This window comes from Chrysemys picta, chromosome 21 (assembly GCF_011386835.1).
Source record: "Chrysemys picta bellii isolate R12L10 chromosome 21, ASM1138683v2, whole genome shotgun sequence".
NCBI classification, from domain to species: domain Eukaryota; kingdom Metazoa; phylum Chordata; order Testudines; family Emydidae; genus Chrysemys; species Chrysemys picta.
The window spans coordinates 4,008,689-4,585,404 of NC_088811.1; the positions used below are offsets into that span (position 1 = coordinate 4,008,689).

The following is a 576,716-nucleotide window of genomic DNA, read 5'->3' on the forward strand; positions in this document are numbered from 1 at the left end:
CTGTCAGCACTTTAGAGTTCCTCTTGCCATTGGAGACCCTCTCCTGGGTCTCTAGGTCCATGTGATGTGTACCTTACAGTGGAAAGAAGAATTGACTAGCCGTTGCTGCTCTGTGTTAGAAGACAGCAACAACAATGGAGTGGGTGGGTGGAGGGAATCCAAGATGCTGTTTGCCACAATTGAGACTATGTAAAAGTCCCAAACCCAAACTTTTACAAACCCATCTTTCCCCACGCCTAAAACCAAACAGCTGGGCCCTATCCCTTATTCAAACCTGTATTCCCACGGAAACTCGTGGGGCTGCTGGTGAGTTTGTTAGACCCAAACATCTTTATTATGATTTCTCTACTGTCAAAATGAAAATGCTGGACCACTTTCAGGCATCACTTTGTGGTACATTGTCTTGTGCCAAGAAAGCTCACAGGGCCATTGCTTAGAAAAGCACACAGGTTTATTGCATATCAATCTCATGTATAAATTCATTGTAGCATTGGAAAGATTACATTTGGTATACATTCCTATTCTACAGCATTAACCTCAAAATCAGCTTTCCTATTCATTATTTTAAAGGTCTTTCTCTACACAAATACATTTGCCTTTTATCACAAGCATCAAAATGAAATTTGTAAAATCGCTTTTTTTAATTATTTTCTACACTTCATCTCTTTTATTTCATTATGCTCCCAACAAAGCGATTTCATATTAATTAATAACTGCCACCTTTTTTTTTTCTTCCTTGGCAGTTCAAGGCTTCTAGCCTTGGACGCAAAACCTAATCACATATACAATAAGTGCATCTACAGAATTTTTTTTCTTTTTGATAAAAATTTCACAAACAGACACAATAATGACTGCTAAACACAAGTCATGCACAGTTTACTTATAAACATAACAGAAGCAATATACAATCAAGAATGATATGGAACAAGCACCATCCTCTTTCTCAATGTTTTTTAAACATCATATGAAAACCAGACATTTACAATTGATTTTTTAAAAAACAAAACAAAACACTATACAGTTCTAAAGGAAAAAAAACAAACAAACCCTAAATCAAATCTGTATTGTAACAATGGGAGAAGGAATGACATAGGATGCACAGATTTATGATTTTTGCAAGCATAATATATATATGTTTTAAATTACATCTTCTGCAGGCTGAAAATGACATCAGGGCAAAACATCTCTTACTTTTGAAGAGAGTGATGAGAACGTAAAATACATTGAGAAATATTTTCAGAATTACTTTGTTCACACGTGAATTGCACATTCGGAAATCAAAGCTGCCTTTTTTTTTTCTTCTCTCTTTTTCGTTCTTTTCCAAAAGTGGTAATAAGAATCAATGACAGAATAAAGAAAAAAATATTGGAATAATGCAATAACATTTTAATCACAGTATCACTCAACACTACAGAGAAACAGTTTCATGGCTTTAAACACTACTGACCATCAACTAGGAGCAGAGCTTTTGCCCTCATGTTACCAACACAAATCGGAGCAGGTTGTTTCACTCCCTGCTTGTTTTTAAACAGGCAGCAAAGTGCAGGTTCCGACACCATGATGCTTCCCCCTCCCCCCCACACACACATACACACACACACAAAATACAGCACGTAAAAATTGAATGTAAGTCAGTAGATTGAAATAGGCTGGAGGGGTGAGAGAGGGCTTACAGTCCAGTGCTTTGATGCTTAGAGTCTAAACATGTTAATATGTCCTTGTGCAAGTGCTTTTATAAATGCTTCGTATGAAATGAAAAAGAGAAGCAGTTTTCAATAACTATTGAATTTCTAAGTGCTGGTTTTGGGGAAATCGAGAGGCTCCACTAATCGTTTTGAGCAAGACAGAAAATCGTAACTTTGTTATTTGTCCTGGAATGCAGTGTAGCGTTTCAGCTCATGTTTTGCTCTTAACCCTTTTGGTTTGGTTTGCTGCTAGCATGCTGCTGTGCCGGCTGGGCTCTGATCGTCCAGTGACGTAATGGCACGTCGGACCCAGCTGGTATGTTCAGCAACGCAGTAGATGCATTCTGTAACGAGGCCCCAGGAGGGTCAGCAGCCCAGCGTCTTCAACAGGAACATGCCTAGGATGTCTAACAGCAAATCTGGTGCATTCTACCTGGACATACCTGGATCTTCCAAAAACAAACCAAGTTCATTCTACCTGGATGGACCTGGCGCATTCAGTAGCACAGCAGTTGCATTGCACCTTGAACATTCTGTACCTGCCAAGTGATTAACAGCATTATTTTCAATGCTGGTATCTGAGACAGCAACAGAAAGGAGTAGCAGGAACGGTTTTTGTTTTTTTTTGCTTTTATAATTCGCTCATATATAAAATTTAAAGTAGCAATCAGTAGAAGGAAGGGTCCCTCTGTCTTATAGTTTTATTTCAGCAGTACTGAACAATTTGGCATAGCCAGAGGCTGCTAATAGCTGCCTTGGATCCACCTGGTGATATGAAAAATAACACAGCAGGTCCCATTCCTTACCTCCTGCTATTATGGCAATATGGCTACCTGCTGCAGACATGAAAACAGGTAAAATAAATAGCCCCCATCCAACAAAATTCTTAGTAATCACCTCTGGGATGGTACCCTTGATTTCGAACAATTACCAGGCCTTATGGAAATCACTCTAACTCCACCCCTTGATGTACCACATCAACAGCATTGGTTCCTGAGCATAATATGTTAGTGGTGTAGGGTGCACATGAGCTACATAACTCCAGCAGAGGCCCCAGCTCCCTCCCCTGGCTAGTTCTAAAGGAGAGTCTCAGTTCTGATTGTGGGATCTTTCTTGCCTCTATTTATACTTGACATAAGCAAGTCTCAAGAGACATCCTTCAAAATAAGCGATTGTTTTTTTTGTTAAAACCCCAACAATATGAGCTACAAATCGCAACATTTTGAGTGCAATTAAAGAAGGGGCTAAGGGATAAACATAAATTTGATTAGGCATTGTATTTGCTTATCTTGCTTGGAAAAAAATCTTAAAACGTGTAGCCAGTGCTGGTTTAGAGAAGTCTGGATACTTAAATGGACTAGAAGAAAAGGAAGGAAACAAAGTGTGGTCTTTTTTGTTTTTTAAGTAACAGGAAACAGAAAAAAAATCATTTTATGATTTTAAAAAAATTTCATCTTCTTAATATAGGGCTAGACTGTGTCACCCTTACTCAGGGTGGTTGGTAACGTACTCCTCAATGAGCCCTGTTCAAATCAGTCAGCTACTCAGCCCCCGTAATGGTGGCACAACCTGGTCCCTAGAAAGTAAACAGATATTGCTCATTGTCAGGCAGAATTAAGAGCTTTTAACACATTGTTCTTTTGAAGAAACAATGGAACAAATAATGGGGCAGTGTCCAAAGACTGGAGGGAAGACAAAAAAGCCTGTATAACATTTCTGTTTCAAAGATCTTTGCCCCTGGTTTGGAGATGAGGTCACCATGGCAAGTTATCCCCACACATGGAGAAGCAAAGCTGACCCACTCTTCACAAACCCATGCCAGCTACTTACAGATGAAATTTAGGATCGGCCTGTGCAAACACCTACTCCTGCTCTTAGGACTTGATCTTGCAAGGTGCAGAGCACTCTTGCTCCAATCCAGAAAGAGACATTAGCATGTGCTTAACTTTAAGCATGTAGTAGCTCCATTGACTTCAAAGCACAGGCTTACCTGTTTTAACTGAGTAGGGACGGACTTGATCCTATGCTTAAGACTAAGACTGTGCTTAAGTGCTTGCTGTGGGGCGTAGTGTGTGGTAAGCACTATCATTGATAGTGTTGATAGGAGCGGGCCTCTGAGCTTTAAGCCTGCAAACACATACATAGTCCCATTGATTTACTTTAAAATTAAGCATGTTTGCAGGATGAAACTTCACCTTGCAGGTTCTTTGGGGGTACTTTTGTTTCTCGAAAGAGTGAATATTTTAGTGATATAATATTGCTGACAACCTCGCTATGTACTATACCATTTTATTTTTAGAAGAACCTTTTAGTTCTGGTAATTATGCCAGTTACTTTTGTAAATGGCTACAAATGCCAACTGAATCAGTGTTATCCTGCAGCTACCCATCTACACTGCTAGATTTGTATTTCAGGTACACCTCTACCCCAGTATAATGCTGTCCTCGGGAGCCAAAAATCTTCCCGCATTATAGGTGAAACCGCGTTATATCGAACTTGCTTTGATCCACCAGAGTGCACAGCCCCCCCCCCCCCGAGCGCTGTTTTACCACGTTATATCCGAATTCGTGTTATATCGGGTTGCGTTATATTGGGGTGGAGGTGTATTTACAAGGCATAGATTGCTTATAGTTAACAAAAATTATACTGATGGGATTTTGTTTCCATTCCTTTATAAAAATAAGCACTGATTTCCCCTGCAAAATATGGCACATCTGCATTGCATGCCATCCTGGCTACAATATGGAGTTTCACAGTTGTTTTTATTTACAGTTTTTGTTGCTTTATTTCTCTCTCTCTTTTTTTTAGTTTGTTTCTTTTGTTTTTTATTAAGGGCATGTTGGAAGGGTTTTTTGTTTTGTTTTTGTTTTCTTGTTGTGATATTTTTTCCAAACAATAAAAGAAATAAATAGAACACATCCTACATGCAAATGTAATTGAAACTCAAATTTAACAAAACATGATTGTCGGAAAAATCGGCAGCAAGAATAGGATTATTTAGGGTCATTTGGCACATAAAAAAATCTACTCCCTGGTTATCAATCATACAACATACAACCTTAATTACACAATTTTGGTCCTTCACTAGATACTTATATTAACATTATTTCTTCACAATAATGATATCCAATGCAAAAAATACTGTTAAGGAAGAAATAAAATAAGAAAAGAATTAGAAAAAAAAATTACAAGTTATATACAGATTAAGGTAAATTCCATTAGGAAAAAAAAACAATTATTTTATTATTTTAAATTGGCCCCTATGGGAATAATTTAAAGCCCAAGTGAATGGCAAGTACTGTAATGTTAGCATTGGCAGACGTGCCAGGGAAAGGAATGTTCCATCTGACTCTTAGAGACTGGTTTCTTTTGACATTGTCAGTTCTTGGGCTACACCTAGTCAAGAGCTTTGTGCAAACATTTGAAACTGAGGGGGTATAGATCACTGTTGGATTCAGAGCCTTCGGCACATATACATGGTGACGTGGAGAAACTAGCAGGAGGGATGTCGTCTTTCCCTGGGTGAACTATGGAGAATTATTTGATGCTGCTAATTATCCTTTCATTCCCTCTACCCCAGTGGCAAACGGAGGTGCAGCCCCAGGGGCCAGCTGCGGTCTCATGGCTGACTTTGTCCGGAGTATGAGGTGTGGCCCATCAGGCCTGCAATCCCAGCATGCAATGCTCCACTGTAATCTGAGCAATTGCTTCCAGATGGAGCATTGCATGCGGGAACCTCCTCTTTCATATTCAACAGCAGAGCAGCTGCAGTCTGTTCCCGCACATATAAACTAGTGGCCCAATCTCGCAAACACTTACTAGTAGATGTGTTTACTACTGTGAGACGTTTCTCTGAAGTCAGCTATTGACCCAACTCTGCAACCACTGACTACTAGGTGTAGCACAAGTAGTACACCCACTTTAAGTGTTTGGAGCCTGGTCCAAAGTCCATTGAAGCCAGTGGAAAAACTCCTGCTAACTTAGAGTCAGGTTTATACAGAATTGGGTCCTTACAGCATCTGGAGGCTCCTAGGTGAGTTGCTGATGCAGCACTCAGATGGGCAAGTTTGCGGCACCCCTGATTCAACTTGAAGTCATGTGGTGGCATGCACCTGTCTTACCTTCAGACAACCCTGATTCTGTAACAGCATATCTAGGCATTTCTCAGCAAACACATTACAAACGTTGTCAGAGTAGCCAATGTTATCCTTTATAATATTTCTAACCCCTTTCCGAATTATGTTCAGGTTTACCTATAAAAATCACAGCTAGAACACCAGGTGGTTATTACAATGTAGAAATAGCACAAACTAATGTCACAGGATTTCTGGAGGCTGCTTTATGTCAGCAAAAGAGCTGAGACTTCAAAGCAATTTAAAATCATCCGTAAAAAATTGCAAGTAATTGTAGATCCAGAGAGAAAATACATTTCCTTAGCCACATGCTTGAGGAGCTGAGCTGCACTCATAAGGGTATTAAAAACAAGGATTTTTTGTAGTCATATTATCAAAATTATGGGGTAAATGATGGCAGGGTACTCGGCATAAGCAACCACCAGCAAACCAACACAAGGGCACAGGGCAGAGGTTTCTTCCCCAACACTGAAGAGATAGCGTTTGAAAGACCCTCTGGGAGAGAAACTACACAGGAGCTTTCTAGGGTCGAGCTTACGGGGCATTGTCTAATGTATTTGTGTGCACGTTATGAGCAGCCCCAGCAATGCTCCTTCTGCACCAATTATTTGTGCTCTTGGCAGAAGCTAGCCCTGCTTGGACATTGCACGGCGGGGAGCGTGGCTTCCCACAACAGAGACTCACAACAACACTTTGCAGTGTAAAGAGGAGTGCTGTTGTGGGGGGTGCAGAATTTCACGCTCTTTCAAAGAGCTATGTTAAGAAAAATGGGTCAAATTCACCGTTCCTTGGTATAACTCTGGTGACTATATCAGAATGATACCAGGGATGGATCAGCTCTAGATCTCTTCCCCCCCTTATGACTGCTATTCAGCTGAAGTGAATGTGGTGTGTGAGGGGGGCAAGGGGTCGAATGACTTCAAGTTTTAGTTTATAAGCAGAAACCAGCTGGCTCAGTTATATTGTCTTGTAACTGTAAAGGGGCCAGTATTTGATTGCACCATTGCAATTCACTTATGGTTTACACTATTCTTAGAGATGGTGGAATCCTAGGGCTGCTTCAGGGCTATCCAGTTTGGAGAGTTTCTTTCTAACAAATTAGAAACGAACGACTGTGGATAGATACAAATCTGGGAATTGCAGGTCACGTGACAGGTTTATTCTCCCAGCCAAAAGCCCAGACGACTCCCTGAGGCCCTCTGATCCATCTTCTGCGTGCTAGAATTTCTGATAGGGCAGTCACAGCACCACCACCTCCTCGCTCCGACTCTGAACCAGTGCCTTCTCGACCCGTCAGAGATGGTTGATGGGATTAAAGGTCCCCGACTCTGAGGCTGCTCCTGCCATGTTCAACCAAGCATCCAGAGAATTCTGGGAAGAAGTGTGAAGGGGAGCGTTCTCAGAAAGGGACAGCATCATTGCATAAGCCTAAAGGAGGGGAAGAAGCAGAGAAAGGGAAATGGGTGAATACACACTCCTGGGTCCTGGAATAATCCACATGAAGTTGAGAGTCATTTAACTATTTACATACCAGAAAGTCAGGACAGTCAGTGTCAGTCACTTTGGTGCGGGCTGGGGGTCCTGCCTGCCAATCAATACTTATGTTCACACATGAGGAAAAAAACGTGGACCTTGCCATAGAGTTTTACCAGGCAACAGTGGGTTTGGAAGGGCATCTCAAACACACCCCCTTAACTTCCTTCCTTGCACCTTGCACTTCATGACAAATGCTGACACTTGCATCTAGGCCCCTCTCCTAGAGGACATTACTCTTCCCACCGAACATATCCAGGGAGTTCTGGCCGCCTTTTTTCACATAGTTTTCAAAAGTGCATATGGAACAGTGTGCGTTGCTGAGTGAATCGTGCCGAGCCCTCCCCCCCCCCCCCCCCCGGTCCCCACCTGGGCATGATAACTGCGGTGCACCTGGGGAAGACAGTGACACTTTGGCTTTCAGAAGTTATTGCTGACTCATAAAAGGAGAATTGTAACTGGGGGTTCAGCTATGCAGGACAAAAGGGACTGAGTGACTCCGTGGAGATGAGCTTGCGCATGGCATGTTGTTTCATTTACTGAGCATTTCCATTGTGTCTGGAGGGAGCTGGAGCCTGTGTGTGTCAGTTTGGCAATGTAAGTGCGGTATAATTGTGTGTGTTTATTGCAGCACTACCAGCCGGCAAAGCCTAGTCCGTGAATGAGCAGAGATCACTGCTTACTGGAGAGGAATTTGGTTGCTTTGCTGCTACCTAGCCCTTCTCCCGCCTCCACTTTTGTCTCTCTCATCCATTTTTTGCATCTTGTCACAACCCGGGTCCTGATCCTTCAAAGATTTATGCATGTGCTGAACTTTTCACATTGTGAGTTAAAATCTCTGGAATTACCCACGGTGTGTAACGTTAAGTACATGTATAAATCTTTGCCGGATAGGGGCCCTAGATTGGACGCTCGCTTATTGCAGATGTCTGTACGGTGCTTAGCACAATGGCACCCGGAGCTACTACTGCAACACAAATTTAATAAAGAATAGTAATAAAACTGCCCCAAAACTCCAATTACAACTTCCCCCTCCCCCCAAGGAAGCTCAAATTCAGATCCAGTTCTCAATCTGACCATTGTATCTCATGCTCGTCTGTATGTGCTGTAGAGCATTCTGCTTTATGGTGTTTGCATGGATGTGTGCATTTCAATACTACACTGACAGTGAGCCAAAACTGATAGAAAGGTAAGATTTCTGTGCTGGTCTGACCAGATAAATATTGTTTTCCCACCATATTGCCTGCAGTAATACATGCAGAGCAGAGGATTTTAAATTGTCCAAGTTATATCATATTTGACAATATGTAACAGGTCTTAGATCTCACTTACTACAAAATTACTTAAAAAAAACTCATGTGCCAGATCTAACATTGCAGTCAAGAAAAATCAAGTTGTGCCTAAATAGTTAGTACACTCAGCGTATTAGTAAAAGGACACAGACAGAGGCATGCAAGTGGCTTGTGTTGAAAGGATAAATGAGCTCTTTTTTCACTAGAAAAGAACTTCAGTGTTATCTTCATAGCCAAAATACTCCCTTAAGTGCAGACAAATCTGTACAAAATACCCACACTTCCAATAGGCAACCCCCACCCCAACTTCCTGACCCCAGTCTTAAGCAGTCACTATAAAGTAGCCTTAGGGTTTCCAGCACAATCCCCTTTGACCTTTAATTGAAGACCCACCTCTATTAGGCAACTGCATTTAGTTGCACCTTTGGGTGGTCTTTAAGATAAATTGTAATGTATTCCTGTTGCTTAGAGGACAGAACGACTCCTAGTACAGTAGCTGATCTCATCCCCAATAAAACCCCAAGCAGAGGTAAATATACTCAAACCTGCACTAGTATTCTTAAAAGAAGCATTTTAACTACGTGGCCTCTTTGAAGCAGATAAGAACAGATAGTCAATGGCAAAAAGTTTGCAGGTTTTCTGCAGACCCTCTCTCTGAATTTTGTCTCAATGTATCCTCTTTGTTCCGGTAATGGGGCTGGACATTTCACAGAACGGCTCCCTCAGAAGATCTGTTGCTGCTTTATTTGCACCAGGATGCAAACTTCATGAGAACAGAGCCTCTCATGGCATTTCTGCTTATGGCAAAACCAGCCATGCTAATTTAAAAAAAAAAAAGTTTTCCAACTTCTTTCAAATTTCAGGATTTTGTTTCGAGTTTTGGAAGAAGGCCTGCATCAGCTTTTGCTGTGCCTGAACTGGTATGTCTTTTGATAAGAAGGGGGGATTTTATTTTAAAGGCGCGTTAGGTTTAAAGCTTAATGCACAAAACAATGGCATTTTCTAAATTTGCTTAAGATGATGCAGTTCTCCAAGCAAGTCTAGAAACTATCATTCTGAATTAGATTTGATGTTTTTATTATTAAATCCTATTATATTTTACTGCTGTTTCAAAGGGCCAGATGCTCAACTGGTGTAAATTGTCATTATTCCAGTGAAACCAATATATTCCAATATATACCAACTGAGGATTTGGCCCAAAGTTTGTAACTATTGCATTACCATATTTCTATATACATTTCTATAGTCAGATATAGATAGATGAACCTACATCACTATATAGCTCTACACCTGCACTCACTCCACAAGGTTATAATGGTACGTGGAACTGATTATATAAAACTTGAGTTAACAATTCCCTCCCCACTCCTATTTCTCCTGGACTGCAACATGGTAGCAAACAGATGTGATTTACAAGTTAGTCTTCACCATCAGAATTCCAGTTCAGCATGGACAGAACACAGATCTGGCTAAAGGAACCCAGCTGTTTGATAATACCATGCTAAATGCTGGAGGTAAGCTCGGTAAAATGTTCTGTCATATACCTACCTGGTTTTTAGCCTGCCTGTACAGAGTCTGTTTTATTGTCTCAGAGTCTAAGGTGGAATTAAACACATCTTTAACTTCAAATGCTTCCTCGGCTGCTTTGCGAAGATCCAGCCCCTTCCCAAAATTCGGCATCTGCTCCAAATCTAACAAGCCGGCTTCTTCCTCCTCAATACACCTGTACCAATGACCAGGGGAAGGGGTTGACCTGTTGTTAGCTCATCTCACCGTTTACAGTCTAACCAATGTGTGTGTTGCTAAGTTAGTGCCCGCATGCACATACCATGGGGTTCTCACAAGCCACATGCATGAAGAGACAGACAGACAGGTGGACAAAAAAATGCACATGATGCAAGGAGCAAAGAAAAAGTGGAATGCATGGTTATGCACATACATCTCAAGCATTAGTGCTACCATATGTTCTGTGGTTCGGTGTGGTTACCGTTTTCATTCTGGTCTCCGATTCAGAGATGCCTGATTACTAGCTATTCCTGAAAGTTGGGGGAATAGAGTCACTACACCATATTCCCCAGGGGTTACAATAGGCTTAATTGGAAAGCGCTGACACACTGAAAAAACCCTTTGAATAGAATAACACTTTGCATGACATAGCACTTTTCATCCATAGATATCAAAGCATCATTAGTGGATAGAAACCTGTGGCACAAGAGAGGCTAAGATCTACGATTTCAATAGTGGACTTTAATGTTAAGTGCCCGATGTTTTGGACCAACTTTAGATACCTACGTCCTGATTTTCCCGAACACCAACGACCCCAATGGAAGTCAGTGGGAGTTGCAGGTGCTCCTCCCCTCTGAAAATACTGAGAGTCAAAAATAGACTTTTCCCAAACATTTAGGCTTAAAGTGACTTAAATGCAAGAGCGCATAGTGAGTCGATGGCAGAGTGACATATAGTAGCCTGGTTTCCTGCCCTATCTACTGGACCACCCTTTGGATGAACAAAGGCATGCCAGCTCCTGGTTGTAATGCAACAGATTTTGTGAAAGGCAAGTGGGTAAGAGAGCTAACGGAAGGAGTGGATTCCATTTCCCACCATTGTTTATATCTTTACAATCAAACACTGCTATATTTTATTGCACTTTCTAATGTACAGTTATCCTAGGGTGCCTTCACGCTAATGCTCTACCTCATACTGTAAACTACATCTGCGGCAGATAGTTGCCTCTCTTGGTTTACACAGCTTTACACTGGGGCGCTTTGTATTGTCAATCTGGATGGGCACCTGAGTAAAACAGAGTACCGATTAACTATTTCAGAAGTGTCCTTTTTGTACTTGCAAACGTCCTCCTGATGGTTTACGAACCAGGGTGCACTGCACGGATGGGCACAAGAAGCAAACAAAGGCCTGGGGACACATCCACTCTGCCCACACGAAGGCCAGATGCACCGTCTCATCTGAAATTAACGCAGGGCCTTACATCCTGAGACAAAAGGATGCTGCCATTTTGTTGCAGATAAAATGGGTGGGGTAGTGGAAAGCTGCCATTCTCTAGATTTCCTTGCACCAGCTCTCTTTTCACTGACCAGGGTTTTGCAAATCAAGACATTGCCATTGTGTCAGGTGGAAGAGTTCATGATACATTGAGGAGGCTGGTTTTTTCATGTGCTGTTTACCTTTCCCGCTGTGCATTTTTCAGGCCTTGTGTATCTGTCTTCTTATACTTTTGCATTTCGGTTTATTTATTTGTGCTCCCCACCATGGTGAAAATGAAGTTCCTAGGGCAAACTGGAGGTATGATTCATGGTTTGAAAAATAAAGTGATACCACCCATGACCTGCTGCTAATGACACAGGGTGAGAAATCTAACCCCATTCTGCTTCCCAGAGGAAATGGCCTCACTCACCTTCGGGTATGGTCAAAGCTCATGGTGAGGGATGTGGGCTCTTCATCCTCCTCATCCTCAAACGTTCCTCGGGGCTCCGTCGTGGGTGATACTGTTTCATCCTGTGACTTCCCTGTCAGGCTGTCGTCATCTTCCTCCTCCAATTCTTCCTCCTCCTCATCCACATCTTCTGTTTTCTCATTTGCTAACCCGTGACACTGGGAGTTGCTATCAATGTCTTGGATTTCTGGCCTGGAATGTTTGAGCACCGGGGAAGGAACCAAGAGGTCAGCTGAGAGCAGCAATGCACTGCCACTTTGGTGCAAGATTCAGGCATTTAACCATGTATTTGTTATTTATGGTTCAGAATGGCTGGGGACAGAAAATACCTATTAGATGATCTAATCTGTGCTTCCTCACCAATGCAAGATTGTTCTCTACAGTGTCTAAGAGCTAATGGAGTGAGTCAAACATTGTCCATTCTTAAAACTAGATTTTGTTCAGTCTGGTTTTAAGTATCTTCACCCTTTGGACTGTAACTTCTATGGGCCAAGGGCCATGTTTTTCTCTGTGCTTATAGTATCAAAATAACCACTCGCCTAGCGACAAAGTTACACATTGGGATAAGTTTCATTACAAACTTTCCCTAACGGCCAACCTACATCTTCCTTTGTCCCATTGCCCCTTGTTATACCCATATGGACATGAGAGGAAGTAAGCTGCCAGCAAATTAAAACAAACCAGGTTAAGAGAACAAGATCCCATTTGGTAACAATGTGTAGTTGGAACCGTCTGAGATGCTGCTAGATGGAATGATAGAAGTTTAATTTCAACTTCTTCACCCAGAAAGTTTCCACAACCAAATTAATATTAAAATCAGGAACATCATTGTCCTGTTGCTTTTGTCGAATGTAGGTTACACTAATTACATGGAGGTCCCATTCAAACATTTTTGGCTTTTTTTTTTTTAAACCAAAACAAAAAAGCTTTCAAACTTGGTATCAGCATTGAATGGTTATTTGTAAAAACAACAGAGCATCAGGAACATAATTACAACTGGCCCTGGAACGGAGTGACATTTGTACAACACAGAATGTCCTTTTTGGTTCCCCTGTAGATTAAATATCACTCAGTCAAAATAAGGTTTAAAAAATTAAGGGGAAACTCAGATGTTTTCCAAGCCCTGGATCTTGTCACTTAGTCTAAACACATCATCAGCATGTTTGTTTTAGAGAATTTTGATCGATTTTCTTTAAGGTACAGGCCCAAATTTGATTCTCCCTCTGGATCAATTATACCAGCCTGCGGAGGAGTTCTCCTCTTGTCTATTTTTTTGTCTACATCAGGCAAGGTTGAAAGATTCCTAATTTCCCTCAGGAAATACAGCGAACCTTTCCCCCCGTTTTATTTCCACGTGTGCAATCTAAACAAAAACTCTGGTGAGAAGTCTGTATCTGAGATGGGGTTACTTTATCTTGCTTTCAGGGCTGAGATGAAGGCAATAGAGTAGGGAAGGAAATGGAAAACATGTCTAAATTTCACATTTTTACAAGCATTCTGGGTGAAGTGAAGTGTTGCATTCCACATGTAAAGTTCTAAAGGGCCGTCACTATTGTAGCATTGGCAATGAACACGAGGCTGGCCTGCTGGTAAGTTAAGCGCTGAACGCAGTGTAATCATCCAGCACTAGCACAATTTGTTCTTTGTTTATGAATGCAACTGAATATCCAGGGCTGGGTTCACGAGTGATGGAAAAAATGAAGGGATCCATGGGAATAGAGCTGGGCAAAACATTTTGGACCAAACTTTTTTTCCCCCAGGAAAAAAATAAACATTTGGCAACATCTAAACATTTTGGAAATTCTGGTCAGTTTCAGCTAATTGTCGATTTGGGATCTTTCCCCCTCCCACCAAATAAGGAAAAAATAATCTGAAAAAAATGAAACATTATGATTGGACATTTTTTCTAATGAAACATTTCAATTTTTTTTTTGTTTGAAACAACTTCGTTGAAAAATTTCTTTTAATTTTACTTTAAATATCAAAAGTGTTAAAGAACAACAGAACGAAGAACCAAAATGAAATGTTTCATTCAACCCAAAGCAATTTTTTTAAACTTTTCAATTTGCCGGAAAATTCTAAAATTTTCATTTTCTGTCCTATCTGAAACAATTTTTTTTTACTTTTTGAAATTGCCATTAAATTGAAAATGATGTCAAGTATCAGAGGGGTAGCCGTGTTAGTCTGGTTCTGTAAAAAGCGACAAAGGGTCCTGTGGCACCTTATAGACAGACATAAGCTTTCATGGGTGAATACCCACTTCGTCAGACACAGTGGGTATTCACCTACGAAAGCTCATGCTCCAATACGTCTGTTAGTCTATAAGGTGCCACAGGACCCTTTGTCGCTTTTTACAGATCCAGACTAACACAGCTACCCCTCTGATAATTGAAAATGATGTTATTCACCCAGCTCTACTTGGGAAGGGGGACCCAACACAGCAGTGAGCCCGAGATGCCAAGTGACCAGACTCTTAAACCACAGCTGAGTTTTGAAAAGTGAACCTCTTGACTTATGATGAGTGCCTGATTCTTCCTCCGTAGTGCCCTTTCCCACTGAATTCTGTGCTCATGGGAAGGTCCTCCCCTGACACTCGCTCCCAAAGACAGCACTTCCATTCCTCATACGCTACACACCAGTCTGAGCTGTACCGCTCATTCTGTGACTTTGGCTCCTGAGAGACTTAGACTCCTTATACAGAGCTTTCCAAGTTTTTTCTGCAAGGTTGATGGATCACTTGATGGTTACCTGTTCTGTTCATTCCTTCTGAAGCACTTGGCATTGGTCACGGTCGGAAGACAGGCTACTGGGCTAGATGGACGTTTGGTCTGATCCTGTATGGTCGTTCTTATGTAACTTCTTCCACAAGCAGGAAAGAATTGGGACGTTCTGTATAGGGAGTCTAAGTTGAGTGCCTTGCGGGATTCTCATTATTACTCTGATCTTTTCAGACTATTTGAAATCAAGCCCTGAACACGGAGATGGCTGGCCAGCCTTTGAACAGTCTGGTAAGAAGTGTCCATTAGTGTGGCTTTGTTTGTTTACCTTTTATCTGTTAAAGTTGATGCTTGATTCATCTCGCTATTTGCAATAAAATTTCTGATTTCAGAGAAATACGAGTCCTCTTTCTCGTCTAAAAGTGCATGGTTGTCTGGCTCCGAGTTTGGGGAGGAGGCACTGGTCCCAAGGTGGTTAGTAATGACTCCAGAGTGCTGGCTCACTGCACAGGGAACAAGGGACAAGAGAAGAACCAGGAGAAAGAATCAGGTATTGCCAACGCTGCTCTCAATAGAAAACAAGGAGGAAAATTAGCGCAATAAAGCATTTACTGCATGGTAAGAATTTACATTGAAAGAACGTTTCAGGAAACAAAAATCTTGGCAGAAAAAGCTGATATCTTCCAAAAGTGAATGTGCACAGGGAGACATAATTAGTATCTTACAGGGACGGGAAATATCATTAAGTACTGTTATCTGGCTATCCTAGGTTCTTCTCTGCCTCCACTACTGCAGTATCTGAGCACCTCGCAAGCTTTAATGAATTTATCTTCACAGCACTGTGGGCAGGCAGGGCAGAGTTATGGTCCCCATTTGACATATGCTGGAACGGAGGCATGGAAAAATGAAGGGCCAGAATTTTAAGAGGTGCAGTAGGCACCTAATGAGATTTTCAAACATGCTCAGGGCACTTTTGAAAATTCTTAAGGGGCTTCAATACCTTTAATAAGTGACTTGCCGAAGGTTACATAAGCAGGATGGAGCAGAGCAAGAAAACTGAATCCACGTCTCCTAAGTCTCAACCCTAAGCACCGGACCACGCTTCCTCTCTGTTACTATGGAGTTAGCAGGTCTAAATAATACGTCAAGTTTGTACTGTCACAGACACATTTCAGCATTGCAGGCATTTACGGTATAAAAACATTGGAGAAGACGAATCCATTATAAACATCTGTTTCTATTTGCTTGTAGCTTTTTCAAGAAATTTCTTCTCAGATGAAAGTTCATATTTTGGGTTTCAATACACAGGTTCCTTCTTGTTAAGTTGTTTTTCACATAAGCAAAAATCTATCTGCTTCCGTTATGTGAGCATCTAAAATATATTATTTCAGCTTTAAAAAAGTTTGTGTGTGAAAGAGAGAGAGAGACACACACACACACTTCTTTGTAATTTTAGAAATGCAAACATCTAAAATAAATATTTTTCTTTTGCTGCCCAGTAATATTCACATACAAGAATGGAGATTTCCATGAAGATTCTCATGTGACCCAGAGTGACTTAAATTGGGGATTTCTCTCTCCAGTGCCCCTAACAGAGTTACACAGCAGTGTTGACCCCCTACCTGGCACATTCTCATGTTCATGCTTCTTAAGGTGTCGGTCCAAGTTGGTCTGCTGCCCAAAGCATCGGTTACACAGGTGACATTTGAATGGCTTCTCCTTGTTATGGATGTTTCGAACGTGCCGCTGGAGGTTAGAGGAAATGCTGAATGACCTGTCACAGTATTTACACCTGAAAAATAGAAGCAAATGCCAATGAGTGCAACCGAGGGGGGGAAAAAACCTACCATCAAACATCGCTCTATAAATCTTTACTTGACTGAGGACCTGGAAAGCATGGGGCATTAATCATCTCCGACAATTCTGATATTATTATTATTCAAGATGCGGAAAGAAGGGGTTAGGATTAATTAAGAGGTTAGCCAGTCCAAACAAATAGGAACTTAAAAGTAAATAATTACTTTTCCATATATAAATGTACCAACACGAAAGGAGAATTTATGTCTCTCAGGTTTCTTATTTTGTAAAGAAAGAAGAAGGGGGAGAAGGAGATAGAAAGGAAGAGAAAGAAAAGCCCATTATCTTGTAGCTTCACAAGTGACAGAGTCATTTGGAGATAAAATAGACTCTAGTGATTTTTTGTGAAATTTCTAAAGGGCTGAAGGAACAAAGAGATGCTCAAGGTGTAGGCCTATTAGCATATAATTAATAATAATTAATATTTATATTGTGGTAGTACCCAGCATCTGCAAAATAATCTCCAGTCATAGAGGGAAATGCACTCCCTGCCCTGAGGAGTATACGCAATCTAAAAATAAAACCATGATTTATTTAGCAAATGATCATGCAAACCAGAAATGGCATTTGTAAAGGTGGAGAAAACCTACCCATTGGTGGGAAGGTAGTTGGTAGGAAACATGGAAGAGAGCATTTAGAAAGGGGTGAATGGGAAAGAGGCTCCCTTTCAAATAAGTCTCTGCAGAACCCACAGTTGATGTGTCAGCAGCTCATTTCCAAACTATGTCCCCCCAACACACTTTATATTCAGTGTCTTTGAAACAAAGTAGGAGTATACAGGCCTTTGCAAATGCAATGGTCCCTCGTGAGCCCTAACCCTCTGCACTCACTTGTATTGAGGAACAAGAATGTACCTAACTTACTGAAGAGGGCAGCTTTGAGCCATAAGGAAAGGTTTCAATATTGAAGATTTCAAACGTTAAGTCCTTTTTATATCAGTCTGAATCTCAGTAAGTTAATACTCATCAAGTCTCTTTTCCCCAAGTCCCATCACCACAATCCACAACAGTGGAATTATTTCTCCACTGTGGACTTCTGCAAATCGTTTAAACTTTCTGGACCAATGCACTCATACCAGCATAAATCCTGAGTAACTATACTTACTTTAAAGGGAGTTGCTCTGGATAGATACGGGCATAAACAAGAGCAAAATTTAGCGCATTAAACCCATTTCCCGCAGAACACAACAACATTAAACCCTGCTGTTGGCCAAGTCTTGTTAATTTTATGAATGTTCCTAGTCCCATTTACTTCAGTGAGAGTCCTTGGGTGTGAGGAAGACCATCAGGATTGGACTCTGTTGTACCATTTAGCTCTGAATCTAGATTCAGCCCATCAGTAAGACGTAATGTTGTTGTTTTTAAAAAAAAACATAAAAGACTCAAATGAGGGAGGGGTGGAAGTGTCAAAAATCTATGCTATTGTGGCACACACACCCCTTCTGGATGTGCTACAGCTGTGACTGTGACTTGGTCTCTAAAAATATATTCATATTATCGTTGGAAGTAACAGAGATATATATATTAAACTCTCCCCCCAGTATTTATGGATTCCACATCCACTACTGTGTTCCCTACGGTTAAATCACAAATAAGGATCAAGACATTAGATATAATGTAACTTCATCCTCAATGCACTAGGAAACACACATAGTCTTTTGCTTTATCACAATTTTTTCAAACTGCCTTTCTCCAAAATTCTTTTCCAAATACATTTCTTTTTTAACTCAACTCTTACAAAATGCAAACTGAACCATCGATGAAAACAGAGCATGATGCCTCTTTGGACGTTTGCTTTTGTTGGCAACAAAAAAGCCAAAGAAATCATTTTATATACTGATGACTAAACATGCACAAGTTTTGTACGGCTCCCTTTCCCTCCCCAAAATTGAAGGGTCTGATTTTCAGATATGTTGAGCATTTGCAGCTTCTACTGAGGCCACCCGAAGATGAGGCTGCCCATCGCTTCTGGTCATCAAGATTAAAATGTCCAGATAACAAAATGTCCCGATTATTCCATAGATACCTGGCTACCGATTCCTCCTCTTTGTTTTCTAGTCTTTTGAACTATAGTAAGAACATCATACGGGACAATGAAAGAAAGTATACACTTTGACTCATCAAAGTGGGGGGGAGGGATAGCTCAGTGGTTTGAGCATTGGCCTACTAAACCCAGGGTTGTGAGTTTAATCCTTGAGAGGGCCATTTGGGAATTTAGTTGGGGATTGGTCCTGCTTTGAGCAGGGGATTGGACTAGATGACCTCCTGAGGTCCCTTCCAGCCCTGATACTCTATAATGTCATATTTTTGTATATACACACAGAGCTAAATACTCAGTAAATAAACAATGGTGATGCTAAAATTGGCAGGAACCCCACAATTAAATCAACCCAAAAGCATGTTAAGCCAATCCAAGAAGCTCCCTATTAGCTGAGTGGACAACTGCAGCTTCCAAAGAACAGGCCGTCGCACTGAGAAATGAGTTCAAACAATGCATGTGCTGTAAAACAATCAAGAAATTCTCAGGAATTCACAAGCTCTGTCAAATCAAGGGTTCCAAGGGAAGCTGTCTGTGGGTGTGAGCGTTTGGGAGAGGGGAGGGGCACACACACTATTGCTCTGGCAGTCCCATAAGGGGTCTGACCACAGATCACACAGGCAGGTCAAACGTCACTGGAAGTGCCGGAAAGTAACACCCCAAGATGGCTCCTGTTTTGATTTGTAGTAAGAACAAGGCACCATAATATTCCAGTTGTGATTTAATCAGAGTATCTTAGTTCTATGATGACTAGCTCCTTTACACAATGTTATACATCGGTGTTCTAGCTGCCTGTTGCTCTCCAAGGGTACATCAACCCTTACCCTGGCTTCAGGCTTCAGGCAATATAAAAAGGAAGGGGACAGGGATGCTGTAGATGACACAGATCTCTAGAAATGGACACAGGTCATTTAGCTTCTTGAATGTAGAAACTTCTACCTCTCTAGCCTTGACTTCTGTGAACTTGCCCCCTAAGATCCACTCCAAATGCTGGCAAGACTAGCCTTGTGGCTATTGCTCCAGCCACATGCTCGGACTACCACTGCTCTGGCCTCAGCGCTCCCAGTAGCCCTTAACCAGCTGCTCCGTCACCTCCACACCAAACACAAGCTTCTTGTCTTTGCATTCAAGGCTCTTCACTACTGAGCCCTGCCCCACTTCGCTCTAATAACCTCTCATTAGCATCTCCTCCTTCACTCCGGCAGTGTCACCAGCCTTCTCCGTCCACCAGTCAGTGTCTTGTGCATGGGAAATACTCCTTGATAAAAACCCATGCAGCCTATTCCTCCTCCTCCCTCAAATCCCTCTTTAGGGCTCCCCTTTACCATGCTGCCCACATCACCCTTCCTGCTGAGCATGACTAGATTGGTGAGGACTCCTTCCCCGGCCTTCCTTTCCCTACTCCCTTACTCTTACTGACTCTACCATTCCTCACCCTACCTTTACCCCCAGTTAAAAAATTAAACCCCAGCCAAACATGTAATCCCCCAAGTGGTGCCAATTGCTCGTATGTTATATCCCAATCCCTTCTGTCTGCTTTGTGTCTTTTAGACTGTATGCCACTTGGGGTAGTGACTGCCTCTTATCTGTGTTTGTACAGTGCCTGACACAATAGGGCTTCAGTCCTCACTGGGGCCTCTGACTGCTACCGTAATATAATTGTTTACTGCTGCTGCTACTATTGTAGGTCTACTTGCCACATCCGGCTCACATTACTCACATGAGCAGTTCCAGGGACTTCAAAGGGAGTATGCATGAGTAAGGCAAGAAGGATTTGGCCCCATGTTTGTCAGTTTATTTAGATGTTCAGGAAGCCTTTGAAAAGTTTTGCTTGACAGGCCCTTGCTTTAACTATGAGCTATGGGGATCCAGGGTAGGATATGGAGAATGGATAAAGAGCTTGTTAAAAAAACAGAAAACAGAGGGACATGTGAAGGGAGGTATTTCTAATGTCTGTGAGTGCGGGGACGAGGGAGACGTACTGTATTAAATGTGGTCCCAGAGGGGCCAGAACTTGGATTTCTGCTGGTTTTAATCTAAATAAATTACCTCGGCAGAGAGACCAACTTTAAATTTAGGGAAGAGGTAAATGCAGAGGCTGAAGGAAAGTAGAACACAAAAGGAGTTGCAGTTGGTTTGTAAACTCACTGACAAATTGCCAGTGAAATTTATTGCTGAACAATTTAAAATAATACACCGGCAGGCTCAAAAATAATAAGCAGGAACAAATGATGGATAGCAATGAGCCAGAGCTGGGGAACTTTGAGAAAGATCTCAGAGAAATAGTGGACAACCTTTAAGACCTCTAGGACTACGGAGACAGGGTTTAAAAAGCCAGTTGGAGAGAAACAGGCAGCTAGAACACCGACGTATAACATTGTGTAATGGAGCTAGTCATCATAGAACTAAGATACTCTGATTAAATCACAACTAGAATATTATGGTGCCTTGTTCTTACTACTCTATAAGTAATATGATTCCACTTGTAAAACTTTACATTTATTTGAAGACTCAATAACATGAGCTGTAAAGACAGTAAAAGCCCTTAAACATATGGGTCCATATTCCTTCCCTATGTAACTTCCTAGTCTTGAGTGGAGTTTCACCAGGGATGCATTTAGCCCAGGATCTTTAACAGAAAACAAGAAAGAAGAGATTTTTATTGAACTATGTGCAATCTTAAATGACATGGTAAATGTCAGCTGTAGTTGTTAGTTTCAACTTAGTGCAGACAACAGGACATGGGGGCCGAAAAGGAAATTAAAGAAAAACAAATTCAAAACAGACGTCAGGAAGCACATCTTTATAGAAAGAATCACAGATCTAGGGAACAGCGTAACAGGCAAGGTTGCTAAGGCTCCAGGATTGGGTGTAATTCAAGAATCAATTAGATGGCATCCTGGAGGGAATGGACTTTTGAAAGAGGGAATAAGCCTTGTTGAACCAAATGGCCTTTGCTTGTTCTTGATTCTGGTTTTATGTCGTTTCAAAGCAGGAGGGGGAAAGCCCCCACAAAACACCCTTGCATTTCTGCGTTTTAAACAGTAAGAGGTCATTAAAAAAACCTGCTTTTCTGAATCTTGCTTTGCAGTTCATGGAGAAGGATGACAGAGTCCTGGTTTTTTACTACCTGAGTAGCCAGAGAAATCTGACATTATTTCACAACAAGCCAAACTTATTTTGTCCTCCTCTGAAGGAAATTGAAATAGTTAAGTTTGATTGCTTTGTTTTATTCTTGAGTTCTGAAACATACTGTTGAATTTTAGACTAGATGGGGGAAAAGAACTGTAAATAAGAAAGACTGCCTCCTAAATCCACTGTATCACAAAGATGTGCACACATCATGATACAGTCAAACCATCTTTAACCATTTTGCTTTTAAATACGTATGTATAGTACATTAGTGTGTGTGGCTCAGTAACAAAATAAGTAGCACTTTAAATTTTCAAAACATTGTACAAACTTTAGTTAATTAACCCCCATAATGTAATGTATTTTTTCCATTTTACAGATGGGGAAACTAAGACACACACAGGTAAAGTGACTTGCCAAAGGTGAGACAGTTTATCAGTGGCAGTCAGTAACAGAACCTACGTCTCCCATTTTGCTAATTCCTGCTCTAACAATACTGCTTCTGTATTCAGGCATGTCCATTTGTATCTCTGGGTCTGTGTTTCATGTAGGTGGTTTTGTTCATGTTTGTGCACATGTGAGTTTGAATAATCTTCCAAATTACAAGTGTGAACACGGGAACTGCTTAAAGAGTCAAAAGAAAAGTTGCAACAACAAGAACAAAACAATCCTGAGAATCAGCCAGGTCCCTTTACCCAGACAAAGTCAATGTTTGCTAAAAAAGCTTTCAAAACAATTATTGTTGCTAAAGTTGGAAATCGCAGTTCTCAGAGAGCAAAAGAAAATCAATGATAATTAAAGTCTTCTGTAAACATAGCACTAAGTCTCAGGAGTACTATTCCAATGCAACATTGTCCAGAAGTCAAACCTCTATTACAAAAAAACACACACAGAGCTCATTTTCTGGGAGAAGACCAGATCAAATAAATCTTTATTTTCCTAACCTTTGTTAGGTTGCATGTCTCCTTTTTTGGAAGAAAACTGGACTCACAATCTGTGCGTAACCGGGAGTGTGCATTTTGGTGAAACAAGGGTGCGGAGTGAATATCAGTATTCATTCACTTCGTATCAAATAATGAAATTGAAGAATTAGAAGAAAAGTGAGTGGTTACAAAATATATGCCATTTTAGAGAGGCCTTACAAATAATTCTTTATTTAATGCTTACAATCAAAATTTAACTCTTCTGGAAAGGTTTAAATAAGGGGGAAAAGTGGCTTCATTAAGTTAAGCTAAACCACCAAAAATGTTCAGTATGTTTGACCAGATGGCCTTTTGCTGTTCCTAAAATTGTTTATGTTTGCCTTTAGATGGTCAACATCACAGGTCTCTGTAGTTAGCGTAGAGATACCCCTTGGTATTAATTACTAAACCACCATCACAACAATGAAAGTTACCTGAATTGTTGATATTAATGATAAGCCTCAATAACAGTAACCAAGGCTTGTTCTGAGAATTCTGATAAATATTATGATAAACCTTGGTGAGGACACAACTTGTCCTTCGCTTGTGTGAGCTCAGTTTTACATGTACATATGCCTACAAACATTTTTTTTTCTAAATTTTTGTGAGCAACCAATAAAACTAATTGGAAAATTGAAAGGAAAAAAAGTTTGGCAAATTTTCCCACCATCATTTTTCAGTGAAAAATATTAATTTTCCAATTAGCTCTACTAAATTTTCAAACATTTGCACCAAGTGGATTTTGCATACAAAGTTTCTAGCCCTTGAATGTGCCGGGGCAAACAGGTATAAAAAAGGGTGTGTGTGGGTTTGCACATGTGCCATTTTGTGCACACACAAGTGCAGACTGAAGTGTGAAAATCAGGCCCTTTGCTTGATAACCAATACTTTCAAACTGACGAAGTTCATATTTATGTACTTACTTAGATTTCAAACAAGATATACAAAAAAGGTTCAATAATCTGTTATTCAAGGCATCTCTGGCAAACATTAAAAGAAAACGAATCTGGCTAAACCCAACAGCTAGCTCACTGACACCCCCTACAAAACAGTTGGAGACAGTCTTCAGCTCTCATTGAAGAGAATGGTTAATGAGAGAGTTAATCACTATGTGTAATACAATGGTACTACTGTATTGTGCAGGGCTAATGTTATTGAAATCAATGGAATGGCATAGTGGTGAACCAGGCTCTCAACATGAAGAGAAGGGATATTATCTGGGCAAGAGTATCACCTGTAGGGTTGTTCTCCTGTGTGTGTCCGAAGATGCCTTGTCAGATTTGCTGACCGGGGGAAGATCTTACCGCAGTACCTAAGAAGGCAAAAATCAAAGTAACCATGAGTGCCTTAATGCTCTCCAATACAAGGCCACTTCATAACCCCCTAACTCTCTATCCCTCTCTGTCACTTATTTTGGTAACATTCCCAAATGAGAACATTATCCTTTCTCAAATGACCTGTGCAACAACACACTATTAAAGTGCAGGAGAAACTGGTACAATCAATTGTATTTAAGATGCAAACTAAAAGGAAAAGGGCAAAAGACAATGGGTTATGCTCAAATGCTGAGAATGAACAGGAAAGCAGGATCAAATACCCATCATTACATGACTATAAATTACCATTGTCTGGAAGAACTACTGCAGGTGCGACCATCTGCTTCGAACCAGGTGGTTCAGCTTTAGGAAGTGGTAAGAGACCAGAAAGCAGGAAAATAAGAAAGGGAACTGGATTTCACAATAAACACAAAAGGAGGAGTGGATATATTTACACACAGAGAATGCACCATGATAACAACAAATAAAGCTTTAAAATTCTGCCACTGCAAAACCTGACAGTTAATGTTTCCATGTGGGGAACATGAACCAGCATGGATTTACATGAGGAATAATAGAATCCCGGGATTTCTGAATACCTAAGTAAAATCTCGGACTAAAGACTAGATGTCAATTGTGGACAAAATGGATGCATCCACCCTCCCAAAAAGGCAATGAGAATTAGCACAAAAATTGGTAATTGCACATAAAATATGGGTGTGTAGACGCAGATTATTATTACTCAATATGCATGCTCAGATATGGGGTTTTGCCGATGGAATGGATCCAGAAATATTTTTGTGGCTATGCCTACATTTGACATATTGCTGCATAAAATATCATTTTAAGTGGCAAAGTTTCGGATTGTTGAGGCTACAATGAGCTTGCATTATATAAAGCCTTATTTTAGCCGCCCCTCCCCCCCAAATAAATTTGTTTTAGAAAATTCTCTTTGGCCTGAGAATTGCTAGATTAAGGTTATAGGTAAAAGGAGGATGCTGAATTTTCTTCAAACAAAAACAAACAGTTTTAGAATTAATGTGTCACCAGAATCCTCCTCTCAGATTCTGTTCTGTGTATCTTTTCTCCACGTGCCCCATAACATGTCTGTATTGGATGTTGCCTTAACAAGTATGGAACCAAACTCCCAAACGGAGCATCTCAGGTTAGTTCTACTGGCAGTGCCTGTCCTTTACCTGCAGGTATAGCGCTCCTTGCCCTTGCGCAGGATGGGGTCTGACAGCGTAGGGGGCGGGGACCGGAAGTTGAAGGAGTGATGTGGGAGGGGCTGCAGGGATGTGCTGGTGTCTGCTTTCATGGCCGCAAAACTCTCCAGTTTCTCTGTCATAGTTTCTATGGCTGACATCTGTTTGTACAAGTAGAGAAGTCGTGTTATTAAAAGCCACTGAAAGAAGAACACCGGAGGCACAGAACACATTTCTCAGCTGTACTGTGTGTTTCCGAGGCTACTGCAGGCTCTAGCTCACACCCTCAGAAGCCAGCTCAACAGAGTAAAATAGATTCACTTAAACCCAATCAATGCCCTTGGAAATAATTAACCAGGCTCTGAGAAATCAGACGAAGATTCAGCTGATAAAGCCAAGCTTGGGTGTGCAATAAGCATCAGAATTTAGAAGCTGTATCAGGCACATTTCTATCGTCTGCTATGCCCATATGTTGACTTTTGGCACTAATAACAACCTCAGAATGCACTTGGCTTCTCTCTCCCCCTATCTAAACGAGGCTCAGGGCGGTGGTGGTGAAACTAGATAAAAGTGTTGAATGCAGAAGTTGTAGAGCAAACACTTCCCTCAAACACAAACCAAACACAGGCTGGGAATGTAGAATACAGCATTTCATTTTTAACAGGGTATCCACTACACGTACAGTCTCACCAAGGACTTCAGAGGGAGAGGGAGAGACAGACAACCCCCGCGTGAAGAGGAAAGGAAGGTTTCAGACTGGAAGTGGCTCACAGGGAGGAGGCAGGAGAATTCTAGATGTATGGAGGGGGAAAGAGAACAAGTGAAGGAGTGATGGCCAGCCATGGAGAAGGGACAGAGATGAGGCTGAACTTGGAGGAGTGAAGAGAGCAGACAGGGAGTAGGTGGATGTGAGGTCAGAGCTAGGATGGGGTGAGTCCCCAGAGAGTTTTGAAAGCTAAGAGGGCAATGTTTTAATTAGACACAAAGAAGGCTAGGAAGCCAGTAAAGGCGATGAAAGGGTGGGTGTGATATGGGCCCATTTCCTGGAGTGGAAGAGAATTCCAGCCAAAATATTCTGGGCTCCTTGCAGTTGAGAGAGTGAGGGTTTAGAGATGCCATAAACTACATGTTTTAAAAACCTACAGAATGGGGAGGTGCGGAGAGGGGATGCAGGGTTGGAGGATTCAGAAAGTCCCAGTGGCATGACACAGTGTATGTCTACACTGCAATTAGACATCTGTGACTGGCCTGTGCCAACTGTCTCAGGCTTGCAGGGCTCGGGCTAAAGGGTGGTTTAATTGCAGTGTAGACGTTTGGGCACAGGCTGCAGCCCAAGCTCTGGGGCCCTCCCAGCCCGCAATGGTCACTGCTCTATGAAGAAGGTGCATGAGCAGGGATGCTCAATACTAATGGGTCTTTATCACCAGTAATTTCTAGGATTTATGGAAGCTGATTCATCAATGGCTGTCAGATCATCCAGGAATGGGATCGGGGCACTGGAACAATTTGTATCGTGGGGTGCTGAGAGCCATTAAACCAAACTGTAAACCCTGTGTATGATGGAAACCACTTCAAGCATAGTTCCAGCACCTATTCATTGGATTAAATGACCAAAGTGTGATGGATAAACAGACCCAGGGGACAGCAAATAAATCCAGTCACATGCAGAAATAAATATGGAAAAAAGCAAAATGAAACGTCGTTACTTTCATTAGAATCAAAACGCTCATGCAGGAAATCCCAGGGAGAAATTCAATGTAGAGGAACTGGCCAACATTATTAACATTCGTTTCCCCACTCATGAGGATTCTTTCAAGACACCAAACTGAAAATTTGGGTGAAACAAACAAGAAAGCAATAAAACTGCCTCTTCGCTGCAGATTACATCATAAAGAAAAAGTGAGTGATGGGGGCAGTGGGATCCTGTGAGCTGGAGAGCCAGCCGCAGAGCAGGGGAGACAGTGAGTGAGCGGAAGGGAGTAGGAAGCCATATATCAAGACCTAGATGCTCTAGTGTACAGGAAGGGGTGACCTTTTGCACGTTTACACTATATTAAACTGGGTTGGGGGGAATGAGAGCCAAGATATTGTTTGACGACCAGCCATAAACCTTAAAAAAAGAGGAACAATAAAGCCATTTCTCGTTAATAGAGCCACAGCCCGTTAGCTGGAGACTCACAGCCTATGATAAATAGTAAGTAACACTTAGCATCAGCCATTTGAAAAGGTTACTTGAGCATTTACAGCAAAAGTCCTGCCCTAGCTGCCAGTCATGTAACAAAACCATCATGTTAAAATGCTATCCGGATCTTTTAGAGCCATGTCACTTTGTCCTTTGCTGGAATACCTGGAGATATCTTTTGTTGTGCCCTGTTCTTTAGGCACTTAGTCAGAGATGTTTGCTAGCATGACAGCTGTGGGCTTATTTTAAAATTCTAAACACGGGTCATGGCCTCTCTAGTGGTAGAGGTGCTTTGTTATTTAGGGAACAAGTGACTGGGATAATAAAAAAGAAAGGAAGAAGAAAAGAAAGTTAACAGGTGGGAAAGGGTTTGCCATTAAGTAATCATGAAGTCATACCATTTATTTATGTTGTCTAGAGGTTCGTTTAAAATAGACCATGTCAGACTAACTGAAATCATTGGAGAGGGGCTGCAGAGAAATCCCGGATGAGAAACTAGAGCTGTGTGGAGTTCATTTGGCTTTAAGGGAGAACTGCCTTTCGAATGTTCAGTGTGTAAACCACAGATTAGGGCTCTGTTCTAAAGGCTCCACTACCCAGAACTTCCTAAAAGGTCAATGGGACTATTCACATCCGGAATGGCTGCAGGATCCGGACCTACAGTAGGAGTGAAATCCATTCATTTCTCAGTTGGGTTCCAGTTCAGAGAAATACTGAAATAAATACACACGTGCATTTAGATTAATATGAGCTGTAAGAAAAGCACAGACAAAGACATATAAAAACCCTTTAATGTTGGGATTTAGGCAAACAACATCCCTGACATTAAACGGGTGGACACTATGGATGAATTCCACACAACTCTAGATAAAAGCGTCTTCTCTCTCTGCCTCCATCTATATGATCAGATTAACTACATAACATGGGAACAGTATGACCATTTAATTATTCCGATCAGAATGAATTTACAGCTCAAGATTAAATATCCTTTGTACAGGAACCTATTGTACTTTTTAAAAAGTAGTTATCAGGAAGTTTCAGACTGAGTGATATTTAGGTTTTAGACTATTTTGTGTAATAAGCTATTAGAGATAACCAGGCCTTCCATATCTTTTTTTTTTCCATGGGAAGAGGAGGGGGTCTGGACTTCATGAACAATGTTAATAGCCTTCCACCCAATGCCTGCTCTTATTCGGGGCTTGTAAATTTCTCACCGTCTTGCTGGACCCCGGCTTTGCCTTAGTAGCTCCTCCCTGCTATCAGATCCTTTACAGGCAGATATCCCCACTATTCTAATTCACACAAACACAGGATGTTCCTGACCAGCCTGTCGCTATTATCCAGCTAGCTTGAAGGAAAAATCAGGGGAAGTTATTAACCAAACTCTCGGGCTGATGCGAAACAATGAAGGAACTAAGTTTAGCCGTGAAAGCAGCCAGTATCCAGCTTTCACAAACCCGTGGGTTATTTATCCAAGGTGGGAAATGCTGTCAGAAGAGAACAATGCACGTAAATATAAATGAGACTACAATAGTGACCACAGAGCTCAGCTCACAGAGCATTTGGAGAGAGCAAATGAGGGGAGCCGGTGGCTATCACATAGAAAAGGACAGTATGGCCGCATGGCAGAGTTGATTGTATTATCTCTAAAGGAGCAATGAGTCACACAGAGCATCAGAGCAATGCTAAATGATGGAGGTTTTAGTTTGTACTTAGCCAATGAGTTTTACATGGGCCTGATTTTCACTGACAGTCACTTTGGGGTTAAGGCTTAGTCATGCCTTGTAAGCACAGTTCTGCACACAGGGCCCACTGCTACACCCAACACAGGGTTCCGCAAGTGACTGACTTTGCTAGCCCCTGCTTGGGGGGTTGGCCCCCTTCCTCCCCCTCCATTTGAGATGTTTTGCACCTTAATGAGGCACAGATTACTCCTGGGGGAATTCTGCGCCACTGCGCAATGCAGAATTTTGCAGAAATTAACATTGTGCGCGCAGAATTTCCTTTCCCCTAGAGAAATGAGCGGCAGTGCTGCTAGCCACCACTAGGGGGTGCTGGACTTGGCAGAACCCAGTGCACACATAGAAAATACTGCCGGGGGTGTGTGGTGGAGAGGCAGCTAGGGGGTTCCCGGCAGCTGCAGTTGCCAGCATGCCCTGAGGGAAGGCGAGGGCGGCACGTGGGAAACTCCATGCAAGCCCCGGACTGAGCATCAGGCTTTTTCTCCCTCTGGATCCCTAGGCTTTGTGGGGGAGGGGGCTGGGTGTCTGGGAAATGGGGGCCCACAGCTGGGTTCTGGGGGGAGGGGTGCAGGTATCTGGGCTGGGGGGCCCCATGGGGGCTCCGGGTGTATTGGCTGGAGGAGGCTCTGCAGGTGGGTTTGGGCGGGAGGGGTTGTGGGTGTCTGGCCCCCTGGCTGGGCTCTGGGTGGGGAAGAGGGCAGAGAAACAGGAACTGGGTTGTCATAAGGGTTTCTTTAACTCTCTACTCCTGGGGGAAAATTTGTGTCTGTCTGTATTATTACAGACATACTTGCTGACAGGTATTTTGAAATAAATTACCAAAATAATTGAAACTGGCGTGATTATGTAGAGTGATTTTGACAAATAAAATTTGCAGAATTTTAAAATATTGTGCACAGAATTTTTAATTTTAGGCGCAGAATTCCCTCAGGAGTATAGTCCCTTTTGAGCTCTTGGGAGCCCAGGGACTGTAATGGTGCCCGATAGTTGTGCAGGGGCTCAAGGGAGGTGGGGCACAATCTTGTTCTTAGTAGCAAATACTTTCTTGAACTAACTATATCAGGAAGGCCTGATTCTCCACTGCCCTGCAACTGGTGCAATAGTTATGGGGGTGTAAACTGAGCACTGTACAATGCTACTATTCTGATTGGCTTTGTAGCCTCCTACTCCCACTTTGCACTGGTTTAAACTACTGCACAAGGTGCAGGGCAATGAAGAATTAGACCTGCATTTTGGAAGAGAGGGAAGCAAGAGGTTAGACGGGCCTTGCGAGCTGCCCAGCCCTTTCTCACTTGGACCTTGGCAAGGACCATGCTAAAATTGGGTATGAAATTACCTTGCTTTAAAAATGAGTGCTAGAAAATACTGTAGGGTTCAATCAGGGAGGTACGAACAAGGTGACTTAAATGTCACATCTCCATCTCTAATTTCTTGGCATCCTATCAACACTGTATTGTGGTTCTCCTGGTTTTACCTGCGGGTGAAAAAGCAGCGGGGAAGGTCGCAAGTACTTCTCCTTTAGGGCACCCACTGGGTCTGTCACCTTCCGCTTCTCCACCCTGCTGGACAACAACACAGAGGGTTACATACCCTACAGGGCTGTAAACGGGGAAGAAAGCTAATAACAAGAAGTCATTTGTAGAGCAGTTGAAATGCATTTAAAGACTGTTTCTGGTAATAAACACACCTTACCACCCCCTTTACATGGGAATCACAAATGGGATCCCATAAAGCACACAGACAGCAGTTCTTTGAAAGAACAGGCTAAGCCCATGCTTTATATTTTGGGTGATACTTTACAACACACACCACAGCTGTTGTGCTAGTGATGAACAAAAGGGTTAGATGTGCCCATGCAGGAGTGTCCTGGTGCCTTTGCTGCACAGATATGCCGCCTGTACCCTAAAAGGGTCATCGCTGTTGTGGAAGGTTCTGATTCAAAACGACATGTGCTGCAATAGCTAAGTGCAAGACAGAGAAGCTACTGAGTCCGTGGCAGCCATAGCAAGGAACAACCTTTGCCCCAGTTTGTCTTCATCTTATGGTTCATGCTGGGCCTGATTCTGCAGCCCCAAAGCGTGCAAAAATCCAGCTGAAATAATTAGGTGTTTTGTATTTATTTCCTCTCCTGCAAAGCTTAGGTATACTTTACATTGGCTTTGTTTGGTAAATGCCGATGACCAAAATTTTCAAAAATTCGAGCTGAAACGTTGGCTCCTAAGAATATATCTACACAGGGAAGTTCGTGTGCAGGGAGCTAGGGTGTGAATTTAAAGAGCACTAGCTTCTCTGAACTAACTCCCTGTGTGGACGCTCACTGAGGCTGCCCTCAGGCAGTTTAGCTTAACATACTTCCCAAGTGCATTAAGCTGATGCACACAAAGATGCTCTTCGTGCATAATAAGAGTGTTCACACAGGGAGTTAATGCAGAGTCGCTGATGCCCACTTGCACTAACTACTTTGGGCTTCTTCCCCATGTAAGAAAGCCCTACATCTACATTTAGGCGCCTAAGAGTTGGGTTTTCCAAAATGCCTAAGTGACTTAGGAGCACAACCCCACTGAGGTTACTTAGGCTCTTTTGAAAATCTCAGGTTTAAACACCTAAATATGGATTTAAGAGCCCAACTTTAGGCTCCTATTTTTCAAAACATTGGCCTTAATGTCATTGCATCATAGATTTGCAGTGAAACCATGCGGTGAAGTCATCCAGCAAACGTGTGAACTAGACCATTTGCTGGGGGAATAATGTTATGGAAAATAACTCCAAGGAATGCAGCTGCATCTTTCAAACCTTGGACTAGATTCTACTTCCGTTACACCAGTGAAAATCCAGCGTCATCATCGTGACCTCAATCACATTTCTCCAGTATAAATGAAAACAAAATCTGCTGTTACATCTCAGCCGCTTGGGACATAGTTTAAATTGCCATCAGAGTTTAATCCAAATGAGGGGCAAAGTTCTTGCACAGTGCTAGGTAGTGTATTAATTTAATTTGAAGCTACTCTTTCTAGAGGAAAAGAAAAAAGAGGATCTGAAACTTAGTCCCAATTACTATTATTATTTATTTTTTAGTGATTTGGACATAAAAATCATGAACGGAGTCATTTTTGCTTAAACAAGACAAATTGTAGAAGTAAATTTCAAATTGATCAAGTGTAAAATGGCAGATGTATTAAACTGCAACTAACAATGGTGCAGCCAACTCAGCCTTCCTTCCTCCATGAAGGGCTGAAATTAGCCATGATGTATTCGTTCGGGGAAGCACCTTCTTGAGCTGCCTAGAAGGTTTCCCATGAAACAACCCAACCTGTATCAAAAAAATTTAAAAAACCATTCACATGAGGCCCTGGGTGAAGCAATATCACACTCTGCTCAGCTCTGGCACCTTCCAATGCCAAGCACTGAACACAGTAAAGGGCAGATCTCCCTGTCAGAGCCAAATTCCACAGTGACTAAAGGATTACGCTGATCTTTTCAGCCCAGTGCCTGAGAACATTACCTTAACAAGGCTGAGTTGAAAATTGCACTGATTTCAGGCTGTCTGGCTGCATTAAATTATATCACCAAGAGAAAATGTCAAGGACTTAAGCTGCCTTGGGGGGAGGGGGGGAGAAAAAAGAGGAGCCAAATGATGTGAGAGAGTCTGATAAAGTTTAGAAACAAAATATTTCCATATTTTTTCAAGCTAGGACTTGGAACCGTTGCTGTTTAGCTCATTACATCAGAAGTCTGATTTGCAAGTGACTCCACCACTGACTTTCTATTTTAATATCTTACTAAAACTATTTGCATCCCATGGAATGCAGCAAATGACACCCTCATCCTTCACTTACGCCTGTCTTCTGGTCCTTTACAGTTTTCCCGAGCCTACTATTTTAACTGGCAAGTGCTTTTTTCAACCTTTGTTATTTTAGCATTCCTTCTGAGAATACCCAGAGGTGGTGGAATACTAAACTGATTCTCAGCTCCCACCCAATCCACTTTATTTATTGTCCAGACATATTTTTACAAAAATAAACACTGGACTATTTACATCATCACTTATTTTTCTGGAGGAGGATGATCATGATAGGTGCCAGACAGAATATATTATATGTCCCAGGTCGTGGAGCAGCCTTCTTTCCACCCCAGACAGTAAGCATGTAAGTAAGCAACGCAGTATCAGCCCTGAAAGCGCTGGCAAGGAGACTGGGGCTTTCTTAACAGCAAAGCAATGAGGGCTCACTAATCCTCATCTTAGCTGACAGCTCTTTGGCCTAGTTAGACATTGACATCATTTTTTCCCACACTTATCAGCCATGCAATAGTAGCAAGGCAGTGCATAGCAGGTGTTTGCCTGGGCTACCCTTCCATTACTGTGTGCACCTCGCTGAGCACATGGACAAAGTGCTCTGGGACCCTCATGCCAGCAGAACTTTGAATCCCTTTCATTAAAAGGGTTGCCAAGCTCCAACTCTAAGAGTGTGCCCAATAACGGTCTGAGACTGGGCTAGTACTTGACTCCGTTTTCCTCACCACCTCTTCTTGGAGGACCAGTGCAGGTACATAGCCATGTATTGGATGCTCCAGTTTCCATGCAGGAAGCAATATAGAGACAAACTACTAAACCCGTGGAGCCAATCTGGAAAATGGAAGCTGAAAGCCCAAATCCATCATTTGCACACTGAAATGGACACTTAGGTGGCCCCGATACCCATTTTAACTGTAAGTGTCTGATTTGGTGCCTAGATCACAAATCTAATGCACCAACTTACTGCGGGTGCTAAAAATTAGTATTTGCCACTCCACAATGATTGAAGTACCATGGTACAGCAGGAAGATACCAGGGACATTGCTGGCACTGAGGTGGGAAACACAGAGTCATTCTCAACTCACGAGAGTAAAGGTTCTAACATACTTCAGAACTGTTCCATTCTTATCTGAATCAAACTCTTTGGAATTCACCCAACATGAGATGCCATCTTACTGTTGGCTAGGAGGTTTCTTAAATGGGCCATGCTCCTTGTTGAAATAGGAATATGTCCCTTTCCCTACATAAATGTATCCCTCTGGATAACATCAATGATTATTCTTTTCAGTTATACAGCCCTTTTCATTCACAAATCTCTAACTGCTTTAACAAAAGAGGGCAAGTACAATCAAATGTAGCATGCTTTTACTGAATCATTATTCTCTTCTTTCCAGCCAGGGCCGGCTCCAGGGTTTTGGCCGCCCCAAGCAGCCACAAAACAAAAAAAAACCAACAACAACAACAACAAAAAGCTGCGATCGCGATCTGCGGCGGCAATTCGGTGGGAGGTCCTTCGCTCCAAGCAGGAGTGAGGGACCGTCCGCCGAATTGCCGCCGAATAGCTGGACCTGCCGCCCCTCAGCCGGAGTGGCTGCCCCAAGCACCTGCTTGCCGGGCTGGTGCCTGGAGCCGGCCCTGTTTCCAGCAACCCCCCACATCATGATCTGCCTTAAGTCATGAACCCCACCTTTGAAATGAGCCTGTTGGAAGAAACGATTAAGGCAGGGTATGTTAATACCTGTATATGGGGTCCATGAAAAAGGGTGATGGCTTAGCATAATGCAGGGATGGCTGCTGATGGAGCTGAGACTGAGAAATCTTGGGTAGTACTTCACTGGCCATTAGTTTCCTTTCCCCATAGATGTGGTTTTTTCGGGGCTCCCTCCCTCCGTTCTGGCTGGCTCGGATGCGGTTGCCGATGCTTAGATCCAGTGGCTGTTCCTCCCCAGAAGATGGGGCTGGCAAGACCTTGGGTGGTGGCAAGATTGGCTTAATCTCTTTTGGTTTTGTGGTGAGATCAAAGGGAGACTCAGAGCTGGTGCTCCCCACTTTGTGAAGGTCCCTGGGTGACTTTGGTTCTGCCTTGACCAGCAAGTTGTGATTGAGGGTCCGGTCCGTAAAAGGATACAGTGAATGGGGAAAATTGGGGAGGAACTGAAATGGGAACATGGAGTGATATGGGAGGGAACCTATCTTCTTCTCCTGCATTCCCATAAAGCCAGGGCCGAAATATTTCTCTGCAATAGAGGCAATAGCTTTTATAGAGTCATTGGCTGCCCCCGTTGTGGGTAGCAGCTGCTCTTCTGGGGGAGGGAAGAAGGAGTGCTGAGAATAGAAAAGGGGGAGCTCGTTCACATTGTTGGTGGAACTGGTGGACACAGAACTGCTGACAAAATCTGGCTTGTTCTCAGTCTGTTTGCTTTTGTCTTTCATTTTGTCCCTGTCACTCTCCGCGTCGCTCTCCAGGTCAGAGCCAGTGCCAGTGGTGGTATCGAGGTCTGTGCCTGTGGTCGTGTTGACATCCTCGAAGTCGCTCCCATCAGACATGTCGCTGTTCCTGGCTTTTAGCTTGTCCAGGTAGGAGTTTTCCAGGCTGCTTTCGAATTTCTCCTCCCCTGAGATGGATTGGTTGCTGTTGCTCACTGCGGAAATCAGAGGCAGTGCCGGGTTCCCCAGGGGGCTTGGAAGCTTTGCGTCTTGGGTGTGGTTGAGGGGACTTTTGAGCAGCGGGGTGGGAGGCAACAAAGGAGGCCTGGGGTATAGAGAGGGAGGAAAAATCCCTGGGAATCCTGGAGAAAGGGCAGGAAATGCTGGGGGAGCAGGCGAGAATGGAATACCCCCGGGGTGAGGTCGGGATGGGAAGTAATCATTGAAACCCAGACTGGCATGGTTGAGGTTGGGTGAGGGTTTGGATTTGTCCATCATGGAGGTGGGCGTTAAAGGTAGGCCGGGGGCAAAAATCCCCCCTGGGTTGTAATGGTTCTTGCCCTCGCAGAAGCGCCGGTGCTTGTTGAGAGAGGAGGTAGTGCTGAACATCTGGCCGCAGTCCTTGCATTTGATTTGGGTGCGACAGTCCGCGTGCATCCGCTTGTGGCGGCAGAGGTTGGAGAACTGCGTGTAGGATTTGTGGCAGACCTCACCTAAAGCATCAACAGAAACCAAAAACAAAAACAATATGAAATTAATATGAAATTGCTTCCATCCTGGGATGAGCAGCTTCATGGGTGTTTCTCTCCCCCCTCTTCACCTAACCCCTCTTTTCCCATAAACAAATGAGGAGGAGCAGGCTTGTGGGTAAGCCACTGGTCTGTCAGATCTGCCTTCAGCTACTGGTTCTACCTCAGACTCCCTGCAGGACCTTAAGCAAATCACTTAATATCCTTGAGCGTCAGCTTCCCATTTATAAAATGGGGATAATAATTCTCCTTTTGCTGCCTTGTCTATTTAGAATATAAGCTTCTGGGGGCAAGGTCTGTCTCTTACTGTGTGCTGGGAGCTGTACAAACACAACAGGCTCCCTAATTATTATTATAATAAATAATAACCAACAAATTTCCCTGTGAAAAAGTTCCAAGGGATGCAAATCTCTCAACTTGCAGCTTTTCCCCTGCAAATCTTCAGAAACCCTGATGTAATGTGCTATTCTAGCTCAAGGATTTTTATTATTATTATTTTAAATGAAGATAATCATGCACTTTAATCATAATATCTATTTATATTAGCTAGTCTGCTTTCCTTGTAGTCTGGCAGGGCAGGAAGTATTCAAGGCTGAAGGGAGAAGAACTTTGCCTCATTTAATCAAGTCTATCTTTTTTTAAAATGCCATTAATAGTAAGTTACCGCTCCACGGGGATATTCTATAAATATTCCTCAAACCAGGGCTCAGCTTCAGCTAGGAATGAGACGAGATCTTGTGTTTGTTAAATTAATAGGGGCACTCCAGCAGTGGCAGAGTTAATGCTCTGTCAGCATTTTCCATACAGACTTCTAATACCAGGCTTTCAGAATGTGACTTGCTACAACTTTAACCTAGAAGGACTCAGCCCTAGAGGGGCCAGGCATGGTGGTTCTGAGGAAAGAGGAATAAAACCCAACCCAAACTGTTTCACAAGTCCAAAGAAGTTTAACTTTTTCAAATGTCCCTTCTGCACTTCATAATATTACTGCCTAGCACCTCTACTTTACCTTCTACCTGAGCACTTCAGAAGCACAAAGGTGAAATTCACTCCCTGTGCAGATTACCAGCACAAGCCTTATCCACCATTCACATATACAGGACTTAAGTGGTGCAAAGCCTTTCAGCTGGCCCCTACCACAGGGATAAATTTAATCTGTTAGTGAATTAAGGCTTTTGCTGACTTTACAAGAGAGTTATCACCATTTTACAAAGAGAGAAACTGAGGCAGAGCAAGATTAAGTGAATTACACAAGTTAGTAGCCAAGAAGAATAGAATCCAGATCTCCTGACACCCAGTCCTGTGGTTTAAGGACAAGGCAATACTTCCTTCTGTGGTAGAGGCCTTTATGCCTGGGTTAGAAGTGACACCTTTGCTATAATTTATTATCTTCCTGGTTTACATCAGTACTTGAATGGAAGTATCAAAACACAGCAAGAGGAGCTGTTCTAATAATATTTCCAACCCAGACAAATCCAAGCATCCTTGGAAAGCTGACGAGGAAGCCAGTTCTACTGAGATTTCAAGAAATGATCAGTGAAATGTCACCAGTTTGGCAATTCAGTACACATGACCACCCAAAAATGCAGAAGGATCTCACAAGCGCAGACTAGTTCTCGTTGTGGTGGCGTTACTACAAGAACTGTCTCTCCTCATGGTATTTCAACACTCACGCTTCTGGCCCTGGATGCCCCTCAGAAGTGCAGAGGCAGTGCAGAACTGAAAGGACAAACAGCAATCTATTTTTTTCTTTTAGGATCAAAAGAGGTTCAAAAGCCAAATGATGATCATTTTATCAAACTTGTTCAGTCCATCCCTAATTTCCAGTATTTACACCTTGAACTGTGGCAGTCTGTGCTTGTGTCTACAGTATGATGATTTTTCTATACATTCTTCAACTAAGATTTTCAAAGGAGGATTTTGGGTTGGTTGGTTGTTGCTTTGCTTTATTTTTTTTTAAACTATTTCCTTGTTTTTTATTATTACTTTTAAAAAGGCATAAAGGGAAATGAATCCCAAACTATTTTCACTTAGGGCAAGTGAAAACAATTACTTTTTTTTTTATTTACACCAGAATTTGTACATGGTACTGCCAGAGTCTGCATAAAAAAAGAAGTTACAAGAACTTGCTCTGTGTTTCAGCAGCTGCCGCTGACTCTCATTCTTACTGAGTCCAAGAGACATGCCTGTCATTGGGCAGCCTCAGAACAGTGAAATCAATATGCTGAGATATGCTGCAAAATGCTGCAATAGGTAGGCCAAGGTAAGGATGGAGCATCCATCCTTATCTCTGAATTTCCCGGCTTTGACAGTTGCATCTCTTTGACTCTTTAGTTCTAGTGTGCAGGAGTGTTTCTCCCTGCATGCTTGCGTGTATGCAAGGAGAGCATCTGTAGGCCTCAGAGTGTTTGTATGTATTCAAGAGAGCATATATATGAGTCTGTGTGAACACAAGTGTTTCCATGTGTGTGAATTTATAACTGCCTCTCAAATTACTAATAATTTTTGGAGAAATGTCACATTTTTGGATTTATTGAAAAGATGTTTGTATATTTTTCTTTCCAGTGGAAAATCACCCCCTTTCTAATTTTAACTATGTCTCCTTTAGCATGTGCCAAAAGATGTTATATTGTGGTTTGGAAGAGACATAACAATTCATAATAAATAGCTAATCTACTTTAGAAAATTACATCAGAACAAAATGCAATTTTTGTAAACATTTGTTGGCTGAACATTGGGTTTGCGGGTTAGCATTATCCCTATGGTAAATGTGTTTAATAATGCAAATAAACAAGCAAAGTATAATCATCTCATGCAGAAAAAACATATGGAAAGATGAAGGGTAATATTCAAAGCAAGTTGGTCCAAAGAAAGGGATTGTTTTTTTCATTCTTCCATGCCCTAAAGAGTCCCTGCAACACCCTCAGAGTTATGCAAACAGGCATCTTTGTGCCGCTAAAGATACCAGAGTTTATTTCATCATTCCAAGTCAAGCAGGGCCTAAAAATACTCGTTTAAAAGCCCAGAGGTGTAATGATTTTGGAAAGCCACGTGGAATCTTCTCACTTGCTGTTCTGGGTTTTATAGTTATAAAGGCATCAAAACCAGCTTTCTTTATTATCCAGGCACAAGACTGCAAACACTTTCTATTAAACAGAAAGAAAAAGTTTTGCAGGGGACCCTGGGCCCAAGGTTCCCTAAAACATAGTCAGCACGTCCCCAAGAGCCCCATCAACATTTGTTACCTTTTACCCAGTTGTTAACAGATTTAATATTAACACTTGTTACACATGAACTGGGCAGACTCGTTCAAACCTTGATATGGATGAGGAGAACACTTTGCCCATAATTGCTTTGGTAAGAGAGTGAAGAGATTGTTAGAAGGAACAGTTCATTTCAATGTAGAAATATTATGAGATTCAAATTCTCTCCCTTTTTCATGTGCCAGCTGGCATGAATTGCTAAGTGAAAGATCACATCATCATCTCTCTAGTCAGCCAAATGAGTAACAACAGGATTTTGTATTTCCCCACTGACGCCCATCTGATGAGCTCAATGCACGTTAATGAATTTCGCCTCGCACCTACCATTGTGTACTGTTCCCGTTTGGGGAAATGGGGGCACAGAGAAGCTCAGTGGCTTGCATGATGGAACATCGGGCCTCAGCCTCAAAGCCAGGAACTGAACAGAGATCCTGTTTTGTGCTTTAACTACACAACCACCCTTTTTTTGTGAGATGGTGAGTGGTAGCCACCAGAGGACCCGTGCACATTTCTGGTGATGTAGAATACACCTTCCTGCACAGTTACCATGGTGCAAGGAGAACAACATAGATTTAAAAAAAAACCCAAAGGCAACAAGAAATGAGATGAGGATCTTTCAGGCATTCCCAGTGTAAATGATCCCTCTGGAAACGCCCTCCTGAATACTACAAGGATGCAGCTAATTTGCAATTTAAATGGTTGCAGAGCATTGCCTGGATTAAAGTCCTCGGGAATAAAGAAGAAAACTGCTTTTTAAAAGTGCCTTTTTTCTGGTATGCTGCTTTCCCAAATTCTTCACCCTGATTGTACGATTTGAAGCCCCCCAGAAACACATTTCTATCAGGCTATTTATTTATGTCACCAACAGGACCATTACAAAAAGAGAGAGAAAGAAAAGAGATGAGAAAATGGCATCGCTGGGACTGCTGAGAGACTCAGCTTTTAACTTGTCAAGAAAGTCAAAAACTGCCATGAATGTTTACTGAAAAAACAAGGAGCATGCAAAAAAAAAAAAAAATCGCTGCGGAATTTCATCTTGTGCTCTGACCTATAAAATTACAGCGGCTGCTCAACAGAGGTACAGCCAGTGCTGGGGGGCCCCCGCAGGATATGTGCAATTATAGTGAAAGCCAGGATTCTGTGATGGCCGTGACAACTTACATATGAAAGGTTTGACAGTACTATGAATGTGCTTGTGTTGTTTGAGGCCAGACGAGGTGGCAAAGGTTTTGCCGCAGTCCGGGCAGGCATGGGCTCGTGCGCCAACGTGCTGGGAACGGATGTGCCGCTGGAGGTTGCTGGGGTCAGTAAACACCTGAGAAAATGAGAAAAGAGAAAATGCTTTTAGGGGACAGAAACAAACGTGGCGGTGGCAGAGGCGGGAAGGTTGGCTGACTATTGTTGTTTGTCATAAGTGTTCTGCAGATAACAGATTCGGAGTTCAGCAGTGCAGGATTTTCACCTTGCACTGCAAAGAGATAGCCAATACAATTAGTGCTGACTTGTATCACATTAACCGGCTGGCACCCAACTGATCTCACCCTTTGTGGTGTATCCAATTTTATACATAAAGTTTTGCTTCTGAATAGCTAAATCTGCCTGCCTGACAACACACATCCTTCACAGTGCTCACCTGAAATCTAAAGAACCTTGCAATGCTTGGGAAAAGGCTATGAGAATGGTTGCTTGCAGGTAGATTGGGTTCCACATCCAAGTTTACAGGACTGGGTTAAACCACAGGCTGAGGAGTCTTTTCTTTGCTTCCTGTTACTCATGTTACCTTATTCTGAATTATGGTTACAATCGTCATTCCTCAAGAAAGTAAAACCATGTCGATTGCCACTGTGTTTGATTATTTCCGCTGAGTCGTTTCTCCAGCTCACCAGGTCTTTTCCTGGATGACACTGTGAACCCACGCTGCATCATGCCCTGAACCATACCTTCACACAGTTTTCACATTCAAATCGTTTGCCACTGTCATGTGACATCTGGTGACGAATCAGGTTTGATTTCCAGTTGAAAGCCTTTGGACATTGGTCACACTTGTACTCCCTCTCCTCAGTGTGGATGATCATGTGCTGCTCCAAGCTAGGAAAGAAAGAGCAGAAAATTCAGGCACACAGCCACAATAAATGAGCCAATGAATAGTGTAGTCCTCCACTGGTTCTAATTTAGGGACAGGCTGAACAAGACACTTGCTGACAATGGAGCTACAGTTACCGTAATCCTGTTCTTTAGGGTCACGGTACTAAGGAGGTTTGAGAGAGACAGTGGTGACTAAAGAGGGTTGACAGACAAACAGGTCAATAACCACTGTTTTTTCAGACCTAACTAGTTGACCTGCTGCTTGTCACATAACAGGACTTCAAAATCCTTTTAAAATAAAGTGAACAACGTATTAACAATGAAGGATGTGTCTAGGGAAATCTTCTTCTTTTTTTCCTGTTTCTTTTGCCATTTAATTTCACATTTGAAAACAGGCCCATTCTACCCTCCAAAGTTAGTTATGTTTCATGAATTTTCTCACTCAAAAAATGGACTCCGTTTAGTGTGAAAAAGAGAGAAAATGGACCCCAATCCTGAAGGTCCACGAGGGAAAAAACTAGTGACGGAGCCTCCAGCAGGATCCCGGCAAGGAAAGACAAGATATTAGCTATTGCTGCTGAACCTATTATGTTGCCATTTTCATGGGCACAAAGCCCATAAATTCCCAGAACACTGGGACTCAACATTTGAAAGAAATGTGATAAGGTGCAAACACATTTCACTTTTAAATGTCAGACATCTTTTATTACTTAACTCGGTGATTTCAACTTCTGCCAACTGGCAGCTTCTCTCAAACCAGGACGATGATGGCAAACCCAAGTGGCTGCTGGAATAGTGCCATTACAGAGATAGCTTTTCAGAGAAAGCTGTAGGCTGCTGTATTTCCCCCATGCCAAAAAGTGTTCTCTCTGCCTTTTCATCTTGAGTGTGTGTGTCAGCAAGCACCTCTCCTGCTGAGCCAGTAAACAAGGGGGTGACAGTAAAGGGAAGCCAATGTGATTGGTGGTGGGATCGGTAGGAAGGGCAGGAAATTCCTCTATTGAGTTTGAACGTAAAGTGCGGTAAAGAAGATTTACCCCACTAGCAACTCAAGTACCAAAAAAGCTGGAAATTTTTAACCCTGTAAACCCCATGATCCTGAGAAAGGAGGAACATTTGCAACTCCCATTGGTTTCAAGCATAGATCAGTGGGAGTTGCAGACACTCAGCCGTATAGATCAATTCCATAGAACTATAAGATCCACTGAAATGTAACAGAAAAAGAAATCCTCTCGGTAGGTTTTATCAAACTGTCCCTATAGAATTTTAAAGGAGGTATACAATTTTATATTAAATTCTATGGGATGGTTAAAAAACCCGATAGAAAGTTTCTGTCAGTCTATTAAATTCCACAGACCTATTCCTCTCAGGATTAGGCCCTGTGGCTCCTTTCAAAAGGAGCTTTAGGGAGTTAGGAACCCAGGAGTTGGGTAGAAGTGGCATTAAATTTAATCTCTGCATGGAACTATATATTTGGAAAAGAAAATCATACCTGAAGGCCGAAGCTTAACTGGCCAGAGGGTTTTTATTTTTTTTAAAAGGTGACCCGTTTAATGTACACATAGGCATTCCATAATTAACACATTTTCCTTAAAACCTTCAATGTACATAACAACAGCCATACAGGGTCAGAGCAAAGGTCCATCTAGCCCAGTATCCTGTCTTCCGACAGTGGCCAATGCCAGGTGCCCCAGGGGAAATGAACAGAACACGTGATCATCAAGTGATCCATCCCCTGTCACCCGTTCCCAGCTTCTGGCAAACAGAGGTTTGGGACACCATCCCTGCCCATCTTTGCTTATAGCCATTGATGGACCTATCCTCCATGAATTTATCTAGTTCTTTTTTGAATCCTGTTACAGTCTTGGCCTTCACACCATCCTCTGGCAAGGAGTTCCACAGATTGACTGTGCATTGTGTGAAAAAATACTTCCTTTTGTTTGTTTTAAACCTACTGCCTATTAATTTCATTTGGTGACCCCTGGTGCTTGTGTTATGAGAAGGAGTAAATAACACTTCCTTCTCCACACCAGTCATGATTTTATAGACCTCTATCATACCCCCCTTAGTCATCTCTTTTCCAACTTGAATAGTTCAAGTCTTATTAATCTCTCTTCATATGGCTGCCATTCTATACTCCTAATAACTTGTGTTGCCCTTTTCTGAACCTTTTCCAATTCCAATATATCTTTTTTGAGATGGGGCGACCGTATCTGCATGCAGTATTCAAGATGTGGGTGTACCATGGATTTATATACAGGCAATATGATATTTTCTGCATTATCTATCCCTTTCTAAATTATTCTGAACATTCTGTTCGCTTTTTTGACTGCATTTTTAAGTGGATGTTTTCAGAGAACTAGCCACAGTGACTCCAAGATCTCTTTCTTGAGCGGTAAAAGCTAATTTAGACCCCATCATTTGATATATATAGTTGGGATTAATGTTTTCCAATGTGTATTACTTTGCATTTATCAATATGGAATTTCATCTGCCATTTTGTTGCCCAGTCACCCAGTTTTGAGAGATCCTTTTTGTAGCTCTTCACAGTCTGCCTGGGACTTAACTATATTGAGTAGTTTTGTATCATCTGCAAATTTTGCCACCTCACAGTTTACCCCTTCTTCCAGATAATTTATGAATATGCTGAATAGGACTGGGCCCAGTACAGACCCCTGGGGGACACCATTATTTACCCCTCACCATTTTGAAAACTGACCATTTATTCCTACCCTTTGTTTCCTATCTTTTAAACAGTTACCGATCCATGAGAAGACCTTCCCTCTTATCCCATGACAGCTTACTTTGCTTAAGAGCCTTTGGTGAGGGACCATGTCAAAGGCTTTCTGGAAAGCTAAATACACTATATCCACTGGATCCACCTTGTCCACATGCTTGTTGATTCCTCTCAAAGAATTCTAGTAGATTGGTGAGGCATGATTTCCCTTTACAAAATTATGTTGACTATTCCCAAACAAATTATGTTAATCTATGTGTCTGATAATTGTGTTCCTTACTATAGTTTCAACCAGTTTGCCCGGTATTGTAGTCAGGCTTACTGACCTATAATTGCCAGGGTCACCTCTGGAGCCTTTTTTAAAAATTGGCATCACATTAGCTATCTCCAGTCATTTGGTACAGAAGCTGATTTAAATGATAGGTTACAGACTAGAGTTAGTAGTCCTGTTTAGTTTATGAATTTGTTCCAAAACCTCCTTTAATGATATTGCAATCTGGGGACAGTTCCTCAGATTTGTCACCTAAAAAGTATGTCTCAGGTTGGGGAATCTCCCTCACATCCTCAACCGTGAAGACTGAGGCAAAGAATTCATTTAGTTTCTCTGCAAAGGCCTTATCGCCCCTGAGTGCTCCTTTAGCATCTCCATCGTCCAGTGGCCCCACTGATTGTTTAGCAGGCTTCCTGCTTCTGATGTACTTTAAAAGTTTTTGCTATTACTCTTTGAGTCTTTGGCTAGCTGTTCTCCAAATTCTTTTTTGGCCTTTCTAATTATATTTTTACACTTCATTTGCCAGAGTTTATGCTCCTTTCTACTTTCCTCACTAGGGTTTAACTTCCACTTTCTAAAGGATGCCTTTTTGCCTCTCACAGCTTCTCTTACTTTGTTGTTTAGCCATGGTGGCTCTTCTCTTACCGTGTTTTTTAATGTGGGGGATACATTGAAGTTGAGCCTCTATTCTGGTGTCTTTAAAAAGTTTCCATGCAGCTTTTGGTGCTGTACCTTTTAATTTCTGTTTCACTAACCTCCTCGTTTTTGTGTCGTTCCCCTTTCTGAAATTAAATGCTGCCGTGTTGGGCCACTGTGGTATTTGCCCCGCAACAGGGATGTTAAATGTAATTATATTATGGTCACTATTACTAAGCGGTCCAGCTATATTCACCTCTTGGACCTGATCCTGTGCAGCACTTAGAACTAAATCAAGACTTGCCTCTCCTCTTGTGGGTTCCAGGGCTAGCTGCTCCAAGAAGCAGTCATTTAAGGCGTCAAGAAACTCTCTCCGCATCCCATTCTCAGGTGGCATGTACCCAGTCAATATGGGGATAGTTGAAATCCCCCATTATTATTGAGTTATATAGCCTCTCTAATCTCCCTGAGCATTTCACAGTCACTATCACCATCCTGGTTAGGTGGTCGGTAATATATCCCTATTGCTATATTCTAATTATTCGAGCATGGAATTACTATCCACAGAGATTCTATGGTACAGTTTAGTTCATTTAAGACTTTTACTTCATTTGATTCTACACTTTCTTTCACATACAGTGCCCCTCCCACACCAGCACAACCTGTTCTGTTCTTCTGATATATTTTGTACCCTGGTATTACTGTGTCCCATTGATTATCCTCATTCCACCAAGTTTCTGCGATGCCTATTATATCAACATCCTCATTTAATATGAGGCACCCTAGTTCACCCATCTTATTATTTAGACTTCTAGGATTGGTATATATATGTAAAATTCATAATAAAGGGCTAGAAGTTATCTCATACTTTAATGGCTACTAAAAAGAAGATACTAAATTGAAGACACCCTGTTTTTTCATTCCATTTTTTCCCCCTCAATGAATTGTTTCTCATCCACTTCAGAACTGATTGGAAAACAGAAAATATTTTTAAAGAAAATTTTCACTAAAATATATTTTAAAAACGTTTTGTTTTGATGGAAATTTTTGGATCACCTCTGTAAGATAGAGTAGGAGACAAAGGTACTGTTGTAGCCCTACCACAATGTTTCTCTGGTACAGAACCTTTTCCCATTGACTTCAATGGTAAAGGAAGGGGGCCTATTGATATCCTTTTTTAAAATGGTCCTCATGCTGGGTTGACAGAACGGATCACCAGTGCTTGTCCACGGAACTAGCACAGCATAGGGAGAGGAAGTACAATCATACCAGCCCTGCCAATGTGCCTCAGTCTTGACCTGAAAAGGGGGAGGTGGAATTCAGTCACCATGCCTGTTGCTGAGATGGCCAACAATCAGAGCTGACTGTCAGGATGGATTTTCTAAGGCAGTGTGAAAATAGTCAATGGATCATGACAGTGGACCCTAGGGCATGAATTGAGACCACAAATTCATTCAACGTGAGCGGCCAACCAGCTGCCCGATTGCGAGTGATTTTCTGAAAACACCTGGTCGGAGCCATATTCAGAATGGTGGCCTACAGCTGAAAAGCCACAATCAAGTACCAACCCTGAGCTCTCCAGCTTCCCCTTGATTCACGCACTTCCAAATACTATTTTGTGTTTGGATAATTTCTTCTAGCTTTCCACATCCCACTAGGTAGGTGAGTTCCTGCTATCTCAGCAATACCTGTATTTATTGGGGAACATTCTCTCACAGTCTTTGCACTCATAGACCTGCCCGTCGCCTAACCCTTCCTGTTTGATCTCCTCGTTCAGCGTCTCATACAGCGAGTTGACAGAGTTGCAGGCATATTTCTTGTGTCGCCGCAGATCCAACTTTGACTGGAAGAGTTCATCGCAGTCCTCACAACGAAACGTGTGCTCCTCTAAAAACAGGAAGACAAAATAGTTCAACGTCAGCATTAGAAAGTCCCAAATAATTTCCATTCTTCTGAGCAACTATTTCGCCTGTAAATAAAATGGCACACACTGCACATAATCTGAACGTAGCATGTTTGCATGCTGCAGGTACAGAATGCACATCCATAAACTGGGCTGGTGCGGTTAGTATCAAGCATGAATGGCGTCATTACAAAAGTCAAACAACCTGAAGAGACCAGGACTTTCAGAATGCTCTTTGCTGCAGAAAAGTGTCTTGACCAGCAGCAGTTTGAACTCCCCTATCGGCTTTTTGTCCTCAGCTCAGCTGAGGCTTTTTGCTGACACCTGGGTTTTGGGTGTCTTTTTTATTTGTGCAATTAAGTGTTTTGAGGGTGACCAGACAGCAAGTGTGAAAAATTGGGACAGGGGGTGGAGGTAATAGGAGCCTATATAAGAAAAAGACCCAAAAATTGGGACTGTCCCTATAAAATCGGGACATCTGGTCACCCTAAGTGTTTTTAAAAATACAAATAACTTTGTGGCTGTTTCCTCCAATGGGCCTGCCAAGAGGTGGGGAGGAACGCTTTGCAAACCAGAAGGATTCTGGTCTCAGAAAGAAACCTGTAAAAAGATGATAATTCTATTTCTACTAGGAAAAGCTCCTCTGCTTTAAGGTAAAGTGGAGAACACACTTTTCAAGGGATTCCCTTCCCCCCAATCCTTTAGGTTTGTTATGTAGCAGCCACAGTGCACTGTGAAGCAGGAGGAGTTCGAAACCAGAGCACCGTGCAGTGAAGAAAAAAGGAGCCAAATTCTTTGTTTTAAAAAAAAAAGACCTAATGCACATAATAAATTATTGTAGTCAAGGTCAAACAAATTAAAAAGAGGGCAGCTATTATTAAGTTTACAAGGCAGCATCCTGACCATAGTGCCAAGTCAAACAATCAGCGCAGAGCTGTAAATTTTCCAGGAGAACGACTTCTGTGAGGGAGTTGGGACAATCCGGGGTTTCTCCACCCAGCAGTCAGCTTGAAACAGAAGCTTTTGAATAACCATTTAGTCTCTTTATGCTGGATTCCCTCCCTCCCCTTTCTCACTCCCCACTCTATTTCTGAAAGTCTTCTTTGCAATTCAAGTTTCATTCTTGCACTTCAAGAGCTTTACTGCAAATTTAAAGCCTGTCGCAAGACTCATTAACTCAAAAGACATAATAAAAATATTATTTTTAAAAGGATAGAGCTGGTAGTGAATCTCATGATCTTGGCTAATATTGTTAACTCTGACCCAGATCATCTGTGGTATAAGAAAGGAGATGAGCGGGTGAAAGATGGGAAACATTCCTATACCCTCACTCCCCTGTCTATATGAGTCTCTGTCTGCCCTGCTCTGGTGTTTCTAAGATGCGTAACAAACTTTTTATCTGATATCCTTGCTATAAGGTACACGTGCTAATTAGCACAAACTTTTGCACAAAATATCAGCATCACCTAGTCTTTGTTTTACAAGGCCCAAAAGTGTATTTTGTGTAAATCAGGAGGACCACCTCTGGAGTCAATATAGTTACACCAACATAAGTGAAGTCACAATCAGATTCAGGGACTTTTAGTGCTTCCTTGTTTGTGATTCAAATATTAATCCTCCTCCCTAATTTTCAATACTGCCTAGTGCTATGTAATGAAACTAAACAATATCAATCATAAATAATAATTACCACTCACAGCACTTTGTACATCAAATAATGTTAAGATATGAACTAAACAATTTGCTCTCACAGCACCTCTCCGAGGGAGGTCAGTAGCGCCATTCCCATTGGACACAGGAGGAAAATGAAACACTGAGAAGTGAAGTGACTTGCTGAAGATGAGACGAATGGACGATGAGTGGTGGGCACACAAAGAGAAGCAAATTAACGTTTTCTAAAATGAAATTTTTATTCAAACATTTTTTGATCCAATTTTGAAAAAAGGGGCAAAATTGGTGAAAATTTCACTTTCCCCCCTCCCTTTTCAAGTAGCTTAGATGGATAATAGAATATGGGTCTGATTCTTCTGCCACTGTTGACATCAATGGCCCTTAGCCTCAGTGGAAGCTGGATTGGGCCCCCTTTTTCTAGTTTTAGGAGACGAAACTATGTTTATTGGAGATCTTGAGAACTGAGCCAATATGTAAGTGACATGTTTTGTGTCACCGGGGAGGGAGACTGTAAACGGAAGCAAGAGAAGCTACCCAGATGTCATAGAAGGTTGACAAGGCAGGGTAAGCTGCAGCACTGGTTGTGTTTATTCTATCATCAAGAAATTGTTTCTTCTAAAATAAAATCATGAATGGGCTGAGTTATCAAATTACATTGTCACATTTTATGTGATGTGACGGAATGATGTGACACAAGGGGTTTCCAGGCTAAATTTAAGACACCATCAGCACACATCTATTGGCTAAATTATGCCTCTTCTGGGACAGAGCTGAGCTGGGCGGCAGGATTGGTGCACTACCTGAACAGCCTTTCCTTATCCTTGTCCCAGGCATAATACATCCGGGGGTGCTGGGACAGACAGATGGGACTGTTGCTACAATATTGCAAGGATCAGCCTGCACACCTTGTTTTGCAGCAAACACATAGTTACCAACATTAGCGAGTTTAGCTCACGAGACCCTTGTGTATTGCTACAGGGAAAGAAACTGCAACACAGATAAAGGCTAGTCTCAGCATCTTGTAGGAGTGGATCCCAAGTCACAGAGGAAGCTCAGAACTAAGCTCAGATCTCCTGACTCCCAGAGCTGGACCTTTATCACTAGATCAAACCTCCGGTTTATGGTATTTGGGTTCATTAAGGGTTTTTTTCCCCTTTAAGCACAATACATAAAAACGGTGCCCTTCAAAAACAGGTTCCTATTTCAATATCTTAGCAAAAAGAAAAATCCAACAACAACAACTTGCTGCCAGTGCTCAATGTCTTGTTTGTCAAATCTGTGGTTATATGCGTCTATCTTAAGTTCCATCAGTAACACTCAGGACAAAGCAGGAATGTAACAGAAAAATAAATCAGTGCCTAATAGCTTTCAGAGAAACCAAGGGGAACACAATTATGTGGCATCTACATGCTAATCTACCAGACTCAAGTCTCAAAGGAGTTCAAGAGCCCTACTCAAAATTCCTGCAGTGATAAGGGGTCTACTGCATTCGGCTGGGGTTTGGATAAAAGATTTTTATGATAATTATCTTTGTGTGGAACATTTTTGCATTTTCTTTCTTGTGCAATTCAGAGTTTAAAGGGGGGGGAGGGAGGGAGCGGGACAGGGGGAGGAAATCATTACTGAAGGTGAAAAAGTATTAAAAAGACAAATATTGGATGTTGGGCTATTACAATTTGAAAGCAATTAGCTGGCAAAAGCATGACACATTATTGGGAGGATGACAGATAAATGTTATATAATGACAACAATGGCGTATTATAGGGAACAAGGTGTTTTTGCTTGTTCAAATAAATGTCAATTAAAACCAAAAATGAAATCTCTGAAGCAAAACAGATCATCCTACATTAAATGAAACAGCTTTGAGTTTTCTTCCTGATTTTGTCCCCCCCCCACTTTTTTTTTTTTTACACAAATCATCAAGGCTATATTTAGTTTTTATGCCATTATTTTGAGAAAGAAACTACTCACATCTCTGTCTTGTTCTCAAAAACAGCATTAGTATTTCTGAGAGACTACTGAAAACAATTATTCAGAAACATGAACCTGAATATTTCAGTTAATTTATATAATTTGTGTTTGGACTTTTTTTTCATTCATTTTTTTCAGAATACCCTTAGCAAAAGAGGTTTTTGGTAGGACCACTCAATGAAACAGCAAATATCAAACAAATATTGCAGAATATTCACAGAAAGTGGAGTTTACATTTATAATCCTAAATATTTTCATTAGAATTCTGAAACGAGGAGTTAAAGTAATCTACCAGTTAGGGAACAAAACCCAGCATGTGACCAAAATGTCCAACCAAAATACCTTAGTTTTCAAATATTGATTAGGTAAAGCAATAGGCAAATAGTTCATGAGCAACCCATAGGATGAAATAGATTTGTATAAATCAGTCATCAAATAATAATGAACAAGTTTGCACCAATCATGAACCATTCTCACAGTCAATAACAGAAAAGACTGGCTAAATTCAGCTAATTGTTCACTGGAGATCAGTCACCCTCCCTCTCATATTAGTCTTGAACTTTCATCGTCACCACATTAGAGCCAAACTCAAAAGCACATTAAAATATATTAGTTCTTAGCACATCAACAGTGACTTTTGTTTGGGAAGCACAGAGCCCTTCACGTTAGCTTAGCTTTAGTTTCAGTGTTACACATGTGACTTACAAAGGGTTTTTTAAAGAGGTGGGTTGTGTTCTTTTTTTGATTCTTTAAAGGAGGCTTACAAGATTATATTTTCAAATTAGTTTTCTGTGGTTTAGGTTCTTACTTTAGCAATACCAGAAATAGCATGTCTGGTCTTCCCTGTTTTTGCGGGGAGACCACTTCCATAACTCACTTCCAGCCCTTGTATTGTGAGTTCTGTCACTTTAAGGGAAAGGAGGGGTGGATATTGAATCTTTAATGAACACATCCTCTTACCAAAATGTTGATTACTGTGTTAAATAAGTATTACTAAAACAAAACAAAACATAGGAACTTAGAAACTGTCAGGCTGGGTCAGACCAAAGGCCCATCTGGCCAGGTACCCTGTCTCTGACCATGGCCTACCACCATCGACTTCAGAAAAACAATTTTGATATTCTTGCCACCTATATAAATAGCCAGTTTTTAAAATTATTCTAAAACCAAAGCCCAAGTTGTAAACAGTCTGACTATTTCCCTTCCCCTTTCAAAAACTTCTCCATTTTCACTCTTTGTTTTCATGATGTCATCATATCACTAGTTCTCCAATAGTCACAGAGTATTCCCCTGGAGATAAGACCTCTATTTCTAATGAAATAAAAACAGAAACCCCTCTTCCCTCTCCCTTTGATCTGGAAAAATCATTTCAGTCCATCTTTAAACTTCATAAAAAGGGGAAGGCGGCAGGGGGAGGGGGAGAGGAGAAAGGACATAAGCTCAGTTTTTTCCCTTGCAAGTTACCTTTAATTTCACATAGCAAGTGTATGGCATAGTCAGAAACAGAACCCAGGAGTCCTGACTCACATTTCCTTGCTGTATCTATTATGAAACACTCACTCCTCCATGAAAGCATAATGGCTCTTTAGATGTCCTGTGTGGTTACTGAACTTTAATAATTAGTATCAATGTATTTAGGGGGAAATGATTATGCTAATGTAAGAGCTAGATAAAAATGCTTAGCCCCTAGCTCTGCTCAATTCACAATGCAATATACCTCTAAGCAATTTGCTCACCCGTTTGTGCCAGGCACCTTGACCTGCCATTCCAATATGCTGCCAAGACAGACACACATTGCTGGGCAACGTAGCAATGAAGATATTAACTTTATTTGTGATCAAGACAGCTTGTCACTCTAACTGTTCAGCTGAATGTCAGTTGATGTTGTGGAGCCATCCATAGCAGGGGATTGGTCCTGCTTTGAGCAGGGGGTTGGACTAGATGACCTCCTGAGGTCCCTTCCAACCCTGATATTCTATGATTCTACGATATTATAACAGCACAATGGCTGTTCCAACTTTGCCTTGGTCACGTTTGCCATGTGAGCTAAAGACACAGCATGGTTTGCAAGTCTCATAATGGTTTGGCTCAGTTTTACTGCAAACAAACCACCACGATCACCCTGGGAATTAATGAGATGCCCCCTACAGAATTCAAAACCACAACATTCCTTAACATTAGTGTAGCTGGGCCTGTGTTTAAGTTAAAAAAAGGTTTTGCTCAGACTTCATTGACTAAGACAATCAACCTAGCCAGTGAGAAAAGGTATCACTATAAAACCTCCGAACAAGCTGCAGTTACATAAGAGAACAGGCACAGTGCAGGCTTCATTTCTTACAGGATGTGCTTTTGTTAGCACCTGTCTGCACCTCACAACTGGGGGTATCCAATAATAAGGGCCTCACCTTCCAGACTAGGTGGCATGTTCCCAAGAGAATAGGCACCTTCCTTCATATACACCAGCAGTTCTTCTCCTGGCTCAATTTCTTTAATAACTTTATAATAGATCTGGGGATAGGAAAACAAAAAGGAGACAGACACGTTAAATATGCAAAGCAACATTTTATAATTTTATGCAATAACTCAAATGATTCTGGCTAAGAGGGGAGGCTGTCACTCGATTTGTTTGATAATTGCTACTGAGAGCTCTTTCTCTGCCTTTATTTATACTCCACGTGTGTCAGAGTTTCATGCGGTTTGAATGATAAAGTAGTATTTACAATAAGAGCCTCTCTTATCCAGATTACACAAAAAACTTCCTCCCACCCCCCATAAGGTTACTGAACTGACATTTGTTATTGTAAATGGAAAGTAACATTGATAGAGAACTAGTTTTGGTCCCTGCCAGTCAAGGCCAGAATCAGGCTGGTGCTCAGAGGTCCAATTCTTCAGCTGATCTAAATTAGCGTAGCTCCGTGGAAGTCAATGGAGCTACACCAATTTACACTATTGGAGTATTTGGCCCTTAAAGATGCAGTCTCTCGTCACAAATCCCTGATGCCATTCTGTCCCTATTCAAAATATTGTCAGCCAAACTTTGTACTCTATAGGCCAAACATTTTGGAATTTGACGAGTACAATACTGCACCTCTTGGATATCGGTCTTGCTGCACTGAAGCACCATCAGGGGAACATAAAGGTGTCCACTCAAGGGCAGAGCCCACAAACAGTCCTATGCACCACTTAAGCCTCCACTTAAACTGCATAGCGCAGGGCTCAAATGGTCTGAAAGAACTTATAGCGATCTCCTCCACTGGCGTGAGCTTTGACCACTTGTGTATAAGATATAAACCTGAACCGAACCCTAGGGATACATTTATTAGAGGGGAATAGCAGTTGTTTTATTTATACAAGATGAACATTCATTGAATCCAAGAGACAAAAGATGATAATGGTGCAAGCAATACGTGTGCATTAACACATGGCAGGTACTGTTTATTACGTACACTATGTCGTGTGCACTATTATTTATTATGCACTATCCAAAAGTGCGTTAGAGCCTTTACAGGACACGAAAAACATGATCCCAATAAGCTGACAGTCTATGGCCCTTCTTCTGCAAATTATTACATCTGGGCAGACCCCTTCACCCATGCAGATTCCCGTCAGTTTCATTTGATGTCACGCAATAACAGAGTAACAAACAACGAGGTGAGGACGGGCGAAGGTTACAGTAATAAGATCACATCGTTACTTTTGGTATGTGCGCCTGAGGTTCCATTACATTTATTTATTTTAATTTATTAATTGTATTTTACAAACACACACACACACACACACACACACACACACACACACACACACACACACACTTCTTATGGTCAACACAGGAAAGAGTTTTTAGGAGCAAGTTGACAGAGGGATGTCACCTAAGATTGGGGGGGGGGGTCACCTAACGAAAGAAGCAGCGAAGAATAAAGCACAGAAAAGGGAGTGTTAGAAGGAAACTAATGGTGAGGGTTGAGCTGGTGTCCCTGGCAAAGTAGAAAGGGAATATGCCAGGAGAAAAGGTTCAAGAAGTTCTCAACCTTGGATGCGTGGCCAAGAAGGTTTCCAATTTTCCAAAAAGTTTGCTGGACTTTGCCCTATTCTAATAGCAATACTCTGAGGATTCAATGGATATTAGCTATTAACCTTAAAAGTCAATTGCAAGGTTTTGTTAGCACTGGGCAATCCTTTTAGTAAGGGTGAATAAATACCATGATGTTTTACATAAGAGGCTCATAAGAATTTTCTTTTTTCAAGTTAATCAATGATAAGTCTCCTTCCCCCACCTCCCATGCAATTTCCTTTTCTGAGTATAAGCTAGATTTTATTCAGCACTGTCATAGTTCACTGATTTAGTAACAATAACTTAATCTCTGCCAATCCACCGTTTCAGTAGGAAATGGACATACAGAATTCCTATAAGTCTAATGGTGTATACTGATCAATATCCCTGGGATGAATATTTATTCACAAAGTCTCTTTCATTTCTCCATACAGACACTGCGATACACAAGACTGGCCAAATTCCCAGAAGTTCTGAGCATCTGCAACCTCGGCTGAAGTCAATGAGAGCTCAGTACCGCATGTGAGTTGGGCCTTCATTGTTTCAGGATCTGATCATGACAAAACTTACATAAATTTCTATTTTTACTCCCAGAAGGAGTCTCACTGAGTCAGTGGGGTAAAGTTGAATACGGTTACTCATCTGAGCTTTTTTCCCAGAATGAATCCTTAGTGAGATCAAAAAATCTCAGGTACATAAATTAATTAATATTCCACATTACAGATGAACACAGACATGGTAAAACCAACGAGGCGTCCTTGTGGCACCTTAGAGACTAACACATTTATTTGGGCATAAGCTTTCGTGGGCTAGAACCCACTTCATCAGATGCATGCAGTGGAAAATACAGTAAGCAGGTATAAATATACAGCACATGAAAAGATGGGAGTTGCCTTACCAAGTGGGGGGTCAGTGCTAATGAGGCCAATTAAATTAGGGTGGATGTGGCCCATTCCCATGCATCTGATGAAGTGGGTTCTAGCCCACGAAAGCTTATGCCCAAATAAATTTGTTAGTCTCTAAGGTGCCACAAGGACTCCCCATTGGTTTTACTGATACAGACTAACACGGCTACCCCTCTGAAACAGACATGGTAGTTTACCATATGCCAGTAAAGTATCTCAAGTACTAGGTTATTTATTAATAACATATATAGTTTAGGAGTTTATGCAGGGGTGTGATCCTGGGAGTAATTACGTTTAGGGGGAAATAATATCTTGCTTATCTCTTGTCTGTTGTTCCTCTTTTCTGTTTGCTTGTTATTTTAATTTGATACAATCTAAGAACTGCATTGAAATATAACCATGTTACATTAAAAAGCAACAGAGGGTCCTGTGGCACCTTAGAGACTAACAGAAATGTTACATTACACATTCAGGACCTCGTTCTCCTGAAGCAAAAAAAAACAGTTTTGTCTGAGGAAAGAATGGGCCCAATGTGTCAGCATCACAGATCAACTTACACTATGATTCATATTTTTTATCCTGTTAAAGAAAGAGAACAAACTGTAAAAATGTATTTACTAAGTACATAAGTTTTCATTTATCATTACTAGGGCTGTCCATTAATCGCAGTTAACTCATGTGATTAACTCAAAAAAATTAACCGCGATTAATCACACTGTTAAACAATAGAATACCAATTGAAATTTATTTAATTTTTTCAGGTGTTTTTCTACATTTTCAAATACATTGATTTCTATTACAACACAGAATACAAAGTGTACAGTGCTCACTTTATATTATTTTTTATTACAAATATTTGCTCTGTAAAAAATGATAAAAGAAATAGTATGTCTGAAGTAGGACTGAGTGGACTTGTAGGCTCTTAAGTTTCACATTGTTTTATTTTTGAATGTAGTTATTTTTTGTACATAATTCTACATTTGTAAGTTCACCTTTCATGATAAAGAGATTGCACGATAATATTTGTATTAGGTGAATCGAAAAATACTATTTCTTTTGTTTTTTTACAGTGCAAATATTTGAAATAAAAATAATAATATAAGTGAGCACTGTACACTTTTTATTCTGTGTTGTAGCCGAAATCAATATATTTGAAAATGTAGAAAACATCCAAAAATATTTAAATAAATGGTACTCTATTATTGTTTAACAGCGCAATTAATCACGATTAATTTTTTTAATCACGTGATTAATCACGGTTATGTTTTTTAATCACTTGTCAGCCCTAATCATTACTATTCAGTAAGATATCCTCACGCATTATCTGCTGTAATAAGTAGTATTCAGGGATATAGCTTTGATTCAATACATTTTGATTATTCAATTAACATTATATATGTCTTTGTTGGAAAATATATCTGGCTGGTCTAAACATAAGTGAGAAAGAGAAGACAATTACTTTTCTTATTTTTAGTGACTTTAACAGCACTGATTTTCTTCAAACAACACACCTAGTAGTTTAGTTGTGGGGGGGGTGCATTATTATGCCTTCCGAGTTGTTCCATTAGGGGGCAGTCTTTACCAACTAAAGTAATAGCTTGTAAATAAATACCAAAAGCTACAGGCGCTCTCTCTTCACCCCTTGCCTTCACTGCAACTCTCACTGCTTTTCATTTAACAGTTGTTTTAAGGCCATCTCGTCCAAACCTCCTTCTACCAATTTAGGACTAGGCAGACCAAATATGCATGCAAAATCTACCCTCAACCAAACTTGGAAATAAAAGACCTAAATACTGTTTGACTTAAACATTATGATCAGTTTCAAGACACTAAGCATATCAAAACAAGGAACTGAATGAAAACAAAAGTGCGAACAATAACATGAAAAGAAAAAGGAGTCCAGTATAGGCAAAAGTTAAAGAAGAAATAAGAAATTAAATGTCTGACCTGTTTTCTCTGAGTAAGGTGCGTCAATTCAGAGACTTGAGTTAAGTTTAAAGCTTTCCAATAAGGTACCCCAGTATCCGTGGAGCTGGTGACAAAAGCCATCCTCTATACTTAAAAGAGAGGCAGCTGGTATTTCAGGCCTTATGACAGCTCATGCACTGAAGGACCATCCTGACTACCGCATCATCATTCTGTGCATCTCTCTTGCAGAGGGATTTCTTTAGTGATCCTTTCTCGATTATCTAAACTCAAGTCTGAGACACTCCCCCTAATCTTATCAGTGAGGACTGTGCTCTCTGGAGACCCTCCCTACATTATGCATGTAATAGAGACTACAACATTGCTGCAAATCAAAGGAAAAGGAAGTTTGGGTTATACAGCCAGCAGTCAGGCGGAGGATTTTATTTTCACAGCTCTTTCTTCATTAAAAGGCCTGAGATTCAAAAAAATGTTATTTGAATTGCAAGAAAAATCCTGATTATGAAGATCAACTAATACAGAATAAATCAGGGCAGGCAAAAATAAAGAACAATTTCCATTATTGCTAAACACATTTAAGACAATTTATTTGATTTCCCCAATTGTCTCTATTTGTGCTCCTTTATTTTAAAAGTCCGATAACTTCAGCCAGAGATTAATTCAAGAATTAATATCACATTCATAGCAGACCAATGAGTTCTAACACAAAAACTGTTTTAAGTTCTGTTGCTTAACTTGGAATTTTTATCAGTAACATGGACATGATATCAAATAGCAACGGGGAAATATAAAATCCGTCTGAAATTGACTCGTATTCCATTCGTGCATTTTCCAATTTTAGCTTGTTTTGAACCATTGCAAACTTCTCAACAAAATTTCACTGTTTGGATTGTGACTAACTGCTTCCCGGATCTACAATAGCTCTGATCCTCCAAGTCAATGGGACGGTGCATGGGCTCAGGGGGTCAGCCTATGCAGCGTTACTTGCAGGATCAGGGCCTCTCGCTTTAAAGTGCTCTGAGATCCTTGAACTAAAGGCTCTATAGCCGTGAAACACATTTTTATTTTTTCGAAATATATAATGTTGAGAGGTGAACATATCCCCAGGAAAATATGCTTAATCATTAGATACAAACCACAATTATTTGCATTCTGGGTAGGCTCCAAAGAAAAACTACAGTTGATATGGAGTGTTACTTTTTTCAAAAAAGGCTTTTCTTCATTTTCACATCATGCTTATTTCTTTCCTGTCTCATGCCACAGAGACTATGAGCCAAATACTGAATATCTTGCTCAGTTTTCAGACCAGTCATTATTCAGGCAAGACTCCCAATGAGCTCAATGGGAGTTTTGCCAGAGTAAGAATTATCAGAGGAAAGACCTTGGGTTAGTCCCAGTAGGTACAAAATTGATAATTTAGTGCCACTTACTCACATCTATGTCAGTGAACCAAGAAAAATTCTGAAACCCAAGATACCTACTTATGAGTACACCTCTTTGAGCCAATAATCCAAAACCAACCCAATACTGACAAAAAAAAGCAAAATCTTCAGGAATATCTAGTCTACAAACACTCCGTTTTTACATAGATATAAACAGCAGATGTTCTGAAATCATGAGTGAAATCCGGGCCACAGTGAAGTATAGACTTACACACTCGTTTCTTTCATTGGGGCCCAGATTTCACCCCGTATCTTCAAAACTGTAATAATCAATGGCTCACATTAAATCTGATTTAATACATCATTATCATCATGTTTGCCCCCTTCCATATGTTTTCAAAAACAAAAAGCAGCTGAGGTAAACAGTAACAATCAAGAAATGTAAAAATACAAGATAGATTAATTACTCTGAAAAAGGTTAGAATCTGCAGGAGTCACATTCATTGTATCATATTCTTCATTCTAATAATTAACTTCATCTTGCAATTGTGCTACTGAAATTCTGAATTAATTAAAACTACTGCTGTGTTTAAAACCCTTTCCCCTTTGTTTGCCATTAACTGAAAAGTATCAGATTAAATAGTACATAAAAAGATCATATTTTTGAAATAATTTATATTCTCTACTTTCATCAAAGTCCTATTAATTTTCTTTTTCATTTTTCTTACATCAGAAGATGTCACCATTAAAATTTTAAAACACCAAACAAATATTAATGGTCAGCTAATGATATTTAGCCTGAGAAGAAGATACAAAAATATAGTTTTAGTGCAATGCTCTCCCAGAGACTTGAAAATGTTACACTCCTGTTTGCAGTTCTTGATTTTCCTAAGGATTTCTCACTGCCTAGACATGGATTATTAATAAAAAAGAGACAAATTATGTTTTACGGGGCCGAACCACAGCCCAAAGGAAAGACTCCCAGTGACTTCAATGGGCTTTTGGATCAGGCACTTTTATGAGGTCCTTTTATTTTTTCCTCTTAAAAACTGTTTCTCGAGCTGTTTCTAAGGATGATAGCCTGGTGTTGGGGATATCTAGGAGGAACCTAGCTCTGAGTAGCATACAACATTTTGCAGCATATTAAAAACCACTTAGTACAATGACTGATTACGCAGAATTCTAAGTCCCATCTCATTAACACTACATCACAGTGTAGTCAAAGACTGTACATCTTTTCTATGAAAAGAGTCTTCGTGAAACAGACAGACATTTAAAAACAATGTGGTAATTGTCTAACTATTTTCAATATCCATGCAATAGACAAAGATGAAACATGTGGAGTGAACAAAGTACGCCTGAGTACTACTTCATTATTCAAATATCTTTCATTAGAAACAGCATTGTTTACCTGTTGCATGAGTGATGGCTGCTATTTACTTAAGCTTCAGCGTGGTGGCATTTTTCTACTTTTAAGAAAGGCACACATCACAGAACTGAGAAAACAGCTGCAGTGTTCAGCCAAAGATCAAAAAGTGCACCCACTAATTGCATCAGCGTGAAACAGAAGTGATGTACACAGTTTGAGACAATTTAAACAGAGAATTACTGCTGTAGTTTTTCTCTCTCTTGCAAGTAGTTAGTTCTATTAGAAATTATGTGACCAACACTAAAAGTATTTCTAAGAGCTGTTGATCTAAAGATGCAGTCAGATGTATGTAAACTACACCACTCCAGTGTGTTTTTGCCTGTCAGTATTGGGTAAGTACTTCAGGACTTTGCCCATATTGGGATGGTGTATTTTGCTTTTGCTTGGGTGTATATTGGCCCCGTAAGAATTAGCTTCAAAAACTTCATGCTAAAATTGATATTTGGAGAATTGGTTTAAAAATGGAACTGGAGGATAAAATGTTACAACTAGTGTCTTTGAAGAAGAGCAACAATTTACTTTAGAAGAAGTGAAGAAAATGCTCGGCAATCCACACGCTGCTCTTAGTCACACATCTGTAAATCCAGAATAATTCTATTGGCATTATTGGAGCTGTTCCTGCTTCACATGGGTGTCGAGGAGATCAGAGCTCAGTCCGATGTATGCACAAATAAGAGTGAAAAGGACCACGTCCCAATGTAAACATGTCTTATTTTTGTCTGGATAGCAAATGGTTTTGATTAAAAGCTTGCCCTGGCTTTCATCAGCACCATGATGTTTAGTTATTTTGTGGGTAATCTTTTATTACAGAGCTTTTGTTTTCTTTACATGTTTAAATAAAGAAGATTAATCTTTGCATGCCTACTGAATGGGTGTGGTCGAACCTTTCTCCATCGAGCCTGAGTTCCAGTCTATAGACAGAATGTGCACCATGTTGTACACAAGGAATTAACATTCACTTGTTTGTTAGGCAGAAATTGAAAATGTTCATTCACTTCAAAAAGTCACATTCTGCTTGATGGTTTAGGGCTTGAGCCTATTAAGTTCTGAGCCGCGTAAATTCTCATGAGATGGATACTGATGGTGTTCAGCACCTTGCAGAATCAGACCCCAGAGAATTATTCACAGTTTATAGTGTATAAGAAAGAAGTGTGACCTCAGCTCTGATAATCTGATAAATGTATAACACCTGATAACTGGGAGGATTAATGCCAGTAAACTACTATGGCGCCAACACTACAAACATATATGCATATGAGTAATGCTGCTCACATGCATAGAATTACCCATGAGCATAAGCATTGCAAGATCAAACCTTATCTGAATGTTAATTATTATTTTATTTACACTGAATTCTAATAAGTATCAGCAAAAAAAGGCAGAGTGAAGAGTGAAATATGATTTTCCCCATCAGTATAAATGAGGGTGTAACTATAGAGGCTTCAACTAACCACAATGTAATGTAAAATGCACTTGAAAGTCTAGAGTGTCTCTTCATTATTTTGCTCCTTATTACCCTAATGGTTCTGATCGGTAGGATTAGAAATTCCTAAACCTGGATTTTGGTGTCTAGTGAGTGTACAGTGACTAGGAACCTTAAATTGGCTCAAAATATAAAATGTTCTTCTCATCCAAAAGACAACTTTGGCTTGTTGCAATGATTTGACCCTACTCCCGTTCAATTCACTGGGAGCAGGAATTGGCTTCTGGATATTTTCACATTAACGGAGATTGATACTTCAGCCCTGAGAGGCAGGTTTGTAATTTTTTTCTTTTCTGTTACTTCTTCATTTCATATTCCTGTTTCCCCGCCCCCCAATATTAAAACAACGTCAGGTGCAAATCCTAGACCTATTTGTATGTATTGAAACTCTTCAGGCCAGACTATTCACTAGCAAAACAGAGTCACACTTAGATAATGGCAATAGTTTGAATTTTTCCAAGAAAAGAAAATTGTGTTTGCATTTTGTTTCTAAGATGGTGTGGAGAACGAGAAGGGGGAAAGTAATAATATTAATCCAGCATGGACACGCTTACTGGTATTTCCCCCATGTAAATGTTAAAATTGATAATAATAATGATAATAAAGCCTACAAGGATTTCAATGCGCTGCTGATTATCCCAAATATTGTAAGGCATATTGCTGCCCACAGATTGTCATAATGAGCGGCTTGAGAAAAAGTACATCCTGACCTCGATGTTGTTATGCCTAGGATTTTTTCACATAAGTGTCTGGGACTTCTGGTTATCAATCACCATTGTCTGCTGCACTTTGTACACTGGGCCTTTTTATTCCTACCAGCTGGCTTGACCTAAAAGTCTTCATTGCTTCAGGAAAGAGGCTGGAGGGAGAAAACACTTTGAAATGCCTACCATCTAGTTACATTTGGGGGCCTTTTTATTTCCCTCTTCTTGAATAACCATTTTGCTATCTTTTTTGATGTATGTTTTAGTGAATTTATAATAAAGCAAATACACAGGAAATGGCTAGAATGTAACAGAAGGTAGAGAAACCAGGTCTGATGTGAGTGCAATACAGAAGTTCTTTCTAATCAGACTGCTATGTACTTTGAAACTGTGCACAACCAAGAAGCTCCAGATGAAGGAAAAGAAATGCAATTAATTGGTCTTAAAATCAAATGGGATACAAATAATCATTTAGCCCTCTAGCTGTTGGCAAAATATATACACATTGCTCTCAATCAAACCATTAACCTGGCATGCTTAGAAAAGGCCAGTAGTCTAAAGGTTAATATTTCAAACAGAAAAAAAAATGTACATTAACATCAAATTGGCATATTTCTACTCTCTTTTATTTAGTCTAAAATATCCTTACAAGGAGCCCAAACTTGGAAGGTCCTTATCCTGCTCCAATGATTCCCCTGGGTTGTTTGTATTTATTACAGTGGCTACACTGGTTAATTCAAAAACTGCAAATGGCTTTTTCAAATTCCTGGTAAAGGACCTTTTTGGCAACAGCAGGGGTTATAGAAGTAGAGTTGCTTGAATAGACCGTTGGGTGAAACTACATTTCTTAAGGCAGGGAGTGAACACAACTAACTGGAGACAGGGCTAGTAAGGTATAAGGTGGTGCCAGAAGGTATTAGACTGTGTATCCAATTGCACTGGAGCTGCTAAATCTATTGGGAGTCCCAAAGATATGACTTAGTGTAATAGGCTGAGCTCAAATAATCTGTGGGATGCACTAAAAGGAAATCAGGCCATTTGTAGCCTGCCTGGAGACCTGTATAATCTGCACAGAATGAAGGACTGTAAAGGTCTAGGTTATAGGTAAGGGGAAACATAATGGCTCCTATGATATTTATCCTGTCACTCTCTGAAACTGAGATATGGAATTCAGCTCCATGTGCTACAGAATGCATAGAGGATAGAGCAGCTTTTGATGTGAGGCATGGAGTTGATGGTAAATGTAAGGCTCTTGGTTAGAAGGGTCCTTGTTTCAAGAGGGTCCGTGATGAGTGGTGGATGGACATCCCAGCAATCAGGAGTTCATTTTATATAAGCAACCAAAGTTCGGATGCTTTTATCCGAAAGCTCATCCAGAATCTGTCGGTCTAGGAATCAGACTACAAATATTGCAGTATTTTGGCTTTCCCATTTCCACTCATCTCCAAAGTCAAGCTCTGTAGGAGCCTGTTAAAATACGAAGGAGAAAACGTTTATGGAAATATTTAAAACTTCACCAAGTTTGGATTTTGGACTGGGTCAAGCGTTGTGTGAAAAGTTCAGGTCAATTCTCATTTGATATGAACGGGCGTGCCCATCTCTACGTCACACTCAGAGCAATATTTTGGCTTCCATTTCTACTAAAGAGATTCTTGTAATGTCTTCCTTAGTGACACGCATGTTAGAAATATATTCTCCCTCACGGTTCATCCTTTTATGCCTCCAAATGCCTATCGACAATGCTAGGTAGTAATAATATTGGTATTGCACTTCTCATTGAGATAGGCCTGAATCAACATTCTGGACCTGAACTTTACTCAATTTGAGGTCTTCTAAATCCCCAGATCTAAATGTTCCTCATGTACCCATTTCAATTTTTTAATCTTCCAAGCGCTTTACAAAAACTAGCTAATTAATCCTCACAACACTTTGTCATCTGTCTAGGAGGGAAGATGACTGAGCTTTTGGGAATATCATTATAAAAATCATATTAATTCCTTGTAACATCTCCTCCTCAAGGAGAGCGTGCCACAGAAATCTCCACACCATGCCTATTAGGTTTCTATTCCTCTCTCAACAGTCCCCAAAACCATTCCCCCCCCCCATTTAAATACAGACAAAAACTTAGTTCACAGCTTGGGAGCAGACTTCCTATCCATCACTGTCAGTGTACAGCATGCACTTTCTACTGTTCGAACTGCGATGAACTACCAGCATTGATCTCCATTCATTCATTTATTTTTTAATCAAGAGAATTCAGGTTTCAGCTTGCTGACAATGCTTGTGTCCTGAAAAAGATCAGAGCTGCTGAACGGACATCCCACTCAGCCACTTGGATTCAGCCAAAGTGCTGGTGTTCTACAAATTTTGCTAAATTATCGTGACTCTGGATTGGAGTATATAAGCCTTTGTCTTGGATTCCAAAAAAACCTGGAGATAATCTGCTGATTGTAATTAGGTTCCTCTTGCAGCATTTGCAGAAAAAGTGGAAAGAGAAACGTGTGTCATTTTCTTGAGTCTGACACAAAGAAGAGATAACATCCCCGTGAGGGCTCTATTACCAACACTCTCCAAGTCTGAATGGTGCAAGAGAAGGATAAAAATAAACAAAAGAAAACTGCAGCCATTGAAACTGGAAACATGTCGTCTTGAAAACGAAATGGCTCCAGCCTCATTTCCCCATCATCTCCATGTTGTCCTACATTGTGCAACCTTATGGACAAACTTTTAAATTGAATAAATTCTGTTCAAGTCCCAGTGTATAGCAATCTGCTACCAGAGACAGTCACTTCAGGAACAAACAAGCCCCCTTAAAAACTCTTACAAATTGATTCCTCTCGGATATTATTTGCTTGTGATGTGGCGTAAAGCAACCTGAGTTACTCAAACCACCTTTTCAACCAGACAGCAGCCTTAATTCCCTAAAGAGCTGACACAATGTGCAAAACATTTTGTTGGGAAAAAACACACTTAGGGCCTGATTCTCCACTGCCTTGCACCTTGTGCGATCTTTATGACTGTGTAAAATGTTACCAAAAAAGAAGGGTGCATTTTTACACCCACTTTGCACAGGTATAAAAAAATTACACAAAATACAGGACAGAGGAGAACCAGGCTCACCATTTAGGAGCAGTTCTGTGTCTGTATCCTGTCAGACAGACAGACACTGCCTGGCTATCTGATTATTTGCTTCTTTCAGATTTTACTGGTATGAATATCTGCATGTGCACTAAAAAGGAACTTTGTTTCAGTTTATCCGCTCATGCTGCTTATTCCTCAAGCAGAGCCATAATACTTTCTCTGTGATGCCATCATTATCTCCACAATAACCAAGTGTGATGTCACAAACAGAATATTATGGCTAGTGTGTGTTTATGTTCAGGAGCGCTGCCAGCTTTGCGGAAGGTCCCGCCCTGAAATGCCGCCCCCCACAGAGGCAGCGGAAGGTCCCGCCGCCGAAATACTGCCACGGTCGCCGCCCCCCAAATTGTAGTGCCCTAGGCAACCGCCTAGGTCGCCTAATGGGTTGCACCGGCCCTGTTTGTGTGTGGGCAGCAGGGAGTGGGTGTGGGGCAAGAGAATAAGCAGCTGATACAGAAAAAAAATATCAATGTTTGGACTTTTTAGATTTTTATCAATTGAAATTTTCAGAGTTGTGTAAAATTGTGTGTGTGGAAAGAAAAATTAGTATTTCATGACAGTGGACATTAAGATTCAAAAAGTTAAAGCTTTATAAACTGTTAAAACATCATCACATGTCAAAACAAAACAGATCATACTTGTTTTTACGCTTAAATTGCTAGTCTATTTGTAACAAACCTAATTCAAAAGTCCAAATTGCTGGATTCTGACTCTAATAAGTTCTCAAGCAGCATTTTTCTGACTGTGCCTATCTGTAAATTTCAATTATTATTGATGGAAATGTATTTTTTGTTGGTTTGTGTGTATGCAGTGAAATTGACGTTTACTGATATTTACTGATGAAGATCTAATCTTTCCGTGCCTAAGTATATGTAGGGAGTGGAGAGCTAGTTCACCTAAAATAAAATGTGAACCACATATTAGCTTAAAATTCAAAGAGAGTGGAGAAAAAATAGCAGGTGAAAGTCTGTTCCTGTCGTATGGCCCTAACTCCAGAAACACTACAAACCTCAGGAGAAAGCCTAAATTCGTCTTGTTCAAGTTTGATTCCCAGACCAGAGACGTTCAGAAAAGCATACCGATTTAAGGGCTATTATCTCAACTGAATCCAGTAAATATATCCTCTGAATTTTCACATGATGATGTTTTGCTTTTCCCCTAAATACAAAGCAAACCTGTATTTGTTCAAGTGATCAGTTGACGGTAGCAACCTGATAATTGCCAAAGCTATAAAAAAGCACATTGTGATGGCTCAACTGAGCAGAAGCATACCTGGTCATTAACGGGACATACAGCTAGATTTTGTTCATCACAGGAACAGGCCACTCGGATGTATTTCAGCCAATTTCCAGCTCCAGTCTGATTAGCATCAGCACAGAATTTCTCATTTCCCAGGTCATCAGCGATCTGAAGAAGAAGAGGAGGTGGAAGAATATTTTTCACTTGTTGATGTCCATATTTATCATTTCATCTCGAGTGAGAAATGTACTTTTATAATTATTTGCATTGCAGGGCCCCAAAACAAGAAGTAAAGCTAGAGAAACAGCTTGTTAGTCTACATGACTAATAAAGATATGCAGGTGAGTCTCATCTTACATGGGGGTTCTGTTCCGCGATTAGCACGTAAAGCGAAAACCGCGTATAGTCAAAATTACATTGAGTTGAATGGCGGGCGGAATCGCCCACACTACAAGTATAGTATTAAAATTATTATTTTTCTTTTTTTTGTTTTTGCCGACCGTGTAAAGCTGAAATCGCGCATGTTAAATGCACGTAAGATGCGACAGACCTGTACAAACAGAATAACATCAACTGAATTACAAAGCTGCTTAAGTCCCGGTCAAGAACCTCCATTGAGTCAAGGGGCACATGATCACATCCATAATGAGCAGGGAAAATAGAGCTCCAGTAGCCATATATCTATTACAACTAAACTGGCCACCTTTTCTAAACTGCTTTCTATTAACTATCTAGGTACTTATATGGCTCCATCTCCACGTTATCTGTTTCTATTATTAAGTTCAAAAAAGAACACAGTACTTGCTACCGTAAATAAAAACAGAAATTCAGTCCTGCAAAAACAAATCAGAACTATCTCCCCTCCCACCAATCTCTGTCACCCTTCCCCACTAGTTCCTATTCCCAGTCTCCTTTCCAAGCCAGTCCCAGACTCCTTCACAACTCCAGTTCCCAGTCTTCCTCCACCTCCCTGTTCATAGTCCCAAATGACTCCCCCAACTCCTGCAGGTCTAGCTTTTGTCCCCTCTGTGTTGAAATCAGGTAGCTTCCTCCTCCATGCTGCCTAGGTCCAGGTCATTGACAGCACAGGAGAGACAAACTTCTTGCTCTCAGTTTTGGTGCCTGGTTGTGGCCCCAGCTCTGGCCTGCAGCAGTCCAGAGCAGTAATTGCAAGGAAAGTCCTACTCAGCCCTACACAACTGGTGCCTCCCCATACTTGGGGGGTAGGGGCCCACAATCTAAAGGGGAGGAGACATGATTGTCCCATGTGTCCTCTGCCCACCCCCACCCCCCACCGGGGGCTGCTGCACTCTCCCCGCCTCATGTTACTTGTGTGTGTGGGGTAGGGTAGGAGGGGTCGGTCCATCTCTCCCTGCACCTCCCCATGGTGCGTTCAGCCGCTCTCCCCAGCAGCCAGGCAGGGAGTGGGATGGAGCCACTTCTGCTTGAGACAGCCTGGCTGGGAGGCAGCAGCCGCCTGCTCCCTGCCTGGGTTTGGCTGCTGGGGACAGGGGCTGAGCGAGCCAGAGGCCCCTCTCCCCTCCAGCATGTTCTGGCTCACTCACCCAATGTGACCAGCAGCCGGGGTGGCAGATTTTCATGCAAAATGTAAAAAGCACATCCCTGACACAAAGACCACCACTCTCTTACCAAATTTCAAGTTTCTGCTTCAAAGCCGAGGATGTTAGAGCTTTAGGAAAGGTCAACATTTTTTTTTTTTTTAAACACAGGCAAAACAACATATTTTTCTTCCCTGGCCTCCTTCTTGGAAATGGCTGACCTGTCTGAGGCTGAAAATTTCAAAAAACATTCAGCCTGAGTCAGTCACCCAGTATGAAAAATTTCAGCCCAAATGGTTGTAGTTATAAGCAACTAAAAAAAGGGTCCCAATAATGGGAAATATCAGGCAAGCTTAATAATAGTGTGGTGCTACCATCCCTGCTTGTAATAAGGAACACACGATCATCCCTGTAGCTACTCTCTCTCTGGATCACTGTACAGCCTCCCCTCGGAAACTCCACTCCAGCCCGGCTTCCTGAAATAATTGTAAAGAAAAAGTACACACATCCTCGCAGGCTCTAGATAATCTAATTTCCTACAACAGGATACAGAAACTGAGATCTCCAATTTAACTGGGTCCTAGACCATAAAGGGCCTTACAGATTGTAACCATAGAGAGGCAAACAGTTCAGAGCGAGAAGCACTGGGGTTTCAAACATTCAGACCAGCATGGCACCTTCAAGAGATGAGCTGCTGCATTTTGCACTAGCTGAAGCATCTGGATGGACTTCAAGTGTTGCGCTAAATAGAATGAACTGAAATAAACTAGCCTTGAGGTTACAAAGGTGTGAACTACTTTGGCAGGGTCTGCCTCACAGAAGAATATTCACAGATTCTGGTCCAGCCACATACAATGTTTCCACAGTGAAAGTCTGAAACTAACTGTCAAAAAATGATAATTAACCCTTAGCCTACCAGAAAGTGCCATGACTGGTTAGATTAATGCTTATATATCAAAGTAATGAGTAATCAAACTCCCATAGACAAAAGATTTATATTAAAAGATAAGAGATGAAATGAGGATATAACTCAAACAGAAAAAGTTTGGAAAGTTTTTTTAAAAAGGAGGCAGTTCTCCTGGGAAAGGAATGCATTTGTCACCATGGACCCGACTTGTCCTAACTGCAATAATAAAAATACTCTGGGTAACAAAATCATGATGTATGTTTGATGTTCAGTTGCTGAATTAAACACGGTGCAGAAGCTTTTAATTAGCTTATCAAGTAGCATCCGGCAGCATCCCCCAATCTTCACGACATTGTCAAGGTGGAATGTACATTATAGTAGTGATAATCTGAATGAGGTCAAACGCTGAAGAGATACTGTCAAACAAGATAGCAATGTCCAGGACTACCAGCATGATCTAAAATATAAGCTTTCTTTTTGCACTCTCTGAGGGCTGGGGATAGACACTTCAGCGAGTGCTGGTCGAACCCAGAACTCAGCTCAAATTTGCTGAAAGACTCAACTCATGAACCATTGAGACCTTGTGTTTCAGAATGAAGCCTAGCCTGGCTAAAAATCACATGAAGCTCACTGGTTTGAGCTTTCAAGCCCAAATTGAAACTCTGGGGGCGTGAAATCTCATGAACCAAAACCGGAAAAAATATTTATGCGAAACTCTGAGAACTGAAACCCTCGTTTTTCACACACTCCTCCAACCTGTAAATAAACTGAGCTGATATGAACAGCGACCCAGCAACACCACCGAACTATGTTCTGTCCAATACTTTACTGTATCCAGGGCCGGCTCCAGGCACCAGCTTAACAAGCAGGTGCTTGGGGCGGCCAAGGGAGAGGGGCGGCACCTGCGGCAATTTGGGGGCTGCAGGTCCCTCACTCCCTCTAGGAGCGAAGGACCTGCCGCTGAACTGCCGCCGCCGATCGCGGCTTTTTTTTTTTTTTTTTGGTTGGGGTGTCAGAAATGCTGGAGCCGGCCCTGACTGTATCACAACGTGTGTTTCTCTGGTTTTAATCAGGGCACTGAAAATAAAAACAGCTTCCTGTTGCAGGGTGAGATAGTTGGCAGATACAGGGCCTGTGCACGGGGTTGGTAGGCAGGCCATTCGTCCTGTTTTAAGCTGGAGAGTTTTGCTTTTCTAAGCTTTTGCTTTTGTCCTGCGGCCGGTACTGAGACAAAACTGGACAAGCTTTTGTCCGGTATGAGATGGGAGATGCCATTTTGAAAAGTGGCATGGCTCACACTGGTGGGGGCAGGCCCTCACTCTTCCTGGAAGTACCAGGACTTCTAGTATTCTGGGAATGCCTGTGTGGCCACCCTCGTGCTGGGGCAGTTTTGTAAGAAATGAATACAGTTTATGAACGTACAGCAAACACACCTGAAAAGGAGGAAAATTATTGTTAGCACTTCTCTTTAATGGAGACTCTATCAGCACACTCAAGGCTTGCCTACATGGGGCATTAGTCCATGCTAGAGGGATGTGAATTCTAGTGCATGCTAGTGTGTTGTGCACTCGGTGGCCTGGGTGGAGCCTGCTGGCATGCACTAAAAGTTCCCTAGTGCACATTAATGTAGGGCTGTTCAAAATGGGACTACAGGAACATGCACTAGGGAACTTTTAACGTGTGCCAGCAGGGTCCACATGGGCCAGTTACTGCACAACAGAATTTATACATCTCTAGTATGAACTAATGCATGGTGTAGACAAACCCCCAGACTGTGGGCGTGAAATCGCCTGTGACTAAGGCACTGGACTGGGATTCTGTAGATCCAGGATCAATTTCTGGCTCTGTCATTGTCTTCCTGTGTGATCTGAATCTCTTACTTTGGGTGTGTCCAGTGCCTTACCCAATAAGGCCTTGATCCTAGTTGGGGCCTGTACACATTGCCATAATATAAATAAGGAGCATTAAGGAGCTAAATGTACTCCAGAATACCTTCCATATTCAGAGGTAGGACTTTCACTACCACCTTTAGTTTGGCTCTAGATATGGTAGCAGCCTGGACTCATTTAAGAGTGCTACATTTCATGTGTGCTACATTTTGGTGCAACAGTGAAAGCTGAGTCTGAATTTTGTTCCTTTGCTGTGGTGGGATATTGCCCCTCATAGTTGTTTAGAACAGGAAGAGTTCATAAGGGTTGGGTACAAAGCAAATTTAACAGGCATGGATAATAATTAACTAATTTGTTTTAAAACAGCTAACCCAATTAATTGTATTTAGAGTCAATGTGGCCTCCAGTTTTTTCAAGGAGCAACTTTTCTCTAGTAAATAATTGCATTAGCACTTTTTTCTGTGCCTACAATTAATAGGAGGTGAAAATGTTAGTGGTTATAGGTTTAACTACCTGATCTGAAGGCATAAAGAGGTAGTTAGTTGTGTAATTACCATACTTGCCTGCAATTTAGTGGGGATGCAAAAATGACACAGCAGAACAACACACACATGCACACGAGGCTGGTTGTGAAAATCTGACATTTAAACACTAGTTTCTATATTAAGATATCAGTATTTGCCAAAACTTACCATACAGTTTCCCCCATATATGGAAGAGAAATAACTGCAATATCTCAGATACCATTTATTGGCAAATGTTGACTTTTTGATGTAAATATTTCAATGCTTCTGTATTTGTCTGACAAGCTTCAAATGCCCCATGCTGTGAATTGCCTATAAAGGGTGATGTTCTGACGTCACAGAAAGATAGGCAGAACCAACTACTTATTGAAATAAAGTACTGTACTTCACAGCCAACTCCATGATGTACGCATTCTTAACTAAATCCAGTACACTGTGGCTAACACCTCAAAAGATACCATTTATAAACACCCACATCCTTTTTTGATGCTCTATAAGAAAAAAATTGGCAAGTAGTCCCCCACTACCTGAGCGGTGTCCTGTTTTTTTTGTGCTGAACACACATGTAGAGAGAGATGTTTAAAATACCCCCTAAAGCACACCTAGTTTTCTATCCGTTTATGTTGAAAGACAATCATAAACTTAGTGCTTGCTAATTTGTAGCATCAACTGTTTCCAAATCAGTTAAAGACACTGCCCAACATTTTTAAAAGTGACTAGTGATTTTGGATGGACTAAGCGGCAATTCTATCTGTGTGTCATGTTAAATTATTATGAATTGTATTACAGTAGCATCTGGAGCTCCCAACCAAGATCAAGGCCACTTTGTGCTAGGCATTGTACAGACACATAGTGAGAGACAGTCCATGCCCCAGAGAACTCACAATCGAAATAGAAAAGACAGACAAAGCGTGGGAAGGTTGAAGTATTCCTATCTGTATTTTAAAGATGTAGAATTGTGGCACGCAGAGATTAAGCCACAGGGAGTCTGTGGGAGAGCCAGGAATTGAATTCAGCTCTCTCTTTAACCACAAGACCACCCTTCCTCTCTAAATGGCATGGGCTTTTACTTATCGATGTTGGCAAACGCTTCACAAATTTACAAAGCACGAGTGCCCCAAGAGGTCCCTTTTTTTCTGAGCAGGCTCAGGTTTGCTTGATGGTCCAGCCTTAGGTGTCTTGTATTGTATATTCAGCAGCAGCAAACGGAATGATACAGAAAAATGTAAAAGTCGCGTTTGTACTTAACAAGTGAATCTGAAATAACTGAGTTTAAATCTAACAGACCAAATTCTGCCTTTTGTTTTACACTCTAACAACCACTTTTATGCCAGTGAAGTTGCACAGGTGTGCTTGAGAGGGAATTTGGCCCATGGTTAACTGAATTAATCAGCACTCTCTGTAAAAAATCACCTGTGACTAGAAATTGACAAATCTTTCACAAAAGGTCAAAAGAGATAATTTATGGATATTTCACTCAGTGTCAGGACTACATTAACTGCATTCTTCCTTGCATATCTTACTGTCCAAAACAGTATACCACTGCCCACAAAGCAGAGTTCATAGGGAAAGAGGAACATATGTCTTGACTATATCCAGATCTACCTCTCTCTTAAATTAGAGCATAAGCTCTTCAAAGCAGGGACCATGACTTTGTATGTGCTGTAGGTCACTTAGCACAAAAAGGCTTTGATCCAGATTAAGGCCTTTGGGCCATATTGTAATATTAATCAGAATAAATAAAAATACGTATGATCCCTCTGCAATCTCTTTCTCTGATCAACTTCCCATTTCTTCCCGTCTATCCATTTTATTGTCATGGATTTCTCCACTGCTTTCTTAGACACAAGTCAAAAATTGAATTTACCTTTTTTTCATGACTTCTCTCACCCATTTCTCTATCACATTTGACAGCTTCACTATCCTCTTCATCATTCTATCACCAAACCTAGGGTTAAGCAACACTCCTTCATTTCTTTCTCTCTTCACATCCAAATTATGTCACGTCTTCTTCTATAATCCACCCCTTCCTCTCTGTCCATGCTGCAGGGCCATGGCTTGATCTCAGTTTCTCTGCCTCCAGCTTTCCTCTCTCTCCCCTCTTTAGTCTCTTCAGTTAAAACAATCCTCCAACGCTCCTGACTTCAGGTGTGTTTGTATCAGGGGTTTTGGAAAGGCCCATTACAGAGAGATGAATTTTGGAGCCAGGTGTAAAGTTCTGACCAGACGCATTTTTATTTAGCGAAAAGGAAATTGTTGTCATGTTCCAGGGCTCACTTTGCAACTTCCTCTGCTTTCTGTTGAACAGCGTTCAGGATCTGACTCCAAAGGGCTCATTGATCTTGCAAAGACTCCGGCTTGTAATTTATTAACATCAGAAATGCTGAGTTATGAAGCTAAAGTTATGGAAAAATTCTCTTAAACGTTTACAATTTTTTTTTGCACATCATTTGAGGTTTCCTGCTTCTCTAATTTGTGGGCTCTCCATTGGGTTGTTTCTTTCACAGTTTAATGGGCAGAGTCCAACATTTGGCTTTAGCAGAGGTGTGCCATATGGACTGGAATGCTTGCGGATCTGTCGTCAGTTCGCCTAATGGATTCCCAGTGTGCATGAAGAAATGAAGCGCCCATGAGTTTGCCATCAATGACCCAGCGTCCTGTTGCTATAACACTACTCCCCAGAAGCTGAGAGTGCAATAAACCTTCTCATCCCATAGTTGCAGGATCTGCCTTTGACAGTTTGGCTGATGTACGAATTTTATTTGGCAGGAGTCAGGGAGGTTTTTTTCTTTAATGACCCACAAGCAGATTTAGAGCAATAAACTGTTGCCATAAGGTTTTGTTGTGTTTTTTTAAAAATAAGGAAAAAATGGCTACAATTTATGACTTTTAAAAGTAACTGAAACAGAAAGTCCATTCTTGCAACAAAATGAAGAGGAAAAAAAACTGTCCAGAGAAACACCTCTGTCAATGTGTAGACACGAAGCCTGGATGAACTCATAAATTCAGCGCTCTGCCTGCAATTAACCAGGCTTCCTGGTGATCTGACAATGAGTTAATAAGAAATGTGTCAGACAAAAACAGGTCATAGTACTGAAAAGTCAACGGGAGATGCAACAGAACCAGCCCTGTTCACTGGCTCCCCACTAGCTTGGAGTCACAGGAAGAGCTTTGAGGGATACTGACACAGAACTACTTTATAAAGCATAAAGTACAATGTCTGGCCTAAATTTAAGCCCCGCCTACATGACTGAGAGGCGCCTCCCCATCCAGAACATGAGTGCCATGTGATAAAGATAACAAGGACTGGAGCAGGGGTCGGCAACCTTTCAGAAGTGGTGTGCCGAGTCTTCATTTATTCAGTCTAATTTAAGGTTTCACGTGCCAGTAATACATTTGAACGTTTTTAGAAGGTCTCTTTCAATAAGTCTATAATATATAACTAAACTATTGTTGTATGCAAAGTAAATAAGGTTTTTAAAATGTTTAAGAAGCTTCATTTAAAATTAAATTAAAATGCAGAGCCCCCCGGACTGGTGGCCAGGACCCGGGCAGTGTGAGTGCCATTGAAAATCAGCTCGCATGCCGCCTTCGGCACGTGTGCCATAGGTTGCCTACCCCTGGACTGGAGGAAGGGTGATTTCTTCAGGAGCCAGGACCTTTGTTCAGTTGATGGATCTGCTACAGACTTCTCACATGACCTTGGACAAGTTGCTTAGGCTCTCATCCAGCAAATATTTATGCCCATACATAACTTTACTCATGTGAGTAGTCTAATTTATTTCAAAGGGACCACTAATGTGAGGCAAGTTATGTATTTGATTAAATTATTGCAATATCAGATTCCATTAATGATTGCGTTAATCTCTCTGTGCCTGAATTTCCGCATTTGTAAATCGGGGTAACTACTATTCTTAGGCACATCATGGGGCTTAAATTCATTAAGATTTGTAACACATTTCAGATCTTTAGATTGTGGGAGATACTGCATAACTAAAAATTACTATTATTTATACCAAAAAATAGCATCTCCAATAGCTTGGAAAGCTCAGAATATGCGAAGCAAAAAGAAACCCTTGCAAGATGTCTTTCCTTGGAAACAAGAATGTTAATGGCAACTATTGAGACTGGGTTGAAAAAATGCACCCATGAGCCAATCCAGTTAGGGTTCGTGTCTTATGGTGGCAGCTTTATTCCCATTAACCGGTCTAGCGATGACAACAAACAGCTACAAGGGATGGGAAATAAACAAATTCAGATTAAAAAAAATTGGTCTTGACCTTTCACTCCAACCAAACTCATAGCTGAAATGAAAATGTTTTGTCAGGTTATGTTTCTATTTCTAGATAATATTTGCCTCTACATTATCTGGTTTCAGCAAGGCGTGGAAGCAGAAATACCAGTGTCCTGCAAGAAAGACTGTTCTGGTGATTTATTTCATTTATTTTTTCATAGGGGAAGGACAAGACACCCTCTCCTCCAAGCCCCACCCCACAAAACCAAGCCCAAAGACTACTAGAAATCCCATGAAAACAGCCTGTTCTTTCAAAATGTCATGCTCAATTTCTAGACCAAGAGAGTCTGGATAAGCTCAGACAAACTTTGGAAAGGCCTTTGAATTTCTTGTCTCCTATCTGAATCAAACCTTCGAGCCTTTTGAAGGTCTGCCCATTATTAATTGCTGTTCTGTTATGTACCAACAGAGAACTGCCAGTGAATATTTCCAATGTATAAGCTGGCTTTGGGTGGGGATAAAGAGCCTGAGAAATTGCAGTGTCCTTATAAAAAATTATTCTATTACATGGACGTGTCTTTCAAGCACAGCAGATTGATTCCAGCTGAGTGTACATTAGACCTGACTGTAAATACAAAATCTCACCAGAGAGAGCAACAGCAGCAATAATAATATAGCATACTTGTCTCCAGAGCTCACTAAACAGGATTTCCATGTAAGCATCTTCCGTCTCTAGAAAGCAACCAGACCCAGCATGTACTAGAAGGTTTAACAGAACTCACACTTGATCTACGTAACAGGGCAACCTCTGTGCAAAGGGATAAGGATGAGAAATTCAAACCTTATGATAAAAATCAACAACTGTTCTGCTTTTCTTCTCCCGTAAAAAGATCCCTGCTTATTTTCTTGCTTTAAAGGTGCAGGTTCATTACACAGAAGCCAACTCTAAATAATACAGTATGTCAAAAGAGGTGCCACTCATGCTAATTACTGCTGATGCATGTAATCTTTTCGCCTCTCTTTCTCTCTCTCTCTCCCTGCCTCCTCCCCCACAACCTCACTCTCCTTGAGAGGGAAAGGCTAAACTTTTACAGCAACAGCTAATCATCGTGCAGAAAACCAGAAAGTAAAAATGTCAAAACAGAAGAAGAGTTTCAAGCTGATGGCAAGCATTTATCTCAACAAAAGCTCGTGTTCCACCAGTAACGTAATTCATACCACACTGATTTAAATTAAACAGTAGGCTGTAAAAAATAATGTTCGAATCAGATCACAGATGTTGTACACACAAGTCAGAAATGGGATTGTCTGATTCTTTACAACACACACACACACACACCCCAAACTTTGAAACTTTCTTCCCAAGAAAGAGCTCAGAACATATCTTTTTTTCAAAGTGCATTTTGCTTTATCAAAAACCAGAACACCACAAAAGCAATAGTCTGCTATATTTTAATATTAATCGTTCATCAATGTCTGGAGCCTTGTGGATGGAAAAAGAGGCATGTACTTAAAACAGAAGTGCTTGACATGGTAAACAAAAGATGCCGAATATTTGTAGGTACATTGAGATTTAGACTTTCATGCAATCTAATTCCAGTCTGACTGGGGGGGTTGGGGAGGTGTGCGGGAAACAGAAGCATGCAGAACAGCACAAGTGTTTTTCTAATGCTGTTCGAAAGGATTGAATATGGCATGATTTGGGTAGGACTGGCTTGCTATCATTTAAAAAGGGCGATATAGCACGGAACCGTCTCTTTCTAATGAAAGCATGTCAACTAGCCAAATCATTATTTCCATATGACAGATGGGTAAACTGAAGAGACACAGCTTAAGAGACTTGCTCAAGGTGATGCAACAAGTCAGTGTTTTCTGACTTCTGGTCCAGGGAACTCCTTTCTGGATGCTAAACACAACGGGTGCCAAAGTCCCAAGAAACTGCCATGCAGGGATTATTCTGGGTATTGTTGGCTTCCTCTGAAGAAATGAACAGAGATCATTCCTCAAGATCAGAAAGGTATATTCTACATTCTTGATCTCCTGCAGTTGCAGGGAGAATGGGCATTTGTAGGCTTCAGTTCTTGTTGTCTTTTGCATTTCTATGGGCTGAACAGACCCTGAAAAGAGTAAACAAGAGAGAGGAAAGATGTTCTTGTGGGCAAGGCACTGGAATGGGACTTGGCTGGTGTGAGTTCAATTCCTAGTCTGCCCCACATCGCCTGTGTGACCTTGGGCAAATCACTTCACCTCATTGTGCCTCGGTCCCCCATCTGTAAAATGGCGATCACAATGCTCCCTTTCTCCCACCCTTTGTCTGACGTACCTAAATTGCAAGCTCAGTGACCGTCTCTGACAGCGCCCACCACCAGGGGATGCTGAACGCAGGTGATGCCTTTTGATGCTACTGTGTTACAAACGAACAGTGGTGATAAAATCAGAATGCACGTCTTTCTGCTGAAATCAAGCCATGGAATCAGCAGGTTCCCAGCACGATACTCAAACGGGTCCACCGCTATGGAGAAACTGTAGCTTGTTTTTTTGTTTTTTTTTAAATCTCTAATCAACTTCCATTAAAAGATTTTGTGTATTGCTCTAGACCAACATCCAGAGGCGTTACTGCTGCTTGTTTTAAATCACTTATTACTACCTCTCTCTCTCTCTTTTCAAAGCTTCGGGAATGGAGTTGTGAAGCACCATGAACTTGTAGGCCTCTTCAGAATGATTCATTGAAAGTCCTGAGTGCCAAAACCATTTGCCACATTTCACACTCTTGCCAGAATAGTAGCAGAAACTTCAAATGCCCATTCCCACTGCTAATACTAATTTAAAAATACCATCCTTTTTACAGCTTTTGTAAAGTCAATTGAAGGCTCAAGCATGAGAAGTGCCATATGAAATAACATTGTCTTAAGGTCTCTTACAGGCCTTTTCTGTGGAAGAATATTGGCTTCTAGCTGATAACTTCTTGGAACCCTCCTCCCTCCCCCCCCCCCCCCCCCCCGAAAACCAAACTAAAAAAGTGCTCAGATTCTACTTGATCATTAATAATACACCAAAGAAATTATAACTTCAGTTAGCCAGATGACATGGGGAATGTTGAATGAATTCAGATAACTACGGTTTTAGAAATAAAGGGCATTTTCAATTCAATTAATAGATGTTGAGAGATATGACTCTGCTTCAGCTAACAGGGAGTTTCAGACATTTGAGGTTTGGAACATCAGAGCTGTGGTGTATTATCATTTTGATGCATAGGAATTTAAATTAAAATAAGATGAGAATGTACTTAGAGCTGATTGTTACACTCTTCTCCTCCTTTTTTGTATGGGTACCTGGGCAACTTTCCCCACTAAAAACGTCGTGGTTTATCCATAGTGCCAAAAATCAAGCATTAGGACAATTACTGTCAGGAAAAGTTCTGAGAAATATGATTGTAATATGATCCAATTCAAAAATCTCTCCAGATTAAGGAAAAGTCATTTTGCAGAATGACACATTAGTTCATATGTTATTAGTGCTAGTTGCATTCATCCCAGTGAGACGCATTTTCTAGGTCTCACTCTGTTGAAATTCACCTGTACGTCTGCTCTCATCCCAAGAAACACACATACAGGGCCACAATAGAGCTAAAGTCATTGGTAATGGGGATTTGATGCCTATTACTAGTTCAAATGGGATTCAGGTTAGAAATGACTAAACTCTGTTACTATTTTTTGGCAATCGTGAAGGGAGCTGTAGTCTAGTCACAAAATCAGCCATCGCATTTGGACCCTTTTTGAGACTCAGCAGAGAGGGCAAAAAATGGAATGAGTCATGAATAGTGAACTCCCTGCCACACTATCCCGAGGTCATGGTTTGAGACACTTTGGCAGGATCATTGTGTCTGTAAAGCTCACACTAGAAACTGTTCATGTTGTACTTGCTTGGTGGATGAACTTTGGACCTAAGTTTCACCAGCTCTAAATTCACCACTTTTTTTAAAAAAAGGAGAATTCATGTACAGCGTCTACCTGTGATGAGACATATAACACTGAACTATCTCCAGTGCAAAAAGAATACAATCCGTTCTTACCTCTGATTTGCAATCTCATGTCAGCATGTGCTATTGTGTTCAAGCAGGTTAGAAACATTAATCTAACAGCATACATTTTTTCACATACTACCATTAAATCGCACAATGTTATAAACCAAGAGCTTGCACATTACTGCAGCCTTGGCCATGACCTTATGCCTTGTGAGCAGAGAGGTTTAGAAAACGAAAAAGAAAAGCAGTACCCTCCCCCAGGGTTGATATTGCTTTGAGCATATCAGAACCGAAGTTTCATTTACACAGGAAGCACCCCCCCATCAAAGGTGCCACAAATGTATGGGGAAGCACAGTCCTTGTAACCTTTCTTGCCAGAAATGAGTAAGGCAGCTGCTTTGCAGATGATTCTCGTGCTTTTCAGAAGGTGTGAAATAGATGAGTTTGTGAACTTGGTTGGCACTGGAGAAAAGAATAAAAGAATATTTGTAGATTTCCCTCCCAATCAACTTAGTTGACCAAAACCAAGAACAAAGACCTCTGTTTAAAGAGCTTTGCAAATGATACGGCCATCTCACAGTAATAACGTGCTGCTCACCGATCATGAAGCTGAAATGTGTTATTTTCTTTATATTTGATGTTAACCAAAAAGGAGGTGCAAAAACGAGAACATGAAGGCTGCACAATTGTTCCGCAGCAACATCGGAGGCTCCTACCCTGCTGAAGCAATTACAATCCTGCATAAAAGCTGTCCATGAACTTTTCTTTGATAAACAAAAAAATCCAATAACATTGTAACCAATCTGTAGCTACTTAGTACTTTGTGGTACCATTGTGCCAGGACTTTCTGGAGGTAGAACTCCTATCTTCCTGCCCCTACAACACAGACCTCTACCCCTTGAATGAATGGGAGATTGCCCTTAGCTGGCAGCAGGACAGGGCCTCTGACGTGTAGGCTATCTCTACATTACAGATAACTGCCGGCAGTGTGCAGGGCACAGAGAGCTACATGCCACAGTGGAATGCAAGCTGCAGCCGCACTGCTGTGTGTAGCTACGTGTGCCAGTGAAAGGCTCCAGCAAAGCTCCAGTAGTGGGGAGGCAGTGGGACACTCTAGTGCTAAAAAACAGCAGCAGAGCCAGGGAGGCGCAGCGTGGGCAAGTAGAGAACCACGCAGGGCACATACCCACACTCTGCAGGTGTTACTTTGCTTGCCTAAGCTGTGACTCATTGTCTTCAGTGCTCTTTATGTCCCTGTTGGGAGCTACCTGTGCACGCACTCCTTCTGTAACTTCTTCTGGGTGGCTCTGTGGGTTGATGGGGGAAGCAACCTGGTGTTAGCGCCCCACTTTGGCGCAGAGAAAGTGAGCCAGTCTGCTTTCCCTGGTGCTTCCACAGCCCCCTAGGCCATGGAGCAGCCAGAGCGACTCTCTCCTGCCTGCCCTGCAGTGCAGGGCTGGTGGGGGAGCTGGTGATCAGCTGCAGCAGAGAAGTGACAGCAGCTGCTCAGAGCATGGGGGGCCATACCAGAGCTGCTCCTGTAGCTGCAGGGGAAGCAGCGGAAGGCAGTTGGGGAGGCAGCATTCTGGTCTGCCTCCCTGTAGCGTTGGAGCGGCTTCGTACATTTGAAGTATCGTGGGCAGGGCCGGCTCCAGGCACCAGACTAGAAAGCACATGCCTGGGGCGGCACATTGTAAGGGGTGGCATTCCGGCCAATCTTGGGGCGGCCAGCCCAGTCCTGAAGGGGCACGTACCCCGACACGGGAGGGGGCAGGAACTAGTGATCCCTGCTGCTCATCGTGCTGCCGGGCTCCCCGGGACACGCCACTCCCCGCCGCCTGCACCGGCCTCCGCCTCCCGCGCTGCTCTGAGCCCGGCCCGGCCAAGCCACCTTTAAAGGAGCGGCTGAGCCAGCACCTCCTGCAGCCTCCGGGCACTGGAAGGAGGGACGGTTCTGCGGCGGCCCGGCAGGCACCGGAGGGAGGGAGGATTCTGCGGCGGCCCGGCAGGCAGCGGTGGGGCGGGCCCCACTGATCCCAGCGCCGTTTGCACTGTGCTAAGCCCTGCTGCAATGCCGGCCCCACGCAGAGGTCGCAGATCCCAGCCAGCTTTGCCTGTGTCGGCCCCCCTTGGAGCCTGCCCAGCCGGGAGAGACACCCCAAGGCCGGAGGGGGGCGCCCCTCTCGCCCAGCTGCAAGCGGGCTGCAGCGCCTGGCTGCCCATGGGCGGAGGGAGCGGGCGGGTACCGCCCTTCACCCCCCTGCAAGCCGCCTTGACCGCCCTCCACGCGCTCCCTGCGGCTGCCGGTTTTTTGTTGTTTTTTTTTTGCCTGGGGCGGCAAAAAAGCTAGAGCCAGCCCTGATTGTGGGAAGGGGGGGGCGGAGCTTTCAATTCATAATCAGATACAACTTTCCTTATTAATAGAGTTGCCCTTGAGAACTACAATTTAGAGCCCCCAGGGCCAGAGGCAACCCACAGGCTGGACACCATTGTCCTAGACAGTTTGTTTCGACTCTCTGTACTTATGTAGTGCCTACCATCTGGGGAGTTAAAAACTCTTTTACAGAAGTAAATGAATGAACCCTCTTAACGCTCCTCTCAGGTAAGTATTATTCCCCCTTCCACAGGTGCACATAAACGGAGACATGGCAAGCGAAGTGATTTGCCTTCCAGGCCACACAGATAGTCAGCTGTGGACATAGCAGTCCTGACTTCTAGTCTCCTGTTCTAACTGTTAAGTCCTGCTGGCTCCCAGTGGAAGTGATCAAAGTCTTTTTGACTTCCAAAGTAGAGATACATGACCCTGTCCAGATGCATTTTAAGGGCATTTGCCAAGGAAAGGTGTGAGGCCTGATATGCATTGTGTGACCCGCAGATAATATGCTATTATCTACACTCCAGTGGCCCTGGCAACACCTTGCTGTGTATGGCAGTACCTGCAGAGACAGCACCTTCACACTGATAGTGTGCATGTCTATAGGGTGCTTCAGAGGTATCCACCTACTTGCACATCTCTAATGTTACTGGCTAGGTGCAGCGTTAGTGTGGGTTTCTGAACTTAACTGTACCTACAGAAACTGCACATAAGCCACTCTGAGCATTGCAACCCAGTGCATGGGGGTGCATGCCACTCAGGTTCGGCTTCGCAACCCTTCCATCATGATGGAGGGCTGTGGTGAGTCAAATCCGAGTGAGTGGCGTTGTGACTGGTCACTGGTGCCTGGGGTTGCAACCTTGATTGAGGGGCAGCCGGGCCAAACCTGAATAGCACTGCATCCCCGTGCACCAGGTCAGAACGCCTGAAGTGAGGAGCCAGACTCAGTCCCATGTGACAGGAGCCACCAGCCCCACTACTGGGGCCTCCCTTCCTCACCGGGTCGGGATTAGGGTTGCAGTGGTGGAGCAGAGGGTGCTGCTGCCGGTGGTAGATGTGCCCTCAGCAGTTTAGTATAGAGAACCCATTGAATTGAGAGACCGCAGCTGCCTCTGTTAATGGCCCTTTATGAGACACTCCCAGCGCCCTGTGCTGATTCTGTTTCTCTTCCTAAGCTACTCTGAGTGTTGCTGTAGAATCATAATAGTTAGAGATGGCAAAGGCCTGGTAGGTCATCTGGTCCATCTCCCATTCCCCACAGTACATTCTCCAGTGATTTTTCCAGTTTAGTTTTAAATTATTCCAGCAGTGGGGTTTTCATCACTTCCACAGGGAGACTTTGATAGTTGCATAGACCTCTTTCCTGACATTCAGCCTAAATATTCCTCCACCCAGTTTCATCCCATTACTACTTCTCTATCTTGTTATACTACGTTAGTTCCTCGTCCTCAGTAGAGGCTCAAGGCCTCATCGTGCTAGGCACTGTTCAGATAAGTAACACAGGGTTATATTGAGCAAGGGAGGTTTAGGTTGGACACTAGGAAAAACTTCCTAACTGTCAGGGTGGTTAAGCACTGGAACAAATTGCCCAGAGAGACTGTGGAATCTCTGTCATTGGAGGTTTTTAAGAGCAGATTAGAAAAACACCTGGCAGGGATGGTCTAATACTTAGTCTTGCCTTGAGTGCAGGGGACTGGACTAGATGGCCTCTTGAGGTCCCTTCCAGTCCTACGTTCTATGATTCTATGAAAGATGACAGTCCCTGTCTCAGATAGCTTACAATCCTTATACTCTTGTATACTATCCTCCCTTCTTAATGTTCACGTCTTTCAAATAGTTACACAGACTTATATCCTATTGTTTGTCAGGTAGACAAGCTATATATAGGTAGTTGCTGCTTTTGTGTTTTGGTCAGCCCATTTGGCCCTTAATCCATATTTGATACTCTGATCAAAATCGTGCCAATGAAGGATTGATTTTACTTCATTATTAAGCTGGATGGTTTGGATTTGAGCTCTCAGGCTGAGGAAACTAAGTGAATATCTTGTTAGCCATCACAAAGTACATTTTTAGTTATAAAGTGGTATAAGAGTAAATTGCATGTCTGGTCTCCAGTGCCTTCAGGATGAACTTTAGCTCAGGCCAGTTTAAATATAAAATTACATACTCCAGGGAATTGATTTTAATGAATAATCTGCCTTTTGGGTATTTTCAGAAACATATATTTTGAAACTCTAAGATCTAGTATCACAGGAATCTTATCTCAGTGTCAGAAGATGGTTTAAGGTGACATCTTTAAGGCAAAAGTGTAATTACAAACCCAGAATAAAAGGTCGACATTAAAGGTGTGCACCAATACCTTGACCCAGGCTTATTGTGCTGAGACATTGCAGCCCAGTCGATCCACTAACAGGGATCTCGGAACAATACGTAATCCGACATACTAGATATGTTGTGATTGCCTAGGTGAGGCAGGTTTGTGTTAAGGGGAATCTGACAGCTCCAACACAGAATTTCCTTTCCTTGTGGGCTTATTCTCACAATCTTAAAGACACACCTGCCAGGCAATTGAGTCCAATATTTTGATCTACCTTAAAATTGTTTTGATCCAATGGGAAATGCTTCCTCCATTTCTAAAATTCACTGATTTCAGGCCAAAAATGAATCAGAAAAGAAAAAAACAATAGCTACTGGCTATTGCTAAGATGTTGCAGAGCCAGACAGCTGTCCAGCCCATGGAGTTAAAGTTAACATGCACTTTATTATTCTAGATCTGTCCTAACGTAAGGGAGGAAACATGGTTAAAACAAGGGACTGCAAATCAGAAATCCTGGGTAGGTCTCTTGGCTCTGCTGATGACTCACTCAGCAGCAAGTCACCTAACTTCTTGGTGTCTTCATTTTCTCACTTGTAAAAGGGGGTTAAATGTTTGCCCGTTTCACAGGATTTGCTTATTATTATTGGGATATTGTACATGATTTTTAAACTAATTGATGTATCTGTCTGGGTTGCTATATCACCATGGTATCTGAGCACTAAAATAAGACATATTCCCTGCCCCCCAAAAGCCTGCAATCTGAAAAAGCCAAGCCAGCCACACACAAGACAAGACCCAAGCCAACCGGTCAGAAAAGAAAAGATATGAGAATCATTAAACGATGAAGGGAAGGAATTAATTGTATGTAAACCTGAATGTGGTTCCCAAATGTCTTCAAGATAATCTCTTCCAGCTTTGAAAAAATTTTTGGGAAAAACTATAAGGAACATCCAAGTACTTTGCAGCCTCACCCAAAAAAGTCCTCACTGATGCCTTTGCAGTTGGAAAGAATATTTGCCCAACTTCCTTGTGGCATTATTTTGATGTATTAAATAAAAGACACCAGATAGCATCCGAGATGAAGCATTACTTAACCTTCCTTCAAGTTATAACAAAATCATGATAGGAATGATAAAGAGGAAAAAATTAAATCCCTTTTTCCTTTAGCAATTCTTCAGCACACAAAATACAAACACCATTAATAGAAACGTACTGAGAAACTAAGGACATATGCCTGACAATATTACCTACATTCCTTTTGAAAGCACCTACATGGTAAGTTCAAGCATCTATTCATAGCCTGAAACGCTGCTGAAAGAGTTTAATAAAACCTAATCCCGTAGCATTTAAAAATCTAATTGTACAGTATTTCCATGGTACAAATAATTCTCGTATGTATCTGGCAGCCCCATGTGTTCTCAAGGATGAACAGAACAGAGTCAATTATCCCAAATTAAATATGGGTGTACATACACCACATAGCATTTTAATTGAGACATTTCTTGGCATTTTTGAATGAACTATACAATAGCAGAATCTACAAGGATGACATGACACATATGTTTTCTCCCATGAGCTGCCTGCTTTTATTAATTACTCTGCCAGAGATATGTTGATATTGATGTTGTCAGTTTGTGAATAAAACCTCATGGATAGAAATGGTTTAATTAAAGCAGCAAAACATGGTTTATGGGTGGTTAGCAAATCTGTTACATGAAGTCAGTAAAACTTTCATAAGTGATTAAACAGAAATAAATCCAAGGAAAAGATTTGTATCGAGTGCATCTTTTTTACATTTTCCTTTTAAGTGTATTATAAAAGCAGCATGATTGTCGACCTTAGAACCCATTGGCTGCAGCACCCTCTCTAGGTGAGCTCACATGGCTTCAGCTACTATCTTCACGCATATGATTCACAAATCTACCTCTCCAGTCGGAACTTACTCCCTCTCCATCCAGTCCTGCCTCTCGGTCTGTCTTACCGATGTCTCGTCCTGGATGTCTCCTCATTAACTTAAAAACTAAGCATGGCTAAATCCGAACCCCCTATTGTCTCCTCCCCTTGGAACGGGTAGGGAGTTTGCTCCCCTAAAGCTACATATGTCCCAATCTCTGCAGATCTTGAGTCATCATCAGAAGCTCAATAAGTCCATGCCGCTCCCCCACAGTAGTACAGGTCCACATATATCCCCACAACCTACTGCTCCAAAGCACCCGTAAGGAAGACTCTCCATTCCTTCAACTGAAGTGGATATCACTCACCCTCAGAATTAACTCTGGGGGAGTATCCTCATAAGGTCGAGCAGAGGCAGTCCCCCGTCCCATCCTGGGCCATGCTCCATGCGAGGGCATCTATGGGATCAGGAGAAGAAATTAGCAGGCGGCGGAAGTTCTGCCAGATTGGCGTCCCCTCTACTGCCAACACCAGACGAAAATCTGGCTCTAAACAATTATGTAAATGCTCGTAAAGTGCTTTGAGATGGAATGTGTTCTGGCAGTGCTAGCTATCTAAGGACATGGCCCCATCACTGTAGTAACTGAGCACTGCAAAATCTTTAATGTATTTCTCCTCACAGCACTCCTAGGAGATAGGGCAGTACTACTATTCCCATTTTACAGACAGGGCACTGAGCTCAGAGATGCTAAGTGCGCGTCTGCACTGGAGCTGGGAGTGGGCCCCCCAGCACAGGTAGACAGACTCGCGCTAGCTCAGCTCGAGTTAATGTCAGTGTGGACATGGCAGTTCTGGTGGAGAATTAAGCTAGCCCCCCAAGCTCTGAGCCAGGGAGTGGGGTGGACTTGAGAACCCACACTGCCGCCTGAGAGGCAACAGCCATGCTATTTTTAACGTGCTAGCTCAAGCCGACCTAGTGCGCGCCTGTCTACCCAGGCTTGCTCCTAGCAGCAGTGTAAACGTACCCTTAGTGACTTTCCTAAGGTCACATGGGAAGTCTGTAGCAAAGCAGGGAATTGAAACCGGGCCTCCCAGGCCTTGCCTTGTGCCCTACCCATCCTGTCGGTCTCTGATAGCATCGTTATGTACACACTTAAATAGAAACATGTTGCATTCCACCTAATGTGCTTTCTTGGGGCTGGCCCGTGCCACCCAAGGCCTTGCTATAAGGTGTATTGGTGGATTATGCTGTATCCCAATAACCTCACACATCAAAGTCCCCTGTCATTTAAAATTAAGTAGCCAGAAAATAAACAAATCAGGACAACCTCAGAGGTACTGAGAGACCGTAGAAGGGAATACATCTTGTAGACCTATTTACTTGCCACTGGGGTGTTCATGCCCAGTTCACAGTTCCTCTTTTCTCTCTTCCTCTCTTTATTTAAACAAAGTTCTTGTTCTTGATGGACAATGTTCTTGAGAGAGACTGTCACAGAACAAGAGCATGCAATAGGATGTCCATCTCGCATTCTAATAAATAAATAAAAATAAAACATTGAACCTGAAGTAAAAGATCCTTCATTAGACATTCCTCATCATTTTTTCTACTCCAAGCTCAGTTTTTACTGGACTGCATCCAGTGATTCCATGGTAATGTAATGGCCTTTTTCTCTTTCTGAACAAAAGTCCTTTTCTAGTCCTAAGGGCCGACAAGTTTATCCAAATATTCGCAGTTTACTACTAGCCTCTTTTTGAATTGATATATCCAATAAAAGGACACTTTGTATCTTTAAAACCACACCACAGAGCAGTAAAGAGCAACAAGCTAAGGAAACATGCTCAGAGCACTCATTCCTGTCAAAGAGGCATAGCAGGAGAGAGACGGAACAAACGGAGCATGTGCATGGTAGGTCCCTCTCCTCCCCCCAAATAACCCACTTATGGCTGATAATTCAAAGAAGAGAAAATACATATAAAAGCAATTCTTTCTCCCCTCCCGCCCATCTCCCCAATCAGAACGTCTGCACACACTAATAGTCTTTTCCATGTTTCTGCATCTTATTTTGGCTAAGCTTGTCCAGTCTGTTAGCAGCTGCCAAATGCATGAAGTAATGAGAAAACATAGGGAGAGAAAGCTGACTTCATTCCAGCAGTGCTGAAGCTAACACAGCCAGTATGTTCTGTGGCTGTCAGCACGCTGTTGAAGTGGACCTCATTAGTGAATTTGACTTTAACAGCCAGACAAGATCCATTCCTTAGTGCCACCTCCTCCCCCTGTTCGTCGGATCTAGCTTGCTTATCCCTTCTGTAACTTATTTGTCTCAAAATGGTTGCAACGTTTGTACCAGAGTATTTTTTCCCCACTCCCCTCAGAAATGGCCTATTATTTGTGAGAACGCTAATCATCATTAATCACCAAGTCTACTCTGGATTTGAAAGAAGAGTAGAAAGAAGTGACATAAACCACTTACTCTATATTTATGACTTCTGTTTAATAACTGCAATACAAGGTTCCTGACATTGCTGACCTACTGCTGACATTCACAAACTGCAGCCAAACTACACAAAATACGGTACCTTTCCCCCCATGACTTAAATCAATCACAATGCAGTCAGCAAGCTTCAGCTATCCATAATGTATAAACAAACAGCTCTTTCTTTTTCAGGGTGTTTCCCATGAACAGCTGAAGTTTGGTTAGAATTAAAATTCGTCTGTGGAGTAAAATTAGACATCTTGAAGCTGATAAAAAGGGTGGCGCCAACTGCTCTGGTAAAACAAGAATTAAGTAACCCAGACCTTTAACCAAAGCTAGAATAGTCATCATGTAGCTTGGAAAAGTCTGCTTGACTTGACTGATTAATTGATTACATATTTCTTGGTTTCTTTTGGGGCCAGAAATGAAAGTAATAGAACACCAAGAGAAAGGTAGCTCTCTATAATATTCTGGTCTGGGTCAGAAATCTGGGTAGAACTCACAAACATGTGTCCCATCATTCTAAGCTTCTCTGCTCCAGAAATATGTGCTTCATTACTCAAAATCCTTCTCCAGGGCAGACTCTATGTTGATGTTGGCCACATACATGGACAGACGGACAGGTGTAAATAGGGACCAAAGGAAGAGACTAAATATTTCAGACAGAACATCTACCATCACTGTAGTAGAAATGTCAGAGAGTAGAATGTTGGGAACACACTAGAGCTGCATGAATGTTGCTAGCGGATGACTAAGATGTTAGACACATTCTTTTTTGTTATTTGACCATCTCCAGAGCTAGTCACACACAAGTAATTATTCAGCAATTAATGGTGATATTTGCTGAAAATATTATTCAATGAATATTTTGTCTTGTATTGGACTAGCTCTAGTCCATGTATTTAACCTCTTCATGTAATTTCATGTGTTCCACAGTAAACTTTGCAAACACTTGTATTTATAAATACTAGTCTTATTCGTGTAACATTGAAACACAATTTTCAGCAGACAAATATCGATCAATCTCTTTTCCTTTGCCTTATTAGAATGATTGCTAGCTAGCTAAAATGAACCTAACTTATCTCCGGAACATATGCTCAATTTTTGACAAGGAGTTTGCAATAACATGCAAAAGCACATAGCTGAGACTAGTGCTGTAATTTCCATGGGGCTGAGTGCCACAGGTGCACTATTATAGGCATTAGTGAATGATTAGGCCTCATAAAATATATGAATGCTGTTTCTTTAAGAAGCCATAAAATTTTATTGAGGAAAAAATCCATATGTAAGGCTTTTGGTTTGTTTCATGCGGTCATTCAGAATTTCACTCATTTCTGACAGGACTATGATAATTAAAACTGTGCCCTGGGTCTGGTTTCTATAAAGTCCATCTGGCCGTCCGCGATGGAGAGTTTTGGAAGTATGCAATTGCCTGGGCATCAAATAACTATTTTGCCATCCGCAGTAGTTTAATTTTGTCCTTGCAGCAGGGGAGCAAAGTCAGAGGGGCAAAAGATCATTAACGTACATGGTTAGAGAGAGGGGCTCCCAGGGCAGCTGGCTGGCCTGTATTTGTTAAAATGCTTGACACCAATGGGCCCCATTAATGCACGGGTTAGATACAATCTGTGGAAACGGCTCTATTATAAAGGGATTATTTGGAAGTGTTCACTAGATGGGGGTGGGTGTGACTGAAGGACTTAAAACTGTTACATTAACCCTTAGGGCACTCAAAGCAGTAACAAGCCTAGCATTAAAGAGCTGGTGTTTGTCACATTTGCTTCACTTCCCCTCCTTCTCCTTAACGTCAAAGAAACTAAAAACGTCCATAATGTGCTCTATGTTATAAAGATGAGGCTTGTTTTCTGACAATTTTATGGTTGTAGCTGAAACCGCATCAGAATCATTATGCACATACGCACGCACACACACTCTGCACCAATGATTTAAAATAAATTTTTAAAAGCAGCAAGGCAAAGATCAACATGGATGGAGTGGCAATGAGGAGAAGCTCTACAGGTTTGAATAAGCATCCAAATCCTGTGTGCTTATGTTTAACTTATCTGAAAAATCAAGCTGGAGATCACATGTTTGCAAGCTGAAAATCTGTTTGCAGGCTCTGAGATTCTGCTGTCTCAGACAGTGTCACATTTCTGCTTCCTTTCCCCTGGCTGACACCAGGAAATATGTGCAAAAATACTTTTAAAAATAAAATTTAGAAACCTCAGAAAAGGTCAGTTCAGATTTTTTTTTTGCATCTGTTCATACATTATCGTTGATTAAATAATATTATTAATAATAATTTGTGTTGTGTGGTGCCCTGAAGAAGAGTTTACAATTTAAGCATAAGAATAGAGACGATAGATACAACAAACTGACTGGAGGGACAAAGGGGAGCACAACATAACAGTGAGATTGATGTAATTAAGCAGCAATCATTGCTTAATGACAAAAACTATTTATTTGTTCTCAAATGACTGTGTTCCTCCACTAGTGGCCCATTTGCATCGTTCTGTGAAACACTACATTTTTGTAGTTGGGACCATTCACTTGGTATGACTTTGTATGACGCACACTGCCCACCAAGCACCTGATTCACAAGTATTTACAATGATATTGGAAAAGTGATAGAAACAATAGTTGCAAGAGTGTCCCATTTCCTTCAGCACTGAACCACAGTTCGATGCAGGAATGCAAGTTACTAGCTCTGTTACACTGGGTAGCCCTGGAAACACTGAGAGAAACCATGTGCTTATTAACTATTCCCCAGATCCTACTTGAAAGAGCAACAACAGATATCAGAGTGGAAAACATACTTTATGGAGAATTATTGAAGCTGTGATTCTTCCAGTACAGTAGAATGCTTGTTTTCTGACAAATGAACCTTTTGTTTCACTATCAGTAATCTGAAGTCATTAATTACTATTAGAATCTTTTTGAAATGTTTAATAGTTCTACTTAGAACATCAGATAGGTTAAAATAGCAAATTTAAAACTCTCTCTCTTACCCAATCTACAAATACTCACTACCTGGGGCAGGGTTTATTATCACAATTGACAGTTTAGGAGTTCTGGCTGAGATCTAACATAACATGTCTAATAAGGTGCATGTTAGCCTGCAAGATAAATTAGTTAATCATACAGTAGCATGTACTGCAGAAGGAGTGCAGAGCATACATCTTCTGAAAACGAAGCCCCTTGAAGGTGTCTCAAATGGGGCACCAAAAATGGAGGTCACAGATCACTACTGAAAATTTAGGACCTAGATATTTTCAAGGTTGCCATCACCATGTCATCTGTTGCAAAGTAGGCTAATTAAAGGAAACAAAACTTTCAATTGCTCTCCAAGGTTTCATCCACCCCCCCTTTGTATTGGTTAACCACAGCCCTGCAATTAGCAATTAATCTAACCAAAATAAGACCAAATTGAATCAGTAGAATCAATAGGAAGAAACAGCTTTAAAGTCCATGCACATTCTGACATGGTAATAAGTGAAGGTTTAAATGGGTTAAAAAAATCAGTGGTTAAAAGAAAAGAGTTTAAATTGTCTGTAGCGCCTGAAGTTCACCACAGAACAGAATTGTATAACATGATGCCTGGCACATTGTTCCTTGCAACTTTATCTCACTTCAAAAGTCTTTTGGTGCCTTTCAATGGAATATTGTGTAACAGACACTGCAGTGATTGTTAAATCAGTGTCTTCACTAAATCAAACAGAAATGGTTTTGCTGCAGAAAATGAAAGACTAGAATGGACTTGTAACCATGTTACACTAATGGGACATCATGAGCACATCTGGTGTCGCTTTATTACTTACCAAGGATGTTCCACCTTTGAAAATGCAGAAACACCTTAAGTTTAAAAAAAAAAAAAAAAAAAAAAAAGACTATGAACTGTATAGGAGTTCAGCATAACAGCTCTACTCCTGTGTGTGAAATCAAGGGCATTGCCCAGAGTTTGATTGACAGCACACGGGGCTCCACACCTGCAAACTCTCTACCTCGCCCTTTCTTGAAAACATAGGTGTAGGAAAACATATTCTATGTATGTCACGATGTATTCTTAGTATCCCGACCATGCTGCTTTTGAGGACAGGAAGGTTCCTGTGGATCCTCTCATCATTTTTTTTAAAATGAACACAGTGTTAGAACTCTTCCTTCAGCTGCATATACTCCCGTTGTGTTAATGAACTGTCTCTCTTGAGAAGCTTGGGCTATAACTGTGGCAAGGTGAGTGTGTGTACCAGTTATAAATGGTTAGGTGCGCCCTTTCCTCAAATGTGATCAGTGTGGACGCCAGTGGTTAGAGATGGGTCTGAGATGCAAAGTTCTGATTCAGAACTTAGAAATTCAAGGACATTCGGATCCCAAGTTATGGCTCAGCCATACCACACCCACAGCGTTCATCTCGATTAGAATTTCATCAGTTTAGAGCTGCACAGATCTTGAATTTTGGTCCAGCCCAGCTCTTGCTGTGATGGGGGTTGCCGACTCCTAAGAATCAGTCCGAGAACTCCAATCAGCCATCGTGAATATGAATTACATCCAAAATGACATTAAAAGAAAGTTATTTAGGCTATAAAGTCCAATACTCAAAAGTAAGGAAATGCCAGGTTTATGGGTTGTCTGGGTAATCTTAATTTTGCCCCTTGTGCATCCCAATCACACATGGAATCAGGCAGGGATCCTTGGAAAAAAACAGGGTTATAATAATGTTCTGCTGCTTGGTTGTAGCATGGGCCTGGCTCTTTAGAACATTCATGTTCAATTATTATTTTGGATGGCTGACAACATTTTTCGGAGGAATTCAAGTAAAAGAAGGGAAATGGCAATTTTAACAGTTTATAACTCAGCTAAACCTGAATTGAATTGCATGGGAAAAGAAAAGGTACTTCTTTGGCCCCATGGCTTTCTTCCTGATGAATGTAAAAGCCTGCCACAGATCATGTAGATTTTAGGAAAAGAGGTAGCAATCAACTTTTATAATAGATAGTGTTGGGCACCCTAAATGTAGAGCACCCACTAGAATGTTCACATTTGTTACCTCCAGGCTGGGCTACTGAAATTCACTGTATTTGAAGCTGAGTGTGAAGATGATGCATAAACTCAAGCTGGTACAGAATGTGACTGCCTGTGCTCTCCATGTTCTAGACTCCTGTGAGCACATTACACCTATGTTTAACTCCCTCCACAGGCGTCCAATGCCAGTTTAAGGCTTTGGTCCTAATCTTCAAAGCAATTAATGGACTGCTACACTAAAAACTAGGTTTTTGATTTATGAACCACAGCAACAGCTGCACTCCCCTGGGACACATCAGCTCACAAAGTCCTGGACAAAGCACACAAGATCTGGGGACAAAGTGTTCTCACTCAGGGAGAGCAGACTGTGGAGCATACTTCCAGAGGAGATTGGTCAAACTCTAGATTTGCCTATCTTTAGGAAATGCTGCAAAACCTTCCCCTTCGCAAAAATATTTTTACCATAAGAACAACACTCACAACACTGACATCCCCCTTCTCCCTAATCAACCCCTACTAATTAAAAAAAATCAAATCTATATTTCTATATTAGAAAAATGAATATAATCTACAAAATATCATAAACAACTCCTTTAATCCAAGCAGAGATTTTTACCCCATAAAGGGAGAAGTGCCAGAGACCCAGTGAAGTCTAGTAGGGACTTTGCTATTACTAGCAATTGTATGTGGAGAGTACTCAGAGATACTAAGGTGATTGGCTGAAGTATAATATACCTTAAGATAGTTTTGGATCATAGCCAAACATCCAGCATAAATATAAAGAGACTCCTTTGACCATCAAGTTCCTGAATTTTATGTTTAACCAAAAATTCCAGCGTGGTTTGATAAGAGGTTTCCTAGGATCATCCAACTCTAGAAGTCAAGAGGATAAATGCTGGCAAAGAACAGGAAAATTGTTCTCTAAAATCTCCAGAGGATTATTTTCTATAGAACCAGATACTTTTGATTAATAACTGAGACAACAAATATTTGTTTTGAGGCACAAAATAAAGTTGTCTTAGTGAAACAACTGATTAACATCGTATTTCTACAACCACATACCAAAACTCTCACATGTGGCCATTATAACAGTGGATGATAGCAGATCAAATAATTATTTCTATTATTTATACATGCCTTCAAATGTGTGAAATATTTTTCTTGATATGCTCTAATGTAATTATACCCTAATTTACTTGGTGCCCACTTAATTACGAATGCTTTTAATTAGACTTCTATATTTTATGTAATTGGCAATACTCAAAACAATTGGCTGTATTGTACAGTAAACAGCCTGCCAAATAGATCTTTGTGAACTTACCTCTACAGTTTGTCAGTGTTCTCTCTAAATAGCTATTAATGAGTGTGATCAGAATTATTTACCAGAGTCAAAACAAAAGCATGCTTGTACTAACTTGCAGAAAGGCACATTACATATTCAATATGATAGACCATTATCCCATGCCAAAATGTATACAAAATCACTTTTGGCAATGGAGCTACTTCCCTACTTCAAAAAAGACACTTAATTCCACTCCAGATATTGTAGATAAGGATTCATTAACCTTGTATCTTTGTTAAGTCAAATAGAGAGAAATTTTGCTAGAAAAATAAGAGCAAGATTGCCAAAAATCCAGAAAAAAGGTTTCTAGAGGGGAAAAAAAGTCAGAATAAAAGAAGCTGTGAAAGTTTATGAGGATAAACATTGATGACAGGTGGAGTAGAGACTGAAATTTGAACTCCAAAGTAACTGCAAATAAAGATTTGTTACAGATGGTTTTAATATGACCTAACACTAGGATGCCAGCTACAGAATCACTTTTTACTGTAGGCTGGACAAAACTAATAATACAGTTATGGAAACATGTTACACTAAAGCAGATACATAAGGAACAAAGCTCTCTAATGTACGTATACTATTCTCTAAGGAGAGCAAGATAGGATTAATATTGTATATATATTTTAAAAGCATGCTTGAAGGAGACATCGGTGCTCATTTTAAACAGGTAAAATCAAGTCAATCCTGTAAATGTGGAAAGTCATGAAGACATACAACCTAGGCATCTGTTTAATTTGTGCCATGGGTCTTTTGATCTTTGAAAAGGATTCTTCTTTATTTTTTAAAGACTACGTTTGGCAAATGGATTTTTTTTCAGTCTGCCGAGCTAAAAGAATGCTTAAGCGGACAATATTAGCGCTACTGGTTATAATTGTTTCACATTGACTTTTCAGAAGGGAACATTTGGACATTTTTCAACTATTAACAATTTTCTATTCTATTCAGCGCACCTCCAAGAGTCCATTTCCTTCGAAATGGTTTGAATTATGTGTGATCTCCCCCTCCCTCTCTTGGCATGAATCATCATGTATACTGTAGTGAGTATGTAGAGAAAAGAAGTAAGGTAAAAATCATACATAATTTCCTTTTGTTAGGTTAAATTATCTCCAGTAACTACTTGTACCAATATAGCAAGGTTTATTTCAGATGAACTCCATCTGGTTTCCCACTACAGGAATATTGCTTACGTTGCTCAAGATGCTGAAGACCATTTTAAACAGTGAGGAGGAGGAGGGGGTACAAATCACACCCTTCTTTACTGCTCTGTGTTTACAAAGATTCAGGCTATGGCTACACTTAAAACGGTACAGTAGAAAAGCTGGATCACTTCAGTGCAGACTGACGAGAGGGGTTCTCCTGTCACTGTAGGTAACCCACCTCTTTGAGAGGTGGTACCCAGGTCAACGGAAGAAATCTGGTGCTGTCTAAACAGGGGAGTTAGGTCAGCATGGCTGTATCTCTCAGGGATGTGCATTTTCACACCTGTGAGAGACACAGCTAGGCTGATGTAAGTTTTCAGTGTAGACCAGCCCCCAGGGAAGGAAGGAAGTAAACGATTATCCTAGACAATTCAGAGGAATTTTCAGTCTGGATCAGACCCATGGTCCAGTTTGTTGACTGTCCTTTCCCTAACACTAGCCAGCACCAAATGCTTCACTGCAAAGTGCAGGCTTCCCTGCAGCAGACAGTTACGTAGTAATTTGCCCTCAGCAAAAGTTTCTTCCTAACCCCCATTAATCTGAGATTGGTTTATGCTCTGAAGCACGGGTGGTGGTGGGGCTTATGTCCCTTTCAAAGCTCTTTAGTGCATTCTATAAGGATGAGAGGTTCATTTCAATGTGGGCCAGGGATGCAATTTGGATAGATGTGTTCACAGCCTGTGCAAAGTAATCTTGAAGGCACTGTACTAAAACGCAACCATACTTCTTCTAGGGAGCAATGCAAACCCTCGGAAAGGCGGAAGAGTGACAAAAACGAAGCCCAGATATTAGTTTGCAGAGCAAAAATGTGTTTAGGAGTTGTAGAGCTACATAGCCCAGCAAGACTGCATCGACACTCAGAGCTGGAGGTGCGAATGCCAGCTCGAGCAGACGTACTTGCGCTAGCTCGCGTCGAGCTCGCATGCTAAAAATAGAAGTGTAGTCACGACAGCATAGGCAGCAGCATCCCAAACTACCTGCCCTGTGTACAAACCTGCCTGGACTCCCGTGGGCACCTACTCAGGGCGGCTAGCCTGTGCCACCGCCCACCACTGCCCGTGCTCTGCAGGTACTCTCCTACTTTTAGCACACTCGTTTGATTAGAGTAAGCAGGGGTATGCGTACTTGAACTAGGAATCACAGCCTTTGCTCCAATTGTAGGCGTAGCCTGAATGTACCGACTAGTTAAACACACCTCTGGGAGGATAAATACTCCACAGAGGATTTGGTGCAGTGATTGCCATGTCAGAACAGGTTGATCTATTCTGGTCACCCCCTCTGAGAGAAGGCAGTGCCAATAGGGTTAGAAAAAGGTGCAAATCATCACAAAATGTCTGGGAGGTATCATTTTAAGTGGATCTGGTAGCACAGCCTACTATTAAGGTTGTCTGACCTCACTATGAAACCCAGTTTTCAGTTGCTTATAACTCTGGCAAACTTTACTCATTTGGCTGGACTTTTATATGCCAGGTGACTGCTTCAGGTTGTTGGTTTTTGTTTATATTTCAGCCAAAATGGTACAGCCATTTCGGAGAATGTGGCTAGGGACAAAATACATGTTTTTGCCCATGTTAAAAGAAAATCCGGAGACCTTTTCTTTGAAAAAAAATTATGGAGCTTTGTAACAGGATAGCTGGCTACTTACATGACATTGGGCTTAGCTCTCCTGCTCCAGTGCAGCTGTGCCTTAGTTTGGTGAAATGAGGAGGGTGGGGCTGCCCGTAGGAGTTATAAGGAAGAGGTCAGAAGCCAGAGAGGGGTGATCAGAATCCAGAGAGAGAGTTTATGGGGAGAGTTATGAACCCCAGAGTTTGGAAAGGGAGAGGGTCCTGAGAGTAAAATGTGCTCCAAGAAAGAGCAGAGCTGGGCTGAGAGCTTCAGGGAGTGCCCTTGTTGCCAAGAAGGCTAACGGCATTTTGGGCTTTGTAAGTAGGGGCATTGCCAGCAGATCGAGGGACATGATCATTTCCCTCTATTCGACATTGGTCAGGCCTCATCTGAAGTACTGTATCCAGTTTTGGGCCCCACACTACAAGAAGGATGTGGAAAAATTGGAAAGAGTCCAGCGGAGGGCAACAAAAATGATTAGGGGGCTGGAGCACATGAGTTATGAGGAGAGGCTGAGGGAACTGGGATTGTTTAGTCTGCAGAAGAGAAGAATGAGGGGGGATTTGATAGCTGCTTTCCACTACCTGAAGGGGGGTTCCAAAGAGGATGGATCTAGACTGTTCTCAGTGGTACCAGATGACAGAACAAGGAGTAATGGTCTCAAGTTGCAGTGGGGGAGGTTTAGGTTGGATATTAGGAAAAACTTTTTCACTAGGAGGGTGGTGAAGCACTGGAATGGGTTACCTAGGGAGGTAGTGGAATCTCCTTCTTTAGAGGTTTTTAAGGTCAGGCTCGACAAAGCCCTGGCTGGGATGATTTAGTTGGGGACTGGTCCTGCTTTGAGCAGGGGTTTGGACTAGATGACCTCCTGAGGTCCCTTCCAACCCTGATATTCTATGATGATTCTGTGATTCTATGAGGGGACACCTCTGAAGCCCGATCAAGCTGGTGAAAGTGGAAGGCAGTCAGAGGGTCACCTACGAATGTTCTCAAGCCAGAAAGCCATAGCCAGGGAGGGCTGAAGCCAGGTTAATAGCAGCAAAGAGAGATGCCTGGTGGGTCTCTGAACCAGAGAGCTGAAGCCAGAGAGCCAGAGAGGACTGAAGGCTGGGGGCTGATGGAGGGGTGAGCCCACTGGTGTCTCCAGGCAAGAGCTGGAACTCTACCTGGGAAGAAAGCAGGGTGGAGGAGTACCTGAGCTAGAGAGGCTGGGAAGAGATGTTGGAACTGTACCTGACAGCTGGGGTGCGCTGAGAGATGCCACAGACGTCCTTGGAGTTGGATTGTTCGGCAAAATGTACTGTTTGGACTGTGCTGGGTGGGAGGATTCTGGCAGTGGGACTTTTGGCAATAAATTAACCACACAAAAAGGCTAATTATATAGTCCGGAGGCTGTACTAAGTTTATTTGAGGAACCAAGAGGGAAACTTGCAAGGCTGCCATGAGGTCTGAGGGGCGCCCAGGAGGCGGGCATTCATGTACAAGCTTCCGTGCTTTGGAGCAAGGACTTGAAATCTGGCTGGGGTGGAAGAGGGGGTGGGGGCTGCTGTGCCAGTGATATGCCTTTTGCCATCCCTGTGAAAGTAGCCCAAATTTGGCCAAGGTCAATTTAAGTGGCAGCTTAGCAAGGGGTACTGTAGCATATCAGGGGAGACATCGTCTGGCCAGAGAACACAGCACCTAGAGGAGGCAATGTGGTGGCATTTCTGAATCCAAACATTTGGGTTTTGGCTGATAATTTTCAGCTTTTGAATTTTCCTAAAAAAGAAATACATTAATTAATACAATTGCTATGGCAACTTCCCCCATGTCTTTTCTGACCCACGCCGGGGGCGGGCGAGTGTGTGTGTATGTTTTTTCTTTTTAGGCCAAAATCCTGAGCCATTCCCAGGTAGAATTTTGGCAGTGACAATGTGCAGGATGCATTCACTCATTGACTTGTGATGAAATTTACTTTGGCGTCAGATCACCCTTTGGGTTGGTGTTTCGTCCCCATTTACAGGCAGCTCCTAAATCCAAGCACTGAGACTCAGGAGTTTGGTAGATAGCGATAACCATTATCGGTTACATCCACATTATATGAGCAGTGACTAAATTCTCCTTAACCATCATGCACCGGTAGCTGTGTGTGAAACCTGGGACAGATCGTCTGGACACAGTCTGTCTGGTTGTTTTAAGGTACTTCTCAGTGAGGGGGAGGAGCTAAGTCACACAAGCATTTCCTGCAGCTCCATCGATCTCAATTGGTGTTACAGTATTTGATTACATAAACAGACCTCTCTGTCCTCCAACACTCAGAGATTCTGGATAAAGGGAAGGAAGAAAGACTCTTCTTCCACCCCAAAGTCATTATCTTGGGAGCTGACCCCGTGGGATAAGTAACTAGGGAAAGGGTCTTCTTTAGGGAAAGTTATGAAGCTCTTGTTTCTGAGCTCTCTCTCTCTTTCCTTCCCCAATTTCTGGAATCTCTACCTAATTCTAACCTTACAGTCCAACTGAAATAAATTTGGTTGCCTCATCTTAGTCTATACCTTGAGCATATCACACAGCTGTCACTTCTGACCATCTTTGTAAAAACTATAACAAACCAAATTGCATCTCAATTCTTAGATTAATTTTTCCTCAGCATGGTAAAGAATCAGCCAGGAGTCAGGGTAGGAAATGCTCCATTTTTACTGCTTGGCTAAGTATAAGAACATATTTTTAGTTTTCATAACTGATTGTTTAAACTATGATCTGTGCAGGCACAAGTTCTTTAAAAAAATCTGACCAAGGTTTTTTGAAGCAACTAACTACTTGGAGCGCTTTAATATTCGGGAGTCATATACTGAGCACCCAAAAATTCATACAAACTTACTAGCCACTTTTGAAAAGTATGGCATATTATATGCATATGTGTACACACACACACACACACACACACACACACACACACACACACACACACACACACACACACACACACACACACACACACACACACACACACGGCTTCCCTTAAACTAACAAGACACATGTTGAAGACAGAATGTAACAGAATCAGTACAGCAATACAGTTATAAATGAAATTATTGATCCTATTAGCCATGAAAACAAAAGAATACAACTTACAATAGTGCACAAAAGGGAGCCACAGTTTGTCAGTAATATCTATTGTTTCCCCAACTGATACATATCTGTCACAGATAATAAAGACAATATAAAGACAACTATAAGAGAAAGTGGAGGCTTGAGACCTGCTCCCTTTATCAAAAAGGTAAAGAGAAGGGATATGGAGCTTTTCATCAGTTGGCCAGTGTTCTGAATTCAGGCTGAATGTTGTTACCTTCCAACGGCTCTCTGGTAGCCCATGTGAAAGGTTCTGGTGGTCTAGATCTGGTCCTAGTTTAGGATGTTACATGGAAGAGGGCCCAGAGATGAGGGTGTGAGAAAGACAGAAAACGGGCTGGTTAGTCTTGCAGCTTGGACAGAACGAAGTAGGGGACCAGAAAGAGATGAGAGGATGGTATATGGCTACATTAGCATCAGTACACATGGATAATGAGTGGCACATTCACATTTAGTGCTGTTCCCTAACCGGTGATGCCAAAACATGAATGGTATGCTGGTTCCACTGGAACAAAGAGTAGTCCTAGTAAAATTCCAGCAAAATTTCCTGCATTTACCTTAAAATATTGTAATTGTTAGCTGGGCAGTTTTCAAATTCCTACAGCATGCCAGGTTATCGTGCTCAATAATGAACGCACCCTCTGTGGTGAGCATTGCTGAAGGGTGTCTGTGCAGGACTACCTTTTTAACGTACTGGCAGGCATGCAGGCTGGGGTGGGTATATGCCATAGCTCAGAACATTGAATGAAATCATCAATAAATCTAACATCAAGAGTAATGCATTTTTACCACTAACCTTCTGTAACTTGTATTGTATCAACCTTGATCACCATCTCCAAAGAATAAAGACATTCTTGCTGCCGAGAGTTAGAAACAATCTTTTGAGGGGATGAGGGTGGAGGGGATGGGAAAGCAAAACCAAAACAAAGCAATCTAATTCTAAGGGCTGCATTCCCCAGCAGTTTAGAAATAGCAGGAATAAACACAGTTTAAAACACACCACTATAATTCTAAACCAACTAGCAGAGAAGCAGCCTTACCTTTCTTGGGACTTGTGAAGTAACACCATGCCTTCCTAATATGCTGTGTTCTACTCTTCCCAGGATCAAATTCAATCCATATACTGTGGAAAAGAATTCCCAAAGTCCACCCATGCAATAACTTAGTACAATGGCTACTGATATAGCACTTGGTGCCTTTTAATTGCAGCAGCAGAAGATTTCTCTTGCTACACAATTCTTAAGTTCACTAAGAGAAATGCATTTGAATAGAGTACGCTACAAAACTATTACCCAGGCATATGTACTAGTAAGCGCTAGAGGAAGCCACACCTTTCTAGATTTCCTTTCACTCACTATGCTTATATTTTGAAACTTATGAACACCAAACATGAAAAACCTACTCTGAGTAATCCATTGTTTGTTAAACTGGATAATGCCAGTGGCCTTTGGGCCCGAAAAGTCAGGGGACTGTCTGTCTAATGTCTGTTTTTAATATGAACCCAATTTTTTTTCCTGTTTAGTATAATTTTATACTGGGTGGACATATTTAGGGCCTGAATGGTTTGACAGTAATGATTAATACTGTGCATTAGGAGATTCCAGTGAAAGTATTCAGGAGCACGCTGTGCAGTTTGGTTCTCATCAGATGGTCAGGCCTACAGGCCTATTAAAAACAGCAGGAGAGCTGCAGACTTAATCACAGAGGCTGGGCCCATGGAGGGAGGAAGAGAGATAAAAAAAAAACCCCAAAAAGCCCAGAAGAAATAGAGACTGAATCGAATGATAGAGCAGAGGTATGTGAAAATGCAGCTCAAATCACACCCAAAACAACAATAAAAATTAGGAGAGAGAGAGAAAGAATGAAGATTTAAAAAACAAAGTAGGAGAATGATTTTAAATATAGAAACTGCCTTCATACCCAAAGCAGGTAACATTGCAAGAGTACATTGAAAAAAATAATACAATAATACCAGCACTATGGGCGAGAAAGTAATTTTAAAACCAAACTGCAAAAATCCTTAAAAGATGAAATAAAAGCAAACGGGAAAAAAAGGGTGAGCTGATGGAGGGACCCAAAAGTGGAAATGCTAACAATAAATGCTTGATGTGATTGCAAGCACTGAGAGAATGTTTGAAAGCAGATTTCTTGAAGAGAAATCAGCTAAGAAATCAACTCTGAGGAGCAGGAAACCCCTCTGCTGTATGTAGCCCCAATCCAGTCCCAGTTAAGTCACTGTGAGTTTGGTCCTTGGTTTAAATTGGACCAGGAACGGGTTCTATGCCCCTTTCTGATGCCTGCTGTGAGCAAGGTGGCAGCAGCCTTCTGAAATACTAAGTCATGCTGCTCAGTGTGTAGGTGGTTACTAGCCGGGACGAGGGGTTTGTAGCAATCTGTGTGACTAAGCAGGCAGGTTGCTGTATTTCATACCAGTTTGAGCTTTTGCAGGGGATGAGTATTTATTCTTAGATATGATGGGTTGCAATAATTAAGCCTGGCGGTCACGAATGTAGAGCTACGTCTGATAGGCACAAGGACAATATTCTGGCAGAGGGATGTTGGTGTTTTTGCCTCTCCAGTTATTTGGGTAGCCAACTGCACAGGGGAGTCCCAAAGGACCCCAAAGCCGCAGAGCAATTGACCAATCTGAAGGCATGTGCTCTCAATAAGGATGTCGGTACTTTGAAGCACTTCCCTCTTTTTTCACCAACGTCATCTCTGCTGGTGCTGATTTTGGCTCACCACTGGAAAGCTAGCAGGGAGCGTTTGATCTAAAGGAGATGCACAGCGTTGGATGTCCCCTGCACACTGTTGGTGCTTCAGCCTGTATTATTTCACCAGCTCTTTCGAAGACTTCAGAGAGATGCAGAACAATATAGGGGAGATGACTGGGCCTTGTGGCGAGGTGAGGTGAGGACCTTGCAAGTGGAGGAACGGGCGCCCATAACAGCTATCTGGGTTTGACCCAAGAGGAAGTACTTGAACCATGTCAGGTTGTTTCTGTTCTGCCTTGCAGCTTCTAGGACGCGAGGCAGGAATACGGGCTGATCCGCGGTATCTAATGCTGCACAGAGGCTCTATCGGATGCTGTAGATACCTCCTAGTTATACACCAGGCTGTTATTCCTAATATTCCTCCCCTCTCTCTGGTGTTGGCACCTTTCAGATATTTATGATCTTTTATATCTTACCAGTCATCACTTAGCCAACTCTTTTACTCTTTTTAATTATTCAGTCACACCAGCCCTGTGATTTGAGATCCCAAATGTGGAACTGATCTACTTTGATAATTAGACTCTGCATTGAACTTTTTGAGCCTTCTTGGCCAGGTAAATAGGAACATATTCTCCATGGATTTCACTGGGCAGTGATGTGCTTGCACACAGTGAATTGCAGGAGCAGGGCCAAAGGCTTCAGTTATCTTAAATGTAACCCCATACATAAATCTTTCCAGGATCGGGGCCTATATGAAAGATCATTTCACCGACCACTGAAGTGCAATTTGATCAAACTGTGTAAAGATTTGTTCCTGAAACCTGCCCTTGCATGAAGTAGCGATTTTGGCCCTTCAACAAGGCATGTGTATTTATTCCATTATTCGGAGCCCCGTCTGTCAAAGCATAAAATGGCAGTTTATATGTCTGTCTCAGGAGAAACAGAATATTCACCAAAGAAGTAAAGACCTCACAACTGACTCAAATCCCAGGACATTCCAGGCAGCCTAATCCTGATGGCAAACCCGAGTGCTTACTTCACATCCCTCAGCACTGGGAAAGGAGCCTTGGAGCCATAAAAGATGTCAGCCCAGAGCTAGTAAGGGACATTAAGGCTCCGGCTAGAAAAGATATACCTCGGAACGTGGCCTCTGCTCCAGCTGTCAAGAAACACCTCGCCTGCGACTGCAGCTGTTTCGTCCCCTACTGGCGGAAGGAGAGTCAGTGGGACGGAAGGGGTAGTCGCTGGAGGACTGTCAGTGTCAGCAGGAGGCCGCTCCAAGCCCATGCTCACATTTCAGGCACTGCTTCAGAATTACGTAGATGCTGTGGGAAATTTAGCTTGTGTACTGTATAGGCAAGACATAAAATATGTACATGCTAAGTATAAGAATTAGACTTTTGGCCCGTGGGACCAAGTGTGCAAGGGAAGCAGATTAACGGGTTATGACACCCTTTATGGGGCCAGTTGGCCCATTAAAAAGTCACACGTTACTCACCTGGTCTGCTATAAAGCAGAAGACATGCTAGCAAGGAAGGCTGCATTTTCAGTATATTTTAAGGGATACCAGAAGAAGGATTCCTAAGGCCTTAAAGAGAGTGACCAAGACTTCTAAGAGTGAGTGCCTGAAGCTAGGCATCTAACTCCATGCATGATAAAGGCACTGAAAGAAATGGCCTAATTTTCAATAGTGCTGAATGCCGGGCAGCTCCTGGTGAAGCTAATGGGAGCTGCTGGGTAATTAGCACCTTTGAAAATAAGCCCCCTTTATTAAAGTGTTTACCAATTTAGAAGTCTACCTTTAGGCACCCAGGGTGCGCCTGTGTGCTGTACTGACAGAGATGGGGACCTTTGTACCCTCCCAGCTCTGGGCTGCTGCCGGGCCGGAAATGGCCCCCAGTGTAACTGGGGGCTGTGTTAAGTTGCAGCAGCTCAATACGAGCTGCCAGTGGGCAGCAGCACTAGGCAGAATCACCCTAGCACCATCCATTAGGGGCGCCATCCCTTAACATCCCCTATGTCTTGCAGAAGGGGCCTGGTAGAACAGCCTGTAGTGTCTCACTTAGTGCCTGCACCAGGGGAATTGTCCTCCAGCTGGATCAGGGGCGTTTGTGGTCTCTTTATGCTGACATAAAGTGCAGTAGTGGGAGCGTGAGTTCCTCCCTCCATTTTTAAAATCTTGGCTCATTCCTTTACGTTTACAGTCTTATTGTCAGGTCAGCTGGACAACCATACGGTAAGAATTGGTTGTCGGGTAGAATATTCCCCCCCAGTAAATTCTGGAAACCTATAGTTCTATAGAAAGGTAAAAGGGGGATAAAGAAAGCTGTCCTCTCTTTCTGTGTTTGCTCACAGCTCGAGGCTGTCCCCAAACCAGGATCCTGACTTGGAAACATGCCAAAAGAGCTTTTTACTAACTGGAGGCAGTAATTTAAAAAGAAATATTTAGGCCGATGCAAATATGAGAGGAGGACATTTTTTCAGGACACCCATCCAGCTCTTTCTTATGGCAACCGCCTCCCCCATACAATATTCTTCCCTGGTCCTCCAACTCCCATACTCCAATATACACAGCCAGCTTCATATACTGCAGTAAAATGGAGCGAGCTGGAAGTGCCTAAATTCTACACCATAACCACCCACTAGAGGGCACACTTTGGCAAACCAGTGCACTATGATATGTTTATATATTCTGGTTTTCAGTTCACACTCAAAACAATGAATATAACAACTGTTGTAATTGTTCTTTAAAAAATAAACACTGGGTAAAAAGAAAAACAAATCGAAAATAGGAAGGCTCATTTAAAAGGTCTTTGACATCCTGTCCACTATGCCTGATGTATATTATGCTATATTTCACTTCCTGTTCATGGTTCACTTCCTCTCCAGGGGTTATTTCTTTGTTGTATGTGGTAACAAAGTGATAAGTGGCTTTTATTGTGTAGTTAAATATGTGGGAACGTAGGATGCAAATAATGCATGGCACTGCTTGAAAAGAAGATTGTGAGGGGTTTTTGTTTTTTGTTTAAACTTGTGTTTATTTCATTGTTATTGAAACTACTGATTCTGTTCAAATTTATGCTGTCAAGAGGGGAAAATCTATAATTACTCATTTTTCTAGAACATTACAAGGCACGGAAGTAGCCAAAAATAAAACCAACAATATGGAACATATAGAAAACGAAAACTGGAACCATTAGGTATGTTCCCTGTTGCCTCTTATAGGCCAAAACTGTGATGACACAGACAAGGCTTCCTTGGCACTGCTTGTACCCAAACCTTGGAGCTTGTCTATTAAACCAATGAACCATGTAAGAAATGTATTTATATATAGGTTTCTCACTCAGTCTCCAACCCATTGAACACAATGGAAGTTTGCCTGTGTAAGGACTGTTACCATTTGTAATTAATTAAGGAGCATGTTTACATATACCCCCTAGTACTGTTTAATGAGAGTCACGAATAAACAATAAAGTGTAAGCTCCACATTATGTCCAGTTACACTGGAAGTCAGGGGAGTTACTCCAGATTTCAGCAGTGTGCCAGAATTTGCTCCAGGCATCGACAGCATTTGAAGAGCTCATTGGCTCTTTCTTTTAAGTACATTCCAACTGTAGATTCAGGTTCTACTGAGAGAAAATCCGGGTCCAGTCAGTCTCGGGGAATGGTTCAGGTGAGGTCCTGTTTAATCCAATTCAGTTTGCCCATCACTAAGAAAGATTCCTGCAGACATATTAATAGCTAAGATAAGGTAAAAATAAGATACTGTAAACACTATTCCATCTCCCAGTTTGTTATTTTTGGAGCTAATTTTCAGAATTTTATATATACATTTTTTCTCTCATGCACACAATAATAAAGAAAGTTCTAAACAGAGCCAAGAATGTCTCCCTTCGAGGGGACCCCACCAGCATTTTGAGTTGCACATTCCCAGAAGAGCACAGAGAGGGGCTTAGTAACTTGCTCACAGTAGAAGCGATTTTTTTTTTTTTTAAGACTTGCGGAAAAAAGGGAGTGTGACTTGGGCCTGATTTCAAACTGAAATAAGGATAGAAACACCATATTTTCTGGAGTAAATGGTACATTAATTGTGGAGAACATGGTATTATGACTTTATTATTATCTTTTATAGTTTGCCTGTTGACCTCAGAGGCAACCATCATCTCCTGTACTACAAAGCAATAAACTACAACTACTAAATTGGCACCCTGTGTCTGGCAGTCTCCGCAAAGAGGCCAAGGATTGCATGGACTCTAGGATATGGGCAAACCTCCAAAGGTTCGGTTAGAATACACATCCAAAAGTTCAAACACTTTCCTGAAACTTATCCAGGCTAACTCAACATCTGGAGTCTTGTTTATTTTTTAATTTACAATTTATAAAGATGCACCCACCATAAGACCTCTGGGCATATATATAAAATAAAATGGAAACGAAAGCTTGGTGAACAGTGCAAACATTTTCTCTTGAATATTCAATCAAATTTTTAAATGAATTCACTTCCTCCATCCTGGTGCCCCTTGCGTCTTCATTTCACACCAATGTTCACCCAGTCAAATTTTATTGGCATGAAAATTGGGGCAAAGTGAATTTCAAAGCAGCATGTGAGAGTATTTATGGAAAATAAATGTTGCCTTCACACATTTGAATATCCAACCCAGAAGTGCTTGTTCTGTCATCCTATTGGGGAACAGAAATAATACCACATGACTTATCTAAACAACACAGCCGGGATAGTGATTATAAAGGATCAAATTCTTGCAGGGAACTGTTTGCAATCAATCCATGTAGTTAAGAATATCCACCAAAACGTATTATCAAATTATTTCAAATTATATATATATATTCAAAGAATTCACAATCAGCTGTTGCCTATTTTATGAATAGAGAAAATATTAGTTATTGGCTCTGATCTAATAAAAATAGACATTTTGATCAAATTAACCCAGGATGAACTTTCTCCAGACACCACTTTAGAACCTTCTTCAGTTAAGAGCCTGAACAAACAGATGTAGCCTTCAAGATCAGCAAACTTGAGCTCTATTGGTTCAACATGGGGAGCTATTTCTAACATCAAGGGCTGACTATGAAACTGGTTTGGGAATCTCACAAGGACAGTTATTAAGCTCTAGACCTTTGGCTGGGCTCAAAATACAATGTGAACAGTCTTTGTTGTACTGTTTCAGCATATGTGGCCCTGGCTGGAATGGGTAGCCAAAAATTAAAAATAATGAGACAAAAAGTCTTCAAGACTTTTTTTGGTCTCAAAAGAGATAAGTTTCCAACTTTCCTAAGAGTGTTAAGTGAAGGTTTGGGTCAGCTCTTATTTAATCTGATCCTCCAACACTTATGGAGAAGGAGTTCCCCTTTACACTTGAACTGGTCTCTATAGGTTAGGTTGAGGCTCTTTTTTTAGGGCAAGGTGGGGATGCTTGTAACTGCTGTGTGGGTAAATAGAGGACTTTTTCTTCTGACCTGTCACCTTTCACCAGTGCTAACTTCACTTTAAAAATTAAATCATCATTTAAAATGCAACAACATCAAAACTCCAAATAACAAAGCCTCTTAGGTGTTCAAAACCTCTTCTGAAAATGTCTGAATAACAATAAACCCCAAACAACAATTAATTCTTCTCCAGTGCACAGACCCAGTTCAGTAGCAAGTGCTAAAAATACAGCAACAAACGATGTGGCATGGAACTCTTTGAAAGTTTGCGACGCTGATTAAATAAATTAGACCTGAGTTGCTAAGATGGGAAGGACAGAAAGTTCAATACTGGCACAACAAGAGATTGCCAAGGCCTTGACTTGTTTATGAGGAGCAAAATCCACCAAAAAGGGGAAAAAACAGAGCACGGTTTACCTGATTACTGAATTCCAGACCGTTACTATTATTAAAGCTGACAATATGATTTTCAAACCTAGCATAGCTGTGTGTTTTTCAGATGAGTGGAAGAGAATGTCCACTTCCTTCATTGTATTCTCTGACTCTTGCCAAACACAGTCAGTACTGCACGTAGAAAAGGGGCTGGGGCAGCATCTCCGTGCAGAGGAGAGGGGAGTAACAGAAGCAGCAACAGGCTCAAAGAAAGAAAACAGAGGCATTTGGCAACTGAGTGAGTTTTGACGTAGCCACGGAGCTCGGCTGTCAGAACAGTCTAATTTGGGGTGTCCTAGAGATCTTTCATTCTCCCCACCCCACCGCTTCACCTTGCTAAATCATCTTCAAAGTCCTGACTTCGTGATGGTCTTCTCCATCTGAAATGAGATCCAGAAGTGATCAATGATGCTCTGAGCATTGTCCAGTGCTGGTCAGTGGACAATGGAGCTCACACCACCTCTGCCGCTCTGTGTATTTTTACTACACTCCACCCTGCAAGAATGAAGGTGCTGCCACAACTTGTTTAATTTAATTTGACCCTGCAAGCTGAGGGCTATTCCTTCTTAGCTCTCATGTGGACCTGTAGGGCGAGACATTTTAATTTTCACTAAAAAAAGGTTCATGTTGGAAAACTGAACATTTTAAAAAGAGGAGAAGAAAGCGCCCTACAGTTAATTTGGGTCAACAACAAAACAAGTCATTGTCTAAAGGTACTAGGCTCCTCTGATATATGCTAGATTAAAAAAAAAAACCCCACCTTATCTGAATGTTACTGGGCTTTCAATATAAGTTCACAGCAATGTGAGCCTATACTTACAATAAGATTTACTAAAGCTTTTCCTTTTCAAGTAGATTCTGCATTGTAAAACCTAGTAGAATAATTCTTTTATTATACACAAATAAAATGCTTGGCTCTTTATGATGAGAATGAATGAGCCTGAGCACAAATATTCATATCCTACTGACTTCTCATAGCTCCAACCAGCTGTGGAAACTGGGAAAAGAATGCATGTTACTCTTCTGGGAGCATTTTTGTTGGTTTTGATTGGGTGCTTGAATCTGACTGACAGCAAGAGAATACAGGGACAGGACTTCTAAACACCCTACTGATATCTTCACATTATTTGGATTTGCAGGTTATCAGTGGGGCAGCAACTTCAGCTATGACCTCATTAACTAATGTGGCCACATCAGCACCTTTCCACAGCCTTTATCACTCATCATGTGTCATAAAGCAGCCCGTTGACACCTCCTCCTGAACACTGGTTGTATCTTATCTCCTACAGGGATAGGACCCTAACCGGGAGACAGAGAGCATGTCTAGGAATGCTGCTAGGAGACAAGTTCACCAGCAGCAGCTGACAGAGGATGATTTCTCAAACAAACACTGAGTGGGAAATTAATGGGCTTTGGTTTGCCACTGACAATACTGAAGAGAAATACATTAACTTCTGACTGCTATAATTCAAGAATTATTACTGTAATTTCAGACTAGAGCTACTGGGACATTTCCATCACTCTGCATCCAGAATACGGCGGCTTTACTTTCCTATCCTTACCATTACATGAGGAAAGTCCAATATATTTAATTTGCAAAAATAGAGTCTTATTTGCGGGAACCTGGTGGCCTAACAATAGGCTCCCTCCCTTTTTTTTTGAAGATTGTGGCAGTACTTTTGTCCTAATTTTTGTACATAAAAATATTTCGTTTGCATCTCTTAAATAGGACACGGGAGGAAAAAATCCACTCTAAACCACTAGCTCCCAAACAGCTGGATTGCAGAATAAAATGATGCCAGGACGTCTTACCTTGTTACACTTAGCAAGAATCTTGTTCCAAAAATGCTTTTTTAAAAGGTATATTTTGCAAGAAAAATTGCCCATTTAAGTGGCAGAAGCTGTGCATTCTCGTCTTGATGCACAAAGAGGACTCAGCGTGGAAGTGAGTCAAGCACTAGGATAGGGATGGCTTTATGTCACCAGCACATATATTTTCAGAGAGCAACAGTGAACAGCTCCCCCCCGCCCCACCCCACAGACCCTTTTTCCCCCTCCAGAGCAACAAAGAGGCTTTGGGCATGAATATTAAAAAGAAAGTTGAATGGAACTGCTTTATGCTCATATAAAAAAGGCATGAAACAAGTTATTCAGAATTAAATGAAAGCGACTGGAACACAAACGCCAAGGGTGAATATGTTGGTCATCACTAGGATAAGTCACAATGGCCTGTAATAGGCAATGGCTGTAGAAAAGAATACACACCCTGACAAATCCCAATAAGAATAACACATTGCATGCATTGTAATCTGGCCCTGTTTGGAGCAACAAACAGGAAAGATGGTCTGGTGGTTACAGCACAGGACTGGGATGCATAGGATCTGGCTCCAGCTCCCAGATATGTCACAGACTTTCTTTGTGACCTTGGGCAAATCATATGATCTCTCAATACCTCGGTTCCCCATCTATAAAATGGAGATAACAATCGTTCCTTTCTTCCACCCATGTCTGTTTAGACTGTAGGCTCTTTGGGGCAGGGACTGTTTCTGACTAGGTGTGTGTACATCACCTAGCACAATGAGGCCTTGATCTCATTTAGGGCTTTTAGGCACCTGCTGGGACATAGATAATAGTGCTATTATCAATGAGTGTCACTTTCACGCTAAGGAGTGTTCCTGAGGCCTCTTTCCCTACATTCTCTTGGAAGGATGGTGAAGCCTTCAAAAGTTAGTAGCTGTTCAAAATGTAAACTAACTGCCAAAGATCTTGGGCGGCCTCCACGTTAGACCCAAGAGCGCCAGATTTTGCAGCCTTTTTCTGCAGTGGAATGTTATTTTTTCGGTCTCTAATCCTTCTACACACCATGGATCATAGCCATCTTTTGTAACTAATTGGGAACCTGGGATACGGTTCCTTCACTATCATCCCATATGTTCTATCCCAGTGTAGCTATCTTTGTATGAGATTTCTTAGGGATTGCAGTGCCTGGCAAAAAAATATCTGATTTCTCTTATGTCCTTGCCCTTGAAAGAGAACACCTGCTGCTAACTGACCACTAGTTGTCTTCCCATGCTTCTCTTTGTGTCATCCAGGGGGCAGATCACTGATAAGGGATGCAAAATGCTCTGTCCCTCAAAAGCCTGAGCGTACTACCTTCCATCATAATCCATTCCGGGACAACAGCAGTTAGAGCAGAATATAAACAAGTAATTTTAGCCTCTTTCCACCGAATAGAGCCTGATTTCTCCATTCTAAATGCATGTAGAGCTTAGGATATGAAACTCCTGAATTCTAGAATCAAGAGCCAGAGAGCGTAGAATCTTAGTAAATCTTAGGGGAATTGTGTACCAAAATATAGTTTCTGTGGCAGGATATATTTGGGGGTTTGGCTAAAGTTGCCAGTCTTATTTGTACAGCATCAGTAATGGGCTAGATAGTTCATAAATTAATGATCCTTTAACGGGGGAAATGAAATCCTTGTAGAGTCCTTGGTAAATTCTCTCTGTGGCTCTTGAACGGAATATCATTTCTTCACAAATAATGATGTCTTTTTTACGGCTTTCAGACATGTGGAGTCATAAAAAGGAGTTTGTGTACAAATGCAATTTGTTCTTTTCAATGTGCAAAAAAAATTTTTTTTAGGGCATCCCATTTCCTAACCACATATTTTGTAAGCTGTCTCACACTATAACTGAGAAAGAGCACCATGTGGAAGCTAAAGGCAGTAAAACTCACATGGTCTGACAATTTGGCTTCTGATACAAGCTACACAAAACCACTAGATCCCGTATTTTTCCTCTCTGATCCAAATTGTTCAGGGACCCTTGAGGCTAAAAGATCGCATGGAGTCTACACTGGGAGAAAGACTCTTCCCCATGCCTTTTCCAGACCTTAAACCTGATCTTTTATTAAACCACATTAACCCAAACATCCTCCCTTTATTTCTCCCCTGCTGGGTAACACCATGTCAGAACACGAGCTGCCAGGAAAGCTCAGTGTCCTGCTGAAAGCTGTAAAGTAGTCTGACTAAATGCACAGAACAGAAAACATAAACACATTGGGCTGACATATTTCTCAGGGATTAAACTGATCAGGGACATCATTACGACTACTCTCACATGCTATAAACAAAAGGGAAATCTGATAAACTTTTTCCATACCCAACCTGCCAGGAAAAGCCATTTTTTAAAATTAAATAATCCTCCCCTAAGAAGGTTCCATTTCAGCAGAAATAACTAAATATATCACAAAGCCCATATTGTTAAAAGCTGCACACATTCAATTCACCTTCATATACTCTAGGGGCAGCATTGTCTTAGTGGTGTGAGCATCGAGAAAGGAGCTAGGGATTCCAAATCCCACCTCTGCCACTGTCTTTGAGGGGAGGGATAGCTCAGTGGTTTGAGCATTGGCCTGCTAAACCCAGGGTAGTGAGTTCAATCCTTGAGGGGGCCATTTAGGAATCTGAGGCAAAAATCTGTCCGGGGATTGGTCCTGCTTTGAGCAGCGGGTTCTGCCCATAAATGACCTCCTAAAGTCCCTTCCTGATATTCTAGGATTCTAAGGCCTGGTCCACACTAACCCCCACTTCGAACTAAGATACGCAACTTCAGCTACGTGAATAACGTAGCTGAAGTCGAAGTACCGTAGTTCAAACTTACCGCAGGTTCAGACGCGGCAGGCAGGCTCTCCCGTCGACTCCGCGTACTCCTCTCGCGGAGCAGGAGTATCGACGGCGAGCACTTCCAGGATCGATCCGGGATCAATTTATCACGTCTAGACAAGACGCGATAAATCGAACCCAGAAGATCGATTGCTTACCGTCGGACCCAGAGGTAAGTATAGACTTACCCTTTCAAACCGACAGGAGACATTCCTTGTGGCTTTCAGACGAAGAGTCCTTGACAAATGTCACTTAACACTTCTATGTCTCAGATTCTTCATTTGTTAAAAGGGGCTAATAACACTTACCTATCCCCTAAGGGTGGTATTAGCATTAATTAGATCATGTCTGTATAATGCTTTGAAACACTAAAGGGAGACTTCATCATGGATGCTTCATAGATTAAAAAAAAAAATTCATTGGTATTTTGTATTTGAGGTATACTATGCTTTGTTTTTACCATAATGTAGACCTTGACCTTCAGCCAAGCCACCTTTGTGAATCTGCCAGCTATCATATACACAGCAGGGTTGGGCCTGCTCTGCATTTGGACAGGAGACTTCCAAGGAAAAAAACCCATTTGCCTTAGGAAATGGTATTGCTGACTCAGCAGATTCTGGCCCTTACCGATCTCTTGGTCTAAAATAGCCCAAATTGGTTGACCTTCCTGACATGCTGTAAGGCCCATTCATTTATCCAAGATTTTGGGGAAGGAGTGGTGCTGCCTTTTGTCATCACAAGGCTGTGGTATTATTTGGTTTATTTCTGGTTATTCTTTTTCTGGCTTTGGGAAAAGGTTATTCTTTTTCTGGAAGCTGCTAAATTGTTATGACAGCTAGAGCCCAATGTAGCCTCTATTGTGAGTCTAAATAAATACATAACTGAATAATGAGTGAGCATGGTGTAATGGGTCAATGTGTCAGGAAGGATGTGGTGATGATGTCTCTCTTGGTGGCACCAATATGTTTTCCTTTGACTCAGAATTGAACCAATGTGTGTGCCAGAGAGCACAGAAATGCTGGCTCTTTAGATCTGGGATAGTAGATGTATGTACACAAACACGAACACACACACACACACACACACACCCTGTATATAGAGATAGATATATAGAAAATGCAACACCTAAATTGGCCTGTATAATTCCCAGGCAAAATCAGATGAAGTAAAAAAAAATTATATATGTGTGTGTGTGTGCATACATATAGATACACACACACACAATTTTTTTTTTACTTCAGTTACCTGATTTTGTCTGGGAATTATACAGGACAATTTAGGTGTTGCATTTTCAATATTTGGCCTTTTGATTTTATAATTAAGCATAAGAATTATATATATATTCATAAGTTTAATTATAAAATCAAAGGGTCAGATTTTGAAAATGCAATACCTAATTTAGGCCTGTATAATTCCCAGGCAAAATCAGGTAACTGAAGTAAAATAAGCCTTTGCACATAAAAAGTACGTATTTGCACTTGCAGTTTTTACCTTATTCACACAATTACTCCTTTATACATGCATACATGGGCACTGGCAGCCACACTTTTTGTTTTCATTGCTTTAGGAATTTTGTTTCATTGGCTGATTGGTATTCTTTTGGCTATTAATGTTATAATAAAGATCATTGTTCTTCTGATGATCTTTACAGAGACGTCTCTTATGAATGGTAACATTTAGTTATTAATTTAACACTGTGCTGTCTGCTGAATTTTCGGAACCAAAAGTACGATCAATGGGGCAAACAATTGGTTTATTGAATTTCCTGTAGGCTTTATTTCCTGAAGACACAGATGAGAATGCAAAGAATAGCTGCTGTGCGGGGTATACCATTGAAAAATTAGACTAAATCAATGCAAGTTGCCAAAAATAATTGTTTTATTCTCTCAGGGAATGTTCAAGACGCTATCGGATGCACTGACCCATAAAGTTGATTCTTGAGAAGGGCAAGTACTTTGGCATTTATTGGTATTTTGTCTGCAACCTCAGAGATTTTGACAAGTAAATGCCTATACTTCATTCTATTATTTTTACTTTTTATGTTAGTGTTAAGGGCTGGGGAGGGGGAAGAAGGAGGAGGAAGGAGAGGTAAGACAAGCTAGCATATATCCCCTTGCACGGCAAATATGAAACTAACAGTATTCCCAACTCAATGGGTGAATCAATGCACATATGCTCATTGCTTCTACTTGCTCAAATGCTGCTGTATGTACCAAGAGCAAGGAGGCCAAGGCTTTGAGGGGGTTGGACTAGATGACCTCCTGAGGTCCCTTCCAACCCTGGTATTCTATGATTCTATGACTGAATGGACCAGGACTCTAGGCTCTCCTCATACTCCTACAGGTGGGACCTTCCAGGTCAGGATTGATTTCACTTTAATGGAGGCTAGCGTGTTAGAGGGTTGTACTTTCACTACCCTTACGTCATGCATGAATACAGTAAGAGTTTCAGTCCCAATAGCTATCAGTCTGCCTTCTCTTGCCAGCCCTATATCACATGACTCTCCTTTTGCTGAATATATCCTACTGTCTAGCACAAGATATACTCGCAGCCATGGTTAGAAGCCTCACACACTCATTGAACAAGGAGCACAGGTGATGGCCGACATCCCATCAGAGATAAAAAGTCAGAGGGGATGTCTTCACAGGGAGATGATGGCAGTGACTCCTAGCAGCACAAATGTCTCACCTGAGACCAGCCAAACAGATGGGACTATACTTTTGCTTTATTATTTCCCCCCAGGAATAAAACGTGCCAATATTTGCATACGTCCCTTTTGATATTTACTTAGTACGTTCTCTACAATGCTGCTTTAATTATTTTGGTATCATGTTAAACCTGATACTTTAAAACCTTTTAAATCAAACCAATATTTAGCACGTTTTCTGGTGCATCAGAATCTCCACATCATTTAATTGTCCTAACGGGGGATTGTGGATAATTCTCCCACAGAATATTCTTAGTAGCGTCACAGAACTGAGCCAACCCTGTAGTAACAAGCACCACAGAAAAGTGAATAGCTCTAAAATACACCTCTACCCTGATATAACGCGACCCGATATAACACTAATTCGGATAGAACGTGGTAAAGCAGCGCTCCGGGGGGGGGCGGGGCTGCGCACTCTGGTGGCTCAAAGCAAGTTCGCTATAACGCGGTTTCAGCTATAACGCGGTAAGATTTTGGGGCTCCCGAGGACAGTGTTATATCGAGGTAGAGGTGTATAACTATATTGAGAACAGTACCACTAACCATGCGAGCATCTAGAGCTTGCTCAGGATGGGATTTTACTTCCTCTATTGATTTTAAGCTCACCGTAGGCTTGCAGGTGTGGAGTGATTTTTTTTTTTTAAAAAGGAGAGATTGCACACTAAGCAGGTTTTTTCCAAGCACTCACTTCTCTCATTATTAGGACTGCCAACTTTTGCAACACAATGTTCAGTGTCAGATAAATGAAATCTGTTCCTGTCTGTTCTGTAACTGATACCAGCTCCATAGGGTTAGTCCCTGATCCCAAGGCCCCAGGCTTTGTTTAATACTACCTCTCTGCCGTGTTGTGAATAGAGCCCATATACATCAGAAATAGCCAATATTCATTGAATCCCACATACTCTCATCACCTTCCTGAATGGGCCATTCTAGGACATGCTGAGTAGCCTCGGCAATGCTTTTTTATTTGTTATTTGTAACATTAAAGACGTTCACTTTTTAATGTTTTACTGTGTCTAATCTACACTTGAGCTATGTGCATCAGTGAATGTTTCATAAAGGAGGTCTAAAACCCAACAGGTGATCTGAATATACAGCACATGCTATGCACACCTGTATGATGCAATACCTATAATGCAATGTATATTCATAGAAGAAAAAAAACTAATTGCAGGATATTAAAACAAACATGCTCCAGTCTGACAGCCAAATGGATGCTTAGGATGATGTGCACCTATATCTGCAGTGTCCAAAGGACTATTACTCCTCAGTACTATGGAGACAAAAGGTTAGAACGTTGGGTTTATACTGTGAAAAATGGATTTTTTAGTTCCCTGTCAATTCTGTAAAATCAGAAAAAAATTCGCTTTGAGTTGAACTAAAATTTAATGGTTTTGAAATCCTTGCTGAATCATAAATTGAAAAACATTTTGTTTTAGGTCATATGAAATTTGTTTTTGGAAAAAATCTAAATTTTTTGTTAATATTTCTGCCATTTTAGAATGCTTTTGATTATTTAAAAAAGAAAAATAAATTTTGAAATAAAAAGGTGTTTTGAACTAAAAAACAAATGTTTTGTTTTGAAAAAATTCAAAATGAAATGCTTTGATTATTTCAGATTTGGGAAGGAGTAGGGGGGGCAGGTGTCATCCGAAACAGTTTGGCAATACTGATACGAAGTCACAAAACATTTCAGTGTAGCCAAATGCACATTGTTGAAAAAAAAAGTTTCAGCCAAAAAACTTCAAGCAGCTCTATTTATAAGTGTGTATGATCAAAATTACAAGACTAATTCCTGGCACTGATATTTTCTTCACAGTCTCTCTAAGCACTTTACAAGGACTCAGCTCAACACTTCTTAGAACCATTTACAGATGGGAAAACTGAGCAATGGCTGGTCAAGTGGCTCGTGTTGGCTCATGCAACAAGCCAGTGACAAAGGGGAGAATTGAATCCATGAGGCCTGTGCGACTCCAAGATGACTTCTCTAACTCCTAAGTCAGAACTAGACCTGCACTTGTAACCTCCATTAGTGACAAATGTGAGTTACTGTGGATACCTGAGGAAGAACAGAACCTTATCTAGGTGTTACGCATGATCCTCCATAAACCTCAACCCCCCTAAACCCATCTCTCTTTTTTGTGCTATCCAAACTTACAGAGTATACAGAAAATGCAGATTTTCCCCAACACTTCCACAGCCAAGTAAGTTTCAGTAGTGGGAGCTATTTGCTTTCCTTACAGTTTATGACAGTGTGAGTTTTTGGTTTTTCTAAAAAGGGGTTTGGCATTTGAGAAAGAACCATCCATTTCTTTTAAACACTGCAAATGACTCATCTGGGCAGAGATAGCTGACAAATTAGGAGAAGGGAAATATAAAACATCTTGAAAACTCAACTTCCTTTCCCACCTGGGTATCTTAAAGGCACACATTGTTAAAAAGGGAAGAAACCCAAAACATTCAAAAGTTCATTTATGGAAAATGAAAATTGAGCCACATTAAAGCCTTGTTCAGAAGGCCCATAAAAAGGAGAATTGAGAGGGCTCAGTGTTTATCAATGGACTCAGCCAGCAGCATTGCAATGCAATGCTAATGACCCCAAGAACGTGAACCTTTTGGTCAGCAAAAGAGTCTTTTATGTAATTTTGGCTTGTCTTCCTCGCTTGGCTTTGCCACTGCAGGGATATAATGTAAAGTGGTTTCACGCTACACAGAAATAATAAACTCTTAAAAATGATTCCTGGGTAACCTATCAGTTTCAATGTCATTCATAGACCCCTCCAGTATCTGGAATAAGAAATCAGGGACAATACTAATGACCAATATTAGGGACACTTTGAGAAAGAAAAGACGGGCTAGTAAAAAGACAGAAAGACGTAAATGGGAGAGGCTTTGAAAAAAGCTAGTGAGCACTAACTCAAAAGTATTCATGTGAAATCTGACCTTTATAATTCATTTTTGAAAAAAATATCCTATTTTGTCTTTTTACCTTATTTATTACAACAACTAAATGATACTTTCTTTATTTGGTTTTGAACAAAATCAATAAACACGATTGAAATAAAAAAAAGAAATAGAAAAGGGAGTATGCTGCTGCTAACACTCCCGGGCCTGGAGCTGCAAAGCCCTCCATGTGAACTGAATGTGAATTTGTGTCCCACTGAACTGAATGGAAGTCCCACAAGTGCATGGCTTTGCCAGATCAGGCCTCCAGTGATTACTGAGTTTGAAGATAACTCCAAGGTTCCTTTCCACTGAACGTATAGATACTGTAATTAGAACCATGCAACACCTGCCGCTGTCCTTTCAAAGGATGTCAGGTAAATATTTTTTTTTTTTTGGTTTTAAAAGTTTCTTGACCTTGGAGTCTCATGAAGTTTGGGGTTTGAACAAACCAAATTCTTGACGGGAAACCTCAGTCAAAACTTGGCACCAGATCTTTGGCTTTGGTTAAGCTCCCTTTGAACTGTTTATATTTCATGGTGATTTCTATGGGACTACTTGCACTCTGTTCTTGGAAACCTTGGAGGAGGCTATTTGTCCCTCAAGGAGCAGCTGGGTAGTCCCCGGTGCAGAGCAATCCCCTCCCCACTTTCGGTTGGTATGACAGTGACTGTGGTGGATTTATGCCCTTGGCTCCCCCATCCACATAGTGTGTGTTCTGCAGTGTAGGCTGTGATCCCGGGCTGGTGCAATGATCCCTTGGGGGCTGTCTGAGTTCAGCCACTTGTCACCAAGATCAGGAGAGTTGGTAAAGTGGCTCAGAGTCACCCCAGCTGGGGTGAAAACTGTGTAAAACGGAGAATTTCTCATCATTTTACTACAAGAATCAAATCTATCCCAGCTTCACTTGAGTAAACCTAGTCTGAGTTTCTAGTTTGTAAACACCGCCCCAAATTGGGTGAGTATCTAGTGGCTTCAAGGTTTACTGCAAACTTTTTATCTAGTTCTAGCTGTAACCTCCTATCCGTTCCCTTGGACACTAGTTGGTAATATTGTGTCATGATACGGATATCAATCGATAGCTGGACGGACGGCCACACACACACACACACACACACACACACACCTCCCTTCTCCCCCCCCCCACTATTATTTTCTGTTCCTGTGTACTGTGGCAAGCAGGACCTAAATTGTGTGAAGCCCCAGGTACATTTAAAAATGAAGGACTTTATTGAATTTAATATGAAATGTTTGATACCATAAGTACAGTATTTCTTGTGTTATTTATTTTCATATTAAATTAACTTTACTCGGTTCCCGAATTTTTGGTATGCCATAGATTTTTGCATGGATCATATGAACCTGAGAGTCTGTAGAAAATTTTTTTTTGATGTACAGTCAAGTTAACATATACAGTGGGGGCTAAATTTTCTTTTCACTTGCTTTGATGCAAATCTGAAAGAACTCTATTTAAGACCGAGTTACACCAGCATGTAGATGGAGTTAGATTAGACTCTTGCCCACACATTGGTACAGCCTAAGCAGAAGGTAAAGTATACGAATATTTTATGTAATTAAGAGAAAATGAGCTGGTTTACAATCCTGTTGTTATAGGCACGTACTGTAAATGGGAAGCAAAAAGAACCTAATTGAAATATAAGGGCAATGTGCAGTAAATAACTATTTTAAACAAACGATTAGAATTTACTTTATGGATTAATGTCTTTTTTAAACCGAAAGTTAAAGGTTAAATTCCAAAAGCCTCTCGACCGGCTTGTCTCATCTGACATGCTATTTATTTGTTTTGCTTGGGCACTTTAAAGTAAACTAAATCCACTCTGCCTCTTCTAGAATGCTGTCAAATAAATGTTAAACTTTTTGCTCACCAATTCTGAGAAAGTACTTTTCATAGGTGAGTTTTCATTGGGTCCAGTGGATCTTTTTACATGTTTGAAGGGCCTGATTGTCAAAAAAAAGGAGTGGGGGCATGGGGGGAGTGGAGTCAATAAAATCTTCAAGCTTGCTTCCATTTCTAAAGGGGTATTTAACATACTGAAACTACTGCATGGTCTCCCAGCCCCACACCCTCCCAGCAGCCAGAAGCAGATAGCAGGTCATTTTGTGAACTTAGCCACTGACAGCCATGAACTAATTACAGAATGAAGCTGATATGGCATTTTGAGGCCTGCAATGCAAGGTTGAATCAGACTGGGGTGAGACTCCATTGCAACAATGCAGTATCATGATGCAAATATTCGATGCCAGGGATCACACTGGGTTCATATGCTGTCCTCCATATAGTCCCATTGAGGTTAGCAGACGTCTGCCAGCGAGGAGTTTGACCCAATATGCTAGTTTTGTGGCACTTTGATGCCGTTCAAAGGAGAACATTTATTTTAGAGTTATTTCCCTTTCTCCAAGAGGACCCAAAGATGTGGGGATTTACCTGTAACAAATGCTATTGCTTTGTTATTTCTCACATCTCCCGTTACATTTAATAGTGACGTGAATACTCATATCCTAGCAGCATGGAAGTTGTTCTCCTGAAGTAAACTTTGCACTGCTTAAGTTGAGCATTTGAAGGGAGAATCTGTATAATAACTTCCATCTAGCTCACTGTTAGTATCAATCAGCAGTGCAATATTTAAATGCCCATTACATGAAACTTTAGTGTTTTTATGGAATTGTGCATGAAAATTGTTGCTTTATGCAAAATTTTGATGAAATTTTGCGTTTAAAATGTGCATGTCTGGATGGTTTTAGTTAAGAAAAGCCATCTCAGTAAAATGGGCTCATGTGAAATAGAAAAAGGGATTATTTGCTTGAGAAAAAAATGTATATTTCTTAGAAAATTTCCCCATGAAAATAGGTTCATTGTCCAGTATTCCAGAAGACAAAGAAACCTACCATGTCAATATTTCACATATTGTTATGAATATTTTGCACATCACTATTCTTGGTGCAATGGCCAACTTTGGGTGGGCCCCTATCGGATTCTGCACTAATTTTAAAAAATCTGACCCTAAATTTCTCTTACAAACTTTTTCACAAAAGAAATATAATTGCCCTTCATGGGTGATGAGGTACAGTATTGTATGTTAATTACCGGTAAACAGGTTTGTTTTTCATTTTTAATCTCTTCCATTAGCTGTGGAATAATAGGGACAAGATGGTAACTTTCTTGAGCTCGGGGTCTGAATCCTTTCCCTAATAGTGACATGTTTACCATACAGTTATTTCTTTGGTCTTTAAAAATCACTTTTGTAACCTGGGAGGAAGTTACTCTTTGCTGTCAGGGAGTATCAGTGATATCAACATTTTTTTGACACCCAAAATGTTAACGCCTAAACGTCTTTTCACAGGAATCTTTCCACAGCAGTTATTAGAGACGTGTTGATTACTTGTATAATTGAGTGGTACTGTTCGTAACAACACAGCAGTCTAATTGAAATGTATGAGAAACAATTAAGAGTAATTGGAATCAATTAACTGATGATTTTCCTGAGAACTGGTACCTGATCTGTGGTGAATTCTAATTACGTGTTCAAAGTCTAGGAAAAAACTGAAACCACATTATAGATTTTGAAATAATGCTGAGTTATTGCCATAGAAGAGCTGCTGTCTAAGCATAAATTTAAAACCAGGAAGGGTGACATATGTAATGTAGACAAAAACCAACCAACCAACCCAGGCTAGCATTGCCGTGGCCCCTGTATCTGCATGAATGGTCTTATGCACATCTGCTCTATCCAGGGCTAGTCAGTTTGCCCGGCCTTGGAGCAATTTATAAGCAGACCAATGTTTAAAATAAGAGACCTTCAGTTTATAGCTATGTGCTTTACAGTGCAAAACTAGTGATGTATTATCTGCAGGGCTCCTGCCAGCTCCAGCCCTGCCATCTCTACTACCCTGAGGTCTCTGGAGTTGCTGCCCACAGGCAGTGTTGCTATCTCTATTAACTGCAGCCCCTGAGGGTGCTGCCCAGAGCCAATGCTGCATTCTCCATTACATGTTAAACACGTTAGGGCAGGGGTGGGCAAACTTTTTGGCCCGAGGGCCTCCTCTGGGTCTGAAAATTGTATGGTGGGCCATGAATGTTCATGAAATTGGGGTTGGGGTGTGGGAGGGGTTGAGGGTTCTAGCTGGGGGTGTGGGCTCCAGGATGAGGCCAGAAATGAGGAGTTCAGGGTGCGGGAGGGGGCTCTGGGCTGGGGATGAGTGGTTTGGGGTGCAGGAGGGGGCTCTGGGTTGGGACCGAGGGGTTTGGAGGGCAGGAGGGGGATCAGGGCTGGGGCAGGGGTTTGGGGCGTGGGGGAGTGAGGGCTCTGGCTGGGGGTGTGGGCTCCAGGATGAGGCCAGAAATGAGGAGTTCAGGGTGCGGGAGGGGGCTCTGGGCTGGGGAGGGCTCTGGCTGGGGATGAGGGGTTTGGGGTGCAGGAGGGTGCTCTGGGTTGGGACCGAGGGGTTTGGAGGGCAGGAGGGGGATCAGGGCTGGGGCAGGGGTTTGGGGCGTGGGGGAGTGAGGGCTCTGGCTGGGGGTGTGGGCTCCAGGATGAGGCCAGAAATGAGGAGTTCAGGGTGCGGAAGGGGGCTCTGGGCTGGGGAGGGCTCTGGCTGGGGCTGGGGATGAGGGGTGCAGGAGGGTGCTCTGGGCTGGGTCCGACAGGTTTGGAGGGCAGGAAGGGGATCAGAGCTGGGGCAGGGGGTTGGAGTGCGGGGGGGTGGTGGTGGCTCAGGGGTGCAGGCTCCGGGCGGCTTTTATCTCAAGCGGCTCCCAGAAGCAGCGGCATGTCCCCCCTCCAGCTCCTACGTGGTGGCACGACCAAGCAGCTCTGCTGCGCACTGCCCCGTCTGCAGGCGCAGCCCCTGCAGCTCCTGGCCAATGGGAGCTGCGGGGGCAGGGCTTGGGGCGGAGGCAGCATGCGGAGCGGAGCCCCCTGGCTGCCCCTATTCCCCAGCTGGAGTGCTGGAGCGGGGCAAGCCCCAGACCACACTCCCCAGTGGGAGTTTCCGACCCCTTTGTCAGGGCTTTAAGTTTGAGAGACATATTCATGTAGCAGGGGTGTCAACTTGCAGACTGACTCCTGCAACTTTCCTCTCCAGGTTCTACTCTCACTTTTAAACCTTGAACCTGATTTTTTTCACTGATGCACCAGTACGACTCCCCATACTGTTAGCAGGAATGGGCATCAAAAGGTGAGTAAGACTCCCGAAGAACTGACTCTTCTTTTGCTTCTGATGGCTTGCCCTCTGCTTCAACATCACTGAATTGAGGGTGTTGGAGTGGTATTGTGGGGGTGTCCAAGGGAATTTGAATGGATTCTGCGGCACAAGGCAGGTGCATCAGTGGCAAAGAAAAGTGGGGGTATTTACCTGTAAAGAATATTGTAGAATATTATTGGGGTGATTGCAAACACTCCAGGCTCACTCTGCGACACTCAGCAGACCTCTGTCTGTCTTTTAACTTCAGCTTGTGAGTGGAGTCGCCCTGTCACTGTTCAGTTTAGCGTCTATCCCTTATCAGATCAAACCAGGCTGGAGTTTCACCGTTCTGACTCCTGTCATTCTCTTTGCATTCATTCTTACTTCCTGTACGCTGAAAGTCAAGCTCCCATTCACAAAAAGCCTGGCCTTATCTCCTTACCTCTTGACCCTGAATCATGGCTGCAAGTATAGGATTTAATTTCTACCAGTGAGCTAATAGGTGACAAAGTCCTTTGGTGCTGTGCCTTAAAAGAATAAAAGAGAGGCCATTTTTAGACCTCTTATTTACATTCCAGGCCCTGAATCAAGTTCACTGCAAAAGCTCAGCTTTTGAAACAGAACTTAGAAGTTAGGAATTCAATTAAGTCAAAATCAGAATTGAACCTTAAGCTGTGAGAGATGTTGGTAACAAAATCAAGCAAAACATGGTAGTTCTGGTAAAATTTCCCCTTTTAAATGAGCCCAAAATTCAAAGTGAATCTCTCTCTGCTCTGAGGGTTCAAGTGGCTGGGAATCAAAACTGGAAAAAAGTTTCACAAGAAAGGCCGTGAACATAACCCCCAGTTTCTCTTATTCCAAAGAATTAATATTTTCCTATAAAAGAATGATTAATTACCCTTCAGGAAAGCCCTATAGAATTTTATAGGGGCTAAGGCCAAGATTTCCAAAAAACAGGAGTGAAGGTTAGGGTCCTAGATAAGAGACCCGATGGGAGATTTTGAAAGGCACAAATGGGAGCTAGACTCAACAGCCAGTGATGTTCAAGGGGAATTGGGCATGTCACTTTGTGCTTTAGAAATGATTTGTAAAGTGCTGAGGACCCTGCAGTTCCCATTTACTTTAACAGGACTTGCACTGTGTTCAGCAATTTGAAATTCAGGTCACTTACTGAAAAACTTTAATAAGGATTTGGGAGCCTAAATTAATACTTTGGTTCTTTTGGCCTTTGCCAAACAAAGTTATTTAGAAATTACTCTAAAAACTATAGAATTTAATAGAGAACAACATTCCTGCTATATAATTCTGTAGGCTGGTTAAAAAATTCCATTGTATCACATTCGAGAGGATAGAAATTAGAAACTTGTGTGTACGTGTTCGCGCATGCTTCGCTGAGACCATATAACATAACAGCTCTTATCAGGATTCACATTTATACTTTGCCTGACTTTGAAAGCGTGTTATCAGGTCTCACAAGCACAGCACTTGAGCTGAGAAGCTTTTGGTGGGGACAGGACCCACAACTCAGTTAGGGTAACGACTACATGAGTGCCAGTGAAAATTTCAAGAGGAAAAATATAGCCTTGTTTCTTTAATACCTTGGGAGAAAACACATTTATCCAAGACTGCTTGTGTGTCAGACTACATTAAAACCCGGGCAATGCTAAAATAACCATTTATGTTTAAAGGTTTCCAGATTTATTTTTAAGAAATCTTGTGTAGAGAACGCATTACTGCTTACCTCCTGCGCTGGACAGAGAAGGGTTAAGAAGGCCAGTGGAGTTTGACAAGTACAAGGTGAAGTGGGTGGTCACAGGAGTCTAAAAGGCACCCTTAACCCCTCTTGGCTGGGAATTCAAGCTGTTGTTCTCTGTGTAGACCCGCACATCATCACTTGTCGATAGAAATCAAAATGAGACGGCTGTGGCAGACTGGGGCTTTCATTCTTAAAGGGACAGTGATTCCAAATAGCGCCTCAAAGTGGACTTTGCACTTTCCTTTCGCCTGACATATGTTCTGCCCTCAGTGCCTTGACAGTCTGATTAATGGGGGGCTGTATTGAGCTTTACTTAAAGATACCCCTCTGTAATTCAGGATTTGACTACCGCTTTGCAGGTCAAAACACGGGAAAAATCAAATCCAAACTGTGAGATCGCCTCCTGCACATACTGTTAATATGGATCCTGAAACACTTCATTCCCACTTCCTTGAAGCACATATTTGTATTAAGTACAGTTTAGAAATCACTGGAGTGTTGATATCATTTCTGTTTGTTGCAGAAATATATTATCTTTTGGTCCCTCTGGCAGGAATTAGGTACGAGAGAGCCCGCAAAGGATAAACAGCTCAAGAAACTACAGAATAGGGAGTTGTGATGGCTACTTTAAACATGTAGCACAATTCAGACACTTAAGTCATGTCCTTTTTCGTTTGAGTTTATACAGCCCCCTAGAACCAAGGGGCTTTGATCCCTGATTTGGGCTTCTAGGTGCTACATCAAGACAAATAATTTATAATAATAAATGGCTTTGTTGCATCTGGTGCCCTCTATAGCCCCAGAAAAGGGGACAGGATTTGCCTCAGTGAAATGGCTGAAGAAGCTAAAACTAGGCTCACCATGTCTTACTGTCCCGGGAGTCACCTCAATAATGGGGGAAAGATACCTGAACGGCCAGATCCTGCAATCCTTTACTCACTTGGAGTAGGCCTTGCTCAGACAAGTTGAGCCACTGACACCACTGAGCAGTACTGAGTAAGGGCTGGCAGGATCCCAGTGTTACCTCTGTGAACTTGTTTCAAGCTTCCAATGTCAGATAAAAGTGACATGAAAGCATGTCTCTTTACTGCATTCAGAACTCCCCTTTGTCCCACAGCAGTACAGCGAGAGCTGACAGTGTACAGTAGTCATCAAATTGTTCAGCAAACTATGTCATGTACAAGATAGGCACAAAAAGCCTGTATTTAACCAAGTGCTTGTGGCCTTTTGAACTCGTGATGAGCTTTGCATGTTTTCTCCTCTTTGCTTTTTGTAACTGCTCCAAGCTCCTGGAGCAGGTGATGAAAAAAATCAAGGCAGGTCTGCAAGGAGTAACAAGCACATGGGCAGAGGGATGAGACAGATGAGGCAAGCATTTGTCATCACAACAAATATAAGCATGATCCCATCACAAAAGGTATGCAGCTGAATCCGATCAGAAGCAACAGCACACTAAAAGGACAACACTTGCATGTCTGCATCGCATTTCCTTTATTTTTATATGAAGGTGGAAAAATGAAACCACGACCACCTCATACTCCTATAAAGCACCGTCCCTTCCCACAGAATCTCACTCCATTTTATAAACAATCCTTAATACCCATGTGAGGAAGGTAAGTACCCATCTGCAAATGGGTAAGGTGAGGCACAGAGAAAGGGGAAGTGACTTGGCCAACGTTGCAGAGAGAATCAGTGAGAGAGACACTAGAGTTCTAGCTATAAGACTACACTCCAACGCACTAGAATGAAATTAGGTATACGTTTTATAAAATGCTTGTGAAGCAATAGCTGCCATTCTAACACAAGTCTGCAGTGATTGTGGTAAAGGTCTTGTAGTGGAGTCATTTTTTCTCAAAATAAATTAGTTCAGAGCAGGTCATTTAAGGACTTTCATTATATTTACCTAGTATAGATAGTGTCTGAGTTACGCATAGGATAGCTCCACTATACCCATTACTTATCCTCACAGATACCAGTGTACCCCTCCTGAGAACAACTGCCCACCCTGTGCAGCTAATGGCATATTGCTTTGCTGCATGGTTTCTGCCATGAAGGGGTGTATGCTTGAGTTGCCAATGGAAACCCATCTTCTAAAAACATGCATCTTTGCAGTGAGTTCAGAGCAGACATCTCATTCACATTTACTGTGCCGGGGAGCATCGGAACCTTAAAGGAATAGTTTAGAAGTGAATCTCAGTCAGACTAACACAAAGAGCCCAGTTTTCAGAATTACATGACATTAAGGTGGCCTAATTCTGCATTTGAATAATCAGACATGGTCTTAGGTGCCTATCATAGTTTTCCAAGGTAAAAAATTGGGCCATTATCATTTTCATCCACCTTTCTAAAATCATTTGTTAGCTTTCCATACAGCCCTGATGTGAAGCTAATAAAGTTAAGCTGGGATATATTAGTCAGGAGATCTCTATCCCCAGCCAGGGCCCAGAAAAGAATAAATGCCATAATTTTTTACTGTGTCATTATTAGAGCATGCAAAAGCTCTTCCATGACAATATCTCCTTCCTTGCAACTTCTACCTCTCGCTGTCTAAATAAGGCCCCGCTTCATTCCCCAGATGTCAGTGCATTGGTGCTCAGAGTATCAGCCAGTGTGTCAGTGATTTGATACATTCAGTATCAGTAACATGATCAGCCGGGAGGTCAAATAACTTATTGTCAGGATAAACAGAATTGCTATAATAGGCCTGTCTAAGTTTGTTGGCCCTAATTGTGTATGGTCTCAATGAAAAATGAATCCCAGTGCAGGAGAAGGGATGGGAAGATGGGAGCTCCAGGAAATGGGGGCTGGAACCTATTCATGTTAAATTAGACTTGGGAGGGATGGAGGGGTTAAAGAAAGCTTTTTCGGAGAGTTGAGTAAATGTATCAAAATCTGGCCCCTAACGCTGTTAAATAAGCCTGTATTCTTGGATTTGTCCCTGGCTTGCTGGGCGACTTCGGGGAAGTCACCACAGCTCACATTTTTTAAACTGCTAATTTCTGTTGCCCAGCATAAGATACCCAGAGCCTGATTACGAGAGGTGCTGTACACCTCAAATCTAACTGCGGTGAATGGAAGCTGTAGGTGCTCAGAGCTAAGCAAACCAGACCCTTGGTGTCAAGTGGGCACCTAGAAAGTGGGCTCCCTGGAATGAGGATACTTTTGAAAATGTCTTAGTGCCTCTGTTAACTCAGCTGAAAAATGGATATAATCCTTACCTCCCATTCATCTTTAGAGAATATTTTGCATTTCTACTAACATCTCTGGGGATGTTCAAAGTATTCCAATTATGTCAAAGCACTTGTCAGTACCTACATCCAGGACATCAGTGCATCCTCTGTACAAGGCTGCTAATAACTATCATTTGAATGAACACATGGTCAGTACTAATGTCTTTATTTTGGCCGGGAAATGTGTCTTTTACTGCAAAGCGATCGGTAGAGCCACATGCGCACACAGAGTGTGCGTACAGACAAACTTTGCTAAGAATACATTTTACAGTATTCACGGAGCCTGCAGAAGCAGCAGCGTGAGGCAATTGAGCTCCTCATTCAATCTTCTACGATAACAGGTTATCTACATAGCAGCCTGCAGGTCGGGCCTCCCATAATGAGAGATGCCTGGCAGTTGACTGAAAGCTGATTCCTGTCAGAAGCTATTTTCTCTCAGAGACAGAGGAGACATTGTACCCCTTGGTGCTTGAGTGTGGCCTTGGCTACTGGCAAAAGACCACCTTTTTTTTTTCTTCCCTGAGACAAAACAGAATCCCCCTGCTGTCAGCTCTATCTGGGGCTGCTGAAAGGAGATGTATAAGCCCGGTAATGCTGCTGAGGAGATAACTGTCAAACAGCATGAAAAATGCTGCCTATCTACCAAGCAGAGGAACTGAAGCACCGTCAAGACTACAACTCAATGCTCAACAGTTTTTGGCATCTGTGAGGTCTTTTTTTTTTTTTCTCTCTCTCCAGTCATTCATTAATACCCTGGTGAAAGAAAATACCGTGGACACCAGCAGAATTCAGAACCTGCTTTCTACTCAAAGTATTCGGGGGTTGGTCAACTGATTTTTGATTGGGAATGTGGAAACAGGCATTGTTGTTCTTGAAAAGGAAGAAAAGAAAAAGACAGATTCTGTAGCCTACAGTGTGAATGTGAACTAGATTTTCAACCTGGCTCTGCAGTGTTGTGCTAATCAGAAAGGAAGAAAAAGGCCCTTCCAGAAGCAAAACTCTGCACTGAAGTCACAAGGACTGCAATATGCACTGCTGAAAAGCGGCAGTCTTTACTTAATGCTTTTTCCAGGGTACATACACATGGAATTATACACTAAACAGTTTGTGTTGATATTCAAGAGACTCTGCAAGCCAGGCGAAGAATGTACTAACATTATAAAAGCCAAATAAAAAGAAAGTCAGAGACTGCAAGGCTGAACGTAAGATGAAATGATTTCTTTTATGACCCACACGAACATTTGTAGTAACGCTGCTAAAAGCACGGTAATCAAGTCTGGTGCTCCACAGAGGCCAGGAACCAGTTCCCTCATCACTCCCCCAAATCCCCAACTGCAGGACAGGTGCTCATTAGAGGCTTGAAACAATGGGTGCTGAGCACCCACTAGGAGCCGAGGGTGATCTGCAGTCAGCAACTCATTAGACCTGTTCCACCCTTCTCTGGATCAGGCGCTCACATAGGCAGGATATTGGATTTGCCATATCTCATATGACAGCACCTAAGCCCCTACATTAAGAACCTGTGGCACTCTGAAAGAAAAAAGAAAAAAAAAAAAAAACAAGCTAAGCAACCCCACCCCATGTCTGGCACAGAAAAAAAAAAACAGAATAAAGAAGTTTTCTCCTTAAGAAAAACCATGACTATGTTAAATTGCATTGAGCTGCAATGTGAGGTAACAAGAGGGGGAAAATGCCCTCCCATTGCTAGTACAGTATCCACAGGTGTATGGAAACCAAGGGCTTGTCTACGTGAACATTTCACTTGCGGCAAGCTGGGATGTGATTCTACCCTGCACTAGCTTGCTAAGCGCTAGCTGTCCGGGTGGAGCCTGCAGATGCCCATGAACAATTCATTAGAGCACTTTGATCTAAATGAGCTACTCCCCCACCCTTGAAATGGGTCAAAGCATGACAGGATCTGTTAGTGCGTGTCAGCAGGGTCCACACAGACACCGAGCCCTGGTCTACATCACAAACTTATATCAGTATAACTATGTTGCTCAGAGGTGTGGAAAATCTACACCTCAGTGATGCAGTTACACTGGCTGAAATCCCGGTGTAGACAGCGCTCTGGTGATGGGAGGGCTTCTCTCGTCAACATGGTTACTGCCTCTCGGGGAGGTGGGGAACCTACCCTGATGGAAGAAGCTCTCCCTCTGGTGTACAGTAAGCACTGCAGCAGCACTGGTGTGGTGCTGTAAGTATAGATGAGCCCTCAGTGTGTGGCAGGCAAGTGTGGGATAGATTCATACACTGACTTGCTGTGAACTGAATGTTCACGTAGCCATCCCTGAAGTGTCACCATTGAAAGTTTTGTGGTTGTGTGACTGAAATTGAGAGGGCCAATTTTCTGCTACCGTGCACCTTGTCTAGCTATTTATACTGATGTAAAATGGGTGTGAAGTGCTACCATTCTGACTGGTCGTGTTTTACACTCGCTTCCTAAATGACTATATGATGCTACTGGAGAACGAAGCCCTAAACTGGAAGTCAGCAAAGGAAGTTTCTGTTCCCAGCTGTCTCACAGACTTCCTTACAACTTGGGGCAAGTGACTGCAGGACAATCCTGCTGCTACTGAAGAGAAGGCCAAGACCCTCTCTCACCTTCACAGGGAAGTGTCTGTGCTTCGTTTTCCAAAGATGTAAAATGGGGCTTATAATGTGATTAAAGTGCTATGAGAGCCCCACCTGCCAGCCTGCACTGAAATGTAAAGCATTGATACTGGATTTTGAACCAAGGCAAGATGTTCCAGGTCAAACTACAAATGAACCAACCAGTTTCACGGTATCCTCTACTTGCTTCCCCCATCTGTAGATACTCCAAACTGCACAACAGGAGTGAAACCCAGGGCTCATGGCCTCCAGTGACTTGCTCTTCTTTGCTGGAACCAGCCTGGAATTTCTGTCCTTCGTGGGCAAGATGCCCCTGAAGAAATTTTGTCTAGCTCTCTGAGGGTTTTATACTGCAGTATAGGGGCAGCTTTCATGTAAAATCAAGAGCAAGAACAAACTCCTTAGTGGACTCCATGGAATCTCTGGCTCTCTTCCCTTTATGGCGAAAAGCTCAGCTTGGAGTATTTTGTTTGTTTGTTTTGGTTGATTATTGATTTACACATTTTTGTTTATTTATTTTGGGAGCAGTGGTCCATATTGTGTGTCAATCTGCTACGGTGCAAAAGCTTTTTCAAAGAGGAAGGTTTTGTAGAGTTTCCTAAAGACGTCAAACTCTGAATTCTTAATCTCCTCTGGAAGTTTGCTCCATAGCTAGATCCCCTTAGCCAAGAATGCTTCACCCCCAATCTCTCACACACGTGATCTGCATTGCCCCAGAGAACTGTCTCGCCAGGTTGGATGTCCCTAGTGCTGCTATTTTCACATTACCTCTAGATGATGCCAAACCCTTGGGCAGATGACAGAGGCACCCTTTTACACTCCAAATTCTGACACACCCGATCTGAATTTGGTCCAATGTCTTCTAAAACAATTATGTAGAAAATCAATTTCATAGCACAGACTTTTTGGGGAGGAACCCGAATCTGTTGGAGCAAAGGTTCCAAATTGCTATTACTTGTTTAAACTAAAACCTTCCTAAAGGCAGCTCGTGCTTTCTTATTCAGGAACGAATAGATAAAATAGTTCTCACTGTTTTAATCCAACACTGAGCCAGGAGTTCAAACTTACCCTAACACGTAGGTACAGTCTGCACAACATCCACATTAGGTATGAGTAGTACGTGCAGTAATCGCTTACTGCTGCTTCCCCACCTAGCGTTTTTGCTCTATTCATTACAAAAAAACTTCACTATTCATTGCCAGTCTGAAATTTCCTGATGGATCTTTTGCATACGTGTTAGAGCTGGTGAGTGTGTGTATTCTGGAGATCTATTTCAAGTGCAGTTGTAGACATAAGTAAAAAGCAGTCTTGGCAATGCAAAAATGAAAATTTCATTACAAAAGCTGACCGTGAATTGGGAATCAATGATCACCACGATGATGTAAACTGCAATCTGGGTGATCATTTTTACTACTTAACTGACAATAACGAACCTGATGAGCCAACGCTAGCTCAGAACAAGAATCAGTGAGACTACTGGTGCAGGAGTAGTAAATATAATCCACAGCAGTCCCTGGCTCATTGGTATGTTGGGCTGGCTACAGTACAAAGTGCTCCTCATCTTAGCCTCTGTCCCTGAAAGTGGCAGTACAGATGGCTCCTGGTGCAGTGTTGGCAGCATAAGGCATTGCATCTGGGTATACCGTCCTGGACACATTTTCCTTTGGCTCACATTTGACTCCTAAATACAATTGTAGACATGATCCTAGGGAAATCCATCCCCAAGTCAATGGACCATAATCCTGTCATAAAAATGAGGGCTGTAGACACTTGTACCTCTGGTATTTGACGTCCACACCTCAAGACAGTTTGCTTATGCAATGAGCGTCAGATCCCGTCCTGGTGTAAGTGGCACCACCCTGCTGTCTGAGCAGGTATCTCACCTATTTGACGATAAAGCCCTACATGATATTAAATGCTTTTCTTGACACCTTGGCATATTTTATATGTTATCCAAGAAGATAAGCATGATGCCTCATAGTGAGTTGCAAAAATAAAATCCTGAGGAGGCATACTGCAGGAACTGAAAGCCCTGACGTACTAAATGGTCCCCTCTTCAGTAGTTTGAATTCACACACGAGATGGGTTTTTATGCCCTTGTTGTGGAGCGGTTCATCATTTAATATTTTTTTAACCTAAAAGTACAAGTAGGTATCCGGCTATCAAAGCCTTCCCCGTATAAGTGTTTGTGCAGATGTTCATAGATACCAACAAGAAGCTATATATTATGGGGCCAGGGCAGCTGCACTGGGGCTGGAAGCTTTAGTGACCACTGGGACTCCCTAGAAGCCTCCCTGATGGAGGCTGCAGTGGGACTGTACAGAATCAGCCCTGGCCACACCTTCTCCCTGGCTTGCCTCACCCACTTTTTGACTGGGGCTCCCCAATAGGTTGGTGGCAGAGTTCACCTTATACCTAAACCTTCATTTGCAGATTCTCCACCACTAGGGGACCCGTGCTCTGCTTTGTGCCTCCAGTAGCCTACATAAACCAGGAGTGAATTTAGCCCCAGGTGTATATTTTACATTGAAAAATGTCTTACTCAGGTTCATTAGTAATTAAAATCTACAGGCATCCCTTTCTATTTATAGATTTCCATCCAGTTAAAGAGGCCTTGGGATGAAAGAGTCCACCAGATGTTTTAATCTAAGCATCAATTCATTTGGAAAGTTCCAAACAAAAGGTGTAAATTGAAAGCATAATGTAGCTGGGACACAGCGCGCGATAAACTGCTGCCTAAACCATCATGATTGAGACCTCAGCCCACGAAGTGATTAATCAGATACTTCCTTTTTGTTTTGATAAATGATAAGCAAATCTACTTAGTTTATGTGGATTGTGCCTGCAGGGACTCCTCCTTCCTCTGCCCCGCACTAGGACGGCAGCAAGCCAAAATCTGGTAAATACTAGCATTTTTGAATTATGTCAACCTGTATGTTTATTTCTGTTCTCTGGGAAAAAGAGACGTCTGTAAGGAATTTCTGGTTTCATTCTTTGGTTCTGCTTTTCCTACATTTAACCACAGTATCGTTACCAAATTTGAAAAGCACTGTTTGATAAATAAACTCAATATCCTTCTGTCTATACATTTAGCAGGTGACAGCAGGCTCATGTGCACTAACCATTACTCTTCTCTTTACTGAATGAAAAAATAATCCTTGTTCATGGAGCATGTCCAGTGGAATATTTTCAAGTCACAGATTTTTATAGATTTACATAACCAAGCCAGCCCAGTACCACAGAACCCACTTTAAAGCTTATCAGCTGCAGAAAATGAGGCTAGAACTTGAGGGCTTTGGCGTTAAGACTTGGATATTAACCATTAGAAAGCTAAGAAATGCCTCTTTGACATCATTACATAAGAGATCACATTGCTGCATGCAGTGGCAAGAGGTTGTAAATAGCCTGAGAAAAGCCCCTTATGTTGCTTCAAGATTCCTAGAGACTTTTGAATTGGAGCTTTTACTACTTGGATTAAGGAATGAGGTCCAATTCCGGTTTAGTAACTGCAAACATTCTCAACACACTCCATACTGCCCTGTACTATTTTTAAAGTATCATTATAGTTCTGGTTTCTAACACAAGGCATGATTATTGCTCTCTTCTCTTATGCTGACATTTGGTTCACAGGTGGGAAGGGACACACTCCTACGAATCTGGAGCATGGCTATTTTTAAAAAGTGCATCTCTTCATCCACAGATAGGTGCCTATAGCATTCGACCGACACCGATAGCATCCAAAAGCTTGACCTACCTCCGTAGAGAGTTGAAGCCAATTATATCCCATTAGCAGAGAAAGAATAATACCATTAAAATCCCTGTTGAACGGAGAAATCTCCTCAGATGTGTGACTTAAAACAAAATTAACGAGTGTTGTAGCAAGCTTAACGATTGAGCATTTTTCCTTTAATTTTAACCCTCGGAACCAAAAAGGCCATAAATTTTACAATAATCAGAAGAGTCCACTTTTTAACAACAGCGCCTCTGCCAGTCTGGGCGTGTTTGATCAGCAATATTATTGAAGAGAGTGGAAACTTGAATGTGTGAATTAATGACTCTTGGAGCTTGATTGCCAAGTCAGGAAGCCTGGTATTTAGCTAAAGCCCGTGATATGTATGAGGAGAGTGTTATCTAAACCACTAGGAAGACTATAAAATATCTTAACAGCTTCTGCTGCTTGGCTGGAAGTGGGGCTCCCCTAGTATCTAATATGAAACAAGTGGCCCAGCCTGTGAAAGGCAGCTCTATATTCAGAGGCCCTAGCGGCGGGAAGCTGAGGGGTCGTCTCAGAAGCTCTCAATTGTTTTTAAATTCTGTTTTTACAAGGAGCGTGAGATTTATAGGCTCTTGAGGGGAAGAAAATGATGTAACTTGAGTAAATCAACAGGCCATTTATTCCTGGCCCTGTTTCCTCTCTGTCACCGAGCTCTGGAACTAGCCCCCAAGCACTCTGCCTTTATAAAAAAAAAAAAAGCCAACCCACATCTTGCAGCGATCATTAAAGGCACAACTCCTTTTTTGTTGTTGTTGCCTGTTTCAAATGTGGATGCCTGAGCTGAGCCCACAAAATCTACACATGTACCCCTGTGCATGCAAAACAAAACTTGTGAGACACTGGCATTTGTGCTCAGGCAAATTGGGTGACTGTGTCTAAGTATCTGTGGAACATGCAAACCCTGTATTTGCATGCATGGTGCGAGCACACTCGGATTTGTAGATGCGTGTAGCATGGGCATAGCATAATTTCGTTTTTACTTATATTAAAAGGGCAAAAGACCAGGACATACCTTGAGTTATCTAATGAAAAAGCTTTCTGAGAGCAATGTGCTGCAAACTGGAGTGAGTTTTGGAAACTGTAATTCCTATGCTAACACTGTGCATCCGTTCTTCTACAATTGCTATTATTTCATTGTTCTTATATTCTGATTCTTCTAATGACAAATCATCATTAATGAAGATGTTATTTTTAAATTGCTCTTAATACTGCAGTTTAGTTTAAGAGCTGCTTGGTAACACCTCATGGCACGCAACACAGTCTGTCTAAATGGCAATACAACTTTTAGTTTGCTGTACCATAATTATTAGTGTGCTGTTATGGGGAGAAGATGATGCCCTGAATTCCTTTGCAAGGATCAGCCTCGAGAATCTGGATGAAGTTCACTTTGATGCACAAGGTCCATGAAAAGCCCACTACAATGGAGCCCCAGTCCCGATTGGGACTTCTGAATGCCACTGCAATATGATTGGGCTGGGCAAGAAAAGGGGCCAACAATGCAAAGGGACTGGTCCTAGGCCAGCCTGGAGGGTGTTTCCTAGGTACTTATTTGGTGTGCATCACTTCAGAGTACCAATGAGCACCATTCCTCCCTGTATGCGCCTTCCTTCCAAAGCACAGTGAAATCATTAAAATAGGCCACTCATAGCCAGGGACCTGCTGCAGTTAAAACCAGAAACTCTTCTGATTGAAAAAGGACTTCAGGAGTCTTCAAAGTGAGGAGCAGAGACCTGTGACAGATACCCAGAGTGAGGAAGACCTACATTGCAGGAGTTGCTACAGCAAAATCTCACCAGCTGAACTAAAGCATGAGTATTGGAACCCCTAAAGGGCAGGGGGTGTTTGGGTGCAGACACTAGAATTAAGCCCATGGGTAAGGTCTCTAATGCCTAAACACACATTTAATAATCACTTTTTTCACAAACCAAAATCTGAACAGCTGAAAAACCTGCTCTAAAGCCAGGAATGGCTAAGGGCTCCAAATAAGAGAACAATTTAACCTTTGCACTCTTCAAATTTCAAGCCTTATTAGCATCTCCAAATTTGCCCCCTTAACCTTGACCAGGAGAAGGAGATTTTTATAAACACAATTTAATTGATATACACTATAATACCTGACTAACACCCCCTTCTCAACGCCATCCTCTACCCAACAGAGCAAAAACCGTTTTTTGTTTCCTGCTGACACACAGCTGCTGCCTTCAAGTGATTGCTGGAGTGAGCGGGGCAATTTTACCTTTCAGGCCAGCTAGCCAGGTTGACCTCTCACCTTTGACAGTGATCTTTATCTAGACTCCATCTTAATTATTTATCTCAGGAAGGTCAGAATGAAAATGCTTCTCTCCAGGCCCCTACTGTTTCATTCTGCATAGCTTTTTAAAATCAAGTTCCTTGTGTATGGGAATCCTAGCAGGCCATCTCAGAAATTGTTGCATCACATTTATAACAATATGTTACATTTCCAAAATAGATTAATTGCAAATCAGGCCCCTTTTCTATCATTTGCATTTTTACCACAAAGCCATACACAGTGTAGGCACCAAATTCAACTCTTCCGTTTTCTTATTACTTATTCTTGCAACAAACTTGCTGAGAAAGAGGAATTATATTAGTACTTTCTTGGCAAAACTGAAATATCTTAGGAAGAAGTTTAGAATATTGCTTGTGTGTTACATTTGTAACATTCAAAATTAGTAAATGAGAAACTTTTCTCTTAAAGTCAAAAGTCAGATCGGCTAGTAAAGCTTTCCCATTAATAAGAATGTAAAAGATTTTTCATCATTTTGGGTTAAAGTATGTCATTAACATTTTTGTGGTTAAAAGTTGAAAAGTCTAACAAAACAAAACGCATACAAAACAGCCAATCAACCAACCAAAATAAAACCCTCAGACAAAATAACACTTTTAAAAATTAGAAAATAGGACTAACTTTTAAATGAGAAGTCTTCAGCAACTTAAACAAAATTTAAGCAGAAAGGAGTTGTAACTGCAGTCTTCATAAAGTTATTAAAAATGCAACACTTTGTCTTCCTTGTAATTGTATTTAGCCACATAATTTAAGAAAATCTCCCCCCCTCCACCCCACACACATACACAAAAAGGAAGAAAAAGAAAAAAAACTTGTAAAAAACCAGGGTATAATTTTCTTCAATCAACTCCAGCTCATGACTGCAATTACCCAAAATCTTTCCGAACCTTGCTGTGATACACCAGGGACGGGTCTTGGAGCCTCTGTGGGTGGCAACCTTTCATCTGCCTCTCAAACTGTTCTTTATTGTAAGGTTTCAAATTAGTGCTAGCAGCAATGAGCAAATTTGATAATTCAGTCTCAAATTAGTTAATGTAACGTGCCAGGAACCACTAACGAGGGCATAACAAAGGTGAAAATGTATCTTTCCATAGTTAGGATGCAAAGTTAACCAGTCTGACATTTTACATTAGAAAAGTTGCTTTTTGTTTTAAGTCCTTTAAGGGTAACCATCTTTTGCTCTCTGTGTGGTTTTACTCATTCTGCATGGTAAAACTGACTATAAATACGACGCGCACAGCTTTTGTGATATCATATGAATTTTGTCTGGATAATGATGACACAGATAGTATGTGAATTCCATAGGTCATCAGAATCACATGTACTGAGTAAGCCTTTCTAGATAGTAAAGTTAACTGAGGATATATTTCAATGGCAGCTTTCAGTGAAATGAGTCAAACTAATGATCCACATTTCAGATCCTTACCTGAAGTTTTCCCAAATACATTCGTACTAGAAATCAGGCTGAAACATCTAGCCAAAAAAAAAAAAAAAAAAAGGCTTCATCTTTAGTTTTCCAATAATTCTTGATTTTGACTTGAGACTACGAAGCCAATTCTCTCTCACTGTAACTGGGTCATTTTGCTCTAGTTAAAGCAAACCAGGAAGTAAAAGGGACAGATTTTTTTAACAGATGTATTTTATTTTTAAGAACACGCTTCCTTTATTTTTTCAAACTTTTAAAAAGGGCTCTGGGTCTGAGTTCAAGGTTTGGCCAGAGTTTTGAGTTCATTATTATTTAATCTGGATCTTTGCTTTTAAAAGGCTCTCTCATCACCCCTCCTGTTCAATGTACCTGGGAGGCCATTAGGAGGGCTTAGGATGAGATGCCCTAATATCTTCAGTATGCTGAAGACACACCACTCTTTCTCTCTCTCTTTGCCTCATCCAACCGGGCTGAGGCAGTTTAGTGACTTACTCAATGTCTGGTTGAGACTGATGGTTACCTGAGGCTCAACACAGACAAGACAGTAGTAGTGTCAGTCAACGGAGGGAAGTATCTGTCAGCCATCTTGATTGAGGGAGTGCACCAGCCACTCGTTACATAATTCGGGCTAGAGCCAGGAGATCCAGGCCTGGATGTATATGTAGCAGTCGGGTTTATGCGTCTGTCTCTGCTTTTTTCAGTCTGCGCTTGGTGAAAAGTATGAGATTTTTTTCTTTCCAAAGCAGACTTCACTACAGCTACCCATCCCTTAGTCACCTCAAAACTCAATTACTATAGTCCCCTGGCTTTGTGGCATCAGTTTGGGACTATTCAAAAACATATCAGGTACTACAGAAGGCAGCTGCCTACTTATTATGCAATGTTCTACAGTTAGACCACTACTCTAGTCTACAGTCAGTGCCACACTTGTTTCCAGAAGGAATTTAAAGGGCTGGTTTTGATTTACAAATGCCTATATGGTTTGGGCCCTGTGTGGCTGAGAGATCACCTCTCTCTATGCTATGCAACAGTTTGCAGTCAGTGGACCGAGCTGGGCTAAGAGTTTCCTGGCTTAGAAGAGAGAGAGTTGGCAGTAGGCATTTTCTATCGGGAGATCTTGAGTGGGCAACTTACTTCCTTCTTTTGCCCAACAGAGACTGAATTTATTGACCTGGACATGCTGTAATGCTCATCTGTTTTCATGGTCACTTGACAAGGAGGGAGAGGATAGTAGGAAGAGGTGAGTGGTTGTTGGCCCTTCCCACCAAATCACTGTGCATATTGATATAATAAGGCCTATCTTTATAGTCTGGAGTTTCCTACATTCAGTGTTTTACATATTGTTTGCAGAGGGCACCTAAAGGTAAGGAGATGCACATCTGACTATTCTTATGAAGAGACAAAGTGAAATTAATTTGATCGGGTTTGCCGATTCCCTATTTGGGATGGAATCTCACATGCAGCACGTACACACATCATGGTGAGGACATGGCGCTGGGCAGAAAGCCATTCTAATGATCACTCTGAATTAGCAGAATGGAAATGTATGTTATTGTAAAAAAAAAAAAAATTGACATTGTGAGCATTCTTTTATCAGCAAGTCTAAAAATCTCACCGAAATGTTTCTGCCTACAAATGAGACCTCACATGTGGTGATGTTTGGTTGGCAGAACCCCGCATGGCCCAGTGAGTTGAAGAAGGCACGTAACAGAAGGCAGAAGAGGGTGGAGACAAGGCAGCCACACTGGGAAGGGCTCTACAGCTCTCTGCAACCTTGGGACATGGAGCTTTGCACTGACTCTAGATCGGCGCTCTGTATTTGCCAGAGGTCACTGTATCTGTATTTACACCAGAGGGCAGAGGGAGTGCAGATGTTTCATCCCATAGGCTGGGGTAACAGACAGGCCTTGAGGCTAGGAAAAAGTTGTGTTGTTAGCACATTAGCTAACACGGGATAACTAACATCTTTTAACAATCTATTGTAGAAAAGGCAGTATATTACTTTAGCCATGCTGAACTGGTGGAGCGAAAGCCTACGCTTCCTCTAGACTTTCACTCCACCAGCTTAGCACATGTTAAGGACAGTGAACCTTGTCTACGTTAGACTTTATAAACTTGTCAGTTACTGCCTGACATGTTCTAATGGCACACCTTTATATCCTAGTCTATACAAGGCCCGGTAGGGAGAGAGGGCACAGATGGGCTGCACCATAGCCTGCTCCGGAGCTAGGGTGTGGATTCTGTCACTAAAACCTTACCTAGTTCCCCACCCCACAGAACGCCTATTTAACTTGGGCTGTGTGTTCCAGGAGGGAAGGTACTTGTTGGGAGGAAGTGAGTGAATTTCACATGTAATCCATAAAGCAGGGAGCTTTCAGGGTATTTTTTAGCATAAGCAGCAAAATGTTTGTTAGGCACAGCCCATCCTTTCCAGGAGGAATGTTTGCCTGGAATGAAAATAGTATTGGTAATATCTGAATGCCGGGCAGTTTGCTTCAAACCCTGGGAAGCTTTGAAGCAAACTCTGGAAGTTAAGACGGATGGCAGGATTGGAGAGAGTTTCAAAAGCTCCAGTGTTATGCTGAACGCCTTACTTTAATCAGAGCTGAAAGGCCTCCGGCCCAGAGCCTAGCGACAGATGATTCTACCCTGAAACGTTTTAAAATGGAACAGAAGAAGTTCTTTATCTGTGTGGTCTGAGCTCATTGACTCCAGGAGAAAACTCCAGCTCCCGCCTGACTGAAAGCCAGGTCTTGTTCTCCCATCTGATGGATGAATGAAATTTAGAAGTTTGATACTGTCCCCTGAGAGGTCATTTAAATCCACAGATACATTCAACAAGCAGGCCAATGTCACTCCTTAGACTCATCTCTCCAGCTCCCTGCCTCCTCCTCCCCATTCACTGCAAGATGTCGTCTTCACTTTTTTATTATAATGAAGTGAAGACATGACTCCAATCAATCTAAACCACAACAACAACCTGGGGGAAAAAGTCTCTCATTTGTGGTTCATTGAAATTAAAAACAAACAACCCCTTTCCCTCTCCCCCCCCCCCCCCTACAAGATTAAGAATAATTACTGAGGTTGTTATAAACTGTACGCCTTCAAAAGGAAATATTGCATTTTTTTTATAGGGGAGTTCCCACGTGTTTTTATGTTTTGATGGAAGTGATAAAAGAGTAGAACAAGCAAGCAAAAACAAAGAAAAGTTATTCCACCTCTAGTCACCTGTCTCCTGAAAAAACTAGCCGTGAAGTTACCATTTTTTCAGATTATGTAAACAAAGTCGGGTGGGGGGAGGGAAGTACTGATTAGTGCAGTTTCTTATGGAGGCGTTAGGTGTCAAATTGTAGAATGGCAGCTCTCTCTGGTTATATTTTTCTCCTAGGGCACTGATAATGATTCAGACAATCCTTAGTATCAGTAGATGCGGCATTCCAGTATAATGGGTCTACCCATCTTCCCGAGATTCAAACATAAATCCACCTCCCACCCTAATGGTTTGCAAAGCAGTGGTGGCAGTTTGATTTATTTTGCCCTGTCGACTCTCAGAACTTAGAAAGCAAAAGGAGGCAGCAGAAAGGCAAGCAACTTTTTCTGAACCATCCACATGACTAATTTACCACTGTGACAACCACACAGATCCTCCTCCTGAGCGACACGTGCTGCGGGGCAAGCGTGGTAGAACTTCACAGAAAAGGGATTCTTCCCTCTAGAGCAATGAACAGAATATGTTTTTTTTGCATCTGATTACCTGGCAGTGATCTGTGCTCGTTCAATCCATCTCAGACCGGATAGCGCTAATGTGCACATTTCTCTCTATGTGATGTTCCGATCACTTTATCATCTATAGGGCACAAAGACACTCAGAGCTGCTACTGTTGTAATCCATCCAAGATGAATAGCAGAGAAAGCCTGAAATAAAATCCTAGTTTCCTGTCCCATATGTTGGCCAGACTGCTGGGAAGAGGTCAGGGGCATCCTCACTCCAGACTAGTAATTGCAAAAAATGAAGGAGCTGAACCCTAACCAGTAGATCAAAGGATGAAGGAGAGGACAGGAGAGGGAGGGATTTTACAGGGAACAGACTGACTATACGGGCAAAAGATTAAGGAAGAACTTCTGGTAAGAGAAGAGAGTCAGTGGAAGTAAGAGTGCCTCAATATATCAGAGCGAGATAACTAGGTAAAATCGTGGGCACTGTGTTACATTTTCTGAAGTAGAAGTAGTTTAATATTTTACTCAACGGAGATTTATATTTTTACAATCCCTGTAGTCCACACTGTAAAGTGCAGCAAAGATTTCCCTTAGTTATTGAAGAGTTGAAACTGCAGCAGGAGTCAAATAGGTTGTTCTTCAAAATTCGGAGTGGATTTAGTGCTCATGGAATTGCTGGATGAACAGTACTTTGGCAAAACATTGGCAGGCGCTGCACTGGCATCCCTGGCAAAACTCTGACAAGCCTGGCCCAATGTGTTATTCCCAGGCAGTCGAGGTTGTGTGACCCGCAAAAATCAGAATGAGAAGGGGTTGACTCATTTTAAATGGGAATGTGCCTGCATCAGGATTCAGGCATGAAAAGAACATGTTTAAACACTGCACCAATCCTTTCTTCCAACATGTCACTGATTAGTCCTGCAACTCCTACTTAGTGCCTGCAGACGCTTGCCCCATGCCCCCCTCCACTGATTCACAGAGACCCTTAATACTACCTAATACCCACAAGCACTCCCCACATTCCATCACACAGATGCTCCTTAAACTATGCCATCTTTGTTTGCACCTCCTTGCACCATCTTCCCCATGTTTTCACTGTTGATAACAAACCCAGCAGTTTCTTCTTAAACAGAAAATGTAAACGCTTTTTCTCTCAAAGCAGATACTGAATAGCTGCAAACTAGGAACCTGCTGGTATTGAGAAGAAAGCGCTAAGTGAAGTGGGCTGTAGTCCACGAAAGCTTATGTTCTAATAAATTTGTTAGTCTCTAAGGTGCCACAAGTACTCCTGTTCTTCTTTCTGTCTACACTGTAGGTTAAAAGAGGAATTCTCTCTATTTTGAATCTCTCTGCATTTGCACACACGACTCCATTAATTATGTGTTATATTGAAATAGATATTATGCAAGCAAATAATATTTTTCATACCGAATTGATAATAAATCATGGTTTTGCGAGTGCTAATAGTGCTCACATTTATTCCTATTAATACTTCCTGGTTTTGAAAGCTGGGCCAGTTCCAGAGATAATGCATTACAAGCCTTCCCACTGAAGTATTTGGGTTCCTCTAGGCTCAATTCCAGTTATAACTGGCAGCTAATACTTTCACACATTCACAAATCCCTAACTCCTCCCTGAGAGCAGAGGAGAGTGGAGAGGTTTTGGCTTGGGTCAGCAGATTGCAAAGTGTTACAGAAATGAATGGGAAGTGATGCAGTCTTCTCAAAACATCAGGCTATAACAGTAAGATCTCTTCATAAATGTATGTGCTTGTGTGCAATAGATACATAATTATATATGTCTGTACTTACATACACGCCCGCATAACTCTCTGCACAGAGATCCAAAATCAAGTGTTTCAACCACAGCGCAATGCACAGTACATATTTACTTTCAACCCTACAATAACACCACTGACAATACCATTCTCAGACAGCCCTACAATAACAAACCACCATTCAAGTTACAAAGTAGCTCCCAGAAGCAACCCTACAGTAACACAGTATGGAGGAAACATTTGTTAAGAAAACAGGCTTGAGTTTGAAATACCGTAGTTAAAAACAAGAACGGCCACGCTGGCATCAGACCAATGGTCCATCTAGCCCAGTATCCGGTCTTTTGACAGTGGCCAGTGCCATACGCTTCAGAGGGAATGCACAGAACAGGGCAATTATTGAGTGATCCATCCCATTACAAACCAGAATTTTATTTTCCTGACTCCAAGGTGTCTGGTTCCAAGCAGGACAAGAAGTGGAAATACTGAAATACTGGGTGGTGGGAGTGGGACAACCATGGAGGAGAAGCTTCTTTCTAACCAGAATCAAAACAGGCAGTATCCCAAATCTTCTACCTATTTGCAGAAAGCAGGAGACAATCCCGAGTCAGTGGGAGGGTTACAGCCCACTGGTGGGAAACGGATCAGGCCAACAAGATTCAAGGTGAACTCAGACACCGTGGAGAAGCAGCTGAATTTTTAACGGTTTTATTTGGTTGAACATCCAAACTTTGAACGTTTACCCTTCACTAATATTTACGCACAAATGTCACTTAGTACATTATAAAAGCAGCATGGCCTAGAAGACTGAACGTGGAATCAGGAGTCACTCCCAGGAATTCTTACACATGATTGAACTCGGTCCCTGCCACTGACTTCCTAATGTGGCTTTTAGCCAGTCACTTAACCTCTCATAGGACATCTACTCTGCAGCTGGGAATGTGCCTCCCAGCCAGGGTAGACAGACATGAGTTATCCCAGCTCCAGGTAGCGCACTAAAAATAGCAGTGTGGACGTTGTGGCATGTGCAATGGCATGGGCTAGTTGCCCAAGTACAAGCCCACCCAACCCCCGGGTCTAGCCCACGTCACTGCCCATGCTGCAACAGCCACACTGCTATTTTTTAGCATTCTAGCTTGAGCAGAGCTAGCGTGTGTCTGTCTACCTGGGCTAGAAGGCATGCTCCCAGCTGCAGTGTTTCAATTTCCCCACCCACAAGAGGGGATAACAATACTTACCTACCTTCCTGACAAGGATGTAGTAGGGATAGCTAATGTTTGTAAAGCACTTTGAACATTAAAAAAGCTATATCAGGAGATATGTCATTCTGTGGCCTCTAGAACAGAAGTAAGCAATTGTTTCATATACAGCTAGCAGTTTAAATTAGATTTAAACAATTGCACATTGCTTTAAACCTAGCCTCCACAGAGGACTCCCAGACCACATCCTATTCATCATATAATCACAATAAAGAAAATTCAAAATAAACCCAAATTGTTAGGCTTCTGCTAGTATTCATTATACACACTAAGTAAATCATAAGTGTAGGTATTTATGGGATGCCATTACTAGAGCTTCTAGGGATGCATATTGTTTCTTAATGAATACATAGGAATGCCTTCAAAACTCTGTGAGCTTCATAAAAGTACCCATCACTTTCTGGAATGTGTATCTGTTAGTGTACACTACACATTTTAAAATACTCTGCTGCATGTGAAGATCACACATGTTCATGACCCATATGTACCTTTCAGGAGTTATTTCTGGAAATGTTGAATTTCATAACAGCAATAAAAGGAAAATATTGTTGTAGCCAAAATAAATGTCTATCTGGAACATGTTTAAAAAGCATTGGAATATTTGTGTAAGATTGAAATTCCAGCCTTCATAGAAGAACAACTTGGCAGGTCAGAGATATCAAGGAGGAGGATAAATTCATAAAGACCTTCTTACTTGATTTGACTATTTAATAAAAATGCTCAGTGATATAAAAAGTCTGAAATCAGATTCTTTTGCTTTAGTAAGATCAAAATTCCTTTGTTAGCTCTTTCAAATCCCTTAAAGAGGATAAACTGTATATGGACAGTATAAAACACACACTGCACATTTTGATACAGCCCCCTAAAGCTTAAAATGTTTATGTTCCTCTTAAGGCCTGGCATTTTAAACATACTAAAGCCTGCATGTGTAGCTTTTAGATATGGGTGCCAGTAGAGAGAGAGAGGTAAGCACAGCAAAGAAACACAAGCACAAGGAGGGGAATGCATCAGGCTTGACAGGGATGCATGAAAAAAGTCATAACCCAAACAAAAAATGGGTGGAAAAATACATTTTCATTGTCCCACCCTGCTAAGACAGACAATATTTTATAGGTTGGGTCTCAATAATTTTTCAAAGTTACTGTTAGAAACATACACTGCCTAATAAAATCACAAACAAGTGTTTTTATAAATAAAAGCATCAGCAAGAAGTAGTCCAAGAAAATTCTAATCTTTCACTTTAGCTTCTGAGAATCCAACTGTGCACTATAAAGTAGAAATTTCATAGGTCAGATCTCCTTTCAATTTATAACTCTCTTGTGTAACTGAGGGCATTTTCAAGAAGAAAAGGGCTGCTGGGATATCCAGACAAATGGATGTTTATGTGGAAAACAGCTCAATATTGTTTGTTCCATATAAAATGCAAGACATTTATTTGTAAGGTGCTCATTGAAGTCAAGGAAATTTCACCAGCTTACACCATCTGAATATCTGGCCCAATGTCCTTACAAACTCCTTATCTTCATTATTTAGCAACTCTACAATTCAGAAGCATGACAGAAATATATGATCTATTGACCTGGCAGACTTTTTCCCCCCTGAAAGAAAAACAGATGATCAGAGTAATATACATATATATACACTAAATATATATATATATATATATATTTATTATATATAAAAACAACAACAACAACAGTGACGCTTCTCTCAAACCAGGAATGGTATCTTGTAACACTGGAATGATTGTTGCTGGAGTGATCTGGTTTTCATTAGAGGGAAGTGATGGGTCCAATTTCTGCTCAGGACTGTTTGCTTGCATCTCCCTGTTTGTGTTCTGTGTTGGCAGTTAACCCTTTAATTGATGCATGGCATAGGCTACCATGCGTGTCCTGCCTACTTCTGGCCCTGTGAGGCTATAGGCCATGGATAACAGGTCTGGTTTAAGACATAAATGTCTACACGACGTGATATAAAATTACTCCAGGTAATGTCTGCAGCCACGAAGAGTGGGTACGGAAGCTTTCGGTCTCTGATCTCAGATTGGAAGGAATTAAATTGATTAAGGGGCTGGGGGGATTGATTTATGCAGAAATAAAAAAATAAATATATAATTGTACCAAAGCTGCATGCAGGCAAATTAAGGCCAGGTTTAGGGCTCTTTGAAAATGTGGCCCTTAAAGTGAATTTAGTGCTTGTGAAAGATGATGTCAGATTAAGAGCCCTAGGAATGAAGGCCTCTATTTATCCAGAGAGTAGGTTCAGAATAGGCAAAGGCAACGCTCGTTACCTCCTGCCAATGTGGATTTGGAGGGATCTCCTTTTAGAGGTAGCCTCCAAAAAGACATTAGACAGGAATGACCCTCCGATCATTACTGATTTCAGCCAGAGTTGAACTGGCAAGCCTGAAGTGAAAAGCTCAGTGTCCTGTTACCCGAGTCACCAAATCCTCCATGCTTGTTTCAACTTTTTCATTTGCCTGATGAGGAGGGAGCGTACCCATTTTTTGTACGTTAAAGTAATATATTGGGACAATCTGGCTGCATCTTTACACCTCATTCTTTGTGAGGGATGGGTATTATTCCCCATTGCTTTGTTACATTGAAAACAACTGTCTTACTGCTCAGCATGTCAATTCATATGAACTCCCTCCACGCAAAGAAAGTTACAGCAACCCCTTCAAAAGGATGCAGTGAATCTTATGGGGGACACACATGAGCCAGTCTTCTACATACTACCCGCATAGTCAGGTGTCAAGATATAGGGCCAACGTTTTCCGTTCCTATCCCCACTGCCAATCTCCAATGCACAGACTAATTTTATGCAGTTCAGAACTTGCATAGCTGTCAATGGAAGTTTTGCATTCAGAATATGCGGTACAGACCCACAATTACAGATGCGTAATGAGTAATTTGCTGGATGAATGTCGTCTCTTTTTCTATTCACAGACTGCCCATGAACACATTGTGAAACTCTCAGACGTATTCACTATTAAAAGGTACCAAAAAAATAATAATAATGTGGTGACTATTTCTTGGTTTGTAAACAGTTTAGTAATTACCTCTTGAGATGTCAACTCCTGCCTACGAGTGGCCCGGGATGCCTGCCTCCATCACACACTTGTTACATTTTCAAACAAGCATCTTCTTGCTTTCTCCCAGGCAGCCCCTCACACATGGGAGGTGCTCCCTGTAAACACCATGAAATTAGCACATTATCTTCCTTTAAATCCCTCCTTTGGCCTGATGTCTACAAAAAACTTGACAACAATTAGGCCGTTGGGGTGCTGAGATTACTTCTGACCAACAGCGTATCACTGTTTTCTTGTACTCTCCTACTTGTCTGTATCCATTGGTCATCTCTTGTCTTGTACTTAGATTGTAAGCTCCTCGGGGAAGGAACTGTCCTTTTCTTCTGTGTTTGTACAGTGCCTAGCACAATGGGGCTGTGGCCCATAACTAGGGCTCCCAGGAGCTATGGTAATACAAATAATAAATTGGACTTCTGTTGGACTTCTGTTTCCTGATTGGACTACTTGTTTAACGAGCTATGAGAATTTCAAATTGCAAATATTAGAACGTAAAATTTGCTATTCACAACTCAACCATACTCAGAATCGAACTTTGCTTTCTGAGAGTAGTTATTCTAGTAAAGCTCTTTCACCGGTATTTTTGTGACAAATGAACCTAGAGAGGGCATGAGTGCCGTTAATGTCAATGGCCATTTAAAAGTCCACACAAATATGCATGCGAACTCTTTCTGAGGTATTCACCTAGCTCTGTGCACAACGTAGATCAGGGAAGAGAATTGTGCCCACGCTTTGGAAGGCTCCACAATAACAGAGTATTTATTTATTTATTCTGTAGTCAAAAATTGAAGCGAATTTGCATTATTCATGTCTAAAATGTGAATAAACGCCAGCCATATAGATTGCATAGAGCGGCAGCTGCTCAGGCACCATGGCTAATGAAAGGGGATTGTTCAGTGTGTCCTGTCAGACAGAAGCTGGAAGAATTGAGTCTTACATTCCAGTTTACACATCTTTCAGGCACAGAAATCAGGTAGAGCTTGCAGAAGACATGAATTCCTGAGTCAAGCTATGCACATCTGCTACCTCCATAAAACACTGTCCAAACAATACACAAAGGTGTTTGATTTTACAAGTTGAGAGATGTTTTTAGAGTTACACAGGGAAGCATTGCAAGACATGTACTTAATTGTTCTTCCACCATTTTTAACATGCCAAATGCAAGTTAGTCCAAGGACCACACAGCAAGGCCAGCAAAATTCAGACTGAAAAAGCAGATGAGATGTGGTGTAGTTTGGGCCCCACAGGGAGCTATAAGATCCCATGAAAAGGGCACATTGGTACTAGTACAATTTTGACTCCCCGAGGAATTTTTAATGTGTGTTGATTTTACCATGGCTAGTTCAAATGACAAAGTTACATGTGGCAATATTTTACTGTATTCTTCTGATTTCAGGATTAGGTAGGCATAACAAATCTTTGCAACTGGAGCTGGTTACAAACCCCTAAAATCCTACCTCCGGAGGTAGCTTAATATGGTGCTGTTCACGCCAAAGCGTCCCTAACTGTGCAGTGCAAAAATTGTGTTTTGAAACATGAAAGTCTCTTGGTTTCACATTTTGTTACAAACTCTTAACTCAGCAGAAGCTTGTTGAAAGGGTTGAAAACTTATGCATATTGTTAAACGAAAGCATTAGGGCTGATCTATGAACTTTTTATTATTACGTATTTATTTATTAATATTATGATTACGATGATTATTTTCCATTTGTAAAACCATTGGCGCCCAGTCAAAATGGGGACTCACCGTTCTGAGCAATTCTCAAACACACAGGAAGATACAGTCTCTGCCCAGAAGAATTTAGGCTCAGATTTTTAAAGGCATTGCTCTGCTCCGCATAGGAAGGCCTAAGTGACTTAGACGGCTAAGTTTCATTTTCAAAAATGGCTTAGGCACGTTTTCATGCAGTAGTAGCCGTGTTGGTCCCAGAATATTAGAGACACAAGGTGGGTGAGGTAACACCTTTTATTGGACCAGAGTCTGTTGGTGGGGAACTTTTGTCCCACTGGGACTCAGGCTCCTATGTCACTTTGGGAAATGGGATGTAGCCATGTAAATCATTTAGGGTACGTCTACACTACCCGCCGGATCGGTGGGTAGCCATTGATCTATCGGGGATCAATTTATCGCGTGTAGTATAGACGCGATAAATCGATCCCCGATTGCTCTCCCATCGACTGCTGAACTCCAGCTCAGCGAGAGGCGGAAGCAAAGTCGATGGGGGAGCGGCAGCCGTCGATCCCGCACCGCGAGGATGCGAAGTAAGTGATTCTAAGTCGATCTAGGATATGTCGACTTCAGCTACGCTATTCTCGTAGCTGTAGTTGCGTATTTCAGATCGATCCCCCCCACCCCCAGTGTAAACCAGGCCTTAGGAATTGCAACTCTGAGTGGTGCAACAGGCCTTTGAAACTCTGGGCCTTACAGTCTAAGCCCCAGAACTGTGGGCAGATAGCACCCTGCACCCACACAGAGAGGGAATGTGCACCTGCATTGAGCTCATTGCAGAACTGGGGCCTGTTTTCAAACCGAGTGGGTGTAACAAGCAGAGGGAATGGGGAGGGACAATGAAAATAACCGTGGTAAGATCATGTGGTTTCACAGACTAGCTTACACGCAACTTGACGTACCTAAAAAAATAAACAAATACATAACACAGATGTCAGCAATTCCCACTGCAAAACCAGGTGTAACTAAAAAATTCTGCCGGAGTCTTGTTTTGGGTTTGTTCAGACCCCAGACCCCAAAAATACAAAGCCAGGCAGACTGAACCCAGAAAAAAAAATCTGATTGAACAGAGGTTTCCTATCCTCTCCCTTGTTCTCAGAACTCCATTGATCTTGTTCATCCCACCCTTTAGCTTGCGAGGCCATCTCTATATTTGTTACCTGTTATAAAATTATTTAAATACCAGGTTTTAGATACAAAATACAAAGCCAAACTCTCACCCAGCTCAACAGCCTCTAATATCTATCTGTCATCTGCCCTCAGCAGATTTGCCCCGCTGTCATTGATATCAGCTGGGTCCTCCCTTAGTGAAAAAAAAATGGAGCTCCATAACAATATCCGTATCCCTGATGATAATCCTGTGGAGAACTAATTTTAAAATGAAGGGAAAGAATTCATTCTCTTCTATAGCTCTGGTCTGGATGCATCCACAAATATTCCTAATCACTAGTGAATCCAAGTAACATCTAGGCATCATAATGAAGATTAATAGAGGCAGTTTCTGTCCCATTGGCAGAATATTTTTCTCTTCTCCTCCTTCAGCTAGGTCATATTTCTATGGGTCCTTTGGAAGGACTTATCTCGAGGATGGAAAATCCTGCCAGACCTGTTGTTGGAGGGAAACCTCTCTTGGTTTCCCCTTCCCTTTAAATTGAACATTCTTGTAGACATACTTAGTAAAAGAATATCAAGATAGTAATAGTGAAACAGTGTTTCGTTTGTGTTCTTGCCCTAAGCCCAATCCTTAGCTAAAGTTTAGCATAACCACAGTATGTCAGATCGTAAAATATTTATGATAACGTGTACTTGGTAGCAGTTCTACATACACCCCAGCACATTTCAGACACTTCAAAACAATGTCCTGGATGCCTTTTTTTCTGCTCAGACAATTCCTTGCGTTACATCAATACAATATTTTGCTGTACTCCATACATTTATTGCAAATTAGATATTTTAAATCTTAACATTAACTGCATGTTTTAGAGGGGCAGGAAACACAAATAAATCTGGGAGTTTATTCATGAAGTGACTGATTGATGTGGCCAAAAACAGGGCTTAAAACCAAAACAAAACCAAAGCTGGCACAAAGACAGCAATGTAAGAGGATGGAGTGCTGGGAGTTCTAGTATTCAGCTCCAGTAATCTCACCTCACTGTGGTTTATCTCTGCAAGTCGGATAATTTATCCTCCTCATGGCAAGACAAAAGGAGAACTTGGCAAAGGGGGCAAGACAAGAGTAGACATTTTGTAACTGTTGAGTGCTAGCGTTTCTGCAGATAATTTTTTGCAAAAGGTTTCTAAATGGCCCCTGTCAGCCGAGTTGTATTTTGTTATTTCAAAGTGACTGTGGGAGTCTAATCCAGTTCAAACCCTTTGTAAATGTTAATGGAAGTGTTCCTGCACAAAGGACAAAAAATGCTGAGCTGCTGTTAGATATTCAGGAAATCTAAATCTAATTTGCACTTTTAATCAGACCTACAGTCTCCACAATGCACGTGTTTGCTTCCCTGTTTTCCTATTGCACCTCCAAACCTGGTATCTATTTTATTTCAAAATGCAACTCTCTCTTAGTTTTTGGTAACAAACAAATCAACCAACCCACCCACCCCACCAAGATCACTTTTAGCACGGGGTAGGGTGACCAGATATCCCAATTTTATAGGGACAGGCCCAATATTTGGGGCTTTGTCTTATATAGGTGCCTATTACCCCCCATCCCATGTCACGATTTTTCACAGTTGCTGTCTGGTCACCCTAGTACTGGGTGAATAATAGATTTTTCAGTTTGCTGGCAATTCCGAAAATCAGAAAAAAGTTTCATTTCATGTTGAAATGGATTTTTTTTTTTAAATTTCCAGTGAACCAAAAGTCAAAGAACTGGCCTCAGTTCCCTCGCCCTGTCTGATGTGGAGAAGGGATTTGAAAAGTGGGGATTATGAATCACTATGAATTGCTGCTATGAATGACAATGAATAGTCACTGGGCCAGGGAAAGAGAATCAGAATGGGGATGAGGGCACTCAGCTACGATATGAGACACCCGGGTTCGAGTTGCTGCTCCCATGACTATTCAAGTATTTATACAAAGTGAAGAACTTCTACAGGAGAGATTGAGACAGCCCAGGCTAGAATAGCCCACAGCTCAGTGCCAAGGGCACTGTCTTGAAATGTGGGAGACAGATCCAAGTTCAAATCCCTTCTCCACATTCAGACACTCGGAAGTTCTGAACCTGGATCTCCCACGTGAGTGCTCTAACAACTGGGCTAAAAATTATAAAGAGGGCATCACCTCCTCCTCCTCCTCCTCCTGCTGCTGCTGTTTTGTGACCCCCCCCCCCAAAAAAAATCAAAATATTTTGGTAATGCCAAAATGAAATTAGTTTCTATATTGAAACATTTCAATTTTTCAATTTGGTTGAACTATTCAGCGCACTTGACATAAATTCGCAAGTAGATTTGGGTCGACCAAAACTACATTTTTCAGTGAAGAAACGCTTTGGTTGCACAAAGTTCTAATGATGTTTCTCTGCAATTCAAGCATTCCACTTTGGGAGGTGGTGAGGCTAGGGAAGCATTGGAAAGATTTTATATGTGCCACAGGCAAAGAATATTTAAAGCTCAGGAAAAAGAAAACTTTTCCATGCACATCAAGATGGCAGGCTTCTTGGAACAGGCATCCACAGTGTTCTTTTTTACTGAATATTCTGTATGACCAACTTCTATTCTGCAGAAGTGCAGAATTTGTGACCACAAGCTACTCTGAAGTTCAGAGATCGGTAACACAGATCAAAGAGCAGAATTTTGCTCTAAAACATGACAAGCTTGTTTTGCTTAGCCCTCAGTGTTAGCAATCTGGTCAGAGAAAAGTCATGGACCATACAGTTTATGCCCTGTCCATTGATGCCAGTGGGTAAACAACACCCCAAATGATTCTATGAAATCAACATTAATATTTTACATTTAAAACAGAAGCTTTCATCCAGGATCTTCGAGTGCTTTAAAAGCATGAATTAAAGCATCACAGTGTCACTGACAGATGAAGGTTATTACATCCCCTTCACAGATAGCTAAACTAAGGGATAAAGAGGTGAAATGATGTGCCCAGTAAATCATTGTCAAAGTTAGAAATAGTAGACCCAGGAGTTTTGACCTCCAGTCCCCTGATCTAACTGCCTCACTTAATTTTTCAGAAATTCCTTTGCTTCCCAATTATATATAATCTTACAGAAAATGAAGTCCATCAGGAAAAAGCTGAGAATTTGCTTTGCTGATCAGCTCAGAAAGTCAAGCTGAGCAAAATAATGCATTAAAAGACTATCTAACAAGACACATTGCTTTTTTGCTAGCAAAAAAGCAGCAGACTATTGCTGTTGGGTTACAAAAGTTACCGGTAATGAATTAAAACAATAATTCAACAGGATAGCAATCTGGTAGAACAAGCTTGAATTTAGTTGAAATTCAATTCCCCAGCTGTTCAGAAACGTAGATTTTCAGGCTTAGAATTAGTTACCACATATCTATGGACGATCTTGTCTTCCTCCTCTCCTTAGTTTCATTATTTCTAATGAAATAATGAGAACATTACTTCCAAGTCAACCAGACTTTGTGTCCTCCTCGGCACACCTAACTCCTTAAACTTCTCCTTTGGTGAGTTAATACATAATAATAAATAAATGTTCTGCACTTATATAGTGCATTCCATCCAAGGCTCTCAAAGTACTGCAAAGACATGAATGATTTAGCTCTAGAACTACTTTAATGAGGAAGTGGAGATACAGAGATATGTAGTGACTTGCCTCTCAGTTCCATATCTATAAAATGTGAATAATATTTCCCTACCTCACAGGATGGCTATGAGAATAAATCCACAAATACTCCGGAGATGCACAGATACTATGGTGATAGAGGCCACAGAAGTACTCAGATAGATTGTTTCTCTGTTTATAGACAGTGGAATTTCCCTCTAATGGGAGCAGAAGGGGCATTACTTGAACATTTAAAAATGATACTGAATAAAAACTACTGCATATATCATAGAGTAGAGGCAATCTGTCACGGGCTGGGTGACCGTAGCTGTCCTAACCGGTGTGTTCCATCATCTCTAATTCTAAATGTCTAAAGTTAGAGTAAGAGGAGATTTTTAGTCTAATAATGACGATAAGAGAAACCACGCTAATTGACACCCACCCACGGTGGTGATATTTATGTAACAGAGATAGCTTGGCCCACTGTGTTAAAAAATCTTCACTAGGGAGGAAGGCTGTTCCTTAGGGGGTAAAACACAGGAGCTGTGGCCATATTTTTCAAGGTATTTAAGCTCCTAAAAAGGCAGATAATTGTCTAGTGGGATACTCAAAAGTGCCTGGGCACCTAACTCTCACTGATTTCAATATCTTTAGAAATCTGGTCCTGGGCATCTGGAGATCCAGATTCTTTCCCTGGCTCTGAGAGGTCTTCGGTGAACTAGGACAAACCATATAACCTGTCCATGCCTCAGGTTCCCTCTCTTTAAAGGGTGGGTAATAAGCCCTTCGTACTTTGCAGGGGTATTGTGAGGATGAACACGTAAAGCTTGTAAACTGAGGTGGGATCCTTGGATAGAAGGTATTAGAGATGGACAAAGTATTTTTCATTTAGAAAAAGTCTAAATGAAACATTTCAACAATTTTGAAATGTTTTTCCTAATTTTTTCCGAGTCAAGAAATTCATTGAAACGGGCCTTTTCTTGCAAAAAAATTCACTTTTGACAAATCACCATTTTTTCAGATGAAAAAAGTTTCATTAAAGAATTCCTGACTAGCTCTAATATTAACCTCTTTCATATGGGGAGCGGTGACGCTTACTTAGGGGAGGTTTCTAAAGCGCTTTAAAGATGTATGATACTCAGCCCCCCAATACAGCAAAAATTTATGCATGTGCTTAAAGCGAAGTAAAACTTCGCAGGGCCAGGACTGCAGTGTTATAAATGAAAATAAAAAAAATAATGGATTTATTTTAAACAGCCCCAGTGATAGAGACAGACGCGATCCAGTTCTTTATCCTAGTGTATTTTGGGAAAAGAGCCAGAATTCCCATGGCTATCTCAAAAATTACATTGGATATTTTAAGAATACATTGTATGTGAAATATTTTAAGGGGTATTGCTATCTTCGTTAAAATCTCCTTGTACATTTCTACTCCGTCCACCTGGAACTTCTGCTTCCCAGCTGGTAGAATCCATTTGGATCCCTCAGCAGGCTACCTAGCACAATTAGTGATGATCTGCCCTCAGGAAAAACAGGAACTTATTCATTTAAGGATGTTATTTAGTCATTTTTGGCTCCTTTGGAGAGGTCTTCTGCCTACAGAGCTTTGGAGGAATAAGAAAGACTTAAATTAAACACGGTCCAGACTAAACAAAAGGAACAGTGGGAAAGTCTTGGTATATGAAACTGGGAAGCAGGATAATTGCATCTGCTAGAAGGAATGAATACACAGTTCCTCTTATTTTAGAGAAATTTATCCTTTGCGAAGACTAACGACCCAAATGCTCTTTAGGAGAATATGAAAATCTGTTGTTCTCTTGAGACACGTACATAATTCCCTCGACACTAATAGGATCTATTAGGTGGACTTAGTGCCGTGAGTGGGAGTTCAGGGAAAAGGAACCCGGCCCAATAGCAGTCGCAGGCTCACTGGACCTGTGTTTGGCAGCAGGAAATCCCGCCTGAGAGTGGTCTGTGTGCAAAGCAGCTAAGATCTTTCCGGAGCTAGGATGGCTCTGACTGGCCTGGAAAGGGACATGGATAGGTTGTCTGGAGAACATACTGAGTCAGCAAAAACCCACCAAACAGTTCCTGCTAAGCCTCTACGCAAACTAAGGCTGCCCCTGCCCCGCGACCCCATCATAAATGCTGAGGGAGAGTGGCCACACTCCAAGGCTTTAGGGTGAACGCTCCTAGGTGCCAGGAGCCTGCTAACATAGGGTAAGACTATAACTCACTCTTTGTGTCTGCACAGGAAATTAAGGAGATCCAAATCGTCCCCTTACACCTTTGTGTAATCTGGACTGTCAATCTGTGCCCCAGTGGAGAGCGTGTTCCTTAGGGCCACTACTTCTCCCCACCTATGTGGATGGGGGGAGGCCAGAGAGTTGGCTGTGTTCCACCTATGCGACAGCATGCACAACTTATCTGGCATAGGGAGAGAAGTTGCACCTGGATAAGACACTGCAGCAGATTAGTTTCCCCCAGGAGCAAGGGGGGAACCAAGGGACCATCTGAGTCACAACATCCTCCTTTGGCTCTTTCTGGAGCAGTGCAACTATCTGCTTTCTCTTTACTTAGGGCAAGAGGTTAAGTCTCAACCTGCACTCAGGTTTAGTAAATATAAGTCAAAAGCTATAGGCAGTCTGATCTCTGTCTGGCTATTCTGCCTTGTTTCTACCTAGTCTCATGACATCAAACCATTGACAGCTGGGTTAGCCTAGCTCAACGAAAAGTACAAATATATGGATAATTTTTTTCCCTTTCTTGGACATTCTAAAGCCGAGCTTGCCATTCCTCCTCTTGGTTGCGTGTCACACGAAGAGAGCCTCTGAATAACTGACAGTGTAAGTTGTAAGAAGGGATCTGAATTAGCTGCGTGGGATGTAACTATGTGCAGTAGAATGAAATTAGGGAAGGAAAATTTAGGCTGAATATGAAGAAAACCTTCCTGACAGGGAGATCTATAATATCAGTCCGTGGAAGAGCGTCCCCAAGGAAACGGTAGAAGGCCATAGCTTTTCACTTTTCAAACTAGTTTGGACAAAACCACTAGAAAAATGTGCAATAGGGAACAATCCTCCAGAGGCACAAGAAAAGGCCTAGTCACTCTTTCCTATCTCTAGATGCTATGATTTTATGACTCGTCCTAATTGTTCTTTAAAGAAAGTATACGTACGTCAATGCTCTGTCTAAGAGTATCCTGATGATTAAGTGGCTGGGCGGATAGAAGAGTGTGTGTTTCTGTGCACACGTGTTTTGGAATAATAGCAGGCTAAGGATGGAATGGATTAGGACAGGAGTTTCCTTCATTCTGGGAAAGGGGTTACATCATTTAACCACTAAACGTGACAAACAGCTGTAGCCTAGATGCCATTTGGCTGAATTTTAGTTTTGATTAAAAGTTAATTTTAAAAGGTAGGATATTATTGAGAAATAATCCCATAACTCCTGTGAAATGAATGAAAGGAACCAGTGGATGAACAAAGGGGGAAGAACAGAAGGAACAGGTACTCTGCATTGTCAAGCAGTATGCACACAGGACCTCTCAATAAATTCTATTCAACAATCTTAAAAAAAAAAAAACCATAATATCAGTTGAGACAAGCATTTCCCCAAAGCAAATATTATTCATTAATTTAGCTAAACTGCATTCCCATGTGATCATCAGTTCATGGCCTGGATACCTTCATCTCTTTATTTATGAAATAATAATGGAATTATATTTAAAAGCAGAGCATCAAAGTTCAGTGCCTCTGATAAGTTTGCAGTCTAACTTTGCCCCTGGCAATACAATCCCTCTTATTAATGCCTTGTCCTGGTTCATAGATGGATGAATCACTATACAGATATCAATACAACCTTTAGCCATATATTATCAAAACCAGTGTCCATAGCGATTTTAGAAGGTTTCATTACAATGCTGTGTGTAGGTGTGGATTGAGATGCAAATGTTTATACTGATTACCATAATTTCATATCCAGGAGCCCTGAATGATTTTAGCTGTAATAGTTGTAATGTGGAGTGCAGATTATTTTCAGAAATCTCAGCATCAATACAGATGCTGAACCGAATCTTTTGAAATTGTTGAGCATCTCAGTGGTTCCTGATTATCCAAACGGAGTGGAAGGCTCTCTATGCCTTGCAGTTGGAACACAGCACCTCCCAGGATTATGCCAAGATTTCCCAAATACAGTTTTCAAATGGGCAAGTGGTTTGCTGGCTTTTGTTATTGTTGTTATGCTGTGACTCCTTCAATATTATCCTTCAAATAATCCTGGAAGGTTTTAAGTCTTAGCGTTTCCCCAGAATGCTCCACACTATGAGAGAAAGAATGGACGAAAGAAGAAAATCACTTCAGGTTATTCGCTCATGTCAAGAATCCAAGCATATGCGATTAGCTGCTGCAATTAAACCAAAATAAGTAGAATGGTGTAAAGCTTTGGTAAATGTATATTTCACGGTATATGTCAGCTTCTTAAATGCAGCTAGAGGGATTACTAAATTATTTCTGAACAAAAACCTTTATTGATAGATTAAACAGGCTTTCTTTCTTGGAAGTTACCTAATATTAGTGGCCTACATTTTCTAAAGTGACTGGTGCTTTGAGCTTCTTCAAGTTTTAAATGCTAAATGTAAGCTTTCTTGAAAGGGTTCAATTTTCATAAAGTGCTGGAAACCGGGCCCTTTAACGTGTTGTACAATGGGCAGCAACAAACATCAGTCACTTTTGAAAGCATAACTCAAGTCGTTTTCATTAGTAGGGCTGAGATTACCAAAGGGGCCTAAGGATGTTAGGCATCCAACACCTTATGAGTTTCTCGATGAGGTAAGTACCTAATTCCCTTTACCCCCTTTGAAAATCTCAACCTTAATTTTTGGATGTTGGACTGCACAGGTAAAGCTCCATGTAAGTATTATTAGTGATCATAATCATATTCAAAATAATGGTAATCATGAAAATGAGCATGACCTTATATTCGTACCACCTTCCTTCCAAAGAATCTCAGTTTTCCTTATTTAAATTCATATGCAAATTTCAGTTTATACATGGATCTCTTTTCAGGAGTGGGTTCGGTTCTGTGCAGGAGGTCAGACAAGATGATCACGATGGTCCATTCTGGCCTTAAAGTCTAATAGTCTACGAGACAGCCATTGAAGTGCAATCATCTCTTTGGGTGAAAGTCAGAAACTGTTAACCAGTGCACAGTACACTACACATGTGAAGAACAGTCTGGCCAGTTAGAACCAACTTGCATCCAGCCTGTTTCATACTGCAATATGGGCCATAAAAGAGAGACACATACACACAGTGAATTTTAAAATGCCCAGATATAAATCCTGTTGTTTTATCAAACCACCCCACAAATGCAACTGAAATGGTCATTCATATTCTCGACGGTCATTAAAAACTACCAAACTGTAACTTGTTCATTTCCTTTATCCTCAAATATTTAACTGTCTCTAGACAGTGCAATCAAGGGTGAAGGTTATTTGTGTCATACTTGCCAAGAAAGTGCCCCTTTCAACACTTAGGAAACACAGTCAAATTGCAGATAAAGAAGCAGCCAAAAATGATTCTGTCTTTTTCAAGTATTATTTATCTCCTTGATGTTCTTTATTTCTCTTAAGGTGGAGACATCAGCTAGAGCAAGGTCCAATAACTTAGAAAATTGGATTCAACAACAATTCAATTTAATTTTGCTGCATATGAAACTAATGCTGGGTGAATATCAAGGGTCAGTGCTGTGCATGACTAACAAAAACCCAGATAGATTCTATTCCTTTTCCTAAGAAATAGGCCACAAATTTATAAAAACCAACTAACACTACCACCCACCTTATTCTTAGATAAAACTCCTGGCAACCGCCAATAAATAAATTAATATGAGAAATTTGGCTGGACTGCGTGTTGTTTATTGTTTCTTTGTATTTATGCAAAGACATTTTGTAATTAAAGAAATTCCTACTATATGACTTAGCAATATTAACATCCATATTCTATGAGCTGACTTTGTTTCTGCCCATTTGCAATGACTGATCACAACCACCTTTTGAGAGTAGTAGACTCTCAGTCAGAGCAGTGAATACTCATCAGCATAATTGATAAAACGGTTTCAGTAGATCAATGTGCTTGAATTAGTCCACTCGAAAAACCTGGTTATTACACAGTGTTCTGGATTGGTGTATTCTAACTCTAAGCTCTGTTTTGATGAGAGGAAGAAAGTATTTGTTCTGCGACAATTTTATGCAGAACTGTAGTTGTGCAACAGATTAAGGGCCTGAGACTGCAAACCCTTACCCAAGGGGATCTTTACTCACACAAGTAGCTCAGTGACTTCCCGGGGCTACTGGCAAGAGTGGGCTTACAGGATTGACCCCCTATTTTTGCAATGCGCCTCAGATTCTTTGGCACAACAGTGTGCAGTATAATGGTAAGGTGCTATTATTAAGATTATATTATTGTTCCCTCACGCCACCACGGTTTCAAGGAATTAACCCTGTGGAAAAACTCCACCTTAAGAGCATTGTCCTAAGACCCCAGACTGCATCACTTTTTCACAGCTGTGGGAGAAGAAGCCCTCTTCCCCAGCTATTCAAGTCAGAAAGCTGGGCCCACTCCTAATAACATCGGTAAGACAGTTAATAAGACTCCTGATGAATGATTAGTATGGATTTCTGCACTGCTAATTTCCGTAACTATCACTCTTTGAAAGACAGCTCAAGGGATTTTGGGTTCAGGGTGCCTCTGTCTCTGCAAACACAGACCTGCATTATTTGAAAAAGTTCAAATTGGTGTATCCCGTTTCAGTGATCTAATGTGCACTGCATTTTAAAATGATACAATAATTTGAAACACCAACTTAACTTACTGATACTTTCTGTTTATAAAAACCTTAGTGGAGCTAAACTCTCACAAAGGCATGCATCTTATTCTTCTTAAAACAACACAAACAGGGCATGGGTTTTCATTTTATTGTTAGCATCCTCTTCGAAGCTTCATACTGAAACCGGCTTCCATAAAGAATTCCAGCTCTTCTTCCCAACTACAATGCACACGCTTGCAGCTGTCGGTCAATTGCAAGGGCTGGTTTCTCATTGTCCTCGTTGGTCATTGTTATTGTATGGTTGTGTCTGAGAGTCGCACTGTTGAGATGGATTCATTTTCTTCACTTATTCTTAGTAAAAAGCCAACATGTAGAATTTATTTTGAAATCTATCTATATGTATATATTTAGACATAATTCTAGATTCCTGTTTACACACATGCACCCACACACACCCACGGCTTGTCTACACGGTGTGTTAGTTTACACCAGTAGGGTGTAAATTCTGGTCTGCCCCAACATGTCATGCACTCGCTGGCTCATGTGGGCCGTGCTGGCATGCAGTACAAGTTCCCTAGTGTGTGTCAATGCATTTCAAATACATTTCAAAAAGTACATGTTAACGTTCTCTGGGGAACTTTAAGTGTGCTCCAGCAAGGTCCACGGGAGCCAGTTAGCCTGTGACACACTCATGTGATCTAGAATTTACACACCCACTGGTGCTAACACACCACGTTGAGAAGCCCTACATTTTATTTTCAAACAAATAAGGAAAAAACGTAGCTTGAATTTTAGATCTGTCAAAGCTGAGACTGCCCCCTAAGTTTTGTGCTATATAGAAAGTCTCTCTAAGGCTTGTGACCTGTTCCATCTTGACATTTCTCTTACCACAGTCAGCCCTGCAGCTGCTTGATACGGTGATTTGATCTGAGAGTTCTGGGGACTAACCAGTGACAGTATGAAGCCGAAAGTTCACGGAAGTAAATACTGTTAACTAATAATTATTCATTTAACACCAGAATCACAGTCCTTTTGGTTATATTAACTAAATCTCCTAAATCCCACTAATTACAGCACAGAGACAAATTCAGAGGTGCGTTTAAGTTTATCTGTGTGTGTGTGTGTGTGATATTTTACCTATGTTGTGTATGTGTGTTAATGTGTATGTATGTGAATAAATATATACAATATATAAAATACAGCCTGATTATGTGGACTGGCTATTGTGTCATCGCTATAATATTCCTCCTACTCAGCCTCAAGAGCATTCTGTCCTGGAACAAGAGCAGTGAAAGTACCTGAAAGCCTGAGACAATGTCCAAGTTCCTGTCAGACTGGAATGTAATTAGTGCAAATTAAGCAGCATCCTGAAAAGGGGGAGGTCAGAGAGAACTGGCAGGGCCGAGCAGGGTCATTACCTAGCATTTTATAGCAAAGTAAGGCAGGGGGGTGTTTGAGGTACTAATGCCACTGTCGTTTCAACTCTGGCTCTATTTCTGAAACTGACTTTTCTAGCCAGTCTGGACCAGATTAATCAGGTCGGTCTGTATCTATTGTATCAGCAGCAGCCAGGGAACCATTTGACTGCAAATTCAACCCAATAATGCAGATTTCCAGATTTTGTGGGGTTTTTTGTTTTAAATAGGAGAAAATGTAGGGGACCTACCAAGGCTCCTCGGTCTGTTTCATTCCAATGCTAGCTTTTGAATTTAGTTGTGACAGGAGCTAGGCAGTCCTGGGAGACAGAAGGAGATAAAGTCCTATTTATCTCAGTATCGCACAGTTCAGAACAGGAGTGCTGCAGGTCAAGTGTGCCAAAAAATCTAGCATTATGTTCTTACTTCTAAAATTATTTGTATCTATGAAAACTAAAATAAATAAATAAATAAATAACAAATTCAGTGCACAAATTGCATCCTTAACAGGAATCTTTCAGGAATTCTGCAAGATGTTTGGTCTTTCACCTGTGTCAAAGGACCAATTCCACAAAATCGCATGCAGCTATGCGAGTCAAACTTTATAAGTTTTAGTTCGTCTCCAGGAGACGGACATCCTAAGCAGCATTTGGTTATGTGATCATAGCTTATTATGGATCATTAAAACATCTGAGATGAGAATCTGAAATTACTAACAAAGGCTGAAAAATTGCCCAATTACATATTCACTATCTACCTATTGATGATAGCTGAAAAAGTTATTAGCTTCAGTGGAGTTACTTCAGATTTAATTTGGTTCTAAATGAATTCACAATTTCACCCATTTTAATGCAATGAAACTATTTGCATGAGTAAAGATTATTTGTGTGAATAAGGGTTTGCAGGATTAGATTCTGTTTCATCCAAAACCAAGCAAATGTACCAGAAATGTGAGTGAAGAACATTTGCCTTTTGGCTGAGACATTCAAACTGTTTAGACAGACACTCAACTCCTATTGAAAATTAATGGGATTTGGGCACCTACCTCCTTTAGGCCAATTTGAAAAGTCCAGCCTTGAAGTCCGATGTACTGTAGCTATGTTTACTCCAGGCTTTTATATGTTCTGTATGCAAATCAAATCAGACCCATAGTGAGGAAATTAAGACCTCATGGTGGATATTGTCCCCATCTGTAATTTAGGGAGAATCTGCACCACTGCCTATGGTCATAGAGCAAAGACAATCTCTATACATTGTTCATTTGCTGTTTGGGAATAACAGCGTAAAGGGACTTTTCAAATCTTAGAACAGGCATTTAAAAACCAAGACAAAAGAGACAACTTTGAGGATGGTCACACACTCTGTTTTAGGTAAACTTTGTCATCTATGTCCATGCAGTAGCCACCCAGTCAAAGATCTTAGTGCTATAGACTTTTCCTGTATCTGACAAAACACAAAAACCCCTCCGGCATGGCAACAAAAAAATAAATATCAAAAGAACATTTGAAGAGCTCAATAAATTGATCATATTTTGCTGAACCTTCACCCTTGTAACGACAGTACCATTTAAATGCTAATGTCATTTTTAAAAAAGTCAATTACAGGAGTTTTAAAGTAATGGAGTCAGCAGTCTTGATGTAAATCTGTTATATTAATCTGCTCCCTACCCTGTATCCATGGGCACTGATGCATTCACCCCCTTTTCCCTGGAGGTAATGTTCCCTCACAGTGGTACCAGTAATTGAATCAAGTTGATACAGACACCAAAAATATTGTAAGTCTTGTAGGGAATGAAAAGCATATGTTGATAAAGCCAGTTGCTGTATTTTTGGATAAGGGAGCACTGACATTTTGGGAACTCTGAAATTAAAGTTAACCCTTTGGAGATTAAGTGACCTGGGCTCTTCACTGCATACTCTGCTAATTTTGCTGAGGGAAACTGTTTGAAAACCCTCCACACTATACCAACCAGCCCCGCTTTCTCCACACACCCCACCCCGTCACACACTTCTTGTTCGGAGTACATTTAATCCAATAACATATGGTTTTAACTAGGGCTGGGTGAACTGGTTCAGATTAAATGAAAACAGAAGTGGATGTTCTCCCAGGCATGTTCCAGTCATGAAGAGAACCTTTCTGAGGTTCTGAGTTTGGTTAATATTTTAAAAACATATTTTCCACGCCTTGTCTTTTCCTGGCTTCAGCTGAGACCACATGCGGAAAGAACATGAGAGCTTATGGTGCTTAGATCCAGGTGGAATGAAGATGCAGTAGAAATCGAATTAAGAGAGTCTGTATTCACAAGATTTCTGGTATGATTTCTAGACCAGACAAGTTCAGATAAACATCTACATTTTGAATTGGTTTTCCATCTATCGCTAAAACAGAATCTTACAGGTGGATTCCAAAAACAAGAATGACTGATGCACTATTTGAAAGAGCACTGGCAATCCATGGAAATGACCATGCATGCCTGCTGGTGTATTGTATTGCAACAAAGTATTGTACTTGCATTGAATTTAGACTGTAACCCCTCACACTGAGAGCCCATGATATGTAACTGTCTGTAAAGCACAGTATACACAGATGGTATTTTAAGAATAATATATATATTATAATATAAAAACAACATTTGAAGAGGAACTTTTATCTGGGAACAAACTTTGGAGAAAGACCAACATTTTGTAACTCTTCAGTCCATGTTGGCCAATAATGAGGTATCCATATTATTTAGGTTTTAAAAATGGCTACTTTACATACGGTGCATATTAAATAATGATTCCTAAGGGTTTTTAGAACCACAATTTACTGGGCATGTTCAGTATCCTTCATAGATTTCACGGGTTATTAGGAATAATACACAAACTCCTGTTGCTATGTCTTCAAAAGAACTTTTATGGTGTATGGTTTTGCTGAGTCACAGATTACTGACTTTAAAAGTAAATACTGACATCACATGCCAGCTATTATCAATTCTTACAATCCCTTATGTTAATCTGAAGATTAAAAGGTTAATCATATTGAGCAGCATAAGACTGTCATTTTCTAGTCTAACAGAGACATGGGGCCTGATTTTGGTTTGGGCTGCTACATAAGCCTATAGTGCTATATGCATGAGCCGCTCTTCTGGCTTGGTGTATTAGGGACCATCACAGGAATAGAGAGAGAAGGTGAATGGTCAGTGGGATGCACGAGTGGGTCCATGGGCATTCAGATCTCCCTCATCCCACCAGCTCTTGTAATTTATAATTTGGCCCACAAAACATACTGGAGTTACTCAGGGTTTACACCAATGCACCCAAGAGGAGAATCTAAAATTACTGACATGAACAAGGGTTGCAGAATTGTCCCATTGTACATTCACTATCTACCATATTTGGCCCAATTTTTACATCACAAGATTTCTAATTTTGACATCCAAATACTGACTGTGTACAAACACAAATATATATTCTTATTTATGTTATATATCAATATATATGAAATCAAGTTTGACTTTTGCATTTCATATATAAATATAGATACATATAAAAATAGAAAAGGAAAGAAAAAAGATGAAAAAACATGCAGATTATTTTTTTCTTCTATATAAGGATTAACAATCATTTTATATACCGTACTTTTAACATAAATCAGAAACAGCACTTCCAGACCAGTTAATTGTCTCTATATGTTCAGTACGTTATATAAACACACCGCCTGTTTTCTGCTAAAGAGAGGCTGATGCACCATAAATCAACTTCTGCCGCTTCTGTCCTCTATAAATTAATTTCAAGTGTGGGACTAATAAAGTTTTAGCAAACAACATTGAACACAGATAAAATATTTCCAGTGAAGTTATAAATCTAAACAGTTTGGAGCAGTGTGCTGCACAGTTATTTTGTTCGCTTAGGGCCTTATTCTGATGTGGTTCTAGGGTTAAAGGGATCCACACGGTTTTAAAACAAGGTTCAGAGAAGGCAGCTCCAAGTTAACCACAAAATTCAGAACATGTCTAACTACATCTCAACATTCTCAAAATCTGGAACTTTCCCAAAAAACTAACGGCTCTAATATCACAAGAAATCAATCTAGGGTTTTAGAAAGTCTGCTGCTACCAATAGTGTCAGATTTTTTATTACTATAAAGTTTTCCCTCTTTACTCCAGTCCCTCTACCCTCCTCACAAGAGGCAGAGGGGTTGTAATCCTCAGTGCTGGCTCACATAGTAGTGCTTACGGATGGTGCTCAAAGTTAACACCGCTGTATCATCGCCTCACTCAAGAGAGTCCCTCATATGAAACTATTATACCGTACACGGGACTTGCTCTCATGTAACAAGGCAAAAGCTTCCAAGATAGTGTTGTCGCAAAGCTCTCTTTGTGGGTATGCAAAATCTGATATTTCCAAAAACATTTGGAAGAGTTTAATAAACTGAGTCAGCGGGGCAATATTTAGCCACTTCTATGGACATGTTCTGACCTCGGGACAAAAACCCTGAATTTTCCCCACATATTAATTTCCCATTTTAGGAAAGAAATTTAAAAGTTTAGCTAGAAATATTATTTCTTACAGCAAAATGACAGTGTTCAGCTGTAAGACCAGACATTTGTGACAATTGCATTTTTTCCACAAACCTGGCTAAGTTTGATTTTAAATTGTATTTCTTCCTTAACAAAAATTTTCCCACACAGTTCTGCTCTCGATGACCTGGAAGTCGTGCACCCAAGAGCAGTTTATTTTATTGGAATAATAAAATCCAGAAAAGTGCTGCCATTTCTGATGTAGTGTTCATGAATCCAATATTGTGAACAGAACCATAATCCTTAATGATTTGACTTGGACTTAAACTGTGACATGGTTTCTAGGAGAACTAGCCATCTTGTAAATCTACACAGGAAAACAAAGATACATGTGTATTGGGGCAAATTCTTCTTTCACGCCAGTGTAAAATGAGTAGTAACTTTCTTCAGGTAAGTGCAATTGCTTCAGGCAACACCTGCATAATTGAGAGCAGAATTCAGCCCTCTTATCTTTAATAACGTTCATAAAATATTAGATATGTGAAACAAACAAAAAAATCAAAGTATTGTGATTCTCTCCCTGCCACTGTATGAAAAATTGAAAATAAACTTATGCTGGCCAGAATGTTTGGATCTTTAGCATTTACATTTGTCAAGAGGTATTAGTTTTATTTTATTATTTTGCTTTAAGCAAAAGGCACTCAGTAATAGATACATCAAGGCACATGTTTCTGCGGAGTATATTTTGCCTCAGAGTCCAGCTTTGAACTAGTTAAGTTAAGTGAGGCTTGTTCCACCCCTTTTCCCTAGAGAGTATTGCTCTGTTACTAGCAAGGCCAGAGCTAGTGTGCCCGCAGTTTTCAACAAACACCGTGAAGTAACTAGTGCTTCCTTGGCAAATTTTTACTAAGAATGTTTGGGTATGAGGCAAAAATAACAAAAACTAAAAACAAACCAACAAACAAGCTACAAAAACATACACACACCTTGGGGTGAAATCCTGCCTCTGCTGAAGTCAAAAGGCGTTTTCCCATTGACTTCAATACAGCCAGGATTTCACTTCCTGAAGTTAAAGTTATAACATGGAGCAAAAATTAGAAATATAAAACTGAGCCATCTGCTTGGCTTAACTGGAACATTAACTATAGGGCAGCATTTGAACCTAGAATCGGAGTGCTTTATACACAGAATGACAATGCAACAAATAATTAAAGTCATGTCAGTCAGCTTTTTTGTCAGGTAAGCATTATTATTTTTAGAACTGATTTTGTTTTTCAAGAAAATACAGCACCATGCCTGCTATTTAAACAAACAAAAAATTCTGCATGAATCAAAGCCCCGTGCTATTTATTAGCCAGCCAAGAAAACACAAGAGTTTGGGTTTTATTTTTAAGGTTCAGATAAAGTTGGCAGCATCTGAGGAGCGCATTTTGAGAAGAAGAAAAAAGTATATTTTATTTTAAGTTTTAAAACTCTCTAAGATCGGCCAAAACCGTATTTGCATATTACTGTAAATTCCATCGTTCAGCAACAGAGGGCGCCTTCATACAGTAGTTATAACCAGTGTTCAGGCAAAACAATATGCTTAAGACAAAAATGGCATGCTTCTGTGTAAAATATCAGCCTGACCAGTTTTTAAAACATTTCCTCTCCAGGGATATGCTCTAAAACAAAAACAACAGAACGTATACCTCAAAATAGTCAACATTTCTGTATTGGATCTCACATTTATCTTAAGGTTATTAAAAAAGGTTAGTTTTTTAAAATTATGGTTCTTTTCCATATAAAGTATTATGTTCTTTAAAAAGGAAGGTACGTGTATACATTTTAATATTTTACACATATTCCCCTATATTTCTTCATCCTAAAAGGAGATCAACTTCACCGTACTACACTTGATCAATTACTAGAGAAGTCAATGCACATAGCCATGGTCTGTCCTGATCGTCCTTGTAACTTTAATATTTCCATATTCTGAGCATCTTCTGATACTCCCTTATGATCTGATCATTTTTATTTTTCAAAGGGAAAATTATACACCTGGTGAAAAATGATGCAACTCAATATATTAAAATATATGCAATTTGCTTCTTTTTAAGCTCTCCATGTAACAAGCTACATTGAAATTCCATTTCAAGCATATATCTTTAATGAGGTTTGCACTGATTTCATTTAAGAATACTTTAGCTTAAGCCTAGAACAAAGCTACTGTATCTTGACATATTACTCTATAAATGCCAAATCCTACAACTGTTTACATTGAGTTAGATGGTACAGTGTTACCATAGGCAGACTGAAGGAATGAATGAAGAAAAGTTCTCAGAATAGTTTTCATTCATAAGAAGTTAGTACAAGTGTGAACTGACATCATTACATCACAATTAATATCCTAACACATTCTCAGGCAGCAGAGATTTTATTTTAAAAAGTATTTCTTCTACTATGGATAAAGTGTGGCTTACCTGGCCAGTACAGACTAGGCAACATTTTTAAAACAGTGTTAAGTCACATTGAAATCTAATCAGTTAAAAAAAATGAATTAAAAAGAGTCTAAGGCACTATGTTTGCTCTAGAGTTTCCCTGCCATTTTTCTGTGGTTTTACAAACTCATTTTCCTGTCTCTCTCCCTTGTTCCTGCAGGAAAGACTCTCACAAACAACAGGGGAAACTGATTAACGGACTAACAGAGAAGAGAGTGAAAATGACTGTACACCAAGTGCTGCCAAACAACAAAGTAAACAAATTGGAAAAAATATTCAATACTTTCCCTCACATTTACAGTAACCTTAAATGCTTCTTGTAACAAAACAGGTAAAAACAATGCAAACAGAAATATGATTTTTAGGATGAAGCTGTCCCCTTTTTCTGCACTAGGTTTGTACTTATTAGAAAATGGTTTCCCTAACCATTTAAAAGTGTTTTGCCTGGCACACAAAGTTCCACCTGTGTCAGCAGAAACCACTTTTAAACTGGGCTTTAAAACAGTTTATAATCATTGGTTTAAAAAATCATATATTCCGGGTCTTAGAAGAGGGATAGCTGATGAAATCTTTCAGATAAAATAAGAACCATCCTGAATTTCTTCCAAAACCCCAGCCTTTGGAAGTTAAAAAAAGTTTTGGTTATTTGTCTTTGTTCCTTGGACCTTTGTTCTTCCTGTTTGCATCTGGAATCAAGAAATGCGGTAACAAAAACTGTTCTTGCTATATCTCGGACACTATCAGTCCAAGAAGTACTGGAGTGCTCTTGAAAATGCAAAGAACCGGATTAAGCTTTTGGGCTGAAATCTTGGCCTCAAAGTCAATGACAAAACTCCCATTGACTTCATGGAGGCAAGGATTTCACCCCTGAACTTCTGGATGCAAATTCAACTGAACTTAGAGGTTCTCATATGACAATGTTAGGCGAAAACAGGAAAAGAATGGCTACGTTTAGGTGGAATTCTTTGTTAGCCCTCCATCTGAAACTTAAGGATATTGTAACTCCACTTCCAACTGAAACTTGGACATATCAGCTCAAAGAAGTACTTTCTGTTGTTAAATTTTTCTAAAACAAATGGTTCAGACATTTTTATAGGCATAAAAATAAAAGCCAAGATGGTTAGTGATTTCAGATGTTTTTTTATTTGCAATTCCAAAAGGATTTTATTTATAAATTGAAATAGTACTGTCCGCTAATCCAGAAGGTGGGCTAGTGCCTTTGGCTATATTTAAAGAAGCAGAAAAAAATATATGTTAAATACAAGTTATTTCATTTGGAAAAATGAGTGCTGTCGTTGGACAGTACATTTATTTTTTAACAAAACTCAAAGACTTTTAGATTGCAGATTTATAGCCTTTGTGCACCTCAGATGTAAGGATATGATAGAATATAATATTTAATGTGGAGCCACTGCTGTGTATTGTGTCTGCATACTAACAATCCCTATAAATATTCAATGAGACAATAATCTATTTGGGGAGTTTAGAGGTAGCTGCCATTGATCAAGTACCCTAACCTGAATCACAGGGGTAGGCACATTGAGAGTAACTTGGATTAGTGCTCTGAGCACAGGAATGGGAATCAGGAACTCCTGAGTCATAATCCTGCCTCTGCCATGAATTCTTTCTGAAGTTTTGGGGAAGTCATTTCCTTCTCTGTAAAATGGGAATAATAACACTGACCTAAACCACAGAGGGAGTCTGGGAGGATTAATACTTGCACTCTGAAGATGACAAGTGATACCTATAGGAATTACGCTCAGCAGCTAAACTGCTCACATGCCACATGGAGAATGCTCATGACCTTTTTGTTCCATGTATAGAGCCCTGCAGCACTCAAACAGAAGAGTCTCAATTAATTTTCAGTAGAATTGGGGCTTTTAGTCTCTGCAAACCTCCAGTCCTCTGATGGAAGAGGCAATCACAAACTACACTGCTACCTTGATATAACGTGACCCAATATAACACGAATTCGGATATAACGCGATAAAGCAGTGCTCCAGGGGGTGGGGCTGTGCACTCAAAGCAAGTTCAATATAATGCGGTTTCACCTATAACGCGGTAAGATTGTTTGGCTCCCGAGGACAGCGTTCTATCGAGGTAGAGGTGTACTGAACAAGTCTGGAGGTTGTAGGTTGCGACATATTTACATGCTGGTGAGATGGGCCAAGGCGACAGAAAACAACAGTGGCTATGGATAGTCTCCAATTGCTTGCATGCTGTCGAGTGCTTCCTTGCATTTTTTACATAAAACTTTCCCTTTTTGACTGATACAGTGCCAACATCTCAGGCTGCCTAAAGTGGGTTCTGGGGGGAGCAATTATTTTCTGCCTTTTGGTGGAGCAAGCGGGGGATGGAGGAGGAGATAACATTTTTCATTGGAGCTGAGGACAAATGAAAGCATAAATCCATTACTTGTCAGAGGAGCACAGGAAGCACCATAAAACTGCTACATTTTATTCACCTTTTAGTATATATGACTCATTCTCCAAATCTGAATCCAAACATGTGCTGCATCCAAGTCACAGTTTGTATCACTGTAACTAAGTTTGGCATCAATAAAAGGTTTGAAATTATTTATCCTACTTTGTTCCCAGGAGTGGACAGCACATAGCTCAGGAAGGTACACCTCTAGGGTTAATTTGATTGCTATTAAATAGTACAACTAGGAGGGAAACAGTTTAATGCCCTGGAAACAATGTCAAGATTGAATTGGGACAGACATTTTATTGTCAAGTCAAACATTTTATTGTATTGAAAAAAAAAACTGTTGCAGGTTAATCAAGATGTTTTCATCATTTCAAAATGATTTGGGCAGATTTTTATTTACTTATTTGTTTGTTTTTACCATTAGCTTAAAAGTCCAAATGAAAGGTCATTTTGAATCGGAAAACTGGAATTTTTCATTTGGAAAATGATGAAATGAAATGTTTAAACAATTTTCAAAAATTTTTGAACATTGAGAAATTTACTGAAACCAACTCCCGCAGAAAGTTTTAGCTTTGACAAATCAGCATTTTCTGACCAAAAAAATTGTCAAAAAATTCCAGTCCAACCCTATTAATTTATATTCTTATAGGGTCTAGAGACCCCAACCAAGATCAAGGCCCCTCTGTACTCACATTCACATAGTAAGAGCTAGTTCTGTTCCTGAACAATTTAAAAACTAAATAGGCAGACAAAAGGTGGGAGAAAAAGTATTTCCATTCCAATTTTGCCAATGGGAAACTGAGGCACAGAGCGATTAAGTGAACTGCTCAAGCTCAGACAGGAAGTCTATGATCTTTGTCTCAGGCACTACGTACCCAAGGTTACGTGCAGTCCCCTCCTTTCCAAGTATTGGTGTTAACATTATTAGGGCAATTTTTTATTCTTGTAACCAAGCAACACATTAGTTCTTGATATAAATTCAGACAATAGAGCTCTGTAAACTGCTATGGGTATTGCTATAGTAGAGTATTGGAGCTGGCCAGTAGACGGTAAATGTTTGGTTACTGTAAGGATCATGTTCCTGGAGAAGGCCCCTCTGTTAGGAAATAGGAAGTAAACTAGCAAAGGCAGATTCCAAAAGCAGCGTTAAGAGCAGTATGACTGTGAAGTCTCCTTGTGCACCCAAGTAAACAGAACTCTTCCTTTCTGATCTCCTCATTTCTAGTCACTTGGTTTGATACACCAGGAAGCTACAACTACTGCCTCTATTTCACCCACTACTTACAGGGCCTGACTCTCTGTTGCCCTTCACCTGGTGTAGTCATTTACATCTGTGCGAGGAGTGTGTAAAAGGCTACCAATCAAAATGGAAATACTTTACTCTTACTTTGCAATGGTGTAAACTGGTGATACTCAGACCTCAGTTGTTCAGGAGCCAAATTAACTTCTATTATCATTGAGAAGAGCTTTCAGCATTCTTATCATGTGCAGGACACATCAGGTGGATGAAACAGACAAATAGAGTGGGTTGGATTATTTCCAGTTGCTATGGTTTTGTTGTTTCCTTTTGGGTTCTGTGAAACTCATACGTAATGCACGGAGCTAAATGAAATTCACAGGTTTTATTTTGAACCATAAAGGTTAATCAGAAGCCAAAACTCTAAATTTCAGTGGGGAAGAGGACTCATGAAGGCTGAAACTAATGAAAGTTTGACCAAACTCATGCAAAATATAAACACTAAGGTTCACTCAGCTCTAAAACACACCTGTGGACTTGACACATGGATATGGACACAAAATATACATGGTGTACACACAACACAGATTTTCCTCTGGTGGCTTGTGGGTTTCCCCGCAGAATACACAACACATTAGGATGAGGACTAGTCTTATACATCCCTTATATAATCACGGGGTTTTCTCTGACTCATGTTTTCTAGCAGCCAATCCTCTAGCTCTCCTCGCAGTGTTTATGTTTAGTTTCTCTCTGATGAAAAGGAAACTCTCTGGGACGCTAAGACTGTCACCTCCTCAGTCTCCTGAGCTGAGATCATGGCCTGTTATCACAATAAGGCAGCACATTAGCTGTCTCCTGGAATTGTTTCTACTCGAGTCAGTTTTTTGTTTTATAACTCACTGCTCAATGAGCGATTCCCTTTGTTACACAGTGTTCTTGTTTAGTGGTGTTAGAAAGCACCATAAATGGTCACCTGTTCTGATGGAAAAGTCAGGGACAGCCAATTTATACACCCTAGAATACAGCTCTATTAGCACCTCCCACCTGCCACATATCACATTCCCTATCCTCCCACAAATGGTAAGCAGAACTGGTTTTTGGACTCTGGGGCCTTCGACTGAGTTCATACTTACAGGGCCTTTCTTCCCTCTTTCTTTCAATATCTTTCCCTGCTACACGCACTCCTCATTGTCTGTCCAAGGCTAGTCTGTAGATCCTTGAGGCAGAGATCATACATTCATACACACATCACAATACACAACTGCAAGGATGATAATCTGCCAAACTATGCCCAGCATCCAGCAGACCCCCGATACACTGGCTATCTTGCAAACCGGAGGACCCCTTATCTGTAGGTTTCACAGTTCGGAAAAGCGAGCTTTGAGAGTCAGGTCACTAGCCAGCACAGAACATCCTATATTCCAAGCCACACAAAATGCCCACTATGACATTTCTTACCACCAGCTACATTTGTACTGAAATGTCCAAGACATTTTCATTTTCCTGCTGCCCACAGCATCTCTCTCCCACTTTCAGTCCTTCCCTGGCCTAGATGCCATTTTATTTGCAGTCTTGGAGCCTAGGATGCCCTGTGATTGTGCACTCACAGTAAAAGGCTGCTGTTTTTCTTTTCTTTTATTCCCTTTTGTGCTGAGAAGAATCCCCCTTTTGGTCTCATTTCTCCTGGGCCGTTCAGATCGGCCAATGCCATAGCACGGGCAGGCATGTTTCTGAAGAAGCAGCTGCTCTGCAATGTGTGTGCTCACTCTGTATGGACTGTGCTGAAAGCACAGAGCATTTCAATGTTTCCTTCTCACTGCGAGGGCCAGCATGGTTACTTTCTCTCCCAGGCAGTGTTCACTACCCTCCTGTGAGAAGGCTACCTTCAGAACTCCAGTCAGCTAACCACAGCTGCAGGCCTAAACAGTATCTCCTCTTATTCTGCTATGTGTCCCTGCCCTCCTGTCATCTGAACATCTTGTTCTTTTCAATGCTTTGATCTGACCACATTTACCCAAAAAAACAACTGCTTCTGGAGGGCCCTGACCTCAGACTGCGTCAGTATCGCTAAACAACATTTTATTAGTTTTCATCTCCAATAAGCCTATGGGATATTAGGAGCCAGCCGTCTTCACACTTCAAGGAGAGGACTACCAGGCTCCTCAGCAGGATCTCCACCAAGTCAGATCCAGTCAGTAACGCTGTCTATTCATCTCTGGTGAAAACTTCCCAATTATCATCAGCCATTTAATAAAGGAGCCAAGCACAAAATTCCACAGGTGTTTGTTTTTGCAACACTCATAGCTTCTTCCACAAACAGACTCTCTCAGTCAAAAATGCATGTTGAGAGAAAGCTGCATTGTGTTACTTACCTAAACATGGACCTTGATAGATTTTTAATATGGACACGTTGAGAGACATGGACACAGACAAGAAATGACCCAGGCCTTAACACTGGGAAAATTTAGATCCAGTTCCAAACTGCAAGCTCCAATCTGAACAATAGGCCAAACCAGAACAGCAGCTTTGAACACCCCGAGGCTTTAGAGCAGTTTGTCTCTGAACTTTTCAGTTCATAACCATCTCCACTTGTGATTGTGGTCAGCAGCAAAGTCCAGATAAAATAAGGCAAACCCAACTGTTGTCAGTTGGCTTGCGCATGTGTTCTCTCCATGTGCGGTCCAGCTCTGGGCAGGTAGCTGGCTCAGCAGACCTTGACAGAACTGCCTGGAAAGACCACAGACTCAATTCAGTGGCAAAGATGCTCGGCCATAGAATCATAGAATATCAGAGTTGGAAGGGACCTCAGGAGGTCATCTAGTCCAACCCCCTGCTCAAACCAGGACCAATCCCCAGACAGATTTTTGCCCCAGATCCTTAAATGGCCCCCTCAAGGATTGAACTTACAACCCTGGGTTTAGCAGGCCAATGCTCAAACCACTGAGCTATCCCTCCCCCATGTTTATTGCCCTCAAGACATAGTACTAGTTCCCAGTTCAATGTCTACAGGCATACTAACACATGACTGCGAGGACTAAGGTCAGTCAGCAGTGGGACTTTCTGCTGCCCCCTAGGCTGGGCAAAGGGTTAAGGTGACGTACCCCAACATTTATAGACTGAGACAAACTCTGGGATAAACAACTTACGTATCACCTTGCTTGTTTCATGACATCTGTTTGTTACCTCCCCCTGTTCCTGATATCTCGGACAAAACATCCCTATTCATTGTTTTGTCAAACCATCTCATGTTGTATTAGATTGGGATGTATCTGTACTACCTGGAATATATTTATGTAAATATCTAGTGCCTAGTACACTAGCACCAATGTTGCCAACTTCATGTACCGTGGAGTGGATTTGTAAGCATCTGCTTTAATACATGGCCTGGCTTTGGTTCACAGCCTCTGGTTCCAGTCTCAGATCTTCCAACAAGCTCAGTGCTCCAGGCTCTTGCTCTCTCTCTACTACACCAACCACAACTTTTGCTTGAATATTTAGAGGAAACGCTTAAAAAAAAAAAACCCACACCTCCCTCCACCCAATATTTTCTCACATCTGCACCCTATGGTTTGTCCCAGATGAGATGTTCCAAAATAATGCAGAAGAAAAGCTGCCCTTAGGAGTATTTCTAGCTCACTCCAAACGAGGATCAACTGATAAACTAACAGGTGTCGAGCACCCCTGCGAAGTTCAATCTGAGTTGTAGAGTCCTGAGCACCTCACCTGATCTCATAAGATTTGCAGCCTGATTTTTTAATATGTCAGAAGGATCTAAGCTGCTAGCTCAAACTTTTTAGATGCTTGTTACCCATTCAGTTTAACATGATAGGTTTACAATTACTGTATGTATTTTGCACTGAAATACAAAGGCTATCGCTTGACTAATACTTGGTAATACATTTTTAGAAGAGTTCTGTACCATAATTGCGATGTATTTCAATTCACTATAGAGAGTCCTAGTAATAGAACAGTCCATGAATCTTCGAGGGGTCTTGTAATAGCTTTTAAACCTTATGTTGCAGGCTGTTTATGGTGCAGTTGCATTTGCTTTAGAGATTTCTTTTGAAGCTGCTGGTATTATTTAGAGAGATTTTACATTCAAACAGCTTTATGGTTGCTAATAAACATCTATTACTATTACAGACATTCTGATATAAAAATCTCATACAGATACTTTCTCTAAACTATGCAAATTTGATTGATTGGGCCACAGTGGTTTATTTTACACTTCAGCGGTCACTAAATCTATCGTTAAGATTAAAAATTATAGTTTGTGCAGTCTGGGAATAACTTCGCACTCAACCTGTAAAACAGAAGTCACTTCACCAAAATTCCATGGGAAAAAACAACACGGCAAAAGTAGGTTAAGAGAAGAAAAGTTTTGCAATATTTTATACAGTCCTACTCATACGTTGTTTGTTTTTCCATTTGTAATGTACAGCAGATAACCTGTTATCACAAGGATGAATGAGAAGCAGTATGACACTTTATCGTACTTTGTTCTAAAACTAAGATACAAATATCATTAAAGTCACTATGATCTATATCACAACAGAAACCTAGGCCCTTATTCATCAGTGTATAATTTTAAGCATGCATGTAGTCTCATTAAAGTCAAATTAAGCAGGTGATTAAGTGCTTTCTTAGATCAAGGTCTTATTTAATATGCAGTCCTGGCCCTTTAAAACAGTTTTGCTCCTGCTGGAAGGGTGGGTCTTAATGTTAACTCGGGAACTCAATGCTATTCAATAGAATGATCCCTGCAGTGCAGAAATTCTCCTGTAAGATAGGAGAATTTTTAAAGGACCAGGTCTGCAAAAGCTCATTTTTTAGAGAAAGTGTATTAAAAAGGAAGGAGAGGTTTGCATTGCTTTTGTACGTCTGTCCCCTTTGTGGTATTTATGTATGTAATAAAATAATGAATTATTACTATTAAACAGCAGCAGCACCACCACTGACAACTAGGGACAGGATCAAACATGTTTAACAAAATGGACTGAGAGAAGTTTTGCAAACTATCAGTCCTGCAGATCTACACAGTAGGTGCTGCTTTGATTGCTTCAATTTCAACCTGTACCCCCTTCAGCAATGACTAACTAGAGCAGGGGAAAACAGACTGTCAATACTGATCCATTGAAGCAATGCCTCTCCACCTTGGCACTTCTAGCTAGATATCACAAAGCAGAGACGTCCTGCCTCTTCTCTCTTATGTGTGCGCTAAAGGATTAGGAGGACATAATGGTATCTCACAAAGACATGGTTCCTCTATTTGTGCAGTATGACAGAATTAGACCTTGCACAGCAGTTTTCAAAGTGGGGTACGCATATCCCTAGGGTACACGAGCTCTCATCAGGAGTGTTGTGAGAGAAAACCTGTAATGGCGGACAATGTTTTTATTTAGTAAGACTTGGCAATCTAATCAACAACTAGAAACTTGTTTGGGAGACTATTTTTATGCAAAGCAAAAGTAAAGTAATAATAATAATAGCAGCAGCATCTGGGACAACACACTCCAGGGCCTAGTCGTTGTGTTGCATCGTGTTATCCCTTAGACCTAGGGTGACCAGATGTCCCAATTTTATAAGGACAGTCCCATTTTTGGGACTTTTTCTTATATAGGCACCTATTACCCCCCACCCCATGTCTCGATTTTTCACACTTGCTGTCTGGTCACCCTACTTAGACCTTTCTTTCTGTTTCCATAGGTATATTATAACCCTATCTCAGATGAGGGTACATGGTGGACTACATTATCTGGAAAGGGGTACACAGCCTAAAAAGTTTGAAAACCACTGGTCTTGCATAAAGAAGGATTTCTGTTTGGCAGAGGAATGGTGAGGAGAAATGATGTGATCCCCCATACCAAGGGTCCTGTATTTGGGGAAGTAGCGTTGGCTGGTAGAAGCAAAGAGTTGATTTCTCTAGTCTTGCCTATTTTATACTCAAGTACTAATGTGCAGTTTGACTCTTAAATTCCTTAATAGCCAAAGATTTAATCAAGGCCACATTCAGGCCCAGCCACTACGGACCCGTGCCTAGGGACCCAGCTCCTGAAGTTATGTGATTTCATATTTCTCTCTTTTCTAAGATGCTTGAAGAGAGGGTGGGACGTGTTTATGGGAGTTTTATTTGTTCCATTTAACTTATCGGACAGGTGCCCCGACCACTGGAGGGCACCAGTAGTTGTACTTTAGAAATTTTGAAGAAAGAATATATGTCAGAATCTCAGCTTTCTTCTTTTTAAGAAGCCCCTACCCCTTATGTTTGCAAGGAAAAACTCACAAACATGACCAACATGTAGCTAATGCAGTGATGTCTAACCAAGTCTGCAGACAGGCTACAACAAAAGCTCAGAGCTATGAACTGCCCCAGGCATCTCAATGGGGTTTTGTGACTGTCTACACTATTCTAGACTCATAGATTTTTAGGTCAAAAGGGACTATTGTGATCATCTAGTCTGACCTGCCATACATAGCAGGCCACAGAACCTCGCCCACCCACTCCTGTAATAGACCCCTAACCTCTGGCCGAGTTACTGAAGTCTTCAAATCATGGTTTAAAGTCTCAAGTTACAGAGAATTCAGCATTTACACTAGTTTAAACCTGCAAGTGACCCATGCCCCATGCTGCAGAGGAAGGTGAAAAACCCCCAGGGTCTCTGCCAATCTGGCCTGGGGGGAAATTTCTTCCTGACCCCCAAATATGGCAACCAAGTTAGACCCTGAGCAAGTGGGCAAGACCTATCAGGAAGCTACCTGGGAAAGAATTCTCTGTAGTAACTCAGAGCCTTCCCCATTTAGTGTCCCATCTCCAGCCATTGGGAATTTTTGCTACTGGCAGTTGCCAATGGGCCACATACCATTGTAGGCAGTCCCATCATATCACCCCCTCCATAAACTTATGATTAGATTATGGTCACCACTTTTACAAGACTATGATACATTTTGTACAACGGATGTCCTGTGAGGGATCAGTTGAAAAGTCATAATCTGCTGAATATCATTATCCTGCTAAAGTATGTGTAGTGTCACTACACACAAAGTTATAAGAATCTACTGTATGATTGTTACCGAAATAGGTTGTTATTCTGGCTAACACCCACAAACCAATTTTTCAGAGACAAACCCCAGACCGGTGTTAAAGGGCCATCATCTACTTAAGTGGCCATCCTCCAGCACCAGCAGCAGGCAAGGGTGTAAACAAGAAATTTACATTTCATCACAGGGACGATTCAAATCTCATGTTCACAACAGACTACGTGTCACCATGACTCAGCAAGGATATTTCTAGCACAAGAAACTGAAAGATAAAGACTTGACTTCACCTCTCCCCCTCCCATATCTCTGGTCATGACATCAATGACTCTCAGGAACTGAACTAAGGGGGTGTAGTCCCAGGCTGGAGGGAGACCCAGCCTGTGAAATTTACAACAGCATATGGAGAGACAAAACCTTTGCTTTTCAGTTCACCTAGCTTGTTAAATTAGTTATTAGCTTGCATATTACTCTTTTATTTTCTTTGTAACCAATCCTGTCTTTTATGAATTGTCACATGCAATCACTTAAAATTTAGCTTTCTGGTACATATATCATTTTCCTTTGATGAAATGACAGACTTTCTATGAGCTTGCATTGTTCAATAGTGTGCTGGACAGTACAAGATGCACATTTCCGGGGGAACAAGGCTGAGACTAAGAATTTGCAGGTGTTGCCCTGCAGTTTAATTCATGAGTGACTGGTCAGAGTGCTCATGTATTTAGCTGGGAGTCAATTTGCATGCTGAAGGCTGTGTGAGCAGGCCAGGAGGTGATGTTCTGACAGCAAGACAGTGTAAAAGGCACCCCAGGCTAGAGAATTAATGGGACACAGATTGTACCTTGGGTTATGTAAAGGTGTTAATGTCAGAAACCACTGCTAGGGGGTGCCCCATAAACACTATCTCAGCAGAGGACTCTGTAGGTGTCAGGAAAAGAAGAGTGCAGAGATCCTAGCCCAACCCTATTTCCATGCCCAGCAGATATGCCCCAGCTATTGAAAGGACTCCTGTTGTCATTGTTTTCCTGAGGGGAGGACCCTGCATCACTTCTTGAGGGTGCGGGGAAGAAATGGGTCTTCTACAGCTGCCCCTTCCACTCTAGGATGAGAGGGGTGCCCATCTGCCATATGGAGAGCCCCCACCTTAGACTGTGCTGAAGGGCCCAGGTTGCCTTAGTCCAGTTGTAGGTTTAGTACAAAGGGCGGGACTCAACAAAACTAGCTATGTTATTCGCTAGGCAAAGAGATTCTCTAGAATCTAGATTAATGTCAGATTATTGTGAGTAGTGCTGGCTAGCCCAATAGTTAGGGCCCTGCCAAATTCACAGTCGTGAAAAACATGCCACAGACCGTGAAATCGGATCTTACCCTCCAGGGCGCCCCAGCCGGGGGCTCCTACCATGCATCAGGCTCCAGCTGCTAGTCCCGGTGGGGCTGGAGAGGGACATGACTTCCTCTTCCCCTGCACGGCCACTCTTGGAGGGAGATCAGACCCACCTTCAGGTACGTCCTCCGGCTGCAGGAAGCTCCGTGGTTGCTGCTTTCAGAGCCCAGCTCTGAAGGCAGCACAGAAGTGAGGGTGGCAATCCCACGCCCCCCGCCATCAGCTTTGCGACCCCTCCCCCCCATTACCTCATTTTGGATCCCCCCTGGTTACAACATCATGAAATTTCAGATGCAAACATCTGCACCGGTGAAATTGACTATTTTTAAAATCCTATGACTGTGAAATTGATCAAAAGGAACTGGGTAGACAGAGAAGGTACCTGACAATCTGCAATACTTAAACTTTTCTGAATCAGTTCTTATTCAAAGAAAGGATGGATTTCTCCTGTTACAGTCTAGAACAGGTCCATTCAGATTAAGAAACAGTGTAATCTGACATGCATCTGAAAGTGCAGATTTTTACCTGAACTTGTTAAATTGATCCATAATTGGTATATAGATTGCAGCCTGAGTTTATAGAGGAACTCAGTAGAATTTAAATGCGACATTTGTGCTTACAATTTTGATTCAACTGCAGTGTCATTTATTACTGTACTTCTCATATTAGCTTCAACTGAGTGTCCAGTGGTTTCAAATCTATCCCCACTGCAGTGAAGCAGAAGTGGAGTTTGTTTGCCTAACGGTGTTCAGACACTGACCACTGGGGAACAGGTTGATAAATGGCCAGTTTATAATGCTGTCATGCCAATTTTGTCCTATGGGAAATGTGGGAGTCTCTCAAAACAGCTTATTACCAACCTGTGGCAAAGGCAATGATCAATCAAACTGATCAGATATGGCAAACATGGTAACTGATATAAAGAAGATGTCTTACTGCACAGCTTGAGGTTAACATGACAAATGAGAGGGTGAGAAAGACTAACTAAATAAGAAAAAAAAAGATAGCACATTAAATGCTGAGCTGCAGCGTAGTTCAGGGATGTGAAGTTAACATCAATACCTTTTAACATGCACTCTTTCCTCCATTCATCAAGGCAACCATGAATGCATTTACTGCAAATATCCTGTATAACCCACATTACTTATTTGATTTAAAATCCCATAAGAACATAAAGACCATAAGAATGGCCATACTTGTCAGACCAATTGCCCATCTAGCCCATTATGCTGATGGATCTATCCTCCATGAACTTATCTAATTTGTCTTTGAACCCAGTTACACTTTTGGCCTTCACAACATCCCCTGACAACAAATTCCACAGGTCAACTGTGTGTTGTGTGAAGAAATACTTCCTTTTGTTTTAAACCTGCTGCCTATTAATTTCCTTGCATAACATGCAGTATTCAAAGTGTGGATATACAATAAATGTATATACTGGCATTATGATATTTTTAATGGTTCCTAACAGTCTGTCTTTTGACTGCCATTGCACATTGAGCAGATGTCTTCAGAGAACTATCCACAATGACACCAAGATCTCTTTCTTGAGTGGTAACAACTAATTTAGACCCCATCATTTTGTATGTGTAGTTATATTTTCCACTGTGCATTACTTTGCACTTATCACCAGTGAATTTCATCTGCCATTTTGTAGCCCAATCACCCAGTTTTGTGAAATTCTTTTGTAACTCTTTGCAGTCAGCTTTAGATGTAATGATCTTGAGTAATTTGCCATCTCACTGTTTACCCCTTTTTCCAGATCATTTATGAATACGCTGAACAGCACTAGTCCCAGTACAGATTCTTGGGGGATCCTGCTATTTACCTCTCTCCACTGGGAAAACTGACCATTTATTCCTACCTTTTGCTTCCTATCTTTTAACCAGTTACTCATCCATGAGAGGACCTTCCCTCTTATTCCAGTAATTAACTTGCTTTAGTTTAAAAAATACTTTAGTTCTAATGAGAAATGCACAAAATTCAACCCTGTACATCTTTAGTGTTTAAATATCAAGATTCACAATGTATCTGTATGCATTTTCTATATTGGCTTTATTCTGTATACTGCAGCCAGTATATAGAGCAAGAATTATAGTTGTTTCTTCAGCCTGTAAAGAGTGGATAGTGTACAGTTTAATTTGAAAGCTCTGTACAAGCTATTCAAAATAAAATACCTAAGCTATAGTAAGGCAATGTTAAGGTGGAAGAGAAAAGTCAGGAAATACCAGTAGCATGAGGTAATAAAGATGCTGTCCTACACATGTGGATAAAATTGCATCATATCATATTATTTGAAAATTAGTATGACTAAGTCTCCATCCTAATATATACACACAGGTTGCAAGAGTTAAGGTTTCACATAGATCGTCAACATTTTAGAGCTTCACTGGGCAATTCCTACATAGGAACATCGATATTTTCTTTTTCCTTAGAATGTCCTAATGTTGCCACCACTGGTGCAATTCCACTAGAGGGAGCACTGATAGGAGCAAAATGTAGACAGACCACCAGCATTTTAACCAGTGTGTCACTCAGATCTCCGCCAAGTGGCCGGCAAAGGGAGGCAGCCTGGTCTAGTAGCTAGAATGTTAGATAGGGAGTCAGGAGACTGGGGTTCTAAACCATCTTCCACTAACCTGCAGTGTGACCTCGGCAAGTCACTTCCCCTCCCTCCCTCTGTCTTGTTAATTTAGACTGAAAGCCATTTGGGGCAGGGACTGTCTTTCACTGTGTGTTTATACAGCGCCTAGCACGATGGGGCCCTGACTTTGGTCGGGTCTTTGGCTAAATGGTGGGTGACAACAATGGAGAGACGTTTTAAGACAAAAAAGCTTTAGTCTATATCATAGGCGGATAGGTTGTGTCTTGTTAAAGGTCACACAATGACTTAGCAGTCCAGCCAGGAAGAGGACCCAGCTATGCCGACTTCCAGTCCCTTAACTACAAACATTTCTGGATTAGCTGTCTCAACCCTGAACAGTATTTGAAAAAAAATGTCCTAGTATCTTTTCTCCTTTTTATTTTTTTCCCCCCACATCAAGAAGGGATCTTGTAACTTCATGTACTCTCCTTCAAATTTCTGCAGAAATGGCCTTGATGTTGGCCAAAACGTGCCATTGTCCCGAATATGGAATCACCATTGCAATTGATTATTATTTATTATCGCATCCAATCAATACCAGCGCTCCACAGCACAAGGTACTGCAATTTTACCAGTTACCTAGAATGCAATGGGAACCAATAGAAAACAGTACCCAGAAAATAAAAGGAGTTCCAGACGCTTCACTGGGAATGTAAACTATGCTACTCTCAGACAACTCTTCAAACTGTGGATTGAATGCAAACTTTTTTGAACTAACTTAGCCTGTTGTCCAAATTCACCATTTTTCAAATGTAACAGATGCAAAAAGGGAAAGGCTAAGCACTGAGATTTCCTGGAGTGCTAGTGACTTCACTTCTAGCAACCTTCATCACACCAGGCTATTCAATGCTAAGCCTAATTCCCTAAAACATTTCTTTAGTTTTGTTTTGAAAATAGTCTATAAGCTCTTTGGAGCAGGGATTATGTCTTCATATATGTTTGCACAGCACGAACCAGATTGATGGTGCTTCTGAAATATAATATTTTATATCATTTTTCAAGAATATTTAAGATGAACTGTGCTGCAACACACCACATTAAACGTATTTGCTGCTTATTAAATTCATATATATTTCATAACATTTACAAAAGCTAAACAGTCAAGTTGCAGATGATCAGTTTTAATGAATCCAATTTGTAACTTTAAGGGCTTAGCCATGTAAAGCATGGACACACGTGCATGTTACAACACAAGATCTACCTGTCACTCTATTGGCTTGATTATTTTTGTTGGGTTTTTAATGATCTCTTTGAACACAATTATTATCAGAATTCCCCTTTTACCTTCCCTGGGCCACATATTTCTGTCATTTACACAGTATAACAACAGAGAGCAGAATGTAGCCCATTATCTCTTTGTGCCTAGAGGAGGGAGCATCCATCATGTTATCATTACACACATCTGTATTGTTAATTCTTAGAAAGTTGTTACAGGGTCTGTTGAGCCTGTAGCCAACAAATGATGTTACTCACTTGACTGGGTTTGTGAAAACAAAGACTTATTTGCTAGCAAAATTAATGAGAAAAGAATGTCTTCAATGAGACAGTAATTTATGGCTTCCTCAGCAGCTAGCATTTAGAGAGGAACTCATCTGATTGTACATTTCTGGGAAACGTAGAGAAGGGGAAAATGTGGTGGATTTGTTTTTGAAAACCTTACTTGGTTGATTCAAAATCAGATTTTGGATATGGAATCTGTTTTATGCAATTCCTCCAAGTTTGGGTAAGGGTTAAAAAAATTGACCCAGTTTTCTCCCCCCTCCCCCCGTACTATTATGTTTAAAGACGGTGAAATAAAATTAAAGCCTGTGTATATGTGTCATTTGATGGCACATTTTAGATCATACCAAGAATGCTGGATTCTGAATGTATTTTTACTTTGTTATACATGATACATTGTCAGTCATTTTCAAATATGTCTAGAAATCTATATATTTAGAAATATTTCTGGATACTTTATACAATAGTAAGAGTGACAAATGCAAATATATATTTTTTGCTGAAGCTCAATTCCCAATGTGCTCACAAACACTGATTCTTTTCGCTTCAGATGCAGAAAACGGCAAATAGAAAAGCTAGAAAATAAAACCTGTATAATGGCTACCAAACTTGCAGAGTGTCAGCTCTAGTTTTTTGTACAGATAGGTTTTAGACTCTATAATAATCATGCAGCTAAGATACAAGGTCTCTTGTTGGCAATAACCTACATGACATGACTTAGAAGGCAGGTGTTACTGTAATTAGCTATTGTTTGACTATCAAAAGTCAGAGCTGATTAAAGCCACTAAGTACAAGTGCACTATTTTATTTCAAAGAATATTATGAACTGCATGCTGGGACTCTTTCACTGCGGACCTACCTTCTGGAGTCTGCTAAGAGCCCATGCCAGCAGTAATCAAAACTAAAATCTGCATAAACCTTCAGGGTTTTAATTCAAGCAGAGCCCTTTCATTAGAAATATGTTACTTTATGAAATCTGGTCGCCAGCAAGGGGAGAAAAATGTGACTTCTTAAGAAAAGTGAATGGCATCTCTTTAGTGATTAACCCAAGATTAATGGAGGCTCCTACTGCTAGGCCTAAGTCCATTTTATTGCTAATTCATTTAGGTACTATTTCAGATGTACTTGATGAAAGTCACCTGCTAAGAAGTCATGTTTTGGCAAGCAAGAATAGCCATTATGGTCAAATCCCAAATAGAATTTTTATTAAAGAAGCTTTGAAAAGTGTCTTGTATTAGTCAGTCTTTTAGGGACATATTATTTAATGTACTCAATTAGTTAAAAATTTGGGGCCTAAGTCACTAATCAAAGAATCAGAGTTATTACGTGTGCTTTTTCTCTACATAGATCTTTAATGTTCAAGTTAGGGTGAGTATTGTCTTGAATGTGTGACACACATACACAGACAAAAGAAGCAATACTAAGACTTGTCAAGAAGTCTGTGGGATTCGGGACACGTGCTCCGTTGGATGCAAGAAATATGGGACTGGTGGAGCACCTCTTTATTCCCCATGGTATTGTGAACAGTGGGAATTAATGCAAATCATTTCTCAATGAACTGTACATAGCCACCCCCTTTGGGTATTGTGTGTGTGCACACGCGCGCACACGCATGCGTCCGTGCAAGAGAGAGAGAGAGAGACAGATGTGGAGGTTGATATGCTCTGGCACAAACTGGTTGAGTCCGTTCATATTGATAGTTACATTTTAGGCTTTTCTTGCTTTGTATATTGTGTTTTTGGGGGAAAATACCCCAAACAAATAGGGCTACAGAGTTAGCAGTTGGTGAGCTCCTCGTGCACTGCTTTGTCACAGTCTGTTGGGCTTCAGGCAACATACTCTCAGTCAGCGAAACCAAGTCCAAATCCTATCCCTTATCTTTCATGGGCTAACTGGTCTTTAGGCATGCCTCAGGCGTGATGGAGAGGTAGCTCTACATAGGTTGTGCACATTCTGATGGTTAGCTCCAGACGTGCACTCTTCAGGCACTTCCTGACTCCGACCTTCTAAGGCGAGGCACAGGGCTCCCACTCAAAGAGGCAATATATGGAATATGACTAATGACTGAGGAGAGGAAGGCCAGATGAAAAAGATGCTCTCTCATGACGGCTCTGGTAACCACAAACTATTCTCTCCCCTAACAGTTCCCACCCCTCCTCTTAAAATAATGTACAATGTCAGAACAAAGGTCCAAGACAAAAATTTAGACGTGAAAAAGATGGATTTTCCCTTCACCTTGTCTCCTCACATCCCATAATGTTCAATGGAGAACTTAAGAAGTCCGCCAGTAGTAACTCAAAGCTCCTAAAAGCCACACAAGATAACCTTATTTTATAAATTCTCTCCATGCTTTCATATATATCCCATCATTCCTAGTGCGAGTTGCATGTTCACATACAGAGGATGGCTGTGCTAAATATGGGAAGGCCCCCACAGCTAGCTAACAATATTAGCTCTCTCTCCCTGTGGGATGTCAAATTTAAGGTGATAGTGGCTGAGGCTTCATAGAAGCCATACCACTGGCCTGCTGCGGATCAATTTATGGGCATCTTGACCATGTTCTCTCCCAGCCAACATCATGAAATTTTGCAAGTGAGCCCTCTTCCCACCATGTTGGAGTGGGGATTATGGGTATTTTGTGCTGCTATAATCCCTGTTCACCAAGGATGGACTTTCCACCACTGAGGTCCCCTGGTCAGGGCTATTCTTGGGAGGGGCCAATGGTCTTTTATTGGGTTCATACTTACTGTGCTAATTTTTCTACCACCCGCACCTCCCATACTGCACTGCACTAGAAGGTTATGCTCTGTTCTTTTCCAGTGTCTTGCTCTTAGACATCTGATTGCCACTAACAACTGCAAAATGAATATACTCTGGCATTTGAAAAGGGTCCCTTCTACTAGGAGCCCCGGGAGCAGCATCAGGGAATCAGGGAGTCTTGTGTTAGCCTGGATCTGATGAGCCACTTTATCTGACTATGTGCAAATGTAAAATTGCACATGGATGAACAAGGGCATGAGAAAATTGCAAATACAATTTAGGAGGCTCTTGTGAAAATCTGTCCTATTATTTTCAGAAAATAGAAGTCTGGGGAAAGAGGAAAAAGTATGTGTGGCATCTTTAACTAATCTGAAGGTTTCTTAAGAGTTTGAAAGGTTCAAAGATGACAGACGATTTGGTCTTTGTCCCTAGAAAAAAGTGTGTGTTTAAATATGAATATTTGGAGTCTAATTCTACAGATTCCATTTTGATCAGTACTGTTATCTGCATAATTGATCGAATAAAAAAATTAAAATGGATTAGTGGAGCTAATAAGAGCAACAAAAACAAAAAGAGAAACTCTGCAGGAAGCCATAAGACAGCTTTGATTGTACGTTTAGTTTCTCAGGATGTGTTAAAAATTGAACCCTGAATGATTCTGCCACAAGGCACATTTCTGATACTCCTGGGCAAGCCGAACCTTTTATCGACGGTGGCAAGAAAAGTCCTGGTGCTTTTACTAGTAACGATTAATGTGGTTTGAAAAGGCAACAAAGGTTCAGTGCCAAAGAATTATTTCGGTTGGAGACAATACAAAAAAAAAAAAACAGCAATGTGGGCTTTTGAAATAAATTTCTGAAGGGGAAGGGTTTCTTAAAGAGACGCCTACATGTGATAAAGTTAACCTAATCTGTTCCCTCTTGTGTGCTGGGGCACTCACACATGCAAATCTTGTCCCTCGTTCAACTGTGTTTGTTCACCTCCATAGCCCTTCGGTGATTCAAATCTGTGTCTTACTATCCTATAATACCCTTGTCTAACAGTTCTTTTTAAATGCATGTGTTAATTATCTTGCCACTGCTGTAATTTCTCCCTGTGGTCCATTAATTAAGAGGTCACAATCTAAGAGCATGTTTACCCAATAAGCTTTCTTTTTTAATTATCCTAATTGCTTGAATACTGACAAAGGCTCTGTCCCTCCCCTTTCCCTCAGTGGATTAGCAAACAACATTAAAAACCCCACACAATGATGGGTTTGTTAAATATATACATTTATACCCCCGCCATGTTGTATCATCAAGGGTCACTGGAAAAAAATCTTATATTTGTATAGCTGTGTAAAAGCACAGGCAAAGGTAAATTAATGAAGCTCAGTTTATCAATGCAAAAATTACATTGGTCAAGAAAAATATTAATAGAACTTTTAAATCTCCAAGGCCATGAACTGAAAAAGAGGATGGTATGGTCTTAGTCTATGTGAAGGAGAATCATAGTCTATTAAAGAAACCTGCATCTGTGTGTTTGCAATCTGTTTGTATCACTTTGGATGAAAGCAACCAGCAAAAACAAGCAGGGAGCTGGCTTTTATTGTACAAAAGATCTATTATTGTTTTTTTCAGAAATGCCAGTCTCCAGTAGGTCTAATGGAGTCTTGCATCTTGTTAATCTGGTCACAGTTTCACTTTCTGTTGTTTTAGCAGTACTGAGAACAACAATCTCTAGCATCTAAAAAAATGGAAAAACATAGTTCACGGTTGTGAGTACTTTACCAAAGGAAATGTGCTATTTGAGTTCCAGGTACGATTTTAACACAAAAATAGGAAAGGCTATGTTCAGAAAAGCTAGCATTTTTTCCAGTGCTCTTTTCAGAGCATAAAATAATATTTGATAAGTCAACAAACATTTTTTTTGGTTTAATAAAGCAAATGTTTCATTCAGACTAGTCATCTCTGGGAGTATATAACAGAAGTATAATTAATTAGAAATTGCTTAGGTAAGCGTGATTGATGCATGGTAAATAGATGTTTCCAGCACTTATTGTTTCTCCTTGATGGATTAGGAAGAGTTGTTTAACAGTTCATTTGACCAGTCTCTCCTGGTGTTTCTTGAGTCTGGCTGTGCCAGTCAGCACCAGCAGTTCCTTGGTAGTTTAAGTCTCTTTAATAAAGATTAAGATGTCAGAGGTCCTGCATTGCACAAAATCCCAATTTTATTAACTTTTCATTATCAGCTGAAATATGAAGTGCATTTCTTTTCCACTAAAGCACAGCATTTTCAGGGTGATGGGGGGGGTATATATACAATATACATTTATGATGATTAAGAGCTGGTTTATTCAACCCAAACTCATACCAGTGAGCACCTATTCTGTGAGCAGTACCATTAACATCGATATTACTGCTCAAGAAAGTAAGTATTCACCAATCGAGCTGTTTCTAGAGGGAAGTGTGGTAGCCTACTTACACTTTCTGTATTCCAACTAATAGTGTTTTCATTGAACAGTGGCAGTGTACACTGTCAAGGCAGATAAAATTGAATCACATTAAATCCACCAAGACAAAAATATCAGTGTTGTCTAGTTTCAGTCAGCATCTCTCTTCACTCTGTGCAGATCCATCGAGAGCACAGACTGTAACAGTCCAATAATTCACTGTACACTTACACTCATTAAAACGGACCGCAAAAGCATTCAAAGTCCACTCCCTGGCCAGAAACATAGATAATCAACTCTAATGCCATCCATCTGAACTTAGGCAGCTGCTGATAAAGTTAAATTGCTGAAGGGAGCAGCCCAGTTCGGCACCCATATGCCATCTTTGTATAAAGAACTGCTTTTGATCTTAATATCTCTATCTATCTATCTATACACACATGCGTATACACATAGTATGACTGGTGATCCATCACACAAAACCCAGATATTTAAGGTTGCTCTTTTTTCCTGTCTGATCAATTGGGCTCAAGTTTTAGGGAGCTTCTGAAAGCTGCCCATGATACATATTCAACATATTTTATTGGGAAAAATCCTTTGAGAATCACCTGGTGTTTGAAGCTGTCCATCAAAGGAAGGACACAGTTGTTACTGCCTGATACTTTCTCAGGGCAAAATGGATACAACTGTGAAGTGTGTTTTGGAAAGAAGGTATGAGCTATACTCTTCCACCAAGTACAACGTAAGTCCTAACAGGATGGCACAGGAAAACTGAACACAACCCTATAATAGAGCTGGTTGAGAATTTTTCATCAAAATGTTTTTTAAATCACTAGGCTATAGAATCACTCTCTCTCTCGCTCTCTCTGGCCCAACGAATAGTTAAGTATTTATAAAATGTGGGCCTGCTCCAACAGGAGAGAGCGATGGAGAACCACGCCCAGAATACCCCACAGTCAGGGGGCGAGGGTACACTCCTGGGCCATGGGAGAACTGGGTTCAGGCACATCCCAGGGGAGTGCACAAACTACTGGGGGTGACTGACTCTCTCTCTCTCTCTTTTTTTTTTTTTTTTTGCAAAAACACAGAAAGGTTTTGGTTCCATCCCAATGCGAAACATGAAAAATTTCTGAAATCTCAAAAAATATTCACAGGATAGAAAAACCGTTTCCAACCCAGCACTATCAATAATCCCTTTCCTGTTAGTGTTAAGATCTGTTAAAGTTAGTCCTGCATAGTACAAGGCATTCTCATGTTACTATGTAAGACTTTACATAGAGAAGTTCCTACGCAGCAAGATAAACATTTCATCGAATGGCCCTTGTATTATATGCAAGGCACTTCAGTTTGGGTTTTTACTGATATTTCCCCCAAATTTCCCAGGTTTTTAAAAAGCCATAATTTGGGTTTTACTAGTTTTCACCCAAAGTTTTCAAAATGCTGAAACTCCCCAGACCCAGCTCCCCACTTTGGGAGGAGAAATGGCTGCTCGGTCCCCGCTCAGAGAGTCCCCACTGGACAGCAGTGTGCGCCTGCGCACAAGAGGGTAACTTCCATTGGGTAAGTTGAGCAGGGTCCTGGCAGCTGAGACTGTCAGACTGCTATGGTGACAGGCTGAAGCCTTCTCAACTGCTACATCATGAATAGCAGGCATCCTCACCCACCCGCCCGCTGCACCCCTAATCCCTGGCTCTTCGGTGTGTTTTTTTAACCAGTTTTCACTTTTAAAAAAAAAGGAATTTGGAATAAGCATTGATAAATTCTCAGTAAATTTTAAACTAAATAAAAAAAACTATAATGAAGGTCCTTAATTACCTGGCTGTCTCTATACCACTTTAAGTATATATCGACTTATATAAATACAGATGTTAGACTAAATTCAGCAGTCAGTTTACTCCTATCACTCTATTCAAACCCTCCTTGATTTTGACAATGACTCTGATTATCCTACATCCTGCAAAAATATCCCTAGTGCTACATCGTGACCAGGTTCATGTTAGAGGCTTTGACCATCAATAACAAGCAGTGGTTGTGTAGAATTAGTTACAAATTGACTCATTGAGTGGCTTCTACCATCACATATGGATTTAGATCACTTTTCCTTTTCACCAGAGGGTGTATTCATCTTGTCCTTTGAATACATGGGCATTGCAAAGAGGAGGAGACTGTAGTATCAGCTGAGCAAATAGCTGGCTGCTGTTTGTATCTCCAGACCTAAGTTAAAGTGTACAACTTGTAGGCAACCAGCTTTGAGGAAAATGCTGATTCTTCTTCTCTGTTTACTCCTTTGATAAAGCAGGTCAATGTATCAGAAACTTCAGCCCATCAGTATTTAGGAAGGAGGAATACATATGCCATAGCTTGTCTGTTTCAAAAGTATGTATGTACAAAAGGCATGATAAGTGGGTGCTGAATGGTTGGGAGTGGCAATTATCAGTTATACATATCACTATAGTCTCTCAGCTTTTCAATAGCACATAGTTCCTAATACCATGTTTACTAGATCGGGTAAAAAGGGACTCTTAATACTGTGCAAATATGACTTACCAAAGGACTTTGCTTTCTCACCTATTCTTGGGCTTTTCAAATCAACATTATTAATTGGCTGGCTTATCGGTAAGTGCTGTCTGGCAGTTAAAAGATGTTTCCACCCATTGCAATGATACATAGAAACTGAGTAATGTCAGCCACAAGGACAAATAACTTCAATGGTTGAAACAAAAGAAATATTTTGACATACTAAATCTTCTTTTTTTAAAAAATCATACCATTCCAAGATTAATTTGCTATCCTTTAAGATATCAGTTATTTCAGATTAACTTGTCATTGTCTGTTTTATATACATTACAGATTAATTCAGAGAACTGGTTTATAGATATCTTTTAAGGATATTTTTACATCTTTGTTTCCCATATCCTCTCCCATTTTCTGTTGGGCAGGTGTATGGGATAGGAGGGGGAGGAAAGGGATTTGAAGCTTGCACTGTTGCTGTCCACGCTGTACCTGTTCTGGAGATAACTGACACAGCCCTGCAAACTGAATCCCTCTGAATTTGCCACCTTCCATGAGCACTAAATCTACTTTAAAATGGAAAGAGTCAATTGACTGACATGATAAGGAATATTGAAAATCAGAGAACATGAAGCACAGGATTTATATGAAGCACAGAATGTACCTACGTTCATTATAGAAATAACAATAATAAAACAGACTAATGCAGGGGCGGCTCTAGGCACCAGCAAAGCAAGCACGTGCTTGGGACAGCCCATTTGCAGGGGCGGCAGGGATCCAGCCTGGGAGCTGAGAACCAACAGGGGGCCCTGGGAGCTGTAGTTCCTTGGTTAGCTCCCTGCCTATAGAGCCAGCCCTGGAGCAGGGAAAGAACTACATTTCCCAGCATTCCCTTGGCCACTACCAACAGGAAAGAGGGGGAGTGAGTGAGGAAGCTGAGACCTCATGCTGCAGCCTGCAGTGAATGGAGAGCTGCACTGGGAGTAGGGATACCATATTTTAACATTCAAAAACAGGACACTCCACAGGGAGGGAGGGTAGCCCCACCCTGGCCCCATCCACTCCCTCCAACTACCCCCCACAGAAACCCCAATCCATCCAATCCTCCTGCTACCTGTCCCCTGATCACCCCATCCCGGGACCTCTGCCCCAACTGCCCCCCAGGACCCCACCCCCTATCTAAGCCCCACTGATCCTTGTCCCCTGATTGCCCCCTCCCGGGACCCCACCCCCTATCTAAGCCTCCCTTCTCCTTGTCCCCAACTGCCCCCTCCTGAGACTCCCTCCCAACTTCCCCCCTAGGATCCCACCCTCTACCTGTCCCCTGACAAGCCCCTGGGACTCCCATGCCTATCCAACTGCTGCCTGTCCCCCGACTGCCTCCCCAAACCCCTGACCCATCTAACCCCCCTTCTTCCTGCCCCTGACTGCCCCCCCGAACCTCCGCCCCATCCAACCCCCCCTGCTCCCTGTCCCTTGACTGCCCCCCTGGAACCACCCACCCCTTCTCCAACCCCCCAGCCCCCTTACCGTGCCACTCAGACCATGCTGCATACATGCTGCCGTGCTCCCCCCCCCCCGCACCTGCCTTCCAGATTTGAACACCTCAAAATTAAGGAGTGCTCAAGCTCAGTTTGGGCAGCTGTTACTTCAATTCTCCCAAATCAAATATACTGATCCACTGTAACTTGCTGTAGAAAAAGTAGGATAAAATTGAGCAAGAAATGCTTCCCAGTGGTTATTAGGACTGGAATTGCTATTTTCAACAGCCATTGCCTTTTGTTTGTTTAAAAGGAAGACATTGGCAAATTTAGAAAGAAAGATTGGAACAAAAGAATAATAAAGGCACCTCAACTTTTCCTCATTTATATAGGACAGTCTTACAATATGCATCCAGATATCCTCCAATCACACAAGCTGAAAATTGTTCCACTTTACTGCAGTTCTGTAACCATATGGGAACCAATCCTGTCTGTGTTCTGTGCACACCTAAAATTTCTGCTGAATGACGTGCCCTGGGAGCGAGTTACCAGTGACCCAGGGCTGCGGCCGAAGGAGGGTGCAGGTGGGGGGGGGGGCGGGGAGAGCCCAGGCTAGGGCGGCAGGAGGTGTGTGTGTGTGAGGCAATGGTGAGGGGGTAGGGGGGAGCCCAGAGCTGGGGCGGCAGGGGGGTGCGGGTCAGGGGGGGGAGAGCCCAGGGCTGGGGTGGCAGGGGGTGTGGTGAGGAGCCCAGGGCTGGGACGGGGGGCAGCCAACATTTTTTTTGCTTGGGGCGGCAAAAAATCTAGAGCCGGCCCTGGACTAATGCCCTGCCTTTTTTCCTCTCACACCTGCTCTACCATGCCTCAATCCTGACCCGAAGAGCCCACTTACAGAGCAAGAAGGTTCAGACTCCATGGCCCATTTGCTCGTTGGTTTCTTTGATGCTGTTTCCAAAGAAAGAGGTATAATTTGTGCCTCTATGATGATAATTTTTTGTGAAGGCAACTGACCACTAGGAACTGGTCTGAGATCATCAACTCTTTTCATACAAGCTACCTAACCAACGTAAGAACATAAGAATGGCCATACTGGGTCAGACCAAAGGTCCATCTAGCCCGTATCCTGTCTCCCGAGAGTGGTCAATGCCAGGTGCCCCAAAGGAATGAACAGAACAGGGAATCATCAAGTGATCCGTTCCCCGTGGTCCATTCCCAGCTTCTGGCAAACAGAGGATAGGGACACCATCCTGCCTAATAGCCATTGATGGACCCATCCATGAATTTGTGTAGTTCTTTTTTGAACCCTGTTATAGTCTTGGACTTCACAACATCCTCTGGCAAAGAGTTCCACAGGTTGACCCATTAGATAGTGAGGACTTCAATGATAAACTATTATAGAAAAATTATGAAGAGTTTACCAAGCTTATGTAACACAGTATATGAATTTGGGATTCAGTTATTTAGCTACAAAAGGCCTTTTACTGCTTTCATGGAAATTTTCCAATAGAAGCAGGATCAGGCCCAATTATTTTATTTTAAATATTTGATATTTCCGGTTTCTCTTGAACAGGAGTTACTTGCCATTGCCATCTCAATGGCGCTGAAATTATCATTCATGAATCATGATGCTTTTAGAAGAAGTGCTTACTTCATAAAGGTGGACATTTAAAGAAAAGAAAACAAATATTTGATGTTCTGTGTTAGCATGAGTAGGGAGATCATTGTGTACGGAGGGTGAATTCAGAGGAGTTATTCTGTGATGATAAAACAAGGTGGGGGAAGAAAGGTTGCTATCAAAGATAAACCAAGGCTGTTTAAACACAGAGAAGGGTATGGTCATACACAAATGGAAAAGGTAGTTAGCACACAAAGGGCTGATTTAATCTGGAGTCTGGCAAATTTAAGTAGTAAATGAATGATGATAACTATACAGACTGATTGAATGAGGGGAGATACATGATGATATAAACAATGTGTTAGATCTCTTTATTTATCAACATAAATATATTTTTTTAAAGGCACCAATTAAAGTTTTTGCTTGCTATCAACGTTAATTACCCAGGATTCTGAGCGCACTTTACCTGTTCACAGCCTGGAATGATGAAGGGTTTTCTATTACATCATATGTCCATTCTGCTGCCTAATAATATCTCAGTAGAAACATTTGCTTTCTAAGGCCCAATCATGTAACACTATCTGTGCAGGACTCCAGCAGACACCTGAAGCCAGCTGCAGGATGGGGGCCAAATCCAATACAGTGTCTAGGAGATAGAGCAGGAGACCGGGAATTAGAACTCCGGGATGTACTGCCTGGTTCTACCTCTCTTTGTGACCATGAGCAAGCCATGTCCCCAAAACAGGAACATTAACAATTATTTGTGATGAGGGATATTTTAGATACAGACAAACCTCAATATTTTCAGAGGTTCAGATAAGGATCCAATAATGCCATCCACTTGCATCAACAGGTGGGGGAAATTGATGGGGCCAGCGGTGAAAGCAAGACAATCCAAATAGCGTGGGAGGGAGGCACTTGCCAATGGACAATAGGTAGCGCCTCCTGTGGGAGTCTCTGGCACCCATTGGCCAGCTGGGGGAGAGGAGTCTCTGGCACCCATTGGCCAATATTCCCCAGCTCCCAAGATTTAACTCAGCATAGAGACCATGTGGAGCCTCTCTTGGCTCCATTCCAACAGCCCTCCCTACGCACTTGAACTAGGAATGGGACCCCGACCTGACAGATGCTGTGGGTCTAGCCAATCACCTGTTCTGAGGGTCAGGAAAGATTTTTTTTTCATGGGCCAAATTGGTAAGCCACAATAGGAATGCGCCTGGTACCTAACTGAGGTCTGGGGTGGTGTTGCTTACTTGTTGCAACTTGTGGCTGGTTTCCAGAGGTAAAAAAATGAACGGTTCCCAGAGGTAAAAGACATGGGATTTTGGTGATGGGCCAAACTTTATCAATCCCCAGAGTACACTGAGGTTCTATTTGGCTGTAGTGAGGGGCAAAGGTTCTGTTTTTTCCCCTATTTTATACGCATCATTTCACTGGTCCTCCTTTTTTATTTTTATTTTATTTGGAATTTAATTTCTTATTTTATTTTCCATCTAAAAAGGAAAGACCTTCACTGATATGGAGAAATTGCAGAGTTTGTTGACACCTGTTCCTCTTCCCTTTACTGTAAATCATGCATATGCTGTTTCCCTGAAGGATGCACACTGAAACACAATGAGAAATGCTAGACCCAAAGCAAACAAGTTCTGATAGATTTAAAAATAACGAATAAATACAAGAACAACCGAAAACTAGTAATGGTTGAGAACTGTTTGGTTATACAGTTTTTCCTCCCAATCATTTGTGGATGAATTTATTATTCATTACATTTACTATCTTTTGGATTGATCCCTTTTATAAGGGGCTAAGCAAAATAAAATCAAGGAGCTGTGTAAGTTTTCTCATACAATTTCTGTCAATATCACTTCTGACCTGCAGTAATCTCTGTTCTTCTTTAGCAATCGGCCATTCATGTCAAATTGTATCAATTTTTGTAATCCTGCCTAGGTACAGAAGAACCAGTTTGGATAAAAGAAGAATAAACACTTTTCATTCTACAAAAACCACACCCAACTCTGAATCATTTTTGAGAATCGGAAAAAAAACGGGGGGGGGGTTCCTTATTTTTCTCATTATTATTTATTTTCATGAGCCTCTAACACTTCAATAGGCTGTGTGGGATCGGAAGGAGAAGAGCTGAATACAAGAAAGCCTAGTTTTTAGATATTTCCAGCCCAGTTAGAATAAGGGATCGCTAGAAATCTCACTTTAAAAGATGTTGTTATGCACAATATTTTCACCTAAGCATTGCAGACCCACAGGGTTCAGATAAGTTTTAGAGAAGCAGCTGAACTTAAGAGTATGTATCCAAACCAAACAGACTCCAAAATGTCTGACGGTTATCAATGACTTTTTCTCCAACCTCTGTATCATGTGGTATATATGAACAGAAAGAGGCCTTTAATCATCTCCAGATACACTGCTTTCATGGCCATGGATATTTGACTGGGCTCTTTTTGTGCAATGATTTTGAGTCACAAAAACACAAACATTCATATGGAGGATGCTTGAAGCCTTCACCGGCACTCAGGAATAACACAGGCATGGTTCCAGCACTATATTATAAAACATGCTTTTATGACTTATTCTGGAAAAAAAATCTTGCTAACTGGCTAAGAAGAAATTGATCACTTACATTAAGAATATTAGCTACCAAAAATTGTCATAATAGTTATTATTATTAGTAGAGATGGGAACAAGCAAAAGTACAGCTGAACTTCTCAGAAAATAGGTAGTGTTTTATCAGTGTAAACATTTATACACCCCTGGTCATCATCATCATATTTGAACTCCTCTCAATATTTAAGGATTTATCCTCGCAATGTTCCCATGAAGCGGGCAAGTGTTATTCATATTTGAAAGATGTGTAAACTGATTCATAGGATATCTTATGCAACTTGTCCAGTGTAATACTGGAAGTCAAAATGGCAGACCCAGAAATAAAACCAAGAAGTTCTCAGTCATTCCTGACTATAACTATGAGAAAGGAAGAAAATGCGCCAAAGGTTTTAATAAAAAAAATCAGTCATCCAAGAGAATGACCAATGGAAGGCAAGTTTTAATTCTTTTAAGCAAAGACAAATAATTGCAGAAAAACATTGTACAAAGTTATTCCATTGATTAATTTTGACATTAAATTCTCAAGGAAACAGGCCTCATACTATAACTAAAGAACCATGAAGTCGATTTTGGTGCACTAACATCTATGTTTGTTTCTGGAATTTCCACTCCAATCTGCCTATAATAAAAGTTGAGTGGAACTAATTTTCTACTGGATCATGTTGGCTGGGTTCTGAAACAAGAAATAGTCTATTGGAAATTCAGAAACGGTGTCCAGTAACTCAGGATTTCCATTTAAACAGGCTATGAAACAACACTCTGGAAGTATTCTAACAGGGGATGGGAATACCTGTCTCCAAAGTAGTAATTAACAACAAGGAAAACTGTTCAGTAACAGGCTAACCTCCCTCTATTTCAGGCCAGCATTCATTGATTTAGATGGAGTATGCTGCAATCAACTAAGTATGAGAGCAGTGTTGCCTCAAAATGAACCAGGATTTTTTAGTTCCAGTAGCTGGTGGGGCACTTGTCTAAATAAAATTGAGCAGAAGCCGGAGAGCTGGTCCTGGAGCATGGGAAGCTTCCTTTCCCCAAAGATATTCTCAGTAGCTACTCCACCGGCTTCTGCACTAAGTATATCCACAGTAAAATCTAGAGGTACAAAAATGAACATCTCTTTCCTTTCCTTCCTCTCCCACACAAGAGCTTCTCTCAGGATTATATACTTGTACTTCATAGAAGGTATGAATTGTTTTAATATGTAGAATGAGTCATGAACATCAAATAATCAGCAGTCATGGTAGCATGCCCTCACTGCCTTTCTTCTTCACTTCTTTTGGGGCTTGTCTATACTTACCGTGCTGGTTCGGCGGCAGGCAATCGAACTCAGAAGTGCTCCCCGTCGACTCCGGTAATCCTGCTCGCCGCGAGGAGTACGCGGAGTCGACGGGGGAGCCTGCCTGCCGGGTCTGGACGGCGGTAAGTTCGAACTAAGGTACGTCGACTTCAGCTACGTTATTCACGTAGCTGAAGTTGCGTACCTTAGTTCGATTTGGGGGTTTAGTGTAGACCAAGCCACGGTCATTCATACTAGCCATTTTCAATTACATACAACTCCAACATGTGCACAGGGGATTTTTGTTGCTGTTTCAAGGTCCATAGGGCCAAGATTTGTTAAAAATAGGTGTCTACAGTTAGGATTCTAAGTTCACATTTAGGTACCTTAGTAAATGGTCTGAGATTTTCAAGAGTGTAGAGCACTCCTGATATCAATGAGTATTCTGTACTTCTGAACACAAAACAGAGTTTTTTGCACTATGGCAAATTAGGCCAATTAGGTGTCTAAATAAATATTTAGGAGCTGGATTTTATGCTCCTATTTTTGAAAATGTTGTCTTTCCTACATCTGTTAAGCGAAGGTCCTATAATGTGCAAATGGATCTAAGTTTGTCAAGTCCATCCAGAATTCAAGCCTCTTCAGATAGCCCTGGTGGACAAGAGCACTCTGGTGGAGAGAAAAATACTGCAACAGCAGAAAATGTACATGAAGGAGATTGATAACACTCACTCTCCCTGACTCAAGCTGCCCCAAGTCTAATCAGGGACTTTTCAATGTGTAACATCTAGCTAAGAGGAGAAGAATTCCAGCATAAATTACACAATTCATAACTGAAGGCGGAAGGATGAAGTTCACATTCTATTTTTTCCACTATCTTATCTTTAGGGTTGTGTGGTACACTGCTAGGAAGAAGGTGCTGTTAATACAAGAAAGCTAAAAACAAAGCCAAGGTGATAGAGATTAATGTACCTTAGAATCTTCTGATATCACAGGACAGCCTGAAACTTCACTGACCCTTTATTGGTGATATATTAAAACTCCGGAAGTTATCATGTGACCTTTTGTCCTTGTCTCTGTATCTACAGAGCTGTGTGGGACTGTACAGGTTCTAGAGGGTCTGAAGAGTTAATGTTGTGTGCGTAGCCATTAAGCTGGTGTGCAACATCTCACATTTGAAGTTCAACATTATTTGTCGTCTCTCAACTCCTGATTGGTCTGGGTTATTCAGATATCAAACACTCAGACAGAGAGAAAAACAATTAAAGTACCATGTCTGAATCCTACCTTGTTGTTCACATATATAGCTCATAGACCTCTTGGAAAGCCATAATACAATTACAGTTTATAGCAGTGGTTCTCAACCAGGGGTGCATGTACCCCTGGGGGTGCAGAGAGGTCTTCCGGGGGGACAGTACTTCAACTTATCTAGATCAGTGTTTCTCAACCCAGGGGGGAGTGGGATGGGTTTGGAGGGGTCACAAATGCAGGGCCAGTGTTAGAGGATGGCAAGCAGGGCAATTGCCTTGGGCCCCGGGCGGCCCCACAAAGCTAATTTCCATATTTCAGACTCCTGAAAGGGGTACAGTAGTCTGGAAAGGTTGAGAGCCACTGGATTATAGGATTTTATCCCAGATTCTCTATTTCTTTTCACTGTCATTCTTGGGAACGCCAGACTCAAATGGGAATGAATGACGTTTGCTAAATGTCTCAGTTGCCTCTCTACAGAGACCTGGCTTTTTCCATACTAAGTGCTGATTTCGTCTTTCCTAGAGAAGGAGGTGGCAGAAGTGAAACAGATGCCTGAGCAGAACCACTTGTAGCTCTGTATTAGTGTGGTCTCTGAACACTTAGTTAATTAGAAAATGTTTGCAAAGTACTCTGAAAGTTACAAATACAATGTAAATGCTAAATATTATTCTTAGAGAGTCAAAATAAAGCTTATGACGAGTGACGCTTGAATATTTTCTGACAGAACATTTTTTCCATTGGAAAATTCAGATTCTACAAAATCAAGAGGTTTGGTGGGAACATATGAATGTTGTCAAATATTTTGACAGGAAGTTTTTGAAATGTTTCATTTTGATGCTTTACAAAATATTCTGAGATTTCCACTTTTCATCCCAGTTCAGCCTGAAATGAAATTTTGAAATTCAGGAATTCCATTTTTGGCCTAGCTCTACTTAAGACACTATGTTTTATAGAAATTGTATAGCCTTCTGTTTCTATTCATCTATATCATGATTCTGGAAATCAAGAAGTTCATGAAATGGAATGAAAAGAAAGAGTCATTTTGAATTACAATTAATATTCATTAAGATATAGGGCCAAATTTTCAATTCGTCTCAAATCAGCCTCTAGCTTTGTACTTGCAAGCTTTTGTCTGCGACTATTTGTGCATGCAGCTACCATGTCTGGTTGCACAAAGAGCAAATGTCTTGTGCAAAATAAATCAGATTATTTCAGCACATGCTTTATAGGCAGAAGTTCTCCATGTCGAAAGAAAGCAGTCATCTGAGAGGCAACATCAAAATATATTGTATGCCTGAACTAGGCACAGGACTCAAGTGACGTATTGGTTGTTCTGTCCCTCCTACACACATTACTGGCCCAAAAAACCCCTAAAAGGAGCATTTTTTTCCTCCTAAGGTTAAGTGTCTCGGAAAAGTATAGGTCATTACTATGACACTTTAGGTCTTGTTTCGTTTTTGTTTGTGCAGTGCTGCCAGGCGCTAATTCACACTTTTCCAATTGCTCTCTCTCTTTTCTCCCCCCATCCCAACCCCTCATATCCCCCTTCCCCCCCCCCATTATTGTCTAGGCTTTTTAGCAGGAGAGGTCTAATAGGCCTCCTAGCTTATACATATTCTTCACTCTAATAGCGCTGCACATTTTAATTAACTGAATATTGCAGACACCTGAAGATTACAGATTTTATTACTACCACCATCTGGCTTCTATAATGTATGTAATATATACAATAAATCCTGCGTCCAAACAATTCTGCAAAGAAATCTGTCCTACTCAGTGTAATCTATTCTTACAGCACAAATATATATGTTGCATCTAAATAATTGGTGGCAACACACACACACACACACACACACACACACACACACCCCTCTTTCCTAGACTAGAGTATTAGTTACAGTCTTCTCAGTTTTCCCAATCCATGTCATCTATGGCTCTGAATTTAGATCTAATTCTGCCACATCCATCCTCTGTGTGCAGAGAGGAATTACAGGGTGGGTTGGGGGCAGGAGTGGTTGGGTTAGTTTTGTTTTTTGGGGGTTTTTACCTTTTAAGTTAATGTACAGTTTTGAAGTCCCAGAGGCTATCGTTCCGAAATTTGTGATGTTTTGTCTGCTTTGGTGATTTAAGGTTTGTCAGAAAATGTCAGAAAGGCCATGAGGCCAAGGGCTTCCTGATGACTGAGGATTTTCTTTCACATGACCTTCCTGAAGTTGATTTTGGGCTCCAGACAGTGCTGCCTTCAGCTCTGACGGGGGCCGGCTGGCAGCAGATTCATGAGGATCTCTAGGGCATTCTGGCATTTTTAAACTAACTGGAGGCTGTAATACCTTCTAATCATCCAGAATATTATTTCACAAGTAATCATCTTGAAGGCAGTACATAAACTCCAGACTTTTATTTTATTTTGCAGCTAATTCCCTTTCGACAAACAGCATACTTTCAAGTGTATTCAAACAATGAACACATCTTGATTTAAATGAACAAATGCATAAGCTGAGCAAGTGTTTTGGATTTCACAGAGGGCATTCTGTTTGGTTCTTTTCACAGAGACATCCATAAATGCACACAGACAGGTGAATGTAACATGGATAAGAAATGGTTAAATAGCAAATATATATTTCTGAATAATTGTATTAGTAAAAGTGCTGAGTCCCCTCACTATGCCATGCAGGTTCATATTATTTAGGCAGCTGCCAGGTATTCGTCAAATTGTTTGAGAGTCCTATAAATAAATTATTATTCTATTGAAAAGTCACATCAGAAAGTGTTATTCATTCCCCTCCTCTTTAAAAAGCTTCCGTCATCCAATGAGGGATCAGAAACAATACCAGGTGATTTAATTGGCCAACCACACAGCATGAACTGATATGAGCAAATAATCAATGCAAACACTTCGTGAAGAACACGGAGGCTGAAAATTATTTGATCAAACTATTCTGTGACTACTTACAAATAGACCAGAAGAAATCACACAGTAGTCAAAAAAGGGCTGTAATGAATAGCTTGGCCAGCTATAGTGGTCATCATTTTTGCCTTAGTGAGATGTGCCTGCATCAGTGCTGGCAAAGGACTGTTTGTCGTGTTGTTTTTTTAAACTAAGTAGCCAATAGAGGTGAACTAAGACTGGAATAATTTAACTTTCAGGGCAGCAATATAAGGGGACACAGATTCATATCAATCAGTTTTTCGATTTTGACATATGGGCCACCTCTCTTTCACCCCACCACAAAAAATTAAGTACCCATTTCTGCTATTGAACTCAGGTTTCCTCAAAGTCAGAGCATTTATGTTTGAGGAAAGCTGAGAATCCAGGTAGGCAAGGTGACCTCGCATAGCTGTCAACCCCTGAAGTAAATACACATTTTTATCTTAAACAGATATTATTGTAATACAGATGCATGTCATTTAGAACAAGGTGTATAAATAACTCAGTAATACAGTTTAGGCACTTTCCCCTGAGATACATTGTTCACTTAGACATGAAAATATAACAGTGGGCTATAAATTAGTGTGAAAAGAATTAATTAGCTTCATTGCATTCTGGATTAATCTGGTGGCTGTGCTGATTTAATGGAGACTCCGCTAGAGTGGATGGTGAAAAAAATCAACTTCATTTACAAAAGTCACATTTATAATGAAATAAGGAAGTCTTCACCCTGTCTATGCTTTGCATTAACTCACGAGCAGAGGCTGTGGTAATTTACCATCAATCACCCTTATCATCCACAGTATTGACAATATTGAAAATTGAAACTGTTGCAAAGGTGCCGAGTTCACATGTTCTTGCGTTGCATGGGGTTAGAGTTCACTTGAGCGTACTGGAGACGGAGATATGGATAGAGAAATCTTAACAATTGTGGATCTTCTTAACTTGACCTGATTTATACATTTAATGACCAAAATAAAAAAGCCTCTTCACAGAAATATTTCTCTCTCTCTCTGACTCATATTCCCCACTTTTTGCCCCCTTTAGCCCTGTTACAGCACTAATCAGATAATTGAATCAGAGAAATTAAATCTACAGCATTAGTAGTTCAAAGTTATTTGACCAACACTTGGTTTTCTGACTTTTCTGTGGCTGCTTTACACCATTTTTACTTTCCATGCTTCATTTCAGCAAAATCAAGGATGCAAACTTCTTAGTACTTAGTTTCCATGGAAACCTAAGCTGACCTCAACATTATTGTTCTCAAGAGGGAACTGACTTTACTATATGTTCATTCACTGAATTAATGGACTCCTGGTTCTTTTATTAGCAGCCATCTAACAATGGAAAGAGAGAAATGTTGTAAAAAAGACTCTCAGACAACTGTTCCCTCCTTTGTCCAGGGCTTATTGGAATGACGCAAGTCTATTCAAGAAAAGATTATAAAAATCAACTCAAAGCTGCCTCTGTTTGTGGCAGCTAAACATACTTCTATTTCATAAAGATATAACCTATAAAACGAGCAAATTAAAGTTCTTAAGAAACAGCACCTCTAAGGCAGAGATCATGTTGAAACTGGATTTTAGATATGACCAATGTATATTGCTATTCACTCCAATATAGTTTTGCGAAACATCATCAAGGTCTGGTTTCAGGCATCTCATAGAATTGGCTTTGAACTATTGCTAGATTAATGCTTTTTATGAATAGATAGAGATAAAAACACTAGCTAAATACAAACACAGAGACAGATAGTATCACAATTTAGAAATAATTACATTTATTCTCTGGTCTGCACGCTCTCCATAACCACTGCAAGGACCTTTCTAACAGATCCCACTTATCCTAAACGTATGCAGTTAGTGGATCAATTTGTGGAACTGTAAATTAAAACAAAGGTCACTACAATTTTGGGATTTTTTGACAGTTTCAGGGAATCCGCTCTTCACTTTCTGTGTGTGTGTGTGTAAAATAAATAAATAAAAACGTGGTGATAAAGTGTTCCGTACAGTACAGTAGACTAATGTGAAATGCTGTGAATCCGTGAACATTAAACAGTTCAAGTTAAAATCTTTAAGTCACTCTCTCAGTGAGTATCTAATATTATGATAGACCCTGCTTAGGCCTCAGGCTGTATGGCCTAGCTAGTAATTGCTCCACAAAAGACAGTTAACAGTTCCCCTGCTCTTCCCTAACTACCTTCCTGACTGCTTATTGAAGTCTGATTTCTTATTCCTCTGGGTCATCATTCATCAGCCCTAGAGATCCCACTGGGAGAGACTGACGAGACCTTTCCATATCCCTTGTTACCAGGGGCCATTTCTGATGGCCCAGGCTATAGAAAATGTCTTCACAGCAACCCAGTGGGACAAGCTCTGCTTATAATACCCAAATAATCATTTCACAAATTATCATAATTATCAATCAATCATCCAGTTTGAACAATGTGTTTCTGAAGTATCAGATGGTTTTTGTGACCTGTAGCATTTTGTACACAATAATAAACCTAGAGAGATTTATAGGTCTATCCTGGTTCACATTTGCAGCAATGAAACTAAGTTAATTTTTAATTTAAAAAGCCCACTACTGACAACTTTCCACTTATATAGCGCACGTTGTGCCATAGAACACTTTCTAGCTGGTCAAGGTTTCCAAAGCTAAGGCAGTTTGAGTTTTCTCTAAACAATGTTCAAGACTATCAGTTACTTACTTTGGAAAAAAGGGTTACTTTCGGATTATATTTTCTTTCCATCTGTACTGTATTAACAGCTTCTTACATTTTGCAATATAAAATAAAGTGAGTCAAAAAAGCACAAAAGAAAAGGTGAGTTTTTATTATTTTATATATATATATAATAAATACAAAATAAAAAAAAAATACCAGATTGAATCTAACTCTTTTAAAGCTGATGGTATCTCCCTCTCTGTGTAGTACAGTCTTGTTAATGGATAAATTCAAGCTCTCCAGAAAGTCAAAGAATAAATTTTAAACCTTTTGCCAAATGTCTATCCTATTGGATTTTGATAAGATGGCTATTGAGCTTTAATAATGTCTTCTATCCATTTTCAGCTGGCCCTTAACATGTCTCTTTATTTGTCCCTAAAGCCTCTTCAGCGATGCCTTTTTATTACAAGTCTCTCAGCTTGCTCTCAAGGGAGACAGGGTCGACAAGAGTGATAGATAGATAACTCTATAGATTATCTCCCACAGATGTTTTCTCTCCAGTAGCCCCTTAGGCTATTCCCTCTAAGTAAACAGAGACTAAATAGAGAGTCTACTGAAGAGAGAAGTCCCTGAGGTCTCTTGTCACCACAGTTAGAAAAACAGTCCATCCAGAAGAGGTTGGTTGGGAGCCCTATACCCTGTGCCTCTCTCAGCATGATTCTCAAATGTTCATCCAAAGTGACTTTTAGAGCAAAGTTAAATACAAGTAGCATTACTCATCAGAAATAAAAGCATCATGCAATGGACATTGGCATCATTTCCTAGCTGAACAGGGAGTATTATCTTTCATGTCCCTCCCGAAGTCAAATCAAAATGATAATGATATAAAGCTGATCTTTAGATGTATTATCTGCAGTGGGAAAGCTTGAAAAATGCAGATAAAAAGCACATGAGCTGCCCTTTAAGAAAAATAAAATAGAGGGCAGCAGATTTAATCAGGGAAGATGTCCTTGAAAATGTGTATGGGAATCCGTGAAAATATCTATATCTATGCACATAAAAATGTGTGCGCGTGGCGTGAACCTACCTGCAGGCATATATGAAGTGTACTACAGAAATGTGAATTTTACCTGATTTTCTTTAAGCAAATACTTCAACCTCCAGAAAAATAACCCAAACCATGTATTGGCACAATGCAATCAAAGCTAACAATATGCAAATATACAAAAATGTTTGGCAGTTCACTTTGGCTGGGATGCACATGCTTAGAAGTTTGAATTATTCTGTGAACTATATGAATCTCTAGATTTCACAAAACTGGGCTGGAAACCTCATGGGAAAAGGTCCTCTTATTAGATTCCTAGGACTTCCTGCTTCCTGTGAGGCCAGTACCACCACCAAAATCAGCCTTCTAGTGTTAGTATGACACTTCTGCTTCTAGCAGCTACAGAACCCAGACATGTGGAGGCCATAACATATTGTGAAAAAGTTATCTGAACCTTAAAATACAGTTTGAGTTAATTTTATATTTTACCCCAAGCTAAATGGAAGCCTTTATTTATTATACAATAAAGTAGTGTCCTCTAAATAAAGTTCTTGAGCATTTCACTAACAGTTCATTAATGGAAAAGTAGAACATTTCCTCCAGTTGGTAATTTAACCAGGAAAAATTATGTTGAGGGTTTAAACTAAACAAACTTCACGTGTCTCCAACTATACTTCAGTTCTGTCAGTCTTCCCTCCACGCTTTCCCTTTTTTCAGGTCTTCCCTCTCTTCCACGTCTTTCTCTCTCACACCCTATTTATGTTCCCTGCTATTGCCCCCTTCAGAACCTTTGATTCAACAGCCACTTAACTGACTCATTTCCAAACAATGGGACCACTGCTTGGTTCTGACTTCCCTGGTTTCCAGCCTGGACTGGCCCACTCACTACATTCACGTCTGTCTTGGTGGCTGGATGGGGAGTGAGCCACATTCCTGTCCTCCAGCATGCCTCAAAAGGAAGAGGATTAAACGGAAATCAAACCCCAGAAAATTGTATATCCCATTGGGTATGGCAATTTAATGATTCAGCAAGTTTGGGAACTGAAATGTTCCCCCAGTGGCTTCTTGCACTGTCAGAGTGAAATGTAGATAAAGCAAAGATTACTCTTATAAAAAATTAAGCCACACAGCCCTGTCCTGATTCTGCAGAAATCATACAGGATTATTTTTCATTCATTGTTTTTTCCTCCCCTCCTGTCTGAAAAACTGTCCAGCAATGGTCCTTTCACAAGCCATTAAGTTTAGACTTGAACTCTTTACCTTACTGCTTTGACCTTTTTTACCCTGGCTGTAAAACCCTACTGCCCATCCTCCAGTAAATTTATCACCTCATAAACTCCCACTAGTGCTTCTCTACAATGCATTTAGAAGAAAAAGTCACAGTGGCAGTCCCTCTGTCAAATATCATAATTGTCCAGTGTTACATTTGGAGTAAGAGAATTTTGAAGCTGCAAGAAAGCTTTTGGGAAGGGGGAAATAAATGTTGTCATCTTTTACTTCGTAACAAAAACAGTACAACTGAACTGGATGTTTTTTTTTGTATATTTGAAGATGTCTGTTTAATGTCTCCTCCTACTCTTCCTTTGTTCAAAGACTTCTTTTTAGGTTGAATGTGGATTTGCGATATTGTAATTAAAGACTTCCAGATAGAAATAGCTGAGCAGTCCCTGCGCCATGGAGAATTTACTTCCATCTTTGTGATAAGTGGGTTATGATAATAAGAACCTGCCACCTTGTCACCATGTCTGCTCAGACAAAAGGATCCCACTGAGGCACAGAGGAACATGAAATGAGTTATGGAGATCAACAAGGTAAAAAGTTCAGCAATATTGCTATAGGTCCTCTTGCAAGGTCAATGGATGGTCAAAAGACATTTCATAGAGGAAAGCTTAGCTTCCAAAATAAAAGCTTATTTTGCTCAACATGGTGTGAAGAGAATGGTCCATACTGGACATAGATGTGTCTAAATATCTGTTCTCAAACTAACTCCGGAGCCTGACAAGTATTAGATTTCACTATGTTTGGCAGAACTGCACAAGTGTTTTCTTTTAACTTTCAGAGCTAAGAAATGGTATTTAAGATGGCCTAAATGGGTGAAAAAAATGGCAGTTGTTGCAGTTTTCCAACTTCAAATATTTGACACTTTTGAATCTCATATGTGTCTATTTCTAATAAGACAATAACATGTGAAAGGAATTAAAGCCAACTCATGACTCAAACAAGGATAAGCGACCCCTCTTATGGGCATCTAGGTAGGCTATAATCAAATGCGACTTGCTATGCTTTACCTTATAATACTGTTAACCAAAGATACAGTACCAGTGGAAAGAATGTTATTTTTATGTTATTTAAAATAATCCTGACCAAAACACTAGACAGGCTACGGACACATGTACTTTATGGGGTTGTCAAACAGTTCCAATATAGACATTTATAGAAATTATAATATAGCTAAAATACATTTGAAACCAGATTTTCTCTGGAAATATAGTTTAAGATGTCACAAACTAAGGAAAAGCTTGGTAATACATAAGACTAGTTAAATTCTGTTCTTTTATTCATGTATACCAGATCCCTTTGATTTCAAATAAACATCTACTTAGAAGTCAGGACAAACATCATTTCACTGGAAAATGGGGTTTCCAGGTTTGAACAGCTATTGCCTAGGTTAGAACTGTAACAAGGATTCCTTTTACAAAGTATTAGAGCCACAAATCACACATAAAAGTACCCCCAAATAAAACTAGGGGTACCATCCTGCACTCATAGAAATGGAAAACAAGCTCTGAAAGCCTTTTTCATGTATTTTGATATCTACATTTATTACACATTCATATGCAAATGAAAATGGAAAACTATCAAGATAATTACAAAGCCAAGTAATGAACACAACTTGGATAAGATTAAATCTTTTCCTACCTTTTTTATACAGCCCTCTTGGGATACCACCTCAGGATCAGTCAGTACTTGCTGTAAAATAATAAAAACAAAAATAAGTCAATCTGCAATGAAAAAAGAATGTTATTAGGTACAGTATAAAGGACAGAATCCTCAAATGCAGCAAACCTGTGTAGAAATTTTCAAAGTTGGATACAATACTTACACCAGTACTACTACTACGAAAATACACTTCACTGGACCTGAGCAGTCACTTTATTCTGGGATGTTTGCCATAGAATTAAATTAGTCTAAAATTGGTAAGTGGTTAAGACTGCTGCTTCAGGCCCCAATACTGCAAAGCACTTAAGTACATGCTTAAATCCCACTGAAGTCAATAACTATGCAGGGTAATATTCGCATAAATTCCACTTCTTGGGGGCATATTTGGCTAGTGCTAAGGGTTTAGTGGTTTCTATCTAGCTGTGGGGTTCTCAATCCTGTTTTTAAATAATATGTAACATTTAATATAAACAATTATATTAAAATCTATAATAATAAATATAACAAAGTATAACAAAGATTAAAAAGTGACAAAATAAAGGTGGAATGACATAAATACTATTTTGTTCCTATATTTTTATCCAGTACAATAATTTACTTCATTGTAAGACTTTTTCAAAATAGTCTGGCCTCTTAAATGGATGGCTTAATAAGAAAGACAGGTTCACCAATGGGATGTCCCAGTTCAGAGCACTCCACTCAAGTAACAGCGTGCATTTATAAAACACTTTCCATACCAAAGGATCTCAAAATACTTTATGTTCGTCGAGGTATACCAGCCCTACTGATATTATTAATTATCATTATTCTAGAGCAGATAGAAATTTTGCAAGTTTTTCCTCACAAAAATATCTCATCGAAGCACTGAAAATTTTCAACTATTCTAGTTAATATTTCTTTAGCTTTGATACACACACATACAAAAAAAGTCACAAAAAGCATCCAGCCTAGAGTACAGGCAGAGAAGATGGAATGCAGTGGAAAATCCAGAGGTGGTGATGCAGTCATTTCTGGAGTAGATGCCAGATAATCACCAGCACTCAATATGCTGCACAGCAGCACAATTCTGTCTAAAAATTCAATGAGATGTAAAGAAATAATGCATTGGAAAATAATTAAGCTAAGTCTGCAGAAGATCCTAATATATCTGCTAGAGAAATCCTCACACACTTAAGATGCTAACATTGGAGAGAGAAGAAATAAAGCACAGTGCACTCAATGCATTGGTGCTGGAACTACGGATAGCGGGGGTGCCACCACTCCCACTGCCTTGAAGTAGTAATACTAAAGACATGGTTTCCATCATCAGCACCTTTGCTATAAAAATCGTTCCAGCACTTCAGTGAATTAGATTGGCATGCACACCATTAACGATGGCTTCCCTTGGTTCAGCAGCACAGGCTTGGTGATGGGTATGGTATGGATTTGGAGGAATGAGCTATTGGAGATCTCTTTCAGGTGAGATCCAACATCAGGGTTTTCCAACCCACTTGTGTTCATTAAAGACCTTATGGCATTTTTTTAACAGGAGGTGTTGTCCTAACTCCAGAGAATTGGCCAGATTCTGATTTGAATTATTCAGATTCTACCTATTTAAATTCTTCCAGCACTTGCATACAGTGTTCTCCACGTCCTTCCCCGGGCAGCTGTGTAGTGCTGCGGTGTGCGGTAAGAGAACTGCCCCATGATTCTGCCTCAGAGTGACTGCACTTCAGTGATGGTGCAAGTTAGAGATAGGCAAGCAGGCAGATGGGCAGGTTAAGTACTTAAGTTCTATAAAATGCTGTAAAGATCCATCAGGGTAGGCACGCTAAAGGCTTGAGCCAGTACTCTAGCTCCAATTCAACATAGCATTTAAGAAATTCCATTGATTTTGATGGGACTACTCGCACATTTAAAGTAGAGCATCTGCTTAAGTGCTTGTGTGGGGCTGGAGTTCTCAACACCTTGCAGGATTACACCCTAAATGCAATGTCACAGTGCATTCTGGCTGTCAACCGGAGCAGCAAGACAGTTCAAAAAACAGATGGAAATTAAGGTTATCAAAATGAGAAACGTTACACATTTTAAATAATTTTTTCCATTTTTAAAATAACAAAACAGACCCTCAATTGGTGTAAATTCACTTGGCTCTGATAGCTAATTTACATCAATTATTATTAACGTATGTCAATTTACACCAGGCGAGGACCGAGCCTGAAGTTAGTGGGCCTCTGTGACCCAGGGCAGGTGAGACTGACCCATTTACTGAACTAAAAAATGTTGGCAAATGTTTCTGAGCTCAGCTGTAATAACATGTCATATTTTAAATATTTAGAATTCTAACTCATTCTATATTTTACATAACTTTTAATAGATACTGAAATTGTGGTTTGGAAAATAGCTAAAAGCAAACAAGAGCGAAAGGTGAACACTAGAGCAATATTAAAAAAAAAAATGTGAAGAGAAACCAGCGGCAGGATATGCTGAAAGTTAAATACTTTAACATGCACCGTTACATGCACCACTGAGCTGCTTTTGGAACAACCTGATCGTCGAAGGTGCTAAGTAAGCCCTCGCTGCTCCCACTAACTTCACTGGGAAGTCGTGGTCCTCAGTGCCCTTTGAGAATCAGGCCACTAAACTCTCTATACTCCAGTGTGATCCTCTGTATAACAGTTTAAATACACCCATCCTATGAGCCTTAATTTGTTTGTGAAACACTGACACGCTCAGATGAAAGTTGCTCAACAATAAATCCTAGCTATTATATGCAAAGTTTCATAAAATATTGTTGATTGTAAATGTTGGAGCAACGTTCTCGACCCATTCAGAGGGCATATTGCAGTGGTTTCACTTGACCATAAATACTCAGAAAAAAGTGAGAACTAAGTGCAAGTTTGGATGTGCTCTAGTGCTCTCTAATTGGGTTGCCGTTCTTGAGTGCCCCCCCACCCGCACCCTCCCCATGGCCTAGATGGTTCTGCAGTGGCCCTGCCTTTGTTTCTCTTTCTTAGGGCATCTTTGAAAATGCCCACAACCTGGTTTGGCTACTCCAGTGACTTGGTCCTCTGGCTAAAGTTGTTTAACAAAAATCCACCCCTTCTGGGGTACACCAGTCAAAAGGACAAATAAAACCCCCCCGCAGAGTCTTCATACCAGTCTCAAGCTGGGCCCAGGCCCTCATCCCTGAGGCCTGTCTTCTCTTTAAAGTTCCTTTCAAAATTCAAACACAAACAGGCTTTTCCACCCAGTCCCTCCTTCCTGAGTAGCTTTCTTCCAAAGTCTTCTCCTCCTAACAGAGGAGTCTCAGAGTTCACCTCCTTGGGGCTATGCTTATTTCTGTTAGTTGCATACCTGGATCAGCTTCCCGCAGCTGGCCTCTCCTGCTGAATTCCATTCTTCTCTGGATGGGGAGAGGTCAGCAGGCAGCCCTCCTTCCTGGTTGGTGTCTCAACTCTTATGAGGGAAGAATCGGGTGATAAACTATCCTGTTTCCCAGAACTCATCCTGCATTACTGGGAGAGGAGGGAGCCTTGCCTCACCCTGCACCACAAGGCTCCTTGTCCCACGTCCTTAAAGAAACAGTCGCTTGGAAACACCCAGACACTTTCTCTCTCCCCACACGTGCTCCAAAACACCTGGAACAGAGTGTGACTGACTCCAGTACCTACTCTCTCTAACATGGGACAGACCCACCCTCTTACATGCTCTATACACATGATTCAGAGTCAGGAACTCCTGAATTTGAATCCCAACTCGGACACAACTTTCCTTTGTGGTTTTGGACAAATCTGTGCTGAGGATGTAAATTCTGTTTTGCAAAAGGATTTTAGGATTTTTATGAATGGCTTGTTTCAAACTGGAGTGAAAAAAACAGGGCTGCCTGGGGGGGGGGGGGCGGGGCAAGTGGGGCAATTTGCCCCAGGCCCTGGGCCCCACAGAGGCCCCCACAATAATATAGTATTCTATAGTATTGCAACTCATTTTTATGGAGGGGCCCCTGAAATTGGTTTGCCCCGGGCCCCCGAATCCTCTGGGCAGCCCTGGAAAAAAAAAAACTCCCTGTGAAGGAAAATTCTGAAAAAAATTGTTTTGGGTTGATGGAAACATTTAATTTAAACAAAATCAAAATGTTTTCACTTCAATTTTGCCTTTTAAAATTTTTATAGTATATTAAAATATACAATACAAAATTAAAAAATATTCTAAATGAAGCTTTTCATTTAAAACTGAAAAATTGAAGCTTTTCATTCAAAAAAATTGAAAACAAGACACTTTGATGTTGTCAGAACTTTTTTCTCCTATTTTTTTTCCTAAATGAAATTCTGTCAAAATCAGCTGATTTTGTGAGGCATTTTCATTTCAGCAGAACTGCCTGTTTTGCCAAAGTTTCTCCAACCAGCTCTAGTTTTGGATAAGCCAGTCTGCTTTGTGTAAAACAGGATGAGAATACTGCTGATAGACTAAGCTGCAAAATGTGGGTCCTAATTTGAATTTTTCCAAAGTTCCTATTGTTGGATCTGGGGTTTGATTTTACTTGTTATAGAGCAATCAGCTATTGAATCAAGATCCAGATCTGAACCCCCTACAAATTCAAGAGCGGAAAACAAGGTTTTAGCATCTGAGATTTGGTTTGGGTCCAATCTCTAGCTAATACTTTCCCTCTTACAAAGGACTTTAAGGTGGAAGGATGGTCTTGTTGTTGAGACAATAGACAGGAACTCAAGAAATCTGAGATCACATTCTAGCTCTGCCACAGACGTCCTCTGAGACTTGGACAAGTCCCTTAATCTCTAAACACAGTTCCCCAGTTATACTGTGGCAATATTAACAATTTGTGTGTTTAAAGAGTGTAAGATCTTAGGGGCAGGGTCTGTCATTTCCTATGGGTATGTCTACACAGCAATTAAACACCTGCTGCTGGGCCAGTGTCAGCTGAGTTGGACTCACGGGGCTCAGGCTCCAAAACTGTGGTGCAGATGTTCAGGCTTGGGCTGGATCCCAAGCTCTGGGCCCCATGAAGTGGGAGGATCACAGAGCCCAAGATCCAGCCTGAGCCGGAACATCTACCCTGCAATTTTACAGCCCCACAACCCAAGCCAGCTGACATGGGCCAGACACGGGTGTTCAACTGCTGTGTAGATGTACCCTATGTGTTTGTAGGGAAAAGGGTCCCTGATCTTCATTGGGGTCTCTAAGTACTACTGTAATACAGATAAACATAAGCCATCATAATAATACAAATAATAAGAAAAGTACCATCATAAAGGATGTCTGTTAGCAACAAAAAAATTTAAAATCCACCCATTGGGTAATTCTAGTTCAGGCTGGACTTCATCTTATACGAATGCCATAATACTAAATGCAGTGCTTGACACGCACAGAGGGCTGTAATTCTGCAGTTAACACAGATGTTCATAAATGCACTCAAAATTTACACCATATGCTTTTTCTATCGACTGCTCTGTTGTTTTTAGCCAAAAGAAAGACAACATGTCAGCAGCAGCCATGTCAGAGAAATTTTTGTTACAGGAATCTGTTTGGAGGCATCACTCCTCCAATTGTTGAAGAACGTCACTGAATTTCATTTCCTGGATTTAGGGAACTGATGGCAGCAGAATCCCAACTTTGGTTACATTAGTTAGGGATGTGCTATAATTTTTGCAAAGCCTCCCAGATGTATACTAAACATGTCAAGTAACGCCATGTGATTCTTTTTGAAAAACAGTTTACAAGCTGGCATTCTCCAGCTGCAGTTAACCCTAATTTGATTACATTACTGAGACAGATCACAATGAGCTTATGTAAATAGTAATGTTATCCATTCATTCCCTGAGCTCAGATAAACTGTCATTTAAAACAAAAATCTGAAATGGGCATGGTGTGACATATTCAGCAAATTCTAGGGTGAAGAAGCTATATAGTGGGCCTAACCCTGCTCATAATATCAATGCAAATCCTGATTCTTATGTATTTCCTACAGATTTACAACCATGTAATATAGTGTAGAATTTGTCAAATGTTTCCATCAGATGAAGAGATCAAAGCTGTCCTGTACACTTTTTCTAAATGCTTTTTTCTTTATCAACATCTTCAACTGCTTACTAACTAAGGTCCTGATAGAGAAACGCATTGCTATTCAGGAGGGGTGCTTAAACATGTGCTTACATTCCACTGAAGTCAAGGGGACTTAAGTATATCCGTAAAGTTGAGCATATGCTCAAGTGCTGCCATCTATGATTATCTAATCTATGAAAATCACAACAGCAACTATGTGCTAACTGCAGCATTCTTCACAACAATATACCAAGGCACAGTACAGTGACCTATATCAATCATTATAATGATACTTTGCAATTATGTAGCCAATGCCTTTCAACCAAGACAGCAGAATCAGATTCTAATGGCAAGCATAGGAGCCTTGATCACAACTAAAGTAGGAATCTTCGACATGCTTTTGCACTGCAGACTTCAGGGACACCAACAGAAAATCCTGAAAACAGAATTATAAACCTAGGCCCCATCCAGCACTGTGATGTATGAGACCAGACTCCTGTGCCCAAGCAGAACCTCACTGAAGTCAGTGGGATCCCACCTGAGCATAAAGGTCTGCAATGAGGACCATGATGTAGGCTCAGATCAATTACATTCTAGTATCCCAACTATTTACTATCTCCGCGGCTTTTCCGTCGACGGCGCTTACTCCTACCTCCCCTGGTGGAGTACAAGCGTCGATTCGGGGATTGAATGTCGCGTCCCGACGAGACGCGATAATTCGATCCTCGAGAGATCAATTTCTACCCGCCGATTCAGGTGGGTAGTGTAGACGTAGCCTGAGACTACACCAAGGCCCAGATTTTTAAAGGTATTTAGGTGTTGCCGCTCTTAGGCCTTGGCTACACTTACCCGCTAGTTCGATGGCTGGAAATCAAACTTCTGGGTTCGACTTATTGCGTCTAGTCTGGACGCGATAAGTCTAACCCGGAAGTGCTCGCCGTCGACTGCGGTACTCCAGCTCGGCGAGAGGAGTACCGCGGAGTCGACGGGGGAGCCTGCCTGCCGAGTGTGGACCAAGGTAAGTTCGAACTAATTCGAACTAAGGTACTTCGAACTTCAGCTACGTTATTCACGTAGCTGAAGTTGCGTACCTTAGTTCGAATTAGGGGGGTAGTGTAGACCAAGCCTCAGTGTTGCACCAGCTAACTGATTTAGGAGCCTGAATCTCATTTTCAAAATGCCTAAATCCCTTTAAAAGTGCATCCCATGTGGTCAGGCAGCTGCCTATTCTGCCCTGCACCAGGAAGATGGCTAAGGTATTCACCATCTGTACCAACTCTCTGCTCCCTTTCTGCGGGCTGGCTTAGAGGAAGATATCCCTGCTGGGACCTAAAGCAAACGAGGTATCTCAAGCTTTAATTATTCCTTTAGGGCTTGATCCAACGAGGTGCTGAGGGCTCTGACCCTGATCCAGCTAAGCACTCAAGCATGTTAGTAACCCCATTGAAATGACTAGGACTACACACAAAGTCTTTTGCGGGTTTGAGGCCAGAGTGCCAAGCACCTTTCAGGAGATAGCCCTCAATTATAAAACACCCAAAATCATTTCAGCTACATTCTTATCATTCCTCCATCGAGTACTTTTGCCTTATACTACAAATCCTTCATACTCATGGAGAAACTGACAGTGCTTGGGACACTTCAATTCTAGCAGTCACTGCAAAGAGGACTACAATTATTATTTTCCCTTCCTCCTGGTGCACACAAATGGATGCCCTTTCAAACGATATACTTGTCTGTGTTTTAGTGCATGAACACATATAAGGACTTTCACTTTAAATCACAGTCAATTGGCCACTCTACCTTGAATTTTTTTGATTTATCTTTCTGGTTCAATAGAGGCTTCCTTGGAAGAGCACAAGGAGACCTCTTCTTTTTCACCTCCAAATGATACTAGACAAGTAACGATATATAGTACTTTGCAAAAACAAAAATAAAAAACAAAACACCCTCTCCCTTCCGCCACCCAATTTCTGCCTCTTTCATAAAGAAAATATCTTTCTATCCAAAGGCTGGTGGAGAGCTTCGCCTTTTGGGCCCAGATTTTTAAAGGGATTTAGGCATTTTGAAAATGAGACTCAGGCTCCTAAATCAGTTAGCTGGTGCAACACTGAGATCGGCAACACCTAAATACCTTTAAAAATCTGGGCTTTGGTGTAGTCTCAGGCTACATCTACACTACCTGCCTGAATTGGCGGGTAGAAATCAATCTCTCGGGGATCGAATTATCGCGTCTCGTCAGGACGCGACATTCGATCCCCAAATCGACGCTTGTACTCCACCAGGGGAGGTAGGAGTAAGCGCCGTCGACGGAAGAGCTGCAGAGGTCAATTTGCCGCTGTCCTCACAGCGGGGTAAGTCGGCTCCGATACGTCGAATTCAGCTACGCTATTTGCAGGGCCGGCTCCAGCATTTCTGCCGCCCCAAGCAACAAAAAAAAAAAAAAAGCCACGATCGCAATCGCGAACGGGAGCGGCAATTGGGGGGAAAAAAAAAAAGCTGCAATTGGTGGCGGCAGTTCGGCGGCAGGTCCTTCGCTCCTAGAGGGAGTGAGGGACCTGCCACCCCTCTCCCTTGGCCGCCCCAAGCACCTGCTTGTTAAGCTCGTGCCTGGAGCCGGCCCTGGCTATTTGCGTAGCTGAATTTGCGTATCTTAAATCGACAGCCCCTCCCCGCCCCCCCGTAGTGAGGACGTAGCCTCAGTAACCCCATTGTGATCAGTGGAGTTATTCAGGATTCACATTGACAGAGCTCAGAATTTGACCCTGAATCTTCATAGTCATTCACATTACTGGCAGAACCACCATTTCTCATCCCCATCTCTACAATTCGATAAAAGCACCACCCTGCTGTCCACCTTTCTTTATTTATTAAAATGTTCAAATAGTTTGCCAATTTTCAGATACAGAAATGAAACCAAAAAATTGATCTGTTCCAAAATCCAGTAGTTTGGCACTTGTATAACAAAATAAAAATCTTTGCTTTTATAGATTTTTAGTACAGTTTGACATTCTGTGTAAAGCCTTTTTATGTTAAATTTATTAGACAGCCAAGATATTAATGTTAAAAAAACACTTACTGCAGCTCTGTAGTAACTGTCCTTATGTTTATAACATACTGTATCTATGTGCACTAACAGTATATGAATGTCATTCTATGCATTGGACTTCATTTGTCACCCTATAAAGTAAGTGAACAATTATGCACTTTCTTCCTTCCATTACTATGTATTATTGTGTTTTTATACATTATATAATATGTAAATATACTCTCTGTAAAACACACACACACACACACACACACACACCATTTAAAAAAGTTATAGGACCTTATACAAAAGCCCACTGAAGTCAGCTGAAGTAAATATGCGCACTTCCAACACTTTTGGATCCTTATATACTGTAATGATTTTAAAAAGTATCAAAATCATGTTGAAACTGTAGGGACGATCTACTTTAAATACAACTTTAGATTTTTTTTTTATTCTGCCCATTTTCTCTGCATTTAAGAAATAATTGGACATAAGCCCAAATTGGAACAACACAGTTTAACCCTCAAATCTTAACTTTGGATTCAGATCCAAATGTTTAGGTGATCTTTGCAACCTGCATAGTGATTTTTAACCAAGTTTTTTAAAAGATTAAAAGTGATGTTAAATTACGTAAACCTTAGAACATCCTGGTGAGGAAGGAACATCCTTTGTACAGACTGACAAACTAAGGCACAGAGTTCAGGTTAGTTGCCCAAGGTGACAGGGTGGGTCAGCGGCACAGCCAGGAACTGAAACTAGAGGCTCTGACTCACAATCTTCTGCCCTAATCAACTGAACATACTGCCTCCTTATTTAATAAATGGAAATAATTAACAGTTTGATTTTAAAAGTTACCGAAGTTAAGAAGTCCAAAATTACAGCTAAAAATACCCTTATTTCCCATTGCTGAGCCTAGCAATTACAGGGGTCCCAAAACAGTGTACGATGAGCTGCAATACCCAGGCACAACGGGGCAAATTCAGGTCCTTGTCATTATTTGAATACAGACAGGGAAGGAGTTGGTTTAATATTAACCCTAATCCAGACGCTTTCAGTGTAAACATTATCTCCCATCACGTGCGTGTCTGTTTTCACCTTGCTGTGCAAAGCTGCACTCTTCACCTGAGCCTCCTGACGTTCCTCAAACACTGCCGTGATTAATGGTCATTTTTGCCTCACCATTCTTCACTTAGAAATACACCACCATGCAGATACAAAGACCTCGCCTAGGAGCGCCTTTAAATTAAGGTCACTCTGAGACCTCCCAGGTGGAGTTATAGGAAAGGCCATAAATGATATCAAATGCTAATAGGGACAAAGTGAACTGATTAAAAAAGACCCTACAACCTTGTAAAGCTAACGTTGTGTACAAGAATTATTCTACTGGTAAAATTTGGAGGGAAGGAGGGTTGAGGATCCCCTCCTGAGCAGAGAATCGTGCTCATTTTATGAAACAAAATAGATATCTAAGTTAAATCTGACCTTTGATCCCCAGGGAACATCTTTTCATCAGGTTTGTTTTTTGTTTCTTTGTTTGTTTTTGCTTTGACAGCGTTTAATTGTCTCGTGAGCTGCTGGTTTCAGCTCACATTTTCTATGGCTGAGTATTTTATTCCACTCATCACTCCATGGACTTGTGACGTTAAAGTTTCTCCCAACCCTCTCTGCCCCGATGTGCATTCAGATCCTGGAGAAGAAGCGGGACAAGCTTGTGAAAACTGGCCAACAGCAGAGTACGAGGAAGGCAGTCTGGCAATGACAATAAGCAGGATGCTACGGCTTGTGTACTGAGACACCAGAGCAGTCCTTTAAAACTCACTTCTAGGACTTTGGAAATCTCTATGGTCAGGGCCGGCTACAGGCACCAGCTTCTCAAGCAGGTGCTTGGGGCGGCCGTTCCGGACAGGGGTGGCAGTTCCAGGTATTCGGCGGCAATTCGGCGGACGGTCCCTCACTCCGCCTGGGAGTGAAGGACCTCCCGCCGAATTGCCGCAGCAGATCGCGATCGCGGCTTTTTTTAGATCGCGATCTCCACTTTTTTATTTTTTTTTGGTTTTGGTTTTGGCTGCTTGGGGCGGCCAAAACCCTGGAGCCGGCCCTGTCTATGGTACACATGTCACCATGGCAATGTTACTTCACAATAAAGGATGGGGAAGACGGGCCCCATAACAAGTTCTTCTGATGTTATCTTAATACTTCTTTCCAGTGTTCATCATAAAGAAAGTGTTTGCGATTCACAGTATTTTCTGGCAAATGACAGATGAAAAGCCATAATGTTCTGCATCAAATGGGTTTGTGAAACACTGCTGAATTGAGGAACTTTTCAATATCCTGTTCTGGGTACTTAAAATTGATGTACCTGAAATTAAGAGGAAATGGAGGAAAGATGTTCTTGATACTTATTTGAAAGTGGGGATTGGAGGGCAGCATTCGCTTTCCGGATTGGGGGTGGAGGGGGGAGAGAGAGAATGACTGGGGATGAACAGCATGGATTTGTTATGCTGCCCAGGGAAGGGCTCTAAATAACCCAAATGCTACATGGGACACTTGAGTTAGAATTTGTGTCTATAGATAGACTTGTCTGGTTTCATTCAGAATAATAATGTGTTGAAGTTGAAGCCAAATTCATTCTTTGCCAACCTCAGGAACAAAAGCATTATGTTTCTCTTAAACAGCTTAGATGACATTGGTTTGAATTGGAACATTTAATTTCTACCAGCATATGTGGGGGAGGGGGAAGAGTATAATTAACCCCCCAATACTTAATAGTTACAGAGACTTTAGGTTATGATTCTATATGTAATAATCAAATTATGTAACATTAAAATATGCAACATTGGGACGCTTTTGCTTAACGTTGTGGTATATCATGATACAGTTTGGGAAGGAAGTTCTATGGCCTGTTTATATAGGAGGTCAGACTAGATGATCACAATGGTCCCTTCTAGCCTTGGAATCTATGAATCTGTGGCATAATAGAGCAGGGGCCCTGGATGTCCAAGCTGCTTATGACACTAAAGGATAAATTCTGCCTTCCCATTGCCATTGGAAAGGAGAGTTTGCAAAGTCCAAGAGTGGTTACCGTTTAGCAGGAATTTAGTGACCAATGTAAACTCAGATGGTGGTCTCAGTCCAATTCTAGCTAAACAGGTTTCCACATCAGTAAAACCAGTATTACACAGAGTAGTGCCAAGGACTGAGCAGGCCATGGAGAATGACCTCACTGCTAAAGGCAGATCAAGCACATTTTTGGAACACTGTAGAGGAACCTTGCATGGCCACTTGCCCATGCTGTATCTCTTCTGGCAACCTTCAGGAGGGCTAATTGCACTGTTATAAAGATGAACTGTTAGAGGATATTCATATACTAGTAATAACACCAGATACCCCCCAAAACAAAAGTCTGTGCATTCAGAAAGGAGTGAAAAAATGTCAAGGTCAGACGATGGGGAAAACAATGAATGTCAAACACTAAGAATAAGTTAAAGAACAAGATTGCAAGAGAGAAAATAAACATGCAAATTACATGCATGGTATCTGAACTCCTGCATTTCGTTTTAAAGACATAACTCCTCCACGACGTTGTGATCAAATTCTACTGCAAATACCAGGAAGTAAAACACAATCTAATGGAGAGCATTTGTAATAACTTCAATAAGCTGAGGACTTGAGACTTTCAGCCAAGACAAATAAGAGAGGGTACTGATTAGTAAATGTCACCATTTCTCTTGCCAAGCACTCAGAGGCTGGTGATAGGAGGGTATTAAATATAATCTCACAGTCTTTAGGGGCTGTTTGATTTTATATTGCATTCTTATCAGGCTCTTAAAGTCCAGTGTTAATGAGCATGAGAAACGTACTTGGAAGTTTGGCAGTTTTGCTAAAAGAAAAAGTATTTCATTCATTATATGTATGCTTTGGGTACAAACAACAGATGCATTTGCCTTTCATACTACTCCAAAGCATAGATACTTGTGCCCTAAATTCTTGTCTATTCTTCCATTTTCAGTCACCCAACAACATTTTTAAGAGCCACTTATTTATACTATTTAAACAAAAATAGGTTTAATCAACCACACCCATTTCCTGCTACAATGACTACACTCCTTAGGGACTCTGGAGCTAGGATGAAATTTGTACGTGGCAGGCCCATACCTATGGAAGTCCCAAAATATAGAATGAGTATAAGCTTCACTGCTTCCAGAATGAAACATAAGACCCATCTTTCGACATGAGCTGTCCCACAGCAACACGCCCAAGATGGCAAATGATTAAAACAGAAAAAGAACAAAAAAGAACTTTCACTATACAACAGGGGTAGTCAATCATTTTTTTGCCAAGGTCCAAATTTTTTGGTTAAGGTATAGTCAGGTTTCAGACTCCAGAGAAAAAAAAAATAACGATAATGATACGTAAATAAAAAGATTTCACCATCTGGATTTGGCCTGCGCTCTGTCTGTTGACTCCTCCTGTGTGACAGGGTGGGATTCACCACCATGGCACCTCCTACTGGCCATCCTGGAAATTAGCTCTCATCCCTTATAGTCCACCTTCAGCTAGTGGTGTCACAACAACCGACACTGCTGTCTCTACTCTTTGGACCCATGTCGCTCCCCGGACCGCAGCGTCCTCTTCTGGGCACGGTCCTCTGGCAGTGCCGCCACTACGGTATCTCCCCCCTTCCAGGGGACTGGTAGTCCTTAGTCCTGCCACTTGCCTCAAGCAGTCAACTGCAGTCCAAGGTCCAGCCCCCTGTCTCAGGGACAAACTGCAGTCTAGATACCGGCCACTCTCCTCATTGGCAAGTGGGGTGCAAAGGGAGGGGGGACCCAGGCCCATCCACTACTCTGGGTCCCGACCCAGGGACCCTATAGCCAGCAGCCACCTACTGCCTTCCTCCAACCTGCTGCCTATTTTCCCTGGGCCACTTCCCCCATAGCCCTAGCACCTTCTCAGCCCTTGTAGCAAGGCCCCAGCCTGGCAGTGGTCAGCCAGCAGCTCACCCTTGCACTCTGCTGCCCCTGCCCAGCACAGCTGTATCTATGGCACTTCTCCAGGCAGCCAGTCCTCCTGTCTTGCCTTCCAGGGAGAGACGCCTCTCTGCTCCGCTGAGCAGCCTTTTATATATGGCCCTCGCCGGCCCTGATTGGCTGCTCCAGAAGCCTTCCCCTATTGGTGGGCTCAATAAGCCCTTTCCTGATTAGTGGGTTCTGCACAGCCTCCCTGGTGCTGCTTTTAACCCCTTCTTCTCCCTGTGTGGGTAGCCACCCCACCACACCCTGCTATACAGTTTCTGAGCGCATCTTGAGTCAAAGGAGATAACATTGACTGGATTGACTGTATGTTTTGAGAAATCTGGTAATACTCAGTTTATGACAATGGAGGTCACATTTTAAGTGCTTAGATAGAGAGATAGGGCCTGATCCAAAGAACACTGAGGTAAGCTAAAAGCCTCTCATTGACTTAAGTGGGATTTGGATCAGGCCTACAATCTTAAGGGCCAAATTCTACCACCTTCACTCACAGCGAGTAGTCCTTTGCTCTGCAAATAGTCTTATTGATTAGAACAAGTCTATTCACAGTAGGATTCAATGTAAGGGTGACATAATCAGGCCTTCAGCTTTCCCCCCCAGTGAATATTGACAATTATACCATGTAGGAAATATTAAATACATTCATTTTTACCGGGTGGGGTAGGTGTCACATACGTTATTTGGTATAATTGAACTCTGTGCACTACAGTTCTGTATGCTTTAGCAAACTACAGGATTTCCATCCCTCAAACCAATGTCTTATTTTCACCATTAATTAATTACGGAACACATTTCTTTCATTTAACTTTTTTCCCCATCAGTCTTGCTGAAATTCAGCCAGACAGCAACCCTTGAATGTTATGAAAAGGTCACTCTTAAAATTCCAAGAAATCATTTGAAAATAAGGTTTATGGGCGAGTATCCACATAATTGGCTTGCCAGCTAAGCAATCACCCAGATAAACATAATAATATGTGCAGGAGGAAACTACACTCAAATAATCCCACAAAATCTGGTTACTTGACTAAACTGGAGAAGTCTGGACAGAAAGGAGGAATATGACAGAAGTGTCTCCTGAACGAGACATGGAAAGGAAATTTTCCCAGAAAAAGAAGTGAGAACTTAATGAGAAGCCAGGCATGGCTCTGACTCAGTTTGAGACTCTAGATTCTTGATCAGTTCTTGTATTAATCTTAGTTCTTTTGTAGGATGTTAGAGTCATCTTTAGAGGTGGGCCTTAGCTGTAAAGTTCAGAATCAGAGTCTGAGTGCTGCCAAAGTGTGAGGGCTTTTCAATCTCCTGTTGTATAAACAGAGGACTAGGCACAAAGTTGAGCTCTGGACCTAGCTCTGGAATGTTTCTGGAGTTCAAGGAGGTTCTGACCCAGGTTAACAGTTCAGTCCCTTGTTTGATTTTATTTAGGAATGAACAAACCAGTGCTCATGATGACAAATAACAATGAAAACCTTTGTCCCAAAATCAGACTGAACCCAAAATATGTCTGAGGTTTGAAAAAAATTCAGGCTCTCTAATCCCATTCTTTTCAGCTTTCATGGCTTCCTCTGAACTCCTTGCTTATAAGATGGGTCTGGATGCAGAAGGACCTCCTTCCCCATGGCCTTTATGAAAAAGTCCTTCTGCATGTAATAGAATGTTGTATCCCTGTTATAGAATTTCATATAGAAAGGACATCATTCTGCATTAAATTGTATAGGGTTTTAGAGTAATTTCTATTGCTATCGTCCCTATTAAATTCTATGGGTGAAATCCTCATCAAAACTCCCCTTGACTTCACTGGGACCAGGATTTCATCCTATAGGTCTTTTTCATGAAGGAAAGGCCATTTTTTATTAATATTTCTGGTCTGACCAGAGTGTTTTCCACTTTCCAGGACAATTATGAAGACTGAAGAGGTTTGTGTAGTTTGGATTGCACATTGGCCTATGGCTAAATCACTGTTAATAAACTTGATTATAGTTTGGATCACGTAACTGGTAATTCTTGCTTCTAACTACACTAGGAATACCAGAGAAAGTCTTTCATGTAGTATTTTGGCACTTAAGTCAGGACCAAGAAGAGAAGAGTTACACATGTACATACACAAACAAAAGGAAAGTTCTGAATTTAACTCAAATTAACTTCGTTTTTCTGAGGAGATTTTCTTTCAGACCATCTCTTCATATACGTTCATTTTCTAAAAGATAAAGTACATTTCAATAGAAATGTTGATTAATTTTTTTTTTTTAATTAAAAACCGCAATAGAACCAGGGAAATCTTTTGATTAGAAGCAGAAAACTAGGAGAACAACTTCTGTTTTCTATCCCCAGCTCTGAGAAAGGCACATTATCGAGTGGTTAGAGTAGGAATCAGGATTCCTGCATTTTGTTTCCACCTCTTCAGAGACTCAGTTTATTCATCTGCAAAATAGGGATAATACTTTCAATACTAACATTGCAAGCTGATTTTCAGGCTTAATGAGCTAATGACTGTAAAGTGATTTGAGCTCCTCTGATGAAAGGTGATTCAGAACTACAAAATACTATTAAATTTCTATTCAAAGTTCCATATTTTGAGCAAAAATTGTCTTGAACAGTTAAACACGTTGTTCTGGATATCAGAGATAAAGCTTTGCTATTGGGAGTAAAGTAAATGAATTAGATGGTTAGCTTCGGTCATGTACGTTCCATCCATCTTTTGTTCACAACCCTTTTTAGTTATAGAAATGACCTTGATATTGATAGAATAATATAAATGAATTTCTTCCTCACTTTGTATATTGATAACCTCTTTGTTAAGATGATTAGTAATAATCATAAGTAAATAAGGAGAGATCATACATCTTCTGGTAATGGCAGCAGTGACATACACTTGCTCTAAAGTATTAAGACCTCTGAGCTTAGGTTGAAGAGATCATACTTCATACTAAATTGCAGCCTTCTTATCCAGGATATATATTGGCCTATATATCTACCTAGGAAGATGAAGTGTTGTAGCCATGTTGGTCCCGGGGTATTAGAGAGACAAGGTGAGTGAGGTAATATCTTTTATTGGACCAACTTCTGCTGCTGAGACAAGCTTTTGAGCTTACACAGACCTGAATCCTGAAAGCTTGTCTCTCTCACCAACAGAAGTTGGTCCAATAAAAGATATTACCTCACACATCTCATCTCTTTGGGGAGATGAACTCATATTGTAATATCTAATCTCACCTACTCCCCCAAAGTACCTTCAAAATATCCACCTCAACCAAGAAGAGAAGTGTTAAAATGGTTTTGGGATCTAAATCTACTAATCCCCACAATAATCTGATATAAAGTGATTGGGTGTGAGAGTATCTGTGTATGTATCATATACTGCTAGTTAAATGGCTTGCCTGATCGCTCAGTAGCATGGAAGGTGCTCCCGATTCCCAATCCTCTGATCTAACCTCTAAACTGTGCTCCCTAGGCGTCAGTTGTAAGGTGCACAAGTTCAAGCACACATAAATATCTCCAAGCACAGGCACGTCCTTTGGAGGAATGCATTCATCACCCACACTGGGCCATGGTTTTCCAGGTCCTTTGCGGAAGAACTCTTCTAAAAGCAGTACAATATCCAAAAGATATTTGGAATGATATGCTATCGTTCTCAGAATGTCAAAACATAGCTTCCCGGTGGGCATGTGAGCAGGCTCATTATAGGGGGGAGAGATGGGGCTGGAGGGAGGTACCTTTTCATAGTGAATACTTTTGCACCAAGGCAGTTACAGACATCATAGTTCACTTTTATTCATCCTTGGTAAGAATAATTGAAGACAGGTTAATAACTCATCAATCGCATGTAAAATTAAGAAACCGAGTGCTGTTCCCCCCTTCATCAGGGGAGATTAACCAGCAAATACTTCGATTTCAGACTGGGATATCAATGGCAAGCAACACCAGTTCAGTTCCATACAATGAGCAGCACAATGAGTTCACCAGTGAGGTCAAGAAGTCACTCTTCATGTGACAAAGCCTTGTCAAATAGGAAGGCATCAATTAAGAATGAAACCTTTGAGGCTAACAATACCATTTAATCCTCCCATCACAACACCTTCCCTAGTTACCAGTTGTAAACTAATAAAACTAGGAGAACATGTATCCATTAGCAGAGTTTCTTCTCATGGCCTCAAGCAAGGGAGAAGAGCCAATAGTCTAATTTGTGCTTGCTTTGGCTTCTGCCATCTCCCTTCCTGAATGATGTAACCTCTATACTTATGTAAATGTAATGATTATATAGTCAGACTCCAACAATTTGAGTGAGAATGGATGAGATTTGAGCTTACTTCATTATTCTGCTTGCAGCCTGAATTAAAAAAAAAAGTTATTTTGAACTATTTTACCATGTTCAAAGGGCATGTTTATAATGCAGTATATTGTTCTTATGTTAGGATAGCATGCTTTTGTCTTTTACATGGTCGCTAAGAAGCCAAGTCTTTTCTCTGCACAAATAATACAAACTTTGTCAAGCTTACTAATGGTCATCTAGATGTTTCAAAGTTAGCATGTAAACACATGCACAAAAAAAAAATTGCCATTGACTATAAATAGTATGTCCCAAAAACCCAATTCAATAAATTGTATCTCTATCTAATACTGATTTTAACTATATCAAAAATAATGACCTTCCATGTAAATGTAGCAGTGCAAAACAACTTTTCCTAAATAAATACCACAGCTGAGATTTGCTTAAATGTAGATTTTTGATCATTAATCACCCTTTAAGAAAAAGGAAGCCAATATGCAATGTTCATTGTTCCCAAAAATCTAAATTGGAAAATGCACTGTCTGATTTAGCAGCTTAGTTTACCTGCTCGCACCGTGAAAAGAATGGATACAAGCAAGTCAGAGCAGCCTTTCTAATAGCTGGTACTGTCTGGGGGAGTTTTGGCTGTCTGGGAATGTGTCCCTACCTGGCACCCTGACAGAAAGGATGGGATATGTCAGTTTGATATCCATCAGCAGTATGGTGCAACTGTTACTTTAACATGACAAGGTTGTAGTCAGTCCATGTGATGTAGTAAGAAAAATGACCCTATTAATACATGAGAAGAACTGGGAAAGAAATTTAAGGCTAGTCCCTCAGAAAGCAGATGCTCAGAGCCTCAGTTGGAGCCCTCTAAGGCAGGTGGGTTTGAGGGAAAAAAACAAAAATGAAAATGAAGAATTGTGGCCAGTATATTCACTACAGGTGAATTTTTCCCCTGTGCAGAAGGCCTGTGGAAAGTCAATGCACCACTTAAGTTTAATTGAATCTCTTAAAATTTGGTTTAAGTGGATTTAAGTTGGACATAGCTTTGTGCTGACTCTGCAGGAGGTGAATTTTAATCTGTGTGTTTACTTCTTGGTGCAATCTATGTTTGTTACAGGAATGGTTTGTGCTATTGTGTATGCCATTGTTTCGCCACTTGTCGCCAAGACTCACTGCAGATCAAAAACAGGATACTTTTTTTTAAAATTGGTATGTGAAGAACGGTTCCCAATAGTAATGGTTTTGTACAGGGAAAAGTAACAATGGAGGGACGGAAAAGAGCATTTTTTCTTCCTTGATTCGGAAGTAATATTAGGCAAATGATATTCACTATGAAGAAAGGTTAAAGAATTATTCTATGGTTTAACTTTAGCCATTGCGTAATCAGTTTCCTATTTAAAAAGCACACAATGTTGTTTCTTTATCTGAGTAGATAGGGGGTGCCAGGTGAATTCATTTTTAAGAGCTGTAGAAACAATCTCAGACACTACTGGATAATATTATGCTTGGAATGATAATATTGTGTTTGGAAAGGGTCAATATTTTATTTAATCAGCCAGACTGAGAGTGGGTGGCAATTTCAATGCATTTTCTTGAGATAGGAATTTAGAGGGTCTAAAGTGAACTTAGTTTCTGTTTCTGCATGGGCTGTTGATACCTTCTACAGGTGGGAATTAATTTGCATTTAGGGTACTGAAAACCATAATGCTATATGGCTGGGTTTATCTGGAATGCTTCTGCCTCTACAATCCTGCTCTTTTACATCCTAACTATGTATCTATTTTACAAGTCTGCTAAATCCAAGGAATTGACAAATTAGGGGATTATTTACTAGTGCAGGCTAAGAAAAGAAAAGCTAAGGTAAGTGACCAGATGTTAATCTTTAGAGCATCACTATAGATTACATCCCAAGTAAACCTGTAACGGTACTACATGGTATATTTACCACTAAGCGAGCATACTTTTCACTCTCCCAAGCACCTGGAATAGGGATGGGGCATAATGCATGATGCCTATTTAGCTCTTTGTTAGGAGCTGAGGTGTTTTGGTTCCTCTGACCCACCTCTCACCAAAGGGCTCATTAAAACTCAAGAGGGGAAGGGCAGAGCAGGCAACAGAGATCTTTTCCCTGAATAGACTTTTTGCATTTGCCCCAAGTAAGTCTCTGGGAACACTGGAAAAAGCCTGAGAGGAATTCCCCCTGAGGCGCTCTTCAAAGGCTTTTTAGGTAACTCATAGGAGGAGAGGTTACAGCCTCCTGGTAAGACATGGCAGCCAGTAAGGACTCACTGCTCCACTCCCAATCTTCATGGGCAGAGAAAATGAAGGGATGGGCTGAACGCGAGCCCTTAACTTGCAGAACCCTTGATGGCTCTTCCCTGGCTTTCCAGGCTGCCTCGGGAAGAGTCTTTTCCCCCACAGGCAGCTTCCTTCCCCTTCATGCAAGCTGGGCAGGACAGCCACTGTCTCAAAGCCCCAGAGACCTCCATCGCTGCCTTCTTCCACCATCGCCTTCCCTGCAGGTGAGCATCTCTCCCGCTGAGCAGAGTGGTCGGCTTCAATTGCTGAAATTGGCAGGGCCGGCTCCAGGTTTTTTGCTGCCCCGAGAAAAAAAAGCTGGAGTGCCACCTTGAAAAGTGCCGCCCCAAGCACATGCTTGAAACGCTGGTGCCTAGAGCCGGCCCTGGCCATTGGTAACTCACACCCACTCTGTCCTCTTCTTGTCTTGGCTGTGCCACCTACAGCCTTGCCTAGCAGAGTGGGGTCTTTTAGCTCAGGCAATGGCAGCTTATAGAACCAGATATCTTAGGGTTCAATGCCCACTGCTGACCACCCACTAGGGGCCGGTGTTTCCACGCTTCTGAGGAAGGGGAGATTTCAATCAATGAGCATTGAAAACCTGCCTAAGACCCCAGGAGAAAGGCCTACTCGAAGAAGCATATGCAGGGGGGAGGGCAAGTTCTTTTTCTTTCACCTTCTTTTGCCATGAGACACGCAGCACCAGATGCACCCTTGCAGTTACCCTCCGGTGCATTGCTCTGAGTGATGCAGGAGGCCCTTCCAGCAGGAAAATCCTGGATGGTGATTGGTCATCACACACTGAATGAGGACGTGGAACCCAGTGGCTGGGCTGTCCCAGACCAAGCCACAGAAATCTTCTGAGCAGTTTTAAAGTTGTTGCCTAATTTCACTGAATGCCCCTTTGTTCTTGTCTTACAATAAAGGGTAAAGCAAACAGCAGAACATAGAAACACAGCCCCAATGGCAAGATAAAACTGATACCCTTGATTCTCTGTCATCCTGTGTTGGCTGGCTACTGGTCTGTCCATTGTGGAGTTCCTAGGAAACCTACAACAGGTCACTGTCTGTCCACAGGAGTCTGTTACTATGAAAACTGTATTTATGCAATTAGGACTTAAGTTTTGAAGGGGGCTCTGTTCAACCTGCTTTTGCTCCTGCAAATAATAATTGTTGATGTCATTCACGTGAGGAGCTCTGTAGCCGAGCCCATATTTCAGACAGCAAGACATCCAAATGATATTAATTGCACCCACAATTATGAGTGTAAAATTGTGTCTTCAAAAAAAGAAGAACAGGAGTACTTGTGGCACCTTAGAGACTAACAAATTTATTAGAGCATAAGCTTTCGTGGACGCATCCGAAGAAGTGGGCTGTAGTCCACGAAAGCTTATGCTCTAATAAATTTGTTAGTCTCTAAGGTGCCACAAGTACTCCTGTTCTTCTTTTTGCGGATACAGACTAACACGGCTGCTACTCTGAAACCTGTCTTCAAAAAATGTGGTTGGGTTTTAAAAATCTGGACCCTAAGCTTACAATTAACTGCCTACCCGCCCCGGGAGAGAGTCTGGCATCAGGATAGATTCTAAGGCATAGATAGATTCTGGCTTTTGCTGTCAGTCATGCTTGAAAGACCATGTTGCAGCCACTTGAGGATCTGTGCTGACTTGGACTCCACCAGGATTCCTTCTGGGGATCGTACCCTGGAATGATAGCTCCATCATCCCCTTGCTAGGGAGTACAACATGTGTTTCTTTCTTCAGCAGGGCTGCTTAGCTGACTGGTACAGATGCTGTAGGGTTATAGCATCACCCTTCCCCTGTTCCCATTAGGGTGCTAGCAGGGCCTGCACTCTCCAGCAGGACTGCAGATGGGGGTGTATGGTGGAAAGCTGATTTTGCCTCCCACACACCCCACTTGTGCACCCACACAGAGGCAGGCCACATTCTAGCCATAATGTTGATTAAAATGGGGCAATGGATAACAAGGAAAGTGAACCTATAGTATAGCTAGCACTGCCATCTTTGGAAGTAGGGGGGAAAAGTACTATGTACTTTTAATGTTACCAGTAGCCTTAGGGTAGTAGAAGAATCCACTAAGGAGTGTCCATTTCACTGTCTCCTTGTGGTAATTATTGTATCTCTTTACGAATGGACGACCGGCTTATGGGCTGATATTTTCAAAAGAGATCAGGTATTCCAAGCACCTCCATTTTGGTCCCCAACCCAGATAAAGGCTCTGATTTGCAGAGCATGGGTGCTCAAAACTCTCTAACAACCACTCCTCTTTTAAGGAGTCTCAAGCTGAGCACCCAATAACCAAGGCACCCAAAATTCACCAGTCACTTTTGAAAGCTGGTCCACGGCATCTAAGCCCTTCTAATTTTGCTCTCTTGGTTGGCACATCCCTCAGAACAACAATGGCACATATTTATTATCATTCTAAATTTGAAGACGCGCACACACGTAGCCATCATTGTTATGAAAGGCTCCAAGTGCAGATTTGCAGAAAATCTTGGGGAAATTCAACTTTGAATATTGATTGCAAGGCTTTTTTTGTTTTAATCCGATGCCAAAAGGAACACTGACGGTAAAAGATGTTTCTCTTCATGATCTTGCCAAAAAGCATTTCTGTTTATGTCTTAAATGTACCACCAATATTTCATAGACACAGAAACATCCATAATGCATCCAGATGCTGGAGATAAAAAAAATTTTAAGCTGTTGAAGAGGGTTTAATAAAGTAAAGCACATTTTTTTAACGGCACGTCCAAAGTAAATAATCACTGATCTGAGTACAGCTAGAGATTCCATCTGAGTTGTCAAATAATCACGATGTGCCACCAAGGAATTGCAGCTTATGGGAAATGCACAACATTTTAATGTTCTTGTGAATTTGACTCTTGTTATCCCTAAATGCCCCAAATCTCTTTAGATTGCAAAAGTGGAAAGCAAAGACTGTGAAACCAACAGACTCCGTAGTGTTTGTCACGATCCACTTCTGGGTCATCAAGATCAACTGGCTCCTGTTGTTCTTTAAGCAAGGGACGAATAAACTTATTAGCAAAAGGCTGCAGTGGTTTGCCCAAATATGCCCATGACACCTGTTCTAATCAGAATGGAAACTGATTAACTCAGACAATCCCTGGCCACCTTTCCTCCCAAGACACAAATGCATAGCTGTAAATGAACATTATGAACGAAAATTAAGAATTGCTGCAAAAATGTGCCTGTACCCATCCTGGAACAAATACTCATACATTTTTGCGGTTAGGGTTGTTTTGCAGAGTTCTGAGAATTTGGCACTGTATTTTACCATTTTGCCAAATTTTAGAAAACCCCATAGGATATTTTGCCCTTCCCCCACACCCTTTCCTCTTGGGCTTCACAAAATAGTTTCCCCTTAATTTAAACCACTGTTTTTATATAGCAAATTTAATTTATATAAAGAACATATTTCTAACTAAGAAGAATCCCATGCAATGCATAAACAGAGATTCTTCTCCTGGTTTTGGCTGAGCTGGGGAATAAAATGAGAAGGAAGGAAGAAAACACACAGCATTACCGAACACATCTTTTTTGCCAATGCCAACATTTTTTTAATTTGATTGTAAATTTAGAAGCCACAATGGTATATTTCCCCTCCATAATTCATATACTCATCTTGCAGGTGAACAGAATATTAAAATTACATCAAGCACAATACTCTGGGGCATGAGTTTGAATTCAATCATCTCTGACCCCGTAAAGAATCTTATTTTTCTGTGCTCCCACTTTTATCCAAAATGGAATGACAGGGTTGTTTCCTGGAATTTTACATTGCTTTTAAGATCACGTTGGGTCAGCTGACAAAACGGTGTGAACACAAAACTTCACTTTAGGTCAACTTCTGTGGCCTATATTTATTGTTACTAGGTTGTAAACGTTTAATACAATCCTCCATGAAAAAGCTAATGAAACTGCGAACACTTCTCAGAAACAGTAACAAAATCTGCCTGGAAGGTATCATTCTATTAACCTACTATAACTACGTATCTCAAACTATAGCAGATAATCTGCCCGCCCACTCCTTTTCTGAACAATTTAATCTACAACACTAACTTTTAAATTTGAGTTTCTCACATCCTTGAAGTCTTCCAGAACTTGCAAGTAACAGTTGTACTCAATGCAACCCTGCCAGTCCGGAGGGCTTTCCCCCAAAGTTCACCCATTATGTACTCCATTATTTCATTTGGACAGTACATTGGAAGGTGTTCTCTAGGCCTCCACCAGGAAACAGTTCTGCAGGAAAAAAGTAACACTTGCCCTTATTGGAAAATAAACAAGGGATTACATTCGGATCCCTCTTTGCTCACTGGGTGTTGTGTCTAAGCAGTTGCCTGTATACTTTGCTCATTTGGGAATGAATAATGAAAGACACCAGGTGCAGGCACACAATTATAATAGGAGGAACCAATTCAGTCTTAATTTTTTTCTTCTTCTGCCCAGGGTAAAAATCCTCCTGATGTTGTGCAGAGGAAGATTTGGCTTTGCAGGACTGTTAACTTTAGTGAGAGGCTAAATAAGTGACTCCAAAGATAATATACAAAAGTAGAGTTTGTGACATTATCTCCTGAGCTATAACACTATGATTCAAGTTTTATGCATTTGGGGGGTCATATTTATTTCCTACAGATTTCATGCAATCTGGTTCAATTATAAATTTGATTGCTTTTTTGCACAATATAAAATCCTTTACCCTTGCACCATTTAATTGTGTTCCATGACAGAACTGGTATTCATCACTACTACTGCTATCCCCTAGCCCAAAAGATAAACCATCCAAAGGGTAATAAATGTCAAACTCTGATTATTGATGCTTTCTGTGAAATTGATTATCTATTTGAGGTGCATAGCACCATGATTTATAGCTGTCTTTTACGTTGCACTTACACAATGGCTTTTCTGAAAGATGAATACTTTGATTGTTTCAATAGATTTTCTATTAAATCTGAATTTTTCAAAGGAGGCTCACAATAATTGCAGTGCTTGTTTAACTGGAATAGCACCTGATTGAGCCTGACATATGCTACCTGTTTCCATTTTCTTACAGAGTGGGGAGACAAGTTAGGCAGTGCACTGCAATGTGAAATTAAAAAAAAAAAAAATAAAGATTATAGTGCAGGGGGGAATTGCACTATCCTAAATTATACCCTTCGTTCAAAAGCTCAGAACAGAAGTGCAGACATTTAATACTCTTTTTTTAATATATTCACATCAATTGATATTTTGGAAGAAAAACAGCCTGATTCCCCATGACCCTTCACCTTGTGCAGGCATCAACAAAAGTGCAAAAGCCGGTGTAGTGTTTTACACTACCAGATCAAAGTAATAGCCTTTTACACTCATTTTGCATTGGTGTAAGTGATACTACTACAAAAAGTGGTTAACAAAAGATCAAGCCCAAAACACACAAGTATATGGAGAAAAATATATGAACAGAATGAGGGAAGGATAAGAATATGCTTAAAGTATGTTACATGATCAGTGTAGCTTCAAAATTCTTAAGAAAAATGTTATGGATAAAATTGTCTGTTGGCACTGCTGACTTCATGGGACTTGCATCCACAGAGAGTTCAAACCTTAAGGCTGGATTTCAAATGCTAGCAGTCTGAGTGCCACCCACAAAACTCCTACCTGAACTCATGATGTGTGTGTTAGGTATAGGATTTACAAGCTAGTGGAGAACCAGTAGAATTCTTTTTATGGTCAGGAAGGCCACTTTTGCACAATGCAAACACTAGTTTTCAGCGAAATATGGAGATTTTGAACAGGTGAGTGTTGCAAATGCAATTATGGCACTGGTTTTAAAAATCTGACTCACGGTGTCTCAGATTATATATTGTAAAATGGGGCCTGAATTATGTCTGGGGAATCTATTTTTGAGAAGTTAAATTTGGGCTCAAAAAATAAAAATGAAAGCCTTTCTCCAGGCTGAACTATCTGCATCTCCTACTATTACCACAATAAGAAGTTTATTATATATACTAAGAAACAAAGCTCTTTGTGTGAGAGTGGGTGGTGTGTGTGTGTGTGTATGTAATCTCCGCGAGTCACCTGAACAGAGAGAAGGGATGACCTTCAACTCATCAATGCATTGTGTTTTTATTAGTTCCAGATAACAGGTGTTATAAACTCAGAGACATTTACTTACTAATGATACTCAACAGATGCTTCACAAACCATGCTTTTATGGGCCGTGTCACGGTTAAAGTGACTCCAGAGACATTCATCTGATAATTTACTCAAAGAAATGCCTTATATGACTGATCAACAGAGCACCAAGTTTCACTATGGTTATTTCATCAGAAGATATTACAACTGACTTGGCTTCTGTTTTGCAAACCAAACTCAGCTAGGAAGATGAACCGTCAGCCAGAGACACGCAGGTAACTCCATGAGCAGCACATCTGCTATTATCTACAGCAAACACAAGCATGGAAAAAGCATTTCTTGTTACAACTCCCTTAAGGTGTTTTGCTTGCAACTCATATGAAGAAATTCACACAGACTTTTTATTCTCAAGCAGGCACAATGAGAGAGATTGAATATCAGCACAGGAAACAGGAAGAAAATCCTGCAGGGAAGGAGAAACCAATTCTCAGTTAGAGATGGGACGAAATGTTCACTCCCTTCTGAACATCTCTAAATTCAGGATGTTAATTTCTAAATCCCAACCTTGTGGCTGAACTCCCTATCTCTACAATAGATCAATGCTCTATTATGGTTTATTATGTGCATTGCAGCAGGCGCCAACCAAGATCAAAGTCCTAATGTGCTAGGAGCGGTACAAACACATAATAATAAACTATCCTTATCTCAGACAGTGGACAGTCTAGAGATGGCAGATAAACATGGAAGAAAGGAAGGATTACTATCCACATTTTACATTTAGGTAACAGAGGATTAAGTGACGCAAAGAATCTGTGGTAGAGTCTGGAATTGAGTCCAGATCACCTGAATCCCAGTCTAGTGCCTTGACCACAAGACCATCCTTTCTCCCCAGAAGCAAACACTGTACAACACGGGTGAAGTCCAGAACTAGATATATATCTAGATTCAGGCTTTGTAGCTTGTCTTCTCTCTCATCCGTATAACTGTCCCCTTCATTATCACTGTCACTGCTATCTGACAAAAAGCAGCTCAGACCAGAAACAACTATCTTACATTTCTATAATGCTTTTATCCATGCTGAAGGAGCCCAAAAGACCATATACGCCTATAGGATTCTGTTCACCCACAACTGAAATATTGCCATCTCTGGGGAGGAACATGACAGCCATTTAACAGCCCTCAGCAACACTGTAGAATAATTCAGGATAGGAAGTGAAGAAATACCATTACCAACTGAAACTGCTTGGTTAATTTATGGAGACAGAATATAATTACCCAAACTGAAATTTGGCCAGCACACTTGGTCCAATAACTTTCTTCTTGTCATTAAAGATCCCATGTCATTTTTTGTCACAAGTGACCAAGATACCAGTTTTATGCTCTGTTTGGAAGTCAAACTCTCCAATAGCTCTCTCCTCACTAGCATCGTGCTGGGGTATTGATTCAACAGTGACTCAGAGGGACGAGTGCCACCTACTTAACCAATACTACTTCCTAGAACACCACGGGTTTTCCTTGGAGGTCTCCCATCCAAGTACTGACCAGGCCCATCCCTACTTGTACTGAGAGACGTGACAAGATTGCAGCCCACGTTGGTATGGCAGCAGACGTTATTCTAACAGCCAAAGATGAGGCTTCAGAAAAGGCTACTTGGCGATTTCTTCGGTCGGAAAATGCATTCCAGGGATGGGCATGTGGGCCCCCGCAACTGCCAGGTCTGCCCCAGGAGAAGCCTGTGGAGGCTGGCTCTGAACGCCAAAGCTCACCGAGGAAGAGCACATGAAAAAGACCACAAGCAACAGGGAAGCAGTGACAAATCCTTCCTAAAATTACACACGAGGGCCAATTTGCTTAGCTGCTCAACTGCCGCTCAAAAATGTCAAGGCTGTTTCCACAAAAGCACAAGTGTATGCACTGAAGTATTTGTGGGCACTGCAGCAGGGGTTACAAAATGCAACACCTGGCTTCCAAAGCATCTCCACACAGTCATAAATTATTATAATCATTTTTAAAGAGTATTAAACTATGCTTTTAGTTTGGAGGATCACGTGGAAGGCCTGAGATGGAAAAAGAGTGAGGAAAAGCAGAAGAAAGAATGGGCAATCTGATACGACGGAAGGTGCTGGCTTCCCTCCTCCCCACACAGTATAAACTTTTGGCCTCATGGAAACCCATGTGAAGTAACCCTTTGTGGGGAGTGGAAGCTTACTTCACTTCCCTGGCGGGCACTGACTGGCAGAATGCCCCCTTTGTGATGACAGCAGCAGCTTGGAGGTGGAGGTATTTGCATATGTAAAGTCCTTGGACTTCTCCCAGTCTTGTTGCACTGAGGATAAAGTTGGAGTGCTGGAGGTGGGAAGGACCCAGGGGCCAAGGTGATGCTGCCAGCACGCCTTTGGCTTCTAGTGAGGGAGCTGCTGTGTGTCTGAGAACAATGAGGAACGCACACCACCTGTCCCCTTTGGCCTGTGTTTTCAGCTCCTACCTTTTAGCTGTCTGACAAAGGAACAACATCAGGGAGAGACTCTAAGAATGGAGCTCTGCAAGGGTGCTTTTTATTTTACATAACCTGAGACTAAAACAAATCTTCAATGGAATTTTTAAATCACAGGCACCATCGCAACTGGTACGATTTGTCCAACCTTCATGTTGGCAGCCTAAACAGAGGTGCCATGAATTCCCTTCTCACTGAGGCAGCACACCCAGATCAGATCGAGGCATCTTAGCAGGGCAGCATGGAGAATTTGCACTGCCGCTGTTATTTCTCGATGCATTCTGTGGATGGATGAATAATAAAGGAAGAAATTGTTGAGTATTTAGATCCACTTTGCTTGGGGGGAGGAGAAGAGAGAAGGGATTTTAGAGAGAAAACTCTAAAATGAGTTTCCAAATACTTGGGGTCAAGTTCTGTGCAAAGATAAAATTGCAAATTCCAACACAGGCAACTGAGGCTTCTCACTCAAGCAAGCACAGAATGAGGTCCATAGATTTCCCCTTTCCACCCCCAAAAAAATACCTCTCTGAATTCGCCCAAAACTTCTGTCTCTCTCCTTTCCTTCCTGTACCAGAAGCTAGAAAGTATCTCTTCAAAATAAACTATTTTTTGGATTCATGGAGTGACCCACTTTGATTTCATGCAAACTGCGCTGTAGTTCAGAGTTCTTGCACTAAGCATTGTCTCAAAGGGGAACTAAAAATTTGGCTTCCAATTCTGTAACATTCAAAAACTGGCCCCGTGCGCCCAAATAAAGTGCTTTTTCTGACTCCTTTCTTCAGCTCAACTATGAGAAGTAGTGTTTCTTTATCAGATCACAAACAGCAGCCTGTTGAGATCCACAAGAATGAATGATTTGGAGACCGGCTCATAAGAATAGCATCTTCAGGCTTCGCAAAAGAAAAGATATCAAGTCTGCACTGTGAAGGTATTTTGGAGTAATTTATTTTACTTAAGGCAGGGATCTTTTTAAACAGAGACACATTGAAAATGTTACCAGTGTTATCATGGCAGCTGTGCAGAGATATCAGCAATAACTGTGATGGCGGGGCTGGATTGTGCCATTGAGTAGGCATCTGCTCTGTTTAATGCACAGGAAGCACAGGGCAGTTTTTAAGAACTATGTAGCGGATAGGAGGATGTAATGGAGCCCTTAATGTGTTTAGGTTTCTCCACTGGAATCTAGTTTTATCGGGAAACAAAGGTCCTGATGGGACTATCAGTGAAAAGAAATCCAGAACCTGTCTAGTAAGGAAAGGGGCTTGTGGAGATTGTGAAGTCAAGGTGTACCAGCTTCTCTCCAGGCAAGATAGTCATAGCATAAGTGATTTATACTGTGAATTAGTTTCCTCTGCAGAAACATATTTGGATTGTGTGTTCACAATAGGGTTTTCAGCACAAATAAGGCACTACTTACCTGACACGGATTCTTCATAAAAAGTAAAGAGAAGGGATGAGATGGGGGGAATCTCAAACCCACTGGAGTTTCTTCTAAAAGAGCCAATAACATCATAATAAAAAGACAACAATTTGTGGAGATGCTTGCCAGGAAACCTAAAAGCTTATACCTGTTGCACTTAAATACAATAGGAATAAAAACTTAACACTCGTACCACTTTAAATCTTCCAATCATTGTACAAACTTTAACTAATTAGTCCTCCCAACACCCCAGCATATAGGTTAGTATTTTTCCCTTTACGGATGAGGGAAACTGAGGCAGGGAGATTACACAACTTGTCCAAGGATGTACAATGAGTTTTTTATTCAGTTGGAATCATAAAAATCACAGAAGCACCTCACTCTGGGTGCATCAACATAGTTTATATTACACTGAAATCAGTATTTGAATCCAAATATTGAGCTATGTATTCTAGGATAAATGAGAGTCATTGGCAGGGCCGGCTCCCGCTTTTTTGCTGCCCCAAGTGGCGAAGAATAAAAAAAGATAAAGCCATGATCGGCATCGCTTCATTCTTCGGCGGTAATTCGGCGGCCGGTCCTTCCCTCCGACAGGGACTGAGGGACCCGCTGCCGAATTCCCGCCGAAGACCCGGACATGCCGCCCTTTTCCATTGGCCGCCCCAAGCACCTGCTTCCTGCGCTGGTGCTTGGAGCCAGCCCTGGTCATTGGGCCTCAGGCTGCTGAATATGCCCATGCACACAGTACCTTCATTAACAGGAGAACATAGAAGTGAGATGAAGTCACGGAATACCCTGCACGTTCTGAGCACCCCATTGTTCCGTGGGGCAGGGTTCCGATCTGAGGATTTGGACTGGACCTTTTAAAAGTTTGGCAAATTCTGATTTTAAACAAGCCCAAGGTGGTGTTTGGATCCAGAATTATGGTGGAGGCTGATCTTTCCTGAAAATTATTTTAAAAAGTTTTATCTGAAAATCTCAGCACTGATATTTTTTTTATGTACTATGGTAACATTCCATCGTAAAATATACTCTCTGAGGACATGTATCAACTCCTCTAGTGACTGTAGGGAGTCCTCTCCTCAGTGCTTCTTTTCTTCCACTGCCTCTTTGGGCTGTTGTCTTCCTCTGATAGTTCGTAATTTAGCTTACACCATTAGCTCTTCCCGTCAAGGACTCCTGTTATAATGTACCATGTGCATCTTAGCCCTTCTTGCCTCTTTTACACATAAATAAGAATAATATGGTCTCTTTTACAAATTTTTTTGGTTCACCTACAGACTGAACACCAGCCTCCCCCATGAAATGTTAATCTTGTTCGGGCACCTACTGGGCACAATCAGGTGGCTGGTATTCAGATTATTTTTTCATTTGGTTCCTAGAAAAGGTGTAGCTGGACTAAAATAATATTTAACCTCGCTGCAGCAGTTTGGGATCTCCAGCTCCAGCCAGCAGCTGAGGATGATACGACAGGCTAAATTAATGCCAAACTACCCCTCCTCCCTTTACTCCCCAGTCCTCCCCTTCTACTGTACCATCCCTTTCCCCCACCTCCCCCCCACAAGCACCAACTAAAAAAGGGAAAGAATGAGAAAGTGAGTATTCTGTAGCTGGCACTGCAGACAATGTATGTCTTGTGTGAGTAATTTAGCACTATGGCCAGTCAATCTGGTTTCTGGGCCCAATGCCCTGACCCTCTTTAGAGCTGCTCTCTCTCTCCAGCACAATGTGAAACATTTCCTTTCACAGCACTGACACTTTGCAGATTGAGACGTCAGGCCTGTCCAACTGCAGCAAATTAGCAATTTTTCTTTTACTAATTGGAAATAAAAATGTTTGCTAAGGGAATAATTTGTAGGAATGCAGTGTTAGGTTTCCGGATTTTTATAAGGATGTTTTAAACTTTATATATATGCACTTTTCTTCTGTTTTGATGCCTTGCACAGTAAATTTTAATAGATTACTCAACTGTTAACTTTACAGTCTCAGTCTTCCAAAGGATTAGCGGCAGTTCTTAATTTCTCTCTCTCTCTCTCTCAAAGGCCAGCAGGGCCTTCTTAAAGTAGTCCCCAGTAAAGTTTTGTCCACTTTTGCAGTGAGCAGTGAATAGGAGCAGGGCTCTAAAGGGTTAAAAATATACTTGGCATCTGGATGAACCTTGGGTAGGCAATTTGTAAAACCTTCAATTCACAGCTCTCCAAAGTTCCCTTCGAGCTTGTGGGCAGGAGGGGGGAGAGAAGGAAGAGATGAGCAGCGTACTCAGGAATTCAATGCAGCGTTAACCTGTCACAACTGGGTGATTTCATAATTCTGAATCTCTTATTGGCACAGTAGTTTCCTCCCCCCCTCCACCACACATACAAACAGTGAAGATAAAAAGCCCCCAATGTTGCTGTATTGGTATGTACGGGATGCAAGGATGTTCTTATGTTCCACTGCTCCAACTTAATTGTACTAATGCAGCTTTGTTCCTTTGATGTGAAAAACTAATATCCTGAAAAGGGTTTGGTGGTTGTGGTGGTTTTTTAAATTCCTTTCATAAGCAAAAGTGGGCTGGGGACATTTTGATCTATCTGTTCCTATAAATCGCTCAGCAGTTTGGCATACAAATGACAGTCAATAAAAACCTATTCAATTAAAAAAAAATGTTCTTCGGGACAATGGGCTCAGATGGGAATTTCCTCATCTAAAGGGAAACAGAATGAGGGAAAGCAAGCAAAATGCCTCATTGTCAGGTGCTGTTGCCTAAATAGTGTATTTTACATTCATATTCCTGTGTCATTGGTGAGGAGCGCAAGATCTGCTAACAGTCGGGATCTGTGCAGTCGTACATTAGCTCTTATAACAATGATAGCACATAAAGAGTTACTGTTCCGCCCTCCCCACTCTCTCCCCCCACCCTTCTGAGAAAGCATTTGACAGCCATGCCTAATAATTCTTTCTGGGGAGTTTTTTTTTTTCTTGATGTCTTTATGTGAATATGAAGCCGGAATGAAAGGCTTTGGGTGACCCCCGTGAGAGAGAAAAAGTAGAAACTAGAGGGAAAGAGAGTGAGATACAGACTCCCTGCAGAGCAATAGGCATCTTCTCTGGCAGCTCACAACTTGCCGTCAGAGGGCCTTTGTCAAAGAAAAAGGACTCTTCTTCACTCCGGCTATGACAATAGGTGTTTTGTCAGAGAGGGACAGGATAAAAAGCGAGGGGGGGATCCTCATCGGCGAGGGGTGAGCCTTTGGGGCCTGCAGATGTTGGAAGGAGAATGATTTATTACTCCAGTGTCCTCAGTGGCATTTGGCTACCTTCCCAGACCCCAGCACTGGTGACTGTGGTGGGAGGAGGGAAGTTGCTGCATAACCGAGGCATCTCCATACCTTGTATGGGCAAAGTAGGCGGAAGTATCACATAACTCTCCCTGTGAATGTGGGTAAGAAGAAGAATCACTATAGAATTGCACTTGCAGAATTCTGCACCCCCAGAACGCCGGAGCAGAATCCTGGCTCACAGAGAATTCATTGTACAAGAAGTTTTCTAACCCCCTGCCCAGTGAGAGGATCAACATTTTATTTTTTTCCCTGCTGAAATTATTTAAGGGCATGATGAAAGGGATGCACGATTAACTGTAAATCACAAACCCTGTGAAGCCATGTGAAGACCATTGTAATTTATATTTGGTAGCCACAGTCTTTATAGGTAAAGTTACCTGATCCACTTACACTAAATTCAGAGTGAAATTTGAAGACGTACAGGTATTAATTTGTTTGTTTGTTGGTGGGTTTTTGCATGGGCGTGGGAAGATTATAGCTTCAATCATTCCTAGAAGCAGCTAAGAAGAGGGGCTAGTGAATTACCATGAAAGAGAGGTAATTTGCATAATACCAAATGTTAGTCCATGTCTAAGCAAGGGAGTATGCAGCGGGTGGAGTAGCTCCTTGGCCAGCAGATTCTGCAGCTGGCTGGCTGATCCTGAAGACAACTTGATCTGGTGCTTAAATGGGAGGGAGGGACGCTGTGGTGCCTACGCCTCAGTCAGAAGCTGCAGACTGGCTCAGAGCAGTGGGGGAGGATTTATTTAAATCACTTCAGAGAAGTAACTGAAATTGTGGATGTCTATTTGAACCAAAACAAATCTCAGGCCCGTTGGAAGTTTGCCTATTACTCCCTACAGCCAGTATATATTTATAAAAAAAAAAAAAATCATTCTGAATTGCCAGTATCCCAGATCACTGAGCCAGGAAGTGCTGGATAACTTCCAGGAGAAAGGAATCACAGCCGAACAAGAATTACACAGTAAGACAGTATATTGCCAGGAGTTTGATTTAGGATTTTTTCTTTAGCTCCTTTCCTCTTTTAATATGTAGTTTTCCACCATACTTTTTGCATAAATACTGTATCCTAAAGATGACAGCCTCCTTTAACAGATTTACTAAAAAAAAAACCAACGTTTTCTGCTGAAACAAGACTGCATATGCTTCTTTTGCAAAATGCAAACCTAGAGACTATGTTAAAATTGTTCTCTAGAAATTGCTAGGTGGATACAAAGAGAATAAAACATGAATGAGGGGAGGAGGGAAGAGAAAAAGAAAGGTGTAAAACAGAAGTTGGAACACCGGCTAAATGAATGCAACAATAACTAGGCTTGTCCATCTATAGTCTCATCTAAAGCCATTAAGGTAAATGGAACAACTGCCTTTTATTTCAATCGTCAGGCCCCTATCGTGCCTGTCTTGAGGATCTCAAAGCACTTTACTAGCATTTATACATTAAGTCTCTAAACACCCCTTTGATGTAGGTACTTATTAGTGTAATGCTCATTTACAGAAGGAGAAACTGAAGCAATTAAGAGTATCGGTGACTTGTCCAAGGTCACAAAGGAAGTCAATTGTGGAGTTAACAGAAGAATAGTAACTAGATTTCTGCTTCTAATCCCTCGGTTTTAATCACCAGACAATGTCTCCCATTCCATGTACTAAGGTGAAAAAAACAAGCTTCATCAAGTAGCTATGGAAAGGCATAAAAATGTTTGCAGGATGAAACCTTTTTACTTAAGAATAGCGTTTGGATGATTATTTAGGCATTATTTGGCGTTATCTAAACCTCTTTTGTGGGAGGTTGGGTGGAAATTTGATGAGTACAATCAAGACACATATGCAGGGCCAGATTTAGGAGCAGGCAGCCTAATGCCAGGCTTGGGGGGCGCTGGGCTCAGGGTGCAGTTTAGTGGTCGGAATGAATAAATACAGATTTACAGATCCTAGTGTGCAAATTTATCATCTTATATGCCAGGGATAAACCATGCATGCAAATTGTGTATCAAAGTCATGAAATGGGCTACACATGCAATAAAAATAAGGTATTCAAAGTTTAACAAATGAGAGGGGGGCACCAAAGACACTCCTCGCCTGGGGCTCCATTTGGTCTAGGGTTGGCCCTGCACACATGCTATAAGAAACGTCTTTCTTTAAGTATTTCTTCTGGTCTGCACAGAAAGCATAAAGTACAGAGGCATGCCAAAAATGCAATTCCCCCACCCCACCTTACTTTTTCAAATCTAACAGACTACAAGTTGAGGCTGGTTTTTAGATCTGAAATTAGTTTGTCAAACTGGAGTATAAGTTATCTATTATCTATTGAGCCACAAGCCAAGAACTTAGGAAATCAGTCAGTGATCACTGGGCTTGATAAAAAGCCCAGTGAAATGCAATGGAAAGACTCCCATTGATTTCAATGGGCTTGGACGAGGCCCATAAGCTGTTCCTCAATTCTTACTGCAGTCAAGCACATTAATATCATTCTATAAACAAACATTTCATAGATACTGTGCTTGGACAATCTTCGCTTGTACAGTTTAGGAGGAGTTGAAATTAAAAGAATCTGAGAAACTTTCAATTCACTTTACACTTTTGAGTGTGTGTGTGTGTGTGTGTGTGTGTGTGTGTGTGTGCGCGAGTGTTCATAAGTACATAAATTCTCCTTATTCAAGTACAGTAAATCCTGTATACCATGTGATGTCAAGTTACTTGGCTCCTGGAGGACTTCATGGTTTTGAAAGTGGAATATATGTCAAGCTCAGCTGTAAGAGAACATACTGTTAAAGTCTTGCTTTGTATATTTTTGTTGAACAGACAGTATTTGGACTTTGGACGGGGATAACACTGCATCGTTAATGCTTCGTAAATTGCCACATCAGCACTAAATACCTCCACTTAATTTTTCATTTTGATATGATGAAACATTTTTTTCCCATGGAAAGAAAAGTCTAGTCTTTGTGAGCCTGGCAGTGCCACCCCAAGTTACAGTAAAGGTTAATCACAAACAAGAGACAAGTAAATAGACAAAGAGCATCATACACTTCACTTTTCAATGGATGTTTTCATAAATGTATGAATAATTTAAATTATCATTGCCGAGTATTTATTCGAGTGTTTCAGGGGAAAAAAATGCCTCCTCTTTTTTTTCCCCCCTTGATTCTTTTCATTTTTGTCTCATCTCTTTTATGTGCTGCATCGGCTGTTTTCTTGCCATCTGAATCAGTTTTTCGGAACAATGGGATGTATGAGGGCTGAGGGGGCAGATGAAGAATACAGCCCTTGTTGTACACTCTGTGACTTGACATTGATTAATGAGGGTGCGGACATGGGCAGAATTTGAGAGAGAGAAGGGGAAATTAGAGGACCTGAGGGCACCAGAAGGAGGAGGGCAAGAAGATGACAGAGAGAATGCCAGAATGATGCCAGTGAGACGATGAGATACACAGAAAGAATGAGAGGCAGAAGTAGAGTCACTCTGTACCACCTATTCCAAAGCGTTAGGATGTAGCTGTGTATGTTTCTTATGTGATAAGTAATACACAATGGTCACAGCAGAGCCTTCCATATCGTGTCATGTCTTGTTCTAGGTTTATCCCACAGAGCATGACTTGTGTTTGGTATACCACTTTCCCTCACATTAATACATGTCCATGAAAAAATGGCAAAGGCCATTCTTTATTATTTCCACTATTCTTCCCACAAGCTAAACACACAGTGGGTTTGTAACTTTTCTAGAGGAGTCTATAAAACTTTCCTGAAAAAGAATGCCTCAGACCAAGGTTTTTCTGACTCCGCTGGGTTGCTTTCTTTAAGCCAATGCCACTTTGGAGAGATTTGAGCTTTCCCAAAAGGCTTTTATTTCAGTAAGATGCTACTTTATTTTCTCATATGGACAAATTTTGAAGACTTGATCTCATCAGAAAAGAGCAAGGTTTTATGCTGTGAAAAACTGGCATTTCTGAAAGGAAACCACTACTCCCTTTGGGAGAATGGGCTTCAAGTGTGTTTAGCCAGTTGGTGACATTTGGGTGAAAGAACAGTGTACTTGTTGAAATCTGCTAAATGGTTTAGGACCCTGACATTCCTGAAGCCCTTTTTTTTTCTTCCAGCTGAACTAAATAATCAAAAAGAGCTGATTTTTCCTATTTCAGGTCTTCAAACTTTTTAAAAAAATTAAATGGATGAAACCTTCAGATTCATGTCTAACAAACAATGGAACAGATACAAGTGCTTGTGTGGTGCTTTATAATATTGTTCACAGCTTAATTCCATTTCTGATCATTTTTCTGAGACTGGTATAATCTGTCTGTACATTTGGTATAACAGACACCTGATTGTACTCTCTATTATAAAAAATCAAAAAAAAATCTAAAAAAATATTACTACTGTAATTTAACAGTACATCTGGAAATGGTCATATTAGATAGCTATCACCACCTTGGACAACGTGCTTATATAATCTAGGCATTTAAAATACAGGGATACAAGAAACATTTGTTTTCTGGACTTGAGAGGGACCAAGAGGGCTCTGGTGGGGAGATCACGAAGATCAGCAATATGTATTTCGCGGCTAGGTTATTAGTTATATATATTTTGGGTGAAGGGGCTCCCTTAGTCTATTTGTATTTTTAAAATGTGTTAAGAATAGCCCAGAGCAAAGGCTACATGCTCCATTTTATGAGATGTGTGTATAACTTGAAAGTCAATTAATAAGTAAAACAAAGAAAGTGTTGTGTGGCACTAAATATTCCAAATCATAGGTGCTAAATGGCAGTATTTTACTGGGCTAAATCTCTCAGAGGACTCGTAATGGGTGCTGGCCATGGCAACTGGCACACGGTTATAGACGGGGCCAGAGACGATGTGCTTAACCCCTAGGCAGCACGGCAGCTGGCCAAAGGCAGTCCTTCCTTGCAAGGGGGCTTGCTTTGGGTCATACTGGTGTGACTAAAGGGGTGGATCAGAGACATTGTCAGATAGGGTAAATAGCCATTAATCCACCTTCCAGGACCGGCTGAGCTCTCACTGTGACCTTGGATCTTGCCCGTGCAATAGACTCTGCATCGCTGCATACCTTGGAATTGCAGGCTAGGCTGGATAGACCTTGGATTATTAGGATGCACCAGCATGAGTGGGCAGGCAGGAGTCAGCTGTAGGCAGCTGTCATCTCCGCCATTCTATTGCTGTCAGGACAGGTTAAGCGTTAGCTTGTTCCAGTGTTTCAAAAGACAATTAAGTCATGGCCACTCAGACAAGCCTTGTTGGTCCCTGCCTTTTCAACAGCATATGGAGCATTTCACTCCCAGGTTGCTGACTCCGATATAGATGAAATGGTCACAAGTGCTCCAAACTCAGCTGAAGGCAATTGGGTGCCCACCCTGTGCAAAAGGAGTGGGTGGTCTCAGTCTGGTTCCTATGGGAAATGTTATTAAAAATGCAGACACCACCACAACTGGGCCCTTTCTTGTGTGCCTCAGCAAAAGGTCCATGGCCCAAATGAGTCCTGGACACAGAATTACCTTCTTGCTTTCAGAGATGGTCCTTCTAGACTAGGGTTGAGACAGGGGTTGTAATGCATGGGATTATTTCCAATGACTCTGCAGAGCCTCTTCTGGCAATTGGACTTCACTCCAGGGTGCCCTGCACCTTTCTCAAGTGACATTTACCGTCTTGCGTTTCACTCTGCATTTTAAAGGTGGGTTACAAGATGCAACATATCAGTTCATAAAGCAATTTTTAAACTAAGCGCTGAGGGAAAGCCGACAGGTGCGGAAGAGCACGTGGTTCGGACAGAGTCTTCCCTTAGGGGAGGGAGATTCTCTATGTCCTAGTCAGGAGGAGAGTATGGAAGATGATAAAATATAAGTAGGATCTGATGAGAAACAGTCAAATGAAAAAAAGTCTCATTCAATTACATCATGTAATGGGAGACAGCTAAAAACTGACAAGTTTTTAAAGTGCTGATATACCAATGCTAGAAGTCTAAATAATAGCATGGGTGAACTAGGGTTCCTCATGTTAAATCCGAAGAAGTGGGCTGTAGTCCACGAAAGCTTGTGCTCTAATAAATTTGTTAGTCTCTAAGGTGCCACAAGTACTCCTGTTCTTCTTTTTGCGGATACAGACTAACACGGCTGCTACTCTGAAACCAGAAATTAAAAGGTACAGCACCAAAAGCTGCATGGAAACTTTTTAAAGACACCAGAATAGAGGCTCAACTTCAATGTATCCCCCACATTAAAAACCACAGTAAGAGAAGAGCCACCGTGGCTAACCAACAAAGTAAGAGAAGCAGTGAGAGGCAAAAAGGCATCATTTAAAAAGTGGAAGTTAAATCCTAGTGAGGAAAATAGAAAGGAGCATAAACTCTGGCTAATGAAGTATAAAAATATAATTAGGAAGGCCAAAAAAGAATATGAAGAACAGCTAGCCAAAAGTAGCTAGTCAAAAAGTAATAGCAAAAATAATTTTATGTACATAAGAAGCAGGAAGGCTGCTAAACAACCAGTGGGGCCACTGGACGATCGAGATGCTAAAGGAGCACTCAAGGGCGATAAGGCCATTGCGGAGACACTAAATGAAGTGTTTGCATCGATCTCCATGGTTGAGGATGTGAGGGAGATTCCCAAACCTGAACCATTCTTTTTAGGTGACAAATCTGAGGAACTGTCCCAGATTGCGATGTCATTAGAGGAGGTTTTGGAACAAATTGATCAGCTAAACAGTAATAAGTCACCAGGACCAGATGGTATTCACCCAAGAGTTCTGAAGGAACTCAAATGTGAAATTGCAGGACTACTAACTCTAGGCTGTAACCTATCATTTAAATCAGCTTCTGTACCAAGTGACTGGAGCATAGCTAATCTGACATCAATTTTTAAAAAGGGCTCCAGAGGTGACCCCGGTAATTACAGGCCGATAAGCCTGACTTCAGTACCGGGCAAACTGGTTCAAACTATAGTAAAGAACACAACCGTCAGACACATAGATTAACATAATTTGTTGGGGAATAGTCAACATGGTTTTTTTTAAAGGGAAATCATGCCTCACCAATCTACTAGAATTCTTTGAGGGTGGTCAACAAGCATATGGACAAGGGGGATTCAGTGGATATAGTGTATTTAGATTTCCAGAAAGCCTTTGACAAGGTCCCTCACCAAAGGCTCCTAAGCAAAATAAGCAGTCATGGGATAAGAGGGAAGGTCCTCTCATGGATTGGTAACTGGTTAAAAGATAGGAAACAAAGGGTAGGAATAAATGGCCAGTTTTCAGAATGGTGAGAGGTAAATAGTGGTGTCCCCCAGGGGTCTGTACTGGGCCCAGTCCTATTCAGCATATTCATAAATGATCTGGAAAAAGGGGTAAACAGTGAGGTGGCAAAATTTTCAGATAATACAAAACTGCTCAAGATAGTTAAGTTCTAGGCAGACTGTGAAGAGCTATAAAAGGATCTCTCAAAACTGCGTGACAGGGCAACAAAATGGCAGATGAAATTCAACGTTGATAAATGCAAAGTAATGCACACTGGAAAACATAATCCCAACCATACATATAAAATGATGGGGTCTAAATTAGTTGTTTCCACTTAAGAAAGAGATCTTGGAGTCATTGTGGATAGTTCTCTGAAAATAACCACTCAATGTGCAGCGGCTGTCAAAAAAGCGAACCGAATGTTGGGAATTATTAAGAAAGGGATAGATAATAAGACAGAAAATATCATATTGCCTCTATATAAATCCATGGTATGCCCACATCTTGAATACTGCGTGCAGATGTGGTTGCCCCATCTCAAAAAAGATATATTGGAATAGGAAAAGATTCAGAAAAGGGCAACAAAAATGATTAGGAGTATGGAAGAGCTTCCATTTGAGGAGAAATTAATAAGTCAGAGACTTTTCAGCTTGGAAAAGAGACGACTAAGGGGTGATATGATAGAGGTCTATAAAATCATGAGTGGTGTGGAGAAGGAAGTATTATTTACTCATTCTCAGAACACAAGAACTAGGGGTCACCAAATGAAATTAATAGGCCGCAGGCTTAAAACAAACAAAAGGAAGTATTTCTTCACACAATGCGCAGTCAACCTGTGGAACTCCTTGCCCAGAGGATGTTGTGAAGGCCAAGACTATAAACAGGATTTAAAAAAGAACCAGATAAATTCATGGAGGATAGGTCCATCAATGGCTATTAGCCAGGATGGGCAGGGATGGTGTCCCTAGCCTCTGTTTGCCAGAAGCTGGGAATGGGCGGCAGGGAATGGATCACTTGGTGATTACCTGTTCTGTTCATTCCCTCTGGAGCACCTGACATTGGCCACTGTCAGAAGACAGGATACTGGGCTAGATGGGACCTTTGGTTTCACCCAGTATGGCCATTTTATGTTAACATATTATGGTCACTTTTCTAGATGACAATTCTCCCCTCTTCCTGGTAATACCACAGGCAGAATTACAGCCACAGATTTCCAAAGAATTTTATGCAGCTTCATTCTGATTTTAACAATAGCCCAATATTGCAAGTTGCTGAGTGATCTCAGCTTCCAATGAATTCAGTGGGAGGTAAAGACACTCAACACAGTGCAAGATAGGATCATAGGACTTGAGCCATAGAGGTGCTGAGCAACTGGAAGTCCACTAACTTCCGAGGGAGATGCACAGCTCCAATTCCAAAATCAGGGATATTAGAAACCTTGAAAGTTAGCACTTTGCTTTTAGAATTAGAAGTGAAATGTGTTAGGTACAAGCGAGCGGAGGGGCAGAAGCTGCACAATCATCTTCTGCTTACCTGTCTCCATGTGGTGTGTCTTTAGGGTTTTGTGGGTTTTTGTGTGTGTGGGATATGTTTTTCTTTCCTGCTGCACTGAAAAGAGGAGGGGCGGGGGGAAGGGACAATGAAGGAAAGAAGAAACAAAGTACAGCTCAGCGTAGCTAGAAACAGAAGAAATGGGCTGGAATGAGGTTGGAAGGCCCTTTGCATCAATATTTCTAATAGGATCCGTGTACTAGTATATAAAGGTAGACAATTAAAAAGCACAACGGGCCAGGGTTACAGTGGGCAGAAATGTATAAATGGACTTTGATTTTGGATTATGTGTCAAGTTTAACATTCATTCCCACGATTTATTATGGAGAACCTTAGTGTGTATTTAAGCACAGTGAATCGCAGTTGCCCAGTCACTGCTCGGCAGATACGGAGGATGCAGCATATCAAATGAGTACAAGTGCATTTTTACTAGAGCTTCTAAACGACAGAGCTAATTGTCTTTCATTTGAGGAATACAACATCCTTCAGCTAAAAGAATGCTTTATCAGACACATAAGCACCATTTCATCCATCAAGTGAAAAGCACCCACCTCTGAGGTGAAATCTAGCACATGTTTTATAGCTCATGACGACACTTCATGGCCTATACAGGATATGGCGAATACAATATTCAGTGGAAACTTCGAGGGGAATATAGGGAGGCAGGATCTCCTCACTTTCGCTGGGATTTGGCCAGGTTACTGGGGTCAAGGAGCTATAGTTTCTGCAGTGGCCACATGGAATCAGGAACCTAGTTTTATGCCTCACCCAAAAGAGCAAATATACTAAAATATGGAGATGAACTGGCTTTCAACTTTTGGTTATGCAAGCACTCTTTCATATTAGCAATTCATACACTAAAAAAATACTCCCTAAACACAAACCTGACCAGGACGCTGTGGTCTTGGACTTTGCTTTGTTGTGCCAGAGTCCCTATTCTCAAACCTCTCAGCAACTCCCCTCCTACCCACCCTCCCTGTACATCTAAGACAAGCAGTCCAGTGATCACCTGCAATGGCCGCCCCAGAGGGTGACCTGAGCCCTAGAGCTACTGCTGCAACAAATGAGGGAGCTTAACTAGAGCAAGACTGGCATAAAAAGGAAAGAGAAAGAAAGAGAGGAACAAAGATTCCGTCCAATTTGCTCTTTTCGGCATTGTGAAAACTGGCCTGTTTCCCAGTATATCACTCTGCCATTGAATAAGGTCAATTGCAGAGCAGTTCTTCAGTCGGCCTGATGGGTTTTCATGAGAAAGTGAATGGAGTGCAAATTAGCCAAAGTCGTCACAAGCTTTTTTACTGTCACTCCAAACCTGACAGTCCAAAGGAAAATGCGGATTAATAAATCTAACGAACTTTCTCTATTATCAAAGCCAGGTTAGGAAACTATTTATTGTCTCTTTTTTCTCCATGTTTCATCCATTTTGCCTACTGTGGTGAAGCATTTTGAGAAGAATGGAACAACAGACGCGCGCACACACACACACGCTCGCATGCGCGCACACACACAGTTTAGCCTCCCCATGTCTGCTAGAATATGCCAGCGGCATAACAGAAAATAAAGGTGGCTGCATCTTTATAATTCCGCCTTGCACATAGTACTTATACAGTATACAATGAGCAAGGCAGTTAAAGAGACTGAAAGGCCCTATTACATATGAGTGTGTATGCGTATATATGTCAAATTTCATAAATTACAAAATAATTAGCAGTAAAAATACACATTAGTACAGGATAAAGAAGGTTAGAACATAGCAATAGAGCCTTGAAAGTGAGATGCTGTTACTGAAAGTGAAAAAAAACCCTGATTCGACTTAAGCAAAAACCATGTTTTTAAATATATTTATATAATATAGGATCAGTTGAAGTTCCCCATAAAAGTTTCATTATCACATAGTTCACAACTCACTGGAAGAAAACTTAATTGCAGGATGAAGCCTGACTTAAAATTGTCAAAGTCAACTATATTTCAAAATTCAAATGAAGTTGGTTTCACTGTGTTTGTTCTTCAGAAAAGGAATGTATAAATTGTTTGGGGTTTTTTTGGTTGGTTGGTTTTTGTACTGTTTTAGTAAAACTACAGGTGCAAGTACTATCATCTGCTCTAATGTAGACTGATTCCTCCCTTTTTATATTTAGGGGTAGAAATGTTGCTGCTTTGTAAATAATGCACTAAAAGGGAAATCTTCTAAATCATTTGGGCTTCTCTTGAGACAACGCATTGCCTGGAGCACCCAAGGTTTATGGGCCATGTGACAGCACTGCTACCCAATATATAATTTACTCCTCCAGAAAATTAAAGACTTTATAATGTATTGGATATGGTGGGATTGAAGTTTATGAGATCTCATGGTGTAATTCCAAGGGTAGGAATTGGCCTTGAATATGCAAAAATTATTTTTCTTCTCTACGTGTGGAAGTTGGGCAAAGAACTGAAGCTGTAACACTGCACTGAATTCAGATGAGATGATCAGACAACTTTTTCTCCCTTAAATTGAAATGAATGATCCTATTCATTGTTATTCTATTTTTAATAACCAAATGTCCATATTGAGTAGAAATTTGGCACTTCCCAAATATCAGATTTGTTTGTTACATGTATGTTCAGATACCAAATATTACAACAGTATTAACTATTTTCAAACGTTAGTAGAACAAATAAGAATGGTATGTATTGTCTGGAATGTCAAGAAAATATGTATCTTCCCTCGTAGCGGAGGTACTTGAATAGCTACTGGTTTAGAATGCAAACCTTTTCTAGTTGGTGTTTTAGGAAAACTGCTACGGTTAGGAGAGGCTCTCTTGCACATTCTTAGGGAGTAAGGGACCATGAAGCAAAGCCGAGCTCAACACCCAAAGGGTGCAAGAGAAAAGTAACACTCTAGTAACCATAAAGCGAATGCCCTAAGCACACCATCCTGCACACCTGCCAAAGCCCACATGTGGGACACAAGAAGTTTTACTACATATAATACAATGTGTTGCCACTGCTAAAGTTCCTTCCTTCTGAGAATCTCAAAGTCTTTACAAACTTAAATGAACTAGGCTCTGGATCTAGTGCAGAGAACACAGCAGGCAGATAATAATAATAATATACAGAGATATTCTATCTCCTAGAACTGGAAGGGACCCAGAAAGGTCAGCGAGTCCAGCCCCCTGCCTTCACTAGCAGGACCAAGTACTGATTTTTGCCCCATCCTTAAGTGACCCCCTCAAGGATTGAACTCACAACCCTAGGTTTAGCAGGCCAATGCTCAAACCACTGAGCTATCCCTGCCCCCCAAGTATAGATGATTCTCAGTGCAGGATCAAGTCTTTAAAGCACACAGCTCCCCCTGTAAGAAAGATGGGGGTGGGCGGAAGAAGCAAAGCTAAGTATCTTGCCTTTAATCACTGAAGTAGTCTGAAGAGCCAGGAATAGATTTACCCAGGTCTTCTGGTTCCTGGTGTAATCTTCCTCCTAAGTATTTATTTTGTTTGCGTTCTAAGGAATTTATGTGTGTGAAAAAGTTAAACAACTTTTACTATGTCCTCACTTTCATGAGCCAACATTTCTGATGCAACTGGGGGAAGTGAGGGAATACCAAGTTTCGGAGGAACAGAAATACACTTGGGGTGAAAATAAGGGACAATTGAGAGGTATAAATACTTTCCAACAGTGTAGGATCCAGAATTTTAATACAAAATCCCATGTTATCATGAAAAAGGGGCTGAGGCTGGAAGGGGGGGGGGGGTTTGAACCAAAGCAGAGACAAATAGAAGCAGCGCTGCCAACAAGTGCATTTTAGAGTAACACAGACCCCTGAATCACAGCAGCGCCCTAGAATGATGTGATCATTCCATTTCTTTCTGTTAATAGGAAAAATGTTACTATTTCAAATCTTGCTTTTTGCCTGTTTTTATTTATACGATGATAAATTTCCCTCCCCCATAATTTCACACCCATCATAGCCTCATGTCTGGCAAAGAACAGGGATGGAGGAGAGGAAGAGGGTGACTGTCAAATACATGGATTTAATTCTGGCAGTTAGTCAAAGAAGAGTTTCTATTGCTTTAATTTTTTCCATTTTTATGTTGTTGTTTGAGATAGTCAAAATTGCAGCACGTGGGGCATTAAATACAGAGTTTGATAGATGCATGGTCGGAATAGTTGAGTAAAAAATAATCAATTTAGAGTCAAATCAAAAGAGTTTGTTGTAACATTTCTTGTCTCATGTGACACCAGAATAAAATCCTCAAGAGGAATGAAGTGCTACAAAATGACAAACCAAGGAAAATTATTAACCATTCAGAAACAATCTGGGTTTTGTTGAGATTTTTCCCCTCTCCCATTTTTATAGTCACGTGTCATTCTATTTACTTTCCTGCCCATCTAAATTATGCTATTCAAGATATTAAAGAAAACACACACACACACTCACTCTGAGGTAAAGGTAAAATTGTGCTGCAATCATCAAATCAGCCTTCTCTTCTTTATTCCATCTGTATATTCTCCTTGTAAATGCTCAAGCATTGGTTAGAAAGCCACACAAGTAACATAGTCCTACCTGTTTACCACTTAAATTGCTGGTATTTTAATCTCATCAAAGGATCTGAGTTTTTCTTCCTGCTGTTTTGACTTTCCTGTCTCTTAGTCTTGTCACATTCACTAGTTTTGAATAAGTGCAGAACTTACATTTACAGAATTTGCAATCTGCAAGATTGTTTAAGTGATTTATCAAATACTTTGATTGAACACTTATTTCGCTGTTCCTGTTCTGAATCTCATTCAAATTGACTGGGCTTGACATAAGCCTTTTGAATGAACACAGAGAAATGGATTTGGGCTGTGGCAGGTACAGTGCAAAGAGAGACTCTTCCTTCGACACTTTATTTGACACTTGTGGAATTCTGTTCAGCAGTCATGTACAATTCTCTTTGTTACACTTCTTATCAGTGCCTTATTTGTGCCAGGGCTGAGCACGGGAACTTGTGGGCTTGGCAGTTCAGAACCCCAGCACCTCTGGGCTTGCTGCATCAGTTATGAATATAAAAAAAACAGCCTGAGCCCTGACACCTCTTTCATTACAAATTAAGCACTACATCTTATCTTTGATAAAAACAAAATACCAACGATTGGACAGGATTGATGTCCTCAGTGGGCCTGCATGATGTTTCTGTGTCTGGCTCATGATAGATTCTACCATGCAGAAATAAAACATATTATATGATTTTTTAGAAAATAAACGAATATTAATTTCTCTATTTCAGAAGCTGAATAGCCTGTGATGTAGTCATGCTCTGTACTACCATGAAGACTACATTACCTAAATAACAGCCTCACCACCACCACTTTAAATGCATAAAGCCGCTGGCATCATAGATCTCAAAGCACTTTTCAAACATCAATCAAGTGACATCCCTGGGAAGTAAGACTGTAGTGTATTATCCTCGTGTAGCATCGGGAAAATACCAAGTGTTGTGAGCCACAGGCAAGCAGTTCTTCAGATTCCACAAACATTACATGAGAACATTTTATATGGGCATATCAGAAAGAGCCATGCATCAGAACTGTTCTGAACAATTACAAAGCACTGCACTGGAGACAAACATTAATCTTTGGAAGGAGATTTCTTTTGACACGGAAGAGAAAAATACCTGTCGTTTTAACCCTGGTTTGCACCACTCTATAAACGTATAGTAACCCTTCCCCCACATTTTACTATATTACGTATATTTGCACACCTGAGAAAGAACAGCCACTATTCAACAAACAGGATATATTCAATTAAAAAGCACTGAATGGTTTGACTCTGATAGAATGCCTCTCTGCCTGTTACACACTTGAGGACAGCAGAAGCACTGGAACAATTTCAGTATAGAAAAGAGAAGAGAAGTATGTCAGCAGGAGAGAGCCCCTCAACTCTGGAATTTTTTCCCCATCCAGTTTCAAATAGTCTCAGTCGGGGGACCTCCAAGGCCTAGTGCAAAACCATCTCTTTCCTGAGGCTGTTGGGGAGTGGAGGTTGCAGTTATGGCTGGCGCTTGTGGACATTGTTTGGGTTTGTATCTTTTGTTTTTGGTGAAACTACTCATTTTCTCTCTGTGTAAGTGTTTTCATAACAAAGGCACCTAGAGCACAGGACAGGCACTTCTTAACCATGAATCAATCAATCAATTATAGCTATCTGTTTTCCCCAATCTCGCATCAGGATTGATTAGCACGGACCCTCACACTTGTACAGAGTCCCACTGAACTACGTAAGGGTCTGCACTAGAAGATCACTTTGCAGGATCAGGGCCTTAATTGGATGCAGCATCCTGATGAAATCATGCTATGCACGTTACATTATTAATGTCATTTTTAAAATTAACTGAGTGCTTCTCTGCCACAATATTCCCTATTTCCATGGTATAGGGTAGATCCTCCTCCTAATAGATCGGCACCTCACAACTGTTTACTATTATTGGTGATCTGAACAAATAGTAGGTTATTTGAATTTCTGACCTCCAAACCACAAACTCATTGATCACAAAATCCCATCTGGGACCAAACAACTAAACTCCATGCCCGCTATTTTATATTTCAAAAACCGCTAAGCTATCGGTCTCTACCTAACTTGGGCTAATTAGAAGTCAGCACACTAAAACTGACAATTCCACCTTCATAGGTTTAGAAAATCCAAACTATCACATCCAAAAAATTATAGTCTATAATAGATAATACAGATACGTCTATATCTAAGTCAACAAAAGGGAATTCAAAGAATTCAAATTCAAAAATGTGCTGCACATAAATATATACTGAACCCCTATTGGCAATGCTTTGTTGATCGCAATGGTATCTACAAAAAGTACAAAACAAAATGCAAGTATAGTACAAGGTAGTTAAAACATAGCTTTGGAACCTGATAACCTGTTGAAGTGCTCTGAGCTCTGGATGTGAAACTTGTGGATTGGAAAAAAATATTGGTGAGAATCAAATGATTCCTCCTCTTATATTTGGACTTATAACAAGACTGATGTGAATGATGGGGTTACTGGACTTGTTCAAATATTCTCAGTTTTAACACTGTTTCTTAGAGGGAGAAAAATAAAATTAAGCCAATTACAATAACCATTTTAACTTCTCTTTTTTTATTACCAAATACAATTAATGACTTCCTAAAACGATGATTTAGAATCTAAGGAACAGCAAGTTTATTCTGTACAGACACACTTTTTCATGTCTGCAATGTCATTTCCAATAGCATGACCTGTTATAAACAAGACAACGGGAACCAAGGGAGACTAATAAACATAGGCAAATGCTGCCATATGTCTTTCCTAAGACAAGTAGAGATGGGCCCAGGCCACAACACCCAGGGTTCAGAGGTGACTGCATCCAGAATTTTTGTCTTTAATAGGAAGTAAGCAAAACTAAAATATAGGAATAGGCTTTGCTTCAGATAATTCAGTGCATTTAAATATATTTTTCAGCATAACTGATTGAATTCTGTCTTATTAAACCTATTGCCATTCAAGTTCATGACATGGATGATTATTTCCAACGCTTCACCCAAATCCATGTGGGATAATATGCTCCCAACACTACTGGCTGTAAGTAATACATTCTTAAAATCAACCACTCATCTCACATCTAAACAAAAGTGAGCTTTCCTACCCATTTTCCCCAAGAAAGGAAGCTTGGAGCCCTTTTATGCATTGTGAATGGCCCACCTAATTTAGACTGAATTATACCCTAACCTTCATTTCCCCTTTACTTCTTTGCTTCATTCAGGGGTTTCTGACTTCAGCTAATTCACTAACAATCCCAGCTGGTCCTTCCCAGCTCCCGGTTCTTTAGCACATTGTCCAAGGAAACTATGTGCTCCCATCTACACTGGTATTCCACTCTCCAATTAACCTACTGCTGAGACAGCTTTACCTCTCCTCTCCAGCCATTCCGCTGCACACTCTCTTTTTTAACCTCTTACTCTTTGAATTAAACTTTATCAGAGTCCTTCGAGGTGAGATGGGGCTAACTTTATTTGCTAAATCTGGTGTTGGTGACACAGGATGAGGTAACACATGATCAAGTGATATAGTCGTGAGTAAAGGAGCTAGTTGATCTAGAAACCATTTCCAAGCCAAGTATTAAACTGTACGTTTAAGACACAAGGAATCATATAACAAAGATTTCAACACTTGCTGTATGACAGGCATATGCTTTCTCTTATTTATGGTATCACACAGAGTCACTAAGGTTAGTTGGAGAGATGGCTAGTGTTGGTGTTTCACTGCACTACAGTGGCATTGCTCCCGACATTAACTTTTATGTTGGTTTGTATTCTCATATTTTAAGACAATCATTTATCATTTCTGCCAGACACTTTTATTTTGCATGACATCTCATGACAATGAATTCCCCCTCCCATGCAATGAGTGGAAACATTGTTTTTTTACCTTAGAAGTTTTCCCATGTTTAGTCAAAACTAAAATATCCCTTAAACAAGTCCACATTTCAGACACAGTAGTTTGACTGTATTTCGTTACCTGATAAAGCCACCATACAAACACAACATAACCCACGAAATATCTGGCTGATTTCATCTAATGCCAATAACATGGATGATATGTGGTTCTACATACCTTGGGACTTATTAGACAAGTAACTCTCCCCATTTTACACATGGGGAAACTGAGGTAGGGAGGTAAAATGACTTGCACAAGGTGACTCAGCAAACAAATGCAAAGACAAGATTATAATTTAGTCGTTCATAGATCCCAGAGTCCAGGCCAATCTGCTAGACCACACTGGCTCTCTGCTTAAAGATACAGGAAGCATAGTAAATTATTTGAGCTCCAGGGTTAATTTCAGAGTAATCTGAAAGGAAGTTAGTTTAACAATGTTATTCTAGGCCCACTCCCAGTCTATTTGCACAGCAGAACTTCATCTATAGTCACTAATTCAGAGATATAATCAGCCTATAGACTCCACCAATGCAAACTAGGGAAATGTGGTCTGGGTAAAATTATTAAAGTGGATGGCAAAACTGGCTGAAAGACCATATTCAAAGACTACTTATTAATGGTTTTCTGTCAAACTGGGGGGAGATATATAGTGGGGTTCCTCGGGGGTTTGGTCTTGGGTCTGGTACTGTTCAATATTTTCATTAATAACTTGGATAATGAGCGGAGAGTATGCGTATAAAATTTGCAGATGAAACCAACTTGGGCGTGGTTGCTTGTAATTTGTGGGAGAGGATTAGAATTCAAAATTACCTTGATAAATTGGAGAATTGGTCTGAAACCATCAAGACGACATTAAATAAGGGTAAATGCAAAGTACTACACACACTTTAGGAAGGAAAAAAATCAAACGCCCAACTACAAAATGGGGAATAACTAGTTATGTGGTATTACTGCTAAAAAGGGATCTGGGGGTTATAGTGGATCACAAATTAAATACGAGTCAACCATGTGATGCAGTTGCGAAAAAGGCTCGCATTATTCTTGGGTATAAGCCGCATCTACACTAGAACAGTTTGCCTGTATAGCTATACCAGCAAACCTTTTCTACTGTACACTAGGGCCCTAATTGTAAAAGTCTTAAATTTTCAGTTAGGCATTTTCTGAAAAGACAGAAAATGAACTTTTCCTATGCAATATCAGTGCCTTGTTTCCATGTGAATAATATGTATTGTTTATAAAAATCAAAGGTAAAATAAAGGCAATGAAAATGTAATTGGTGGCTATTAAACACCTGCATCCCCACAATTCCTCCTTTCTTGTAAATTTGCTTAGAACTAAGTGAGCATAATAGCAGCACCGTTTTCAGAAAATGGTTTTCAGAATCAGGCAGTGAGAAAGTCAATATGGAGTACTGTGTCCATTTGTTTTGATTTATCTCACTAACTTCAATTGACAGTTAATTCATCAGAGTAGGAAAATGCCAGTCTAGTGAAAACACAACTCATGAAGGAGAGAGAACAGGGTGGAAAACAGAGTGGCTAATACAGGTAATAAATTAAAAGGTATAGTATCAGTATTTTATCATTCGCATCCTGAGTTCAGCTATACCCTGAGTCTTGCCAATTATAATTTCTAGTAAATTGTAGATACAGGTAGACATTTATTTTCTCTCTATAAAATGAATTCACTTAATCTTTCACCTGTATTTACAGTTTATCAGCCATATCAATGGTGGTGAGGGAAAAATACACGTATATTTTCACGTTTTAAATAAAGAGGCCCTCATTCAGAAGTGACGTTTAAGGTAATGTAAGTTTCACATCAATATAAGGAGGTAGATCCAAGTGGCTGTGTGTCCTGGGGAGCATCATGAATTGGTGTAAACTGCATGCCTGGGACCAGAAGAGAGTACAGTAGCAGGAAAAGCAAATAAGATCGCTAAGAAGGTATTATTAGGTGTCCTTTCTCTCCCCCATACCTCTTTACCTTACACCTTTCTTCTGTCTCTTGTGTGTGTCCATTACACTAGAGTAGAATCCTTTATCATGTAAACCTTACACCACCTTACACATCACTTCCGAATTTGTCCCATCATTAGGTAAATCTGACTTTCATTTATCTAATTTGTATGAGAGCAATACATTTTATTTTTTAAGGTAGGTATTCCTAATGAGGGTCATTATTAGGACAATAACTGTAGACTGTCGATTTAAATAAGAACGGCCATACTGGGTCAGACCAAAGGTCCATCTATCCCAGTATCCTGTCTTCTGACAGTGGCCAATGCCAGGTGCCCCAGAGAGACTGAACAGAACAGGTCATCATCAAATGATCCATCCGCTGTCACCCATTCCCAGAGTCTGGCAAACAGAGGCTAGGGACATCATCCCTGCCCATGCTGGCTAATAGCCACTGATGAACCTATCCTCCATGAACTTATCTAGTTCTTTTTTGAACCCTGTTATAGTCTTGGCCTTCACAACATCCTCTGGAAAGGAGTTCCACAGGTTGACTGTCATCTGCTGGGAATTCTTTAGAGACAAATAAGGAATTGCTTATATGGGGCATGGTGAAATGCCAGTTTTAGTTATTGATAGTAATTAATAGAACTTGGTAGGAGTTAAATATGCTTCTTTATCTTATCCACATTTAATTCCTTCCAGTGCTTTAAAAAGGTTTCATCACAGCACTATATGGAGAAGAATAAAGAAAAAAGAATGAAACCCTAACCCATATTGTCTCATAAATTGCATTACATTAGCTCACATATCTAAATCTGAAATTTGCTAACTGATTGCTATCAAATATTGTAACAGACCACTGCATGTGGGATGAGAACTTGCATGGTGAATTTCTGGCTGCTATGAATCCCTTTAAAACCATGACAACTTGTAAATAGGGCTTACAACAGAAATACTGGGAGACCACTAAGGTGGTCAATTGCTGTGTAAGTGGGAGTGAAATGGGAAGACCAACTTCTTTATGTTTCAATGATGATGACTATGATGATGATGATTATTGCCTGTTATTTGTTCCATAATGACAATTTGCTTGGCAGTGTACAAACCACAGAAAACAACATAATCTCTGCCCCAAGGAGCTTACAGCCTGTCTAGAATCTGCACTTCTTGACATTCTTTTATAAAACTTATTAAAACCTAAGCACAAGTGCAGTGGACTGTGAAAAGTTAAGCTCCTCTCTGCCCGTTTCCCAGGAAATTGGACCACAGCCAAAGATAACCTGTCCTGTTTAGAGTATCTGCATTTTGCTTCAACAACACTTCAGAAAAAAGCAGTCTTTTTTTCTCCTGCAGTATTGAAATTCAGTTTAGTGATGATCTAAGCACTTGTGAATAGTAGAAGATCTTTAACTTCCTACAGTCTCTCTAAATCATTGTCTGAAGCAATGGTCCAGCTGTATTCAAGAGATGCACAAATCTTTTTTGTCTTAATGCAACTAAAGAGGAGAACAGGTTATAAGCTTGAGAACAGCGTAACGAGTTTGCGTTGTGGACCTTTCCTAATGGGATATAATACAACTTGAGTTAAAATCCAGCCCGGGTCTGAGGGGAAATAAAGCACATTAACCGTAAAAACCCCGGCATTTCCAGATAACTAGCCAAATAACTACAAGGGAACATGTACATTATGAACATGTGAAGTGGAACAGATAATTCAAACAAACAAAAGGACTGAACCTTCATCCAAATCTTGACTCAAATCAGAATCTCTGAGGTTTATGAAGGTTTGGTTACTATTGGTTTTAATTTTCACGTGCCATTCTATTTCCCAGGCCTACTGTGGCTCAGAAAGCAAGGTCCGTCATCAGGATGATATTTTCTGGTCTGAGTGGTAGTGGGAAGAATTGGAAATCTCACCGCCACCGCTTTCCTTGAGAGGTTTCCAGCTCAATTTTGTAGGTTGAGCCGATCATAGCCTTAGATAAGCTTCCAAAAATGTGGCTCCTTATCCAACCCCATCTCACCTTTCGAGATTTGTCCATCACTGATCACTGTGTGCAAACACACACAGCATACGTCCCAAATGGGCCTTCTAGCATTCTTTTTCAACAAATCTTCAGATTTCCTTCTGGGCAGGCTCTCACGCTTGGAACTCCATCTTTTGCCTTGTACCTTCTTCTTCATTAAAACAGGAGGCTAAAGCCCAGCAATCAAAGTCTAAATCTTCTCCCTCCATTAAAACTATACCCCTCTGGACCTATGGAGAGTTACCCATTATCTGATCATTCCAACATATGGTGCACCTGATACTTGCTGTGTAACTAATTAAACATGCAAGCTCCTTCAGGCAGGGACTGTACCTCCCTTATGTCTTGTTCATGCCACGTACTCGGATGGCAGACAATACACACCTAACAACGACAACCACAGCCAATAAAGTTTAAGCCAATGGCACTGTATTTCATTCTTCCCTTCCAAAAGCTTTCAAGTCAACTCAATTAAAGTAATCCAGCACACTGATACAACTTTTATGGACAAAAGATTTTTTCCCTCCCAACACACAGAAACTCCTGCTTTTGCAGTAGTGTATTTGAAAGCTATTAAACAAAAATAACCCCTTTTTTTATTGAATAAAAAGAGCAAGGAAGCCAAAAGATAGAAGCACTAACAAAATCAAGATCTTAAGCTGATATCCTATCGTACTATTGATAGCTGAGCAGATTCCAGTAAAATAACAGCAGCTCCCTATGCTGCACAGACAGAATCGTCATCCAAAATTATTTTTGGTTATGTTTTCCCATTATTTTCCCAAAGAGACAAATGCCTTCTCCCTGCCTCACGAGAGCCTCTCCAGGTTGGGGCAGCTGCCCCTGTTCTGCCTGCTGTGAAGATAAAGGGGACTTCTTTTAGCTCTGCCCTTTTGACACTTCTCACCATTGCTAAATTCACTGAGTTAGAAACAAACAAGACAATTAACTCCTGCCGATATTAAAGATAAGCTTCCAATATTGTTATTTTTAAAACCCTGTTTATTGAGTGAAGGTGAGTAAATAGTAGCCTGGGGTTGCTACATGGGAAGATTTTTGGTACACGTCAGAGCAGCTAAGTAATCTATTTATTTTGGGCAACAAGTTCAGCCTAAAATTGCAGACGCCTCCTGTGGCTTAGAATTCTCTGAAACAGCTGTAGGCCTGTTTCAGTAGGTAGAACACTACATTTTGCACAACCCCTTTTATCTCTCAGGGATGACCGAGTGCTCTATCGGTAAAGACCCGAAACAAGAGGGCCAGCAAAGAGGTGGAGAATTCAGCTATCACTCAGTCCTACCACTTTCTGATTTCAAGGCAGGCGGCTTAGCCGCTTCCCTACTTCACTCCTCTTCTCCCAAACATTCGGTTGGTTTCTTTTCTCCCCTCCCCAAGTTTAAGGCAGTTCACCACTTATGGTCATTTACAGCTTACATCTCAGTAAATCCAGAAGGTGTCTGATGAAAAAGAGGGACTAGCCAAGCATCTTAATCCCCCTGTTCATTCATGCTCTCTGTAATGTTCTTTCAGGCCTCTGCTGAGAGACTAGGCTGAAATGAAGGCTGATAAATTAGTCTGGAGAGAAACAAGGCAGATTCTGCTTGTAAAAGGTCATTCCAACTTTGTTCTGGGTGAGGGTTTATCTTGACTGCAGCTGCGACAGACAATGGCCGGGGCCTAAATGGCAGAAATCCTAGCTCTGTTCATGAAATTACTGTGCTGATAAGGTAGAATGGACTTTAGTAAGATCTAAATGGGAAAAGGGAGGTAGTGGTGGTTGTGGGGAATTGTAGGTATTTCTGAACATGACTGAACAGGGATGACAATACAATGTACAATTAAACCAATGATTTGCCCAAGCATTCTCTCAAAATGAAGAAAAATACTGCCTGCTAATCAGATAAAAAGGAGCAAAATACCCACTTCCCTCTTCTGAATAAACTGCCTCTGCAAATCCCAGGACAAACTGGTTAGAATACAGTGGTTTCTATACTATAAAAGTTATAAAAGAGATTAAATACAGTAGTATTTCTCGAGGGTCAGTTTGCTGTGGTGTCATTTATCATACATGATGTCACTTGAGAGACCTACTGGAGATTTACTTTAGAATTAGCAATGTCTTGTCAAGGCAGGGTCAGGTGAGGCCCAGCTAACAGCAGCAGATAAGATAGAACATGGGGGTGAGAATACCCCTCAGTGCAAAGGATATTTTTAAAAATACATTCATAGACTTCTGAAGCCCAAACAATAAGGGATGGCAAGTTCTGACTAACCACCCTCTGATTCTGTGCCTTCTGATGTGTACACAAATTGACTTTCCTTCAGAGAGAGATGCCTCTCCTTTATTTACACATCCCACTTGAATGTGCATGTCTCCGATTAATGCAAACACATTAAATGGTCACAGCGGACTATTACCAGGCTGGAACCTGATTAAGCTAACCAGCTTCCACTTAGCCCAGTGTCTAAAACGATCCTGTTATCTGTTTACTTTCAGAGAGGGCACAGAGAAGCAGGAAATGAAGAGAGATGCACAAATGAGCCAAGGTGGACATTTTACAGGGATGGCTGGGCACAGTGGCTGACATGATGCACCATTTAGAAAAAGAAAAAAGTTTGTGGTTTGTGAGAGAGGTGGTGCCAGAACTAAATCATCAAACCCGCCCTATGCATGGTAAAGCCCTCCCAACTCTGACAAAGCTACCATCCTGCTTACCACCCCCTCCCAAGGACTCACTTCCTTCAGCAATGGCCATAAGCCAACTAACCAGTCCAAAAAAAATGTATCTCCATGCATTCCCAGTAAAGCCGGTCTTTCTTGGTTTCTCTTTTTCAAAATGGTAAATTCTTCAGGGCAGGGATTATCTCATTTTGCTTACTGTACAGGACCTAGCACTTTGTTGGGATTAAATAAACAACAAGGATGAGGATGAGCAAGTAAACGTATATATATTCCTGAGCCAGAAATTTGGTATCCTGATCTTCTCCAAAGTCTGAAAGGTTCCAGATAGGCTCAAACTGGAAACCTTTTGTACCCCTCGGCATTTGCACCTGGGAGTTGCCAAACCACCTCATGAAAAAAAAAAAAAAAAATCACAGAATCCATCAGTCTCTTTAAATAGGAAACTTTCAAATCTAAAAATAGCTTTCAAGTAACTTATCTAATATTAAAAATGTCATTTTGAAACATCTACTGTTGTCTGTTAACATCTTGTCCCATTCACACAAGATAGAGTAGCGCAAGATGTTGGCAACCCAATCTGAAACCTATTTTCAGGTTTCATTACAAACTCAAAACTCAGATCAAGTTCACCCAGAGGTTCGCTAAGGTCACAAACCTTAAGAGTCTAATTCTAGGACGATTAATGATTTTGCAAGAAAATCATGTTATGTATGGGGCTTTGAAATTTGGCAGCTCTCTCTAAATTTCACTCAAAGCTGAACAAACTACAACCTTCACTGGAGATTCTGAGTCTGACCCAACACTGAAACTCAGGAGCTGGGGATGAGCTACACAGAGAGAACCTAAAGAAAATAATTATATGAATCCTTTCACAGTGCAACCACTAAATTCTGCACAGTGAATGACTTATTGCAAGTCACCTACTGATGCTTCTGTACTTTGGAACCACAGATGAGATAGGATAAAGAATGGTGCCTTTCCAGTAACATTTTGATTTAATTCTAACTTATTGATCATTTCCCTTACAAAAGGCTACTGTGTTCTAATGCTCCATCAGCCAGAGCTTTCTGGAAGAAGAAGAAAAAATAATAAAGCCTGGAATTATATGAAGGTTAACATTCCAGAGGAAGAAATAGTGTCCTGTACCCTGCGAGGCTTCTGACAATGAAAAGGCTATTTTTCAAGTCCTGTGGTCACAAGTGAGCTATTCTTGGTTCTCTCTCTCTCTTTTTTAAAATATGTGGATGATAAAATACTGTTTCAAAAGCTGGTATTCATGTATGTCTCTCAAAGACGAAAAGAAAATATTTATTTCCTTTTTCTGCTTGTGAATCAGAATGTTCTATTTAAAGAAAGTGCCCTCTGCCGGATCACTCATGAGTTATTACCCCTTAAGGAAATAAAGGAGAAATATCAGGGAGGTATTCTTAGTCATTGCCTCTGTCTCTTTTTTTCCCTTAATTCCTTATATACCCATGTTTCAGAGCAGTGCCTAAGATAGTGCAGGATTTCTTGGCATTCCTGGGCTAAAAAAGACTCCCTCCTCTAACCCTGATGTCATGGTGTGGGTGAAGCATCAGACAGTGGCACTGATTTATATGGTTTCGCTTTGCACTGTTTTGATATATTTTTCACCTTTGTCTACTATTAAAATTTGGTTAAACGAAAAAAGCCCTTGACATAACTAGAGGGGTAATTTTCCTTTGATGACACAAGGACCTTCCCTTCCTGGGGTCAATCAAATTTTAGAACCCCATTCCAAAACTTTTCTGAAGTTCTGACATTTCAGATAAATGTTTTTCCACTCCTGATTTCTGGACCAGAACCCCTATTGCTAAGATGCCGCCAGGAAGGCGTGACATATTTTCTTAATGCCACTCAGAGCAGAGAAACCAACAACTGAAGGGGCCTCGGTGGCTGCATCATCCACTCAGTCCAAGAGATGGTCACTCCACGACAGAGTTTAGGCAATGTGTTGTGTGAGACACTGGCACTGTTGATGCCCATACTGTACATGTTCTGTGGGAAAATGACTCAGTCTCCGGGGCTCATCAGGGCAGCAACTTTCAAGAGCCCCAAAAATCACACAGATAAAAAAAAGTCAAAAGAAAAAGTTCAATAGATTTCCCCTCCCCCCCCCAACAGACTCGTTTTTAAAAATTCACACTTAGTTTGCCAAATTTCAGCTGACAGCAAATGTCTACCTCCAGGTTTGCAACCCATGAAAATCATTCAGACACAAACTTTAACTACCAAGTTAGTAACAATGATGCTTTAATAGCTGCTAGCAGCTACTAGAAAATATAGCTATATGTAGGAAGCCTCACAATGCCCTTTTGTCCTGTTTACCAGATAACCAGTGCCCTGCAGACTGTTGCTTTTGCAGAATTATGCTGTCAAAACAAAACTTCTGGAACTGCAAAGGAGCCCTGTGTGAAAAAATATACATCTTGCAAAGGTACCACGCTCCGTCTCTGGGAGGGCTGTGTGCACTGTTCTTCGGCAGCCCTAAGACTGCCTATCCCTTGCAAAAGCACTAGATGTGGCTCTGAAGGAATGATTCATAAACTCCTGCCTTCGGAGAAGTAATGGTTGTTATACTAACACTACTCTCAAGCCAGAGGGACAGGGAGAGGTTCAGGAAAATGAGTAAATCAGAAGATATAGAAAGAAACGCTACAAGGAAATAGTATCATATCCTTAATAAAAATAATCAGAATGTACATTAGTAAGAGTTGGGGCAAACAGATTCTCTGCTTTCGGTTGCATATAGCTGAAGAGCTCAGATGCTTCTCCAAGCCGCTCTGGTCTAGAAAGGAGGCAGATGAATACAAGCTCTCTTGGGAGATATGGATTTTGGTGCCTTCCTAGTAAGGCTGAGCTGACAACACAGCTGGGATAGGATCTCTCATGTTTTAGCACCCCCACTTTGGATTCTGAATCTGAATTCCAAAACAAATTTGGCAGTTCAGCGTCAGTTCAGTTTAGGGTCAAGGATTTTGGTTGGCTTTTACTCTAATGAAACTGTTTGCCCTTCAGGTCGTGGGGAATATAAATTATTTTAGGGCCTGATCCCCTAAAGACTCTCAGAGACTCCAATGGACTTTGTATCAGATTCTTAAGTGAAGTGAGATAGTTTGGGTTATGTGTTCCTCCCAGTGAGAACCAATCCAGAAGCCATCGCTTTCTGAAAGTTGTTCAGATTCTTTTCTTACTTGACTTAATTTTGTTTAAGCCCTGAGGAGATATGACTCTCCCCACACAGCTCTCAGAGCCAGTTCTCTGAAGCACATTTTTCCTCAATGTGTGTGCGTCACAATTTCTTAAAAGCAAAACAAAACAAAAAACCACACACAATGCTTAAATAGTCTCTCCTGCGGGAGGAAAGAGGTTGAACTATTATGTGTAACTGACAACATAAAGTGTCTCAGACATTCATAAACCACCAGCATTTACTATTGGCCCAGATGTGAATCCGGAGCTTCCAAGCAAGGAATGCTTGCTGTATCTTGAACTGCTTGCTCTTAAGTTATCCGCCCAACTATTTTTCTTCAGTAGGATGGTTTCTATAACCACCCGCACTGATTTTGTTTTTTGGTCTGTAAAGGGCAATTCCATTTTGCCTCTCTGAGGCTTATAGGACAGGTGCAAGAAGTCTCCTTCTATAGCTCAATGGATTGTCACTCTTAAAATACAACTTGGAATAAAGGGACTAATCATTCTGTTTTATTAGTTGTATTTATTCTGTGACAAAAACCTGCCTCATGGCACTTCGGAGCACTGCTCCCAAGTTCCCCAGCGTTCAGTTGCTATATTTCCCTCCAGGATGTCAGTCCCAGCCATCTCTTAATTAGCAAAATAAACAGCACTATGATAAATGTCATTATTTACTCAACAAATGATCATATTCATTGTGGTGGTGGTGGGGGGGGTTAGGCCCCAGGGGCAATAAAGTGAAAACCTGGTGTGATTTATTTGGGGTACTGTGACTTGTGCGTTCTGTGTCAGCAGGCAAAGGATCAGGAAAGCAGAGCACGCTGAAATGCAATCACATCACACGAAAGAATCAAGGGCTTTTAATTTGGGTTGCATCCTCTTTAAAAAAAAATAAAAATAAACAGACAAACAAGCAGTGTGGTGGTTTCCAGGAATGATTGTTTCAGAGAGTACAGACAGAGCACACACTGAACTATATGAGCATTTATTGAATCATCTCATGAGAGAGGGGGGATAATCAGGTCGACACATCTCATTTATTCTTATGAAATGAGTGTGAATCATTCACTGCCATGCCATGGTCTGTTTTTTTTAAACCCAGAATAACAGGTGTGGTTTGAATTAAAGAATATGCTTAAAAACACAGTCCAGAAAGCAAATATTTGAGAAAAAAATGTATAAAGAAACAATGTGGTTAAAGAAATGAAACAGATAAAATGGGAGATATTCACATAGTGCAAACCTGAATCTTCCTGTCTCACTAAAGGGAAAAATGTCTGTAATAAGCAATATGCATCTTTTTTCTGTTTCAAGGTCAGACACAGCCTTCTGTATTCCCTGCGTGATCTTTTAGGCTATTAAGGGAAATAATGAGTAAGCTGAAAGTTTCAGCATATGGCATTCTTCTTTTGCCTCCTGGAGCTAGATGTTTTGCATCAGGACCAGGCATGGGTGAAGCTGTTCAGATGAAATTAGAGTTGACCCCTACCTCAAACAGGACCCCCGAGCCTATTCTGAAGTTTGAAGAAGTTCAATTAGCTTTCTTTGTTTTGCTTTAATTTTCACATGCCTAGCCTCATCCAGGCCTAGAAACAGAAAGCTGATCTTGCAGTAATTCCATCCTGACCAGAATGGATTGGTCCATATTTACAAGAAAGCCTGTTCTCACAGGTTCCCCAGACCAAAGGGTTTGTTCCTTATTTAAATAAAAAATAAATGGGCCTGAGCTACAAAGTACAGAATCAGAGTCACATTTTCTAAAAGTCTGGGCAGGGTTTGGATCTGTAGCCTTACTGTGTTGCTTTCTATTAAAAAAAAACCAAACCTCACAATATCATACAGTAATGACCTCCAACATTACAGTACCCCTATATTTACTTACAATGATTGGGGAAATTCCTGGACAATTAGAGATGGGGTCAACCAAATCACAAGATCTGGTGAAACTCACATTTTTGGGGTGTGCAAAATCTAAGCCAAAAGCCCGATTTGAATTTTCCAAATAGTCCCTAGTCTTGGTACTCAGGTACTACAAAGACCAGTGCTTTATAAAACCATTAGTGGAAGACATCCGAATAGAACTGGTCTATATATATATATATGGCAAAAAGAATGCGACTTTTTTCCACTATTGTCAAAATTAGAAATTATGATGAAAAATGTTGGCTAGCTTTAGTACTGAACCAGTACCCAAAGGTGGTGCTAGTGAGCATTAGAGCAACCAACTTTCAAACGAGGTGTAAAAAAAACCCCTCCGATCTTGCTCCCTCACCGTTATAAGTCCCAGTTGCATTCTTAATTAATATTAGTCAAAGATTGCTTTAATACCTCCCATTATGAAGACTGAGTATTTTATATTTTGGGCATGAAAACAAAACCACCAAGGGAACAGAAAGTGTTCTAACAGGACTTTTTTTTTTTTTTTAAAGGTCTTCAGGATTTTTTGTAACTTTACTAATTTTTAGTTTAGAAATTTCAGCTATTGGGAATGAAATGATGTTCACTTGTTCTGCAAGAAAATATGAAACCAAAAATAATTCTCTTTCATTAAATAAAAACACTAATGAAATGCACAACATGTTGCACAGAAAATCCAACTGTAGTATTCATAAACTAGGTAGCTGTCAGTAAGTAAATAGTCCTGTGAAAGGATTCCACTTTCTAGCATTATAAATCAAGGAAGATTGAAACCACAGGTTACCCAGAAGTATTGTAAAAAAATAAAAATAATGTTGAACTGGTATGGAAGTAGATAGCACACAACTAGCACTATGATCTTTGTGAACATTTCTCATAGTACATTACCAACACTACAGTCATTGATCATTACTACTGCAATAAGCAGCACTGGGATAAAGAATCTCGTTAAAATTTTGAAGTATTACAAAAAATTTACTGATCATTCTTTTACTGCGTCCAGTTTTCTATGTAATGACTTTCATTGCCAGAGGATGGAAACACTTACTTGCTCTAAGTACTGATGATTCTTTAGTACAAGGGCTATGAGGTGAGACAGCACAGGAAATCTCTTTTCAGGGTTTTCCAGCCTTATACTCAAATGAAATAGCAATAAAATGTAAACTCGCTCAACAAATAAAGTGGCAAAAGTACTATATTTACATGTATTCCAATTCAAAACTCAAAGGCCTCCAGACAGGCTGCTTAGATGTAACCAATTCTTTAGTGACTAAAAGTAGATTTCTAAAAAGCAATTAAAACTATTAAAAACTGCTTATCTCTGACTTGAAAATGACACAAACTGAAAGGAGAAGGAGCATAAAAAACAGGCGACTGGTATTTGAACTCACAAGGAAACCAAGGTCAAAACAGATAGTGTCAGAGTGGGTCTAAGACTGTTTGAGGACGTTAGATTGAGGACAAATATTGCTAGCTTTCTTGCATGAAAAGGAGCTGGCAGGTCAGGGAACAAAGGAATGCCAAAGAAATGTGAGGAGCACCATAGAGAGAGAAAGTTCTTTCACGTACACCGCAAAAATAAATAGTATCACAGAGTCAACATATATGGCAGATAATAGAAATGGCTTGTGCCAGGCCTTGCATTCAGTGAGTAATGGAGATATGGAATGTTACTTAAAAATATGAAAGTAAACAGAGACTTCTATCAGAAGAATACAGCAGACAAGAACAAAGTTACCTCAAGGTTACAGGAGGAAAAGAAAGCACTCTGCTCCAGTATTCAAACTCCCTCCAATTTCCAGGACTTGTGAGCCAAAGAGATGGCACCATATTTAACCCCTGATTGTTCGAAGTAGGACAAACATGCTCAAAGACCAATTCTATGTGTGTCAGGTTCAGAAAAACAAGAAGATTTACTTCCATTCACAGTCATGCCCATTTCTTAGCCTGAGAAACCATTTACTTGTCATGTTCCTTGAGGAATATTTTCTTTTGTTCCACAAGGTGTTGCCATGTTGCTCAGAAGAATATTTAATCTGTGTGAACAGTATTTCATGTGATCCCAAAGCTTCCCTGTACCACATCCTCCCTGAAATGGCCAAATATTTCCAATGCTTTAATGGGGGGAGGGAAGGAGGAAGTCTTTTCCAAAAGCATATTTTGAACGCGATATCGACCAAACATTCTATACACTACAAACTTCACAACAGAAGGAGCTAACTCCAGGATGAACCTATGAGGCACCTCCATTACATATCCAGGAAAGTTTAGCTGTGAGTCTACTTTTCTTTTTCTTTCTTTCCTTTTTTTTTAAACGAGAGAGACGGAGAGAGAGATAGGGAACCCTGACTCAGTCATTCATTCATCATTCAACCAAGCTCTGTTTCTAGCACTTCAAGAACTTCCTACCATAGGGGGAAGGCAATTACTAGTTGAGCTTTGTTTTTGTGTGTCTTTTTTGCTTTTTTTTCTGCACTTTCCTGGACATTTAAAAAAAGTAGGCAAAGACATCAGCTACAGGCGGGACACATTTATCTGGGCTTTGTGGAATCTGATTGTAAAATCTAAAGAATCAATGAATATTGAGGAATGTAAATATAACCAGAGCTGAGCACAAACATATTTTAAATGAAACGTGACCATTTTTCAGATTATGAAAAGTCTTCAATGTTTATGAGTTGGGACAAAAATGTATGGCCTATTGGTGCCTTTGCCAATCATTCTTGGGGGGGGGTTAATTGCTATTTATGATTGGTCACTTGATGTCATATGGTATTTCCATTTTTTGTCTCAAGCAAAATCCATTCAGTTACAAGACAAATTTCATTTCCTACAGAAACAGTTTTGAATTGTATGCATTATTCATTTTGTTTGTGAACATTCATACAAATAGAATTCCATGTTTGAAAACATTTGTGAAAAAAATCAACAATGGTTTCACAGACATTGTGAACTAAAGTATGGTATTTAGTCTGCAAACATTGTGAAAAATTGTCATCTCTATTCACCCAGCTCTGCAGATGACAGAGTAAGATGTGTCCTCATTGTTATAAAGTGCATTGTTTTAGATATGAGGATCGTTGTTAGGATGAGGATAAGCATAGATAGATAGATAGATTTCTTTTTCAAGAAATATCCTACTCAGTGGTTTTGACTGTAGATGTGAGCTTATTAAAACCAGCACAGTTTTTCTAAGATTTTGGAATTGCATGTGAACAAAACTAAAGTAACTACATCATGTGTTTGCCTTGAAGATCAGCCAGGATGGGAAGGAGAAATACCAGAAGAAAGGCAGTTCTTGTACTATCCAGTTTCTAACCTGACCAAAACCAAAAAGTACTGGAAACCTTGCTAGAAAGTGTTTTCCCTAGGGTTCTCTAAACCATTGAGGTTAATAGAATTTCAGGTGTTTTAACATTGCTGAGCATCATGGAACTGAAAACGTAGTCTTGTTTTCCAAACTGTCAAGACTCTGGATTACAAAAAAGCACAACCTTCCTACAGAATTTTAACAACATGTTAAATAACATTTCTCCAAAACTGCTAATTTATGCTTAAGCTAATGTAAAATTCTGAAATAATTCTCCCTAGTGTAAGACTGAGCAATGCTGGTCAGGGATATTCTCAGATAGGAAAGATGGAGAGGTTGGAGAAGGTTCTAGGGATAAACTCAACAGTCGAGCAGAGAGGCAGACACGTGTTTTAAGGATAACACTGTTTTCCTTTTTCTAAAAAAGTTCCTTGTTCAGTTCTGGGGAAAGCGACCCTTTTTCTGTGTTTCTTTACCATTGTCAGATGGCAAAGGGCTCCAGAACACTTGCTTCAAGGATGTTAATGGATACAAGTTATTTTTCTACAACCAACTAAAGGACTGGTATGACAAATATGGACTGGCCATCTAAGGTGACATACTTAAGTACTTTGCCATCTGTAAAATATGATGTGATTAATCTTATTTGTTCTGTTGTGACAGCAAGTTTAGAAAATTGCAAGAATGTGTGTTTTAAGAAATGATACAACGTCACTAAAGCTAGCCTTCCGATAACGGTGCTAGAGCAAAATTTGTGGCCTAGAGGCTATCCAGCAGGATTTCTGTTACTTTTTAAAGTAGTGCATATAAACTGTTGTACAAAATAAGCCAGGGAAATATGACATTAGCAAAGTACCGCCTTTCTATATACTCTTGTCCCCAGGCCAGTCGGGACTCAATACAGCTTCATAAGTATTTTGTATACAAGACAAATGAGTGTGATCAATCATAGTCAGCATGCTTACCTCCCATCCAAAGTTTGTTTCCTTTAATGTGGTCCTTGGTATTGTCATGTAAGGTCCAAATCTTTCCCCAACTTCAATCTTCTTTTTGGCCCAAATCCCCAGCCCTGCCCCTGGAATCGAGGATTCTCTGAGTTCAAAGTCTGGCGGGATTGGAATGTCATCAGGAATGTAGACGGGAGCTTCGTAAGGTGAGCCTTCCTTGGGGGTGAAGTCCTCACTGGTAGGAAAAGGTGATGGAGGTCCGACGGGGATAGGGGACATAATACTGTCCTCTGTTTCCTCCTCTGCACTCTCACCAGCCAGGAGATCAGGGTCTGTCTCATACATACTATTTACAATCTCACTGTCACCTAAAGGGGAAACAACAGAACAACACATTCTAAAATCCTGAAGTCAACAGTTAGTTAACCCCTTCCCTGGACAAGGAACATCAATGTGCAGCGGACATTCTAGAGGGTGGGAATGGTGCTACAGGAAAGATGATCCTGAGAGACAGAATTCAGATTTACAGCTTTCCCCATTGAGTTTGGGGTTTTTCCAGAGTTCCCCAGTAATTTGAAGGTGTGTCGATCCAGTGTTTTGGTGCAGATATGTCTACAATAATGCACAGCTAATGACAGTGACATTAAGGAGCTACCTTTGCTTGGTTAAACATTCAAGTCCAGCTGATGAACAACTATTACATTAGACAGCCCTGCGAGCATCTTACGGAATGCTGCAGGGCTTCACCCTTCAACAGGTTGGAAAGTTGAGATTTTACTGAAAAAGCAAGGGTGGCCTCTAGCGAGGGAGGAAAAAGGAATGTAAGTAGTGGCTAAGTGGGATGCAAAATGGCATTAATTGAAGAATGGAATGGAGGCCAGCAACCATGACTATCATGTGGCGCAGGCTCAGGATGGCCATGCCAGATGATCTCCAATGATGGAATGAGGACGGAGGAAAATGGAGAAGGTGGCCAGAGCTCTCCGTTATTGTTCAATGTTTTAACTGACTCCGTGTATTTTACATCAAATGCAAAAAGCCACATTAAAGCGAAATTATGGATGAAAGTTGCATGCACAAAGATCCGATAATTCTAGTGAGTTGTCACTTTCCTTAGGGGTCCCAGGATAAAGCACGTGTGTGTACTGGAGAATGTAGGTACTCAATTTTAGCTTATTTACAGTACGACAGGCAGTACTTATGAAACAGAGACACTAATAAAGGAAACCAATGCTGATGAATCTTGGTTCCGTTTTCTGAGCAGCTCTGAAGGGGAGTCATTCAGACATGATTCAGAGGAACAGTGGCCTCAGCCCTGTGCTCATCTCTGCAACACTGAACATCTGCCAGGGCATGTTGGTCATGTCCATTTCAATGACCAGGAGCACTCCTGCTTGCACATCCCATAACTGGAGCATAGTTAACTAATCTCAAGGCTGGGATCACCAGTAACAGCCGGCCCCAGTACACCTACAGCAGATTAGTGCCTAAGGAGCTCTGTTCTGTGGCATTAGCTGTGACCCTAAGAAAGCCTACAGCACCTGTGGCTCAGGTTTGGCCAGAGCTGCCAGACTAGTTTTAGGTTTGGTTTATTTGGTTCAATGGGTTATTCAATTAAAGCTGTGGCCAATTTGACCTTCCAACGATGTCTCTGTCTTTATTTGCGGTTTGGCACTCAGCAATGTATGTTCCTTCGCAAGCATAATTATAGCATCCCTAGCTTATAACATCGCATTAAGAGTAATGTATCATATATGCTTAAACAGTGGACATTTTAAGTTACTCTCTCAACCACACTACATATATTGTTTCATAAAACTTCATAGGACAGGGATGTGGTTTAATGCAGTGCTACAATGCTGAAACTGAAAGCTATGGAAAAGTTGTATAATATCGGTTCCAGAAAAATATTCCATGCAGCATTTCACGATCTGGTTAGAAACAGATCAATTCAAGAACTATTTACAACCATTTTTCCTAAAAAACCCAAAACCTTTAAAAGTCATGTATCCGCAAAAAGAACAGGATACAGACTAACACGGCTGCTACTCTGAAACCTGTCATTTTAAAAGTCATGTGGCTAAAACGCTTATTTAATTTAGCAGCATTCAGAACAGTAATTATTAGGCTTTAAATGGCCAGTGGTTTCTTCTTTTTCTTTTGTAATTGATTTGTGTGAGCTTTTCACAAAAGCAACAGCAGAACTGCAGCTGTTTCCCTTGTACCCAAAGTTTTTAAGTTGTTTAGGTTTTAGAAACACCCACATAAAACATTGAAGTGGGATGTAGACAGAATAAAGGTAAAATTGTAAGTAGGAGCAATTAACATTATTAGTCAGAATTGGTAACCGCATCCAGTTACAAACGTGCCCAATCCTGGGAAAGCTTAGCACCCCCAACTTGAAATGATTGCAGTTGGAGTGGAGGCTGCTTACCCTTACAGGATTGGATCACAAATCAGGTTTGAAAAAGGAAGGTTTGTTGTTGTTTTTACAGTAAATATCCTTAATGCTGCCAGGCTGTTGAAGATCCATTCTTCCAGAATAATTAGGAAATAAGTGCTATTATTTTAGAAGTACAAATTATTACACTTGAGATAATTGCAAGGAAACACCATTATTAAAGCTATCACCACATATATCAAATTTTCTGTTTGATTTTTGCTTCTAAAAGCTAAATAAACTGAAAGAAGTTTTAGGAACTAGAAACCTGTTTTGTAACGTTTTGAGGGTAGTTGAATAAGAAAATGCAGTGGAACCTAGAACGTGGATACAGTGAAAATTCTGCAGTGAAAGAGAAGATAATCTGAGATTATTTTTTTTTTGCACTGCTATACTTGGTGTAATTTTGCTTATTGTGACCCTTCTTAGAGTATTTAGTTATTGCTTATGTTACAGTAGCACCTAGGGTTTGTACAACAGCTAGCACATAGATAGAAATAGTACCTGCCTCAAAGAGCAATCCAAATATATGAGACAGACAAATGGTGGGAGAAAGAAATTATGTTTATCCCCATTTTGCAGTTAGGGAACTGAGTGGCAGAGAGATTAAGTGACTTGTCCAAGTTCACCCAGGAGGGCTGTTACAGAGATGGGAACTGAATCCAAATCTCCTATGTCTCCTAGCACCTTAACCATTCTTCCCCCTCTTAAAGAAGCGGAATGTGGGGGCTGAGGGAAGATAATACTATAGGTGGTTTTCACTGTAGTTCCTTTCCAAACAGAGCTCTAGCAGAACCTCTGCACTCCACAAGCACCTTCTTTAAGCATGAGTAGAGGAGGTGTATTTTTCAGTAAACAGACAAATCCAGAGCAGGGTAATTTGTAAAAGTACCACGGCAGTTTGCAATCCAAACACAGGCCTACAATCACTGCTAACCAGCCTCAATTACAACCGAAGTGTTTCCAGTCACTCTCTTCTAGGTCGCTGGAAGGCCTTGCCAAGAACATGAGATTTTTAATGACTTTGGAAATATGCTACACAATAGTAAGTTATTTACTTGTAAGAAAACCTGAAATTCTTTATTTTGGTGTTGCAGTGGTTTCAGGGGATAGGTTCACAACTGTGCTGATCATTCCAAAACATTCTTCAGGGAGGCCTAAAAAAATAAGGAAAGTGTGTGCATGTTGGGGGGGGGGGGGGGGAGATGGGGGAGAGGAAGAGGAAGAGAAAAAAAATATCTAGACTACAAGCATCATTTCACCTTAGCCACTGCAGTGTCTGAATTCTGCCTTGTTGATGTGTCTCTCACTTCCAGAGAGCATTCATGTGCGGTGTTGCAGGGGATTTTTTTTCAGTCTAGCGCCCCCTTTAGCAATTCTGGTAAACACCCGTGTGCTGCCTCTTGCTCTGGTGGAAAGGTAGAGGAACGCAGGCCTGCCTTCTCCTCTGGGTTTCAGCCCAGGGACCCTGTTTTAGGTGGCTAAGGACTGTTTCGTCAATCCCTCTGCCACTTCCCTGAGCTGCTCCTACCATCATCCCAGCCTTCCAGACTAGAGCACTCAGCGGGCCAGCCGTCTTCTGGCAGTGTCTGCCTTCCCTGTGAGGGAGGAGGCAGCCTTTATACTGGCCCCTTTCTCCCAGTTCATCCCCCAACTGGCTGGAGGGGGAGAGGAGCCTTGACCCACCCCCTCTGCCAGGCTCCTGATCCCAGGCCTTTAAAGAAACAGTGCCTTTTTCCTCCCAACCACTGCTTATTCCTGGGACCACATCTTCTGTGTCCCTGTCCCTCCTTAGGTCCTTGTATAATTTTCCTGGGTCTTTCCAAATCCTTAAAGAGACATACCAGGCGGTGGAGTGGGCTGACCACTAGACATTACTTCTCTTACAAACAGGCTACCCACTATCTGCCTATAAAACATTGTCAAATGGGCTGATTTCTCTAGCCAAGCTCATCCATTTTGGTACACACACATCTCATTAAGCACACAGACAACTGGAGAGATTTTTCTCAAGCTTCCGAAAGAAAGAAACCCAAACCTCCTTCACCAGTGAGTTGAGATTTGGCATAAAATAAATTCCGGCCCCTTTTCCCCCTGAAAGTTATTAGGAAATGAAAACAGGAGCTATCATGGATCTCCATAGTTTCTGCTAGAGTGTTGGCTACTACATATGCTATAATACATTACTTGAATCCAGTGTAATAAATCGGTATTCACATGCCTCCTGCTATATTGCAGCCAAACTGACATTATTGAAGTAAATGATTATTGGGAAATAAATATGGGATGTACGTTTGGCAAGAAGACAACAGTTTTAAGAGAAACTTGGGGAAAATGTTAAATTAATATTCCCAAATATCAGAGCTAATAAGATAGTTATTAGATATTAAGTAAAAAAGTAATGGTTCTCCTTAAACGATATATACTGAGGGTTAGTAGCAGCTATGTCATAATAAGTCTATTCCACGGTTGTTAATTCTAAATGAATAGAAATAAATGTATCCCGCTAAGTTAGCATGTTGGCTCAGGAATATACAGTTCCTGCCATTGTAATTGGAACAGAATGTAGCCTTGTTACTCCATTGTGATCCCAGGGAGTATGGTGGAAGGGGTATCTACAGTAGTACCTGACTTTTCTAGAGCTAGATTCAAGATGCTGCCTGGTTTCAAAGGAAAGGCGAACCCTAGCCATTCAAATGATAGTTAGTCAAAGTGACCCGGGAACAGCAATTATTATTGCAGTAGGGAAATCTTAAAGCAGAACTGTGGTATTGGCGCTTAAAGAAGACAGGGCAGACTCTCGTGACTGCAGAACTGAATTTAAAGGCATGGAGTGGAGCACAGAACAGTGGAGGATGGTGGCAATGGAAAGTGGGTCAGTGAAAATGACCTGAGAAGAAGCAGGCTCTGGCGATACACAGCGCTACATAAACAACCAGGTAGTCGGCCCAGTTTTCTAATTTGGAAGCATATATTAAGTCTCCAAATTCCCCCTGCTGGCACTCAAATTGGTCCTTAGATGCCCACATTTATTTATTTGTATATTATATTTACAAAGTGTGCTCATCAGAGTTTAAAAAATTGCCAACAATTAATGATGCATAAATAAAATGGTGTAAGTGTATAAACCACAATCACCCCCTCAGACAAAAGTCTGAGTCCATGGAGCCTTTTACCAAGCCTTGGCACCTGGATTCTGCTCTCTCACTGCAGGAGTCAATGGAGCGACACTCTATTAAGACTAAGGGCATGTCTACACTGGAGAATTTACAGAGGTGCATCTGCATCGATGCAGCTACAGCACTGTAAGCTCTCCAGTGTAGCCACTCCAAGCTGACAGGAGAGCGCTCTCCCATCAGCTTAACTACTCCAGCCCCCGCAAGAGCAGTAGCTATGTCGGCATAATGCTGTCCACACTGGTGTTTGTGTCAGTGTAACTTATGTCGCTCTGGGGGGTGATTTAGGCTAGGTCTACACTACGGGGGGGGGGGTGGGGGTGTTGACCTAAGATACGCAACTTCAGCTACGTGAATAGCGTAGCTGAAGTTGCGTATTTTAGGTTGACTTACCTGGCTGTGAGGACGGTGGCGAGTCGACCGCTGCCGCTCTGCCGTCGACTCCGCTTCCGCCTCTTGCCGCGGTGGATTTCCAGAGTCGACGGCAGAGCGATCAGGGATCGATTTTATCGCGTCTTCACTCAACGCGATAAGTCAATCCCCGATAGATCGATTGCTACCTGCTGATCTGGCAGCTAGTGAAGACGTGCCCTTAGCGACACCCGAAGTGACCCAAGTATGCCCACATATGGTGTAGTGTAGACGTAGCATCATGATCCTGATGTTCCCATTACGCCTCTGGTGTTTAGGGCAGTGACGAAGCTCCTCCAGTCCTGTCTCCGTGTAAACGATTGAGAACCAGGCCTTCTGACTCAGTGGGACTACTGAGAGAATTCCAGAGTCTAGGGCCTCATCTCCCAGACGTTCAAATCTAGTCTCATACCAAGAGCATCTCCACTGATCTTGACTGTCACGGGAGCACATGGGAAAAGAGTACGCCCAATGTCAGTGTGAATGTCAGATAGGCTTGAAAATGGAGCCATGTCATCTGATTCTAAACAGGGTATAAAAGCAAACCATGCCAATTCTGGGGAGCTGCAAATGAGCAAAGAAAAGGAAACCGAGGGAAAAGGGGGGATTCTCAGGCTGCTAATGTTTGGGGATTTTCCATGAAGAGTTACTTGCTGAGCTATGACCCTCAGATGTAGGGGAAATGGAGCTTTCTTCATCCAAAAGGAAAAGGGGGGGGGGAACATACACAGATGAAGGGAAAAAGAAAAACACATTTGTCATACAATACAAGGAGCTGAAGTATTTTGGGAACAGATTTACCATCTCTCAATTAAATATGAGGCAGCATGACTGTGCTTTCGTTGCACAGTAGTTTCCACTATGATAACAACTCCAACAACTGCCTCATTGTGGGCCACGGAGAAATGAGAGGGACTCCCACAGTGAATATTAATGACTGACCTCTGATGTAATCATGGGGAAAAATAGCACCCAACAAAAATTACAGTTTTCACTTCAGCATGGAAGGCATTTCTTGCTGCCAAATAGGAACTATCAGGGGAGAATAGCTATCACAGCAGGGCTCTGCTTAAGGAGTACATACTACATCTCTTTTATAGCCTCAGAATAGGCCTTCTGTATTAAAGAAATATCTCCTCTTCTCTTTTTGAGACCTCATAAAGATTTTTTTAAGTTTATTTCTTTTTTCTCCCCTAAGAAACTGTGTGGCCCACTTCACCAAAGGGAGAAGTCTTTGCTTCTTCACTTGCTGGCTTTTTCTGTCCCAGATTTCGGAAAGCACAGCAAACCCTCTGCTATAGCTTACAAATGTTTCCTCTAGTAAAAAGTGCAGCTCTGCTTACGCAAACATGTCCCCAGAAACAAGCTTTCATAAGCATTATACGCCATAATCCCCAAAATACTTGTGGTTGCTGTAAATGTTTTCTCTTCTGGTATTAGCAAGTCAAATTATTTTCTACTCTATGATTAGCCTCTTTTGCACTTAAGAAACAGGAATTCCAACAGAGTTGAAAGCATAGTGGGGCTTAGCAGAGCTCAACCTGTGAGATACTTGAAATGGCGCAGGTAGACAATAGAGATTACTCTCTAGTACAGACCATTTAGTATTGTTGCTATTTGGACATACCAGTCCAGATTTAATTTAAAAAGTAATCCCAAGTGACCCCACTCTTGATCTGACATTGTATAGTTTTTGAAGGTCAATGAAGTGTGGTTAGCTTCTCCTCCTTTCTTTTCAGTTTCCATATACTGCCATACTTTCTAGAACTGGAAGTGGTAATACCAAGTTACCATGAAATGGAATAGTCTCACCCAGCCGATACCTGGTAGGTAGTTCTAGAAACCTCCTGGGATCTGCGTGATGTCAGAAAGTCTTCAGACGGGCATCTGAATTTAGGGATGTTTATCACAACTGAACCTTTGGACCATTAACTCATTGGCAGTGTTTTGAAAAGAGCAGGGATGGTCATGGAGACAAGGCAGGGCCATTTCTCTACTCTCCCCCCTCCCCCATACACTGTCCAGCAGAACAGCCTGGCTGCACAGGGGGAGAAACACCCCAAGAATGGGTAGCGTGAACATGCGTAGGAGCTCCAGAAGACATTCTGCCTCTGGTTCTCCCCCCAGGGCAGTGCAGTTCCACACAAACCCTTACTATTGGCTGTATCTACATGGTTCACTATAGCACTTGGCATACACCCATTTAACTCAACAAGAGTATTGCTGAAAGACTGTAAGGTTTGCCTGTATGACTGATCCCAAGTCTCCTGAAAGACCAAAGCACCAAAAGAGCATGAGAATTCTCATGCACTATGTTCCAGCTTGAATATAAGTAGCAAAGGTTTATAAAATGTGTAGGGGACTGTAATGCAGTCATTGTCCCGCTCCCCTCTGAAGTATAATCATCACTCTCAGCCACAGGAGTTAAATAGATTTATTGCAAAGCGTCTAATTTTGTAAAATGGTTGAATGTTGCCCCTTACATTCAACAGACTATAGATGGCTTTAGACCTGTAAATGTGTTTGAAGTTGATCTTTTGTGTCACGCTGCTGGGTTTAAGAGCTTCTTTGGGACCTTAGCTGGAGATGACCCACGGAGACCCTGCTGAGAGCGAGTACCTCTGAGAAGGGTGTTTAGAGGCACTCTCGAAAGCCATGCATTTTGTCAACCTGAGCTAGCTGGGAAGTGGCATGGCCTGCTGTGGAAGGGAGACTGACCATGGTAATTAGTTAGGTGTCACTACAGTATACTTGTGTGATGCTGTACTTCTGGAGTACGACGTTTGCTTGCAGCTCCTGGAATAAAGTAGCCCATTAGCTGAATGCTGGCGTTCTCTAATCTAAAGAGGGACGGCGTTCCTCCCTTGTCCAATAGCTTTTCAAAGCGGATACAAGCAGTAGGACATTCAGAGTACCCCTCTGGGTGCAAATTATCTCAGGATATCTATGTAATACTGTCAAGTCTAGCAGGGATATTTTGCTGTAATGTCTGAACAGAAATAAGAGGGCACTGTGCGAGATCTGCAATGAGTGACTTCCGCCCAAGAAGCTTACCCAAGCGATTACAAGCTCAGCAGTGTGAAGGCATCTGTATATCCCAGTTATTGCCTACAGACAAGGAGGATTGTGGTTTCAGTTTAGGCTACGTATATATGCAGGATGCATATGGGGCAAGTCCAGCCACTAGAGGGCGGAGTCCAATATTTGGTTAAACCTCTCTGGTTTCTTCCCATCACATAACATATGATTGCTGGTGGAGGTGCCATCAATATAGTATGCTAGTAAATCTGCATTAAACCTACTGCATATTTCACTATCAAGCCTATTGGCTGCGCCCCTCAATGTTGTTCTAAATTTAATTTGGCTGGCAACACAAAAACAAAACAAAACAAAAACCAGAAGACAACCCAGGGCTTCAAGAGGATTCTCTGGTGGATTTGGTTTGCATCAATACAGCATTCATAAAAACGTTCTGATATTTTCATTTTCTTAACTAAAGAGAAAGTTTAGGAAAGTTTAAGAGCACTCTTCACTTCTACTGAGTTTCATCACAGATTTGCTGGCTTTTATTCGCAGCATGTGGGATGTTGCCATTCACTAATGACAGCCACGCTGTCCTACATACTCCCTCCTCTACTGGCAAGTATTTCAATGCTCTGGAATGTCTGATCATGTGAAAAGCGCTATAGAAATACAACTTGACCTTATTGTTATTGTCATGAAACTAAAATTAGTCCTTCAAAGCTCACTAGCAAACTTACTCAGTAAAAGACCATCTTGAAAGGTTGTTTCCACAGATAATCAGATATGGGGATAGGCTTAAAATCTGTGTGACACCAATGATGTTTCTGCAACAATTAAAGTGATGCTTTATTATTGGTGATAAGCCTCATGAATAATCTATTTGGCAGCTGTAATATATATATATAAAAATCTAGCAAAGGAAATGTGCATTATTTCCCACCTAGAAAGTAGCAGAACATTAATGATTGCACAAAAACAATGAGGTAAATTATTTTTTACAACATATGATTCCATTAGCGATACACCTAGTTATGTGAAATGATTAAACAACTTTTATATCCACAGACATTTGGAGGAACATTGCAGATTCCTTAGCCTTTAAGACATACAGAATCCACCCACACTGAACTCAACTCAGGCTGCCAGTGTCTGAACTGATTTGATCAGCAAGTAAGTGTGCTCTTCTTTCAATTGCACTGACCTCGTAAGACATAATATTGGGCCCAATCCTACATTCCTTCTGTTCTTAAAAGTCCCATTGAATGCAGTGGGAGTTTTGAGAGCAGAGAGAATGCAGGATTGAGCCCATAACACTTTTGTCATACTCCATTGCATTATTCTGTTGGCTGACATACGGTGACTTTCCAAGCTAAAATTTGGCAGACAGCTTAAGAACTGGATGTTCACAGAAAATGGGTCATTTTTACTTGCACATAAAATAGCAACAGGCTCAAATCCACAGTGCTGCCAGGACTTCAAGAGGATTCTCTAGTGGATTTGGTTTGCATAAATACAGCATACATATAAAACGCTCTGATATTTTCATTTTCTTAACTAAGGAGAAAATTTCAGGCTCCCAATGAATTCAGACATTTCTTGGAGGCTAATGTGCAATCTCAGCTCAAGGAAAAGAACTTGTGTCAGAGTTGAAAATCTAAATATCAATATATTAACTATACCCCTAGATCTGAGTGAAATTGTAAAGAGGGTCAGAGAAATGGCTTATTTCTTTAATTGAGATATAGCCTGAAGGGGATTGGTTGATTAATTGTTGAGGATTTTTTTCATTTTATTGTTCATCCTTTATAACGGATACGTCTTTACAAGTTTGAAAACAGATATAGCCAATGACTATCACGGTATTGTCTCCAACTGCTTCTTATCTGGCTACTGTCTACTATAATTTAAAAGACATAGTCAAGCAAACACCGAAGGCATAAAATATCCATTAGCTTAAGGCTTCCCTGAGACCTATTTCTTCCGTGCTGACTCCAGAGGAGAAGCGGCAGCATCAAACATTTGTTTCAACCGACAAGGGAATGTATCCGTTCCCTTTATGGTGGCAGAACATGGCAATGCTCCTGCAGTGTTTTTGCTTTAGCCTCAACTTTTCTCTTTAAAAATCTGTACTGGAAATTGTTTTGGATTCTTGCTATATTAGTAAAAAAAAAAAACGATGACAAATTTCACACCTCCAGGAAAACACAGAAAAAACAGACTTTTTGCCATTTTTATTGGGGAGGGGGGGCACGAAAGGACTTCTCTTTTCCCATTCAGGCATTCTCATTTATATTTTTCCATAAACAAACATTTGATTTTGGTGCCTCAGAATCATAAGCCAATGGAAATGGTGCAAAAGAACAGAATTATAGCTCGACCGCAACAAAGCACTTAAGCAGGTACTTAAATTTCAAAGTCAACAGCAGCCACAGTGCTTGGTACCTCTGAAAATCAGGCCTCTCTTCTGGAAATAACCCTGAGGGTTCTCAAACAAACAGCTGTCTTGGATTCCCTCTGGAAGACTGTTTGGGCCTCCAGTCCCCAATCCCGTTTCCTTACTCTGCTCTCCACATCTGATAAAGCCTCTGGAACTTCATCCCGGTGGCTCATATGAAACCAATTAGCGGGTCTCAGTTCAGATCTGAGATGTCATGTTGGTTAATCACAAAGAATACCCCATGGCACCAACCGGCACCCAGACTGGCAGTCCCTATTAAGGCATCAAGCACTAAATTGGCATGGTGAGCAAACGGCCCTGCTCACACCTTGGCCAGAGTTGAAATACAATGGCAAGGCAGAAGCTTAGTGCAGGGCAAAACTGCAGCGTGCCTGCTCACGCTGACCCTGTTGTTTGGATACAGAGCCTGTTTTCAGAGGGGAGGGGCATCTTGTAGCTCCCCTTTGCTGGGACTGGAGTTGTGCATCTCTAAAAAAACAGACCCACGCTCTACAGGGGTGTCAGTCCAGGCGTTTTATGGCATTGATTCAAAAGTAATGCCAAACAAGGCAACACCTAGTGCAGGTCCCACTGTCCAGGTTATCTGGACCAGCTTCCTCTGGTCACCCCTCTCTTTACAGATTGTTCAGTGAACTGTTTAGGATGCCAATGGTGACATTTCTTCCGTGGGTAGGAGGCCTCCTGCCTGAACAGGCAGAAGACAGGGTTTGTTGTTTTTAGCTCTCAGAAGGTGAGAGATATTGAGGCTGAAGAATTAAAGGATCTCTGGGCTGCCATTATGGTGTATTTTGAAAGTACTTGTTTTTCCTAATTCCACAAACAGTGCGAATTAGTGCCCGCTGTGGGGACAGGCTTTGCTTTTGGTTCACTAGGAACTGGACTGAAATCACAAATACAATTCACTGGGAAAGTAGAAAGTAAGTTACTTCACATTTGTGAATGTATGTAATTCCCCCCCAAATTCATTGCAGGGATTTCTCATCCCCATCAATGTTGCATATATAGAGATCTACAGTACTTGCCAATGGACATTGGACAAAGCAATAAATCCAGCAGCATCTGGGTGAACACTGAAGTAAGAAGCAGGCAATGAGAAATCATTTGTATACACATGGCCTACATGGTTCCTAGACCCTTGCACAATGCCCTCAGATGTTTTCCTTATAACTCTGGGATGCCCACAGAAGGGAAAGTAGAATCTACTGTGTAACTGACCATTTAGAGATGTCTCTCACTCATTCATTCATGAAAATCCTTTCACAACCTCCCACATTTGCAAGAAAGAAAGACCTAGACAGACACTTAAAATAAATAAGTGTGGAGGGGCCTGACCCTAACTGTGAATAGGATGGGCCAGTGTACCACAGTGCCATTGGAGTGCCCCGTGGTCTCTTTCTATCTCAGAATGTTTATACTGCGTGTAATGATTTGGTCCAATTCTGCATTTAACTCACAGATTAGAATGATTCCACTCTTGCTTGGAGAAAGAAGAACAGGAGTACTTGTGGCACCTTAGAGACTAACAAATTTATTAGAGCATAAGCTTTCGTGGACTACAGCCCACTTCTTCGGATGCATAAGTGGGCTGTAGTCCACGAAAGCTTATGCTCTAATAAATTTGTTAGTCTCTAAGGTGCCACAAGTACTCCTGTTCTTCTTTTTGCGGATACAGACTAACACGGCTGTTACTCTGAAACTCTTGCTTGGGATGTTTTTGCCTGATTTTTCAATAGGATAGGAAAATATCTGATGGACAACTTTCCAGCTTGGGACAACATGATGCCTCCCTTCAGTCATGTATATAATTTTTCCTTTTTGTGTTGTGTCCTGGGGGTTCAGACTAACGGGTGATGCTAAAGCTGAGAACATAATGCACATCAAATAATTTATCTGATGAATACAGCCTATTTTTCAGTGTGTGGGACAGTCATGAACAGATCATATTTTCCTTGAATTTATTCATTATTTTAAAGTATCCAAAACTTCACCTTTTTTTTTTTTTAATTTCTGTGGATTGATCATGAACAATTTTGCGTGAGGATCTGGTATTTGAAATTCACTATCAAAATGCATTAGGTAGCTGTGACTGTTCAGATAAGTCACATCCCATCATTTCTGTTCTGATTGAATGACTGATCAATTAATTCCACTGTGCACGTGAATTTAAAGTTCAGTTTCCGCAAACCTCAAATCACCTAAATCCACATGGAAAGTAATTGTGATGGAATGCAAACGTGGCTGAAATGAATCAACAAATCTGAATATGCAACCATCTCTAGCCGGCATCCACATTCCAACTCCTGAGTTTCTAGGCTCCTACTTCCCTTTTTATTGTGTAATTTAATTCTTGTGCGTCTCATGTATCATTTAAACATCAGTGGAGCATAATATTTTCATTTATATGAGTGTCTTATCAGATGATCTTACAGCACTGTAAAAATAATAAGGCTCAATATTTAAAAAGGGTAAACAGGATGACCTGGGTAATTATAGGCCTGTCAGTCTGACATCGATCCCGGGCAAGATAATGGAGCGGCTGATACGGGACTCGATTAGTAAAGAAGTAAAGAAGGGTAATATAATTAATGCCAATCAACATAGGTTTATGGAAAATAGATCCTATAAAGCTAACTTGATACCTTCTTTTGATGAGATTACAAGTTTGGTTGATACAGGTAATAGTGTTGATGTAATACACTTAGAGTTCCGTAAGGTATTTGACTCGGTACTACATGACATTTTGATTACAAAATTAGAAAGATATAAAATTAACATGGCACACATTAAACGTATTCAAAGCTAGCAAATCGATGGGTCTCAAAACAATTATAAACAGGGACCCATCATCGAAAGGTGTTTCTCTAGTGGGGTTTTTGACTGTATGCTTAGCATTTTTATTTACGACCTGGAAGAAAACATTAAAATCATCACTGATGAAGTATGCAAATGACACAAAAAATGGGGGAGTGGCAAATAAAGAGGGCAAGTCATTGACACAGACGATCTGGATCATTTGGTAAGATGGGCACAAGCAAAGAATACGTATTTTAATATGGTTAAATGTAAACGTATACAACTAGAAACAAAGAATGCAGGTCACACTTACACAAGGGGAATCTCTCCTGGGAAGCAGGGACTCAGAGATTTGGGGATCCTGGTGGATAATAAGCTGTACAAGAACTCTCCGTGTGATGCTGTGGCCAAAAGGACTATTGCAGTTCTCAGCTGCAGAAACAGGAGACTCTCTAGTAGGAGTCGAGAGGTTATTTTACCTCTGTATTTGGCATTGGTGCAAAACTTGCTGGAATACTGTGTCCAGTTCTGGCGTCCACAATTCAAGAATAATGTTGATACATTGGAGAAGATTCAGAGAAGAGCCATGAGAATAATTAAAGGACTAGAAAACATGTCTCAGTGATCGACTCAAGGAGCTCAGTCTAGTTAGCTTAAGAAAGAGAAGGTTAAGGAAAGACTTGTTCCCCAGGTACCTACATGGGGAGCGTATATTAATAATGGTCTCTTCAATCTAGCAGATAAAGATATAACACAATTCAATGGCTGGAAGTTGAAGCTAGACAAATTCAGACTGGAAATCAGATGTAATTTTTAACAGTGACACTAAAACTATTGGAACAACTCACTAAAGGTCATGATGGATTCTCCATTACTGATCATTTTTAAAGCAAGACTGGATGCTAGGAATTATTTTAGGGACATTCTAGGCTTGTGTTGTACAGGAGGTCAGACTAGATGATCACAATGGTCCATTCTGGCCTTGGAATCTATGAAAACACTTAGGAGGTAGGCACAACGTTAAGATGTTCATTTTGTAGAAGGGTAAATGAAGGCACAGGAAAGTTAAGTGACATGGCCCAGGTCTCTCAGCAAACGAGTAACAGAACTGGCAATAGAACTCAAGAATCCCAATTCCCAGAGCCCTACTCTAACCACTAAATAACACAGCTTCTTGGCAGTTAACACTTATCAGGATAAATTCATGCAAAACATATGATCCCAAGATATTCATTTTTGGAATCTTACTCAAGGAAAATCATTTTTACATGCCCTTGAAATTGGCTCCTGGGTGGACGTGGGTTTTTATTTAATCCCTCTCCAATGTAAAACCACAAAAAACAAAATGAAGGGATAAATCAGCAAAATGCTCTTCTCATATAGCAGGTACAGAAGTTTCAAGGTTACTACTAAATTTGAGTTTCCAGCTTAATGAAGCAGCCTAGCATCACGCATGTAAGATAGTGACAAGTGTAGCTTTCCTCATCTCATCTCCTGCGAGAACAGCCCTTTAAAAGTATTTCAGTCTTAGACAAAACTAGGAAACGCAGTGTGTGTGTGTGGGGGGGGGGGGGTAGACACCTAAAAACAACATAAGTAACTGAACTACTCAAAACTTCACAACTGTTCAATGTTTGGTTTGAATTTTAAGCCAAGATTCATTTCAGATTTGCAGCAAAAGGTGAGTCTGTTCTGATTGTATCTTTATTACTTCTCCTATCCTTAGGTTAGACCCAATTCTCTTATTAAAAAGGTAGAACTCTCAAAATATGAGCACCAAGAATTGGTAATGACAGAAATATGGAACTGTGGAGTTAAACAATCATATTTAAAATAATCTTTCTAAAAAAAGTCTCTGTAGAAGCTGGTTGTAAAAAGAAAAAGCTTTAAAGATTTAAAGTGCCTTCAGTTCTAAATACAAAATTAAGTGTTTTCTTTTATTAAAGGATTTCTGCTGGCGGAATGGAGACTAAATCCTGTAACAATATTTCAAAGTGTTCCTTAATACGCATTTTCCTCTAGTAAAACCAGCAGGGAGAGTGTCCAAATAACTCTCCACTAAATGCCAGTATTATATTTCCAGTAAAAGTCTAGTTCAGCCAGGCATCAAAAATATTTTCACAGAAGAGCCTATTAGAATCAAAATCTTATTAACAGGAGGTTGCTGTCTACAGCTAAACTTTACCTGATTGCCTCGGGTTTTTTTCTGGGTTTTTTTACATGCCCAGTATTACATTTGAATTCGAAATGTATGAATACATTTCTTAAAATTCTACAGTGTTGTGCAGACAGTTCATGGCCTAGTGAGATATAGCAGATAGAATTGGATTCCTTTAAAGAAAAAATATGGCCAAGTTATGCATTGTTAAAGCCACTGGGGAAGATAAATCAGTCTTTGGGGATTTCTGTGGCAAATTATTTGCTAAAACCAACTCTCAGTGATGAAGCAGCAAAAGAAATATAGAGTACATAATACAACCACAGACTTTAATCTCAACAAGCTTTCTGCAAATTTAGGGAACAATTAATAAAGCAGAAACCAAGTCTGGGAAAGAGCTGATTCTTAGAGAAAAATCAGAATTGCATTTTGCTGCTTTGGCTATTTTCTCATCAAGTCTGGTAAAGCATGAAAAAGTTCCCAATTCAATGGAAAGTTCTTTTATGACAATGTGAAAAAGTAAAACCTCAAAAAAAACCAAAAAACAAACAAACGAACAAACAAAAAAAACGGTGTGAAAGATAATTTGTCTGGTAAGAGAAATTTAGTCTCGGTAAAATAAATAAATAGATGTAACAAGTTGAGGTCTCCAAAAACTAATAAATGATGCTTGGTATTTCTCTCAATCCTGAACTGCAAACTGCAGAACAAGAATAAAGCATTTGTAACTCTCCAAAAGGAGACATTGCATTTGGAATTCACATCTCTGCCAAGTGAAAGCTTTTCTGCTGTTGTCACTGTCTCATTGTCATTCTACTCACTACAGGTTCCCTAGGGTCCAGAACAGGAGTCCTGGCATTATTAACATAGCAGATTAATAGCAGTGGGAAAAGACATTTTCAAAAACATGCTAAATATTAATAATAATCAATAACAATTTCTATTTCCTAACGTGAGCTAGACAAACATACCCTGGGCATGGAAGGGAGGGGGAAAGGCAGACCAAAGGAAAGGGACAGTATTAGCAGACTCTGCAGAATAAAGAGAGAACCAGTGAATCAATGCAGGACAGGGGACTGAGCCGTGAGGTGGATGTCAAAAGCCAGGCTCCGTTTTAAGAGGAAAGAGATGCAGATTTTAATGTAACAGTATAAAATAGATTTTCTGGCCAAAAAAAATATTCATCCACGTTCAACAATTTTAAATCATGTCATAAACAGAAGAGCTGTACAAACCCCCTGAAAAATTTCACCTTACAATTTTCACCATTTGGGGCAATATTGTACTCTGCAAATCTTCCTTTCCCCCAAACATGTTATAATGATTATTTTTTTATTTTAGAAATTTGTAAATGCCCATATTTCTACATTTGTGTTTCACGGCTGCCTTGTGCTCCGAAAAGGGTTAATTTTCAATAATATGAGAAATATATTTTAATGCAAGAAATCTGAAATCTGAGTTTTTCAGTGAAATTGGCTCACTATAGTTCATAGCAAGTTTAAAAATATATGATTGCGAGCAGGTTCAATCTTTCATTGTGAATATCACACACAATTTTAGCTATCATCAGCTGATGCATACAGAATAGTACAATGCAAAGTCCTATTGCTTAGAGAGGATCCTGAAAGAACAGCTTGGATTCAAACAAATCCAATCTCTGTTTTCAAAACCCGGATCTGGCTTTTCCATCTTGGACCCATCTCGAGACTTCTTAGAATCTGGGATATGGATTCCAATCTGTCACTGAGCAACTGGGCAAGGCCCATCAAATGTTGATTCACGTGAGTTTGGGGGGGATTTTGTAACATCCTTCTCCCTGCAGCCCCAAATACCAGAGCTTCACTTGAGTATAGTTTTCCAGACCCGACTCTAGGAGAAATTTACAAGGGTGGGGTCTTGCAGATAGCTGCCCCAAATGGCAGAGGAAGGGGTCTCCTACTTGTGAAGGCTGAAGGTTGGATATTTGGAGATTTTGTGCAACTGCACTAATTTGCCTAGGGAAGAACATGCATTACCTTTTTAACATAAACGACGGCAAATGTCCTGATTATCAGCACTGAAGACTGTCAAATTTACCACCTTGAAGAAGCTTTATGAACACAGGTATTACTACACTCCAACTGGCTCTGTCATTTTACTGGGCTGGGGGTCCAGCTAATTCACGCTGTTCCTTGAGTCTCTGGGCGTGGTTGCTCCCTGTCCTAGAGTGGGTGGGAGGCTGTGGTTGGTTTGCTAGCCCCTGGGCCTAGCTGCTGCTTGCCCATGGAAGTGGAAGATCTGGGGGCTTGTCTAGCTGGGTTGCCATCTCTTAGCTGGGTGCAGAGCTCTGGCGCATCCCTTGCCCCGTATTCCCTTGCTTGGGGTGGGGAGTGTCCCGTTCCTGCTGCTTAGCTAGGAAGGGCCCTGGCTCTGGCCCCCGCTCCCTGGTTGCTACACACAGGCTTCTCTGGCCAGGGAGATACTTAACCATAGAGCTGCATGCCTTGAGTGTCTCAACTCTCCACCTGGGAGGTTTAAGCTGCTAGGTAAGAGCTGCTGAGAGAGAAGCTAAAATCAGCAACAAGAGGCAGTTGAGAAGGGCCAGCCTAGTTGCCCTCCAGGATCTCCCTCCCGAACCCCAGCTCGTTTGGGGTGAGGGGAAGTCAGGTTAGAGTGAGCTCTTCATTGGCTTTTGGATTCTATTATAGCGCCATTGAAAAGTCTCTCTTCAGCCCTGAATGTAGGTAAAGGTGGGTGACTGGGAGAGACACCTACAGCCCGATTCAGACCAGAGATCTGAAACTAGGACTCCCAGCTCTCAGGGGAGTGGCCTGATCCCAGTATCATTTCCTCTGGCCCAGTGGAGATTTGTATAAAGTGGAACAACCCCAGCAGGAGAGTCTCTCTCTCTCATTTTGACCAGAAATTCCTGACCTGAGAAACCTTCCTGACAAAGCCTTTTGTTGAAACCGACCTTTTCCACTCAAAACTCAAAACTGACGAAAACCATCCCATTGAAAAATTCCCAACCAGCTCAATGACTCACGCCCCTCAAAATCTTAAGATTTTTTTTTAAATAATAATGAATGTTGGGTTGATTTTGAATTTTGTCTTCTAGTTTCTGAGCTGGTAGGGTTCACTCAGGCCATATTTTCAAGCTTTTCTTCACAACCATAAGGGCTAAACATTTACTTTAAAAAGAAAAAGAAAACTAGGAATCTCCTGTAATAACTTGCCTCTAGCAGCTGGAGCTTTAAAGAAGAACAGGCATCACAAGACTCACAATAAAAACATTTAAATTGGCAACACTAACCCTCAGATATGAATCTGACTTTCATGGCTGAAGTACATCTCTAATTTACTCCTCTCCCCACATCACTAACTCAGGGTTAACTTGACAGATTCCAAGCAGCTCGCAGAGAAAAACCTAGAAAGACTCACAGTGAAGTCCTAAATGCACACTGCTGATTGGCCAAAGAGACAAACCACTGCTGCTCTCTTAATTAAACCAAACTCTCTTCCTGTGCTAGGCACCACCTCCTTCAGGTACCACTGCTCTGACAGACTCTAGAAATGTTTAACTGTTATAGGGAAAATAATATTTTACATGGACAAAATTCATTTTAAAGGCAACCGCAAGAAACACAATTAAACCTATTTTTAAGCCCAGTTCTCCACAGAGAGCTCTTTCTTTTTCCTCACGTTTCATCTCCTGGTTTCAATGAATGTTTGTCTAGTGAACACCCTTCCATGGAGACTACCACATTAGGGTTTTTCCCTGGTCACTGAAGTGCTCTTTGCAGACAGGCTTTCCTGTCTAATTAAAAAAAAATACTGCATAAAAAAGTCTCTGACAAAGTGCTAAGCATGTGTTTAATCCTAACTCTTTACTCACATGAAGAAAGCCATTTACATGTCTTTTCCAACCAGAAAGTGTGCCTGGAGTTTTTCCTGTAACATTCAGATATGGGATAATGGCAAGTCCCACCAACAACGAGGCATGTTGTAATAATAAAAATAAATTGTATTTATAGACCTTTTCAAACACTTTGCAAACAATTATGTAAACCTCATAACATCCATGAGCAATAGAAACATATTTCTATCCATTTTACAGATAGGCAAACAGAGGTGCAGAGGGGTTAAGTGACTTACCCAAAGCCACACAGAGATGGGAACAAACACCACATGGAAAATTCACCCCTCATAAGCACACACATCTCCCATTATTTCCAATGGGAATTCACATGACTCCTGGTCACATATTCTAGCTTGGAGAGCAGAAGAAACACTTCAAAGATACTCAAACAAAATCTACACAAGATGACTATTTCTGACTCGATCTTTGGGCAATAGGTGACTGATCGCATCGCTTGGCGCCTTGGTATAATGTTGGGTGTCCGGGACTTGGAGAAGAACTGCGTTGTGCAGCTAGAAGCAAGGCACCAGGTACAGAAACAACGTGCAACTCAAACAACACAATCAGGCAAATGGTTCTGTGGTCAGTGCGGTAAGTGTCGTTCTTCCCAAACTGGTTTATGGAGTCATACAAAGACCCATTAGTACAAACTGTGATCAGTGACGTTGTCCTCAAAATCAGGGTGGCCTGTAGTCGTTTCACTCTTATCATTGAGCCACCTGACCTCGCAACCCAACCATACTAGGTTTACTTTTTGTCTGGGTTCATTAGGGGATCCCTTTAGAGGAGGATACATGGCACTTTTGAGTGAGAGGGAGGGGGAGTGGAGTAGGGGCAGGGGTGGCAGAGTTCACTGTAGAGCTACCACCATATGTACAGTTAGGGTGACCAGATGTCCCAATTTTATAGGGACAGTCCTGATTTTGGGGGCTTTTTCTTATATAGGCATCAATTACCCCCCATCCCCTGTCCTGATTTTTCACCCTTGCTGTCTGGTCACCATATGTACAGTATCCTGTCTCAATCTGAGATCCTCCAAAGCAAGATTAGGTGGTGCACCCTGCCACCTGGCTCTATTTAAAGCCAATCCATTATTCTAAAAAGGATTATTTATATTGAAAATCCTCCTGGGACCCCAGTATTTGTATTTCAGGGCTGCCGCACCCCCTATTTCCTCATTGCTTTAATATTGCCGGAGGCAGAGCAGTGAAATGAGTTGCGATGCCACTGTAATTTTTATCAAGGCTTGTTCCTGGTAAAAAGCCTCTTTGTTTCAAAGAAATGTGATTTGGCCTTTTTCCTCCTCTGCGCTATTCCTTGGTTAATATACCACTTCCACTTGCCCTGGGGCTAGGAAAGGTATTCCATGGAATTGCTCAAATCTCACTGTTTTTCTTCTAAATCACAACTGACTTTTTTTTTCCTCTCGACCCTTGCTAAGCACTATCTAAGCTGACAGTCTGAACCTCGAGATTTGATTTCTGCCTTAACTCTTCATCTCCTGGATGTTAATGCTCACCAGGCTATAGTCTAGAGACGCATGTCAGAACTGGTCAATCTGCTCTTGCCAAGGTGGTCGTGGTACAGGGCAGAGAAACCCTGGCTAGTGGTTTTTTTCATTTTGTAGAAACGTAAAATGTAAAAATAAATGACTTCTGCTGGGCTGATAACGTTCATTGTGAGTCATGTGGCTGTAAAAACCATTTTATAGGGATAATTACAGACAAGTATATTGGGAAATAATATACCTGAAAAAAATCCACAAGGAGATATGCAGGGTTCTAGGTGTGGTATTTTGGTGATCTAAAGCTTTTATTTCACGCTACTAGCAATTCTCTCCTATGCATACACACACTGCAACAGCTTGATAAGACTGAACATCAGCATGGATACTTGATCAGCAAGGAATTGTTTTTGAATTATCATTGTTATTTTCAGTGAAAGTGGAAGTCAGTGCTAATAGGATCACACAAATATAAACATTAAATGATAGGGAATATATGGTTAATGGGGTAATCAAATATATTTCTGACCATCACACATTGCCATCAAAGGGTGCAAAATCAGTGAAGTAAAAAAACAAGGTCCAAGCTATACTAAGACAGCAATTACCAAAAATTAAAATGCAACAGAAAAAGCAAGTAGGAGTCTCCACATCTTCAATATACTTCTGCTTGACTGGTCACTTAAAGGGCCCCCCCCAATCCATGATTTCCCCCCCAAGGAAAATCTAAATATTTTCCGAGATGACATTATGCCTTATTCTACGGAAGGGCACAGGAAAGCCCTGATCCTGCAGTGAGCACCATGCAGGCAGGTTCCTGCACCCTCACTGAGCTCCACTGGAGTGCAACAAACTATGAGATGGGAAATAAATAAGTCACTGGGCCTCTGTGCAGGGTGCATACCCACCCTTCTGGAGCAGATTTCAGACTGAGACCCAAGACCCCAAACCAATCCATCCTTCCTTCTTTTGTGGCTTCTGAAGCTTCCCAAGCAGATAAACCGGCATGCAAATTGGGCTGCTTAGCTCCGTGGTGCACTCTACATGGAAAAACACAGGGCAAGGGATGGGAGGGGAGGTACTTGGTGAAATATTGTTCTTCATAGGAACTAGAGCTGGTCAAAAAATGGAATTCCCAGCCCACAGAAAACACTGAGATTTCAAAAATTCATTTCATCCTGAATCAGAACAAAAAGTCAAAATCTTGGAAATTTTCACTAAATTAAATATTCTAAAATATTTTATTTCAACCTTATCAAAAGGTTCAAAGTTGAAAGATTTTGTTTTATTTTATGCTCGATTATTAAAATATCAAAATAATAAGTCATCATGAAGCACTGATAGTCTCCTGTAGAAAACTGACCAAGTTGATACCTTCCCACAAAGCATTTCAGTTTCATCAAATCAGCATTTTGTAAACATTCTGCCAGAAATTTTCTGACCAGCTCAAATAAGAACCTACATAGGTCCTTCATACGACATTTTTGTAAATTAGCACATGCACAAGTATTTAAAATATTAATAGACCCACAAATAGTCAAAGTAAAGGTTTTATGCATAAGTCCAAAGATGAATATTTTATTTGTAGAATAATTGTTAAATGAAGGTAAGTTTCCTGGTGCTACGTCTGCATCATCAAGATCTCTCAATTATAGTTCATGTAGTTTTTAATGCCAGGACTCAGGTGTTTGCCTTTGCTTCTTGCATATTACACCTAGCTCATTTTTAAGCATAACACTTCTGCACCAGTCCTGAGATTGTCTAATTAAGTTATGATATGTTTTGTGTCTTGCATTTATACAATACCCAAAATGCTTTACAAATTTAAACAAATACAAAATATATAATGCAATCACTTTACATATCTCTGAAATGCAGTCACCTCTGGGGTGAAATTCAGTACCTATTAATTGGAACCCAGTGACACCACACCATATCCAGCCGACTCTGAAAAAGCAACTGAGCTACCGAGGCAGTTTCATCAAAATGCCATGGGTTAAAATCTAAAAACTTTTTAAAAAATGCTACCTATTTTCTTATTGGCTCACGTTGAGTTAATGTTATGCAATGCAGCAATCTTTCGTGTTTATGTGGATATAAAATTTGCACTCAAACAAAATTCATTCAAAAAATAGCACAACCAAAAATGATACAAGTTCTTAACTTCATCCTGGATGTTGCCTATGCCTTGCTGTTGAGAGAGAGGAGGTTTTTTTTTTTTAAACTGTTTCTCTTTGCTTTGCAGTAGCGCAGGGAAACTCTCTTTTGGGGGGGTTCCTTGCAGGAAATTGCCTGGATGCATCACATGAAACAACCTTTCCTAGAGCACAGAGAGCATACAGAACACTGTCAGATCACTGCTGTGCCCTACCATCTGGAAGGTGCACCTGGGCACATAATATTCAGTCCAGCGTAACATTTGGGTATTTTTTTTAGGGTTTTCCCCTTGTTTTCCTTTTCCAGTTCCTTAGCTTTGCTGCTCCCCAGGAAGCCAGCTATGTGAAATCTTTAAAGGAGTAAGATCTCATGCCAGGTTAGTCTCTCTTTTCTTCCCCTTCACATACAAGACCCTTTTAAATGCCGTCTTCGCTGTAAATAAAGATTTGATGCAATGGGGAAGGATTTCCAGTAGGGTTGTGTTGTTTCTGTTTTCCACATAACACTGGGATTCTCAAACAGACCTGGTCGGTTCAACTGGCCAAAAGTGCATAGGCTACCCCTAGTGTATGTAAAAAGGGGTGGACTGAGGCTGTCCTTATCTTTATTGTGGAGATGCAGCCAATGGAGACTATAGGTCCCAGAATACAATGATCTGAAGATTCAAGCAGACGGACCGCTAACCTCTGGGATCTATTCCAAAATCCCCATGGGCTACGCTTCCCATGTTAAAGAGGACTTGCCCTGTCCTGCTCTTTCAGCTACATTTGGACCTCAGACTGCAATTTGGTCACCCCTGAATGTTGTATTGGGATCCTGACTCAAAACAGCAAATGGCTTTAGAGAGACAGTAAGGAAAAGCTAGAGCAAGCTCCTTCGGAAGTAAAATCCTCACTAACCAAAGCCACACTCTTCTGTGGCCAGTACTGATGGGTAGCGGACTTGCCAGCAGGTAACAGAATACTTGTCCTTACCACAGGTAAGGAGACAATGAAAAGTGGCTGGTGACTTCTTTGGAGCCACTGTCTTCCTCAGCTAACTGCCTCTGCCCCATCCTCATATCCTGTGGTGGCTTCTGAAATAACCAGGTTCAGGAGCATCACATATGGGAAGGCTGCAGTGCACCCAGAGGAACTGCAGACGTTCGGAGTATGCTGACCACCAGTGTAAGTACTCAGAGCCCTAGGGGGCTTGAGTGAGGTAAGGAGATGGGGCAATGGACATCTTGGGTTGGTAAGGAGCAAGACAGTGGATTCTTCAAAGTTATGCACACGGGAGTGGGTGGGTGCATTTGGGATATGTTTGGGGGGGGGGGAACCCTCACTATTGTTCGGCCCTTGCTGGCCTCCAAATATTTCAAGTCTCTCTTGCTTTCTATTCCCCCCGCCCTCCAACTCCCCACACACACACACACACACACACACACACACACACTTTTAAAAAGCCAATGTTCATTGGAGCAAACTGCTTCGGCGCATGAACAAAATCCCCAACACTTGCCACATCCTATCACAACTGTAATAAAGATGTTTATAGTTTTAACCATCAAATAAAGTGCTTAATTCCACCGAGCTTGTCCCCTCTGCTCATTCACTCCACGGCTTCATTTAGCAGGCCAGCGGTAAAAAAAATTCATTAATTTTTATTAACAGGGAGAGCCATTTGTTCCCTGTGACAATATTTGACTTGTCGAAATGATTTTCACCTCTGCCATGAGGTGCGCGCTCCCCACATACATCACCCGATTACTCCAAGAGCAGCCAGAGTTGCAGTCATTAGCCAGTGAATTAACGACAATCCACAGCGCTATTAATCACGCTGACAAAAGCGTTAGCTTGCTGCTGACCCGAGCACGGCTCTGGGACACGAACAGAGGAAAGGAGAGCACAGCCACAGGGCTAGGAAAGAGAGGGGTTTTTTTTTTTTTTGGTAAGCTGGCGAGGCAGAAAAAAAAAAGAGAAATTAGATAGTCAGTAACAGTGGAGCAGAAGTGACCTATACATGGGGACTGGGGGAAGGGACAAAGGTTCCAGTAGAGGGTGTAAGGATAAACATCCAGTTGTTTCATTGTAACTAAGTTTCCACTAAGCACTTCGGGTAAATTTCTTTTTAAGCACCTAGGTGACTTAGGAGTACAGGTCCTTTCAGTGGGACTTAGATACTTTTGTAAATGGTACTCTGTGGATAGATGATGATGGTTGGTGAAGGCTAGGTATTATTTTCCAATTTACTGCTCCATCTCCAACATTTTGGCTTCCCTCCCCCAGAAAAAAAAATAGCCCAAAACCATTGCCTCTGTTCCTAGAGCTCTGGACAATTATGGCTGGAAATACGGTTTAAAAGAAACAATAGATGTAACTTATAGGTTACTATGGCCAAATTTTTGAAAAAGCAACTGCTGATTTTCAAATTTCAATTTCAGGCTGAACACCTCGGAAATCTGGGACACCCAAAAATATGAGGCACCCATATTCAGTGGCCAATTTTGAAAATACTGACTTATATAAAACGTCAAAGAGATGATCACTCAAAAGTTTTTCAATACAACTGCCTCGGTATGGGTGACCCTATAAATAATAAATATTCCTTATAATAATTAAATATAATAAAACCCACCAAACTGTTTGCACCTTAAAGGCCCCATGACACGGAGTAGGTTTGAAGGAATGTGGCTCCCGTTTGAATGCATGGGAAAGCAAAGACTTACATAACTGTTGTAAGAGGGAAATCTTTGCAACAGCTTTGAATGTTCCTGCTTTCCCATGCATGGAATGGAAACGGAACCGCATTCTTTCGATCCTGCCCTGTACCATCCGTCTGTAACTCCCACTAGAAAAGACCAGTTTCAACAGAGAGGCTATTCACAGTTATGAAGATAATAAAACCCTGGTGGGAATGGCAAAAATTTGTTTAGAACATTTTTTTTAAATACAAATATTTTTACCTAATAAGCATTTAAGGCAGAATTTTCAGAAGCTCTCGCTATTTCCCAGGCTCAAACCCACCTATGATGGGATAAGTTACAACATTTTGTTATGATGATCGTTCATATAAAGGCATTATAAAGAAGTTAACAGCAAACTAAAACCCTGCGTTATAATTATATGTACTCTGTCTGCATTGTAACCTCACACTTCTAATCCAGTTTTCAGTGCGCTCCATCCCCTGAGTTAGAGAGTCTCTCTCTCTCTGAAGTGGGATTGTTACTAAACAGATTGATAGTATTTTGTTTTTACCATACAAGAGAATTTTAGGACCTGTTTCTTGTTACTCACTTTCATCGGTTTAATTCTTCTCTGTTAGGGAGGAATGTTGTGAGGAGAGCTGGATTCGGAAATCCATGATTTCCTGTCATTTAATTCATTTCAGCCAAGCAGAAGGCAAGGCGGTATTCCAGTTTAATGCTGCTACTTAGATACAGTAATAACCAGGGGCTAAAAAGGATTTTGTCTGCTGCTTTTTACACTACCCTGCCAAGAACCCCAAATACCCACCTTGTGCCAACCCACAACAGCTATTTTGTTCTGTTTACATTCTACAATAACTTCAGCATCAAAGAAGAAACCAGAATGGGTGCAGGTGCAAATCACGAAACCTGTCTACATACAAAATGAAGCTTTGCCCATCCCAAGGCTCTTGTAGGCGATATGAGTAACTGCTAACCGGTGCTGGAGTTACTAGCACTAGTCCCATGTTAGCATTATCCCAGGACACACATACAAGATACGCCCCACTCTATCTGATTCCATTTTTTGATGGGAGACCGTCTACATTTCAGGCTTGATGCAATCACCACAGCCACCGACAATCCCCAGGCTGGAGCCAACTGTCCCCAGACCAGCTCAGTGGTGTCATCCAGTCAGGTTTAGGCGACAAATACAATATCAGGAACCTCCACAGCAGGCCAGAAAGTCCATCTCACTAATGCAGGCCCTCTCCCAACTCCCAATCATATAACCAGTGTCAGAAAAACACCTCCTACCCTCATTGCATCCTCTTTAACTACTCCATCTTGACAGTCTCCCACCCCATATAGTACTCGTCCCTCCTGATAACTCCCACACATCCAATGTTCAGTGTCTTTCACTCATACACAGGAGGAGAAGCTAGCAGAATCTCCCACAATAATCTAAGGTTCATTGGGTCTATCCAATTAAAAAAAAAGTTTACCAGAACACTTAAATTCATAGATTTTTAAGGGCAGAAGGGACCATTAGATTCTGTATACCACAGGCCAGAGAATTTTATCCAGTTACTCCTGTATTGATCCCACTTGTGGCAGAATTACCTTTGTTCAGTCACATGCCATGGCAAAAAGCTCTATATAGCGGCCTATGCAACAAGAACTCCAAAACTCTAGTTCCCCTCTTCCATATAAACTTTGACGATGCCATGCCATGGCACAGAACAGTCAGCTGTATTTGAGGAGGCAATTTATCAGCCTTCGAAATCATTATTAAGAAATACACTGCAAGCATAAAAGATTTTTTTTTAAAGTGTTGTTTCTGATGACTTGCAACAATCCCACATGGCTTGAAGTACTAACTGGTATTGGAAGTGACTTGCAGCTTCTCAATTTTAAGAGCAAAAATTCTTACTCTTTCAAGCAGCTGTCTGAATGCTGTTGCCTTTAATTGGGTATTCTTCAAGACGGAGGGGAAGGAAAGGAAGCTAGATGTACTGAAATTACCCCTGCCATGACTTATGAACCAATATTTGTTAATGGTCATTAATCATATTTTATTTTATTTTAAATTAGAAACAAGAAGTCCAAGTTATTAATATTGCAGAATTCATCATCTCAGATTGGTTGTTACACTGTTTATCTGACCCGAGACAACATAATATTATTTTAAATCACTTTTCAAACTTAGTCAAAAAAAAAAAAGTTCCTCTGGTTATTAAGTGTTATATTGATGCTACTGGTAAGATAGGTAAGTGGAATATAACTCATAGGTTGATGTACAGAGACAGATGGGTTCATAAGAGAGGCACAGGAAGTATAGTAGCACCTATACATGTATGCACTGAAGTGGGTTCAAGGATATATGTAAAAGGAGCAGAGTTTCTCTCTTACCTTTCCTCCTACTGTAGTTTGTAAACAAATACTTACATATACCTTAAAAAGTTAGATTTGTACCATAGTGTTAAATGATTCTGGAATGAGATTATGGACAATAATCAACAAAACTGAGTATTTACATTGCACATTCTTTGTGGGACTTGTTGTGTTATGTCTTTGTGCAGCACAGAGCATGCTGGGGACTTACCATAATACAAGGATTAAATCATACTGACAGACCCAAAGATCTCACTTTAATAATAAACCTTTACAAAAATTTTCTAGTAACCACACAACTGCTGCAAAAATATAAACAATGTAGCTGGTAGGAAAAGCACTATTCACAGCATGTGCCATATACCTCGCTTGGAAGTACTGGCATTCCACTGGAATTTTGAAGAAACACAACATTGAAAAGGTTAAATATCTATGTTAGTTGCTAAAAGAATAAAACTACAAAGCTAGAAATCTACCTTAAAGGCCCTGATTCAGCTAAACGTGCAGATGGTTAGCTTTAACTTTAAGCATGTGCTTAAGGGCCTGATCCAACTCCCACTGAAGTAAATAAGAGTCTTTCAGTTGGCTTCAACGGGAGTTGGATCCGGATTGCAACTATGTGCTTAACTTTAAGCACATACGTAAATGCTGTGCTGAATGAGGACTAAGATAGCTCACTTATACGCTCATATCAATTGGTTATCTAATACATGGAAGGGATTTCTCCAACTAATCAATGAAAATGAATTGTCCCAAATCCATGGTCTTTATTGCCAGATATGTATGAGGATGCTATAGAATTCTTTTAAATGTACATTAATTATTTCATAACTTCTCTCTCTTTTTAAATGTTCAAATTCAGGTAGTGGCGCTTGCTTAATCCCAGCACTCAGTCTGGTGCTAGCGACCTTTCTCCTCCTGAACTCCTGCAACAGCCTTCCTGCCCTCCCAGACCATTCCATTTTATGTCTCCTCTGAAAACTTCTCCTTTCTCCCGTCTTTCTTCCTGGTTTCCTTCTCCCTTTAATGCTATATTTCATTTAACTCTCCAATTCTATTCTTTAACCCTGAAGTGGGTTTGGGATACAACTTGTATGAAAGGTGTTAAGTAAACTAAAGCTGTGCTATATTGTATTTAACATTTTATGATGAAATATATTATATAATTAGGTTTTGAAGGATTAGATATTTATTGGTAAATGTTGATTTAACTGTGTACACACAAACTGATGCAAACATATTTCCATTGACAATCATTGAAATTTACGGATAGGCAAAGTAAGAAAAACGCTGCTTGAGAACTTATTAAAGTTTGATGTGAGGCTAAAATTTTGACATAGATGTTGAGAGTTTGTGTTTTGACTGTTATAAAGCTTTAACTTTTAGAATTTCGACATATGCTGTCATTAAATAATCATTGCCTGACCTTTACCATTGTCTAATCCCCCAGAATTTCCTGCAACTGTGAAAATTTAAATTGATGAAAATTAAAAAATGCTTAAAAATCACAATTATGCATAACAGTGAACATTTAAATAGATAAAAATCAGAAAAAATGCTTTAAAATACACATCAATATGATCCATCAAAAAAAAATCCAATTGTGCCAAGCCTATATATAATTACGATAGTCAAAAATACAACTATTTAAATCAGTGATGGGTCTATTCTATAATTTATATTGCAGTCACATGTAGGGGCCCCAGTCAGGGACCAGGACCTCACTCTGCTAGCTGCATTACCAAACACGGACTAAAAAGATACTCCCTTTTGACCATTAAAGCATGGAAAGCAGATTCTGCAGCATTAAAATGATTTTGTGATGTGCAACGTTTTCTGACTCAATTCAAAGGCTATCGGAGTGTTACAGAAGGACTTTGTTGTGGTGCAACCTCTCACACTAAAGGAAAAAATAGAGTGATGCTTTAAACTTTTCATTGTTCCAATTCTTTTTGTTACCTGCCTTGGAGGATACCAGCACTGGACTTACTCACATGGCAGCAACTTAAAGTTCAACTCAACACATTTTTTCCCCTACCACTTTCTCTTCTTTTAAACTAACAAAAATAAAAACCAAATTCCACTTATTGTAAAGGGTTTGTGTTCCTGATTTTGATTTTTTTTTTGGCATATTGTTTAAAAACCCACACCCAGATGTCTGGCTTTCAAAAAAGAAAAATTAAAAAAAGACCTTCCCTTATTTGCCAAGGGCCAAGTGTACTTCCGAGGCCGTGGCTGCACGGGTTACTTCCTGTGCGAACACAGAGAGGAGAATTATCTGTAGAACCCCCTTTGGCTGGCCAAACGCTAGATATTCTGCATTTTCAGAAATCAGGATGATGATGAGATAATGACTATGGAAACAAGCTTCTTACTATTCATTTTTGCCAACTCCTGATCCATCTATGAAGAGTTTTTCAAATTTGACTCAGCTCATCTTTTTAACTGCTGTAGCCTGCTACCTCCGACCTCTGCCCTTCAGCCCACTCACTGGTTAGAAAAAAAAAAAATCAGGGCACCAATGTAGAGGAAATGGCAGAGGTGTGAAACTCCACTTTGGGGTTACACTGCAAACTCATCCTCTGTTTCGCCAAAGTTTGCAAACTTTTTCAATCAAACACCAAACTCAGTTTTTTGCAAACCTGGTCAAATACATGTGGTTTGAATGGAAAGTACCAGTAACTTTGACTGAGTTTCTGTTTGGATTCTGGCATTTGTCTATTTAATAATTTCTCATAGGCCCATCACAATGGTGTCTGGTCGGCAGATTTTCATTTGAACCTGAAACTAGAAGAGGAAGTATCAAATTCTACTTCGATCAGAACCAACTGAAAAAAGACTTGTGCCCCTCCAAAAACAAAGCCTTCGGGAATCTGAGAAAACAGAAAGAACTGTGTGACGGTGATGAGTAATTTGCATCATTTGTTTGCTAATTATCAGTTACCAGTCACTACACAACACTGAACATATGATTTCTACAGACCTTAATGTTGCCCTTCTCCCTTCTGCTTTTCCCTTTTCTAAGCCTAATTCTTTCATCGAATTTCCCTATTCTGACCTCTCTCTGCTTTCCAGAGTTCTGATCTGACATAAAAACCCTGCAGAATTCTCAGGCCACCTCTAAAACTGTGATTGATACTTGTTTTGAGAGCACGTGCAAAGTTCTGCATTTGTGAAAGCCCAGCTCAGGTGGGTAAGTGTATATACAGATGGACAGCCAGCTGCAAGTCATCCATTTTGCACACATATTTGCCTGTGTGCACATGCAAATGTAGATCTTTTTACACACTCAGATTTATGGGCCCCAATTTGAGGGCCACAGAAAATCTGGTCCTGTGTTTTTTTCTTTCCACTTACTGGTTGCTTTATACTTTATCCTGAGATGCATGTAGAATGAAAACATTAAATGTTACACAGACTTTTTAACTTAGGGTCTTCATCCCCACATATTTTTCATATTACTCATATTCCCCTGCTTGACTTAAACTCAAACAGGCCTGGAACAACTTCATTAACATAAAACCACATGATAATAAGAAACAGAGCCTTTTAATGGTTTATTTTCTTATTATCTTATGATATATTTCATCCTCTCCCCCTTTTCGGAGTGCTACTACATTCTCTCCTGTTTTCACTCTGATTGCTGGTTCTAACACAGCTCCACTTGGCAGCAGGGAGAGACCAAGCAGAGTGCAGCGGATTCCATCTATGGAGACCACATACTGTTCAGATCACAAGGTGCCATGAGCAGTGTTACTGCCCTGGTGCTTACGTATGGGGCTCAAGTTTCTCATACTGAAGCAATTCTCCATTGCTTTACGCTGGCTGCAATGCTATTGTCTCATTGTCATCCAATAATATTAGCAAAGACCGCAGAGTGTTCTCTGTTCAGAGAGACCCCGGTGGTAAACAATGTTCCTGGCTTTTGTCAGAAGAAAAGGAGAGCCTCCTATGGAGGGAGAATCTCCATTGACAATATGTCTGTCCAGAGGTTCCAGTTTAGATGCTAAGAATAAAGGAATTGCCATATCAGTTTAGATCAATGTTCCATCTAGCTCAGTATCCCGGCAGTACCAAATACTCCAGAGAAATGTGTAAAATCCTCAATATGATTTTGCAATAAGAGGGCCATAGTTTAAGTTCCTTCCTGACCCCAGCTGGTTAGCCTAGTCCTGGAACCTTCCTGAAAATAGTTTCCTGTCCCATCCCATTCCCCCTCTTCCCCCCGCCAAGATTTCTAGTAATTCCTGAGTTCATTTGGTCTGGGAATGTGGCAGTAAAAATTCTGTCTTGCAGTAAATTTGGCATTCTACTTCCAATTGGAGCTGAACCTCCGAATTTTAGAGCCACGACATTTTTCTTTAAAGTTAATGGTACTTTTTGACAAATTAGGTCAAAATTTTGTGTTGGCTCTTTTGTTGGTTCTATTTCAGTCATCTCTATTTTGAAATAATAAATAAAAGTTAATTTATTTATAATTTTTTTTTTAGAATTTTAAATGATATAGATTTCATTTTTCCTTTACACATAATAAAAAATTCCACAGAGGTTTGTCTGCTGAAGAATTTCTGGCACTTTCCTGGGCTGTTCTGTACACGATATCCTGAATCCCCAATTAATAAAAAAATGAAAGATGCATGTATTATTCCACCCTAACTTAGAGTACTTTAACTGAGCACTCATGGCCAGTATGCAATCTGTTGCCTGGGAAGTCAGTAGCAGCCTCAAACGTGTCTTTAAAAAAGGAATGACAATTTCTAGGATTCACATTCTATCATAGCTCAAAGTAGGTTCTCTGAATAAATAGGAGAGGGAAATCAGTGAGATATATTAGCACTGGTGCATATTTTTCATTTCCTTCTGTCTTTCCTTCCCAAAGAATATTGGTGATGAATTTGCAAATGGTTCTGGATTATGACAGAATTTTCCCCCCTCCATTATTTATCCCCCAGCTGCACACCTCTATTAGAGACTACAGTGACAAATGCATGAATAAAAGGCAAAGACAATATTTTAGCATTGCGGTGTAAATCTCCTTTTACGCATTATTAATTTAAAGAAATCTATTACAGCATACAGCTCTGAGGAGGAAGACAAGGTTACATAAGAACGGTTATAGGAGCTTGGGGGTCAGGAGAAGATATGATCCCGGTTCCATCACTTTGTGCTGGTTAGTCTCCCTGGTCCTTTTTGTGCAAAATATTTTTTCCTTCACATTTTCCTCCTCTTATTTTTTTCCTTCATTTTAATTTAATGTTCATGGGAAATGATTGACAGCCTGAGAGTCTGAAGCACTGCTTATCCACAGATTGGGTACAGCATAGACAGGGACAATCTTCCTTGAGATACAGAACCCTACCAATGCTCCTCAACCCAGCCTTGGTAGGACCACATCTACCGGAGAGAGAGGACTTAATTCTCCATACACCAGTCAAGTGTCCTTGGCTTCTCTGCTGACAGTGCAAAAGGTGTATGTATGGGGCTAGTGGGTCTGATGGTAGCAGTTAGTGCTAAGTGTAAGGGTGGTTTCTGTGACGTGGCTCATTGTCCACTTTGAACGGGACGGTGGCCCAAACTCATATGACAGAGGCCACTCAACAACTGTGAGATAGCACAAAGTGTGTCCTGCCAGTTGAGGCCAAGATACATTTGCTTACAAAACTCACATTTTTAAAAAGGGAAAGTCTCTGGCTCCCGTTTTGTAGAGTCTCCTAAGCATAGCTTTACGTAAGGCCTTTGGAATAAATAAATAAATAAACGAACCAACCCGCCAATTTCCTGAAGCTGCTGAGACTGGAATCTTGGGCTAAGATCTGCAACACAGAGCTAAATGGGGCTTTGCACAGCGCCTCCCTCCCTGTTCCTCCGGCAGAGTGAGAGGCGGAGGAAATGCTGCTCATATCAAGAGGAAGGAAAAAGGAAAACAGATGGAAAGTGCTCAGAATTGGAACAAGTGCATTTTAAACAATGCAACAGGTCCCTTTTACTCCCCCAAAACAGAACATGACTGTGAAAATCTATATACAATAATACCATCAACGACAAAGATAACAGGGAAATAATTCTGTGAACCTGAACTGAAAGTACTTTTTGTAAGAGATGCTAATCACCAGACACAGTCTCTGCATAGCTCCCATGATGCAACACCAAGGCTTTGATTTTATTTTATTTATGTTTGTAAATCTTCCAACAAAAGATCTGCAAGGATTGAAATACCCAGTACTGACATCTACCAGTGGGTAACTAAAATGTGCCACACTTAATTTAATTAGTTATTCATGCTACAGCTGGTGGAATCACCGGTGAATCATTTACCCACAAATTTAGTCTTTTTTCAGTTCACCAACTATCTTCATGGAGATATTATACTGGACTGATTATGAATATTATTTTATTTACATAAGTCCCAATCCTGCAAACACTTGCACAGATGCCCAAGCATGCATGTAATCCCAATGATTTCAATAAGCCTACTCACTTGTTTAAAATCAAGCAAATATGTGAGCAAAGTTTTCACATTGCAGGGCATCCCCAGTCTTCAAGGTTAGATGTGGTTGTGAGATCAGCGAATTAGTGCTATTGGAGTGCACACCTTGGAGGTACAGAAACCAGTGCTTTTTCACGTGTGACTTACACAGAACGCTTTGCCGATACTTTAAATCAAAGTTCTTCAGATTTTAAAAGATATCCAATGCCAACTGTTTGGCCAGAATTTTCAAACTTACTAGCCTAAAGTTATTTGCAGCATTGTGGTAGCCATGCTGATCCCAGGATATTAGACAGACAAGGTGGGTGAGGTAATATCTTTTATTGGTCCAACTTCTGTTGGTGAAAGACAAGCTTTCAAACTACACAGAGCTCTTCTTCAGGTCTGGGAAAGATACTCAGCAGATACATCTACACTGCGATGGAAGATCCATGGCTGGTCTGGGTCAGCTGACTTGGGCTCATGGGGATGGTATATAGGAGGGAGTGATAGCTCAGTGGTTTGAGCATTGGCCTGTTAAACCCAGGGTTGTGAGTTCAATCCGGGGGGGGGCACTTAGGGATCTGGGGCAAAATCAGTACTTGGTCCTGCTAGTGAAGGCAGGGGGCAGGACTGAATGACCTTTCAAGGTCCCTTCCAGTTCTAGGAGATAGGACATCTCCATTAATTTATTTATTTATTTTTATTTAAAATTGCAATTGCAATGTAGACAATTGGGTTCAGGCTGAAACCCAGGATCTGAGACCCCCCCAAAGTCCATGTAGCTCAAAAGCTTCTTTCTTTCACCAACAGAAGCTGGTCCAATAAAAGATATTACCTAACCCACCTTGTCTCTCTCATAACCTAAATAGACACTTAAATCCATACTGAGACACCTAAGTGAGTGGTCTGATTTTAAAAGATGCTTAGCACCCAACAGCTCCCAAAGTCAATGGGAGCTGCAAGTTATCAATAGCGCTGGACATCAGATTATTTTGTTTTTGTGCTTAAATATGGATTTAGGTACCTAAGATTAGGCTCCGAAATTTGAAGATGTTGCATTTAAGCACAAAGCTATTATAGTATTAGAACAATATAGATTAAGAGTTTGACCCTGCTACCATTGAAAGCAATGTTAAGCCCACAATCTTAATAGGAGCAGAATCAAACCCATAATGCGTATCTGGCACTTTTAAAGGATTACTAGCTAGTAATTCAAAACAGAAATGTTGGATCGAGATTCTTGATGGTAATAGACTATCATTGGAGCACAGTCCTTACTACTCATTTAAGAGCCAATCCTACAAGATACTGAGCACCCAATAGAGGTGCTGAGTGCTCTCATCTCCCTCCAACCCAACAGATACTGAGGATGGGCGGCTCCTTGAAAGACTTTCCAGGCTTAAGCCTTTACACTCCGTTGACTGCAACTAACTGCAATGGGAGTTCTGGATAATTGGAGATTGCATGGGGAAAGCAGGACTGGATCTATTAGTAATGGGCTCTATTAGGGATGGACAGACCCCAGAGGACTGGAAGTTTAGATTCAAAGAAGTATTCAAAACATTCATGCAAATCTTTTCTGAACTATTTGAACTTCCTTGGACTTCTAAACTGGTCTGAACAGGATATCTGATGAGACATCCTTTTCTAAAATAATTCAGCACTTCTACTTCTTTTTCTGATAGACCCAGGCAGGTCAGAGGCAAAAAATAAAAATAAACAAACAAACAGAAACAAGAAGAAAACAAATAGTGAATCTTAAAAGAAAAAAGGTTGGTTCAGACTGAATTCTTATTGTATCTACTCATTTGCTTATCTCTGGTTATACCTAGAGATGGCTCTTAGCAAGGAAAGTTTGGATCTGGGTCCCCACTTTGCAAAGTTTGGGGGAAGGCAGCTGGATCTAGTGGTTTGGTCCAAGCCCGTTCCCCAGTTGTACAAAGAACAAACTGTATCTATCGTCAAGGTTGCCTAATGGGGATCGAGAGATCAAGTGCTTGTTGAACACACTGGTTTAAATGTTTGAAAGTGACGAATGGTTTTGAGTGCCCACCTTGAGTCACCTTAGAGGAGCCAGATTTGCTCAGGGTGGGTGCTCAGAACTTTTTGAAAATCGGCTCCTTTAAGGTTTTGGACACCCAACATCACTAATCACGTCGGAACATTTAGGCCATGGTTCACGGATTTCCTTTCAGCTGAACTGAGGTGTTGGATAGAGTGGGGATACTAAAAAGGAATACTGAACCTTTAACTTGCTTGCCATCCCTTTACCGCTTTAACAATAAATCCTTTGAAAAACTGGAAGTGTGTTCGTGAAAAGGCTGATGGGAAGCCTTAAAAAACATCTTGCAAGCAACACAACGTTATCTCTGTTTGTTTAGGCAAAACATACTTCCTGTTCTTTTCCCTTCTGACTTAGTCAGAGTCTGCCTTAGAGCCCAGACTGCTGGGATTTCTGCAGATCAATAGATTAGAGTGGTCACTTATACTGGGTTTTTTATCTGGTGTACAACGCCTCCACTGTAGATACAGTGTAGCGTTATCTGTACTACCTTCCCTTGTGTAGACACAGTGTAGCTTCACTTGTACAACACCCCTCGTGTAGATGCAGTGACTGTAGTGAGTAGCACAAGCACAAGTTACAGCTTAACTTGGTGCACCAGATCTACACTAGGATGGTTGCACCAGGTCACCGATCTAGGTAAAGCTACTCTACTGGCTGAGAGCTACATTGTAGACAAGGCCTCCATATTCGGTAGAGAGCCTGATTTGGCCCGTGGCTTGAACGTAGGAAGGAGTGAGACAGTAACTTGGGCGGCTTTCTTATTTCTGAGCCAACACAAACCTTGCATGAAGAATTTTTGTCTGTAGGAGCTTTTAGTTTTTAAAGAATTTACAAAAAAATTGAAAGACAACAACTGACAGCCAGTGGCGCTGCTTTACTCAGAGCAAATGACTGAAAAACGGCCAGGAAAGCCACAGGGTTACACTGAATCTTAAGGCAAATCACTTAGGCACTTTCATACTGGCTCACTAAAGTTGATGAAAAGGATTATTACAGATTCTCAATGATGCTGTCCTAATAAAAAGGAAATTAGTCTGTTTAATAACAGTGCATAATGAAGACTGTAGAATAAAGCACTGGATAATTTGTCAGTGATTAGAAGGTCAGGGGGTCAATTATGAACAACTGATTCGCTTTACCTGAGGGTAGCCACTTATGTAACATGAGAAAGCCCCTCCTTTGTCTCGGTTATCTCGCCATTTGTACACTGACATCTAAATAAAGCTGTAATTTATCAGTCAAAAGGAAAACACAACTACGTTTAAACTAAAACGCCTGTCAAAGGAGCAAAAAAATTTTACGTTTTGTTTGTAATGCTTTGAAAACCAAGATTTTTTTTTTCCTGTGTGGAAATACTTCCCCCTGTTTTAGCAAAGGAAAATTGCTCGTTTATAGTGAACTCAACATGGGATTTCATCAATTGAGATTCAATACTTTGTCTTGTACATTTAGAATGTAAATTCTGAACAAATAAGATTGTTTGGTAGTTTGTTTTTCAATTCCCTCATCATTCACCTCTTAGCCGCACCTTCTGAGCCAATTCTGAATTATTCAAGATCTATGAATGGGATGCTGGTGTGGTCCCATTGAGGAGTCATCCATTGTGGAAACTGTTTCTCTGAGGAACTTTAAAAGGTGAATTATAAAGCTTTTATAACTGCCAAACACTTAGTCCAGGATTCTCTATTTTCCCTGCAACATTTCCTGACATAACACACACCTAAAATAGAGCAGGAAGACCTGTCTCTCACACAGGTCTGCTCATTGGCGCTAGCATCAGTTGTAGCAGTGGGGAAAACATACAATCCTGAAGTCCAGCCTCGGTAGAAAGAAGAACTGATTTCCAGCTGTCCTGTTTCACGTGTATCCCCTTGTAAATTTTAGGTGCCCACTCTTGTCCTCAGATACCCACACATCCCCCCTATTGAATTCAGTGGGAAATAGTATTTGTTATTTGCCTTAAGATAGCGCTTAGAGGCTCTAGCGGTGATTGAGGCCCTATTGTACTGGCTGCTACACAACACAAAGTAAGAGACAGTCCCTGCTCAGAAAAGCTTTTCATTTAAATACAGGCAAAGGGGGGAGAAAGGAACTGTTTTCATCCCTATGTTACAGAGGGGTAGCAACCGAGGCATTGAGACTTTAAGTGACTCGCCCAGTGTCATTCAGGGAATCGGTGGTAGAGCCGGGAATGAAACCTAGCTCTGCTGAGTCCCAAATACAGGGCCTCACACACACACTCTTTCTCCAATGGCAGCAGGCGCAGGTCCTCCACCTCATTCATTTGCTAATTTGAAGTGGAAGGGGCCTCATCCTGCAGGATGCTGAGAGCTTCTCCTGGATTCCCCCTCTAGTCTCATAGCCCTTTCTGGCTGCTTTGCCAGTCAGACTTTAAAGATTATGGCTTTCCCACTGAACACAGTGTGCTTAAATCTACGGTGAAATATAGCGCCTTCTTTTTATTTCTTTCTGTGAAGAATTTCCACTCACAGGCCGACCCCATAACAACAATGAGAAAGAAGAGATGAGACCCCTGGAAGTTTAACATGCAAGTAGCTTTTAAAGGGGAAGAATTTTCTTTTCTCTTTAAAAAGACCACTGGATTAATTTTAAACATAAATAAAACTTACATATTGAAGAAACAAGCCAGTTTTCAAACAAAAAGCTGAACCAAGGCTAAAAAGAAACCAGAAATAATTTTCAGGACAAAAAAAAAAAAAAAAAACAGGCAGAGCACCTCTGTTTGAGAAGATCAGATTCCACCCAAGACAAGGGCTGGATTGGAAAGGCTCATTGAATTCGAATGGATAATAATGCTGTGACTAGAGCCCCAAGGAATTCTCCACATTTTTTTTTCATTGAAATGATTAAATTGGATGAGGCAAGATACCTGATCAGTTAACATTTCCACTCCTTCATTTCCAGTGAAATAAAATCTAGCAACAAGTTTTTGTATAAGATTGCATTCTGTGCCAACGGGTCAGTGGCCAATTTAACCATAATAAATAGTCTAGCCTTTCAAAGATGTTACAAAAAAGGGAGGGGAGGGAGAGAAGAAAAGAAAAAGAAATCTTGAGTGCTAGAAGACAATTTGGATTTCCCGTGCATTTTTACACTGCCAAGTCGCTAGCACATTTTCCCTAGAGCTGGCTAAATCATCTTCCTAATAATCACAGGGAGAACAGGGGTTCAGACCGTCAAAAAGTCACTGACATTAACTACAAAATTATGTAATTTCCTAAAAGCAACAGACTCGGGTCCAGTGAAACATTTTTGCCTTTACCTGCATAAGCTGCAATTTCAACTACCCTGGCATCGGAGGCGTTAAAATATTTCAGTTCTGATTTAAGGAATAGTAAAAGTTCTAGCCCAGAGACACTTCTTTTCTGATGACGATTGCCTCCCCCTTCCTCCTCTTTTGTTTTGAGAATTTCAGAGTATGGAGTCTTGCGTAATGCAGAGATGGTTTCCAATTGAATTTAGTTGTTTTGTCTTTTATCATAATGGAAACGAGTACAGGATCCTTCTTGGGCTTTTTGCCCTGTAAAAGGAAACAGACTTCACACTCCTGGTCCCCAGAATGGTGAAAAAAAGAGATGTATGTCAAGGGCAACATAGCTGCTGCTAGGAAGAATCAAAGATCTATCCTTGGGTCAGCGTGAATTCATATTCACTTTAGGGTTAGAATTAAGAGGTGGTCTAGACCCACTAGTTCAAGAGAAACTCCAGTACCCCAGTACTTAACAAGAGTCCTATACTGGAGCTACCCAGCCTCTGGTTACTGAAGGTCAGACTGAATGAAAGTACAGAATTAAGGGATCTATTCTGGCAGATATATTCTATATCTGACATTTCTATAGCAGACCTCGGGTAGTATGAATTATCTGAGTTACAAAGTTAGCCCCTTTGTGTGTTAGCAGATTGATTTTTTTTCTTTGAATGTGTTTGTTATTTGTAAGTATTTGCTGAAATAGTTTGGACTAATCACATTCAGACCCTGGGTTGTTCATGAATAGCTCACTTCAACTACTCGCTGTTAGGACCTACTCCTGCTTAGAAGCGATGGCAAAAATCCTATTAACTTTCATGGCGCAGGATTGGACCTTCAGCTATTACCTATTTGCATTGTGTGGCCAGTCACCTACGTCATGATTTTATTTCTGCTTCTTGATTGGCCAACAAGCTTTTTAAAGAAGAGAATAACAAACAGTGACAGATACACTTTTCCAGTATAAATATTTGAACGAATAATCATTCAGGAGAAAATATGTGAAGCTTTCAGGATTTACAAACATTTCTGAGAATACCTGGCATTGGTCCACATACTTAAGAAATAATACGACCCCATGAAAAGCAAACCAAGTCCCATGCTTTTTGTGATGAAAAGATTCACAAATACTTAAAAAAAGATTTCCATCAGCTCAACTCTTAACAATTTTTGAGACCACAGGCTTCCCAGTTGGATCACAAATCAGGTGAAACGGCAGGTCATCTGCGTTTCTTGACACAGGTGCAGGAATTTCCTGCCAGTGAGCAAGGACTAAAGCTTATACCAGCTCAGAGCAGCAGCTCGGGCCATTTTCCTGTCTTACCAGTTGGAATGCTCCATGCAGTAACTCAATGAGTGGGCGAAAAGAGATTACACTCCCGCTCCCTAGGGATTTAAAGCTAAGGGCACCTAGAGCCACGTCTATACTACAAGCGCTACAGTGGCACAATGCAGATACGTCACTTTAATGCTGTAGTGTAGATGCTTCCTACATCGGCGGAAGGGGTTTTTCCATCCACCTTCCTGAGCCGCAGTAATTAGGTCGATGGAAGAATTTTTCCATCAAACTAGCTTCATCTATACTGGGAGTTAGGTCAGCTTAACTATGGTGCTCTGGTGCGTGAATTTTTCAGATCCCTGATTGATGTAGCTAGGTCGATCTAAATGTTAAGTGTAGACCAGGCCTCGCTGGCCTGTTTTTATTCTTTTGCACATATGGTAATATCACTGTGTCCTGGCACCAAATGTAAAGGTATGAATTACTACCAAGGGGTTAGAAATGGATCTGATCTTGTTCAGGGCAAGATAGGTGCTTCTAGAGCAGTGGTTCCCAAACTTGTTCCGCCACTTGTGCAGGGAAAGCCGCTTGCAGGCCAGGCCGGTCTGTTTACCTGCCGCATCCGCAGGTTCGGCCGATCGCGGCTCCCAGTGGCCGCGGTTCGCTGCTCCAGGCACAACAACATCCACAAACCAGCTCTGTAAAGATTCAGTGGCAAACAGCACCCTGTAATTTAAGATCATGCACTGTGCCCTGCAAGAAACAGTGGTATGTGCCCCGCGTTGAGGACAGATCTGGGGACAGCACATTGGATGTCAAATGGAGTGCATGGCCCCACTTGGTAGAGGAGAGGCTAGCACTCTCTGAAGCTAAAGGAGTTCATATCTGGAATCCTTGGTTCAAATCTGAGGTCTAAAGTGGAAGAGGAAGCCTTGATCTCATTCCCAACTTCTGTGGACATTTATCATGAAACTGCTCTCTCTCTCTAGAGAAGCCCAGGAGTGAAGGGCCAAGAATATTACAGATCAGAATTTAGGTGCTCTGGCAAAGTAATGGAGAAATTTGCCAATCATTTCACAGCATGCTACACCCCTTTGGTTTCTGTTATTTACCCTCTCTTTCATGAGTGCCATATGTGGACAGAACAACATACATATTTATTTTAAAAGGAATCACAGAGGAGTTGCTCATTTTAAATCACCTTTTTATTGTCACAACAATCTCACTTATTTATTGGCTAATCCAGCAGTCTCAAGTTGTTGGCCTTTAAACAGATAAGCATCAGGTAAACATGATCCAAGTCTAAAAAAGGACCCTATTTGAAGAAGACTTGAAATATTCATGAAAGAAAAGCAGTACTTTCCAAAACCTGAAACTCAGCATTTACAGGAGAAGAAGAAAAAAAGAAGAAGAAAGCCACTGGCGTGTTGAGTGCAATAATTGCGCACCCTTAGCAACTGCCCCTAAGCTTCGTTAATGGCTTCCAGGAAAACCGAGGCATAGTCTAAGCTAAGCCCTAAATATTAACGGCATGTGAGACCTGGAATTCACCAGCGCAGCATGTCTCTGGTGGCACAACTGATGGGACTGTTCCTCTTACTAGTCTGAGGCTTTGGGGTGTGTGCCTGCTGGACATAGTGCAAGGAATCCCCCTATGGAGAGGAGACAATGCAACATCTCTGTTTTGACCCAACAAGAAAAAATGATCCTGGGAAAGCAAACGAAGAAAGTCATGTGGTCAACATGTATGCAGACCTTCTGTTAGCACTGGCAAGGTGACAGTCAGCTTGCTCCCCCTTTTCCATCCTTTTAAGAGTCCGTCCAAAAGCCTGGGGAAGGTAGGAATTGGTTTGGAAATTGCTACATACTTGGTAATGGAAGCAATTCAAGAAATTACAACTTTAAAGCGCTCATGCATTCACATTCCTCCAGCCACTGAGGAGGCAGCATGTCTAGCAGTGAGAGCCCAGGAGTAGGTTCAATTCCCAACTCCACTGCTGGCTGTATGGCTTTGGGAAAGACACTTAACCTCTCTGGGTATCAGTTTCCATATCTGTAAAATGGGGGTAAGGCTTTTTAAAGGTGCTTTGACATGTCCGATGCAATGTGCCGTAAGTAGATTACTACTATTGTCATATAAAAAAAACACAGGCAATGGGTTTTAGACATGGCAAGATAAAGAACCATCTGTATTTTTTAAAATGTCCATAGAAAGCTCAGAATCACCACATTCAAAAACATGCCAAAAAACCTGTGTCCTAGCCTGATTATAACAAGTGTCTGATCCGACAATCCCTATTCAACTGAGGCATCAGATTACTTGAAGTCACATCATACCATTATGTTGAATCACGACACTCTATAAACATGACACAACATGACTCAGTTACTAGATACAATACAATATCTCGCTTTCTCTCCTGCCAGGGGAAGCAAGCAAAATACTGTGGGGGAAAAGCCTGAACCTTATCTGCCCAGATGTTTTAAAAAGAACAAAAACTAGATCTCCCAATCCTGTAATGAGGTCTAAGTAGGCAGATTCCTGCACAGAAATCTGCTGATTTCAGAGGCATCAGTGCAGGGTTCATTGTGGGAACAGGGCCTCAGTTTGCTGCTAAAGACGTTATGGAAAGCTTGCCTATCTCAAAAACAAAACAAAAAGACAAAGCCTTTGGCTGTGGCTTTAAGAAGGATCAGGGCTTGTCCAATGGCTTTAAGAGGCTCTGATGCATCTAGTCAGGTTGTGCCAATCACAATGCTGAAGCCTGACAGCAAAGGAAGTCGCTTTATGGGCATCTCTCTATAATATACCTTAGCAAAGTTTTGCTGAGCACAGGAAGTTTTGTGGAGGGCTTGTGATGGGCAGCTCTTGGCTTGGGACCACAGGGAGTCCATGACATGCTGGACACTCAAGCAGAAGTGAGTTTCTAATGAACTGTTAAACTCATTTCCAAACATGATTCAGCATGACAAAACACACAAACACACACACACACACACACACACAAACGGTATGCACAGTACAGCAGTCTTGCTTTTTTTGGTGTGGGGAGGGAATCACACAGACAAACAAACAAAGCCAAACCCTTCTCAGGTATTTTTCCACCTGCTTGGCTTGCACAGGACTGTAGCAGAGCAAATAAAATATCCATGATATCAGCAGATAGCACAGTTCATGGTTAATTTCAAGCAACAAAGAACACACCTCTTCAGAAACGGTGCCTGGCAGCTCAAACAAATTAAAAAAAAAAAAAAAAAAACATCTTTGAAAGGGTGGATGTGCTAGGCATTCAAGCATCAGAAGAGCAAATTTAAGCAAGCTAATTGATGCAAAACATAAGTCTACACTTTGAGAAGAAGCTAAAACTCTCCACCCCCTACTAGCAGGATTTTCGTATTATTTACTATTTTTATTACAGTAGAAGCTAGAGGCCTGAAATGAGATCTGTCTGGCCTATTGAGACTGTAAAGCTCTTAAAGGAAGGAACCATGTCTTACTCTGTGTTTGTACAGCACCTAGCACTATGGAGGCCTGATCTTGGCTGGGGCCTGCAGACACTATTGTAATACAAAAAATAAACACCAAGTCTGGCAGCAGGGCCAATAGAAGTAATAATATGAATTTGCCTTTCTATATCACTCATCATATTCCAAATGCTTTACAAACACGAATTAATCCTTGCAACACTCCATGGGAATTAAGAATAAACCTCCTTATAGATAGGAGAGTGCATAATTTTCAGTTACAGGGTTCCCCCCTGGCCCTGCAACCTGCCTCTGAAGCATGTGTTATTGGGCACCATCAGAGACAGGAGGCTGGAATGCCCTGGAATGACGATTCCAAGTGTCAACAGCTCACTTTCACAGAGGGGTGAACTGAGACTCGGAGGGAATAGGGCCATAATTACTGACTACAGTAGGAGCTGAAGATGCTAAACAGAGGAATCATTTTGAATGAAGAACCCATTGATTTCACGCTTGTGAAGATGGGCAATTAGCAGCTCCAAGGCTTAGTTCTTTTCTTTTTAATGTTTTTAGTTATTTTTGAAAAATCAGGCCCTTCATTTAGGTGCCTAAACATGGAGTCTGGTGTTTAAAGTTAGGCCTCCAAGTGTGAAAATTTTGGCCTACAGGATGTGCCAAAGTTCATCCAACCAATGAGTGAGAAAGCCCAAGAGTTCAGACCTCCACTCACCTGCTTCAACCCACATGGTGTTTGTCAAGCAGATTTCTAGAAACCAGCTCCTAAAACTACTCGGTCAGAGAACTAAGCACTGCAGATAAGAAAGATGAATCCTGATTAATGGGGCATCTCTGGGTAAAATAATGTTAGAACAATAAGGAATCCAAGAGATCAAATTTTTGAGAAATGGACTAAACTAACTCATCCTTTAGCTACTAATTGGCCCATCCTCATAAGTATGAAGTTAATAGGTTATTCGTTTAAAATTATTCCTCTGCTTCCGATGGGCATCTCATTGTAATCTGCTGCACCCTCACAGCACAGTCAGTGTTTACCAACCCTTACATCCTTCATTACCCAGGCAGGAAGGGTTAATGCTTGTATTTCAACCCCCTCTATTTAATAGGAGAGTTTATTTTGTGCTATTTGATCCTGTGCTGAGAAACATCCACATTCACCAACTTCTCTCCCTCGCTTTTTAAAAAATCTCGCGTTCTAAATGGAAGACTATAAAATATCTTTATTAAAGTTTGGTCTTAGATTAGCAAGAGGGCAATAGTGCCGTGACTCTAAATCTAGTGCACACCTTTCCCCCCTAACGATAAAGGAAGGGAGAGCAATGTGATGGCTCCTTCCACCTTCCTGATTTATAAGCGTCTAGGACTATAGGTCAAATGAATGAAAAGCACCAGGGGAGCGTGCTGCAGGAACCAGCGCTGGGTGCGATAGCAGAGGAGATAGCTAGCCCTACTCAGTCAGACAAATTAGATAATTAAATGGAAACAGGCTAGATGAATTGCACTTTCTTAATTGGGTTATCAGGAAACAATAGTGGCTATGAATGACCTCACTGTCTGTGTAGTCTAACACTTCTCTGTAGGAACTAGGAGGGAGTTACTTGTCTAGGCTCGGGTTATTGTTGGCCTAGAAAACGAATGCTTAAGAACAACATTTTTTTATTTTTTCCCCCCACTAAAAGCCATTACAGATAAAAATCTAGATTGGCCGGGGTGGGGACGGGGGCAGGGAAAAGAAGGAATGAATGAACTTTGCATTAAAATAAATAGCTCTCTCACCAAAAGTTAACTGATGTCCAGTAGATCATCAGCTGTAAAGGCCGGGCTCACTCAAACATTCAGCTTTGTCACCACGTGTGGAATCATTCTTAGCAAACAGTTTGCGGGGGGAGGTCTGTGGATGGGGGAAAGGTGGGGGAGAGATTGACAGGCTATCACAGTGCTTGTAAGATGTTGCGGGGAATTCATTTTCTAGAGGCAAAAAGCCCTGGATTAAGTTAGAGGCTGCCCCCAGCTGGGCCAAAGAGCCCATTGTCTTCTCCATATTTCGGGCCAAATTCTCTTGCCCTTCACAAAGCCATGCAACATGATTTGCCAAAAAGTCAGTCCTGTGGGGATGACCTTACCCTCTCCTCCCCCCAGTCCAAGAAGCCCCTGTGCTGTACCTGCGCCTCTCATGGCTACAGTAGCAGCTGCGCCTCCTTACCACCACGTGGGTGGGACAGAGCAGACACTGCCTAGGCCCCAAAACTCTGTGCGGTGTGTGGCTCAACCTCTGCCTCCCACACACCACTGCTCGTAACTTACAGGCTATCTGGAGACTCCTGATTTATGCCGTCACTGGAAAGAAACAGTTCAACTTCGCAGGCTTGATCCACAACCCTTCTCATTCCCCATCCTTCCTCACTGATGCATCAAAGTTTGGACTCAGGTTCACAACACTCATAGTGACAAAGAATACCAAAAATGACAACCCTAGTGACAACAAAATAATGGATATTATGTTCTTCCGAATAGCGCTCTACATCTCCCCAGCTCTTTCGACTGGTGCCTGGTTGAGAAGCAGACTCCACCTCCACTCTCTCTAGCAAGTCACACCCATCCACCTGCCCTCTCTGGCTGAGTAGCTGCAATTCTCTTCCATACAGCACAGTGGAGGGCAGCTTAGCAGGCCTCGGATGCACACTTCTAAAAAAAATATGTGAATTTGTTGGGACTAGCAACATTTGGACGCTTTGAGACATGCCGCCTGTTAAGCAAAAAGTTGATTATGATCACATCTTATCACCACGTCCTATCCAGGGGATAAAGGAGACTCATTTGAAGCCCCTGGAGTAAACAATTTATAAGAAAGGTTTATTTTAAAATACTCTCAAGGTTTTGTCCTTGGTGCCACTGTGTTGTCGTTCCCAGATGCACTGTAGAAAAGGTAATCGATCCTTCCCCAGGACTTCTTAGGAAAAGCCCACAAAACAATTGGCATGTGTAACTTTGCAAAAGACACAATAGCCAAATGCAGGGAGTGGGAAGAAACGTGCACACATAAAAATCATACTTAAAGGAGAGTACTGGCATATGGCTTACATTTAGAAACCTCTCTCGACTCAACAACCCCAAGGCAACAGGCTACATGGAAGTCTAAACTCAGCTTGGGCTTCAAGTTGTCGGGTTGCAATATACTGTTAAAATAGCCCATTTACCTTTGATTGAATTAATTATTGTTATGATCTGACTGATGCTCAGCTATTAATATCCTGCAATCGATTCTAATTCCGCACGGTTCCCATTTGCTTCCGTGTCCCGTTTACAAGACAGAAAGTGGTTGTGCCTGACAAATTAATGGCAACATTACATTGCAGGATGTTTGCAGCTTGTTGGCTTCCTTTAAGACAATGCTACCTAAAACTACTTTTAACTCAAGGTTCTTATTAAGATACCACTCTCTCTATTCTTATTTTTATTCAATATGACAGGAAACCAAAAACATCAAGTGCAGACTTTTTATTTAAGTCTCCATGAGATCTAATGAAAAACATAGCCAGGGGCTGCATCCAAGAAAATGTTTAGGATTCTGAAACTAGAAAACTGCTACTGACATTCGTCATCTAGTTACCGTGGATGAGACATTGGCAGGCTCTGGTATGATGTTACCCAGATGATAAATAGTTTAAGACATATAAAAAATTAAGTTCTTTCCCATTCTATAGCACCTTTTATCCAAGGATCTCAAAGCACTTTAGAAATGTTGACTCTCAGAGACCCCATGTAAGCAGCAGGGCATCATTGTCTTCATTTTTAGCAGGGGCAGGCAACCAGAGACACAGAGAAAGCAGATCAAGATAATACAGTGAGTCAGTGATACAGCAGGAATTAAATCCAGGTGTCCTGCTTCCAGATCTCCTGCTCTTAATGTTGGATAATGCTGGCACACTGCACCTGTGCTTGCAAAGAAGCATGTGGAAGAATGAAAGTTGCATATTAACTGATTTATGCAGGGCAATCACACATCCCTTGGTGAGTAGTCCTGTGCAAAAAACTGAAATTGTTCCTAGTCTTCGTGGATTAAAATATCACCAAGGCCTGTGGGTAAATGCAACCATTCATAGGGAAAAGTAGCAGAATTTCACTTGTTCTTGACAAAATTTAAGAATTTGTCCCACCTAGAAACTTTGAAATTTTCAAAGCTACCTAAAGGGATTTGGATGCTCATTTCCTGGTAGTGAACCTACAGGAAATGTCTCTGGCCATAATGTATTGTGCTAACCAACAAAAAGCACAAAATTTACTAAATTTACTAAATAGTTTTCAAAGTTGGCTGCCTAGAATTAGGCATCCAAAGCCACACCTTCGTCCTCTAAATAATTATCCAGAATTTCAGTGCGCTGAATATCCAGAACTTGCACTGAAATCAAGCAGAGCAATTATTTAGTTTAATCTCAGTCACCAATGTTTAAAAACTGTTTAAGAAAAAAAATCTATTTTATTTGGGTAATCAATTAATTTGTCCCTGAGATACCAGCCACAAGGCTAAAATTTGCTTTTGAATGCACTCATTCAGCACCCGCTAAAATCAGTGGTGCTGCAATGAATGTTTTCTCAAGACCTGTATCCTGCTCCCACTAAAGTAAAGGGGAAAATTTACCCTTATGTATTAGACTAATGTGAATAGGTTCAGTCTCAAAAGATTAAGTTGATTTAAATGCATCTTCCCCAGCCCCACTTTAAAATCGAGCAGAGTTAATTATGTCATCAGAATTTCTCTTCTGAATGGATATTTGCTTGGTATATTATTTACACTACTTTGTAATGAACTCTGCACTTTCCTACTTTTCTCTCAGGGAGCAGCAATCGAAGACAAAAGCCTGCAAACGAGAGACAAGGGCAGAGGCCATGTCCAACTTTGATATCTTGTTGATAACATATTGTACAATTAGATCAATTTGACAATTTCCATTATGGCTGATAAAATATTTATTGAGCCTTGGAGATGATGTCTGATCCCTGTGCCATTTGTTTTACTAATGGGAGAGATACTTACCAACTCAGTAAAAAGCATTCAAATCTCCGATCCTCATAGCCTCCCTTTACATTAGATTTGCAAATTACTGGCTCAAGTCATAAATTACAGCACAGCACAGCCAGACTGATGCCAAGCTGACAAGGCAGGTAGATGGCTTGCGATGACATTGTTTCATAGAAGCATTAATCATAGCAAGAAAGAAAATATTCTCAAATTGGTCCATAAGTCTAAATATTAAGGAATGAGAAGCAGGTTGCTGGGAGAGAGCTTTAGCTGGAGCTGGAAATGAGGAAATGAAAAACTCTTTCTATTATTTAACAAATCATCTTAATAATATCTTAAAGCTCAAGTTCCAGGAAGCAAAGAAATTCAGACTCTTTTCCATTTACTCTTCATCCTCATTGCTCTTTAATAAGAATGTTAATATACTGGAGACTTGCTCAGAAGCAAATTGTGGTGTATTTTTATGTCATAGTTTAAGTTAAAAAAAAGGGATAAATATTGAAAGGAAGGAACATTTTAATTCCGATGTTTAAACTATTTGCTTTGTCAGCAGCACCAACGGGAGCTATAGCCCCTCATCTGGTGTTATGTTCAAGGTCAAGTGTATGTTTACTTATGTGCGGGTCAGGCTTATTAAAATCAGATAAGGTGCAAAATCCAGTTTACTAAGAAACACTGAACCATAGGCTTGAAATCTTCAGGAAAAATGTACATATACTGTTGTTGATTAAATACAGGCCCTGCTGATTAATTTGGGGAAAAACGCCACCTTACAGAAATGATTATACAATATGTGACTTAATATGCTTCCCCACTAATGGCATTGTCAAAAATCAGAGCCTTACAGTACATTGACCAAGGGAGATTCATAGCATGGGTTGACTGAAGTAAATTGAAGGGGACGTATTTGTCTAGCAGACATAATTAAAGGTATAATACTGGTGCTAGAGGTCAGAGTTGTAGAGTCCTAAGGCAAAGGCAGTTTGAAAGAACAAGCTATGAAGTAAAGGAATGAAGAATTATGTTGGTCAAGAGTCTCTGAGGCCTCTCTCACTAAAAATATGAAGCCTTGTTTTGGCAGCCCTGATACTCAAGTTTTCCTAACTAGCATCCATTAATAGAAAGCCAGATTTTCAAGTATTCAGGATCCCCAATGGGAGTCAGTGCCCACTGTGACATTCATGGTCAGATTTCTCAAAAGAGCTTGGCACCCACCATGCAGCCAATGCGCTGAGCTCTTCTGAAAAATCTAGCGACTTATTTAAGTGTCTCAATGGGAGTGGAGCTCATCTGGGAATCTGGCCCAATGACTAAAATCTTCCCATTTGAAGACAAATACACTTAGAGGTTTTTTCTTCTTCACTGCACATGCAGCTCCCAGCAATGTTAACAGGAGCTCCTGGAATAGATAACAGATAATTCCAATAACGGAATAGATCTCCACAAACCAGATGGATTGAGGAAATAGCCAATAGGAAAAAGTTTGGTTCACTAATATTTTTTCCTAGTACTCAAATTCCCACGCCGCTTACCAAAGGCACTTAATTTCCCACCTGCAGCACACACTGCTATTTCCAGCCTGGTATCTCATTCAGTTCTGCCCGTGCACCTCAGAGTCAGGACAGCAGCACCCCTCTTGCAATTATGCTCATTTGCTGTGACCGCGGGAGAAGGCTGCTGCACCTTTAAGAGTGAAATCTCAGAGCAGTGCAGTCTGTTTTGTTTGAGATAGCAAAGTTATTGTCCTTTGCGGCAGTCTGGCAGCCCCTTATGTCCCCAGGATTTATCTCACACACATGATGCAGCTTTGCGGAAGGGATCGGGAGGGACTTTGCATTCCTCTAGTAGGATGATATGGGTTTGTATCTAAATCTGTTCCATATGACCCACCTCACATGGCTGCTGTCTGGCCGATGCACTTGGAAAGGTCAAGGAGCGTTTGAGCTGAGGCTTCAGAGTCAGAGGGTTGATTAATAAACACTCCTACCGATGGAATCAGGGCTTAGAAAAGAGGTTGTGAACATTCCCCACCCTTTGCAAAGAGATGGGGATGTTTGTGGGCAATAAGCAGCACAGGTACGAGTTTGCTTTTCTCACAGTGTCACAACCCTTCTTCGCTCCCTCCAATGTCTAAAGCAAGTAAACCTCAAAACATTTAGACTCTGGGATAGGTTAGACCCTTCTGAGTCTGCCACAATTGGCTGGAAAACTCACATTTAAAAAAGATTTCTTGCCAGATCACTGGCAGAATCAGCATTTCTTAGGATAATTTTGTCTTTTTGTTGCTGGTGGTTGTTTGTTTGGGTTTGGGGTTTTGTGGGAAAGGGGGAATTGCTTTTTGCGCACTTCTGTCAGAAGCTGAAGGTGGAAAGTTGAGTGAAAAAAATTATCTGAACATTTCCAGAGATGAACCAGAATCTCCTTGCTAAACACCACAAACTTTGGCAAAGTCCGGATCCAGAGCCAAACTTCCCAGGTGGCAGATCTCTGTAGTGAGCGAAAGGAAGACTGGGACGTGGCAAACTTTGATCCAAACTTTGTTGCTCAGGCTCATCTCTGTTCCAGAATCGTACAAAGGATGTCCTGCTCAGTTCACATCTAAAAATGGCCAAAGATGTGCAGGCTGGGTTTACTTTATTTGAACCAGTTCATCTTTCCCTAAACACTACATCCTCATTACGTATCAAATAGTACAGGTGCACTCATAGAAATGAAGTTCTCAAAGGCTGTCTAGAAGTCACTGAATCAGATTTGCTGTATGTATACAAACCCAACATTTCAATAACACAGGATATTTCTTGGGAGGAGAGGCCTAGGAGCAGAGGGATAGCTACCACAGGGCTGATGATTTTCTCCTGTATGCGTTGACTGGTGAATTGAGCAGAGATTTTACCCGGGGAAAGGGAGACAGATTGGAAAGTCTTTGGGGCAGCGACTGTCCTTTTGTTCTGTGTTTGTACAGCACCTGGCCCATAATTAGGGCTCCTAAGTGCTTTGTAATACAAATAAATAATAATAATAATTTGAAAGGAACCAACTAATCGGACCTTGGGATGCCTGCTATTCTTCAGCTGGAGAAGAATTTTGTCACCAGTTCTGCTGCACTTTCTGGCCATTTGGTGCCTGAGATCAGAGAGTCAAGCTGGAATGTCTCTTGCTGGCTCATGCACCGCCACCAATAAAAGATTCTCCAAACATTCTGCCCTCTCTTAAATCTGTGCAACTCCAGTGTCTTCCAGTCATGGCCTCACTTGCACCTGCCCTATTACCTTCAAACCATGCTCCCAGACATACTTGTAACTGCCTTATTGCTGTCAATAGACTGGCACAGCTCTAATTGAGGGCAGAATCTGGACTGGCTATTGGAACTTAGTAATACTCTTGAGGAATCTTGAATCAGAGGCTAAAAGGTGTAAAATAAATGCTGTCACTCTAGTCAGCAGACTGGACCGACAACGGGCCAGGTGCAGCTCTGTGAAGTGAAAGGGGCTGTTTTTTTATACAGACACATTTCATATCGTACCATCTATAGACTCAGATCTTCCCTTTTATACTACTTGCAATGCGTGACATGACACCAAGGGTGGTGGAGTCCCAAGTTCCACTGGAAGATGCCCTACTAATTGTTCACAGTCAGAAAAGCCATGTGCAACCTCTTCTCTCCTCACTATCCCAAAGCTCTTTACCCTCCGCTCTTCCTCCAACACAGCTGGCCACCTCTGGAGTGGAGAGCAGCTGACAGGTGAATAAAGACCTCACAGCATGCTACACAGGAGAGAAGGATGGGACCCTTTTAGTCTGAGACACCTAAGCAAACCCCTCCTCCGCTCACAGAAAATACAAAGAGATCTCTCGTATCTGCACCCAGACTAAAGGCCTCTGGGTGTTTTTTGTCTAATCTGAAAGAGACCCACCCAGTATAGCTTGTTGTTACTCCATTTATCTACCACGGAAGGATGACCAGCTCTAGTTTGCACTCACTGGGAGCAAAATGATTGTGTCATGCATGAACTTTGATTTAATGAAGAATAGAGTGGTTGGCATTTACCCTATATCTTAGGAGAGGGGATAGGTTAGTAGTCTTTCACCTTTGGATTGATACACTCAGAGAACCTTCAGCTAGCTTCCTAGTAGGAGCCAATTGAATGTTTTTGCCCTAGTCCATTACAAAACCACAGCAATCATCTGGCTTGCAGCTGGCAGTCTGTATTCAGGAAGAATTTAGGCAGAGGGATGCTGGAGATCAGGATTGAGGTGTAATGTTCTTTCACTCAAGAAACAGAATAGCAGGGGATTGGCCCCCTCAGACTGGAAGAGGCATAAAGGGGTCCTCGTTCTAGAACAGTTGAGGCTGAAGCTACTGAGGTACAATGGCAGAGCCTGAGCTCTAGATGGCAGGAGCTGCAGCTTAGGCTCTCTTGTGCAATTCCTGTCTGAAAAGGATGGTCGGATTTACCTAGGCCGATAGGGTGCTCCAGGATTAGCGGCTAAATAAACCCACGCATGTTTTCATGCCTCTTTATTTGTGGCAGAGACTGAATCTAGAAAAGCTATTGTAAATTTGGGCTTCTGGAACAATCTCAATCAAATCAGAAACTGAGCAGAAACGTCCAACAGACGAACCAACAGCCAATGTTTAACATTCTATGGGCGGAGCCATTAATGAAATGATCCAGAACCTGAAGTCACAAGAGGGAAATATTTTGATTTAAATCCATTCCTTAGGTTATTCCTGGTGATGGCCACCCGAGACAGAAGAGAAGCCGACAAAGAATAAAGGGAAGATGCTCAGAGGGTCTTTTAAGGTTCTAAATAGCTGGAGGAAGAAAAGAAAGATCATTTTAACCAAAAAATAATAGCAACATTTTGGGGAGTTCTTTTTAATATAAATCTTTCTGCTGCTGTCTTTGCAGCCCAAGAGTGCAAAGAACAGTAAAACTGAACTGAGCTGGGGATGCCACGTGCTCTGCCTTGTTGAAAGGTTTGTATGTAGCACTGAATACCTGCTTCTCTTCACGTAACATGACCCCCATAATTACCAATATCCACTCAAGTGGGGATGGCGTTCCCTGCTCACGGTGAGAATAATAAGGAAGCAGGTATCTGAAAAGACACAATGCTTAAAATAAATCCATACTGGCACATTACATCAGACTAGTTTTGGTGATATTCTGTGCCTCTATTTAAGGTACGATGGCTTAACGTGGTCATGTGACATAAGGATTTGTTTAGCGGTGGCAGGATTAGAGAGATTTGCTTGTTGCCATCAGCTCAGTTCGTGAAACCAATTCAAATGCATTGCAATTGGTTTGGGCACAACTCAGTCCATTCTCAGCCCAAGAATGGAACTGTGTTAAGTTGTCCCTTGTTCAAACTGCGACCAGAACACCTTGAACTGGATTTTTTTAACATCCTTTATAATCTGATAAAATAGAGACCATCACTTTACATCCATGTGCACAAAGGTGAAAGGGGCCAGACAGACAGTCTTTAGCAATGGAGTCTTGTATTTGTCTAAAACTCATGTAGAATAGGGACACGGCAGTGGAGTCTGTCCCACCTCCCCAATCTGCCAATAAACCTTAACACAGAATGGAAGGAGTCACCTTTAAAAGTGAAAGGAAAGTTTCTTTCCCATGGCCAGTTCAGTCACGGACCTCCAACCAGGCTGCTGCTTACTCTGCATTAAGATGGTGGATTTGTTTGTTAGGAACAGACTCATTTCCCTCAGGCCACCAAATGGCCACCAGAGCAAAACTTTTTGGACCTTGACCTGGATTTGCACCTAGAGGGCTGGAGATTTAAGGTTCCCATTACCAGTCCCCTGAGCCATCAAGTCCCCTTGATTTGGTCCCTCCTGTCTCTTCAATGAAATCTGAAAAGTTAACTCTTTAGAGAGTTAAATATTAGACCACATGCATGCACTATGATTACTGAGCAGACAAAGAATTAACTGGCACCTTTTGCAAAATTAGCATTTGTTCCCCAAATATGAACTTCAGGTTTAACAGCTTAAAACTCTTTCCAGAGTTTTCAGAGAGATTTTCAACGTCACCTGTTTTCAAACTGATTTGGGCACTTTGGAGCGTAAGTCTTCTTGAAAGGCAGTATCATTTAGATGATTTTGAAAATGTTATCCATAATGTATTGCTCATTCAATATGAATACCATTAACCCAGAACTCATTGAAATTAACACTGGAAAGAAGAGCATTGCATGAAATTTTCTATCAGTTGCAGACACGTTTGCTAACTACTCACTCCAACACATCTTGTGGGTGGCCAGTGGTTTTACTGCTGCACTAGCAACTCTGACTTTTAATCCCCCTGCTAATACCCCAACCTGATTCGCTTTACTGGCGATAGATAAGTCATGTTTCTGGGTCCCGCACACAGCGACCGGACACCACCTCACCGTGGCTTGCAGGCAAGCTCTATCGCTAAACAAAAGGCAGCCTGTTTGGTCACCCTTCCTTCAGAGAGGCTTAAGAACATTTTTGTCATTTTTGAACAGCTAATATCTTGTGGGGGGGAAAAAGTTGTCTAATCTCTTTAAATTTAATCTTTACTTTTTGAAAACTCTGGGTACAGATGCTTAATACTGGAGTATGTTCCATTATACTAATTAGGTTCAGATTACCTGAAACAGTATGACTCCGCACCAGCTTGATTTAAATTCTTCCCCCTGCTCACCCCCTTCTTCTCTAAGGTCACACAGTTTGGAGTTTATTTATGTATTGCCTCTTTTCTTCTCTCCCCCCCACCCCCACCAGTTTTATCTGATGAGGTTCTTTTACTATCTATTTTATGGGACTATGGACCATATTCTTTGCTGGTATAAATTGGTGTCCATAGACATCAACAGAGCTGTGCCAACATGCGCCAGCAGAATTTGGTCCTACTTATATTTTGCATGGCTTTAGTGATTTTTTTAAACAGTCTTTCTTTATGAGAGATGACAGCTAATATTTTATTGGGTTTTTTTTCTTTTGACGTTTTTAAAGACTCCTGTTAAACTCTAAGCACTTTACACCTATTAAAACAAATAATTGACATAAAATGAGAGGGGATACAAGATACTTGATGGGCACCCAAGGTGACTGACTTGGGGGGAGGGATAGCTCAGTGGTTTGAGCATTGGCCTCCTAAACCCAGGGTTGTGAGTTCAATCCTTGAGGGGGCCACTTAGGGGTCTGGGGCAAAATCAGCACTTGGTCCTGCTAGTGAAGGCAGGGGGCTAGACTCAATGACCTTTCAAGGTCCCTTCCAGTTCTAGGAGATGGGATATCTCCATTCATTTCATTAATAACTGCTATCCATCAATACACCCACCAGATACCACACCATCAACCCCCCCTGTTCCAGAAATGCTCCTCAAAACAAGGCAAGTATGGGTTTCATTTTTTGATTTGTATTTACAGACTTACGGTTTCATCAATTCAAAATGGGTGGAAACACTTGCAGGCAAGCTCGACAAGGGGTAACATTTTTCAAAAGCTGCTAATTCACATAGGCGCCTAAGTCCCATTGAAAGTCAATGCCGGTTGAAAATGGGACTTCAGCATTTCAAAATTTTTATTTTGGGTCTTATGTCACTTGAGTCCTATAACTAGTTACCTACGGCGAATAAGTCCATTGAAAAGAGAGAATATAAACAGAGTTATTTGTTTTTACTCAGACTCCTTTAAATAGGGCTGTTCATGGAGGTTCTAATCTCTCATTATGTTATTCCATGTACATGCATATATTTTACATAGACAAACGTAATTTGTTCTTATTTCTCCTATTCCAAGTCTACACTTAATTTTTTAATAAGGACTTAAACTAAAATGAAAGAAAAACCCTGTTTCAAGCTGCCGTGTAGTAGATGACAGCTATAAGCAGAAGGCTTGCTCCTGAAGCCAACAGAAGCGGAGGGTCAAACTGTGAAAGTAAAAGGAGGCTAGAACAGGCCTAAACTCCGCTAATAAGCATGTGCATGTCTGAAAAAAATTTCACTTCGCAAATACGGCCTCCTGAGATTCAGTGTAGAACAAGCCCGTGCTTCAGTTGCAGGAAGAAGAGTTGTGTGAAAGGGAAGTCAGTTAAGCAAAAATACGCTAACTACTTGAGAATTACCACCTAAAACCATAGAAAAAGTTTGAAGTGGGTGTTAATTAGCGCTATGTGAATCTCCAGGCATTTGGATTGGTGTGGGTTCATAAAAGCTGAATGTTCCAGTGCTCACCCAAAGCATACAAACTTCCTGAGCTTGCAATATCAGGACAACAGGCTCCTAGGAGATTTCTTCACTCCTGCTAGCACTCCAGGCGGAAAATACTACACCTGGTGCAGAGCATGGTGGAAACGGAAAAGAAAACACTGCCCAAATGTTCCCCTTAAATTTTTTTTTGTAGATTCAGAGGCGGGGGGGGGGGGCGTGTTATTGTCTCAGTCAGTTCACACAGGAACATGGCGAAAGAAGTGGCCTGCACATCCCTGGCAGAGCTTAGGGGATCTTTTCCCCCATGTCTTGGTTTCAGTACCCATCCCCCACTGGAGTCCTTGCATCTTTGCTACCATTTTTCTAATTCTAAGACACACAACACTAACTGTGCCATTCTCCATCAACCAGAGGAGTCGCTGTTAAGCTGCAAGAGAGGGGATTTTCCCCTTCAACTCCGGTTTGTTTATTTTTTTACTCAGGGCTTCTCAGCTGAGCTAGTTTCCAGAAGTTTATAAGGGAGACTGGCTATTATGATAACATAGCTAAGAGTTCAAGCAGCCCTAATAAACATGGTGACCACCTTTCATCGTGACCTAAGAACCCAAGTACACTTTGTTTATGTGTCCTTCAATCCTTGACATTGTACAATGCTACCTTAACTACTTAAGGTGACCTGTTGGGCTCGTGTGTTGGAAACCCTAATGCATTGTTTAGTCTTAAAGGGGACATGGTCAAATCATCTAACCTCATGTTTGTATTTTGTTTTGCAAAGTTCCTTGCACTCTTTGTTCTTTATTTTGTCCCTCCCTAAGTCGCTGGGAGATTGTAAAGATCTCTTTCACTCTTTGTGAGAAGAGGGTTATATGCCCCTGGGCCCTGGTCTCATGGGCAATTCATTTGGTCTCTCTAAATTCTGCCGGCAATTCAATTATATTTGGCATTTGGTCACTTTCTGTCCTAAGTGGCTGCACACTATTGCTGGCATGGTTAAACCGTTTGCCACTCTTCACCTCTAGAGGCTGCATTTCAGCAAATGGACTCAACAGTACCAGTGTTTAGCTTGGAAAGAACTTGAGGAGTCTATTTGAATAAAACCCCTAGTATAAATGCAGGCTGGGATTTCCTACAGTAGCATAAAGGAATTAAAGAGTTGCCTTTATACCTAAATACGTTTGAGGATCTGGGTCTAGGTGCCTAACTCCCCTAGACTCTTGAAAATCCCAGCCCTAAAGTATCAGTAATTATACAACTGAGCAAAAACCATTTCAGATGTTATGAAAAATATTTCCAAAGTGCCCTTGTGAACTGTGAATTTTCTTGTTTTGTCATCTGTTCAGGCTCTAAGCTTCTTTATGCACTGTAGTTTGTAGTGTGTCAATATTTACTTTCCTTTAGCGGTTAAATTCAGTTTGATGTTAATATGTAGGGGAGTTTTGCTATAGCTTTGGAGTGGAAGTATTTGTATTTATTAGAGTTTGAGGTTGTGAATGTGTTTACCTGGCAGCTTTTTAAACACTGCTGCACTAAATTAAACTAAATGAGCAGCATGGGGTTATACGGGGATAAAAAAGCAGAATCTGGTCCCATAATCTATATTTCTTTTTCTTAATATACCTCCAAAGACTTCCTTTTTCCTGGGGACATCAACAGCATTCTGCAGTCTTCCATCACAGGATCTCAAAGCCTGGGTCAGAACGGGATAACTGAAGCACAAAGTCAGTCAGAGTGACTCAGACACGGAGAGCAATGGAACCTGGTCCCCAGTCCCACTCGCTAACCACTAGACTATTTGTGAATCAGTCTTTAGGCAATATCTGGAGGCAGTGGATGCAGGCAGCACACACTAACAAAGGCCCAACTTTCAGCAGATGAGCTCTAGTGTCCTGGTTCATCTGAAAAACTGCACTACTAAGTTGCAAAATTAAAATATAATAATAATTATGGAGATATACCTATCTCATAGAACTGGAAGAGACCCTGAAAGGTCATCAAGTCCTACCCCTTGCCTTCACTAGCAGGACCAAGTACTGATTTTTGCCCCAGATCCCCCTCAAGGATTGAACTCATAACCCTAGTAGGCCAATGCTCAAACCACTGAGCTATCCCTCCCCCGCCTTAATTAATCAGAGGCTGTTGGTTTCACAACATTGTTTAATAGGAAACTATTTAGAGATTGTTTGAAGAGACTGCATTCAAAGTGCTAGTGAACCCATTTACACTAGCAAAGACATAGTGCACGCGTGCGCACACACACACAGGGTTTCATGCTCCAGGCCGCTGAGGACCTGTGCTGTGGTCAGGGAAGAACCCACTCCCTCAGGCTCCAAGCTGCAGTTGCGTGTGTTGTAATGATTCACTGTAGACACTCACTACAGCAATGGGATGGGAGTGGATTTTTCACACTCCTGAGTGACCTAACTTTTTAGGATAGACTTGGCCTCAGGTTCATTGAGTGAGGCAGTTTTTCCATCTTCCTCTGAAACCCCCAGCACTTAACAGTGTCAAAAGTTAAAAAATAGCAGTTCTTACGTTCCAATCAAAACTGTCCTTACTGATCACTAAAAGAATCTGACAAGGATCTTGGGATCTTCCTGCTTGTGGGATGCTCATTAATGGATGTTGTACATTGATTTGTAAATCTAAAACTGAGGTGTTACTGGGAAGGATGGTTCCCCACCACATCCATACATATGAGAGATGGTTCAGGTACCGCGTCAATGATGCAGAATGCCAGGGATCAGAAGAGAGATGGAGGACAACATAAACTCAGAGGTTTCAGAGAAAATAAACTTGTTACTGTACTCAAGTCACTGATGATATAGTAGAAGTTAGCTAAAATAGAAGGGGATATGGATATTTCACCAGTCCATGAAAACCTCACTCCGTTGTTAGTAAAATCAAAATGAAAAGTGAATGTTATTCAGGGCTGGCTCATTACACACTTAAAATGTACACAGCACTAGAAAAGGTACTGCAAAGGACAATCCTGAATTGGCCTAAGGTGAAATGGACTAAATAGATCCTCTTTATCTACAACTTCTGTGATTATTTAATGCCATGCTGATTACTAGTTATCATGCACCTATGGTCAATACTAGGTGGCAATAATGTAATCTGTGCTATAGATGACAACACTAGTGGAAGACAATAAAATACAAATGGAGCATGTTATCAGAGTGGCCTGACTCTTAGCCACACCTTCTTGTTATCAGCCTGTCCTTCAGCACAGAGCTGAGATTTCAGTTAATTATATCTATCAACATAGAGGATCAGAAGCACAACAGAAAAACTCCAGTCTTGATCACAACCCAGCTTCTGAAATTTCCTACACAGTAGCCTCAATCTTTGGACTAGAGTCATGCTAATCACATAATTACACCCACTAAACTCTAATGTTGTGGGAGGGAAATGACATCACATGATACTACCAACACTGGGATTACAGGTTGGTGCAGGAAACTAGCCAGAGTGAAGATGAAAATTGCTACTACAAGTTACAAACAGTCACTCGCATGATATGCCAAAATGCAGTCAATGGACAATTACTATTTCTGGCCTATGACGAGCTTTATTTCTGTGAGGACTCCCAAGGTCTTCACAGATTACAGAACTTCTTATGAAAGTAAAGTTACTCGTGCATCACTGATTGCAGGATTGAATTGTAAACTAAAATGTTTCAAGGGCATGTACATACCATTGTGATGGGTACAATCTAAGTACTGATAGAGAAAATAAAAAAATCAAATATTCCAAAAAATATTTTCGTGTCGCCATTAACACCTTTGATTATTAAACCTGAAAGAATTTTAAGTACTGGATATGCTTTTTTGCCAATTTGCCCAGATTTTTACCATTTGTGCTGATTTTTACCATTTGCCCTGTTTTTCACCAGTTACATCTCACCCAGTTTGCACAATGAAACTGGACTGGTGAGTTTCACTTCCTGTTTAGAGTCAGTGAATTTTCTGGTTTCCTATGCATTACAAATACGCCGTTGCATTTGAGTTTCCAACTCTACTGCAGATGGGTTTAATTAAAAAGAGCCATTTATTAATTAATCTTCATGACAACATTTTAATCTATATCAGATTTTCTAGAAAATCACCTCAGATTTTGGATTCAAGCATTTCAAAGTAATCAATAATTTTCAAACGTGATAAACTAAAGCCTTCCCAGTTTGTGGTTTTTTTAACTTTACATGTAAATTAAGTAGCACCATGAGAAAAATCCCTTTTAAATAACATTATGAGTAAAAATATAAGCAAAGAGAAAGGAAAAAAGAGATGGTTAGATAAGGCCACTAGTCTGGGACTTAAGTATCAGGGGGTAGCCGTGTTAGTCTGTATCTACAAAAACAACAAGGAGTCTGGTGGCACCTTAAAGACTAACAGATTTATTTGGGCATAAGCTTTCGTGAGTAAAAACCTCACTTCTTCTATGCATCTGAAGAAGTGAGGTTTTTACTCACGAAAGCTTATGCCCAAATAAATCTGTTAGTCTTTAAGGTGCCACCAGACTCCTTGTAGTCTGGGACTTGAGAGACCGGAGTTCAAGTCCCTACTCTGCTGCAGACTTTCAGTGAGATCTTGGACAAGTCACTTAGCCACTCTGTGCCTCAGTTTCCCCTCTGGACAATGAGGATAACAGCACTGCCCTACCTGGCAGGTGTGCTGTGAGGATAAATACACTAAAGATTGGGCAGCATTCAGATACTATGGTAATGAGGGCCTTATAAAGGTCTTACTAAAACAAAGAATCCAGTGTCTCATAATCTGGGACCAACATAGCTTACAACAACACTGCAAACAACTATGGAAGACATCTATTTTTGCTGTTTAAAATGGAAACTTCACAACACAAAGAAGGGAGCCAGACTAAACAGTGACATCTACTTCCTGAGCAAATGCAAGAAACAAAATATTATCCTTACCCCTTCTGCTTAACAATCTGTCCCAACTTGTATTTAGCTCAGATACTCAACTTCCTTCCCCAGACCTGAAGAGCTCTGTGTAGCTTGCAAGCTTGTACCTTCCACCAATACTTGTCTCTCTAATATCCTGGGAACAACAGCTACAACAACACTGCAAACAAAAATCCCATTGACTTTAAATAAGGTCTGTAGGATAAAGCCCTTGAATGCAGTCAAATTGTATATGAAACAAAGAGTTAATAGCAGGATAGTCATTAAACACGGTTTATTTTCTAACCTAGGCCCTGATTTTGCAAACAATTACACATGTACATAACTTTACACACTTCATCACCCACTGATGTGTCAAATGCATGTTTGTTCTTATTTCATTTTCTTTAAAACCTATTTCATGATACATCTTAGTATGGAATTTATTTTAAAGACAGAACCAGTTATTAATGTGGTTTTCCAATTTTGGAAGAATATGAACATCTTCTTTCCCTAAACAGCCTAATAGTCCATCTCTCAATAAGTCAGTCTCAGGAGGAACAAGATTTTTATCTCAAAATACACTTCTACAGTTATTGGAAATGTTTCATTTTTTTCATTGGGATAGTAAATAAATTAAAATATGAAAATGAGGGAAATGCCAGCATGTGCCATAGGCTTTCTAATGGTAGCAAACTGAGGCCCTGATTTTGCAAAGAGAACCATAAAGGCAGATCCTTGCAGACAATTAGGCCCTATTTAAATAAGTTGGGCTCTGTGTTAAAGCAGAGAATTCTGCCTGTGTGGAATCAGTTTCTGGATTGGGACCTAGGACTTTTCTCTTTCAAATGGCCACACAACCCTACTATATTTTTAATATTACATGATGCACACACACACACACACACACACACACACACACACAAAATCAGCTTGACCAAGTGTGTGAGAGAAAGGATGAATTAGAGATTTATCTTCCACCAGCTACAGAACAGCTGATTAGGGGGGATTGTTTTGGAAATATTCTATGGTATTTGTAGGGCATGAAATGTAACACACACACACACACACACACGCAGAACAATTTCCCCATAAGCAGAGATTTACTGTAACCTGTATTGCAATTTGCTCATTGCAATGTATTAAAAAGTATTTAGACTTTCATTAGACCTTAGGTCTAGAAGTTGGTTCCATAGCAGTATTGCCCACACATATGAAATAGGATACAAAGTATGAAATTCATTAATATAATCTTAATTAACATAAATATGCTATTTTCTGTTCTCCTTTCCAGCAGTTTAGAAGACAGAAAAAAAAATGAAAATAAGGAAAAATAAACCATGGTGACAATGGTGGCCTTTTACTGCCTGGATGACTAAGAAGCAATGTTTCCAAAATAAAATCATCAAGAGGCAGACAAACAGTTCGGGCCAAAGAAAGATTCTGCAAGTAACGGTGGAAGCCACTCTTGATATAGTCAAAGTAACTCCCCTGTAGGGTTAAATTCCCTTTTTTCAATTACACAGATCATGCAAATAGTAATATAAAATACAGTGCCTGCATCAAAACACAAAAAAGTTAGAGTGTCTTTTAGGTAAGCTGATATCACGTGTAGCAGGAGGGGGAAAAATATTCAAGGAACAAATCATGTCTATAATTTGTTCTATATATCAGCTTTTGGCAAGTAGAAACACTGCTGTTGGGTTTTTAAGTAACTCTTTGCCAAACAGTAACTGTCACCTCTTGCCAAAAATCACAGCAAGGTCAAACAAGTATCCTATAGGCCAGATCATCTGGTCTGACCTTCACATAAAATGCCACCGGGTTTTACCCACATAAGGAAAGATTTTTTTTTTAATTAGTTGCAATTCATCTAATTTTAAATTTCACTAAAAACAAAAGGTCTGAACTTCTGCCCTTGCCTAATCTCCACTCCCCACCACCCCTGCTGACCTCTTCCAGAGATTCCATGATTATTATTTGATGAAGGAGAATGTCATAACACACTCAGAGCCAATCACAACTCAGAGGAAGGTAGACTAAATGGAAACAATATAGTAAGTGTGCGTGTGCAGGAATCAATCACTCTGTGCTTCTTCTCTGGCTTTCAGTTGTGAGCCGTTGACTGGAAGCACAGAGTGGGGGAACTGGAAAAGGCAGAAAGCGGCATTATCCTGCATTCGACACACTATTTTCCCTCCGCAAATTAAGATTTTGCAGCCTGCTTCGAAGGCACTATTTTACGTTCATCAACCAGTTCCCCAAATGCTGTACCTCTCGCGCAGCTGCAGCAGCTTGCAGTGGGTTATTTCCTCAAGCCCCCACCAAATCAGCCACCACCCACGCCTCCAATATTCACGACAGAACAAAATACAGCTACTGGGCAGTTAACACTATTCCTGTAACAGAGTTGTCAGTGCAGCATAATGTTCCCGCTAAAGGGCCAGAGGCCGCAAAACAACAGATGCCCCTTTTAAAAGGAAGAGGCCCGGGATGTGGCTCTGGAAGTGACCACACACTGTTTATTTCGCTTGAATAAATGTGGGGGTTTGTCACTTTGGGGTTTTCGTTTGTTTGTTTTTTAAAACGTTCATGCTGCCAAGGACCGTCATCCTCTTTAACCGGATACAGTAGGTCTGCAACCTGCCTCACGCTATCGTGCAGCATTGCTGGGCAGTGTTAAACAGCTGCTACCTTCTGTTGTAGGGGCTGCTGCTTCAGTGGTGAGGAAAGTGATCCCTGATAGAGACAAAGCTAATACAATATACTACCATGGAACACATTCCTTCCTTTAAATCCTTAACCCTGGAGGAACACAGGGATACATACACTTGTGTATATGCATCTATACGTCTATTCCTCCAGGGTCATTACAATTTTCTTTTTTAAAAAGGTATGTGTTGAGGGCCTTTTACAGATTGCCCATGTGCTTTTAAAGATACCTTAACATTCGTTTCCTAGGCAGTTGCTGACAGTTTTTGAAAATGAATCCATAAAAGCTCCAATACCTGCTGCTCTGAGCTAAAAAACCTTTGAGTCAACAGCGGGAAAGAGCGGCGCTGTATACATCCCCCCTATAATGGCCAGCTTTTCTCCTCTTGTTTATTGAGACAGTTCAGAATATTTAAACAGTTGTATATTCAAAGATTACAATGGAAGGAAGAGAATTACCTAAGGACAGGGTTAGCCTGTTTGATCAATGCATAATCAGATAACTGCTCCAGCTTTTTTACAAGTCTTTAAGCAAAGATCAGCCACTCAAATTCTAATTCCTTTTGCTAATTAAGCAGCCTGTTAATTGCTCTCAGGGTCTCTAATGCCATGTCATTATGCTTTTTAACAGCCTGCTTGACATCAATAGGGCTGCAAGCTCCACACAAACAAAGCGGGCATCTAGTACTTAATGAATTAGGTTAATGCTGGTATTCTAACTGGTCACTGGCACATCGCCTTTAGCGTGCAGGATTTCATTATAATTTCATCATCTTTCATGGAAAAAAGCAAGTTACAAATGTTCAACACTTACCATAACAGGCAGCAAAAAGTACTGAACCTAATACGAAAGGACCTAAAAGATTTTTTTCCCCCCTTTTTCCGCTGGTCAATAGGACTCGCATAATTGCTTCCTAAAAAACACAACATCAGCGCCACCTTTTCAAAACACCAGCTAGTTCTCAAGTTCCTTTGACATTGTTGGTGTCAGTCAAACTATTTAATGTACCACGGAGGTTCTAAACTACTCACGTCTTGTGACGACATGGAACCCGCAAAAAAAAAAAAAAAAAAAAAAAAATCAGAAAAAAAAAAAAAAAAAAAAGGATTTCCCCTTTCACCCCTCCACCACTCCCTCTGACAGGAAAGCCCCACAGACCTGAATGTGAAATAGTACTGTGTCTACAGGATATTTCTTCTAATCAGCCTATAGAATTTATTCCAACGCTGATTCAAAGGACCATAGGAAGGATGTGTTTCTTTATTAAATGCTATAGGTTTTTAGAAGATAGACCCATGAATTTCTATAGAACCCCAGTGCTTCCAACCCTTATTAACTTTTAGAAAAAAGTATTCAACTTTTTTGCACAAGGGTCCAGCTAAAGCTAAATATGCACAGAGAGAGAGAGACACACACACACAACCAGGAACGGTTATTCATGCTTAAACCAAAAGAGCTGTATGGCACACACAGTAAATGAAGAGCCATTAGCTCCTGTTCAGTGCCCCCATCCCCCTCCCTCATTCCAAGACTAAGCAAACCATGTGGCTCCAGCTGAGGTACTCCAGTTTCCGCACTCCATTATTCCAAAATAAATTCCATTGGTGAACTGATGAGTGAGAGGCCTTATCTGCCCGTCATAGATTAGTCTCTGAGAAGGGTGGTGGCAGGGATAGAGCCCAGTTTGCACACAGGAGGGGTTAACCAGGGCTTTTCTTTAAACAAATAGACACGCATCGATATATAGATACAAGAACCATACAATTTTTTAAAGCTTCTTGGAGGGAAAAGAAAGCAGTCCTGCGCCTAACAGCAGGATCCCCTCCTACAGAAATCTAGCTAGACAGGGGTGGAAAATTCTTCATGGGTGCAACATGGTGTCTCCACTCTGGTGGAGGGGGTCAGGGCCATGCAAAGAGGACGCGGAGAAGAATTGCCTAACCGTACAGATACAACAAGATCTGCAGCTCTTGGGGCATCCACGGCATGGCTTTCTCACAGTGGTATCGCCTCACTGTAGAAGAAGGGTTACAAGCCATAGACATATGAGCCTGGTGTGAAGGGCAATCTGTCAGACACAGTATTTAGACCAGTAATTCTGACCTCTCCCACCCAGATCCCCTTGTGTGCAACATTCCGATGGAGGGCTGACTGGGGAAACTTCTACTCTTTTTTCCCCCCTCTCTGATCTGTGCAGCAGATTGGATCAGAGGACCATGTTGTATATGTAATTTCAATTTGTGTCTTTGGGGCTCCTGTACTTTGTATTTGCACAGGAAATAGAGTAGCATCTGAGAAACATGGCCTATTGCAACAGTTCTGGTGTGGACTCTGTTACTCATCTCTTCCCAAGTTTTTGCAACCAACCAGGCATTGTTAGCCAGACACCATGGGGAGCCCTTGAAGCCCAAAAGATAAGGTATACACTTCTACTACAGGCCCTGCAAGTGGAAAATAGGTCTTGTGAACTTTTTTTATAATCTTTTTGACGCAGAATGAATCTCAGAATATGCAGATCAGACATACTTCTGCATAAAGGCAGTGATCAGCACTGCACAAGTTCACAAGAGCGTGTAAACATCCAGCAGAGCACAACTAAGGGCCGTCATGGACGTAGCAATGCCTGCGACGTCCCTCTAGAAAGAGGGTATCCTGTGTGGTTATGAGAGAGGAGTGTGGTTTATTAGTTAGAAGACAGTTGAGTCAGGACTTCTGGCACTTCCACTGCCTCAGTGACACACCCTGTACTGACCCCAAATTTCCAGACCTGGGTGACTCAAGTTAGGAACTTAATCCAAACATTGGTACCTAATTAGAAATGCATTGATATTCACTGGTGCTGAGCACCCACAGCTCACATTAACATCCAATCAAGACATACAAGTTAAGCGTGTGCTTAAGCATTTCCAATACTGGTGACTTACTCTCCAAGTGTCTAGCATTAAAGAATATGGCTTTAGGAATACAAATCTTAATTATTTAAGACAAAAATATGTAAGTTTATATTTATGCATTTCAGAACAACGTAAATCCATTGGGGGGTGAAGAGCGCTGCAGGGAGCTGGCGCATTGTGAAGTACTGACTTGTCAGTTATGTTTTCCTGAGGTGGCGTGGGGTAAGAGGAGACAACTTAATTGTCAGAAAATGCTCACTCCCAATGAGCAGAACACAATATAATGACTATCGAAAGCTATGGAATGACTCTTCCTCTTTTGAGCTCCATGTGCCGGTTCATTTGTTTCCCATGAGCAGCCCGTTAACTGGCTCCTGGTGTGGAAACCTGGCCTCTCGGACTCCACAAACCCAAGCTCAGAGCTGCAGAAGAAGTCTCACCACTTCCGCTTCCATCAAAAAGCGGCAGCAGCCCCCACCCCCCTTAGTCCCTTTCCCAGAGATTCACGCTTGCTTGGGATGCACTTACAAGCCCCCGCCCCCTCCAGGCTCACTCCTGTTTTAAATGAGGCTCAATTTTAAAATGCACCGAGTTAAGGGAGTATCTTTAGCATAGTCAACAGCCCCTTCCATGACTGCAGAGCCCGGAATTAGAGACACCTATGTTGTGAGACAATGGGCAACACAGGTTACACCAGACAGTCTGGGAGCTAGACAGCCACAGAGGACTATCTGGTCTGGTCTATGTCCCACAGCTGAAATACAGTAGCCTTGCTTCAGAGTAGCAGCCATGTTAGTCTGTATCTGCAAAAAGAACAGGAGTACTTGTGGCACCTTAGAGACTAACAAATTTATTAGAGCATAAGCTTTCGTGGACTACAGCCCACTTCTTCGGATGCATATAGAGTGGAATAAATATTGAGGAGATATATATACACACATACAGAGAGCATAAGCAATCTAGCAACCAAATCGCATCTCTTCTATAAGGTGTGCTATAGCATCAGGGCTGTTCCTGGGGTCTCAGAGCTGAGGGCAGGAAATGGCAGAGACCACCTTACAGAAAACGACAGAGCGTTGCAGGAGGGCCCCTCAGGTAGCCAGCTGGTATGCAGACAGGGCCTGGCCGCCCAGGATTACATACCAGCTGGGCAGTGACCTCATGCTGGCTGCTGAGATAACCAGTGATTCCTCTTATCGAGGTGCTGCTGCTGTTTCTGGCAATACTAATTTGACAGAGCAGGCACCTGTTAAAAGCTACTGGGCTTTTTAAAGCTCGGGGGACAATAAGGAAGTCTTGGGGCCCCTTATTCCCAGACGCTCTGCTTTCCCTGTTCTTGCTCTCTCACACACACCCTTCATTGTTTCCTCTTTGCTCCCATCCTCTTTTCCTCATTCCTCGCTCTGTCCATCTTCAAAGAGCAGCAACACTATCCTCACTAGTCATGACAGCTTCCATCTGGTTGTTATCTCCCCATACGAGCTGTAGCCTGGGAAACTCTCCATGTTGTCCTCTTCCCCTCACCACTCCCTTCGTAGCTCTGGCGGGAGTGGCTAGTGCTCTTAAAACAACTGGCTAAATAATGATGAGACCCTATTTCACAAGTATGTGCTACCCAGAGATGAACTTCAGCACAAGCCAGACAAGCAATACTCAGCCAAGCTGATCTGCACCCAAAGACCCTGAATATTGCTGTCCCAATGCCACCAACAGTATTCAGTTAAAACAGGCTAGATCTTGTTATCTTTGCACGAATCTTGCATTTTAGGCTGTGGCTCCTGTCAGCTATGCCTAACAAACATCAGTTCTTAGTCTAGTTACAGGGCATTTTAAAAACTCCATATCAAGTAAATGATCCAGCTTCAAATGCATTTAATTTTTTGAAAATTTGGCACAGCAGAATGAGAAGAGACAAAACGGTTCAGCGTGGGGCCTAATGCATGTGGTTTTTAAAGGGAGGGGTGTCACTTAGTGTTCAGCTGATGGCATGAAGAATTTTTATCAACCCTTGGGGAACTGAGGTCACGCAGTTTATTTATAAAGATAAGGGCAATTAAAACACATACAATTATGGTCACGGGAATATGTTACTGGCCTTTGAGCGGAATTAGCCAGAGATCCCTTTTATTATTTTATATTATATAGATACACACAAAAAACACAGATTTTATATATATATATAAAATGTGTGTGTGTGCGCGCGCGCGCAGGCACTGAGGTATATGTATATACAACACACACACACATACACACACCCATTATGTATCACATTTCGGTTGCAGCGTGGTAACAAAACTAAGTGACCATGACTGGGAAGATTACACATACAGTAAGTAAAATGAGATGGCCACAATGTGCTGAGGAGTTACTAAAAGTCTGGGAATAGAATACAGAAATTGTGTAGAGTCGTGCAGCTAATGAGCAATAAATACACACTGGCACACCCTCATCAATTTTAAAGCCTTGGTACGAAAAGAATGTAATTAATTAAGGTACGTTGATTTATCAGAGGTGGCATAACAAGATTGATAGAGAAATCTTTTTCCTCCAATCTGTCATGGTTTCTTTCCAGAAGACAGCCCAACATGTGACAACGCCATCCTTGGGCATTCTTAAAAAAATGCATTCAAATTTTTGCTTTCTAAATAGTCTAGCCCTTTCTTAAACCCTGGTTTGAATTTAGTCTTACAGTGCTGGTATTATTTCAAAGAGAAACAGTATTCCTATAGGCTTACAGGAAGGATTCAACCTGTTCAAAGTAAAATAAAATACAAGAAAACCCTTTCCAGGTCTTTATTAAATTAAAAATTGTGTGCTTTAGGAATGATTCCCCTTTTCCCCACCCCTCCCTAAATCCGATTTCCTTTCGTAGCTTGGCATAGAGCGAGTCTGGTAAAAGACAGGATTGTGGCATTCGTTGAGTCAAGATGTTTAATTTTTTTTTCACTCGCATAATGATCCTTTTTTTCCCTCCAGCCACTTGAGTTTTGTTTATGCTGCTTGAGCCCTGAACTAATAGATGAAGTCTCTTCACTGCCAAGAGGATGACTTTGGCACCAGACTTGATGAGCCAAAGAGGGCTATATTCATTTTTAAGGATGCAGGCTAGTTTAAAAGACATCATTTTACAGTTGTGACAAATTGAATGCATTAAACGAAACAACTGCCGTTGCAAAGGCTACTACTGGCCTTTTAGAAGAAATTCTCAGAGTTTTCTTTTCTTTCATAGCAGTTAACTTTTGTAGGGGGCCGTCTCACTTTCATGTCAATTCTGGTCTATATTTTATTACTTTTAGGACCCAAGTTAGCAATAATTACAATTGGGGAAATTATTCTTGAAGATAGAAAGTCATGAGACAAAGGCAAATTGGAGAGCATTAATTGATTATAAATGGTTAGCTTTTAGGAGAGGGGGAAAAATCCCCAAATACATTAGTTTTACCCTTTCAAGAAAAGACGAATGAGACGTGCAGCTACTTTCACTCAAGCTAGGCATGTAAACCTTGTACTTAATGACTGATGAGCAACATTTTTTCTCCTCCAAGTGCAGATGGGCAAATCTCCCCTAATTAGAAAACTTGAGCAAAATCTCATTTGAGCACTGCGCTGCCCAAACATTTCCCAACCCAGAACTTTAGGTGCTTGGTAAAAAAAAAAAAAAAATAAGTGAAGCAACTTCATATAATGTGATCCATATTCTGCCACATGCACATTTAATAGAAAAGCCATGTTTGATATATACCGCCTTAGCGTTTTTCTATTTTAACTGAGAGCCTTTTGTTCTGTCGAGATTATACTAGGGTTTGCTTTCATTTTTCATGATGTTTCACTCAATACATCACTAACATTAGCAGCACTTAATAAGCACCCACCTTCTCCCCTGCCCTCCCCCAAATATCTTTTGATGCGTGTTCTTCGAAAATCTTCGGAATCTATATGTTGTCTGAGAAGTGGTCTCTCTGACCCCAAATATCAAAGATAATGAAGAGTACATTTCTGTAAAACATTGCATAGTAATAGCAAAGTGTAGTAAGCAAAATGTCTTGCAGATTAAATTCCGCCCTTGGTACGGTCTCTGTAATGGGCTTCCCTTCCTCCTTTTCTCTGTTGCAGATTCACATCTGTTTCTCTGCATTTTGAAACTGTGTTCATTTTTCACTGCTGCCCTTTGTTCCACACTTACCAGCTCTCGCCAAGGGCTTCATTTCACTTATTCAATAAGCGGGAGGCACTGCAGACTGGAGAGAGGTTTCGGACAAAGCTCAAACTTCTATTAGGACTCAACAAAAATGTGTTTGTTCCCCATCAAGGAACTTTTTCTCTATTACTTCTTGTTGTTGTTTTTTAATTAGGAACCATTTGTTTTTATTTTTTTAGCATAAGATTATTGAAATGGCGTGGGATTTCAAACGTAAGTCATTCTGATAACTTGAAAAAAAAACAATATAAATTACAAATCTGCCGCTGAAAAACTATACGGGACTGAAGAAACTATCATTGCAAATGTCTTTTACTCTTCACTCTCTTGCTTAGAAATAGTTGATTGTGTCTACAGATCCCTTCATATTCTCACATCTTTTTTTTTTTAAATGAGATTTAGACACCAACACCACATGCCTCTAGTTTTGCAACTATTTATTGGACTTTTTACCCTGTATTTTTCCTGTCTCACTTAGTACGCATTAAAATTAAGACCACACTGCACTGCAAAATTGGATTTATATTGGAAACCAGGCAGGACTTCCTGGTGAACACCTTGCTAGGCCATCCACTGTTATGTCTGGGTTATTCCTTCCAGCATGTTCTCCAGAGGCTAGGCACTAATTTCTGTGTTTTACTGCACAACAAAATTAAAGAGAGAGGGGAAAAACCCACCACCTATGTTTTCCCAACACAAGATTTTGACAAGTTAGCAAGTTTATTATATCCTGTTGCTAATCTAAACACAGAACAAGTTCTTCTTTGGAGAAGCAGAACATAAACTCCTAACAGTTAACTATTGTAGCAGCAACCTAATGTCTGAAAGTAAAATAAACAATTTAACTCTTGTGGCTATGTTCATTATGCCGCAAGCACACTGAATCAAATGCATTTTTTTTTTGTTATTAAATCATCTCCTCTCTACGGTGTCAGTATCATAAATAACTGTAAAACTCTCAGGGTCAGGAAATATTTATACACATAGATTGTTCAGCCTGAGAATATTACTGTTCTTCATGTGCAACACTTCCTCATCTCCAAAAAAACCTCCACTTCTTTAAAAGTACTTACATTTCTGCCCTCTCCCCACTTTCCCTCTGGATCGGTGCTCATCTGAAGTCTGGAACACCGCTGGTACTTACATGTGTTTCATTAGTAATTATGTTCTATTTTACAATGTAAAGCTTAAAAGGCTTAGAACATAAAAGTCAACAAAACATTTTTATAACCGCTACATCTATGGAGAACGACACTAATTTTATGGGTTTGTTGGTTTAGAGAATCTGCCCAGCTGTATATTTTTTCAAGCAATATTCTTTGGGCCAATATAAAAGATCTTATAAAGGAGCCAACATGCTTCACACAGCTGGTGGGCTGCAACTGAGCTCTCCCTCCAGTAGTAGGGGGGGGGAGAAATCCTTAGAAATAAAGATCAATCCCAAATTGTACTGACCTGACGGGGCAGTGTGGTACAATGGCTAGATCACTGGAGGGGGGCTTAAGAAACCTGGGTTCTATTCCTGGCACTGCCACTGTCCTGCTGGGTGACTTTGGGCAAGTCACCGCCCCTTTGTGTGCCTCAGTTTCTCCATGTGTAAAATGGGGATAGCAGTGCAACACCACCAGGTACCCCTCTGTATCTGTTGTTATTGCACTGGTCTTTCAAAGCTCTTGCATGTGGATTTAACCATCTTCTTTTCCTAATTATTCTACTTTCTTTACAATCAAATGAATCTAAGTGAGGATCAAACAGTATCGTCTGTCCACCCATCATTTCTCAGGTGCTTATCACCGTATTACCCAAGTGTGTTCAGGTTTTTCTGTTCTTATTATATCATCGCTGCTGCCGCCATCCTATTTGCTTTAAGTTCTGTCCACATAAGAGAGGGAAGATTTCTTGTTTCTGATTTGAGGACAGGCTCTATTTCAGACCCAAGAGCCCCGCACCCTTCTGACATCCAAAACAGGTGTTTGTTGTCTTCCGTCCATCCAAACTCCTGTTTGCTGCAGGCGGTTTTAAGTGCTATGGAATTTTAAAGAGCTGCCCAAGTTTATTTACATTTGGCCCATTTTCTGGCAATTAAATCCCATAAGTCAAAATGAACAACTGGTGACATTAACGAGGCTTCAGCAGAGTGAAATTGCTCTGTGGTAGTTGTCTCTCTTGGGGCGGGGAGGTGTTGATGATAGGGTGGGGAAACTTGATATATGTGAAATTAAATGATACTGGATAAGCAAGATGTCTAAGACAGATTGAAACCATCTCCTTAATGATTTAGCAGGACTTGTTTTTTTTTTATTCCTAGAAGTGTATTTTCCCCTATACTCCCGTGGGACACTAGAAACCCTGATGCTAAAAGCCGTAGCCACTTCGGGACAGTTGATGGCAGAAGGGCGGTCACCTCTAGAGACCTGAATTCAAATCCTTGTTGGGTTACATGTGAAAATGGATGCCTTGGTCTTCAGATATACCTTAGTAGACATTTGCCACATGAGGAAAATTTAGCACCTGTAGGACAGCCTGTTTTCAAGTGAGACCCAGGATTTGGAATTTTCATGGGTTATTGCTGGTCAGAACTGGGAAGTGTCACACAAAGCTTTGGGCAGAAGGCAGGTGGGGAGGAGGAGTGGGGAGGACAGGACTTGAAAAGCTGAAAATCAAATCCCTTTAAATTGGCTCAAGTTGCCAACCAAAAACAGAGATGTTCGAGTCACTCCTCAAATTCTGAAGATCGTGGCCTTAGGGCGTTATAGACCTGGCTCTCCAGCTCAATGCAGCTGCTTTGAGATTCACTGCCACCGTAAATTAGCCCCAACGCCGCTGTTACTAGCCTGAGGAGGACCACACTAACGTACGGGAGTGATTTCAATGGAGGGACTTCTATATCACATGCCCGATTGCCAGGCTATCAGAGAAAAGGTCAGGACACCCAAATGCCATGCTGATCCACTGCTGTAATGGCTGCAGTGACCCAGCTTGAGACAGAACAGACCTTAGCTGGGGAACCTGCCTTGCAGAGCGGCATCACGGGAGTGCAGAGGTGAGATTTAAGCTAATTCTCTGTATATGCGCGCACACACACACACACACACACACACACACTCTCTCTCTCTCTCTCTCTCTCTGCAGATTATCCAGACTCCAGAGATCAGGAAGGACTTTGGTTCTTTTAAAATACTAAAATATAGAAATAAATAATAAACAAAAAAATCGCCTTGATGCAAGCAATGGACATGGGACACATCAGTGTGTTCTCAGCTAGGAACAATCCTTGCATTAAACTGAATAAGTGAATCATCATCCAGGTCTGATTTTTGTATTCTTGGGCCCGATTTGAACCAGGACTCACTCAGTGCCAGGGCAAAACTTGGATCCTCAGGTAGCACTAGACCACCTGTGCTCCCTTTCCTCTTCATCTCTCCACTCATACTAAGCTAGACATAAGCCAAGGTGCTCAGAGACCAAGAACTTTCTGAGCAATTGAGGACATTTTCAGATGTTGTATTGATATAGAAAGGTAAGAACAACCTAACACTATTGCACTGAAAGAACTATACATAAGGAAATTGAGACGTACCAAAAGGTTTCTATTGTTTTATTTTCCCTCACTGCAATACAAATCTTTACTGAAAGCAATGGAAACCTTTCAATACATCTATATTACAAAATGATTCCACTTGTTGAACTTGGTCAGGGAATGCCTACACTTACACATTCCATTGTACGCCAGGTTAATTAAAAATAGCCAAAGAATGAACAATTAAATCTCCAGTTATCTTTGAGAGCAGATGGCTTTTAGGTCTGTTCCATCCAGGGCCTTTCCATTAACACTTAAAGATTTTCAGTTTATTCACACACACGCACGCACACACGCACATGCCCTCTGACCAAATTGGCACATGAATATTTACAGAAATACAGAAGAAGGTAATTGAGTCCTCCTAGTCCTCTTCAATTGAAATATCATCTCAAGCTGAATGATGTTAAATGTAATTAAAAAGGATTCCGAAGGGACAAACTCATCCCCTGCTCACCCGTACAGCAGCACAATGGGCCAACCACTGAGCGAGTGGGCAGGCCTGATGGCACTTTATTTAACACGTCTATCTTGCCTTGATGAGCAGCTCACATTGTGAATCACAAGGAAAGACCTACTACCGTATGAGTAAGGCTGACACCGTCTGCGATTGTTCATAAAAGGGAAACAGCGAGAGCTCTCTGCAGAGGAGGATACTGTCCCACTCCATCCCAGCATGGAATCAATAAGTTTCTAGATGAATTCACGAGGGAAGTTTGTTTGGAGAAAAAGCAATGTGCATCGATAAGAACTGCATCTAGAAGCAGCACAACTGCACAGTAAACTTCACCATGAGCAAAGATAAACCAGCCTATTAAATTATACTACCATGTCTCCCTTCATAAGGTATTTATACCAACATGCATTTTTTTCTTTTTAAAAACAGTGTCATACTACACCTTACGTCTCTATTAGTGCTTGCTTTCATTCCAATTAGGGCTCCAATAAAGACAAATGACTGTGGCAAATTCAACGCATTTTTACTTGTCAAATACAATGCACATACTTTCCTTCATGTGCCGCTGGCTGTTAAGGTAACTTGCTGCAGTGGCCTGATGCATTGCAGATAAGTGTTGTTATTATATACTTCAAGTTCCTTTTCAAGGGTTCTTCCTTGCAGGAGGTTTGTGAAAAGTTGGGAAATGGCCATTCTTTCCAATCCCCCATTCTCTCTGGACATCCTTCACCCAATGTTATAGATAATCAGGGAAACTAACATACAGATGTGCTGCACAGATCTTGGATCATTTGGGCCCTGGCGTAGGCCACATAACTTTTGGCCTTGTAATTTTCTTAGGGAAACCCAAATTATATTCCTTTGAGATATGGAGTGGGGGATTGCTATGCAGGTATCATTTATTTTTGATTTGGTAGGTCCTAATCAATGCTTCAATAGAGCAATAGATTTGGTATTAAAGTTAGGCAGAAAAAAAGACAGACATTTCTTGGTTTTTGTTATTCAGGAAAGCTCAGCTACACGACATGCAATTTCCGCAGCCTAAGGAACACAAGTCAGGGGTGGACAGGCCAATGAGAATGGATGCAGTAGCCCCTAGAACAGTTAGCTAACACGTTACGCGTACATTACAGAAAGGAGGGGGAGGGAAAGAAAGTTGAAACATTCTAAGAAATGCTGGTTTCCAAGGAAGTCCAGAAAAGGGGGAGCAGCATTTGAAACACACCTTAAACTGTTTCACATCCTCCTGCTCATCACGTCACCTCTGTTATCTTAGGACTGTTTGGCATCTAGGGTAAGTGACATTACAGGAGGTCAAACTAGATAATCACTGTGGTCCCATCTAGTCTTAGAATCTATGACATCATGTCACTAACCTAGGCTAGCCAGACAAGCCATCATCGAAACTCTTTCCTCCCACTACCATGAGCGCACCAAATTTGATTCTGATCCTACTTGACTCCCACAGAGCAGTGGCAGAAGCATCTCCCCCCCCCCAAAAAAAAAAGTTAGCAAGAGCAAGCTTGGAAGGTAGAAATTCTCTCTTCACTACCCTCCTTGTTTCAGGCTGGAGAAGGGAACATTTGAATCGACACATGAGTGGGAAGCAAAACTCAGGGTTTTTTTTTTTTTAAAATAGTTGCTCCGATAGTACCATATTAGTAAATTCCAGGTTATTTTATTCATACCATCATGGAGCCTTGGCATTCCTTTTATACCTGACTTTTAAGGGTCTCAAAGTGCTTTACAAGTGTTAATGAATTAAGCTTCCAACACCCTTGGGAGGGAGGGAAGTATTGTTTTCAGGATGGGGGGGGGGGGTTAGTGAGGAACAGAGCATGACTTGCCCAAAGCTACACAGCAAGTCAGTGGTGGGGCTGGGAATGAAATCAGGGCCTTTGGGTCTCCATATTTTTAGCCATTCGATATTGCTCTAAACCTTAATCACTTTTCAGTGGGGAGGCAAGATGAAGAGGGAACAGAAAACTTTGCTACGGCAATGTTTAGTCCGGGATGATTTATAAGTATTGTATCATGGGTTGTATAGACGATGGCTAATATAAGACAGTCATACTGGATCTGTACAGAAAAGCTATCTAGCAGGTTCAGCAATTTTAGCGAATGGAAGGGGAAGACCATATTAAGGACTGTACTAACAAATTATAATCAATACCTTTTACATTTGTGTATGGACATGTGTTCACAGAATATACCTACAGAGCTCTTATGATACCCATAGGACCGTGTTTTCCATATAAACTTTTCCCTGATCAGCTCTGTTTTCATTTGCATTCCAAAGTTTTTATGATTAGTGGGAAAAAATACACAGATCCTTTAGCAGGCCAAAATATATATTTAAGTATTTATTTTACAAAGGGTCCATATAGCTCCATGTAACTACTATAAAGTCTAATGCTTTTACATGTAAACTCAGTATACTTTATTTTAAATTACGCATCGTACTTTTTTTTTTTTTTTTTTACAAAATATGTGCATGTATAAATTGTTGCATGACAGTTAAACTTTCCACATTTTTTTATATTTCACTGTATACATTTTGTCTGGGTCTTAATTCACATGCTGTTTCTGATTAAAAGCCTTAATTATAAACCCTGTCTTGTTCCAGAATACCCTTATATATATACACCTAAAATACCAGCTTGTTAGACTCCAATCATAAATATTTGGAACTTTCCAAAAGAGTTGCTTTAGATGAGCTCATGCCTATTTATCTAAAGTATCAAATGGGTAGAAAGAAATATCAACAGAGAAATTGATAGGCGCACAAGCAGCTTCCCCCCCTCGTTCTGAGGAGACTTTAAAGCTGAATAAATACCTTGAAAAAGCACAAACAATATACATATCTCCTGGGTTTTGAACCTGACCTCCTGAAGTTAAAACTACACATTTTAGGGGCTGATCCAACAAATCCTTAATCATGTAAGCAGTGCTATTGATTTCGACCCTGTAAACCCGTTGGTATGGTTTGCAGGATCGGGATTTGAGGTCATAATAAACTTTGTCAATTCTTTTGTTCTCTATATAGAGAGCACAAAACAAGTTTTTTTACACTCACTCTCCCATAGCATCCCCTTAGCACTAATTATCTCTAGAGGTTCACGAGCTACTAGCTTAGAAAGTCAAAAGTTTTGGTTTATCAGAGGGTATTCCCCCCATATTCAGTGTCACATGTATTTTATTAAATCAAGTGAATTACAAACATCTATTAATGACTGCACAATTTAGCTGAGAGCTATTAACTGGGGCTACAATAGATCAATACAAATAAAGTTTTTGGAATACCTTTTAGTGATAAAACATACTTTAACATCAAAACAAAACAAAAAACATTGTGTGGACAAAAGTTTTGGACCTAATTTAGTTCGGTGGCAGATGTAGGTTTTGACCTATGTATTGACTGAGAAGAGTACTGGAGCACTCAAAAGCAAGAGAGGCTCATCAGGGAAATTTCACTTCATGAAGCCTTTGGGTTCTTAGGACTAAATCTTCATGCCGACGAAGGAATATACAAAATTACCACCAGCATGGATGCATCTGGGGTTTCAATAATACTTATTACCACTGGGCTGCTCCCCTCTGCTGGGGCTCGCAGCTGAAAGTTGAAAGGCCACCCTATTTGCCATGTGTTTGACGGCATGTTCTTTATCAGGTGCAGGGGAAGCGAGACCAGCTTGGCAGTCTGTGAAAAAGGAAGGAAAGGAAGGGTGCAGCCGAGTGCGGTAATCGCAGCAGGACTCTGGACTGCCTAATCATGGGGGGAGGAGCATAATAGGACCTTATTTTTAAATAAATAAATATAATCAGTCCTCATAAGTCCCTGTGTCAGACTGACGGGGGTGGGGTGAGCGTTAAAAGCCCCACAGAGCTCTGCCAGGGAATTCTGGTCAGCAGGGTATTTCTATATCCAGTATCGCAAAATTTCTAACTAGGAGAAATCTACTTGATCTCTGGTTTTAGGAGGCTAAACTCCTCTGACTCCATGGCTGGGATTTTCAAAGGGATTTAGGAGCACAAGTCCTGCTGAAAGTCAATGGGTGGGATCCATGCTCCTAGGCCCCTACAGCAATTTTGAAAGTCCCCCACTACATTTCTAATGGTGGTTCTTCCGTGTGCATTGTTACACATGCTCTCTCCCAGACACCCCCTATACACACACACACACACACACACACACACACACACACACACACACACACGTACACTTTCCAAGAGGTGCTCAGCTGCTGGGGAATACCTTACCCACCTCGGGCCCAGACCTGCAGCTGCTACTGAGATGCCTTGCCCCGAAGAGGGGTCAGCTGAATGACTAACTCCCATTCAGTGGGTGTTGAGCACACGTGTGTACGTGCTAGAAGTGAGACTCTGCTGCAGCCCCAACAGTATCATTTACAGGAGATTCTTTCGGGTTCAAAAAAAGAATGAGAGAAGTTCCTGGAGGACTGGTCCATCAAGGGCTATTAGCCAAGATGGTCAGGGGCGCAACCCCATGCTCTAGATGTCCCTAAACCTCCAACTGCCAGTAACTGGACCTGGACAACAGCGGGTGGCTTGTTCGCCCTGTTCTATTCATTCCCTCTGAAGAATCTGGCACCACTGTTGATACTGGGCTAGATGGACCAGTGGTCTGACCCAGTATGGCCGTTCTTAATGAAGAAACAAATGCTGAATACAAAAGCTCCCATGCCTCTTCTTGGACGACAGCACCAGGGGTTGGGGCTGGTGAAAACTGACTATTCCTGCACTCTGGTGATCCCTGGCTGCTTTGGGATGATGGTGGCGGGGGCAAACTAGAGCAGCGCCCAGGCAGCATGCAGCAGCCCCCCAGCTGAGAGAGAGAGAGAGAGTGTGAGTGAGTGAGTGTGTGTAGGGGAAACATAAAAGTGGTTTAGTGCCACCACTGCAATGCCTTCCTTGCAACGCCTTCTGAGCCACTACTTTTAATCCATATGTTTTTGCATATACTGTCCTGTAATGAAACACACAGGGTAACATATGCCTATCCAAATCCACTTCTATATAATGGTGCAGCTTCTTTTATTGTTTTGATTTATATTTAAGGATAGGCAAGCTGCTTCTACGTAACACAACTAAATATTATTGAAAATATCCCCCCCATAAGCACCCGTGAATTCCATCCATTTCATGCCAGTCTGGATATTTCGGGGTGGGGGTGGGGGGAGAGAAGGAAATGGGAAAGATTGCATCTCTATCACACTGCACAGTCTGTCCTTTGGGAGGGAAAAAAGGGCAAAAATATGGACTTTAAAATAAATAGATTCTCCCGCCTTGAAGGACAAAAATAAATAAAATAAAGTGAAAACACACACACAACCTTAAATGAGAGAGGGAAACAGCTAAGTGAGTTAAAGTCTTGTCGACCCCAAAAACAGATACAGGAGGCTTGCAAAAGCATGAAGATTGCCACATCCCTGTTTGTACCATCAGAGGAAGAACCTTTAAAATACACTTACCTGTCAGTCTATGGAAATTTAATTCTATAGAAGTTATGGTTGTTTCCCCTCCCCTGCCAGTCCTCCCAACAAACCCCATTTTGTCTTAATTTAAAGTTTATTGTACGCAGGAGACGGGACTACGCTAGCAACAAATGCACAGACTATCAGCAAAGATCTCTCTTTTGTCCATACAAATGCTATTCACAAGGTCTCAAGCTCTCCTGCCTGATAGAGTATTGATCCCCTGGAGTGCAAAGTCCAGCGTGCCATTAGTCCAATCTGTTTTCAAGCTGACACAATCCCATCATTTGTCATCTTCTCCTGTCCTGCTGTGTTTGTTTAGGAGCAGGATATTTGCTTTATCTGTCACTTTCCAATCCTCACTGTATTCTTTACCCGACATGCAGTTTATTGGGTCCACAGTTTTCTCAGAGTCATTAATAAAGGAGATTATGATGTGCTGATGGGATCATTGAAAAACACTATTGCTTGGGAGGCGTTCACACATTCACTTCTAAATATGTTATAAAAAGAAGCCTATTTTTCCCTTTCAAAAATAAGAAATAGATTCGGGAGAAGGAATTTCTACAGAATGTTTCATTTTCTACCATCAACATCTGAAAAAGACGGCCCAAAAGAGGTCTTACAGATAACTGGACTCTATGAGAGCATTTGCTTATAAAAAAAGTGAGCTCACTTAGCACCTTTCATTCTTTTTCAAGGGAAAATAAAAATTCAGGAGTGTGTCACTTGAAAGTGATAGGAGACCACACTTGAAGGGGTTCACCAATATAAAGCTAAAAAGCACCGTAGTCCTTGTGTGTTTGCTGTATTCTACAGACAGAAATTTTAGACACAAAATCCTGAAAGATTCTCAGTGCAGCGGGAAAGCAGGACTGCTTACAACATTTTTAAGACATGAGCTGTATTTCTACGAATTCAGCTTATTAAGATCCATTCAAAATCTGAATGGCTATTCCACTTCACCATGTCCATGAACCTTATTCTTCACTATTCATGAGCATTGGTATCACCAGGGATTGGTTTGCACCAAAGATTGGTGAATGGTTGATCTTTCTACAGGTAGCTACGCTGGCATGTAGTGCAAGGGCATTTTCTATTTGTTGTTCATCTGTCACTCTGAGGGGTTGCCTCTCTTGTTCAGTGTGCCATAGACCGTTCAAAGCTCAAACTGGCCTGATCACGTGTTCACAAACCCCAAACCAACCAGTGAGGTCATGGTCATCATAGAACCCGAAGGATGAACAACAACTCGTCAGTCACTATTTTCCATTTTAAAAGATTCAGTCAGCCAATCTGGGAGCAGCAATGACACCACATGTCAAGCGACCAATCACACATCATGAAGAGTAAGTAATCTATGAACAGCCCTGTTATACTGAAATTTGTTTTAATAAACTACAATCGTCTAAACTTTGGTGCATACTTGCAAACAGTGAACACATTTGCAGAATGTGCACAAGAATGATTCACAATCAGAAAAAGACTATATTTGTGAGCTCATTTGTTCACCTGGAAGAAATCATCAGGCTCCATTTGCTCCTGTTTTAAGTGGAATCTGTGCCTTTTAAAATTTGCAAATGAATCCACTTGAACATTAAATATTTAATGATTACAGAAACTTCTCTTATTTCTTGATAGCTTAATTGTATGAGTGAGTTTTTAAAAATACAAACAGACAATTATCCCCAGATCCAAATAAGGTTCAGTTTATTCTCCTCACTCAAACTCCCTAACCTCAGAACCCAACGTAACGATGCAGCCACACACCAAATCAAGGTGGTTAATTATAGAAAATGTGGAGTTTCTAGGCAATGTGGTTCTAGGCAAAGGGAGCTTTTCCATTGACTTTAAAGGAGTTGGATCAGGCCATCAGTACTGCTACTATACCTGGTTAGCTGGCACAGACACTACTGTAACCTACTGGTGAGTGTATGTTACTGGTCCTCCCTGACCCACAAAAGAGCTAAGTTGCTGGCTCTTTAGCTAAAGCTGTAGAAGCTCATGGTTTTAGCTCTGGAGGTCCCCAGTTCAATCCTTGATGTCTTAGGCCATTGAAGACGACCATCACATTAAACCTTGCAGCATGGGCTAATTAATTTGCAACAACTTGCTGATATCTTTATTCTATGTAGAAAGGTCACAGCCATGCCAAATCCTGCCATCTGGTGCAATGCGTGCCAGTATGTCTAATAGAAGAATATGCTGCAGTGGTAGATTCTGGTTTTCTGTGTTGTGTTGTTGTATAATAACTTATTAAAAAGGTGGAGGAAAGAGGAAAGGTGACATCATTAGCTGATCTGCCTCACTCTCGTCTCTGAAATTTTCCGTGACTCTCTTCTGTTCTACAAACAAACAAACAAACATCACAAGTGGGCCTGAAATTTAAGGGACCCCAATGTTTCTTCCTATCTCTGACACACTCAAGACTTTCTCCTGTGAATCTAGGTAATAATAAAATACTTTAGGCTTTGCCAATCTACTTTTCTTTGTGCCCTCACCTGCCTTCTTTTCTTGAGTGCTCAATTATATACAATGTATAAATATAACACCCAGTTCCTCAATTACCCAGTTTACACACACACACACACACACACACACACACACAGGTGGGGGAGGGTGTTAAAAGTAGAGAGGAGGAAGTAAATAAGAAACCTGGGTAATTTAGGAGCTGGCATTCTACGGTTTCTGGAAATCTCTAGCAGTTCAATATCCCTGAGAGATTTGGATTAGGTAGGTTATAGATCACAGGATACACTCTTCAATAAAATTTTAAACATTCTCATTAGCTAACAGAAGTCTCTACACAGAAAACAGCTGTACAGCTGTTAAGGATTGTCTGTGCTCATTCCGTGTTGTAAATGTAGTTCATACAGTAATATCAGCCAAGTGCAGCACAAGGGAGGAGAGGAGACTTGCTACGCCGTGATGGAAAATTCACACTGGGCTCCAGATCCCTGTCACTCAATCTCACAGATGTTAACTGAGTTTACTGCAGCTTTCTGCTATTGCTTGCAGGTTGCTGAAGTAATTGGTTACAAAAGAGGAAAAAAAAATATTTAAAAAATAAAAGCAAAATCTGCACAGCTCAATAAAAATATATAGAAGGCAGATTGTGTCTTCTGAGCGAGCAGCATGTGTATTTATGAACAAACAGGCCTCCGTGTTCTCTCCCCTACAGATAGGGGATAAGGTTACATTTTATTTGTAGAGAACTTTATGGCAGCAAAGCCCTTTCATTAAAAAAAAAGAAAAGGAAAAAAAAAAAAAAGACCAGACAGGAAAAACAGATGATCGTTACCCAGGAATCCTCATCAATTCTTTCCTGATTGTCTGCCCTTTAACTTTTTAAAGAAATTTTTAGACAAAGATGCTTTCTCTCTCCACTGTGAAAAAGAAGGGAAAAGAAGAAGCATGGTTCCACCCAGGGGCTTTTTAAATCCCTTTAGGCAACACCCCGAATACAACATTCCTTTTAATGAAGACCTTTCTGGTATTCTCTTCTATATTCACTTTAAAAAAAAATTAAAACTTCACAAGTTCATAAGCATGGATCCCCGGGTAGGACTTTTATTAAGTCTTTTCTATTTACTTCCTACCTAGATAAGATCTTAATCACAGCCCCCAAATTATCCGCAATGACATTTATCAACTCTAGTCATCTTTTCTTTAGCATGCTCCGCCTGACCAGTCGGCTTTTCTTCCACCCCTTCCTTTCAATGGAAGTTAATTTCGAGTACATGATTTATCTTGCTGGGCTAACAGCACTGAGGCAGCCCACCTTTTCAAAGGGCTGGCCAGGGAGTGAATTATAGCAGAGTTGTCCAGTGATTGCGTTCCATAGGGAAGGAGAATAGGCAGCCAGTATGTTGCCCCGATGTGGCGCTGGGACCTTTTCAGCGAGTGAAGAAAAAAAGATTAGGCCTCTGACCGTGGGGCTGACAGGCAAGCGTTATATCAGCAGACAAAGGCTCAAATACCTGAAAGGATCAGAACTCCATGTACTCCTAGATGTGATGTTGTTTACAACACCAGATGCTGACCCTATCCTGAATTTACATGATATCAGTGCAGCGGTCTTTAACCTTTACTCATTCTTCTGCCTGCATCTTCACAGAACTATTAGCATACTGAGAATTAGCAACGACTACATTAAATCCACCAACACTTTGAAATCCTTTGCATGCATTCTGCAGCAAGCGTTGCTGAAATGTATAATTTCCCTGCATGCCCTGTATATATCCAGGGGCTCTGTTTGGTTTGGCAATGGGTTTCATTCAGTATCTATTAACATTCAGCTTCTATTTGTAAAGGGCATGTACAACCCACTCAAGTACATATTTGGCACAAGCTACAGTCATTTAGTATTGGTCCAGGAGTACAGCTGGTGCCATCTGGGGAAGGATAATAAGAATCTTTCACAACAGCCTCAGAAGCTGCACTTACATATTTCTCGTTCTGTACAAATCTGGGAGGTGCATTAATGCAACCAGATTTAAAGTCTGGACCTACAAGTCAGGACTGGATTAGAGATGGGTGAACCTCAACAGCTGTGGAGGTTCTGTTCAGAAAAGCCCCTATAAAGTTTGGATGCTTATCAGAATACTGGGCCAATCTTCCTAAATCCTCTTTGGTCACCTGAGGACAGATTTCCAGCACTTCCAGGTTTGGGGACAGCAGCAAGTACCACAAGGATAACCTTTTGCACAGTAATTCCACTTCCCACACTAACGGGCGGCAGGAAGTTCAAAGGGGCAGGAAGGTCATGGTTACTCTACAAAAAAAAGCCAACTTCTTCAAACGTAATAAAAGGGTCAGTTTGAGTTTAGGGCAAAAGCCTGACCTGATTTTTACCATATCTGAATTAAATGGCTCATCCCAACTAATAACAGCTGCTCCATGGCAGATTTTCAGCAATTTTGGGGTGCCCAACTTGAGATACTTGAAAGGAGCAGAGGAGATTTGCATGGCACTTTCTGAATATCAGGCCTTTTTAATTGTATTTCAAGTTGGGCAATTAAAATCACTTGAAAAACTTTGCCGCAATGATTTATGCTTCAGCTTCTACTTATTTTATCTGCTTCTTCTTCCATTAAAACATATGCATTCATCTCTTGGTTTCACATGCAATAAATGCTAGATCACAAAAAAATCCAAATTTCACTAATACTGAAATGGAAAAGAAAAATTCCTATTCAAATGACCATTTCCCCAATTCATCACGTTCAGACCTTCCCCATCCAAACAGGCCTGGGTAAACTGGTCATTCTGTTACCTCCCCTTGAAGATCAACAGATCTGAAGGTCAGCCAGATTGGAGGATGAGTAAACTCCAGGGTCAAGGGTCCTTTACTGCAAATGCCATGCCTAAGCCCCATCTTGTTGAAATGAGAGGGCTGCCAGGTCAAGTTAGTCACCAGATCTCAGCTGGTATGGTACCACACCGATGGTGTCCCAGTTAGCCAGGGCCCAGACCAACTACCATAGTTTAGACATGGAAATCAATATCAGTGCTAAGGGCTGGAGGAGTACAGTAGCCACAAGAAAGCCACTAACCAACTAAGGAAACAATTCTCTACTTCAAACCATGTCCTTCCAGGCAAGAGAGGCTGAAAAATAACTGTGTTCCTGTTGCCACCAGAACAATAGAGACTTTAATCTGGAGATGATGTTCATTCATTAACTTCAACATCACATAGACTTAAGATGACCGCTAAATATCTAGGTCTCTCTCAACATGGAGTTACTGAGCCTACCTAAGGCCAGAAGAGGTACTTTATTACCTTCATTGGTTACCTCCTCTTCATCAACTGGATAATAGTTGTGTTTTCAGTAGTTCTTTTGCTGCTGGACCCAGCATTGCTGGAAATGATGTCTCAGAGATGCTGGTGTTTGATTTAGTGTGAGTTTTGAGTGAAGGGTCTTATCTTATCAGAACCAATTCACCAAAAATTAATACTTGGTAAATTTCTGAGGGGTCAAGGGGTTTCCGAAGATCAAATATTAATTGCATTTAATTTTAACTTTATTAACATTAACGCGTACTTAGCCCTCTGAAAGACCAATATTGCCCTTGTCCTAGTTGCCCACAATCTGGAAGACAGACAAGGAGGGAAGTGCATTGGGAGACCCATGTTTTTCTCTGGAATCGATCACAATTTTTATATGATCACCTATCACCCTGATATCCGAGCCTTTGTTATGGTCCAGCAATAAGGAGGGAATTCAATGAGAGATGTTTCCTTAAACACCAGCAACAACGATCACAACTTTTGATAGACCTATAAATATTTAGTGCCAAATGAAGTTCCTCAGTTATTTTTGACCTAGAAACTTCTGTCAATGGTTAAATTAATACCTGTGTTATTCAAAATGTAATTTCAGTAAAAATATTATGCTTTTTACATGCATATTTTTAGATTTTTTTCCTGATTTATACCTTAATATACAGCTGCTGCAATTCAAGTTGAAGAGACCATTCATAGCAAATAATTTATTCAACAAATTTAGCCTCTTTCTGTTCATGAATTATCTTCAAGCAGTTTACAATTTTCTTGAATCAATTTACCAAACAAGTTTCTCAGCTTATAGGCTGAATATGTACAACAACAAACTACTTGTGTCCAAGATCTGAATTTGAGCAGTGTTGGTCCATTTTGTTTGGATGGATAGTTCACTTAGTATCATTTCTCTCCCTGATTGGATGACAATTAGACTCTAGATTCAGGTACAAACCCTTGTATTTAAATGAGTTCAAAATCTGAAGTCTGCAAAGATATTTGTTTCCACAAGCCTAATAAATAAACTACAAATATAATGCCAAGAGGCTCATTTGTTTAATTATTAATGAAAAGTGAAAACTAAAAGGGATACAAACGCAGTCATATCAAATTCTTTGTGTGTGTTTGTTTTTTTAATTCCACTGAATATTAGTGAAAATTTTGAGGCATTCCCTTATCCTTAGTTAATATTTTCAGCCAAGCCAAGCAACAGATATATTTAACACGATAAAAATCAGACATTAAACCAAGAAAAAAAAGATGGTTATTATAAACTATGTATTCATCATTTAATCACTCCTCAGTTAATTGTCTGGCACAGTCCCTGCACTAATATTTTGTCATTCATGAATAACCATTGCATATGGGAATACTGAGAACACGGAGCACTTACAAGGTTATTAAAAGATGTTTGACTTCTTGAAACGTTGCAAATCCTAATCATTTTAACATCTGTCTAGAGAACCATACAAGCCCTTTTGCAAATTCATCCTTACAAAGAAGGGCACGAATTAGCAATTGGGAAAAAAAAAAACGCGAGGATAAAAAAAAAGCACTTTTAGCTTTTACTGACTTAAAGTCTGCCAATTTTTCAAGGAGCGCAAGCAAGCACAATATATTTTATTCTAACTACAGCATACAAATTTGTACCCTACCAACAAACAGAGATTAAAGGTAGGGCAAAGATTAGAAACAGGAGAAGAGAAATCCAGTTGTGAGCTATGGACTATGCAACCAGTCCTACTGCAGAGCATAACATTCTCTCTCATTCAAGTTAAAGCTATACAGTGAGAGCCAAATGCATCTTCCATAAACTGTAAACACATCTCTGTCCTTTCAATGGCATTTTTGTAGTCAGTTGTGGCCTGTGCTTCTCAGTAAGCATTCACAAAGGGGAATGATGTATGCTGTGCTGGAGACAAGATGCTTAGCCATCTTTTGCTATTAAATTTTATTTTTCAATTGTTTAAGAATAAATCAGAAACATGCAGATGAGAAAAAATAATTAGGAGCAAAACAAATTAAAACAGCATTAGCCTTAGATTTTAAGGCGTTCGAAGGCAAGGAGGTGTGAAAACCAAAAATAAATGTTATGTTTAATATATTAAAGTAACATTTTGATGTGCACTAACCAAATCAATATCTGAAATCACGGTAAGAGGACATGTATTTCCAGCTGGGTTAAGGAAATAAAAGATGAACAGTTGGCATTTGGAGAGAACTTTACCATTGCACAGCTTTGCAATATCACAAGTTTGCGTTAAGTGGCATGTAACTATACTTGCATTATTCCTCTATTTACATTAGGGTTAGCTTTGCAGATTGACACCAAAGAACTGTAAAACGGGCTTTTAAACCCCTCACCTTTGTAATCTCTTATTAAAAACACACAAGCTACTGCCATCTAACCTGTGTGCTTAATAACGAGGCCCCAATCTTGCAGTCCTTATCTAGACAGAACTTCCATTGACTTTGGTCATATTTGGGAGTTCTGCGTGAGTAAGGATTGCAGGACTAGGCCCAATCTGTATGTTCCCAACTCTGGTTGAAAATATCCCAAACCCATAAAGTGAGTTTCCTGGTACACTCACTCCTTATGCTAACTACAAGGCCAAAAAAAAGAAAAAAAACCTCATAGTGACCCAGCAGGAAATTTAACATGTTGTGAGCAAACAATGGGAGCAACAGCTAGTGAAGCACAAGGTGATGTTCACTTTGGCCCCTCTCTCCGAATACACAGACTGCACCAAGACAGGAAGGATGGAGAAAGGCGTGTGTGAATATACTTAAATGACTTCCATGCTGGTGCACCATGTTAGCCTATTGAAACCCTGGGATGGTAGGCAGAGCCCACCAGAACAGCAAAAGACTACCACCTCAAATGTGGGAGGGCACACAGAACCCAGGGTTTAACTGATTGTGGGGGACGACGAATGAAAAACAGCAATGAGGGTGTAAGTGACAGGGTCAAAACAAGGGCTCTGGAGGGGGACACTGAACAGTAAATCCTGGAAAATGCCACCTGCCGTGAGAATGAGGCTGAGGTCTTCTGTCAAGTCACAGGACAGAGATGGAACAGGCAGCAGCAATACAAGCGTCCTCCTAGTACTAATGTATCTGTCCTGATGAGGTGAGATGGAAGCTCAATTTCCTTGGCCTCTTCGGGGCTTGTCCTCTTGGCTAAGGCCTTGTCTACACACAAATTTGCACCTGTTTAGTTAAACTGGTTTAGTTACCCTGTTCTTATTAATGTCAACTACACCAAAATACGCCTGATTTAAATGGAAATAAGAGCATCTACCTGGCCTTGTGCACCGGTTTATTTAAACTGACTAAAAATCACCTCTTAAGTTAAACCATTAGACCTGTGTGCATAGACAAGCTGTACGGAAGAGCCATCATTAATGTTAATACTAATCATGGTTATGTTTGTAAGGCTAGGTCTATACTACCCGCCTAAATCGGCGGGTAGAAATCAACCTCTCGGGGATCGATTTATCGCGTCCCGTTGGGACGCGACAATCGATCCCCGAATCGGCGCTCTAACTCCACCACCGGAGGTGGTAGTAAGCGCCGCCGACAAAAAGCCGCAGAAGTCGATTTTGCCGCCGTCCTCACAACGGGGTAAGTCGGCTGCGATACGTCGAATTCAGCTACGCTATTCACGTAGCTGAATTTGCGTATCTTAAATCGACTCCCCCCTGTAGTGTAGATGTACCCTAAGAAACATATGCCCACCCTACACTGAGACCACCAGTTAGCCATCAGATGGTAATCACTGTGTTGGTATTGGCCTGGTCTGAGTCTGAACCAAAGTCCTAGAGTTTCTGAGACTCCTTTATCCTTTTGCCACAGTCCTCTCTGAGACCTCTTTGCTATTATTTAATCAAGTTATGCTAAAAGAAAGACCCCGCTTAAATAAAGCCAGTGATTGCCCTTGAAAAACCAACACTGAACTACAACTGGAGCACCTTCTCTTGATGATCAGTTCAAACCACTAAGAGGCCAAGAGATCATGTATAATGAAGAACTAAAGGCCCAACAACCTCCTCCATAGATTCCCCAGGAAATGGATAGAGATCCCAGTTGTGGTTTAGTTGGGCTGAGAAAAGGAAGCACATCAACTACCTCTGGTTCAAGGATCAAGCCTATTGCGGAGGGTAATTAGCACCAACACACACCTGTCTCTGTAGTGAACCTTGAACAACCCCTGATGACTTACCTGTGGTTAGCCTTCAAGCGAAGCAGATGTTAAACTAAAGCACTGGTGGACCTGATATAAACCAACTTTTATGAGATGAAATCACTGCTGTGTACCAGTGGATTAATTTGGGGTGGCATTGGCTTGCAAGAGGAGGAGCCCATAAAAGAGAAAGTCTAGTCACAGTGAAGGAACTCCATCCACATGGCAAACCTGATACATTTATTATTACTAGTATTTTTAAGTGAGCTTGGTCTCTCTCTGGGTCACTTTACTCAAACCTGCCCAGGCCCAGGAATAATGAGCTGAGGCTGGTTAAGCAGCTAATTAGCATGCTATTTGTTAGACGAGTTAAGAATGTAATTATTGTGAGTAGGCAGAGCTTGCCGATGGAATGCATTTTGAAGGTTACCATAGGAATCTTTCCTTAGTCTATTCATTCTGAGTGTAATACTAATCACTATCATAAGGAAAGGATTGCTTGGATATAGACTGTAGGTTAACATCTGATTAGATTTCCAGTGAACAAAGCAATTCAGGCAGTTTGTTTGTTAACCCTTTTGGGTCCAGCCAAAGTATCCTGACCTGAGGAAGGAACTCTGGGTTTTTCTTCCTACTTTCAAGTAAAAGTATCCACTTGTATAACTCAGGGACTCTAATTGCAGAAGGTAGGCTGAATACTACACTGCAAATGAACTGAAATCAGCTGGGTATTTACCAAAACTGGCATGGCAAGCCATCTATTACCGCGTCTTTCATTTGTGCATTGGTTGAGTTTAAAGCGTTCTGGATAATTTAAAGATGTGATTAAGCTGGTCATTGGGAAAAGCTCTAGAACCAACACTTCAACATTATTATTATTTTTTTTAAAATTCCGCTTTCTTTGCCATTTAATGCTGGAGGCTACAAAAAGTCTCCTAAGGCACAACTCAGCCATTGTGTAACGACCCTGATTTCAAATCCATCACATTTACACCAGAATTGACTTTGCCCTTAAAAATTAAAGCCACAATAAGAGTGGGTTGCAGGGATGTATTGCATCAATGCTTGAAAATATGGGGCTTTCACATCACCCAGCAATGGCACATGAACATCTAAATACCTCTAATGTATCGAGGTCGAGGTGCAAACGTTACCAGACAGCTCTTTGGTGGCTGTTGTGATATACATTTGGTGGCCCCTATCGCAGTTCCTAGATGATAGGCCCGTCACATCCCCATCACCACAATTGCCCTGTTCAGGTACAACCACACTGCAGCTGGGAGCGTGCTTTTCAGTGCAGGTAGACAGACACCTGCTAGCTCTGCTTATGCTACATGCTAAAAATAGCAGTGTAGCTGGGGGTAACCCAGGTGGCCTATTGGCTACCTGCCCAAGTGTATTACCCAAGGGGTCTGGGCAGGTTTGTACTCAGGTGGCTAGTCTGAGCCACCAGCTGTGCTACCCCCTGCAACACTGCTGTTTTTTGCCCGCTGGCTCGAGCAGAGCTAATGCGCCTTGCTTCCCAGCTCGGGTAGAGCACTCCCAGCTGCTGTGTAGCTGTACCCAATTGATGTTGGCAACAGCAAAAGATTGGAGTGCATGGAAACCAGACTATACTCTCACCTCTAGAGGGCCTCCTTCCAGATCAGGGTGGAGACACTTTGGTGGAACATGATGAGTGAAGCTTTGACAGCTACTACCTGTGCCACACCATTTCTGTGGCTAAACAGCAGCTCTCTGTTTAAACGGGATGCAAATCTGGCACCTTTTGTTAAAAAGAATTCCTCCCCAACCCATCCGCACACACACCCCAAAAAAAAAAAATAGGGGCAGTCGCATTTACATCGATACGGTTTTAAAGAACAACGGATATTCATTAAACCGCCTCTGCATATTTTGCTCTCTTTTCTTGAAGCTGCCTACCAAAATTTCACAGTGGTGTTTCTTAGCTATTCTCCTAAAAATATAAATATATAAAACATGAAGTAGTGAACCCCACAATCGGAATGCATTCTGTGTCCCACACCATGCTGTTATCAACACAACTGCCAGGCCAAAACTCGGTGGGAATTTACAATTCATCGGCGACTAAACTATTTTAATGTTATCAACACATCTTTACCCTGGCATATGAGTGCGTGACTTATGAAGAGAGAAGCAATTTGTTTTGTGAATTTCATCCTTTGTTATTGAAAGCTGCTGGATTTGGATGTATGAAAACCTGTGCCATTAAGCCACAGGGCAGAAGCATCCTATGGGCTTACAAGTTTGTTTGCTTGTTATTATTATTTTTTTTTAATATAAATGATTTTAAAGTAGCATTGTGTGAGCTTCAGAAAGTGCTTTTCTTAGATCCTGTTCTTCTTCCAAGGGGTTTCAGAATTAATACAAGAAAAAAAATGAACTGAACAGAGCAAGATCTCAGCTAAACAGAAAAATATCAACAGATTTCTATCTAAATTAATTTGTAATAATCCCGTTTTTTTTAACATCCATCTAATCCTATGTATCTATGCGTGCTTTCAAAAACCATTTGCATCCTCATCCAAGGAATTGTTGAATTTTCTCTGACATAGTTTGTTTCATATTGTATCAGCCAGTGAGTTAACCAGTTAATTCACATAGCCTAAAGCTAAAAAACAGCTTCATAAAGTGAGCATTCTTGGTATCCATTCATTTTCAAAACACAAGTAGCTGCTGAAAACAACCACTTAAGTTTTCATTGATGATGACAATAACACTCCTCCAGATATTGGGAGGAGGAGCAGAGACACAGCTGATCAGATGGAGAGCAGGTCAGGAATTTTTTGATTAAATATTTTTTCATTGGGAAATGCTGATTCATCTAAACCAAAATTTTTTGAAGGAAAAGGTTAGTTTTGACAAATTTCCTGTTTCAAACTTTTTTTTGGAAAGGAAAAAAAAAGTTTCTAATTGTTGAAAGATCCCGTTCTTATTTTATATATATATAAATAAAACAAAATGGTGTGGGTTTGAGGGGTCAAGAGAATGTTTCACTTATAAATTTGAGTTAATTTATAGTAAAAAAAATTAAAATAAAATGAAGTCTAAATCAAAATGAAGGATTTTTATTGACTTGATTCAAGATTTTTAGTTTGTGAAAAATTTGAGATTTTGACTTTTCGTCCTGATTTGGGAAGGGAAAAATTTTGGACTTCTCAAAAACGCTAGCAGGAGCAGGAACCAGTTTTCCACTCAGCTCTAGTTAGATTAGGGTGACCAGATGCCCTGATTTTATAGGGACAGTCCTGATATTTGAGGCTTTGTATTATATAGGTGCCTATTAGCTCCCACCCCCATCCCGATTTTTCACACTTGCTATCTGGTCAACCTAAGTTAGATATGCCACAGAGTGTGTGCATTTATACTCAGACCACATACCATCTAGCTTCTAATATCTCATGGTAGGAAAGCAATAATTTTTCCCTCATTTTCCATTGCCCTGCACCCTGCGTGTGTAGTGGGTGTAAAATGCTACTAAATCAGAATTCTCAGCTGGCTAATACTGGTGACAAGCAACTATTTGACAGTAAACCAGTGTACTGACTATACAAGGTGAAAAGCAGGAGAAAATCGACCCTTTGACTTTCCAAGTGCCTAATTCTTGCAGTTTTAGTCAGAATTTGCTAATATTGACAGCAAGTGAGTTTCGTCAACTTGAGGACTGCAGGGTTGGGTCCGGAATTTGTAAAAATCTGTATTATCAAAATGGTAGCAAAGAGTAGATCAAAACATTATTATTATTTTGTAGACAAAAGGCCCCAAAAACATTATTTCAAACCAACTTATTTTCTCAAACTGGTTTATAAAAACAAGAAGCCATAGACAGAAACCATTCAACTAAAAGGAATAATATTCCAAGCCAGTTTCCACAAGAACGCCAAATTCAACGGGGGGAGGGGAGGGGAGCGTGGAAGGTATTCTTTACAGGCTATTGTTTCTAAACCAGCTCTTTTACTCTATTTTTGGCTAATTAAATTAATCTGGCAAACAGGTGTAAACCCGTTTATTTAAGCAATGGTTTGGATTGCTAAAAGGAGAGATTGGAGGTATTTGCACTTCCAGAGATTTGCACAAGAGAGTATTAAACCCCATCAACAAGAGGAAACTTCACACAGGTTACAGAAAATCCTGTTTAGCACTTACCAAAATGTACCAGATCCTAAATGCAGTGTCTTTTTAATCCAATAGACTAAAACCAAGGAAAGTAATAATCAGCAGGTTTCTTAATGTGAATGTTTTGGCCAGCTACTTTGCACAGAATAAGCCCTTTGCACCGTTTATATTTTCATAACTTAATATTGTAAATAGAGACACATAAATGCCTCTGTCCTTTGACATTTACACAGTATTCACGGTTGGTAACATTCTCAGTTTAATTCAAGAATACTTAATATCCAGCCTTTACTTTCAATGGAAGTTTTATTTACATGCACTCAACCTTACAGAAATTTATACCAACTCTACCAACAACAAAAATCAATCATATAGCATAACCTCCAATAGGTTAGTTGTTATCAAGGCCCTAATGTTAAATAAAATCAAAGGGCCTGATTCTCATCTGATTTATACAGGATGTACAGTGGAGTCACCCCTGATTTACACCAAGGTACATAAGATCAGACCCAATAGCATCAAAAGTTCAACACTAGTTTGCATCAGCTATGCTAATATAGAAGTAAATGGCAAGTGAACAAAACTAACAAGTAAAATATATAGATATTTTTTAATTTCCTTGGAGCAATCTGACGGAAACGAACATCAGCCTGTATGAAAGCTACATTAGTGAGAGGGTAGCGTCTTCCAGCTAAACTGTAACAGGAACGCCTTTCAATATATCATTGATTACAGAGGTCACTGCTCAGTCTCCAAAACCCTACAGAGAGCAACTGAGGAAACAACCTCAAATGGATTTCTAATGCACCAGGTCCAGTTCTCAAAGGTGGGCACATAACTGGACACCCATGTCCTACATTTGCCATCTCAAGTGTGTACTTTGGAATCCAGTTCTTTGAACCATGGAAAATAGGAGGCAGAACCTGTTGCTTAGTGGGGCATATAATAGTAAGATTTTGCATTCTTTGGGCCAGATGATGCCTAGTTCTTGCAAGGACATACAAAGGGAAGAGTTCCATGCCAAGAACTTCCCCCTTCACATACACATCCAAGAGCTAGACAGGGCCATAAAGGAGGGGAAAGGGTGGAAGAATAAGGATGAACCATAACTCTGTACCCCTCTCCTCTGCACACTGACCAGCAATGCCAGCTGGAGAGAAAGACAGGAGGACAGCACCTGGAGTTGTTATAACCTGCTGAAGCTCTCCTCCTCCTATGGCATCCGCAGGGGCTGTGCATCTCAGCACTGCCCCCAACACAGGGCTGTGCCAACTTTTGCCTTGTGTCGGCTGCAGCTGATTCTCCTCCTTGGGCACACATTCAACCATTAGAGTGAGCAGAACATGTGACAAAGGCAAATACCAGGCCATTTTTGTTTGGCGTTCATCTCAGGATAAAGTGGGCAGGAAAGGTCCTCTATTAGAGAACATCCAGTCCATGCATGAACACAAGATCACTTCCATTTTCCTTAAGCCATCCCTCCTCTGCTATAGCGCTCCCACGGCCTAGCAAAAATATTCATTTGCCAGAGCTATTCTTGCATTTAGAGATTCCCTCCTCCTTCCACCAAATACTTCACCGAATATTTATTTTAATGGTGACAAATCTGGATAGTCAAGCAAAATGGCCATTTCATTTACCTCGTTGTGTAATAAAAATCTGCTACAACAATGACTGTCCTCCCTTCCCAAGTCCAGAGCACTTTCTTTCCCCCCTTCTCCTTCCAGATTTGCTCCTGTTTTTCGTCTATTTGTGAAGGTGCCCAAGACAGGAGCTCACTTAATACAGTCCCTTACGCTTGTGGCGCAACAGCCTATTCAGTGCAGATAAGCCCCTTTAGAAATGAAGGGGAATTTAATTCAGTGCTTGAGTGACAGCAGGAAGATTTATCCCCTCACTAGACAATACGGCTTTTGGGGCTTTAATCTTGCCCAGACAATGGGCTGTTTCTCGGCCCTCATCTTGTGCTTTTCCCACGATGTTCGGTGATTAACCAGGGCTCCATTGGATGGAAGCCACTATCTCTCGTTTAAGAGTGTTTGCGCCTCTGTCAAGGACTGAGGAGGGAGGGAGAGAGGTGGGAAGAAGAGAAAAGGGGGGGGGAGGAGACTAGTTTTACATCTAGAAATGTCTATTTGCAGATACAGCCTGCATGGCTGCAAGGCCCAGGCTTGGGCTTCATACGGACACCAACATGACCTGAAGTAGGCAGGGCCAAACGAGGAAGCAGATGGACACCTGTTAGGATCTCCCTGTGAACACTGAAATCACCACCTTTGTGGATGAAACGTGGGCAATTTCTTTTAAACGAATGGAAACTCCTTCAACTATTTTACCATGGTCTCTATTCAAGAAAGCACTTAACATGAGCTTAAATCCCACTGGGATTTAAACACATGCTTAAAGTTAAGCACACGCTTAAGTGCTTTCCTGAATACGGATCGATTTAAGCAAGTACTTAAGTACTTCCTTGAATCAGGGCCTATATCATCCTTTATGGTCAGATGCTAGAGTTCTATAGCTTCTCAATCACATTCAGAGATGCTCAGAATCTATAGTGAAGGACAACTTAATAAAAACCTAGAACAAAAGACCTTCAAAAAGGTATCACGTGCAGTAGACAGTTTCCTACAGATGTATGCAGCATTGCTGTAGCAGTGTCGGTCCCAGGATATTAGAGACAAGGCGGGTGAGGACGTATCTTTTATTGGACCAACTTCCGTTGGTGAGAGAGACAAGCTTCCCAGCTACACAGAGCTCTTCTTCAAGTCTGCAAAGGTGATCAGAGTGTCACAGCTAAATACAGACCTGAAGAAGAGCTCTGTGTGGCTCAAATGCTTGTCTCTCTCTCCCCAACAGAAGTTGGTCCAGTAAAAGATATTACCTCACCCACCTATCTCTCTTGTTCCCTTTAGAGTCAAGAGAGGCCTTTAGAGACATATTGCTCGCCATCTATTAAGACACCAGCAGCTTTCAGGTAGTGTGTCTTTCATCACAGAATCTCTCAACACCCATCAGAGGGGGCATTACTTCCATTTTATAGATGGAGGAACTGAAAGGTTACAGACCCAATCCAGTGCTCATGGAAGTCAATACAGGGATTCCCATCAACCTCTCAATAGGCAACAGATCATGTCTTAAGTGACTTGTGCAAGCTCACGTGGTAAGTCAGAATAAAAGACTCAAGCCTTCTTCTCTAACCTCTATACAACAACCGCAGATGCAATGTACTTTCTTGGCACACAAGTATGTGTTGCAGCAAACCAAGCTAAATAAAAGTACGTAACTGTGCCTTTGATGAGGGATTGCCAAAGGAGAATTCTAATTTCTACTCCCAAGAATCTTCAACAACTGAGGAAAACAGAACAGGTTGTACAGTGATGCAGGACACGCCCATTGAATGCCTATGCCCTGCCAGCCCAGGAACAAGAGATTGTTAGTTATTACCATTTATTACTTGTATTACTGTAGTGCCGAAGAGCCCTAGTGAGGGACCAGAGCACCATTGTGCTAGGCACTGTCCAAACACAGAACAAAAAGACGGTCCCAGCGCCAGTCAGCTTATAGGCGTTGAATCCCGCCCGGTGTTGTGTGTCAGTACGGAGCTTAAGCCTACGGCCAGCTAGCTGGTTCAAAGATGCCTTGCTGTAGCTAATGGTCAAGACCTATAGTACATTTATCATTCTCGGATCCCAAAACTGCATATTTGGATGACTTAACCAGCTGGGGAAAAAATGCTGTTGAACTCTCTTTTGTTGATGAGACCACAACAGCAGCTGAGCCAAAAGGCAAAAATCACATGCTTCTCCCTGAGTTAAGAGCGGTGATGACTGTGTAATCCAATAGACACAGCTGAGTCAAGGCCACCAACAGACCGATTGTCCCAATTGCTTAGATCATGCACTTGTACAATACAGAAGATGCCCAAGCTGTGGCATACCCTCTTACTTTGACAGAACATTTGCATAATGAAAAATGTGGCTGCTCTGATGTCTAGGAATGCTCAAAATAAGAACAGGCGCTAACCTTTCCCCTGAATTGTTAACTTGTTTGAGTTTTATAACGTCATGGTGCGAGTCACTAGATGGTGCTATTCCACATTGTCTTAAAAGTTATTCTCTTAGCATGATGAGTAGTGAACAGTCAGAAATGCCGTTTTGTTGTTAGTTGTAGGATGTGGTTCCTTCCTGAGGAGCTCTATCAAACAGCGAGAGAGTTTGCGCTCTACTTTGATCTCTCTAATTAGAGTCAAGTCTTGGTTAAGAGTTGCTTCCTAGGATCCAGGCATTGGCGTTTAGGATGATATTCCTGACAGGGGGACTGACTACATGCTTATGCACCAGTGTGTAGTATAAATAATGAAGAAACGCTGAGGGTTTGTCTATACGATCATTTAGTCTGCAACAAGGTGGGGTGCGGCCCTACCCTGCAACTAGCCTACCTCAAACTAACTGTTCGTGTGTGCCCTCTTTGACATGGAACTAGATCAAAGTGCGTTAACAAGCCACTGAAGTGACAGCATTTGTCCTCCGGGGTAGCACCACCATAATAGGAGTGACCAACCCACCCAAACACAGCGGATATAGCATTGATGATGTGAGGTGCCTACAGATGTCTCACAAGATTAAGAAGAACCCAACGGTAAGAATCAGTAGCTAATTGCTAACTATTGTACAACACAGTGACCCATGTCCAGCCCACAGAGGTCTACAATGGCATTGGAGCACCCTCATTTTAGGAGACATGTGTGCTGAGGAAACCAAAGTGCACCACAACCAATGTACAAGACTTCGTCCTCATGGATTGCACCTCCATTTTAGAGAGAAGGGTCACTGCCGTTCACTTAATTTTATTCAAATTATCTGTGGGCCACTGTCACCTGCCAAGTTGCCCAGGATGTCTTCAGCTGGGCAAAGTTTGGCCACCCCGTGGTATAGAATAAGAAAACAGTACCAGCATTGGGGCCATTACAGATTGGCAACCCGGGCTGGGCAGACTGAGTTTGCTCAATGTGGAACCAGCTCACTCGTGCTTGTAGGGTGCGAGTGGGAGCCCGTCGGTGAAGGGGGAAGAGAGAAATAATTCAAGGGCAGAAAAATAGGGATACAAACAACCACCACCAACCAGAGAAGGAACACAGAACAAAATAAATGCAAGGGACACAATTCTAATAATAGTTAGACCAGTGCAAATCCAGAGTCACTCCAATGAAGTCAATGGAATTACTCTGGAATGACAGTTCTCACTGAGATCAGAATCCGGTTCATACCCCATTGTGACAACCTCGTGTTTTCATGGAATGGGGAAAATAGAAGATGAGGTACGTTTATACCCAGTATGTACTTAGGCTTCCTATAAGCCATGTTTGATTTTTGCAACTGTGGGAGGAAAGGGGAGAAGAAATGCATCATAAAACCAACCTTATTTTGCACCTCCCAAAATCACGCTGGCTTTCTCCACCCATGAGAGCCCAGCCCATACCTACCTCTATGTTTCCACTCTGGGAAGGGAGAGGTACGTGGCAATGATTAACAAAAGGGTAGAGGAGATTATTTACATTTCAGAGGCCTTTGTTTCTATTTGAGGGGTATCTTTGCTTTAATTCCTGAAATTGGAGGTGAGGACTCTCCTTCAAATGAAGCTATGTTGTTACCTCTTCCTTCGCCCCACCCCCATATAATCCCAATATGGCAGTCAACGCCAAACAGGTGGCAATCCATCAGTCCAACAGCATCAATATCAACAAACTTCTCAGCCAAAAAGAGAGGCAGTGTGAGAGTGGCAGGGCCTGCCAGGGCCTTATTGTATATCAGCGCCGGAGACAAGAATAACTGCCAAGGTCAGCGGCACCAGAAGTGAGCGGATTCTGTGCACAGCTCGTAAACGGAATGCAGACTTGGATGCTGCAAGGCACTGAATGACTCAAGTGACAATCACCCCCAGCTTGTCATCCATAGATCTCTAAACACGCTGCCCAGGGGAGCGGGGGTGGGGGGACAAATACTGTATCCCCATTTCACAGAGGGAGAATCTGAGGCACAGAGAGACTTGCTCAAGGTCATACAATGGGTCAATAGCAGAGCCAGGAACAGAACCCAGCTTTCTCGACTCCCTGCCTAGAACTGTATCCACTGGACTATGCTGCTTCCTTGACTTCGCTCCCCCGCCATTGGAATCCACGTGGTGCTCGGCACCCAGTCGTGGATGATCCCTCAGAGGACTGGATTGGTGAGAGGGTAACAAGTGGTGCACCAGGTAATGACCACTGCTGGAGGTCAGGTGTTTGCCATGGGCTGACAGGCTGATCTCAGTCTGACCAGACTCACAACAGGATAGTGGGGGGGGGGGCCTGCGCTGGCCTCTGTGCCTCCCAAAACATCCTGTGGTGGTTGGCCACTTAATCAGTGCTCCAAACAAACTCACAGGGATGTTGAAGCTCATCTGCCCTGGCGCGAGGGCATTAAGGGAAGGAAGGAAGGTAAGTTTTTTGTTTAGCCACAGCAATCTGCCTCCTTCCTTTTTTCCAGGTTTAATTTTTCATGGATACTTTCAGGCAGCTTGCTTTGTAAGGAGCTGCTGAAAGACAAGTCTGGGAACCCTTCAGACCCACCCTCTAGCTCATGCGTTAGTGTCCCTCCCTCATCCTGGTATTTCCCTTAATAGTTTGAGATTAATTTTATGACATACCCAATATTGTCAGAGGTCATGTTCCTATTCGTTCTCAAGGCTATCATCTGTGTGCTGACAAGGAGCAGATCAGAGGTGTGGCTCAAAAGCTGTGTCAGCTAGTCAGGTGGCTACATTTTTTTTTCTTTTAGATTAAGACCGTAACAAATATGGCTCTAACTTCTCACCAAGTATTTCTTCTGCATTTATTTTTATAGGCCTCTGATCAAATGCACCTCTTCCCAGCAGCAGGCAGGCAGGCAGGCAGATTAGGACATGCTATTCAAACATCGCTGGTTAAGATTATTACTCATTTTTTCATATTTTAGAAATGCCTCTAAGCCCCAGTTGGGACCCCATTGTGCCAGGCGCTATACAAACACAAAATAAGAGATCTTTCCTGCCTTAAAGAGTTGACAGTCTAAATAGACAACACGAAGAGTGAGACAGGAAAGAGAAGTAAAGTGACTTGGCCAAAGTCACAGAGCAGGGTGAAGACCGTGATGGGAATGCACCCCTCCTGAACCCCAGTCCAGTGCTCTATCCATCAGATCATGCTGCCTCCTCTTCTGAGCTATTCTAGGCAGGGGTGGAATATGCCAAAAAACGGTGCTAGTTTACCGTAAATGGAATAGGAATTGTTGGAAGAGCTTTTAAGTCATCTGGTTCACACACAAGCTCAATGCACTGGAATGACAAGGAGGGGTACAGAGCGTGATACCCACTGCTTTGAAAAAACAACTCTTAAAAGTATGGCTGTAAATCACAAACACTAAGAGAAGGGGGGGCGGTTTGAGGGGTAGTATCAGTGTGGCCAGGAAAACACTGGGGTTGAAGAGAGGGCAGCTTGTGTCTATTTTCCATAGAGGCAGCATCCGATCAAGTTTCCCTGGATTGGAAAACTGTGGAAGAGCAGCAGCTCTTTCAAACAGAGGGGTGGAGCGCAGCCAGCTGATGGGCAGCGTGTACTTCCACAGCAGTGACACTTGGCGGGCTTGGTGGTCAGGGAGAAAACGAGTAGCAGAAGGGCGTTCAAGTCCATGCTGCACTGGAAACGGTGCTAAAGTGACACTATTCAGAATCTGAAATACTTTGCCATTTTCCCCCCCCTCAGTCTGAGGACTTAAAAACGGTAGCTCAGGAACTCACCTTGAGCATTCCCATCCCCCTCCCCTTTTTAAATTTATTTATTTATTTTTAAACAGTGATGATACTAGGGCAAAAGTTATTGATAGGCCCAAGAGGGTATTTGACATACCACAGTGCCTCACGCTACATGTCCCGTAAGGGATATTTTTGGATATATATTTTAGAACCTAGCCAAACCCATGAAAGAGTCAGATGCATGCTCCTTTCTTAAAGGATACTGCACAACGGGCACACTCAGAATAATTTCTCAAGGCTAAGTAAACTCATCTGGCACAGACATTTGAAATAATTGATCAAAACATTTTCTGGGATAGATGAGCATCGTTTTCTTTGCATAATCTCACCCCCACTCACCAAGTAAAGAGACTAACTATTCAGAGCTTCACAACTGATGAAGGAAGTGGTGATAGGAAAAAAACCTACCATACAGTATGCACCAAAAGTATCTTCCCCACTCCAGTAACTTCCCCTCCCTTCCTTTTTCCACCCAGCAGCAGAGGGAAGTGTGGGTATGACATGCCCATGTATAGTCACTTATTTGAAGCAATGTTTTCTTTATATATATGCTGTGGGATTGGGCAGAAGACATGGGCTACTAGTCTGAATGCAGGACTAAGAGTCAGCAACTCTTGAGTTCTAATCCTGGCACTGACACCAACTCCTTCTGTGGCCTTGGGAATGTTACTTAAGGACAAATTTTCAAAAGTGACCTCTAGTTTTTAGATACATCAGGCCTGATCTTCAGGAACTGCTAAGCAGCTGCAGCTTTGATTGACTTCACTGGAAATCCTGGGGGTTTAGCACCTCTGAAAATGAGGCCCAATCTAAAATGAAATTCCCAGAATTAGAGGCCACTTTAAGGCCACTGGAAAGTCTGGGCCTTCAGCTCTCTGCCTCAGTTTCTCCATTTGCAAAATGGGAGTGACAAAATGTATGTATCTCAGAGTGGTGGGTGGCTCTGAGAAAGTGTTCTGACATCCTCAGATAGAAGATAGATTGGTATGTCCCACTGTTGTTATATATTATTATTTCAAGTGTGCAAGAGCGAGTGGAAAGCTATACAGGCAACAACTGTTTGCATTGTATGTAACTTTTGGTATTAAACTGGTTTAATAGTTTGCTTGCTGCCCTGGAGTTTAGCAGCGAAAAGCACAGAAATATAAAATTTGTTGCCCTTCACCAGTCTTTGCCCAAAGCTACTAAATGACATGATGGCTATTAGACACAGACACTCGCCCTTGTTTCTCTAATGGGTTTTTGTTCCAAGCATCCTTAACTTCCCAAGCCCTCAGGTAGGGCTAGGATAGTCCCAGCTATTCCGGATGCATCTTTGCCTTAGAATAATTAACTCTTTACTACATGACCTCTTTTACTCAAATAATCTGTTGTAAAAGAAAATTAAAATAAAAGATCAACTCTTCCTAGACAGAGTCCAGTATTATATTAATACTTTTTTATATTTTAATTTAGCTCATGCAGCATTCTTGATTTGCTATTCGCCATCACAGAGATGTGGGGACGGAGGGAAACGTTTTATACAAATTCCTTCCCAACCAGTTACACAATCTTACTCTCGCTCCATTTTAAAAATATATACAATGGCTAGGAGCTTTAAAGGAGTCTTCGAGTTAGAGTCAGGTGCCCTACTTCCTTAGGACTCTTTGACTTACATAAATGTGTATGAGTAAATATAGATATATACACACAGAGAGACAAACGTATATCATCATGAACACACACACACTCACACATCTCTCTTAGATCCTGAGTGGCTTAGCAAGTCTCATTAATGGTCTAAACACTGAGGCCCAAATTCAGTTTTCCCTCAGTTGTATTCACCAAGGAGTTTGCCATGTAAGGCTTTCAGGATTGACAACACTGATTGCTGCCAGACGGCAACACTTTGAGGTGACATAAGTAATCAATTTGTTAAGAAAAATGTATTCAGATTCCCCCCCCCCCCCAACCTAAAGCAAACTAGCACTTGTGAGAGGTGTCAGGCTTGGAGACCGAAGTCCTCTCTTTATCTACACGGGATTAGCAGCAGTGCAAGCTTCCCCATGTACTGCTCCTCTAACATGCCTGAACCTATGAAACAGCCGTCTGCAGGGCTACAACATGAATTAAGATGCACTGGCCCACTCAGTCTTTGGCCTGTATGCTGAGAAGGTAACATTGGTGCTTTGTGTTATGAAGCACAATTTTCCTTCCCCACAGTGGGCAAACTATTAATCTCAAAGCTTCTCCAGAACAGAGGAGCATGCAGAAAATTACTGTACAAGGTAGTCCTTCCAGTTACAGCCCTGGATAATGACTGGTAGAAGCAGACTAGCAAAAACACCACTGGAGTTGGGTGGTTGTTTTCTTTAAGTAACATTGGTTTAATGGTGAATGGCTCATTTTTTTATAGAAATAATTAATTAGTTGGTGTGAAAAGACAGTGCAGATTCAGAATCTACTCTTAACAAAAAAAAACCTCCCCTTTATCTCCAAGATTGCCATCTAGCTCTGAAAAGCTAGTTGGGTGAGGAGCAAACAAGCCAGATAGACAGCAAAAGAATAAATCCAAACCAAAAGGTGTTTGGTCTGAAGACTGAGTTCGGTGATGTACGGCGAGCTATGGAAGTGACTAGCAGTGGCATGTTTGTTAAATACAGAATATTCGAAGTGTGACCCTAACTATGAAGAGGGCTGTTCTTGGCACAGTAGTTTCTGCAACCCTTCCAGCTCCCAACAGGAGGCGTTCTAAAGAAAACTGATCACAATTTTTGAATTTTGAAAATGTCAATGAAATTTTGTCAAAATATTACATTTTGGTGAAAAAAAGTTGAATTCTTCAAATATTTTTGGAAATCCCCACCCCCTATTTCTCAACCAACTTTATTCAAAAGCATGAAAAGCAGCAACAACTGTTATAAAGATCGAGAGCTGAACGGCCTGATGCTATCCACGGTACAACAAAAGACCATTCATAAACGATGACTATGGAAGGATTCCATGTGTTCCAAGCTGGTTTCCATTCTGGAAGAAAAAAATGAGGGGCTTGAACAGTAGCTGAAGGCACAGAGAAAAAAAATGGAACCCAAAGGGAGTTATCATTAGAGGCACAGCAGGTTGGGATCCCACGTGAAACAAAGAAGGAAAATGAAGTAACACTAGAGGCTGTGGGAAGAGCAGAAAGCAAAGTTTAGAATCATTTAACACTGACAGCTGCAATAAGTAGTCTTCCCTTGGCAAGAGAGAAGTATTGGGCGCATCAGACACTAGCAGGATGTCAAAAGGTATCAACAGAGAAGAGCACAAAGATGGATAGCTCAGCTAGGGATCAACGGAGTAGCACTGAAAGGAAGCCGCAAGACATGTAGAAGAGGCAAATAAATCCTGACTGGTAATGCCACAGCGATGAGCGTGGCCTAATACATCCAGAAAACAGTTTAGGATGATTTTAAACAGACCTATGTGGGAAAGCATCCATCTACATTTCTGGACTGTATAAATCCACTTATTCAATCAAACAAAATGGAAACAGGCTTCAGCTACTTACCAGAATCCTGTTACCAGCCAGAATAGTCCAAATGTTCCTTAATTTCTTTAATGAACTGTGAACATGAAAATCTTTTAATTTTTAATTTTCAGTATTTGTCTGATAATGCAGAGAAATCTAGGTTTCTCCTCAGAAGCTAGATCCAGATTCCTTGGGCAAAAAGAACACTCAAGACGTGAAAGACTAGTGAAGTTAGCAAGTTTTGAATTACCAGGGGTGTCCAAGAAATGGAAATTGTGATGTGGTTTTGTTTGCAAGCAAGGCAAGACAACTCCTAGAGATAGAAAGAGGAAGGAAAGAGATGTAAGCACCGAGAAGGAAGTACTGGTTCCTTGACACCTTCGCAAACGGAGTACAGGTTTGCAAAGCAGAACATTCCCCTTCCCTTCTGCAAGTCTTCACTGTCTAATCTGATTTAGAAAAAAAAAAAATCTTTCAAATGAAACATCACCCTTTGCTATTTGAGTATGGTGGTGCAACAATAGTCACATGGATGAATCTGAGGTGTTCACCTCAAAATTGTATGCCACACCCCCTTCCAAAGAACTGTATTGCATTTAGCTGCACTCTCCCAATCGATTTTCATCAGAGCAGTTGTGGCCATAAATCCCAGGCAACTTTAGGCTGAAGGTGCTTAGAATACAGTCGAAAGGATGACTGAAGATGACAGCTGCCCTTCAGTTCACTGTATCTGAGATATGGCAGTATGGCCCCTGGAGACCAGTGATTCCTACACAGGCCGGAACCCAGATCTGCAGTCCCTCTCTGATCAGTATGTGAATGCCTTTTGTTGTCATTGCTGCTAGCAATTTGCCAGCGAACTCATCTTGTTAGCGGAGTTCAGTTTCCTTTCATTTAATCAAAGAAAATATGAGGGCCTGGTTTAAATGAGGTGCCGAGAAACCACAGCCCCAGTTCACAGCTGTGGGTGCTCCGCACCTCTGAAAATCAGGCCCCAAGAAAGTATGTTTATGTGCACGTACTCTATATTTAAAAAGAACATGCAAATTAGGTGCGCCTCTTTGGCTTCTGGAAAATTGCAAATGTGACCCTTAGTATCAGAAAGTTAGAGCCTATTGTCTTATGGGCCCAGGAGTCAGCGCTGTCACACAGCTCTTTAATAATAACCTGTTAGGGAAAGAGTTTTAGCAAAGTTTCTCCTTCTTGGTAAACAACTCTTCCCTGCCTTGTGTGTATAAATCAGCTGCCTGCTGTGAACTCTGGCTATAGGATAATGTGTCTTGATGACAAGGGGGAAAGCAATCCAAGTAAAGACACCCAAAGCTATAATGTGAGTAACTGCTTTCAGACAGACAGTAAACCACAGTCCAAACTCACCCTCTTCCTAGAGTTTAATTTTATTAACAAACAAGTTACCAGCATAACAAAGATTCTCTCCAACCTTGTCTGCTCCTAGAGTTCCTCCTGTAAGGCTGCTCAACCAACATACTAGATCCTCCCTCACCACTCTCATCCTCCCTCTGTCTGCACGAAATAAGCTACTTGCCCCAGTGAGTCAGCAGAACGGACGTAACTCTTTCCCAGCAGGGTCTATAACGCCTGAAACACCCTGTTAGTAAACCATTGCCAGACAATAACGTAGAATGTATCTTGCAGTGTCATGTGGAAGAATAAAGTTAGAGTCCGACTCTTGGTCTCAAATCCCCAGTCAATGACATGTGCCTTAGTAACCCCCCCTCAGTCCATTTAAGGTAGGTGGACTCATCTCCCCTTCTTCAGCCAAAGGGACGGGAGGTGAGCCTGGTGCATTGTGATTTGTGACTGTTTTCCTCAGCCATTCAGAGGTTCTTGCACACAAACACACCACAACACTAACAAGACCCTGAAGTGCACTGAGAAAAATAAGATGGCACGTCCATGCAGGTACACACAGAGAAGCCTACTGAGGTAGACAGTTAGAACTGTTTGGGATTGTGTGGGTAGTGAACCAAGCACAGCTCTTCTTAGAAGTGGCAGCAAGTTTGCAAGAAGGGAGTGTATGTGCATGTGTGTCTATCTGCCTCTGTTTCTCATGTACTTTCTTTAAGATACCGAGTGTCTGTAGTCAACTGGATCCCAAATCGCCAGCCTTAGGAATACACCCACAGGAATACACCCAACCCCTCTATTTCCCTGTCTTTGAGTTTCCCCATTGTCAGAAGCTTCTTCCTTAATATTGGATGATCTCTCATTCAGCTACCTCTGCCCTGATCAACTGGGGAACGCAACAAGTCAAAAACCTGGAAAGAGAGACAGAGAGAGAATTCTGCCACTCCTGGTCTCTGAATTCCACTTGTGCTCTTCTGCGTCCCCTGAATCTCGGAACTGCCAGTGCCATCACTAATGGGGGGAGGAGCCAAGATTACTCTGTATCTGTTGCTGCTTTCAAGGTCCCACAGTGCTTCTTTTTAGAATCAAGGGGTAATCCCTAGAGTGCTATTGTTAAATGGTGACCCCAGAAAAATCCTTCTAAAAGCAATCCTTTCTGATTACGGTTTGTATTACAGTAGCCATTTAGAAGCTACAACCATAGTTGAGGCTGTATTATGCTAGGTGCTGTACATATATGTAATAACAGTCTGTGCCTTGGAGCTTACATTTAAATAGACACTCTATCCACATACCTATCATTTCTATCCAAAGTGCTTATATGGCTCCATCACCACACCATCTGAGCACCTCACTAGCTTTATCCTCACAACAACCTGGAGTAGGGCCATCCTATCATGCCTATTTTGTAGATGGGAAACTAAGTCACAGAGAGACTAAGTAACTTGCCCAGGATCATTCAGGTAGTCTGTGGCAGAACAGGGAATTGAACCCTGGACTCCCAAACTAGTGCCCTAACCACTGGACTGTGCTTCTTCTCAAAGAGTCAGAGAAAGGAAGTATTCTCTGAGGGACAGAGAAATTAAGTGACGTTCTCAAGGTCTCATAGGCAGTCTGTGGCAAAGCTGGGACTAGATTCTAGATCTCCTGAGGCTCAGCTCAGCTCCTTAACCATGACACCATCCTCCCTCCTCTACTTGTTTCCTTTGGAAACCGCAGGAATGATGAGTTTCACAGGTGTGTAGCCAAAGCCCTAACAGGCATGCAAGTGTCCCTCTGCACTGTGCATGTTATTTGATATTTTGAGGGCTGACAGGATAAACCTACAGATATTTCCATGTTCTGACTGATAAGGAGAAAAGAAGGAGGAGTTGATGGCTAAATCTAACAATTCCCCTTCTGTTCTGCTGCATTAGTCTGGACTGCCAGGAGAAGTAATATAGCAACTGCTCCTTCTTCTGGGAAGTAAGTTCTCTCTCACAATTTAGCTGACGACGGCCCCAGCTTTTTGATAAATCTCTTCACCATGGTCATACTTTTGCTTTTTGATGCATCTGTGGTTCTATAAGCCCACTCTATGCAGCATGGCCAATGCGCACAAAATCACATGGCTCTTTTTTTTGTTTTTTTATACAAGGAGGCACACTGTATATTAATAGAGGAGATCATTTTTCCAGTATCAACATGCAGAAAGTTGCAAGAAGACCTGAACTGATTTACAGTAAAATCAGACATGATGGTCACACTTTTTTCAGGACTTGTTCCTCATTTTTAATACTGTTTAGCAGAAGAAACGTGTAGCCTATGCAACTCTTAACATAACACATAAGGAGGCAGTGTGATCTAGCAAACAGGAAACTAAACTGCAACTCAAGAGGCCCAAGTTCTATTCCTATCTCTGCCATTGACCTTGCTGTGTTACCTTGGCCAAGTCACTTCCCTCCTCTGTGGGGCCTTGTTTCACTTCCCACCTTTTTTTCTGTTTAGATTTAAGTTCTTCATGGCAGTAAATGTCTCTCACTATGCATTTGTACAGTGTCGACAACTGGGCAGTGATCTTGGCTGAGGCTGTAGGAGCTAAATAAGTAATAAATAGCAACTTCATATCACTAAGAGATCATGTTTAAGGCAGAAGAAGTCATTTCAGTGGTTGGAGAATTTTTTTTAAATATAGATTGGTTGACTTGGGGTATAAACCCAAATGAGAAACATTCAGAAACACCAATAATAAAGAATTCTTCTGAGCCACAATTTACATTTTAAAACGTTTTAAGTGTTTACTCTGGCAAGGCTACAAATTTTTTCTCTGAAGTTTATAAGATTTGATCCCGAAATGGATTGACTTCTACATTATCTGACATTTCCTCATTAGCTTCTTTCCTTTCTCCTTTTCCCTCTCTCTTTGCAAAAAGACCCTTGAGTCCAGCTATGTCAGAAGTCTCTGAAATTTGACAGATCTTACATTTCCAGCTCATTTTCTAATGAGTTTGTACATCAGGACCAATTAGTGTAATAAAGAATTCATGAAGCAAATAAATGTAACATGAAGACACCTTGAAGAGGGGAAAGAAAGAGCAAGTCAAATATGTTGAGAAAAGGTCTGGCCTTTTTAACCTTCATTTAATTGTTCTGACAAAGACACTTCATCAAAGAGACTTGGCACATATTTGGATTTTGCTTGCATAAAATACTGGGCTTTGAACTTTTCCTCACTTGCCTTAGCCAGCCAGAGATCCCATCATTAGCCTAATTCAAGCAACTTTTTAATCAAACAAAGATTTTGCTAACCACTTATTGACCCTCTAAGCATAACTTCTAATAACTGCAAAGTCTGGCTTGCCTTGTGGTGCACAATTCGCATTAGACTGCACACTCTGTAGCTGAAATACTGGCTTGCTCAGCCAACGTGGTGTAAATGCACCAATTGATTTCAGATCAGCTTGCAAACTTCGTGGAAGTGCCAATGATCATCCTGCAATGGGGGTTCATCCTTTCTCCTAATGTTGGGCTCCTGATAAGTGAGCATTGCCTTAATTAACATATTGTTAAGTAGCATTGCTAAGAAAAAGGGCTACAATGTATCTTCCCTGGCTGGTATATCTCACTAGCCAAAAACAACAGACATGTGGTTCTCAACCTATTTGCTACCCTGTTTCCCCGAAAATAAGACAGTGTCTTACATTAATTTTTGCTCCCACTGAATTGCCGCCGAAGCCACGGGACCGGCGGACCTCCTGCAGGCATGCCGTCGAAAGCCACCTGCCTGGTGACCGGCAGGCCACCCCCCATGGCTTGCCACCCCAGGCACACACTTGCTACGCTGGTGCCTGGAGCCGCCCCTGCGCCCAAAGGCCCAAAGCAAGCTTGGGATCCCACCATATTAGGCACCAAATAAATGACATGGTTCTTGCCAAAAAGAGTTTACATTCTAGCTAAAACAAGCGGTAGACAGGAAGGGGGAAGAAGGAAGAGTAATGGTAAGATCACAAGGCTACACCGGTAAGTGCAGCATCACTTGGTGGTTCCAGATTCCCAGAGAGATTTATCTATTTATTTATTTTAATTCACATAATCCCAAGTGTTGCCCCACTCAGCCCTCACTGGCTGGCTGATTTTATGTCTACATCACAGTATGACTGGGGAATCTCGAGTCTAAAGACACTGTAATGGAGAGGTGCCCGATTTATTCATCACTGCTAAAGCTGGTGAAAATTATCTGCTACAAATGCAACTGGTTTCTGTTTGAAAAGAGATACTGATTTTACTAATGTTTGTGCTTCATGATTATTTGAAGACTATTTCCCACACAAAAAGTTTCAGTCTATGGCTTACCAGGGATAGTCAAAAGGAACAGCTCATGGGACTTGACTAGTTATCTAAGTCATAAAGCTTTGGTTCTGCTCTCTGACTGGATGACACACTTTTCAAACCAGGCGGCGCAACCCATTAAGCGACCTAGGCAGTTGCCTAAGGCGCTACAATTTGGGGGGCGGCAACTGCGGCGGTATTTTGGTGGCGGGACCTTCCGCTGCCTCTGTGGGGGGCGGCATTTCGGGGCGGGACCTTCCGCCACCTAGGGTGGCAGAAAAGCTGGCGGAGCTCCTGCAGGAAACTCATGAGTCCCAAGAGCAGGATGGCTTTGTGACAAAGGCACGGGACTGGGACTCAGAAACTGGGTTCAAATCCTGTGTCTGCCATAGATTTCCTGTCTGACCTTGAACAAGTAACTTAAGCCGAGATCCCCAAAGGTATTTAGGTACCTACCTCTTGCTGAAGTTAGGTGCCTATAGATCTTTGAAGCTCTGGACCTTAGTTCCATCTCTATAGAATGGGGACAATAATACTGCTTTCTTTCCATCATACTTTAAATATTTAGTAGACCTAGTCAAAATGTGTTCATCAAAACATTTTTTTCAATGAAAAATAGCTTTTCAACCAATTTTTTTTTTAATATATTCATCTCATTTCAAATTTTCTGGGGCGTTTTGACAAAAACAAAAAAACAGAGACTGGACATTCTTGGGGGTGGGGCCCCAGTATTTGAAAACTTAAATCAGTTTTTAGTTATATTTACTTTTAACAAAAAATAGATGGCAAAAAAATCACAACACAGTTTGGGTTTCATTTTGTTGTTTTGTGGTTGAAAAGCCAAACATTTCCAAACTTTCTATGAAAAAACAAGTGGCATTTTTTGACCAGTTCTGGTATTTCTATAGTATGGTTCTATCAGGGAGCAGGTTTTAATATGCGTCAATACAGAGCTTTGCAGAACGGGCCTGGATTTCCGCTGGAGCGCTGAGGGTGTTACTGCAATACAAATAGCAACAACAATTAATAACGAGCTGTGATTGCAATAGGATTGTTTGGATGACTAATCATAGGTGAAACCTTCAGTATTCACAGCCATTTCACTGCTGGCTATCTGAATACTTCCCAACAATGAATAGGACCCCACAAATAGCAGCAGCAAACCAAACTCACCACTTTTATCCATGAATCCTTTTTTTGTATTATTCAGCCAGCTGTAATCATTGCTTTCCTCCTGAAATGGATGCTTGCAGCGTCCAAACCAACAACATTATCCTGTTGAGGTTCCTTAGGAAACTGTAAGAAGATTCTTTTGAATAAGTACTGTATGTAAAATAGTTCAAAAGAGTCCTTGTCTCGCAGAGACTGGGGCTGCATTGGGAAGTTACTTTTTTGTTCTTAGGAAGAAAGAAAACCCCACAAGGAAAAAAAAAAGAAGAAACTGAAGAAACCTCAAACAGTTCAAAGACTGTTTCATCAACACCTCAGCCTTCAAGACTAAAGGCCCTATTGTAATCTTCTGGTGATTGCTTGCCTAGTCTCATGAACTGACTGCGCTCAGGGCATCTGGTGTACATTTAGGGCAAAATTCTTCTCCCCATTCCACACTGAAGATCTGCTATCTATGGCGAGGATCTCTAATGCATATTCTGTACTCCCTCTGTGCATTGCTGTCAATGGGTGTTCTGTGCGCTGAACAAGTGCAGACTATGCAACAGGAATTCACGGGGTGGATATTGCCGAGAAGAAATTTGCCCTTGGTCTGTTCTTCCAATTGTTTTATTGGGGAAAATGCGTGCCTCTGGATACTGCTTGTGCCCACATGCTCATCTCGGCTCACTCCCTGTTCATGCTTTCAAAGTAATAGGACTGTGGGACGTGCCTATTTTTCCCTAAATCTGATTGTAGTTGAAGTTACTGAGCCCAGCTTCTGCATACCTCTCTCTGTGCTCCACTCATTGGCCCTCTTCTCTTTACCCCATTTACCTGCATCTTCAATCAACATAACCCAAGAGAAGCTACATCCCCCATGGACATTTTTCTCTACAAGTTTGTTCTGGCTTCAATTCTGCTCTTTGACAAGCTTGCTCTTGTCTCTGTGTAATAAAGACCACCATTTCATAGTGGAGGAGGAAGGCAGTAGGGTGATATGCTCAGGGTTTTTGCCAGTTTCAAGATGTAGATCATTTTTGTTTTCTTGCAGGACTTGCTTTTGGAGCACACTTATAGAAATGGAAGCGTCACTGTAAGAATCTGAGGAAGAAGAGCCAATGTAAGAGATAGGAAAAGAACAGAACCCCATTTGGAATCAGTATACATTCTCACAAGAGCACGCTGTATTGCAGCAAACTCCCTGAGTAAAAGAAACTCTAATGACAAAGATAGAGATGGGGGTAACAAACGAGGTAAAGTTTTCCAAACATCTACAAAGTATCCACATACACAAAAATTAACGCAAGCAGAAAAAGCATTCAGAACTGGAGCGTCCTTAGTCAAGCTAGCATTCCTGACAAGTTGAAGAGAAAATGCTTCTTTGCAAAACACAAAGAACATTGGTAACTTCATTCTAATTTTTATATATAAAGTGCAGACTTGGCAGATTTTTAGTCTATTAAATTAAATAAATACTTCATCTGTTTGCTAGCATGGCGGCCTCTTTATATCATCTGTGAAAAACCCAGTGTGTAAATTCATTCATGGTATAATTCCACAGACTCCAGTGGGATGGAATTGTCCCTTCATCTTTGATCTAGACCTTTTTTAAAGTATACACACTGAATAATATAGAAAGAATTCATTTGTTTCCCTCCATGAATACTTACATCCACAAAGGCCTGGACACCCCCATAATAATCTCTGAACAGGCACAGGTACCCTCCTGGCTACAGCTCCTTGCAGGGCTGGAGACTGAGAGCTGGTCAATTGTGGGTGTTTTTTTTTTTTAATACAAATTTTTGTTGAAAAAAAGTGGCCTTTCAAAATCTGAAATTTTCACAAAGAAAAAATGTTGCATTTTCAAGTTTTCCCTTTGTTTGTTTTTCAGTTTTCTCAAAAAAATTATTATTTGGCCATTTTTATTTCCCTTCTTTCTAGTAGCAAAAAGGGGGGGAACTGGATACAAGGAAAAATGAGAAGTTTTTAAAAGTATGTTTCTGAAACTGAAACTTCTCCATAGAAATATACATGAAAAATGTCAAATTAAAAAGTTATTTTCAAAGCCTGCAAAACAAATATGCAAAATTTTAGATGAATTTTCATTCCTCCGTCCGCCCCATGTTCCTCCTGCTCTAGTGCACATTTGTGAGGAGATCTTTGTTTTCTGTATAAAAGTACTTTCCTCCCTCTTCCCCCTTTATACCCTGTGCCATGAATACAACTGCTTCAGCTCTGTCAGCCAGTGCAGACCTCCTCCTGGCTTCTGTGATGCTAACCAAGGTAAACTTCCAGGTAATTCCACCACCTCACCACTTCTCTTAATAAACTTCTTGAAATGAACTAACCACATAAAACAGCTTTACCACAGCAACAGAAACACTCATTATCACCCTGGGAGTGGCTGGTTCAAGACGCCTTTTTCCCATTAAAGGATTTCTCTCTCTCATTCTTTGTGAGCGTTTGGTGGTTCCTCAGTTTTTGACCTCTTGTCCAGTAGGAGACGGCAATGGTTCAGAAATTATCTGAATGTTGTTTTGCACAAGGCTGCATTTAAACCTAATTGAAGAAGTAGCCCCTCGAGTCCAGTACTGAACCTACATATGGGATAACTAACCCATATTTTGTAATGCAAACTGCATCCACTATAGGCCTTCTTTTATATTGACAGGTGATTACAACATTTTGCATTTAAATAAGCCCTTTGGGCCATATGTCTATTAAGATTATTGTAGGTATTTTGTAGGAGGGTAGTGATGAGCTCAGGGATTGACATGCTGATAGCTCAGTTTTAGGCTCACCAGTTCTTATTTTAGCTTCAATTTCAGACAGAGCTGACAGGCTAGAGCGGTTACTGCAAGACTGGTCATTTAAAGAAAACATTTACCAAAAAAACCCTGTGAAGACAAAAGTTATCTGTTCTATAGGCATAAAAAAAAAATGCCGAAAGTCATGCAAATAGTGACACACTCACCCTGGAGGTGAGCTAATGGCACAAACGATCATGGCACACCATGATCAGATAATTATCGTTGGAATTTTATCTGAAATGTCCTGTGCCCGGAGATTAAAGCCGGAGAGTGGGAATGAGAGCGCCTGGGTTCTACATCCAAATCTGCCACTGATAGGCAGTGGGTCACTGGATAAATGACTTAAATTAGACACAGGTTTGAACTAAATGCTCATCAGGTTTGGGTAGCTCGGATCCAAGTTCTGTGCCTCGGCCCACATTTCATAATAGCATGAACAGACACGGATATGGAGAATTTTACGTCTCTCTCGTTTAGTGGCGGCAAAAGGCACCAGACTGAGCCTTGAGGGCTGAAATCCTCAGTTAATCCAAAGGACAGGAATAGCACAGCAGCATCAATATGTCTCAGCCTTGTGTAGGTAGGATCAGAAGTGCTGGACCTCGGGGTGCTACAGCACCCCTGGCTTGAAGTGGATTCCATTGTAAACAGGGTTTATGGTTTGGGTCAATGGCTCAAAGCACCCCCACTATAAAAGTTGTTCCCGCTCCCCTGGGTAGGACCACTTCTATGAGTAAGCTGGTTAAGTCTCTATGGCTCACTCAGTCCTTGGCCTCTGTGCTGAGACTGTCAGCAAGGTGGCTCTTTCGGTAACGTAGGTGCCCATGAGGAAACTGACTAGGACCAAGGGCAGTTCGTTATATAAAGCTGTTTATTTCTGGCTTGTAACCGCCTGGCTTTGTTCAAATTTCTGCATCATGGCTTTTCATGCTGCAGAGAAACAACGTTTTTTAGTTTTTACCCCCTCTAAAATCAAGTTAATGTCTCGATCACTGGCCAAGAATAGTAAAGCAAGATGTATTTTAATCCTCTTTCTGAATGTTTTAAGGCAATTGAATTTGGAGATACTACAGTAGGAGCCTGTCCTTTCGGCTCAGCTGGAAGGGGAAAGAAATGAACCGGCTTTAAAATGAAACAGGTTTTTCTTCTAACTGACCGAAAAGCTACAGGATGTTGATCGTGAACCAATTAAAACACATCTTAATATGATAAATACAAACCAAATGTACATGATCAGAATGTTCAGCCTTGTGCTTCCCAGTTCTGTTTGGTATCTGCTTATTGCTATCGTATGTGTTTTGAAGGGGGGGGGGGGGGAAGAAATCAAATTATTTTAGGAAACAATAAATAAAGAAGCCAGCCAAGGTAACAAAAGAAGACTGCATTTACCCAGTCATAAAATGAACCATGCCTTCATAAGGTATGTAAAAGAGAAGCTACAATGTATGTGGCCGGATTGAGCTAAGAAATATATAGGCAATGGGAGAAAAGCAATTCCCTCCGTATATTTAAGACAATGTGGCTTCTACTGAATATTTGAGGAGCTGTAAGGAGTCTGCTTTAGTACTTGCTGCACAAATAAATCTTCAGTGAAAACAGTCCAGTCTCACTCTATGAGCAGCGGTCACATGGCAGACTAATCGCTCACTCTTTCATTTCAACTCAAAGGGGCTTCACCAGAGATATGTGAACTGGTCCAAATGAGATCTGGCGCCCCCCAACTCCAAATTACAGTCTCCGGGCTCAGCTCCTCATCTTGAGTCCAGAGGAGCTTCCTTATTTCCCCCACCTTCCCCCCACACACACACTCTGCTTGCCAGCTCAGACTTCCTCTGCAGCATTATAAGAGACCATCTTTTTTCTCCTTCCCACGTGGGTGACTAGTGAGGGTGAGAGATGGGGAGGGAACTTGTGTCCCCTCACTTCCAGCCACGTATCGTATTATCAATCACCTGAACTACACTCAGCCTTTCTGCTATGTGCATAAACTGTTCTCCCAGTGGCCAGTTGTATTATCCAAGAAACCTCCATAATCCGCCAAGCAGTATCCCGATGTGCTGATGGGCATGTCACTAGTGTACATGTGCAAACTCTGGCCCTTGCACACGCATTTGCAAATGAGCTCCTGAATGAAACTGCCATTTCTGCCTGGTAACAGAGCATTTTGTAGCTGGGGAGAAGGGAGGTGGGGGTGCGCGCACACATCTGTCTGTGTAAAATTGCTCCAGCTGTGGAAATTCACCATTGTCTGAGTAAAATAAAAATGAGTTCTAGTAGACTCTTTTACAAACCCCAGGAAAACAGGATTTTCACTTCCTTTTTCCTCCATAGTTTCGCTGGCACTTAAAACCTTCTCCTATGTTTTAACAGCAAAGTGGGGGGATTTTTTGACTGCTGTCCCTAGAACAATATGCACAGTCCCAGATCTAGAATGGTTAAGCCTTACTGGGAAATTGTGGAATGCTTGAATAATTATTTCATAATTTGGGGCTTCAGGTAAGTAGCTGCCTATACTGTCCACTGCTTAGTGGAAGGAAGTATTGAAAATCTCCTCTGCTATTCCCTGTTTCACGGTTTATAATGTGATACTTATAAATACTTTGGTAGCAGCTTAAGATGCAGAGAAATGAAAACATTAAAAAAAAATAGCACAAAGCCTGCAAGTGTCCAAACGAGGGACCAGAAACTGTGCTCTAAGCTCCAGGAGGGGGTTTATGGGTTGAAGTGCCATGTGCCATACAATACAAGATAAACATCTGTTGTTATTTCAGCAAACCGAAATCAGATGTTAAGCTTTTTCTTCAGGAGGATAGTGGCACAAAGAAAGACCTTTTTTTTTTTTTTTTATCAGGGTGGCTGCATCCAGTGCACGGAAGGCCAGAGAGGATTCTAGAGGTGATTTAAACAAATACTATTTAAGCAAAATAGTGGCACAAAAGTGACCTATTTTGACCCTAAGTATATCACAGGCCTCTAATGTAAATTCTCAGCCAACAAGGGTTATTAATAAGCAGATTAATATAGCTAGGGCTGGGGATGAGTTACTATCCTACGCACTTGAGGTCTGATCCAAAGCGGAGTGTGGTCAATGGAAAGACTTCCATTAAGTGCTTAACTTGTGCCAGGGCTGAGCCCCGGCACCTCTGGGCTTGGCAGTTCAGAGCCCCGGCACCGCTGGGCCTGCCACGTCAGTTATGAAAGTAAAAAAATTGCTTGAGACCCGGCATCTGTTTCATTACAAAGCGCTGCTCCCATTGGTTTCAATAGGCTTCAGATCAAGCCCTTGAGGAACTCTAAAGGAGACCCTCTTACATTAGCAAATCACTGTCCAGTTCAGCTGCCCTGAATACATGAAGATAATTCGTCGTGTTTAACCTGGTATGGCATTGTTGGGTCATGAGGGGAGTGTCATCACTCAAGCCCCAATTCCGGTTGCTCGAACGTGGGACTAACTGGTAAATCTCAGTAGGATTCTCTTGATGAAAGGGACCCAAGTCTGTGACGTGTAACAGAATTGATTTCAATGGACACCTTTACAATACCCATATTTATAACAAATCAGAAATGAATCCCGAAGTTTGGATGAATAGCTCACGCTGGAGAATTGCTGTTGCAAAGGGATTTTTTGGCCCTACTTTCCCTGCTTCTTATAAGAGGCAGAGATACGATTTTTGGCCACGTGGCTAATTTACGGATGTCAATGAGCATGATGCTGTAAGGCCAGCTGTGAGCAGAGTAGATTGCTGCTACAAAGGGATCCAAGCTTTAGTGCCAAGCGACTGCGCCAGGCATGCTGGATACATGATGGATGCAGCGCACTCAGCGCTAGAGAAATTGAACACCTCTGTTGCTCTTCAGTGACACCATCTGTTAGAAGCAGGGACTTCCTTCTTTGATTGCACAGAGAGCTAGATCCTCTTTGGTTTTTTGAGGACATAAGGGGGACCCAAAACTGGGGAGGTTGTATTGGTTCCAGACGAGGATTGGAGGGAACACATACTGTCATGCAGAAGATTAAGAAGAAGAAAAAAAGATATTCCAATGCAGTTTTGCCATCATTAACATGCTTTGATTAGAACACTTCAAATGGTTCAATTTAATTTGCAGCATTCCACATTTAAAATGTAAAGAATCAGTCTTAATTGCTAACTCTGACAGCTTGTCTACTTTTCTCATTACACGCTGTAAGCAGCAAGGTACAGCTAAGTTAATATTCCAAGCGGTTTCTGTTTTTGACATATTAAAGGGGATCTTATAGCCAAAGCACCAAACGGCACATGGAGTTCAGATCTCCAAGCCGTAGGGTAACACTTCTTGGGGTTATGCTGGCCCACTGGAGATGCTGTAAAAAGGAAACTTTGCACGGTATGGTTCCAGGAGCTGTGCTTGCTTGTGTTTCTCTGCACAGTGGTTACCAGCAGCACAAATGAACCATAGACCAAATGCAGAACTCTGGGTAAGTAATCTGCGTTTGTGTCCCATTCCAGATGTATTTCTGCTCAGTTTTTAATTAGGAAATTTTGTGGCCTAGACTGATTTAACAATGCACTTTTAATGACCTAGTATATATGCCTTTTGTTTCATTTGTATTTACCTTACCAGCATACTAAAATATAACTAGCATACTATCGTTTTTTACATTATATTTTAATTAGTATTTTTATATATAAAAGAAAGCCACTACTCAGTACAAACACCCCTCTACTGTGCTGTGCTGCATTTCCCATGGCATATGCATTAACACCAATGGCACACACTCACTTTTTATGATTGTTTATGCATTCTTAAGGTCTAAGGCCCTGATCCTGCAATGAGATGCTTATAGATTGACTTCAGCACCCATGCAGAGAGCTATTGATTTAATAATACATCTGATTGCAGGATAACAGGGCCGTTTTTTTAAAAAGGGGCCTTATGTTTTGTGGACTTAATTATGCATGGAAATGCTAGCATTTATGCATGTACTTCATCCGAAAGCATACTCAGGCAGTCTGATGTCCCAATGGTAGCATTTGCACACATGGCTAATTGCATCTGCAAAACTGAAAGCCATTTAAAAAAATATCATGCCCAGGACATCTCCCATACATTTTTAGTATACAATAAGCACCACTTATACTTTGCAATTTTAAAAAATATAGCCTTCTATTCAAGAGGATCTAGAAAGAACAAATGAGAACTTTCACCTGAGCCTTTCCTGGGGTTCCAACTAGCTCAGTTAACAATTTTTGTACATTTCCACACACCCCAGCACTTCCTGGGGTCAGAAGCAGAAAGCCCAGCATGCAATGGAGTAGACATTCTGGCAGTAATTCTGATCCACTCGGCAGCACCTCGTGTCTGTTTCTCAAGAGATTTCCAGATTGATTTCCAGACAAGGGGAGGGAAAGTATTAAGTAGGGAAGTTTTAGACCAATTTTTGAATATTTGTCCAGACCGAACCTCTGGAAGTTCACTCATATCTGACCTGGAAGTGTGCTATAAAGCAGCTTTGTCCACTCTATCCTCCCTACCTTTTCTTTGCCGCTTGAATCAATGCTATGAGCACATTAACCCTAAATCCCCACTGTTACCGCTGACAGGATAATTTTTAACTGCACCAGCAGAGCACAGAGTAGGCAATGGAAACAATATCTGAGTCTCAAAAGAAAGATTTGGTTCATCGTTCCTTTGAGTCTGGGGCTAGGGTTCAGGGTAGGGGGCCTAGTAGAAGGGGTTTTATTTTGTTTTCTATCTGAACCGGTTTGGCACCCCCAATTTTAATCCTGTGGAAGATTTATGGAGCATTCCTTTCCTCCTCCTCAAAAGCAAGTGCAAATACAATTTGGCAAAGTGAAATTACCCACAAGGAAAGAGTTCCTCAGTGCAGTGGCACTAGAACTTGAACTAACCACAACAGAGCACGACTGAATAATAGTGTGAAGAATATATAAAATATGTTACAGTGTTACAAGTTTAAACATCATAAATCTTCAGTGTGCTATTTACTAGGTTATGAAGGTGATAGAAACAACATCATGAAATGAGAAAAGAAAAGAAAATGTAGTATGAAGGCCAGAGTGCATTGAAATCACCAGGGATTTGGCTAAACTGCAACTTTAAAAGAAATGTTAGTCTAGTCTTTGCACAACCAGAACTGGCAGAATTTGCTCCCGTGCTGTAAACAGGGATGCACTTCATTTCACAGCAAACTGCTTCGTCAATAATCTGTAAAATGGTTTTAAAGAAACATACCAAGATTGATAAAAATAATAAACTATTTTGCTTTTCCCCACTAATTCTGGACTAACAACAACAACAACAAAATAAAGCAGTACTCCGGCTATTATAAATGCAATTTTCATTATAGCAGCCCTGTTGTCTTTGTTCTAGTTAAGGATTTAAAAGCATTTCTGTTACAAATTCCCATTTTGGGGAGAACCGTTTACACAAAAAAAGGGTTCATTTTAAATAATCCAGCTACACAATTTGCCCCTCGGTTTGCCAAAATTTCAATACAAATCCAACCTTCAAGATATATGTTCCCACTTTCAAAGTAGTCCTTTGCAAATACATAAAGGAAGATAGTTATAGGTGATTTTTTACATATCTCCATAATTAGAGATGCCTTGTTGTTTTCAGACTGCATTGCATTTCAGCAAAGAGAAGATTTAAATTGTCAGCATGTGAAAATATTGAATGAGCAATTGCAGCACACACAGAATATATTTTGCAAGCTATTAATCCAAAGGACGGACTAATCATTTCTGAAAAAAATTACCATTATGAATTTGAAAAACTGATAATTGTGCAGGGTTTTTTTATGAATTTAATAGTTAATACGAATGTTAGCTGCATACGCTAATTGATAATTCCTAAAAACCTTCAGAATCTATTCTCAAAAATTCTTATTTTTAATCACTCCCAAACTGAATATTATTTACCAGACCAGGGAATAATAATAATTATTTTTATTACAGTAGCACCTGGGGGCTTCAGTCATGGATCAGGGCCCCATTATGCAAGACACATAACAAAGACTGTCCCAACGGCCTTAGTTATTCATGCATTTACCAGGTCGTCAAGTTTGAAATATTGTACATGCAGAAAGGAAATTCAGAGCTATAGTTGGAAGTACAGGTCACTTCTCACAGAGCCTTATTTCAGCTGTAGTTTATTCTAAACTGGATTTTCAGCTGGAATGGTGAAGTTTTCTTGCTTCTGCGGCTTTAAGTCAGCTCATTAAGATTACTTAGCCATCATTTTTATAGTTGAATTATACCATGTTTATACTGCAGAATTCCATTACTTAATTGCTTCACTACTGGAAATTTCAGTGGGATTCTCATTTTTCGCATAAATCTTGTGCATAAATATGTTTCTGTATTTTTTATCTAATTAAGTGCATATTTCATCAAAACAGTCAACACAGACAAATTAAGATGAGAATAAATTTGTTTAATCAAATGGGAAACTTGCGCCACATGCAAATGGGAAAACTTCAAAAGCTTTGGCATTTGCTTCAGGTAAGTGCCCAAAGGCTGGGGACTTCTCCAAAATACCCAACCATTTTTGGCCTACAAAGATTGGCCAAACCTCAAACTGTAAACCTCAAAGCAGGTGGTCTCTCCGTACAGCCATCCCCAAGAGTTTGAAAATCATGAGTCATGACCCCTGAAAGTCATGAAGTTGGCGTAAAAATCATGAGATTAAAAAAAATGGGGCTTCTTTTTATTTGCCTTCTCCCTTCAGAGCCTTTGGAGTGCAGTCAGTTCATGTTTCAACGTTTTCTCTGCAACCATGAGGTCCAGAAACTTCCTTACAAAAACAACCCTGAGATCATCATGTAAATCAGATAACTCCAGGAGCGGGGCTCTAAGAAAAACACCAAATCTTACTGCAAGAGTTGACAACACAGTAGTACTTTCTTCTCTCACTTGGAGTAGAAATACACAAGAATGAAAATTTATCATAGCCTAAAAAAGAAGAGGTGATTAGAAATGAAAAATAATGGCAACAAATGTTTGAGTTTTGGGTCAAAGTTCAAAAGTGGGAACATATTTTTTTCATTTTAACTCCCTCCCTTCCTCCCTCCCTCCATAGAGAAGTTCTTCAAAACTTTGTGAGCTTGTCCTGAAGACCAATAGGAGGTTCTGCACAATAAATATATGGCTAATAGATCACATTGTAAAACGCTTGGATCCAGGAGGAAGAATTTAAGCAAGGATAAAGTTGTAAATGCGAAGGGATATCGTCTTATTTATATTCCCGCCTACAATTTCAGATGTTGACAGTATTCTTCTACCCTTCATTTCCAAAATGATTATGGAGTGTTTATGTGCAAAGTTAAATATCTGCCACCTTCCATGCCAGCGGTGGTGCATTTTAGTGGTGGGTAAAATGATTCCTAGATACTTAATATTTGAAAAGCAGTTTTGAATGAAATGCTCTAAATACATAAGACCTTGATGATAGTTATATTTGTTCCCAGCAAAGCTAGTATAGAGAGAGGGGTAAATCTCATTCTCTCTTCTTCCTCTGCATTTATTATACTTTTGTGTTAATGCTAATTCTTTCTATATCTTTATAAGGGAAAATCTTCAAGATTCTAGTAGATCAGGGATATGAGATTCAATATGAGTTTGAGTTTATCCTGTCACTATCAGATAAATTCCATAGTTAATTTCCCTTCTCCTGGAAGGCTCATGCCTTTTAAAGCTGGCATCAGGAGCTATTTCAGGTTTCCCCTACAGCCAAGCCCATCAGGTACTGGCCATTTAATGCATTTCATGAACCAGTTTAGTGTTCAGAGAGTCCTTGTCTAAGGTATTCTAGCCCTCTTGAAGGATTCATTCAATGTGGCCTTCAAAATGAAAATGCTCTCACTAGAATAGTAAGTGTTGAACAGAGATTTTTAAATTACCATACACAAGTGTCATTATCCCTGATGGAACTGCCCTGTCTTCAGTGGAGTTACACCAGGGATAAATATGGTCCTGGTAAAGATAAAGCTATCAATAGGTTTACAGAAAAGATCTTGTTTTGAGCAACCTTTTACTCAAGCAACAGAACAACTTAGCAGTTATCACCGATTCTGGCAGAGAAGCTCGTATTGTTTAGCAGTTGCATCTGGATTTTAACGTTTGTGTCAGCCTAATTCGACGGCATTGGATTCTTTGCTTCACCCACCACTTTCTGAAATGCAGCCAGATTTTAGCTCCCTAAATAGGATCTGTCTGGGCACTGGCATTAAAATAGTTTCCCTTGAACCCCAGAGGAATCCGGTGATTTATAGAAAGCAGTTGCTCGCACTTTAAACATGGACTAAATAATCATCAATAACCAATCAATATATTTAATATGACATTATGCTCTCTTCTGACTCTTTTTTACCACCAAGATGTTTATGGAACTATAAATAACTTCCTACTGAAGCAAAGAAAAGGATGACTTCCCTACCTAAATGCAAGCCCAGTTTTGGTATGTGCTGTAAGTTTTTGGAGGACTACGGATGACTTTGGTTACTTACAGTAGACCAGTGTAAAGACTGAATTAAGGAGGAATACTCTTGTTAGATATAATTAGGTATGAGCAAAGTGGTACGGATGACATGAGCACACTTCAACCTTCCTTCATGTATAGAACTGGAACTTTTTTGGATGTGGCAAAAGGTCTGGATAACATTGATTTTTTAATCACTTTTGCATTTCCCACGAGTGGAAGCTAGAAGTGCTGGATCTGGTACGTGGGGATAATTATTCCAAATTACTTTTGTCTACTAAAAAAAAATTTTTGTTGAGGATGGCACCGGTCACATTTTCCTACCAATCACTTCACTCTATGCTCTTTGAAGTGTCAATGTACTTCTGCTTCTCCATGGTTATGACCACTTCCATCATACACCACCAGAAACCTGGTTTGTGTGAGATCTCACCTAGCTTTGCAAACTCAAGAAGTTCATATGAGCTTCGAAACTACATGCCATTGACCTATTCTGCCCCCATTCCTAGTCATTCCTTTTTTTTGACAGTTTATGGCTGACGTGAATCTTTCTCAACAACAAAAGCAATGGCAGGGGTATCTCTCTCCTGCAGCAGCACAAAGGGAAGGTATGGCACAACATTCCTTACCCATTGGGAACTGGCACAGACTGTGATATGCAAAGCTGGTATTCTGTGCCCAAGTAGGTTGATCAATTGTGAATTAGTGCAGTGCTTTGAAAGTTTATTTTATTTTCGTTTTAGTTTTTTGAGATTAAGGGCAAAATTGTCAAAGGCAACTAGAGTAATTTAGGAGCCTAAATCCCATTTTTTTAAAATTACTTAGGCACTGAAGTTACTTTTGAAAATAGGATTTAAACACTTTTGAATATTTTGCCATAAGGTTTCAAATGGAAAATGAAGGGTATAAAAGACAAGAAATATTGATATATCTATAGACCCATATATGCACAACTGTTATGTGCACAACTCTCCTTAGGGCAGAAGTCTGCTTGGAGACTTTCATCTTGTGATAGAAATAGGCCTATCTCCAGCTGTGGCCAGAGGTGCTAATGAACCCTATTTGAGAACCTAGGCTGAGCACTATGCTTTCCAGATGCCATGGCCAGATACTGTGTATTAGCAGAAGAAATCTGTTTCTCCAAAGGAACAATGGGGTTAGTAGAGATTTGATCCTACAGTGTAGTACCTCAATTGTATCACTGGTTTTACCTCTTAGTATTGTACCTAGCTGATATTGGTCTGGTGGCGAAAGACTTCGATATTTTTTATCTTTGAGGTGCCACATATTTCCCTGAGATTTTTATAATCTCATCTAAAGTTCAGGGTTCCAAAGGGCAAAAATGAAAGGAAGTGCGGCCCACAAAGCTGAAATTTATGGCTTGACAGAAATCTGAAATGCGTGTGTACGCAAACACACACACACACTCCTGATTTCCCCCCCCCCCCCCGCCCTTCTACATGCAAGCAGAAAAGTTCCTCCCATTGGGAATGCACGGCCCAGTGGCAGCATTAACTTTGAGATCACTGCTTATCTTTACCATGTGTTTCAGCATGTAAACTTTGTTCTGACAACTGAAATTACTGTATTTAAAAAAAAAAAAGACTAGAAATGAAAATATCATTTATGTAGGCCAGGAAAATGGATTCACTTTGATCTGAGTGACCTAGCAAAAGCATTTCAAAATCAGGTCTGATTTTAGATCGATCTTAATTTAGGCTTAAGGCTGCAACTACCATTGACAACACACACATTCCTAAATCTTTCAGGCCTGACCACTGAAAGTTCTCACTGACTTTGGTTGCAAATGAATGCTCGGCACTTCCAAAGATCAACCCTTATACTGTTTAAAAGTGACACATTCTACACTGAACTTAATTTTTCCCAAGTGCCAAGATACTTCTAGAGCAGTAGAATTTAAAAACCAGAAGGATGGAGAAAGGTTGCCAACAAAAATTTTGATTAAATAAGGACGGAGATTTGGCCCAGAAAGCAGAGATGATAACATAATACACTATTGTACCAACATCTTTCAAACAGTATGAAATGAAACATTAGCATGGAGTACTGTACTACATAAATGCCAATATGCCAGCTCTCATATTATACCTCCGCTAATAACAACTGACTGTGCTAGTCCTGTATTATGACTTCTTTTTCTTGCACTAGCCTTGTTTAGAGATCAGGAATATATATATTTCTCCAACAGTTTCTCAGTCTTCTTTAAATCTATTTAACTTTTAGGATCTGTGTGCCTTAAGAATAAAAATGAACAAGCTATCTCCTATGCATACACATGTCCCATTGCTTCATATTTTTCTAGAGTACACAGAGCTATTGATCTGTACAGTATATTTAAAGACAGCCTCTCTAGAACATACAGGAGTTCCCTTTAAATATGTGCCAATTTTCCATAGATATGGGTATGTCAGTATTTGAAGTATTCCCTAACTTCCCTTTACTTACCAAAGGGAAACTCCAGTTACTGAGAGAACCTTATCTATTTCTATAGGGCAAAGCTGGCACATTTGAAAGGTGACCACTGTATGCAACAAAATCGTATTCCCAATTGAGAATGTCACTTACTATGCATTTGTATACTGCCCAACACAACGGGGCCTCAATCCTGCTTGGGCCTCTCGTCAATACTGTAATACAAATAATAAATAAAAAAGACTCATATTACTAACAATCCACAATTTATTTATGGGGTTATATTGGCATGGAGATGCCTTTACATACATCTCATTTCACATTTAAGTCCCATTCCCTCCTCACACAAAAGCCCCCCCACCATTGCATTTTGCACAGACAAAAATGTCTGAAATACCCAGCAGTAAATGACTTCTATAGCAGCCCGAGAAATATTATTCCATTTTCTGCTGAATACAAGTCTCGAGGATTCTTTGTCAGAGAAAAGTGGGGCTGGATTCCTTTATCCTCCTGCTCGTTTCCTTCACAATGCAATACTCTGTTTGGTGGGCCAAGGAGGGGCATTTCCCATGAGATCCCAACAGAAATCAGTCCTCTGGTAATGGACTCCTAATACTAACTATAACCATCAGCCTCCTCCCCATTTCTCTTTGAACGAGGGTAGTCTGTCAGGATTGGAAAGCAATTTAAAACCCTGGGTAAAGGGAGAGGAAAGAATGATCCCTTATCAAAGCTGCCAATAGAGAAGACCCAGGTGGTACGGCAGAGATGGATCCTGACCACCTCGCCTACCTCATAATTAGCAGATGAGATTCAATAACAAACTGTGGCTTTTAGCAGCTCAGCCTAACCTTCTGAGGGTGAAGATTAACACCTCTGTGGGGGGAAAAGTCAGAACTTAGAGGCTCTTTGGGCTTTGCAGTTCTGGAATGTCCATCTCTCAACGAGAGAGTCTCAGTTTAGTTGCATTATCCGCACCTAACATTTCAGAACCAGGAGCAGGTTAGACCTTTTACACATAAAAAGACTTTCCAGATCATGCAGCCGTAAAAATATTTAGAGTGCTTGGAGTTTTCAGGCTGTCATTAAACAGAGGTGCATAGCTCTCAGTGGGGGTTACTTGCAGTTGGAGGGGGTACAGCAGGCCTTTGCTATAAAGAAATATTTTAAAGCATTCCTTGTGATCCGCGTTACTCAGCCAGACCTTCAGCTGGCTCATCTCAGAAATGGGCCAATTTACACCAGCTGAGATCTGGCCCACTGTGTGCAATTACCCCTGTATGCCTGAACTGGACACAGGGCCGGCTCTAGGTTTTTTGCCACCCCAAGCAAAACAAAAAAAACAAAAAAAACCTCCGAGAGCACAACTGCCAAAGCAAAATAAATAAATAAAGGGTGGACAGAATGCCCCAAGCACGTACTTGGTTTGCTGGTGCCTAGAGCTGGTCCTGACTTGACACCTATTTTTCCTGCATTGTTCCTATTTTCTCTCAGTGGGAAAAGCAAGCAATGTAAGACATGAGCAAAGTGTTTGCAAATAAATCATGATATCAGGGAAGTTATCAAGGAGCCAGTTGCATCGAGCAATTACAGTGTTAAAACAATGGTGTGCAAAGAAGGCATTTTAAAGCATTATCTTTGGACAGGAAATATCCCAGATTTTAATAGATATAATTTTGAGATCTTCTCATTCTTTTAAGAGGGACAAAATGTAATTGTTTTTTATAACTCTTGACACTAAATAGTGATGAATAATTAAATACGTTTTACTGTTTCATTAACAAAAGATGGATCGAGAGACCGAGCAGGATAGATAGAATATAGATCAAAAAGATGGAGACTGGCTGCAAATTCCCCTGATGTTTTATGACACCATTTGTATTCTGTCACTCACTAGCTTTATGTATAGTCCAAGCTGTGAACTGAATACCCCATTCAGAAAGGCACTCACTCTGCATGTTATTGCAATTTAATATTTTCACACACAGACACATCATTATCTTGGAACCTGACACTGCAAGGATAATTCTGTAATTTTTCAAGAAAGCCTAATTTTTTTGAAAACGTGAACACTGAGACACAAGACTGATCTAAATGGCTGCATTTTCTTTTCCCGTGTTTAATCTTTTATACATACATATACACACACAGACATGTGTACACACGTGTGTGTGTGTGTGTGTGTGTGTTCATTCTTGGATTCTTCTCACTTCAAACTTGTACAGATTTAAATTTCACTAACAGGAGTGAACGAAAGAAAAGGGGGATTGAGAACCTATCCGCATTCACATGGCAAAGCACCCCCATACAGCTCTATAAACTGATGCTGTCCGAGAGATCCAAAGAGCTAGATATAACCCCGAAAGCTGAAAGATCCTGGAAGCTCTTTATTTGTCTCCAGTTAATGAAATGTGTTGAGTAGAATAAGCAAGTTTTGTTCAATTTGTCTGTGCTGGGAATCTGAAATTGTGACAAAACATATTACTCCATTGTGTTTGTTTTGAGAAGATTTGGACACATTAATAGCTCTTTTAGAATTACAGATACAATCATGTTTGTTTATGAATATTTTAAAAGCTACGCCACTTTACAAAGTGAGTTTAGAAGAGGAGACAAAGACATCATCTTCTTCCATGAAAACAGATATATTACATACAAACCCATGCTAGGTAACATTTAACTAGCATTACATGCAGAGGAACCTGTTTACGGTGGATTCAGACACAAGTTAAATTCTTTACAGTGAAACAGAACTGGTCAGTGCCTTGAGGGCCTGTTCCAAAATCCAGTGAAGTCAATGGAAAGACTTTTATTCAACAGGGTTCAGATCAAATGGAGTGTGTCGGTTGCTGTGCTAGTTATAAATGAAGCTCAGGCTAGAGAGACGATCCATTGCATAAAGTAATCCTCTGTAGGTGATGTGAACTCACCCCAGACACAGCAACAGCTTCTAAAGAGAAGCTGAGATGGAGGGTTCTCTCCTGCTGGAAGCCTGGCTTTGGCTCTCAAAGATATCTGTGTTCCATTCCCATCTGTGCTTAACTCTTGCGGACTTTGGGCAAGTTATTAATCTATCTGTACCTCACTTTCCCCATCTATAAACTGGGTTTAATGCTATTTCCCTACATCACAGAGGTGTTGAGAAGTGAAATTCACTAATGTTTTGAGGCACCCAAACACTACGGTGACAGACTCCACAGACAAGCCGCTTGAAAAGAAATACAAAATAAGTCATTGGGAATTTCTTTTGATTATTTCTGAAACAATAATTTCATGGACCTGATAAACGCCAATGCCTCTAAAGAGTCAGTTAAAGACCATTGGGTAAATATGGATTTATAAGTATTTTAAAAACATGCATGCTCCTTTTCCCGAACCACTGGACTAGAAAGAGCTATTATGTAAATCAATATATATGTATCATATTGGCTGCTAGATCACGTGACTGCACATGTGCTTATGAAAATATGTCATGAGAAAGTTTCTGAACACGGGCTGGGGATATTTGTTAGAATACTTCCACCCAACCACTCAACACTTATTTCAAATACAAAAAGAGATTTAGCTCAGCATTAGGGGCTAAAGAGCTACAAAAATTTCAAACACACACTCTTACAAGGAAAAAAAAGAAACATCTGCATTGAAGTGGAAATAATCCCCTTCACGCCACACCTTTTACTTTTGTAGGTTGAAGGGTACCATATATATCCTTCATTCTGCATAGACATTGATATATGGATTAGTGGGGGCACAGAATCCAGAATTAAATTTTCTGTTATGTTAGATAACATATCTGTGTGTGTGTGCGCGCGCACACACACGTTTCATTTCAGAATAATTTTTTTACAATGATCTAAAACCCCAGAAGTAGGGTATTGAATGAAAGCATTGAAATAATCTTAAAGGGCTAAAATGGACATATCAAATATTCTGTTTAGTGACAATTCATCTTAAACATCACATGTTTTGCAATTGCTGAGAAAGTAGCAGCATTCCCTCAGTTTTGTTATTAAGGACACATATGTAAAGAGGTCATGGGTTTCCTAGCAGCTCATATTCAGCTGCTAGTCCTAACATACCTGTGTGTTAAAATCATCTCATCACATTAATAAACTAAACTACGATGTCACAAATAGACTGTGGACAAATTCTGCTCTGACTTCTGCCGGTGTAAATCTGAATCAAATCCATTTAAATTTTCTTCAAGGAAGAAAAACAGCAAGAGTTTAAGAACTGCCACAAAAAACAAAGATCTGGTTTTCATTCGCTGTATATGGGATATATGAGCAGAATTGTTTCTGAGTAAAAGGCTTTTCAAAGTTTTCCATGCGGCATTAACTGCTGTTTAAATATAGTTGTTATGCCACATAGGGATTTAAAATTGATTTTATTTCTATTTGATAATTCTAAAATAAATATGTACATATATGAATATTTGCTGGTTGTGCATGTTCTTTATTTCATGACTCTGTTATAAAATATAAAATGAAACCAGTGCTTTTCTATACACAGAAAAATATTTTTTGTAATGCCGTTTTATGACAAACCATTTGTGAACCTTAACTACAGCAATTTCTTAAAACTTATATTTTAATTTACATGAGTGATCCCTGCAGGCCCTCTCCTCAGGGAGCACAAACAATAGCAAATTATAGTGAAAGGTTTGGAAAAAAAAAAAAAAGAACAAGGCGCAAAAACTGCAGGAAAGCAAAACATTCCTTAGAAGACATTTTAGAAGAAAGAAAGAAAAAAAGTGTAACCTGAAATTGTTACAATAGAACACAGGGTCTGATCCTAATGAAGTCAGTGGAAACGCTTCCATTGACTTTGATGGAAGCTGTATCAGGCTGATAAATCATTAATAATAATTAACTTGTACAGCACTTTTCATCGTTGGATCTCAATGTGGTTGAAAGACAGGTGAGCACTGTCACCTTCTTGTACAGATGGAGAAACAGAGGAACAGGGAGGCTAAACGATTTGCCCAGAGTCCCACAGCAGATCAAAAGTAGAACCAGGAACAGAAGCCAGGTTCCCAAATCTCACTCCTTTGCCCTTAACCCACTGACCATACTCTTTGGGTATTTTCAGGACTCTTTTTTTAAAATGCATAGAACACACCCACAAGTCCCAGCTTTGCAGAATGGGATACGTTTTCCACACTCCCTAAACAACTCTTCATCCAAGTTTCCGCACTTCTGCTCAGCCAAAAAGACCGGGCCTCAAGAAAAATAACTGGGGAGGGGGAAAAGAGACACTTATGTTCTAACTTGCAAAGCATAGACTTGGAGAGTTGATCCATGAAGTCAGAGGGCAGCTCTGGCTTGTGTGAGGACAGGCCAATCCCAGCCTTTTGCATAAGGCCAGAGTAAACAGACTTTGCATATGAGGATCTCCGCAGCATTCAGGAGAAAGTATCTTCTCTCCACCCTCACTGAACCTGATCATAAAACAGGCTGTTTCTCTGGTCTCAGTCCTCCCAACCTTGCATCAGAGAACCTCCCCACAGCAGTGCTGTGCAGAGTCCCTGTTTCTCTATGCAACCTAGGTCCCTTCCTCCCTCCCTCACACACACACTTTGCCCCCACAAATTACAGCAGTTCAAGACCACGTTCACCCTCGTAGAGGATAAAGGCACAGTCCTACAAGGAGACACACACACATGTAAACACTAACTCCCATCAGGAACGCAAAACCACCCGTTTTTAGGGTTTAGTTGCTCATCTGGGCCATCAGCTAGAGACCAGTTTTTAGCTTCTTTTGGCAACTTGTTGTTATTTTATACCAAGCAGGAAACAAGACAAACCTTTTCCCCTGGAGACCAACAACCCAATACCTGAGTATCAATACCACCAAAGTACCAATCCTAGCAAAATCAGCAAGGAAACGACGATAAGTAGGACCCTGGATGTGCCAACAAATCTGAGCATTCTGGAATTTGATGCAACCAGACGGATAGACTCCCTATGCTGGAAATGGGACATTCCACCCCCACCCACCGCGTTCACTCAAGTGAGAACAAACTTAGCCAAACCACATTTCAGTGGTCATTAACTACCATTGCATGAAGAGAGGGCAAGCCTTAGCATTTTTCCAAATGCTAATGAGCACCAACCTCCCAGCTGACAACCCACAGTTTGGCAAGCAGGTATCACAGAGGTAGTGGCAAGCCTAGAGATCATTTCACACCACATGTTTGCGTCTAGTCGAAACAAACACAGTTTAAGCGATAAGGAAAAGAAGATGTGCAACTATTTTAAGGCAGCAGGAGGAGAGAAAATGGTGGGTCCAAGAGAACAGCTGAATTGTGTCCAAGATGTCACTTTCTCTGTACACCAGTACTTTATTTCTTGCCTTTAAAAGGAAGCTAAGGCAACTCCAGAGATTAGGGATCCATGTAAATTCTGCTGAGATCATATGACTGATCATTCTATAAATAAAAAAGGACATTTCTCTATTGCTATATTGATTTCCAGATGCAAACAGAAAATTCCCTGAAAGCATCCATACTCCAATCTTTCTATATTTTATACACAGTCTCATGGGCCAGATTCTTGTCTAACAATTAAATCAGCTCCATCAATGCTGATACACGGGGCTGATGGATCAGCCCCACTTTTCTTTTTCTTTTCTTTTGCATCATAAGATGTTGATCAGTTCAACTTCAGTGAAATGCCCAGGCCCAATTCATACTAAGCACACGTTAAAACGGAGTGTTATTCACCGGCAATGACACCATGGAAGCTTAAGCTGTGTTCATATAAAATATGCACATGTAGTAAATAAGGGGGAGGATAGTGTTGTGGCTAAATAACTGTATCTGAAAAATACCAAGACCAGATAAATTAGGTATGGAAAATTCAGCAAACAAGACATGAAGTTCCAAATCCTGATTGTCCTACAAACATTAGAAGTTCCACTGAAGCCCAGGGAACACCATATCAGTTAAGATAAGGAAGATTAGGCCCCAAAATACATCTTCATGGATTCTCAAGAAAAGTATTTCATTAAACGACATGCCAGTACCATGTTCAATGCAGCAATGCATACTGCGTAGAACATTATCAGCTACCTGGGGAGAAAGGGGCATTTGGAACAATAGCTTAACTTGCTTCACCTTCTGACTGATGTTGTTGGGGAAATATACCCTGATCCTCTCACTCCCCAAAGCTGGAATTGCAATCCTGCAGTTACATACATTCAGTTAAAAAAAAGAACCACACACACAGGAAGAATCACATTTGAGTGCTAAAAGCCATCTTCAGTTTTGGGATCTTTAGAAAGAGAAACGTGGATTTTCTACACTGGAAACAACGTAGGAATCAGTTCATAAAATGTGCATGTGATAATGAATAGCCAGCCTTCTTTGGGGGTGATAAAATATTCTCACTAAAAGCACCAGTCCAGGTTTAAAAAATGATTACAAATTATTTTAACAGTATACTTGCAAAGGGTTATGAAAACAGCTATAATATTTTTGTCCTGGATTCTAGAATTACCAGTGTGACAGCTAATGCAATAATGATTTGTTTCAAATGCCAGTGTTTAAGCTGTAGAAAGCTGATTTTATACATTTTTCCAGTAGGCCGCATTGTAGTTAATGAAATTAAACACACCAATCGCATTTGTCCCTAGGGGCTGAGGAACTGAACACACCACTGGTTTATTTTTTTATTAAAATAAATTGCAGCCAGCAAGATGGACTAATTGCATACAGAATTGAAAAAAAAACATTCCATTGATATAATTAAGCCAATTTTCATGGACAGAAATAGTTATAGTGGATATAAAATAAGCAGAGCATTCACTGGAGTCTGACTTTCCCCCCCTCCACCCACACCCCCTTTTTTGGTACAGAATGTTAACTATTAAGCAAATAGATATCTCAAATGGGCTAGTTGTGTTATCTAGTAATGATGGCTAAATTGTCCCTAATATCTGATGCCAGGGCATTGTGTCTTGGTGGAAAACTTGACAGGCAAAAAAAAAACCTCCACCATAATAATACCTTAAAAGCAAAACACCTGAAATATTTAAATCAGCCAGGAGGAAAATACATCACCCTCCAGCTTATTTTGGTCTGACATTTTACATAGAGTAGCTGTACATACACTTCTCTTTGGAGAGTCGATATCCATCCTTCCTGCTTCTTCCTTGTAATAATACAGAAACTGGGTGGCTGATGGAACACAGAGTCTTTCCACATACCGGCCAAGAGAAACCAAAACTTACCATCCCATAAGCCAAAGAAGAGTGGTTATTGGAAGTGCTTTGGCCATCTCAGTCCAGTTTCTAATTGATAACAGGTCCACAAGAGAATTGTCATCACGACCTGTTGACCTTATTGGCAGCTCAGCAGAGAGATCATGGGTTCAGCGGACAAAGAGACTACATGGCCAGCTCACCCTCAGAGGCCACATTGAGGCACACTGTCATGGCAGCCCGAAAGGTGTGAACAAACAGAGGCTTCCACCCAGTCCAGTTTCCTACCCAACAATGAATGTTTTGAACAGCTCCATGAAAACGTCAAGTGGTATCTAAACTTACCAGATGACGTTCTGATCCCCTTGCTCAAACGGAGACATACTTTACTCCAGGAGAACTCCTTGCCGAAAAAGGTACTAATCAACATGAGCCAAGGGTCCCAAATCTGCCCCTAATTAATAATGATTTTAAACCCACATAACGCACCGTATTGTGGGAAACTTCCTCCTGATCGCAAAGATGGTGATCAACCTGTTTTGAGTCACATGACTCTGAATTCAAAACCATGGAGAAGGATGCTCATTTTGAAGGGGAAATTCACATGTCATTTTTATTAGGGAAGAGGGCCACATCACCCAGTGAAGGACGAGCCGCAAAAAAGCTTTTCAGAACAGGAATTGTCTCTATGATACATTTGAGCACTGCCTAGCCCAACCGCACTGGCCGCTCGGCACTACCATAACACAAACAACACTAAAAAAAATCCATGAAAGTGCACCATGGCAATTCAACAGTTTCAGACAAGAGATGATGAGATCACAGGTAAAGATGGAAAAGACCTATCTGATCATGCAATTCTTCCAGAAGAGCACACATTAAAGATTAAAGGATTCTGTGAAGCACTGACATATTTACAGGAATAGACATGTATAGGGATTGCTGATTGCCCAGAATAGGAACAATTTTGTTAGTCCATACCCTTCAGATGGCTTTATTCTACTTAACCGTAGGTGAAAAAAATTACACTGATGTGCTGGTTACTCACCAATAATGGGTTATATGATTTAAATATGTAGTCTGGAAATTCAAAGGAGAAAACCTATTGTTCATTAGAGGTTTTGACCTTTGCAAATATGCATTGGGATTCTGATTTGCTGGTCACAAAAATATTTTATGAAAGCAGATGCACATCTCAAGGATGGAAGGATGAAATAGCCTCATTTTGCAGAAGTGAAGGTCTTCAGCCCACAGGCTTCCCCTGGCCTCTAGACATGGCACATATTTTGTCATTTGTTGTTGCCCACGCACAATAGGGGAATCTTATAGTGAAGTCACTTCATTTTTCTGCAGAAGAATTTCATTTATCAGAAGTTCACCATGACTGGAAAAATAGAATAGTAACACTGAAGAATCATCAAAAGGAAAGTCTCGTGGTTAAAGCACAGAACTGGACCTGGAGAGATTTCAATTCCCTTCCTCGCTCCGCCACCAACTGTGTGTGAGAAACCTTGGACAAGTCATTTCACCCCTCTCTGCCTCAGTTTCCCCCCCCCTGTAAAATGAAATTAATAATTACAATCCCCATGTCATAGGCAGGCTGCTGAGGCTTAAACTCCTCCATGTTTGCAAACTTCTTGAGGCCTTTGGATTTAAAGCACTATATTAAGCATTACACGGCTTTTATAAACTATGTAAGCCATAATAATAATAGTCATAATAACAATAATAATGCTTTTTGCTCAATAGGGTCTTTACTTCTGAGGATCTCAGAGTGCTTTACCAACATTACAGAGCCATGTCATAGAGGGATATTTCCCTCTCAAACAGAAGATTCCCTTGTCATATGCTTAAGGTATTTCACTTAACAATTGAGCTTATTTATGCAGCCAGCAGTGCAGCCCATGCAGGCAGGTGTAACCTCTATGCAGCAGGCAAGCTAGAGCATTCCTTTATCACCAGTCACGGAATGGTTACGTCCAACTAAAGAGCTGGGATATTATTACAGTGAGCGACAGCTATGAATTACACTGCTTCTGTGTGGTGAAAGCCTAGCTTCTGCATTGCATTTTGCCCAGGAATGAGTGGAGAGTTTACGTATTTCAGGTATGCCTGGTTTGCTCCAGTTTAATGCTTTGAAAACTTATTTGTTTTCAAGTCTTTTTTTCCTTATATTTTTTATCATCATCATTCCTGCTCAGGGGAGGAAAACACATAAGAGGGGAAAAAATGAGTGACTTTTTGTTCATCCCTGCGTCCTAACGGAGGCTGTTCCATTGGACGTTTGTCCACAGAAACCTGTAGTTACAATTGTATTATTCCTTGTTTCTTTTTATAACCTAATTAAATGGTCCCACTTTCCCTTTGTAGGTTCGCTTGGCGTTTTACACTACAGGTTCAACACAAAACCTAAACACAGTGAAGCTTCTCTCTTTTTTAAAAGAGTGGTCATGTTTTTGCAGATAGGATACACATAGGTAGTGATGTGTGCATAGCACACGTGTAAATTAATACTCATGTATACATGATGTACACATCCATATGTGTACACTAACATTGCCTATATAGATACAAGCATAAAACATGTTACATCACGTGTTCTGTTTTTACCCCCCTATACACACACAGGTGATACAGTTCATGTACATAGCTAGGTAGTGATAAGGACATAATGTGTTACTTTATGTGTGTGTTTCATATATTTGCATTATACCCATATAGTCACACAAACCCGATAATGTATACAGATTGTAGGGATGTGTGCATAATACATGTTCTACACACAAACTACATATAATGGTATACTGAGCTCCATGCACCAGGTATGTTGTTATACAGCGACATTAAATCTTTATTTGCAATGTCTTTTTCAGCTCCAGAAAAATACTTTGTCACCTTAAATCTTGTTAGTCAGTCTATGGACAAGTTCAGCAACATAAAAAAAAAAAACCCCACAGGTCAAATAATCAAGGCTTTAGTTACTTGGCAAAGTTTCTTTCTGGGCCCGCAGAGAGAAGACCAGTTGGGTGTATTTGTTCCCTTTGCAGCTTCCACACTTATCTAGCAAACGGGATTAAAACAAAAATCCTGATCAATTTTATTTAACGCTGTTTGGGATTTTAAAAACCCCAACCACCTAAATTCGTCAAAAAGATTTTTAATCCTGGATAATTTTTGTTGAAACACTAATTATCCATCACCTTAATTACCAGAGCAGAACCCCCCCAAGGGCTCCTAATTGCCTAATTGAATAAAACTGGGGAGCAGCCGCCAGCTGGGAACAGTAAAGAGAAACTATTGGCGAGGTTTCCCTGACTGCTGGGGACGAAGGAAAAAAAACACGAGTGGGTTTAGTTCCACAGCCCAGTGACACATTTTAACCCCCACCCCTGTCATTTAGCGTCCTGCACCAACAGCGTCAGGTTCCTTCCCAGTTGGACCAAGCCAGGCGGGGAGAGCTGGGTGGCTGCTCTGAGCTGTCATTGAGAGCAAAGAACTGGGCTCGCTTTTCGCCCCTCTCCAGCTCTGGAGCTGCCCAGGGGGCGTGGGGGACAGGGCAGCAGACGAGGCGTTTGCAGAGTTCGGCCAGGGCCCTGCAGACACAAGCGGGCTCCCAGCGCTGTGTGGCCCAAGAGCATCTGCTTTCCATACCTCTGAGCTGGGGGCAGGGAGACAGGTCACGCTGCACGCTTCCGGCACCGAGAGAAAGGTGTTTCGCCTACCCGGCGTTTTCTTCCTCCGGAGTGGCTACACCTGCTTGTATTTACATGCCAAAGAGCCTCGGCAAAGTGGGGACACAAAAAGCCCTTTATGCAGCGACCATGCCCAGAGTGAGCTAAGAAAGCGGAGAGACACTTTCTAGCTAGGGGGAGACTCCGGGCTCGCTCCGGTTTGCTTCCCTTCCTCTCAGGTTTACATTCCCCCCCTCCCCAAAGCCCACCAGCAATGCTGGAGCGAGCTGCCAGCTGCCCCGTGGGCGCGGCGCTCGCAGGGAGGGAATCGTTCCCCTCGGGCCCGGCCCCCCTTGTGGATCGCCCCGGGCGCCGGTCTCCAGGGGGCCCGGGCGGTGGGAACCCGGCTGGCCGCGCCGCCTCCCCGCCCCGCCCGCATGACGTGCGAGCCCCTAATCGAGGTGACAACACATTGTTTAATGGGGAGTGTTGGCATCTTGTCCGGAACTGTTTACATCTGCGACCGGCTTGAGCCAAACAGTCCGTGTGACATCCTTTGCCACATGCTTCCTCTGCCCCCCCGTGCGAATGGGCTTTAAATCCCCGACTTTCTCCCCAGCAACCCACGCGGACACGCCGCCCCATGGCCACTCGGCAGAGACACGCTCCTGGTTTGGGCGGCGCACGGGGCGGCGCGGGGAGGAGAGAGACTTTGCGGGAAGAGGAAATTTTTCGGTGCAACTCCCAGCCTGGGACCCGGGCTTGCTAGGGCACTTGTGGGGGTGACGGGAGAGAAGTGAGCTGGCCACCTATTGAACTAGAAATCGCTACATTTAAATAGAGGAGAGAGCGGACGAGTGGGGGATGAATATATAAATATATATATCAGAACAGCCTCCCTGGGCATGCCCTGTTCAGATCGGCCTTCATTAACTCCAACAACATAGGGCATTGTTTGCTTTTGAAATAAAACCCTTCCGAAAGAGAGAGACAGCAAGAGGAGTGTTGGCCTCTCGCATCCCCTGTGCCCCATCAGAAGCGCTGTAGGCAGGCTCTGGCTCTCCAGAGAAGTGTAACACGCGTGGGGGTAATGTGCACACGCGTGCTTTTATACACGCGCGCACCTCCAGGCACATCCCTCACACCTAGGCGTTTCTGCTGAATAAAGTCCACCCACGTCTACCCCACACCGTCCCCCCGGCTGCCTGCTCCCTGACCCCATTGCCATGGCAGCTGGTTGGGAAGTGAGCACTGAAAGTGCTCCGAGATTGAAGAGTGAGATTAGTGTAAAGCAAGGAGTCGGAGGGGGCACACACAAAGAGCCAGCCCCAAACCAAAAGGGAGGGAGGGAGACCCAGACTTCTTAACCAAAGCCATGCACCGCAAACATTTTCCCTAAAACTGCCTCCACAAAACCCCTCTGACAGATAGCGCAGGCAAGCCGGGCTGGGACCCAAAGAGGAGAAACAGCAGCAGTAGATCTCCCTGGGTGTCTTTGCGTTGCTAGGCCTGGGAATCCGATCTGCGCCCAAACCGGGCCAAGGAGATTGCAAGCTTCGGGTCACTTTTAAGACATGAAGATGAACCAACATCGCTTTGGGGTTTTGTTTTGTTTTGTCGCTGCGATATTAGAACCTTCTGTTAAAAACCAGTGACGAGGATACTTTGAGTTGCTTGGTTTTTTCAGCATTTTAGTTCGTTTCCTTCTCTCTGTCCCATGGTAGTAGCATCATTGGCGCATTTTTATAGTCAATTAAAAAATAATAAAAGGAAAAGCCAAATCTGTCCTCTTAAAGAGCGACGTTTGAAGCCCCATATACGTAATAAGAAACACTATAAAACCTTTGACGAACTAGCAAGGGGGAGTTTGGACTCGCAACCAGTTCTCTAAGAAATACTTCAGCACAGCTCAGCTCTGAAGACTGTTACATCCTCGCCTAAAACTCAAACCTCAGACTTTAACTTCGTCATGTTCCTAATAATGAAAAGCAAATGTGAACGCAAAAGGGTTGGCCATCGTTTCCCAACATGGATGTTTATTTAGAATAGGGCCTTTAAAAAAAAATCAAATCAGTGGGAACCCTCCAAAAGTAATCTAATGATCTCGAAATGGAGCGAGTCGAAATCGGGTGTATTACAATCGGATTTAAATGTGTTAACATCTGAATAGCTGATGTCCTGTCCCATCACATTTTCATTTATGGAAGAGATATTCTCAGTCCTAGGGAAAGGGTCTCCCTTATTATTTACAGTTTGTTTTCTTTTTAAACTATTAGGTCTATTAAAATATTATAATATTATACACACACGCATATATGTATACACACACACACACTAGATAGATACACACATTATTATACACACACACACACACATATTGAAAAAACAATTAAGAGGCCCATTCGACATTGGTTTTTATACCTGATGATCTAGCTGAAATGTCCTTCAGGGTTAACAGATCGCCGAGTACCAGAGGGGTTTAGAACAGAAGATATCTTAATTAAAAACCCTAATCAAGCAACATTAATTGAAAATACTTTGCAAAACACAGAAAGCATTGCAAGCGGCTGATTCTGAAGGCGCTTAGCATATGCACTTGTGTCTGTGCATATACGCAGACACTGTGCGTACACACACACACATAATATATATTTTACATATTATAATACGCAAAGATTAATATTATACCGTAAGGCAGTATGTTTCACTTCTGGCTGTGGAATTCCGTAGTTTGGCCCTTACTCACCTTATTATAAAGCCTAATCTTTTGATTTACAGCTATTAAAGCCGAGAGGCTCCTGTCCCAATAGATAAATTATAGTCTGAAGTGATCCAAAATAATTTGCAGCTCTAGCTAGGAACTGCTTTAGCTTTTTAGACTTGCCTTTCGCCTTGTGAGCCAGAGTAAAATTACAAAGAGTTTCTCTCTAACCTGCCCCCACTCCCCCAGCCCCTTTCGAAATCAGGTAATAGAGTCAAACTCTCAGGAGAGCTTCACATCTGCTTAAAATATTGTCCAATGAAATGAAATTCTACAACAGATTGTGTTTTTAATATACTGTACACCACTAGCCTGCATACCAAGTCCGCAGAAGGTTTGTGTATCGCTTTACCACAGGATATAGGGGCGTATTAATAACTACAAACACACATTAATCGGATCGAGGCTTAACGAGTGCGGATCCAGAGGTGTGTAGGGGAAGGTGTGTGCTGGAGCTGTGTGTGACGTGTGGGAACATCAATAGCCGACTGTATTAGATACACAGAGAGATACACATTGTCCTGTAGGTGCATAATCTGTTTTGCAAATAAATACTCCTGGGAGATGGAAACCGTAGCTTTGGGCTACTGTTTTGAACTGTGATCCCTAAAAATCCTAGGCTGAAACCCCATAAACCGCCGGCCCGTGTATTGTATGAAACACCTGATTTTAATCAGAGCTCAGCCTTCCGAATAGACACTTCCAGTTCGCATTAGTGCTCGTGCAAAAGAGCCGTGTTGGAGCAGCAGCGCCTAGTGCAGAAGCGAAGTGTCTTGTTCCAGGCAGAGAAGTCCCAACTAGCGCGTCAGACAGCCCGGCACTGAAAACCCATTAGCGCTTCAGCTGCAGAAACTCGCTTCCCGAACTCCCACCATGGGTGGCTTAAGGGTGGGAGCAGCAGGATAGGTGCTGCAGACACACAATTCTAGTTAAAGGCAAGTTGGGGGCATTCTGTAGAACTGGGTGTGTAGAATGAGATGCTCACATCTGCATCACACACACCCCCATTAGAGCTGCTAAACTACAAAATAAAAACGACTCCGTGCTCCTCAGCCTTCTGCATCAAGGAAAAAAAAGATAGCCCGTTCAAAAATGTTCAGCTCCTTAAATAAAAGGCAATAAATAAGCTTCGGTATTTTACGGGGTATTTTTTTTAATGCGGGCCTGTAATCCATAGGTGGAAAAATCACAGTATTAATTGCAAGACAACTTCCCTAATAATGCACTCAAAAGTTGCCCATGTACATTGTAAGACGCACGCCTTTGTGTGTACATAGCCACATTTCTAACTGTGAGAAAGGTGTGTGTGTATTACACATATGCACACACAGCTATGTGGGCCGGTTGGGTGTCCTAATGGAGCATATTGAAAAAATACAACCTCAGAGGTAAGTTACTGGGCCTTGCCCTGGCGCTGCGGGTGTGAGTTGTGTCCTTTTAGAAATAAGTGTTTAGACGTGTCAGTTTTCAGAGACTGGTAAAAACTCTCACTCCACTTTGCAATGATTCAAAGGGAAGCAAACTATGCGACAAATGCAATTTGCTTTATTATTTATTAAGCCCGTATGTAGAGTCGTACTCTTATTTCGGACAGTACTGTTGAAAATTTGGAAGAGCAATTCCAACCGAAAGAAGGGGGAAAGCCACGGTCTGGGTGGAGGTAGGACTTGGACACGGTAAACCATGAAAAAATATCCTCTGGCCGTGGAAAAAAAAGTAAAGATGCTACATAATAATACACCTGAATTACAAAATAAACCCTTGAAATAGTAAGGGATTTGTGTGTATCTTTCATCTACCTGCCCCTTTGGAAAATTAAAAGTTTATACTACAAAATAAAATAAAATAAACCTAAAATACGAGTTAGTTTTCTTCCCCTTCCTATCGCATGGTCGTTTAAGAATCTAATTCCTCGTTCCCAGCATTGGGATACAAACTTCACTCTTCTTACCTGAAATAGCTCTCACCTCGGCACTGCCATGACCTATGTTAAAAATGTATTTACATGCAAAGGGGCAGCTCTCGGATCCCACATATTCTTGTAACGTCCAAGGATTAATCAGTCCTGAAAGACTCAGTGTGAAAGTGCCCCCCGTTTAAACAAACTAGACATCACTATTGTAAAAGTATTCAAATACAAATGTAAGTAGTACAGAGAATGAGTTGGAACTTACAGTCTCCAGATATTTTGCACAAAGCCAGAGTGAAACAGAAACTAAAAAATAAAAATAAAATACAAAATAAAAAAGCGCAGCTTTTGACAGATTCAATAGGCACCTAAATTCCCTACTGCACCAAAACCTTAATATCGACCCAGCTAGGAAACACAGCAGGTATTTCAAGCTGGGCTCTACAAGCGGTGGGGGTCGGAATAAACCCACCCTTTTCCTACAGCAACCCAACTCCTCGTGTGAAAATTCAGCTTTTCAAAAAAGAAAGGAAGGAAGGAAGAACGAGTCCAGGCGATGGGGGAAAAAAAAATCTGCCGCAAAACTTAGTTGAAATTCCAAAATCACAACCTATAGAAAGACACCCCCTTGTCGTGCCCCCCCCATACCTTCTTAAACCCCCTCCCCCCAGCTGAGAGAGTCTAAATCTTTCCGTTTCAGCGTAGGAATCTGCGAATCCAAACCCTTAGTGAGAAAGGATCCATTTTGATACAAATTCTCTTCCCTTCTCTCTCTCTCTCTCCTAAATAATTGTCCCTTAGACTAGTGGGGTTTTTCCCTCTCTCTCTCTCTCTCTCTCTCTCTCTCAAACGTTAAGTCTCTTTGGAACCTGAAGACTAGTGCCAAACGCAGATCTCTAGCGCCCACTATTTCAAAAGCCAGGAATATTATTTCACAAGACTTGGAACGACTCAATAAAAAAAAAAAAAAAAAAAAAAAAAAGTTGCTATCCCCTTTCGTCAACTTTGCAGCTAACTTTCGCTTCTCTCCCCCCCCTTTATTGGCCATCTCTGCTCTCCTCCAGCTCCTCCGGGGTGAACCCCACCAAAGCGCTTCTGGGGTGCAAGAGAGACCCCCAGCCCGCAGGAAACTGCGAGCCGCCGCTCTGCTGAGCCCAGCGCGTCTCCGTGCTGAGCCGCTCACACACAAAAAAGGGGTGGACAGCAGGGCTCTCGCATCTATTTCGCTCCAGGAATGAGAAAGGGCACGAAAAGGGGGCTCCTGCCCCGCAGCAGCACCCACCGCCCAGCCCTCCGGCGGCACAGATCCTGCGGGACCCTGGAGGGGACCCTGGAAGCGGAAGAAGGGAAAGAAAGGACCTACTTTTGGGCAGTTTTCTCGCCCTCGCCTTGGATCTCATCTTGTCGGCTTGTGGATTCTTCTCCTCCTCCTTGAGCCCAGAAGCAGCTACACACTATCTTCATCTCCCAAGCATTGTCAGTTTGGACACCTTCGCACATGCGCACAGAGCATTCAATCTGACACCCTCGCCAGGGCCAAAAAAACTTTCCAATGTATTCATCACCATCAGGGGGTTTTTTTTGGTCCTATCCTCTTCTTCAGATCACTTATCTCCCCCCCCCCCCCCCCAGCACCATCATAGCCTTTCCCTGATCTGCCCCTTTAAGAAAAATCAACCCACTCTAAGCCTAACCCTTTGTACACTGACCTTACACACTGGACAATATTTAAGGATCAAGGTACCATCCTATAAAGAGGTGATTATTTATTATTAATTATTATTATTATTATTATTTAATAGCAATGTTGTAGCACGGAGATTGTTAGAGGGTGTCATTCTGTAATTGCGAATATTTTAAACAGGCTTGTTTGGGGTTTTTTTTAATTAACTTTTTAATTTACTGTAACTTTTCCTTTGACAGCCAGGTTTTTGGGGTTTTTTTTTACTTTGATTCGGAGGTTTGCGTGGCTATTTAAAATAATTATCTGGGATTTGCCACATGCTATCATGTAATGGTTTTCACAAGGATATTCCTTTTTTTGAATGCCGTAACGAGAATGTCTGCTGACATTTTTGTGTGTGAACATTTTAATTAAAAATTAAAACACCGGTTTTACACTTTTTCAGGCTTGGGGTGTGTGTGTGTGGCACTTTTGCTATCAGAGTCCTTTCTTTATTACGCCGTGCACATTTGCATATGGACAATATTGCTAAATATATTTGTAACCTTGATCGTGCTAGTAGGGGAGTCGGAATTCTGTTTGGGTTATTAGCCAAGAGCGGCTGCATGTAGCACAAGATGCAGTCACACTTAATCTGTACGATTTGGCGTGGCGTGTGTGTTTCTGCACTTCTTTTTTCGACAATTAATTAAGACAAAATAATATGTTAAAAGGTTAAAAAAATAGCTCGCCGGGGTTTTTAAAAGAAACTGAGAATTAGGATGCTGGGTTAAAGAGAAACATATGGTCCAGTCTATATTTGTGCCTTTGATTCAAAGCTCTGGCAGGTACCTGAGTTTGGATTTCAGAAGGATTCTATACGTTTCTCCCCCGCCTCCCCTCTCAAACAAATCTAGCTCGACCTCCTGTCTGGACTGGGCCATCCAGTTCTGAGGCTGTCCCTTCCTGGATGGGGGAGATGCTCTGCCTTACCCATCCCCTACCCACTGAAGGGGCTCTGAGGAGTAGAAAAGACCCTGGTTTGGAGAGAGCAAAGATGAGTCTCATGCGTTTGCATTTTAGGTACCAAGGCAGAGCCATTTTCTGGACGCCAGATAGAATAGTGATCGCCTCCTTGGGAATATTAAAAATACTGCTACTCCTAAGTGATCCCTGCCTAGACATTGGAGTTGTCCGTGATCCCCGGAAGTGGAGGCACAGACAGATCAGACAGACCCTCTTTGAAGACAGGAGTGAAATGTAAATAGCTGGGTGATTGATGTGCTGTCTTTGACTGCGGAGAAAGCACTATTTTAATTCAAGTGGCCAGGTCAGATGGTCACGGAGGAAGGTTGAAAGGTAGGATTTAATGAGATTAATATGGAGGGAGAGCGACTTCATAAACATTCAGGAACAGAAGCGGGCTGGGGAAAGTACTCCGGTTTGCAGTGAAGGTGCAGAAACATATTGGGGACTCGGCGAGCAGAGGCGTCTCACTCTAGGGCATTCCAAAAACAAAGGGAAAGTTAGATGGGTGGCTGGGCTCTCTCCTGCCAGCTGAACTTTTGCACTGCAGGTGGGAGGGGGTGGTGGAATTATCCTTGCTAATTACTGGGTTTCCCTTCCTCATTGCCCTCTTTAATTGCAGATGGAAGCAGGGCCCTTTTAGATGCTACTTATTTAGTAATAGGTGGGGAGGGGAAGAAGCCCAATTTTTTTAATATACAGATAGTGAAACTTCCAACCACGTGTCGCGAAAAGCGCTGAAATGCGGATTGCAGATTTCTTTCTTGAAAATGTAGTAATATTCAGAGAGTCGTTTCACTTCATTGTGCGGACCCGCAGGTTGGAAACTCAAATTGTTTGTAGCTTAAATGTGGAAACAGCAGAGCTGACGTTTAAAATCAGTTGAAATATTTCCTACAAAGACCGTAGGTATCTTCCACACCCCTAAAATGAGCTGGTAATGAAAGACCCAGGTTTGGGTTAAACTAAATGTTCTTTTCTTTTCGACATTATTGTCCATTCACTGTTTTTGCAGAACAGACATGAAAACAAAATCTTGATTTTTTTTTCCAAATGGCATTTAAAAAACTCGATTTAACAAATGACAACGGGGCTGGAAGACTATAGTAACAGGAGTCAGGGTTCAAGTCCAAACAGCAGATTGGTTTGAAGTTAAGGGTCTAAAAGCATGCTATTGCTAATTGCACACGGCTTTGCCTTTTTAAAAAAAGAATTCTGCATGCAAATAATTCTTTGCTGGAGTCCGAATCTACAAGGGTGGATCTTGCATTAACTATTAGCAAGAAGAGCATTTCTCGCACAAGACATATACATATTAGAACTCCATCGCCTTATATCTAGGAAGCAATGAACTGCAGACAGTGCTTCTGCTAGATGATCTGTTTAACTCTAGTGCTAGAATCCAGCTGTTTGGCTGAGTGAAGGTGCACTCAGGTGCGTATGAAGAGCTTGCACTATACCAGAAGGTCAAATCACCTTCACCTGTGAAGAGAGCACAGCGGAATCTCGGGGATTTTTATATACCCCCAACCACCCCGGCACAGCTGTCCCTTTCCCCCTGTACAGCAGGCGAACGTGTAAAAACGGCTATTAATACGGATTACACAAAGGTATAATTGAAAGTAATGTTCCCTGGCTGTGCAGAGACATCTCTCTGATGCAACTCTTCTTAATCATAAGCCTGCCTTTCGATTGCCAAATATCCAGCATCCCGATGACATATATGTCTATATTTCCTTCCAGAAATAATGCAGCAACGGCGTTCCACTAACTGCGGCGTCCGACTTGTGTTAGCAGGACTTTCTCCTTACAGATTCCTAGACAGTGTCGGGGACAAGATGGACTCTCTATTCCTCTAAAAAAAATAGACCAATTTTATTTTTTCATTACAAATTAAACAGAGGAAATGAAATGCAAAACAAAGCAAACGAGCTCCCAACTAAGGCAAGGCAAAGAGATTGGGAGCAGCCCTTAGTTTTACTTTGAAATGATTTTCACGTCTTGTATTAACAACGCTGATGTAGTAAATATGTGCACAGTTTAAATGTTGCAACAAAGATCGAACGGATTTCTCTTCGGTCCCCCATCCCTTCCTCCTCCCCCTACCATCTTTCCTACAATAATTTACAAAGAAGGAAATATACCATGGGGGGGAGGGCAGATTTCCCTCCCTCTCCTCACCATCCCCCTTGCAAAAAACAGGTACAAAACTGACATCGGATTTACCCTAGATTATTCGGGGGTGGGGAGGTGGAACTAAAAAGCCAAGAACCAATCTCAAACTGTATTTATTTCTCTCTCTCTCTCTCTCTCTCTCTCTCTCTCACACACACACACACACACACACACACACAAAATTATTGAAAGTGTGCTTTCCTGATTCGGACAGAGTGGAGTATCTATAATTGAACAAGAATCCCCGCTGTTTTCCCAGGGTCCCCTTTTACAAAATTGGTTTTAGATCAAAAACATTTTTTGATTGTCTTGTTCTTTAAAAAAAATCCAAACAAATCGAGGAGTGATCTCCGTTTACATTGCCCTCCTGCTAGGTTCTAACGAATATGGTTCGATTCGATGCGCAGAGAAGACAGCCGGCTAACACCCTGGTTTTACATGCCTTTCCCCCAGCCCCACGTCCCTGGTTTATACTCCCGCACAGCGCAAAGGCTGTTTTGCTATATTTCCGACTTGACCTCCCAGGGGGAAGAAACGGGACTGAAGACCAAATGTTGGTGCTCAGCAAATCCCAAACACCCAAGATGAAACCTCTGGCCATCCTCAGATACCCATTCTGCGGCTTGTTGTCAAAAGCCCGACGTCCCTGGCCGGAGCAGACGTGCGACCTGCTCGCCGGGTATTTGATTTTACAAAGAAATCCGTATGATCCTCTTTTGCACCTGTTTGAATACGTATCGCTTGCATGGATAAGTGGAGGGATTCCTTGCTGCTCTACTTGCTTGGGCTGGGGAAGGGTCACTTGGGAACGCCTGGCCTGGCGAGTGGAGCCACATAACCTTGTGTTCTATCCCCACAGCGCCACCGCTCCCCCAGCTCGCTCTGTAGCCCTGTACAATGATTTCAGAGGACGCAGACAATACGGGTGAGTGGCTGAGCAAGGCCCAGGGAATACCTGCCTACCTCTGGGGGATTTAACGGTAGCTCGCCAGGATCCCCAAACGCATGCTGGGTGCATTCCTGCAGCTGGTTTCAGGCTATACCCCCCGGAGGAGGTCACTTGGAGGCAGGATCTTAATCGTTTTCCTGCCCCATGCAAATGCTCAGGCTTTTACATTTTAAAACAAAAACCACTGGCCAGGAGAGAAGAGTACAGAGCCCCTTCTGCATTGGGGTCATGACAGGGGAATTGCAGTTAGCCCAGGCACACAATCTGGGGCTGGAGAGGGTGGGTCCGCCAGCCGGGCACACGCACAAACCAGTCCTGGGGAGATCGCCATTTTAAGAGGCTATAGGATCTGCCTCTGCCCCTATTTCCACCTTCATCTCTGGTTTCTCATCCAGCCAGGGCACCCCCCTCCCCCCCCCCCCCCCACACACACACCGGCGCGCGGGTTATATTTTAACGGGGCTCTAAGGTGGATACTGGAGTGGTTCTAATTTAAGAGGTCGCCTGGCTGGCATTTTCATTGCAAAGTCCTGGGCTTTCTAGACGTTGTGAACTTGGCTTTGAAAGTACTGTACGCACCAGGCGAAACTTTGCGTGCCAGGATCCACGTTTAAAACAACAGTTAGCCCCAGGTGGTCATCTTCACCATCAGCCACGAAACAGGCAGGGTAGCCCTGTCTGGGAGCGGCCATGTCCACAGAAGCACCCGAGAGGCGGCTTTCAGGTTGTTTTCCACTGCTTGGAAAACATGGGTTTACACTTGGCAAGCCGGTGTGCACAAGTGCTTTTTAAGTAGTAAAGCAGATTAAAATGGCTGAGATGTTGTGGCTCGAGCAGGAGCTGGGGCACCTGCTTTCTCTTCCCGAGGATTTTAGCACAAATGCCGATTGTTCCTGCCCAGCGTTGGAGGGAGATTATACAGAGAATTATTTTTAAAAAATACGCAAACTCCCCTGGGCACAAGAAGGGGCCGCTCTGCTCTAGTGTGAGCGAGGCGCAGATTAGCCGGTAAGAATGTCACACGCTTACCTAGAGGGTTTTTCCTTTTTAATCTGCCATCAATAAACGAAGGAAACAACACACACAACCCCCACATTGTAACCCACGCAAATTCCCTTTCATCCCCGATTATGCCCAGAAATTTCAGCATCTTTCATCCCGGCTTCAAAGCCCCGTTTCGCTGCAGGCACAAGGGGGCAGTTAAGGGTAGACTGGAAACATTTGCAGCCAGGGAGGGTGGCTGGGAGGTCAGCAGCAATTGGCCAGGGGGGGGGGGGAGCCAGAACCCCGAACTCAGCACTGGGCCGGTCAATGAAGGAGGAGCTGCCGTGCAAAGCTCCTGGTTGTCGCTGCCTGTGTTAGTTTCTTTCACTTCGCTGCGTCGAGCCTGTCAATGGGAAAGTTTGTGTTTGTTTAAATAACAGATGTTTACTGCTGCCCTGGAAAAGATCTGTGTGTGTGTGTGTGTGATTAATTCAAAGGATTCACTACTGGTCACAAACCGATTTGCAAAAGCTCCTGGTCCCCACACTGAAATGGGGCCGCAGCACCCGCCCTGAGCAAAGCCAGATTTACACTTCTGAACGCGGAGTTATTCCCCTTTACCAGAGGATTCTGCTGGGAAACCCGACGTTGGCCATTCTTTGCCCTGAGCCTGTAGCATTCTCTTTATATTTGTAAGGGTGGGGTTAATAAAACGAGTGTGTGCAAGGGGCGATGTCGGGTGAAAGTGGAGAGAAGCTGAAATGCCTTCCAAAGGCGCTGTTCCGATGAAATGGTCTTTAGAATCAGGTCAACACTTGTGCTACTTTTTTTAAAGGCACGTTATTTACCCAATAAACTGTAATAGCGCCTTCCCTAGGTAAAGATCTGTGCATTTGCATACGCCTTTGGAAAAACATTATTTACCCAAACGCCCCTAAACAGCTGCTTAAGAAACATCATTCCTTATTGAAGGAGAGGGAGAGGGAATTCTGCTGGTCTTCTGCACAGAAAAAAACCCCCAAACCAACAAGAATTCTTAAGGCATTTTTACTAAGAAAATTGGAAATAAAATAGGACGAAAAATACCGATTCTATCAGGCTAATATAATCTAAATATATATCTTACTGCACGTGTCTTCCTAAAGCACAGTTTTCTGGCTAGTTTTTTTAATGTTAAAATATATTTTGATCCAAAAACTAATTTCAATGCAGTTTACTAATTTCCAGGAATAAAAATACTGGTCCCGTTGGGGCCCTGAAAAATTAAGCTTCTTTTTTAAAAAATACATGATCAATTTAAGAATTCCTTCAAATTCGTTGCCGTCCATTGTGTAAATCTACAGTTAGCTGATCCGAAGTAGAGTACCAGCGCACACGTTAAAACAAGGGGCTGCGAAAGGGATCATTCAAACCTCAAATATCCGAGGGTTTAAAATAACATTTTGGATAATTATTAGCTGTATAATTATTAGCCATTAATTGAGGATGATGCACCAGTGTCTTAAAATGCCATCCTGGCAGTTTAATTAGTTTTTGCATGATGCCAGCCCAAATTTAATTAACCCCGACCGTCTTGCATGAAAAATTTAAAATAAATGCTAAATTATTTGTTACATTTGATTTACATGTTTTGTTGTGAGGAGAAGACTTGCTAAATTACACCAAGAAGCAACTGACAGGTAATAAACCATTAAACCGTTTTATAATGGAAAGGGCGAAGTGTCCTGATGTAACAGGACAGACTGTTACACAGCCCTGCTAGGAGATTTGGAATTCTTTTCTGACAGGCCTGTGCATTATAATAATTTAGCCGCTCTGCCGCAAACGAAAACCATTTTGGGGGGAGAAACATTTTTTCCTACCGAGATACATAATTTCTAAAATACCCAAACGCTCTATTCAACGTCCCTGTTTGCTTAAAATTAGCTCAACTCTCCACCTATTTCAAAGGCGGATGCTGTAGCGTTCAGCGAAGTGTGTTGATTTGCAGGGGTTACAGGACCGAGAGGGACCCAGAAAATCTACATCCGTACAAAAATTAATTCTCGAAGGGAGCTCGACACCTTATCCCTCCTCCATTCGCCTGAAACAAAAATGTAGATCCATTTTTTAATAGCCAGCAAACCGGGCACCAGGGGGGTTGTAACTCAAGAGGGGAGTTTCTTTAATTAAGTGGGGGGGGGGGGAGGGAGAGAGAACGGGAGGTTTAAACTGAACTGCGTGCAGATTTAATTTACTATCCTGCAAAAGATCTGATGCCTTCCCAGATAGTGTTATGTTCGTAACAATTATTAAAGGAAGATCCGTTTAGATCTTTACCCCTGAAAAGTCAAACCCCTCCTCCCCTCATTTTTCTCCACACAGATCAAAGCAGCACCAGAGCCAGTTTCTCTGAAGACACGTGGAAAAGAGAAGAAATCGCCGGCATTGTGTTGAGTTTCACGCATTGTTTGCCTGTGGAGAACAAGGGAGCGAATTCCCCCGAGAAGGCAAAGCCCCGAACCTGGAGGGTGTGTGGGGAGAGGGGCGGGGGCGAAGGTGGGGTTCGCTCTATTGTTCCTAATTCATTCTGATTAACAACGATTCCTAATCAAAAAATGTTGGCTTCAAAGTCGGAGAGCCAGGAGGACGTAATGAGGAGTCCGCGCCACGGATCGTGTGTAAAAACTGTCCCCTTCCTTTTTTCTCGGTATAAATAAAACGGGGCCAATGGACGAAGACAGAACAGGGCAACCTTCTTTCGCCCTATATTGAGACTCGGCTACCGCAATTAACATTGCTGCATATGGAGTGAGTCCCCTCCGTGTACATGCCTTCGCCCCCGTGCTAATGATGGCTGCAGCGGAGTTAGCTGTATAATTATTAGCCATTAATTGAGTTCAGGACCTTTTATGGCTGTGGGAAATGAGCAGTCTGACCACTCATTCCAATAAGGGTCTGCACACAGCCAAGAGCTATGAAAAGTCATCCCGGGCTGGCTGGGCCCAGCCCGACACAATCCCCCAGAGGGGGAGAAAGACATTAACGGGGGGAGGGGGGAAGATCGGTAGGTGAAAATGACAGACACTTTAACCGGATGGATTTATTTCAGAACTTTGACGCGGAGTCGCCACGCGAGTGCCCTGGAAGCCGGGAGAGGCAGTTGACTAGAACAGCTTGTCTTGAGGCAAGAAAAGAAACACAAGAAAGTTAAATAAAATAAAGTGCACATTAAGGGAAAGGCTATGCAGGCGCACAGACTCCCCCTGAGCTGGGGGAGGGGGGTTGTTTTCCAGTTACTGGGCTGAGGAATGTAGATCTGACTAGGAGAGAGCCCATATTTCTGGGGACACCCCCCCTTCTATTCATTTGAAGATACAGATAACCCCAGGGCTGGCCCAATCACTGGGGAAAGTGAAAGGCAAAGGGATAATGTTCAGGTTGGAATCTCACTTTGCAAAAATTGCATCGATGATTACCCCGACCCCCGCGCTCCGGGAAACCTGTTCCACATTTAAACTAACTTGCAAGTTTCAGATTTGCGCCAGGATCTGCAAAAAATAAAATAGCCCCCCCCCCGCCCCGAAGTCACTCAAAATCAGCCCATGCGCCCATTGCAAGAATCAATCCGAATTATATTGTTACATAAACCGCGGCTGCCTTCGCTCCGGGAAGAGCAGTTGCCTTCTGGAGCAGGGAACGGAGCCTGGCTCCCAGAGCGCGGTTGTATTAGCCTGTAGGGCACAGAGCAGCCCCCAGAACAGTGGCATTATTGGGGAGACCCTCCGAGGGGAAGCGGTGGAGTGGGAAGCAAGAAACGGATCAAAGTCCGTTTCAGCTCCAGGGACAGCAGGGCGGGCTAAAGGAAGCAGAGCTCCACGTCCCAGCCTAGCACAGGGTGTAGCAAAGAACAGCCCCCCCAAACCAGCAACCCTCCCCCCAGGAAAGCCGCTGGCGGGGTGATTCCAGCTCAGATGCGGGAGGGCGCAAGAGGTTCTGCCTTTTGGTTTCCTACCTAAAGAAACCGACACTGGCTCTGAAAAGGTGACAGATGCTGCTGTTCCCCCCTGTCTTTCTACAGCGCTGGCATGTGGCAGGCAGGAGTGGCCCGTCTCGCCCAGGAAGGGTAAGGCCAGCACATGTAACTGCCTGTGTCATTCGACTCCCTATAGAGGGTCCAGGGCTGAGCATTTACAGGTGGACGGGTCCGGTCTCTGACGATCAGGGGGGTTCGCACTTTATCCCTGGAATCGGAGAAGTGGGCTACAGGGGATGAAGACAAGATCCGCATTGCTCCAAACGTTCTGATTTGCGTGGTTGAATGGGGAAAGGGGAGACCGAGAACACCCCCCCCCCCAGCACGAATCCATATTGCAGAACGTGGGAGCGGCGACTCTAGATTCACTTTGTTACGTATCCTTAACTTCACGTTTCCACCTTCCAATTAAAGTTGCCCAAAATTGCCCACAGCCTTATTTGCATGCAAGGGACTCAGTTCAAAGATGCTAACGTATTGTCTCCTCTTAGAACTTAACATTTCCCTCTTCAGTTCTCACTTGAAAGAAGTTTCAGAACAGTATTCACAGACTGTCCAAACGAACAAAACCTTCCCCTTTGCTAGGAAGAGAAATCCGGTGTATTCAATCAAGGGGGGGGGGGGGGGGTAGAAGAAGAGAAGCATATTCTCAGAAGTCTGCAGATTTTTTAAAAGGCTGCATTGTTCTTGCCTTTTCCTGAAAACTGATTTTTAAAGCACAAACTCGCACGCCTGGAAAAAAAAAGATTAAAATAAAACATCACCGATTTCTTTTTGCACAGTTTAGACTCTTAGAATTACTTTTCTGCAAGAGCTTTCCAAGCACAGCCTTTCCGAAGGCATAATTATCAACTTAAAAAAAAACAAGCAAACAAGGGGGAAAAAAGACCCAGGACTTTCCCCAATGCTCCTTTCTTTGATTTTCATTATTTCAACTCAAGACGATAGCTTAGGACTGTCGAAAGAACCTGACTTCTTCCAAGTCCCACCTGAAAAACGTTTGGGTGCCAATTACGTACTGATCATCTGCAGGCAAAGAGAGGTTGGATATTGATTATTTATATGCCCAGGGAGATTCTAACCGCATCTCCGTAGAAAAAAATGCACACACCCGCAATCCTTTCTGTGCACTCTACATTTGTTTAAAAGGCAAAGGGGCCTCTCCTCTTTTTTTGGGGTGGGGGGGGGCGTTCCTAAAAGGAAGATCCAAGCCAAGCAAACTGGGGAAGTTGAACCACTTTTTGGCTGCCTCTTGGGAAGGCGATAAGTGCAAAATGCCCGTGGCAACCCATTTATGATTAACTCCTTTTCTTAGAAAGGTGCATAATGGGAGCAAACAGGGAGCTGATGGGACATGAACATATTTTATTCATTTAGGACACAAAGCAGCTTTTTTATATATATATAACTCCCTTTCAAATTGAAGGTAGTGAAGGGCATAATTCAATGGAGTAGGCGGGAGGGGGAAACGTATGGAGTGCGAGGTGATTTTGCAGTGATCTTTCATTCACCGGTGGGGGTGTCTGATATACCCAGGCGCGACAGGGAGAGAAATGCGGACCGCGGGCTAAGCATATGCGACAAACGGGGTCTTTGGCTTGGAAAACACCTCCCAGGAACCCCGATCACATGCCTGGAGAGGCTATGCCACCAGAGCTTGGCCCCATCCAGATAGCCCTGTGTGCCCACAACACCATGGCCCACGGGCAAAGACGGGGTACCCAGCTACTGAGCTCTGACCGGGGCTGGCTCCCTTCTCCTGCTTCGCTGAACCCAAACCTCTAGGCAAGGGTTCCTGCATTGACATGGCGGCGTCTAGCTCCGCCTGGCCCTACGGGAAAACGCTCTGCAAAAGGTCATAGTAGAGACGAAGCCTAACCACGACCCGCTATTCATCACGCCTGGGATTCTGTCTACACAAGCCAGCGCATAGATAGACTTCTCCGCTCGTGTTTCTGGGCTGGCTCCGAAAAACCCCATGGGAAGGTTATTTTCGACTCCAACCCACGGGAGTTTTCCTCCAAGGCTCGTGGTCATTTCCACGGCTCCGGGTCTGGAGGAGGGAAGGGCTGTAGATGACCCCGGTGACTGACTAGCTTTTACAAAGACCGTTGTCAATAACGTTCAAATCAGGAGACTCATGATTCTTGACCCCCGCCACCCTGTGTCCGCTGCCCCTTGCCCCCCTTATGTTGGGTGGGGGGGGGGTTCCTCTCCAGCCAGTTTTTCTTGACGATTTCTGTCCTGGTCTTGGTCGCTACCCCCCCCTCCTCCCCGGGGAAAGGAGTCCAAGAACCGAAGGGCGCAGGAACCTGACATGGGGGGGGGGGGGCTGCTGCCTGCTACCCTTCCCCCCTCTCCCCCCACCAGGGCAAAGGCAGGCGTGGCACGAAGCCCGGCGCGCCTCGGTTCTGGCTCTAGCGCGTCTCGGCTGCGTTGACACGGAAGATGGCAGCAGAATTCTGCGAGAACAGAGGCTAGAGCGCGCCGAGGGGGCAGCGCCCGTCTGCCCTGAACCCAGCTCCCCCTGCCCTCCTGGTCTGAGCCCAAAGCACGACTCCCCCTCCCCCCGCCGCTTTCCTCAGAGCTTGGGCTGGACCCTCCCACCCCCCACGGCGAGCAAGGTGCGTTTAGACGTCGAGCTAGCTAACTCGAGTTAACGCACGCCCCTGGCTCCTTTCGCCGTGAAGACGCAGGGGTGGCGGCGTGCCGAGTGGGTCAGGTGTTCTGCCTGGAAACCTCCCTCCAACTGTGTAAGCGGGGGTTGATTCTTGCCGCTCCTCAGCGCTTTCTTCCTGGTCACAAAGTTACTAACAGACACGACTAGATTTAAACCAAAACTACAATCCCGCTCCGCGTCCCCCCTGTACTGACTACACAGCCCCCTTGGGAGACGGATCCGGGCTAGTCGCCTCCCCGCCGGCGGGTCAATTGCTCCTGCACCCAGCCCGCTCTGTCCCCCCCCGTCCCAACCAACACTCTCCCGCTGTTAAAACCAGGCCCGGAGACGCGCTTTACTGGCCCACAACGAGCTAATCCAATAGGAAGGAAACAATAAGAGCCCTGCTCTGCCAAGCCAGCTACAAAAGTACAGAAACCAGGAAAGCCCTGGAGCAAAACCACTCTGGATGTGACCTTAAGAAGATGCAATCAATTCTGCTCTGCTAGGGGGACACCTCGGCGAGACCTGCCCTGCTCAGGGAAACCCAGGCAGGGACGGGAGCCTTTTAACCCTTTTTGTGCCCTAGCCAAGTTCAGTAAACTTCCTCCTCCCCATCAGACAATTAGCCACAAAGATGATGAGAAAGGGCTGGGGTGAGCAATGTCCTCTGTGCATTTAAGAAGTTAGGTAGCAGCTTTACATGCCAGAGGGTTTGGCTTGGCTAGGGGTAGGACTACAGGTAAGGCAGACACTGCATGCCCGGGTAGCTTGGTATAAACAGCCGTGTAGACAGGAGGCATTGCTTAGCAGAGAAGAACACAGACATGCTGGAGCCCTAGAGTATATGTCCTACAGCTGTTTTAGGTGGTGGGGACCCGAGCCCCTGGAATAGAGAAGGATTCATTGGAAAAGGGAGCCGGTTTATGCACCCCTAAGAATTGGTGGTGGTTCGGTCCCATCGCATCACCCTAAATCTGCACCCCTTTGACTCCTGCCCTGCAGCCAACTTGTGTCCCTGCATGGACAAACGGCAGCCAGGACAGCCACTCAGAGGAAGCTGATGCTACAAACACAGTTGCCCAGTGCTACAAAGGCAGGAGGCAGACGGTGGAAGCTGCAGGTTTTTCTCCCAGGCCACTTCCTGCTGAGCTCAAGACACTAGTAATAGTAAACATTTAGAACAGAATGAAAGCCAGAAGCCCCAGTTGGGTCAGGTCCTCTCCCACAGTGAAACGCAGGATCTGTCCACAGTGGAACTGCTACGCTGTTTGGAGGAGTTCGTCTGTTGGGCACAGGAAATCCACCTCCCCTAGAGGCAGTACTAGATCAACAGAATAATTCTTCCCTCTACCTAGCACTATCTATGCTGGGTTTAGGTTGGCAGAGCTCTCTCTCTCAGGGGTGTGGATTTCCACACCCTGAGAGATGTAGCTAGGCCAATGTAAGTTCCCAGTGTACACCAGGCCACAGGCCCCACCTCAGAGAGATTGCAATTTAAATAGATAGAGACTGGGCAGGAAGGGAATGACTTGCCCAAGTACACCCAGCAGAGCCAGGACTAGAACCCACGTCTCCTGATTTACAGGGCCCTATCCCATGGTACCTCCTAAGCCAGACCTGCTGGAGGGAGTTCATCCCTCCCCCCCAACAACAGCCTGTCTATTATTTTTCCAATAATCACCCCTTGAAAGCAGAGCCTAAAGGAGCAGGACAACAGCAAGACCCTACTCCGAGTTTCCCTTTGTGTTCAGATCCAAAATCCCGTCCAATGCACTTACCTGGCAGAGTCATTCATAATTACCCACCTGACTGGGAACCGTCTCTGAATATTCTTGTGCCCTACTCCTCTCTGTATGGGTTACCTCTGCAGCCTGGTAAGGGACAGACACCCCCTTAACACACTAGAGCTCCAAACCAGCCTGATGTTTAATTTCATAGATTCAAGTACTGGAAGGGACCTCGAGAGGTCATCGAGTCCAGTCCCCTGCCCGCATGGCAGGACCAAATACTGTCTAGACCATCCCTGATAGACATTTATCTAACCTACTCTTAAATATCTCCAGAGATGGAGATTCCACAACCTCCCTAGGCAATTTATTCCAGTGTTTAACCACCCTGACAGTTAGGAACTTTTTCCTAATGTCCAACCTAAACCTCCCTTGCTGCAGTTTAAGCCCATTGCTTCTTGTTCTATCCTTAGGCTAGGTCTACACTACCCGCCTGAATCAGCGGGTAGAAATCGACCTCTCGGGGATCAATTTATTGCGTCCCGTCGGGACGTGACAATCGATCCCCGAATCGACGCTCTTACTCCACCAGCCGAGGTGGGAGTAAGCGCCGTCGACAGAAAGCCGCAGAAGTCGATTTTGCCGCAGTCCTCACAGCGGGGTAAGTCGGCTCCGATACGTCGAATTCAGCTACGCTATTCACGTAGCTGAATTTGCGTATCTTAAATCGACTCCCCCCTGTAGTGTAGATGTACCCTTAGAGACTAAGGTGAACAAGTTTTCTCCCTCCTCCTTATGACACCCCTTTAGATACCTGAAACTGCTATCATGTCCCCTCTCAGTCTTCTCTTTTCCAAACTAAACAAACCCAGTTCTTTCAGCCTTCCTTCATAGGTCATGTTCTCAAGACCTTTAATCATTCTTGTTGCTCTTCTCTGGACCTTCTCCAATTTCTCCACATTTTTCTTGAAATGCGGTGCCCAGAACTGAACACAATACTCCAGTTGTGGCCTAACCAGCACAGAGTAGAGCGGAAGAATGACTTCTTGTGTCTTGCTCACAACACATCTGTTAATACATCCCAGAATCATGTTTGGTTTTTTTGCAACAGCATCACACTGTTGACTCATATTTAGCTTGTGGTCCACTATAATCCCTAGATCCCTTTCTGCTGTACTCCTTCCTAGACAGTCTCTTCCCATTCTGTATGCGTGAAACTGATTTTTCCTTCTTAAGTGGAGCACTTTGCATTTGTCTTTATTAAACTTCATCCTGTTTACCTCAGACCATTTCTCCAATTTGTCCAGATCATTTTGAATTATGACCCTGTCCTCCAAAGCAGTTGCAATCCCTCCCAGTTTGGTATCATCCGCAAACTTAATAAGCGTACTTTCTATGCCAATATCTAAGTCGTTAATGAAGCTATTGAACAGAGCCAGTCCCAAAACAGACCCCTGCGGAACTCCACTAGTTATACCTTTCCAGCAGGATTGGAAACCATTAATAACAACTCTCTGAGTACGGTTATCCAGCCAGTTATGCACCCACCTTATAGTAGCTTCATCTAAATTGTATTTGCCTAGTTTATCGATAAGAATATCATGCAAGACTGTATCAAATGCCTTAATAAAGTCTAGGTATACCACATCCACAGCTTCTCCCTTATCCACAAGGCTCGTTATCCTATCAAAGAAAGCTATCAGATTGGTATTTCCTAAGGAACAGCAATGGAGAGAGATTTATTCCAAATCTCACCTATTTTCTTCCACCTCTGAAGGAACCTCTCTGGCTCACAACAGCACTGCCAGCAACATTTCACATCCATCCCTAAAACCGGGAAAAACCTTCAAATAAAAACACCACACACCCACACCCACACACACACCCACACACACACACTCCTGTCCTGGAGCAGACAGAGAATAGCTGTAGCTGGGAAAGTACTTAGAAGCATTTCTCAAGTGGCCGGCGCAGTTTGCATCTCGCCCAAGTCCAGGAAAAACCATCAGAACCCAAAAGAACTCTTCCAACCATGGGAAATCCTAATCCATTTAGATGCAGGAATGCATGAAAAACTGTCCTAGCAAATAATATTAAGAACACACGTTACTATGCAATAGACTTGACTTCTCTGAGAGGTAAACTGCATCCAGAAAGAATACGCCAAGTTCATACCTACTGTAAGAAAACCCACCAAAGTCAATGGGGTTACACCAATGATGAATTTGGATTGCTCCATTTCCCACGTCCAATACGTTGCCATCCAGTGTACTCCAATTCCATTTGTGGGCTGCATGGAGGAGTTGGCAGTTTCAGAGAAAAAAGGATACATTTTCCTAAGTGAAAGTGTTTTGTACAACTAATTGATAAGAAAATCTCCCCCTCCACCACCACCAGCACAAAAAATAATTGTGGCCTTGCTATCTCGATTTTTTGTAAAGCCTGAGTGATCATTCATTCATTATTTTAGATTTTGTGATTTGGGTAGTTTGAAATCTCAGCACATAGTGATCAGTGTAACAGAGATAGAAGCCCTAATCCATTGCTAGGAGAACCCCAGTCTGTGTATCCAAAAATCAAGCCTCATACATCCCTTCTCCCCCTCAATATATGGGCACACAGATTGGCAATTAAAGCACTGGTTTTCAACCAGGGGTACACGTACCCCTGGGGGTACACAGAGGTCTTCCAGGGGGTACATCAATTTGTCTAGATATTTGCCTAGTTTTACAACAGGCTATATAAAAAGCATGAGCAAAGTCAGTAAATACTAAAATTTCATACAGACAATGGCTTGCTCATACGGCTCTATATAGTATACACGGAAACGCAAGTACAATATTTATATTCTAATTGATTTATTTTATAATTATATGGTAAAAATGAGAAAGTCAGCAATTTTTTCAGTAATTGTGTGCTGTGACACTTTTGTATTTTTACATCTGAGTTTGTAAGCAAGTCATTTTTAAGTGAGGTGGAACTTGGGGTACGCAAGACAAATCAGACTCCTGAAAGGGGTAGAGTGTTCTGGAAAGGTTGAGAACCACTGAATTAGAGAACCTATCCAGATTTCCCCTTCTGCTGAAAGCATATCAACCCTTTAAAAATAAGATCACCAGACTGTTTTATTTGACTAAGGGTTTGCTTCACAAATTATCTACCCTGAGAGCTAATGGTAACTCCCCCAGGGGAAAAGATCATGGAGCAGTTTTGTTAGCAGAGCAGAGGGTCACAGTCAGTGAGAAGCTTACTCTGAGGCAGTTAAAATAAAACTCCACTTAGAAAAATGGTTACAACATTAATTGCAAAAAATTGCAGTACACCCTGGGTGTGGAAAATTTTGGGGAAAAATTTCAAAAAGTTAAAAAAACCCAAAACAACCACCCCAACCTATTACCTTTTTCCAACCTGCTCATTCCAGTAGTAATGTCTCTGCACTTCCTTATCCAGGATCTGCTCCATTTATAAGCTATTGGCCAATCTTGCACACACTTTCTCCCTGGCTTCACCTTCCCTCCACATTGAAGTTAAGGGAAGAGACCAGGCTCTTTGGAGGTAGTGTCTGTAGGTATGTCTACACTGTAATAGAACACCTGCTGCGGGCCCGTGACAGCTGACTCAGGCTTGCAGGGCAATAAAACTGCAATGTAGATGTATGGGCTTGGGCTAGAACTGGGCTCTGGGATCCTCCCACCTCACAGGATCTCAGAGGCCAGGCTCCAGCCTGAGCCAGACCAGCCTGTCAGTTGACAGAGACCAGCCTCGGGTGTTTGTTGCAGTGTAGACATATCCTGTGTGTTTTGTGAAGCATTAGGTAGGCTTGGGAGGATTAGATTTTTGTCAGTAAACCTCAATTTCACTGTATACCCACAAACCTACCAAAAATATTTCCACTGATAATCATCTAAATTTGCAGATGGGCAAAGAAAGACAAATGCTGCTTGAGGACTACTTTGAGTAACATTTACTTGGTATATTTGGTCATGTGATCTTGACAATTTGTGTTTTAATGGTTATAAAGATTTAAAGTGTTGAATCTCAATGTCTACGGCCATTGCCTGATCCCGCCCCCATTGCATAATTTCACAACTCTGAAAACTTAAATAGATTTTTAAAAAAGCATACAAATCCCATAATTTTGCACCACTGTGAACATTAAAATTGGTAAAATGCTTAAAAATAAACAGTGATCTGCCCATCAAAAATTATAAAACAAATATTGAATCGTCCAAGCCAATCTATACATCATAAAAGCACCTTCTGTTCCTTCAGATCTTGTGTAGGAAACAAATGATTTTACAACCAATATGTTATTGAAAGTAAAAATGAACCCAATATCTAAATTAAAACACAATCTCACTGAACAATAGTGTTTACTAGACATTTTTAAAGAAGAAATTTGCTAGATTAATATACTTAAGCATGAAGCAAACCCCAATAAATTGCTATCCAGTGAAGGGGTATTAAATTAACTTTATCCTCATGCTATTGATTGGAAGCCACTCCAATCAAACTTCCCTGAACAAGAGTACTGTGCATTCCTGGCAGCCTTTGCTGAATTCAGGAAGGAATTAAGTACCCATCAGCCTACCTCAAAGGGATACTTTTGGGTAATATACTGCATGCATAATGACTGTAGGGAAAAAAAAGGTTCCAGGTGTACCTGCCCAGGGTCCATGGAGCATTTTTCTCCTTAGCTATACATCAAAAATAAATAACCGATTTTGTTGACCTAGGGATAAAACCCACTTTTCTTGCATACTCAACATGACCACTGAAGTTCTAGATGCACATGGAACACAGGATCAGACCCCTATTTTATAGAGGGCTGTATGTACATTTATGTCAGTTCCAGCATATATCACTAAATCACAACAAAGCAATGACTTACTATAGAGCACCACAAAGGTAGATACACACATGTGCAAGCAGGCCCTTCTGAAATCCATTATCTTCAGTGGGTTTATTTTTGCACTTATAGAATCAGCATTTTTGTACCCCTCTCTCTTCCCCCACCCCACATATTTAAGCAACAAGAGTATAAAGGAAGGACATTTGCTGAGCACTAACGATTGGTTGAGAGGAGCTGGTGTAAGTGGCCGCTCAAGGACCCCAGATGGCATTATTCCCCAGGAAATGCTCTGAGGCCATGGCATCGTTTCTATGCACTGTAAAATAGAAAGAAGCCCATAAGTACACGTGTTTTTGTTTTGTTTTATTAAAAGCGTGTGATGTACTTTCTAGTCAGTGTGCACATTTCTAGACAACTGACACCCTGTACATTAGCCAGGTTGCTTGAGCCATCTGCTGCAATTCCTGCTCTTGATTTTTTATAATGTCACCTGTTCTATCAGAACACTTTCCACAAGAAGCCAACACAAAAAGCTCTCTCTTGTTCAGCCCTGCTGGCAGAAACATGCTTAAGGCTGCAGTTGGGATTTGGTTTTGAAATCCACATACAAAGTCTGATGGTGATGGTCTGCTCGAGAGGGCAATCGCAGGAAAGCTAAGTCAGAGAAACAGGTGTTGCAGTGAGCTCTGAAGATAATGACCATAAACCTCAGTCTTATTTCACCTGCCACTGAGTTCCACAATCTCTGTCCTGCTTCTATGGAAGTCTTGCATCCCCTATTTGTTGGCAGCTTCATTTTTCCAGTGGAGAGAAGCTCTCATGTGAGGTTATTGTCATAGAAGGAGGGGACTCTCTCAGGTAGCAAGACCCAATGCCATGCAAATCTTTGGAAATCAGTACAGTGACTTGGAACTCGACTTTGTTCAATGGGGAACCAGTGCAGGGAGTGGCCAATTTAAATTCATTCAACGAACAGTCGGTACACCCAATTTTTGCAAGTCCTGCTATGTTAAGAACTTTTACCGTATTCGGCTGAAATATTAGCTTTAAGATCTACTGATTAAAAGGGCTATATAAGAGCTAGGTATTATTGCTACCTAGAACCTCAATGTAATAAAAATAAAACAATACATAGTGCCTATAAACAACTTTCCATTTTCAAAGCAAATTACCTACCTAGATGGTTAACATTCACAAGTATTATGCCCCTTTTAAAGATAGGCAAACAGTAGCAGAACCGTTAGGTGACTTGCCAAAGGACAGAGGCAGGGTAGGATCAGACCCAAGGGTTCCTGTTGCTTGGGCCATGCTAACTGTAGATTAAGTGGTGAATATTAGAAATATGTTGTCACATGTAAAAGGCCCCTTCAGATTCCTTGTCCATGGTGTTGAACACTCCTTTGGCTATCGGATTAAAAAATAATGCTTACATAAAATGTTCCAAGATTCAGCGACATGCAGCTTTTAAGAGAACAGTGCCAATAGTACTGTTTCCTCATACATACTCCCGATCCTTCCCTTACCTTTGGTCCAGGTTCAATACCCCAGAATGGATATACCTTCAGTAGCTCATCTACCACTGAGTTGCAGTTCTGCTCATTGATTATGAAATGAGATGGGACAATAGTTTCATTCCTCAAAAGTATAAAATTAAATAGAGTGACCTGAGAACTTTCTTTACAAATAATTGAATGAAGTCACCCATACAGTGATTTTAAATGTCTTACATCAGCGTGGCTGTCTTCTCTCTTTAGGAAATAAGTTCCTGTGAATGAGAGGCTTACTCACTTTCAGTCATTTGGGTGCATTACAGCAAGTGGGACAGTGCTCAGTCATTGGGGGAATGTATTTTCTATAACGTGATTACTAGCTGCTTTTTAACTCTGCTCTTACGCAACCTAGAATGTGAACCAATTAAAGATCACAAAAGGGCTTGACGTTTTCAAGGGAATCGGAACCTTAATCAATTTTTTTGTCATAAAGCTCAGCAGAATGAGCGGTTCTGGCAGTGAAGTATGTTATTCTGCAAGCATATTGACCACCAAATGCTGTCTGGCAGGGCACAATTAAGGTGTAAAGAATGACTGCAAAATAATAAACCTAAATCAGGTCACAACAGGGGGAAAAATGACCAGTATCTGCTATTTCTTTAAAAAAATAATTCAGAATGGCTGCTTCATTTGTGACACTTCGTATAATAGTTACCTTAGTGAGAGTCCTGGCAGAAAAGTGCTCTGCATTTCTGTGTTATAATCATCTGGGCTTCACCTCGGCCTTTAATTTTTACAGCTGGACCAGTTTATCACAGCCTACCTTTCACTAAAAAGGGAAAACTATCACTTTAAGCAAAACCATTCAAGACTCCGCATCTGAACATAAATAAATCTAACAAAACAAGATTTATGTTCCCAGTGATGTCATTCCCTCAAGCTCTGCCTGTTCCCCAAGCAAACCAACACTCAATATTTTCCCTCTTCCACTTATGCCTACACAAACTAATGCTAAAATTGCGTAGTTTCTCATCACACAGGTCACTACACATTCATATTTCTCACCATCCTTTTCTAGATACTCCCCCCCACCCACACACACACAAAAGCCAGGAACACACATCCCCTACAATAAAATCCCAAACCCTTGTGTGTTGGTGATGATCAAAAATTGTCAGCGCTTAGGACCTGATACTGCAGACACACGTGAGCAACTCCAAGCATGCGAACTGTCTGATTGACTCAATGAAATTACTCATGTAAGCGTTTGCTCCTTAAAAAGCTCCTGTTCTGCAAGCTGAATCAAGCATATGCTATGACTGCCCTTTTAGCCGACACACCCAGGATTGAACAGGACCTCCAGAGCTAACATGAGCCACGACCGACTGAGCTTAAGAAGTATAGCAGAGGGCTGCAACAACTCATATCCTCTGGGGATTGGCACGGAGGGGGACCTGCAACACAAATTCCCCAGTGCGTTCTACGTACACCGTGCTACGTCGTGAGATTGCCACTTGAATGGACAAAATCAGTATTTTAGAACTCACCCTTAAACGGCGAGTGAAAAAAAACAGGTCACATACATTTGAAATAATACTGTTTCTGAAAGTTGGGGGGAAATGTTAAGCATTTTTCATGAGGGGAACAAAATTACAAAGCTAGCTTTAAATCTTTAAATCTCTCATGCCCCGATCAATAAATAAATGTTATTGGGATTTTCTTTTGTGCTAAATTTAAAGAGAAGTCTCTTTTCCAGGGAGAGTTTTCTTTAAAACAAGCAAGAGCCCAGAAGGAATTTAATGATGGCATTTCCAACAAGCAACATGAATGAATTAAACAATAAATGCAATGAGAAAGCAGCTGTATTTTTAATAGGAGCAGATGCATTTGTAGTCAGCTGTATATTATTCCCAAAGAAGAACACAATTCCCTAGCAATATTCAGTCAGATTTCAGTGATGGTTTCCTTCCACTTTTGTACTTTAATATCATGGCTTCTGCTAGGTAATGGAATTGGTCCTCAAGTGAAGCACTGAAACACTGGTAAGGACTGAGCAGAAATTCTAAAGATGTCTCTCCTTTCCTGGTTCATGCTAAACCCACTCTCCGGGACTTTCCCTCATGTGGCATAAAGAAAACACATAATGAAAACACTTGTCAACTGTTTGATTAAGTCAAATTGAATCTAACATCAGGACATTGCAGTCTGAGCTCAGCTGTTTGCGTTAATTCAACTATGCTAGTTTGCAAAACAGCAAACTCTTATGTGACTCCTATATCCGGAAATCAGCCAGGGTCTTTCCCCTCCTCCACTCTCAAAATATACTCAGCAATCTGGCAAGACCTAGAAATGGCCAAGCCTCAAAATAATTCAGATCAACATAAAGTATCTGGAAGTTTATCGGCACAAACTGCTTTGTTTGGGAAATTTTATAACATGCTCATGGGTTTAGCAGGGTTTATAGCCTAGCCCATGACACTTTTCAGGAGAAGTGGTGATAGCCCTGGTGCTTTGGCCAAACAGCAGTTTGGATAATTATGTTCTTTGAAGTTGTCCTCTTAACTTCCTGTCAAACTGTTACGTAGTTGCATGCTTGCCACATTCCACCCCAGAGTTGGCTGCATTTCAGTTGTAGCAGCTGACAGTGGTACCTACTAAAAGATAAGGTTTCCTAAACTACTTTCTACATTAGCTCTCTAGTTTCATATGCTTACACTTCAGGGGCTTAAACTTTCTGTCCTTTACCTCCTCCCAGAGCTGAACTTTTCTGGAGAAAATCTGAGTGAAAACAAATCAGTTATTGAGTTATGGGAGAGGGGGGGGGAAATTCCATACTTCCCCCCCAGGGCACAGAGAAGGGGTACTGAAAAGTTAGGGTACTTGTATACACTGCAGTGATTTTAGTGGTCAAGCACTCATCATATAGAAGGGGTCTGTATCCCTCTCAGAGATAGAACCTATGATATTTTGATCCACAGGAGATGGTTAAAGCATGGTGGAAGGTTTTTTAATTTAGGGCAAGTTTGCCAGTCTGCTTTGTGGCAAGAAAACAGCTACTGAGGGAATAAATGACTCTGTCTCTATAAACCCTTTAATCTGCAGTTATTACCCAATCTAACTAGTCATCAATAGTTCAGAGGTTCAACACACCCCAGCAGGTGGGGCTGACAGCAAATTAGGTCACAGTAAGAAGGGATAGGGGAACACAGAGAGTAAATCAGAAAGTACTTTATGGCAATACAACGTTCCTGAGTCCATCTACAAAGCCTCTACCCTGCCCTGTTAAAGCTCTTCTTGAACACTCATTTTTGCTGTGCTGCTTACACTGAATTTCTCTGACATGCATCAAAAATTATCCTTCCTTTCCCCCATCCTCTGTCTGCTTGTCCCCCTGTTGGGAGATTGTGAGCTCTTCAGGGTAGGGACTACCTCTCTTCCCGGCACACTGTGGGAGCTACTCTAAATAAATGGAAGCATAATCAGGATAACATTTAAAAAGCCCAAACAGCTTTAACAGATCAGATGAAATAACCTGGCAATGAAACATGAACAGATTGGCACTCACATACAAACATATGGGGGCCTAGCAAGGTTGGATAGAAGTGCTCTACATTGTCCAGTGCTCCGGAAAAAAAAAGGTAGATTTGTTACTCACAGCCACTGTCTTCATCAGCTCTTTTTGTCATCCATGCTGGCACGTGGACATTTCCCTGGAGGAATGGAGTTGCTGCACTAGATCCCCCAATGACAACTTCAAGGATGGGGCGAGACCAAAGGCCCTCAAATCCACGAGAGATATTGCAGCGTGAAGCTTTTTGAACGGTTTCACCACCAGTCCCACAGCAGGGAGCACCCTTTCTGGTAGAATGGTAATGGCACCACAGCGGAAGGTTGCAGCAGGGTTTTCATTTGAATACACGGTCACTTGCTGACAACAGTTACTAAAGGAAGCATAGCCCTAGAACTGCGTGTGATCCACTCCTCTGGAGCTGCGTATACCGATGCACCACTATTTTGGTTTAGATTTTAGTTCCACACACACACACACACACACACACACACACACACACACACAGGGCAGATGCATTTAAAAAGAATGTATTTTGAGCTTTGTCTGAGGAGGGCACAGCCTCCCATTATTGCCAAGAAGCCCCAAGATCATTGCTTCAAAATAGTTAAAGAAGGCACAATAAACATGTTAACAAGTCTACCAGGCTTGTGATTCAACACAGACAGACCAGAGTCAACCTCCTCAAACAAAAGCAAACTGCTTCCTTTTGGTGCTGCTCAATACGTGCCTATATCATTGGTTAATTGAAAGAGGTGCTCTCATTTATTAAGCTGAGCATAGCCAGGTGGGCCTAATTTATCTGGCTGCACCAGGCTATTCCCCCTTTAGATATTGTAACACTACTGCACATAGTGTAAATGGAAAGCGATGTCTATAGCAGAAAGGTTGATGCAATTAGATTCTAGCACCCTGCAACTGAGTGAATTCTCAGTGAGCCATAGACTGTATATGCAACAGGCACAGGTGACTGGGAAGGCTGTGATGGCAGTTTTGTGTCTATAATGAGGTCCCTTAGGGGAGTATCAATAATCGCACAGGGGTGAGAGAAAATTGCCACCACAAATGTCTTTTCTAAGCACATTTTTCTGACCAAACGTATTTCTAATCCACAATATATGACTAGCCTGGAAGTATTCATTGGGAAATGTGCATTCTGTAAGGCAAATTAAATACAACACATTTCAAAGAAGTATGCAAAAAAATATGGCAAGAAAATTAGAACCACATCAGCTCTACCCTTGTAGCCTAAGGTGAGCAGAGAAATCCCTAGTATCAGGTATGTTCTCAGCATTCGAGATGGGGTTTAGCCCCAGAAAAAATTCCCGTTTGGAATCCTGAATTCACAAAGTAGTTTCAAATGCGTATGTTCTTCTTCTTCTTCACGTCCGTTCAAAGCTGTTGTGCAATTCTGCTATGTGCTGTGAAATAGCTACCACATTCCACCACAGAGCTGGCTGCATTTCAGTGGGGGGAGAAATGATTCCTTTATGTACAGTAGAGCTGATTGAAAATTGCTTTGTTGAAACATATTTTTGATGAAGCGTGACTTTTTGACCCAAACATTTTTTTCTAAAAAATGCCACTTTTTCAATCCAAAACCGAAAGATTTTTGATGTTTGGTAAAAATGATCCGTTTTCAAAAAACAAAAAAATTGCTAGTTTTTAATTTTCAGTGAAAAAACTGATGTTGAGGGGGTGGTTTAGGAACTCCCCTCTTCCCCCCCCCCAAAAAAAAATTCCTGTGGAAAGAAATATTGGCATTTTTCAATCAGTTCTGATATTTAGGTCCTGTTCCTGCAATAGACTGTGGGAGGTGCTTTCTCTAACATAAACAGAGAGCAATATGGATATAGAAAATAAATAAAACTACTAAAACAAGACACTCCACTGCACATGCTTCTCCCTCTGAGGACAGGATGAAAGAACAATCAACACATGATAGATGTTAGTAATGTTGTTTGAAGCACTGCTGGAAGATGCCCAGATACGATGGTGATGAGAGCTGTACAAGAAACTATAGAATAGAATAGAATAGAATAGGGTGCATCCGATATGAAATCAATGGGTCCTGCAGACCCTTCATGATGAAAGGCTCTTAATGTAAATGATTATTCTACAGAGCAAATCCTATGACAATTCCAGGCAAGGTGCTCAGCTACCCCCTAATGCCATGTGACTCCCACACTGTAGCTGCTGTATGTTTCACTATCCAGGGGGCTGCTCAGGAAATGGCACTTCTGATAGTCAGAGATATTGGTAAATGTGGCTCAGATAGGACAATCTTTATTACACTACTGAGTGATCAGATGGATGTCCCAGAGGTATATTCTCCTTCACGGAATACAGGTGACATGTCTAATTTATGGATTCCCTTATTTCCTCCACCCTGCTAACATTATTTTTATATCTCCTCACACGAGCACTGGAAATAAGTAAAAGACAAATAATAAATTTACTTTGGGCTGTTGGCAGCTCTGTTTCCAGAGCAGAGAGGATATTTTAAAATCCACTGCAAAACCAAAACCAAACCAAACCACCTTCCTCCAAAAATGTGATGTATAGGATGTGACATAACAGTGCAAAAACTTCTGACAAAGGCAGGTATTATACATTGTTCTGCTGCACTTTGCGGCGGTGGGTATTTTAATGCGGTGTACTCTGCTTAGAACAGACATGGGGAGTACAGACAATCACACATAGGGGATTAGAAAGAACAAAACCATTTTCTAAACAAAAAACATATTAAGTTCAGTAGATTTTTAGCTAGACAGAAACCGAAACCTTTGTGATAACGGATGCTTTCTGGGCACTTGTGAGCCTTTCTAGTGCTCTGATGCAGGAGAGGAGGAGCACCAGTGAAGAATGGGCAGGTATGTACCATAGAGGGATGAAAGGCTACAGAGAATTGTTTGCCTTCCACAAAACAATTTCACAGGTTCTGTGTGTTTCACTGGGCCTTGGCACAGCTGAGCAGATAAACATTTCTGATGTAAATGAGGTTTTTTCCCCTTCTACTTTTCCGCAGGCTTACGAGCATACACTTGCGGTACTTTGCTATAATTTTGTTCATTTCTGATTGCACCAGTTCCTTTTTATCCCATGCAAATAGACACTGGTTACAATAGCTCAAGGGTGAGCTCCTGTGGTTGTGGCTTCTTGCCCAAACCTGAAGGCTAGGGACAATGAAAGAAATTTACCCAGTGTGGAGGGCCAGTACAAAGCCAATCCACCACTTCAGTCTCATTTAAACTTTACAGTGAGGGTTTAAGTGGGACTTGAGTGCAAAGTCCTTGTGCAGGGCTGAATTCCCTTTACTGTGCACAACTGAACGCACTCTTCTTATTAGGGCCAACTGGAAATTTTCCATCCAAGATGGGTTTTTTTTTTTGAGAAAATTGGGTTTTGGAAGGAACAATTTTTTCACAAAAAGTGTCCACTTCCTGCAGAAAATTTTAATTGAAAAACTGAAAACCCAAAGCCCTTTTCTTTATTTTCAGCTGAACATTTTTGGTTCTTTGACAATTTTTTTTTTTCCATTTTCATCAACATTTTCTGTAGAAGAAGTCCCCATTTCCTGACCAACTCTCGTCCTGACCCACGGACAATTTTTTTCCTGCCACTGCCCCTAAAGTAAGTTCCCATTTGCTTGACTTTCCCATTGGATTTTCCTTTTCTATACATGCACACAGCCTGGACCTGTGAGATGCTGGGCAGCCTCAACAAACAATGGGCGGAGGGACAAAAACTCACTTTCCACCATTTGCTGGTGGAGAAAGAGCAGCTTTAGAATCTAACTAGGGCTCCAGAATCTGCACATCTCTTGGCCAGGCTGCTCTGCCCCTTCTCCAGCCAGTGCTCCCGATCTCTGGGCTACATTAGCTGGTTTTAGACTCCCTGCTCCAACAGAGTGGGGGTTGTGGGCAGCTGCTCCTAATCCTTGCTAGCCAGGCAGACTTTCCACCACACAGGGGCCAGAGCCTGGTTCCTGCTGGTGCCTATAAAATTAATCTTGCCTTTTACCTTCAATGGAAGTTTCCAGTAAGAGGCAGAAGGATAGCTTTGGGATTAAGGCACTGGCCTGGGACTCAGGAGATCTGGGGTCAATTCTGCATTCTGCCATATGCTCCCTGTGAGACTTTGATCTCTCTGTGCACCAGTTCCCCATTCTTTGTCTGTCTTGTTCATGTAAACTTTAGGCTTTTTGAAGGAGAGACTGTCTCCTGCTGGGTGTTTGCGCACTGCCTAGAACAGGGTGACGTTGATTGCAGCTGGAGCCGTAAGTGCTGCCATAATACAAAATAATAATTATTAATAATGGGGCATCCAGCACCCCACCAAATTAGCTCTAATTAACAGGGCTATTGTGAATATTGGTCACCTTCTTTCGCAGATGGAGAAACTGATGTACAGACAGGTTAAGTGGCTTTCCAAAGGCCAAATAATGACTCATTGGGACAGCAGGGGAAAGAACCCAGGACAGAATTCTAGCCCCTCGTCCTGTATTTGAACTACAATCACCTTTGTGTCCTGATGCCACTCATCTAATGGCCCATTGCAGACCATGCAGCATGGCACAGAAGGTGTCCTGTGGCTGAAATATTAATGGAGTTTGTTTGCCCACAAATAAATACATAAACAAATCAATGATTAAATACAGTAAAATCGATCTGTGTGCACTTCATTTAATTTTTATATCAGAAGTTGCACATCATTTGATTACTGTCTACTGGCACCTCCAGAAGTCAGACCTTTGGGGGAACGCATACAGAAAAGCGGGTTAGGAAGTTACTTCCTTTGCAATTAATTGGAGCAGATCCTATCTGAGCAATGATCGTCATGGCACCTTCCTTCCAAAGTATTCACATCACTTTACAAACAAGAGTTCATTAAGTCGCACCACTCCCTTTGGAGGTCTGTTAGCATTTTTATCCCCATTTTACACACCAGGAAACTGAGGCACAGAGGGGTGAGCAGCTTGGAAGCCACAACAAGTGAAGTGAAGTGCAGTGAGTGATCAATGGGTGACTGTGAAAAGTGCCTTGCAAACAGAAAGTGCAACAGGTTTGCAAAGTACTATTAGCCTTGCTGACAATCACAGGATCAGAGCAGTGAGAGATGGGCAAAGACTGATTAGGTCAGAACCTGTCCCAGTACCAGAGCCAGCTAATCCTCCAACAGAGGACATGTCAGATATAAACACCCAGTCCTGTAAATTACCAAATGCTCTCAAGTCCATGGGAATTGAGGCCAATCAATGCATGAAGGGCCCAATCCTGCACATGTTAGTTGCACATGTAATCCTTCCTCTCACAACTAGCCCCACTGAGGCCAATAGGACTGCTGGTGTGAAGAGGAGTTTGGATGATAGGCCCTATGGCTGATCTCAGGCAAAAGGCTTAGCGGAAAAGAAGAAATAACAGAATTGAGTCAGCATCCTGCTACAGCCCTTTGCAAAAGCCAAGTGGCTGGAAAGGGGTTGTAGGGTGGGTGTAAGTGCACACTTGATTTATGCCCCCACTTCAGATGCCAGGCACCTCTGTGCCATCTCTGCAGGTGCTGTGGGCATAGTGGGGACTCAGGCGTGGAACATGGAGGGGACAAATTGGGGACAGAAATGGGCCAGAGTGGACCTGCCCCATAGCAATTCTGCACCCCAAAGTAGCTTATAATGGCTATTAAAATAGGGGTGCAACGCAGGGCTACACTAGCCTGTCTGGGGGCTGCACTGAACTCTGCAGTCACTAAAGACACACACACACCAGTCCCTGCACTGACACCTGCACAACGGTGAGAATGAACCAGGCCCAACAAATTCTGCCACAATGAAACTATTTAGAAAAATCCACTTATCTGGGCTCAGGGCACAGGAAACCAGCCTTGGCACGACTGTTTAAAAATTCCAGTTGCCCCACATTAGAAAGTTCTGACTTTTTTTTTCTTGTTGAGAAGTGGAATTTTCAGTGCTGGGGCAGCCAGCCTCGGAATAACTCATTCTGTAAGTTAGCCTGCTGCAGAATTCCGGTGTGGAGTGATACTGACAGTACTTTCTTTTTTCTTTTCTGTTCTTAATGAAATCTTTCCATATTATTAATGGCCAGGGTGCTTCTATATAGTGTGTTCCTTCCAGAATTTTCTTGTTTGCTGTAGTCTTCAAATTTTCCAGTTCATTTCCTATTTTCCTGCTCTAAAACCATTGCCAAAAAATCCCCGAAGCACTCTTTGGTACTTGAACAGAAGAAAAAAAATCCAAGCAGCAGACGTTTGGTCCAGATTTTGAAGATCATTAGCAATATAACTATCCAGAAGAAGCGCGTCACTTTAATTATCCACAGCCAGTTCTCTATGATGGATATTTATTTGACTACTTAGGGAATATCTCAAAATGCATTCCAGTCACTAGAAATATTTAAGGAGATTTGTGCAACTGTATTGGAGGGTCCATCTGCAATTAATTGTCTGGGAACACGCAGTCAGAATAGGATGTTTGATACTCCATTTAGGGAATCAAGTTCCTTTAGAAATGAAATGCTGGGTTGATGCCTATGTACTGTAAATAGTGGTAGCTAATACAGCCAATGAAAAATCAGATACCCAAGAAAGGGTTTCTAATCCAGGAGGCAGAATATTAGAAATAAAAGTGGCAGTGAAATCCCCCATGGAAAGAATTATTTTGGTTTCATGTAATTTCTCATCAGAAAAACTGGAAACTTTACAAACTCCACTGATATTAGAGCTCAGATGTGAGCTGGTGCCAACTGGAGCAGGTTAGAAATTAGGGAATTCCTCCTGACATTCTAGTGAAAAAAAAATTATGAGGCAATTTCATGAAATATTGGTGTTTTTAATCCACATATGTGGCTGCTGGGAAAAAAAATCTCACCCGTTTGGTTGCTTATGACATGGACACAGTTCTTCAAGTATAAACTGAAAATAAAACTAACATGCATAAATCAAACCAGTGGCACTAGCTCCAATGCTGAACATTTCAGAGCATGTTTTTATGGGAGGCTCTTTAGTTCTTTAAGTAACATTATTTAATTTGGGGAGAGCTAATTACATATATAGGTCGGATCCCATGCTCCTTATTCAGATTAAAACTCTCACTGATTTCAATGGCCTTCAGGCCCCAATCTTGAAATTGACTCTGTGCGGGGGCTGATCCCTGCATCTGCATGGAGCCTTGTTGGCTTCCGTGGCACTCCAGGCAATGTACGTGGCTGCCTGAAAATAAAGAGTTGCAGGACCGGGGACTCCGTGCGGAGTGGAAGATTAGGGCTAAAACCCAGAAGTATATTAGCAGCTGAATTGGAATGGTCTCAGCCAGGCATGCTGGGACATACTGTCACTGTTTTAGGCAACTCCCTGCACTCAGTGCTATCTGGGTTCCTGATCTGTATAATCACAGGGGGCAAGACTGCTAACTCCTTCCTCCCACCAGTGGGCAAGTAGTCCCATTAACTCATGGGGCACCATTTGTCCTCATCCCTGTGAGCAAGGTGTTCACAATCTGGCCCTGGCAACATGAAACTTGAACCAAAGTCTCCAGCTAGTCGCCAACCACTGGACCATCCTCCTCTAGTTTTGACATCACAGTTCATCCATCCCAGAATACTGCTATCGTCTCATCAGCTGGAACCATCTGTTGAGAGCTGATATAAGAACTGCACAACAACAAGTTTTATGGGGTCTACACTACAAAATCCAGGAACTATGCTCCATATTCCTGAGTGCCATTTACTGACACTTTATCCATTAATTAACTATTTACCTACATACAGATATAGAGCACTCCTGTAACAGATTCTGATCTCAGTTACAGCAGTGTAAATCTAGTATAATCCAAAGAATGGCATGGATTTACACTGGTGTAACTGAGATCAGAATCTGACCTACTATCTGTGGATAAAAAAAAAATCACACCTGTGACTGACATTACTGTATCAGCAAAAGTTTCTAAAGCAAGACCTGGCCTGAGACACTGTTATTAGTCAGAGTCATGTTTGATCTAAAATGTTTCGAGAACCAGAGTGAGAGAAAAGTTTGAACACCCTAGATTTCCCCCTTACTCTTGGTGAGGGAGATTCATTGCAAAAACAAGCAGTAAATTCTCAAGTTCTGCAAGAGTGCAGTACTGAGGGCCAGACAAATTAAGACAGATGTTCTGAACTTTTGGATAGCAAGGAAGTGGTTTCATGTGGCAAGCCATGTCAAGGCTTCAGGACATCCTCCCTTTTCAGACACAGGAATAAAGCAGATAGCAAAATGAGACAAAATGCTGAATCCAAGCTGATTCTGATGGGTGGGGAGAAAACCTGCTGGAGTTCCTGGGGCTCATAGATGGACACCCCCTGGTCGGCTGACTTCCCAAGTCAGATTCGTGCTGCTCAGCACATTCCCATTATGTGAGCCTTAAAAAATATGAAATAAAGAAAGTGCGGCCAAGTGTTACAAAGACAGGGAAAGGATTTATCAGGGAGCCTTGCAAAAGGGAGAGACATGTCCCCACGTTATGGTTTGCATTTGCAGAAACCACAGCCACAGAAATATCAGGCATCAAAAATGAGGAGCCTTTTAGGAAGGTTTAGATAGCGTCTAATCTCAATTCAGCAACCGCATCATTCTACATCCTCAGACAATTCCATTGCTCCCGCAGGCAGGAACCCGCTCTCCTTGTTGCTAAAACCCTCCACAGACTCTCTCCAGCTGACCTTACTAACCTCCCGTCTCTATAGCCCCTTATCTACTCACCTAGCAATGATCTCTTCTCTCCCACTCTATTCAGTCTTGCCACTCCCACTCATAGCACAAGAGACTTCTCCTTTGCAGTTTCTGTCATCTGGATCCTCTGCCTCCTCCCTATTCTAACACAGCTAAGTGCCCCCATGATGTACAGTTCTTTGGCATGTAGGAGTGTGCAAAAGCCATGCGTGAGAGCTGCCTCTTTGCACAGCAGAACCATACCAGTTCCTCTCTGTCTTTTTACCCTGTTCTCCTTCGGAAAGGAGTCTGGGCCCCAGTGGGTTGATTGTTACTGCAGCGAGCTAATTCTGTTTCCTATACATGAACTAAGCTGGGGATCAAAAGCGTAATTCAGGAAGAAAAACACCCTGTGTCCAATAACAGTGAATATGGTGGGAGCAAAAGCCAAGTGTGGATTTTTGCTCCAAAATCAGAGGAGATACTTAATTCACCCCATTTCCCTTTATAGAAAGTCCCAGGGCTAATATTTGGCATTCCCCAGAGGCTGTATTTAACAAAGTCTGCACAGGGAATGCACAGTTATGTTGCTTCCCTCACTACCCCCGCCCCTAACACAACTTCCCAGAGGTGACAGACAGCTGTCACAACACATTTCTTGTTTTCAAACTGTCACTCGAGCTCACAATTTTTCCACCATCCATGTTTTCTGCAGTGCTTTTTAAAAAAAATTCTTTTCCTTGTATATAGCCACTAAACCAAGGGCATAGAACAAAGCAGTTTGGTCAGAGCAATCATTAAAGACTTAGGTAATATGTACGCTTATTGTCTCACATACTTTTCCAGTTAAAATATTTGGTCTAAAAATGTGGGAGGTAAAGAACTTATATTTTGAGGTCTTTATAAAACAACTTACATCCCCTGATTTATGTTCCCTGGGACTTGTTCTATGTGAAACATTTAGCCAGCTATATTTTAGATAAAAGAAACATCTCAAGCATTGGTTGTTTTGGAGTTTCTCATTCTTTACTCCCATATATCTTCATAATATTTCACTGTCAGGCGCAATAATTTTAAATTCAGAACCTTTCTGCTTGCGCCTTAGTTCTCTTTTCTTGGGCAATATTTATAGCATTGCCTTAACATTCTCCACTGCTGCTGGGTTCTCAGGACCTGGTCCTACAAACTCTTACACATGCAAGTTATCCCAGCTCACATGAGGCAGCAGATAGGATCTGAGGTGCATTCCCAGGTCTGCCATAGACTAGGGATCTCTGGCAAAGCTTACTGAAATCCATGGAAAGATTTAAAACTCGGACATCAATGTGCTTTGGGTCAGGCCACGGCACTGTGACCTGGCGCAAATCACGTAACCTCTTGGTACCTCAGATTTCTCATCTGTAAAGCAGGGGTAATAATACTACACAACTTTCTGAAGCACTAAAAGAAGCACTACAGATGCAGGCCTCACCCCTGCTCGATCTTTACACTGGGTAAAAGCACAAGAGGGGCATAAAGGAACCCGAAAAGCCCTGTGGGAGAGGATTCCCCCAATGCAGGCAGAACAAGGTTGCACAGTAAGATTGCTTTCTGAAGGCCCTCCCCGCCACCTACCGTGAAGATTTTGGGCAGCACCTGCAGCTCAGAGGGCAGCCTGGGGAGGCTACTGTAACTTATGCCCTTTGGACTGTCAAAGTTGCGTAACAGGTTTTGTCAGTCCCCAGAACACCCCATGATCTAAGGGATACTAAGGGGCCTTGTGGTCCCCCTCTTCCAGTGCTATGAATTCTATGTTGAGTCTTGTAGGGGCTCACCCAGAATTCCACCGTAAGGATTTACAGTATTGTTATTGTATTAGTGAGACAATTTGTGTGAGAAAGTATTCATGGCACTGGGCCTTCAGGCCTTCAAGACGATCTCTCACTTTCCCAGGCCGTGACTGTGGTGTCATCTCAACTTCCTCTGATCCCTCCCATGCTCTCATTCTCCACTTCCCCTAGCCCACGCATTGTCCTGTCTCTCTCCATTTTCCTCTAATCGTCTGCAATGGTTCTATACACACATACGCAGAGGAAGGATGATCGGGTGGTTAGGGCATGGGATGGGGAGGCAGGAAATCCAGGTTCATCTCCTGGCACTACCACAGACTTCACATAAGCCTTGAGCAAGTCTCTTAGTTCCTTCTGTACTTCTGCCCTTTGTTTAGACTGAAAGCGCTTTGAGACAGGGGCAGTCTTGCTGTGTGTACGTCCCGCGTGAAGGGGTCCTGATCTCAGTTGGGATATGTAAGTGCTGTTAAAATAAAAATAATAAGGAACTAAAATGAACAAACAAAAACTCTTATAGGCCTTTGCTTTGGAGGGTCTGAGCACCTGGTGCAGGTCCCACTGAGTTAAATCTGAGTCACAGGTGCGCTGCCCTTAGGGAAATCAGGCTCACGTTGAGTACCTAAAATCTGAGGCCACTTCTAAAAATCTGGGCCTTTGCAAATGAATTGTTCTGCATTAACGGAGTGGAAAAAAACATTCAAACTCCAAGTAACATTGTGGCCTGGAAGCTGCTGCTGCTACAGCCCTGGGAACCGAGTGACAATGCCTATTTTCCTTTATGAATTGTTTATTAAGTTTTTTTATTATTATTATTGAATATGAATATTTTACACGTCTGAGCACAGAACAATGCTTTTTTTGGCTGCCTCTGCTGCTTTTCATAGTTGTGCACCTCGAAGTTGCATAACTGAGAGGTATCCATTTACACACTGGGGAAAAGGAGGCTAATGAATCTCAGCAAAGCTAACTTTAGTGTGTGTGAAAAAAGGGCACTCTGAAGTTTTCCAAATAAAAAAAAAATATAATACTTGTGTGGAACAGCTTAATAAAAATCAGGTTGTGTATATGTAATGAATACAGAACTTCTCTCAACAAGAGGAAAATAGTACTTAACTTAGCAACACCTCTACAGGGCAAAACACAGGAACAGTCTTAACCCTTTACCGTCAAATTCATCACAGCCAAATGCACCCCCAGCAGCACAAAGGTCAAAAATGAAGGCAGCTGGGCCAAACTCTCTACTGGAGTAAATGAAGTTGATGGAACTATATCCATTTAGAGGAGGAGGAAATTGAGGCCAGATATTTTTCTGCCTCTACTGGCAATATTCCCCCTCTCTCCTACACTATGTAAGGCAGGGGTTCTCAAACTGGGGGTCAGGACCCCTCAGGGGGGCGCCAGGTTATTACATAGGGGGCGTGAGCTGTCAGCCTCCACCCCAAACCTCGCTTTGCCTCCAGCATTTATAATGGTGTTAACTATATAAAAAAGTGTTTTTAATTTATAAGGGGGGAGGGGTTGCACTCATAGGCTTATTTGAAAGGGGTCACCAGTACAGAAGTTTGAGAACCACTGATAAGGGATCACTTTCAGATCTGGGTCATGAGGGCATCTCTAAAGATCTCTCTGCCTAGTGAGGGATTCTTACACCTTCTTCTGACATATCTGGTAAGGCCACTGTCAGAGACAGGACACTCGGCTAGGTGGCCCACAGGAACTGCCCCAGGTATCAGACCCATGTGCCTAAGAACAATTCTTTTTTCCTGCTAGCATGTACCAGAGTGTGCATGGACCTGTTCTCTCTCTCTCTCTGCCCTGGTTCCCTCCACTCAAATTTTTCCCCCCAACTCCTTCTGAAATAGACTCAGCTGGAAAGCAACCTGCCTGGCTTAAGATCCTTCACTTCCTGCTTTACGCACAAGCTGCCTGCTGGCACCTCTTAAAGTCTCACTACCTGTAAGAGGGATAGGAGTGTGGTCACCTCTTTTTTTACATCAGAGTTTTCACGCTGCTGAAAAGGGGAAGGGGGAAGGAACCAGGCTACTGGAATAACAGAGAAAATTATGATGTGTCTAGTGTAGGTTTGAGCCCAACCCTTTTGCTATGCATGTGATAAGGGGGTGGGGGCTGGGGGGGAAGAGTTCTCCTACATTTCTCAAGAGCTTGAAGCCAGCAGTAGGCAGGGTGACAATAACCACATTGTTTTGGGTACTCAGTTTGCATCGTCCCAGCCTGACATGGGCAATAAAACCTGTAGATTTGTTCAGCCCGGGGAATGTACATTTAAAAGAAAGTGAGGCACCGTTGCTAGGTTGGAAGCTAAGCTAGATGTGGGGGGAGGTGGGGGAGAGAATTGCCAGTAGTAAGTAGATATGTTTATACAGCCCGGTGTCATCTTCTCAAATGATGGTGGTTATTTCTTGAAGGCCCAGGGGCCTGGGAATGTGGGCACAGATTCTCCCACACAGCCACATCTCTAGTTTAAAGTCAATTTTTGTGCTGGTGAAAGATTTATTATGGCAGAACCTAGTGGCCCCAACCAAAATCAGCACCGCATTGCGCTAGGGGCTGTACATAATACGAGATGGTCCTTGTCCCAAAGCATTTACAAGCTAACTTGACAAGTGAGTCAAAGGAAATATTATGATCCCCATTTTACAGGTGAGGCACTGAGGCACACAGAGATTAAGTAGCTTGCTCAAAGGTGAACAAGGCAGCTGTGGCAGCGCCAGAAATTACACCCAGCTCTCCTGAGTCCCAATGCAGAGTATAAACCAGAAGACCATCCTTCCTCTCTTGATGCTGGGAAGACTAATGGCCTTGGTGAATGACGATCTCTAGCTATCCAGAGGTGAGGGTCAGCACAGGCAGGACTGGATTAAGGTAAGGGGTCATGGCTTCACAGTTGCAGTCCCAGGGCTGGGAGGAGGGTGCGACTTCAAAACGTTTAAGGTAAAAGACCCAAGGCTTTCTTAAAGTAAAACTGAAATAAGAGAAGGGCAGGAATTCCAGGTGAGCACTACAGAGTGGAAACGCGGTCCCTTTGAAGATCAGTGCAGGCCAGCGGTTAAAGAAACTGATTAGGAGTCTAGACTCCTGGGTCCGATATGCAGCTCTGCTACAGTTTTGCTGTGTGAGCAAGTCATTTGCCAGTAAAATGGAATCAGCAAGGCCCACTTCACAGGGTGGAAGTCATGTGACTTTAATAAGGGCTTGAGAGCCTCATATAAAAGGCACTAGATACTGTGGGCCAGATCCTCAACTGTTGTAAATGGGCATCGCGCCCACTGGTTTACACCAGCTAACTCTCTGGCCCGCTAGGTGTGAAACGTTATTAAAGGAGTGTATTGATGTCGGTGAGTTCTTCACTTTCTCTGCTAATGGCATGTGATTGTGTTTCTCTCTGGCTCTGTGTTGGCAAGGAAATAGTTCTCTTTGTTTTTCCCATGCCGACAACAACCATGAGGTGCTCCATTCTGTCAAATTTCCCATGCTTTCCAGGGCGATGTGTTTTGCATTTTTATCTGCATTGGATTATTGGCGCAGGAGTCTGAACACTTAAGTTACTGTAAATCCCTTCTCATATGGAAGTCAGTGAGCTGTAAAATATTTAAACTGTCTACAGTTGTACCTCGTTTGTTTACACATTTCCAGTGGGCTGCTAAAAGGTAACATACTGTAATAGAACAAAGATTTAAGATCGCTGAATCAGATTTCATAACAGCTCTGTAAGCACTCTGAGCATGCACATTAACTTAATGGAGTAACGTATATCTCAACAATCTCAGCCCTAAGGGGCTAGGTGATGCTGCGAATTAAACCACTAAACTTTTACCTCGTGAGTTCTTTGGTTCAATTCTTTAGCTGCGTTCACAGGTGAAAATGCCTTTAGGTGGGTCTCATCCCAGGCCCTGTGGTCAGCTATCCAATGTGATGAAACCATCGCAGCATTCAGCACAACAGGCAGTGCTGGCTGAAGAGAGGCTGGAGTCTAGGGTGACCAGATGTCCCAATTTTATAGGGACAGTCCCGATTTTGGGGTCTTTTTCGTATATAGGCTCCTATTACCCCCCAACCCCTGTCCCCATTTTTCAAAATTGCTGTCTGGTCATGCTACTGGAGTCAGAACAGTGGGAGGAACAGCACAGCAGAGCCACAGCTTGTGGAAAGGAAAGTCATCTTGAGGTGAGCAGAAGAGCCTTCCCTTCTGTTTAACGGAATCATCTAGATCAGTCTCTGCAAGGCCTTTCTCCAAAGAGTCTAGTAGTTGCACATTAGGGGAGCAGGGCTGCTGGGGTAGGAGGCACAGCTGCTAACACTGACACCTACTTTGGACAGTCACCCCTCACCTTCAGCTAACACAACTCACACCAGTTGAAGATCTGCTGCAGTAGTTATTATGGGCAGTTAGCAGTTGGAAGTAGGACATGAATATAGAGGTGGGTTCTATGTAGTGGTTCTCCTGTTTAGACAGGCACCTAAAAGTGTGGATATTTGAACTTCATCCGAGCTCCTAACTCTGCAAAACTTGTCAGGGATCTCATGAAAAAAACCACAATAACCAGAAATCAACACCTTTCACCCAAGGATCTCAGATTACTTTACATATTTTAATTAAGCATCACGTCGTCTTGGTGCTGTAGGAAGTTATCTGAATAGAGGGGTAAACGATAGAAAAGGAAACTGAGGTACAGTGGGGGTGAAGTGATTAACCTGGCGTTGTGTGGCTAATCAATGGCATAGCTTGGAATAGAACATAGGAATCTTAATTCCCAGGCCCTTCCTTTAACAACTCCACCAACTTCTTTTCATTTCATATAGAAAAACAAACTTAAAAGCTCAACTCTTTCTGGGCTTCTTCCAGGCTCACCATGGCTACGACAAGAGACTTCCAGTGCCACAGCAAAGGGTCAGCAGTACACCAGAGCCCTCTATTTTTTCATCAGCAGTCCCTTTCTACCTTTTGGTAGCTTACGGTGAAGGGCAGTGAGCCTGCCCTCCCAGACATACAATGGAGGTGGCTTGTTCTCTAGAGTTTAAAAGTCTGACAAACTATTTGCAGTTCCAGCAAGGATCAACACATTTATAGAATTAAAACCAGCATGCTGGATAGCAAAAAAAAAAAAAAAAAGGCACAGAACAAGGGCTCTTTCTTTACCAAGCCATAAAATCACTTACTACAAATCAATTATTTTTGCGATGATTTATTAGCTGCTCTCCAGCTGTTCAGGTTGGTGTTGTGTTTTTCTGGATGGTTGGTCTTCTCAGAAGCATTTTCTCTGAAGCACAGATGGTCCAGTTTTCTTGTAGTCTTCACTCGTGACCCACATGTCCCTAAATGATGTTAAGCTGGTGAGGACGGAAGCCCCAATCCACACAGAGTAAATCCTATCTCGGGGCGCTAGGAGCTTTACAGGGATTGTGCTGGGGCTCTGAGTTTGCAGCTCCTTTAGAAGTCTCTCGTCAAGACCTCGGAAAAGGGTCGACCCGCCTGACAATACCACATTCCTCATGATATCAGGGTGGATATTTCCATCGCATTTCATAACGCTTTGAAGGATCATTTTGTCAATCCCTGGTGCCTCGATGCCAGCATTAGCTGGCACAAAAAGGGTTTCAGGAGCTCTGAACAGCTGGTCGGTAATCTTGATGGCATTGCCATCTGGGAGAATATACTCCCGTCCAAGCCTGTTGGGCTTTTCCTGATTTTTTTGGCTGGGTTCTACGGCCACAAAGCACAGCTTCTCCTTGATGTCCTTCACGATTTCCTTCTCTGCCGTGCTCACGAAGGAACATCCAGTCTCCAAGAGCAGCTGAGCAAGGTATTTAGTAATATCTCTGCCTGCAAAATCCAGCCTGGAAACACCATGGAGCAAGCAGTGGCCTTTGTAGACAGGGACTGTCAGGGTCACGCCATCGCCACTGTCCAGCACTAATCCCGTCGTGCGGGCTGAAGCGTAAAGGGCCATCAGAGCTTGCAGAGCCACAAATACGGCAGGCACTTGGAAACCTTCAAACATGATCTCGGCCATTTTTTCTCGGTTCGACACTGTGTTCAGTGGCGCCTCGGTCAGTAACACTGGCCTCTCGCTGGGCTTCATCTTGAGTTCATGCTTAAACAAATGCCACCAGATCTTCTCCATGTCCTCCCACGAGGTAACAATGCCATGTTCCATTGGGTACTTAAAAGACAGGATGCCCCTCTTGGACTGGGCTTCTTCTCCGACATAATACTCCCTATGACCAGCTCCAAACATGATCGCTTTGGATTTGGGGTAGCCGACGACAGTCGCGATGACTGACCTTGGTGCCTGCTCTCCCGACAGGCCGGCTTTGCACAGCCCAGATCCATTGTCAAAAATCACAGCGGGGAGATCTAAGATCTTGGATTCAGACATTCTCTGGCAAGATGGAAGCAGTCTCCAGGCAGCCCTCTCTCTGGCTCTGTGCTTCTGCTCGGGTGACATAGAATGTCTAGTTAAATATTCTAGATTCTTGAGAGTCACAAATGGGAACATTCCTCTGAGTCCCCCTGAGCTAACAGCTTGTCATGGCCACCTAATGAATATTGCTCCCTTCCCAAAGGCCTGAGAGAATGCCTTGAAAGTCACCAGTATGAAGAGTTTTGCTTCTCTCCCTATGACTGAGCCATTCTTATTCTCCCAGATTAATTATAACAGAGGCACAACACATAGTCCCAGACCATCACATACAGTGGGGACAGGTTCTAGTGCTTGCATTTGCTTATACTATATTTTTGTTTTAACTCCATTGTTAATGCCCAATTAACATGGTATTTGGTCTTCTCGTGACTATCCAGTTCCTTGATGATGGAAACATCCTGAGAAGACTTAACCCCATGTTCTGAGTCCATAAATAACTCCAGGAGGTAAAGAAAGCTGTGGAAAAACAGACACCCAGTTGCTTGGGTCCTATGTAACTAGAGTCCAAAATATGCTAGAGAAGTGGCCCATGTTGGTATACAGACCTTAAATTAATTTTAAATATTGTACTGCTTATATGGGTTTCATCTTGATGGCTTTTAAAGTAACGTCTCAAGATGAGGATTCCAGAAGATAAAGTGTTTGACTTGCAGCCCAGTTCCCAGATAGAAAGATTACTGTAAAGGTTATTGTTTGCAATAATGGCCAGCTCCAAAATATAAAGGTTACCATAAATTGTCTTGTTTGTGAGAATGACATGGATCATAAGTTGTTCAAACTTATTTTTTCGTTTGCAGTTGGATGAAAGTTGAGTGACTGGTTGTTGAAAAAGAACCCAGCCCATCAGCTGTTTTTAACAGGATTTTTGTGTTGAATTTTCCATAAAATGGTGACCCAAGGTCATCTCAAATCCTTTTCACCAGGATAAGTCCATGCCAGTTTCCCCAAATGTGTCCATTTTGGGGAGCGGGGAGGCTTGGGTTCAGTGTCTCTGTGGTATTTAAAACACTGAATATTTTAAAAATGGCTGACTGAAGCACAACTCTTCCAAATTGATGCTTGCTAAGGCTGACCTAGTTTGAACCAAGTTGCAGGGCTCCACTGTCTTGTCCAAAGACCATAGAGGGAGGCGCTACAAGGTAGATGGAGTATGCAAGTGTGCAAGTTGTAAGAATCAAGGGTAAGGCCAATTTGTTGAGACTGACTTACTGATTACTTGATCTAATAGTTGTATTGCTTCAGTCTACATTTATTATTATTAACAGTAGCTTAACTTTGGTGTTAAGTTTTTTCAATTTTATTTGTGTTTGTGTAAGTGTTTTAAGAACATATATAAGAGGATAGTGGGTCATATTTCTTTCAATAATCAACATTAGTCTAGACCTTTTGACGACTCAGCCGGTCAACCCAAAATCCTGACCCGCTCCCCCTAATTAATCTTTGGTTCTCACAAACATGGCGGGCTAATTCCGATCTCAGTTACTCTGGAACTCGGGTAAATCTACTGACGGGAGTGGAATTGTGCCTACTTAAAATCCATGTAAGTGAGCTCAGAGCCAGGTCTGGAACATTTATAACACTATGCAAGTGTCCATGGCAGGCTTGTAAAAGTGAGTATATACATATTTTTAATCATTATTCAGCCCTTTGATGGCGAACATCAGAAAAGAGCAGTGATGTAAAAACATGAAGCTAAAAATGCCTCTGTGTCTCTTCTGACATGACATCATTTTAAAATTCAGGTTGTTAAATGGGGATGGGTTGTGGTGAGGGAGAGAGAAACAGATGCTTGGCAGGAGGAATTGATGCTTTGAGATCTTCAAAGGAAAGGGGCTATACAGGGGCAACCCATTATTGTAGTCATAATTTTCCACGATCTGCAAATAAAACTTAGTAATTAGCAGCAAACACACTCCTCTCTAAGGTCACCCATCTCCACTGGAACAGAACTTTATTATAATTGAATTTATACTGAAAGCTCTTTGAGGCGGTGACAGTGTCTCCTGATGTGTCTGTACAGCACTGACCACAAAAGGGCCCTGATCTCAGCTGGGGCTTCTGAGCCCTTGTTCGTTGGCCTGAGGAATTGTTCTGGCAGTTTAGGAAGGATTCTCCAAATGGATCAAAACTGGGAATGTTGAACACTGATACGTTTAAATGAAAATTGTTCATCTGGAAAGTTACATTCACCAGCAAAATAAATTCTTGCTAAGCCACTTTTAAATATGACAATAAAGCCAAGAACTTTCCCACGGTCTAGACTGGCCCTCTGAGAGGTCAGTGCAGCACCATCCTGCCACCCCAAGGGTAATATAGAGAGGGGTGGATGGACTGTCTCTCTGCTGGGAGTGCAAGCGAGTGTGGTTAGTCTGCTAGCCATTTCCACAGGCTAGTGTGGAAAAATAACATTAAGGAGTGGCAAACCAGTTTGGATACTATAAAAACCAACTTCAGCCAAGCCATATTGCAGAGCCAACATCGGTTAGTCAGCCTGGGTTATGCACCTCTACAGTCCCTAGCCTCAGCAGAGATGTTGACATTTTAGAGTTGATTGAAACCATGAATTATTAGAAATGTTTGGATCTCCCCTTTGAGATTTCCAGTCCCTTTTCTTAGCTACCGGGTTATCAGAAAAGCTCCAAAAGTTTTGGACCTTCCAGTCTTTGGATCTATCAGAAATGAGTTTCCAAGCTCCCCAGGGCTTCCTGAGTCACCATGTAGCACCCCAACATGCCAGAACCGCAGCTGGCTTGGGACAAGCTTTGTACTGTACATATTTATTATACCCTCACTTCTCTTCCTCCTCTGGCCAGATGTGGCTCTGAGACACAAAAAACAGACAGACACGGGGCCTGATGCAAAGGCCTAAACGGAAAGACTCTCATTGACTCCAGGGGGCTTTGGATCAAGCCCACAAACGATGACTATATCAATAAAGACCTGCGGGGAGATGCTCACCCCTCCTCGGGTGTTTTACCCTGGGCGTTTAAAGTTCTGGTCACGGAGCATTCCCCTGGAGCAGGCAGCTGTCAGGCTGACCTCTGAGGGCCCCCTCATAAATTGACATGGAGGCACATCAGGAACCAAGCTACTACATACAGCCCTCCAGGGATCCCCAGCTGTCTAAATTATGCCGGGGTCTCTCCAGTCCACAGAGCAGCGCGTGGTCAGGAGGGTGCTAAGGGGGCTCCATAACTGCTTTTGCCTGGGCTAGGAGCTGCCTGCGGTGTCTCTTAATGTACCCTTCGTATTTATTGTTATTAAGTCAACGGGACCGTCTGACACAGCATTTGTGCGAGGGGGAGACAAGGGTGGATCATTTCAAAATTGCCCTGTTCGGTACACGCTGCCTGAAGCTCTGGTACCGGCCTCTGTCAGAAGCAGGTACTGAACTAGATAGACCATTGGGCTGACACAGAATGGCAGCTGTTATGACTGGGCCCTCCTGCCCTTCAGTATGATCTCAGCTTCCCAGACCCTTCTGGGGTCATCTCAATGTCCCCTGATCTCTCTAATGCTCTATCTTTCTCATATCCATTGTGCTCTCTCGCTCAGCTTTCTTTGCTGTAGGTGATGATCTCACACTCACCCACACCAACCAATCTCAGGGTTAAGGCACAGAATGGAGATGCAGGAGAGCTAGGTTCAATTCCTGGCACTGTCACAGACTTTATCTAAATCTTGGGCAAGTCACTTACTTGTAATCCCTTTGTGCCTCAGTTTCCCAGCGGTAGACTCTCACCCTGCTTTATTTTAAACGCTTTAAAATTAACATTAAGAATCATTTTAGCAGATTATTTTGTATTACTGAAGATAAGGTCTTTAATCAAGGGAACAGCGCTGCAAAGGCCATGGAATTGAACAGACCAGAGGTCTCCATCTCTAATTTCCATGACTCTGAAGCCAAGTATACAATTAGAAAAAGCCAAACTTCTGTCCAAGGACTTTATTATTTCATTTTAACTAGCAAATGCAAGAACTGCCACTGTCCTGAATGGATGCTGGCTAGTTTTACCTAAGTCCTCTTAAAAACATCTTCTTTGGACAATGTTTGGTCCAAAATCCTTGTAATCAGCTGCAGTGATCCACATTTGCTTGAAGCTGGTCAAGGAAGTAATTACAGAAGCCCCGATCCATGCAGAAAACCACCTGTCTGTGGGTGCTATGATCTTTATAGGAACCCCTTTGGGGACCTGATGTTCTAGTCCCTTAAAAATCCTCTCATCCAGCCCATGAAAGAGGGACGAACCACCCGATAGCACCATGTTCCCATAGAGAGTGTTGTGAATATTGACGTCACACTTTGAAACACTGTGAGCAATCATCCTATTAAGGCCTGGTGCATCGTTACCCGTGCTTCCTGGCGCAAAGAGGATCTCTGGTGCTTGAAAGAGTGGGCTGCCAATACTGACTAGAGTCCCATCAGGCAGTTTATATTCTTTCAGGACCTCTTCTGGCCTCTTGGCTAATTCTTTGTGTGGATCTGGAGCCACGTAGCACAACTTCTCCTTGATGTCCTCGATGATACTCTTCTTCTTTGCCAGGCTCTCAAAGCGTTGCCCACTTTCCACCAGGAGCTTCGCGAGGAACTCTGTGATCTCTCTGCCTGCGACCTCCAGCCTGCAGACAGCATGGGGTAAGTAGTACCCTTCGTAGACTGGTACCGTCTGGGTAACACCAAATCCACTGTCTATGACCAGTCCTGTGATGCGTGCCGAGGCATAGAGCGACAATATGGCATGGACAGATAGGTAGAAAGCAGGCACCTTAAACCGTTCAAACATCAGCTGAGTCAGTTTTTTTCGATTCTCCATTGGGTTCAAAGAGGTCTCAGTCATTAGCACAGGCCTCTCAGAGGCTTTCAGTCCCAATTCATGCTCATAGATATGCTTCCAGATCTTCTCCATATCATCGTAAGATGTAACTATACCCTGTTCAATGGGATACTTCAAAGACAACACATCCTGTTTGTGCTGGGCTTCTTCTCCCACACAGCAGTCCTTCTGAGCTGCTCCTGACAGTGACATATTTGTTTTGGGGCAGCCAATAACTGTAGGAATGATGTGTCTTGGACCAATTTCTCCTGACAGGCCAGCTTTACATAGCCCTGATCCATTGTCAAAAATCGCAGCTGGAATATCTAAAGTTTGGGGATTAAACATCACTTCAGCTTTCCCCCTAGACCTTAAATAGTTTCTAAAAAAGCTGCCTCTGGGAAGCTTAGTTGTGAAGGTTTAAGGATGTATCTTCCAACTATACCTTCTCAGTTTTACAAGATGACAAGCTCTACTAGTCAACAAAGTCAAGGACTGATGCTCCTAACTTTGACCAGGATTCAGGATTTTTATCCCCACTCATGTGGTGGCAAGCAAGGCATTTCCAGTGCTTCGTCCTGTAACACACAACAATGGATGAGCTAGGTAATGATTGTTTGGTGGCCATTACAACTGAAGCAGATATATCCAAGGCTTTCAATGTATTAACTCACCTAGTCATAGGTATCAGGGAAATGATTAAGAAATGTAAAATATAGAATTTTCTGCAAGCAGATCATTAAGGATTTGAAATGCTCTTTGAATCAGAGAGCAATGCGCCGTTTGCTTTTATAAGGCTCTGAGCATTTTTAACATTGAGACATTTAGGTACGTCGGTGCTTGTTTTTAAATCCTGTTCTGATCACTTATGCCAAACAGCACATGCGTCTCTCCTGGGGATTATACCAGCTCCAGTGCCACTCCACTCACCTACACAGTTTTGTTGAGTTCTGAAGTTAGCCAAGAATGTGGCAGTAGCTTATCATTTTGCTTTACCTAAGGGTGACTATATTCAGTAGGTTTATATACATTACAGTGAAGTACAGTCATCGTCCTTGAAGAAATTCTCTCTCTCTTCCAGCTGCTGCTCTGGTGCCCCCTAGTGAAACGTGTGCTACCCAGTCTGGGGCACTGATGCACGGAGATCCTTCCTTTAGAAGATGGGCCCAGCTGTGAGTTAAGCAGTGTACTGAGTGGTGCACAGAATAGGAAGATCAGCAAATGTGATGTGATTTTATCTTCTCTGGGAGAAGGCTCTAAGGGTAGGTCTACTCTAAACAAACAAAAAAAACCACGGCAGCAAGTCTCCAAGCCTGGCTCTGCAGACATGGGCTCACCCGACAGTGCTCAAAATAGCTGTTTAGATATTTGGGCTCAGGCTAGAACTCCGGCTTTAACGCCTGGGGAAGTTTTCGGAGCCCGAGCTCCAACCGCAACATCTACATCGTTATGTTTAGAGTGTGAGCCCAAGGCTGAAGACCCAGGCTCTGAGACTCGTTTTTGGGGATGGGGGGTTTGTTGTGTAGACACACTCTAAATGTCTATGTGCCAACAAGCAAAACCCCACCTCTTGGACTCAGGCCCTTAAACCCAGAAAGTCAATAACTCTCTGAAATGACCTAGAACAGGGGTAGTCAATTATTTTTGTCAAAGTCCAAATGTCTTGGTCAAGGTATAGTCAAGGTCCAGACTCCAGAGAAAATAATAAAAAACCCAAAATGATAATAGTAATAATTAAATAAAAATATTTAGGGGTCTGTTCAAAAGCATCTGGCAGTCTGGATTTGGCCCATGGTCCACCTACTGACTATCCCTGACCTAGGGGCTATTAGTACAATTATGAACCATGACACTGGAAAGGAAAATGCCTTTTTACGTGCTGAAAAGATAGGTTTCTCTTGGTATTAATTAGTTAAATAAAACATTAATTAATATTATTCATTTGTATTACCACAGCACTTAGGAGCCTTAGACAGACCCAGGACACCTTTGTGCTAGGCGCTGTACAAACACAGAACAGAAAGAAGGCGCCTGTCCAAAAGAGCTTCCAATCTAAGTTTGAGACAGGAGACAACAGATGGATACAGACAGGCGGCCAATGGAGGGGTGGGGTACAAGAAAACAATGGAACAATATTGATCAACACAAGAGGCAGCAGTCTCCATCGTCAAGATTTTTGTAGGCAATATGGCAAAGGAGAGTTTTAAGGAAGACGGATAATGAGGTGGCTTTACAGATAAATATTACAGGAAGCTCCACCCAGGACGGCGGGACAGCATAGGACAAAGCACATGTCTTGTTCTCTCTGGAGCAGCTAAAGACCTCATTCTCATTATGCGCCTGAGTAATGTCAGTAAAGGGGGTCGGCCCCATCAAGGTCAACGTTTGCAGGAGCAAGCTGCAGTCCAGTAAAGATTTGGAGAGCAGAACTTTCGTTTTAATGTTCCTTTAGGGTCATCACATTTGTTTACCATAAACTGGATCACTACAGCAAAGATAACAAAACATAAGCTATCCACACAGCCCCCATGACTCTCCAGCCCTGCTTTGTGTTGCTACATTAGGAGAGAAAAGTTCAGTCAGACCTGACTCCAATTCTGGTTTTGATTTTTTTTAACTCCTGGTGGTAGGAGGAAGAGCATGCTGGGGCTATAGTATTCAGCCAGTGGTGAAAAAGAATGGCTCTCACTGCTTTAGGGTGACCCCTCTGGCCTGCTAAGGAACAACATCCATGCCTCCGAAGGGAGTCCCAGCCAATACTGAGTAGAGACCAGAAGGATGACAAGTGCAAATGAAGATGTGAAGACGTGGAAGCAAGACACTGAGCACCCTTTGAGGGTGATAGGAAAATAAGACACCTAACAGCCATTCTGAACAAGATGGTCTGTTTCTAATGTTTTATTTTCTGTAATGTTTGGTCATCCAATAAATACACAAACCGCTGTAGCATCTTCTGGTTCACATCTTGGGAGCATTTCTTGAGCACTGTTTATTCGAATGAGACCATGGTTCAGTTGCGTAGTCTCTCCTTAAAAGCATTTTCTGTGTACTACAGCAGCACCAAACTCTTTGTAATCACTGACGGTGACCCACATTTCTTTAAAAGCTGACAAGCAAGTGAGGATGGAGGCCCCGATCCACACACAGTACTTCCTCTCGGGCGGTGCTATGACCCGTACGGCCATCCCGATGGGCACTTGCCGCTGCATCTCCCTCAGGATCCGTTCATCCAGTCCAGGAAATAGGGTGGACCCACCAGAAAGAAGCACATTGTCGTAAAGATCCCTGCGAACATCAATGTCACATTTCATCACACTGTTGAAGATCATTTTGTGCACCCCGGGGGCTTCGATACCAATGTTAGCGGGCATAAAAAGGGTCTCCGGGGCTCGAAAGAGCTGATTGCCTATCTTAATGATATTTCCATCAGGCAGTTTGTATTCTTTGAGGATTTCTTCTGGCTTTGCTTTCGTTTCTTTGACGGGATCTAAAGCCACATAGCACAGCTTCTCCTTGATATCTTTCACGATCTCCCTCTCAGCGGTGCTCACGAAGGAGTGGCCACTTTCCAAAAGGAGTCTCATGAAGTATTCAGTGATATCCCTGCCTGCGATATCCAGCCTGGAAACTGCATGGGGTAAACAGTATCCTTCGTAGATGGGTACGGTGTGGGTAACTCCATCTCCACTGTCCATTACTATCCCTGTGGTGCGTGCTGAGGCATAGAGTGCCAGCGTTGCCTGCACTGCAACATACATAGCAGGCACCTTAAAGCCTTCAAACATGATCTCAGTCATTTTTTCCCGGTTCTGTAAGGGATTGAGTGGGGCCTCCGTCAGTAGCACCGGCCTGTCGCTAGCTTTGATTCTCAGCTCACACTCGTAGACATGTCTCCAGATCCTCTCCATGTCATCCCAGGATGTAACTATGCCGTGGTCGATTGGATAATTCAAACTTAAGACACCCCTTTTGGACTGGGCTTCTTCTCCAACATAAAATTCCTTCTGTCCTGCTCCTAGCATCGTTGCTTTGGCTTTCGAGCGACCAACAATTGCTGTAATAACTGACCTTGGCGCACTGTCCCCTGCAATACCAGCCTTGCATAATCCAGATCCGTTGTCAAATATCACAGCTGGGATATCTAAAATTTTAGAGTCAAACATTCTTTGAAATATTTGCTGCCCACCGGAAAGCTGCTTTGGGGAGATTTAATGCAAGCAGAACGTTTGATACTAAATGTTCTAGATTGCTGATGTCATATATGGCAGAGTCCTCTCATTCGCCCATGTTATCAACAAGGCAGTTATGCTACTGACGAACGCCAAGGCAGTTTTTTGAGGAATTTGCAGTTTGCCATTTCTGCTCTCAAGTACCTAACAATGGACCAATGAAGTAATAATGGTTTTGCTGAAGAGTCAGCTGTCAGGACCTTACAGACTTGATTGCTGATCTCAGATAAATCCCTGAAAAAAGGCTTGCTTAGGCTAGGTCTATACTACCCGCCTGAATCGGCGGGTAGAAATCGACCTCTCGGGGATCGATTTATCGCTTCCCGTCGGGACGCGACAATCGATCCCCGAATCGGCGCTCTTACTCCACCAGTGGAGGTGGTAGTAAGCGCCGCCGACAGAAAGCCGCAGAAGTCGATTTTGCCGCCGTCCTCACAACGGGGTAAGTCGGCTGCAATACGTCGAATTCAGCTACGCTATTCACGTAGCTGAATTTGCGTATCTTAAATCGACTCCCCCCTGTAGTGTAGATGTACCCTTAGATTCCTAGATTCAGAGTATCAGGCCAGAAGGGACCATTATATAACACAGGCCAGCACATTTCAGCCATTTACTGAACCCAATAATCTGTGTTTGACTTAAGCGTCTCTTACAGAAAGGCATGTCTTGATTTGACCTGATCCTGGCTGGAGCCTCTTGGTGCTACCAAATACAAATAAAAATAATCAACTGTTTACAGCAAAGCACAAATGTTCGTAATGCCTCACCAACAACTAACACCCAATGCTTTTTTCCCCACCTGTATTATTCCTACCAGGTTTTCTCCAGTGGCTGGTGACACTGTAAGAACTATTCCGTTATGAATATACAGTTTACTAGCTTTTTTTCATACGTTCCATATGGACTCATTTATGGACTGTGAGCTATTTAAGAATCTCTTTGGAACCTGCTTGCAAAGTGCCTGCTTGAAAATAATTAAACTTCTCACGTGCACCCACACCTTAACTAATAATCTGCAAATATTGCCGACAGCTGTTGAAGATGGGAACAACTTCGCTTTCGTGGGGGATCGAACTGCATTTGCCTGTTTGATTTCTGAACAGTGCCCGAACCAAAAACAGAACTTTTCATTTAATTCTTTTCAATCCTACATGCAGAACTCTTAAAAAATATAATTTTTAAATGGAATGGGGCTACATTTGGTACTGGTTATGGCATTCTGTTTCTCGTCAGTCTTTGCTGTTACTTACTTTCAAAGCTCTACCTTACCTGCAAAAAACCATGGAAGTGAAAAACAAACAGGTCATTGTTGCAGATTTTGCTGTTTTCAGGAGACTAGCTTTCTTTAAATGAAGTTTCTAACACTCTCCATTGAAAAAAAAGCACCTTTCCTAAATGAACCTACCTATTGTGCTGCTGGCATATACGCCTGCTTGCAAACAAACATCCTTCTTCCCTTCTTAGCCTTAATAATTATAGCACATTCCAGGGGAGAATCAATGCTCCAAAAGTTTTGAAATATTCTCTCTGACATTTGACCTCAGTTTTACATCTATTTTTTTCTTTTTGCTTTCTTTTTAAATTGTATTTTTGATTCAAGAAAAGGTTTCCAGAGGAAGATTTCTATCATTAATTTTGGAATATACTTCTGAACACAATCAGGTCTGACAACCCAATCCCAGTTACAGTGAAAATTTCCGTTAACAAAAATTACCATATAACTTAGTTTCGAATCCATGGCTGTTGCAATTTAATTGCTTCTCTCCATGGCTTTAAATCTAGGGCAGCTTCAAAGCGAAGGTGGCTTCTATTAAATTTAATTACTTTCTTTTGCAGCTTGCCCGGCAAAGGTGCCAGCTATTAAATGAAGGTGGTTATGAATCAGAGGCAGATTCCAAAGAGATATATTTAAAATCTCTACTTAATATATAAATCCATGACTGTTAGTGCAGGGACTTTTCTGCCCCAAGTGAACTTAAAAAAACTCACCAAAACCAAAAAAGTAACATCTGATAAGTGATCAACTCCATGCATGTTCTTTCCATTTCAGCCTAGATTCCACACATGTTCGTGTTAAATGCTGCTCTATCCATTTTCGCAATTTCTCTAATCCTCTAAATATTTGTGTACATATATTTCAATGTGCGGCACATTTATTTCCATGTGCACTTCTATATTAATGTCAACAGGTGTCCTAATCATTTAAGAGGTTGTTATATTCATCGCAATAGAAGCCCTATTTAGTTCAGCATGTTCTGTGTGCCGTTTACAGTGAAGTATTCAGTATAGAACATAATGTTTATTATTTAAACAAGGGAATTTTGACTGCAATTATAAAACAGTAGTTAGGCTGAGAGGTTGGAACGCCCATCTGGACCCAACATTGGCTCTCCCTTGTAAATCACCATAACAAGGTCATGCATGAATTACCCTTAACTTTCTTACTATTGTGTTTGTAACAATGTGTGTGAATTTGCTGCTCCTGTCAATTGGAAGTATTGGAGACTGAAGACCTCTACTCAGAACAGGTACAACATTGGGCAACAAAAGTTTCCTTATGCCCCCTTGACAATGTGTTCAAACCTGACCTGGCAGGACCATATTTAGGAGTGAAAAGTTAGTTCTTTCTTCATGGTCCTGCAAGTCTGCCAACTGCTGTCAATTGTCGGGGAAATATTTGCCCACCAGAAATAGGTGAGATCACCAGTTTCCTTTCACACAGGCCACTGAAGAACAAGCAACTGGTAATGAAGAAGTGGGCTGTAGTCCACGAAAGCTTATGCTCTAATAAATTTGTTAGTCTCTAAGGTGCCACAAGTACTCCTGTTCTTCTTTTTGGTAATGAACTGGCACCCAAGACAAAAAATCATTGGAAATATTTTAATATGTGTATTCTACAAAATTTCTGCAGATACCTCATAAATGGCGCCAAACTCATATCAACAGACGCTGGATTTTATAAGTGAAAGGGCACAATTCACAAAAAAGTTAAACATGCTACTTGTTGGGCATTCTTGCTTATTTTATTTGAGAAGTGCTGAGCATACGGTTTCAACTGAAAACACCGTACACAGCTTTGTGCTTTGACCATTTCACCCGCCCAGAAATGCTTTCTCCCCGCCCCCAGCTAGCTAAACATCTCTCTGGTGGGAAACCCAGAATTCAGGCCGGATTCTGAGTTTGGAAGCCATACAAAACTTATGGAGTGAGTTTCACTTGAAGATTTGGCATTTCAAGGTAAAACAGTGGGGTGTGTGAAGGAAGTCCTGAGCTGACTTAAACCTAGTGAACCCTCATGACATCACTGGGTGCCCACGATGCAGATTGTGCAGTACCATGGACGATAAGGCCTCTGATCTAGAGCCTCTCGCTGCTACCAAATAGAGAGGAAGGATCCACTGGTTAGAGCCCTAGAGTAAGACTTGGAAGACAAGGATTCAATTTCTTGCTGTGTGACCTTGGGAAAGACACTTAACCTATCTGTGCCTCAGTTCTCCAGCTATAAAATGGGGTTAATAGCATTTCCCTACATCACAGGGGTGTTATGGGGATAAATACATTAAAGATTGGGATGCACTCAGATACTATAGTGATGGGGGCCATCTAAGTACCTAAGAAAGAGAATTTATATAAATGATGTATTGTTTAGCAGCTGGCCCAGCATTCAAGTCATTATGGAACTGGGCTGGAGGGATGTGAGCCCTTGTTAGGGGAAAAGAAAGTGGAACAAACTCTTATGATCTGGAATTGCTAGGGACTCTTAGCAGAATTTGCACAGCTCTAATGATCAGCTGATAGCCTGAAGCATGAGGAGTAAGTGTCCTTTTAATACTGTTTAAGACAGGGTAGCTACCAACATGGTAGACGATAATTAAATTACCCATACTTTAGTAGAATAAAATCCAGACATACTGTTTTTATGCTGGATTCCTGCAGCAGTGAGTTCCACAGGTTAAGCATGCAGCACTGTTTCATTTTTATTAGTTCCCCTTTCGATTTATACCTGAGGTTAAAACCTGGTGTTCAGTTTTATTCCATCAGACATTTAAATACATTATCAATTCTCCCAACTCTTCTCCGTGTTATTATCCCACTGTCTACTCATTTTCTTTAAGCTTACGTGGATCTCTTTGTTCTCATCTGAATCTTCCTTGAAGATAATCCAGACTGAGCAAAATATTGGAAGGCTGGAAGAGGAAGCTAGACAAATTCAACCTAGAAATAAGGTGCAAATTGTTACCAGCAAGGGTAATTAACCACTGAAACATTTTACCAAGAGTTGTGATAGATCCTCTATCACTGGGAATTAGGATGTTTTTTTTCCTAAAAAGATGGGCTCTAATTCAAACAGAAATTAGTTCAAGGAAGTCCTATGGCCCATGTCATACAGGAGGTCAGACTAGATGATGATGGTCCGTTTTAGCTGAATCTGCCCCATGGGAGGGCATAAGGTTTACATAGCATCATTATAATATAACTGTACATTGTTTATACAGAGATCAATACAACTGGAACCTCTGAAATGCTAACCTTGCATCAGAGAGATGCTCAGAACATGCCATGTGCTCAGGGCACATTATTGTTAGTCACAAGACTGCCAGCAGCATACCCTAGGTTAAATCCTGGTCCTGCGGAAGTCACCGGCAAAGCTCCCTGGGATTTCATTGAAAGAGGACTGGGACAAGGAATTTTGTCACTAACCAAACCCATTCCAACTCTGGTACTTCCTCAAATTTCTACAAGCAATCACATTTTACAGTCTAACACAGTGCTTACAAAAAATCTCAGACACGTTGCTCCAAGCAAGAAGTGACAGATCCATCATCAACTTGACAAGTGGCTTGATGAATTGGTGTTAATTTCTCTCCCAAATAACAAATGAGCTTTGTCGGGCAAGACACAAGTGCCAGTGTGTCAGGGTCCCTTTCCCTCCCTTTCTTCTCATGAATACCCTATTAAATGTTTATTATTTGTGTGAATTATAGTTTCCATGTTTGCTTTTATGGATGGGGAGACTGGGCCCTGCGTTCGCTGGCTGGGCTAGCTCGTTTTTATATTTCACATCTGTGATAGTGTGTTGCACGACAGGATGATTGATACGGCTTTCAAAATGGATTAAGCTGCAACTTTTAGATTTCAGTGAAGCTTCAAAGAAAACATATTTCGGTGCCTTTTTTTCATGATGGACCTTCCTTGTTAACCATTGCATGCTCCTACAGCACCGAGTCAATTGCCAGGGCAAATATGCTTTGCTCTTCTTTAGAAGGATGTAACCATAGACATGAAGACACCATGCCAAGGGAGCAGAGTACATTCTGTGCCTGTGTCTCAAACGAGGATTTTGCAGCATCCCTTTGATATTTGGACAGAAAATTCGTAGCTGACGTCTGGAGTTGCAATTTGAGAGAATGCTTCCAGACATTAGCGCCATTCAATGAATTAAAAAGGAGAAAATAAAAGAAATAATGAGCAAGAGGCACGCAATGATGGAGAAGATATAGCTTACGGCAGACAGAGCAGTCATGTTGTGTATGAAATCATGTTGCTCTCTAGTGGCTATCCCAGATAATATAAAGGACCTACTACTACTGCTGGCAAAGGGAGATCTCTTTTAGGTCAAGTGCTAGAGGCCTGTGGTTTATGCAGTTGAAAGACCAGAATTCTAGTCCCACCTCCCCAGTGCGAGCATGGGACCTGTGCACACCGTGCCTGTGTGGAGTCTATGGATTTGCACGTCCTAGGGCAGCTGAAGTGAGCGTTTCCGGGGAGATGAACAGACAGACATGGGTGTTTTCTCACAGAGTGAGGGCGTCTCCATTAGGAGAAACTGGATGTGAGAGAGCGGAGCAAAGGGGGAAGCAACACAATGCATGGTGGGCAAGCGGGTGAGGAAAGCTGGTCGCCAGCAGCCTTCCCTCAGACAGCGTAATGAAAATAACAGGATTGAACAAGTCTTAGCCAATCAGAAGCAGTGATCACAATCACAGATTCTTCGCTCTAACAACCCTGCAAGATCCCTTTCCTCTCTGAGGGGAGGTGTTTGATTGCTTCCATACTTGTTTCAATGTAAATCCCTATTGTGCAATGTCTTCAGCACACTCCAGACACCCACAACATTCTTTGAAGTTAAATTTTAATGTGTTTATTGACACCAGTTATGATATTTCAAAACATATCAGCTACAAATTGTTACCATGCACCCCTAACATTTCCAATAACCCCCGTGTAAAAACAAACACTGCCTTTCGTGATGATTTTACATCTTCGTGCTGACTCATTTGACTGTGTTTGTTTAAAATCCTGGGGGGTTGGTTTTTAGGGTTTTTTTAAAAAACGTAAAACATTCAATGCATGATTTTCTGCATACTCAGATTTCAGACACTTTGGCAGCATTTTGAACTCATTTTTGTGAGCACCAGATGGACAAAGTCCTCCTCTCCAATTTTCATTGCACACCTTTGATCTAAAATATTGGTCTCTACTACAAAATCTGCCACCATTCCAAGCATGGAGCACCTATTAACGCTGTAAGGATTGCCACAGTGGTCCATCCAATATAGTGACCCCCGTCTGACAAAGGCCAGATGTTTCAGAGGAAGGTGCATGGAACCCTGCAGTGGGCAATTAGGAGAGCCTTTCCCTGGGTCAGCTCTTGGCCTCACTGATATCTTGTGGCAATGAGTTCCGCAGGGTAACTTTGTAGCAGAGATGCATTGAAGAATTTGAAATAGAGATCCAAGGTGTGGAAGAGAGAAGAATTTTAGTTAAAATGGGCCTGACCTTACATTCTTTGTGCCCCCAACTCTCCATGAAACCCATCAGAGACTGGGGTTGTGCATGCCAGAAATGCAGGGTTCAGTCCTCGTTGCAGGCTAAGCATTGGATATTTTTTAAATAGGCAAAGTAAGATGAATGTTTCAAGACCAACTCTGTTATTCTGGAGAGGTGAAGTTCCCCCCTGTGCAGAAGGACAGCACAAAACAGAATTCAAGTGGGGCACAACTCCGGCATTGCCCTGTACACAGAGATGGAATTCCCCCTAAATTTGTTCACAATCTCTAGTAAATCCTCTAGATTTTAGCTCTATAAAATGAAACAGATTTACAAAACCCGGCTCCAAAACCATGACCAGTGCTCACTGCTGCAAAACACTTGCTACCAAGGGTAGTGCTTCCTATAACACGTAGTCCCGTTGAAATGGCGTAGTAGCAAGACGTGTGATTGGCAGCTTTTGCAGGATCACACCTTTTTTATGCGGAAGCCACAAAACTGCATTGTGCTCCCTCTGCTGACCCTGCAGATGTGTTTCAGTAACAAACTTCCTTCACTGAGCTTTGTGTGGCAGCAACGATTGATGCCGGCAAAGACAGGGGACAGCTCTGAGCCTGATCCAACTTCTATGGTAGTCACTGGCTCAGGCCCTGTGCAAATTGAAGTTGCTGCTAAACGAAAAGAGGTGTGTTAATTTCAGCTGCATACAAAACACTGGGGAGGAAAATAAAATCAATGTTTGCTAAATAGAAAAGAAGATCTAAATCAACAGGGAAAGTGTTTATGTTCCAGCTCCTAAAAGGTATTCTGGAAAGTGGAAACAAATTATAAACTATACCACAAAAATAAATACATCTCACTGTCCTTGTAAGGGCAACTTACATTACCATGTTGGTAAATTGGAATGTCTTTAGGGATACAGATCTGGTCTTCTACTCTTTACATTAAGTATCGGGGGGAGGGGGGGGAAGGATCTGGAATTAATAGTATCATCTGAAATGTAACAAACCCTGCTAGTGACAAACAATCAGGAAGGTTCAAGCCCCAGCAGAATTCAGATTTAATTCAAACAGCTTGGAATCCAGCCTCACAAAAGCCACTTAGAGTTGCATATTTTCCAGTTTGGGAAAATAGATTTAACGAAAGAAAGAAAGAAAGAAAGAAAGAAAGAAAGAAAGAAAGAAAGATGGGAGAATGAACCACACACCTCAACCCTGTATAAACAAATGTACAAATAAAAGCCTGGCTGAAAATCCACATATTTAAAATGATAGACTTGATTATCTGAAAATTGAGAAAAAGCAGAAAAAGACTTATTTACTTCCTTCATGGACAGTATCAAGAAAGGGTAAAGGAATTTCACCCAAGTGTGTTCCTTCTGCTCAGCCATGAATTAACCCTTTCTGTTGCTACGGGCAAAGGGTAAAAGTGATGCCTCCTGGGGTGCTCACTGAAAGGCAGTAAAAATACTGGCTCCCGTCTTCTATAGAGTGCCTAAAAAACTGGTGCCAAGAAGGGATGGGTTTATGATTAAGCCACTGGATTGGGAGCCAAGACATTGGTCAGTTCCCAGCTCTACCACAGACTCCTTCTGTGACCTTAGTCAAGTCACTCAGTCTCCCTGCCTCAGTTTCCATCTGCAAAATGGTGACAATAATCCCACTCTGAGTCTGTCTAATCAGTTCGGATTGTAAACTTCTAGGGCCAAGACTGTCTTACTATGTTTATGTACAGTTCCAGCGTATGTACAGTATCAAATCTCAACTGGGGCACTTAGGCTTGACAGCAATACAAGTAATAAAATAATATTCAGCAGAGGTAAAATGTTGAACATCTATTTAAAAAAAGAAAGGCAGAGAGCCTGTTGCAAAAATCCTCACACCTGCTTGCAGCCATATTTGTGCAAATAAAGTATGCAACTGTGTACCCAAGTGGATATTTAGGCACCTAGACACTCATCTGAGCATGCAACTGCCCATTCGTCACTTTCTCCCAGCTGTTGTCCCTTGTTGTATGTATCACTTCATGTATGCTTAATTAACGTTGCTGGTATGTGTGTCACTGACGTTAATGGGAGCTTTACTATTGATTTCAGTGGGCATAGGATCAGGTCCTGAGTGAAAAGTAGATTACGAGCCATAGAAAGGAAACTTGAACTCCTCTTACCCATGAAGAATAACTATTCATTTAGGATTAAATTTGCAATTAACCATTTTGGAGTCTCATTGTTACAAGTTATCCCTATATAACCAAGTGCCACCAGGCTGTGTTTTAGACACAAATGATTAAAAGTTGTGTATGAGGTGTGAAAGCAACCAGTGCAGAGTTTTTGTAATCCAAAATGCAGGGCATTCACATTAACTAGCATTCAAGTGTAATATCACTGGAGCTTGGCCAGTGATATAGGTCAAAACTCAGTCACATGTCTTGTTACTCGGTCCTGAACATCCTTCAAATCCAGCTAAGCAAACAGCTTTGAAAATCCTTTGCCAAGTGCCAACTCCAGCTGGCATCCTCATGGATTTTACTGTACAGCTTATTACAGTCTGAGGTTATGAAAAGTTTACTAATGAAAAACATTTCAGGATACTGTGCCAGCAGTTTAGGCCAGGGGAAGAGCTGTAATGACGCGAGCATATATAACTTTGGTGGAAAGTCTGAAACATCCGTTCCACACCCTGAGAGCAGCATCTGTTTATAAATCCCAACAATTCTGGACAAGAGCAATCACATGGATTTCTTCTAAGATGTTTATGTTTTGCTTTCTAAATATTTAAAACCATTGATAAAATTAAAGACAAAACTTTCATAATACTTTGCTCCTTGGTTATTTGGTTCATTTTTAGTTTGCAGGGAAAGTGTGTGTTATGTAAACACGAACTCGATATAGCTAACAGGGTGTGAGAGCACTGAGGAACAGGGCATGTCAGCAAAATGTTTGGATAACTAAGAAAACCTCTTTAAGTGATCCTTCTGAAGGCCTGTTGTGAAATAACACTTGATTCCTAAGAAAGAACCATTTCAACTGAGTAACAGAGGGTCCTGTGGCACCTTTGAGACTAACAGAAGTATTGGGAGCATAAGCTTTCGTGGGTAAGAACCTCACTTCTTCAGCTGCAAGTAAACTTACATCTGAAGAAGTGAGGTTCTTACCCACGAAAGCTTATGCTCCCAATACTTCTGTTAGTCTCAAAGGTGCCACAGGACCCTCTGTTGCTTTTTACAGATTCAGACTAACACGGCGACCCCTCTGATACTTTAAACTGAGTGTTATTTTTCACAAGTCAAAAGGGCCAATCGTGCTTTCTCTAATAAAGCTACAAGAACTACTGATCTAATTTTCATGAAGAGAAAAGCATATTCCTTTTGAGCTATTACATTTCCCACACGCAATTTCGCCAATGGTTGGCACCTCATAAGCATTGTGTATAAAACGTTTATCTACCTGATTGATCAGCGCAATATTTAAATGATATTTTAAGGTGCACCCTTTACAGGTGTCCACACAGCAGTAAGCAGCATGGGCAGTTAATCTGGTTTGTTATTGCGGCATTTCTGTCTTCCTTACCTTTCCTATGGTTCAGTTACATTTGAAAACTCAAAATTTGCCCTCGGACACAACCAGACAGCTTCCACTGAAGTCAGCAGAAGTGGAGCAGGCATATCTGAAGACAGAACCGGGTCTTACATGGTTTCATTCTTCCACTGACATGCAAAGGAGTTGAGGGTAACTCCTATTAATACTGACAGGAATCTCCTGGCCAGTAGTCGGAGACTGTTCCACATCTGCTCCCTTCTGCAGGGTAACAGTAAATCAGGTGCTTTGACTTCAGTGGGGACTGATTTACACTAGCTGATGATGTGGCCCCCAGAAACGTCAAGTGCTGCCACTATGCTCCTTGCTGCCTCCAAGGTCGAGGACTTTTTAAACCAGGAGCCGGTTTATGATCTGACATCAGTGAACGAAATGATCAGAAAACAGGCAAAGAGGAGCTAAAGACGGGGGATGGTAGACTGGTAACCGACATTGGGAGACAGGCAACGTTTACACGCACAGACAGAGACTCAGTTCAACTATTGTCAACATTAGGGAGAGGGAAAAGGAGAAAAATACACTGGGTTCTTGCACTAGGGAGTTTAAAAAACCTTCCCAACCACTCTGTGTTTTTTTTCCTTCCTTTCATTTACTAAGTCCTTCTTTGTTTGTTTCCTCCCCTGGCATCCAACCAGACATTACAAAAGGATACCTTGTTGCCATCCCATGGGATTTCTGGCAGAATATTCAATATTAAAAATTGAACAAGAGGTCAGAGGTCCTCCTAATGCAAGCAAGCCCTCTGCTGTCATTCAACCAGGACCCGATTTGGATGCAGTGTGAGTGCAGAGGGGTGTCTGCCTATCCACCAATGCTATCCATCACTTGATAGACCTTAGTCTTCCAAAACTCTTGGCTTCCCTCATGTCTGAGTGTTTTTAAACTAGCCTTAATGTCATAAATCAAAGTTGTCAGCACTGGAAGAAAATTAATGTGAGAAGTTGTTCAAAAGGCCACCAGCCATGTATACTCTGCACATACAGTATGAAGCCAGACTTCCTAAGTGACTTGGCTTTCCCCTTTTATTATGTTTCCCTGTGTGAGTATTTGCTAAGTAATGTGTGTTGGACGAGCTGCCTGTTCTCTACAGGACAGATCATGGCCTAGAACTTCTATTGAAGGAGCTGCTTTGGACCTTCTCATGCAATCCACTGAATTCCCTTGATTTCAGAAGGTGTTGAGGATACTCTGTATCTGGCAGGCTCTGATTCTTACTCAGCTGGGTCCAAGCTACAAAATCTAAATCTGAATCCAGATTTGGAATAACCTAAAGTCTGGACCCGGGATTTTGGTTTGGACCCATTACAGAGCGAGGGGCCAACCCAGTCCAAACAATCCTTTTCCTATGCCCTGTAGCAGGGGAGCTTGTTGAATTATTCATTGTGAGTGATTTATCCAAAGAAGGTTGTTGGCATTTGTGATGACTAAATAACAAAATATATTTTTCCCTGTTACTTGACCAGCTCTACAACAGCACAGGACTTCAGGGCACTTATTTTCTGAAAGCTTCTCTCCCAAGGTTGAGAAAAGAACACTTAGGAAATAACTTGGTGCCAATCTGCTAAGACCAGTGGCTTCAGGGTGAAAGAACAGTCCATGGGTTAAGATGCTAGCATGGAACTCCAAAGCCCATTGTTCAATCTCCGGGTCTGTCATGAGCTTCCGATGTGATCCTAGGCAAGTCCTTTAGTCTCTGTGCCTCATTTTCCTGTCTGTAAGGTGGTGGTAATAGCATTGCCCTACCTCACAGGGGTGTTGTGAGGATACCTACATTGAAGACTATGAGGTGCTCAGACACTGTGGTGATGGGGCCTATATAATCACCTAAAATAGAATAGTTTCAAAAAGAGCCTCGCTGGTTGACAAATAATCATCCAAGCAATTGGGAACCTTGTTGGGTACAATACATAGTGCCATATTAAGTGGTGATATGTAAAGGATTCCACTGCATCCTTTGGGACAAAAACTCCCCTCCTGAACTGGAGAGATCATGATAAGCAAAGGAAATATGTTGCGTGACTATCTTCAGACCATTTTATTTCTATTGCTTTAGTTATTTAGATTGGCTTCCAAAAGTCTTTCTCCAGTAGCTCTAGGCACTTGGGAATCAACTTAGAATTTAATACAAATCCAGAAGATATTCTCCAAGAACAAAAATGTAAAAGAAATAGCCTAAAGGTCAACAGACTGGGGACATCTTGGGCTAGAAGTTTAATTTCAAAGTTGAAGATCCTCCTGACCTCAGCCTCCACCCATTTAAACCAAAGGACCTCTGCGGACTGCTACGGTAGCCGCCTCCTCTCCTTCCTTGGCATTCCCATCCTGCAGAACCTTGCCGACCGGCATCACTCTCCACCTGAGCTGTCAGGTGCTCAAGCCCTATGCCTAGCACTGACCCAACTGGAGCAAGAATTGAGTAGGGCTGTCAGAACATAGCCCCCTTCTGAAGAACCAATGGAAAGAAGACAAAAGCACAGGTCATTGTTCTTTGGCCTACATCCTAAATAAACACAGGCTTTGCTTTCTAATTTCTAAAGGGTTTGTCTACACAGCATTTTGGATGGAGCAGGAGCACGCCTCAGCCTGGATCAACAGAGGGGCTCACGCTAGGTAGTGCTCTAGAAATAGCTGGAGCTTGGGTTCTGACGCTTAGGGTGGGGAAAAAGAGCAGGTAGGTTTCAGAACCTGATGTCCAGCCTTACCTGCAGCTACAAAGCACTGGCTAGACAGCTCCTTTTGTGAGCCACGCTAACCCAGGGCTGTCTGTGCAGACGGTGAGGCGTGCTCCAAAACGCTATGTAGACGTTCCCTAAGAGACCAAGTAATTTTATTTAAGGATATTTTAAATATGGCAGTTCTCCCCCCCCACACACACACTCAATTATGATAATTTTAAGATATTTCAAAATGTTAGACCTAAGCGACTCCCCCTTGTCCCTTTAAATGATCCAAATCTTTGCCACAAACAGTCATTATCTGCGAAGTCTCCTGGTCATGTCGCTTATTGAAGTGAGGCTGTTCAGGTTTGGGTGTTTAAAAATGGATTTGCCCTTCCCAATGGCTCCTACGACTCCAGTCACGTCTCGGTGGGGTAAAGCACTCAAGGCTTTCAATTGCAGCAGGCCCTGCTGATTCAGGGACTGAAAGCTGAGGAATTGCTGGCAAAGGAAATGCTAATAATTAAAGCAGTAATCGTGACTCCGAGGCAAGAAATGCATGCCTACGGGGTGATGAGAGATTTAATAAACAAAGCAAATACGTGCCTCATGCTGCACAATGCCACAGAGCAGCGATTACAGCTGGCAGCGTATCCCTCCTGTCTTATGTGCCAGCACAACAGGTACGCTAGGTACGGCTCACAGAAACACAGAGCCAGCCTCCTGAAGGAACAGCAGTCGGTTTGCTAGATTGGAGAGGCTCATTCAAGCAAACCGTGCAGCGCAACGCTGCTCTCAATGCATTCCCACTTTGCACTGATGAAAGGCTCTTCCCCAAGCTGCTGGAAAACCCGCTCACAGGGATTTGATCAGGCACTGGTCAGACTTACGCCCATTTGGGGATATACGGCCCCTATTTTCTATAAAATGGGGCTATTCGCTCTCAAAGCCCACAGCTAATGCTGACGGGAGTGACGAGCGCACACTGAGGAAAGGATGAAGACCACTGTACATAGCATTCCATGCTCCCTTATTGCTGAGGGTGGGCCTCATTTCAGATCCAAATTTCCCCTCCCAAACCTGCCATTTGCAGCAACGTCCTTATTTAATTCAGAAATGCGGCACCATGAAACCTCAGCAGCGGTGGAAAGCCACACCGACGATACTTGGCACTTACACTGCATCTTTCACCCAAGAATCTCAAAGCACTGTGCAAACAGCTAACTCGGCCTCACAGTCCTGCTTGGAGAGCATTCTCTGGCCTGTTTCAAGCTGCTCAATCACAAACCAACCACACCAAATATCTCGCTAATATCACTTTCCCACGAAAGCAACAGGAGTAGATGTATTGGGGACGTTACGTGACCACACATCGGAAACAAGGGGGCCCAGATCATTGTGAATGGGCAGCAAGATGGTCCAGGCAATCAGGAATGAGAGGAGAGATGGCCACGGCATGATCTGTCTATTAAGATGTGGTCTATACTATGAAAGTGTCTGAGAACCCAGGCCACATGCTGAGGAATGCTCCTGAGTTCTTTAGGGAGAGGGATAGTTCAGTGGTTTGAGCATTGGCCTGCTAAGCCCAACGTTGTGAGTTCAATCCTTGAGGGGGCATTTAGGGATCTGGGGCAAAAATCTGTCTGGGGATTGGTCCTACTCTGAGCAGAGGGTTAGACTAGATGACCTCCTGAGGTTCCTTCCAACCTTGATAGTCTATGATTTGGGATACGGTTTGTATAAAATGTACTATAGAAAATCAAGATGTCTAGTACTATTCATTACTCAAATAGCACCACAGGTGTACAGGCAATGTGGTCCAGTGTGTAGGGTACTGGATTGTGACCAGGTTGTATTCCGAGCTCTGCCACTGAGCTGCAGGGTGATCTTGGGCAAGTCATTTCACCTCTGTTAACTCTCTCTTTGCCAATTTAGAGTGTAATCTCTTGCCCCTTACTTTGTGTTTGCACAGCACCTAGTAAAGTGGGGACACTAGACAGTCCGGTCAGACGGACTCCATTGTCCTAAAGAGCTTACAATCTACCAGCTATGATTGCTCTCTCAAACTGTCTTGGGGGAGAGCTGACTGGAAATACCTCCAGTAGACGAGATAAGAGTGCTCAGTGTCTCACGTACTCAGCACTTTGCAGACTTGGGCAATTGGTGCTTAGCTGGAATCTATTTATGGAGCACTGCGTGTCTCTGAACAAAGTCCAGCAGATATGTACCCCGGCCCTTTGTGACTGTCAAATGACTACATTTGCTGTCATGCAGGTGTCAGGTTGCCTGCCCTTGTTTACCACGTGTAATAATACCCCGCAGTATCTGCCTTACACACTGACCTAAGTGAGGTAATTTGACAGGAAAAAACAAACAAATGAAAGGAGTCTTTGAACACATCAAAGAGAAAGTGTGCGGCTATCTGCAGGACAATCATCACAGGCCCAGCCGCCTGAATCCCAGCTCCAAGACAGAGCTGAACTTCCTTGAGTGGTGGCCCTAGAGGCAGTAGCATGAACACCTTAATCCTATTCATTTGTTTTTTTGAGGCTTCTTCTGCCCATAAATAATTGCTGATTCTGGCAGCGGTAGGCACTCCGCTGTGTGAAATCAGCACTGCCCCGTCTGTGATGTGAAGGGCCTTTCCCAAGACAAAGCCCAATTATTTATTTACATTTTGAAAGCCCTAGCTCCCAGCAAAAAGAGGTGAGGCTCCCCTCTGTTCTCCTCCACCCACCCCCACAACCTCAGAAATTTAAAGAGCTGGTCAGAATCACTAGAGGTTGGATTTCAAGTGACATAAAATGGGCACAGAAGCGTAGACACAATGCTGGTGCAGCCCCTCCTGGCAAGGCATGGCATAGCAGGTTCCTCTTGCCTAAGGCCCCCTGCCCAGGGTTTCTCTCGTCCTGTGGTGGTCCTTCTCTTCTCACAATTCAGCCCTTCAGCCAGATCATGATTTAGTGTCTCCCCCCATCCCTGCTTTCTGGGGTAACAACATAGAAGTCCAAAAGGCCTTCTCCACATAACCTCTCTAGGTCCACCCTTCTTTCAGGGCTCGGACCAACAGGGTTTTCCCTGGAATTCCCTAGCAAGATCCCCAACTAAAGAGTACAAACAAACTCACTTCTGTCCTCCTCAGGCAGAACCTTCCGTCCGTCTCTGGGCCTCAACTGAATGCCCCTACAAGTTCAAATCCTGCCTTTTTTTCAGGACTCACCACCAAAGCTTGCCCCACCTCACTAGCTGCTCTGTCTCTGCTGGTCTCTTGCTGAACTTCTCTACCTAGGAGAGAATCCTAGGTCCAACTCTCTCTTTGCGCTTCCTCCTACTCACACCGCTGCAAATAAAGGAACTACAGAGCTCCTACCCACTACTCCTGAAGTCTCCATCTGCTCCAGACTTCCTTCCTTTATAGTGGTCCCCCAACTTCTTCCCCAGCTGGGCTTCATCTTTATTAAGCCTGGCCCAGCCTTCAGGTGCAGGCATGTAACATAACTGGCCTCTCAGGCTAACTTTAACCCTTTTGTTGTCTGTGTGGATTACACACCCCATCACAGTGGAGGAAAAAAAACACCCAAATCTTTTTCAATCAGTACAAAGTTGCTTCTCCAACAAATGCAGTATTGTCAGCCCCACACATTCAAATATCATGGGTCAAGTCTCAAAAAATGAGACTGGCTTAAAATTCACCAATTTTTTTGTAATGAGGAGGGAGGGTCTTTTTATTTCCTTTCTGGTTTCTGAGCCTTTCGAGGGCACTCAGATCACATCCCTCAGCTTTTCCCTGCAACCACTGGAGTTAGAGACCTACTCTGAGAAAAATGAAAGCTGAGACTCCTGACTCCTGGAGCTGGGGCTTCAAAGACTTCACCAAATATCACGAAATCTATGTTAAAATGGTGAGAGTTGACAAGACTGGAAATAGAACTATCAGCTGGATGGCAACTGGGTTTACAAAGGCTGTAATAAAGATTCAGGAAAAGACAAAAAAGGATGTGCTTAATAATGGTTAATAATGCTCAGCAAGACTAGGGCATTTTTAAAAGCTCTGAACCTGGTAAATGTTCTCCTTGGATATGGAGCAGTACACATAGCATTTTACAATCATTTACCACTCTCTTAGCAATGGTGTAAATTACTATAGATAGTGCCAAGCAATGGACAATCCATCTGTAAGCAAATGACCTCTCTATGCAGATGTCTTAAACCCCACTTGGGACATCCACAAATTCAGGCGATTGAACCCGTGGGAGTATAAACTTTATTACCCTGACACAACCATTGAGATGCAACTCCTTTACTTGAATTCATTGAGTCTGCTGTCCCATAGCTGGGGGGTTTTCTTCATAAGGGACAAGTTAATCTTTTATCCTAGGGATAGACACACTGGGGAACTAAGTTTGGCCAAGAAAATCTTCATCAGGATGTAGCTCTATCTCAGGGATAAAGACATGGGGTGAGGATATTGTTATTGAAAAGCAAAAATCTCCTGTTACACCATCAATAAGATACAGTTTTGCAAGAAAACTTGACATGGAAAGAACCAACAGAACCCTCTTTCAAATGATGCTAAGAAAGAAAGAAAGAAAGAAAGAAATGGTCTATTTATTTTTTAAAACAAAATTGACCTAATAATGGAAGTAATTAAATTATAATGCCTACACTCTTGTTTGAATAAGGCAAACTCCTCCACATGCCATTAATGGGCTATTGCAAGCAGCAGACCCAGAGTAGCCTCAACAATAGAGAGGATTTTGCTGCTCACTATGTGATTTGATCTCTGTAAGCCTCCCATAATATATACTATACAGCAGTAAATCATTTATAACTTTATTATCCACCCATCTGGGATCTGTGTGCAACCACCAAGACAACATAAGAAATCTGGGTTTCTTTCAGCGCTGTGTGAAATGAACTTAACTGGTGGGATTTCATTAATTGAGCAAATAGATCACGCTTTCTGCAAGAGTGACCATACTTTCCATTGGCTAAATTCCTAGCATTTTCCCTGGCTCTGGTATTTTTCCCCAGTATTTTTGATGTTTTCATTAGTGTTTTGAAATGGTTATTACATGAGTTTGGTTGGTTGGTCGCAGTGAAGTTCAGAGTAGACAGAAGAGTTGTGGAAAGCATTCTCAATGAAAGCCAAATTCCACCCAAAGTTCAGCTGTTTTCAGGTTTAGCTGCAGACTTGAGTCACGACCCACGACCCAGGTTAGCTGAACTTTCCTAGCGAACTTCAGCCCAGCTTTGACTGAACCTGGGAGTGACATGAGGTTGTATGTCAAAGACATAGAAAATTCATGCGGTTATGTTGACATATGTTCAAACCAGGGGGCTACCAGCTTCAACTGACTGCTTGTGGGGTTGGGGTTAGTTCGAGCCTAACACTCACAGCAAAACTCAGGAGGGTAAGGAACTGCGCAGACCTAAACCAAGGAAAATGTTTGCATGACCCTCTGTGAACATAATGTGCCAAGTTGTGCACAGGAATCCAAATTGCTAAAAAGAAATACCACTGCTTGAGTTGTTACCTGGGACCTGACCCAAACCACTGAAATCAAAGCCCGTCTTTCCCTTGCACTTTAAGTATTATTTTTTGTTGGCTAAGGAGGCTAAGGAGAGAGGTCAATAATGAAGAATCTTTGTTTTTGCCCTTAGAAGTGGTCCCTCCTATGTAGGATCGAGGCAAATCAGTGGGGATGCTTGGGTCATTGACCATGGTGTATGGAGTCTTTTCACTATAGAATGCCAGTCTCTGGTGGTGTTTCACCAGCACAAAATTCACTGAATAAAAAGTTAGCTCAGGCACGGTGTGGGCATCAGTGTGTTTCTCTATTTATGGTGTTATACAGCCTCCATCAGTGTAGCATCTCACAGCCTTTAATATAGGTACCCTCACAACACCCGGTGAAGCAGGGCAGTTACAATCCCTATTTTACAGCTCTGGCACTGAGGCCCCGAGAAGCTAAGTGACTTGCTCACAGTCCGTGTGCAGAGGAGAAGGGGCTTGAACACAGTTCTCCTAAAATCTTAGGCTAACGCTCTTATCACTGGCCCAGCCAACAAGTTGTTTGGGATCAACATCCCTAATGTTAGCCCTGACCCTGCAATCAGCTCCGAGACCTCCTGAAACTGTAGGGAACCCCATCATAGAGCCAGGGACACTGTGAGCAATAATAAAGTTCACCACACCTTTCAAAAAGTATCACTTATTTCAGAGCCTTGGAATAATGTTATTTAGGCCTGGTCTACCCACATATAATTTGCACCCATTGAATTATATCAGTTTCCTAAAACCAGCTTAGTACTTTGGGTGCCCGTCTGTATGTGGACACTCTTATTTTGGAATAACAGTGATAAGAATGTTTTAGCTAAAATTCATAACAATTGCTAACTTCAGCCTTTTTATTCCAAAATGCGAGTGTCAAGACAGAGACTGGCACCCGAATAATTAAACCAGTTTCTGTCACCAGACGGGCCACCTCCCATGTGCCTCTGCATTGCCCAGGTCACAAAGCAGACAACCTGCCTCAGTTTCCCCCTCAAGGGGTTTCTTGAAAAAACTCAGTGTGATAAGTATGGCAATTTCCTGCAAACTCCTGGATAAACCTTATTGAATTAAATTTAATACCTTTGGGTCCATTATATTAAAATGCAATTGTTTATGGGTTCTTAAAGGATTTTATGTATTTCCACAGGAAGAGTAAAAATACAGCTTCTCCAAGAACTGAGAGCAGAGGGGTGTGATTAGTCAAAGTCAAACTCCAGTCCCCCACACCCGCACCAAGAGGTCCAGATCAACTAGTTCAAACTGGATTCTCCAGGGACCAACCGACAAAGAAAGGATCTTTGGACAAATAGCTTGTTGGCAAACTGACCCCATGGCCTACTTTCTGATCCAGCAAACCGCTGGTCCATGGAGGGCCCCAGTCCTTAGGGAAGAATTGGAAGGATTTTGCCCTACTGAAGCTGTGTGCTTGTTCTGAGAAAAGGGTGTTATGAATTGGAAACTGTTTGAAGGACTGCTCACCTGCCAGAGCCTTTTGGAGTGATTTCTGGTAAGCTTATTAACATATGCGTAGATTCTTTCATTGTTTTTAATATGTTTTCTCTGTAGTGCTTTTGCCTTAAGAATAAAATGTGCTTGCTTAGAGAGAGCAACATGGTAGATCAACTCTGGCCATCACACTGTTCACCACCTCTGAAGAGAAGGCAAAAGAAGCCTGCTTAGGCAGCGTGCCCTGTGCTGGGGAGGTCGCAGAGCGGGGAGAGAACTGTCCAGCCTGGAAATACCTTGGTCAGAAGGGAGAGAGACGTGTGTTTCCATTGAAGAGAGGCAACAGCTGGGGAGCTGGAAGCCTAGGGTGGGTGCCCTTGCTGGGGAATACATTGTGACATCCCACAATACCCAGTCCGAAGGTTGTTTAAAACAGTCCCCTCCTGGGGTCCAATTTTAGTCCTTACACAGTCTGGCCCTCCAGGCCCCAGCCCCAAGTCAGTGTCTTTCTCTCCCCTGAGGTACGGAGTTGTCCACACCCCCACTCCTTCCCAGATCTGGGTCCCAACTCAATCACCGCTCCCAGGCTCTACCTGGCTGGAGCTCAGCCTTTTAGCTCCGGCTTCCAAACAGTCCTGGTGCCAGGAGCTCTCCCTGCGGAAGCCTTTCCTCACTCCTGAGCACCCTGCTGCTCTTAGAGTGGACTCACCTGCTCTCTCTCAGGAGTGCCTCAGTAACGAGGGCTGGCTGGTCCCGGGGCCTCTAGCTTTAAGGCACAGGCCATCCTGTTACCATTTCCATTCACACCTTTTATTATTTTGCTACAGGTGTGTCTAGATCAGCCCAGACTCACAACATTTTCTCAGAATCCCGAGCTCTGGCCTTAAAAAAGAAAATGAAAATGTACCCCCAAAATTTGAAGGATTAACCCCCCGCCACCCTCCAAATAACCCCAGCCTTCCTGTCTGTCCACTGACAACAGCTGACACAAACTGCACCCTCTCTCCCTTTGTGGGGAAATAAAAATGCCAGACTAACTACAGTGCAAGAGAACTGTCCAGCCCATGCCGAGTGGTTAAATTGCAAATGCCTGACTCACCCTATTTGCATTGGGCTCCGCGTCCCTGCGTGTTTCATTGGCCAAGCACAATACTTTTGGTTTCTTTACAAAGCTCAGGATGATTGACAGGCCCTTCTTTCCCCTTCCCTGAGGAGACCAAATTCAATCCGGCCCCCTATTGGGGCAGCCCTCCTGAAGCCATCCAGACCCTGCCTTTCCAATCCTGTCTCCGACCTGTCTCCTACTGCGGTAGGTAGCGAGCAAAGCCTTTTTTCCAGCGAGTCAATCCCCAGGCCTCCTCAAATGTCGTCTCTTTTCAACAGACCCAAAGGGACAAACTAAAACTTGGCTCCCTTTCCGCTACAGCTGAGCCCTTGAAAAGCCTTTGCCGGTAGCCTAACAATAGCTGTGGAGAGGGAAGATTTGTTCTGTTTTGGGAGACCCGCAAGCACACCTGGGCAGAGGAGCTTCCTGCTGGCTCTGTGAGGGGCCATTGTTTGTCATGTCAGCAGCCTGAAATCATAATGGTCTGTACATCATCATGCCGATGAGCAGAGCTGAATGCAGCAGGCTCCTTGCAGGGTCACATAACGTGGCCCTCAATCCCCATCGGCTGAAACCCTAGCACTTCACCCACAGCACAGGCTCTGTGTGCCAGCTCTTGCTAATGGACTCCTTGCTCCTGTGCACACTGACCTTATTGTATGCTGATTCTATCGCCTGCGTGTGCGGGAGAGTTGGCGGGGGGAGTGTGTGGGAGAGGTAGGCTGGGGAGAGGCTCCACCAGGACTCAAAAGAATTGTCTCTAACGGTGCTGAAAAAGGTTGTGCCCCATCTACACTAGCAGTGGAGTCCTTTAAACGCTGGCAATGGGTGGACAATCATTGTCAGCATTTTCCTAGTGTTGACAAGTGCCACCGAGAGGCAGAGAGACTCAGAAGATAATGATCCATTTTACAGTTTCATCTAGACGCCTAGTACCCCCTCCCCCAGCCAACCTCCTCCTTCCTTTCACTTGTCTTCCTGCACTAATGCCCTAGCTGATGCTTTCTGTTCTCATTCCTGCATCTGATCCTTTATCGGGTCAGTCAGGAGCCCCGTCACGGGGGTGTGCACCGGGGGGCTCTGGCCACCTCCCCTCTGTGAGCAGCATTCGATAGAAGCCCCCGTCAGCGGGGACTCTAGTTACATCCCCTTTCTGGCCAGATGTGGGACCCAGTGGAGTGGGGCTGTGGGTGACTTGTGGCATCTCCCCTTCTATTCCTCTCACGAAGATCTCAGTCCTGGGTTATGCCAGTAGGAGCCTGCTTGACACAGCAATGAACTGAGTGCTATGAGCGTGCTATGAGTCCCACTGACTATTGCACATTCACTAGGAAAGCTAAGTGTGGCAAGACCAAGTTCCCCACGCGTGGGAGCAGCACGAATTGGGGTGTAACCGTTACAACCGGCATTACGGTCATACCAGACCTTCCCGTCTTCTTTCACTCACATCTTCTCCTGTTGCTTTGATTGAAATCAGTGTCTGATCCTGTTATCCATATGGCCACCAGAGTGCACACTGCTGAGTGCGGGCCACGTGGCAGGGCTCAGAATGTCAATAACAGTGCCCGATTAGCACGTTTCACTGCGTTTGTCTTTTATTATCAAGGCTCTTCTTCTGGTTTTTTCTTCATCTGTCCCAGGCAGACCCCTGTCTGAAGAACAAACAGCATTCTGGAGTTAGGGATTGAATTAGCCAGTAATAAATGTGGAAAGTGAGCACCACTGATGGAAATAAAAGGGGGAAGCGGCGTTATTTTGTTCCCTGAGTTTTTAAGCAGGAGGCCCTGTAGATGGTTACACAGGTTTTTTTGTTTAGCACTCTGTGAAATTAACACTGTTGGTTGTAATTTCACTAGGCAATTTCTGGTGATTCATTTTGTTCTATTTTTCCTCACCAAAAAAAAAAAAATCACTTGGTGGAAAATGTACAGGAAAATGCTTGATTTTTAAGTGGAGAACATACTAAATGGAACATTTCTCTCTTTTATTTTAAATGCACATCCACCTGCACTCAAAAAATGGGACCATTTCACTTGAAAATTGGCATTTGCAGAAGCATTTCTCATAGAAATCGGCTTAATTTTGAATGCGTAACAAAACAAAAACCACCTGAATTTGGAGTAGTTTTGCATTTGATTTATCAGTATTTCAGAGTCATGTAGGGTGAGATTCCAAACGTATAGCCCACAGGGGTCGAGTTTTAAGCTACCTTTGCACCCTCCCCATCCTGGGCTGACATAACTTAGACACCCCTGGATGCCTGTCTGTTACAGCAGCTTCCTGGGGCTGCAACGCTGTCTGGAGTTTCCAGGGTGCTGTGTGCTGCCGCCAGGCACTCAACCCCAGCAGGTCTCCTAGCCCAGGGGGTCCTCAGAAGGTGGCTGAGGGCTGTATTCCACAGTGCCTGTGCAGAGAGAATCCTTCCCCAGCTACATCTGAGGCATTTCGGGCTCCTTTATGCCTCTTGGGCCCTTCCACCTGGTGCAGAGCTGGAGTTAGGATCTCACCCCTGGTTTCTGCCTTTTTCCTTTCTGCTGGGAGATTGGAAGGGAGATCGGATGGGATCGTACGTTCTCCAATTCTAAACAGTCCCTGCTTTTTTGGCAGTTAGGGGAATCAAAATATTTGCCTTCACAGAGGCATAGAGGAAGTACTTCTGGATAATGGATGCAACCCGCCTCTCTTTGGCTTCGAATGGCTTATGATAGTTTTGCTGCTTGAAAAGCCTACAGAGGAGGGCTCATACATCCACATGGAATACCCAAACATACCCATTTGTTTCAGAAGGTCAGATAACAATTGTGCTGGTAAGCTTAGTAGATGTAAGCTGGAAAATCTTTGAGCTCTGAGTTGTCTGCGTCAGAACCCTCTCCGCCCCGTCCAGGTCTGGCATTGCCACAACAGAAAAGATGCACTGGAACTGAATGGGTAGGCAACTGTGGATGCATGTTTTGTCTTGCTATAGAGCTCACCAGCCGCAAGCACAGAGCAAGCTAGCCAGGTGGAGACAACACTAGAGTACATGGTATGATCAGGACTGGGAATACATTTAGCATAGTCTGACCTGTACCCCCATTTGTAATGTAAATGAATATTTAAACTGCTTTTGAACTATAATGTCAGCAGCTAGTTACTGAAATCCAGAAGAAAAAACAGAAGATAATTTCCGTAATATAATATGAAACAAAGTGTGCTAAGTAGGATCGAATTCTTTACAGCACCTTACCAGAAACAATGCATGGCAGAGTCTGTTTCAAACAAGGTGATTTTCCAAAGTATTGTTACTGACTTTTTGTATTGTGTTAGTGAATTTTGTATACACTAATAAAAAATGAAAGCCGCTATTAAGAACAAATCAATGGACTGTACCTGGTTTTGATCACACATGAGCTGGCCATTTTGCATTGGTATTTGCAGCATCTGTTCCAATTAAGACTTGTTTTCTAGTTTAAAGATATTAGTCCAATCACTAGTGTTCTGTTCAGAACATGAATAGAGCATTGTTCTGGCAGTATGTAGTTAAACAGACTCCACAGACTCTATTAAATAGCTTTGCTGCCCAATTAGAATAAGAAGGAGTCAGGCAGACATGACTGTACTATATACCCTCTGTCCCACATGTATTTTTATAGATTCATAGTCAATGAAAACAGTTAACATGGAACATGTGTTAAGAAAACACAGCCTGTACACTGTTGCAGAGTATGACAAATGGAGCATCGAGCAGTTTATCAGGATTTAAAGAACACAGAATTTAATTACGATAACGACTGCATGTGAAATAATGCACAGGAACAGCAAAATAAGCAACTTGCATGTGGTTAAATTAAGCATTTGAAACCTGGTAACATAGAATCCTGAAAGTATAAAAAATGAAACCCAATTCACTGAGAAAAACCCACACCTCTTTATATGGGGGTGTTGCGTGAGTTTATTCTGGATGTTTCACTGGTGAATTGGGTGGATTGGTACGTGTTGCGGGGTAGGGGTGGGGTTCTGCTCACAAGCTAGTGTGTAGCTTATTGCAGAAAACTTGAGGACTGCTGTAGACATAGTACAACATGTTGTGGAGGTGAATTAGAGGCCATATCACATACTGTATTTAAGCAGGAAAATTAAAGTAACACATTTCCCCCAATGGAATGAATAAGGATTTTAAAAAGGCTATTTAAAGAGTACATAATATCTTATGGAAACCTTGTCCACTAAGAAACCGTACTGCCTGGAGAGCAAAGATTTTCTGGCATTTATTTTGCTGTATTGCTGAGGGATATTTGCATGAAGGCCGGGTCTTTGTTTCATATCTACTTCTCAAGTGTATTCCCCTCACCTGACGTTTAACCAGCATATGCTCTTCCCTATTGTTTTGTGACTAGGGTCATCTATATCAAGGGACAAGTTCTGCTCCTTGATAGCTCTTATTCGACTCAGTCGGAGCCATACACACAGAGGCAGACACATGGACTGAGGGGACTAGTAGTTTGGTTGCTAACCTGGGACTCCAGAGGCCTCAGGTCTCTGCCCTGCCACCTACTGGATCCACGTGTGACGTTGGGCTGGTCACTTAGTCTCTCTATGCCTCAGTTGCAAATCAGCAAACCTGGGGGGTGGGGGGGGGAGTGTTGCTATTAATAGCCCTTTCTTACCGCCCAGGAGCTGTGAGGCTCAATAACTCAGAGATGGGGACCATATAAGTACCTGAGACAGAAGGTGACCCGAAGGCAGGATTAGGCGGAAAGCCTCTGTTTGTTGCATTGTTTCTACAGCATCTACCTGCAGTGCCACAGCGGGCTGCAACTTCAGTACTTCACTTTGAAAGAGCAAGTTTCCAGGCTGCCACGTATGTGCCCGTGCAGCTCTCAGTGTGCGGGAGCCAGCCACTTCACAGCCAGGAATAGAATCTGGCCTTTAACCTGGACACCCTGAGTTATGAAGCCTGGGAGAAGGTAAACATGCAAAGTGAAGTCAATGGGCCAAACTGCGCTTGGTTACACATGGTCCGCTCGTTATCTACACAGCACCATGGATACACATGGCCCTTTTCAGCCAAAGGGGAGGCATACGCCTGTCCCAGGCAGCGAACAGTCCAATCTACAGGGGTGCATGTGTGTAAAGACGACCAGGCCCCGGCTTAATATTTAATTATTTATTTTGATCTCAGATACTCACAAAGACACCTAACCTCAGGCAGACAAAACATTAAAAGTACAATCCATAGAAATAATGGCAAATCCCCTCCTCCTAGAGGTGCAGCAGCGGGAACTAGAAAATACAGCCCTTTGGCAGCAAAGTGTTCAAACAGCGCAATGATGGGTATTAAAGACATTAAGGTAACAAGGATCCCCAGTGTCGATCCGTTTGTCTCAGAAGGGTTTCCAACAAACATACCCAGGAAATAAACGTCTTGGCCTGGCTATTCTTTCAATGGCATTTAACCTTCTGCCATCATGATTTCAGTGCTCACGTTTGATGTCCCTACATGTGAGTCAGAGTTAGTTAAAAAGCACACGGATGCAGGTGTAGCACCATGGAAAGCCTGAGCAGTGGCAGGAGAGGAGAGGGAGCGACAGGGAGTGACTTGTACAATAAAAGTCTGTTTTCAGATGTGAGCACCAGGCTTCCAATAGCATTGCCCTAGGAAGTACCCCTTCCCATTTGATGTAATTGGCAATAGGCCAACCCCGCTGAGCTGAAGTGTTTTGAGGGACAGGAGATGACATATGGGGCTCAGTCTTAGGGTCCTTAATCCAACCTTTCTTAGGCAAATATTTTGCAATACATCAGCCAAGTGTGTCTTTGTTCCCCCATAGTAGCTGGAACATATGAAGAGGTTTGAGTTTGCTTGTGCCATCCTGGTACTTTAGTTCATGGAGCAGACCCTGGTGCTTTTTAGTTCCAGAGGTCTTGGGTTCAGTCCTCTCCAGAGCGCTCATGGGAAACGATCCCTCTGTACAAAGTGCCAACACTGAGGGAGAAAGGCACGTGAGGAGAGCTATTCCCAAGCCCCCACCATGACAGCAAACTCCCACAGGTGACAGGAAACCTGCCTGCACTGACTAAAATAACCTCTCTTAAGGGTCTCATTCTGTAGAGAGATTTCAGCGCAACCTAGTGCTGAAGGACCTGCCCATGGCTCACAGCTCTAGAACTCCAGTGCTCCAAGCCAGCAGAGGATGGGCAGGAGAATGAAGTCTTCTCTGTGCATCTCCCTTCCATGTGCACTGCCCACTTCAGCAGGTTTATTCCTAAGGATTAAGGCCCTGGATCCTACAAAGCGCTTAAGCAGGTATTATTCGTGTGCTGAAAGTTAGACACGCCCTTAAGTGCTTTATTGGGTTGGAGTCTAAGGCCATAGAGGAGAGAAAATGTGTATGTAAGGGGGCAGTTGTGAAACTGTTAGTAATGTTGGTGGGCGATTACTCCCATATGTAGTCATAAGAACGGCCATACTGAGTCAGACCAAAGGTCCATCTAGCCCAGTACTCTGTCTTCTGGCAATGGCCAATGCCAGGTGCCCCAAAGGGAATGAACGGAACAGGGAATCATCAAGTGATCCATCCCCTGTCGCCCATTCCCAGCTTCTGGCAAACAGAGGCTAGGGACACCATCCCTGCCCCTCCTGGCTAATAGCCATTGATGGGTTTAGCCTCCAGGAACTCATCTAGTTCTTTTTTGAACCCTGTTATAGCCTTGGCCTTCACAACATCCTCTGGCAAGGAGTTCCACTGGTTGACTGTGTGTTGTGTGAAAAAATACTTCCTTTTGTTTGTTTTAAACCTGCAGCCTATTAATTTAATTTGGTGACCCCTAGTTCTTGTGTTATGAGAAGGAGTAAATAACACTTCCTTATTTATTTTCTCCACACCAGTCATGATTTTATACACCTCTATTATATCCTGTTTAGTGATCTCTTTTCCAAGCTGAAGTCTTATTAATCTCTCCTCATATGGCAGCTGTTCCATTCCCCTAATCATTTTTGTTGCCCTTTTCTGAACCTTTTCCAATTCCAATATATCTTTTTTGAGATGGGGCAACCTCATCTATATGCAGTATTCAAGATGTGGGCATACCATGGATTTATATACAGGCAGTATAATATTTTCTGCCTTATTATCTATCCCTTTCTTAATGATTCCCAACATTCTGTTCACTTTTTTGACTGCCGCTGCACATTGAGTGGATGTTTTCAGAGAACTATCCAAAATGACTCCAAGATCTCTTTCTTGAGTAGTAACAGCTAATTTAGACGCCATCATTTGATATGTATAGTTGGGATTATGTTTTCCAATGTGCATTACTTTGTATTTATCAACACTGAATTTCATCTGCCATTTTGTTGCCCAGTCACCTAGTTTTGTGAGATCCTTTTGTAGCGCTTCGCACTCTGCTTGGGATTTAACTATCTTGAGTCATTTTGTTTCATCTACAAATTTTGCCACCTCACTGTTTACCCCTTTTTCCAGATCATTTATGAATATGTTGAATAGGACTGGGCCCAGTACAGACCCCTGGGGGACACCACTATTTACCTCTCTCCCTTCTGAAAACTGACCATTTATTCCTACCCTTTGTTTCCTATCTTCTAACCAGTTACCAATCCATGAGAGAACCTTCCCTCTTATCCCATGACAGCTTACTTTGCTTAAAAGCCTTTGGTGAGGGACTTCATCAAAGGCTTTCTGAAAATCTGAGTACATTATATCCACTGGATCCCCCTTATCCACCTGCTTGTTGACACCCTCAAAGAATTCTAGTAGATTGGTGAGGCATGATTTCCCTTTACAAAAAACATGTTGACTCTTCCCCAACAAATGATGTTCATTTATGGGTCTGACAATTTTGTTCTTTATTATAGTTTCAACCTGTTTGCCCAGTACTGAAATCAGGCTTACCAGCCTGCAATTACCGGGATCATCTCTGGAGCCCCTTTTAAAAATTGGCGTCACATTACATATCCTCCGGTCATTTGGTACAGAAGCTGATTTAAATGATGGGTTACAAGCTACATTTAGTAGTTCTGCAATTTCACCTTTGAGTTCCTTCATAACTCTTGGGTGAATATTATCTGGTCCTGGTGACTTATTATTGTTTAGGTTGTCAATTTGTTCCAAAACCTCCTCTAATGACATCTCAATCTGTGACAGTTCCTCAGATTTGTCAGCTAAAAAGAATTGCTCAGGGTTGGGAACCTCCCTCACATCCTCAACTGTGAAGACCGATACAAAGAATTAACTTAGTTTCTCAGCAATGGCCTTATCGTCCTTGAATGCTCCTTTAGCATCTCGATCCCACTGGTTGTTTAGCAGTCTTCTTGCTTCTGATGTACTTAAAATTTTTTTGCTATTATTTTTTGAGTCTTTGGCTAGCTGTTCTTCAAATTCTATTTTGGCCTTCCTAATTATATTTTCACACTTCATTTGGCAGAGTTTATGCTCCTTTCTATTTTCCTCAATAGGATTTAACTTCCACTTTTTAAAGGATGCCTTTTTTGGCTCTCGCTGCTTCTTTTACTTTGTTGTTTAGCCATGGTGGCACTTTTTTTGGTTTTCTTACTATGTTTTTTAATTTGGGGTATACATTTAAGTTGAGCCTCTATTATGGTGTCTTTAAAAAGTTTCCATGCAGCTTGCAGGGATTTCATTTTTTGGCACTGTACCTTTTAACTTTTGTTTAACTAACTTCCTCATTTTTGTGAAGTCCCCCTTTTGGAAATTAAAAGCTACAGTGTTGGGCTGATATGGTGTTTTCCTCACCACTGGGATGTTAATTTAAATATATTACCAAATGGTCCAGCTATATTCACCTCTTGGACCAGATCCTAAGCTCCATTTAGGACTAAATCAAGAATTGCCTCTCCTCTTGTGGGTTTCAGGACTAGCTGCTCCAAGAAGTAGTCATTTAAGGTCTCAAGAAAATTTATCTCTGCATACTGTCCTAAGGTGACATGTACCCAGTCAATATGGGGATAGTTGAAATCCCCCATTATTATAGAGTTTTTTATTTTAATAGCCTCTCTAATCTCCCTGAGCATTTCACAGTCACTATCATCATCTTGGTCAGGTGGTCGGTAATATATCTCTATTGCTATATTCTTATTATTAGAGCATGGAATTACTATCCATAGAGAATCTATGGTACAGTTTGGTTCATTTAAGATTTTTACTTCATTTGTTTCTATGCTTTCTTTCACATATAGTGCCACTCTCTCACCAACACGATCTGTTCTGTCCTTCTGATATATTTTGTACCCTGGTATTACTGTGTCCCATTGATTATCCTCATTTCACCAAGTTTCTATGATGCCTATTATATCAACGTCCTCATTTAATTCAAGGCACACTAGTTCATCCATCTTGTTATTTAGACTTCTAGCATTGGTATATAGGCACTTTAAAAACTTGTCACTTTTTAGTTGTCTGCCATTACATGATGTAATGGAATGGGACTCTTTTTCATGTGACTGTTTCCTGTTGACATCAGTGGGTAACATGTGAGTAAACCCTCCCCAGCATGAGCAGGGATTCCATCACTGGGCCCATAAGCCACCTTCAGCCACATGTAGTGAAATCTGTCCTGCATTCCATGCTTCAATTTTAACAGATATTATTCCCCGCTGCGTATTGGAGGTGGTGTAACTTTGACCCCAGCTAATTAGGTTTTGTAGTTTTGATGGATGGATTGATTCAGCAGTTAAACAGAGATAAATTAACTGTCTGTCTAAACATGGCTTAAACGAGAAGGGAATTCTGATTAGAATGTTATTTCATGCAGTATCGCGCTTCTTTCTCGAGCAAATATTGAAAAACGCAATTCTCCCTTATAGAGGAGACATCCTGACGAACTTAACCAAGGTTAAACCTATAGGGCTTTAGAGAAACTTAAATGGCTCCTATAGAAATTACTTTAAGAACATCTAAAGGCCAAACTCTCCACTGGTACAAATTAATAGAACTACACTGATTTACACCAGCTGAGGATACGGCCCATGGAATTCAATGAATTACATCTTTTTGGCTCATTTGAAATGAATTTTCTATTGAATTCAGTTAGAATGGCCAACAAATCCGGATAAAAGTTATTTTCCATTACAGGCTATAAGCCTTTTCCATTGGACTATTTCCCCTAAACTTGATGGGTGAGGTCATATGACTCAGATCCTGGGACTAACATGGCTGCAACCACTCTCCTAAACCTGATAATTCTTATATTATTTTTAAAGAAGCTAGTTAAGAGACAAAGCCAGTAGTGTCTGCTCACACAAGAAGCCATTGCGGGAGGTCAGAATCCCAGCCAGGATTCAGAGCTGAACTTTGCACTTTTATAATGAGATGAACCAAACCCCCTGAACTTTGGGGTGTTCAGAATTTGGATCCAGATCTAAAACCTGTGTTATTAATTTATCTTTATTGCAAACCCATCTTTTCCCAAATCCTACAAAATAAGGGCTTGATTCTCCTCTGACACTCCGGTTACTTACGCCAATTTGACTCCTTTCACTTTAGTTCTCATTTACACCAACATAAGTTAGAGCAGAATCAAACAGAAAATTCTGAATGTAAAATATATTAAATAATCCAAATAAAAATGCATAGGGTACCCACAATATTTTCTCAGTTCTCTTTTAAAGGACTAGCCATATTTTATTTACAACTCTCCAGCTGAATATTTTCTTAATTACCATTTCAAAAAGTATTAACAGTTACTACAGGATGGTTATTATTAATTATTATTAGTATTTGCAAGAACCGAAGTCTAATTCCATCTTGGCAGATTATGTAGGTCTGAAACATAAAATCTAATATACAATTATAAAACAAATACAAATAAATATCCAAAAAGAGATTTCTCATCTGTTGCGGAGCTGCAATCAAAAGGGTTTATAGAAAGATATGTTTTGTAAAAACTGCATGCAGCCCTACAGTACCTTAGCGTGTAGGTATCTTAAAAAATAAACACAGCGCTCAGCTAACTTTAAATATGTTAAATAAACATGCGTCAAGCAAGATGAATATTAGATCATTTCACATAAATATTAACTTTTAAAGCTTTCCAACTGGCAAAATTAAGGCAACAAAGAATGCCACTTTATTTGCAACCTCATATACTCAAGGGTCTTGGAATGGAACCAAAGTAAAAAAACAAACAAGCAAATGCAGTCTTAAAAAATAGCACTCGAAATATTTGTAGATGCTGCAAATGAAAGCTGGCACAACGATGAACTTCTCTGGGTGCATTGGCCTGCCAGTGTAAGTAATGTGCTAGCACTAGGAAGGGCGGCCAAGTCAAGGCTTGCACCGAGCCAGCTTCGACGTCTATTCACTCCAACGCTAGAACACATGTCCAATATTCAGTCCGAAGTGTATAGAAAAGCCTTGTTTTCTGTTAAATAAGTGAAATAAAGAGGAGCACAGAGGAACAGAGAGGTAAATCTGCATCTATGCACACAAAAATAAATGGTCTGCCACTCACTTTATACATGTATCGGGGGTAGCCGTGTTAGTCTGTATCTACAAAAACAACAAGGAGTCTGGTGGCACCTTAAAGACTAACAGATTTATTTGGGCATAAGCTTTCGTGGGTAAAAACCTCACTTCTTCGGATGCATCCAAAGAAGTGAGGTTTTTACTCACGAAAGCTTATGCCCAAATAAATCTGTTAGTCTTTAAGGTGCCACCAGACTCCTTGTTGTCACTTTATACAATGATCCTGCTGCATATTTTTGAAGAGTGGATACCCTTTGACTTTAAGCACCCCCTTGGCCCGACTTTGACTCCCAGTTTCACTTGCAACAGGCTCTGTGAGATGTTCTGTTCTTCTGTGGTGAGGAAGCACCTTGGAGTCTTCCACCTTTGCCAATGCCAAGCCCACTCCATTAACTCTATGAAGAATCTCATGTTGGCTGCTGCACTGGCTCTGTTCCCTTACACAATACCAGACCGACCATCTTCAGGGAAAGCTTCTCAGCTCCCTCAGGCATGACAGACGGCTTGGTTTTGGCCACGCAGCACTTGCTCTGCTGGGAACACAAAAGGGCCAAGCTTTGAACATCTTCTGCTTCCTGTGGACTCCTGGGAGGCTCTTGTCTCTTTGCAGGTTGGGCTCTCAGACTCATTTGTTGTAGCATTCGCTCCTCTCTGTACACTGTACGTCCCACCTTCTCCTATGCTGCTGCTGCTGCTGCTCTGAAGGAAATGTGTTCGCAGGAGAATCTGCCCAAAACAAGATAAGTGTGGGGGGGAGGGAATTAATTTTACACAAAGCATCTTCCTTTATTTTATTTTTTGAATGTCAGTAATCTTAATAGGTTTCAGAGTGGTAGCCGTGTTAGTCTGTATCAGCAAAAAGAACGAGGAGTACTTGTGGCACCTGAGAGACTAAGAAATTTATTTGGGCATAAGCTTTCGTGGGCTAAAACCCACTTCATCAGATGCATGCAGTGGAAAATACAGTAGGTATACACACACACACACACACACACACACACACACACACCGAGAACATGAAAAAATGGGGGTTGCCATACCAACTCTAATAAGACTAATCAATTAAGGTGGGCTATTATCAGCAGGAGAGAACAAACTAGACTGTGGCATCTTGGCCGTGATTTACCTCCACTGGTGTCTGTCCTGACTACCCTCAGCAAAATCGAATGCCCCCTTTAATAAGAAGCCATGGATCCAATAGGCATGGGGCTGCCCTTCAGTTCCTGGCAGAAGGGCACTGATGGGCAGCGTATTGTGGTAGTGGGAAGCTTCCCTTGGTGCTATTCCTGCTGGTCCTGTTCTGTTACTAAATAGAGGAATTCAGGCTCTAGGAGCTGCCAAGCCAATCTGGCAACTTTCACCAGTGCTACATGCTCTTAAAATAAATGTGATTAAAAATCATTATTTAACTAAAGCTGTCAACATAATTGTGAGAGACACAGCAGATGAGATCACATCTTTTACTGGACCAACTTCTGTTGGTGAGAGAGACAAGCTTTCGAGCTTACACAGAGCTTACATAACTGTGAGATAGTTGTGCTGAGGATTATTTTCCCCTCTGAGATCACAAGTTTTTGGGCTTAATACAAGAAGCACTAGGTGAAATTCTATGGTGTTATGCAGGAGGTCAGACCAGATGATCACAGTGGTCCTTAAAAATCTATGAACATTTTTCATGTTAAAAATTCAAGTCCGTTTTCTACATGTAGAAAACAAGATACTGATGAGAGTCTTTATTGCAGAAGCAGGACCTTTAATAAATACACCAAAACTGGGGTAAAATGCAGACAAGCGTCTTACAATTCAGATATAAGACTTGTGTGTCCCTGGCTCGAACATTTTGGGGACAATCTCATATATATTTTGTACCCTGGAAAACTTTATGCATCTTTTCTTCGCTTCACTAATATAGCTAGGACTGTCATGAGTTCTGACAAACAAAAGCGACAGAATCTTATCCCAAAGCCCCTGCAAAACAACATAAAAGATTAATTGTAAATCAATACTGTATTCAGACCGCCACTGATAAGGCAAAAAAGACAGCAAGACACTCTTGTTTAGCCAGAAGGCAGAGGCAGAATCTATAGAACCAGTGCCCCATGTTGGTGGAAAGCGAGCACAGCAATTTGGTAGGCAGAAAATATTTATAGCTATTTGTGGCTCTAATAAAAAGCTTCACGTTGTTTGCCTCAGCCAGCAATTTAGGAAATTTTAAATGCATCGAATGCTCCCAAAATGCAATATCCTTTCCTGCAATATACACCCCTCTGCACTGGGGGCATTTTAAAAGAGAAGTAGTCTTGTGCTTGATGTTTCTCTGGTTTGGGGAAATATATCTGCATGGTATTGGTCATTTTGATAACTGATTGGACTATAGTACTTTAACAAAGGTTGTCCGTTGCTTGTCTAGGAAAACATTAGGGAAAGATAGGTAATCCTATATTCCATTTCTATAATGCCATATATACACGTATTAATAAATATATTAGCTGGAGTATTGAGTCCAGTATTGAGCACCACACTTTAAGAAAGATGTGGAAAATTGGAGAGAGTCCAGGGGAGAGAACAAAAATGATCAAAGTTTCCAAGAACCTGACCTATGAGGAAAGGTTACACAAACTGGGCATGGTTAGTCTAGAGAAAAGAAGACTGAAACGGGGCCTGATAACAGTTTTCAAATATGTTAAGGGCTGTTATAAAGAGGACAATGATCAAATGTTCACTGTGTCCACTGAAAATAGGGCAAGAAGTATTCAGCTTAATCTGCACCAAGGGAGATTCTAATTATAAAGACAGTTATGTCAGTTATCAAGGCTGGTTGTGGAATGCCCATCATTGAAGGTTTTGAGAACAGGTTAGACAAAACCTGTCAGAGACGGTCTAGGTATACTTGGTCCTGTCTCAGTGCAGGGGGGTGGACTAGAGGACCTCTCAAGGTCCCTTCCAGCCCTATCTTTTTATGATTCTATGATAACATAATCCCAGACTCACATTCAATTGCTATTGACTCTCTTTGATTGTAGGCACATCTCTGCTTCAGTTCCCAATCTGTACAAGGGGGATCATAATACTTTCTTATCTCAGAGGGTGTTGAGAGTTTGTAAAACACTTTGCCCTTTATATTTAGTACCATTCACCCAAGGAGCTCCAAAGTGTTTAGACAGTTTTTATTATTAATTAATAGTAATAGAATATTCAGGACCAGTAGGGTGAACAAAATAGCAGCGGCGTTATCATGAGTTTGTGTCTCAAGTTTAATATTATATTTCACCCCCTTGTATTTATTGTAAATAGATAACTATTTCTTTATACCATCTCTGACTTTTTGCTGGACAAGGGTTGTTGGTTTTATTATTATTTTAACTATTTATTCCTTTAATGGTTTATTATTTTCAATGAGTTCCTGTATCTCATTATACATGGTTTAGTTTGGTGAGGAGGAAATTTGCCCTCTAAGCAGGTTTGTTCATACTTTAGGGGTTTCTGCTCTGATTACTGTGTACTGTAGACTATTCTGAGCATTTCATGAGGATCCAGTGGAACGAAATATCTTACTTGCTTTAGGTTCCCTGGACAGAATCACTCAAGCGTTTCCAGAAAATATTCTTCCCATTTTTCCTTTAGCACACATGCAAGAATTTCAGTAAGACTGCTCTGGAAAAACTTCCTTGTATCACTCCCGTCAGTGGAGATAAGCCCAGAGTCATTACATTTCGAGATGCCTCTTCAAAGGAGATTGCCCAACTGACTGATCTCACCTACTCTCCAGTTTGGGCCGCAGGAGTTACTAGGACTGCTACCCTGCATTATCCACGTGGCCCCCTTTGCTTTTGTTTATTCTTGCCCCTCTCTCGTCTTACGTGAAAAGTTCCCAAAAGTCAGTGGCAATCGATGCACGTCGTTGATTAAAATAAAATGGCTCAATCAATTCAACCTTTGGTTAAAAAAAAAACAGTAGTCCAAGGATTTGAGAAGCCAATTTTCAGCCCAAAATAAATTCGAGGGCGGAGGGAAGAGCCAGACTCAGGACCACTGGATTACTCTTAACTCCAGAAGCCCAGCCAAGGTAACATTCGAATGATTGTGCAGCCAGTTCCAAAGATGACACATATCACCCCCTAAGACACCCCCTGCCCCTGGCTAATTCATGGCAAACTCTCAGCCGAGCGCTTTACTCTTTTTTAAAAAATTGTAATGCCCCCGAATCCCAAAGACAGCAGAGAAAGGAGCCAAAGTGAGAGGAGCCAGGGTGGATCAAATGCTGCCGTATGTTGTACATTTTGCAAGCCCGTCAATTGCCAAATGTCACCCAGCCTCACAAAGCCCATGGCCCCATGGCCCTTTTCAAAAAATGTCAGAGCCCAGAAAAGGTCTGCAACCGTCAGTCCTGTTAGCTGGGGTTTTACTGAACTCTAACGTACCATTTCAGATATTCGGCCCTTTTACAAAGGAGGTAAGTCTCTCCCCAGCGTTTTTTGGAAGGAAAATGTGGCATGCACCTATTTTGTTTCATTCTGTGCCAGGGCCTATAAAGTTACTGTGGGTTTCAATTCTTGCCAAGTTCTAAAGGTGACAGGGCAATGGGCACCCAAAGGACACTTTTATCAATGCCCTTTTATTTCTCTCTCTTTCCCCTTCCACCAACCATTTTTTTCCTAATAGAATTACTCTTATCTGCAAGTGATTTAAACTCTAAGGTTTACAGAAGATTTAAAGAGTGCGAACACAGTTGGAATGTTTTAAACTAACAGTACAAGTTGCATTTTAAGAAAATAATTAACTCCCAGGGGAGGTGCGGTTCTTGGAGTAATGACAGATTCAAGGCTGGCTCTCCCTATATGGAGTTTCCAAATAATAAAATATCTTCGGTTCCCTACTGGTGTCAGATGAGAACCTGTTAGTGTGCGAGTTGCTAGTGGACTGTCATGTATTTTTTTAGTGGGCCCATTAGTGTTTTAAAGACACAGTACACAGTAGGTAATCTTACATGCAAAGCTTTAGCACAAAACACTGTAAATGCATTTATTTTATGTGCTTACAAACTTTTTTTTTTAAAGCTTTCCTCTTGTTTTGCACTTTTGGCTTCTTAATACTAATGGTTTTTCTGAGGACTTAGCAATACCGCAGTGGAGAGCTGGACTCTGGTTTTAACCATAGCAAGTAAGATAGACAAAATGTAACATACACGCCAACTCCCTCTCTCTCGGGCATGTCTTACTGTGGGAGAGGGTTATTCTAGGTAATTTGCAGCCACCTGGCTGGGTGCAGGAACACATGCCAAATCTACCAGCTAACGAGGATGCTGTGATCAGAATTGAGATGCCATTTAACCATTATCATTATAGACTTTGGGGGAAAGAATGGAGTCACTGGATTCCCTTGAACTGTCGCTAGAAGTCTTGCGGCCAAATCCTTAGGCTTTAGCTCAGACAAACCTCCCATGCCTTTGGCCTGTAGGATAAAACACAAGTATCACGCTGTGAATGCCTAATAATATTCTTTGCTGAAATATAATAACGTGCTTTAATCCTTTGACCATCCAAGACTTGGTGTTTTGATTGGCTGCTTGTTGCAGCCCTTTGCTTCATCCCTGGGGCTTTAAAAGAGGGAGTGGACTGGCCAGTTAATGAAAACTTAGTGCATTATAAGGGTTATAATTCACCAGGCAGGCACCAGGAAGACATTAACTTCTCTGATACATAAGTTTCTCAACACCATTTATGTCACATCACTGGAAGAGCCTACAGAAGATGGGGCACATCACAGCTTGCCCTTCCAAAAACAATCCCTTTTTAATGGCAGAATGCACTTGGCTTATTGGAAAAGGGTGAAGTTAGGAACATTGTATCTTGTTGTCTTCAGGCCATAAGGCACGTGAGGTAGGGATCCTCTCTTCTCTGTGTGTGTACAGTGCCTCACACTATTTACTGCTCTCACTACTACTGCTATCGATCATGAAAACCACTGTTTAGAAGGGACAGCTGGTGACATCTCGTTATTACTGAACACAAAGTGTCAGTGGACAGCAGGGTACCCATGACTTCAATTGAGTTATTCCTGATTTACGTTGGTGTAGGCAAGAGCAAAATCAGCCCCCTGGAATCAAATTCTCTGGGCCGCCCTTCGCTATCACTGGGCCGTGACTTTTAAATGCGAGTTGGTTTTCCAAGCCTGTTTATACTTACCATCAGATCCTGTAACTTCTCCTTAATACTAGTTGTATCACTATTTAAAAAACGGTTTCCCTCTATTTAGAGTAGCTACATAGGCCTGACTTTGTGAAGAAGAAGGGGCTGAAAAACCGCTACATATTACCACTGTTCACCAGCAGAGTTCACAGGCAGCTTTGCCAGTTCTCATGATCTTATTGTGAGTGTCACCATATTTAGGGTTTATTTAAGTTCCAGCTCCTGGCGAATCCCAGCATTCATTGAAAAAGAAAGCAAGTTTCTAGCCCCGATTGCTGCAGAGAAAAGCTTGGAGAAGGGGGCTGAGTGTGCCCTGCAGGGGCAGAAACCAGAAAGAGGAAGAAGTCAGCATTTATTTTTTAAGATCCCCTGATTCTTAAGCCAATCTCATGATTCTTTGGGACCTAAACACGCTATTTTGTGAACTGTTGGGGGTTGGCAATACTGTACAGGCCTTAGGGGTTATAGCTGCATGCTGGTGCCTCCTCCATGCGTCTGTTAACAAGACCCAGGACCACGACTCACCCAGCCTCTGCGGGGTTTTCCTACCTCCTGCACCCATGACAGCCTGTATCTTCTAGCTGTTAGCCTCTGGGACCATCCTCCCTTCTTCCCCACTAATGGAGAGATAGGTCCTTTGGCTCCAGTGGCAATGTTCAGTTGCCTAGATGGGTGGTGCAACCATCAGTGCTTCCCCTGGGAAGTAATCTATTCCCTGAAGTATGTTTCTGTGAATAACATTTACTGTGTGTTTGGCCTGAGCTCAGCAACCCTGCATGCCACTGCCCGGCCCCGCGGCGGCTCTACCTGGTACAGGGTCTGCTTTAGTGAGTAATCAGTAGGACCTGATGGAAAATGACCCAAATGAAATTCTGATTTTAAAAAGAGAGGGAAAGGATGATTCCCTCCCCAATCCTCAGTGCTGACAACCAGCCATATTCACTCGCCCTTCCCTTTCAGTCGATACTGAATACATGCCAGAGCATGGTACAAAGGCATACTACGTTCTGGAGGGGCCATCCCATGGGTGAGACTTCAAACGGAGAGTCTGCCCGCTCGGGGACGCTGATGATCACACTGAGTATCTCTAATGGCTAGGCAGGAATAGACCCAGTGTTCTGTCACTTCCCAATTGGGGTGATTGCATTCTGCCTACCCACCTTCCCCCTGCAGTTCCAGCCGGGAACGGTATTCAGCTTTATTTTGGCCCATAACGTTTTGCCGTGCACTCTCAAACAGCTGCTGTGTTTCACCCCAGAGGTGGCAACATTTTGAAATGTGTGTAGATTGTAAAGCACTTGGGGATAAAATGCCATGTGCAAACATGAGCCATTATTCACCAGCCTCAGCCACAGAGAGGAAATCCAGCACCATAGCAGGTGCACAGCCTGAGAAACACCTAAACCAGGAAAGTGGTGCCCACCTCACAAGGGAAACCTGCCGTGTAGGGAGTTTAATGAGGTGGGGCCACAGAGGTGTCTCACTGCTGACTTAGGCAGGGTGGGGAACATGATGGAGTCAGAGTGCAAAGGAAGAGTATTCACCGAAGGGTCGGCTGTCAACACAAACTGCCCTGGCCAGGGTTTGGGGTTTTCACCTGGCTATTTTCCTTCCATGCGGCTTTATAGGTAGTAAACTCCAAACCGTATAACCCAGACTGGGCAGCTCTTCCATTTCCCCAGAGCACCCATTCCTAGTAGCAAAACACCCTCTCTGTCTCCCCTATGGGAGTAGCCTAGCTCTCTTTTAAGGTGCTCAGCCTAAACCAGTTTAGCTGCACCTAATTAGCTCCCAGCTGGAATTGCCTCCTTGAATGAAATCTAGATGGGAATTAACCCACTAAACCCCAGGCTGCTGTCTGGCTTGTCTTGGTGGGCAACCACTGGAATGTCTTCTTCCCCTTCTTCCTAATCCAGGTGTAATAATTTCAACACAACTACTCAACAGGAGTAAGGTGGCAGAATGGGCCCCACAGATTTTAGCTCACATATAAAAGAGCTTAAAAAACACCAGTCAGGATTGATGAATAATGCATGATCTTAATAAAAGCACCAACATAATAAAATAAAATAAAATATATCTGATCTTCTCGTGCCTAAGAACCATCAGAAGAACTGGCCTTGTGAGCTTTCTAATGAATTCTTGCTCTCTTTCCATCCAGAAATATCACAAAAACAGCCTTTGTTTGGCTGGAACAAAGGTGTGCCCCGAAGCATGGGAATGAAATATAGGCAAGGCTTTCCTAACCTCAAAAATGTTTTGATTTGAGATTTGGGAGAAAGTTTAGGTGCTTCTTATTCTACCTGAGCCAGATCACACATCTATTATTTAGGTCTGGTTGGTATAGACACAATAGCTTGGTTGAAACTTGGAGATGTAATGGGTCACTGGATCAGAGAGATACAGTGGCTTAGGTGAAGATGGCAATGACTTTATAAGACACAAATAGAATATCTGAAGCTAACAAGGAACATCAATATTGATTTGTGTATGGATTTGCAACTCATTATGACCACTTTATTAGGCCCTGTTCCAGGAGTACACTGACGTACAAGATTTAGTCCATCTCTATGCAGGACAGCACTTGAGCACATGCTTAGCATTAAATATGTGCTGACCTGTACGGGGACATTTTGTGAATTGGAGTCTTAGAGTCTTTATATACATACTATATAAATATTACATTACAGTATCAAAATTTTATATATATATATATATGTGTGTGTATATACACACACACACACACACACACACACACACACGGTATCTTGCCATTTAGATATATTTTCAGTCCTATGACATGGAAAATACTTTTTCATTTTATATGCATTCAAGTGTCCCAATAATAGGTTTGTAATTAAGTTATTAACTGTATAAGAAAAAAAAACTACATTAGTTAATCTAGCTCAGATATTTAAGGTAAAACATGTTCTCCCAGATGAGTGACTGTTAGCTTCTTACAAGCTATGAACAATATACCATATGTTTAGGAACACAGCAATGCATAGACGCGTGCCTGTTCTCAAATGCCCTCTTCTGCTTCTCTGCCTCTCAGGTATAGGGCTTTCCGCTAATTTAATTACTTGCAAAACCTTTGGTCATTAACACCCAACCTAAAGTCTGTTGCAGGTCACAGACTATTAAAAAAATAAACAGTCTCTGCTCCCTAAACAAAGCTGTATTTAGCAGCAGATTCGATCAAACCCACAACATCACTGGGGGAAGCCTATTGGCATTGGGTTCACTCTGTATCAATTTCTAGTGGCTACAGCATTCTTCATTCATTCTTTGCCCTGTAACTCTGCACGGGGTTTCTAGACACAATGAAACATCCCAGAGGTAGCTGCATTTCGATGATGGTTGGAGAAACATTTGGGTGCATGTGAGGCCAAGATGTCTAGTCGTGAAGGTGAAATTCACCCTTGTGCAGAGGACTAAGCCTATGCACCACAAAACTCCTATGGAAACCCTCCGAATAGGGAGACTTAAGTGCAGAGCAGATTTTGTATTGGCGTTTTGCACAGGGGTGGATTTCACACTAATCAAGGCTAACTCCCATTGACTGCTAAGCACTTTGGGGTGTACAAATGTAAAAGCCATATGATTATTATTAATTATCATTATCATCAGGAACCTTAACAAGGCACCTGCATTTGCTCAAAGTCCGTCTAAAAGTTTTTGCATCTGTCTTTTATGGGACTCTCTCTAGGAGGGGGTAGCTACAGATGTTCTACAGAAATCCAAGGATTGAGATATATTTTCGTTATCTTCCTTTTACCATGATCTGGAATGGGTTCCATTAGGGACATAATGCAGCAGCTGCTCCACCTCCTTTGCACAGCCCACCCCAGGACAACATAAATAAGCCACAATCTGCTTTGCAAATTTTGCCTCTTGGAGCAGGGCTAGTTAGAGGATGGTACATAACTAAACCTGAATGCATGTGTTCACACCGAGATAGCCCTCTCGGGCTGCCTGGAGTAGGGATATTTTATGGCTTTCATAATATTTTCTGGGTTTTGAAATGCAAAGCATATGTTTAATATTCTCCAAATTTACACATTGCACTTGCTGGAAGTTTTGCTCATTCTGGCCCCAGCAAGCATAAACCTCCCTTTTAAATACAGAGCCGGGCAGAGAAAGAGACACACACCGAGCCCTGCCATCACAGCTTGCTGGCAGCCCTGCTACTGAAATCCAAAATTGCTGGGTGTGCTCCTCGCCTGCTTTGATTTTATGAGGCAATAAAAGTTAATGATTTCCTTGATGACTAGATAATCCAAATTAACATCCAAACAAAGGATAGAAACTTGACAGCCTGCAGATCATGGAAGAGGAGAATGTAAACAGTTGGAAATGCTCCATATTCTAAACCAAATTAATCCAGGGAGTAAAGCCATTGAAGTAGATTGGATGAGTTTGACCCTGGGGGAGAGCATGGTTTGTGAGTAACAGCCTATAAAAATACAGAAGCAAAGCAGGTTTCTTTGGTCTCTGCAACCAACATGCAGCAACCTATCAAAACCAAGTCACCCGTTTGGTTCAGATACTGCATGCCTATTGTACTCCAATGCATGGTGCTCAATCCTGCATCTCTTGTCCATGTAAATAGTCCCCTCCACATCAATGAGTCAACTCACCTCTGCAAAGGGTGCAAGATCAGGCACTTTATTATGGTTTGACATTTATGGAAAACCAGTTGCAGCCTGTCTGATGTGTAGATTGTGAGCTTTCTAGGGCAGGAACTAACTACTTTGTTCCTTGTCTGTATAGCACCTTGCACAATAGGGCTCTAGGTGCTGCAATAATACAAACCATCAATAATAGTAAAATTAAACCAATAAGCGTTTGCGGTTTTGGCCATTGGGGAGTTTTGCGGAGGTTTCGTTGTGATACAGAAAGAGCATGACGTGTTCCACACAGGCATTGCATTAACAACCTTGGGAAAGATGGATTGTAGAGATACAGGGGAATGAAAAAGACAAGTAGATGACTAAGAACTGGATATAGAGTTGTGCTGAGCTCCTGCAAATGCAGCTAAATGTCAATGGACCTGATTTTCTTCTACTGGAAATCCAAATTCCATTTAAGTCAGCAGAGCTAAACTAGTGTCAAACGGGCATCGTATGAGATCAGAATCAATCCCATTGGGAGTTTCAGGATCAGGTCCTAAAGGAGCCAGTCAAATAAGTTCAGGCACACTGAAAAGACCTGTATTGCCATCCTAATCCTAATATATTGAATAATAGTTTCCCCAGTCTACAGGCAGGCTGGCTTCTTTCAATACTATAGTTTTCTAAGGACAGTGCGGAACTGAAGAGAATCTCAAGAAGAGTGTCTATGTATGTCAACACACAGCCCAGGACGTTTTCTTCAATAGGACAAAATGACAGATGGTGATCAGAACCACCACTGGGCTTAAGAGTGCTTAGAGATGCTGCCATTTTGGAGGAAGACATAGGTGCATTGCAGATGAACGTAGGCTAGGAAGAGTGACCAAGATACCCAACTTACCCATGGCAAGCAGTCACCTCCAGGCTCATCAGTTCATTTCAATGAAGTGTTGAGCATTGCAGGGGTATGGAGAGAGAATAAGGATGGAGACCCTTGCTGAAGAAGAGCAAGATTTCATGTCTCATATTCAGAAGAAAGGACTTCGCTTCAGTGAATGCTTGCTTTTTTCTGCGATTGGTGGTGAGGTATATCACTGTCAAATCATACACCAAGAATCCATTTGGTCCTGTAGAAATCAGGTTATGTGCTTAGATGTGGGTATTGGGGCTGATCGGCAGGTGGGTAGCTAGCATTTAACTCAAGTCCATCTTTAGCTTCTTAAAACTAACAATGAGCCAGTTGGTTTGTTTGCCTGCTCGCTTCTGTCCTTGCCTTTCCCCCGCCAGTGGGTCTGTCCCTCTCTCTGTTTACTCTAAACCATAAAAAATTACCAATTCCCTTTAGGGCTTTCCAACGTGCCATTCTCTTGTGCATCCTATTTCATTTCATCATTCTCATGGAATGCACCTGGGTGAGAGAGGGTTGGGTTGTTTTTACTTTTTTACACGCGTACCCAGGGCCTTGCCTGCTCCAGTTACTAAGCTGTTAATTATTCCATGATGTAAGGGTCTTAAGTTTCTGATCAGATTAGCCAATATGTGTGAGTGGCCGATGCCCTTCCTGGTCACCACCAACCTTCTAGTTTGCAGTGTGAAATTGTTAGACTGCAGAAGGGGATCATGCTGCCTTACGGAGGGTTCTTTGCTCCTAAAACAGGCCTTTTGCCTTCCCTCTCCCTGCAAAAATAACCAACATGTTGGCACACAACTTTGAAAATTCATACAATAATTTCATTCAATTACCATAAAGCTCTGATGGTTAATTACTGGCTGCCATGACCAAACAAAACTGCACTTGGCAGCCATTTCATGCTATATAAATCTTTAAAAGGGACATTTTCACAAAAGGTGAAATAACCTCAGAAGTAGGTTTCCAAAATGTCACAGTCATTTCCATCCTGTGTTCAAACACAATTAAGCTGAGGTTCATTTCAAAATCAAACGGCAGTTTATGGTGAAAATACAATAAAATGTAATCAGCACACAGAGGCTTCCATATTGCTTCCAGGTGATGGAAACAAATATGAGCAAAGAGATAGTGCTGAGTTTTAGGTTAGCTGGAGTTCATAATCAACAGTACGTGTGTTTGTGCGTATATGGTCTGTATCTTTGGTTTTACTTTAACTACATTCATATTTTTAGAGCCGGCTGAAATATGGACCAATATTTTTCAAAAAATTCATGACTTTTTGAGATGAAATTCAAATATAGACAAAAATATTTCATCAACATTTTGAATTTCACGGTTTTGTAACCAGATCTAGTGTTTGTATCAGCAAGGGGAACTGGGGAGGTTTCAAACAGGCAGGTATTCTGTTTCTCACTCCCCACAGCCGATGCTTCTCTGAAACTGATTCCCTGCACACTGCAGCCTGAATTCTTTCCCCAGTACCACGTTCCCTGCCTAAGTCTCCCAAGTCCACCCCACTATGCTTCCCTCAGTCACTCCTCTCCTCTCATCAGATCTGTGCTGTATACTACAGTTCTTTGCACAGGAGTGATCTGGCCAGTAGGCTCCTAAAGCCCTAATCCTGCAAAGACTTTTGCATGTGCTTAACTTCAGGCACGAGTTGTCCCAGTGAAGTAACTGGGGTTTTGTTTCCTGTTCTGTTTAACTTCTCCCTGTGCTATAGACAATGTGAAGGATGAGGTCAAGAACTTAGTTAAAAAGTGAAAACTTGCTTCTTGCAAAATATTTTAGGGCTTTACAACTTAGCCTTGTTTTAAAGGGCTGAAAAGTTCAGAAAGGTTGTAGTGTGAAGTGGACCCGCCACCCCAGCTTTTAAATTCTAGGCTCACACCAAAATACTAGAGCTGGGCCTGACCCAGAAGCCCTGAGCTGGACATGTTCAGACTTTGTGGGAAGTTTGGATCCAGATGCAAACATCGTGTTTCATGCCCATATCTGTAGAATACCACAGGAAAGGCTGCTCTTGTGAGACTCCTACCCAGTGCTGGCCATTACAGTGTTGGAAATCACACCAGGACACCTGTTCACGGGAGGCTCCCAGGTCAGCTTTGCAGACTCAGGCAGCTGGATGAGATGAGCTGAACCACTAAACTTTACAGGCTTGATCCACTGCCCACTGAAATCAATGGAAGGACTCCCAGAACCAGATTTTGAAGGTATTTAGGCACATAAAAATACAGACAGTGCCTACTGGAATTTTCAAAAGTGCCTAGGTGCCTAATTCCCACTTGAAAATCCCACTAGACACCTATCTGCATCTATAGATGCCTAAATACCTTTAAAAATCTGGCTCCTCCTTTGTCTTCACTCAGCACGAGTGTCTTTTCCCCTCTATGCCAGTGTCTGTAAGCCCCAGGAGCTACACATTACTGCATTGTCCAAAGGCAGTAAAGACCCTTCCCTCCCCATTAACATTGTGCTTATTTTAAGGCAGCGGGATCGTAGGAATGTTCATGGCCTTTTTGCAACCAGAGCAGAATGGGATAGGGGGTACTGGAGATCAGCATTTCTCCGCCTAGAATGGCCCAGCTCCTCCCAACCTGCCTCCAGCTGGTGCCAAGTATGTCCATAAAGAACCACACATTTATATTATAGAAAACACTGATATAATTAGAGATTTAATGAACGCTTTACAAAATATTGGGGATTTGTTATGTCTCTCATTACACATTTTAACAAGCGTGTTCTCCATGAAGGGGCTTCTGTGTCCCGAGGCAGCACACAGTGCACATTGTGCCGTGCGTTGCTTTGATTAGGACTCATTTTTATTGAGTAACAGATTAGAAATGCACATAAAACCCCCAGAAATGGCCTGGACCTGTGTGTCAGGGCCATTCTAAATCTGCACAATGCTTTTCAGCCATGTCTTTCCCCTCTGATTCTGCTGCAGGAACCTCAACATGATTGGTGCACTTGCACCCAGACTCCAATCATATTACGATTTCACCCAAGCACCTTGTTTCTTGCTAAAAGAATATACACATTTTGCACGTTTAAAGCTAGGAGTGTCCCTAGCAGACTGCATGATGCAGGGGGTCAAAGCAGGGAGCTAAGAATCAGGACTTCTCACTGGGCCCTGTTCCTGGAATAGACAGTGACCTGTTCTGTGACTCTGGCCAAACCACTTAGTGCCCCATGACTCAATTTCCCCCCTGTAAAATGGTGACTATAAAACTTACCCTTCCTCGGTAAACTGCTTTGCGCTCCTTGTAGACAAGTTGCTCTCTCTATATTAATAAATGATGAATTGTTAATTGTTGCAGGATTGAAAGAGCCCGTGGAAACTTGCATTGCTTTCTGCCTTATCTGGAGACGCTAGCACTGCATGTGGTGGGCTGCCATGAATTGCAAAGCCCACCATTTTATTCTGATTTGAAACAATGGCAGTTAGTAATGTGCAGGTCAATAAGACACAGTCAGCCTCTGACTCCCATTGAAACCAATGGGAAAACTCCTTCTGGCTTCAATAGCACAGGATCCAGGCCACTATGTTAGACAGAGGAAGAGTGAACTATCTGTCCATATGTCAGAACCACTGCCACTGTTTGCCTACTGAAGCTACAGCTTGCTACCTCATATACTCTGTCCCCTAAATCACTTGATTTCCAAAAGACCACAAAGCATCCTCATAACAATGTTCCTCGACCACATCATGCGCCTTCCCCCGGGGAAGCGACATTTACTGGATGTACAGGCATTGTAAAAAAAAAAAAAAATTTTAATCCCATCCCCAGGGGACAATTACAATCAATCACACTCGTATTCAGATCCAATTTACAGACCAGCAGGATTTACACATGAAGAACGCCCGTTCGTAAAGCACATACTAGATGGAAAGGCGAAGTCCCTGGTATGAAATTCTGATTTGTCATTGATATTTAGGAGCAGTAGTTTCCTCTTCACTCACTGGCCACATTCTTGTGGAACACATGCCTGGACTGGGAAAAAGATAATTATGCAAAATTCCAGTTGACCGGCTTATGGTTATGTTTATTGTTAATGTATATGGTGTTGTAAATGCAGATATTGCACCAGTGAGGGCTGCATAAGAACCTGAATAGAATAGAATAATCAAAAGTTAAAACATGTTAAACCCTTGCTCATAGTTTAAAGGCCCTAACGCAGGTTCAGCTCAGTGGCACATGGCCTTTGAGCTAGCAATGCTTCGCCATCTAGGAGAGTTTGGCAAGTTTTGTTGAAGGAGATCTAGAAGGGATTTGGTGTATACCGATTAAGAGACTGTTCCAAATGTAAGGTATGAAGATCAGAGCAAGTCAAGAAGACAAAAGTGATCCTATGAGAGCTACGGGACTCAGAACTGATTCTTCTTGATACACGTAAGACGCGGAAACATGGCTTCCAAAGCACAAAGGTCCCCGTACAACCACACACTTACTTCTATATACATGCTTAAACTTAACCATGCTCTTAAGTGCTTTGATAGTTTTGGGCCTAAGCCCATAGAGGAGAGAAACTGAGTGGTAGACGGGACTGCTCACATGCTTAAAGCTAAGTATGTGCTCAAGTGCTTTGATGAATGGGGCCTAATGGAAGATCAGAGAAGTTGAACTCATAGGAGCGGGCACAGTCAGGCTTGGTCTACACTACCCCCCCTAATTCGAACTAAGGTACGCAACTTCAGCTACGTGAATAACGTAGCTGAAGTTCGAAGTACCTTATTTCGAATTAGTTCAAACTTACCTTGGTCCACACTCGGCAGGCAGGCTCCCCCGTCGACTCCGCGGTACTCCTCTCGGCGAGCTGGAGTACCGCAGTCGACGGCGAGCACTTCCGGGTTCGACTTATCGCGTCCAGACTAGACGCGATAAGTCGAACCCAGAAGTTCGATTTCCAGCCGTCGAACTTGCCGGTAAGTGTAGCCAAGGCCTCAGTCAGGTTCATTGTAGCAATCTTTCAGCTGGGTCTGAACTGAAACACTTGGCAGTGGCCAATGAGTACTTGTGGTGGGTTTCTAGACTGCCAAGACTATTGGCCTGGTCCAACAGGGCAGAACCCATGTTCACTGAGACATTCCAGTACAGTCACATCTTCAAGATCTGACAGTCCTCTGTCAGTTGTGCGTTTCGGATCACAGGAGAAAAGTTAAATTGCAGCATGTTTGACACATACACACACAAACAACCCAAAGCAAAACAAACAACAGGACAAATAGATAACGAAAGTCCCAATACTCTACATCCTCAGATGTTCAGCTTTGGTAAAGCACCAGCTATTACTTTCACAATACTTGCATTCATTACCTTCCTTAAAAACAGTGCACTGTGTCTGGAAAACAGGAAGTAAGCCATAAATCTCTAGTTTAAAAGCCATCTGAAGCCTGTGGACCAGATATGTTCTCAATCAGTAGTCAGGCAGTAAATAAACATTTATATACAGCAACTGCTCTCAACCAGCCTGACCTCCGGCTATTACAGGGCACATAAAGAGGAAATTTGTTTAGTCCCGTAAAAGCCCAGGCAATATATCAATAGATTATTAAAAATGGAAACAATGTAGGCTAATGGATTATATTGATTTTAATAAGCATAAGTATATGGGATGCAAAGATAAGAGTAATATATTACATCCTACCATGCTCACCTTTTGAGGGCATCTCCTAAAATTAACTGAAACTAGCTTCATTCAAAATGTAAGGTACCAGATTTTCCCTTGACAAGCTGACACGTTTTTGGCCAAGGGTTTTAAGCAAATTGGGGATTTTGCCTTTCATTTTTGTCTGTGAATCTCGAATGCAGTAGATAAGTTAAAAATGTGGAGAGAGCTGGTATTTTTCATTTCATATGGAAGCTATGGCAGTTCTCTTAAACAGTAGCTCCTATATTTTACACATTAATTCTTCGTTTATAATCTAGCTATTATTGGAGGTGTGGACCTAATTTTCCCAAAGTGACCTCTGCATTTGAGTCCCTTTATTTCTGGGTGCCCAGGTAGTAACATGAGTAACTTTAACACACGGGTAGTCCCAATGAGGTCAAGTTACTCATTCATTTGCAGAAACAAGGGGCCAATACTACAAAGAGGACTGTGATTTGCAGAGTTTCTGACAATGCCCAAACTCAGTAATGCCAGAGATGGTGCAAAAATAATGCATTTCTATAAGATTTCCACATCCAAATATTGTGGATAAATTGGGATAAGCTATGAAAGTCTGGATGCTCCTCTGACCGTTTTGAGATTTGTCCAGTGCTGGTTATAATATTTCTTTTCCTCGGCAATTCCAACAATGGGCTTTATTTTCAGAGATGATTCTTGCAAACCCTAATTGTTCACCCTTGATTTGCCTGAGTAGCTCAGACCACATTCAGCATTATTCTGAAAAATTACTTTTTTGTTTTTTTCACCAAGTAGAAGGCTTTTGGAAGTTTAGGAATCTTACAAGTCAAGGGGTTCCCAGGGACCATAGGACATCAAGGCTTAGCAGAAATTAAGCCCACTGCAGCCCTGCACTTAAAATCAAATCAGTAACAACTCTGCAACTGGCTCTTAGTCTGGAGGAAAGTATGAAATCTATGAAAACATTCTCAACTTCACCTTAAAAAACCAGTGCATTCGGATCATATTTTAGTAAACGTAATTATATGTCTAATCTATTTTAGTGATTATAAATAAATGGATTAAATGCAAAAATCTTGTTCGGCACTAATGGAAACCCAGACATTAACTCTTAGGCTTGGTCTACACTACCCCCCTAATTCGAACTAAGGTACGCAACTTCAGCTACGTGAATAACGTAGCTGAAGTCGAAGTACCTTAGTTCGAACGTACCTTGGTCCACACTCGGCAGGCAGGCTCCCCCGTCGACTCCGCGGTACTCCTCTCGCCGAGCTGGAGTACCGCAGTCGACGGCAAGCACTTCCGGGTTCGACTTATCGCGTCCAGACTAGATGCGATAAGTCGAATCCAGAACTTCGATTTCCAGCCGTCGAACTAGCTGGTAAGTGTAGCCAAGGCCTTAGACCCTTCATCCAGTTGAAGGGAATATTCTCGGTCAGCTGCAATAGCTGTGTATTTCTTAATACGTATTTCACCGTTCAGTTCAGTGATCCTAAATTCACATTTGTCTCAAAGGTTATACAAGGTACATGGAAATCTTTCTGATTTCAACATTTCTTCACCAGTTATGATAAAATATGAAAATGCGAATATTTTTCTTGTTGATTTTTCTTTCTAGTGAGATTTCTGAATTGAGTTATTCGGCTCCAAGGGACAAAATTCTGCCTTCAGTTATGCATGCACCATTCCCACTGACTTGTGCTAGAGTCGTGTATATGTCTGAGAGTCAAATTCAGCCCTTGATGTATGTATTACTCGTTTTGCTGGTTATTGCTCACTTTTGATCATTTATTATCAGTCTTTTTAAAAAATATGACTACATAAATACCAGACCATTCAAAAGAATGATTTCCCTGAATATACTTTTAACTGAAAAAAAGAAATGCAGCAGCAATGCAGATAGCAGAAAAGGCCTGTATCTACCCTTCCATAGATAAGCATTAGCTTTAATATAGCACTTCAATGTCCAAAGCACTTTTCACGGGACATGTCCGTAAGATGGGTAGGTATTATTATTCCCCTTGTACAGAAGGTGAATCTCAGCCATATATTAAGTCTAAGTGTTTTATAGCTTCACAGATTTTAATGCCAGAAGGGACCATTGTGATCATTGAGACTAATCTCCTGCATAACACAGGCCTGAGAACCTCACCCAGTAATTTCTGCACCAAGCCTAAAACTTCTATTTGAACTATTATAGCTTAACTTTTAAAAAGACACCCAGTCATGTTTTTAAGGCTTTACATGATGGAGAAGCCTAGGTACAAATGGTCCAATGGTCCATTACCCTCATTGTTGAAAACTGGCCCCCCGATGACACGTGCCTTTAATTTTGGGTGGCCAGTTTGAGATTCTTTTCAGCCATAATGAACACCCACAACTCTAACTGAAGTCAGTGGGAGCTGCAGGTGCTCTGCACCTCTGAAAATCAGGATCTTTCCAGGTGTCTCATATTGAGGCCCCTCCAAAAAATCAGAGTCCACTTTTAAAAATGTGGTTGCAAGTGACCTGACCAAGGCCACACAGGTGGTCAATGGCAAAGCTTGTCCTAGAATCCAGATCTCCAGCCCCCAACCTAATCTAGTAGATGACGCTGCCTGCTCATAGCATACCTCCTAAGGGAAACTAGTATTATAATGCACTACCTGGAGCTCTTACAGAACGTTCATCCCACTCATGAGTCCCTAGTTTCTTGGAATGGAAATTCAGTCCAATATTTATAGCACAGTTCAGCCACATCCAAAACCGTAATAGGAACATCCATGAAACTGTGAGAAATTCAGATCTAACTATGGCCCATTTTCTAATTCATAGTCAGAATGTGCCGCAGTCATTTTATTGTAACGATTGGACGCTACTTAAAAACAAGCAAGTGCAGTAGGGTGACCAGATGTCCCGATTTTATAGGGACAGTCCCGATTTTTGGGTCTTTTTCTTATATAGGTTCCTAATACCTCCCACCCCGTCCCGATTTTTCACATTTGCTGTCTGGGCACCCTAAAGTGCAGAGCAAACCTCAGATGTTTAAGATTAACATCCGGAAGCCTGAAAACATATGGGACAATGGCGCAAACTACTTGAACCTCCTGAGTTTGTAACAATGGAGTGGAAGGGTTACAAATCAGGATCTCTCTTGGTTTCTCATCACTCCCAGTTTTGGTTCTGTCTAGACTCCAGAAGTGAAAACAAAAAGTATCCAAAGCCTTATAGAACTTTTGGTCAGACCATCGAGTTTGGTTAAAAAAATGGGCAGAGATTTGAGTTGGTATCCTATCTTCTATGTCTTGATTCACCCTACATTCCTTCCAACTTCAGGGAATAAAACTAATCTTTGTGTGACCTTCCATTTACCAGAAACTTTTCGTCTTTTTTTCCCCCATAGCTCAAGAAAGGTAATTTGTAATATTTTTAGTGTCATGCTTCTTACTGAAATAATAATTTGTGATGGGTGATTTGCAGTTTCCAATGGCTGTAGTCTCTTCCTTTGCAACATGGTGTTCTACTTGTTTTCTGAGGAAATGTAAAGAATACTTATAGCAGAGTTACACCACTGCTCCTTGGCCCCCTAACAGTAGAAATAACACCCTTGCAAAATGCTAAATACCTCACAAATTACAGTAAACTGTAATTATAAACTACAGTGTTAATGAGGTTTGATTGCCTGTTATTTGTGAGGCCACCTGTAACTGCAGTTTACATTTTATAGCATATTGAAGTTAATGATCTGTTTTGAGAAGATTGCTAATAGTAAAAATGCACTTTTATGAACACTTTTCGCAATTTCAATTTGTTACCTAGAAACCAAATGTGTCCACAAAGTATTTAACCTAGTCATTGTGCCTGATCCATTTGATTCCTTGCCCAACAATGCTGCTTCGCTTCAGTTCTGATGCTGAGCTTGAGGCAGGAGGCCCCAGCTTTCTTAATTAAGGAGAGTGGCATCTGAAGTTTTATGCTTGACCTTTAGTCAACATTATTTTGGTAAGTCTCTAAGAGGCCTAATTGTGTCATTCATATACTTAAGGGCTAATGTACCTAGTGGAGTAGTACAGGAGGCAATAACTTGCTTTTATGAGAGCTTGCCTGGGCAAAGCTAAAGCATGTGGATAACTGCAAAAGCCGTTTATTGACACAATGCTGCGATGTCACTAACACCATTGTATTCTATAGTCCTCTACAACAAGAGGAAAGCTGCAACCAAAAGCATCGCACAGAAGAAAAGACAAACCATCGATTTTCTTCCTTCGTAGGAATCGGTCCAGTTCTGTGTGCTCTTCTTCATCGACATTGCTTTAGGGGACATGGCTTAAGTGACTAATTGTTTGAAGGCAGGGCTAAAAAGAGAACAGTGGCTGGAGAATTTCAGGTGCATGTGGAAAAGGAGTAAAGCGATGTGGTACAGAGAATGTCAATGGGCCCGTCTACACTGGAAAAAAAAAAAGGCCATGCCAGTGAGCCTTGGAGCCCAGCTCAACTGACTTGGGCTCATGGAGCTCACACTATAGGGCTAAAAATTGCAGTGTAGATGCTTGGACTCAGGCTGGAGCCTGGGCTCTGTGACCTGGCAAGTGGGGAGGGCCCGAGCCTGAACGTCTACACGGCTATTTTTAGCCCCACAGTGCGAGCCCGGGTCAGTTGACCAGAGCTCAGACTTGCTGCCATGTAGACATACCCAAAAAAGGGAATTTGAGTGACGTTTGTGAGTTAACATTTGGTCAGGATCACTAAATCAAGTGAACATCATCTCGAGAGAGCGGCGGGTAATTGCCAGCTTGGGTAGACATATATCTGCTAGCTTTGGTTGAGCGAATGCACTAACGATAGCAGTATAGCTGGTGGCTCAGGCTAGCCGCCCGAGTACAAGCCTGTCTCACGGACACATGCTCGGGCAGCCAGCCTGAGCTGCCACCCATGGCCTGTTGGCAACACTGCTCTCTTTAGAGCAATGGTCCCCAACTTTTTTTGTCTGGTGGGCGCCAGACGATAAGCCACGGAGGACTGTGGCGGCGGACGAGCATCCACCGAAATGCCGCCGACAAGCAGCGTCATCCAGAGGCGTTGCCGCCGAAATTCCACTGAAAATCGGTGGCATTTCGGCGTCGATGCCTCTGGATGCTGCTGCTTGTCAGTGGCATTTCAGCGGATGCTCGTCCGCCGGCCAGTACGCGGGCGCATTTAGATGCCCCGGCGGGCACCATGGCACCCGCGGGCACCACGTTGGGGACCCCTGCTTTAGAGCATTAGCTCAATCGAAGTTAGCAGGTGGTATGTCCACCCACGCTGGAAACTACACCTCTAGCTGCAATGCAGATATACTCATAGCGGATTATTCTCTTTCTGCATCACCACAAGTAATTCCCGCTCCAAACTCTCCCCATCTCTCACCAGCATAAACCTAGCCTCACTTCTAGCTCTGTGCACTAGTCTTGGGGTCAGCGCTGAGCAACCTGGCAGGTGGAGATGACACAAAGCCTGATACTTTAAGGAAGTTTGAGAGAAAGTTACCCAAGAACAGCTTCTGGTTTTGACCAGCTGAGCACAGCTTGGCCAGAGGTTCCCTTCTTCCTGGTTTCCTGGTAGACATGCTGCTTACACACCGCAAGTGTCTTGCTTTGAGTCTCAAATGTGGCAATGGACCAGATGCATACGTAATGCTACCGCACTGTGTGTGCTGCATCCCTCTCTAGTGGCTGGTCCACACAGAGGATAATTGCCTACTACTGCTGTCATCAAATGAAGCTATTCCTACAGCTGATGTGATGGAGGTCTGTTTTGTGGTGCAGATAGTCCCTGGTTCAATATCTGCTGATGGCCCATGCAGAGGGTCATTCTGCATACACAGAACTAGTCCAAAAGCCAAGCAGAGACTACTGCTTAGAGCTTAAGACTAGCCTGGTACCTAGTGTCAGGTTAGCAGTATAACTAGGGTAAAGAGCTCTGTTATAGGAAAAGTTCAATGCCTGCTGTCATTAAGATGCAGCCTTGGGCCAGGACTGCTGAGATGCTGAGCACATTTAATTCTCATTGAGTTGAGCATCCTGCAGGATCAGACCCATCTTTGGAGAGAGAGGAGGAGGAGGAACACAGGTGTGTCTGCTCATTCAAGTTCTTCCCTCGTATCTTGTTTCAGAACATCACTGCTGTGCTACATTAGTCCTAGAGTCACACAGACCAGGATAACCTGCGGAAGGGTTGGGGTTTTTCACTTGTGATCTTGCTCTTTCTTTGCCTGTCTCTGCTCTAGCATTTCCAGACATGCCCAGGCCCACCTGCCATTTGATTCCACTATTGGGCACACCGCAGAAAATGTTTGGGAACCTCTGCTGCTCAGATACGTGCGATCTCTTAATTTAATTCCAGCAAATATACATGCATTTACCTTTCAGTGCTGTGTGGAAAGGGAGTTAAAAGCTTTGCATCATAAACAGTTTGCTGCTAATATGCCATATACAGAGTGGAATATACTTAATGCATCATCTATTCAAGTTAAACATACTCAAAACTGTCACAAAATATTAACGCTGATATGAAGCTATTAGAATAAACGCCATTCCCCCCAAACAACAGGCTCTAAATGCGGATTACCAAGGTTGTTGTCAATTAAAAAGATACATTAAGGTTTTATCCCTTTTAAAAAATAAAACAAACAGGAGTTTTATAGTGACAGGCACTTCAGAAAGCTGGTGTTTGTAAGTTTAAGGGCAAGTCAATAAGGCATGGCTAATTGGAGGACAAATTGACATTCATAAGCTGGTGTTTAACATGACTATGGTAAACAGGGTAATAGACATTTAATGCACTGGACAGGGATGGTGAACAGCCGCAGCCCTGGTTGAATAATGGAAAAAGACCAATTGAGCAAATTCGAAGCGCAAACAATCTGATTTCAATCTGCTTAGCGGGGATCATTGACAAGCTCATAGCTATTATAGACTCATTCGGGATGTTGTCTTTAAAGAATGCGTCTGTCATCCAAAAGAGAACAGAAATCTACATAATGGCAAATGAATCCGGGTTACTAAGTGCACATAGTGATAAGGCTCAGGAGGGTAAATACAAATGGCTGTTTAGAGCTGATATTTATCTGAAATAACAGCAAGCAATCAGCAAACAATTGGCCAGCATATTACTTAATGGTGTATTATCTTATTATAAAAGTTGTGAGTTATGTAAAACAAAGGAGCCACTGGTGCTGGGTTTGCTCTTAACACAGAATTCTCTTGTCCTTGTAAGATGTGCTGTCTTCTGTAGCATGGGTAACAGGAATGCATTTGGGGGAATTTTTTGGAACCCAGTTTAACTTAGATTCATAGATGTTAAGGCCAGAATGGACCATTATGATCATCTAAGTCTGACCTCCTGCAGAGCACAAGCCAGAGAATTTCATCCAGTGATTCCTGCATCCAGCCCATAACTTCTGGATGAGCTACAGCATATGTTAGGAACTCATCCAGTCTTGATTTAAAGATGTCAAATGATGACAAATCCACCCTATTCCTTGGTAAGTTGCTCCAATGATTAAATACCCGTATTATACATTATTATTATTATACATGCTAGGGTTGAGAGGGGTTGACCCTTTGAGTTCTCTTTAAGGGTGGCTGGAGGGCTTGAGGAGGCGTTGGGAGGAGGGGGGAAGTGGAGAATTGACATCTACTCATTCTTCGGCTAGCCTGTAGCAGTCAGTGGTAGCACTGAGATTGTTGGCCTGGGAGAGTAGGGGGAAAAGCCTGGAGCACAGATAGATGCCCCACAGGACAACAGAGCCTGAAACATGAAGGATATGGCCTTCAAAACAGACAAAGGCCTAGACTTGAGCTGGAAGGATAAATTCAGCTCTCTCACTGAAGAGCTTCAGATTTAAACCCTAGGAGTCAAGGGTATGAAGAATAGAAAAGAAATAAGTGTCCCCTTGGTCTTAGGGCAGAAAATGAGATGTTTGAAGTACAGAGAGCGAGCATGACAAAGAGAGTAGATAAATAGATACCGGGGAATGAAGAGGAAAAAGGAACTACCCCTAGTGCAAAGAAATCAGCAATCACAATGAAAAACTGAGCATTTTCTTCCCGCTAGCCAAGATATTTGTAGAATTTCCCCTATAAGGAATATGGCAAAGATCAGACTAAAGGTAAACAGTGAATGTCCATGTTTTAAACAAGTCCTTTGTTCCACTTGGGGAGAGGATCTATAGAAATAATCAGCCCTATCACTCATTCTGCGGCCATTGCCATCCACGGATATTTTTCAATAAGCTGGAAGGCTTCAACCTCTTTACCGAAAGAACGGGGTTGATACTAGAACTGAAAATTGGATGGGAGAGGGGAGTCTTCACAAAAATTCAATTGAAATTTTGCCTGTGTTTTCTTTTTCCTCAAAACTGCAGTCAAAATTTTGAAATTTGGAATTTTTTGACCAGCTCTTCAGTCATGTATTGTCCAAAACTGATCGAACTAGGTGGTATTTATTTGCTTAGTCACAGGCCAAGTTTTATTGCATTTTTATTCCGCTGCTTGCTAATAACAATTTCCCATTGCAATGAAAGCTCCAAGCCTAGCCTTCAGGGGATAACTACGAACTGACGCTGTCAGAACCTTGAACCAAAAAGAGATGTAACTGGGCTAACTAAGGTCTCCATGTAGAATATCTAACTACAAGAACACACAGGGGGGTCGGGGGGAGAGAGAGAGCGAGAGCGTGTACACCATGCAGGGTAAAACCCCATTTTTTAATTGTCTAGCATCTAATAATATCAGGTTACGAGTCAGACAGACTTCCTTATTTTCAGTCCTTAACTTCAGCAACCAAAACAACAGTTCACACTAACAATTAACATTGTGTCTCTGTCTAAAATTAACGAAGTCCAGCCATTAATCAAGCAACATCATGCTCTTTCCCCCATTTTCTCTGTGGATGAATCAGTTTATCATCCTATCGGGTGGGGCAAAAAGAGAGATGGGGGTTGCTGTGCACTTTCAAACCCCCTTTTCGAAGATTATTGTGCATTCTCCAAAAGCCCAGTCCCAGTGGAGAGACCACTTTACTGAGGGTCAGTAATGAACTCCATATGTCATTTGACAAGGCCATGATCTCTGCTTTAACTCCCCTCGATTTGTCAGCTGCGTTTGACACCCTTGACCAGGAGACTCCTTTAGAATGCTTGGGGAGTTTTTCTTTTGTTAGATTCTCAGGGGCTGTTCTTTCTTGGTTTCATTCATTGCTTAATCCAAGTCTACAATTTATGGCTACAAATAATTCCTTCTCAAACACTTATTTGCAGTGTTATGGACTCCCTTGGGGGCTCCCTTCTAAACTATTTGTTCTACCATGTTTACATATTGTCTTGTGGTTCTAATTTCTATCCCCGAAAGTTTGGGTCACTGTTACACAGCTATCAAACACCCCTATCGTTGCACAAAAATCATTGTCAGGGTCATTTGTTGCTCTTTTGGACACTGATTTTTACCTCTGTTATTCTGGTTTCACTCTGGTGATACTCCATTGGCTTCAGGGGAGTTACTCCTGATTTACACAAGAATAAGGGAGTTCAGAGTCTGGCCCAGAATTGTCAGAAAATACTGTTTGAACCCTATACACCCACTTGTATCATTCTCCCTACTAGTGATTGCATAAAACCTTCCCCTTTCCCATTCTAATTGCCTCCTTCTCTTCAGAGTCTTGGATCCTGTCCAATCCCAGTTTAGCCTTTGAAGACTCACTTAAATAGAGCAACAAGACACTTTGTGTCATTGCAGAAATATTTTCCTGCTCAGACATATTGCCCAAAATAGATCTGGGAAGATTTCTAGATGTCTCTATATTAGGGATGGATGAACCAGAACGGATAAAATAAACAGCAGCCCTTTGCCAATGAATGGGCAAGCTTTTTCCACGCAAGTCTTGGGGGCTCTTGTTAGCCAAAACCTGGGTCTCTGATGAACAGGATGGTAGCTGCATTACTAATATACAAAAACTTGCTTTGTAGTATAGAAAAAAAAATGTCACAAGCATTTTCTCTCTCTCTGTTTGTGAATGAGTGTGAGAGAGAGAACTCCCAGTATAGTGTGTTCCCTAAAGATAACCTAATTTAGTTTTGCTGGTATATATGGGCCATAAGGTTAATAAGATTGATATTTGCCCGAGTCTCTTAATGCCTGCAAATTAACTAACCACACACAGCTAAATGGTGGAAACACAGTTGTGAAGGATGCTTTCTCTGAAGCATTGACTCATGTAATTGATGACAATGGTTTACTTTTGAATTGGTCCCTGTTAGATATATAGGGAGGCTGCATGAATTGCATATCCTCTATTGCTAAGTGACAGCCACGATTAAACAGATGCTCACCAGGGTATTATCCCTTATGCAAACAAATGATAATTTCCTTCCTAAAGGGCCTGACTCATAAGAAATTACATATGTGTGCGCTGTGTGATTTGCAGTGGAGATCTTACTCACAAGACAGGACACACAGGGCCCCTCGCTTACACTGGTGTAAATCAAGCGTGACTCCACTGAACTGAGCGAAATTTTCACATTTGTAAATCTGGCGTAAGTGAGAGGAGAATTAGGTTCCTGCTGGGTCCCTGATTCCGATAGAAAAAGCAGAGGATGTGCAATCAGAGTATCTTACAGGACATTTGCAAGAGTTTCAGCAGGATCACAGGGACAAGTCGAGTTCAAACGTAAGCATGAGGAAAAAGGCCTTCTTGGTCATCAAATGATGTCTGCGATCATATGTGTATTCCCATGCTGAATTTATATGGCGTTTTAGCCACTGAAAGGAGCCAAAGAGCAAACGGCACAGCCCTCACTGATGTCTGGCTAGCTGCAATGGGAGTTTGGCTTGCTTTATTCCCAGGTTGAATTTGGCCCAGCGGGCAACCCAGAGGTCAGTAAGAGACTTCAGACAACTAATCCATCACAAGAGATTACCCATAACAAACAACGATCAACAGACAAATAGGAAGGACATATAGTCCCATCATTAGGGTACTGGACTGTGATTCTGAAGACCAGGGTGCAAATCCTTGCTTAACCACAACCTTCTTGTGTGACCTTACATAAGTCATTTAGTATCTCTGTTCCCCATCTATAAAAATGGGGATAAAACCGCTTATCTTCAAGGAGTGTGGGGAGATTAAAGACACTGAAGACTGTGAGGTGCTCAGATACCATGTTAACAGGGGCCAGATAAGGACGAGAGAGAGAGATAAACAGCCTCCTGTGGTTTTTTGAAACATTAATTTCTGAGAATCCACCCGTTACCCAAGAGGAGAAGGGTCTACATACTGCCAGAAAAGGCTCAGGAAAAGGAGTGGCACAGGCCATGTGGCAGCCCTCAAAATAATTAGGCTCATTAAAAAAAATATAGGAAAAGTTTGGCTAAAAAAAAAAAGGCAGCGTGTCCATTAAAGCTGCAGTTTACATAGGTTTTATAAGAGGCACTCTAGCGACCACAGCTTGTTCATTAAAAGCAGCAAATATTTAAAGCTGCATTTAAATAAGGCACGAAGTGTCCACTTGCAGGCTAAAGTGATGCTGGGGCAAATTCATCTTGGGTGTAAATCTACTTATGTGGATGGTTTTGCAGCAAAGACCAATTTGGCGCAATAAGTCCTGAATGAACACTCTTCTTCTACATGCTGTATTTTTCCAGGAGATTCCCTGATAATATGATGATATTCCCTCCTTAAATATCTCGCTTACCATAGTGACCCATCCCTGACTGGATCAGCTGGGGGAAGGGGGCTCAAAGGAGTTGTTCCTTGTTCCCCGAGGTGTCATGGCCTCCAAAGTACTCCCAACCCTAGTGGGACAGGGAGTTTGGGACTCAGCTCCCCTATGTGGCACATATATCCCAAACCCAGTCACATCTGTGACTTCTTACAGTATAGAGAAGATAAGTACATGCTCAATAAAAATGGGAAACACTTTATGCTTCCATGGCATTAGAATGCCCAGTGCTGGATTTAGGTCAGTTGTAACTAAAGCAGAATGTTTGTTGTAGAGTACTATAGAAACAACATGGCTATTGGAAGTTTATCAATATTGGTTTTCTTGCAGTTGTTACATTATTGCTTCAGCCCAGACCAATCAACTTGCTCAATAGTCATTCTGAATTTTACATACAAAAATATACGCTGCCACATTGCTCAAACCAATGTGACTATTAAACCATCCTTCCTCATTTCAAGATACAGTGTAGACAAGTTAAAGAGGAATAAGGTTTAACATGCTTTTAAAAAAAATAGCAATAATTGATAGACCTAGTTGAAAATTTTAAAATTTCAACACTTATTGAAATTTTGAACTTTGACTAAAAACAGTCAACATTTTTGCAAATATTGCCCTTATTTTTGACCAGTTTTAATTACTATAGATGGATAGAAAAATTCAAAATTGATTACATTTTTCATTGAAATTTTAACTTTCAACAAAAAAGGACATTTTAATGAAAATTTTTGCAAAATTTCCTCTTGTTGTCTGACCAGCACCAGTATCTTATTTTAGTGCACAAAACAAATGACTGCCCTAGATTCAACAGCAGCAGAAGTTCCTCATGTCATTCTCTGCCAATGAACCTCAGCCCTGCTTCTCAGCATTACAGGGAAGTGCCTTCTTCAAGTCTATTTTATCCCAGTCTCTTTGCTGGCACTGCCAACAAAGACACCAATTAGGGCCAAAGGCGTAATATTTTACTTCTAAATGGGTTCATATCTTGATCTAAATCTGCTCCATCTGCAGTTTCTACAACCATAAACTGCACCAATCCTACCCTTTCCAACCTGAGTCCAGATTTCTTTCAAGTCAGTTTTACTTCCCCTCAAAGTTAGCTTGCTAATCCAATAATACTTGAGTTTATCAGAATCATATTAAAATCTTTTTACTGTCAGTTAAGATCACCACTAAGAAAATCATTAAAACAAATAGTATCTACACTGCTATTGGTTATAATGGGACTTCAAATGACAAAGAACAATATTTGGTGCTTTTGAATGGAAAACAATTGTAAAACATAGTTTCACATACATTTTTGTAATTAGAATTCTTCTTTGATTTCAGTGTAATAACTAGAATTAAATTACTCCAGGATTGACCATGATATCTCATGATGAGACTCTTGTGCATGCCCATTATTTTTCCTCGATAGTGTCTCTTCTTTATAAATACACCCATACACCCACAAGCACACATTTATATGGAAGCATTGCTGCTTGGAAAGTTATGCAGATTTGAACAGCCGTGTTAGGTTTTTAAGACGTTTTTTCTTTTGTTTCCATTTCCTGTTTGTTTTGGTTTTTCTGTGGTTTTCCTATTTGGAAGGTTTTTGAGTTCACAGGGCCATGTGTGATCTTCAGATGCGTGATGCTGGATGCCCATCCACAACAAAGCGAATCCCCTCATGGCTCCAGTCAGTCCACAGAAACAAAATCCAAGACCGAACCATAAGCTGTTTATCTGCATGCATCTCTCTTTCAGCTAGGAAAAACAGAGAGAACACACAAACCGAAACGGATATTGCCATAACGTTTTTCAATCCCTCATCGGGGTCTTGGAACACTTTTGAAGATACGCTGCCGGTGAAAAAAAGGATAACTTTATCAATGACGGTGCTGGGCTGCTTTCGCCTGGGTTGTCATAAGGAGCACCAAGGCCCCGATCCAGCAAAGCACTTAAGCATGTGTGTCATTTCCAACATATGAGGAGTCCCATTGATTTCAATATGCTTAAGTGCTTTGCTGCATCAAATCCCAAGTCATTACATGAAGGTCCAGTTGCAAAGGGGTTACTAGCTTTTCCGCATATGGAGACCAGTGCATTCTTCCCAGGAACATTGCTTTCGTCATCACTGGGTAGAAGGGCATTTTCCCAAGTGAATTAGTCTGACGGAGCTCTTCTCTTGTCTGGTTTTGGTGCACACTTTGCTTCAGCATGACAGATAACATTGTTCTATTGTCAGTGAGTGAGAATCAGCCTAGCAGAAACAGCTCTTCTCAGACAAAATGGCTTCTCCCAATAATAAATTCCCAACTTAGGAAACATCCAATGGGCCTTCTGCTTAATTCAGACAGGCAGCCCATACTTTTGTAAAGAGGGTCTCTGCACAACAGACATCCCAGTTAATGAGAGAGTATTTGCTTAAGGCACTGGAATCAGAAAAGCAAACTATTGGTAAAGAGGTAGATATATTGGGATATAAAAGATCATGAAGGTTATTTTCTGCAGAGTAAGGCAGGTACTGCATAGGGGTCATTCATTGTTCTGTTTTCATAAAGTCATTTAAGTAGCAAATGGCCCTTGAAACTGATACTATGATGTTGGAAGGCAGAGTGAATTAATGATGCAGGTGTAGGTTGTTGTTCCAAAAACTTTTTTATAGCAACAGTGGGAGAGGAGAAGAGGGGGGGGGGCGGGGAATTAAATAAAAAGGTTTGGTCTATGTTACGTTTTTCTAATATTTGAATTTTACCTAAGATTACTCTTTCTCCTCTCTTTAATATATTGTTTTAAATAAAAAATACTAATAAATCTTGAGAGAAATATGTCATAGTGGAGCTTAAAAACTGTAGTGCAATATATAACAGTTCATAAAATATTCTATTCAAATAGCCAAAATTGTAGTGCATTTGGACCAGAAGTAGTTAACTGCAGGAACAGCATTTTATTAGCTACTAAAATTAAGAAAGAGTACTGCTGTTTCACAGCCAGATAATTAAGTACCGTTTTCTCTTTTTTAATACTATAAAATTAAACTTCCTGTTTAAAAGGCCTGGTGGGGACTGCAGGCAAAGGGCTGTCTGATGAGCCCTCCGGGCAAATCCAGAAACACAACATAGAACTTATTCACACAGACTTTAACGGGATGGAAAACACCGTGATTGGGGGAAAAAATGCTGCAGTAAGCAAAAAATTACAGGTCATAAATCAGAGATCCATTTTTTCACATCATTTTAGCTAATCCATTAAATCTCATTGCAAGAGGGTCTATCAGAAACAGAAGCTGCTGCTCTCATTTCTACATCTCCAAATGTTATTAAACCTGGATAAGCAGTGAAAGAACTCAATTACTCCTAGTGCACTGATGAGATGTTCCAGTTGCTTCTGGCCCAACCAGCTTTTTCTGGTTCTCCTTTAGTTAGCAATAGTTTTGCTAAATGTGTTCTTCAGGGAGGAATTATGCCCTGGCTCCTGATTAGGCTAAAAAAAAGTAAATATTATTTTATAGGTGCGCTCTCTCTTTCTCATTGTCTAGCTCTAATAATTGTTAGTAACAAAATTCAGTTAGGATTAGCTACCCATAATAGGTACGTTTCTCTTATCCATCAATCTCATCCCATTATGAATGTGTATGCTGTAAATTAAACGTTACCTCAGTTTTGACTGTAAAGCACAAAGTGGGCGAAAGCTGCAATAAGAATTATTGGAAATATGAAGGTGAATTCTGACAGGCTTTAATTACACGTCGAATTTGCACTACATTACACCTTATTAAATGAAAGATTGCTGAACGAGGCAGCCTAATAGCCTTGCCATTACCTAGCCAGCCTCCATTTCTTTGTATTGAAATGCTGTTTATATTGGTTCACATTTAATGTGCAAAAGGTACACGTTGAAAAAGCACCAACACATACTAAAACTCACACACACAATGAGCCAACAGCTCCCACTGAGCTCAATGGAAGATGCGGGCCCTCAGTACCTACAGGATTGAGTGCTAAGAAATGGTACTACATCATAGAAACCAGACTGCACATCTGTCTTGCTCATGCATACTGCAAGAACCAAATGAGGAACCAAGTAAACAGTTCAAGTTGCAGTTGCTGTTCTGTCAAAATGTGGATAGATTGAAATTTCTAGAGGCGGCTTAATAAGTAATAAAATGTATCTTCAATCTTGCAAAGTAGTCCAAAACCATCTGCTATTGGTTGGTTAAAATATTCCAAGTCATGTCCAAAATCACATGCAAATAAAATACTTCTATCCAGCACAAAAGTACCAAAAGGAAGAATAGCTTTGTGGTTAAACTACTGTCCTGCTGGACGTTTTGATGCTTTCAGAGCTTTTCTTCCCTGTTTTTCTTCTAAAATGAAAATCTGGTGAAATCAATGCAATTATATAAAGTGTTTCTATTTCAATGGAACCATATCTTCCAATGAAACATGGTTCTGTCAAAATTTCTCCAACCAGAACTATATTAGAACTGGGCAACTTGTTTGCCACAATCCTCAAAACAATGTGGAACTCTCCGCATTTGGCTTTCATCCACAATTGAAAGTTACCCCTGGTTACTTGAAAGCATTGCTAAAATCGCAAACCTTTTGAGTGAACCTGGGCTTAGTTTCTGATCTTGGCTTAGTTATAGTTTTGAAGCAAATCTTGGTGAAAGTCAGCTGAAAAACTTTTACATGATGCCCTGCGTGGTCTAACAGCCCAAGTTTCACATAGCATTACTCAGGACCAAAACTCTGCAGAACATCTACCACTCACTACCAAAACCCAGTCCATTGATGGGTATGACCAAGGTAGGAGTCAGCCATTCCTACCCACAAATACATCTTGTCATGTGAGCAAAAGCAATGAAATTCCAAGCAACCATGAATTTGTCCACGTGGAAGTGACTGCTTACTACCTACAGAAAGGTCATCCCAGTTCCTCAACAATGGACTGCCACAAGGCTCAGTACTCACACTGATACTTTTCAATGTTTACATGAGCGACATACCTCCCACAAAGTCACGAAAATTTGCATATGCAAATGATCTTGCCCTGGCAACACAAGCAGCCATCTTCAGTGACATCAAGTCCACCTTGAACAGAGACCTAAACACTATCGAGGAATATGTCCATGTAGTGAGGCCGAGTGGCCTCCCTCTGAGCAGGAGAGCGAGGGATCATTACACTCCCCTTGTAGGGTGGAGCCTAGATCACCCCGCCCCCCTCGCAGGAAGTACGGGGGCGTGGCAGGAAGTATAAAAGGCAAGCCCTGCAGCACATTTGGGGCAGAGTCTGCGGAGGAGCAGGACACTCCACTCATTCTGCTGCGGCCCAGAGGGGAACCTACGCCTGGCTGTTCCCGATCCCCAGACGCCGACGAGGACTGGCCCAGAGTGCCTGCCGCCATGTACCCCGAGGAGCCGGAGGAGCCCTGGAGGCTACAGGTACCAAACCCCAGGGAGGCAAGAAGTGGCCCAGGGGCAGCCACGGAACAGCCAGCTGAAGAGCCAGGGGTGGCTCGGTCGGCATGTTGCGGCTGGATCCCCACCGACGCAGGGGCAGCCAATCCTGTCCCTGCCAGGGCCCTGGGCTGGGACACAGTGGAGTAGGGTGGGCCCACATCCCTCTACCTCCCCACCCCGGGGTGGCTGACTTCCTACACGGTGCAGGGAAGCTCTAGCCCTGAGGAAGGAGCCTCCCTTACCAGCTCACCCACAGACAGTTTGTTTGCTGGCTGCCTGAGCCCCAGCTAGGCTAAAGCCAGCCGTAAGACTGTTGCTTGCTGGTAGCTTGAACCTACTCAAGCCCAGACCCCAGCTCACCTGTAGACTGTTTGTTTGCTGGCTGCCTGAGCTCCGCCCGGGCTACAGCCAGCTCTGATGGACTCTGTTTAAGGGCTGACAGCTTCAGCCACCCAAACCCAGGCTAAAGCCTGACAGTGACTATTGATCGCCCAGCCCTATTGTGGGCTCTGGGCTGTCCTGCAGACTCTGGTCCTGGCCAGGCAGGACCAGCCTGAGTGTCCTCCCTGTGACCGGGGGAGCGAGGGACCATTACAGTCCAGAAATGGAGGCTCAAGCCAAATCTTCAGAAAACACAGTCACTGTATTCCATCTTCAGACCAGGAATGCTAAGCGCACCCTGAAAGTGACCTTCTGCAGCAACACTCCAACATGACCCCACTCCGACCTATCCCGGAGTGAAATTGGATCACACACTAACCTTCCACGACCATCTGAAGAAGGTAGCTGCCAAGATGAAGACAAGGGTCAACCTGATTCAGAAACTGGCAAGTACAAGCTGGGGAGCATCGGCATCAGTGTTACAGACATCAGCGATGGCCCTTGTGTACTCTGTAGCCAAGTACTGGGCACTGGTATGGACTAGAAGAAGCCACACTCAACTTGTTGATGTCCAACTGAACACTGCAATGTGGTGCATCACTGGAACCCTCAAGCTGACCCAAACACCTCAGCTGCTGGTGCTCTCACACATTGCCCCTCCATCCATTCGCCGCGATGCCACAACCCTTTGGGAATTCTAGAGGATCATGGAAAAGGAATGTCTCCCCTTCCAACAAGACCTTAACAACGTCCCTCACCACTGCTTGAAGACACGTGAGCCCTTTTAGACCCACACGTTTAACCTTCACCAATGCAACTTCAACCCTGACAAAGCTTAGAAAGCCAAATGGAGTTCACAAGAAGTCACAAACACACACCTCGTGAAAGACCCAACGCAGAAGATCCCTGGCTTTGATCTCCCATGAAGCTCATGGGCAACCCGAAACCACATCCACACAAACCATGGCAGAGTCAGATACTTGCCACACAGATGGAAAATTAAAGACTCCCCAGTTTTCAACTGTGGTCACCCAGAACAGACCATATAACAACTCAATGCCTGATTCACAAATACAAAGGAGGCATCACAGCAATACACTCCGCTACTCCAGATGCAATTACCTGGCTTAACTATCTGAATGTAAAATTATAATTATTGCTCTCCATTCACATCAGCCACACGAAGAAGATGACCTAGAGAAACTGGTCTTTCGGTGTTCAAAATAATTAAGGGCAAAGCCAAAAAAAATTTTCCACAACCTCCCTGCCACCTCCCCATACTAGAAAAAAATGGTTCCATCATCAGTAAGAAATTTTTTCCACATTGCTCAAAGACGACTTACTAGTTACTTCTATGAAATGTGGTCACTAGTGGGGATGCCACTGCAATGTTCAAATATATTTTGCTGGTTTGAGATTTATATTGTTCTTTTGTTTAAATGTCCCATTGTACCTACATGGTCGGCCCATATTATACAGTAGCTGTGAAACTTTATAGAAGGCTTTGCTTGCAAAATCCTTTTGTGCGTTTACGGTAACGTAACACCACATTTTCATAACAAAATGCATTTCAAACCTTAAAAGAGAAAATAAAGTCTTTTATGTTGCTATAAAATTTTCAAGTAAAGCCCGGTTATCAGATTTCATCCTTCTGTTCTTTTGGGGCCTTTGCACCAGATTGTTTTCCAGATAAGCCACTGCAACTGCTGCCTCTCCTTCATGCATCCTTTCCCTTGCACTGAGGGGAGCTCTCAGAGAAAGACTAAACAGTTGAACTATGTTGTGATGAAGAAGTGCTTTGCATTATAGGAATAATAAACTGCTTCTAGAAATAAAATTACACCGTGTAATGTTTAGTCTCATTTCAACTAATATTGGCTGCTAATGGGTTCTGATCTTGCTTGTATATGTAAAGATTTTATTCCAATTAGTCAAAAGTTGAGATTAGCTTTTGTATTTCATTTGCGTAGCTCTACGTTCAATATTTTAATAGGTCAATATCAACTAGTTTTAGATCCAAAATTAAAATTTTGAGTTTTTTATCTTACAAACTATGAAGTTTTTTAATTTATTTTTATTGACTTTTAAGAAGAATTACAAGCATACATGCTTTCAAAAGGGAAGGCAGGCATCAAATAACAAATCAAATTAAAAGGAAGGAATTTTTAAAAATATGTCAAATCCTCCTAGAAGTATCCACTGTGCTTTTCTTTTAGTATTTATAAAATAATACTGCAATGTAAAGATTAGAGAGGAAGATATATTATACAAAAATAAAATATCACAAGTTATTGATATTCATGGAGTAAAGATGCATCAAAGATTTCAAAACTTGCACATGGGTTTTCATCAAGAAAAAGTAGTTCTATTTTCTATCGTTACATTGCTACAGTAAAAGGGATTCTGCATTATCAAAATTTAAAAAAAGAAATCTTCAATGAACAACATTTAACTAGAAATAATATTTAGGCTTAGAAGCGGAGAGAAGAGAATTCAGATGATAAAATAGTAATTGTCTGCAAAGCTTAATCTATTTTTGATTAATGATCTTTGCATTTAATGTTGCAAAGACTATTATAGTTCTAGCTGTACTTGAAGCACTTTGCAAAATGCAATATTTTTAAGGATATATGCTATATTTTGTTAGTATAGACTAAACCGGACAAAAGGTTAGCTGCTTTAACAAATTAGTCTCTTTAACTCAGATGTTCAGTCAATTTAACAATACTCAAAAATCTGAATATATATAGTTTTAATAATGTGTTCCATGAGTTTAGTGTGTGATGGAACAAGCATACGGTGCTTATTTTTAATAGAAAAAATAGAATTCTTAAAATTTAAAGAAATTCTCTTGCAACAGCGTGAACTGAAACAAAACATCAGTGAGTTAGAGCATGCAACTGGCAGAAAACACCTCATGTCCATTTTCGTTGTCTAAATTAAGTGAAATGCAACAAGTAAATAACAAGCAGAAATGAGAGAAGTAAACAGGATTTTTTAAAAAAAATCTTTCATTTTTGATAACCAAAAGTGCAGTTAGCAACACAGAGGTGAGAACATTTTTTGATGTGAGCTTGATGTTAACAGTGCCTTGTTAGTATAGGTAGTGCTGATAGTAAACTCTATTTTTAAATGTGCCTAACAGTTTCCATTATAAAACCATTGTTTTCATTCATTCATTTCATTCCAATTTGTTTCCATTGTTTTCAGTTGCTTATATCTTTGCCAAACTGTAAGTGTTTGGGCTGAAATATATAATGTGCAGCTCCAAAATGCAATATGGACCATACTTCTATCCAGCTACAGAGAGAACAAGCTCTCTCGGAAACTGTTGCATTATATCATGACTAAAAGTACAGTCCTATATAGTTATGGCTGGGTTGTAAGTCACAGAGCCTAAAAAAAAATGGCATGTGATAAGTTTTAATTCAGTTTAATTCTGAACAAAACAAAATTTTATTAGGCAGACCAGGGAGAGAATTATGACCAATGTGAAAGAAAAGATTAATATGGAGATAACGTCTTCCAAGAGGGGATTAATTGCAGAAATGTGGTGATTTGAGAAAAACTGTACTCTTTCCATATACATTCATTATTTGCTACATTTGCCCTTGTAATATTGCTATTTTCAGGGAGGAGTGCCGTAAAAACCCCATTTTCTCTCTCTATTAGAACGCACCTGACGTTCTAGTACATGGGCTACTTGGGATGAAGCAGAATGGCTGGTCAGAATTTTCAAGACAAATTTCGCCATTGCAGACAAACTGAGTTGGGATTTTGGGATTTTGTTACCCCACCACAGATTGGGCCAGGTTTACTGAAGGATCCACATGAATTCACAAACATTTCAGGCTGGCTTTCAAGTGAACCTGTGCTAAATTTCAAGCCTCAAAAACCACAACAAAATGAAAGTCCTGGTGAATTTCAATGTGGAGTTTTAGGGTTTGTTAACCCAAAGGAAGACACAGGAAGTGGAAATCATATGTCCCCACCTGGGCCAAACCTTCCTCTGAGCTGAAACCACCCTGCCCTAGCACAGCTCAATTTCCAACCCACTGATCTTTTTTAACCCGATAAGATGGGATCCTATTTTTCTTTCTTTTATGCTTTTTCAGTTTCACGGATCCACCCCTTTCAGCCAGGTCCCCCTTCGAGTGCCAGGCAAGACCGCCAGCAATCTCTGCATGAGACCCCCACTAATTGGCAGCAGAGTGCAGGCCCGGCTGACATCTGCAGCTGGTTTAAGTGATAATAAATCAGGGGCAGGGGGTTTCGGCATGGCACACTGCCAAGGAGTTTTCTTTTCCTTGACCAGCCAAGAAAGCTAAAGACAACAGGGACTGGAGCAGCTCTGGTGTTTTGGGGTCACTTGAGAGAGAAAACAATCAGATACGGCTGCAACTAGCATTCACTCTCTGCTTCAGCTTTAAAGTTTATAACTAAAAACACACTGCCCTGTGTTTATTATGGGCCAGATTGGGAACTCCTTATTTCCACTGGTGAGCTGTTACTTGCATGGGGAGTCCGATTGAAATCTAACACTAAATCAACGGGACTATTTGTATGAGCAGAAACTGCTTCCCAGAGGAAGTAAGAGGTTCACAGTCCTGAGAATTTCTGAGACTGCCTGAACTGGTAGCTGCATTGTGATCATCTAACACGCTCTAAAAATAGTTTTGTAGGTAGGTTTATAATAATTAGATTTGGTGCCCAAACCAACACCTGAAGAACTTCCAGTCTCTGGGCTATATGCTTGGATCCCAGTTCCATTTCCATGGCAGAGCTAGCCAGAGTCCTGGGTCTGAATGTGCCTATATGGGGAGAAATTAAGATCCAGAATTTAACCTTGCAGATTGGGCTTTTCTGTAATAATAACTAAGGGGCAGAATCTTTGCATTCAGAACTATTTTGACTCTGAAAAAAGAGGCCTGTTCTCTATAAATGATACGGAGTCTTTTCTTCTTAAAAACTCTGCAATACCATAAAAACTAGAGCATCAACTTTTTGTCCAACAATTCTTTTAAAGTGAGACTGATCAGTCATAAGAACGGCCATACTGGGTCAGACCAAAGGTCCATCCAGCCCAGTATCCTGTCTTCCGACAGTGGCCTGGATCAAACAGGGCAAGAAGGTGGCAAAGCCCAAGCCATCGAGGTGTTATGCATATGTTTTCATGCTTGGTCCAGACTATTTCTTTCCAAACCAGAATGCTGCTGCAGAGAGAATACGTTTTAAATAGGACAATGTGGCTACAAAGATGCTGAATTACAAGCCACATCCTTTGCTGGTTAAGGACCTAAGTGTCAAATTTTGCATTCCCTTCCCTACCTTCTGCTGCCAAAATCCTAACACTCCTTGCATCAGTAAGAAGCGCCTGAGTTACCATTGATATCCCTGCTACAGACTGCACAGCAGCTATAACGTAAAAGTCCCAGAATCTGCTTTTTTCTTAATAAACCAACAAACTTTTCTAAAATCCCATAAAAGATTTTCCAAAAGCAATAGGTGTGCCAAGAAAACAGCCCTAATGTCTTTGAAGAGGTCAGGGGCTCTCAGCCATTAGTGGAGGCATAGGGAAAAAATAAAAGAAGCTGTCATTCATTTTCACTGACTTTACACAAGATCTGCTCCTGTGTACATTAAGAAAACCCTCTCTGAGTTACGAGGCAGCAGTGATTACATGAACCACGGAGGATGAGACAATAAAATATCAACATAGGGGCAATAAAGAAGCAAAAGTGACTCCAGTAATATCCATATTTCAATGTTCTTTTCTCATTTTAAAAATCTCTCCATTGGAAGGAGAAATGCTCATAAACCGCCGACTGTCTCTAACTTCCAAGCTAGTTAATGTTTAGCCAAGTCTTTCAACAATTCATTGTTTTGACAAATGATGCCTTTTACTCCAATAGTTTTCATGCTAGTCATTTTTTCAAGAATAAGACGAACAATTGGACTCTCATAGCTGCATTTTTATAACAACAACTTTGCCCTTCCACAGAGTCCTTCATCTGAGGAACTGATAGAACTTTACAAATATTAATTAATAAGCCCTTACATCACTGCTGTGAAGTAGGCCAGTATTATCCCCATCTTATAGACAAGGAAACTGAGGCACAGAGCGATGGCGTGACTTGCCCAGCTTCACAAGCCCCATTGGTGACACAGGTGAATATGGAATCCTGAACTGCTAACTTCCATTTCCGCCAAATCCCAAGGCAAGTCTTCTCCATATTCACACCGAAGCTGGATCAAAACTGGAATCATTGATCCAGGAGGAGAAGAAAAGTTGGGGAATTCAAATGAAACAGGACTGAACCACTCCTTGACTGAAAAAGTTTTAAGGAACCAAAACCACCTGGTTTTGCCCATTTCTAGCACACATGCCTCTCAGGAGCATCTGTGCATTCAGGCAGATATGTGCAAAAAGTACACAACTGCACAAACCAGTGGATACTGGTAGGTGTAAAGACCCCATGCATGTGCAATGAGCTCTGCATATTTGCTTTGCATCTGAAATGAAGGTGCCAATGTTTGAAAATGAAGCCCTATAAGCTCTCTCTAGGGTAAAACTTTATCACTTACATTACGGATTTTAGAGACCTAGAGAGCTGAACAAACGAGCAAATCAGATACCACCTGCTTTTATTTTGCTGTAGTAGCGTCTGTATGAGGATATTCAGAAGGCTGGTTTGGAACTTTGCTTTCAGTTTGTTTTCAGGCCACTGGAGCCAGTGCTCAATGGAAGCAGGAGCTCCGACCTACACTGTTTTGTTATCAGAAACTGCTCACCAGAAAAATAAATGAGAGTATCTTATTTGCTTGTAGTTCTCTCTTCTATTTTAGCATCTTTCCCGTTCAGCCCTGCCCTGAACAATTATAGTAGTTCGCCTGCTTTCCCAGTGAATTCTTCTCCTCAGCCCAATCCGGTGTTGCACCATGAAAGGAGTTCATTTCCTCCTCTTAATTTCTACCTTGGCTACAAGGTCAAAACGACATGTCTCAAACACTTTATAACCCAACAGACTCTTCTGAAAGCATCCAATAGTACCAGTTAATGACAGCGGAATTACTGTCGATTTACAGCGCTCTGAGATCAGAATCTGGCCCCCCAGAAACAAAAATTCCACTTCTTAGACCCAAAACTGCAGTAGAACATTTAAAAGAGTTCAGTCATGGCAGAACGAGAGATTGTGCTTGGGGAAAGAATAATAATAAGCAGCACAGTCAGAAGCAGAACTGAGCAAATAACTGATTTTTCAGTTCATTGGCCAAACCAAAAAAAAAGAAATCTCCCTCCAAAAAAATTTGGTTCATTGCAAACCAAAATGGATTTTTTTTTTCTTCACTGAAATGAAAGACTGAAAAAAAAAAACCACATGGGCTGGACTGAAGAAAACATTTTACATTCTCCGTTTTTATTTGGCTGAAACTATTCACCAAATTTGACCCGAATCCATGAACAGTTTTGGTGCCTTGAAAAACACATTTTTCAGCGAATTTACTATTCACCAAGAAAGTCACCTCGCTCTAATCAAGAGTGCATGTCCCTAATCTTATTGCAATGATACCTTTGACAACTGTATACAGTCCGCTGTTGCACAACTTGGAAATTGAGATTCAGGTTTGTGAGAATAATAACTGGCAGAAACTGTTTCTTGGGCTTACTTCAACTTTAAAAGCCATGGAAGGAGCTGTGCATGAAGGAGTTTCCAATTTAAAAGAATGACCTGAAGGATGTTGCAAGGCAATCATCATCTTATTGTGCTAAAACTCTGTAATAGCTGAAAGGAATTATAAATTCCTCTAATGGACATAGTTATTAACATTCTGAATCACTACTAACCAATGCGATGCATTCTGAGTTCTAGTGCCGGCTTATAAGAGACTGTATAGGCTATTTTAGATTCTCCTGGTTGATCTGGAACCGCCAAAGAAGAAAGATCTCCTTCAGAGTCTGTGGAAAACAGGGGACTCCTGGAGGTGATAAGCCCAGACTCATGGGAAAGCAGCCACGTTTCATACAGGCATCAGCATCCCTCATTTCCAACACTGAGATCAATGGATAAAATAGAATGACCAAAATGCATGAAGAGATTGGAAGTCAGAGGATACTAAGTCGAAGGGAGTTTTATCATTGAAAAGGACCAATTACTTCTCAATTGGAATTTGGTCATTGACTCATGATGTGGCCAATAAAAGACATTTTCAGTCCTTATATTTTATATACAACACTTACCATACTGTTCACTGTAAGGGAAGGTTCATTCTAACTGGCATTGCGATTTGCACACATATACGAAGTGGATGTTTAAATCTAAGTGGATACAATCCTGCTCTCAAGCATTTCCCCTTGAAATGACCCCTAACTAAACTGCCCACAGTTAGCAGTCTTTTAGTTATTGAAAGAGGTTGGTATTTTACCTGCGTGCCACAGGGTTTAAGAAGCGATTGTGTAGGATTTACAGTATTTCACTATAACTTCTAGGGAGCACCTGAGATCTAACCAACCATAGCCCTCATTAACACTGTATCTTAGATACCTTTGTGTACACTTGAGAACACTATATTCATGTATCAACTGCATCGTCATTCTAAGCTTATCTGTTATACTGCGCTGGTAAGATATACTGAAAAAACATTTTATCCTGAAAGATTAGTACTTTAAAGTTAAAGAATACTTGCAACAGCACCTGAAGCCAGCCGGAATGCACCAAAGTTTGAGTTTCATTATAAGCTTGATGAAAGTCGCCCCATCTCAAAAAAGATATTAGAATTGGAAAAGGTACAGAGAAAGGTAACGAAAATGATTAGGGGGTATGGAACAGCTTCCGTATGAGGAGAGATTTAAAAAACTGGGACTTTTCAGCTTGGAAAAGAGATGAATAAGAGGAGATATGACAGAGGTCTATAAAATCTTGACTGGTGTGGAGAAAGTGAATAAGGAAATCTTATTTACTCTTTCACAGGACACAAGAACCAGGGTCACCCAATTTAATGAATGGATAGCAGGTTTAAAACAAACAAAAGGAAGTTCTTCAAACAGTCAAACCTGTGCAACTTGTTGCCAAGGGATGTTGTGAAGGCCAAAGCTATAACAGGGTTAAAAAAAATGGATAGGTCCATCAATGGCTAATAGTCAGGATGGTCAGGGATGCAACACCAGGCTCTGAGTGTCCCTGGCCTCTGTTTGCCAGAAGCTGGAAGTGGCCAACAGGGGATGGATCACTGGATAATTGCCTGTTCTGTTCATTCCCTTTGAAGCACTTGACATTGGCCACAACTGGAAGACAGGAAACTGAGCTAGATGGACCATTGGTCTTACCCAGGGTGGCCATTCTTATGTTCCTGAAGTTCAGATCAGGGCACAAGATTCACTGAGGTTTGTGATGCTGGGACCACTACTGAGCAAACCCATGACCAGTTCCAAGTGAACCTGAACAGACTGATTGTTTTGCAGAGGTGAAAAGGGTGAAACTCCATGGTTTCAGAGTCAGTTTCACTTTGAGTGGTGAAGGTTTGTTTGAACCCAAAATTCAAAGCACAACTCCAGCAGTTCCTATCCACGTGGCTAGAAAATATTCATGTGAATGTTCAAGCAGTCAGCACTCAATAAATAATAAATAATAATTAATAACAGCCCCTGAGAAGTGGAAGTGCTGAGCTGCTCCTGATCTAGCTAGGCACTCCTCACGGCGAGCATTACACACTATTTGAACAACGACAAATGACCTCACATCACACCTCCATATACTAATCTTTAGGCACAAACACACATTTTTGTTGCTGTTGTAATTGTTGTTCTCCTTGCAATTTTCCCTAACTCTTTCTACCCCTAAGCGTGTGCCTTGAATGTTGAATTACAACAAAAAATCACTGATATCTTATCACAATGCAACACACTAATAAAACAATAAATAATAAATAATAATTATAATAAACACCTTTCCTAAGACCAATTGCTTGGAAATGGCTTGTTTTCTTTTCTCCCCCTCCCCTCCCCACGTACATTTTATTATTCCAAGGCCATCTTCTCATCGACAAACTTTGCCTTCCATTATTTCTAACTTGTACACAGTGTTGAAAGCCTGCAAAAATGATAAATTAAATGAGAAGGAAATATTTAAGGGCTCCTATTCATAAGAAAAATACTTAAGGTGGCTTGGGCCATGAATCTTCCACCAAAAAGTTGAGATGTACATAAAGAACTTGATTCAAAAAAGCAATGTTGAAGACTTTTGTGGATGCCTGCTGCTCGGTGGATTTATGGGGGTAGGAGCTGGTATGTGGGTAGAGTCCAGACAAGTAATTAGTTCCTTGCAGAACTCAAATATGGACTTACCTTTTGCCAATTGTGCAAAGGTTTTGAATCAAAACGGTGGGTTAAGCAATAAGCAGGTCCCTTTTTGCATTTCCAATATCTGCTCATTATGGGGGTTGCTCTAACTGATCCTTGTGTGCAAAGATTAATTAATGATAAAATGCAGGTTTTTAGTGGATGAGACGAGTGTTTCTAATTAATGGATTCAGCACCCTGGCATTGGAGTCTTGAGCCACATGCACATTCTTGAAGCCCAGCTCACCAAAGTTTCTGTTTGGTTTAATTTCCCAGCGAATCCCAGTTAATCAGGATTAGTTTACAAACTGCATGCATCTTCCTCCGTGCATGGCAGCTTTTTAGTGACTTCTGGGGGGAAGCTGCCGGATTCACACGCCTGAAGACTGAAATAATCTGTTTATCCACAGAACAGGAGCAGCCTCGAGCTGCCACTTGTCATCAAGTCTCACCGCTGACATGGAGGGTCCACCTCTAGGGTTAAGTGTCCATAGTCCATCCATTCAGTCTTTGGCCTCTATGCTGCCTGCCAACCGGAGGAGGGAGTTTTTTATGATTCCAGCACCTGCCCATTGGAATGGGACCACCCATTTCACATAAACCGCTACCAAAAGAAACAGAGCTGCCTCCTGGAGCATTGGTGACCTCCGCAGAAACGGGCAGTAAGCTCTTTGCAGGTAGCAGGAGAACCCTAGCCTGCTTTTCTTTGCACCTACCGTGCCACATAACAGACTAATCCTGCAAAAAGAACAGGAGTACTTGTGGCACCTTAGAGACTAACAAATTTATTTGAGCATAAGCTTTTGTGGGCTACAGCCCACTTCTTCGGATGCATAGAAAAGTAGCCCATGAAAGCTTATGCTCTAATAAATTTGTTAGTCTCTAAGTTGCCACAAGTACTCCTGTTCTTTTTGCGGATACAGACGAACACGGCTGCTACTCTGAGACTAATCCTGGTCACTTTCCTGCTGCAAGCCCCTTCACAAGGGGATGCAAAGGAAAATTGATGAATATGCCAATCAACTTCCCTTTGCAACTTGTTCCGACTCCCTACAGAACATGCTAGGATTGTTCCAGGAGCCTTTGGAGGGGATGCCAGAGAGTATTGCTCAGGATGCTTAGTCCTGAAAAAGAGCTACGTATGGCAATGACATGCTGATAGCTTTACATGTTAAAACCCAACATAGGTGCACCTTTTAGGTCTTCCACCCCACTCTGCAGACCAGCTCATGTGTACCACTGGAGCGTGCGCTGCCCCACCCTTTCCACCTACTTTCACCTTATAAGTTTCCTTGCAGAACAAAAAGCCAGCACGGAACTGCCCTTGAATTTTTCTCTCTGAATTGCAAAGCAACTCAAAAGTTTTAAAAGCCATCCATCCCCTTAACAAGTCAGCAGAGCTTGGCTGCCTGCATGCTTTAACAGCGGCTACTACCAGAATCTGCTGGGTAACCAGACACAGGAATAAACTAACTACACGTTAATCAGCCTGTATCTGGACCAGTGATGTTGGGGAATAAAGCAACCGTTAAGCCTACATAAAATGGTAAAACGTGTTCATCCTTAATTTGAACCACCTAGGCATTCAGCAGCCAGGAGCACTAAAAACTTCATGTATAATACCTCCTAATATCCAAATTTGCCTGGACTTTCAATTATCCAGACAATAATGAAAACATGTTGGTGAGGCAAGCATCAGGTTACAATCACAAATTCTTACTTCAATAACAGCAATAAAATGGAGACCTAAAGCATGTTTTTTGCTTTTTTTCAAACATTAGCAAATCATCTGATACTTATTCCAAGGATCTAGTTTCCTGCAAGTTGATGACATGTGAGACCACAACCCCAAGGCTGATATTAAATTATACATATATATACATAGAAATATAAAGAAAAAACTGTGAAATTACAGACACAGATGTGTTGCTGGTGTCATAATTTTTTTCCATTAAACACCGTATTAGGTTTATCCCCCTTCTATACCTGAAAATCTTCACATTTAAAAGATGAATAGCAACTTCTCTAGGGGATCCTTGTGGTTTAACCTTGTTTCAGGAGGTCAAATGCAACATACAAACTATATTGGTACAAAGACGACTGTAAAATGGAATTAGCCTTTCGCTCTCTCTTCTAACAGAGAGGAAGCTAACTTTTACATTTCTTACTCCCTTGTAATTCAAGACCTGAAAATGGGCTGCTCTTTCCTTTCACTGACTAACTTAGGGTTCGGTAGAGCAGGGCTTTCTTTTTCCCTATGCACTGCCCCAATCAACGTGGGGCATCGATCTGCTTTGTGGCTACCAAATAATAAATAATAATAATAGTAGCCTGATGTTATTCTCATCTTAATGACGACTTAGGCTTGAAATCCCCAAGGTTCCAACCCTGTTAAAACTGACTTACACCTGCAATTCTTCACCTTTTTGCTAGCGGGGGTACAACTGCTCTGATTGACATTAGGCGAACAGAGGCAGAAGCTTCACTTGCATTGTCGCCACTCGCTTTTGGGAGAGGGAATGAGGAGATTCTGTGTATTAAGGCATGAGGGGGTAAAGGAAACCACTCAGAAAGAAGTTGAGTAGGTAATGCCTATATAGGACTCTTTCTGGTGACTCCTCTTTTCTCCAGAGATTTCTCAGTCAACCGTATGATCTTTCTCTCTCTCTCTCTAAGCATGTGAACCTAGGGGGGTTTCTAGTTGTTTTGATTTTTTTCTGTTTTCTTAAAGAGCTTGTACTCCGAGCAAGTTTCTCTGCATTGCCAATTCACGTGATTTTATCATGAGTCTCATGCTATGTGGTGATTTTCTGAAAGCCCCAGCTCCTGGCGTCCTGTGATTATGTGAGAATTACAGCCTGCATTACAACAGCAACAACAAAAGGAACTCTTTGGACCTAGTGCTTGTGGAGGAAAATGCCTAGAAGCATGACCTGAGTGCCCCTAAAGACTTAGACACCAGAAAGGAAATAAAAACCCCAAATGCATTATTGTTTTAAATCTCAATAGCTCTGTTCATAACACATCTCTCAGAACAGTAGCAGCCTGCCTGCTTCTAGTTTGGCTAGGCAGACCTACCAGCAAATCTTATGTACCTGGACTCATCCGTTTCTCCAGCGCTATGTAGTGAAGAAGCAAAAAGAACCCACTAGGATCTCCCAAGCAAATATCTGAGTAAAGACGAGCTTGCAAGGAGCAGCAGAGAGAACAGTAGTCTAACCATTTTGGAAGCCAGCACAATTCTGCAGAAGGAAGTTCAGCTGACACACCCTACCTTAATTAGAATGTGCAGGTGCAAAGCTCAGTTTGCAAAAATGTGTATCGTTATTTGGCTGTTTCCAGCCCCTCTGGCCAATAGGAAAACAGCAGCTCACTGGTCTCCACTTTAGTCCACATGCATATATTTTAAAACCCAGGAAAGATTAACTCTTTAGCTGCTGGATTAAAATAGTATGCAAAACTCAGAAGCTGAGGCAAATGTTCAACCTACTTTGCCAGAATTTCTTTCATGAGTCTATAGACATTAATAGAATTTAGGTAGAGATTACAGAATGGTTCAGCCACTTTGCTTAATGCAGACTATTACTAATATTTTGCAGCCATAGCCGTTGTGCTGTTATCCAGTCAGATCTCACAAGTTAAGTAGGGTCAAGACAATAGTAGGACAAGGGACCTTCACTGAACCAATGCCCCATTATAGCACTAGCGGAAACTGCTTTTGGAACATTTGGAGGAGATCAGTCAAAGATCCTGTGGCACTTTCCCCAAGAATTGAGGTGATATGGGCCTGGCAAACTTCCAATTCAGTGATAATTTATTTTAATTATATTCTGTCTACCTACATCTCCTCTTTAATTGGGTACACCTTCATTCTTCATTTCCTGCCCCATTTTGGAGCATCGCTGTGCACACTTAAACTGTTTCGTCATCATCTATGATATTCTAGTTCCTCTTAAACAGTAAGTGCTTTATTTAAAAAGCCACTACAAACAAACAAGCTTCCACCCAGTTTGTGTTCCAACGTTGTCTTTCTTGTTTACCAGTGAGCCCATCCTGCCTGGAACTCTAAGCAGTACAAGAGACATCTGGTAGCTGAATGATAGAACTGCAAGTAAACATCTCATTTATAGCTTCTACATTTAATCTCAGAGGTAGCCGCATTTCTGTGGCAGTTGAACTGACCCCTAATGTAGCATTTGCCTATCCTTTTCTTACTTTCTTAGAGGGCTTTGGGAACTTTCAGGATGACAGGCAGTATACAAACCTAAATTATTATTATAAAAATGTATTTTGTTCTTTACTTTTTTTAATTATTCCCAGTTTTCCTGTTAGTTTGATGGCTGACACCACTGAGTTGCAAATGTGAAATATATCCAATAGGAAACTCATCATGTCAATGGTATCACTCAAAATTTTCCCTTCCACTGAAACCATAATATTATCATCATCATAATTAATACCACTAGACATTTATTATAGATGTCCTAGCAAGTGGCATTTTCAAAGAAAGAGCTTTCAAAACCACTATTTGCTGATATTACTATGTATAATGCAACACTTTGTCACTGGGATTTTGTATGGAGAAACTCCCTTCCCATCCCCAGATGTTTGGCAGGCAAGACATCTGCAGGCCTTATGAATTTTACAGTCATTTGAACAGAAACATGAAGCATAAGAACTTCCAAAGGAAGACACCAGCAACACATGATAAAGATCTTCATTATTTTTCCTTGATGTTTTCATGATAGAATTCATGTAGGACATAATAAAAGCATAAGGCATGTTTACTGGAGGTTTTATAGTTCAATAAAACATAAATAAACAGCTTTTTAGATCAAAGCAACTTAAATAACAGAAGCATTGCGCCTTCTGGGACAAAGCTAATACATCACATGTTTTTAAGCTGAAAAAAAAATATTTCTAGCATTCAAAATTTTATTCTAGAGCAATTCTACCATAAAGATGTATATGCCCAGCCTCTACCGTGGTCTACATCTGACTATTTAGGGAGTATTTTAAACAAACTAGTACAGTAAAGTTTTTTAGTGTAGCATCATCTCTCTACAAAGGCCTCCATAACTGATGAGAATCTAGAGTCTACAAACACAATAACAACAGCAACCGTCAACAATACTAAGCACATGTATAGCATTAGATTTTCAAAAGAGCTTAGGGTCAGATTTCCAGTAGCTCAGGACCCACAAATGAGAACAAATTTCATTTCAGAAGTGCTGAGCACCCAACATGCCCCGAAGTACAGCGCACTTTATGAAATCTGGCCCAACTTGCTTTATACAGCCAGGTCTGACTTTTCTTTAAGTCAATGGAAAGCGGAGCTGGGCAGAACTAGATTTTCCATTTTGCAAGGAATTCTGCAATGTCAATATTTTCCCCCATTCCGCAATGGAATTAAAAGAAAACAAACAAAAATTGAAAATTAAAATGAAATTCTGAAAAAAGGTCATCTGGGGTCGATTGAAACATTTTGTTTGGATAAAAATTTAAATGTTTCATTCTGACTTTGACTTGTTTTTATAAAACAAAATTTTAAAAATTGAACTGGAAAGTCATTTGAAAATGAAAAACGGAAGCATTCCCTCCCCACACGGTCAGAAGACTGCAATGCTTTCGAAAATATTGTCTCCAAAACAAAAAACAAAAATGTTTTGCTTCAATTAATCAGCACTTTCTAATGGAAAAACATTCCGTTGGAAAATGCAACCAACTCTACTGGCAAGACTGTTGGCACAGATGCTGGAATTAGGGGTGCTGGGGGGGCTGCCGCACCCCTGGGTTGAAGTGGTTTCCATCATATTACAGGGTTTGCAATTTGGTTCAATGGCTCTCAGCTCCCCCACTATACACATTGTTCTAGCTCCCCTGACTGGGGGTGATGGCAATGGGCTTTGATTTGGGCCCTAAATATTTAAAGCTCCTGTATTTAAAGAAAGGATAATTTTTCTTGCAAATTACACCCATAGCTGTGTATAAGGACTTTCTAGGCCTCCGCATTTTCCTTCCATCTCCCCTATTTCTTTCCCTTTCTGTGGGCCCAATTCTGCGCACACTTATATGAATAACGTGACTCTCATGTCTAATCACATTGACCTGCTCATGTGGGTCAAGTTACATATACATAAATATTTGCACGATTGGGCCCTATGCTTGCAGGAGACCATTCAGTCCTCTTTTCCTGAAGATGTACCACATCCACGTCTGGCTAATCTTTCTTTCTAATCCCCACACCCAAAGCCTCATTTAGTTTGGTCACCATCTCAATGCGCCTTTTCACTGTCAGCTCAGCAGAACTGCACACAACATCAGACATGGGCTCTTTATTAGGGGCATACGCTGGCTCGTGCCAGAATAAACTCAGTGCATACCTGCACACACATTCCAAGCTCTTGTGTGGTTTTCTTTTTACTCTGCTGCCAGATATTATGCGGATCATGGTTTTAAAGCATTATTGACAATCAGTCCCTGGTCTGTTTCCTGCTCAGCATTTTATATTGTGTTTCATGGGGGGGCTAGATGGGAGCCTTTGTGGTTATTTTTGGTCCCCTATCTCATAATGTGAGGTAGTGGGAACTGAAAATGTTACATGGAGTGCAGTGCATCTTGGTACACATCTATTGATCTAATGCCAGCTGCATTGCCGGCCACTCCTAAAAATGGGCATGGATCCATCTAGCCTGGAGCACTGGTTAATCTGAACAAAACCAAAGGGTAAACCCCTGTGTGTGTGCACAGAGAGAGGGAGAGAGTCAGCATTCAGGCCTTGACCACAATGGTGCTGGTGTAGCTGTACTTCATGGGGAGATGTCATACACACACAGCTGTACTGCATGCCAGGAGCTGTCCTCAATGGGGTTCCCTACACCCAAGTGCGCAGTGAGGACACAGGAGGCTCCGGTATCAGGAGCGGGGATTTCACTGATGTGCTGCAGCTGTATCAGGGGTTCTGAAACGGGGGTCTGTCCGCCTCCACCCCCAAACCCCACTTTGCCTCCAGCATTTATAATAGTGTTAAATATAAAAAATGTGGTTTTACTTCATGAGGAGAGTCACACCCAGAGGCTTGCTGTGTGAAAGGGGTCACCAATACAAACGTTTGAGAACCACTGGGCTCTACAGACCTACTGGCCATTTACTCCTCCCCGCAGAGGGGCTGCTGTGTGCAAAAAGGACAGATCCGTACCCTCTGAATCGCTACCCCCTTCCCCATGCCCAACAGCACAGGCCAGTGGGGCCGCATGTGGGAAGCTCGCCCTGAGGCTGCCCAGGTTGTAGCTGCCCTGTGAGGCTGCATTTTCTAGGGTTGTCATCGAGAACCAAAAAGTCCAGTTAGTCACAGAATGAAAGGGAGACTGAAAGCCTTGCGTACAGCTTTAAAGTGAAGCAGCTCTCAGGAGAAAGGCTGAGCCAACTGGCCAGTGCCTCTTGCCCCAGCTAAGGGGAGACACTCCGATTCTTTTCTCTGTTTATATAAAGCTAACCTAGTGCAGGGCTCTGGCCTGCCGTTGAGGTGCTCCTCCAGGTGACTCAGAGGTTTTTACTCCGTTTCTGTAAGGGACCTGCTCCCATACTAGTAGCTGCAGTGATTAAAAGAGCGGGCACTCAATGGGATGCCATCCCAGGCCCCAGTACCCCTCTGAGAGCCTTAGGTTGCAGTTGCTCAAGTGTACAAATGGAACCACGATCATCCCGCCGGCCTTTGCTGCAAGCTGGGCCTGACACCTCCAGGCCAGGCTGCCTTCCCTCTGCATCACCGCCCCCAAGTCTGAATGAATTGGCAAGGCTGGTGGTGATGGTGTGACCCGACAGAATCCAGCTTCCCCTACCGCAGATACATCGGCTCTGCGGGGTGGACAGACCTGGAAAAACCTGAGCGAGTCTCTTCAGGAGGCTGATTCTGAGTCTCTCACATGAATCGGGCTGTAGAGGAATGGGCCCTAAAGGCATACGGACCCTGTTGTGTAGGCTAGAAGACATAGAGGACTGAATCCTCAGTCGTACCGAGTAAGTGCTAGAAGGAACTGAGGAGAAGAGGAATGGCAAAGCAGCCATTTGTGGCTCCCTAATCTCGGGACTGTTTCTTCACTGTCCCCTATTCCATGTAGTTTACAGCAGCCTCGGGGCTGTTTTAAACAAGGTTGCCTTGTAATGGCCTCCAGGAGGGGCCACCTGTGGGGTTTGCCAGAGCACAGCTTGCTTTGGCCGTGTGCCTTACTACCCCTATCATTCCCCCTTCACTGGGGGGACAGGAAGGGGTAGGATAGAGCAGGGGGAGTCTTCATCTGCCTGATTAGACACACTTCACAGCCCCTTTGCACTGCCAACTGTATCAGGACCAAGGATCAGAAATGCAAGGTGGCCTGGTCTCATTTTTACAGTTACTTATCTGACTCTTAGCCACATGTTGAGGGGCTTTATTCTCCTTTGATGAATATTTTTAAACCCCCATTGCTGCTGGTGGGAACTATGCACCGTCAGTATCAGATGCTTAATACATCCATTGGGGTAGCAATCTTCTCCTGAGCGTTGCCAAATCCAGAGAATACACATAGCCTCCCTGAACCTCTGAGAGTTTGGATAACTGATCACCAGGCAAATCATTTCAGACTGAAGATGCTCTCAGACCTTCCTTTTGCACTGCCGAGCTAGGATATATTTCCCTTGTAGTGGCTTTCCATTTAAAGCATTTGAATGGCGATCTTTCTGTATTAATCTCTGGGAGGGTAATGTGCTATAGACAGGCTAAGTTGTCCTGGACTCCCCATGCAAGCACTGGAGTGGGTAATTTTATACCAAATGTGCTTGTCTAAAAATATCTCACTTCTGTGTTTTTTGACCATATGCCCAGGATCATGAACATTTTTCCATAGGAAAAAAAAACAAAACAAAAAAAAAACCCTGAAACCCATAACATGTTGGAATGATTTGACCACTTTCTTCTCAGGACATTCTCTCCTTTTTATAACATGATGGGGTTTCTCCTGAATTTAAAACATCAATTTGGCCTAACATGAGGGGAGTGTTCGTTCTTCCAAGCCATAAAAGATCTGAGACTATAAACTGTTGTTTCTTAAATGTTTCATGGCAAGAGGCATTTGCAGCATAACATTAACACAAAGTTTTCTGTAAAACAATCTGGGAAGTGTAATCTCTATAAGAGGTTTTTTATGCAGCGTGTCTAATTGTCCCTGACAATATGACTTTACATCAGGCACTTTTTTGTAAATTCAACACCACTCAAACTTTATAGCAGGTAATATTCCTTACAACTGCTAAAATCCTGACTGCCTCTAAATTACTGTTGTAGTATGACTTTTTTTTAGTACAAAATATTGGGCCCAATTCTCTCCTGCCTTGCAACTTGTGTCCTCGTTTACAACCATATAAAATGCTTCCACGTTGGAATTCTCCACTCACTTGCATGTAGTGAGTAGCTTTCTAAGTGAAAGAAAGTGGTAGCTTTCTACACCATTTTTCCACAACCCCAGGTGCAAGATATTGATAGAAGCAGGCCCATTGCCATCATGCTAAGGACAAACTGAGCAAAGCGTTAGAGCAAACCGATGGATTTAGAGTGGGAGACAGTGAAGATGACTCATGGAGCCAAGTCGTGATACGTAATGTTTTTCAAGCTGCAGCTCCTCCAATCATGTGATTCCATGAGAGTGTCACCTTTCATTAAGAAAAAATAAATTCTAGCTCTCATGATTGTAAAGCTTGAAGACATGAATCCTAGAGACTCAAAATCCAGAAGGCAATTAAAAGGAACCCAACATTTATTATTGTTTTTAAGTGTCATGATTATTTGGGGCCTGACAATACTGCAGAATGAACTTTCATTAGATTGATGAGCACAGTATGGACCAAACAGTGATTTCTAACCAGCTACCATTATGCATTCCTCAGTGCACATGAAATTCACATATTACAAGATAAAATGGAAAATGAGGCGCTGATCCCACACCTGAAAGTATGTGGCAGACTGCTAAGTCTATGTAGTGCCCCAATCTTGCAGGGAGCTCCATGTAACTGAGACCGCTTGCCCACACACAGCTTCCTGCAAGACTGACCCTTTAGTTTCATTTTCTGGTTCCCTTGCACTAGCACAAGGCAGTTGTGTCTGGGTGTCTCGCTGCAGGACAATCTTTTGATTACAAACATCTTTTTTTTTTAAATATAACAACAAAATTCCTATTTATATTTGTAAAATCTTCATTATCATCATCACCATCACATTTTTTACATAATCAAACTGAAAATGACTTGACTGTGTGTTTTTAAAAATAACTCCATACCTGGACAACATGTTTGATCTTTTCTACGTTATGATGAGCCTAGCACAGATTTCTGTCACGTATATTTGGTCAGAAATAGCAAATTAAACCAATAGGGACCAGACTGCGATACTTTATTTACACTGAGTAGCACTTTATTCTATGGGAGTAGTTGAAGAGGAAGGTACTATATTGTCTAAGTGAGAGGATGACAATCTAGCCCATAACAATTAAGAGAACAGCAGGAATAAGATACTGAAATACATTTGGAAGTGCCCTGTCACCTGTAGGATGGCAATGATTGAAAGTATCAGTCATCTCACCTCTGAGGTGTTTTGCCATAAATAAAAAATGCGCACCCATTAGATCGCCCTTAGCCAGCAGCAGTGTGCACTGGCCCTGCAACAGGTACGAGGTGTGCATACAAATGATCCCTCAACCCAGATTTGTTTTAGCAAGGAGTGGCCTGTGCCTGGGGGTTAGCCGCATGCATCAAAAGGAAGAACAGACCACTTTACCGCCAGAGGAGATTTGTTTGCTGCATTTCTGCTAGGGAAGGGAGAACTTGGGAGTTTCAAGTGTGGTACACATAAGCCACAATGAGTTTCAATAAAACTGTCCAGGCCAGTCCCTCCTTAGCCTATAGCATGTAACAAGCTCATAGCAAGCAGTGGAATGATTAACACAACCCTATTCCCTATGTTATGGTAACAGGGCATGGGTCTTGCAGCCCAGGGCCTATTATATGACCATCAGTATCTTGTTTAGGGAAACCTGTTGTCTCTCAGGAACGTGCATCTCTGGCTCTGTGTAGACTACAAGCTAGGAGGGTGATTTCCCAGTTTGCATACACGTACTCACACTAGCCATCATCCAGCTAGCACGAGTGTGCACAGCCGTGTAGCTGCGGTGGCATGGGCAGCAGAGGCAGAGTTTAGCTGTGCCAAGTACAACCCGCCTGAAGCCGATGGGTAAGTACTCAACACAGCTGAACCCTGCCTCCATAGACGCTACCCAGGCTACCTCCGCAACACGGTTCTTTATGCTCAGGCCAGCTCAATGAGAGCGAGCACAAGTATGTGTCCACAAGCAGGGGAATCACGCCCCAGGTCGTTGTGTAGACGTGGCCTCTGTGAACTTCCAAAGCCACGAAGGGAAAAAAATGGCTAAAAAGCTGAAATCTGCCTCTGTCAGGTGCTTGTGAAATCGCCTTTCTTTTGCCCGCCACGGACCCAGTCCTGAGAGGAGCTTTATGTCCTTGGCCCTTATGTAAGTTGAGCGTGCTCAGCACTGCATTGTGCTATGAAGACATGCATGTCGCTCGTGACTGTTGACCTGAGGCGGCACTGCTTAAGTCCAGGGACACTCAATAATAATACCTATTTTTTATATCGCACTTTTCAGCCGTGGATCTCAAAGCCCTTCACAATCTTTTTACTGCATTTATTCTCACTAACCTGTGAGAGAGGGAAGTGCTATTATCCCCATTTTATAGGGAGGGAACTGAGGGTCAGCAATTTGCCCAGGGCCACACAGGAACTTTATAGTGGAGGAGGGATTTGAACTCAGGTCTCCCAAGTCTTGGTTAACTATGGTACCATCCTTCTTAAATAAGAGGGGAAAGGGCCAGCGATAGAAACTGTGAAATAACTAAACTGGGTAATAACGTCAGCGTTTGAGAGGCTTAACAGAAACCAAAATGAGCAGGCGGCAGGAGGATTGAAAGAAGTTACTTAGTTCTGCTTGATGAAGGAGTAAACCTACCACACACACAATGATTCCAAGGCCAATACAGGAAAGTTGTGATAATGACTGAAAATAAACCTTCCTTGTGAAAAGTTCTTGACTGGGGCTAGTTGCAGGAGGCCAAGGAGTTAGAGTTTGGGAGTGCTGTCAGCGATTTGCTTTTCTATTTAAACTTGCTGTATTCTACCATGTATTTCACAAAATGATTCATGCAGGAATCATACATGAGCAGGGAAATTCAAATTAGAATTTAAATAGGTTAGCAATTTTTTTTTCATGGAGAATAACCACAGTACATTGGAAAAATGGAGATGTCTTCCTGACAAAATTGGCTGTGGTGTGGGAAATAGAGAAACTGCAAGAAAAGAAAAAAAATCATACTCTATTCACCATACAGGCTAACTCCGTGCTATGATATCTTTACTTGCAACATGTAATTTGACCACTGGATGTCTTTATATGCAGTGTAATGTTTCAAACGAGTTGTGATCTTCAGTGAATCACAGAGACAAAGCTGGAACTTGAGATGCGTGGAAGCTGGCTTGTTTGTGTCTGTAGCTGTTTTCTTTAATAATTGCCTCTTCTTTCAAAAGAATCATAAGTCCATATAGTATGACAACCTGTGATCTCATCACATCTCACTTTAAATTACTCCTATACAAAGTCCATTATTGACATCGTCCTGAGATGACCAAACCATGAGATAGATCATTGATTGAGTAGATAGACAGACAGACGGACAGGTATTATACCAGTAGAGGTGTTGCTTTCACATGAAATGTGAAACAGGTTTTAGAGGCATTAGATACAATTTCCAATTTGGGAAATTCTGCTGAGCTGAATTCTGCCCGGAAGTTTCAACTGGCATCCTGTGCTAAGCTCGAGCATGAAAATAAGGGTTATGAAACACCTGCCACATTTCAACAAGTGATGGTTTCTTTTCAAGGTGGGATGAAGTGGTTCTTTTTTTGGAAAACGTGTAAAATCACTTTGAGGTGAAAATTAATTAATTAATAATCTGTCTTCCAATGGGATAAAACCCTGCTTCTAGCCAGGGTTCTTATGAGCAAGCTGAGTTGTAATCTGTATTATCTGATCGGCCGGTGAACAGACTAGAATCTTAGTAAGTCCCCTAGGTGAAGAGTTGCACAGCTGTGTCATGCAGTCAGCATCCACCATGCTGTCCTCGCAGTCCTGAAATGCACAGAATTACAAATGCTCTAGCCTTTGTTGGGATAGATATTTGTTTTCCAGAAGCGAGGAAATCTCTTGTGGTTCTTCTCTTCCATACCCCCTTGCAATATAGCAGGAGTGCATTAGTTATACTTACACCGTCGTCCTCAGGAGTTACTTTAAGGGCAGTAAGTCTGAGCCATAAGGAACAGTCCATTTATGAGTATTTCTTACAAGAAATTCTTTAAACCCACAAAATTTAATCTGGAGAAAGTTGGACCCTGATTGGAAAATTCCAGACCACTACACTGTTAGCAGAGCTAGGGAGGCTGAGGCAAAGAGGGTCAGTCCCATTAGTAGCCAGATTAATACGTTTTTTAACATGGTGTCTCCCTAACCATGACCATTCCATTCCATGGAGATTTCATTCTGAGCCCCGTCCTTGGGGTGTATTTATACGACACCATGGATTGTGGCCAAACCCGCTTTGCCAGGCTAGGGTTCTGGTACCTGTGAATTAAATCTGATTCATATTTTTACAAAATCAAAACAAAACAAAAAGCCCCACCTTTCGTTCCACTCCCTCCAGCTTATAAAATAGGACTTATAAAACTTTACGGGCCCTGTTGCTCCAAGGGGCTCATTCCAAAGCAGAGTACGCAAAACCCAGCCATTTTTATATTATGGCACAAAAGGGCTCGGGCTGTGAACAGGGCTTCAAATGATTCAGAAACAGGATCCAGCCTGCAAAGGGACCACACAGCCTGGCCTGGGTTGCTCAAGGGCAGTGAATGGATTTATGCCTGAAACAAATAAACCAGTAGTAAAACACAAGCCTCCTTTCTACTAGGAAAAAAACCCTGCCATACCGGTCATAAAGAGAGTGACCCGCATAAGGCACCATGCACGCACTATAAAAATGGCAAGCGCAGCTGTCTCCTGGAAGGCAGAGCCAAGCATGAGTGTCTTTTGCTAGAGTCACTGGAATCTCCAAACTACTCAACCAAACTGGCCTCTGCTTGAGAATCTTGTTAACTTGCTACTACAATGTGAGTGGTATTCCACGGTTAGGAGTAAATAGAATGATCCTTTCTTTAGAGAGGGGGTTGGGCCATTGGCTACAGAGGCCACTGGCTCATTTGGGTGCAGGAAGCACCATAATATTTGCAGTGAACACATCATCTCTGAAAATTACAGAGAGTAAAACCAGCCCTGTTCAGCAAAGCTCATAAGCAGGTCTTTAGCTTTAAGCACATGATTAAATCCCATTGCCTTTAATGGGATTTAAGCAGTGCTCTGTCTTGCTGAATAGAGTTGGATTTAAGCATGTAGTTAAGTGCTTTGCTGAGCTGGGATTTAAGGGAGAGAAATAAGGGACTCCCAGCCTCCCTTCTTGAGGATCTCCATGTTCTGGTGCCCATAAACATAGAGAGGTTATAGGAAGTTTTGTGTTCGTAATGCAACACTAGCTCAAGCAAGTTTCATACCGTGGTGAGTTTGATTATGAATATTTTGCACAGCCCTGCACGAAACATCATCCTATCAGCTTCTCACTCTCACTTCATGTTTATTTTTCTTGCATGGAAGAAGCCAGATTCATCCATGGCATAGCCTCACTCATGTTACACCTCTGGGCCCATGTTTAGAAATGGTATCCCAGGCTGTACCTGCCCTTCCCCATATCACTGCAATGCCAGCTTCTTAGTCCAGCTGGTCTAGACTAGTTTCCCCTTCGATTTATTTTTCACTTATTCAGCAAGTAGGTTTTCTTAGCACATAATTCAATTATTCATTATCTTCTTTATTTTTTTCCTGGGGTGGAAAAGTTACAAAAAGGCTTCTGTCTTGTATAAAGCATTTTTATGTTTGGGTATTAATTTTTAAAATGTGCCATTAACCCGGAGTAAATGTATGTTCCATTGTTAGTCTTATTTTTTTTTATTTGACTTGTTTTACATAAGATGAACAATAGAACATATTTTATATAAACTTATTTTATATAAACAAGTCAAATTAAAAAAATAAGACTAAGCATATATATATAAAAAAATATTATTTTGCCCTTAGCTTTCTTTCTGATATTTGGCCTTATTTTTGTCAAGGGTCCTAATTCAGCAAAGCACTTAAGCATGTGCTTAACTTTCAGTTTATGCTTAAATCCATCCTTGTTCTAAAAGGCACTTAAATGTCTGCTAAACTGAATAGGGAGGGACTTGAGCATATGCTTAAGTGTCTTACTGAATTGGGGCCCGGTCATTTAATATTAAAACCATATGGTCATTGAAGGGTCAAAAGAAGAAACTGTTGGGTTTTGTTCAGGCATTTCACCTTTACAATCGGTAAGGAACGCACAGCCAAATCATGCAGCAATGAAAGCTTGTACCCCCAGTAACCTTAGGACTAGTCTAGCTAGTGAATCACATAGTGTGTACAAGGTGATTCAGGGACTGTAGCCCTCTAACCGTGATGCGTGTGCATGCCCGGCATTAATGAGTGTGGTATGCAATGCACAGATATGAAAACAAAGCAGCTCCCCGATGGTAAATAGGCTCTATTTATTAAAAAGATACAAAAGTTTAAGATACTCTCTTTTTGCCAGGGCATCCTGTATAAAGCCTTTTCCCTGACCACTTGTCAATAAAGAACCTTCTCACAGGAGCAGACCCCGTCCTAGCCAAAATTTAAACTTAGTCGCTTAAACTCTCCCCAGGAGTTTCAGGTGAATGTGGTGGTCATCACTTCTCATCCCAAACTCGTGCAAAGACTTCCTACGCACGGCTAAGAAGTGGCTCTCTCCCATTCCAGAGGGAGCTATGTTTCCATGGCAGGTTCAGTGCTTCTTGTATGTACAGGACTCAAACCTGTTATTGTTGAATCCAACAGAAGTTTTGTCATTGACTTAAACTGGAAAATGCTAGGGCTCATCACCTATGAAATGCTTTGGGATCCTTCAGGGTGAAAGAAACTAGACAATGTGCTCTCATAATCATAGATTATGTTTACTATTATTTATAGAAAGCCTTGGAACAGCCTGGAAACCCAACATTCAACAGCCACTCAGACCATTCCAAAACTCATCCATGCTCTGGATCTGTTCGCAGTGAGTTTTGAAGACGCCTCTTCCCTAATAATCACTGTGGCAATGACGCCATGGCAGTATTTTCCTGACTCCTTTAGCCGGTAATGGGCACCTTACACCTAAACACATGATTTGTTTTTCCCAGGTTCTATTGCTGCTGTTTTTTAAAGCCAGTATTGCAGAGAGTGAAAGATACCAGAACTGACAGAGCAAAAGTTTGAAAAGAATCTAAATTCTGGAACATGGGAATTTCCATCAAAGATCTATTTCTAGAGTCCATGAATGCCTACAAAGGTTCCTCAATATAGAAATAATGAAGTTCCATCCAGGCTGTAAGGTAAGTGTAGAACTGTAAAGGCAGAGAGGTATCTCTCTCAGAAGTATCAGAGGGGTAGCCGTGTTAGTCTGAATCTGTAAAAAGCAGCAGAGGGTCCTGTGGCACCTTAGAGACTAACAGAAGTATTGGGAGCATAAGCACCTCGTTATCTCCATAATGATTTATACCTGCCTCTGGAGATTTCCATTACTTGCATCTGAAGAAGTGAGGTTCTTACCCACGAAAGCTTATGCTCCCAATACTTCTGTTAGTCTCTAAGGTGCCACAGGACCCTCTGTTGCTTCTCTCAGAAGTATCAGGCATTGGTGCTCTCAGATAGGATGTATTTTATTTATTTTTAAATGCACCCACCACTCAGTTCTTTGGTATATACAGAAAGTATTTCAAAGAATACACAGTTCGATGTCCTTATAGTCATGCACCACCACTCCCTTTGGTCAAAAGTCTGTGTGAATAGATTAACTAACCCTGAAATTTGGGCTCTCTGACTAGTGGGAGAAGCTCATTCCAAATGCAAAAAATGCTCTATGCCAAGCTGTCAACTCCAGATGTTCAAACCTGAGGACTGTTAACAAGAGTTCAACATCTTTGGTGTCAGACCAGCCCATAGGAACAAGGTAAATCTCACTCATAGCCAGGACCCAAACTATACAGGACTTCACAGAACATGGCCAACACCTTGAACTGCACACAGGAGCAAAGGGAAGCCAGGGCATTCTTCAGAGAATTGCTGCAATTTGTACCCTACTGCTAGCACCCCCAAGCAAGCAGGAAGCACAAGCTAAGTTTCTGGTTGTTCCTGACAGAACCCCTTGAAGACAGATTGCAGGGATCCAGTCTGCAGATCATAAAGGCATGAACAGCTGTGACCAGGGTCACATCAGAGAGGCCTCTGTGATTCCTGCAGTCCTCAGCTGCCGTAGTGTATGGTCAGATTGCAGTGACAGCTTCATAACCAACTTCTTTTCCGTTTCCTTTTGGCTAAAATCATATCCTCAGTGTTATGACTAGAGTTTTTAGTAACACCATTTGTACCATTTTGAACACCTATATTTTGCCTGCAAGATGTGCGTGCAACCATTGTGTAAGCAACTCCACACGTTTGTGCACGACAAACAGCTAACTGTCCATACATACGAGGATTCCCGTGTACAACCCCCTGCATTGCACGCACACACAAATGCAAGAGTGCTGGGAGTACCCATAGGCACTGTACAAGTGCAGATTCTGTGCAAACATTTGAAAATGAATGCAGTTGATGCATTTATCTCCTATAACAACATCAAGATTGTAAGAGATTTGGAGCAAAGACCTTGTCTATGACTTATTCCGTGAAATGTCTAGCACACTTGTGGGTGCTGTAATAATAACTAATAGCCACAATATAATACAGCGTGCCCTGTTTATGTGCAACACTGGGGCAGAAGTCAAACCATGTACACTGGATCACCCATCACATGGATATAGATGTCACACATGTCTTGTTCATTCTGCCATTCATGCCCACATCAGCTAGAAGTCAGACTCCTCAAGAGTTTGGGCAGCTCAGTGAGGTCACTCTGCCCGGAGAAGGCTGTAAAAGCTCGCTGAGTTGATGGTTCAAGTAGTCACAGGCCTTTTTCATTACAGAATAGATATAATTCTGAAATTATATCAACAACATCATTTATTTCATTGCAAAAAGTCTTTATGACGGTGTTTTATACCCGACATGTGCGCTATAAATATTTCCATAAAAGCATATATTAAAATATAAAGTTGGCAAAAAGAAATCAAAAGGCAGGAAAAAAACATGCAGTTAAACAAACATTGCAGCCATAAGCCCAGGAATAGTTAGCAATAACAACCCCGCCAGTCACGGCGATAGGCATTGCTGACTGTGTTTTGAATTACACTGGGAGCAAGGTGTGACCCGAGCACAAAGATTAGCCACGGGGAAGTTCTGATATCTCAGACACCACAGCGGGGTCACAAAAACCTGGCTGGCGCGTCTTTCTAGGCATTCACACTTTGTGTATTATTGTATCTAATCCTTTGCTAAACTGTCAGCCCAAGGCTTCCCCACTCCATGTTCCCTTTTTTTAATTAAAAGTTTCGCTGTCATCATTTCTGTTATGACTGTGCCTGAGTCCCCATTGAAGATCAGAACCCCTTTGTGCTGTACATACAGATAGGAAGCAACAGGTCCTCTCAGTGAGGGCTTAGGGTCTGAATAGACAAGACAGACAAAGGAAGGGTTACAGATGGAGAACTGAGACGCAGTGAGCGCAGCAAGTGGCTTCGCAAGGATACATACGGTTTGTGGCTGAACCCAGATCTCTAAATCTATGATCTGTGTGATGCAGGAACTCAGATCAGATGATCCCAACCCTCCCTTCTGGTCTTAAAGACTATGAAGGTGTGAACAGCTGCTGAGCCGCCTTTTCCTGGACGCCTGTACTAAGGCTCTTCAGGTACCAAAGCGCAGGTCTGACAAACTGTGAAGTGACTGGATGACTTTGCAGTTGGGCTACCAGCGAACAACAGGCGTCGCTCATGTTGACCTAACACCCTGAAAACAAAATCCTGTTGCCCAAGCTGGCCGCACTGTAAATGCACCTTAGCAAGCTGACTTGTCAGATCAGTTTGTCTACAAATATGTTCACACTTGGAAATCTCTCCCCACGTGAGCCGGCAATCCATTAAACATGCAGCTCTCTGGTTTCCCCATCTCGCTCTCGGTACACCTTTTCCCTCCTTACATAAAAGAAATGTTTTCCCTTTGTCCCCAGCAAATGCCTATTCCACATTTTTGCATGTTTTAAATATTCACGCATATGAAAAGAGGCTGTAAAAACATTGCCTGGTTTATTTATTATTTACTGTGCGCACTCCTCTCCTGCCACCCCCACCAAGAGACCAAAATAAAAAACTTTTCTTTTTTTGCATTTTCTCTGCATTTTATTTCCATTAGTCTGCTCGTTAAAGTTTAAAAACGGCTTTGTTTCTCAATGGTTAAGATTTATATGTCTGCCTGTCAGGGGATATAGTTGTACTTGGTAAGATGAGGGTGGGGGCGGGGGGGAAACACAGGGAACTGTTGGCTTGTCATACAGGGCTCCAGTGGCTATCTAGAAATCTTAAGTTATGCCAACTTGGCTGCCAGAGGGGCTTAGAGCATCAAGATTCACATGTG

General features: G+C 41.7%; 3 protein-coding genes and 1 long non-coding RNA gene across 19 annotated transcripts; 1 reads left to right on the forward strand and 3 right to left on the reverse strand.

Annotated features, from left to right (window-relative positions):
- Positions 1 to 433: 433 nt before the first annotated feature.
- On the reverse strand, positions 434 to 453,734 carry PRDM16 (PR/SET domain 16). 15 transcript variants are annotated; one of them, XM_042854065.2, is made up of 18 exons: positions 429,301 to 429,550; positions 428,203 to 428,243; positions 281,339 to 281,688; positions 213,960 to 214,010; positions 67,044 to 67,178; positions 53,156 to 53,258; positions 46,894 to 47,092; positions 41,417 to 41,564; positions 40,638 to 40,791; positions 34,776 to 36,177; positions 30,719 to 30,803; positions 25,312 to 25,481; positions 24,034 to 24,111; positions 16,434 to 16,603; positions 15,140 to 15,314; positions 12,056 to 12,286; positions 10,192 to 10,366; positions 434 to 7,246 (listed from the first exon to the last, which is right to left on the reverse strand). In XM_042854065.2, exons 1-18 carry the CDS (start codon positions 429,435 to 429,437, stop codon positions 7,112 to 7,114), a joined length of 3,939 nt encoding a protein of 1,312 aa, XP_042709999.1. In that variant the 5' UTR covers positions 429,438 to 429,550; the 3' UTR covers positions 434 to 7,111. The 15 variants fall into 15 exon arrangements, with proteins under 15 accessions (XP_042709999.1, XP_042709998.1, XP_065431219.1 ...); XM_042854064.2 differs by having other exon boundaries at positions 30,719 to 30,806; positions 429,301 to 429,549; XM_065575147.1 differs by lacking the exon at positions 428,203 to 428,243 and adding an exon at positions 411,548 to 411,609 and having other exon boundaries at positions 30,719 to 30,806; positions 429,301 to 429,441.
- LOC101937278 (uncharacterized) lies at positions 429,557 to 439,530 on the forward strand. The gene is made up of 3 exons (XR_255692.4): positions 429,557 to 429,695; positions 433,661 to 433,726; positions 437,099 to 439,530. It is a non-coding gene; the product is annotated as an uncharacterized LOC101937278 (long non-coding RNA).
- Positions 453,735 to 468,841: 15,107 nt separating the features above from the next.
- On the reverse strand, positions 468,842 to 469,975 carry ACTRT2 (actin related protein T2). 2 transcript variants are annotated; one of them, XM_065575071.1, is made up of 2 exons: positions 469,831 to 469,849; positions 468,842 to 469,746 (listed from the first exon to the last, which is right to left on the reverse strand). In XM_065575071.1, exons 1-2 carry the CDS (start codon positions 469,832 to 469,834, stop codon positions 468,842 to 468,844), a joined length of 909 nt encoding a protein of 302 aa, XP_065431143.1. In that variant the 5' UTR covers positions 469,835 to 469,849. The 2 variants fall into 2 exon arrangements, with proteins under 2 accessions (XP_065431143.1, XP_005292832.1); XM_005292775.1 differs by having other exon boundaries at positions 468,842 to 469,975.
- Positions 469,976 to 474,045: 4,070 nt separating this feature from the next.
- Positions 474,046 to 478,997, reverse strand: LOC101935542 (uncharacterized). Its single transcript, XM_005292774.2, has 3 exons — positions 477,872 to 478,997; positions 477,265 to 477,319; positions 474,046 to 475,198 (listed from the first exon to the last, which is right to left on the reverse strand). The coding sequence occupies exons 1-3, from the start codon at positions 478,995 to 478,997 to the stop codon at positions 474,046 to 474,048; spliced, it is 2,334 nt and encodes a 777-aa protein (XP_005292831.2).
- Positions 478,998 to 576,716: the final 97,719 nt, after the last annotated feature.

What these genes read in the sequence shown, in the direction of transcription:
- PRDM16 (XM_042854064.2), bottom strand. Translation starts at nt 429,437, where the DNA reads ATGTGCGAAGGTGTCCAAACTGACAATGCTTGGGAGATGAAGATAGTG. An exon ending in GGCGAGAAAACTGCCCAAAA is followed by an intron (nt 428,244 to 429,300) that starts GTAGGTCCTTTC and finishes TTTATTTTTTAG; the next exon opens with TTTCTGTTTCACTCTGGCTT. An exon ending in AATGTGAAAACTGTGTGAAG is followed by an intron (nt 40,792 to 41,416) that starts GTATGGTTCAGG and finishes TCATTTTCTCAG; the next exon opens with GTGTTTACTGACCCCAGCAA.
- ACTRT2 (XM_005292775.1), bottom strand. Translation starts at nt 469,975, where the DNA reads ATGTCTGAATCCAAGATCTTAGATCTCCCCGCTGTGATTTTTGACAAT.
- LOC101935542 (XM_005292774.2), bottom strand. Translation starts at nt 478,997, where the DNA reads ATGTTTGACTCTAAAATTTTAGATATCCCAGCTGTGATATTTGACAAC. An exon ending in TGCTGTAGTACACAGAAAAT is followed by an intron (nt 477,320 to 477,871) that starts GCTTTTAAGGAG and finishes TCTTTGCTGTAG; the next exon opens with TGATCCAGTTTATGGTAAAC. An exon ending in AAAGGAACATTAAAACGAAA is followed by an intron (nt 475,199 to 477,264) that starts GTTCTGCTCTCC and finishes TTTAAGGTCTAG; the next exon opens with GGGGAAAGCTGAAGTGATGT.